The sequence below is a fragment of the Tamandua tetradactyla genome, chromosome 23 (assembly GCF_023851605.1).
Source record: "Tamandua tetradactyla isolate mTamTet1 chromosome 23, mTamTet1.pri, whole genome shotgun sequence".
Classification (NCBI taxonomy): domain Eukaryota; kingdom Metazoa; phylum Chordata; class Mammalia; order Pilosa; family Myrmecophagidae; genus Tamandua; species Tamandua tetradactyla.
The window spans coordinates 27,478,542-28,032,186 of record NC_135349.1 but is presented as its reverse complement, the minus strand read 5'-3'; the positions used below and the strand labels follow the sequence as shown (position 1 = coordinate 28,032,186).

The window sequence follows — 553,645 nt, the reverse complement described above, 5'->3', positions numbered from 1 at the left end:
ATACAAAACTCTTTCATCCATCTCAGCTTTTCCCCACATTTGATCTGGGATGAAGATCAATTTTCTCTGCTGTTTTTCTCAGCACTACTTATGTGATACAGTAATTTTTATATATGTTTCTCATTCATTCTCCATAGCAGTTACTTCAGACTATTTCTAATCTCTTTAATTCTCCTTCTTCATCACTTTTGGCTGATGTGATACACCTCATTCAGGGTCTTGATCCTCTTACTGGAGTCCTTTATACAGAAGCTGAGGGATGAAATTCAGAGAAACACCCAGAGAAGTTTTGAGAAAAAGCCACAGATGGAGAAGCAAGAAGCTGAAGCAATAAAACATGGGAGAGAAGGAACAATAGACATTAAATGCCTTGCTATCTGACAGAGGTACTCAAGCTCAGGGTAACTGGTCTTTAGATAAAGTATCATCCAGCTAATGCTTTAACTGGAACATTTTCATGGCCTTAGAACTATAAATTTGTAAACTAATAAATCCCTATTGTAAAAGACAACATTTCTGGTATACTGCATTTCTTCAGCTTTAGCAAACTGACACACCGCATATCCAATAAAAGATTAAAGTATCCAGAATATATAGAGAAATCTTTCAACTTAACAACAAATGGGCAAATAAACCAATTAAAAAATGGTCGAAAGTCCTGAACAAACATCTCTCCAAAGAAGACCAGAAAGCACATGAAAAAATGTTCAACATCATTAGCCACAAGGGAAATGCAAATCAAAACAACAATGAGTTACCATTTCACACCCATTAGAATGGCTGCTATTAAAAAAATAGAAAATAATGTGTTGGAGAAGATGCAGAGAAATAGGAACACTCATTCATTGCTGATGGCAATGTAAAATTGTGCAAACTGTGGAAGACAGTCTAGTGGTTCCTTAGAAACTTGAGTATAGAACTCCCATATGATCTGACAGTCCCACTGCTAGGTACCTATAAGAATTGAAAACAGGTATCAAACCTATATTTTCACACTTATGTTCATAACAGCATTATTCACAATTGCCAAAAGATGGGAGTAACCAAAATATCCATCAACTGACAAATGGATAATTAAAATGTGGTATATATGTACAGTGGAAAATTATTCAGCCATAAAAAGGAATGAAGTCCTGACATATGCGACTACATAGATGAACCTCAAAGACATGTTGAGTAAAATAATCTAGACACAAAAGGACAAATATTACATGATCTCACTGATTTGAAACAATTAGAAAAAGCAAACAGAATCAGAATCTAGAAAATATGTTCCTAGGGGATGGGGTAAGGACAAGGAATGGGATATTAGAGTTTAAAATACAAAGAGTCCTTATTTGGAATGATGGAAATGTGTTTTAGTAATGCTTGATGGTGATGGTAGCACCACAGGGTGGACACAATTGACAGCCTGAAATATATAGCTGAATATGATTATATGGGGACATGTTACATTGTATATGGAGTAATAAAATAAAATAAAATAAATCCATGAAATTACACTACACAGTTAACCTGGAATTCTGCAAAACTAGAATGTTTTTAGTTTGCAAGCTGAGTGAAATACATGTGTCACTGACTTCCATGAGCTTCCTTTGTGCCTAAAACCCCATTATGAAAGAACATTCACTTGAACACTGCAAAACCAGAAAGCTCCTTTGTTTTGACAAGTTTCACTAAATTCTATCAGCTTTTTGGGGGGCACAAACACCATTTTCACAGAATATTCACCTGGAATTCTGCAAAATGTTCATCTTATCTTTGTTTTGAAAACTGAAGAATGTACGTGTGTCACTGACATTTTTTATCTTCTTTTGGGCCCAAAACACCATTTTCAGAGAACAAGCACCTGGACCATGTCAAAACTAGAATGTTTCTTAGTTTTTGAAAACTTGAGTTTAATCCATGTTTTATTGACATCTGTGAAATCTTCTCTTGGGCCAAATACACCATTTTTACCGAACATTCACCTGGAACGCTGTGAAACTTGAAGTTTTAGTTTTGAAAATTGAGTCAAATACATGTTGCACTGAACACTATGAGCTTCCTTTGGGCCTAAAACCCTATTATGAAATAACGTTCACCTGGACCTCTGTGAAACTGGAATGTTTTTGTTTTGAAAACTGAGAGAAGTACGTTTCACTGACTACTATGCACTTCCTTTGGACCTAAAACACCATTTTCACAGAGCACTCACCTGGAACTACAAAATTTGAATTTTTCTTAGTTTTGAAAACTGAGTAAAATACGGGTTTTACTGACTTCTATGAACTTCTTTTAAGCAAAAAGAAATAAATCCATGGAACTGACTACACGGTGAACCCTCTGTCAAGCCATGGACTTTAATTAATAGTTCAATTATAAAAATGTGTAATCCTTAATTGTAGCAAATGTTGCACACCAATTGAAGTTGGTGGGGTAGTGTATGGGAACCCTGTATATTATGAAGATTGTTCTGTAAATCCACAGCTTCTGTAATAAAGAAAAAAAGTCAAATAAATGAATTACTGATACATGATACAACATGGATGAACCTTGAAAGCCTTATGTTAAATGAGAGAAGCCAATCACAAATGACGACATACTATATTATTCCATTTATATTAAATGTGGCAAAGAGGCAGATCTCTTCAGACAGAAAGTAGATTAGTGGTTGCATTATCTTGAGGATGTAAGGAAGGGAGTGAGAGCTAATGGTTATGGGCTTTTTAGGGGGTTGATGAAAATGTTCAAAATTTGAGTTGTGGAGATGGTTGTACAACTTTGTGAATATAATAAAATCATTGACTTTTACACTTTTAATAAGTGAAAGTATGGTACATAATTATAGTTCAATAAAGTTGTTATCAGAAGAAGCATATGAAAAACAAGAACAACAAAATAGTACATCTCTACCACTAGCTGTGGACAAATGAAGGATTGGGGGGAAGTATTCTGTGCAGAGAGAACAATCTGAATGCTCTAGCTCATCTGTTTCACACTATATGGTAAAATGAAAAGAACATGGGTTTGGGAGCCAGGCACATCATGGTTTGGATACCAACCCCATCATTTACCACTTTAGCTATCTCCCTTTTTTAAAAAAAAAATAAAGCTTCTGTTTCTGAATTTGCTATGTACCAGACACTGTAATAATAGATTTACTTGCAATGATGTAATTTCACTCTTTTGAGAGCGATGCCTCTGAGCTGATGTTATTCTCCTTTCATAGGAAATTGAGGTTCAAAAAACTTTTTTTTTTTTTTTTGGTGCACCGTTCCTGGAAGTACTGCAATACCAGGTCGATGCGTGGAGTGGACGGAGAAAGCTCCTATTCCATCTCCCTGCTCCAAAAATCCATTTAATATATTGTCCTCGGACAGAGGACGTATCAGATATTAAACTGATAAGAACAGATACTACACTTGATCTTAGCCAAAAGGCCGAGAAGCGATCAAAAAACTTTTAACCGTCATACTAAACTAAAAGAATATCCTGGGATAAGCATGTTACCTCTTTGATTTTCATGTTTCCCATTTACAAAATGACAGCAATATCTTTACATGATGGTCCTGAGGACTAATTGAGAACCCATGTGTGCTCACCACTGTATTTACAAGTACTTGGAAAGGTTTTTAAATTAAAAATAGGAATTTTGCATACGTTTTATTTCTATATTAGATCATGAGGATTTTTAAAGTGGTAAAGATGTGCATGTCTTACAAAATTTTAGTTCCATGCTACACAAAACCGTGTTTGGTACTTGAAGCAAGTTGAATCATAGCCCCACAAAAGATATGTCCATTTTCTAATACTCAGAACCCATGAGTGTTACCAAATTTGGACAAAGGGTCTTTGCAGATGTAATTAAGTTAAGGAGCTTTAGATGATATAATCAATCCTGGATGACCCAAGTGTTACCCAAATCTAATGACAAGGTGAAGGCACAGAGGCAGAGGAAAAGGCCATGTGAAGACAGAGGGATAGATTGGTATTATACAGCCACAAATTAAGGAATACCTGGATCAGCCAGAAGTTAGAAGAGACAAAGAAGGATTTTTCCCTAGAGCCCTTGGAGGAAGCACAGTCCTGCTGACACTGTGATATATTACTTTTGGCTTCCAGAACTGTGAAAGAATAAATTTATATTGTTTCCAGCAACGAAGATTTGGTAATTTGTTACAGCAGCCACAAGAACTAATATAGTGCTTTCTAGATCATGTATAAGTAAATATTGATTATTTGAGGATCTAAATCACAAAGGCCACCAGGAAACACAAGGGAAGGTTGTAATAAATAATTTTTTAGCATCTACTCTGCACAAGGCACTGTCATAGGTACTCCTCAACAATTAACTTGTTTGCAAAATGAAGTAAATTAGGTTGGTTAATAGTATGGACTTTGATGTTAGGGCCGGTTCAAGTACTGCTTCTCTTGCTCATGTTATTTGTGATACCAGGCAATAAGTATAATCTGTATCTCAGTTTCTCTATATCTGTTATAGAATCTGCTTTATTTCTCCAAAGAATACAGGAGTTCTTTCATTGACAAGGTTGGGTGGATGGTAAGGAAAATTTCAGTTTCCATAGTCTATATTTAGCTCAGCTTCTTGCAGTCTGTCCTATGCATTTGTGAGGTTCAGCCAGAGTCTTAGGGAGGGTTTATACGACAGAATTTGGGGTTCTGCTTCTCCATCTATCTCTTTCTTTTCTTTTTTTTTACATGGGCAGGCACCGGGAATCGAACCCAGGTCCTTGGGCATGGCAGGCAAGCATTCTTGCCTGCTGAGCCACCGTGGCCCGCCCTCCATCTATCTCTTTTCTGAGCTTCTCCCCTCACTCTCCGGAAGTCATGGCTTCCCAAGGTTCTGCACCCTTGCTCCTGAGATGAGAAAGTAAGTGGGTGTTCTATAGTGGTTCTAGCTTCCCCTCATTATGACTGCAGTCCTCCATCAGGGCAAAGCATCCCAAATGGGAAACTCATTTCATGATGATTACTTTTTCCAAAGCACCACTCCTCTTTGAAATCTCTTGTTATTGTTCATTCTACAGGGCTCTCAGGTGGTTGAGTTTTGTGTATTTTGTACAGAGTTTATAGCTGTTATGTGAAGGGGGATTAGAGTGTTGGAAGCATACTCTTCTATCCTAGAAGTAGAACTTTACATTTAGCTATTGGTGGAAACTTTATGAGACAGCTAAATGTCTGGTTCAGTGTAGTTTTCAACAACAGTCACTATTGATTATCCTCATCAAAACACTGTGTAAAGTAAATATTATCATTCCCATTGTGAGATAAAGAAAGAGGTTCAGAGAAGTTAAGCAACTGAGCCAGTATCTCACATCTAGTCATTTGAGCCTCACCAAGTGGAGAGACTTTCAACTTGAAGATTCAGGTAGATATTTCCATTCCTGTTCTCTGTTAAATTTTGAATGACCATGAATGAACCTGAATGCATAAGCTCTTATGACTGCCATCTCTACATTAGAATTCATAATTGTGCTTGTGAATCTCTGCCACTTCTCTTCACTAGGGAAAATGAACTGGAAGGAGCTGTTGAGGAATGTCAGCCTTATGATCAGAGTGAGAGCGAATAAAGTGCACCAAACAATTAATGTCTAAGTGGGGATGAATGAAGGACCTCTAATTAGGCTACCAAGAGAACAACCACTTTCTCCCCCTATTATCTATGTGGTTTGAGCAGTAATTTTCTCTTTGAGTCTCAGGTTCTTCACCTGAAAATTGAGGACAATAATCCTAATCACAAAGCTGGGAGAGCATTCAGTGAGAAAGCTGTCTTTCATAATGTTTGGGACTAGATTTAAGTTGGCAAAGTTGGAATTGGGATAGGGGTCTCCAAATGTGGTCCAAAGCAAGAGGATACATAATTAAGTGGCACAGAGGAGACTAACAGTTTCTCTTCGTATTTTCTCAGGTTACACTTTGGTAGCTGGGAAAGAGGCTGCCACTTGCTTGGAAAGCCAGTCCCCAGACAGCAGGCCATTGTGTACTTTATCCTTCTCACTGTCACACACCACTGCTTTCTCCCTAGCACAGCCTTTGGCTTTGGTAAATGATTAGGCAACTGACAAGGCCACACACATTTCCTGGGGAAGTGGCTTATTCTTAAGTACTTGATTCTCTATTTTTATTTTTAATTTTCTTATCCTTGTCCCAGGGAAGGAAGGACCTCATATACACTGTGTACTAAAATTCCTGCAATGGAACAAGCCATAGAAAGCAGAATTTTTAATTCCCCAGTCTTTCCAGGAATGGGTTTGAATAAACATAACAATCTGTCTGCAATCCTTTGGATTTACATTTGAAAATCTAAGGTTTGTCACATAGGTTTTTTTTTTTTTTTTTTTTTTTTTTAAGGAAAGACAGAGAGAAGGAAGGAAGGATAGAAGGAAGGAAGGAAGGAAGAAAGGGAAACATTTTTAAACATTTTCTTGTTTTATTGTATTCTGTTTCTCCGTTTTTGTTACATGGGCTGGGGCCGGGAATCGAACCGAGGTCCTCCGGCATAGCAGGCAAGCACTTTGCCCGCTGAGCCACCGCGGCCCGCCCTGTCACATAGGTTTTATTAGCCCCATTTAACACATAAGGAAACTAAAGGTCTGAGATGTGACCTGTGCAAGGTCCTATAGCTTCTCAGTGCAGAGCTGGTATTTGATAATCATTGAGGTCCATGGGAAGGTGAGCTGCAGCTAGATGAACATCACTTCTTTGGTTCTGCCTCTGGCTTTTACAAACTAAAATTTTTTAGATGCAATCTAGGTGAGTGACTTGATTTTAGGTTATCGCAAATATTTTAACAAGGTGTTGCTGATATAGAAATTTAGAGAGTGAAGACAACCTCATGCAATCATTTATTTATATTTTAAATGTGCCTGTGGGACTAAGTGAGATATACTTCTCATTGTTATTTGGCTGAATTGGTGGTATGTGACCATGAATGGCAGATGTCTGTGTGCTTGAGCACTACACCTTTAATTCTTTTGGTTTCCAAAGCAGATCTATTGGAGAGAGATAAATTTGAGGAAACCTCATTTCTTTGTGTAAGAAAGAATAACATATTTTCAAGTGTGATAAGTGCTGCCATGTACATCTCCCTATCCCTGAAGCTGGTCTCCACCTTCTGCCATTCAGAAAACCTTAGACATTACCTCCATTACCTCTTTATCTGTGGTAGTCCAGAGGGCCAGTGACAGTGAAGACTCCCTTTGCAAGACACATCTTCTCTGGATCTTTTATGTTCAGTCTGTCGAAAGTGGACTTTCCTTCAGGGCTGCAGTATCTGCTCTAGCTCTGAATTGATACAGGAAGAATGGGGTGTCTAATGGGTTCCTCTGTAGGGAACAGTGTATACAAGGGCTATTCCAATAAGAAACCAAATGCCACTTCACTCATTATTATCTGGAACTGTGCCAGGCATCCAGCATAAATCTTTCTATCAAGCGGGGCTAGAGTATATGGCCGCTATTTTTGCCTAAGAACACTCTCTCTCTTAAAAAGCACAAAACTCATGTCTTGGCTTACCATTTTCTAACCAATGAGATGAAGAGATGAAGCGGTCCAAATGCACTTAAGTGAGAAGAAGGGAAAGAATGAAGTATGCTAAAGTTGACCAGAAACATATAGAGTGAGCTTTCCTCTTTAGCCTTACAGAAGCATACAGACGAAGAGAATAGGTTAACCATATATATAATCTTAATCATGGAACCTTACCCGTTTGAAAATATGATCCAGTTAATACCTTTGACTTTGTCTGCACATGATTAGCATTTCTCCTTTCTGAGAAAGAATGACGTTAAGGAGAGAAAAAAAGAGTGTCTGCCTTTGCTTTCTATTTGAACAAAGATTTAAGATTCACAATTATCACCCTTTTCCAAGTTCATCACTGACATAAGAGAATATAAAAATAGGAGAAAAATCTGCATTAGCAATAGAACTATGGAAGAGCACTATCTACGGGGAAGACATTCAAGGAATTTCTTCTAGATGGAATAACAAAGAGATCAAAGTGAATGTGATATTAAAAGCTAATCCAGCTCTATTTCCTAAAATTACAGTAAAAAATCAACAGAAGGGACCTTGTTGGAATCAATCATCCATTCACTAATTTGGAAGGGCAGTGGCTGGAAGCTAGAGGACAACTGGAAAATACTGGACTCTGAATCCCTTTGCATTGTTGGTGAACAATGCGGGACTGGAAGGATACATAGAGATTTAAGAAACAGGCCAGCTGTTACCATATATTATATGTATGGAATGAAGACAGACCAAGTAGAAGATGTCAAATTCTGGGTGATTGCTAAGTTGGGAAGTTTAGAGAATATTAGTATATTCTCTAAATATACTAATGGATGATTAGACAACACAGCTCTTAGAATCCCTTCTTAACTTGAGAATATTTATTGTATGAATTGAACCCAAGTTAACTCATTCTATGTTCTTTTGCTTTCTAGAATTTGACCAGCTTCCTCAAGGGAATGGCATGGAACATACACCAGAAACACTGAGAAATTAATGTCAAGTATAAGTCAACAAATTATATGTATTTTTGAACATTCACTATATCCTAAGTAATGGGGATCCAGAGAAAAAGAATACATCATTGGGTTTTAGAGTGACTCATAATTAGGTGGAGAAGAAAGAACATAATCTGGAATGTAGTATGGTTAAATAATATATACCATTGCTTTAAGTGCTTGGGAACCAAGATGAAGGGTAATTAATCTGCCTTAGGAAAACCTACAGAGAAGTGATGGTTTTTGAACTGAGCATAAGGTTATCAACTCCTGAGATTAATTTATCAGATATTTTGAGAGAAAAGCAAATAATCTAGTGTGAACATAGATTCATGGAGGTAATCATTAGTCATTCAAGTGGAAAGGTTGGATGAAGTCAAGTTTTTTGCCATACTACAGAATTGTACTTTATTCTGCAGGAATTGGGGAGTCATTAAATCAATTTCTTAGACATGTCACTCTGACATCAGAATCAAAATGGATTGAAGACTTCTGGGCAAGATGGTAAGTGAATATATGCAAAGAGCTCCCTTCTCCAACTCCAAGCACATAGAAGTAAAAAATAAAATATTTAGAAAATATCTTACACATAGATGCACCACAAATAAGCAAAAATAAATGACAAAAAGCCCTTTCTCCCTAATTCCCCTCCAAAATGTTTCCATTACCCAGTATTAATAGACAGAAACTTGCAAGAACTCGACATCATCCACTGTTTTGGAAGGGCAATACTGAAAGGTTGGAGGACAGCTGAAAAATACTGGATTGTGAATGTCTTCAGAGGAAGCCCATAGTGCTAAGTGGAGGCCATGCCATCATTGAAGAGACAGGAATACAGTTTCCTATAGGGAATGAGACTGAATGTGCATCCATGTGGTGGGAGGGAGGGAGCCTGTGAATGAAGCCAGGGTCTGGAATTTTGTATCCTGACCCCTGCAAAGCATATATAACAGGGTGGGTAAGTGCATGAACTTTGGAGCCTGTTTTCGTGGAATTACTAATTATGCAACTTTAAACAAGTTATTTATCCTCTTGTACCTCAGCTTCCTTATCCTTAAAAGGGAGAACTGATAACATCACCTTTGTAGTTCTGTTATGGAGATTAAATGAGTAAGCATATGTAAAGTGTCTAGAATAGTGCTTCTAATGTGATAAGTGCTTAGTAAGTGTTGGCTTTTATTATGAATAAACTGATAAACTCTTCCAAATTGTCCACGGTTGTGTCACCAATTTGCTTTTGGTGGAGGGAGGAGATGGAGAAACTCATGGAAAAAGGAAACGGAGTCTATATTATATGCTGTCAGTGGTAAAACCACTCCAGTTACTAGGGATCACCATATGAGACTTGGAAGCGCTCAAAAGCCGTTCAAACAAATAGAAATACTAAATATGACAATTCTCTAGTCGATACAAATCTAAGGAATATTAATTCCTTAGATTCTTCAATATTTCATGCTTCAAGTTTCTCATAGCAAAAATATATGATTCTAAATCTTTGTGAATCTACATGATTCATTAAGAATCTGTATGATTCTTGATCTTTTTTGTGCCATGGACCCCTTTGGGAGTTTGCTGAAACCAGTAAACTCCTCAAAATAACATTTATTTATTTATTTACTCATTTTTAACAGCTTTATTGAGATAAAACTGATAGACAATAAGCTGTATCAAAACATTTTTAAATGCATGAAATAAAATTTAGAAAGGAAGCCAATTATCTTGAAATACAGTTATCAAAATATAACAAGGAATTCAAATTTGTAATATGGTAATATAATATATGTGCTTTTAATCCATACATTAAATAACAAGATCCAACTGTGGGTCTAACAACTACTCTAACTTCAAAGTAGAGATAAGTATAAATAATATTTTTATTTATTTTCAACAATAGTAAAATAATATGATACTATTTGTGATTTCTATTAGTGATAAAGTCATTGATACCACTGATACTACTGTGATTTGTTGCTTATATTCACATTTGAAGGATGTGCTAGATTTCAGTTAGAAGCTTTTGAAAATAAAAATGTCAAATTTTATTTTATTTTTTTGGCATGGGCAGGCTCTAGGAATCAAACCCGGGCCTCCAGCATGGCAGGCGAGAATTCTGCCACTGAGCCACCACTGCCCGCCCAAAATATCAAGATTTTTTATCTATATTCATGGACACCCTGAGTTTCATAAACAGACTGTTGGCAGTTTGTGGTAACCCTGTTCTAAGAGAAATTCAGAGAGAAGGACATTAACATGTCAGGAGTCTTGCCACAAGTCAGAGTCATATTAGACTTCAAATTTTCCTCTTGAACTTAAGAATCAAGCTCCTACATATGGCCTCTAGAAAATCATCTCCATTTTGAGCCAACAGGTCCTGTGCACCTGGTTGGAGGATAGGGGGATTGTTCAATGCTTATATGAGTGCATGGCACAAAGAAACTGTTCAATAAATATATATCAACAAATGAATGAGTGAATGAGTGAATGGAGCGAATTAACCTGAGAAAGAAGCAAAGTTTTATTTTCTGCTGCCCATACATTCCTTGTCTGCCCTTCTTATTCATTTTCATGCCCAACTCATGTATGTGTGCATTCCTTGCACTGATATTTATCAAGTAGCTACTACATGGAAGCAACAATACTAGAATTGTGAATGACACCATGATGACTGGAAGGATATGTTGGGAGCCAAAAAAAAGCCTCACCTATATTCAGCATGTGACCATTTTGTATCAATTGCCTATTTTTTCATTGAGTTCCTATAAAATCTGGGAAATTATAAAAGCAAATTTCAAAATTGGCAATAATGAAATAGCAGCCAGGTTGCAGAATCTGAAAAAGAAACCTGTCACACACAGGGTTTGCTCAAACCACGCATTTGCAGAGCTGAATTCATAAGAAGTAGGTCAGTTTGCAGAGTTAGCTGCCATAAGATTCTGCAAACAGCTGCCTTAGCTGGAACCTGTGCTTGCTAGGGGAAAATCACAGATGGGACCTCTTAAAAATATTCCACAGAGTGATGCTTGCTACTGAATTATTTAGAGGCTGTTTTATGAGATGTTTCTACATTGATATAGAGAAATAGGTCACTTCTTTCACAAAGTTTGATAACATCTGATTGGATGTGCAAACTTTCTTATTGATGTTCTGATTAGAATTTTGATAAAGCCTTCTTTGTCACTGGTTGAAGAAGATTCTAACAAATATACACTTGTGGTTCTGGGTTGGTTGAAGGGAGACCGCTCCTTCTTCACAATGATCTGCTAGCCTTCAAAAGAATATCCATGCTGAATAGAAAATCATGCCTTGCTTTGGTTTGTTAAAGCTGATGAAATGCTATATACCAGGAATGGGTTGGCTTTTAACAATGGGGATTTATTAAGTTATAATTTACAGTTCTCAGGCCATGAACTTGTCCAACTCAAGGCCTCAACAGGACAATAATTAGACTCTGAAACCAAGATGCAGACATCTGACATATCTCTGTCACGTGTGAAGGCACACTGCTGGCCTCTGTTGACTCTTCTCTCCTGGGTTTGATTGCTTTCAGTTTCTGGCTTCAATGGCTTCCTCTCAGCTTCTTTGTGGTCCTCTCTTAACTTCTCTGGGGTTTTTCCTGTGAGTTTCTCTCAGTTTTATCGCTTAGCTGTGTGTGCTTGGTCCTCTTATAAAGGCCTCCAGACAGAGGATTAAGACCCACCCTGAATGAAGTGGGTCACATCTCAATTGAAATAACCTAATCAAAATGTCTCACCCCAATAGGTCTATACCTACAAGAATGGATTCAAAGAACATGGACTTTTCTGGGGTATATAACAGCTTCAAACCACCACATGCTTATTGCCCACTTTCCTGGTGCAGAAATCCATGATATAAAACAGGGGTCAGCAAACTACAGCCTGTGGGCTGCCATCTGTCTCTATAACTAAAGCTTTATTGGAACACAGGCACACTTGTTCATTTATGTGTTGTCTATGTCAGCTTTCATGCTACAATAGCAGTGCAGTGGGTGCAACAGAAACTAAGTCTATGAAGCCTAAAATATTTACCGTCTTTTTATAGAAAAAAGCCTGTTGTTTTAGTTTCCGTGGGTGCTCAAGCAAATATCATGCAATGGGTTGGTTTAAACTGGGAATTTATTAACTCACAGATTTTGAAGCCAAGAGAAAAGTCCAAATTGAGGCATCATCAAAGCAATGCTTTCTTTTCAAAGACTGGCATGCTGGGATCCTTGGTCCTTGTCTCCTCTGCACATGGCAATGCCTGTGGCTTTGCCTCCCGGCTTTTTTGTTCTTTTTCAGATTCTATTGAATTTCAACTTCTTGCTTCCTGTGGCTTTCTCTTTTTCTGTCTGAGCTTCATTCTGCTAATAAAGTATTAGGTTTAAGACCCATCTTGGGCCACACCTTCACTGAACTAACCTTAACAAAAGGTTCACACCTAGAGGAATGGATTAACTTTAAGAACTACTAGGAGGCTAAGAGTTTAGATGTGTCCTCTTGGTCATGGGATGCTGGGGTTTCTGGAACATGCTTACAAATGGTGGAAATCAACACTGTGGTCAGATCTATTTCAAAAGTGCCTCTCATTTTTCATTCTTAAGCCTTATAAAGATGCTACAGGATATCAAAGTCTGCTCTATCTAAAAAAGAAGTATTTTTATCTTGTTGCAAGCCATAGGTGAAGTAAGAAAGATCCATAAATAACTATAATACAAAGATGAAAGTTGCAAAAGGGATACAGAGAGAGGGATACTTTGGGAACTTAATGCAGGGAAAACTACTTCAGATTTAGGGAAACAAAAAAAAACTATAGAGACAAAAAAGGTGTTTAATCCAGTCTTTGAGCGCAGATAGAATCTGAACAAGAACTTTATCAAAGGAATTAGAAGTACATATGATCTATGAACCTTGAAAAAAATCATCCCAAATCTTGGGTCTTCTTCCTCCATCTATGCATCCAACCAACATTTATTTATTTTGTACTAAGTCAGAGGTATGGCATTAGGTCTGGAGGAAGAATGCAGGGATGAATAAAGTAGGGTTCTTAGTAAAATGCTTTTGGAGATGCAAAAACAATGGTCTCTCTCCTCCTCCCACTCCTCTCAACTTTCAATATCTTGCTAAAATGACCGAAGGAGTATACAAAGAGGAAAAAAACAAATACTGCATCTTCATGGGAAAGTAGAAAAGATGGCATACTTATGCTATAAATTTCAAGATATTTTTCCTAGAATTAGAGAAACTAGAATCAGAGTAAATGAAGACAGTAGGGGTGACAACAAGAGAAGTGGAAAATTAGAATAACAGCAGAACTATATTACTTCTTAAACTTTGGAACATGATGACTAGACAGGAGATACGTCATGGAACATCTGTCATTTCACTACATGAAAATTACATTTATCCATAAAGAAACCTGCCTCCATAGTCAAAGAAGGTAACATCTAACAGGAAGCTGAAAAGTAGCAAGTCTTCCCCGTGAAATGGTAGAATTTTTCCCTGACACAGGGGGCAGCATCACTATGAGAGCCATGTCAGAGAATATAAAATAAAGGTAAATGGTGCTCAGCTTGGTAGCTTCACTAAACACAAAGAAAAACAAGGCAGAGACCTCCATAGCCCCTGGTTTCCTACTGATCCAATCCATATGATCTGCTAGACTCTTTAATTGATAATTTTAAAAATCATGTGCCATCCTCAAGAGTACCATAGAAACATTCTGGTGGACAATGGAGGACTTAATGTGAACTTTCACACAAACTTTCACAAATATTAGGCAGGGATAGCAACATCTTCAAGCAAAGCTAAGAAATAAGGGGACAAAACTTGATTCCCATGAAAAGTTTCATAAAAGAGAAAAGAAAACCTAGGATGCAAAGGAAGATAATTTAGAAAAAAATGGAAATATATTTTAGACAATTGTTTTCTGTTCTCTATGAAGGGAAGGTGGGAATATAGGGTGATATTACAATGGTCTATGATGAAAGGCTGTGTGTCCGCAGCCGTCTCGTTCGGCTTCTGATCCCCAGCCGGCGAAGGGAACAGGAGGGGAGAAAGAGACAGACGCAGGCAAACCAACTTAAGTGACAAACACGGGTTCGAGGCACGCAACGGTTGTGAGCACAGACCTTTACTGGAGTTAAGCTTGCATTCTCTGTTACAGGTTCCACGCGGGACAAGATACCCCGCGGGGGAACAACCTCTATGCGGCCGTCAGGTACGGCTCCCTGTGGGTCGTCTCCACCCACCCTGTCCGGGTAACCTCTTATATACTGTGCCCAAACCCAATAGGTTAGTGCCACGTATACAGAGGTGATTGGAAGATAGGGTTGGTGGGCGCGTGCGTCATACGTGGAAACAGGATGCGGGCGCCATCTTGACTCACTCGATGGGCGGGGGGAACTCTAGAGCAGGCCGCAGCATGTCCACTAGGCCAGACCCGGGAGGCGGCTCTCCACATCTGTGGCCTGAGATAAAGGGAAAAATATAAGGAAACCAATAATGGCAGTGCAGGATTTAAAATTGGATTAGAAAACTAAATCAGGGGGTGCAAAAGTAGTTGAGTGGTAGAATTCTCACTCACCATGAGGGACACCTGGTTTCAATTCCCGGCCCATGCACTTCCCCCCAAAAATGAACAAGTAAAACAAACAAACAAACAAACCCAACAAATAATACTGAAATAATGGGATACTCACATGGAAAAAGAATGAAATGTGACCCCCACCATACAGCATACCAAAAAAAAAAAACAAACAAAACTAAATCAGTGGTGTATGATTCATAAATTCAGTGTTTGAGATTGAATCCTGTCCCCTGAAAAACACATGTTCTAATCTTAATCTGGTTCTTGTGGGTGTGAACCCACTAGTAAACAGGGCCTTTGAACATCTTATCAGTGAAGTTTTGGGCTCCTTTCTGAATAGGATCATTGGGGAAATATTTAGATTAGGCCAAACTGAATGAGGTTGAGCCTTAATCCATGTAACTGGAGTCCTTACAAGGCAGAGGAAATTTGAACACAGTCAGAGAAAGCTGTAAGAGATCGAGGCAGAAATGCAAAACAGGGAACCCCAAGGTTCATGGCAAGCCAGCACCAGAAAGCTTCAGGCACCAGGATAAAGCAAGACCTGTGGAGAACTTGATTTTGGACTTCTAGCCACCAAAAGCTGTAAAATGATAAATTCCTGTTCCTTAAACCAACCCCTTCTGTGATATTTGTCATAGTAGATGGTGTCGTAGTATCTTAAATGCCACTAAAGAAGTAGAATACAGAGTATGAGAAAAAGCAATGAAAACAATGAGAGAATGTTGCAGTTCTATCTAGAGGACAGAGAATGGAAATTCATGATATAAACAACTCATCTTCAGGAGAAAGATAGGAATAACTGTAGTCAAAGACAAAACCAAAAAGCATGCAGGAACTGAAGGAAGAACCTACTGATGTACATACAGGACTCAGCTAATCGTGGGGAAGTTTGACAGAAAGAAGCCAACTTAAGAAAGAAATCTATGAACATAAAGGCTACATGAAAATGGTTGCTGTGAAGGCAGCTCATTAGGGTAGTATTTTTTAGGTGTGTCTCATGTTCCTTTTTCCTTTCTTTTTGAAAAAGAAATCTGTCCAAGCTCAGGGTTCGTAACAAATCAGGTCAAAACTTTTGTTTTGTTTTGTTTTGTTTTTGGTGTCTAAACCTCATCCATCCATCTCCATTCATCCATCAAACCAACAAATATTGAGTGCCTACTTCTTGTTTTAGGTACTGCAGATATATCAGTAAACAAGAGGTCAAATTCCTACTCTAATGGAGTTTATAATCTAGTGGTGGAGACAAAGAATTAACAAATAAATAGATTGTACATTATATGTGATAAATGAATGCTATGGAAGAAAAACAAAACAGTAAAGGAATAGAGCAAGAAGTGTGTGTGGGTGGTGGGCAAAGGACTCTTCTCTAATGTGTCATGTGCACAGAGACCCAAATGAATTGAGGGAACACTGGAGACAGATATCTTGGGAAAGAAGGAACCAAAAGTACCAATGACCTGAATCAGAAAGCTGCTTGTTTGGAGTGTTCAAAGAAGAACAAGGAGACCTGTTTGGCTGAGGCAGAGTGAGGGGAGAATGATAAACACATAGGTAGGCAGAGCTTGCTTAGAGCCTTGAGACAATGACAAGGACTATGAATTTTATGTATGAGTATGATGGAAACCAACTATAGGGTTTTGAGCAGAGGTGCGACATCTAACTTCTATTTTAAGGAGACTGTGGCTGCCCTATGAAAAATAGACCATGGAAAGCATGCAGGGAGCATATTAACGAGCCATTGCAAAGGTAAAGTGGCAAGATAATGGTGGGTTGGAGCTGATGACATCTTCCTAAACATCTAACTAAAGGGCAGGGTCCACAGTTCCTGTCAAATCCTCAGTTCCATCTAGTGCATTTCCATGAACCTCTATCCTCTGAGGTAGCATCTTCCTACTATTCTCACTGTCAGGATATATATCTATTTCTTTTAAAAGTTTTTGTGTTAGAAAAATTGTATGTTTACAGAAAAATCATGCATGAAATACAGGGTTCCCATATACCACCCTATTCACATCTTGCATTAGTGTGGGACATTTATTGTGATTGGTGAAAGAATCATTTTATAACTGTACTATTAATATATCCATGTTTACATAGGGCTCACTGTGTTGTACAGTTTTACGGATTTTTTTAGATTTGTATTCCAGCAATATATTTACAACCAAAATTTTACCTTTAACCACATTATTTGAATGTGCTGTAAATTACATTCACAATATTGCACTGCCGTTACCACCAGCCACTACATTACTAAAACCTTTCCATCATCCCAAATCAAAACTCTGTTCATTTTAGGCATTAACTCCCCTTTGTATACCCCAACTCCAGCTCCTGGCAATATATATTCTAGTTTCTGATTGTTTGAACTTGCTTATTCTGATTACTGAATATCAATGAGATTATACAATATTTGTCCTTTTGTGTCTGGCTTATTTCACTCAGTAAGTTCATTCATGTTTCTGTGTATCTCTAAACTGAAATTCTGCATAGGAAACAGAAATTTCTGTCAAGCATTGCTACCAGGTTCTTACTGTCTTTACTCTGGTTCTTTTCTCATGGGGCAAATTTGATCCACTTGAATTATCTTCTCAGATTTGCCCTCTGTGTCTAAATGTAGAAATGTGTTGGTTAGTCTTTGAAGGATGCTTGACCAGTACTCTGATTGCTACAGGCTCCTATGTCTCTGAGCCAGGAGAATTTCTGGAATTATGTAAACCTGTTTTACTGTTTTCAGGTATTGCTTTCATGAATCAACATAAATAGAATCTTGAGCAGTTATTTTTTTATAAATCCATATCCATATGCCCTATAATTGAATTCTATTCTGCCCAGATTTAAAGGCATTAGAAATTTTATGGGTTTTATTTTTTCGCTGTAAATTTTAGTCTTCAGTGTCTTCATAATTATTAGAGAGGATATAGGAGAGCGTATACCTGAAGCTATTAGCCATTTGCCACATTAAAACAGCATGAAGACGGTGCTTAACGGTACAAAGTAAAATGTTAGATGCTATCTTGTCAGGGGCAAGACAAGAATGTCAGCAATTAGCATTATTACAGGCATTTCCACAACAGAATGAGTTTTCAAACCCAAGAATTACATATACAAGACTAATTAATTAGAGAACGCAATTTGTACCATGTGGCTCTATAGGATTGTAAACAAGATCTCAATATTCCACAAAATCACAGAGAGTAAAAGAAAAAAAAAACTGTTGTGTAGACCAGAGACACATACTCTCTTTGTTTTATAGATTGGCTGTGCTTTATATGTTGTATAATTTTGTCTATCTTTGGTTATACTTCAAGAAAAATGGCCTGGGAAGAAGTGAGTATGTGGAACTGAAGAACAAATGAGGAAGTGTTTAGGTCTGTTTTTGTCCATTTTTGACTTGGTGTTGTTAGATTATTGCAAAAATGATAAATAGAAATCACTGCAAAGAAAAATGTCATTTAAATCTATAACTCTCTAGCTCCATGATTACCTTAACTGACAAAACTTATTTTTTAAAAACCTTTTTATTGTAAAATACAACATAAATACAAAGCAAAGAAAGAGAAAACAATAATTTTCAGGGTACATTCAACAAGTAGTTACAGAACAGATCCCAAAGTTTGTCATGGGCTATCATTCTACCATCTCAGATTTTTCCTTCTAGCTGCTCCAAAACACTGAAAGTGAGAAGAAATATTAATATAGTGATTCAACAACTATATTCACTTTGTCAAATCCCATTTTCTCTGTTATATTGTCTCCTTCTCCTTTAATCCTTCCAATCTATAGGGACATTTATGCAATGCCCTTCTGGTTTTTCATTTTGAGAAGGGTTGCCCATACTAAAAGATAGGGGGAACTAATTAATTAGTGATCCTGGAGAGGCTGTTCCCTCTGAGATTCAGGATCTCTCTGACCTAGGAACCCCCCGGAAATTATGTGTTCCAGGAAGATAAACCTAGTGCATGAAATTATTATAGAGTCTCAGTTGGAGCCCTAGGTGTTAAGTCAACAGGAGTGATGTTGATTGGGATTTAGGAAACCATGGCAATTAGCACTGACTAACTTTTAACCTCCAGAAAATCCTTTTGACTCCATTTGATCTCTCTAGGCACTGATACCTTATTTTATTACACTTCTTTTCCCCCTTGTGGTCAGGAAGACATTGTCCCATTTACCACAGCCAGACTCATCCCTGGGAGTCATGCCTCACCTTGTCAGGGAGTTTTGCACCCCTGAATGAGTTGTACAATATGGGGGGGGGAGGGCAATAATTTTCTCTGCAGAGTTGGGTTTAGAAAGAGAGAGAGGCCACATCTGAGCAACAAAGAGGCTTCCTGGAAGCTTCTCCAAGTCCTCGTTATGTGGTGTCTTAGCTTCTCCCCTACAAAAATAGGTTTCATAAAGGCAAGCCTCAAAATCTAGGGCTTGGCCTGTTTTCTTTGGAGTCTCCAATGGTTAAGACAGTATCCAGGGTTTCCCAGATGGGAGAATTTAATAGTTTATATATATATATATATATAAATTTACTAGTTTATATATATATATATATTCCCCCCCCCCCCCATTTGGACCCTCAAGAGATTCTACCAATGCTTTTTAATTATCAGCCCACCATAGTCTGAGGTGTATCTTGGAATTATATCGAGCTATACAGAATTAAATGGCCTCGTTCCCATTCTGTACTCGAGGAGTTTGGGTTGTTTAAATGAGCTATTGAGAAAGGTTGATTTAGATTATGTGTTACAGAAAATTTAGGTTCTAGACATAATGCACCTCTCTACCTTTGCTTTCATGCAGTAGCTGAAGGTCTAGAGTACATACACTATCATCGTTCACTCAGCATTCTAATTGACCTTATACCCAGCCAGATTGGGTCTCATTGAGGCCTGATGTCTTTTTTCAGTTACTTTAACTGTTATTAGATATGGCTCTGCTAATTTTCAGGTGGGTTTTAGGTGTCACAGAGTTACTCAAAGTTCCAGCAAAATACCAGCTGATACACATATAGCTCAGCATCTCAGAATCTAAAAACACATTTACAAGTTCAGACTGAGTGTGGCTGCTATAAGGGCTTACAACCTAGGTTCCCATTTTCTTATAAGTATTATCTGAGAGAGACCTTAGCATATTTGCTCTTTTGTTTCTGGCTTATTTTTCATAACACAGTGTCCCAAGATTTATTCAGTTCACTGTGTACCTCTCAACTTCCTTCTTTTTTGTAGCTGCACCTTACTCCATCATATAATGTATCACCACTTGATATTGGGCTTCTCAGTCATTGTATCTTTTGGCTCCCTCCATGTATTGGGCATCATGGATAACGTCTAGAACAAACAAACCATGTCTTAAAGTATCTTCGTTTGGTTGTACAATCAGCAGTACTCTCAATTTTAGACAATTTTCATTGGTCCATAATAACAAAGAACCAGTAAACACAATGTTCTCAATTATCAAATCAAAACTACCCATTATCACTTATCCTTCTCCATCCCCATCCCAATTGGTTGCCCCTGGTCGTGCTGTGGTACTGTTGATTTCTTCCTGTTAACTATTGGCCGTAGCATGCATTTTCAGTTTTCCCACTATATATTATTTCCCCCTATATATTAGTTTGGCTATTATTGAACCATTGAAGTAGTTCATGTGAGAACTTATTTTAAATTGTAGATGTAATCAGTGGAATACATGGCACTATACATCCCCTTTCAATTACTATTCACCTTCAATATGGCAATGTTACTTATAAACCCGCTAATTATTTACCATCACTTCTATCCACTCATTTGCATTTAAATTTGACCTCTTTGGGTAACCTTTCCTCCATCTCTAGCTTTTTCTAGATCTGCTATATTCTACAGTGTAACCTCTGAGATTACCTTTACCAGAGTCATTATAATGAAATCATACAGTATCTGCCCTTTTCTATCTGACTTATTTCACTCAACTTTATGTCTTCAAGGTTCATCCACATTGTCATAAGCTTTGGGACATCATTTTGTGTTACTGCTGCATAATATTCCATTATATGATATGCCACATTTTATTTAGCCACTCATCTGTTGATGGGCACTTGGGTTGCTTCCATCTTCTGGTAATCACGAATAGTGCCACAATGAACATCGGTGGACTCATGTCACTGCCCCCAGCTCTTCTGGGTATATACTAAGTAGTGGTTTTGCTGGGTCATAGGGCAACTCAATATTTAGTTTTCTGAGGAATCATCAAACTGTCTTCCACAGTGGCTGCACCATTATACATTCCCACCAACAGTGAATAAGTGTCCCAATTTCTCCACACCCTCTCCAATATTTGTAGTTTTCTGTTTAATAGCAGCCACTGTTATAGGTGTGAGGCGATAGTTCATTGTTGTCTTAATTTGTATTTCCCTTATAGCTAATGAAAATGTGCTTTTTAGTCATCTGTATTTGATCTTCATGAAAGTGTCTACCAGGAGGTGCAATGGTAGTTCGGTAGTAGAATTCTTGCCTGCCATGCAGAAGACCCAGGTTTAATTCCTAGCCTGAGCACTTCCCCAAAAACAAAACAAACAAAAACCAAACAAGCAAGCAATCAAACAAACAAAATGAATTCAACAAAGGGTGCTGCAATAACAGGATATTCAGATGGAAAAAGAATGAAATTTGACCCCTGCCATACCGCATACAAAAAAAAGTGTCTATTCACATCCTCTGCCTATTTTATAATTGGATTGTTTGTTCTTTTGTTGTTGAGCTGTGTAATTTATTTATGGAGACAGGATATCAATCTTATATCCAATATGTGGTTTCCAAATATTTTCTCCCATTGAGTTGGTTGCCTCATTACCTTTTTGACAAAGACCTTTGACACACAGAAACTCTTGATTTTAAGGAGCTCCCATTGTCTATTTTTTCTTTCACTGCTTGTGTTTTAGATGTAAAATTTAAGAAGTTACCTCTTATTACTAGGTCTTGAAGATGTTTCCCTGTATTTTCTTCTTGAAGTTTTATGGTACTGGCTCTTAAATTTAGGTCTTTAATCCATTTTTAATTAATTTTTGTGCGATATATAAGGTAGGGGTCCTCTTTCATTCTTATCATTATTGCTATCCAATGCTGCCATGTCCCTTTAATTGAAAAGATTGTTCTCCCCCAGTTCAGTGGATTAGGGACCTTATTGAGGATCAGTTGTCCATAGATTTTCTGGTTTATCTCTGTACTCATGAATCTGTTCCACTAGGAGATATTCTATCTTTGTGCCAGTAGCATGCTGTTTTGATCTCTGTGGCTTTATAGTAAACTTTTAAAGTCAGGAAGTGATAGTCCTCCCACTTGTTCTTCTTTTTTAGGATATCCTAAGCTATTCAGGGTCTCTTTCCCTTCCAAATAATTTTGAAAACCAGCTTCTCCAAGTCTTCAAAGTAGGTGGCTGGGATTTTGATTGGTATTGCATTGAATCTGTAGGTGAGTTTGGGAAGAATTGACATCTTAACAACATTCAGCATTCCTATCCATAAGTATGGAATGTCTTTTCCATTTAGGTAGATTTTTAAAATTTCTTTTAGCATATTTTGTAATTTTCTGTGTATAATTCCTTGACATCACTGGTTAGGCTTATTTCTACATACCAGATTCTTTTGGTCGCTGTTTTGAATGGATTTTTCCCTCAACTATCTCCTAAGATAGGTTATTGCTTGTGTGTAGAAATATCACTGATTTTTGCACAATAATCTTGTATCCTGCCACTTTGATGAATTTATTAGCTCAAGTACATTTGTCATAGATTTTGCAGGGTTTTCTAAGCATTTTTACCAGTTTGTCTATTTCTGCTTTAATCTTTGTTATTTTTCTTCTTTTATTTACTTTGGGGTTAGTTTGCTGTTCTATCTCTAAATTCCTCAGGTGAGCAGTTAAGTCCTCAAGTTTTGCTCATTCTTGTTTTTTATATGGGCACTTGGTACAATAAATTTCTCTCTCAGCACTGCCTTTGCTGCACCCCATACGTTTTAATATGTTGTATTCTCATTATCTCAACATCTCCAGATATTTACCAATTTCTCTGGCAATTTCTTCCTTTACCTACTGATTATTTAAGAGTACTTTGTTTAATCTCCATATATTGTGAAAGCCCTGGTTCCTTGGCGATTATTAATTTTTCCAGCTTTATTCAGTTGTGGTCAGAGAAGTTCTTTGGATCGTTTCAATATTATTCAATGTATAAAGGCTCACTTTGTGCCCCAGCACATGATCTATCCTGGAGAAACATTCCATGTGTGCTAGAGTAGAATGCAAATCCTCTTGCTTTGGGGTTTAATGATCAATATATATGTATTAGGTCTAATTCATTTATCCTATTACGTAGGTTCTCTATTTCCTTGTTAATCTTCTGTCTGGTTGTCCTATCTATAGTGAAGAGTGGTGTACTGAATTCTCCCACTATTACTATTGAATCTTCTGTAGCTCCCTTCAGTTTTGCCAAAGTTTGTAAATATACTTTTTGTACATTTGTACAAAAAATGTACTTTTTTTGCCAAAGTTTGCAAATGTACTTTTTGTACATGAGTATAAAGCTCATGTACTTTGGAGCTTCTTGATCGGGAGGGTAAACATTTATGGTTGTTATTTCCTCTTGGTGAATTGTCCCTTATATTGATATCTAGTATCCTTCTTTGTCTCTTATGATGTCTTTACATTTAAAGTCTACTATATTTGATATTAGTATGGCTACTCTGGTTTTCCTTTCTTTACAGCTTTCATAGAAGATCTTTTTCCATCCTTTCCCTTTCAATCTAATTGTGTCCTTGAGTCCAAGATGTGTCTCTTATAAACGGCATATAGATAGATTATGTTTTTAATCCATTCTGCCAATTTTAATTGGTGAGTTTAGTCTGTTAGCCTTCAATGTAATTACTGTAAAAGCAATTCTTGAATCTATCATCTTTTCCTCTAGTTTTTATTTTTCAGACCCATATAGTCTTTTCCTTCTCCCTCTTTGTATCCTTTAAATTACTGTTACTAATATTCTTCAATTCTGTGCCCTCCTCCAGACCTCTCTGCCTTGTCTTTTTTTCTTCCGATAGGACTCCCTTTAGTGTTTCTCGTAGAGCAGGTCTATTGTTGATCAATTCTTTCCATCTTTGTTTGTCTTTGAACATTTTAATCTCTCCCTCAATTTTGAAGAATATCTTGGCTGGATAAAGTTTTGGCTGAAAGCTTTTCTCGTTCAGGATCTTAAATGTATTATATCACTGCCTTCTTCTTCCATGATGCCTGTTGAGTTGTCTGAAGTCAGTCTTATTAGGTTCCCCTTGTATGTGGTAGATCACTTTTCTTGTTATGCTTTCAGGACTTTTTGCTTCTTTTCAACATTTTGACAGTTTGATTCACATTTGTCTCGGAGTAGGTCTATTTAGATTTATTCTATTTGGAGTTTGTTGGGCCTTTTTAATTTGTGTATTCATGTCTTTAATAAGGGTTGGAAAATTTTCTCTGATTGTTTCTTCAACTAACTTCCCAGCCCTTTCTTCTTCTCTTCTCTTTCTGGGACATAAATTATTCTAATATTTGTGTGCCTCTATTATATATTTTCCCCTAAGTTCCAGTTCCATTTTTCCATCTTTTTTGCCATTTGTTCTTTTATACATTCTAGTTCAATTGTTCTGTCTTCTAGATTACTTATTCTTCCTTCTTCTTCAAATCTGGTATTGTACGTCTCTAGTATATTTCTAATTTGGTATACTGTATTTTTCATTTCTGTGAGATCTGCCATTTTTCTATTTAATTTTTGAATTCTTCTTTATGCTTTTCTAGTGTCCTTCTGATATCCTATATTTCTTTATAAATATCCTTGAGTAGTTATTTGATATTTTGTAACCCCTCCAGTGTTTCAATTTGGTTGTTTGGCTGAGCCATTTCTACTTGCATCTATGTGTGCTTTGTGATTTTTTTTGTTGTGTTTGAGGTATTTGACTATCTTTTTTTTCCTTTGCCATATTTCATCTATTTATTTTATTCCTTCTCTCTAATGCTATAGTATTTTTATTAATTAAAAAAATTTAAACGTAACAACAAATACAAACATTCTTACCATATGATCGTTCCATTCTGCATATATAATCAGTAATTCACAATTTCATCACATGGTTGTATATTCATCATCATGATCATTTCTTAGAACATTTACATCAATTCATAAAAAGAAATAAAAAGAAAACCGAAAAAAATCCATACATACTATACCCCTTACCCTCCCTTTCATTTGATCACTAGCATTTCAATCTACTAAATTTATTTTAACATTTATTCCCCCATTATTAATTTTTAATCTGTATGTTTTACTCATCTGTTGAAAAGGTAGATAAAAGGAGTATCAGACACAAGGTTTTCACAATCACACAGTCACATTGTGAAATCTATATCGTTATAGAATCATCTCCAAGAAACATGGCTACTGGAACACAGCTCTACATTTTCAAGCAGTTCCCTCCAGCCTCTCCATTACACCTTAACTAAAATGGTGATATCTATTTAACGCATAGGAATAACCTCCTGGATAACCTCTCAACTCTGTTAGGAATCTCTCAGCCATTGACACTTTATTTTGTTTCATTTCTTTCTTCCCACTTTTGGTCGGGAAGGTTTTCTCAATCCCTTGATGCTGAGTCCCAGCTCGTTCTAGGATTTCTGTCCCATGTTGCCAGGAAGGTCCACACCCCTGGGAGTCGTGTCCCACATAGAGAGGGGGAGGGCAGTGAGTTTGCTTGTTGTGTTGGCTGAGAGAGAGAGGTCACATCTGAGCAACAAAAGAGGTTCTCTTGGGGGTGACTCTTAGGCCTAATTTTAAGTAGGCTTAGCCTATCCTTTGCTGGGTTAAGTTTCATTTAAACAACCCCCAAGATTGGGGGCTCAGCCTGTTGCTTTGGTTGTCCCCACTGCTTGTGAGAATATCAAGAATTCTCCACTTGGGGAAGTTGAATTTGCCCCCTTTTCCACCATTCCCCCAAGGGGACTTTGCAAATATTTTTTTATTCACTGTTCAAATCCTTCTTGGATTTATTGAGGCATCACTCTGGACAAACTTACAAAATCTTACACCCTACTCAAGGTTTCATGTACTTATGATGTTCAATGAAGCTGTCCACATAAGTTATATTAGGAAATGTACTAGTCAAAATATAAATTTTGTACCAAATAAACATTTTTTTGCTTTATTCTCACACATAAGTTAAAATTTTAAAATATTAATTACCATCTATTTTCAACACCCTGCGTTATTGACATTCCTTTGTTCTTCCTCATGCAAACATTTTTAAATTTGCACATTTAGTCACTATCATTATACATTCTAGGCATTCCTAGATTATACCATCTCAGTCTTTATTGTATATCTTTCCTTCTGATTTCCTTTGTGCCCTCAGGCCTCCTCCCTCTATCATTTTCACATTCAGCTTCATTCAGTGTTCTAACATTATTGTATTACAGTTAGGTAGTATTGTGCTATCTTTTTCTGAATTTTTATAATCAGTCCCACTGCACAATCTGTATCCCTTCAGTTCCAATTACCCAATATCCATGCTTGTTCTATCTCCTGTTTGTCTTTGTTCTTAACTGAAATTCTCCAAATTCATTCATCAATGTTAGTTCGTATCAGTGAGAACATACAGTATTTGTCCTTTTGTTTCTGTCTAATCTCACTCAGCATAATGTCCTTAAGGTCCATTCATGTTGTTACATACTTCATAACTTTATTCTGTCTTACAGCTGCATAATATTCCATCGTATGTATATAACCACAGCTTGTTTAGCCACTCATCTGTTGATGGACACGTGGGCTGTTTCCATCTCTTGGCAATTGTAAATAATGCTGCTATAAATATTGGTGTGCGAATGTCCATTTGTGTCCTTGTCCTCATGTCCTCTGAGTAGATACCTAACAATGGTATTGCCAGGTCATAAGGCAATTTTATGCTTAGCTTCCTGAGGAACCACCAAACTGCCTTTCACAGTGGTTGTACCATTTGACATTCCCACCAACAGTGGATAAGTGTGTCTCTTTCTCCACATCCTCTCCTGCACTTGTCGTCTTCTGTTTTATTGATAATGGCCATTCAGGTGGGTGTGAGATGATATCTCATTGTGGTTTTGATTTGTATTTCCCTAATAACCAGGGAAGTTGAACATCTTTTCATGTGCCTTTTGGCCATTTGTATTTTCTCTCCTGAGAAGTGTCTGTTCAAGTCTTTTGCCCATTTTGTAATTGGGTTATCTGTCTCTTTGCTGTTGAGTTGAATGATCTCTTTATATATTTTGGATACTGGACCTTTATCTGATATATCATTTCCAAATATTGTCTCCCATTGTGTAGGCTGTCTTTTTTACTTCCTCGACAAAGTTCTTTGATGTACAAAAGTGTTTAATTTTGAGGAATTCCCCATTTATTTATTTGTTCCTTCAATGCTCATGCTATGGGTGTAAGGTCTAGGAAACTGCCTCCTCTTATATGATTTATAAGATAGCTCCCTAGATTTTCTTCTAACAGTTTTATGGTCTTAGAGCTAATTTTTAGGTCTTTGATTCATTTTGAGTTAATTTTTGTATAGGGTGTGAAATATGGATCCTCTTTCATTCTTTTGCATGTAGATATCCAGTTCGCTAGGCAGCTTTTATTGAAGAGACTGCTGTATCCCAGGTGAGTTGGCTTGACTGACTTATCAAAGATCAATTGTCCATAGATGAGAGGGTCTATATCTGAACACTCTATTCGATTCCATTGGTCAGTATGTCTATCTTTATGCCAGTACCATGCTGTTTTGTTTTTTGTTTTTTTGTGTGTGTGTGTTTTTTTTGCATGGGCAGGCACCAGAAATTGAACCTGGGTCTCTAGCATGGCAGGTGAGAACTCTGCCACTGAGCCACCATGACCCACCCACAATGCTGTTTTGACCCCTGTAGCTTCATAATATACCTTAAAGTCAGGTAGGGTGAGACCTCCGACTTTATTTTTCTTTCTCAGGATGCTTTTAGCTGTTCAGGGCACCCTACCTCTTCTGGTTTGCTAGCTGCCTGAATGCAACATACCACAGATGGATTGGCTTTCAATAAAAGGTGATTTATATAGTTAAGAACTATACGAGTTCTTCAGAAAAAGGCAGCTAACTTTATCTGAGGTTCTTTCTTATGTGGGAAGGCACAGGCTGATCTCTGCTGGCCTTCTCTCCAGGCCTCTGGGTTCCAACAGCTTTCCCCGGGGTGATTCCTTTCTGCATCTCCAAAGGCCTGCAAGTGCTGAGATGTGGTATGCTGAACTGCTTGGGCTGTGCTGCATTGAGCACTCTCATTTAGGCACCAGCCAATTAAATCTAACATCATTCATTGAGCAGGCATGCCTCCCAGCCAACTGCAGATGTAATCAGCAAAGATGAGGTTCACGTGTCATTGGCTCATGTTCATAGTAATAGAACTAGACACCTTCACCTAGCCAAGGTGACACCTGAATCTGACTACCACTTGTCCACCCCCTGTCAACTTAGCAACTATATGCATTACCTTAAACAATATTAAATTGCAAAAAAATTCTCTTCTAACTGTGGACCTATGAATCTCAAAACAAGTTATCTGGTGCCAATATGCAAAGGAGGACATTCACAGGATATAGGTTTTCATTTCCATAGAGAGAAATTGGAAGGAACACAAGAGTCACCAAATAGTTCTGAAAACCTGCAGGGCAAACACCATTGGGTTTCAAAGTCTGAAAGTCATTCATCCTTCAGCTTTAGAAAGTGGCAGTTCCATCCTTTCCAAGGGCTTATGCAGTGGCCTGCCTCTTTCCGAATCAACCTCAGGGGACATTGAAGAGACGACCTTTTACTCAGTTCCACTCCCTCCAGGAATTGGGGCCACACCTGGGTTGTCTGCCATTTCTGGGGCACATGTTCAACCCCTCCACTGTGGTGGCAGCAAGGCTCTCCCCAGTCCCCAAGGAGTGTGCTGTACTTTCTCCAAGGCCTGAGGCTGCACGACTCTTCCACTGCAACAAGGTGGGAGACTGATGTTCTTTCTTACATGGGAAGGCACAGGGCGATCTCTGCTGGCCTTCTCTCCAGGCCTCTGGGTGCCAACAACTTTCCCTGGGGTGATTCCTTTCTGCATCTCCAAAGGCCTGAGCTGAGCTGCGAGTGCTGAGATGAGCTATGCTGAGCTGCTTGGGCTGTGCTATGTTGAGCACTCTCATTTAAGCACCAGCCAATTATATCAAGCATCATTTATTGCAGCAGACATGCCTCCTAGCTGACTGCAGATGCAATCAGCAGCAGATAAGCTTCTTGTGCCATAGGATCATGTCCACAGCAATAGAACTAGGCACCTTCACCTAACCAAGTTGACACCTAATCTAACTACCACACTGCCCTTCCAGATGAATTTGGTTATTGGTTTTTCTATTTCTGGAAAGTAAATTTTTGGGATTTTAATTGGTATTGAATTGAGTCTGGAAATCAATTTAGATAGAATTGGCATTTTAACTATATTTAGTTTTCCAACCGATGAACACGGTATGCCCTTCCATTTATTTAGGTCTTCTGTGATTTCTTTTAACAATTTCTTGTAGTTTTCTTTGTATAGGTCTTTTGTCTCTTTTGTTAAATTTATTCCTAAATATTTTATTCTTTTAGTTGCAATTGTAAATGGATTTTTTTTCTTGATTTCCCCTCAGATTGTTCATTACTAGTGAATAGAAACACTACAGTTTTTTGAGTGTTGATCTTGTAACCTGCCACTTTGCTGTAGTCATTTATTAGCTCTAGTGGTTTTGCAGTGGATTTTTGGGGGTTTTTGACATATAATATCATATCATCTGCAAACTAATTGCTCTGACTAAAACTTCCAACACAATGTTGAATAACAATGGTGTTAGTGGATATCCTTGTCTTGTTCCTGATCTTAGGGGGAAAGTTTTCAGTTTTTTCCTATTGAGGATGATGTTAGCTATGGGTTTTTCATATATTCCCTTTATCATGTTGAGAAAGTTCCCTTCTTATTCCTATCCTTTGAAGTGTTTTCAACAGGGAAGGATATTGAATTTTGTCAAATGCCTTTTCTGCATCAATCAAGATGATCATGTGGATTTTCTGCTTTGATTTGTTGATATGGTGTATTACATTAATTGATTTTCTTATGTTGAACCATCCTTGCATACCTGGGATGAATCCTACTTAGTCATGATGTATAATTCTTTTAATATGCTGCTGAATTTGAATTGCAAGAATTTTGTTGAGGATTTTTGCATCTATATTCATTGGAGAGATTGGTCTGTGGTTTTCTTTTTTTGTAATATCTTTGTCTGGCTTTAGTATGAGGGTGATGCTGGCTTCGTAGAATGAGTTAGGTAACTTTCCCTTCTCTTCAATATTTTTGAAGATTTTGAGCAGGATTGCTACTAATTCTTTCTGGAATGTTTGGTAAAATTCACATGTGAAGCCATCTGGTCCTGGACTTTTCTTTTTAGGGAGCTTCTTAATGACTGATTCAATTTCTTTACTTGTGATTGGTTTGTTGAGATCATCTATTTCTTCTTGAGTCAAAGTTGGTTGATCATGCCTTTCTAGGAAGGTGTCCATTTCATCTACATTGTCAAGTTTATTAGCATAAAGTTATTCATAGTATCCTGTCATTACTTCCTTTATTTCTGTAGTGTCACTGCTTATGTCTCCTCTTCCATTTCTGATCTTATTTATTTGCATCCTCTCTTCTTTTTGTCAACCTCACTAAGGGCCCATCAATCTTATTGATTTTCTCATAGAACCAACTTCTGGTTTTGTTGATTTTCTTGATTGTTTTCATGTTCTCAATTTCATTCATTTCTGCTCTAATCTTCATTATTTCTTTCCTTTTGCTTGCTTTCAGGTTAATTTGCTGTTCTTTCTCTAGTTCTTCCAAGTGGACAGTTAATTCTTCAATTTTTGCTCTTTCTTCTTTTCTGATGTAGGCATTTAGGGCAGAAAATTTCCTCTTAGCACTGTCTTTGCTGCATCCCATAAATTTTGATATGTCATGTTTTCATTTAAATTACCTTGAGATATTTACTGATTTCTCTGGTAATTTCTTCCTTGACCCACTGGTTGTTATTGCCCTCCATATATTTGTGAACTTTCTGGCACTCTGCCTATTATTGATTTCCAACTTCATTCCTTTATGATATAGAAAGTGTTTTGTATGATTTCAAACTTTTAAATTTATTAAGACTTGCTTTGTGACCCAGCATATGGTCTGTCCTTGAGAATGATCCATAAGTATTTGAGAAAAAGGTATATCCTGCTGTTGTGGGGTGTAATGTTCTATAAATTTCTGTTAAGTCTAGCTCATTTATTGTATCATTCAGCTTCTCTGTTTCTTTATTGATTCTCTGTCTAGATGTTCTGTCTATTGATGAGAGTGAGGAATTGAAGTCTGCAACTATTATCATAGATGTATCTATTTCTGTTTTCAGTGTTTGCCTCATGTATTTTGGAGCATTCTGGCTCGGTGCATAAATATTTATGATTATTATGTCTTCTTGTTAAATTGTTCCTTTTATTAATACATAGTGTCCTCCTTTGTCTCTTTTAACTGTTTTACATTTGAAGTCTAATTTGTTGGATATTAGTATAGCCACTCCTGCTCTTTTCTGATTGTTATTTGCATGAAATATCCTTTCCCAACCTTTCACTTTCATCCTATGTTTATCCTTGGGTCTAAGATGCGTTTTCTGAAGACAGCATATAGATGGGTCCTGTTTTTTAATCCATTCTGCCAGTCTTTGTCTTTTGATTGGGGAGTTTAATCCATTAATATTTAGTATTATCACTATATGGTCAGTACTTTCTTCTACCATTTTGCCTTTTGGATTTTATATGTTGTATCTAACTTTTCTTCTTTTTACCTTTACTGATGGTCTTCATTTCTACCCTTTTCTCCACGCCTCTCTCTCCTGTCTTTTCATATCTGTCTCTAGTGCTCCCTTTAGTATTTCTTGCAGAGCTGGTTTCTTGGTCATAAATTCTCACCAAGATTTTTTGTCTGAAGATGTTTTAATTTCCCCCTCATTTTTGAAGGACAATTTTGCTGGATATAGAATTCTTGGTTGGCAGTTTTTCTTTTTTAGTAATTTAAATATATCTCACCTCCATGGTTTCTGCTGAGAAATCTATGCATAGTCTTATTGGGCTTCCCTTGTATGTGATGGATTGCTTTTCTCTTGCTGCATTCAAGATTCTCTCTCTCTCTTTGACATCTGACATTCTGTTTAATAAGTGTCTTGGAGCATGTCTATTTGGATCAATTCTGTTTGGGGTACACTGCACTTCTTGAACCTTTAATTTTAAGTCTTTCATAAGAGTTAGGAAATTTTCAGTGATAATTTCCTCCATTAGTTTTTCTCCTCCTTTTCCCTTCTCTTCTCCTTCTGGGACACCCATAACATGTACATTCATGCGCTTCATGTTGTCATTCAAATCCCTGAGTCCCTGCTCATATTTTTCCATTTTTTCCCCTATATTTTCTTTTGCTCGTCAGATTCCAGGTATTCCATCTCCAATTTACTAATCCTGTCTTCTACCTCTTGAAATCTGACATTGTAGGTTTCCATTGTCTTTTACATGTCTTCTACTGTGCCTTTCATTCCCATAAGTTCTGCAATTTGTCTTTCAGACTTTTGATTTCTTTTTTTTGTTCATTCCTTGCTTTCTTTATATCCTCCCTCAGTTCATTGATTTGATTTTTGATGAGGTTTTCCACGTCTGTTCAAACATTCTGAATTAATTGTTTCAACTCCTGTATCTCATTTGAATTGCTGGTTTGTTCCTTTGACTGGGCCATATCTTCAATTTTCCTAGTGTGATTCATTATTTTTTGCTGGTGTCTAAGCATTTAATTACCTTAATTTGTTTGTTCTGGAGATTTTTTTTTCACTTTTTTTACCTAGGATTTTCTTTCTGGATAGCTTTGTTGTTTATCTGTTCTTCGATATTCAGTTCGGCTTATTCTGGACCTCTAGCTTAGGTGTTGTTTAACAGATCAGAATTTTTCAGTTCTTGTTTTCTTGTTTCTTGCCCTGCCTGTCTGGTGCCTTTTTGCCCCTCTTAGGAGGATCTACTTAGGTATTATAGACCCAACACAGATCTTCCCAGAAAAACTGGCCTCCTGTCAGTAGGAAAGAGTCATCTGCATCAGTTTTCCTTGAGGGTGAGACCCAGCAGGCTGAAAGACTTTCCTATGAAGCCTCTGGACTCTGTTTTTCCTATCCTGACCAGTATGTGGTGGTTTTCTGCCTGCGAGTCCCACCAGCATGAGGTGATGTGGTACCTTTGACTTCAGCAGACTCTTCCCACTGGGGGCGTGTGGTTGAGATAGAGGAGCGATTGTAAGCTGGCTTTAATCACTTCACTTTTTCAGACCCTGGAGTCTGACTTCCTTGAGGGAGGGATTCCACCTGAGCTGAGCCCCACCTCTCTCTTGGGGAAGGCACAGGCTCCAGACAAAACTCAAACAAGCTCAATTCTGCCTATGTCTGGGGCTGTTAGAGCCTGAGAAACCTTGAAGCTGTATCCAAAGAGCAGTCAAGCTATAGAAACACAGGATAAAAAAGAAAGAGAAAAATCCTTTTCAAAGCATATCTCCTATTCCTCGGGTTTACCAATCAAGAGCTAAAGTTGGTAATTTGCTTTGTGTACCTTCAGGTCCTATGTGCCCACCCCGCCCCCCACCTTTCCTTCAGGGCCCAGATCCTTTCAAGTATTATGTGCTATCTGATCCAAAAAAAAAAACCTCTGTTTCTTTTTTTCCTTTTTCTTTTTCTTTTTCTGTCATCCCTGTCTCCTCTATGCTAGTGCAAAAACTAGCAATCTCCACTTTTATTCGAGGTTCAGCTAAGCTGGGGGCCTATTTTTAGTAGTCAGAATTTGTGAATTAATTCCATAGTTGAAGCTTGGTTGTGCTCAGCCCCTGCTACTGATAATGTCCCTTTCCTTTCCCCTCTGGGAAGCAGCTTGTGGGACAGGGGCACCAGCCACCATGACTGGGGAACTCATGGTTCTGTGGGACTCGCAGCTGGTCCAGCTGGTCCAGACTGGTGTACGCTGTGTGTCTGGTCACTGATGTGGCCCCAGCAGTTGTTCTATGCTGTTCCTTGCTATTTACTAGCTGTTCTGGAGGACGAACTAAATCCCACACCTCAGTAAGCAGCCATCTTGGCCCCCTCCTCTCATATTTGATTATCTTAACAAGGTTATTTAGCAAGTTGGTTTCCTTCACTCCTATAAAGCTTTGTATTTACTTGGTTTTGCTTTGAAGGTTTCCTTTTACTTTGTTTGTCAGTTTTCCCCCATCAAACCAAGGCCCAGATCTCGTATAGGGCATACGATTCATCTTATGGGTCTAGTTAAAGCTGGGCTGACCACCATGTGGGAGACCCAGGCTTGATTCCTACTCATGAACCTCAAAAATAAGCAAATAATAATAATATAAAATAAGAATATGGCAAAAATATGAAACAACAATAACAACAAAACACACTTCAACAAAATACATTGGGAGTATACACCAACTGGTGCCCACAAAAGGCAGAGAACATTTAAGCAAAAAAATAATGATAATTAAAATAAATGAAATAGAATAATAATATAGGTATAATATGAAATAAAAATAACCAACAAAACATAGATATATAAAAGTAAAAAATTAAAAATAATAGTACTAATAAAATATATATAGAGAAAATATATTTGCAAAAAAAAAAGGAAAAAGAAAAGAACATTAAGAAAAGCATAAAAATCTAGGCAGATAAGGACTTAGCCTGCTTGCCTTTTCCCTTTCTTACAGCAGGTGAAGCTCCTGAGGCTTCCTCCGACCTCTTGCCCCTCCTGGTCTGCAGTGCCTGCTGGAAGATGGTGTGCTGGGCAGCAGGGTGTTACTGGCCATGGGAATGGGGAGCTGACCAATACCCAGGGCATCAGCTGACCCCCAGTGCCTGGTACCTGCTACTCCCTGAACCTGATCTGGCAATTGCTCCCAATGCCCAGAGGCCCAACCCCCAGTGGTCATTGGGTCTGCCTCTAGGGTTCCCATGGGTACTGTGGACTGTGGACTGCTTGAGGAGTCTTCTCCAGCCGGCATCTGGGGCGGGCTGGAGTGGAAGGACAGTCCATTCCCTCTGATCACACCTCCCATCACACCACAGTCCACTTCTGGTTGGACTATCTAACTAACTCACCCTTCTCTCCCCATCCCAATCCCCCTACCTCTCTCCTCCCCAAAGCTTCTTAGAGACCCTCTTTGTTTACTCACACCCCAGACCACAGTCCTGGTCATTTTCTCCCTGTCTCCTATCTTGTTCCATGGAGCAGTCATGAACTCAACCCACTCCACTCCACCATCTTCCAAGGAAGACTCAACAGAACTTAATTTTTCAATGAATTTTTAAAATTTAATGAGGTATTTAAGACACACTATTCAGCTATAGGAAAATACACTGAACATTGTTCTAGAGCTTCTTGCCAACATAATAAAACAAGGAAAGAGAACTTAACAGTATAGATATTGAAAAAAAGAGACAAAATTTTCATTATTTTTAGGTAATAGGAAAGTCTACATGGAAAACCCCTGAAAGTCAATTTAAAAAATTAGGATTAATCTGAAAATTCAATAGTGTGGCCAAACACAAGAGCAATACCAAATACTAAAAAACTTTCATATATGCCGGAAGTAAGTGAGAAAATTAAAATGGATTAAAAAGTTGTCACTCATACAGTGGTCTAAAAATAAAATGTCTAGGAATAAACTTAATAATTAAAATAGAATCCTTATGAAGAAAAATATAAATGTGATTGGAGCACATGAAGGAAGAGTTAAAACATAAACAGACTCAAAGAATGAAGAGACATTTCAAGCTCAAGTATTCATGGATCAAAAGATTTCATAAGATTTCATAATCCATCTAATTTCTCTAAATTAAATGGTAAATTTAGGGCTATTCTAATACAAATATCAAAAGAACCTTTAGGGGTTAGAAGGGTGACAAAATAATTTTATAGTTCATTTGGAAGAAGAAATAGGATTATGGCTAAGAATAGTTTGATAAAGACAATGCAATACACTATATATATATTAAAACATATTATGAAGGCTTACAATATTGAAACTGTGGGGTATAAACAAAAGGAAATAGTTCTTTGAAGCAGAATAGATTAAATAAATTTTTATTACACTAGTCTGTTAGAATTTTAAATAAGTATAAACATCATACATAATTCAACAAATTACTCTGTGGCTAATGGTTAACTATGTGGAAAAAACCCCCACAAAGTTAAATTCCCATTTAATAACAGGCACCAAAGAATTCCAGATAGATTAAGGAATCTAATGGTTGAATTTAAAACACAATGCCATGAGAAGAACATGTTGGTAAATATATAATTTAAAGGAAGAATTTCAGAGTATAGCACCATACTAATATAGCTCCATGACAGCTATTAGCTATTTGGAATATATCCCCTAATGGAGATTACATATATTTGAAGTGGTTTGTTACTTGGTTAGGGCAGGTTTCAGAAAATTACTTTCAAGAGGCTTCCAAATGGAAAAACATGCCAGGTATGAGAAATTTGACCCAGTATATGTTTGCAGTTAAGGATTGCTTGAGGATGAAACATAGCGGGTACTATCAAATTTGCCCTTTCTAACTATGTGGACTAGGGTTTGGGTAGAAAGACCTGTACACAGAAGCTGGAAGAGCTGTTTCATAAAAACTCACAAAATAATGTTGTACTAGCAATATCGCTTTATTACCATTTAGAAGAAAATGAAACAAAAGTGGATACCTGTGTGTGCCGGGGGGATTGATAGAGGTATTTTCAGTTGGGATAGGTTAGAGTTTGCTGCAATAATAAATGACCCCAAATCTCAGTGACTTATAACAACAGATGTTCATTTCTCACTCAGATTATATGTCATATCATTGCTCAGCAGCTGTTTTGGAACAATTATATCTTCATCCAGGACTCAGGCTAGAAGAGCAGCCTCTATTGCGGTTGTTATGGATCTCAAGGTAAAGGTAAAAGAGACGTGGCAAACTACACACTGTCTGTTAAAGCTTTCACCTGGAAGTAACACCTCTGTGCAGATTTCATTGGTCAAAGTACATCACACAACATGACCTCACCCAATGAAGCAGGGAATATAACCTTCCCACAGGGAGGGGTCTCACTGGGAAGGTATGATACAGGACCATTTGATGGATCAATAATACATTCTAACAGACTCAATTTATTTTGCTACTCTGGAACCTACAAGGCTCTAGACACCCCCAAGTGATTTGGAAAATTGTCCTATGGTCTGAGACCCAGCAGGGCACAGAGCTTTCCTAGAAGCCATCTGCTTGCTTTTCCCTTTTTGAGGCAAATGCTCAGTGAGTGGAGCAGATGTTGGTTGCCAAGGTGATGCCAGCCCCCACTGAGATGGACAGCTCCTCTGGTTTGTTTACTCTTCCAGGCAGGGTGATAAATCCTCCTTCTTATCAAGTTCCATGTTTCTCATTCTCAGATGCACCAATCCTGCTAATGAATGATTCACTGAAGTTAGCAGTTAAGATGCAGCATGCTGCACCCTACTTTGCCTTTGTTATGCCAAGTCATGCCCTTACTATCTCTCAAACACAAAATTGAGTACCTGAGTATGGCGTGGATAGATGATGGAGTGTACAACAACCTCGGGTAATTTGTCAGGCCAGTATATTCTGTCAAGTCTGTTACTGCATATATTTGGTCTTACTTTCCGAGAGAGAATGGTGCTTGGTGGCAGCCTTCTGAGTTTGATCACTGCACAGTCCTGCAGTCCTGTGAGTTCTCAAGCAGTGAGTCCAGGAGTTCAGGTGATCAAAGCTGTATCACTGGGTCTAGTAGAAGTTTCGATTGTTGGGGAAATCCCTGGAACTAAATCTAAGGGATTTAGTTCTTCTTGATGTTCACCAATGCCATGGCTTGAGAGGAATAAAGTTGAACACAGAATGTAGATTTTCTGTTTCACTCATGGCCATTTCTTAAAACAATAAACATAGACAAAACAATTCAAGGAGTCTCAAACTGATGCTCATACCAAAGCACTCTTCACTGAACATATACTTTCCAAATAGCTAGATATAAAAAACAATGGAGCAGGCTTGGGGACAAGGTATCCAAGGATTTTAGTCACAGGGGCAGAGAAACGCACTTGGCTATGAAGCTGGTACTCTTATGAACAACAGAGTGATCCAATGGTTTGACTGTTTAAAGGGCTTGAGGGTGTTGTTTGGGAATGTGTTAATACCACAGAAGACGAGAGTCCACAGGAAGAGTACAGGCAGAAGTTAAAGCTCAAAGTCAGCTGGGTGGAAGGGTTGTGGTTTCATGCAATTGATGCTTTTATAGCCTATAATCTGAAAGTTGAATCATGGCCCATGTCACCTGAGATGGAGGCTAATTCAGAGCACCCATCCCAATACTCACCTTGGCAGCACTAAGAATAACCAGGAGGAAGACTGGGACCTCCTGGGCCGGGTTACCCGGTCTGCACAACACATAAGACCTGCCTATGGGAGACGATTGATTAGGGTTAGACTAGGTTTTGCTGACATAATACCCACTGAAGTTAACTAACCCATAAAGGAGGGAACCTGCATTTAAGCAATGAAAGAACCAGCATTGAGGTACAAAAAAAAAAAGAATTTCAGTAAAGGTGTATTTGGCTGTAGATAGCTTACTTCCCACTTAGGCTATCTTCATCAGAGAGAGTTTTTAAAACAGAGACTCACTTTAGCTACTTAAGTAAACTGAACATTTATTTTAAATGTAATGGGTAGAAATCTTAATCTAAAAACTTGAACATACCGGAAATACCCTGTCTTGTTGCTAAGATGTTCATCATGCCTGCCCATGCAGCCCTTTGGACTGAGGGGCTCTCCACTACCTTGTTTTTATGCCTGTAGTGAGAATGCCTCTGGCTGTACCTGCCTAGTCACATAAAGGAGCCATTTCATTTTGGGGTCTTGCTGCTTCCTGCTGGTGCTACCAGGGAGGTTCCCACATTTTGAGTTCCAAGAGCACTCTCTCTTGTTCCTCCACTCAGACCAGGGTAATATCTTAAATTAATTATTTATTCTTCTTTGCTAATACCTGGGAATACCTGAGATATTGTTTTTTTCAAAAAGACTCTAGAACTGGAAAGGAAGTTGGCTGGTAACTTTGGTTTTCCAAAGTCAGAGATGCTTCCCTCCCCTGAGCCAATGAACATAGAACCTTTTTCTATGCATAAAGGGAAGATAAAGAGGAATATGGATAAAATATACATATACAATCCTAAAATAATAGACCAGGCACATAAGGAAACAGGATATTTAAGAGACTCCAAAGAACAAATGTACAACTGTGTCTTACAGAAGAGCAGATAATAACAAAGAGCCAAGGCAACCACCCTTTGTTTTTGTCTGGTAGGGGCCACATGGCTTCTAATCTCTGACTTCATTTTGAACCTATCAGCTCCACACAATGACTGAGCAACCTTTTTTTAAATTCAGTCTCAGTTTCTTCATATGAAAATGAGACTGAGATTAAACACCTCACAGGCTGCTATAGGAAACGAATTTATTAAACCAAAAGATGTCTTTGAAAGCACACAAAATTTAGAACCAGAGGAACCTGGTTGGAGCCCTGCCTGCCACTTATTAGCTTTGGGATCTTAAATAATTTAGCAAGTCTCTCAGCCTCATATGCAGAATAGTGAGGGAATCGTGAAAATGTCAGCAATGACATTGTATACCATAGGGGTTAAAGAACAGACTTTTGCATCAGAATGACCTGAGTTTAAGCCTGCCTCTACCATTCCAATTTAAAATGAGTGCAACGACAGTTTCTATCTCATAGAATTCAGGGGAGAATAAATGAAGTCATTACGTGTATGTGTACTTAGTATAGTATCTAGCATATGCTAAGCACTTGAGGAATATCTATTATCGTCACAAGACCTTTGTGAAGATTATATGACTAACATAGTCACTAAGGCATTAAATAGTACTTGTCATTCCTCAATATTTTAAATTAGTTAACTCACTTTGAAGTTGAAGAGGATGGTGAATCTTATCCAATTCATTTTTTTGTGTGTGTGATTGAAAGGTTCATTTCAATCCTGCTTTACTCTATTTTTTCTCCTTGACTTCCCTACCTTTATCCAGTGTTCTCAACACAGGCCTAAACATAAGAATTACCCTGGAGCTTCTAAAATTCCAAATACCCAGGTATCACTTCAGACCAATTAAATCGGAATCTTTGAAGATGAAGTTTCGGGCATTGGTATTTTGGGCTAATTAGGTGATCTAACGTGCAGCCAAGTTTGAGAAAAATTGGTTTTACCTACTATCTAGTTATGTCTTGTCTTAAATCGGGTTTTCCTTGTCTGAATTGAATTAGTTCTACCTGAAATCCCACCTTTCCAGGAAGCTTTCTTAGATCACTGCTCTTGGATGTGTAGGTCATCATCATCTTTTGTTTTAATTGCTCTAACAGGTTTCTAATTGGTCTTTCTGCTTCCAGGCAATCTGAGAATCACCTGACTCCATGTACGAGTTAAAGATATCAGAATTTCTCTCACTTGCTTAGAACCCTCTGATTATTCCTTCCTATCTTAAGGATAAAATCCAAAACTTGTTTAGGATGATCAAAACGTTTCGATAATGGGTAGTAGCAATGGTGACACAGCATTTAATTAATACCACTGAATTGTACACTTTCAAATTGGGAAATTTTGAGTTGTATATAAGTTACAACAGTAAAAAGTTTAAACAAAAACCCAAACTTCATCTTTGTCATACAAATAACTGCAAATCTGGCCTTCCTTCTTCTCTTTTCTCCTTTCCTTCTCTCCTTTCTTCCCTCCCATCCTACTTTCCATCTCTCTTCCACTCTTTTTTTCCAGTTGCAGAATATCTAAACACATACTTGTAATAATATCCATAGGAACATGAGTATATTTAATGAAGATATATATAAAATACTAAGTGAAAACTGATCTTCACACACCCCTACCTCCTCTCCCACATTCCCATCCCAGAGGTAGTTTGGTATGTGTATCTTTGCAATTTTCCCCATATATTATATAACTATATAACTGTTCATATCTAAAACTATACCTACATCTTACATCTATCTACCCACCTATCTATTAATCTATTGATTTATTAATCTATATCATCTATTGAAAGGATGTTTGTGTACCACCTATTTATTAATCTATTGATTTATCAATCTGTATCATCTATCAAAAGGATGTTTGTATATTCTTTTAAAAATACAATTAGGCTTTGCATTTGTGTGAGGATTTTTGTTTCCTTTACTTTTAGCAAAAAATAGCATCATATTGTATGTATTGTTCTGCAACTTATTTTTTCACTTAATATGTGTTGCAGATATTTCCAGGGAAACACATATAAATCTACTTCGTTTGTTTAACATTTGCAGTCATTCTGTTGCATGGGTATTCCAACATTTATTTAACCATTATGCTTTTGCTGGATTTTTTTTTGTCATTTCCAATTATTTGTACAACTTTATGCCTACGTATTTCTCTAGGAAAACTACCTGGATGATTCAGTAGAGTTTTAGGTGTATTTTTAAAACATCATAATAATAAATTTAAGAAAATTTAAGATACAGTTCAATTGCCTGCTAGGATATATTTTCCAGTTTAATTTTCTACCAACAGTATATGAAAATGTTTGATTCCCTACAGTCTGGTTAACATAAACTTCATATTGCCTAAATTTTATCATTTTATTGGGGAAAAAAACACATATGTTCTGATTAATAGTAAGGTTAAACATCAGTTCATTTGTGTCTTTTATTTCTGTGCACTCTCAGTTTATACTGTTTGTCCAATTTTCTTTTAGGTGTTAGTGTTCTTTCTATTGATTTTTAAGAAATGCTGATGTATTTTTATATCAGTCCCTTGTTTTTTATATATGTTGTAAATACTTTCCTCAAGACTTATTTTTTAACCTTGCTTAGTATTTATTTTTCCAGATAGAGAATAGAATTTTGTGGTCAAATTTATCAATGCTTTTCCAATGGCTTCCGAGTTTTTTTTGTCTTGCTTAAGAAGAGACTATACCAACATTAATTTTTAAAAACCCTATATTTTGTTTGTACATTTAGCTTTCTAATTCCTCAAGAATTTACTATTTGAGTATCATGAAAGGTAGGCTTCTAATTTTTATTTTCCAAAATGGCTAAATTCTTCTCCATTTTGAAATGCCACTTTTATAAAATACTATTCTACTCATTGATCAGTTGAATCCTTTTACATCAGAACCACATTGTTACAGATTGTGTCTTCTCAGGAGACATTCCTGGAAGGCAATGAAAGGGAATGACTCATATAAAACCCAGAGAGGACTTACATCTAATACAGATCTCCCCTTAGAAGCTCTGACTGCGCCCATTTCCTGCTTCCTAAGGTAAGGGGCAGCTTGTTCTCACCGCTTGAAATTCTTTAGGCAATTTCATAGCACATTAGCCCTGAATTCTAAGATAACTGATAACAGGAGGATCTGGTCAGTTCTGGTTCAGCTACACTTAAGTGTGCAAGGGTACAAGCTGGTGGCCTATTCTTATTGTCCCTACATGATAGCCCAATATCAGTAATTTCAGAGTATCTAGGTGTATTAAATTTTATTGAGTGTGTGCTGTCACAGCCTGGTTAGTTTTAGAATGTTTCAAGCTATTCTAGTTACTATTCAATTCTTGGTCAAGAGCTGAAAAAAATTAAATATGGATTCCAGTTTTATTCAGAATAAGACTGCTGTCCATTTATCAGCCGCTCCTTAAAGTATAGCTTTTTGTTTCTGAGGATCTAGCTCTAAATTGTGAGCTCCTCTAAGGCAGGGACAATATTTTATGTATCTTGGAATCACTCCTTCCTCCTTTCCAGAACTTAGCACAGAATCTAGTACAGAGTAAGTATCCCGTTACAGTTACATTTGTCTAAATGTACTGAATAATTAGTATTGTCGCATGTACAACCTAACATCAACCTAATTACATAAAGACTTTAGTCCCATCATTCATCGTTCCACAATTTCCACTTGCTCTTTGCTTCCTCGTGATGCCACTGTGCAATTTCTTTATCTCAACATTTGTTCAGTTGTCTGTGTGACCCCCATGTCTGTCTCCATTAGCATCTTTTTCATTAAATCAGATATCTGCACCAGCACAAGAGGCTCTTTGCAGCTTGATCAGTGAGCAATGGATCAGACAGCTGAATGGTTGATTTAATTGGCATGAAATAACTAAGCCATCTGTTCTGTAGAGTTGATCTCTTAAGTGTTACTCTCCTATCTGTTCTGAAATTTCTTAGCCACTTGGTGAGGCCATATATGTCAGATGGCGGGTCACAAAAATTGGCTCGTTTAAGATAGCAAGAATTTAAGGGAAGTTGAAGAATTTTCTGGTACTCTCTTTTATCTTGTGTTGCTTGCCTTTATTCAAAGCACTTATTGTACCTGTTATATTACATATTCACTCGTCTGTCTGTCTCTCTCAAGAGAAGGTAAGCACCAAGAGAGCAGGGGTTTTGTTCTTTACGCTCCCTGTTGGATGCCAAGATCTGGAATAAATGACCTACTTTGATATGGGCACCAATGTGGTCTGTCCAGCTTCTCTTTGGGTTTAATTTTTAAATTTTAACCTGTTGTTACAAAGATCCATTGGGAATGCCAAATGAAAGGAAAGAGACTATAGAGGCCAACACAGGAAGGGGTCTAAATTCAAAATTATCAAGTTCAATGCCTGTAGCAAAGTTCATTTTAATACAGGATGACCTTGTTGTTCAAGGGTTCAACCTAGAGAAACAGGGAGGGTTGATGCAGCAGAGGCAGGTTGGGGCAGCTTGGTAAGGTAGACCCTAGAAATATTATTTAATTTTTCTGTGCTTAGGCATCCTCATTTGTAAAATGGTAATTACTAACTCCAATTTATGATGATTAAAGGACATTATGTACATGAAATAATAGCCAATGTTTATAGCACTTATTAAATGCCAGATAATATTCTAACTGTTTTATATACTCTTGTGAAACACCATAAGTTTGGAACTACTATTGTCCTTAGCTTGTCTAAAATTGAGGCAGAAAGGCTAGTAAGTAGTGAAGGTTGAAGTCAAGCCAAGGCCAATTCAAGAGTACATGAAGGCACTTAATACAGAGCCTGGTATAAAATGAGTGTTTCAAGAACTCTCCTCCCATTTTCCTAGATACTTATTAGGAAGACAAGGAGGTTGGAAAACCAAAGACCTAGGCCATGTGTTTGGGTTAAGGCAGAAAGCCTCTTTCTATCTTGGCAGAACTTGGGTAAAATGAACTAATGAACTCTCAGAAGTCAAATGTTAAGTGATCTGGGGCAGACTTCAGTCCTGTGGGAAGTCAGAGTGGGAATCAGAAAAGAGTTGGGTGAACTGGGTGCCAAGAACAGGAAGTGTGCAGGGAGATAGTAATTTGGGGTTCAATAGCCTTCTAGGCCACTTAGCTTGGAAATAAGGCCAGCTGCAACCTCCTGGCTAGGAGCATAAATCAGTGAGCAAATGCCACCTGGCCAAGATGGTTTTGGTCCATGGCATCACAAGCTATGTAGGCCAATGTCATTGGGGGTCAGCAAGGTTGGAGTATGCACCACTCCACTACTCTCCTCACACTTTGAGGTCATCCCCCTGCTTTGCATTCTGCTTTTAGTTGAGCCTTTCAACTCTGTTCAGTCAGCACAATGGCCAAAACCTTCCCATTGGTACAATGGAGTCCAACATGCATGATCTTGAGGAAAAAGTGTTTCTTGTGCAAACAAGTGCTTCAGCTACAGCAGAGGGGATTAGCCTGCAGGGGAATGGGAAACTGAAAAATATGTTAGCCTTGTTTAATAAACATTATATAGTACCCTTATTATGTGTCAGCCACTGTTTTAAACACATGGCATATATGAAATAATATAATTATCAACTGAAAGTTAGGTTCTTTTATCCCCCATTTTATAGGTGAAGACACTGAGACACAGGTAGGATAGTCTGGTCAGTGCAAGTACAACACAATAGGTGAGGTCAATGTGGGAACTAGTTTGGTGCTATTAGAGTTTCTTTTCCTGATGTCTATGAAAGCATTCCAGGCTCAGCTTCAAAAAGCTGTTTAATCCTTATTCTTTGTTCTCTCTTCCTTCTCTTCGTCCTTCTTCTACTCCTACTCTTTTTAATTTCTTCCCTTCAGACTCTTTTTTTTAGTTTTCTGGTCACTTCCATAGCTCTAAAGTTTTATTCATATATTTAAGGACTTGTTGAACAGCTGTTGTATGACCAGGCACTGTTCCAGGCACTAATGACGCTGTCCTCTTGGATTTTCACATTTTTGTGAGGGTGGGAAGACAATTTACAAATAAGCACTAATTCACCCCAACTCATCCCAAAGGATAGAAAGTACTATGGAGGAGATAAAGCAGGGTGACATGAGAAGGTGACAAGACAACCGGGGAAGGAGGAGGCTATATTTGGGCTGAGATTTTAGTAATGGGTGGGGATAGGCCAATCAAAGATGCAGCAAAGGAGACTCCAGATAAATGGGACAGCAATTGCAAAAGCCCTGAGGCATGAATGAGTTTTCCTCTAGGCAGAGAGAACAAGGAGTGATTTTGGGGTTGGGGTTTGGCATGAGATGGGGTTGGAAAGAGGCAGGTTATGAAGGAGAGGACATTAGAGGCATGAAGTTAAGGTTGTCAAGGCCTCCTTGAAGGAACAGTGCTAAGAAAGCCCCCTGCATTTCGGCTAGGTGGTTGTAAGACCAATAGGTAAGCTGACTCTCAGATGTTGTCACTGTTGCCAATACTTGGTTGATAATTCATCTGGGAAACTTACAAGTGATGAACATCACCAACACTGTAGGTTTTTAAATTTCCAGATGCTTCCCACCATTAGGTTATCACCATCCTTTGCCATTCTCAAATCCATCCAGTTCACTTACTGAGAATCAGACTCCTGTGGGAACCCAAACTGCAGTATGTGTTGAAGGAGGTCCTGGATCCAATTCAACTATTCTAGTAGACACATATATAGAGAGAGCATAGTAAGGAGATTCTGAACCCAAAGTACCCTTTTGTATACAAATATGTAGAGAGAATCCTCTAAGGAGATGCTGTATCCACTTTAACTTTTGTAATGTACAAATATATAGAAAGGACACACTGATAATACCAAATATGCCTCTGCTCCAATCCATTCTCCACACAATAGCCTGGGTGATCTTAGAAAAACACAAAGTAGGCTATGCCTCTGTTGAGTTAAAAGCTCCGGTGAACAGGAAGTCATTTTGCTAGCTGTGCAAACTGACTTTTACAATGGAGATTTATTTGTTTACAAATTTATGTTTCTAAGGCCATGAAAATGTCCTAATTGAGACATCAACAGGGCGATGGCATCTGGGGTCCCTCTATCACATGGGAAGGCACAGGGTCGGCATCTGATGACCCTTCTCTCCAGGGTTTCATTGCTTAAAGGTTTTGGCTTTTTCAACTTCCTTGAGTCCTTGCTTGCTTTTCCTGGGGTTTTTCTCTCTGTGCTCCTCTGGGGGCTTTCTCTAAGCTCTCTCCAAACTTCTCTGGGTGTTTCTCTCAGAACTCTCTGGGTTTTTTCTGTCCTTTATCCTCTTACAAAGGACCCCAGTAAAGGGATCAAGACTTATCTTGAGTGGGGCGGGTCATATCTCAATTGAAATAACCTAAACAAAAGGTCCCACCCACAATAGCTGTGCACCCTTGAGAATGGATTATAAGAGCATGGAATTTTCTGGGGTACATAACAGCTTCAAACCAGCACAAGGCATTATTGGGAAATGTCAGCATCTAGCACCTGGAAATCTTTAGAACTACCCATCACAGGAAAATTTGAGTTCAGGTGAAACATTTCTTACTGGGGGTGGAAGGGTATCATTATTGTCTCACAATCTGAAGACAGGATCTTTGTTCACTAATCATCCAATTATGCTTGCCTAAAGCCTTTAAATGGCATCCCATTACTCTTGAATAAAACTCTAAATTCCATCACATACTAAGCTTGGCAAGAGCTGGTTCCTTTTTTTTCCCCTATGCTCCAACCATACTAGCCTCCTTTCCAGTTCTTGAAAGCATCATTTTTCCTTTCTGTCTCTAAACTATTACACATTCTTTTTTAAATCTTTTCTAGAAGCACATCCACAGTTTTGGCTTGAATATCTCTTTTTCTCCATTCAGATATCAACTAAAATGTGACATCTCCAGGAAAACTTTCCCACACCCCCAAAACTTAAGTAACATTTTGTTAGTGCCATAAAAATTTTCTATACAGGATGTAAATATCCTTATTTGTATTTTTTGTTTGTCCATTTATTATTGACCTGCCCCACTAGCATGGAAGCTCCATGAAGGCAGTAACGGTATAGTCTGTTTATTAATGTACCCATAGAGTTAAACACAGTACAGGGAATATAAAAAGTACTCAACAAATAATTGCAAAATGTATGAATGAACTTTTAGAACATGCTTGCTCAAGTTAGAACTATTCATCAATGAAAATGAGAAACCTCAGTACAACTCCACTGATTGCCTGGCCCGTTGTAGGGGCTCAATAAACACTTGCTGACCAGCTGACAGATACAGAAGGAGGTGATGAAGGACACAGTGTCCAAGCAGGCTTATTATCCTTGGCATTTCCTTTCCAGCCTCAGGCATCCCTTAAATCTCTGCATCTACCTGCATCTTATAGTGCTCTGTGATGCTTTCCAAATTTTGCCTCCAGAACACACTTGCTTTGTTTTGTTTTGCTTCTACTGATAATTATTGGCTTCAGTTCTCAGTTTTGCCTTGTCTGCTTTGTGGGCATAATGATTCTATTGTTCTGTTCTTTTTGCTTTGCACTCTGCATTGGAAAAAAGCTCATCCTCCTCTGGGATTCTGATATCAGTTCTTTTCTCTGTATCCTGAAGCCTTGGACTAGTCTCACTCTCCCATGCTCAATGGGTCTTTAGAGACCGCAATCTAGACCAGAGTTTTTGGATATAATCAGGAAGGGACATCAAATAATCATTCTCCACTGTGATTACTATTGATTGCTATTTAGGACACTTAACTGGATATCAATTAGGTTATAAAGCCAGAAAATAGAGCATCCTGCATTATAACTACAGAACCTCTATGCCTGACCAGATGGGCATTTGTGGATCAGTTACTTTGGCCATTGGTCACTCCAGACATTGGCGGTTATCATCCTCCACATGGACGAATGTGGTGGCTTCATTCCCTGCAGGGTCTTAGTTGTAGAAAGAATTGTGAAGCACCTGGGAAAGTTTGGATGTTGGCTTCTTGGGACCTGAGTTAGTCAGTGCTCCAACTCCATATAGCCTATTAAGTATATGGATTTCTATATAGGCACATTGGACTTTAAGAATATGCAATTTCTATTCCTAGGCTTAGTTGAAATCACCTTTTTTCCCCCTTCTACTCAAAATACATACTCCTGTTTTTTCAATTTGGACAAAATATACAGAAGAATCCAATGTGAACTTCCAGGAAAATGGTCCTCAACCTTGGCTGCATGTTAGTATTATCTGGGAAGTTAAAAAAATTCCTGGTGCCCAATGCCACCCTAGAAAAATTGAAAGAGTTTCCTGGGCATCAGTATTTTAAAGCCCTAAAATGTGTACTAAAGCAGAAAACAACTGATTTATGGTGCAGCTTCTCAAACTTCCATGTACATAGGAATCACCAACACTGCACGTTAAAATGCAGGTTCCCAGACTTCCAGGAAGATTGTGGATTACAGTAGGTTGAGTTCACCTTTGCTATAAGAAAAAAGCTAGAGAAGTGAAAGAAAATCGACTGGAGAGTAACTCCAGGATGCGAATGACCTGAAAGGGTCTTCTACACTACATAGCAAGGTCCTGGATGAAAAAGCTGAGGAAGTGAGATGCAGAGAACCAGAGCAGTCCAGCTAGTGCAAAGAGCCTAATGCGCCCCTTTCCAGACAGAGGCCTGGAGCCCTCAGGGGTGCATGACAGGGAGGCAGGGACTAGGAAGGTAAGCCAAGCCATGGTCCTTGAATGTGCCACAACCACACATGCTGGCTCCCCACACCCTAATAACCACTAAAGAACCAAAAGTTTCACAAATATATGGAGATTAAATAATGCTCTCTTAAACAACCAGTGGGTCAAACAAGAAATTGCTAGAGAGGTTGGCAAATATCTGGAAATGAATGAAAATGAGAATGACATATCAGAACTTATGGGATGTGGCAAAGACAGTGCTGAAAAGGAAAGTTATTGCCCTAATGGCCTATGTTAAAAAAGAAGAAAGAGCAAAAATCAAGGACTTAACTTCTCACCTGGAGGAACTAGAAAAGAATAGCAAACTAACCACAAAGCAAATAAAAGAAGTAATAAAGCAGTAATTAAAGCAGAATTACATGAATTGGAGAATAATAGAAAGAATCAATAAATCCAAAGGTTGGTTCTTCGAGAAAGTCAATAAAATTGATGGACTCCTAGCTTGGCTGGCAAAGATAAAGAGGATGCAAATAAAGAAAATTAGAAATGAGAAGGGGGGTTACTACAGATCCCAAAGAAATAAAAAGCATCAAAGAGGGTACTAAGATCAACTATACACCAAAAAAATTAGACAACTTAGATGAAATGAACAAATTCCTAGAAACACATGAAAAAGCTACACTGACTCAAGAAGAAATAGAAGATCTCAAAAAACCAATCGCAAGTAAAGAGATTCAATCAGTCATGAAAAATCTTCCACAAAGAAATCACAGGTGAACTTTATCAAACATTCCAAAGAGAACTAGCAATTCTGCCCAAACTCTTCCAAAAAAGTTAGGAAAAAAGAACACTACCTAACTCATTTTATGAAGCTAATATCACTCTAATACCAAAACTGGGAAAAGATGCTATAAGAAAGGAAAACTACAGGCCAATCTCCCTAATGAATATAGATGCAAAAATCCTCAATAAAATACCAGCAAATCAAATCCAATGTCACATTAAAAGAAATATAGATGGGTGGGCCACGGTGGCTCAGCAGGCAAGGACGCTTGCCTGCCATGTAAAAAAAAAAAAAAAAAAAGAGAGATATAGATCATGACCCAGTGGGGTTTATTCCAGGAATGCAAGAGTGCTTCAAAATAAGAAAATCAATCAATATAATACAGCACCTTAAAATCGAAAGGGAAAAATCAATGATCATCTCGATTGACTCTGAAAAAGCATCTGATAAAATTCAACATCTTTTTCTGATAAAAACATTTGAAAAGGTAGGAATCAAAAGAAAGTTCTTCAATATGATAAAAGGCACATATAAAAAACCCATAGCCAGCATCATACTTGATGGTGAGAGACTGAAAGCCTTCCCGCTAAGATCAGGAATGAGGCAAGGATGCCTTCTGTCACCACCATTATTCAACATTGTACTAGAAGTTCTAGCTAAAGTAATCAGACAGGAAAGGAAGATGTGAAAGTTTCATTATTTGCAGATGACATAATACTATACTTGGAAAATCCTGAGAAATCTATGACAAAGCTTCTAGAGCTATAAACACATTCAGCAAAGTGGTGGGAAATATGATTAATGTGCAGAAATCAGTAATGTTTCTATACACAAGCCATGATGTAACTGTAATTACATGATGTAATTAAGGAAAAAGTTCCATTCAAAAATATCAACTAAAATAATCAAGTATCTAGGAATAAATTTAACTAGGGATATAAAGGATCTGTACACAGAAAACTGCATAATGTTGCTAGAAGAAATCAAAGAAGATCTAAATAGGCAGAAAGACATTCCATGCTCATGGATAGGAAAGTTAAATGTAGTTAAGAAGTTAATTCTACTCAAACTGATCTACAGATTCAATGCAAAATACCAATAAAAATTCCAACAACATACTCTGAAGACTTGGAAAAGCTAGATCAAATTCACTTGGAAGGGAAAGATACCTTGGATAGTTAAAAAAATATCCTAAGAAACAAGCATGAAGTGGGAGGATTAACACTTCCTGATTTTAAAACTTATTATAAAGCCACAATTGTTAAAATAGCATGGTACTGGCACAAAAAGATAGAAGTATTGACCAACAGTATCAAATCAAGACTGCAGACATAGACCACCAAATCTAAGGTCAACTGATTTTCAACAAGGTCCCCAAGTCCACTGAACTGGGACAAAATAGTCTTTAATGAATGGGAGAACTGGATATCAATAGCCAAAAGAATGAAAGAGGACCCTTCCTTTACATCTTATACAAAAATTAACCCAAAGTGGATCAGAGATCTCACTACAAGAACCAGTACCATAAAATTCCTAGAAGAAAATAAAGGTAAATATCTTCAAGATCTAATAATAGGAGGTAGCGTCCTGAACTTCACACCCAAGGCAAAAGCAACAAAAGAAAAAATAGCTAAATGGGAACTCCTCAAAATCAAAGGCTTTTGTACCTCAAAAGACTTTGTCAAAAAGTGAAGAGAGAGTCAACTTAATGGGAGAAGATATTTGGAAATCACACATTGGATAAAGGTGGGATATCCTGTATATACATAAAGAAATCATACAACTCAACAACAAAGGAACAAACAAACCAATTATAAAATGTCTAAAGATATGAATAGACATTCTTCTGAATAACAAATACAAATGGCTACAGAGCACATGTAGAGATGTTCACTTTCATTAGCTTTTAGGGAAATGCAGATCAAGACTTCAATGAGATGGCACCTCACACTTATAAGAATGACTGCAATTAAACAAACAGGAAACTACAAATGTTGGAGAGGATGTGGAGAAATTGGGACACTTAGGCTCTGCTGCTGGGAATGTATAATGGTGCAGCTGCTATAGAAGACAATGTGGAAGTTTCTTAGAAAACTAAATTTTGAGTTGCCTTATGCCTGGGTAATACCATTACTCAGTATATAACCAGAAGAGCTGAAAGCAGTGACTCAAACAGGCATTTGCACACTGATGTTCATAACAGCATTATTCACAATTGCCGAAAGATGGAAACAATACAAGTGTCCATGAGCATACGAGTGGCAATAAGACGAAATGACCTCCTGAAACATATGACAACATGGATGAACCTTGAGGAATAATGCTGGATGAAATAAGCTGACACAAAAGGATAGATACTGTATGATTTTGCTTTTATGCCCTTGGTAAAGGTAAACCCAGAGACTTATAATACAGAATATAGGTGACCTAGCAATACACAGAAGATAGAGATGAGTGAATGGTTAGCTAATGAGGTTGAACTTAAATGTAAGGGAATGGATAGAAATGAAGGCAGTTCATTAATGGGTTTATAAGTAATATTGCCATGTTAAAGGTGAACATGATTGAAAGATGTTGTATAGAGCCCTGTACCCCACTGATCAACATTACGAATATAAATAAGTTCTTACATGAACTACTTCAAAGGTACGAATTTTGTACAAAGAGTTGATAATATTGGGGTGTAGGAGGAAAACTATTATTGCATGCTATGGGCTAGGTTTGACAGAAAGACATCAATAGTACCATAGCAATACCAGGGGTAAAAAATTGGGGGGTTAGGACAAGAGCTAAAGGGAGGCTTGCATTTTCTATTTGATTTCTCTTGGGAGCAATAAAAATTGTCTAAAATTGAGAGTGTTGATGATTATACCACTAAGTGAGGATAACATGAGCTGTTGACTTTGGACATTACACACGATGCCCAATGGATAGAGGTGACTGAAGGATATACTGGGAAATAATGGTGAACTGTGGTGTATATAAATGTGCCAGTTTGAAAGTACTATGTGTCCGGCGCCGTCTCGCTCAGCTTCTGGTCCCCGGCCGGCAGAGGGAACAGGAGGGAGAGAGAGACAGACGCAGACAAACCGACTCAAGTGACAGACACGGGTTCGAGACACGCTGCAGTTGTGAGCACAGACCTTTACTGGAGCTAAGCTTGCAAGCTCTGTTACAAATTCCGCGCGGGACAGAATACCCCGCGGGGGAACAACCTCTATGCGGCCGTCAGGTACGGCTCCCTATGGGTCGTCTCCACCCACCCTGTCCGGGTAACCTCTTATATACTGTGCCCAAACCCAATAGGTTAGTGCCATGTATACAGAGGTGATTGGAAGATAGGGTTGGTGGGCGCGTACGTCATACGCGGAAACAGGATGCGGGCGCCATCTTGACTCACTCGATGGGCGGGGGGAACTCTAGAGCAGGCCGCAGCGTGTCCACTAGGCCAGACCCGGGAGGCGGCTCTCCACATCTCCCCCTTTTTTTATTTATTTTGACCCAGTGTCTCCATTGATGAGTGTGCTCCCGTGGGCCTGAGTGGCCCACTACATGTTTTGGTGCTTTGGGGAGTCTGGACTAGGCTTGCTAGGCACCAACCAGAATGCCACCTCATATAGAGACCGGAGAGCCCGTGAGCTGGAAACCACGTGACTCTCCCTGCAGTGCTTCGCCTCGCAACTGGGTTAGGAGGGGGGCAGGAGAGCGGCAACCAGGGTCGAAAGTGTCACTAGGCATCTCTGTGCAATGGCTGGAGCCTAGTCTGGCCAGGACCGTTACTCTGCCGTAGAGATTATCCTGAGACTAAAATTATGACTCCTGGCGCCGCCTTTTATACCCGGGACACAGCCATGGGCCTTGCAGCGGGTCTTGCTTTCGAGCGTCCCGCCCTGAGTGGCCGGGATGGGTCATACGGTGAAATGGGGGACTGGGCAGCAGGGCGGTCGTTGTCAGGAGCACCAGGGGCGAGTGACATAGCCAACATGGTAGTAACACGCAATTGCTGCTGTGTCTGGAACAAGCGTTCTAACAAGCATTTAACAGTGACTAATCCCACTAATAGTCCCACCGCTACGAGAATCCAAGTAGTCAAATTGGGCCAAGAGAACTAAGAGGTGACTCGGTTCCACAGACTTTGTACAGTCTCGCCCAGTTTGGAAAGGTCGAAGGCAACGGGGGTTAACTTGATCTTCCCAAGCACTTTAAGGTCTGATTCCACCTGTTGGGAGAGTGGGGGGTATTAAAACTGGTCCCCTCTCTGAACGGTCGGAGGGTGACTTGCACTTTTGTTGTCATCTTGTCGGTCGCCGCCATCATCAGCAGAGTTGGAGGCCGGGTCGGATGGTTCAGGTTGAAGGTTTGCTGATTTGTTGGGCAGCAGTTCTTCGGCGCCCCCGGGCGGTGTCACGGTTCTCACCAGTCTCTCCGGAACCCACACTGGCTGGCGTCCTGGTTCCTGGGGAAAAACACAAACAGAGCCTCTGGCCCAGCTGAGCACTGGGTCAGGGCCTTGCCACTGTCCTGACAGGACATCCTTCCATCGGACTAGACCTCTATGTGGAGGACTCGGAGTGGTGTGTTGAAGGGCAGGTGTCATTCCCTGTGAATTTTCATTTAAAAAATTGTACGTAAACAAGGCTATAGACAGTTGAGCCTTTGGGGACAGGCCGTGACCTATTCCCCCTTTCTGTTTTTTGAGCAAGTCTTTAAGAGACCTGTGTGCTCTTTCAATGATTCCTTGTCCTTGAGGGTTGTAGGGGATACCATGTTTTAATTGCACTTCCATATTTTCACAAAATCTTTGGAAGGTTCTACTGGTGTAAGCAGGTCCATTATCTGTCTTTAATATTTTTGGCTTACCCCACGCTGCCCAAGCGGCAAGGCAGTGTGCAATGACTTGGTGGACTTTTTCTCCTGTCTCAGCAGAGGCAAATAATATCTGAGACCATGTGTCTACTGACACATGCAGGTATTTAATTTTACCATAGACTCCATGCAATTATTAATGGCTCTTAAATCATGTAACAATCTCCATCTGCCTGATTTTTTCTTTATGACAAAAATAGGGGTGTTCCAAGGTGATGTAGAGGGAATGATGTGGCCCTTTTTTAGCTGATCTGACACTAGAGTGTGTAATGCTGAGAGTTTTTCCTGTGATAAGGGCCACTGAGGCACCCAGACTGGAGTCTTAGTTTTCCACCTTAGTTTTATAGGTGTGGGTGGGAATCTCTCCTCAGTGGCCCCTAGGAAAAACCCAGGCCTCGTCTGTCAGAATTGGAGACAGCTTGTATAGGCCTTGCGCGCCCCTGCAATGAGGCTCCTAAGCCTTTGCCAGGGACATATCCCATTCCTTTTAACAAGCGCTTAGAAGTTGGAGAGCAGCCACTGGTCAAGGTAACGTCCATCTGGGTTAGAATGTCTCTTCCCCACAGGGAAACGGGCAGGGCTAATACATAAGGCTGAAAACTACCTTGATGTCCTTCCTCATCTGCCCAGTGGAGGGCAGTGGCACTCAGCATGGGTGCTGAGACCTGGCCTATTCCTCTAATGGTGTCCTCCGCCTTGCACGTCGGCCAGGTGGAGGGCCAGTCTTGTTGTCTTATAATTGATCGATCGGCCCCGGTATCTAGCAGGCCCAGGAAGGATCTGCCTTGTACCTTAATAGTCAGCATGGGTCGAGACTCCAGAGACATATGGAGGCCCTCAAAAACTTCTCCAGAAGACCCAAATCCCTTATCTCTTCTCTGTCTGGGTCTACTCGGAAAGAATGTATGTAAGCTGGGTAAGAGCAAGAGCTGTGCCAGCTTATCACCTTTTGCAATGACCAGAGTACCTTGCTGAGATTGTACCATAATTTGGGCGTAACCTGTGAAATCTGAATCTACAACGCCTGGTATGACTGTTAGTCCTTTCAGGGCTGTGGATGCCCTCCCTATTATGAGCCCAACAGTCTTCGTTGGTAAGGGCCCTTTAAAGGAGGTCCCTATCAACTGGACACCCATGGAGGGGGTCAGTACGAGTCTGGAGGTGGCACAGAGGTCCAGTCCTGCTGATCCAGGGGATGCGCGAATTTGGACGGGTGTTGTGTCGCCGGATGGCATGCAGGGGGGTCCACCGAAAGGGTGGACCCCCTCTGCCCGTTTTTTGGGTCCTGTTCAGGACGGCCAGAAAGGCGCACACCCTGCGCATTGAAGGCTGACCTACAGTCTTCTGCGCGATGGGGTCCCTTGTGGCAACGGCCACATAGCCTGGTTGCCGCATATGGTCTACCAAACTGTTGAGTGGCAGGTGGTTGGCCTTTATTGGGACAGTTTCTCTTAATGTGTCCCAGCTGGCCACAATGATAACATTCTCTTGGCTTTGTTCCTAGGTCTTTGGATTTCTTTGCAGCTACTTGTAAGGAGCTGGCTAGCATGGCAGCTAGACCTGCATTAGTTAACGGGCTACCAGCATCTCTGCAGAGCCGAACCCATTCCGTCGGGTCTCGCAAAGGAGGGCCACTGTAATTACCTGATTCGGCCACCAGAGGGAGCCCGTGGTGAGGGTTTTTGGCGAGATCACCAAAACCATTCACCGGAAGCCGCCGCGCCCCTGCAGCAGGCGCTGGCGGGGCGGAAGGCTGCGTGGGTGAGACAGGGGGCCTCCCCCAATCGATCAGCGGAGGCGCGTCTGCACCCTCGGTCTCGTCACCATCTGACTCTGAGTCAGAGTCGTCTGAACTAGCGCCAGACTCTGGCGGCTTACAAGTGGGCGGCTCACTTTCACAGGAGCCGTCCGCTAAAAGGGTCTTTAAGGGAGCTAACAAAGGTAAACTTCCGAACTGCCCCATGTTTGCAGTCGGCACTGTACTTTAATCACTCGGAGAGCTCTTCCGAGTCCCCGGGGCTACCTGAAAGCCCGCGGGCCTTAACTCTCACGTAATAAGAAGTACTCACCTTCTCGCGGTGATCAGGCGCGGGAAGTCCGCTGCGAGCTCAGGATGCACGTCCTTCTCAGTTCAAGAAGAGACAGTACGGCTCTCCTTGCAGAAGAGGTGTCGAGAGAGGAGGGTCCCCGTACGGGCCACCACTTGTCTGCGACTTCTCACTCAGCTCAGGGCCTCCAGCCAGGAGGGGAGACAAAAGGGAGAGAGAGACAGACGCAAACAGACTGACCTTAGTGATAGTCACGAGACCGGAGCACGTAGCGGTTGTGAGTACAGATCTTTACTGGGGTTAAGCAAGCTTTCTCTAATACTGGCTCCACGCGGGGGAAGACACCCCACGGGGGAACAACCTCTATGCGGCCGTCAGGTACGGCTCCTTGTGGGTTATTCTCCCCACCCTGTCCGGGTAACCTCTTATATACTGTGCCCAAACCCAATAGGTTAGTGCCACGTATACAGAGGTGATTGGAAGATAGGGTTGGTGGGCGCGTACGTCATACGCGGAAACAGGATGCGGGCGCCATCTTGACTCACTCGATGGGCGGGGGGAACTCTAGAGCAGGCCGCAGCGTGTCCACTAGGCCAGACCCGGGAGGCGGCTCTCCACAACTATGTACATCAGAAAAGCCATGTTTTAAATCCTGATTCTGTCTTGTGGAGGCAGCCGTTGGAATCTTTTGATTAGATGATCTCTGTGGAGATGTGTCATATCAGATTGTGGGTGTTAACTTCTGATTAGATGGAGATGTAATTCCACCCATTCCAGTTGAGTTTTGATTAGTTTACTGGAACCCTTTAAAAGATGAAACATTTTGGAGATACCTCAGAAATGACAGAAGCCTTAGCGCTACAGAGAGAGAGCTGACAGAAACTGCAAAGCAGAGCTGATGGGCAGAGAACAGAGGCACAGATGTCTGGAGATGCTTGGAGTCCAGCAGATGTCTCCATGAGATGGTGAGCAAGCCAGAACCTGGAGAGAGCCAAGGGAAACCAAGAGATGAAAGCCAGCCCTGGGAGAAGCAAGGTAAGGAACCCCCAGAGGAACAGAGCCTGAAAGCAACAGAGCCCAGGAGGAAGAGACCAGCAGATGCCAGCCACATGACTCCTCATCTGACAGAGGTGTTCCTGACCACTGGACTTTCTTGAGTCAAGATAACTAACCTCTTATTTGTGCCTTAATTTGGACACTTTCACTTCCTTAGAAATGTAAACTTGCAACCTACTAAATTTTAAATTTGTATTTTTAAAAGCCATTCTAGTTTTGGTATATTACATTCTGGCAGTTTACAAACTAACACAAATTATGATCAAATGTTAGTTATGCTGCTACCAAAAGGAATGAAGTCATGAGGCCTGTGAATGAACCTGTGGGACATTATGTATTGCAAAATAAGCCAGAAACAAAAGAGCAAATATTTTAAGGTGTCATTTAGAAAATACCTAGAATATGCAAATTCATAGAGACAGATAATAGATTACAGGTTACCAGGACTGGGGGGTGGGAATAGGGTAAAGAGAAGGGAATAATATGCTTAATGGGTGCAAAGTTTCTGTTTCAGGTGATAAAAAATGTTGGAAATAGATATTGGTGATGTTACCACAATATTGTGAATATAATTAAAACCTTTGAATTGTATACTTGAAAGGTATTAAAAGGAAAAATTTTTGGGTTTGATTTCCGGTGCGTGCCCATCCAAAAAAAAAAAAAATCAAAAGGGGAAATTTTGAGTTGTATTGCAAAACAAAGTTAAAAAAATATAAAAGCTGATTTTCTGTACAGAAATTTCATACAGGTTCTTTCTCTTGATTGAAAATAAAATATCTTTGGAAACAGCAGTGACAGCAGAAATTAGGGGATAAATAAAATTTTTTTTCAAAAGGTGATGGTGAATATGTATTGGGATGGATTACTGAAGGGTGCCTTAGGAATTCTTTTTCTGACAGTTTTTAAAGAGTTATAGCAAGAATGACTCATCCATCTGGGACAAACTAGGTTCAGTAATGACAAAAACAGTGTTGGACTATGTAATTATTGAGAATTACTAGTGATGGACTATGTAATTATTGAGAATTGCTACTAAGTTGAGGAATTAGTCAATAACAATGATAATGATAATAGTGTGCATCTCTTGAGTACTAGGTACTATTATAGGTTATTATAGAGTTTAGCAAAAATTTTGCTATAAAGGGCATTATAGTAAATATTTTAGGCTTTGTGGGTCATATAATTTCTGCTGCAACAATGCAAGTCTACCCTTAACAATATGTAAACAAATGGCTATGGCTGTGTTCCAATGAACTTCATCTGTAAAACAGGTAGTGGGCTGGATTTGGCATTTAGACTATAGTTTGCCAAATTTCTGCACTATTGCACTCAACCCTAATGACATTGGCAAGTAGATGTATTTATTATTCCCTATTTATAGGTAAGGAAACTAAATCTGGGAAAAATTAAGCAACTTGAATGAGATCCCAGAGCAAGTAACCGGCAGATCCAAGATTCCAGCTCCAGATTTTCTCCACTGTCCTGTCTGTGAACCCTTCTATGCCTAGACAAATTTCCTCATTCTGGCTCCCTGTGTTCCAGATTCAATTTCTTAATTATTTAACAATTATTAAGAACCTCAATGTACCCATCATGGTGCTGTGTCTTTTTATAAAAATCATCTCATTTAAAGGTCAGGACAGCTGCATGAGGCAGGTACTGTATCTTCGTTTGGACACTGATATTCATGGAGGATAAGGTCTTATTTTCAAGGCTCACCCTCGGTGAGAAGCTGAGCTGGGTGTCAGACTCCAGACTCTCTAACTCTAAGTTCAGTAATCGTCCCTCCATATGATGTTGCCTCCAGATTTTAAAAAGTCTTAAACAATTTTTAAGTTAGCAAAGCAATACATGTTTACTGAAGAGAAATTGGAAAGACGCATAAAGGTAAAGACAACCACAAAGACTCATTCACGATCTCACCATCCAAAAGTAACCTCTACTTCCAATCTGATGCTTCCCCCCCATCTTGATGCATGCTTATTTCTCCCATTCAATTATACAGTAGATGAAGCATTTTTTTCAGTAACATGTTTTTGTGTTTATTTTATTTTATTTTTTTATTAATTAAAACAAAATTAACTAACACAACATTTAGATATCATTCCATTCTACATATGCAATCAGTAATTCTTAATATCATCACATAGATGTATGATCATCATTTCTTAGTACATTTGCATCGATTTAAAAAAAGAAATAACAAGACAAAAGGAAAAGAAATAAAATGATAATATAGAGAAAAAATAAAAATACAAAATACAAAAAAATATATAAACAAACAAACAAACAAAAACTATAGCTCAGATGCAGCTTCATTCAGTGTTTTAACATAATTACATTATAATTAGGTAGCATTGTGCTGTCCATTTTTGAGTTTTTGTATCCAGTCCTGTTGCACAGTCTGTATCCCTTCAGCTCCAATCACCCATTATCTTACCCTGTTTCTAACTCCTGCTGGTCTCTATTACCAATGACATATCCCAAGTTTATTCTCTAATGTTGGTTCACATCAGTGGGACCATACAGTATTTGTCCTTTAGTTTTTGGCTAGACTCACTCAGCATAATGTTCTCTAGGTCCATCCATGTTATTATACGCTTCATAAGTTTATCCTGCCTTAAAGCTGCATAATATTCCATCGTATGTATATACCACAGTTTGTTTAGCCACTCGTCTGTTGATGGATATTTTGGCTGTTTCCATCTCTTTGCAATTGTAAATAACGCTGCTATAAACATTGGTGAGTAAATGTCCGTTTGTGTCTTTGCCCTTAAGTCCTTTGAGTAGATACCTAGCAATGGTATTGCTGGGTCATATGGCAATTCTATATTCAGCTTTTTGAGAAACCGCCAAACTGCCTTCCACAGTGGTTGCACCATTTGACATTCCCACCAACAGTGGATAAGTGTGCCTCTTTCTCCGCATCCTCTCCAGCACTTGTCATTTTCTCTTTTGTTGATAATGGCCATTCTGGTGGGTGTGAGATGATATCTCATTGTAGTTTTGATTTGCATTTCTCTAATGGCCAGGGACATTGAGCATCTCTTCATGTGCCTTTTGGCCATTTGTATTTCCTCTTCTGAGAGGTGTCTGTTCAAGTCTTTTTCCCATTTTGTAATTGGGTTGGCTGTCTTTTTGTTGTTGAGTTGAACAATCTCTTTATAAATTCTGGATACTAGACCTTTATCTGATATGTCGTTTCCAAATATTGTCTCCCATTGTGTAGGCTGTCTTTCTACTTTCTTGATGAAGTTCTTTGAGCACAAAAGTGTTTAATTTTGAGGAGCTCCCATTTATTTATTTCTTTCTTCAGTGCTCTTGCTTTAGGTTTAAGGTCCATAAAACCACCTCCAATTGTAAGTTTCATAAGATATCTCCCTACATTTTCCTCTAACTGTTTTATGGTCTTAGACCTAATGTTTAGATCTTTGATCCATTCTGAGTTAACTTTTGTATAGGGTGTGAGGTACGGGTCCTCTTTCATTCTTTTGCATATGGATATCCAGTTCTCTAGGCACCATTTATCGAAGAGACTGTTCTGTCCCAGGTGAGTTGGCTTGACTGCCTTATCAAAGATCAAATGTCCATAGATGAGAGGGTCTATATCTGAGCACTCTATTCGATTCCATTGGTCGATATATCTATCTTTATGCCAATACCATGCTGTTTTGACCACTGTGGCTTCATAATATGCCTTAAAGTCTGGCAGCGTGAGACCTCCAGCTTCATTTTTTTTCCTCAAGATACTTTTAGCAATTTGGGGCACCCTGCCCTTCCAGACAAATTTGCTTATTGGTTTTTCTATTTCTGAAAAATAAGTTTGGGATTTTGATTGATATTGCATTGAATCTGTAAATCAATTTAGGTAGGATTGACATCTTAACTATATTTAGTCTTCCAATCCATGAACATGGTATGCCCTTCCATCTACTTAGGTCTTCTGTGATTTCTTTTAACAGTTTTTTGTAGTTTTCTTTGTATAGGTCTTTTGTCTCTTAAGTTAAATTTATTCCTAAGTATTTTATTCTTTAGTTGCAATTGTAAATGGAATTCGTTTCTTGATTTCCCCCTCAGCTTGTTCATTGCTAGTGTATAGAAACGCTACAGATTTTTGAATGTTGATCTTGTAACCTGCTACGTTGCTGTACTCATTTATTAGCTCTGGTAGTTTTGTTGTGGATTTTTCCAGGTTTTCGACTTATAGTATCATATCATCTGCAAACAGTGATAGTTTTACTTCTTCCTTTCCAATTTTGATGCCTTGTATTTCTTTTTCTTGTCTAATTGCTCTGGCTAGAACCTCCAACACGATGTTGAATAATAGTGGTGATAGTGGACATCCTTGTCTTGTTCCTTATCTTAGGGGGAAAGTTTTCAATTTTTCCCCATTGAGGATGATATTAGCTGTGGGTTTTTCATATATTCCCTCTATCATTTTAAGGAAGTTCCCTTGTATTCCTATCCTTTGAAGTGTTTTCAACATGAAAGGATGTTGAATCTTGTCAAATGCCTTCTCTGCATCAATTGAGATGATCATGTGATTTTTCTGCTTTGATTTGTTGATATGGTGTATTACATTAATGGATTTTTTTATGTTGAGCCATCCTTGCATACCTGGGATGAATCCTACTTGGTCATGATGTGTAATTATTTCAATGTGTTGCTGGATTCGATTTGCTAGAATTTTGTTGAGGATTTTTGCATCTATATTCATTAGAGAGATTGGTCTGTAGTTTTCTTTTTTTGTAATATCTTTGCCTAGTTTTGGTATGAGGGTGATGTTGACTTCATAGAATGAATTAGGTAGCTTTCCCTCCACTTGAATTTTTTTGAAGAATTTGAGCAGAGTTGGTACTAATTCTTTCTGGAATGTTTGATAGAATTCATATCTGAAGCCATCTGGTCCTGGACTTTTCTTTTTGGGAAGCTTCTGAATGACTGATTCAATTTCTTTACTTGTGATTGGTTTGTTGAGGTCATCTATTTCTTCTTGAGTCAAAGTTGGTTGTTCATGACTTTCTAGGAACTTGTCAATTTCATCTACATTGTTGTATTTATTAGCATAAAGTTGTTCATAGTATCCTGTTATTACCTCTTTTATTTCTGTGAGGTCAGTGGTTATGTCTCCTCTTCCATTTCTGATCTTATTTATTTGCGTCCTCTGTCTTCTTCTTTTTGTCAATCTTGCTAAGGGCCCATTAATCTTATTGATTTTCTCATAGAACCAACTTCTGGTCTTATTGATTTTCTCTATTGTTTTCATATTCTGAATTTCATTTATTTCTGCTCTAATCTTTGTTATTTCTTTCCTTTTGCTTGCTTTGGGGTTAGTTTGCTGTTCTTTCTCCAGTTCTTCCAAGTGGACAGTTAATTCCTGAATTTTTGCCTTTTCTTCTTTTCTGATATAGGCATTTAGGGCAATAAATTTCCCTCTTAGCACTGCCTTTGCTGTGTCCCATAGGTTTTGATATGTTGTGTTTTCATTTTCATTCGCCTCGAGATATTTACTAATTTCTCTTGTAATTTCTTCCTTGACCCACCATTGTTTAAGAGTGTGTTGTTGAGCCTCCACATATTTGTGAATTTTCTCGCACTCTGCCTATTTTTGATTTCCAACTTCATTCCTTTATGATCCGAGAAAGTGTTGTGTATGATTTCAATCTTTTTAAATTTGTTGAGGCTTGCTTTGTGACCCAGCATATGGTCTATCTTTGAGAATGATCCATGAGCACTTGAGAAAAAGGTGTATCCTGCTGTTGTGGGGTGTAATGTCCTATAAATGTCTGTTAAGTCTAGCTCATTTATTGTAATATTCAAATTCTCTGTTTCTTTATTGATCCTCTGTCTAGATGTTCTGTCCATTGATGAGAGTGGCGAATTGAAGTCTCCAACTATTATGGTAGATGTGTCTATTTCCCTTTTCAGTGATTGCAGTGTTTTCCTCATGTATTTTGGGGCATTCTGATTCGGTGCATAAATATTTATGATTGTTATGTCTTCTTTTTTTTTATTTATTTTTTTATTAATCAAAAAAAAGAAAAGAAATTAACACAACATTTAGAAATCATTCCTTTCTACACATGCACTCAGTAATTCTTAGTATCATCACATAGATGTATGATCATCATTTCTTAGTAGATTTGTATCGATTTAGGAAAAGAACTAGCAAAACAGCAGAAAAAGATGTAGAATGTTAATATAGAGAAGAGAATTAAAATAATAATACTAATATATATATATATATAAAAGGAAAAAGAAAAAAAACAAAAACAAAAAATACAAACAAACAAACAAACAAACAAAAAACTATATTTCAGGTGCAACTTCATTCAGTGTTCCAACATAGTTACATTACACTTAGGTATTATTGTGCTGTCCATTTTTGAGTTTTTGCATCTAGTCCTGTTGCACAGTCTGCATCCCTTCAGCTCCAATTACCCATTATCTTACCCTGTTTCTAACTTCTGCTGGTCTCTGTTACCAATGATGTATTCCAAGCTGATTCTCGAATGTCGGTTCACATCAGTGGGACCATACAGTATTTGTCCTTTAGTTTTTGGCTAGACTCACTCAGCATAATGTTCTCTAGGTCCATCCATGTTATTACATGCTTCATAAGTTTAGTCTGTCTTAAAGCTGCATAATATTCCATCGTAGGTATACGCCACAGTTTATTTAGCCACTCTTTTGTTGATGGACATTTTGGCTGTTTCCATCTCTTTGCAATTGTAGATGCTGCTGCTATAAACACTGGTGTGCAAATGTCTGTCTGTGTCTTTGCCCTTAAGTCCTTTGAGTAGATACCTAGCAGTGGTATTGCTGGGTCGTAATCCATTCTGCCATTCTATGTCTTTTGATTGGGAAATTCAGTCCATTAACTTTTAGTGTTATTACTGTTTGGATAATATTTTCCTCTACCATTTTGGCTTTTGTATTATATATATCATACCTGATTTTCCTTCTTTCTACACTTTACTCCATACCTCTCTCTTCTGTCTTTTCGTATCTGACTCTAGTGCTCCCTTTAGTATTTCTTGCAGAGCTGGTCTCTTGGTCACAAATTCTCTCAGTGACTTTTTGTCTATAAATGTTTTAATTTCTCCTTCATTTTTGAAGGACAATTTTGCTGGATATAGAAGTCTTTGTTGGCAGTTTTTCTCTTTTAGTAATTTAAATATATCATCCCACTATCTTCTAGCTTCCATGGTTTCTGCTGAGAAATCTACACATAGTCTTATTGGGTTTCCCTTGTATGTGACAGATTGCTTTTCTCTTGCTGCTTTCAAGATCCTCTCTTTCTCTTTGACCTCTGACATTCTAACTCGTAAGTGTCTTGGAGAACACCTATTTGGGTCTAATCTCTTTGGGGTGCGCTGCACTTCTTGGATCTGTAAATTTAGGTCTTTCATAAGAGTTGGGAAATTTTCAGTGATAATTTCTTCCATTAGTTTTTCTCCTCCTTTTCCCTTCTCTTCTCCTTCTGGGACACCCACAACACGTATATTTGTGCGCTTCATATTGTCATTCAGTTCCCTGATCTCCTGCTCAAGTTTTTTCATTCTTTTCCCTATAGTTTCTGTTTCTTTTTGGAATTCAGATGTTCCATCCTCCAGTTCACTAATTGTAGGTTCTGTCTCTTTAGATCTACCATTGTAGGTATCCATTGTTTTTTCCATTTTTTCTTCTTTGTCCTTCACTCCCATAAGTTCTGTGATTTGTTTTTTCAGATTTTCTATTTCTTCTTTTTGTTCAGCCCATGTCTTCTTCATGTCCTCCCTCAATTTATTGATTTGGTTTTTCAAGAGTTTTTCCATTTCTGATTGTATATTCAACATTAGATGTCTCAGCTCCTGTATCTCATTTGAACTATTGGTTTGTTCCTTTGACTGGGCCATATCTTCAATTTTCCGAGCGTCATCCATTATTTTCTGCTGGTGTCTGGGCATTTGATCAGATTTCCCTGGGTGTGGGACCCGGCTGGTTGAAAGGTTTTTCTGTGAAATCTCTAGGCTCTGTTTTTCTTTTCCTGCCCAGTAGGTGGCGCTCGTGGTGCTCGTCTGTCTGCGGGGCCCACCAGTAAAAGATACTGTGGCTCCTTTAACTTGCCAATCCGAATCTCGCAGTCAGCCTGGGAAACCGCGTGTGGAGTGGGGGTCGCCGGCCACCACGGCTTGGGGGAGTGCCGGTCCAAATTGCCCAGCTGGCCCGAGTCGCCAAGCATGGTGGGAGGGCCCCGTTATCCAATGTTCCCAGTCAGACCGGGGAGCCACGTGTGTGGAGGGGACCCCAGTTACCAGCTGCCCCGGCTGGGAAAATGCGTGCCCCTCGGGTATCTCACCGCAGCGGATTCTCCCTGCCCCTTCAGCCATTCCAGAATGGGGTATGCTGTCTTTTTGGTTTCTGTCATGGCTCCGGGAGCTGTTTCGTATTGTTTCTGTTTCTTTAGTTGCTTTTCTGGAGGAAGAACTAAGACCTGCACGTCTTACTAAGCCGCCATCTTCTCCCTGTTATGTCTTCTTGTTTAATTGTTCCTTTTATTAGTAGATAGTATCCTTCTTTGTCTCTTTTAACTGTTTTACATTTGAAGTCTAATTTGTTGGATATTAGTGTAGCTACTCCTGCTCTTTTCTGGTTGTTATTTGCATGAAATATCTTTTCCCAACCTTTCACTTTCAACTTATGTTTATCTTTGGGTCTAAGATGTGTTTCCTGTAGACAGCATATAGAAGGATCCTGTTTTTTAATCCATTCTGCCAGTCTATGTCTTTTAATTGGGGAATTCAGTCAATTAACATTTAGTGTTATTACTGTTTGGGTAATACTTTCCTCTACCATTTTGCTTTTTGTATTATATATTTCATATCTGATTTTCCTTCTTTCTACACTCTTCTCCATACCTCTCTCTTCTGTCTTTTCATATCTAACTCTAGTGCTCCCTTTAGTATTTCTTGCAGAGCTGGTCTCTTGGTCACAAATTCTCTCAGTGACTTTTTCCTGAAAATGTTTTAATTTCTCCCTCATTTTTGAAGGACAATTTTGCTGGATATAGAAGTCTTGGTTGGCAGCTTTTCTCTTTTAGTAATTTAAATATATCACCCCACTGTCTTCTAGCTTCCATGGTTTCTGCTGAGAAATCTACACATAGTCTTATACAATTTCCCTTGTATGTGATGGATTGTTTTTCTCTTGCTGCTTTCAAGATCCTCTCTTTCTCTTTGACCTCTGACATTTTAACTAGTAAGTGTCTTGGAGAACGCCTATTTGGGTCTATTCTCTTTCGGGTGTGCTGCAGTTCTTGGATCTGTAATTTTAGGTCTTTCATAAGAGTTGGGAAATTTTCAGTGATAATTTCTTCCATTAGTTTTTCTCCTCCTTTTCCGTTCTCTTCTCTATCTGGGATACCCACAACACGTATATTTGTGCGCTTTATATTATCATTCAATTCCCTGAGCCCCTGCTCATATTTTTCCATCCTTTTCCCTATAGTTTCTGTTTCTTTTTGGAATTCAAATGTTCCATCCTCCAGTTCACTAATTCTAACCTCTGTCTCTTTAAATCTACCATTGTAGGTTTCCATTGCTTTTTTCATCTCTTCTACTGTGTCTTTCAATCTCATAAGTTCTGTGATTTGTTTTTTCAGACTTTCCATTTCTTCTTTTTGTTCATCCCATGTCTTCTTCATGTCCTCCCTCAATTTATTGATTTGGTTTTTGAAGAGGTTTTCCATTTCTGTTCGTATATTCAGAATTAGTTGTCTCAGCTCCTGTATCTCATTTAAGCTATTGGTTTGTTCCTTTGACTGGGCCATATCTTCAGTTTTCCTGGTGTGATTTGTTATTTTTTGCTGGCGTCTGGGCATTTAATCAGATTTCCCTGAGTGTGGGACCCAACAGGTTGAAAGACTTTCCTGTGAAGTCTCTGGGCTCTTTTTTTCTTATCCTGCCCAGTATGTGGTGCTTGTCTGTCTGCGGGTCCCACCAGCAAAAGATGTTGTGGCTCCTTTAACTTTGGAAGACTGTCGCTGCTGGGTGTGTGGTGGAGACAGAGGAAAGGTTGTAGGTTGGTTTTAATGGCTTCAAATTGTGAAGTCTTGGGATCTCAATTCCTTGAGAGAGGGATTCCACCTGAGTTGCATTTTACCCCTCTCCCGGGGAAGGTTCAGGTGGTAGAGAGCCCTGAAAGCAGCCTGTTTCTGCGTTTGGGGCAGTTGCAACCTGTGTAATCCCAGCGCTGAGCCCAGAGGCAACGAAGCCTCCCTAGAAACAGTCGCAGAAGGCTCTGTTTCACCCCCTTTCCTCTTTTTCAGTTAGCCCAATTGGCGACTTCTGCCTTGATCAGTTTCGCCTGAGCTGAAGGCCTATTTTTAGTAGTCAGAAGTTGTTCATTAATGCCACTATTGGTGTTAGGTTGGGCTCAGTCTCTACTACTGTTGGAGACTCTTTCCTTTCCCTCCGGGAAGTCGCCTGTGGGGGGTCGCCAGCTGCCGGGGCTTGGGGAACCGCTGTTCTGAGACTCCCAGCCGGCCTGGGAAGCCGCGTGTGTCGAAGGGGCTGCGGTCGCTGGCCACCGCAGCTTGGGGAACCGCTGTTCCGAGGCTCCCATCCGGCCCGGGAAGCTGCGCATGGGGGAGGGGCGCCGGCCACTACGGCTTGGGGAACCGCCGATCCAAAGCTCCCAGCCCGCCCGGGAAGGAGGGAGGGAGGGGCTCTGGCCGCCAGCCGCCGCGGCCCGGGGAAGCGCACGCCTCTGGAGGACCTCACTGCAGCGGAGTCTCTTAGCCGGCCCAGCCGTTCCAGAATGGGGTACGCTGTGTGTCTGGTCTCTGTCATGGCTCCGAGAGCTGTTCTGTACTGTTTCTAGTTCTTTAGTAGTTGTTCTGGAGGAGGAACTAAGACCCGCGTGCCTTACTAAGCCGTCATCTTCTCCAGAAGTCCTAGATGAAGCATTTTATTTATAGTTTACCATCACATTAAATTAGGAATATTTCTGTATATTATAAAATTTTAATAAGAGCACCTTTTTAGCAATTGCATATGGTACCATCATAGGATGTAACATAATTTATTTCACAAAATGGAGGCTTTTTATTTTTTCAATCATAAATGCTTCCATTCTTGTAAATAAATTTTTGGCTGAATCCCTGATCATTACCATAAGTGTAAATTCCTAGAAGGAAAATTATTACTCCCAGGACTTATAAACTTTTTCAAAAATAAACTTTAAAAATATATTACTCCCATGTTTTCATTTGCCTTTAAAAGGAAATAAAACCTGTTTTTATTTACTCATCACCTTATTCATTGCAAACATACTCATATCATCAGCATTCAACCAATTCAGCAGCAAGAGTAACAGCGACAGGTGTTCTGTGCCCTTACTCACAACTCCTGGAATTCATCCGGTGACTGGAAATCGCAGGCAGAGTGCAGCAGCAGCTCCTTCCATATCTCAGCTACAAGCTGCAGTCATACCTGGCTGTGCTTTCAAACCTGTAGGTCTTGGGAATAAGTCAGCCCAGACAAGAAGCAGCCAAGAAGAGGTTTTGAGGCTGACCATAAACCCTGAGCAAAGAGCTGCCTTTGTTCTAACAGCCACGAGGCACAGAAGACCTCACCATTTCAGACAAGCTCAACGAGTGAAAAACAATGTAATGAAAACTTTATTTAGATGACTATGAAATTGGAGACCGGCAGGAACTTCATTTTCCTACTTCACAGTAAATTTAGAGAAAAGAAAATTGCTTTGAGAGCTGACATTTTTTTCCCTCTCCATCTTTCAGCATGTTTCATTGTGAGGAAAAAGAATCTTTCATGTCATTCAAGTTCCTTCTTTGGGGACAATAATGTGTCTTTCAATGTATTTACATGAGCTAGGGCAGTATTTCTCAATCTCAGCACTATTTGGGCCAGGTAATTCTTTGTTTGGGGGGGCTAGAGAATAAATGAATGAATGATTCAATAGTTGGATTTCAATAATTAAAGAAATGTGATATGAGGAATTCATCTTTTTCTTTCCTGTTGGTCCAGGGGATTGAATTAATTACAAGGGCAAAAATATTGGGATCAATGTAAAAATCTTCATCATGAAATGCATGCAGATGGAGAGGTCCTTAATTAATGAGTAACTGTCCACTTGAGGCATTCAAGGACAGACTGTATTGATCTTAGGCAGTTGTATCAGAGACTCATATACACAAGATGGATTATTCAAAGTTTGAGTATCTCCTATCCCTGAAATTCTATAAATCTGTGGGTTTTTCTGCCATCTTTCTCGTTTACCATTTCATATTCCTGTACTATTTCCACTTAAGGGATTGACATTTTAATGTACAAGGTAAATTTTTCAGAGTGCTCAAAATCATCACATGTATTACAGAAACTCACTTCAGGAAGGCTCTGGGGCGAAAGCGTGCTTGAAAGCTGAGTTAGGGACTTCAGGGAAGATGGCAGAGCCGAGTGGGTTGAGTTCACTCCAGCTCTGAGGAACAAGACAGGGGACCGAGAGAAAATGATGGGACTGCGGTCCCGGGTGTGAGCAAACAGAGTCTCTAGGGTGTTTTGGGGAGGGGAGAGGTGGGGGATTGGGACTGGGAGAGACCCGGGCAGGCTATCATCGGGGGGGAGGGAAACGACTGTCCCTCTGCTCCGACCTGCTGCCTGGGGAATCTCTCCAGGTGGGTCTGTAGTCACAGCGCACATGGGGACCCTGGAGGTAGACCTGAATGTCGACCACGGGTGCTGAGAATAGACGGCCTTGCACGTGCGGAGTCTGGAGGACTGCCTGGCGCTGTGGGTCAGCTGATCGCCCGGGCAGAGGTCAACTCCCCAGTTCCACAGCCTGGACGAGCTGACCAGCCTCTGTGGGCCCTGCACACGGTTTTCCAGCTGTTGTAGTCCGGGAGGGGCAGGCCTGAGGGAGGAGATGCCTCATGCGTGCCATCTGCTGGTCAGAAGTGGTAAATGCAGTCTGGCTCCTGCAGTCAGGAAGTGGGGAGGAGGTGCCTCGGGGTCGCCACCTGCTGGTAAGAATGGGTAAGGGCAGGCAGGATAATTCCCTATCTGCCTAGGTTTTAATTTTTTTCCTAATATTCTATTTTTCATTTTCCCTTCTTTTTTAAAAACATGCATTTTCTGTATATATTTATTAATAGAATTACTGTTCTTTAAATTAATTTTTATTTTATTTTAATATATTTCATAATTTTATTGATTTTATATTTTTATTTCTTTAATATATATTTCATTATTCTGTTTAATATAATTTATCATTACTATTGTTATTAATACTATTATTATTGGGCAGGCCACGGTGGCTCAGTAGGCAGAGTTCTCACCTGTCATGCCGGAGACCTGGGTTTGATTCCCAGTGCCTGCCCATGTAAAAAATAATAATAATAATACTATTATTATTTGCTTACATTTTATCTCCATTTCATGGGCCCTTGTCTGACTTCATTCCAAGTTTATCTTGGGGTGTCTGCTTCTAATTTTGGTGCCTACTACAATTGAGGTGTTTTGTTGTTGTTGTGTTTTCATATTTTTATTATATTTTTATTTATTCTTAATATTATTTTTAATTTTGGGTGGTGCATGGGCTTGGAATTGAGCCCATGTCTCCCACATGGTGGGCGGCTGTTCTACCTTGAGTTCCCCATGCACCCCAGCCTAGCTTTTAATAGACCCTCAAGTTTAATTGTACACCACATAGGATCCAGGCCTTGGTTTGGCAGAAAATACATTACAAACCAAGTGGAAAAGGAAATCTTCAAGTGCAAAACCAAGTAAATACAAAACTTTATAGGAGTGAAAGAAACCAACTTGCAAAATAACCTTAGTAAGATAATCAAAGGCCCAAGACACAACAGAATTTCACAAAGCATGTGAAGATCCAAACAGAAATGACCCAGCCCAATGACCAAATCAAAATTCCAGGACACAGAATACACAAGGATATTTATAAAGAAATAAAAGATAGCAGGAAGACATTAAAAGACCATAAAAAAGAATTGGAAAGATTAATTAGAAAAATGGCAGATCTCAAAGAAATGAAAGATACAGTATACCAAATTAGAAATATACTAGAGACATACAATACCACATTTGAAGAAGCAGAAAGAAGATTAAATGAGCTAGAAGAAAGAACAATTAAACTAGAGCACACAAAAGAATAGATGGCAAGGAAGACAAAAGAAATAGAAACTGGATATTAGGGAAATGATGGACAAGAGGAGCACAAATATAAGAATCATTGGTGTCTAAGAAGGAGGAAAGAAGAGTAAAGGACTGGGAAATTTAACTGAAGAATAATCAGGGAAACTTCCCAATCCTTATAAAAGATATAAATATGCAAATCAAAGAGGTCCAACTAACTCCAAACAGAATAAAACTGAATAGGCCTACTTTAAGACACACACTAATCAAACTGTCAAAGTTGAAAAGAAACAGAAAGTGGGAAAGCAGCAAGAGAAAAGCAATCTACTACATACAAGGGAATATTCATAAGACTATCTTCAGATACTGAGCAGGCACCATGGAAGCAAGAAGGCAGTGGTATGATATATTTAAGATCCTGAATGAGAAAGACTTTAAGCAAAGAATTGTTTATACATCTAAGTTATACTTTAAAATTGAGGGAGAGACTAAAATCTTCAAAGACAAACAAAGATTGAGAGAACTAGTCAACAAGAGACCTACCCTACAAGAAATACTAAAGGGAGTCCTATCAGCTAAAAATAAAGACAGGAGAGGGAGGTCTGGAGGAGGGCACAGAACTGAAAAATACCAGTAACAGTAATTTAAAGGCTAAAATGAGAGAGAAGGAAAAGAATAGATGGATCTGACTAATAATAACTAAAGGATAAGATGGTAGATTCAAAGCCTGCTTTTACAGTAATTACTTTAAACAATAATGGACTAAACTCACCAATTAAAAGATACAGACTGGCAGTATGGATTAAAAAATATAATCCATCTATACATTGTTTACAAGTGACATATTTTAGACTCTAGGACACAACTGGATTGAAAGTGAAAGAATCGAAAAAGGTCTTCTATGTAAGCTGTAATCAAAAGAAAGCAGGATATGAGTATCAGATAAAATAGACTTTAAATGTAAAGACATCAGAAGAGACAAGGCCACCACATACCAATAAAAGGGGCAATTTGCTAAGAGGAAATAACAATCATAAATGTTTATGCTCACAATCAAGAGCTCTCATGTACATGAGGCAAACATTGGCAAAATTGAAGGGAGCTATAGACTTTTTCAGAGCAGTAGTAGGAGACTTCAATGCACCACTCTCTGCAGCTATAGATAGAACAGCCAGATAGAGGATCAACAAGTAAACAGAGAGCCTAAACAAGAGGACAAATGAATCAGGCCTAATAGACATATATAGGTCATTACACCCCAAAATACTGGGATATACATTCTTCTCTAGCACACATGGAATGTTCTCCATGATAGATCACATGCTGGGACACAACCTGAGTCTTTATAAGCTTAATAAGATTGAAATTATCCAAAGCACTTTCTCTGACCACAGATGAAATGATGCTGGAAATTAATAATCACTAAAAACCAGGGCTTTCACAAATATATGGAGGGCAAACAACACATTCTTAAAAAATCATTTGGCCAAGGAGGAAATTCCTCAAGAAATTGGTAAATATCTGGAGATGAGTGGTAATGAGAATAGAATATATCAAAACTTATAGACTGTGGCAAAGGCAGTGCTGAGAGGAAAATTTATTGCATTAAATGCCTATATTAAAAAACAAAAATGAATAAAACAGAAAGAACAGCAAACTAACCCCAAAGCAAATAAAAGAAGAGAAATAACAAAGATTAAAGCAGAAATAAAAACACACTAGAGAAAAATAAGACTATAGAATGAATCAACAAAATCAAAAATTGATTTTTGAGAAAATCAATAAAATTAATGAACCCCTGCTTAGACTAATAAAGCAAAAAAGGGGGGGGATGCAAATAAACAAAATCAGAAATGAGAGGGGACTCATTACCACAGATCATGAAGAAATTTAAAAAATCATAAGAGAATTTTATGAAAAACTATATGCCAATATAGAACTAGACAGCTTAGATGAAATAGACAAATTCCTAAAGCACAAGAACTGCTGATACTCACTTGAGAAGGAATAGAAGACCTCAAAAAACCAATCACAAGTAAAGAGATTTAATCAGTCATCAAAAATCTTCCCAGGAAGAAAAGCCAAGGACCAGATGGGTTCACAAGGGAATTTTATCAAACATTCCAAAAAGAACTAATATCAATCCTGCTCAAACTCTTCAAAAATTTGAAGAAAAAGGAATGCCACCTAACTCATTTTATGAAGCTAAACTCACTCTAATACCAAAACCAGGTAAAGATGCTACAAAAAAGGGAAAATACAGGCCAATCTTTCTAATGATCATAGATGCAAAAATTCTGAACAAAATAGTAGCAAATCAAATCCAAGGACACATTAAAATAGAAATCCATGATCAAGTGGGGTTTATACCAGAAATGCAAGGATGGTTCAATACAAGAAATCAATCAACATAACAGCATATTAACAAATTGAGAGGGAAAAATCACCTCTTGATTGATGCTGAAAAAGTATTTGACAAAATCCAGCATGCTTTCCTAATAAAAAATACCTCAAAACCTAGGAATTGAAGGAAATTTTCTCAATATTGTAAAAGGTGAATATGAAAAATCCATCGCCAGCATTATTCTTAACTGAGACTGAAAGCATTCCCCCAAAGATTGGGAATGAGACAAGGATGCCCATTGTCATCACTATTATCAGCATTGTAGTAAAAGCTATAGATGGAGCAATTAGGAGAAAGAAATAAAAGGTATCCAAATAGGAATGGAAGAATTACACTTTCATTATTTGCAGATGACATGATTCTATACTTAGAAAACCCTAAGAATCTATGATAAAGCCAATTGAGCTAATAAACAAATTCAGCAAAGTGACAGGATACACGATTCATGAACAAAAATCAGTATTGTTTCTATACACAAGCAATGACCGATCTCAGAGATCATTAAGGAAAACATTCTATTCACTATAGCAACCAAAAAATCACGTATGTAGGAATAAGTCTAACCAGGGATGTAAAGGCTTGTACACAGAAAATTACACAAAACTGCTAAAAGAAATAATAACGAAATAGATGGGAGCAGATTCCATGCTTATAGATAGGAAGGTTGAATGTCATTGAGATGTAAATTATACCCAAACTGATCTACAGAGTCAATGCAATACCAATCAAAATTCCAACAGCCTACTTTGAAGGCTTGGAAAAGCTGGTTATTAAAATTATTTGGAAGAGAAAGAAGCCCCAAATAGCTAAGGATATTCTATTAAAGAAATGCAAAATGAGAAGACCATCACTTCCTGGCTTTAAAGCTTACTGTACAGCCATGGTGATCAAAACAGCACGGCACTGGCACTTAAACTTTATACTTAAAGCACAAGCGGTGAAAGAAAAAATAGACAAATGGGAACTTAAGATCAAGAGCTTCTGCACCTCAAAGGACTTTGTTAAAAAGGTGAAGAGGCAGCCAACTCGATGGGAGAAAATATTTGGAAACCACATATTGGATAAAGGCTGATATTGTGTGTACATGAAGAAATTTATAGCACAACAACAAAAGAACAAACAACCCAATTATAAAATGGGTAGAGGATATGAATAGACATTTTTCTGAAGAGCAAATACAGATGCCTTAAAAACATATGATGAGATGCTTGTTTTCATTAGCTATAAGGGAAATGCACATTAAAGCAGCAATGAGATATCACCTCACCCTGTAAGAATGGCTGCTATTAAACAAACAGAAAACTACAAACGTTGGAGAGGATTGGAACACTTACTCACTGTTGGTGGAAATGTATAATGGTGCAATGCTGTGGAAGACAGTTTGGTGATTTTCCTCAGAAAACTAAATACTGAGTTGCCCTATGACCTGGCAGTACCGCTACTTGGTATATACATATCAGAAGTGCTGGGGGCAGTGACACAAACAGACATTTTCACATTGATATTTAGTTGGTAGTATTCACAATTGTCAAAAGATGGAAACAATCCAAGTGCCCATCAACAGACAGGTGGATAAACAAAATGTTGTATATACATATGATGGAATATTATGCAGCACTAAGACAAAATGATACCCTGAAGCTTATGATGTGGATGAAACTTGAGGACATAATGCTGAGTGAAATTAGTTAGCTACAAAAGAAAAGATACTGTATAATTTTTCTATTACAACTCTGGTAAAAGTAATCTCAGAAGTTACATTGTAAATTATAGCAGACCTAGAGGTACACAAAAGCTAGAGGTGGAGGAAAGGCTGCCTAAGAGGTTGAATCTAAATGTAAGGGAATGGAGAGATATGATGGTCAACTAATTAGTGGGTTTATAAGTAACATTGACCTATTGAAGGTGAATATGATTGAAGGGAGATTTATAGTGCCATGTATTCCACTGATTAAATCTACAGTTATAAATAAGTTCTCACATGAACTATTTCAATGGTTCGATAGTGGACAAAGAGTCAATAGTAGAGGGATATAGGGGGAAAATGCATGCTATGGCCAATGGTTAATAGGAAGACATAAACAGTACCACAGTACTACAAAGGGGCAACTAATTGGGGGAGAAGGGATAAGTGATAATGGGTAGTTTTGATTTGATAGTTGATGACATTGTGTTTACTGGTTCTTTATTTTTATGGACCAATGAAAATTGTCTAAAATTGAGAGTACTGCTGATTGTACAACCAAGCAAAGATCCTATAAGACATGGTTTGTTTCTTTTGGACATTATCCATGATGCCCGATAGATGCAGAGAGCCAAAGGATATAATGACTGAGAAGCACAAATGGCGAATGGTGATAAACTTATAGGGTGGAATATGGTGCAGTTACAAAAGGGAAGGATGCTGAGAGGCACATAATGAACTGAATAAACCTTGGGGCAGTTGTTGTGCAAAATACGCCAGAAAGAAAAGAAAAAAATATGCTAAGGTCTCTCTCAGAAAATACTTATAGGAAAATGGGAGCCTAGATTGTAAGCCTTTATAGCAGCCACATTTACTCTGAACTTGTAAATGTGTTTTTAGATTCTGAGACTGAGCTATATGTGTATCAGCTGGTATTTCCCTGGAACTTTGAGTAACTCGAGAGAGACCCGAGAGCCAGAAATGGAGTGTTGCCAACCCTGAAAGTTAGCATAGCTACATATAATAACAGTTAACATAACCAAAAGAAGAGATCAACACTCAAATAGAGTTTAAAACAAAGCCAGTTTGGGATCTAAGCTAAATTAGAATGCAGGGTACAAGATGATAATTATGTACTCCAGACCTTCAGCTACTGTGTGAGACCAAATACAGAGAGGTGTATTATGTCTAGAACCTAAAGTTTCTGTAACACATAATCTAAATCAACCTTTCTTGACAGCCCATTTAAAGAACCCAAACTCCTGTAGTCCAGAACTGGAATGAGGCCTTATAATTCTGTATAGCTTAATATAGTATCAGGATATATCTTAGACCATCATGGGCTAATAATTAAAAAGTATTGGAAGAGTCCCTCGAGGGCCTGAAAGGGGGAAATATATATATATACATTATAGAAACAATAAAACTTTCCTATCTGGGAAACCCTAGATACCCTCTCAACCACTGGGGACTCTCAAGAAAATAGGCCAAGCCATGGATTTTAAGGCTTGCCTTTATGAAACATAATTCTGTAGGGGAGAAACTAAGATCACACATAACAAGGCCTCAGAGTTGCTTCCTGGAAGCCTCTTTGTGACTCAGATGTGGCTTCTCTCTGTCTCTAAGCCCAACTCTATAAGGAAAATCACTGCCCTCCCCCCTACATAATATAAGCCATTTAGGGGAGATACTCTCTCTGATAATGTGGGACATGACTCCTGTGGATAAATCTGACCCTGGCATTACGGGATCAACAATGCTTTATGACAAAAAGGGGGAAAGAAGTATAATAAAAAAAAGGTATCAGTGGTTTACTGAGATCCAATTGAGTCAAGAGACTGTTCTGGAGGCTACTCTTAGGCAAGCTTCAGTTAGTTAGTGCTAATTGCCATGGTTTCCTAAATATCAATCAACATCACTCCTGTTGACTATTGAGAATACCTAGGACTCCAAATGAGACGCTATAAAGGTTTCATGCATGCATTAGGCTTACCTTTCTGGAACATATGATTCTTGGAGGATTCCTAAGTCAAAGAAAACTTGAAACCCAGAGGGACCAGCCTTTCCAAAATTATCAATCAATTACACCCCCCTATTCTTTAGTGTAGATACCCCTTCTCAACATGAAAAAGTAAGAATGGGCAGTGACCAAAGATACTGGGAGAGGGATTAAAGGAGAAGGAGGCGGTTTAACAGACACACATGAGTATGGCTGCTGAATCACTATATTAATACTCCTTCTAGCTTTCAGTATTTTGGAGCAGCTAGAATGAAAAATCTGAGTTGGTGGAATGATAGCCTATGAAAAACTCTGGAATCTGTTCTGTAACTACTTGTCGAAGTGCACTTTGAAAAATTATTATTTTTTTCTTAACTTTGCTTTGTATTTATGGTATATTTTACAATAAAAATACGTTTTAAAAAAAGTTGAGATAGACATTTCCTGCAAAAACTAATACTATTTCCACTAGTCCAGAGTTGGAAGATTCTCCTGGTCTCTCTGATACATTTGATTTGGAGCAGGGAATAGAGTCAATTCAATAGGCGGCATGGAGCTGTGGGAATCAGGGTAGGGTATAATGCACTACTAGGCAGTTTCCAGGTTGAAAGTGCTGCATATTTTTGATGAGATTCCTATCCTTATCTGACCTGAAATCTACTTTTTTTGAACCCTGAATCACCTGAGGAGATGGATCCTTCTCTTCTTCCCACTAAAAGCCATGGGTGAACAGAAGTCCTTGAGTACAAGCCTGATTCAGCAGAGGACATGGGTTAGCAGAAGACGTAAGTAGTCAGCAAAGGCCAAGGATTAGCAGGAATCATGAATCAGCAGAAGGCATGAGTCAGGAGAAGCCATGAATCATCAATAATTAGGAATAACCATAGGTCAGCAGGAGCTAATGAGCAGCAGGAGCTGAACATTCTTATTAGTCATGGATTAGAAGTAGCCATGAGCCAGGTGGAGCCACGGGTCAACAAGACCATGGTTTGGGAGGAGCCACAAAGCAGAAGGAACCATGGATCAGCATTTGCAATGGATCACCAGTAGTCATGGGTCAGGAAGAACCTCGGATCCATAGAAACCATGAGTCAGCAAGACTCATAAGTCAGCAGAGACCAAGGGTCAACAGGAGACATGCTCAGTAGAAGCTTTTCATTATTAGGAGTCATGGGTTGGCTGGGACCATGGGTCAACAGGAGCTACTGGTCAGCTAGAACTATTGCCAACAGGTACCATGAGTTAGCCAGAGAGCCAGCAGCAAGTGATGGGGTCAGAGGGTAAAAGACACACAGAAAGATGGAGGCACCAAATTTTAGGATGACTGATGGCATAAGGCAGGGGAAGCCAGAATTAAACAAAATCTACAAAGTTGTAAGAAAAAACTTAGTAACAATAAAAACAATAAAGTATAGAGAATAAGGAAATTACCAGCATAATAAGGCAGGGAACACTATGTTTCTTAAAGGGTGCTAAGATAGCCCAGTGTCTACAGGTACATCAAATCCCAAGCTATCTAGTTCCTGAACAAGATTCTAGTCCATTTGAGAGCTGGCAGTTTGGCAATTGAGGCTAATTTCCCAAGTATCTTTATCATTATTTTCCTATAGGTTACTAATTATTCCTATAGGTTGGAATCCTACAAGGGAAATTTTTGAGACATATGATACAAACTTAATTTTTTGATTTTTGTACATATTGCTAAACTACTTGCCAAAAATTTTGTATATATTTTCTCTCACCCACCCTCTAATTAAAATATTTATACAAATGTATTTTCAAAGGTGCAGAGTTTCAATGGAGACTGAAAGATATTAATATTACATTCTAACAAGAATGATTTCCACTGCAAAATATTCAATAGATGCCTGATGTGTAGAGTGAGAGGGCAAAAGAGACTGATATTTGCCATCCTGACTGTATGTCTTCTATATAAATTAGAAATATTTTGAATTACAAGAGAAGAAATTAAATTCAAACTGGCTTAAGGAAATACAATAGTTTATGAGGTCACATAACTTGGAAGTTGACAGAGTAGTATTGTAGCTTTCAGGTATGGCTGGATCCAGCAGTTTGATATCAATCAGGGCATACATATGTACTTTTTACCCCCCACCTCACCTCTGGTGGCTGAAAGTTCTTATCGGCGAAGTCCAGCCCAAATTATATGCCCGTTCTTGGAGCCAGACACATAGGGAAATACCCCTCCCCATTCCAAGCTACATGACTTGAGAAAGTTATGGGTTTAAAATGGAGGTAGGAAAGGTAAGTCAAAACAGACGTCCACTGCTATGGATATGGGGGCTTCAGGACACCCTTCACTGGGTAGATGCTGCTTCTACAAATGTTCAGACTGTTTGGGCATTCCCATTTGTTATTTCCTTTTCATACATCTCCTAGAATCTCGTCTGTAATTTTCAATGTTGCAAAGTTCCAGGCTGGAGAAAGAGAAAGTGGACAGCTCTGTTGTACCAAGGACAGAGAGGAAACAGAGAGAATGCTGTGCACTTGCAACAGCCATAAGAACAAAGCATAAAAACTTTTTTTGTACTTCATTTTTTAGTAAGAACATAATATTCTGTTACTTTTGGGGTGTGTGAAGGATAACAACATGTCTGCTACGGTACTACATCCAGAAGATTTCTGTTGAGAGCAGCCTAGGTCCACTTAGGCAGAGCCATCACGCCTCCCTCCCTCTTCCCTGTGGCATACTGGAGGTAGGGGGGACAATTTTTCTTTAATTCAGGCTTTCTAGTATCTCGCTAAGCAAAAACAATGGTCTCTATGTACTTTGGAAAATTCAAGTCATCCCTCCTCCTGATTTGTTCTTCTGATGCTTAAAAACATTTCCAGAATATCACATGCTCCTGAAAATATACTTTCTGGTACATGAAACCTGCTAACAGTTCCCCTGAGAAGTGTTTGAACGTTGTAATGAGTGCCCAGGCTCCTGGTGTCAAAGCTATGATGGAAAGGACTCTCTCCCCAAGGCGGCATTCCCTCCAAGAACTTTCACTACGCATCCCTGAGGAGCAGTTGGCGTTAACTCCAGGCTGCTATGAGTAGGAAAACCACTTTCCATAAAAATTCAATGCTCTTTTTCCTCATGGTCCCTAACTCTGTACTGAAAAATTGGGTCTCCCACAGGCTGCTCAAAATCTACTTCCCTCCTCTTCCAGAGAACCCATCTCCAACGGGACACAACATCTACACTCATGTATCATTTGGTGGGAGACACAGAGGTATAATTCAACCATGTTGATGCCATTTGAAAAGCAAATTATAAGAATAATCAAAATGTCAGAGAAACTTAGGGGAGGGAGGAAGAAAATTTTCCCAAGAAATTTAGAAAACTTAGAAAAAGAGGAAGCATTTGAATTCAGTCTTGATGACCGAATAGGAGTTTGCCAAGTAGAGATTAGGGTGATAATGATAATGACAGTTAAAATTAGTTGAGCACTTACTGTGTACCAATCACTGTTCTAGATGTCTCACATGTACTTATATGCATTACATATTTTACTCTGACAATGTTGCATGTAATTCATTTAATCCTTACAACAACTATATGAAAATATTAGGTACTAATATTTTCCTCAGTTTAAAGATAGAAATGGTGAGGTTCAGAGAGGTTAAGTGGCTTGTCTAAGGTCACACCGTCAGTATGTGGTAGAAGTGGGATTCCAAACCAGGCGTTTTACTCCAGAGCCTGCGTTCTTATCCTTTTTGTCATACAAATTGAAAGGACAATAGGATCAATATAATCAAAGGCAAGGAGGCATTGTGGTGGCTTTAACATGTGTCCGCAAATTCTTTGATACTCCCTCCTTCTATAGGTGGAGTCAAATTTCCTTATTCTTCAGTATAGCTGGACATAGCGATGCACTTCTAATGAATAGAATAAAGTGAAAGTAATGGTTTGTGGCTTTAAATACTAGGTCCTAAAAAGCACTGTGGATTCCTCCTCACTCATTCCCTTTTATGACTTAGGTTGGGGAAGCCAAATGACAGTGTGAAAACATTCAAGAAGCCTGTTTCAGTTTTCTAAAGCTGAATACAATATACCAGAAATGGGTTGGCTTTTACAATGGGAATTTATTAGTTTACAAATTTATGGTACTAAGGTCATGAAAACATCCCAATTAAGGCATCAACAAGACGATTCCTTCTCTGAAGAAAAGCCGCTGGCATCCAGGGTTCCTCTATCAGACAGAAAGGCACATGACTGGTGTCTGCTGGTCCTTCACTCCCTTTGCTTTTGGCTCCTGGTTCTAGTGGCCTCCTCTCTTTGCATTTCAGGGCTCTTCTCTCTAAGCTCTCTCCAACCTTCTCCGAGTGTTTCTCCTTGGGCTCTCTGTTTTTCTGTCTTTTAACTTCATAAAAGACTCCAGTAAAGGATTAAGACCACCTTGAATTGAGGGGTTCAGATCTCAATTGAAACAACTCAGTCATAAGGTCCCACCCATAATAGGTCTATACCCACAAGAATGGCATTTTCTGGGGGTACATAACTTCAAACTAGCACAAGGCCCTATGGAGAAGTCTGCATGGAGAGGATCCAAAACTAACACTAGCGAAGAATTGAGGCCCCCTACCAACAACCACATGAGTTTGGGAGCAGACTCTTGGGTCCTAGTCAAGCCTTCAGATGTCTGCAGCCTTAGATAATAACATGACTACAACCTGTAAGAGACTCTGAGTCACGTTCATTCAGCCAAAGCTGCTCAGAATCCCTGACCCATAGATATTATGAAAAAAAAAAAAAAAACAACTGAAGTGCTGTATTAATCAGCTCAGTTTTAGAGTAATTTGTTACCCAGCAACAGATAACCAATACTGGATAAAATGTCCTGTTGCTTCAATATACATAGGCAGTCATTCTTTTGGGGCTGAAGTTCAGAATTTATAGAGGAAAAGCAATGGGGAATGAAGATTTTAGGATACATTATAAAACACAGCCATTTCTGTAAGCTCAAGGCTCACAGGATTTACTTATCAAAATCAACTGTCTCCCTCTCCAATCCTTGACCACTCCCCATACCCATCCAGAAAAGGACTTTCTTTCAATTACTCCTTGCTCGTGCCATTTATTCTTTTTATGACATTATTCCTGATTATGCAACCGTTTGCGTTTCTTCCCAACTAGATGGCAAGCTCCTGGAATACTGAGCTCACATTTTACTCATGCAAACAATTCTTCAGTCACTACATGAGCTCTGCACATGTTCTGTGGATGAAATGCTACCACTTTGAAATCACATGGCTGATGGATTCTAGCCAACGTGCTATTTCCCTGTCTTTGACCTGGAGAATAATATCTGTGAACAGGATGGTATGAGACCCGAGAGACAAATTAGTTTAAAGTAACAGTAGATATGCTGGACACTTTGAATGTAGAGGTGTGAAATGATTAACACCTTTGTGGACTCAAGAATGATGTATACTAGTGCTTTAATGGTGAGCTAGTAGAGACAGGGCTATTAGTCAGGGATATTCTTGCCAGTAAGATAGGTTGGCCACCAAGGGTGATGCACATCAGTACAAACTATAGTTTCTATAGAGTTAATTAATTATTTATTTAATTAATCCCCCCTTCTGCCTTGTTATGCACTATTTCCTCAGTACCTAAACATACAATGTGTTTGATATTTATTTGTGAATGGAAGAATACTGATACAGAATATAATTAATATTCACAACACCCAAGTTCTCTAGGCTGTTCCTATAGACTGGGTCTATAAGAGGGTATTTATGGATTAGAGAAGGACTCTATTCAGACACAGGAAGCCAGAGGTTGGATACACATCCTAATATGAGCAGGCAGGCAAAAGTTATCAGAGCCCCAGGAAACTAGACAAGTATTCAGGGAAATAAAATACAAATAAGAAGAGAACCCTAATCACATCAGCTTGTGTAAGAACCTTTAATTTTTTAAAGCTATCCACTATTTTCTCCTTCTTTTAGTAACAGTCCTGAGATCCACTGGAGAACCACCCTCTTGCTTATTCTTGGTCCATATGCTATGAATAGAATGCATCTGGTTCCTGGGAAAGAAGTGAAGCCCAGATCTGCCAATGGAAGCACTGTTTTTCTGGCAATTATAGTTGGTCCAGGAATGTGCATGTGACTCAACCAGAGCCAAGGAGAATCAGTGGGACTTTTGCTATTACTGCTGGAAGAGAGACTTGGACAATATTCTGCTGCACTTGAGCCTGGAGTTCTAGTTGGATGCAGAAATGCTGGCAAACTTCTTGCCACCAAGAGGTGGAACTTTATAGTAGGTTGAGTTATGTATTCTAGAAAACAAAACAAAGCAAAGAAACATGTTCCTAATCTTAATCCATTCCCATGGATGGGAACCCATTATAAATTGGACCGTTTTAAAGAAGTTTTTATGAAGGTATGTCATAGCTGAATGAGATTAGGATTTAATCCTACTCCTGGAGGCTTTAGGAAGAGAAATCCATATGGAGGATTCAGATGCCAGAATTCAATGAAACCTGGAAGAGAAAGGAGAAGACATTGACAAGTGTTGGAAATGCCAAGGATCACAGGGATCGCCAGGAACTAGAATGCTATCAACACCAGGAGTCAAGCCTTCTAATCTCTGAAACCATAGGCCAAGTAATTCCTGTTGTTAAGTCAACCGTTATGTGGTATTTGTCTTAGAAGTTTGGACAACAAAGACAGATGCTGTTTCAGTTTGCTAAAGTTACCAGAATGCAATATACCAGAAATGGATTGGCTTTTACTATGGGGGGGTATTAATCTACAAATTTACAGTTCTAAGGCCATGAAAACGTCCCAATTGAAGCATCAATAGGCTGATACCTACTCTGAAGGAAGGCTGATGGCATCTGGGGTACCTCTGACAAATGGGAAGGCTTATGGCCAGCATCTGCTGCTTCTTTGCTCCAGCGATTAGTTGCTTTCATCTCCTTGTTTCAATGGTTTTCTTGCCAAGCATCTGTGGGTCCTCTATTAGAACCTCTGGTACATTTCTTTCTCTGAGCTCTCCCTAAACATCTTTCTTTTATTCTCATAAAGGACTCCAGTAAAGGATTAGGACATACCTTGAATTGGGTGAGTCACATTTCAGTTGAACCAACCTAATCAAAAAGTCTCACCCATAATAGATCTACTCCTGCAAAAATGGGTTAAAAGAACATAGACTTTTCTGGGGTACATAAAAGCTTCAAATCAGCACAGATACCAACAGAATGAAGGCCAGAGAAGGGACATAATATGAACTAGTGACCTGATGACACAATTTCAGACCTTTGGTCAAGCCATATCCCAATATAGCTTTGGGTTTTTTAATCGCATATAGTTCCCTTTTAGTTTTAGGCCAGCTTGAGTTTAGTTTTATTGTCACTTTCAACTTTAAAAGCCCTGAGCCAAGAAAGGGACTACCTTTAGAAGGCATACTGGTAGTCAAGAGCCTACTGGGGATTCACAAAATATCCGGCTCAAGGTGGCAAGACCAAGTCAATTTCCATTTGTTAGTGGAGATGAGAATTCTAATATCATGTTTCTCATGGGCATTGGACGAGGCTTTCAAATTGAGGAACTTCAGCACTTGTAGCCAAGCATGGTTAGAGAGGGTGGGGTCTGAATCTGCCATGATTGGTGGATGCCCTTGCTTCTATTAAAGATGCTATTACCTGAATTGCCTGGAGAGAGGTGTCCATGAGAACTGTGAGCTGAGATCTGAGGTCAAATCAGCTCAGAGTTCCTGTGAATGCATCAACAGGCATGTTAAAGTAGTCATGAGGAGTTATGGTATGGTTTCAGGCACAAGGTCTCAGCAACAGAACCCACCAGGGAAGGGAGATAGCTGTGATCATGCAGGGTGGGAACCAAGAACAGAATAGAATACTCTTCAGTGTCCTATTAAATGGCCTTTATCATGTTGAGATGCTCCCTTTTATTCATACTTATATCAGTTTTCTTATCAAGAAGGGAATTTGTTTGTGCTGGAATTTGTTGAATGTTGTTTCTGCATCTATTGAGATAATCACGAGGGTTTTTTTCCTTCATTCTAATTATATAGTGTATGATTTGATCGAGTTTCATATATTGAGCCACCTTTTCATTCCTGGGATAAATCCTACTAGGTCATGGCAAATAATTTTTTAATATGCTTTTGGATTTAGTTTGCAAGTATTTTGCTAAGAATTTCTTCATCTATATTCAAAAGGGAAATTGGTTTGTAATTTTCTTTTCTTGTAGTCTCTTTGCAGGCTTTGATATCAGAGTAATTCTGACCTCACAGAATGAAGTAGGCAGTGTTCCCTTTTCTTGAATTCTTTGGAAGATTTTGAGAAGGATTGGTATTAATTCTTCTTTAAATGTTTGGTAGAACTTACCACTGAAGCTATCTGAGCTTGAATTTTTCTTTAGTGGAAATTTTTTTGATTATTGATTCAATCTCTATAGTCATTATAGGTTTGTTGAGCTATTCTATTTTTGCTTAGTCAATTTTAGTAATTGGTATATTTCTAGTAACTTTTTTCTTTCTAGATTATATAGTTCGTTGGCACACAAATATTCATATTATTAAATTAAAATGTCTTCTTTTAAATATTAAAATTTCTTCTTTAACCCATTGGTTATTTAAGAGTTTGCTGTTGAATTTCTACATATTTGTAATTTTTAAAGTTTTCTTTTTGTTACTGATTTCTAGCTTCTATTCTGGTCAGAGAAGTTACTTTTCATGATTTAAATATTTTAAAATTTATTGAGACTTCTTTGAAAGGGGGCTGTGGGCTTATTCTGAGTGTGTTGGGGAAGCTGCACAGCAGATTCAGCTTTGTGTCAGTATTCAACCAGAGTCAGCCACTGCCGTCATGAAGCGTTATTGCTAAGGTGATATTCATAGGAACCACAGGCAGACATGAAGAAGCAAGTCCCTTCTCTCTACTCCAACTTCACAGGGACCCTCTAATGCTCTCTCTTGAGAGAGTCTAATAGGAAACTGTGCATAATGTCATTTTCAGAGTACCAACCTCAGTTCCAGGTAGGTTTGAAGCTGAGAGATGATCGCTTAATAATTGGCACAATCGTTTAACTTTCTATCTATTCATCTACCCCCACCTGTCTTCACTCACTCGTCTGTTTGGCTTGCGATGAATGATCCAGTATTGCAGTTGCCCTCTGGCTGATATCCTAAACTCACTTGCTTCAAACAAGCAGATTGGCACCGCTGGTTTACCAAGCCCAGTGCTGCCCATACATCTTACTACTGTTGTTTAGGCAGCTAAGAGTCTGCACGTCTGTGAAGTCTTGCTGTAATCTACAAAAATTGTTTTGAATCTTCTCCATTCTTCTTACATTTCTGCTCATTTTTTTCCTCTTGCTAATTTCCCCTTCATAAGTGGAAACTCCCTTTTAACTCCCTGCACCCCACATCACTTCTCTCCTGTGTCAATGAAAAATGTGGTTTTCCTCTTATGAAAGCCTAGTCCCTGCACTTGTGCTCTGGATCCTATCCCTCTTTTATATCTAGTGATTTAAAAATTCTCCTATCCCTGCTCCATTCTGTATGTTGCTCTCTCCCTCTTTACCAAGTCCTTGTCTTTGATTTTTCCTAAATTTTCATTTCATTTACTAATTTCTGGAAAAATTAAATTCAGCAAAATGGTCCAGCCACTTTAGAAAATGTATTGTATTAATGATGTATTATGTTAACCATGTGTATTTACCATACGACATAGAATCCTACTCCTGGATAGTTACCCAAGACAAAGGAATACTTATGCTCACACAAAAACCTACATTTGAATGCTTATGCAGCTCTCTTCATAATCGCCCCAAATTGGAACAATACAAATGTCCTTTGACTGGTAAATAGATAAAGACGCAGAATCCACATGGTAGATTACCAGTCAGCAACAAAAAGGAGTGAACTATTGATATAACAACAACAGCAATGATGAATCTGAAAAGCATTATTCCAAGTGAAATAAGACAGACTCAGAGGTGACACTGTATGATCCCATTTCTATTGCATTTTGTAAAAGTAAAGTTATAGGGACGAAAAAAGAGGATCAGTGATTTCCATCTCATAAACACAAAAAGCCCTTTTGGAGCCCACCCTCCCGTTCAAATGATTGCTCTCACTTTCACAGGAAATTTTATCAAAATTGTCTCCACACCATCTCCACTACCTCTCCTTCCATTCACTTCTCAACTAATTTCTCCCTTGCTTTCATGATGTTAATCCACGGCTACCTGTAAATGTGACCGTCTATAGAAATAGGGTCATTGCAGATATATTCAAGTTAATACGAGGTCAGACTGGACTAGGGTAGGCCCTAAATCCAATGGTTGGTGTCCTTACAACTTGGAGACACAGGGCACACACAGAAAGGCAAAGACCCTATGAAAGCAGAGGCAGAGATAGGAGCAATGGGTCTACAAACCAAGGAATGTCACCAGTAGAAACTAGGAAGTGGCATGGAAAGAGTCTTCCCTAGAATCTTCAGACGGAGCAGGGCCCTGCCAGCACCATAATTTCAGACTTCTAGCTTCCAGGACCATGAGACAATATATTTCTGTGGTTTCAAACCACCCAGTTTGTGGCGATTGGTTAAGGCAGCCACAGGAAACTAATACAGGTGGCGCTATCCCAAGTTTTCACAACAATCCAGTACCATCCCTGCTTTACTTCTTTTTGATATTTGCTCATAAAGACCTCTCCGCCACTTATCTCCGACCACTGAAGAACAAAACAACAATGAATCACAACTGCACAAAAGCTAAAGTGGCCCTCTATTGAATTTTTGCCCCTCAAAATATATTTCCCAGAATGATGGACTTATTTTATTGAATCTTGAAAGAGCTGCCTTTTCCTCTCTGGAATGAGCTCAGATTCTGGATTTATTGCATGCTCTGTGCATCCTCTTGATTGATTGGTGCTGAACACACGAATGGCAACATTACTAATTATCCTCAGGATGTAATGCAGTTGAAGAGTCATTAAAGACTCTCTAAATGTGGAAAGCATCCACTGCCAAACAAAGGGACTCTCTTCTCGCCTCAGCCACGAGGAGAATGCACAGTCAGATCCCTGGGGTCTTCTTTGACTCGACTTGGGCTTCATTTATGTTCTAGCAGCTCCACTAAAGCAGAGCATATCTTTAATTTTGCCCGGTGACAGAGATGATGTAGAATTCTGCTGAAGTGTCAGTACTTAATTTTTATCTTTTTTTGTAGCCCTGTAGGTACAGGGCTGCTATCGGGTGAATACGTAGCGTTGACTTAATTTTAAGGCAAGGTTCCAAATATTTCAAAGACCAAACTATTACCCCCATCATCCTTTCTGTGATGCCTGAAATTCCACTGTTGCATATACAGTACCTTATGCAATTAAGGAGTCGTGACAACAAAAACTCAGAGAGAAGGATGCGTGCATTGAACCTGATGTACTAACTGAGATCATCTACCCAAACTACTCAATACAGTGTCTGGTGCACAAAAGTACTCAATAAATAGTAACTGATTTTTTCAATTACTAATAATTGCCAGAACATTTATTAAGCAAATCATTGTTGAGCATCTACTTGTGTCAGAATACTGTTCTAGATGTGAGGGATAGAGAGATGAATTGCCATAATTCTTGCTCTCAGAAAGGTCACTGTGATCAGGGAAATACAACACTTAAAAAATAATTAAAATTCAACATTCGGTGTGCTTTCTATAATAGAGGTATTAAGTGTTACGGGAGAGTGAGAGAGGGAGCAACTAGCTGTGTTTGTGAAAAGTAGAGGACACTACAAGAGAAATGGGTCAAGAAGAACATTTAGAGCTTTGCTAGGGAAAAAATGAAGGGAAAATCATCCTGGGCAGATGACACAGCATGGAAATAGCACGGTGATATAAAAAAATAAAAACAGAATAATGGGGAAATAAAAATTTCTTCATAGAGGAGTGTGGAAGTAAATGGGATTGGTAAAATATCGTAAGGGATTGAATGACATGCCAAGGTGAATGGACTGGATCCTATAAGAAATGAGGAACTAAGTGCAGATTTTTAAGCAGGAACAAAGTAAGATTTACTGTTTAGAAAGATTCATTGATGGTGAAGGACAGAGGTCAAACAATGGCCTGTGGGCCAAAACCAGCCCCCTTGTTTGTTTTGTCAGTTTCTAGGCTAAACCTTCAGTCATACAGAACAGGGGAGAGTAAACATTTTCTGAAAAGGGCCTAGTAAATATTTTAGACTTCGCTGGCCAATATTCAAGCACACAACTCTCTGCTGTAGCTCAAAAGCTGCCCTATACAAACAAACGGGCATGGCTCAGTTCCAATAAAATTTCATTTACAAAAGCAGACAGCGGACCAGAACCGGTCTGTGGGCCATTGCTTACAAACCCTTCTAGATCATAGACTTCTTTACCAGGGAAGGGGGAAATAGGCATGATTTTCTGTTTATCTGGGAGCACTTTGGCAGGTCCACAGAACAGTATGGGAGGAGAAGGGGTCTCTTCTGCAACCAACCAGAAACTTTATGGAAACAGACAGTGGGCTACATTTGGCCCATGAACGTCATTTTAACAACTTTTCCATTTGTTAGGACTACTATAACAAAATACCATAACCTGCTTGGCTTATACAACAGGAGTTTATCGGCTAGACGTCTAACATAAAGGTATTGACAGGCCCTGTTTCCCTCAAAGTGTTCTGATGGTGGCTTGTAAAAAATCAGTCTGCGGTAGTGCAATGGTGGCTCAGTGGCAGAATTCTCGCCTGCCATGCTGGAGTGCCAGGTTCATTTCCTGGAGTCTGCCCATGTCAAAAAAAAAAAAAATCAATCTGCCTCCATCACATGGCAAGCTGTCTGTTCCTGTTGCTTGTACTTGTGTCCAAATTTTCTTTGCTTATAAGGACTCCTGTCATACCAGATTAAGGCCCACTTTGCTGCGTTTGACCTCATCTTAATAGGATCTCTGAAGATCCCACTTACAAATGAGTTCTCATGCACAGGACCTGGGGGTAGGACTTGAATGTGCCTTTGTGGAGGGCAGGATTCAATCTACCCCAGACTCTTAAACAGAATAGTCCCAGAAAGCCCATTTACTTAACACTTGTATCCAAACCAGCTCCCAGCAAGAATGATCAAATTGCCAATTCCTCTTGACCCAGAGTATGGTTTCCACCTCTAGCCCCTCAACCCTCAGAGATGCCTGAGGTCATATACTACTTGGTTCCTGCTGAGACACACAGAAGTGCTCAGTAATTAAGGCTTTGCACATTAGCTACCAGAGCCTAGGCAGACTAACAAAAACCGAGCACTACTGACTTTATGGCTTTTAAATTTTAAAATGGAAGAAGAAAGGAGATTTAATTTGTACCAACTTTTTATTCACGCTGTAGGCATTTGGAATCAGAGTTTTAATTCTATTTATGAAGCCCTTCTATATATAGAATCACATTCTACTTTTGTCTTTCAGACTAACAGACCAGATCATTAATTTTACTTTTATTATGTTTTAATTTTAGACAAATAATACATTTTGAAAAAAAGGAAGCCCAGGAGATAACATAATTTGGATAAGAAACAGTCACATCTGGATAAGAAACAGTCTCATTTGGTATTGTTAAAGGAAAGAAAACTTTGCTACACATTTCTCCTACTTGGTACTGTCCTTTTCCCAAGATAGATAATTCAGGTAAAAAGGGGGATAAAATCAGATTCTGGTGTATGTTTGTAAACTTCTCATCCTAGTGAATGGATGGGTGACTATTTGCCAACCCGATAAGAGGAGTGAGTTCTCCAGTGGAGATTTGGGGATATTTTTCTGGGTATTCTTGGACAAGCAACATTGATTATTTATAACACTACTTATATGAGCCAAGTTGAATGCTAGGCACTGGTACATCAGAATGGAAAACAACAGGGGCCTCACTCCCAAAGACGTGGTACTGATGTCAGCATCATCAAAAACTGGTAGTTTTAATGAAGTGCTTCCTGGACACCAAACACTATGCTAAGCTGCTAACCTAGTTTCTTAGGTAATCCTAATGACAACCCCATTTAGTAGATCTTATCTTCATTCATTTGACAGCTAAAGACATTGAGACTCAGAGAGAGTATATAACTTTCTCAAGGACAGACAGCTATTAAGTGGCAGAGTTGGGTTTTGAATGCCATTTGCCTAATGCCTGAGTTTCTGTACTACCCTGTACCAAAGAGGAACACTGAACAGAGAATTCAACCGTCTTCTGTCATGCTACAACATGGTATAACTGGAAACTTTAGGGACACAGGGGTTGTGAGGGGGGGCAGGTGAATTTTTCCCGGAGTATTATAGAATAAAGTATTTAGGGCAGGTGACTTACGGGTGGACCACAATAAAATTCAAATCCCCCCTTTAGAATGTAAAATCCATGAGAGGAGAGATTTGTGTTTGTTTTGTTCACTAAATATACGTTTCTAGAAGTACACCTCATATACAGTAGATGTTCAAAACGATTTTGGTAGCCCATCCCAGCCCTAGAATTCTGCTTTCATGTCAAATAAAAATATCCTCCCATTTTGTATGCAGGGGTATTAGAAAGCAAGCCGTCACCTGTCTAGATACCTGATGTATGTCTCACTGGGATTGCGCTTTTGAACCTGGATTAAGCCTCCATGTTCAATAAACTTTCATCTTAAGTCGGCTGTGTTCATCTTCATTCTAGTCCTCTGCTCTCCTGACATGGGCAGTTAAAGAAGAGAATTTATTGCACGAAGCAAATATTCCCCACGTCTCAATGGCAGGCAGAACAAACTCTGTGATTTGAGTTGGAAATATTTTCTAAAAAATTCATGGGAGTGTCTTTCAGTTTGAATTAACATAATTATAAAATTTACAGGCATCCAGTGTGCTTTTTATAAGGCTTCCATAACAGATGTGTCAAATGTCTAGTATTGAAAGGACTTCATAATTCAGTTACAATTTCCTCTGGGTTAAATATTGGAGAGTTGGGGGGCGTGGAGCAAGAGCAGTACATTTCTCGACAAGCCATCTGAACGCAGGCTGAATGCAGTCTGTAATAAAAGCTTCCTGTTTCCTTGTTTTCTTATTTTGTTGAGTCATACCCCTTATTCAGATGAGGAACACCCCACTTCTTCAGAGGTTGAGATTGACTTTCAAGTTTTTTTTTTTTTTTTTTTTTTTGGCATATTAGGTTTCTATCAAGCCTGGTTTGTATTTGAACCACAAAGATGGAGGGAATGGAGGGTAGCAATAATAATTCATGTGCAACCGATGGTGATCATATCTGGGGCTCTGAGTTGAAAGCTTATGCCAAAGAAACAATTTTGTGTCACTTGTTTGTCTACTCATTCCTTTGTTATGCATATCCTCCCAGTTTCCCAATCCTAAAACTTAGGAGATAATTCTTGTCTATTCATCCTCCCTTACTCTGCTTCCATGGCTATCATTCATTCATCAAGTGCTATGATTTTACCCCTAAATAGTTCTTGAATCCATCCATTTCTCTCTATCCTCACTAGCCCTGCCCTAATTCTGATTGCCGTATTGTTCTTCTGCTAAGGTCCAAAATCTCGAATGGGGCTGTGAATGAGATGATCAACTCATTCTAGTTTTAAAACTGAAATTCTTAAATCCCAGAATCCAAGCCCCCTACCCCTCCAACCCCCACCTCAGTCCTAATTCTGGGCAAACTAGAACTGTAAATGTGCTTACCTGTAAGTCTTCCTTCTATTTTTCCATGACCCTTTCCTGGTTATTTGAAATTGAGAGCATCCTTTCTTTCCTCAGGACCTTCACAAAGGCTGGTTTTCTACTGGACTGTTTACCCAATCAGAAAACTTAGCTAACCCACTCTTGATAACCAAATATTAGCTTAAATGTCACATCATATAAAAAAAACTTTCACGACCTTGCAACCAGCCCCATTTTAATTTTGGCCTTCCTTATAACCTCTCATTGTATTCTATACTTTTCCTTCACGCCACTCTTACTTTGTAGTTATATTTTATCTGTGGCATTATATGTGGTAGGATTTCCTTGGTAGAAACTCAGAGTCTTGAAAACTGAGGTCATATTTCTTTTTGCAGCTGTTTTGTCCCAACCCCTAGACCAGGACCTGGCAAGTATTAAACACTCTATAAATATATCTTCAATAAATGTATTCTCTGCATATCTTCCTTTTCCCCTTGATTACATTTGCAAGATCTTTATTTATCCCTATTTCCTCTCTTCCTCTTCCCCTCTCCTTTCATTCCTTCCCTCCTTCTTTCTGCCTTCCCTCTTTCTTTCCTTTGTTTCCCTTCCCTCTGTCCTTCCTTCTTTTCTGCCATCACTATTTTTTATAGAAAAGGAAATACTTAGAATTATTTGTCAATTCCACTGGTTTTTGTAATTTCTAAGCCAATAATTTATGCTTTTATCAAGGTTATTTCTTTCACTTCATTTTCCTTAGGTATATTCTTTATTTTGTGAGCTCCAAGCCCATTTGCCTCCACTTTCTTCCTCCCACCTGATTTAGCTACACAGAATCCGCACTTTTCCTGAAGAGACTGAGCTGTTTGAACTTTATGACTCTTTTTGCACATGTTGTTTTCTCTGTGCGATATGCCCTTCATTCAGTAATTTAGCCAATATTTAATGGATACCTTCCCACCTTGCCTACTGAAGTACTAATTCTTTATGACCTGGCTCAGCTATACCTTGTCTGCAGTGCTTTCCTGCTTCCACCCACAGAGAATTAATCCTTTTCTTTGTGCCATAGCCATACTTTGAGTATATTCCTTTATAGCTCTAATGCTGCTTTTGATTCTGTATTTATACTTTACCTTACCTGCTGACTCTGAACTCCACAATGACAGTGTTTCTGAACGCTGTGTCTATTTTTCAGGGGGCTTGGATTCTGGGGGAAAGGTGCATAGATAGTTAGCATAGCTAGTCTTATCCCCCACAAAATAAAGAAATCCTCTAAAAAATGAATACAATAAGTCAATAGGAAAATGGGTAAAAAGATGAATAGACAGGGAAAAAGTGCTGGCTCCTGGACAGTGTCCACAGAGAGGTATGAGAATGGAGCATCTGGGCATGACAGACAATGGGTTTTAGGGGCAAAGAGACATGAAGAGTAAGAAAGAGAAGTGACTACAACCCATGAAGAGGATTTCAAAATTCAAAATAGGTTTAGGGTAGGCAATCATCAAAGTTGCATCCTCTTGCTGACACAGACCATTCTTTCATTCCTTTCAAAGGAAATGAAATAAAAATTATGAGATACTAAAGATTAAACTGGTCATAGCATTTGGCAATTCCACCACTACTCAACATATCCAAATGCCAAATACTATTCAAGTATTATAACCTGCACTGTTCCCATATTCTAGCTGTGGTAGGATTCTCCAATAGTCAGCACAGTCTTGTGCCCCAGAATCGGTATGATTCATTTGGTGATGGAGCAGATTTTGGAGGGATTGTCCTATGTTACAGCTAAACCTTTATTCAAGGGCCACAAGGAGAGAGGGTTCTGTACTCTTCTGTTGGTGATAAACGAACATACTGTTCTTTTCGATATACATTTGATAGGAATATAAAAGGCAAGCAAGCATAATTTCTAAACACACAGGGCTTCAAACTGTAAATTTGCAGACACATTTTCTTCTTCCTTGTTGCATATCTAGATTCTTTCTGGGAGGAAACACGCAGATCTTTGTATCACTTTCTTTGAAACAAGAGAAAAGAGTCAAAACAGTTAATCTCACATGCTTGACATGATAAGGAAAAATCAACACAAACTGGTGTAGGAAAAGATGCTGGTATCAGAGCTGAAGTAGAGGATTTTCTCAGTGGGTCCCAATAATGATCCTCTTGGAAGAGGAAAGGCTCAGAATCATACAATAATCTAATGTGTTTGTAATAGGGTTGGTCCAAGTGTAGCCTGCTGCCCTTCCCTGTGACCCACCAATAAACCCTGTGCTCAGAACTAGCTGTATTAGCCTCCTAGGATGGGATGATATATGTGGACTGTCTCCCTTTTTTGGAGTGCCTGGAGATAAAACATATCCCCTAGTGGCCTGCAGATGCTGGGAAGCCCATTGACCCTGAGCATATGTATACATTCCCTGAAGACTTCTAGGCTAAGTGTGCACATTTTGTGGCACCCAGCCCACCTTTGCTGCTATATCTGTTCCAGCAGAGAGGAAGTGTTGTCCCTTCCCTGTAGCACACAAGAGAGGGATGCGTGTTGATTCATCTCCTCGCATCGGCTATGGAGTGATACCCACTGGACATGGGGGACGAGTGCCTATTGATGAAGCTGACCTTTGTATCTTCTCTGTGTGAGTAAACATTGTTCTGCCCAGTCTGTTGGCTACTCTGATACCTGTACGAAGTCTCTTTCCTAACCTCCATGCAGTAGGCTTCTAACCTGGATGTGGAAATGGGTGTCTTTTCACCAATGAGTAGCTAAAGTGGTGTGAAAGTAAGGGTCATATCAGATGAGGAGGTTAAGGAATCACCACCAAAAGGTATCAGATGCTGATGGACCTGAGGATGATGACAGGGGAAGAGATGGGAAGGATATAGCTATTGGGGCCACAGGCCAAGGTTTAAAACTCCAGTGACTAGGATAATGGTGGTACCACAAACAGAAAAGATTCAGAAGGAAAAGCAGATGTGAATAAAGGATTGAGTAGAATTGGGTAGCCTGAGCCTGGAATTGGGAGAAGTTGAGGAAATCAGAGGAGGATGACCACTTTGACAACCTTCAAGTTGAAATTTAAAAGAAATTCCAGCCCCTTCTTCTTTAAGTCAAAGAATAGTGCTATCTCTTTAATTGTGCCTATGGAAAATCAATTTCTGAGTCAGCCATCACGATTGCAGACATGAATGGATTATATGGATCTCAAGGTAACTGTGAGATCTTTACTCCTGGGTACCCTCTAATCCATATTTACCAATGTTTTCTTACACACTTGTACTTTCATTAGCAACATTAACAGATGGGATTAAATTTTAAAGAATTTAAATCCCTTCATGTGAATTACTGCATGTATGACAAGCATAGCTCACTCATCATGGTGTCTCAACTTTTAAGACATGTGAGTTGAGTTCATGCCTGAAGAAAATTTCACAACTGTTACAACATCTCACAGTCACTTTCAAATAATCTAAATTGTAAGTATTAAAAGTATAAGTGACAAGGGTTTATTGTTTTAGAATATTTGCATATGAATTAATTTCTAAACCATCCTGTGAATCTCATGCTTTTAGGTAATGTCTCTATAGGCTTTCGACACATACTTTCATTATGTTTTTTTACTCTGTGGTATTACTGTGACTCACAGGCATCATATTTCGGAGAAGAAATAGAATCATGGCTTTGAACTTTGAACCTTTTAGTAAATAAACAAACAAAAAAACCAAAACACCTTTAAACAAATTTGTTTCACTTTAGGGAAATAACCATCCTGGGATTGGTTTGTTGATTCTTGAAGATTAACACAGAGCAATATTTATATTGAATTTTAGATTAAATTATTATATTAAAGCCTCTAAAATATTGCTCTTTTTATCAGGTCAGATAAAAGCTTTGCTTCAGAAATGCCAGCACAACCTCCTAGGTGTACTGCCTGTGTACAGTGCCTCTTTTTCCTCTCCAAATTTCGATTCCTAGAATAGAAGCTCTCAGGGGCCCCAGACACAGCCAGCTCCAGGTGGCACTATTCACATCTGAGTCCGACCATGTGAATCTCCATCTCAGCTGGAGATTCAGGGATTAGAGCAAGAAGTTGTTGTCATTTATGTGAAATGAAATATGAAAACCTCTTAAAGAAAGCTTCCTTAGTGTTTTAGGTCAGGTATCCTAGAAGCGGGTCCGAGATGAGGAGTCTTTTGAAAATGGTTTATTGGAGGAGTGCTCCCTTGAGAAGGGGCGTGAGAAAAGCAGGATAAGAGAGGAGGGGAAATTAAGCAAGGGTGTGGTCTCAGTTGGGAACTAACTTCAGCCTGATGCCCCAGAAAGTTGTGGTCCACCTTAAGGCTAGGCAGCTGACCTTTTGTACTCCAGTCAATCACTGGCCATGAACTGCCCCTGTAGTGGGGAATAACCTCCCAGGCAAGGCAAATCAACTTTCTCAGCCAACACCCTCAGAACCTGAGGGATGAGTGTATGCCCAATGATGGGGATTTGGGCAGGGCACCAAATGCATCTACTATACTTGGGAAGGGAAGAGAAGATTAGAAAAGCATGGAAGACCTCTTTGATCAAGTGGCTATTAAACTGAGCCCGGAAGGAAGAGTACAAGTCAGGTTAAGAGACTTGAGGAAGAAACAGAGAGAATGGTTTCTCGGGCAAAGGAAACAGCTCATGCAATGGCCCTGGGATATGGTAGAGAATGGTGGCCTCCTTTTCTGTTTATTCATGACGCCCCGGGTTCCTGATTCTGGATTTGAGGGAAGAAGTGCTGTGGCATTCCTATAAGGCAATATCAGAACAGGCAGCATCTTATATATTAGGGATTCTGCAAAGAGCCTGACAGATTTGTGGAAGACGATAGTGTGAGTATGGACTGGGCTCTGAAAATTGCTATTATCATCTTTCAAGTGTTCTAACCTCTTTACAATGTATCTGCTTTAGAGTGATAAATGAATGGTCTTATAACTGGAAACTTTCCAAATGTAGAACAAGACCAAATCTATGGTTAGAAAAATGAAAAGTCTCAGTAGGTTAACATGGCCCATCCCTCACAGGTGTGACATGCTGTGTGCCATCTCCTACTTGTTTACAGCACCCAAAATTCCCAAGATAGATGTAGTTGATATGAAAGAGAGGGAGACAGAGACAGACACAGAGACAGAGACAGAGACACCAGGGATTTATGAGATATAAAAAGCAACATAAGCAGCAGCCCTCATCTCTCCTGTGAAATTTAAGGTACTGGGAAGAATTAACCCATTCTTTTCAGTGTCCCTGCATGAGATTTTTTGACAAGCTATACTCAATTCAGATGGAACAGAGCAAGGCAGATGGCTTTAAGAGCAACTAATAGGGGAAAAGGGTCTCAATTTTATTTGATCAATAAATATTTATTGGATAGTAAATAAATATTGTATTGAGACCTCACTTCTTACCAGCCACTATAAAAACAAGCTGTAAAAGAAGGGGAGAAATAAAGAAAAATATAACAAAAAGAGAATAGGCTAAGATGAGATTGGAGCTAAAAATTTAAAAATAAAATAAGAGAATGCCAATTCAAGATGATGGATTGAGGACAGCCTTATACCAAAGTTCTTGAAATGTTAGAGAAACTATATTCTTAAAATAATGAATCCATAATAATCCTAGAAAACTAGAAAGGCAGGCAGCTGCAGAAGAACATGTTGAAGAAATCCTAGAAGACAGAAGCAGATGGGATCTGATTGATGAAGAAAACAGATCATGGAAAGCTATATAGCCCCAAATGTTGGAGGGAACAGAGATCCTTCCCAAAAAAGTTCTGTAGAAACTCCAAGCCACTAGTCTACAAATACAAAGTACAGGGATGGAATGTGGTATAAACATCAAGGTAATGAATAACTTAATTACAGTCTGAATCCTTCCACATGGTCTGTTTCTCTGACATCGTATCCTTTCCTCAACTCTCCTCTTTGCTCATTACATTCCATCCTCACTGATCTTCTTTATTTCCCTTTAAGATGGGAAGTATATTCCCCCCTCAACATCTTGGCAATTGCTGTTTGCTCTGTTAGGAATAATCTATCTCTAGGCCTTCAGATAGTTGGCTTTTCTATGTCATTCAGATCTTAGCATAGATTTCACTACTCAAAGAAGTCTCTGAGCAACATCTAAATTAGATGCCGATCCTAACCAGCTACTCTATCACATTACCTTGCTTCCTTTCCTTCATAGCATGTATCTACCTTGTTTATCATTATGTCTATAGCACCTGGAACATTAACACAATCTACTGCTTGAATAAGTTAGCTTTTGCTGTATAACAAACTACCCCCAAATTTAGTGTCCTAAAATAACCATCTTTATTTAGCTTATGATTTTGGTTAGCTAGGCAGTTCTTCTCTGGTTGAGATCAGCAAATTTCTGCTGGGCTATTTCATGGAATCATGGCCAGCTTGTGTTGGATAATCTAGGACTGTCTTTATGACATGTCTAATGTCCAGCAGGCAGTAGTTCAGGGCAACAGAGACAAATGGTCCACATACCTCTCATTATCCAGGCTGGGATTCTTCATAGGGTAGCAGGATTTCTAGAGCAGCAGGAAAGAGCAAGCTCCAACGTGCAAGTGATTTTCAAATCTCTGTTTCAAGTCACTCTTTAATAGTTCCATTTATCAAAGCAAGTCATATGGTCAAGCAGAGATTCAAGGAGGTGGGCAAATTGGCCCTGTGTCTTGCTAGAAGGGACTCCAAAGTCATGCTGCAAAGGGCAGCATGGGCAGTGATGGGCAGAACTTATGATTATTTTTGCATTCTACACAATAAATGCATGTTGAATATATTTGACTGAAAGAACTGTATCTCCTTTTTCTGCCAAATATATATAGCAGGTAGCAGAGGCTTTCTGTTCCCATGTAAAAACCCAAGTTGTGTACTGTAAAGAAAATGATGTATCTAAATGGAGAATCTGTCTCATTTAGCAATAAGACCATGAATGAGAAGTAGAGCAGAGTTTGAGGAAACTCTGGAACCTGCAACAGATGCCCAGGGTAAAAAAAGAAAGGCGAGACAGCTTTTAGCTCAAGAAGGAAGAAATTAACGTAATGTTTAAATTCTTCCCCTTTTGCCTTGGTCTCCATAGCCTGCCTGCTCCTTATCCATAATTCTTAAACGAAGTTTTCCTGGCATCACACCCTATCTACTAACACAGAGCCAGTCCTGGCAGAAATTTCTTGGTGAAATAGAATCTCTACTTAGTTAATAGCCTAAATCTTTATTCATAAACATGAACTAACAAACAAGGATCAATGAAAATGTCAGAAAAAATGCATAAATGAGAAGTATTAAGATTAACAAATAAAATAATTTGTTTTTAAGAGATAAAGATAATTCAAGAAAGAGTAATTTTGAAATTTAATGAATAACTCTAGCAAGGTTAAAGAGATAACACATATATAAGTAAGAACAAACAACTGCTATAAAAATAAAGATCTAGAAAAAAAAGGTATTCCTGGCAATTAAAAATATGATCGGCAGGAGAGAAAAATCAATGGACAGGCTGAATAAGAGAATAGTTATGGTTAATGACCAAGTTAGGGATCTGGTGATAAAGTCAATGGAATCTTGTGGACTAGAGAGAAAGGCAAAATAATGGAAAGTATGAAAGAAATTTAAGTGTCACTGGAATGTTCTCATTTATTCTATCAGGGTCTAGAGGCAGAAAATAGAAGCAGTAAAAGGGAGGGAAAATTTAGTAATATAATAGAAAATAATTTCCCTGAGTAAAAGGCATAAGTATTAAGATTGAAAAGAGATTCAAAAGAAAAACAGGATGCATGTTTTAAAAAGTCAAATGCAGCGAAATTCCAGAACTGCAAGGAGAAAGAAAGACAAATTAAAAGTGTTCAGATGGGAGAACACTTGCCTGCAATAATAGTGGAGTCAGACAGATATTAGATTTCTCATCAGCATCCCTGGATAGCAGAAGATGGTGAAATAGAGCCCTCAAATTTATAAAAGTAAATAATTTTGAAACTATGGTTCAATACTTAGACTCTAAGAGCACAATTGAAAGACGTTTTCAGAAATTTTAGACTCAGAAAGTTTACCATTCATATAAAAACCTTATTAAAACTTTCTCAAGGAGGGGGTGAACAGGAAGTTCAGTGTTAGAATTCTCACTTCTCACCTGCCATGATTCTCATCCCAAAAAACAGAGAACATTCAACAAATGATGATGCAGTACATGGAAAAAGAATGAAATGTGACCCCTACCACACAGCATACATAAAAAAAAAAAAAAAAAAAAAAACTCAAGGAGATACTCCAGCAAAAGAAAAATGAATACAGGAAACTGGAAGCTGAGTGTCATCCAGAATATTCACATAATCACAATCCTAAAAGTGCTATTTTTCATTAGTTTTCAATTTTTGGTATTAACATACAGGCAAAGCACAAAGCCTGCAATTATATTTAGAGAAAAGAATGTAAGTTTCTAACATCATCAATATAACAGTACAAAACCTGATAAAAATGTTGAGCTAGAGAGGAAGATTGTGATAAAGCAAAAGAGGAAATTCTTCATGTATCATAACAGGAGATCAATGGAGACATGTCTAAAAATGGTAAATAGAAAAAATGGAAATTTAATCATATCAGCTAAAGTTCATTATCATCAAGAAAACTGAACAACAAAATTATTCAATTAGTTGCCTTATGGGATGTCAGTGTGAGATAGGTTGAGGATGGGTAGTAATATTTTTACTTTTCATTTTAGACTTTTCTTTATGAGTGGAATTATTTTCTGCTTTTATTTTTTATTTTTAGAACTATATATAAGTATACTCTGATAAAAAATAATTAAATAGAAGAGGAAAAACAAATTGATAAAGCTAAAGGATAATTTATTTATTCCCATTAGGTATTTAGTAATACCTAGTGAGAAAAATAACAAAATTTTAAAATAATATAAGATTAAAAACAAATAAAAAATTGAAAACAAAATTAATAAGTGGTGTGAAAAAAATGAGATTTTTGAAATGTGGAGTGTTTTAAAAAAGATACAAATGAGTAACATTTAAAGTAAGGGAAAAAAAGATAAAAGTTGCCACCATTTTAAAAGAAATATAAACTTTAAATTTAAGCCCATAAGGTGAAAGTTAAATATGTAAAAATCAAATAGATTTTATGTCTGGGAAGATGGCAGCGTGGAGTGGGTTGAGTTCACTCAGCTCTGTGGAATAAGATAGGGGATGGGGAGAAAATGACAGGAATGTGGTTCAGGGTGTGAGTAGACAAAGAGGATCTCTAGGGTGTTTTGGACTGGGAGAGGCAGGGGAATTGGGAGGAGGGGGGAGTGGATCGACCGTGTTCCCACTGGGGCAGGCTGCAGCATGAACGGAGGTGAGGGAAATGACCGTTCCTCTGCTCTGACCTGCCCCAGCTGGTGAAACCTCCATGAACAGGTCCATAGTCAGTAGTGCCCATGGGGGCCCCAGAGGTAGACACAATTGTTGACCATGGGTTGAGGGGAGGGGGTGGGGGGATGGCAGACAGGGCCTCAGGGAACTGGGAGGGATCACCTGCTGGTGCTATACCCTGCAGGTGTGGGTCCAGGTCAGCTGATTCCCAACATTGGTCGGCTCCCGGGTCCCATGGCCAGGAGCAATTAACAGGAGAAAGAAATAAAAGGCATCTAAGAAGGAATGGAAAAAGTAACACTTTCATTGTTTGCAGATGACATGATCCTGTACTTAGAAAACTGAGAAATCTGAGGCAAAACTACTTGAGCTAATAAATTCAGCAAAGTGGCTGGATACAAGATTAATATATAAAAATCAGTAATATTTCTATACACAAGCAATGACCTATTTGAGGTGATAATTAAGGAAAAAATTTCATTCCAAATAGTGACCAAAAGAATTAGATATCTAGGATTAAGCCTAACTGGGCATGCCAAGGATTTGTACAGAAAATTACAACTAAAAAAAAAATGCCAAAAAAAATTTTAAAAGACCTGAATAAATGGAAAGACATTGCATGCTCATGAATAGGAAGGTTGGATGTCATTAAGACATCCGTTCTACCCGAACTGATCTATAGTGTCAATGCAATACCAACCAAAATTCCAACAATCTACTTGAAGACTTTGAGAAGTTGTTTATTAAATTTATTTGGAATGGAAATAGACCCTGAATAGCTAAAGATATATTAAAAAAGAAGAGTGAAGTGGGAGGACATTTATGTCCTGACTTTAAAGCCACTGTGGTCAAAATAGCATGGTACTGGCACAAAGATAGAAGTATTGACCAATGGAACAGAATCAAGAGTGCACATGTAGACCAACAAATTTATGGACAATTGATATTCAGTAAGGTCCTCAAATCCACTGGACTGGGAGAGGATAGTCTTTTCAATAAATGGGCAGGGAAGAATCAATAGCCAAAAAGAAAGAAAGAGGACCCCTACCTTATACCCTATGCAAAAATTAATTCAAGATGGATTAAAGACCTAAATTTAGGAGTCAGTACCATAAAACTTCTAGAAGAAAATGCAGGGATACATTATCAAGATCTAGTAATAGGAGGTAGCTTTTTAGACTTGATACCTAAAGCACAAGCAGCAAAAGAAAAAATAGACAAATGGGAACTCCGTAAGATCAAGAGCTTCTGTGCCTCAAAGGACTTTGTCAAAAAGGTGAAAAGGCAGCCAACTCAATGGGAGAAAATATTTGCAAAGCACACATAGGATAAAGGCTTGGTATCCTGGGTACATAAAGAAATTATACAGCTCAACAACAAATGAACAAACCATCCAGTTATAAAGTGACAGAGGATATGAATAGATAGTTTTCTGAAGAGCAAATACAGATGGCTAAAAAGCACATTCAGAAATGCTTATTTTCATTCACTATAAGGGAAATGCAAATTAAGATGACAATGAGATAGCACCTTAGACCTATAAGAACAGCTGCATTAAACAAACAGAAAACTACAAATATTGGAGAGGATGTGAAGAAATTGAACAGTGTTTACTATTGGTGGGAATGTATAATGATGCAGCTACTGTGGAAGACAGTTTGGTGATTCCTCAGAAAACTAAATATTGAATTGCCCTAAGACTTGGCAAGACCAATACTTGGTACATACCAAGAAGAGTTGGAAACAGTAACACAAACAGACATTTGTATGCTGATATTCATAGCAGTACTATCACGATTGCCAAAAGATGGAAACAATCCAAGTGCCCATCAACAGACGACTGGATAAACAAAATGTGGTATAGAGATAGAATGGAATATTATGCAGCACTAAGACAAAATGAAGTTCTGAGGCTTATGAGAACGTGGATGAACCTTGAGGATATAATGTTGAGTGAAATAAGTCAGACACAAAAGTATACTGTATGATTTTGCTATTATGCCTCTGGTAAAGGTAATCTCAGAGATTATACTGCTGAATATAACAGACCCAGAGGCACACAGAAGCTAGAGTCAGAGGAAAGGCTACCCAAACAGATTGAGCTTAAATGCAAAAGAATGGCTAGAAGTGATGGTAAATAATCAGTGGATTTATAAGTAACATTGCCATATTGAAGGTGAATGTGATTGAAAGGGGGATTTATAGTGCCATTTATTCCACTGATTAAATTTACTGTTATAAATAAGTTCTCACATGAACTGTTTCAATGGTTTGATAGTGGACAAAGAGTAATAGAATGCATGCTGTGGCCAAGAGTTAATAGGAAGACATCAACAATACCATAGCACTATGAAGGGCAACTAACTGCAGGGGAGGGACAAGGGATAATGGGTAGTTTTGAGTTGATAGTTATGACACTCTGTTTGCTGGTTCCCTGAGATTATGGACCAGTGAAAATTGCTTAAAATGAAGAGTTCTGCTGATTGTACAACCAAGCAAAGTTACTTTAAGACATGGTTTGTTTATTTTAGACATTATCCATGATGCCCAATAGATGGAGGGAGCCAAAGATATAATGACTGAGAAGCACAATGGCAGACGGTGATACATTTATATGGTAGAATAAGGTGCAGCTACAGAAAGCAACGACATTGAGGTGTACACAACAAATTGAATAAACTTTAGGAACAATAAGTTGTGCAAAATAAGCCAGAAACAAAAGAACAAACATGCTAAGGTCTCTCTCAGAAAATAGTTATAATAAATTGGTAGCCAAGATTGTGGGCCCTTATAGCAGACATATTTGGTTTGAAGCCATAGATGTATTTCTGGATTCTGAGATGCTGAGCTATATGTGTATCAGCTGGGTTCCCTGGAATTTTGAATAACTCTATAACACCTGAGAGGCAGAAATGGAGTGTTGCAGCCCCTAAAGTTAATATAGCTGTATATAATAATCAAAAAAGAGAGCAAGCCTCAATTAGAGTTTAAAACAAATCCAATCTGGCCAGGTCTAAGCTAAATGATAATGCAGGTAAAAGATGATAGTGTATGTACTCTAGACCTTCAGCTACTGTATGTAATCAAAGGCAGAGAGGTTTATTATGTCTAGAACATAAATTTTTTGTAACACATAATCTAAAGCAACCTCTCTGGATATCTAGATCACTTAAACAACCCAAACTCCTGGAGTCCAGAACAGGAATGAGACCTTGTAATTCTGTATAGCTCGTTATAATACCAAGATACATCTTAACCTATGGTAACTTGATAATTAAAAAGTATTGGTAGACAGGACATTATATAAGATTCTATAAAGGCTCCATGCACTAGGGTAACTCTCCAAAACTTAGAACCTCCAGATGGGTGCCTGGACCAAATAAGTTCTGAAATGCAGAGGGGCCAGCCTTTCCAACATATCAACTAGTTCTATCCCCCTATCCCATATTATCGACAGCCCCTTCTAACATGAAAAAGTTAGACTAGGAAGAGCCCAAATACCCCTAAAGAGTGGGAGAAAGATCAAAGGTGGTGGTGGAGTTTTAACAGAAGTTAGGGTTTAACAAATGAGTATGAGTGCTGAATCATTATATTGATATTTATTTTAGCCTCCGAAACCATAGAGCAGCTAGAAATAAAAACCTAAAACTGTGGAATTGTAACCCATACCAAAGTCTGAAATCAGTTTAACAACTAATTGCTGTGATGCACTTTGAAATTTATTGCTTTTATGTATATGTTATTTAAAGAGAAGGAGGAGTATAACAGAGAAGATAGAATTAAACAAATGAGTGTGACTGCTGAATCATTATGTTGATATTTCTGTTGGTCTCCAGTGTCTTGGAGCAGCTAGAAGGAAAAACAAAAAATCACGGAACTGCAAATCATGGAACTGTTCTATAACTACTTGTTATAAAATGTACTTGGAGGGCGGTGCTATGGTGGCTCAGTGGCAGAATTCTCACATGCCATTTTGGAGACCCAGGTTTGAATCTCAGTGCCTGCCCATGCAATAGAAAAAAAAGAAAAAAATATATACTTGGAAATTTCTTGCTTTTTTGTATATGGTATATTTCACAATAAAATAAAAGTATTGGCAGAATCCCTTGAGGATCCAAATGTAAATATGCATATATATATATATTAAACAATTAAACTCTTCCATCTGGGAAACCCTGGGTACCCTCTAAAAAATTGGGGATTCCCAAGAAAATAGGCCAAGCCATGGATTTTTCAGGCTTGCCCCTGTAATGCTTATTTCTATAGGGGAGAAGTTAAGACTACGTATATGGAGGCCTATAAGTTGCTTCCGGGAAGCCCTTGTTGCTCAGATGTGGCCTCTCTCTCACTCTTTCTAAGTTTAACTGTGCTTAGAAAGGAAAATCATTGCCCTACCCACAAGTGGCACAAGCCATTCAGGGATGAAAATCTCCCTAACAATGTGGGGCATGACTCCTGGAGATGAGCCTGGCCCTGGCACCACGGGATCCACAAGGCCTATCTGACCAAAAGGTGGAAAAGAAGCGTAATAAAATAAGGCATCAGTGGCCTAGAGATATCAAATGGAATTAAGAGGCAATGCTGGAGGTTACTCTTGTGTAAGCTTCAGTTAGATAGTGCTAATTGCCATTTTTTGCTTTACCCCAATCAATATCACTCGTTGACTCTTAAGAACACCTAGGGCTCAGGTGAAAGTCTCCCTCATGGCTTGGGAGATGACTCCCAGGCATGAGCCTGGCCCTGGCACCTGGCCCTGGGTACCATGGGATCAACAATGCCTTCCTGACCAAAAGGGGGAAAAGAAGTATAACAAATAAGGTATCAGTGGCTCAAAGAGTTCAGAGTCGAGTAACTACTCTGGAGGTCACTCTTATGCAAGTTTCAGTTAGATACTGCTACCTATCATAGCTTGCCAAACCCCAAATCAAACCATTCCTCACAATCTTAAAGAATACCTAGGGCATTCTATAAGATTCTACAAAGGTTCCATGTACTAGAGTAACTTTCCAGAAACCTACAACCTCCAGATGGGTCCCTGGACCAGATAAATCCTGAAATGCAAAGAGGCCAGCCTCTCCAGCACATCAACTAGTTCCATCCCTCTATCCCATATTAGCAACAGCCCCTTCCAACATGAGAAAGTTAGAATGGGCATAGCCCAAATACCTCAAGAGTGGGATATTTACATCCCCCTATCATTTAGTATGGGTACCCCTTCTCAACATGAAAAAGTTAGAAGAGGCATTGCCTAAAGGTCCCTATAGATTAGGAGAAGGATTAAAGGAGAAAGAGGAAGTATTACAGAGAAAATGGAATTTAGCAAATGGATATGGCTGCTAAATCACTATGCTAATATTCCTCCTAGCTTCCAGTGTTTTGGAGTAGCTAGGAAGGAAAACCTGAGATGACGGAATGGTAGCCCCTGACAAACTCTGGATCTGTTCTGTTACTACTTGTTGAAGTATGCTTTGAAATTATTGCTTTTTTCTTTCTTTGCTTTGTATGTATGCTATATATTATAACAAAAAAAATTGAACTGACTTAAGCTAATATAATTTAAGTCCTGTAATGATAAGGTGAAAAGTATGAATGACAGTCATCAAAATTTTTAGAATTTTTTTTTCAGAAGAAAATGCAAAGGTTAGCTGTTAGTGAAGGAAAAAATCTAAAAGTTGATGCTCAAAATATTATTTTTAATAAATATTTCTGATGATTATAATTTTTCATTTTGTTACTTTTAGAAAGACAAAAAGCCTTTATTGCAATGTCTGTTTGGATACTGTGCACTGCTTGGTTTGGAAGGACTGTGAGATACATGCAAAGAGGGAGGGGACCTTGATTGCCAAGGTAATGAGGTTGGAATAACAGGCAGTAAGAGGAAGATTTCTGAGTCAGTGAGGGGGTTAATCGAGTTATGCCTGAAGAACGTTGATCTGCTAGCATTGTATAGGAGGAACAGAAATGAGGCACAATGGAGGCCAGGGGAGCAGTTGGAGATTTGAGCAAACGTGAGTGTAAGCACTGGAAATGCGGAAAAACAGGCTTAGTTTTCAGACTTATTTGGCATAGCTGAATGTAGCCTGAGTTTTCCCTAGGTAGGTATCTCCTAGTATGCACTAAAGGTTTCTCAAGAACTTGTTCCTAAAACCAGTGTGGGATCAAGCTTAGGAAAAAATCAGCAGCTGGCTAAGTGAACTCTACAAAGCTCCCGTCCAGAAAAGTTACCTACTCCTCACCTGCTGTAGTACCTGATATTTATTCACAATGGTCCAAGTTCTTTCAAGAGTCTTTTATAAACACATGGCAAAGAGAAATGGGATAATGGGAAGTTTCCTTACAACAAGCTGTGGGGCAAATCTGGGTGGGCAAAATGGGAAACGGGGCACATGGTCCATTTAAAGGGACAGCAGCTTCTCAGCTCTGGACGAGGAGCCCAAAGTTGTTGGATCTCCTGATTTTTCAACAGAAATCTCAAATACAGATGATTTTTTGGGGGAAAGGCCCCGATTTTTGGGGGGAAAGACCCCAATTTTTCAAAATTGTGACCAGTTCAAATTACTTAATATTACTGTGCTGGCCATGTTCAGCTCTCAGCATGTCACCTCTGGGTTAGATTTTAACCCCATCTTATCAAAAGCCTTGAGAATTCGGGAGCATACCTTTAGTAAAACGATGCAGAGCAGGTTCATTTTGTTGCTGAGAGGGTGCACAGAGAAGCTAGGGCACTAGGCATGGACAGCAGAGAGACTCTGGGCCACAAGCTGGGCATCCTGGTTCTCCCAGGCTGGAAGGAAGATGGGCCACAGCAGCAGCAGGGGCAATATTTGCTGCCACATGGGCCTCCTGGCTGACCTCCCAGGAGCCGGGCTTAGAGCAGAAGGGAGGGCTGGGCAAAGCTTGTTTTCTCTCAGCTTCTCAGCTCTGCTTGGCCCCTTCCCATTAACATTACAGTAATGCAGTTGTGTGGTGTTTGAAAAAGCATCCCTAGTTACACGGAATGATTTACAGGACACCAGACTCTGCATTTCAGAGGTCTCCAGTGTACCATAAAAAATATATTACAAAGGAATAATCTTTATCTGAACTAAAACTGCAGTGAAGGAAACCCATGTCCAGCTGAGAGCAGCAGTGAGCTTTTGTTAACTCTGGGAAAAGTCCGTGTTCTTCATCTTATTTGATTAACATTTTTTTCTCTTTTGCACTAGGTATCTAGTTAATATTTAGACATTACATACATTTTCTTTCAGCTGTTTTTCCTATTATGTGATCAAACAAAATCGGAGGTACCAACCACATCAGCCCTTGAGGCAGAAGCAAACTGATCAGGCGTCCAGCTGTGACCAGCAGGTAAAGGAAGCCCACTGGAGCCAGCCCTGGGGACACTGGCAGAGCCATGCCAAGGTCAGCCCCTGCTCCCTGGAAGCAGAATTAGCTGAACTGCCTGGGCTGCTGCTGCTGCTTCTCCCTCTCTGTTTCCCCCACCCTCCTAAGCAAAAGGCAACAGGAAGCACAGTCTAGTTTTGAATCTTCCAAAACCTTCCGATGTTTACCATTTCTCCCAGGAGAGGGAGGTGAGGAGTAGAAATCTCTTTGCAAAGAAATTGCACTTTTTAATTCAAGGAGGTGATATATAGATACCTGCAACCCAGCTCGTCTCTGCTTATTAGGTGTTTATAGTTAAGGTGGCCTCAGTCTGAGTCCAGAGAAACCTGAGCTCAGATGGTAATGCCTAAGGGCTGCAAGTGCGTGCACCTGTGGCTAAGGGCGGAGGCGAAAACAGCCTCATTTATTGGAGCAGAAGCCACCAGGTGGCTGGACAGAGGCAAAAGCTCTGGGCGGGGACACCTGGGGGTTTCTGTCAAAGCCCTACCCATCAGAAGCTTCAAGATAAGATGGGGAGAATGGAAAGATGGAAGTTGGGATGTGCGGAAGGAATCATTCCCGGGCCCAAAGCAATACTATACTTAGGGTGAGAGAAGGGCGGGTTGGGAATGGGCCAATACTCTGAAATCCCAGAGGAAAAGGGGAGGCATGAGCTGGCCACCCGCTGACCCGGACCTCCCCAGTGAACCGCACCGGTGACTGGCCTTGGGTCTTCGTCCCTAAAAGTATTGGTAGAGGGATGAAACGAACGCGGCTTCCCAGGATCCCAGGAGAGGAGCAGCACGCGGGGCTGGGTGGGGAACCGCTCAAGTGTGCGGTTGGGGCACACTCTCGCCTCTCCGGGGTGCCCCAGCCCTAGCGCACGCCTCCGCTTCCGCGCCCCACTTCTCAGGCGCGCGCTATGGGCACCCCCCCTTCCCTCGGCGGCGCCGGGAGCGCGCCAGGCCCCCTCCTCCTCCCTTCCGCGCCTCTCCTCTCTCCCGGCAGAAAGTTAGCAGTGGGGAAGGAACTCGGGGCTGCAACAGCGTGCGGTGGCGGCGGCAGAGGCTGAGGCAAGAGCCGCGGCGGAGCGGAGGAAGCTGGGGTGCTGCAGACAGAGCAGGTGCAGCTGGCGGGTCCGCGCGCCCCCCTCGGTCCCCTTGCCAGAGGCTGAGGGGCGTGGGGGGCCACCTGGACTCCTCGGGGAGAGTGGGGAGGAAGGCCATGCGGCCGGGCTCTCCCCCGGCGCAGCGGGACAGCGGCCAGGGCCGGGGGCGCAGCGGCGTCGCTTCATGCAGCCGGGGCGGCTGGGCAGCGGCGGCGGCGGCGGCGGCGGGGGTGGCGGCTGAAACCATGTCCGGGCAGCGCCGGGGGCTGCCGCCGCCGCCGCCGCGAGCCGGGAGCCGCGATGGCCCCGTGGCTCGCACCTCCTCCGCCTCCGCCTCCGCCTCCACCTCTTGCCGCGCTGCCACCGCCCGGTGTCTCTGCTAAGGGCCCGCCGGCGCGCAAGCTGCTTTTTATGTGCACCTTGTCTCTGTCCGTCACCTACCTGTGCTACAGCCTTCTGGGCGGCTCAGGCTCCCTGCAGTTTCCCTTGGCACTGCAGGAGCCGCCGGGCGCCGCCGCCGAGCCCCCGCCGAGCCCGCTGCCACCCTCTCTGCTGCCTCCCCCAGTGCGCCTCGGCGCCCCCTCGCAGCCGCCTGCGCCGCCGCCGGACAACACGAGCCGGGGGGAGCCGCCCGAACCCCCTGAGCTACCCTCTGCCCCCGGGGCAGACGGCTGGGGGCTGGCGAGCGGCGGTGGAGGCGCCCGGGACGCCTGGCTCCGGACCCCGCTGGCCCCTAGCGAGATGATCACCGCGCAGAGCGCGCTGCTGGAGAGGGAAGCGCAGGAGTCCAGCACCACCGACGAGGAGCTCGCAGGCCGAAGGGCGGCCAACGGGAGCAGCGAGAGGGGCGGCGCCGCCAGCACCCCTGACTATGGGGAGAAGAAGCTGCCACAGGCGCTCATCATCGGGGTCAAGAAAGGGGGGACCCGTGCTCTGCTGGAGGCGATCCGAGTACATCCGGACGTGCGGGCAGTGGGTGTAGAGCCGCACTTCTTCGACAGGAACTACGAAAAGGGGCTGGAGTGGTACAGGTAGGACTGGGTGCAGAGGGATTGGGTAGAGGCATGGGGGAGACCCTGAAGGGGAAACTGCACACTTTCCGTACCCTTAGGAATCCAGGCACGGTCCCGAGAGCCCTTAGCCCCACGAGGGCTCTGCGAATCCTGGCGGGGCTGTTTAGGAGGAGCGGCTGAGAGGGCTGCACACTGGTTAAGATTCACTTTATACCAGGGCGAGGGGAAGAGTTGTCACCCTGCCCTACCTCGGGCTCCAAGTCCATGGAGATGACTTCCGGGTCTGCCCACCTCCGAGGCTGGGAATCCCCAGCGCTGGTGCCCGCGGTGTGTTTCCTAACCCAGGCACTTGCCTGGCTCTGAGCTTCCTTCTATGTTGGCGACGCTTAGGAATGAACCAGGGTAGCTCCTTTGACTAAGGAGCTTTGATATCCCTTGGAATCTGTCAAAATCGACCCCAAACGCATTTGCGTGGCTGGAATCCAACTATAGTATTTTTCAGGTTAGAGCCAAATGAATAGGGAACAGTTAAAAACATGATGCTGATGAGTTTTTGCTTTCTAGTAAAGACTGAGCATGTTTCTCACCTCCAGAACTTTCTGTCCCTGTTGGCTGAATGAATCCTGGGTTGATTTTGCATCAAAGGCCATCAATTTCTGCATGACAGTTGGTGCCCGAGGAGCTTTTCTCATGCCCTGCACTCGTGCCATTTCCAACCTCCGCCTCCTCTGCAACAGATTGGAGCTTGTGTCTTATGAGATGTTCTCTTTCCTTTTCCGACGTCTATAGTGGTGAAAGTGAGGGAGAAGACAGGGCTAGAAAGTTAAGTGCAGGTAAAATAAATTAATAATCCTCCTTTCTTGCCAACGACAACATTTAAAACAACTCTCTGATTCGGATTCCCAAAATGCAAACCTTTTCTTTTCACCCGTTTTGTATCTCTCTAGAAAACAGATCTGGATGGCTGGTTTCATCTCTGTTGCATTTCAGTAATTAATTGCAATTGTCAAACAGAAACACAGACTTTGTCAGGGAAAATGATGTTATCATCTTAACAGAGTCAATAGGTAAATAAGGATCTTTTCCTGACAGGAGACTATCCTGTTCAAGAGATGTGCTTTCTAAGTTTAAATTACAGCCAGGAAAAGTTTTAGAATAACTTAGCTTCAGAAATATATAATAAATGTGCATGTTGTGATTGATTTCTTCCACTTTTAAAAATATGCTTTATGCTTTAAAAGCTTGAGAGGAGTACACTTCAGCATAAACATTCCAGCACATTAAACTGAAATAGCAAATGTGTCTGTTAATGTCTTGTCTGTTTCAACAGCGAGAACTAATTGCAATATTTTAGGAGGCTTCAACAGCCCCTTCTTATCAAAACATAAAACAGCAAATGCCTACTTTTACTGGAAAATCAGTATTTAGACCATCACAAGCCATGGTTTCCAGTTTGCGGTCATAATTAAAAAGGTGTTAGGATGATTAATGTAGGAACAGCAAAATAAGGAAGGGGTATGATGTCCAGGGAGATTTCAGTTGTTTAATCGTTGGTGATAGGAGTGTCCTGGCTTCTTCTGTGGTGTAGCTTTGGCCCTATGAGCGTGATGGTGGCTTTTCCGATTCTAATTTTAAAGCTGTGTAGTTTGTCTGAAGTGTCAAATGCCCTTTGGGGTAGAGAGAGGCATAATGATCAATTCTTTTCAAAGCATTTGTGTTGCTTTGCAGCTGGTGATCAAAGAGAAGGGGGTGTTTTATCCAGACGACTAAGTTCTTGAAGAGTATGTGGTGGAATGCATATCGACAAGGCCCATCATAGTGTCTGGAAATTTTATTATGAGAGGAGAGAACATGCCAGATTTTCCTGTGTACTTTATACTGATGCTGGGAAGAGAAAGTGTGTAAATTGTCTTGCTGTCATGGCATGGCTCCTGAAGCTGTTATTCCAGTGCTGTGGTACTCCCAGCTCCCAGCAATTACTTGTGGTATTTGGAACTCACTGTCAGTATTTGGTAACCACCATACGAGCCACCGTATGAAGTGTTAATCTGAAGAGGGATGAATGGAACTAGCTTCATTTGCTGCTTGCCTAGGAGGCCATGTGGTACCTCTCTATCCTCAATACACCTCTCCAGTGTCTTCCCTACGGTAGAGCCTTAAAAATGTTTAGTGGTGCTCATTGGAAGTGCTAGAGAAGAATTTCTCTTAGGACAAAAAGCTTCCTGCCAAAATTTGACTATCTAACATCCAGGAAATCACTAGCCACTCAAACCTGGCTGTTGTGAAGACTCCTAAAAGGTCCTCAGACGGAGGAGTTGAGTGTGCCAGGTCTGATATTGTACAGCTCAGCCTTAACACGGACATCAGGGCTTTGAGGGCAGTTGTGAGATTTTCATTAGCTCCATCTCTTCTGGCTCTCCTCTCTCTCTCCCATGTTCTTCAACGACATCCTCACTATTTTAAAGAGAAGGAAGCAGATGCATTGATTCAAACCAGCAATAGAAACCCTTCCTTTTGGTTCCCTGGTCCAAATGTGAACCTTCTTAGATGATAAAATCTGTACTCAAATGTTGTTCTCCCTTCCTGGGCACCTGATATCCTATACTGAAATCTTAGTTTACTATGTACTTAATTTGAGATCCAGAGGTTAATTAAGATGTGAATTTTTCCATGTCTATTTGTTCGTTGTTGTTATGTTTTTCCAATAGCCTACTAATTCTGAAAGTGTTTTCTTTGTGTTTTTAGCAAGAGGGAGAACAAGAAGGAATCCTGGCTGTTCTCAGCAGAGCTGGTTTGCTTTTTCTTCATATTCAGCTAAACAGCCCTCGCATTTTTATTTCCTTGATGTCACTCCAATGATCTCTAAATCCGGGTTTTGCTTTGCTCCTCTGCTGTTGGTTTAATGTGATTTAAAAACACATTTGAGATTAGAGCATGTGCATCAGATTACCAGGGCAAGATAGATAATGGATTAGAATGCATGTGTGTGGAAGCTATGCAGGAAGACCCTCACTTACGGGATTGACACAGACCAGTGATTAATAAGTGAGAGTAGATTAACCTTCCCTTACCCAACCCCTGAATAAAGGGGGCAAAGCCACAACATACCTTTCAGTATGAATGAATATGGGCTGTCCAGGTCAAGACTTTAAAGTCTCTAATGGATGGGGCAGCCTGGCAGACCAATGGACTGCCACGGCAGAATGCATCAAAGTGACAGAGACTATTTAGCTGTTTCTTCCCTCACAGTTTACACACTGTATAGTAACCGTGACCACTGTGGAAACAACTCAGCTTCAGGGTGATAGGAACTGACCCTCCATGCTTCAGGTTGTCTTCGCTGTTAACAGCTAATACACACATCCCACTGGCTGGTGGAAAATAACTCAGGAAAAGAGTTTCAATAGTCATGCTTGTGCTGACATTTGTCAGCAGCGTTACTCGTACCCAGTTTCTGGAGAGAGAATAAGTGGGGAGGAAAGGCATTGGCATCCATTGAACACCTGCCACTGTGGTGCTTGGTGCTTTAGCAACATATTGTCACACCTGAGTGCCCTGATAATCCTGTGAGCTGGACTGCAACATTCTCATTGTACAGGTGGTTTAGAGCTTAGACAATTTCTTAAGGTCCTTTGGCTAGTCAGTGGCTGAACTGTGATTTGAACCCAAAGTCAGTCTTTATTTCTTCTACCATACCACATTGCTACTTACTTAGCACTAGAAAGGTCTTACCAGTCATCCATTGTTACATTCAACTAATACTTGATAAATACTTACCATGCGCCTACTGTGTTTAGGTGCTGCCGATAAAAAGGCAGACAAGACAGTTGAAGTACCAGTTCTCCTGGAATGCACATTTTGGGACAGGAGAAGGAGAGACAGAAAATAAACAAGCAAATATGTAGTAAAATTTCTGTCTTGATAAAGGCTGTAAAGAAAAATAAAGTAATTGATATCCCAGAGATCCCCTGTCCAATTTGGTAGCCACTATCCACATCTGAAATGCCTGAATTGAAATATGCTGTACATATAAAATACCAGATTTTGAAGACTTTAGTGTGAATCAAAGAGAGGTGAATTGCTCATTAATAAGTTTTGATTGATTACATGCTGAAATTATGCTATTCATATTAGGGTAAATAAAATACTTTATTAAAATTTTACCTGTTTCTTTTTACTTTTTTATTATAGCTACTAGAAAATTTTAGATTCCGTCTGTGGCTCATATTATAGTTTTATTGGACAGTTCTTGTGTAGGGCAGTACTTTACAAACTAGAAGTGTACACCAATCACCTGGAGATGTCGTTAACATGCAGGTACTGATTCAGTAGGTCTGGGATGGAGCATGAGATTCTGCATTTCTAGCATGCTCCCAGATGATGACAATGCTGCTGATTGGTTTCCAGACCTCATTTTCAATAGTGTGAGCTAGGGAATAATTGGTATATGTGTGCATCATTTTAAATAAGATGACTAGAAAAAACAACTCTGTGGTGGTGACCTAAGGAAATGAAAAAGTAAAATCCCCACATGTGGTTTCCAACTAGAGGCAGTAGCAAGTGGAAAGGTCCTGTGGTGGAAACAAGCTTCATGGCTTCACAAAGTGTTTGTTCTTTGATTATTCCAAAAGAATGGTCTTTGAAGGTAGACAAAACTGGGTTCAAAACCTGGCTTTGTTCCCTCTTAGTTGATTGATTTTGGTTAAATAATTTAACAACATTCAACTTTTTTCTTTATTTGAGAGTAATTCCCTCCTTGCAGGATTGTTGGGAGAAATAAATGATATAATATAAAAGCAATGCTTTTTCTGGACAAAATGAATATCTTTGAGCGGAAATCCAACTCAACTGATTGCTGTGTTTTTCTATTTCTCAAATCATTTTGGTCTCTTCTACACTTTACCATCCACCTCAGTTGACAAAATATTAACTAAAGAGTCCTTATTGGGGATGACGTTGGGAAAAGTCTAATAATGATTGGCTTTGCAGTCTACATCTGCCTAACCTTTTAAACTAAGGGTTACAGACTTATATGCTTTCAGGGCACAAGTGGATTGTAGAGATGAGTGAAGCAGACTGTGGGGAGAAAGTGGAACACAGGAGCTCTGCCTAAAGGCACCACTGCTCTGTTCCACCTACGCTTTTCCATGTGGAAATGTGACATCAGAGTTAACCAGATTTTCCACTTTGTAAGAGAAACTGGAAATCCAGGTTTTGATCTGCGATCTTCCAAGTTTTATTGTTGGCAAAAGTTGAAGATTTTTAAAAACGTTGTGTGGGCCAATGCTGTGGAACAAACAAACACATCTGTGGGCTGTATACTGCCAGCTGGCTACCAGTTTGTGACCTCTGGTTTAAAGTCATTTCAGAGAGTAATTGGCATACCCATACCCTTTGCAGTTGCAGAATTGTGGCTTACACGTGTTATTTTAGCTTACATTTATCCCCTTTATGGATTTTGCAACAGCGTGGGGGAAATACCTCCCAGATATATTGCAACAACCACAAAAAGAGCTTGATATAAATATAAACATTGAGGCAGAAGAAGAAAATTCACAAATAAATTTCCCCTTGTTCTCAGTTAAATTTTTCTTGAAGGTGAGAATGTTTTCAGTTGTTCGCTCATTATTCAGGAGTATTTATTGATATAGATAACTTGTACTTATAAAATAGATTCTGGTCAGGTGTAGTGAGTAAGACCTAAGAGTTAGAAAGATTGTGTTCTAGGCTTTGCTTTGCCATATTCTACTTTTTTTGAACATGTTACATAAGTTATCTTAATTTGTTCTTAGATGATACGGCTATATTGTCTCCATAGGATCCATTCACCCACTCAAATATTTTGGTTTCTAGTACATTCTTCTGTATTAAAGCTTTCAGATGGAGGATGATGGCAAAGAGCAACATGCTTTAGAGCATATTTTCATTTCTCTATGTCAAAATTCACTGCAGCCTCACAGTGTGACCTTGGACAAGTCATTTAATATCACTAAGCCTCAATTTTTTCATCTGCATAATGGGCTTGATATTATGTACTTCCAAAAGATGAAATTAAAGGACATTTAATGTGTCTCACAGAATCAGTTTCATTTCCTCTCTTTTTCTCTCCCATTCTTCCTCTCTGTCTTGCTTTCCCCCCTTCATTTTCCTTCACTTCCTTCCTTTTATCCTGCTCATCAGTACTGAAGGCCCTAAAGAGAAAGCTGTAATAAGTTTTTCATTTGAAGATAATGTCTGAATGAGTGATTTCAAACCCTGATGCAGTTCTTAAGTAGTTCTCCAAAGATTAACCAAAACCAGATTCCAGATTTTGGTTTATTGTAACCTTGAGCTTCAGAAGAGTGAATTCATGAGGTGACTGTGGCCAGAATTCTCAATAAATGGAATGGGGTAATGGAGTCTGCAGGCTCTTTGGGCTGACACTGTTATTTTCTTGAACTGCCAGCAGGACTTTACTACTTGCCCTTTATAGGTCCAGAAGGAGGTAGGATCCCAAATACATTGCTGCCTTCAATTTTTTCCAGAACTTAAAGCATTTGAGAATTCAGGACTGTTCAAGATTTGGCTGCTTTCATTGGTGTTCTCCAGCCATCATAACGTGATTTTGGTTTTGTGTGAGTCCTATCAGGTATTTTTACCTTGAAATCAAGCCAGCAGAATGGTAGCCCATGACAAACTCTGGGATCTCTCCTGGGACTACTTGTTGAAGAGTGCTTTGAAAATTATTGCTTTTTTTCTTTCTTTGTTTTGTATATATGTTATATTATACAATAAAAAGTTTAAAAAAAATTTGAGCCAGTAGAGAGGCTAAGGTTGTGTGTTAGAAAGTTTTAAAGGTTTCAGTTTTTCATAATGGATTGTATCTCTGGCACTCATTGAACCACCACCCTGTTAAAGTAATCTCTTAATTCCATTGGTTTCTGTGGGTTAACAAGCACCTCTGAGACTATCTTGGGAATTTCAGTTTGAAATTATGAGGGAGACTTTCAGCCCATTTTGCCTTTAATTAAAAGTGGGCAATTGATTTTTTTAGACACTAACTAGTTAGGATTGCCTTCTTTAAAAATGGTTTTAAACCTTTATTCAAGAATGTACAAGTCATATTTATAGGGAAATAAAACAATATATGAATCAGGCAATATTTTTTTGGTTGCAAATGGGAGAAATGGAACTTAAACTATTATAAGCAAAAAATATATATATATATTTATTAGCTCTATGTAAATGGGAAGTTTAAGGTCTTGCTGGCTTCAGACAAAACTGATTCTAGGGCCTTAAATGATGACCTAGGCCTTTGTCTTTCTCCCTTCACCATGTTTGTCTCTACCTTGCTTCTTTCGCAAATTGGTGGTCTCATGACATTTTAGGCAAGATGGTAGCAGAAACCCTAGCCAAAATGTCTTATGTTTATCAGACCTTTAGGAAATAATTTTTCTTAAGAGCTTCTGTAAGAAATGTCTGGAGCTGCCTTTGGTCTAGCTTGCATCAAGCGCCATTTCTTAAGCAATAGTTGTGAAACATTGTAATCAGATTTGGGCAATATAGATACCACTTTGTCTTGCAGTAATGGTGGCAGTGGGGAGGCAGGATTAGTCCCACCAAAACTGTAGGAAGTAGCTTCCTCGTGGAGAAAAGGCGTTCAGTAGGTCTGTTTCTAGAATGGTGGCTAATTAAATCAGATGTCCATTGAACAAATAAAATTACACTCTGGGACAGGCACATGATCTCTCTACATCATATTTTAACCCTAGAGCAGGTGCAAAGCATAAGTTTGGGGAGGTTCAGTGCACTTATTATTTAGTTATTCATTTATTTCTTCATTAAACATGTATTGAGTGTCAAGTCTGTGATATGTTCTGCAGTCAAATATAAATCAATCATGGCCATCGAGCTGAAAGAGCTTATAGAGTGAAGAAATGGACATGTAAATGATTACATTGCAAGGTAATATCAGCCATAACAAAGTAGGATTTATTCCAGAAATGGAAGGCTGGTTCAATCTTAGGAAATGTGATATTAATATTTACTGTTAATATGAGAAGATGGGAAGCATCACATGATTTATTTTATGGATGTTACAAGACATCTGATAAAATTGAATTCCTATTGCTGATTTTTAGAACAACCTGATAATGAAATAGGATCATATGCAAATCAGAACTATCCTTAAAGGTCTAGCACTAGAAATATCCCCATTAAATCCAGAAAAAGAATACGGTGCCCATTATCATCACTGTTCTTTAACACTGTTCAGGAATAACTAGATAATGCAATTGGGTGAGAAAAAGAAGCAAAAAGGGGGAGTAGTAGGGTTAACACCATTTTAGTAGTTTGATCTCTTTTTGGAAAACTTAAGATAATCCCCCCATGAATTTATTAGGGACAATAATAGAATTCACTAAAGTGGGTGGTAAGGAAATCACTATGCAAAATCTATAGGTTTCCTATGTGACTACACCAACCGTTTTGAAAGGAAACATTTTATTTACAGAGCTAGCACAGAGGCAAAACAACTAATACATTTGTAGAACTTATAAGGAAACTGTAGGAAGAAGTCTTTAAACGCTTTTCTAAGGGACATCAAAGAAAATAGGAATAAATAGAAAGACAGACCTGTTCTCTAGATAACATTTCTTTCTCTTCTGTTTTCTTTTTCCTTACCTTCCTTTTCTGTCTTTTCTTCTTTCTTCTTTTTTTTAATTTTGGAATTCATTGCTGCCTAAATTGAGGCCATTTGTGTTTGTGAGTGGTCTGAAAATATCATTTATATGAACATGGTCAAAATAGTATACTTAGTTTATAGGATTTCCTTAGTTTCTGTGTTTTACTTGACTGAGGAAAAGATGGTGAGATAACTGTTACTGTTCATATTCATTTCTTTAACGTGTGTTTTAATTCTTTAGGGGTGCTGGCTGCCTTGAATGGTTTTAAAATGGGAAGTGTTGAGTTATATATATGTTACTACAATAAAAAGATATTTTGATTTAAAGACACTCCTCCATTTCTCAGCATGTTATCCTATTTTCTTCAGAACATAAATTGCTCTCCAAAGTCATCTTAATATTTATCTCCTCATTGCAGGAGTAGGAATCTTCTTTGTCTTGTTTTTTGCCCATGCCTAGAACAGTGTCTGGCATATAGTAGGCACTTAGTTAATGGCAGTTTATTAACAGAATCAGTTTGTAAGGCATTGTGCTAAGTTTTCTTGCAAAACTCCAGACTTCTGAAAAGAAATAACCCTCATGTTTCTTAGGAATTCTGGCTAAGAATTTTTGGGGATTGAATTATGTCTCTTTCAAAAGACACATCCAAGTCTTAATACATGTTCCTGTGGGTGTGAACCTATTTGCAAATAGGACCTTTGAAGTTGTTATTATTAGTTAAGGTGTGGACTCATTTGACAGTAGAATCCTTGAAGATCCTATTTAGAGGAGGCCAAATTGAATCAGAGTTGGCCTTGTTCCGTGTGACTGGAGTCTTTATAAGCAAAGGAAATTTGCACGAAGTCGGGCAGTAGAAGCCGGAAGCCAAAAGTCAGCAGAAATCAGATAAGTAGACCCAAGAAGGGGTGTGGGGGTCACCACATGATGGAAGACAGCTGGAACGTTATAGATTTCAGGAGAAAGCATGCCCTGCCTTCGATGTTGTACCTCCTGCCTCAGAAATCACTGAGACAAATTCCTGTTGCTTAAGCCAACCCATGGTGCGATATTTGCAGCCCTGGTGAACTAAGACATCATTGTTCTAAGCAATTTCACATGCTGTTTTTGCAAGAAAGAGAAAACTGACTTGAACAAGCTGTGTGAACTAGACAGGCACCCAAAAGGTTTCTACAAAACACATGTTATCTTGTATATTCCCACAGCAGCCTTGGGAAGTTGATGCTTTCTCATCCCATTCTCATTAAGATAAAGAATGAGAGTTATAAAGGACAAGGAACAGTCTCAAAGCCTCACAACAAGCTGTTATAAGCCAGTGTCTCCACCGCAACACACAGCTTTTTGTTCCTGGTCTTCTTCTGTACCTGCAGAAGTTTTAGAAGAAGAGCCTAGGTGATTCCTGATAGACCACTATACTCCAAGATTAGTTTGGGCTATATTTCTCTAAATGCATTATCAAAATTACATATTTGCCATTTAATAGTCAAGCAATTACACAGACTCTGTAATTGATACACTGAAGTATGTAGACACACCTTTCCTTAGGTTTTCAGTTTAAGGCCTCTGAAGAGGGTTAGACCTTTGGGGGCTCCTGGAGCTGAGGAAATAGTTGAGTTAAACTGCCCAGGCTGCTGTGTCAGAGGGCAGTTTGACTATTTGGAGCTATGTGATATTTTAAGAAGAAAGCTGCACCTGGAATGAAAAGTTAAGTGTTAGAGTCTGTGTTGTGGGAATACCTTCCTTATGTACATGGCTAAGATGGCTAAGTAGACAAGATATTTAGCCTTTGAGTCTTTGTTTTCTCATCTCTAAAATGGAAATAACATCTTTCATCAACTCCACAGAGATTTTTCAAGGATAGAATAATGGTGATGTCTTGGAAACTACTTTGTCTACTTATGTGAGTTGTTATTAATCCATGCACGTTTTCTTGAACTCCCCCGGTAATTGGTTTTCTGGAATGTTGCACTCCAGGGAGTACCTGAAATACAGGACAAACATTCTTATCATAAAGTTAGATTAAGAGGTTTAATTTACAGAAACTATTAGATAGCATGGGCATCACACATTCTGAGGGCACACTGTTTAAGGATTCTGAAAATACCTGGACAACCTCAGTCTGCAGAACTCTTTCACTTGAATCATGACCGTTGATGCTTCCTCCTTTTGTACTGAAATAACATACAAAAGCTCTAGGACACGCTTGCTTCTTAGGACTGCCCTGCAGTTGATGAGCTTTGGAGGTGATCAGAAGATTCTTAAATTTGTTCTCAATTGACTTACCATCTCTTTTTTTCCTGTGCATCCATTCTTGCACATTGACTTCCCACCTTTTAGTTGCCTGTCTAGCCAGCTTACTAAAATTGTGGTAGGCAGAATAATGCCCCCCCAAATGTCTATATCTTAATCCACGGAATCTGTGATTATGGTAGTTTATGTGGCAAAGGGAAATTAATGTTGCAGATGGAAGGTTGCTAAATATTGACCTTGAGATGGGAGATGATCTAGGATTATCTGGGTGGGCCCAATGTGATCACAAGGGTCCTTATAAATAGAAGTGAGAGGTAGAAGAGAGAGAACCAAAGGGATGGCAGCTTGAGAAGAACTCAACCTGCTATTGCTGGTTTTGAGGATACAGGAAGAGGGCCACAAACCCTAAAGAATGGAGTGGCATCGAGAAGCTGGAAAAGGAAATGAATTCTTCCCAATAGTCTCCAAAAGGAATGCAGGGCTGCTGAAACTTTGATATTAGCCCGTTGAGACCTGTTTCATAATTCTGACCTCTAGCGCTGTAAATTAATGTATCCATGTTGTTTCAAGCCCTTGAGTTTGTTGCAATTTGTTATAGGAATAATAGAAAACTAGAATTCCTCCCACTGATAACTCTTGTGGGCACCATCTTGTTTCTTTTCTTCACTTTGTCTTTCTTACCTTTCTGGAAAATATCAACTCCTGGGCTCTTGAGGCGTCTTACCCCAAGCAGCGACATACATGGAGAGGAGCACCCTGTAAATACCCACTATTTGCAGATGGTGACTGTAGTGTAAAAGCTGAACTACTATAACAAAGAGACCTCAACCTATAGTGACTTAAATTAGATGAAAGTTTATTTCTCTCTTATATAATGAAAGCTGGCATTCTAAGTCTTGGGCAATCAGTGCTGCATGGCCAACAACCAGTCAGAGCACAAGCTAAAAAGAATGAGTTCACGTGTACTGGTGTATAGGTTTGAATATAGCCCTGAATGTACCCCTCCAGCTACTCAAACTGTGGGGCAGCTGTGTACCGGGAGATGATTCAGGGAGCCAAGTGCTTTCTATCTTTACCCCAGTATCCCCCAGGGAGCTTGTAGAAATGAAGAATATCAGATCCCATCTCAAACTTTCTGAATCACAATTAACATTTTAAGAAGACATTTGAGTAATTCATAGTCACAAGGTTTGAGAAACATTTCCCTAAAGCAGAGTTTTTCAACTTCAGCTCTATTGACACTTTGGGTCAGGAAAGTCTTTGTTGTGGAGGGCTGGTCTGTCTTGTAGCATGTCACCAGCTCTGGCTTCTACTCGCTAGATGCCAGTAGCTTCCTGACCCCAGTTGTGTCAAACAAAAATGTCTACAGACTTGCCAAATGCCTGTTGGGTGCAAAATTGCAGTTGTGAATACTTGTACCACATCTACATTCCAGCTTTGAGGAAGGGAAAGAGGACAGAAGTCCAGAAAGCAATTTCCTCTTAAGCAAGTGTGGTAAGACTTACATATATAACTTTGGCTCATGTCTGTGGGTGTGAATTTAGTTGCATGGGCACCTCCAGCTGTAAAGGAGTCTGGGAAACGTATCACATGGCTCTATGTCCAAAGAATGAGGGAAGAGCAAGTCTGGGGGACAGTCAGCTGTCTGCTACCAGTAATCATGGTATGTTTCTTTATTCTCTTTTATCAATTAGTGAATCTGGTAGGAAGGAAGAAGTAAATGGCTAGGCATATTTTTTTTTTTTATTTTTAAAGTAGAGTTCTGTAAACAAAGCAAAAGCAATGAGGCCTTGATAGGCATATTTTTTACAACACAGAATAGGAGATAACAGGATATTTTAGAAGAACACAGAACATTTACCTGATTCTTTAATAGTGTATTTTGATGCCAAGAATTTAGTGTCTCATAAACTTCAGTCACGGGCCATTCTCTTACAGATTTTGCCATAGAGATGTACCAAACTTTATTGCTTTTTATCCACGAAAAATAGCAATTTTATTAAGTAATTGTAAAGACTATTTATTACCATAAATGTGTTTGATGAAGTGGAGATATTAATATATATTAAATAAATGCATAGCCATTTGGTCCCCCTTCTTCCCTTGTCTGGGAAGATGGAGAAGTTTCCTCTTGCTCCTGCTAATGCTTTTGCCCATCTGTAGTCTACACTTCACAGAGAAATCAGAGTAAGTGATCCTTTTGGAACACAAAACAAGCACATCACTCCCCTACTTTTAATTTTCCAATGGTTTCCTGTCAACCTAGGAAAAATTTCTAAGCCCTGACCATGGCCCATAAGGTGCTAAGGGATCTGACCATTGCCTACTTCTCCAACTACCTTCCTTAGACCTCTTCTCTTTGTTCCTCTGTTTGAGTTGCACTGACCACTTTGCTGTAACCAAAAAGCCAAACACGGTGCTGTCCCGGGACCTTTGCACATGCTGCTTACTCCACCTGTAAAGGCCTTTCCTCAGACAAAGAATGGCATACATCCTCCCTTCTTTCAGACCTCCACTCAACCATCTCCTCCCTAGCTTGGCCTTTTCGTGGACCACCTGGACTCATGCCACTGTTTGGAAAATAATGGTGAATTCAGTGTTGCCATTAATATTTAACCATATTTTATAATGATCCCACCTTTGCTCAAAATTGTGTATGTTAAATTTCCTGGGTCTTAATTCCCCCATTCCAGAAAGAAGATCTAGTTTTGATCTGGTGCCATAAAATGTTCTTAATATTGCTGGGGTCAATTTAAAAGATGTTTATGCAACCCTCAGCTATCCCTGTTATTTAAGTACACTGCCACCAGGTGCTGTTGTGTGACATAAGCTGAGTCCAGAGAGTCAAACATGTCCTGAAATGTAGGATGTGAATGGCTTCTTACTCTTTCTAATGTGGATTAACGCTGTAATTTTGTCCCTATATCAGAAAATAAGAGGCTTTGTGTAAAAGGGTTCCTTTTCAGTAAACATTGAATAGACACCAAAACAGATGTTTAGAGCCACCTTTAAATCATCCCCCAATATAATTAGGTATCTTTTTTTCTCTACCCATTTTTTAGCTAATTTCTTCATTTGTGTTCAGAATCAGAAAGAATATGACCAGGTGGCATTTTCTTTTTTTCTTATCACTCTTGTCATCTGAATATGGACAGTGGACAAACCATGTTACCAGGTTATATGTTAACATTTAATAATAGAAAATATTATTATAACACATATGTCAGCTATTAAATGGGTTCACTACCCATTTAAAATCTGAAAATTGCGTGGCGATTTGAGCCTAAAATCTCAGGACCTTACCCAGAACCAGTAAGAACTACTATTCCCTAATTTAGAAAGAAGTGGTGAGTTTATTCTATACTTGACTGGTTCACATTTGCCTATGTATCGCTGTGCTGAAAGGCCCTTCTTTTAGTTTAACTTCAACTCTTGGCCTTGTTACTCCGAGATTTTCTTAGAATTGGGTGTCTTTTCCAGTCTTTCTCCTTCTCATCCACCAGGAGGGAGACATTGCCGGAAATCAAAACACATTAGAACTCCTTTAAAGAAAGTCTGTTCTTGTGGTGCATAAACTTAATTTCAGTGGCAGAACTCAATCAGCTAGGATTCTTCTAGTTATAACAGACAGAAATCTCCGTCAAACCTGAACCAATTAATGTCACATGTACCTGAGAAGTCCCGGGTTGGGGTGGAGGGTGGATTTTTTTTCAGGTGTAACTTAATTAGGGCTTAAGAACTGTTAACAGATCTCTATTTCTGGATTCTTCAGCCTCTTAGGTGATTGGCTGTGTTCTCCAAATACAGCCCCTTTGGTTGTGAGTGAGTGTCAGCCTGATTCTTTCCTCTCTAGTGCCGTTGAGAAAGCACGCGCTCGTGAGTCTCTGCTGAAGTCTCACGGAAGGTTGTTGGTTCTGAAGGGAGGGGGGTTGTGAGGCTGGAGGCTCTGCCTGTCTGGGGCAAAGGTGGGAGTCCAGTCCCCTGGTTGCAGAGAGAATGAGATGTATGTGTATTTTCCCTGAGCAAAACCAGGATATGGTTATCAAGGAAGTGAAACGGATGCTGGTGCCAAAACAACAGATGTCTATTCCGAGACTCCTCTGTTCGGTTGCAATCTTTCGTCAAAGCACAACCAATAAAACAGACACACTAAGAGTTCCGCTGGCTTATGTGGAGAGAGAGGGCTTGATTCCTGCTCTGTGCCTTTCTACCTAGGTGGGCACAAACAGAGAAGCTAAAAATCTTCCTCTCTAGCTCACTACTTGAAGAATCTGCATCTTTTTTAAAAGAAAGGAAAGAGGAAGGAAGGGATGAAGAGAAAAGGAGAGGTAAAGCAAGAACGGAAATGTGTCTGATATCAGCACCTAAGCTATATTAAATCCTAGAAAAATGGTGTCTAAAGGACCTGTCCCTCATAAATCACTAATTATTTATTTGTAATATTTTCTATTTCTGTCACTTCCTTAGCAACCCCTGGCAGCTGCGGAAAATTTAATGGGGTTGTATATATTAAATAGAATTCTTGAAATAGTAAGTGAAGGTGTCTTCAGATCAAGTCTTCCTGCCTGGATTCCCTTCCCAGATGGGGTGGGTGAGAGAGAGGTGTGGGGAGGGAGAGAAAAAAGAAGGAGAAGGAGAAGGAAGGAAAGGAGGGAGGGAGGGAGGAATAGGTGGGGAAATGATTTGGCATTTGTTCAGTCGTAATATAACAACCAGATAATCCAGAGTTTCTAAAACAGTACTGATTCATTTAAGGTGAGGCCTGCAATATTCTGTCACATGTCATTTATATTTTTATGCTTTTGTAAGATTTTTTATGACAGTAAATTCCATATTTTTTGGAAAAATTCGTTGTCAAATCTAGTGTACTGGTGTTTTGTTTAAAAATATGTACCTCATGTAATGTCTGGGGATTCTCATTAACACACAATGATGTTTTCTTCCTCTGTGTATGGGTGTGGGTGTGGGTGTGAGTGTGTTAAAATTGTATCACAAGGGATCTTTCTGGAGGCTCCTTGGCAGGGATTCCTTAGGAAACTCGTTGACCTTGGGACTCTAAAGTCCCAGGGTCACTTATTAGATCCAGGCCAATTTCCTATGTGAACCTTGAGCTTGTTAAAAAGCACTAGGCACAAAGTCAGATGTGAATTTCCTCAGGTCTTCAGAACAGGAGAGCATTTTTCCCAGTGGCAGCCGTTCGGGAAATGAAATTAGTGCCCTACAAAGGCAGCTTATAAGGATTCAGGATGTTCCACAGGGTATGAGAACAGAGTTTCAGCAAGGTCTCACGGCACAGGGGTTGGGAGTTTTGTTATCAACCTGTCAGGGGAGAGGAGTTCTAATGCTTTACAAGATAAGAGGTTTACGGTATCATCTGTACATTCGGTCCTCCCAGAGGAGGTCTGTTGACCTTTAACTTCTATCCAGGTCACAGAGGCGGCTACATGCAGCAACTTACTCTCAGTATGGAGGGGGATCCTGGGCCCTTGGTATGCCCCGTCCTCTCTCTTACTTAACCCTTACAGAAACCCCTATTGGATTAGAGTCCTATATTCATATGTGAAAACTGAGGCTGAAGAATTATGACCAAAGATAGCACAGGTTATTAGCAGTGAGACCTGGATTAAAGCATCTGCATGTAGGGTACATTCTTATAGCCACAATGCCATATTGCTCCCCTGAGAGAGAAGAGGTTGAGGATGTTGTTTTATCCATGACCCCTACTTAGAAGTAGGGGCGTTTGCAGAATTCAGCTGTCCCTTGAACCTGTCTGCTGACAAAGCTGTGATTCTCTGAGAAACACTTCCACAGCCAAATTAAACGTGTCTACATCTTAGAAAATGGCTCCTCCTCCCACATTTCAAGGCAGTTTGGGAAATAAACATCCATCTTATAATTTTCTGAAAGATTGTTGATAATGTCTACCTACTGTAGTTTGGTTTAAAGGTCTCAGCACTTTGGATAAATTCAGAGAGAGGTATTGATTTTGGAAGCCCTGTTGTGAGCTGTCAGTTTTAGACACCTAGTGACTCAGCTGCCCCTTTCTAATGCCAGGGATCTGAGGTCTGAGAATTGCCCTGAGCTGTTTATTCTTTAAAAAGAAAGGAAGGAAAATAAGCCTTTATCTTGGGTTATTTCAAGATAGTGTGAGCTTTGGAAATTCACTCTTCTTCCTTCCCTTGCTTGGAATGTTCCTGACCCTGCTGCTATGATTGTGGATGTTTTTGCACGGAGGGGCTGGTGGCAGAGACGGCCAGTGACATCATGGCCATGTCCTTGTTTAATTGGTGGAGAATTTTAAATCCCCTAAGATTGACATCTGTCTTTGGAAAAGTGTCTTCATGGGTGAGTCCTTTGGCAATAATTTAGTTTAACACCATCTCCCTGGTTGCAGAACTCTGTGATACAAATGTTCCCTGGTCTCTACAGAATGAAGTCCAGGGTACCTGGTGTTGAACAGAAAACCTTCCCAAACCTGGCTAATTAGTATGGCCTGCTTTATTATTGCTTGCCATTCTCCAGTATGAGCCACATCTGTAGAATTTGTTCCTGTCCCCAAAATGAATCATTCTGCCCCACATCTGTGACTTTGTACCTATGATTCCTGAGGCTTCCCCATCTCTTCACCTGCAAGAAAAATTATGGTGTCATTGATTAAGTGCTTATTTTGCCTGCCAAGAACTTTTGTTTGTGTTATCTCCTCCAAACAACAAAAGTCATGACACCCCATGAGAGAGAGATTGTTCTTATCCTCATTTTACACATAAGGCAACTATGGTGTTAAAGTTAAATGACTTGCTCAAGGTCATCTGCTCTTAATGCAAATCCCAGAATCCATGCTGTCAACCCCTGTACTTCAGTTGAAATCATGTCCTAGTCTTCATAAATTCTCAGCACTCAGTAGATCACCTGGGACACAGCAAGTGCTGAGCGGTTTCAACTTAAACTTATATTATTCAGGTAAAGCATATTCAGTTAGGACAGTAAGAAAATGCTGAAAGAATAAAATATCTAAACTACTTATAATCCCATCCCTCAAAGGTAACAATTACGGGCGGGCCACGGTGGCTCAGCAGGCAAGAATGCTCGCCTTCCATGCCAGAGGACCTGGGTTCGATTCCCAGTGCCTGCCCATGTGGAAAAAAAAAAAAAGTTAACAATTACTAATAATTCAGTGTCCATCGTTCCACAAATTGTTCAATGTATATAAATTACTTTCTTTCAAAAGTGTATAAATTAATAATTTGTTCTTCCCCACCTAAAAGCATATCATAACATTTTCCTATGTAAAAATATACTTCTATAATATAATTTTAACATTTTTATGGTTATAAAAATAATACAGACAATAGAGTATCCATTTGGGAAAAAAATCCAAGCTGTTAGAGACTGACCATTCACAATTACAGAACTAAATTACCAGATAACAAATGAAACAAAAGCAACACCACAATATAATACAAAACAACAAAAATGGTAAGAATACTAGAAAGAGTTATAGAGACATTTTTATAATATTGCAGATGTAAAATCCTTTCAAATGAAGATAAAAAACCTCAGGCCCCAGAAAGGGAGAGGGTGACAGATTTGCACATGGAAAATGTAAAAATCACGTGTGGTAAAAGGACCCCTAACAGCAGAAACCAGTGAGCGGTGTGCAACCTGCTGCCCGTGTTCTTTCTGAACTGCGAGGACTTGGGGACCCCCCCCCCCAGTCCCTAAGTAGTCACATTCCTCCTTTAGATGTATTTATATTTCCAGTCAAGTTACCATCCAGTCCTGAGGCTTAGAGACTACTGAGTCTCCTTCTGTGGAATTTGCATATTCCTGCCCCTACCTGATCTTAACTGTAATTAAACAGTTACAGTTTAATTCTCAGAATCCAATCTTAAAAACAAAGCCAAAAGCAGAAAAAAAAATGCTTTATGATAAAAGTAGCACAAACTCATTGTTTTAAGAAAAACTAACAAGTAAATGAAAATGAAAAGAAAAAGTTTTCCATCACTCCACTGCTCCCGTTTCCTGCACTGCCAGCCCCATTCCCCAGAAAGGAAGCTCTGTTTCTTTCATGCTGAGTGATTAATGTCTAAGGGTAAAATATGAATATAGCGTGATGTCATTGATGAGGTATTATTGATTTTATTAACGCCGCCACTCAGACTAATTAATGCTTACTTGATGCCAGTGATTTATTCATTATGCTAATTGCTGTATTTAATCCCTACAGGACCCTAGTGGGTAGGTCTTCTGATTATCCCATTTTTCAGATGAGGAAACTCCAGGTTAGGTACCTAAAGTCACCTATTTGGGAAGTGGATGAATTCGCACCTCAGCCGGACCCATTGACTTCAGAGCCTGCATTTGCTTTGTCTCGTTTTCAGTGTATCCTGAACACTTTTCCGTGATACTGCATAGAGATCTATTTTGCATTGTTTTGTAATTTCTACATTGTGTTTCATTGTGGGAATATATCATGCTATACTAGATCAGCCCCTCTTGATGGGCGTTGTTATGGTTTCCAGTGTTTTGCTTTCACAAACAAAGCTGTTGAAGGCATGCTTATGTTCTTGAATGTACCTGATCATTCAGAAAATGTAGGACGTCTCACATTTTAAATTTTATACATTTTGGTAAATTATCAGAAGGCCATCCTTATCTGAGTTCTTGGTAGATACCTCAGTGTAGTCCCCAGGTAATGATATAGATTTAGTAAAACTCAGACCCTTTTGTGCGACAGGTACCTACTGGCCCTTGATAAAAGGTTTTAATAATAAAGATGGTGATCCTGCATACAATTACCATGAGATGCAAGAAAATGTACAGCATGAGTGTGGTTATTGCTCTTGGATGCTCTTATTTAGAGTTTAGTTTCTATAATCAAAATAATGTGTAATGCTCCTTTTCCTTCTGCATGAAAGTAGGAAAAATAAACACTTCTCTTTTTGAATTGCTGCAGAATCATTTTCCTATAAGATTTGAGATTTCACAGTGAGGCCAAAGATTCCTTTTTTAACTTTTCCCAAGTGAATTCAAGCAGAGTGACAGGATTGCTTTAGTTCTAAAGCAACATTAGATTTCTGAGGTGGTGGTTAGTGGCAGATGGGGAAGTCTTTGGTGTGTTAAGTACAGGCAATGCTGGAGTCCTGCTGTCTGTGACATGTCCTATAGGGGGATTCTGTAGGCAGAAAAGGATGGCTCTGGCTTTCTGAGAAGTCCAGTCCCCTTGTATTTGTCAGCGTCCAGAGATTAAATCCCAAGAGATTGCTACATGAGAGACCATAGGAAGACCCTTGGAAGGCTCCTCTCCCACCATAATAGAGGAAGGGCTGGTTCTCCTGGCACTGTAAGAGCTCAAGAAGAATTTGAGCAAGATGAGAGCTGAACAACCTCACTAGGGACCTATGGAGCATGGGCTCATGTGATTAAGGAGGTCACGTTAAGAAGCACATATTGGGTGTGCTTGTTGCTGTTTTCTCTAAAATTCAACAAATACGTTTATGTACCTGTTACTGTGACAAGGTGAGTTATTGTAGATGGTGCTTCTGCAGGCTCCTTTGCCCATATAATTTTTTTATGGAGACACTCCTTGACATAAAATGCCCAATTTCCATGTAAGAGCTATCCCTTCTCTGTCTTGCTGCGCTAGAAACTGCTATTTGCTTTTCAGTTTTCAGTTGGGCACATGACAATCTGAGATTAAAAAGTATATTTTCCAGTCTTCCTTCTGGTTGATATGGTTAATGAGTCTAAGTTCCAGCCAGTGGGATTTGAGAGCAGATGCTGTGTGCAACATCTGGGAAACACCCTTAAAAAGACATTATATTCTTTGCCATTGACTAAGATGTGAATGTGATGGCTAGAGCTTGATGGTCATTCAGAACTACGTGGAGGAAGCCAAAGCCACATGTTGAGAATGGTGAAGCAACAAGATAAGGAGTCACAAGAGGAATCCTCTAGAGAAGAGAGAAATAGATTTCTATATTGCTTAAATAATACTATTTTGGGTATTCAGTTGCGCTCAGCGAAACTTAACTCTAGTGGATCCATCTGCCTTCTACATTTCAGGCATAGTGTTTAGTGTTTTGGGTAGGGGGATCATCTTATGATACCCTTATAAGAAATTTTGTTTTATCTTTACATTGTAGCTGAAGCAACTGAGACTAAAAGAAGGGAAATAACAAATGTTTTATCTTATATTTGGCTGACTCCAAACTCTAACCTGTTTGATTTCAATAACCTGTATTTTTAATTACTACACTTTCCCAAAATTATTCATACCCTTTTTAATCCATATTGAGTACTTCCCAGTATGGCAAGCTCTAGCCTTGGTACTGGGGCTACAAAAGTAAGCAAAAGCAGCTAAGTCACACTTTCAGTGCACTTGTCCTTTAGTTAGGGACACAGATATTAATCAGTCAAGGGAAATAAAGTTAAAATTACCAATATGATGAGAACTATGAAGGTGCAGTACCCAGTACTGCAGAAATATAACAAAGGATACAATTTGGGCATACAGGAGAGATGATCTAAGCTAATGGAGGCTCTGGGGAGAATTCCCTAAATAAGTGGCATTAGAGATGAAATTTTTAAGAGAGTAAGAGGTGAAGCTGTGTGTGTGTGGGGACAGTCCAAGCAGAAGGAGTAGCTTGGGCAGAGACCATGTGGCTGGAAGTCTTTACGAATGATGTGAAAGGGGCTAAAGATCCCAGAATGCTAGAGCTCAGTGGGGTAAGAAAGCACCCTTATCAAACCATGCAGGGATTTGTAGGCTATGTGAAAGATTTGGAGCTTTATCCTAAGGAAAAAGCCCCAGATCCTAGGGAAGTGGAGGGCTGTATAATGGTTTTAGCAGAAGGGTGACATGGTCAGGTTTATACTTTTAAAATGATCAGCCTAGCTGCTATGTAGGGAATGGGTTGTATGGATAAGAGTCTATAAGATCAGAGACTCCTACTATTCCAGAAAAAAAGTTTATGATGGCTTAAACTGGGGAAGGTAGCAGTGAAGATGGAAAGAAGTGTATGACTTTGAGCAACGTTTAGGAGACACATATGAAGGATATGGTGCTGGATTGGCTTTAGGGGATGAGAAGAATGACGCCAACAGAAACTCCTAGGTTTCTGGCTTATGTAACTGCATGAGAAGATAAACCCTATTCACCAGGATAGGGAATTTCAGAAGAATAACAGGCTTGGGGCAGGGAGAGGATATCTGCTTAGTTCACCTGTCTCCTCTTCCTTTGAAAAACTGCTAATACAATCATATAATTTTTTGGTTGGATTTCTTTTCAAAATAATTCTGTTTCCCAAGCCATTGCACACTTTCCTTCTTGTGCAGGCATTGGCATGGTGACTAAGATTTGACCCATGAGAGTCCTTCCCATGGAATTTCGTTGGGCGAAAGGGCCTTGCATTTGGAGTCTTAGAGAAGGAAGGATGAAGAACTTCAGCTGCTTCTGATCATATATCCTCCCTGTGGGAAAAGCTGATTTGCATGGGAAAGAAAAGAGTTAAATAGAGATAAGCTGAGATGAGAGATGGAGAGAAGGGAAGAACTTATTTTGTTGTTTAAATTCCTGAAACTAGGCATAACCAAGACCAGCTCTGTCCATGAACTTTCTAGTTATTTCAGCCAATACATTTCCTTTACTGTCTTAAGCCAACTTGAGGTAGCTTGATCCTTCAACTGGTCCTGATTTGTCCATGTGACATAATGAGTTTAATTTCAGAAATGTTAAGTCTCAAACGGTTTTGAGATATTTGTGTGTATATTTGTCAAATAGGCAGTTGGATATATGTATCTGAGATAAGAAAAAGGACAAGGCTAGGAAATATAAATTTGAGAGTCATCAACAGAAAGTCAATAATTGAAATTATGGTCAATGATAATTTTACACAGGGAGTGAGTATATGGTGGGAAAAGAAGAGAGCTTAGGATTGGGTCTTGAGATTAGGTGTGAAATACAGAAAAGGTGAGCTTGTAAAAGAAGCAGAGATATAAAAGGAAAAAATGCAGTTTTATGGGAATCAAGAGTTCTAAAAAGGAGGGATTAATCAGCCATGTCAAATGTCACTAAAACATCTTCTGTATTGAAGTCTAAAAAATATTCACTTGATTTAGGTATCTTTTTAGCATTATGTGTCTTAGCATTCTGAGAGCTGAGAGGTGCTGGGTACAACATTAAAGAAAGCACTAAAGGCTCAGAAAAATAGAGATGGGTCAGCATTTATTCTGAATTCTCGAGAGCTTGGGGAGAAGTAAAAGGAATGAGTCCATGACATTAATTTCTCATTTAACACATATTTAAAACATTCCTGTTCTTTGCCTGGTATGGTGCTAGATGCCAGGGAGATAGTAAATACCAAGGCACAGTTATACATGTGGAGCTCACAGTCTAGGAAGGAAGACAGACAAAAAGTGACAGTCACAATGTAGGTTAATAAGTGCTAAATGTGTCAGTTTGGATGCTTTTGACTGTAAGCAAGAGAAAACCTCATGAATAGTAGCTCAGGATATTTGCAGTTCACTTAGCAAAAAACCCAAATAGGTGGTCCTGAGAGGTATTTAGCAGTTTGCCAGGAAATTATGAATCTAGGCCATTTACATCCTTTTATTCTGTCATTGTCAGCCTGTTGGATTTTGAACTGTGGCTTGTTGAATCATAATCTCAAGATGGTGTCTACAACTCCAGACATTATATCCTCCCACTAGAGTACAAAGAAGGATGGGAAGAGAGAGAGGCAAAAGGGCTTTATCTTAAGGCAGTTTTTGCTTCTTATTGGGAAAAAAATTTCTTTTCAGAATATGCTAATGTAGTTCCTTTATATCCCACTGGCCACAAAGGGTTGACATTTATGTCTTAACTTATCCTTTTATTTTACAGAAATAGATTCAATACCTACGATGTGCCAACATTGTTCGATTTACAGAATATACACAGTGAATAATAAAACAGACAAACTTCCTTCTTAGTTAAATACAATATTATAAGAAAATACTTAGCTGGTACCTGGCACACACTAATGGCTCTATGAATATTAACCCTGATTTCATGGAACTTCCATCCTATTGGATGAAGAGAGACAATAAACAGATAAACAAGTAAATACATACTATATAAAGTGATAATAAATGCTATTAAGGAAAATAAAGTGGGGGGAAAGAGAAAAAGAGGAAGAATACTGTAATATTTAAAGTGATTAAAGAAGGCTTATTGAGTAGAGTGCAGGTGGAGGGAAATTAAGGAATGAGACATGAAGGTGTGATTTGGATGTTTGAGTTAGAAGCAGGCTATTGTGACTGGGACAGAATGAGAAAAGGGGAAAATGTTAAGATATGATGTTAGTGAGATAATTAGGAGTCAGACATGTAGAACCTCTAAGTGAGATGAGAACTACTGGTGGGTTTGACCAAAGGAGAGACATTATGTGATCTGCACATGTGCTGTGTGAAGAAACAATTATAAGGGACAAGAGAGGAAGCAGGGAAACTAATTAGGAGGTCATAAAATAGTTCACGTGAGAAGTGATGCTTGTTTGCATTGGGCTGGTGGGCATGCATGGTAAGAATTGCTTGGGTTCTGGATATATTTTGAAGATAGGATGTATGGTATGAGATAAAATGTGAAATCATGGATGAGTCCTTGATTTATAGCTGGATAGCTAGAAGAATGGAGTTTGTATTTACTGAGGAGAGGAGCAATTTGAGGGGGAAGATCAGGAGTTTGTTTTGGATATAAGATGCCTATTAGACCCTCAAGTGGGCAGTCTGGCTTTAGAATCTGTCTAAACTTAGACCCCTAAGTCATTTGCAAAAGAAAACAGACTGCCTTAGAGCAATAATGAGTCATCTTCTAGGGCTGGCCACATTGCTGCCCAAACAAAGGTTGAGTTCTGTTAGGAAAAAGAAAGGAAAAATAAATAAAAAGAGAATAGGGAACCAAGATGGAAGCATAAGATGTTCCTAGGTGCCGTTGCTGTTCACAGAATCTGAACAACCAGCAAAAGCTGGTAGAACAATCCTCCTTACAACTCTGGAATATTATTAACTGGACAAGTACTATATCATGAAAATGCAACTTTAAAAATGGTAGGGAAAAAAATGGTAGGAGGAGGTTTTGGCACCCATACTGCCCCCCCCCCCCCCAACTCTTCCCCAGTGCAGTGTGGAGCCAATCTGTGTTGCTATTGTGAGTCCCTGGCCCTACTCCCCAGGGAGCAAAGTAACCCTTATATGCAACTAGTTGCATGTATGTTGGTGGCAATCTATCTATTCTATGGCAGCCTGAAAGACTGAATGAGAAAACTCCACTCTGGCTCACTCTCCTAGAACTTACCCTGCAGGCAGAAGCAAGTTGCAGACAGATAAAGCATGTAAGAAACAATTAAGTCAAAGTGGCCTGGAGCAAAAAGTTAATCTGTTTTAAGAAATGTATTAGAGCACAGTAGGTAGAGGGGAGCTGTTTCATAAGGGAGTAGAGGGAGCATTCATATTCCTGTAAAAGGGGGAATTTGCAAGACTATGAGTGAGCACAAGTCTAGGGAAAGACACAGGCTGAGAAAAGACAGAAAGGACCCTACACTTCACTTTCAGCTTAGGCTGATCTTGATTGGAGGAATTTCCTCTGAAGGAGAACACTGGACAACACAGAGTCAATTTACAGAGACTATGAAAGGTGGTGTTGTGCTTTGTGCCTTTTGTTAGTTAGTTTGTTCTTGTTAGCTCCTGGCACACAAGGATATCCCAGTCATATTACCAGTTAGACACAGACTTAAAGAATGGATATCTCAGCAACTAAATCCCAGAGTTAACACTTTAAAATATTAAAATGTACCTTGTGCAACAAAAGATTACTAAACAAACAAAGAAACAGGGAATTATAATCCACCCAAAGAAACAAGATAAAAATTCAGAAACCTTTTAATGAAGGCAATTTGAACATACCAGACAAAAACTTAAAAAAAAAAACAAAAGATCTTCAGTATGCTAAAGGAGATAAAAAGAAATATTGGGGAAAAAAACTAAAGGATCTCAGGAAAATGATGAATGAAAAATGTGAGAATTTCAATATTAGAAATTTTTAAAAAGGTACCAAACAGAAATGCTTGAGTTGAAGACCACAGTAACAGAAATGGAAAACGCCTAATAGCAGAAATAGCAGGTTAGAACTAGCAGAAGAAAGAATGAGTGAACTCAAAGACAATACAATTGAAATGATTCAGGCTAAGGGGCATAAAGAAAAAAAATGAATAAAAGTGAACAGAGCTTAAGAGATCCATAAGACACCATGAAATGATGAAATGTACCAAAATATGAATTATGGGCATTCCAGAAGGAGAAGAAAACAAGAAAGAGACAGAAGGAATATTCAGAGAAAAAATGGCAGAAAACTAGAAAACTTCCCAGATTTAATGAAACACATAAGTATACAAATTCAAGAAGCTCAATGAACCTGAAACAGGAAAACAACTTGAAGAGCACTGTGCTCAGACACATAGATGTCAAACTGTTGAATGCCAAGGACAAGGAGAGATTTCTGAAAGCTGCAAGAGAAAAAGCAATGTATTATATACAGAGGAGCCTAATAAGATTGAATACTGATTTCTCCTGAGAAATCATGGGGACAGGAAGGTAGTGAGATAAAATATTTAAAGTACTGGAAGAAAACAATTGCCTGCAAAGAATTTTATATCTGGTGAGACTGTCTTTCAAAAACAAGGGTGAGATTAAGACATTCTCAAATAAACAAAGCTGAGGTAATTTGTAACTACTATACCTGCCATACAAGCAAGGCTAAAGGAAGTTCTTTAAAGTAAAAGGAAAGGACACTAGACAGTGGATCAAAGCAGCATAAAGAAATAAAGATCTCCAGTAAGGGTAATTATATGGCTAATTGTATGGGTTTTATAATTGCCAGTATTGATGCATTGTATTTTTTGGTATGTAACCACTTAAATTCAAAGACACTAGTAAATTGAAAGTGAAAGAATGTAAAAAATTATATACCCTGCAAATAGTAACCAAAAGAGAGCTGGTGTAGCTATATGACTATCAAATGAAAAAGATGTTAATCTAAAAATTATTATATGGAACTAAGAAGAACACTATCTCCTGAAAAGGGATCAATTCAAAAGAAGACATAGCAATTAGAAATATATGCACCTAATGGAAGTACTCAAAATGAAGCAAATATCGACAAATTTGAAGGAAGGAATAGATTGTTTTACACTAATAGTAGGAGACTTCAATATACCCATGTTCAGTAATGAACAAAACATCTAGATGAAAGACCAGTAAGAATAGAAGACTTGAGTGACATTATTAACCAACTAGACCTAACAGACATATATAGAGAAATTCATCCAATAAAAAGAGAATACACATTCTTTTCGAGTGCTCATTGAGCATTCTTTAGGATAGACCATAGTTACCATATATTAGATCACAAAGCAAGTCTCTGTAAGTGTAAGAATATAGAAATAATTCAATTTATCTTTACCAACCCAATGAAATGAAGCTGGAAATCAATAATAGAGAAAGAAATGGAAATTCACAAAAAGTGTGGAAATTAAACCACATATTCTTAAATGGGAAGCATTTGCAGTATCTTGTATTAGGCAATGGGTTCTTAGGCTTTACACCAAAAGTAAAAACAACAAAAGAAAAAGTAGATAAATGGGACCTCATCAAAACTAAAAACTTTTGCATATCAAAGAACTTTATCATGAAAATAGGATATCAACCTACAGAATGGGTGATAATATTCAGAATCCACAGATATGATAAGGGTTTAATATCCAGAATGTTTAAAGAAATCCTACAACTCAAAAACGAAAAGACAAACAATGCAATTGAAAGAATGGCAAAAGACATGTATAGATGTTTCTCCAAAGAAGATAGACAAATGGCCAATAAACACATGAAAAAAAATGCTCAACATCATTAGCCATTAGGGAAAAGCAAATCAAAACCATAATGAGATACCATTTCATACCCACTAGAATAGCTACTACTTAAAAAAAAATAGAATATAACAAGTATTGGAGAGGCTATGGAGAAATAGGAACACCCACTCATTGTTGGTGGAAATGTAAAATGGTGCAACCTCTCTGGAAAAGAGTTTGTTGGTACCTCCAGAAGTTAAGTATGAAATTATCATACAAACCTGAATCTCACTTCAAGGTATATATCCTCAGGGATTTGAAATCAGGGACTCAATCAGATATTGCATACCAAGATTCATAGTGACATTATTCACAATTGCCAAAAGAAACTAGATTTCCAGTTACCTGGGGCTGGGATGGGTATAGTTGATGACGAATTAACGCTAAAATGGTACAGAGTTTCTTTTTGGGGTGATGAAGTTTCAGAAATGGATTTTGGCGATGGTAGCACAACATTGTGAATGTAATTAACTCCACTGAATTATATATTTGAATGGTATTAAAATGGAAATGTTAGCTTGTTAGAATAAAATTTCTAACAACAATAGAATAAAACAACATAGGTCGGTATAACCCAAACAGTAAATTTTAGTAGAAACTATGGGCTATATTTAATAATATAATTAGAAGAGTTTTAATTGTAACAAAGGAACTACACTAATGTAAAATGTTTTAATAAGAGGGAAAACTGCATGTGTGAGCATTGGTAAATGGTAGCTTTGTATTTTCTGCATGATTTTTCAGTAAATTATAACTTCTCCAATTAAAAAAAAAAACTAGGAAAAAAAAAAAAAAGAGAGAGAATGGCTTTTGTGTAGGCAAATGGCAATGCCTTTCAGTGTCCCAAGGAAGTAACATCTAAATTTTGAAAAGAAATACCTGCAGTGTCACCTAGGCAGGCTAAGAGCCGGTAGTGAGGGGAGAGTGTCAAGGTTTAGCAAACAGTGTGCAAAGGTTTGGAAAAAGCAGACGTGGCACAAAAACGTCCTAAGGTGCAGTGACAACGATTCATCTGCTTAAACATGTCTGCAGTGTGGGTTATTACTGATGTGGGTTTGAAGCCTGTAACTCCAGCCTAATCTTGGTGACCTCTGGGGTGCACTCACATACTCTAGACTGAGAGTTGCTTTGAAGAGGCAGATTTTATGGGCTACCCTTAGTCTTTTTTGCTTCTTTTTTTTCTTATTGTTTTCCTGATGGATCCTGCCTATATAGGAATGAAATACCCTTCATTCACCCAAAGCAGTGGTTTTCAAAAATCCCATTTGAATAAGGTAGCCTTACGGCATACTGGACTCCGTGGCAGAGCACATTTGCATGCTTACATTTGGGCTGGCCCAGTTGACCACTGCATTGTAAACTAAAGCCCCTGTGTTTTGTGCTGACAGTCCTAGAGATGCTGTTGCCTGTTTTTTTCCCCTCATTTTCACAATGAATTTATTGAAATACTCCTGACATTCTGTGCCGTGTGTGTGGGGTGTGGGGTGGGGGGTGGGGGGATCCTGCGCAGTGCAAGAGAAAAATGGAAGAGAAGGAGAAGGGCATTATGAGGACAAGAGAGGGATACATTCACTTTACATTTTTTCCTAAATATGAGTCCTGGAACCTCTATTTCTTTCTCTTTTTCTAAAACAAAAACTCCTTGGTTTATTTGTTTTATGATTTAATTAGACATTTACCCTGAAAGTTTTCCTTCTCCTGACAAGAAACTTCAAGCTGGAAGAAAAGCTTGTGGGATGTGGGGAAGCTCTTATACATCCCATTTTTCATTTGTGCTTAGATTCCTTTAGTGCACACAATTTTTTTTTAAACTGAAACTTGTTGCAGAATATTAAGATTTTATTCCTTATTCTAGGTTCCATGTCAAAGCTGAATTTAGGTTGTTGAAATAAACTGACCAGACAGGTTAAATTAGACAGAGTGCTATAGAAAATTTTAATATTGGACAAGATAAATATCTCTTCTTTTGGTCTCACACAGAAGCTAAAGTCTTAAAATACAGACAATATCATCTCTTGAGCAAGAACTCTAACTCTGAGTCTCAGGCTTCACAATTACCTAAAGTGCTAAAGAACTACTAGGTTATACAAAGAGTAAAAGCATTTCAGATTCTAGAAACAACAGTTAAAGCTCGAGAGTAAATGTGACAGCTTTAAGAGCTGACAATCGAAGCCCAAATTTTCTTATAAGCATGTTTTAAATTATTTTTTTATTGATATATATTATATATTCAAATACCATGTAATCATCCAAAAGTGTACAATCGGTGGTTCACAATATCATCATATAGTTATGCATTTATCATCACTATCAACTTTTTTTTCTTTTTTGTGAAAAATAACATATATACAAAAAAGGCAATAAATTTCAAAGCACATTGCAACGATTTTTTTTTTTTGTAGAACAGATTGCAGAGTTTGGTATAGGTTATAATTCCACAATGTTAAGTTTTTACTTTTAGCTGCTTTCAGATACTGAAGACTAAAAGAAATATCAATATAATCATTCAGTAATCACTCATTTCTTTAACCCTATCTTCTCTATACAACTCCAGCATCCCTTCAATCTTTCTCCCACTCTTTAGGAGTGTTTGGGCTTTGCCCATTCTAATCTTTTTCATGTTGGAAGGGGCTGTTGGTAGTGTGGGATGGGGAATGCAACTAGTTGATGTGCTGGAGAGGCTGACCCCTCTGCATTTCAGGACTTATCTGGTCCAGGGACCCATTTGGTGGTTGTAGGTTTCTGGAAAGTTACTCTATGCATGGAAACTTTGTAAAGCACACAATTTTATTCAATTCTAAAAGAACACTCTGACCTGACCCTTTGCTGTCAGCTTTATGTTTTGGCCATGTGTGGCCCTTTTAGGAAACCCCAGTTTATTAGGTAACTATGTGGGGGAGTCTGTTGGGAGTGGGTTGACATAATCACTGCCCACTAGTCAACTAATGTCATCCTAAAATTAACCTGCTGCCGGTGCACATTACAGTGCAAATTGTTTTCATTAAAATCTGCAGGGCTCCATTAAATCTTAGGATATACAAGACCCAGAGCATAAGGGTTTCTCTGTCTTCATGTCTGCAGGGTTACTGGCCTACTAAAGGTACCAGGTAACTGATAAATGTTCTCACTTGCCACTGCCTTATTAAAACCATTTTATTTGCAAATGTCCAGTACACAGATAGCTCAAAGAATTCTTCCTGTTCATTTTTTTTGAAAAAATTTTAAACTTTTTTATTATATAGTTTATCAAATATGTAAAGCAAAAAAATTAAAAAAGCAATAGTTTTCAAAGCACTCTTCAACAAGTGGTTATAGGACAGATCCTAGAGTTTGTCATGGGCTATCATATGATCCTCTCCTATTTTTCCTTCTAGTTTCTCCAGAATAGAGGGGGCTTAAATATTTTTTTTATCATCACAATAAACTTTTTTTCCTTCTTCTTTTGTGAAAATTAACGTATATATATATATAAAACCTTCCTGTTCCTTTTTAAATTTTCATTTTATTTAGCTTTTCAGGCTACTGAGGAATGAAGCTAGCCTTATAGGAAATTGCCTTGGTGTTTCAGATGATACCCCACAAGGGCATATGGATATAGAGTAATTTGGGGAAGTTCACATTATTTTAACAAGCTACCTCAAGTGGCTTTTGGGAGAAAGCAGGAGGTACCAGCTGCTGAACGTTTTAAGACTGCTTTGGAAATGAGTGGAACTGGGGCAACCCAGTGGCCTTGGGTGAGTTATGAACTGCTCTGTGACTCAGTTTCCTTGCCTGTAGAATGGAGTTATTAATAGTACATACATCATAGGATAGTTATAAGGATGAAATGAGACAGTGCAGGCAAAGCTCTGGCAAATAAATATCAATAAAGCAAAATAGAAGATTAACATTTTAAAAAAACTGATGGAAGTTATCTATGAAAATAGACAAGTTGATCTAGGGATCTTTGGTAGTTTTTTTTTTTTAACTAGTTGAACTACTTAAACATGTATGTTTATTTTCTCAAGTCCTTATTGGGTGATTGTATAATGCTAAAACACCAAGCAACCATATTCATCCAATATTGGATCATTATTTTATGACTGTCTGCTGTTCTTATCACTGGGCTAGGTGCTGGGAACACACAAATAAATCACCACAAACTTTAAGAGAAGTATAAAATTGAATAACACAACCCTTACAAATCAAATTTGACCAGTTAAACCATCTTAGCTTAACCCAAAAATTTCAATTTTGCCTAACAGTTTTTTACTTCTTGTTCCCAAAATATAACCAGATAAACCCAAATGCTGTTTTTCTTCAGCTTAGAAGTGAATTTACATGCTGAGGGTTATTATACTCGTCTCTCAGTGTTCTTTGTATTTAGTTATTTAGGTCTTGTCTGAGTAGCAGTGGAAAGGGTGGTTTTCACCGTTTTAAGTCATAAATTTCATCTGGAAGCATTCTCTTCCAATCAGATCTTCACCCCAAATCCCCTGCTAAATTGATATCCTAGAGCTGCCTTTGTCTCTCCCAAAGGCATATAAACATCGTAAGGGTAGAGACACATCTTTGCTCATGTTAATTTCCAAAGGATCGGGATTAATACAGAGTTGCTGCCATTTTCATGTTCCACACTGAGCAATTTCAGTAGCCACCTGCCACACTGGGGTATTACTGGGGTGAAGCAGATGTTTAAATAAAGTCCCTAATGATTGTGTGTCCAAATTGAAACTCCTCCTGCCTAACATTTTTATTTTTTGATGAAAATGTGTTCTCCTAACTGTGAGGTCATCACCTGACCCTGAAGTAGTAGCATACGCTCATAAAATTCCTCATCCAACTTTAAAAGCGGTCAGGTCACTGGCCACTTCATTAACTCACTATGAATTAAAATAATGAGTTTATCGAGTTCTTGGGCATTTTAAAATTTAATATGCTCACAAGGAAATGTGGCTGAAAACTCTAGTCATCATGTGAAAGTTTTGTTGCTGCTGATTTTTAAAGATATGTCCTTTGTTTTCCCCCTAGGATATCAGTTATTTTTTTGGTTCTTTCTTTGTTCTTTGCTTCTTCCCTCCTGCTCTTTCTACTTCTTCCTTCCTCCCCCTGCTTTTTTTTTTTTAATAGAAGCAACAGTCACTGTATGATGTGACATATGTTGTTACAACATCATACAGAATACTCTTAATTCTGAACTACCACTATTTTATTTTTCATACATGCCTTTTATAGGAACATGCTGTTTTCCTCAATTCTCTGATATGTGGTATTTAGGAAAGAAGATTTTTCATAGGAGTACCGCAGGAGATGGGATGGTTGATTGGTCATCTCATTCTTTTATTCTGTCACCATTGACTTGCTATTAGGAGACATGTGAAGATTATAATGTACTTACCCACAATCACATTTAAAAATTGACTTTATTTTTATAGTATCAACATGAATGCTAATTATCAGAAATTTGGAAAATATGAAAGCACACAAAGAAAAATTGTATTCTCCTATTATGCTGCTATGCAGAGGATGTTCCTTTTTTATACACATATAAACACGTATTTTTCTATGGGGATTATCTCAAATTCGCGATTATATTATATAATTTCCATCTGTTTTTTCCTCTTAACCATAGAATGTTGACATATTCTCAAATTATTGAAATTATGTTACCTCAATGACTATCATAAACACACATGCATTAGAAAATAAGTTTCATGACCATACTTATTTTTACTATATGTAATATATTTTGTTATTTTCAATCTTCCATCTATTTAACAGGCTGGTCATGGCCCACTAAATTGACTTCTTGGCTCATTAATTATTTGTGACACACACTTGAAAACTTCTCCTTTACCATATGAATTTTATTGGCTGTATATTATAGGACAAGTCATAATGGATTTGATGTCCTACATTTGGACATTTAAGTTGCTTTCAGTGTTTTCTGAGTCCTAAAACATTACCACAAATGAATGACAACAGAAAACATGTATGTATAGATACATGTGTGTGTACATGTGTATATTCACATACAGATGTGTACGTGTATGTGTGTGTGTTTCTATGATAAATGTCTGGGCATGTAATTTCTGGGTCAGAGTTTGAGCAGTGAACATGATTTTAAGGTTTGTGATATGCATTGCTAAATTTCCTCTAGGAAGCTTATATAAATATTTATATTCTCAGCAAGCTGTGTCTGGGGGTGTGCATTCCTCCCTACCCTCACGAATGAAAACCACAGTTTTTAAGTTAACTTAGAATCTGAATTCACTGCGTCCATCATTCAGCTGTGAGGGGAGAAATGTTTTTGGCAGCAATTGGTCTGATCCGTAATTGAAGATTGTTATTGTGTCTCAATTATATTATGTTAATGTCCCATACAATATGCTCTGCAGGTGAGGTTTAGCATTTATATTTCTCATGTATGCCACTGAAAATAAATGTATATTTTAAATTTTTTGTGGGGTACATAGTCTGGGAATTGAACCTAGGTCTAAATAAATGTATATATTAAAATTGCAAATGCCTTATAGATCCCTTATAATTTTTATTCTCATTGGCTATGAATCTTTCTGATTGTCTCAGAAGTATATGAGTTCAGTGACCATATGTTGCGTATTCTCCAGTACAGATCTCATTTCAAATGCTTCTGGTCTCCATAGGTCCAGTATAATTCTTACTTGTTCCTGTTTTTGAGTTGGAAAGTACCATCTCTGAAAGTATAGGTCTGTACCCATATTTCAAACAGCCACTACTCTATAGTCAGTTTGCAAAAATCTCAGTTGCCTAGGAAAAATGACATATATAAGTTCCCTTTTATTTTTAATGGCAAAAGACTGGAAACCACCTAAGGGTACTTTGGAGTGGGATTGTTAAGATAAATGATAGAATATCCATATAAGGGACAAACACAGTTGTTAAAAAGAATGAAGCAGCACTGTATGTACAGATACGGAAAAATCTCCAAGATCTATTGCTGATGAAAAATGTAAGATGTAGAGTTGAGTGTAGTGTAAATCCTTTATTTATGAACTTCTTTAATAAAAAACCGTGTGCATGGTGACTTATTAAAAATGGATAATGGGAAAAATAAAGGTTAACAAATAGCTAAGATATTTTAGAAGAATGTCCATCAGGAAAAAAAAAAAGCCTCAATTATCTATTTATTAATACTGTGTTGTTCCTGATTGAGAATTTTGAGTTGCGTTCTCCTAGGGTAGAGGACATCCCTGGGAATCAAAGAGAAACTCAGAAAAAGTTAAAATCACCTCCTGAATGTCCCAGCCACTTCTCTCCACTTCACATTGTTTTCACCCAGGGAGAACCTGCATCATTCAATCATGCTTAATCCAGCTAAAGGGAGCATGTGAATGCTGAATTATACCAGCTGGCGCACCTCATCACAGGAATTACGATTAGCTTCTAGGGTTGCTGATGATTCACATGTTTCATGGGAGACTGAACCCAGGGGAAAAAACACACATGTGCACACATGTGCACATATGCTTTAAAATTATAAAGTCAGTATTTATGACATTAACATTACGGACCTGGTGGAAATCCTGGGGTAATCTGAGGTTTGACTCAGTATGGAGGCCCTGAAAGTTGCATTTTTCACTTGTTTTATATTCAGGTTTTAGAGTTATTCTGACCCAGGTTTAAAGCTCGTATCTGCCAAGTCCTAGCTATGTGACCTTGAGCTAATCACTTGGCTGTTTTGAGCTTTATTTTTCTGTCTTGCAAAATGGAAAGTATAATGCCTCTGCCTTAAGGCTATTGATTGGATTTAATGAGATAAAGTGTATGAAGTGCCTAGTCCGTTGCCAGCCCCTTGGAAGGTAAACAGAATAACTGGTAGCTGCTTCTTGTTATGATGTTTTGGGAAGAGAAGCTGCCTATTTGGAAGGGTTAGTGAGAATTGAAGAAGGCATCCAGGCTGTGAGCGGCGGGGGTTGGGGGAGGAGTGGGGGGTGGGCAGGGCAGATTAACAGCACATTTAGGAGTGAAGAAGAGTCAGATACCCAGCAGGGTAGTGTCTATAAAAACCAAAATTCTAGAAGCGTCTCTAGCATTTGTTTCCTTGTGTCTTCTGTTTCTCACTAATGAGAACTAGAAAACCCTTTAAAAAGTTTTAGCCATGTAGGTTTTCTTTGGGGCATCAAGAAGAGCCTGGGGGAAATGAAGTCCCACTCAAGCCAGTTTGGGAGCAGCAAATCAAGGAATCCAGAGGAAAGGTAGAAGTTCCTGGAACCTTCCTGAAAAAGGAATGAGATACAGTGCTTGGAAAATGACCCCAGATATCTAATGGTGTGAAAATCCTGTGGTTTTCTGCATTGACCACTACTTCCAAATATATACATATTGAGCCTGCTTAATCCCAGCCTTGATGTAAATGCCACTGCAGACCCACATCATTCTGATCTGGAAGGAGCATAAAACACGGAATAGATCCCGGTCTGTCCTAGTGCCTGGATTCCCATTTGCTTTTGATGAAGTGTAGTTGGGTTTAACAATACAACCTGGGCAGGCAGAAAAGGAATAGAGGGGAAGTCACTTTCCAGGATTTTAATCCCAAAGACAGATTTCTAAGCACAAATTAGCAATAGCTTGTATTGTAAGAGAGTTGAAGCCTCTGAATTTTCACTCATTTTCTTTCCCTTCTTGTTGTCATGGGGACTTCTTTTCCTTGAGTTATTACATCTTGCACTTCAGCAAAATTTTATTGCTTCGGGACCATCGAGTCTCATGTGGGACATTTCTTACTGCTCGTGGTGTAATACACAGAGGTAATTTCTTTCAAATGATTTTTGCTTGAAGTGGTTTTCAATGAATTGAGAAGGGTGGGAGTATGAATGGTGGACTGAGTTTCCAGGATCAGGCCCAAATATGGAGCGTACACCCTCCGCCTTCCCAGAGTATTAAATGCAGGTTCTGCAAATTGCTCTGGTGGCGCATAAATAGACAGCAATCCTTTTTATTCACCTGTTTAACCACAAAAAGGAAAAAAGTATTATTTACTGCTATAATGTGTTTAAATCTCTTCTAGATCACTTCTGAAGTTTTATTTTATTTCTGAAACCACATGTTTTTATCAAAAGGGAATAGTTATTACTTCTTAAAGGTGGAGGTTAGTTGTTGTACTAGGGAAATGGTTAGACAAAGCAATTTTGATGACAGCATGGTGGAGTGTTAAATTATGTCCTGGGTATTGCACAGGAAGCCTCTGATTTTAATCTATTTTTAGTATTGTTTAAGGCTCTCCTTTGTGGCCCTTTTCTTTCCTTTGTTACCTTAAGTCCCAAACAGTAGAAATTTGGTACTGGAACAATTCCTTGTTTCATTTTGTTTACTTTCTTGCCTCCATCCCTTTCTCCTTTCCTCCTTCCTTTTCCTCCCTCTTCCTTATCTGTCCTTCATTCCTTCCTTCCCTCTCTTTCCTACCTCATTCCCTCCCTCGTTACTTCTCTCCTTCCCTCTTTTCCTCTCTCCCTCCTTCTTCTACCTCTCTCTCCCTTATCCTTTCCTCCCTCCCTGTCTCTCTCCCTCCTTCTTTCTTTCTCTGCCTCCCACCTTTCCTTCCTTCTTTCTCCCCTGTCCTTCCCTCCTTATCTCCTTCCTCCTTCTCTCCCTCCCTCTTTCCTCCCCTCCCTCCTTTTTTTAAAAATATTTTTATTGAAAAATCTTCACAAACATACAGTCCATCCATAATATACAATCGGTGGCTCACAATATCATCACATAGTTGTATGTTCATCACTGTGATCATTTTTAGAACATTTGCCTCACTCCAGAAAAAGAAATAAAAAGAAAACAGAAAAAATTCATGCATTGCATCCCCCTTACCACTCCTTCACATTGACCACCAGTATTTCAATCTACCCAATTTTTTAAAACCCCTTATCCTGCTTATTTCTTTTTTATTCTTATTATTTTACTCATTTGTCCATACCCCAGATAAAAGGAGCATCAGACACAGATTTTCACAATCACGTGGTCACATCGTAAAAACTATAAAGTTATACAGTAGTTTTTAAGAAGCAAGGCTACTGGAACACAGCTCAACAGCGTGAGGTCCTTCTCTCCAGCCACTCCAACACACCATAAACTAAAAAAGGGATATCTATATAATGCGTAAGAATAACCGCCAGGATCTCAGTCTCCCTCCTTTCTTGCTCTCTCTCTTTTACTTGCTGCTTCCCTCCTTCCTTCCTTTTCTTCCCTTCCTCTATGCTACACCTTTTTTTTTCTTTTTTTTTTGAGCACAGGCTTTAGGCCAGGAACAGTGCAAGCTTCTGGAAAATAAAGATGCCTTTATTTTATATGCATATCTGAAGACATGCTTGAGACTAATAGAAGATTTGCTTTTCTCTCTTTGCTGTCCCACAGTGAGCAAACAATTTTTTTCAAATTCTACCATGGAAATATAAACCTTTTCATAATATTTGCAAAGGAGCAGTCTAATCATATTGCTGCATTTCTAGTTGGCTTTCTCCCGTCCAGGACTGATACAGAACCATTGCATAACCTGCGAGGCACCTAGAGATTGCTGGACATCTCTTAGAATCCAGAAAACAGTTGTTTCAATCACAGCAATGGGATGAGGCTCCTGTATTTCTGTTTCTATTTTTTTTTAAACAAATACTTTGAACAGTAATTCTTCCCCCCTTCCATTTCTCCCTCTCTCACTCCCCTCTCCTGCCTCCCAAGTCCTGAACACCAGAGAAACATAAAGGAAAATTGCCAAGATATACTTTTTAGAGGCAGTTTGTACATTAGCCACCTTTTTACTTTGTTTGAGTTTTTTTAACACGTCTGCTCAAATAAATTGATATTCTCATGGTGAGCCATGTTGATATGCCATTTCTTAGGATGACCCAAGTAACCCTGCCACCAAACAGTAGGAAATGAATGATTATTTTTATGCTAACAAGCACTCTAAAGCAACAGGCTTCTCCTTTTCTGGGTTTTCACAGTGATATCCACTGACCTTCAACTGGCTCTGGGTGTCGCCATGGAGGCTGGAGCCAGGGTGAGCCTCTTGAAACCTTTATCTCATCTCATTCCTGAAGAGGCCTCAAGAAATGCCTTCTGACAATAATCTTGGTGCACAGTCTTGTGTGATTTAACAACAGAAAAACAAAAGGCTCTGCTCTGCTTGAATGGGACCAATTAGATCTCTGGAAGGCAACCGTACACCTGCAGCAGTTGAAAGCACAGGTTTTGCAATCTTAACCAGATGCTTGACCCTGAATATGTTGTTGAACGCTTCAGGCTTTCAGTTTTCTCATCTGTTGCATGAGGGTAATAATAATCCTTACCTTATGGAGTTGTTGTGCTGGTTATGTAAGATTAGTGCATGGAAAGCTATCAGCACTGGGCTACCCTATAGTAACACCGACTATTATCATCATTGGTAATAATAAAAATAATACAAGTATCCTGCAGCTGACAACCTCTAGTACTACCCTATAGATACCTTCCCAATAAGGTGATCTTTGAGATCCATCCTATGCAGGAGATTTCCAGAACCTTCTGCCTAGGCTTCCTCTTCCTCCGGGATTTGGAGAGATGCAACAGCAGAAGAGGTATTTTAGAGATTATCAAGATGGATATAAAATAATAAAATGCACTTTCTTGTCTCTTTGGCTATTGTTCATCTGAGTAATGGTGACTCTCTCTGTTTGTTCCAGGCCTGGGCGTGGGTCACTGGATTTGTTAGATATTCTTCTCTTTAAGGCGTCTTGAACCAGTTACAGAAGTTCACAGGAATCACGTATCTGAGACCCCTGTTACCTGTACACGAGCCGACACTGGACCTCCCTGTTTTAGATTTGCTGCCTTGCTACTGGAGCATCAGGCAGGCACATGTGGCATTGTATCTTACAAAGTAGGGAGTGAGTCTCTAAAATGACTTGATTTTTCCTGGTTCAGAGAGGAGTTGCATGAGAAATTAAATCCAGTTTTGGTGCCAGGATAAGACAGCAACATGTAGAGGAAAGAGCAGTGGGCTGGAAGTTGGGAGACCTGAATTCTGATCCCATCCTGCCCATTGCAAAACCTGTGTGAGACCCAGGGACTGCTTGACATCTCTCAGAATCCAGAGAATAACTGTTCGAGTCACAACAACTCGATCAAGCACTTAGAGTTCTGTTTTAAATCTTCTTTATTTAAAACATATACTAGTTTTCTTAGAAAACAGACAAGCTGTTGCAGCAGACCTGTGTGGCCTGGACAAGGCAAGCATCTGAATTTAGGTGACTCCTGTTATGTGACACAGATGTATCTGAACAGAAGGTTTTAAGAGAGAACTAGAATCCAAAAAGAATTTGATGATGGGAAGTTCAGGGTTATTTTGGGAGAGGTAAGGGAACAGTAGGTACCTTGGCCCAATGGAATTTTCTTGTGCTTTTTGCATTGTTCCCTCCACTTGGAAAATGAGTGGGGGCTTTTTGACTTTTCCAATAAAAAAAGTCTCCTCTCTTTACAGAGGTGACCGGCGGGGGCAGGAAGGGGTGGGTCAAGGGAAATTAAATTTCTTGTAGTGCCCAGAACTACACAAAGAAAAATAATCCCACACCAGTGCTAATAGTACATGTTTTGAGAAAATCTGCACCTAGAAGGCTCTTTCCTTTAAATTTGCTGGGCTGTATCTCTTCTTGCTCATTTGTGATATGAACGATGTCCTCTAAAGGTGTACCTGTAGGGTGCAGCTCTATTCCCTTCAGTTCAAGTTGCTTTTTATCATACCACTTAGTTTATTCCATCCGTAGCACTTCTCATTGTCTGATATTACCTTGTTTGTTTATCTGCTTCATTATTTCTGTATGTCTCCTTCCATGGAGTGAGAGCAATGACCTTGCCTCTCTTTCTCTCTGCTATATCCTCAGCTGCCAGAACTTTTGCCTTACAATTAATAAATATATGTTGAATAAATAAATGAATGAATGAAGACTTAGAATTCTCTGCTAATAATCTTGAGCCTTCAACTAGACAGTGAGCAACTTGTACTTGCCTACTTTGCCTATCTCTTCTCCAGTGAATGACAGGCTTAAACAACAAACTCAAGAAACTTGCCAGTAGTTAACAGACTGTCAACACGCCTGTGTGCAATTCATGTTCCTGTTTTCTATAGAACAGTGACATTGTTCATCAGTGTCAAAGTGAATTGGATGGGTGAAGTCTTAAGCTGATTGTTTCCTGAGTGAGACTCCTGGACATCTGTTTATTGGGATGGCTACATTTGGAGAAGATTATGATGTTGGGTATTGAAAGAAGCCATTTCCACTTAAGGCGTCTTTGAAATTGCTAAGTTCAGATTCGCAGACCTTTTGATTACCAGGGGAAAAATGTTATTCAGGCATTGGCATTTCATGGTTGAAATTATTAAAGTAACAACATCTCTTGATGGTTTTCCCCCTTGAGAGGTATAGTCAAGATCCAGGAGAAGTCATTTGACCAGTAATCAGGGTTCCTTCTAAGCTAAGCACATGCTTTTGCATGTTCATTTAATATATGTATATATATTTCTTGCTCTGAGCAAGTCCAGTCTCTCAGATGGAATAAATCTCCAGATCTTAGATGCCCAGTGATCCATTTATAGATAGTGAATACCTGAGTCCATGTCAGCCAATTAATTTGAAGCAGAGCCATGAATAGCAACCAAGTGTTCTAATTGTGGCCCTCATCATATGAGGATTCTTGTTGATTTTTGTGGTTGCTGTTTTAAACCATGCCAAAGCAAAGGATAATTAAAATAATGATCACTCCTTTATCTATGCACACTTTCCTTCAATTCAATAACCCATGTGGACACTACTATACCATTTGCATAGATGAAGAGACTGAAGTTCAGAGAGGTAGAGTGATTTGTCTAATGTCACACAGTAGCAGAACTAGGTACTCACGTCACATCTTCCCTGCCCTAAATAGCCTGTGTTCTTAATTGCTCTAGTAGAATGAGTTTTTCTCCCTTATTTACTTTTTAATCCCTCTGTTTGCTATGTCAAAGATAAACTGAGGCTTTAAATTAAAATATATACATATATTTGGACACCAGATGATTTGTGAATTGGGCAGTGCCAAACTGAAAGTGATTAGTTTCTCCACCGAAGGAGTGAAAAGGGAAAGTTTAGAGAGGGCAGGTGTGGAAGCAAGGAAGGCAGAGTTCTGATAGGCTGATATTATTTTGCCATTTTTACCTCGAGGGGGTCTTACAAAGTGGGGAACAGATATACATTAATAGTATGAGATATCTGTTCTGGTAAGCTGTCTTTCCTGGACTAACCATGGTTTATGACCAGATGCTGCTTATCTGTAGTTCTGCAGGGTGTGTTCATTGTTCCATTTTTTTGGACATCCCCTACAGGTCAATTGTTTTTGTTTTCTGGAAAATCTTTTCTCAGAAAGGGGTCCATCCCAGCAATAGCCAATGCAGACAGCCATTTTATTTTACTTAACTGCTAGGATCCACGGAAAAAAATAGTGTGTGAGGAAGAATAACTGAAAGTAGTGCAGAGAGATTCTTAATACTAGTCCTGTCATAGATTTTTAGTTTTTGTTCAGAATCTGTCACTATTACATTTTTTACTACACCACACAAAGTTTGTGTGTGTGCGACACACACTCTACTCTTGCAAAAATTGTTTGAATTGAAATGATTTCTATTTTTGAATCGTTTGTTTTCCTTTCTTCACATGCAGGATTTTAGCAAATGTTACAAAATTCATTATACACAGATATTTTTCTGTCCCATTTTACATCTGAACATCAGAAATGAATCATAAATTTGTTTTTTTTTATTACTTTAAATGATATGCTCTTCAGTCTTTTTTGTTTTGTTTTTGTATAAAGGGAAGCATTTACCTTGCCAAGATTTGATTTTAAGTACAAGTGCAGCGTTTCCTTAAAGGATGCATTCGGGAAAAAAAAAATAAAGCAATAGGCCCAGATTGGTAGGTTTATATGTAGCCAAACAATGTACTTTGAAGGTACCTCTTTTTCATTGAACTTGATTGAACTTCAGATTCCATAAGTTTTAAAAATAGAAGGCAGCTATTATACTGTCTTTGTGTGAAATGATAGTAAAAATGTGCACTAATTAAAAAAAAAACCCTCTTGCCTATATTATTTTATTTAATTGATTTAAATTTATGTAATACGTTTTATTTCTACTATGAATGTGCCTGACCTTGTATTAGGTGCCAAGATATGGAACTAAGGAAGCACAGTCCTTGCTCGCAAGGGATTTGTGAAATAATGAAAGATATATAACAAAATGCACCATTTGATAGAAGGTTCTCTGAGTCTGGAAAGATATGGCCATCACTCTCAGTGGCAGGTGATGTAAACCATCTGCAAAGGAGAATTTATTTGCTTACATAACTGAAAAATCCAGAGGATATATGTAAACAGACAAATAGCTAGATCTGAATATTCAAATGATTCTTACCTTCTATCCCATATTTTGGCTCTGTTTTGCCTCATGTTGGCTTAATTTATGGAGAGTTTCTCTCCACAAGCAGCAGAGAATGTCCCTAGCAACTCCATGTATTCAGCTTACTCTCTAAGTACCTGGATAGTAAAGAGACAGTCCCTTTACTAATTCTAACAAAAGTTTCAGGGTTAAAATTGGACCCTCTTGGGTCATATGTCCACCCTGAACCAATCATGGTGATCAATAATATACTACATCTATTGGCCATATCTGAAACATGGGCTACCTTGTATTCAGGGAACTGAGGTCAACCACAACAGGAAAAGATGAAAGACAGAGAGGCATAGTTCCCAAAGGAACATAAAGAGATGGTGTTAGAAAATTAAGGGGGAATGGATGCTGGACGAGTAAAAACAAAACTTCTTGACCATTCAGTCTTTTGAAATTCTCATGTACTATCTTCTATAGCATGAGGCTGTTTCCATATCTAGCTGCAGTTGGCTTCTTTTTCCTCTGTTTTCATGAAGCGTGTGGTTTCAGCCTTACATCTGCTACCTTCACTCTCTGCCTTCTACCTTTTCACATGTGAATGCTTTGTGGCTTCAGCATTCACACTTCCAAAAGGTGCTTTCAAATTCTTTATCTCTAGCTTTGACTGCTCTATAAACGTGTGTCTCTGATTTCCAAGGCTTCTTTTGAACCACCTTCCAGTTCTGTTACATTCACATCAAGCGACATGCTCCAAGTCTAGCGTACCAACTGTTCCTCATAACCAAATCCCAGTGCGTTTCCCAACCCCTTCAAGTCATTGAGGGTATCAGAGAGGTGTAAAATACCCAACTGTGAACCTCAATGTTCTAATACATGTCTGACAAGATCAACTCTGGTAACTGGGTACTTGCTGATAGTAAGAAACAGTGTAGTATTCTGGTGATGAAAGACATGGCCTCCAACCAGAACACTTGTCTTTGAATCTTAGATTTGCATTTTCTAATTATGTGACCTTGGGCAAGTTATTTAACCTTTATTTCTCAGTTTGTTTATCCATAAATTTGGGATAATAATAGTATCTACTTGTGTAAATTAAATGAATTGTACATATAAAGTTGTGTAAATTAAATGAATTATACATATAAAACACCAAGAATAGTGGTAGCACATAAACACTTTAAAAGTGTTATGTATTTATTTTGGTAACAACGTGAGTTGTAAATAAGTCAGTCATCAGCTTATCAAGAGCTCATTCTGTAAGGCAGCTCATCCTTTTGTTGGATGGGTTTCTTTTGCTGACTCTCTGACATTCACACTGTGTTCATCCTGTCCCAGTGTTCCCTTCTCCGGGCTGACTAATCTAAATTCTTCAGTAGACATCTTGTAGGTCCTTCACCAATCTCTTGACTCCATTTTGGATCACTTCAGTTTTTGACAGCATTCCTCTTCAAATGAAATGTTCAGACATGAATTCCATATTCCAGCTGTTGCCTAAAAACAACACATTAGGAATCTCATCTTATCTGTCTTAATACTCTATTAATATAATCTGACGTTTGAATTAGCTTTTTTTAAGCCCATAGGAGACATCATTTTTTTTTTATTGGTCCTGATTTTAATCAGATGTCTTTTATAGCTTTTAAAAAAATGTCTTTTATATACCATTTTTAGTAGATATATAAATTTGCCTAACATTTGATTCTGCTACTCAATGCACTATGTAACCAAATTAGGTTAAGTGCAAAATTAATAAACTGAATGTTTCAATGAGGCTTAGGTTCAACTGCATATTAAAGAAACATCCCAAATGATAGTGGCTTAAATTAAGTTTGTTTTTCTTTTCAACATAAAAGAAGTCTAGAGTTAGATAGTATGGGACTGGTATAGTTTCTTCGTGGTCATCAGGGACACAGGCTCCAGGCTTCTTTGCACTGGTGTTGCTCCAGCTTTTTGTGTGTGTGGGGGGGGGGGGGGGCGGGGGTGCATGGTCCAGGAATCAAACCCAGGTCTCCAGCATGGAAGGCGAGCATTCTACCACTGAACCACGCATACACCCTCCTCCAGCTCTTAATATGTCATGTTAGGGTCCAAGATGGCTACAGGGACTCGAGTCATTATCCTCATATTCTAATTAGGGAGAGTAGGGATGTGATTCAGAGGGTACATCCCTTCCTTTAAAGAAGTTTTCCGGGAGTGTTGAAAAATGCTTCTCTTTGGCCAGGACTTAAAGCACATGGCCATACTTACCTGCAAGGAAGTTTGGGAAATATAGGCTTTTGGCTGGGAAGTGATATACCTAGATTAAAAAAGAGAGTTCTCATTCTAAGAGGCCATCACCACCCTAATACCAAAGCTAGATAAAGATACTACAAGAAAAGGAAATTACGAACCAATAACTCTTATGGATATAGATGTAAAAATCCTTGACAAAATACAAGCAAACAGAATCCAACAGTGCAATAAAAGAATTATATTCCATGATCAAGTGAATATATCCCAGGTATGCGGTGGTGGTTCAATATAAGAAAAATCAATTAAGGTAACAGACCACATTAACAGAATGAAGGAGAAAATACATGATCATCTCGACTGATGCAGAAAAGGTATTTGACAACATCCAGCATCCCTTCTTATAAAAAAATTCAGAAGAAAGGGATAGACAGAAACTTCCTCAACATGATGAAGAGCATGTATGAAAAACTCCCAGGAAACATCATAACCAATAGTGAAAGACTGAAAGCTTTCCCTCAAAGATCAGGATAAAAAAAAAAGACAAGATGTCCTTTTATTTGACATTGTACTGGAAATTCTAGCTAGGCAAGAAAAAGAAAGAAATGTATCCAAGTTAGAAAGGAAGAAGTAAAACTTTCATTATTTGCAAACAACATAATCCTATATACAGAAAGACCTGAAAAATGAATAACAAAGCTACTAGAGCTAATAAATGAATTCAACAACATGATGGGGTACAAGATCAACTCGCAAAAATCAGTAATGTTTCTATACACTAGTAATGAATAATCTGAGGAACTGAAGAAAAAATTTCGCTTATAATTTCAACTAAAAAAATATATATATTTTAGGAATAAATTTAACTAAGGATGTAAAGGACCTTTATACAGAAAACTACAAAACTTGAGAAAGAAATCTTAAGAAACAATGGAGTTGGGGAACTCACAATTCCCAATGTTAAAATTTATTACAAAGCTGCTGTAGTCAAAATGGCATGGTGATGACACAAGGATGCATATATAGACCGATAGAATAAATTGAAAATTTAGAAATCGACCCTCACATCTGTGGCTAATTTATTTTTGACAAGGGTACTGAGTCCACTCAGTTGGGAAAGAATATTCTCTTCAACAGATGGTACTGGGAGAACTGAATATCTATATGTAAAAGAAAGAAGGGCCACCCCTATCTCATACCTTATGCAAAAATTAACTCCAAATAGATCAAAGGCCTACATATAAGAATCAGGACTATAAAAGTCCTAGAATAAAGCGTAGGGAACCACCTTCAGGACCTTATGTTAGGCAGTGGTTTCTTGGACTTTATACCCAAAGCACAAACAACAAAAGAAAAAAAAAATAGATAAATGGGACTTCATCAAAATTAAAAACTTTGTGTATCAAAGGGCTTGAGTATGAGAAAGTGAACAGACAATCTGCTCAATGAGAGAAACCACATATCTGATAAGGGTTTAATATCCAGGATATATAATGAGATCCTATAACTCAAAAAAGACAAGCAATCCAATTAAAAAATGGGCAAAAGGGTGGTGCAACGGTGGTTCAGTGGCAGAATTCTCACCTGCCATGCCAGAAACCCAGGCTCGATTCCTGGAGCCTGCCCATGCAAAAAAAAAAAAAAAAAAAAAGAAAGAAAAAAAAATTGAGCAAAAGATTTGAACAGACTTTTGTACAAAGAAGATATGTGAATGACCAAAAAGTTTGTGAAAAGATGCTCAACATCATTAGTTTCAGGGAAATGCAAGTCAAAGCCACAGTGAGATGCCATTTCACAACCACCAGAATGACTACAATTAATAAAATGGCAAATCACAAGTGTTGGAGAGAATATGGAGAAATAGGAACACTCATTTATTGTTGGTAGGAAGGAAAAATGGTGCAGCCACTGTGGAAGACCGTTTGGCAGTTCCTAAGAAAGTTAAATATAAAATTACATGTCACCCTGTAACCCCACTTCTAGGTACATTCCCAAGCAAGGACTCAAACAGATATTTGCACATCAACATTTATAGCAGCATCATTCACAATTGCCAAAAGATGGGAATAAGTCAAGTGTCCATTAACTAATAAATGGGTCAGTAAAATATGGTAGATACATACAGTGGAATACTAGTCAGCAATATTAAGGAATGAAGTTCTGATACAAGAGACAACGTGGACAAACTAAGACATCATGTTAAGTGAATGAAGCCAGACCAAAGAAAACAAATATTTTATGGTCTCACTGATATTGAACAATTAGAGTAAGCAAATTCATAGAGTCAGAATCTAGAATATAGGTTGCCAGGGGCTGGGTTGGGTGTCTGGAATGTGATGCTTATATTGCACAGAGTTTCTTTTTGGGTTGATTGTAAAATTTTGGCAGTGGATGGTGGTGATGGTAGCACAACATTATGAATGTAATTAACAGCACTGCGTTATATGTTTGAATGTGGTTAAAAGGACAAAGTGTAGGTTGTGTGTATGTTGCTAGAATTAAAAAAAAAGTTAAAAATCTATGGGTCTGTACAACACAAACAGTGAACCCTAAGGTAGATCATGTACTATCATTAACAGTGCAATTATAAAAATTTGCTTTCATCAGTTTTAACAAATGTACCACACTAATGCAAGGCATTTATAATAGGGTGGCATATGAAAACCTTGTATTTTATGCATGTTTTTTCTGGAAACCCACAACTTCTCTAATAAAAAAAAGAGAGAGACTTCTACCACAAAAGATAAAGGCAAGAGTAAATGGTTTGTTGGCCAATTGGCAGTCTTGGCAAAATGTGTTAATAATAACATTTTGAACAAGATCAAGGATTGGGTCATGTATCAGAGCACTAGAGAGACCTTTCTGAATATGGCTTTGAGTTAATGGTCAATCCATGAGCACTTGTGAAATGGCAGTTCTCAGACTATCCATATTGGATTTTCTAGGGACGTTTTTTAAAGATGCAGAATTCTTAGTCATGTACTATATTTTATCAACATTATATATTTTATTACTCCCCTTTAAATCAACTTATTGAGGTATAATTTATGTTTAATAAAATTCAGAAATTTTAAGATTAAATTTGGTGAGTTTTTGGTGAAGGTGTAGTTGTGTAACTACCAAAAAGTCATTGTGTAAAACTTTTCCATCACCCCCAAAAGTTCCCTTGGCCCCTTTGTAGTCCTCTCCCCATCGTGGTCCCTGGAAATGTGCCCTTTGTTAGTCTAGTTCTACCTTGTCTAAAATTTCACATAAAATGAAGCATATAGTATGGAGTGTAACCATTAAAATCTGAGATCTACCAATCTACATGTTCTTTTCTTTCTTTCTTTTTTTTTTTTATTATAAAACTCAGCCCTGGCTTGTCCTAACTATTGTTTTGTTTGGCTTTACTTTCTTCATCTAGTCTCTATAGTATCATGATGGAATTTGCCAGATGTTGTTTGGTAAATATTGAAGCACAATGCCCACTGCATATTGCCTTTCCTCCTCTTTTTCTCCTGATTAAGTCATCCTTCAGATCTTAATATAGATGTCACTTCCTCTAGAAAGCCTTCCTCCGTCCTCCCTTTGTGTATTAGGTACCTGTTCCATATACTACCACTGTTCCGTGGACTTACCTATTGCTTCTAAATTTACTCTTAGTCTGCGCCACTAGATTTTGAGCAGACAGGGTAGCCCCTGTTCTTTGATTACCACTGAATCCCTGGTGCCTTTGACAATACCTAATTGATTGGAAATACATGAAAAATGCATTCAAGTGAATTAATTGAGAACAAAGTGTTACAAGTGTTGCAATGTAATATAAAAGTACTACGGTCAGCAGTGCCATTCATAGCAAGGGAGTCTGGCTGAGGATATGCAGGGAGTAATTAGCAGAGTTTGTCATTTGGACTTTGAAGGAATTTCTCAGCAAAGAATGGGATTAGAGTATCTGAGTGAAGTAATCAATATATGCAAAGGTATAGAGGTATGAGTGGATATGAGGTGTTTGGAGTGGAGAAGAGTTGTGGTTTGTCAGACCACAAGATCTGTAGTGAGCAAGGAGGGGTCAAGCTGAGAGTCAAACAACACAAATAACCAGAAAGGAATGAGGGAAACTTGATAACTGGAAAGGGGGTAATACGCTCTGAATTATTCCTTAGCACTGATAATCACTTCCTTTTCCATACCTTTCTGACTGTTAAGAAGCTATGGAAGAGATAGTCAAATAACTTAGTGGTGTTTCACAGAGGCCTTTCAGCAGGCAGAGAGAGGGTTCATTTTCAGTACTGTTAATTGTGGACAGCTCATATGGCAATGCTGAGCTTTCCCTACCTTCCTACAGGCCAAGATACTTGGTTTGTCTCCATGCAAGGCTGTGAGAGATGGAACTTGCAGCCTGTGATGCCAGAGGGTCAGTATTTCAGAACCAAAAAGTAACTGCTAGCCTTATTGGCACAGGTTATGTATCGCACATGCATTTCCTCATTAAATCCTCATAGTAGCTTTTCAGGTAGATGTTACTATTGCTTCTCTTCTACACGTGAGGAACTGAAGCACAGGCAGAAGATATGTTGGTAAATCTAACACCAGTGTCTATGCTTTTAACCCCTGCACTTGTCTTCCAGTAGGCATTGTCAGACTTCTCCAACTACCAGAAGATCCCCAAGCTTGGATATAATCTCATTGGAGAATTACGTTCCAAAAAATTCATAGGTGGAATCTTTTTACAGCCAGCTTAGCAATACTAGGATTGGTGGGAGAAAAAGGTCTTTTCCTATCTTGCCCCCTCCTGAGTTTGAAAGGGCACTTTCAGTTAATTGTGTCAGCTAGCAAGCAGGTATGTGCATCTGAAATGTTCTGGCAATAGTACCTGTGAAAGGGAAGTTAGGGAAATTCAGGGATTAAATGTCTCTTTCATACCAATAATAAGCTTTGGTGCGCCAGTGGAAAAATTCATCTACTTTCTAACTAATTTCATTTATAATTATACTTTTCTAATGGTTGTCTGAGACCTGGTCAGGGAAGGCCCATTTTAAAGTCTGTGGGAGAGATGTGGAGAGCTCTCCTCAGAGACGGTGATTCCTAGCTATGCCTGGACAGGCATGCTCACATATGGCATAGGCATTTCTTTCTTCATGGTTGCATGCTACTTCCCCCTCCCTTTAAAAATGAGCCCGTATTATGCCCCATTAGCTGAAATTGACATGATGTGTTATTTTTAATGCGATTTCTTTAAAGAACTTTGTCTCACTGTGCATTACTAGTTTTCCCCCTTGCTATGTGGAATGAAGACCCCCTGGGAAAGTCGTGGTAGCTTTTCAGAAGCTGCAGAGCCCCCATCTCTTGCCTTCCCACCCCCACACCTACAGCTCAGAGAGTATCACAAATTATACAAACATTAGGATTCTTCCGTGAGTGCAGAATCCCCTGGAAATCGGAGAATCAAAGAGCTCCATGATAAAAATGCATGAAGCAATATACTTATTGGTAAACTTACGTATCCAGCTGAGATGCTGCACATGATAATGCAATTTTCTATGCAAAAAGAGTTTATCACCATCCAAATATTATTCTACATCATTATGCACTCTGGAATAGTGATTGCTGTCCTAGGTTAACTGATTGAACTTTTGGAACCAAAGCTTCAAGATTATCTTCCTGGCTATTGGCTGACTTCTTATAAATTGCCATTAGATTGGTAGGAATGAATAAATGTACCCTCCATTAGGAAATATTAACATTTTTATACCAGTTTAGAATAAGAACCGGACTAAAGGGGACATTTCTAAGATTCAGTCCAGCATGAAATTGAAATATTTTTGGCATATAAGGTATGTGATATGAATGTTCTTCCCACTTTCTGATAGCCAGGGAATTAGGGTAACTGGAGAAACTACTCCAAAGTTTTCCTCTCAGTGCTGAAACAGGAGAGGAAAACCTCCTTTTCTGGTATTTCCCAAGTCTGGACCTGTTAATTATTGAATTCCTAAACAATAGCAACAAAACATTTCTTAGGCTTAAATAAGTGTTGTGCACCATCTTATATGCTTGCCTACATATAGGCAGCTTTCCAGAGGGGTTAAAAATCTGGAGCTGAAGCTCCTTGGTTTCAAATCCATATACTGCCTCTTGTTGTGTACCTTTAAGAAAGCTACTAATTTTTCTGTGCCTCAGTTTCCCATTTATAAAAATGGAAAATAACAACTCTCTACCTTGTGGGATTGTTAAGAGAATTAACAGGGTCCTGAAACATAATGCTGTAATTAAATATTGTTGTTGTTGTTATTATTATTTTATTTTGATGAGTCTTAAAAAGTCCTTTGGAATAGATATACTATTATTATTAACCCCATTTTACAAATGCTGAAACTGAGGTTAATTATATGGAAATGGACATTTCTTGAAGAAGCTGAGAAAATAAACACATACTGTTCTATTTTGTTATTGATTTCTATATAACAATCCTCCAAAACTTTGTGGTATAAAACAGCAACCACTTTATAATGTTCAGGAATTCTCTGGGGGAGGGGACAGGAACAGGGAAGAGTAAGGGTAATTTGCTTCTGCTCTGTGGTGTTGGGAGCCTCAGATGAGGGAGAAGTGAAATGGTTGGGTGCTGGAATTATTTGGAGGTTTCTTCACTCATGTGTCTTGGGCCTGGCTGGTAGGACGCAAAAGCTGGCTTCAGCTGGAACTTTGGTCAGAATGTGGTTTGGGTTTCCTCACAGGTGGTCAGACTTCTTACATTAGAGCTCAGAATCTAAAAGTGGGTGTTCTAGTGAAAAGGAAAGAAATGGTATTGCATTTTATGAGCTGCTCTTGGAAGTCACATAGCATCGACTCAGGCTCTGTGGATTAAAGCAATCACAAGCCCACCCAGATTCAAGGACAGGGGATGTAGACCCCATTTCTCAATGGGAGGAATGTCATAGAATTTGCAGCTGGGTTTTAAAACCACTGTACTTACTGTTCAGACTTAAAGTTACCTTGTGTCTGAGTATTGGCAGCTCTTACTTACGCCTTCCAATATTGTGTAGCTTTTGAAGAGCTGAGAGTATGAATTGCTTGAGGAACTTTCTCGATATTTGTGAGCCTAGAGCTTGGCAATCTTGCCAATTTAGGAGCTATTGTATTCACACTTATGCAGTTTCTCTTCTATGAATATTCAGGTTCCCACTCGGTTGCCATATGTGACTTCTTTATGTGTGTGCGTGTGTGTATACAGTGTCAGTTTCTCTTGTCTTTTTGTCATCCCATCATAGACTTCATCCTGGTTTTCCTCTTTTCCCTTCTACTTTTTTCTTTCCAGTGGATTCAATTAGTTCTCTTTTCTGCCTTAGCAATAAAACAGTTCCCTCTACAGCATTAGAATGAGTCTCTCTCATTATTTCATTTAGATTGTTATGTTTGAAAACTTGAGGGCAGGGCAGGCAGGAGGAAAGGAATGTTAATTTGTAGGGAGTCCCTGTTGTGTGGTAGGAGTGCTGCCGGAGAGAAGCCAAGAAGCTGCCACTTGATGTACTTGTGGATACATAAAGAATTGATGAAGGATGCTTAAAACCGAACAGCTCCAATCTCGCTGCTGATGCTGAGACCCACGACCTGGCAGGAGAGAGCAGCTGTGCAGGTCCTTCCCACAGCCAGCTTTGTAATGTCTGATTGCCACAACTCCTTTTTCCATTTTGAAAGCGTGTATACAAATGTAGGTGTGTGTGTGTGTGTGTGCATGCACGTATGTGTATATGCACATGGCTTCATTTGTTTTTTCTCCCTACTCTTCAGTAATAGAAAAGCTCTTCCATTGCAGCTATCACGGGGAAAGTGCGGTAGGTGACAGAGGTTGGGCTGAGGATCCCTGTAATTTGAGTTACAGAATATCAGAAAATGTAACACAAAGCAAGGAATTAATTTCTCTGAGTTCTTGAGTGACACTGATTATATAGGAATGACATATAAATAATTATAAAGTGCTCAGGATTTTTGTTAGTAGTCTGCGTTTCAGGAGTTTGAAATGTCACCAGGTAGCCAGATAGTGCTAACAGACCAGCGTTTTGTTCCTGCTTCACACAGTCCTAATTGGGTATCGTATTTGTTACTACATTGAAGAGCATCTTAGTTTAAAAAAAAAAAAAGAAAGAAAAGAAAAAAGGGCTAGTGGAGAGTAAGCAGAGCTAGATTTCAATCTAATTGACTTTCCTGTTTTCTACTGCTGTTTGGCTTATGCACAGTGGTAGTGTTTGTGAGAAATGAGGATTAGACGATTTGCCGGAAGGTAGGGTGTGAGAACAGGCTGGTACTGCTGTCGTTGACAGTGATCCCAGCTGAAGGTGGATGAAAATAAGTCCCTAACTCCTTATGCATTTGGTTGTTTAAGAAAAGCTTTCCCCACTGTGTTTCTGTGACTAGTAAATTTTAAATCTGCTCCACAGCTTCCATTTCTTTTTCTTTTATTTTTTCATCATGAGATTAAATCTAAGACCTTCTGAAAGCTTCTAAACCAGGCAGTGATTCAGGTCAACTTTGAAAATATAGGTGGGGATTAGAGTAGAAAGAGTTTTCCCAGTTTTCGGTGAATAGATATATAACAGGAAGAGGAGTTTCATGAAAAACTCTGGGGTCACAGTCACTAATTATGCCAACTAATTATTAAATCAAGATGTTGGGCTCTTTGCCGGCATTGCTCAGCTAGCTCTAGATGTATTTTGCAATTGCAAATGGACAGCCAAATGGGCCGATTGAAACCTGTTATTAATAACCTAGAGACATAAAATAGAGATATTTGGGGGGTGATTATCTTGGAATATAGGACCATTTTGCACATGAAAAATGAGTTCTTAGAGTTGTGCAAGAATGAGGAAAAAGTTTCCTAATTAATCACATTGATCATAATGAGAGGAAATCAAAGTAATAAAAGGATTTGTATGAATGGATTATAGGCAAATTTAAAAGCAGTGAAAAAAAGCAACAAAGGGCATTGCTAGCTTGGGAATTGTGCTCTTTAAAAGTCTTCAATCATTCTCACAATCAATTCTGCATTTCCTCAATAGCCACGTGAAACACAGCTCTCTCTTCATTGTCTTAGATTAACCACTAACTGCAAACCATACATTAAATGAAGTATCGAGTATTTGTCTTCCAACAATACACTTGAATGTTGTTTATTTCCCCAATAGGTCTGCTATGATGCATTTAGGTGCCATATTGCTAAATACATACTGTACTTTAATATCTGCACCAGCTAGTCTCCAACTGCCTTAGTTAGGAAACAGCTGTGCAGGGGCCCCACAATTACAGATAGAGTTTTTCTCATAAACTGTTTAATTGTTTGCTTCTGGAAACAATTAGACTGATGGTAATATAGAGTGAGTGTTGTATTGCAGCCGGTAATCCTCTTTATGAGTTTTCTTAGCAAAATACCATGTTGACATATGTTGGGCCCACAAAAAAGGTTCAGTTATGTGGTAGCCTGACCTCGAAGAAAATTGTGTGCAAGAGGACGATGGCTCCGTAGAAGGCTCCCTGGGAAAATAGTACTGCTGAGGGAGAGTCCATCAATAAACAACTTCCATCCTGGCGTAAGTTACTTCTGATGAGACTGGCACTGGGCCTGGATACCCTTCTCCCTCTGCTACAGTGGTAGCAAACTCTGAGTCCTTCTTTAAAGCTGACCAAGTAGCAGAGCACATGATGCATTACTGACAGCATTTGTCCAGCCCAGGAGGTTTTCACAGGGCTAATGGTTTGCAAAGCCCCAGAAAGTAAAATGCTTTGGGAAGAAGTTTGTGCTGTTTTCTTGGTTTCATGGTTTACGTCTTACCAGTTTTGTGGTCCATCAGCAGAATGGCTCCTTTGCGATGGGGAATTTAAGTTGAGTGGTTAGTATCTAGCAGACATTGCACTCTGAGCTTTTCATGCATGATGATCTCATTTAATCTTCACAAGCACTCTGAGTTTGTGTTATTATTATTATTTCCATTTGTCAAGGGAAGAAACTGAGGCTTAGCAAGGGAAAGTGGTTTGTCAAAGCTCAAATAGCAAGGACAAATGGCAAATGCAAGACTCAAACCTGGGTCTGTCTGGCTGCAAACTCTAGGTTCTTAACAATTATAGCATATAGATTCTTAAAACTCCTAATAAGGACAAGAGATTTCTCATTTCTAGTGTTGTACTTTTTTCTACAAAGGCCAATAAAAGCAGCAAGGAAGTGGGTTCCATTCATTCATTTAATTGATTATTTCTTCTGTTAGTAATTAGTCTATTCAGTAATCAATTGTCCCACATTTAATTGAGCATCTATGATGTGTTAGGTACAATATTTAGTATAGGTCTATAACAGTGCCTTCATAAAGCTTTCTAGTGTAGGTGGAGGGGAGACATAAACAGGTAAACAGAAACACAGACAAAGCAATTTCAGGCAGTGAGAATTACTAAGAAGCAAAGTAATGTAATAACTATTGAATTAGCTTTGGGCTTTATAGTTGGGATGACTAAAAAATGCTCCTCTGAGAAACTTTCATCCGAGTTGAAGCTGAATCATGAGAGGCAGCCAGTCTTGGGAAGAGCTGGGGAAAAATCAGCTTCAGAGGTCCTGGTAAAGGAATGAGCTTGGTGTGCCCCAGGAGGCTGAATAAAGCTAGAGTGTGTAGACTAACTCTTGGAGGCTGTATATAAGGCCCTGACAAAGAGCTTCCGTGCATACAATCCATTCATCTGTCCATCCATTCATCCATCCACCCAGACATCTATTCATCTAGCCATCCATCTGTCCACATGTCTGTCTGTCCATCCACCCATCCATCTATCATCCAGCAAACATTCATGCAGTTCTGCTGTACTCCAAGCTCCATTGCTAGCACTGGAACTAAGAGATGAATAAGGCATAGTTCTTTATTTAAGCAAGCTTACATATTATTAAGAGAGACAGAAATTAACATGAAGAATATAAAATATGGGTACTAAAGGAGGCCTGAGGGAGACAGGAGATTCAGGGAAGTCTTCACTGAGGAAGAGACATCTGACGTGCTTTGGAGAAAGAGCTTTTTCAGATTGAAAAGAAGGAAGAAGAAACAGCATGCCCGAAGGTCCTGATGTGGGGAAAACCATCGGCATGCATGGAGGGGATCTAAGGCTAAATGGAGTGAGTCATGGCAGTGTTGGAAGGTGAGAATAGAAAGCCTTGTACACCTTTGTGTTCCAGGGTGGAGGTTATAAAATGGAAGCTGCAGGCTACATTTGGCTTGCAGCTGCACTTTGTTCAAATAAAACTGATATTTTAAAAAATGTACCCATTTCCCAGTTTTTAATCAGAAACTGTCACACTCAAAAATCCAGATTTCTGGCATCTTTTGGAAAAATCAGAAAATTTAGGAACACTGTATCCATATTTCTTACAAGGCAGTGATGGGAAAGCTGTCAAAACAAGGCTGCCCTCTTTAATCAGGGTGTATGGTCCCCAGATTCCCAGCTAACCCACAACGTGGAAACTGAGTATCAGTTTTCTTCTATCATCACACTTGCACTGTTGTTTATCTTAGAATAAAGAGGAAAATGAAACACTTCTTTTACCAGAGTCTCTATCAAAAAGAGGAAAACAAAAGCTAGACTAAGAAACCTGTCTGTTTCAAGAAAAATGAGAGAGAAAACATGGAAGTGAAGAATAATCCTTCATCTTTAATATCCAAACAAAGTCTGTCAATGTGGGAAGGATACAACTTTAGGTGGCATTATAGAAACACACACACACACACACACATGCACACATATACCTGCTTCATCCCTCTGTTACATGCCTGATACCAAAAGATATTTTGAGTCTATGACCCTTACGGCAGTATCAAGGAATTTTGAATAATTATAAGTAGGGGAGTGATGTGGTTATTGGTCAGTGGTTTAGTAAAAATCACTGGGTACAGCGGAGAGTGCTGTTGATGATGATGATTAATGGGAGGTGAATGTGCTAGACAAATCTAGAGGCAGGAAGATCAAATGGAAAGGATGTTATAATTACCCAGTTGAGGAAAGATGGGAGTTTGAGTTAAGACAAGAGAGTGGCAGGAGGAGTTGAGAACAAGGGCACAATTGGAGATTTCAGAGAATGACATCATATAAAAGAATGACATCATGACAGCTATTCCTACCTCCTCCCCTGCTTTTGCCCCGACAGGAACCCAGGTCTTCAAATTCAGTATTGACCACAAAACTTCCTGTGGAGGCTGGTGCATCTGCCGCTTCTTGAAACCTATACTATATCCTTGTACTGAAACTGCTTTGTTGATAAAAATGATCCCTATCTGAAACAGATGTCACCGGTGCTGGTGCAGAAAGATGAGGAAAGATAAAGAATTACAATGGAGTTGAAAACACTGTAAAAAAAAGACCTAACAGCATAGTAAAGCAAAGAAGTGAAAATGCTTTGAAGCCACAAATTTTTCCTGCACTTGATGGTGAAAGCCTGTGAAACTTCATATTTCAATTGAAAGAACTGAAATAAAATTTGTTTCAGTAGTCCCCTTCCATTCTTGTCCTATAAGTATGTCTTATCTCTTTAATAAGACGAAGAAAAATGTGAGGGTAGGAACCATGCCATACAATTCCTCGCTTATTTTAATAACCCCCAACCTTGGTTGAGTCCTTTGTAGTTTATTAAAATGCACTCAGGACTGCCACATAGGGTTGAGTATGTAATGCCCTGCACAAATCTAGGAGGACGCTATTCACATAGATCCCAAAGTGAATAGTGCTCTCTAGATTTGTGCCTTGCTTAACCTGAAGAACTTTACTTCGTGGTCCAAGTAGATTAAATTAATGTTCAGGGTCACTTGGAGAAGTATATTGTTACTTCTGTTTTAAATGAAGTATCTGATCTGATTCTCAGTCAGTGAATTTAACCATAGAAAAAGGATATCAAGTTCTGAGCCAGAAATTAAGGCTTTGCTTCCAAGTTTTTGTGGTCTTTCTACTGAGTTTCGCTCTTCATTTTCAGTGACAGATTCAGATAATTTTTTAAAACCTGGATTCAAATCGCAATTATGACATTTAGGGGTAATGTGATCTTGGGTAAGTTATTTAACTACACCAAAACTTGTATTCTTTTTTTTTTAAATCAGGAAAAGTTACAGTACTTACCTTCACACTAGGCTCTGGAGCCAGACTGCCTAGGTTGAAACCCCTTGATCTACTACCTCCTGACTGAGTGACTTTGAGTGGATAAACTTAAACTTTCTGTGCCTTCATTTAAATGGGATTAATAGTGGCACATATCTTATGGAATAGTTGTGAGCATTGAGGTAGTCAATGTATGTTGAATGCTTGGGACCAAGCATTGTACATAGCAGGTGTTCAATAAATGGAAGTAGTGAGCATTTGGTATAGTGTATAGTGTATAATAATAGCTCAATAAAGATGATTTTTTAACTTGTTAAGTGTTGCTATCTGATATATCAGAAATTATGTTCTTCACAGAAAATGCTCTTTGCTGTGTAGAGGGGCCTGGAGGAGACTCCAGTGCCTGGCACATAGATGTTTGTAGTAGGTTGAATTATGTATCCCAATTTAGACAAGCTCTTAATCTTAATCCATGTCTCTGTGGATGTGAACCCATTGTCTAGATAGGAGCTTGTGAAAATGTTAACGTGTGGAAAACTAAGCCAGGTGGACCTTAATCTGGGTTACTGGAAGCTTTATGTAGAAAACCCAGTAGTCAAAGAAACAGAAAGGAGAGCATTGAAGTAGTCAATGTATGTTGAATGCTTGGGATCAAGCATTGTACATAGCAGGTGTTCAATAAATGGAAGTAGTGAGCATTTGGTATAGTGCTCCTATAAATTGACCTGAGGCAGAAATAAGCCAAGACACCTCAAAGATTGCCAGCAGCCAACATCAGAGAGGACAGATTCTGGGAGAGAAAGCAAGTCTCTTTTGGACTTCTTTTACCTTCTGGTTGTTTAAGCCTACCCATTGTGTGCTATTTGATATAGAAGCCTGGCAAACTAGGCAATGTTCAATAAATTAAGGAATTGCTGTATGCCACATAAACATTGCCAATTGGGTTTTGAAAAGGCTAGAAGAGGGAATGACAGCTCAAGTAATTGAAACAGGAGATTGCAAGATTTTGCATTGTTCGAGAGTCCTATAGACAATGCATAAAAATTAAAATGTGTCCTCCCATTGCATCCTGGTCATGTGTTCTGGAATACCTCTCTGTTTTACTTTTATTCTCTTCAGGTGTGTTAGTTGGAGTTGGGGGAGGAATGGAATGTTAGACCCCACCACCATTCTTCCAGGTGGAGGCTGCCTGTTTGGGTGCAGGTGTGTAGGCAGGTGGGGATGCTGGTGAACCAAAACTTCAGAGGTTAAGAACTATGCTTGTCTTCTTCATTTTTGAGACTTCAATCCTAAGTACAGTGCCTTGAACTTTGAAGAATCACAATGAAACCTTGTTTAATAGATATATGCTCCAGACTTGGAATCCTGAATGGAAGATAACTCTGTTCTACAGAGAGATGTTATCTGCTAAGGGGCTTACAGTTTCCATGTACTCCCTGAGCCCCCTGAATAACTTGTAGTCTTTCAAGCATGCCACACAGAGACTCTTCTGGCACCCATGATGGGATAAGTAGAAATGAATCCTCCTTGACTATCTTCTTAACCTCTCCAACCCAAAGGTGAGAGATGTATAAGAAGTTGTGAACAGAGAATGAACTTCCTGCTTCTTTCCTACTCATTTAAACAATGCCTTTTCTTTGATCATTATATCATTCCAATTCAATACCAGTATCAATCATATCATTGATCCTCTTTTTAATTATTTCTAATTGGTTACAGATTTTACTCATGGTGACTGCCTATCATATTGTATCTGTTATCAACACCTGTGCTCAAATTGCTGTTCCCCTTGTAGTTTTAACCCATTGTCAGAACTCTTTGAGGGAACCTAAAGCTGCTCCATCTTTTCTTATCATTAAATCAAACCTTCTGATTCCTTCTTTCCAAGTGAGTGAAACTGCCAGGATCCCTTGAGATGGTCTAAGTCATCCACAGGCCTGTCCTTTCTTACTTATCTGAACTTCAGAATGGGTAATACATTTGCTGATCCTCCATACACTACAAAGATATAAAGACCAGTCGTGCTGAGAGCACCTCGGCTGTATGCAAAGATTTGGCAGAAAAGCCACAAGAAGGCAGATGGACAACTGGATGATCTGGATGCTGACAGTTGCCTAATAGGCTCCAAATAGTTGCAATCAGAAGAAAAAAGAATGGCCTTCAATGTAAATAAAGGTGCCTAGAGGGTCAGCATGGCTAAGAGATAATCTGTTCAGGAATAGAAAATGAGGAGCTAAAGCCATTCAGGTGACTGGCAAATGATCAGAACACAATTAATTAAAGCAATAAACTAAAAATGACAGTACCTGGTATTAGGAAGGTTTTACTACATAGTGGGAACTATGGTAAGTGCTTTATATGGATTATCTAATTTAATCTTCCCATACCCTTTCATTATTCATTTTGCAACTTCTGTCACTCACAGTGCTAGTGCTGAGGATGCTAAGATAAGCAGAAGCAAACATGATCTTTGCCCTTGTGTGGTTTATAGGCTAATGATGCAAGCTGATATGAATGTGATATTGCACAAGCAAATGCCAGGAAGGAAAGACCCTAATGCTACCAGAGCTTATAACAGAGGATTTTGACTATCAGGGCAATTGGGGATGTGACTGATAAGCTAAGATCTGAAGGACAAGAGGGGCTCAGTAGTTGAAGAAGAGAGGGGAAGGCTTCCTCAGAAGAGGAAACAGTCATGGAGCAAGAAAGTATGGTGAGTACGAAACCCTATAAGAAAGGTAGTAGGTATTTCCTTTGTCTTGTAGGAAAAGTGAGGCTGATACAAATTAAGAAATCTTCCTAAGCTGACAGAGCAAATGACATAGGCAGGAATTGACCTCTATTTTACAGTGAAGGTCTTAGGATAGCCTACGGATGCAGCAGGAGGATGTGATTGTAGGTTTATGTTGAGCAGGAGACAAGGCAGAGCAATTACAGAACCTCTTCAATGTAGCATTCACAACTGGAGAGTATAGCAAACGACAAAGTCAAGTCAGCCAGCCAGAGTGTGGTTGTGGATTGCCCAGGTAATTGAATGCATGGGACAGATCTATAGTTGAGATACCAAAGTCAGAGAGAGCCGGGTCAGAGCCAGAGGTGAGCTGCGCTGAGGTTAGGTCCTGGGGCAACCAGACCCTGGTCAGGTAGCCCAGGGGGATTTGCTTCAGCTATATCTTGCTCTTAATTGCCATTCAGCCACATCACAGTGCATCATTACATAAATTCAGTCTATCTCAGAGGTGGTCCTGGACCTCTCCTATTCAGTAGAGCTTTCTGCAGTGATGAGCTTGGGCTCTACCTGCCTATACTGTTCAAAATGGTATTTGCTCTTCTGGAAGTTTCCATTGGAGAAGATGGTGTAGGAGGAGGAGGAGGTAGGGATAGTTCATTGAAGAATAAAGGAAGAAGGGGCATATTTTGTTGGCTTCTAGAGATGCTATGGCTCGTGCATCCAGATGCATTTGCCAAGGGATGTAACTCAAGAAAAACTCAGGGAGGAACCCAATTTCCAAAATTCCAATCCAGAAGGGCATGGACACAGTGAAGGACCTAAGTCAGCTCAGCCATCAATTGTGAAATGCACGTTTGACATGTTAGAAAGACACACCAAGATGCCTCAGAGGAGGGTGATGTGCGGAAGCCAATGGGCTGGTCTCACTTACCTGATTTTGGTCACTTTCCATGTCTCTACTCCTTTGGCTGCTGCACTGTATCTGTCTTAGAGTAGCAATACCCTTTGATAGCAGGCCACTTGATAAGGCTACTCTTACTTCAGGGAGGATAATTTGAAGCCCAGGAGTTATGGTAGAACATTTCAGGTTAGTGGATGAAACTTGCCTTTGGGTAAGTTGCAACAACTTTTGATTTCAAAAACCATTTTCCTTTCTGTTCAATTGCTTCTCCGGAATGGAAGACAGCCCAGAAAATAGGAAATGCTACCTGATGGCCATCTCCTAAGACTCGTAGCAGGGTTCAACCAGATTATGAGAATCACATTATGAGACTGGGGTTTATAAAAGTAAACACAGTTAAGGCCCTCAGGGGGTCCAAAAAAGATTTTTTTTGCCACCTCCAGTTGACACCTTGAATATCAAATTATTTGTTCATGTAAACAATATATACAGAGTTCAGGCACTGTGGTGGGTGCTGAGAAGATAAACATGGACAGGACAGACTTGGATCTGGACCTCTCAGTGCTTAAAAGTTAGTGTGGGACAAGATAAGGAAGGACACTATAAAGCACTAGCTGCTTTTTGTGAGGTGAGCTGGCAATAGCAATAGGAAGACACTATGAGTACTAGAATGGGGCAACTGACTAAACTTGAGTTGTTATGGAAAGTTCTCAGGAGGAGGTGATGTCTAAGGATGAGCTGAAGGATGAGAAGTTAGCCTGATGAAGAAGAATGGATAGGGGAAAGACATAGAGTACTGCTGACAGATGGAAGGAGTGTGTGCAGGGCTTAGAAGGATGTATTTAAGAGACAGGCAGAAGTTAATTGTGCCTGCATTTTAAGAGTAGTGGGAAAGGGGCAAGAACTGTGACTGGAGAGAAATGAAGAGTTTTCTCTCAGGTCATGAAGGGGTTCATAAGCTGTGGTATGTAAACAGATTTTTTATTTTATGTTGAGGCTAGTGGTGAGCCACTGAAGATTTTTAAGCAAGGGAGGGACTTGTTCAGATATGAATTTTTAGAAAAATAGCTCTAGCTGTGGGGTGGGAGAAAGGATTAGATAGGGGTCAGGAAATGACACAGAGAGAGCGTCTTTGGAAACCAGTTGTAGATAGTAGCCTGGTCTGAATTAGGAATGCACAAGGAGGGATGGAGAGAAGCAGATGAATTCAAGAACTGAGGAGGTTATGCTAAAGGACTTGGTGAAGGACAGTACAGCATCCAACCTGACTTCTGGCTTAGGCAACTGGGTAGAAGGTGGTCCTAGTCAGTAATTCAGGGAACACAGAAGGATGAGCAGGTGTGGAGGGGAAGATGATGAATTCTGTTTGGGATGTGTTGGGACATCGAAGTGAAGTGCCCACAGGCAATCAGAATCAGAGATCTGGAGCTCAGCAGTTGATCTGGACTAGAGGTGTTTGCAGAGACGTAAGAGGAAGGGAGGGTGAGAAGGGACATATTCAGTACTACTGTGGGGTAGGCACTTTCTACAATGCTTTTCATTTTTAATATTCTCAATACAGCCCCATTTTATGGATGAGGAAGCAGAGGCACCACAGGCTAAGGATCACCCACAGTTATAAAGTATCCAAGCTGAGATTTGAGCCCACGTCCTTTGTGTGTGAGTGTGGTGGGGGAGATGTTTTCTCCAATAGCAGTCCTGTCATCACTTTTCCCTGTGCCAGCCAGTGTTTGAAAACATCACAGTGCCTCAGCCAACTTGGCATATCTCAATGGATTTAATTCTCCAGGGCATCTAGCTTTGACTGACTGCCCCTAGAATAGGGATGGCAAATTGATATGGAGTTCCAGACTGAAATTAGTGTTATCTTGATGGATAGGAAAACAAAGAGAGAATAATGTAACCAGCAGTGGTGAATGCTAGATTTAGAAGTTTTTTTTTTTGCACCCTGCCATCTGACAGCTACTGTGGCTGTGAACATGGATCTTGGTAGAATTATTTTCCTACTGAAGAATAAGAGATTAAAAAATAATTGCACCTAATGCTGTAGGTGCATAAACTTGCTGCGGTATTGTTTGAGGTAAGAATAATCTTCTGGAAGGCTAACTTCTGATCCTGTCTGCGAGCTCCTTTACTGGGAAAGAGCTTAGACATAAATGAAAAAAAATAGCTTAAGGGGAAGAGATGGAGAAGAAGGGAAAAAAGAAATAGCTGAGATTGGTAGCATACCCGTGCTTTTGAGTATTCTTGGCTATTGGAGCTGTGCAAAGAGTGGTGTTTGTGTGAAACATTTTGTCAAATAGCAGAAAACAAGGCCACAGACACTGGGCTTCCTTATTTGATCCCTGGATGCAGATACCTGCAACACCCTCTTTTTTTTGTGAAAAGGAAACAAATCCTGGTGTGAAATTCTGTTCCACTGAAATTATTCCGAAGATGCTCCTGTTCAGTGGGCCAAGGCCTTATGAAAAAAATCCAAGCACACTGATGCGAAACCAATTCTGAGGGATTCCGATTGTCAAGACCTAATCATGAGTTGCTGCTCGCCATTGTCAGAGCAGAGCCAGGACTGAAATTTCCAATTCTCCAAAGGCTCCTGAAACAAGGGCCATCTCAGACTCTGCTTAGAGCTGGGATTAGAGCACATGACTCCAGATTCTAGGTTGGATCCAAGGACCAAAGGAGGTGCCATTGCTTTGACCAGAGAGATTCAGTGGGTGTTGATTCTGGCCTACTGTGTGTAGAACTCAAGAACTGCACGGCATCCTTAGGTGTGATCTTCCTCTAGGCCCTTTTAGGTCCTGCATGGGTGCTTCTTAGCTTCTCTGTATCCATCAGTGAGTTTTCTCATGGCTAGTTCAAAGGGAACAATCTGATTGGCTTAGCTAAGTACCATCACCTCCTAATGGGCAGAGGCATCAATAATGAGCCTCAGGGCAAGTTGTTGGCCAGCCGGCAGTGTATCTTCTTTGAATCAGGTGCTCCATTCCTGTCCAATCAGTGGCCAACTCTGATTACAATGTTACATTGCCAAGTGGACGTGGCTGGACAGAGTTGGATGTGACTGGACTGTGGCTAACTTGTACAGTGCACCCTGCCAACGTCTCTGGTCATGGAAGATTTGCCTCAAAGCTGAGAATTACCAGACTGGCTAATGATGTGTTAACCCATCACTGTGGTTAAAGAGCAGTATCAGGAAGGACATGTGTTGAGTAGTTAGTCGAGAATCCCAGAATGATGCAAAGTCCCTTCCCTCACATCATATAGTCTAATCTAGTCTGTCAGAGATATGGGAAAACTCTGGATTTGGGCCAGAAGGTCAGGATTCAAAAACAGGCATCTCCACTTAATAGCTGTGTGGTTTTAGATGACACATTAACCAGTCAGAGCTGTAGTCTCTTGTGAGCTGCTAGTATAGCAACAATGCTTAGCTGCCAGGGCTGTGAGGATGAAGTGAGATGAAGGCACTGATCCCAGGTCCTGGCACCCAGGAGGCTTGTAATGATGTTGGTCTTCTTAGGATGGAATCCGAACACCTGTTCAGGATAGAATGAATTGCAAAACGAGTATGACCACAAAAGAGCTTGTGAGTGGATATAACTATAAAGATTTTAGTTTACTGCAGATGAAAGAGCTGGGCACGCTGCAACCCAGTTTTTGGCTCAGTATCCAGAAGGAAGACATAGTGATGGTGTTAGATGATGATAATTCTGTTTGTCTCTCTGTCTTCCCAGCTCCTCCCCCTCCCTCAATATATCCTTCAATCTATCATTTTATTTAATCTCTCTATTTGTATATCAACTATATGTTGTTTTATCCGTCGTCTATGTACACACACGTATACTTTAATCAAGAAATAATATTTATTGAGCACCTACTATGTGCCAGTCATTATTCTGAACACTGGTGATATAGTGATGAAGAAACAAATACCTTGACTTCATAGAGCTTAAATTTGGGGATGGGGGCACAAAAGAAACAAATACCTTGACTTCATAGAGCTTAAATTTGGGGATGGGGGCGCAAAAGACAATGAGTAAAAATGAACTCATTGCAGATGGTGACAGTGTAATGGTCTGCCACATGTGTTGTCTCTTTTTATCCTCACAGCCTCTGCATTTTAAAGACAAAGATATTAAGGCTCTGAGAGGTGCCTCCATTTCGCCTGGAGCACACAGCCAGTTTCTCCCTGAGCCTTCCGACTCCACCCCCTGCATTCTTTTGACTTATAAAGTAACTTCCTGTGGTAAGGAAGAAATCTGAGCTGATAGAAAGCAAGAAGGCTCCCAAAATAAGAGTTTGTAAATTAACTTTAAGAAGTTCCATGAATTGCAGTGGGAAGTATAGCTCACTCCATTACTGTTATTTTCATTTCTGGTTTTAAATTTCCATAGCACATTTTTTTTCTGTGCTGTTCAGAGTCTTTAGCTTTTTGTATTGCAAGACAGATGTTTATACTTTGGGTAAGGAGTTGCCGTAGTCATCTATGTGGTCTTTTTTGTATACCGTATGGCAGGGTCACATTTCATTATTTTCCCATGTGACTATCCTGCTATTGCAGCACCATTTGTTGAATTTTTGTTTCTTTGTTTTGTGTTTTTTGCTTTGTTTGTTTGTTGGGGAAGTGCATGGACCGGGAATCGAACCTGGACCTCCCGCATGGCACACAAGAATTCTACCACTGAACTACACTTGCACCCTCTCATCTATGCAGTCTTATTCCAAAAAATCCTCCTCTCGCTCTGGGATTTCACACTAGCTCAGTGTTCTTCAGGATTCCTCTCCCCAGATCAGTCCAGGGCAGCACTGCATATGTTCAGAGGAGCAAATAGGTGTCATAAGCGAGTGAAGGATCCTGGAAAGAATTTTGGTGTAGCCGTGAGTGAATCTAGCTCCTCAAGTGGGTGGCCACTCCGCAGCTCCATCTGACTCCTGTGTGGAGTTGAGGGTGTTGAATATTGTCAGAGCTTCTCATTTTTAAAGAAAAATTTAAATCAATTTTTATATGAAATATCTTAGTTTTAAAGTTTTAGTTCAGATTCAAGAAGCAAAATAAAACTCACAGTATGGGCCAAATAAAATCCAGTTGCAAATCTTTTTGGGGTAGATTAAGACTTTTCAGTCTCTGGATTGAGGTCATTATTACTTATGGGACAATAATAACTGCAGTTTTCTAAGCAGCTGCTATGCACTTGAACTCTGCAATGCTTTGCACATACATACCAGTTGCTTCGTAAGTATTTCTCATTGGAAGCCAAAACTCAATGAAGTTAAGTCACATACCCTGAGTTACACAGTTAGTAAGTGACAATGCTCCCACTCAGATTCACACTGACTAGTTCTTTGCAACATCTTCTGGTACCCCAACAAATTGGTGCATTCAGATTGTGCAGTCAGCCTTGCATTATGCTTAGCAGTGGTCACACGGACAAATAAAGCCAAATCTGTTGTGGAGCTCATGGTAGAGATTAGAAATTAAAAACTCAAGGTCCAGACTTCATGTTTTATAGGATAAGGAGAAGCCCCCAGAGATGAAAGGACTTCCCCAGTGTCACCTATTGGAGTGGAACAGAATGCAGAATTAGGCCTTCTAGTTTTGAAGCTGGTGTTCTTTCTAATACCCTAAAAACTGGTGCTTTTCCTCTTTGTCTCTCCCCCCCATGCATGTCTAAGTTAGCATAGTAGAAATCATACATACACATGCAAACACATACAAATATATTTCATGGTTGCATACCCTTCCAGTATAATGTATTTTTCTTTAAAAATTACAGGGTATGTTTTGGGTGGATTGTATATTGTGTGAATATATTTCCATAAAACTGCTCTAAAATAATTGTCACAGGCCCTGCTTTTTTGTTTAGGTCCTTTGGGGAAATCAGATGTTTGGGGGAAAGGGAAGCAAGGAGGTCTTCTGTGCTAGATCTCTTTCTCTCCCTCTCTTTCACTACCTCTCCCCCTCCTCAGATCCCTCCCTCCTCCCTCTTCCACTCCCCTTCTCTGTCCTTCTCTCACCTCTACCTCCTTTTCTCCCTCTCTTCCTTTCTTTTATTCTATCCTTCCCTTCCTCCCTTCCTTCCTCTTTGGCTCAGCTCTCTCCTTCTCCCTCTCTCTCTTTCTCTCATTTCTTAAACATATGTAATAACCAGAAAGCCAGCTACTGGGTAATACAATTCAAGACAGAGGATCTCACCAGGTGTGATCTGGCCCAGAGGTGAGAAGCTGGAGTGTTACTCAGGATTGGAGATTAGACATTTTGTTGTCCAAATATGGAGTGAAGAAGGGGCAGCCAGTCCTATGAGGGAGCCCTCTGTGGTAACCCTGAATCCAGAACTACACAACCTGAATAGTTTCTCAGGTCCTTTTATTGTAAAAATTGTCTTGGAAGGGTCATCCAGGTTTTGCTGTTCTCAGTAGAGTGAAGAAATGAGTTTATATCAGAGATCAGATTTGATTATTTGGTCCAGAGAATTCTAAGATCATTTTGAATCAGTGGGTAATACTTAAAAATTGGGAGCCTTTCACTGAAAAATCTGTGTAACCAAGAAATTAGGATTTAAGGGATGATTTTGATAACTGATTCATTATACAGATATTCCTTTTTGTTTTTCTGATATATTGGAGTAAACAGGGGGAAACACTTGAAATCTCTAAATGGTAATCCAGCTGCCTTGATCTCTGATAATGATTGTATAGACTTTATCTTCTACCCCTGTAATTATAAAAACCTTGTGACTAAGCTTCATTTGTACCCATTTATTCAGTTCTTCAACTTTAGAGTCTTGTAATCACTAAAGACAGCCCCTCATGTTTATTAATGAAGGGTCTTGGGTCAGCCCAGAACTAACCCACCCCAAGTCCAAAGTTATCTTGAGAACCGAGACTGGATCTCACCAAAGTGAAACTGCTTGACATGTGCAGTGGCTTAGACTTTATAAGTCACCTTTACTTCATTATGATACTAAAAATCATGCCCATCATCATATTAAGGATGCCATTTTCTTACATACATTCTGGGACTAAGCAAGTAATCAATCTGCGCATGCGCAATAATTAAATCACCTCTAATTACATCATCTGAGGCCATTGTGCTCATTGTCCTAAACCCTGCCCATCTTTTTCCCTAATAAAATTATCAGCATTACTGCAGTTCATGGAGACAGATTTTGGGCCGACAGGCCATCTGCTCTCCTACCACACGCCTAGTAATAAACTCTTTCTCTCTTTGAAACCCCAGTGTCTCAGGAATTGATCATTGAGTGCATCAGACAAAAGAATCCACTGCCTTTGTCCCATAGCATCTGGATTTCCAACTTTTTAAATAGTATCAAAGGCTGGAACAACACTGGGGTCACATTCTCACCCAGTTACAGTCTGCTGGTATGGATCAGTGGCTGTTCCTTTCAGACAGTTAGAGGTCTTTGGTTTGCCACAGACCCCACCACTCCCTGGTGTAACCTTAGATTCAAATCTGTGTTGAATTAAACCATAAAAGGGAAACTCACACGTATTCCCTTGGAGTCAGTACAGATTGAACAGCAAGAATTGTGGTGCCAGCTCTCCCCAGGGGAAGGTCACTCCAGGAGCAAAGGCAGTCATGCTGGGACCCTTTTTACCTGTGTGTGGTAGAAGGTGCATACACATGTGTATGAGTGTGTATGTGTGTGTACATGTATCCACCCCATGCACACATGTATGTATATGTGTCATGGAGGTTTGATCTTTCTTAAGTCTCCATGCACCTTTAAAGCCTACTAAGCACTTATTTCTGCAGTTTTTTGGCCTTGGCTCTCAGGTTTAGTGAGGCAATCCCTTGCCAGTTGATGCAGGAAGGATCAGACAGGTGCATTTACTCTGATGGTGGAGCTCTTTGAGCGGCTGGCGATCTTGGCATTTTACTCATTGTTCGCCTCTTACAATCATTTTCCATTTGTGAAGCCCTGAAATCTGTAGCCGTCTCCTTATGATATGCGTGTTCAGCAGGTGGCACCACTCTAAGCTTTATCCCTTCACTCCGCATCGCCATTGCCCCTCCTGTGGAAAGGATTTGAAAAGGAAACCTTGATCTTTCAGAATGATTTCTAAATAAGCACATATCTAGCTGTTGATGCTTGAAATGCAGGCTAGATTATATTCATCCAGTAAGCAAACAGTACCCTAATTGATTCCATTCTTCGATAATGAAAGCAGACCCTCTGCAGGTAATTTCACACTGTCCTCGCTTTGTGTAGGTCCTGGGGACAAGCCGGATGTTTAGGAGGTTGTTGCCAACACAGAGGTCTGGGGGAGATGACAACCAAAGCAGGCACAGATAGGACTCTTTCTCTGTCCTCAGATCCTTCCTGTTAGACTTGAACCCTGTCTCTCTCCCTCTCCCTCCTAGTTCTGTGGCCGTAGTTTTGGTAGTCAATCCAAGGATTTTTGTTCTCATTTATAGTGCAAAATGCAGACTGAGAATTATTGTTGGTTTGCTAATCTAGTGGAATTTCCAGTAAAGATGATGAGACAGAATGTTTAAAATTGGAACAGCACTTAGAAACTTCTCGATTCACAGTTGCCTCCCACAGTAGATTGAATTATGTACCCAACAAAGGCTTGTTCTTAATCTGCATTCCTATGGGTGTGAACTCACTGTAAATAGGATCTTGTGAAGATGTGATTTTTAATTAAGATGTCACTCATCTCAATGAGGATGTGTCCTAATTACTATTACTGGAGGCCTTACAAAGAGAAGAAGCAGGAAGTCAGGAGTCAGAGAAGGCCACACAGGAAACCCTGGAAGTATAGAATACAGAGAGAAGATGTTGCCATGTGATGGGAGGCAGAAGTAGAAACCATGGAACCCCGAGGATAGCCAGCCCCAGAATGGGGAGAAAGCAAGACTTGCTGATAGTTTGCTTTTGGACTTCTAGTCTCAAAACCATGTACCACTATATTCCTGTTGTTTAACTGTCCCATTGGGTGATATTTGTCATAGCACCCTGGCAAACTAAGAAACCTCCCATCCAGCAGATAGATTTCTCTACTCTAGCAAGATGTCTAGAATCTAAGGTACTTTGTCCAATAGGTGAATAAAATTCACTTCTCCCCCATTGGGACTTCCTAGAGAGTAAGGATAACACATTCTTGTTTCACTCTAGTAATGATGATACTAAGGAGAATACTTCTAAATAGCCAACATTTACTGTCCGAAATGGAAGTTATGAGGTATTTATCTTGCTAGAATGTGCGGTTGATGTTTATCACTGTCTCCCCAGTCCCTGTCCAATACCTGCCAGTGCCCAGATAGTAGCAGTCATATTGTGCACATGCACATTGAGTAGGCACACAATACATTTTTATTGATGATTTTTCAGCATTGTACCCCCCCACACACACCTCTTTGTTTTCTTCTGGCTCCTAATGGCATTTAGTGGAAGATGGAAAAATGGTTCTTGCCCAGGGGTTGCTAAACTTTTTCTGTAAAGGTACAGATAGTAAATATTTTAAACTTTTTGGGCCATGTGATGTCTGTCACAACTGTTCAACTCTGCTGTTGTAGCATGGCATCAGCCATAGAGAACTCATAGACAAATGAGCATGACTATGTTCCAATAAAACTTAATTTATAAAACAAGGAAGTGGGCTGGATTTGGCCATTTGGCCCATGGGCTGTAGTTTGCTGACCCCTGTTCTTCTAGAGTATTTTTGTCATGGCAAGTACTGAAGATGATGCTTGGATATCTCTCATCACAGTCCAAGCTACTGAAGATGATACTTGGATTTCTCTCATCACAATCAAGAATAGTTTAGTTGCCTAAACGACAAGCTTAAACTGAGTACTGACGAAGGTATCATATGTTTGGTTGCACACAAAGCACTACTCCATATGCATTTCTGCCAACCCATTTCGGCATCATTTTAACTTAGTGCCATACTGGAAAGGACACATGCTTTGAAAACGAAATGCATTTGGTTTGAATTCTACATTTGAGCTTTGTGATTCTGAGAGAATTACTGAGACTCTCTGATTTTCAATTTTGTCATTTGTGATACTTAGATTGCCATACTTACCTTGCAGGGTTTTGATGGGATGGTCCACGTGAAACTACATAGTATGCTTCAGACTGAAGAAAATGTCAGCTACTTTACGTTCTTCCAGGTTTTTACTCAAAAATCATAACCTTTCCACCGAAACATGTAAATGTAAACTGTAAAAGCCAATGAAGTCCAGGGAGGCCCTGTGTCTTTAGAATTCTAGAGTCTTTGAAAAGTGAGAGACATTTAAGTCTAAGGAATTCATCATTTTTAACTGTCTCGCCATTCTCTCTGAAAGAGTGAGAAAAAATTGACATTTTGTTTTCACACCTGTAATGTTACAAGTCTAATGTAAGCCTGGGAAGCAAAGGAGGCTGTGACGTAAGGGGCCAGAGAAACAACGGTTGCAGGGTAAACTTCCAGCAGACCAGAGAGAACGATGCTATGTTCGGCTCTGCAAGGCAGGTGGAATTGAAGCCTACTAGATATCAAAGGCATTCATGAAAATGCTAAGGCCAGAGGAAGTGAGTATTGAGAGTCTTCATTAGGAAGAAGAGAAACTTGGACCAGATCACCATATACATCCATACACACCACATAACACAAATATATTTCTTCTATCACTGCATGCTTGTGATATGGGGCGACGAAATGTCACACAAAACTGCTGCTGTATCGCGCCTCATCGGCCCACAGTTCCCCAGTTCTGTTCCCAGGCAGGATCTTTGCAGCATTTTCCAAAACCTCTCTCTCAAGTCCAGACTGATTTCCATCCTTCTCAGCTCAGACATCTCTATGTTTTTAACCACAGCACTGGCGATCCTTTATATCTCATGATCTGGGAGTGAGGTCTACCATGACCTGTTCCCTCCACAGATAAATAAATGTTCCTTCCTGTCTAACCCCACAGTACTTTGTTCGTAACACCACAGGACATGTATCACATGGAATTTGTATTAGTCGTGAATTTATTTTCTTAATAGATTAAGAGCTCCTTAAAGGCAGGGGCCACATGTTATTAATCATTTGAGCTCTAGGACCTAGCATGGTGCCAGGTATTTAATAAAGGCTTGATAAATGTTGCTGAATTTTATAAATAGGAAATTATAAATTGGGGCATATTTGTAGGTTGACAAGCAGAAAAGGCCTTGAAATGCTGAAATGCTGGCTGTTTAGGAAAAAAAAAAGATTTTGTGCTGACTTTGTAGTTGAGTGGCCCATCTTTTTAAACCAGCCCTGCTAACCCTTGATGAATATCAGCATATCTTGGTCACCAAAGCAATATTACCCAAATGTCCTGTTGTGATTTCTTTATTGCAGGATGCACTGTAATTTCAAATGTCAGTCTTGCAGGGCTTTAATGTGAGAGTTGCAGGGAAGGGAGCAGCTCTTCAGGGAAGACCCCATGCTCTGAAAGTTTTGAGACTGAGAGCCAGTCCGTGACAATGCAGTTTGATAAGTAAACAGCTTGATTCATTTGTAGTATGATTGGAGGGCAGGGATGAATGGATCCAATGAGGCAATTTGTATAAAGCAATTAATATTTTATAAATATGAGCTATTATTTAAGAGTACGCATACACAGTGAGGACCCTCTGGGTGACTTCACAGTTTGGGATTTAGCAAACCTGTATTGCCTGCCTATTCTGCATCACGTACTCATTTAATTGGTTCAGATCCTCTATGAATAGATTCACACTATTGTTATTTCCATTTTATATATGGGAAAGCTGACGTTCAAAAGATCAAACAACTGTCTCAAAGACTTAGAGAACTGTAGCAACTAAGATTCAAACACAGGAATTCTGCTTTCAAGACATAGCCTCTTTCTTCTCTATGATAGTGAAGGTTTAGATTATGAACTCTGAAAGCCAGACTACCAGTTTCAGTCTCCGCTCTATGACTTAAGAGTTTTGTGAGCTTAGACCATCTCTCTGTGCCTCGGTTTCCTCATCTATAAAGTGAAGGTGATCACAGCTTCTACCTCCTTGTGAAGATTAAATGATATAATATGTATAAAGTGCTAAGAACAGTGTCTGACATGCAGCGAGCACTATGCAAACGTTCATTACTATCGCATCAGGCCTCCTCTTCTGCACACACTACCCATTTAATATAGTAGTTGTGTAGCTTTGAATCCGTTTTCTTGATGGAACAGTTGGCTGACAGCAAAGTCAGTTTGCATACTGCAATATACTCTTCTCCCTCTATCCCTTTATCAGGCAGCACTGAATTTCAAGGATCTTGGAGACCTTTGCTGCATAATGCCATAGTTCCTAGTGGCATTTATTATTTTTTCTACTACAACATTATGCATCCCAGGGATTTCTCTTTTAGCATCGACTAAATAGGGCATTATTTATGCAGGAGCCTTGGTGAATGAGCCTCTGTCTCGCTCACCATGTTTATGTATAGTTTGTGAACTGGCAGATTGATCTGTCAAGAGTTCCATTAGCAGAAGCACATTTCATTCTGTTATTCTATGAAGACCTTGGCTGTGCTGTCTGTTGGATATGCTGGAGGATGGTTTGTTACAGACCCCCAACTTGCAGGACTTCAGTACTGAGTATTCTAGAGAATGGATCTGGGCAATGATGGTTATTGGCATGTGCTGCAGGATGAGCAGCTGTTGCCTGCCTCTTGCCCTTCCAAAAAAGAAGGCAGTGCATGGCTGCAGAATGTTCTGTGGCTGAAGGGGCACTGATTCTGTCATTAAAAAAAAGACCAAGTCTTGTTATGTGGTTTTGTGTAAAAAGCCCTTCCTACTCCAATCTGAAAGATTCACCTGCTTATATGCAGAACTCTACTGGGATCTGTAAATGTGCAGAGTCCACTCCAAACTCCTTATTATGGCATTCACAGCCTTTATCATCTCTACAGCCCTATCTCTATGTATGTCCTAGGGGACATCTGTGGACATACACGCAAATACTTGTACATACATGTACCTCGTGCTCTCTCCTTACTGAATTTCTTAACTGGTCCTCATTTAGTTTATGCTCCTTCACAGTTTTTTGCTTTTGCATATGCTCCCTCTTGAGCTGGGAATCCTCTTCTTCCTTTCCTCCAAAGGGAAACTTCTACTCATCCTTCAAAACCCAGCTCAGATAACATTCCTTTTTGGAACCCTTCGGCAATAACCCTAAATGGAATTGCTTACCCTCTAGTCTGTCTTCTCCTACCATTCTCTTCTCAGATATGACAATGAATCTCTTACTTTCTGTTATGTCTCTCTACTACACCATATTCCTTCATTTATCTTTGAACTCCTGGCTCTGTCCTCACCCCATATATATTATAAGAATGAAAAATGAGTTAGAGTCCTAGCTTGAAGTCTGGTTTCTGCAGGGTCATTCCTACTTGGTGAGTCTCATCCTTGTATGCTGAGAAAGATAGCCCCCTCCTCTCAGCCCTGAGGTCTGGTCTTTGGTTGAATTCCAACCCTTGTAAGAATGGCAGTATCTCCTATTGACTTGTCTATCCTGCTCCTGGTTGGGTTTCTTTTACACAGTGGATGTAAGGACATGGGGCAAAAGTTAAAACATGCATCCTCAAATGGGAAGTTCTGTTGGCTGCAATCATTCCATAGAAGAAAAATGGTTAGGTATTATATTCAATGTAGTCTCAGACTCCAACACAGTCCCTTTTATGTGCAGCTGAAGTCCTTGCCCACATGATCTCATTGTCTTCAACTCTTCTTTGCTCCATTTTTCTTTCATAGTTACAATAATATCACAACTCTAATCTCTTCCTCTTTATCATTCTTAAGTCTCTAAATGTCTTGGTCATCAAGACATGTTTTTGCTGATAAAGTCATGTTTGTCTAGTGCTACTGATTCAACATACTCTATTTTTCCAACAAATATAACAATAAACAATTCCCAAATATGTGTGCCCTCATTACAAGGTACATTTGTCAATGTGTGTTACTTAGCCAATGATTTCTCCTTGTTTTTAATATCTTTCTTCCTTATCAATACCACCCCACATCCCTTACTGTCATGACTTCCTTTCCTAAAAAGCATCAGATGCCTCCAGTGCTCCCCTGGAATTCAAATCCCCACCTAGGTGAATGAATTCATGTTGCAGTCAACAGAAACGTAGGACTAACACTTCTTGCTTTATCTTTTTTGTTTGTTTACCTCATCTTCTCATTTTCTCTCCATCTGCCAATATCCTTCACACCTCTATAGCTTGCCAGGATTCAATAATGTACTAATTTATCCAGCAAATATTTATTGTGTGCTGTCTGTGTCAAGCACAGCTCTAGGCATTTTGGATACAGCAGAAACACAACAGAATATAAGCTCTAATGGAGCTGAAACATTTAATGTATAAGTAAATTAAATAATATGATGGAAAGTGCAAGTACTAAGGAAAAAAATAAGGAGAAAGGATACCTTGCAGATATTTGGGGGAAGAGCAGTATAGAAAGAAGACACAGCAAGTGCAAAGGCCCTGAGGTGGAAGAGTTTCTAATGAATTTGAGGAACTTCAGGGTAGTAGATCATGTAGGGAATAGAAGACCATTGTAAGATCTTGGAATTTTATTCTGAGTGATGTGGGAAGACTTTGGAGGGTTCTGAGTGAAGGATCATGACTCACTTTATGTTTTAGCAGCTTCTGGCTATTTTATTAAGAACTGACTTAGGGACCAAGGATAGAAGCAGAGAAACCAGTTAGGAGATTGCTACAATAATCCATGAGTGAGTATGGAGGCTTGGATAATGGTGTTCCAAAGTTAATGAAGACACCATATTCTCTCCCATCACCAATTCGCCATATGCTTTCTACTATAAAATCTAGGCCAGGTGACTTCTTTTTTTGTAACTCTGTCACCAGCTACAATGAGTGGTTGTATGGGTCTCCTTTTCTGTGCTCTCATCACACTTTGAGTAAACTCCTATAGGAGCAATTATCACTTATTATAGTAATCAGTGGTTTTCTTCTTGTACTTGTCTTACTTAATTTATAAATCTTTGAGGGCCTAATCATTGTGAGTTCCCTGGGACCAGCACAGTGCTTGGGACATAGCAGGCAAGATTGGAGGGCATGACACATTGCACACATTATGTTCACGGAAACATAAACATCTGTACTCAACATTTCTCAGCATTGTAGAAAAAAGTGAATAAAAATCTATTCTTGACTTTGCCACCTCTTATTCAGCTGTGTGAGCTAAACAAGTGTACATTCCTAGAATAAGAGCCCTTGAAGGAGATGTAATGGATTGTAGGAAGGGACAGATCTTGAACTGATGACATCGAGTTACCCTCTTGACCTACATTTCCACATTTAATCCTCACATGGCCTTGAGAAGGATATAGCATCTCCATTTTACAGATGAGATAACTAAGACTTTAGGTGGTTAAGGCACCACCAGTAAAAGGCAGAATAAGAAATACAACCTAGGTCTCTGGGATTTACCCCAAAAATACTATTCCATGGAACCATCAGGAAATAATCATTCCTGATGATTTTAATTTAGTAAAATTGTAGCAAAAATGCTGCACCCTTTAATCCTGATTCTAATTAAACTTTCTACGAATGGATGACCAAGTTTCCTATGCAATTTCACTTCTTTAGAAAAGAATTAGCTTTTCTCGGCTTTACAGATACTTGCTCATATAATTACATATATAAATACATCATAAATATATAATTTATATGTAATCATGTACAATATATATTTGATGCAGAATTACATGACACAGTCACTTTCTCCATCAAATCTAACACACCAGATTGCTAGGCTGAAGTTCTATGTTTATTCCTGGGGCTTTGAGAGGGGTTGGATCTGCCCAAACACCTGTGGGTCTGAGTATGAGAAAGGGGTGCATTGCCACAACCAAATCAGATTGTTACAGAAAGAAAATAAATGGATGCTGGGAAGGAACAGAACAAAATAAAACAAACCAGCAAGCAGAAGTCTATTGTGGTGGCTATTATTGTCCCCTTTTATAAAGTATTTAAGAGGTTTAGAGAGGTTAAGTGGCTTGGCCAAAGTCAAACAAGAGTTGATGGTTGAACAGGATCCAAACTTAAGTGTGTCTGATCTCAAAGTCAGCGGTCTTTCTCCTGTACCAAACATTTTATTCATTCATTCATTCATTCAACCATTTTTCATCAACCCACCAAACAACATAAACTAACATATACTTCTTGCCCACTATTGACAGGCATGAGCTGTGCTGGACCCTGAGAAATCTAAACCATCTGACTTTAAAAACATTCCTTACAAGAGAAAATATTTCCTGTGCTGCAGACCATTTTTCAGATATTCTGAATAAAATCCACTTTCCGTGAGCTTCTCAGAACAGGTATATTCAAATCCTGATTGGTATTCAGAGATGAATACAGATTCTTTTTCTGCAAAGCCAACTTTTTCAATTCGTTACATCAAGATAGGCATAGAGACAAGAAGGGTAAAAACAATAACACCAATAACAACTCCCGCTCCTGTTTACAAGAGGGAAGATTCTAATGGGTCAGAGGAAGACGTATGGCACCTGAGTGCCAGATGGCTTGGCATCTTGGCGAGCTGTGAATTTATGGCTCCAGCATCGCCAAAGGAGGAGTCGGTTTCCACTGATTTCATTCTGAGGTCCCTGGGTTGGTTATTGCTCCATTTCTTCTTAACTTGAGTGATGAGAGTGTCCTAGGAGGCAAGCGTGAACGAGCGTGAACAGTTGTTTCATGGATTTATTGTTTATTCTCGACTTGATTCACTTTCCTGGCTGCCCAGTGAATGAGCTCCTCTGTGAGAGCAATTCCTGGGCGTGCTCCTACAGATCGCCTGTTCAGGCTCTGTTCTTCTCTTTTCTGGCATGCCCTTCTTATTATTTTAGTTCAGTCCAATCTCTGCCCTTCCCTTATGCCCAAGTCATAAAATAGCAGTCCCATTTAATATCTGTGTAACCCTTTACCACTTATAAGGCACTTTCTGACGGGTGGTATCTCATCCCAGTTAAGAAATGAAGTCTTTGAAACTATGGTAGATTGAGTTATGTACTCCGGGAAAAAAAAAACATGTTCCTAATCCTAATCCCTGTAGAGAAAGAGGATCTCGCCATGTGACAGAAAAACTAGGGAACCCAAAGACAGCCAACCTTCTAGAATGCTACTGACCTAGGAGGAAACAAATTTTCCAGCCTCCAAAACCAGAAGACAATAAATTCCCGTTGTTTAAGCCAACCCATTGTGAGGTATTTGTCATAGCAGCCAGGAAGCTAAGACAAGAATCAAACTACCTGGGTTCAAATTCCAGAACAGATTCTCCAGAATGGGTGATGATAGGGGTCTCCTAGGAGACGTATTTGAACTAATCCATGTAAAACACAGGGTAAGCCCTAAGTAAATGAGAATTATTACTTTTTTAGTATTATTTAAGTCATCTCCAAGAAGGAGGGGTAGCAAAGAATTGATATAGTAGTTTGAAATCCCAACCATGTCATTCCCAGGATGGCCTTCGGCAAGTTATTTTCTGTCACCCTTAAAATGGAAATGATACCAGTGACCACCTCGCCAGGCTGTTGTGAAGATTAAATGGCATGTTGCATGAAAAGCATTGAGCACAGCACCTGGCACACAGCACTGCCCAGTGGACATAGGTGTTTTTAACTATTACTATGAACTGTGAAATGCTTAACTACTGTATTAAATGAGCATGATTTGTGATGTAATCCTAAAGTCATTTTTTCCCTCCATTGTCCCTTTAGATTTGCTCAATGGGTCTGGATCTTTGGGTGCCTCTGGAGGAAAACCCTGGAAGGCCCTAATGACTTTCTGCTACCTATTCAGTAATAGAAAGTCTTTACAGACCCTATGAGTTGCAAAACTCAGTTGTACATCAATAATTAAAATATCCAATCCAGTGTAATCACCAAAACTTTGAACTTGTGCTTTAATGTTGAGGCTTATCCAGATCTCCTCTCCTGGGGTTTGCCACAAACAGAGTAACTTGTGGTCGTGAAAGGGATGTGACCACAAACTCCTCTGTTTGTGTGACTTTTTTCTATTTCTTCCTTCATTTTACTAATCTTAGTTTTTGCTCTCCAGGGTTGTAGAGGGGCCAGGGAGGAGAAGATGAGAGGGTATGAAAGCCTTTACTTAACTGTTATAAGCGGATATCAGTCCTCTCTGGAATTGGCAGATGTTTAAAGCAGGCTCCTTCTCTCATGGTTGCTTTGGGGGTTTTCTTGGAGATTCTCACACATACCCACATAACCAGTTGCCGGAGATCTCTCACCCACCATTCTTTGGATGATGATAATTCCATCTCTCTTTCTGATTGTCACATAATGGGTTCTCTCTTTGTGCTTAAGAAAGCAGGATTTCACTTGCATCATCTTTCTATTGAGCTTCAATTTTCCTTCCTTTCCTCTTGGTCAGAACCCTCTCTCACACACCTGGCCCACACGAGGTCCATGGAAATATGAACTTCCCTACAAACTCGTTTAACATGCAACTGCCCTTCTGTGATGGAAGCCATCATTATCAACATTTTACAGAACTAGAAACTGTGACCCCGAGTGTATATATAACTCATCCAAGATCACAGAGCTAGCAAGTGATGAAGTTGGTAGCTTAATTCAGTTCGTCTGATCCCAGAGCCCAAAGTTTTAACTGCCACAGTACACTGCTCAAGTCAAAGTATAGCATTTTTGTTTTCCTTTACTTCCTTAGAAAAGGTGCTTAATGATTACAGACAATTTTCTGTCTTTCAGTGTTGTATAGGACAGAAAACTTTCCAGTCATCTTTACTTAGCGTTATCTCCCTTACTGCTTCTCCCTCCAAAACATACAATGATACAGAACGGCAAAAACCAACTGGGCCGCCAAATAGAAATGCTCACTGACTTTTGTTGAAGCCCATTTGTTAAGCTTGGAACTTGACTCTGTGGACTCAAGGTGTTCAATCCCCTTCCGAAGAGTTATCTGCCTTCCTTGCCTCCTGCCTTTTCTGTGTGTTTTACACCAATTCTAACTCACAGCTAGATTTTCGAGTCACTTCTAGAATTAACCATTTAGTTCTTGAATTCAATTTATAGGAAAAATGTAGTATCCTTGAACAGATTACACTGTACAGCATACACCCTCTGCATATGTTTCCTGATACCCCTACTGTCATTATTTCAAAGTAGACTTGATTAAGGCAGCACTAGATAAGTCAAAGTAGGATGCCCCTTGAAGTTGCTTGAATAGCCCATTTTTCTTTAATCCGATGCAAACAACTCAAAGACAAGCTTGTTTTTGTTAATTTTTCTGACATCTAAAAGTCAAGGAAATTTTATTAAATAAAAAAATCCAAATAAGTTAAAATGAAATTGATTTCTACATTTTTTAAGCATGGATATAGAAAAATCAAACTACTAATTTTATTGGCTTAATAGTTTAAAAATACATTTCATAGATTTAGTCCTCTTGTGGTAATAGCTTGTCTCTTTCAATGGTATTGAGTCTGTTGTCACATGCTTTTATTGTAATCAGCAGTTTCTTCCCTCATTTAACACAAAGAAAACCTAATCCATCCTTCATTTTGCTCCTTTCTTTGAAAAAAAAAAAAAAGAGGATTGGGAGCTATTTAGTCAATCTGCCTTGCTCCAATTTCTCATATCAGAAGAATCTCATTCTTCTTTTTTCCCTTTATATTTGGTAGATTGCAAATATAGTTTGAAGATGTCATTGTCGGTGAAAGTTTTCTTTTCAATTTTCCACTATGTTTCTTTCACCAATCTAATTAGCCCTTCAACTCACTGATGCTTTTATTTATAGATTGTGGTTCCTCCTCCACCCTTCTAATACTTTCCAGAATGCTCTCATTTTTTAAATCTACTGCTGATTTCTCATATCACTTAATTTTGTAGTTAGAACCATAGGGGTTTGGCTTCTCTGCCCTATGTTTGAACATCAGCTCCGTTCCCTGGATGTCAGTTGTCACTAAAAATCACATTTCTGCTTTCCACCAGAGCTTTGGTAATCAAGCCAATTCAAGCCAATTCTAGCTTCTTTCTGCCTGTGGTGTAATGACAATTTCTGCTTTCTAGACACTTTAGCCATTTTGAAACTACTCTTGGAGAGAAATATTTTGTATGAAAGGATAAGGCAAGGTGAAAGAAAAAATGATTAATTCAGAATTTGTGGTAATTCAGACAGACACTGAGGTTAACTACTTTCTTTAATACTCAAAAGAAAGATTTATGGACATTTTTGATATAGATTTTAGATTAGAGGTTTTGAACTACTTGGGTGACTAAATTTGTAAAACAGTTTTAAAGCACCATATGTATAATTGATATATTTCTTTTTCTGTCTTTAAGAAACATTTCTCATTTGTTCATTCATCCGTTCGATGACTTTTAATGAGTGTTTATGCTAATCATATATAGTTCTAAGCACTGTAGACTGTTGTGATAACTAGAAAGACATGATGGTTACAGCCTAGTAGGTTGGCTGGAGTGATGTACACATCTTATGTAACTATTTTTCATTACACAAATATTATATGAATTCATTCTCCTTTTTAGATAAACACAATACACAGTATATAAGGCCAGAGTCTCCTTACCTCTGCATTCCTGATCTCCATTCCAGCCTCCTTCCCAAAACCCTGTGTGGGATATATCCTTCTAGTCTTTATATGTAATAAATATGCAGCCACTAATACTGTCTCATGGGTGTTTTACATAGATTGTATCATATTGTATGTATCACTGAGTAATTTGTTTTTGAGCTTAGCAATATTTCTTGGAAATTGGCTTAGTTTACCTGAGCTGCTATGACAAATAGCATGATATGGGTTGGGTTACACAATGGGAAATTATTAGTTTTGGAAGCTAGAAGATTTGCTTCCTCCCTGGGTTGGTTTCAGGAATCCTTGGGTTTCCTTGGATTTCCTATCATGGGGTGACGTCTTTCTTTTCTTGGTTTCCTTTGACTTCCTGCTTCTGGTTCCTCCCTGTGGCTTTCTGTTTTTAAGGCTTCCAGCAATCTGGTTCAGGGACCACCCTGATTCAGTTTCCCACACCTTAACTAAAAATGACGTAGTTGAAAGGTCCTGTTCACAATGGGTTCACACCCACAGGGATATGGATTAAGGTTAAGAATAAATCTAAGTCAGGGTACATAATCGAATCTAGCACAGAAACCCATCCATAGTGTTATATATAATTTTCAGTGCTTACTATTTTGCAGGATTTAAGAGCTAGTTTTTTTTTCCTATTCTGCTTCATTTAAACTTAACATCAACCCTGGGAGTACAGGGGTGTTGGCATCATCCTCATTTTATGTATAAGAAAACTGAGAATCACAGAGGATATGTGTTTTGTCTGAGGACGCACAGCTGGTAAGCATAGTCAGGAGTCAAACTCAGGTGCCTGACCTTGAAGCATATGCAATAACCATATCACCGTACTGTCTCCGGCTGTTGTTTAATTCAGAAATTTCAGTATTTTAGAAAATCTTTGCCTCTTTAGTTAGTTCAAATAAATGACCCATCAATCATGTAGTCACACATAAATATAAAGTTTCAATTATGGTGTTTCAGAGAATATATAATTTAATTTATGAGTGGGTTTTGGTATGGTCTGAACTTCCTTCCTCTCTATTTCCCCAAGGAAATGATGAGGAGCTGAAATTGGAAGGATTAATAGGAGTTAACCAGGCAACAAGGAAAGGAAGAGAATTCTGGGCAGAGTGAACTGCATGTGTGCAAAAGTTTTGTGACCAAAGGCAGTACAGATTTCAAGAATCTTAAAAGTTCAGTGTGGCTGAAGAACAGAGAGGAAGAGGGGAAGTGGGTGAGATAAGCAGGGAGAGGTGGAGTCCAGGGTGAGTAAGGCCAGGACCTGTTTTACAATATTATGGATGCTTGTCTTTATTCTAAGCATATAGAATGCCATCAAATTATTTTGAGCAGCAGTAGTGATGTTGACAGTTCTAAAAGATCACTCAGACTTACTGAGAACAGATTGGGTATGAACCAGAGTAGAAGTTTGGAGGTTATTGCCATATTTGAATAAATGACGGTGACTTGTACAAGGCTAGTGGTGGAAATGTAGAGAAGTGAATTAGTTTGATTTCTGTTTAAGAAACAGAATCAAGATATCTTGAATTTGGAAGCATGGGGTAGGGGAATATGAATCAGTGATGCCTCCTGATGTCTGTCTCAAGCAGCCCAGTGGAAGATGGGGACATTGTAACATTCACTGAGTTGGGGAAGATTAGAAAATGACCAGGTTTGGGGTGAAGATCAGGAACTCGACAGTTACTGTACTGGGTAGAAGGTTGGAGTAGTAGCTGATCCCTGAAGGGTCTTCCAACTTTGTTAGCAGTTAATAGTTGTGTGGTTCAGAACATAATTTCTGGCATCAGACATGGGCTGATGTCATGCTATGAAATATGCAGCAACTTCCAGTCACTTCTCGGAACCTCCATATCCTCTTCTGTGAAAGAGATATTATTAGTACCTGCCTTATAGAATTGAGAGGAATAAATTTAAAATGTCCGTAGATTAGTTAGTCCAATTTTCTGCAGAAAGTGAATACTCACTCGTGTTGGCTAATTCGTTACGACTATTGTTATTATTCTAAGATGATTTGCTTATAAAAGATCCCTGGACAACAGAGTGGATAATTCTTTGTTTCAAGTAGACCTTCTTGTCTGAGTAATGGACTCCCTTGAACAATGTGATCTTGTTTTCTGTTAAAAACATTTGATTACATGTAAATCAGGAGGACAGTAGCCTTTAAATGCATGTTGCTACAACACATGTTGTAAAGGTTACTGGTGTCATTTTAAAAATGAACCTTTCCCTTTATTGAATAGTTCAGATCAAATTCTTGATTATATTGTTATAAAAATTGAAAAACACTCTTTCACTATCAGGAATGGTTTCTGCCTCTAGAGTGACTCTGCTGTGTGAGGAGCGTGGGTCTCGACAGCATGAATGGAAAAAAATTACTTATATGAGCAACAGCTTCTTATAGGAGCATCCCTGCCTCTGACATGTATAAAGAAGTAGCTTCCAAATTATTCTCTTTCCATACTTGCTAAATTAATAGTATTTCAAACGGCGCTGTTGAGGCTGAAACTTCAAGGCTGTTAAAAATATCACATAAAATGTGAGTGTGAGTATTGGAAAAGGGTAATTTTCCTTCTAGAGATTGCATAGGTAAAGCTATCTGGCTTATCAAAAAGTATAATGTAGTTTTGCTAAATAAATATATGCCAAAGCTTCTGTGCCTTATCTCTATTTGAAAGAAATATCTTTCATAAGAAGAAAAATACTGGGTATTTGGAGAAAGGATGTTGGCAACAGTATAAATATTGCCTGTGTCTTAGATGGAAAATAGAAGAATGCATATGCAAAATAAGACATTGGGGAGTGGTTGCATCCAAACTTTATTCAGATTGCAGATATGTTTGGTGTGCGTGGGGGTTTTAAAGAATTCCTGTGTGGCTACAATTGAGTAGAGCTGAATAGCAACTGCCCACCTTTGACTGGGCTTGTGCACACTCTCTCCTTTACCCCGTGGTGTCACCGCTGGACTACTTCCCCTCATCTACTTGATCCCTGTAGGAACTTGAGATTGTAACATCTTCCCTAAGTCTGTTATTTTAAAACATGAGTATGTTGCCCCTAGGAGTTCATAGTAGTGCACACTGTACATGAGTAACTTCAGAATTATGTAGTACCTCTCCTTAAGTGTTAATTTTATGGGACAATTTGGAGGAAACATTTTCATATTAAGACACACAATATTATGGAGCAGGTTAAACATTCACCCTCTATGCTTTATGATCAGATACGAGACTTCAAAGAAACATCCAGCTTACTGATGGAGTGGCTGCATTCCTGAATGTTTTGTTCATGTCTTTACCTATTAGGGGTGATTGGTCGGGAAGGTTTGGAACGCCTTGCCTGAGTCATAGAAGGTGAAAGATGAAAGGGGCCTTGGAAATTTTAAGTCAGGACTTTTGGTTGCAAGTGAAATATATCCAAATGTTTTAAGCAAAGGAAGGAATTGCTGGCTCACAAAACTGAAAAACCTAAGATTAGATGAGATTATATTGAGGTTCCCAAAAGATGTCATAATAACTCAGATATGTCTATGTATAATATACCTATGTAGTATGTATGTATGTATATATGTATGTATGTATCATCTATCTATCATCTATCTACCTATCACCTATAATGCAATATGTGGATATAGTCTATATATGGATCTATCATTATATCATTTATCTATTGTCTGCCTATCAATATAGTATCTATCATCTGCCTGCCTGTCTGGCTGGCTCTCTCTGTCTGTCTGTCTATCTGTTGACTTTCCTGCCTACCTATTTATCTACTTATCATTATTGTTGTCATCATCATCACAATCATCATATCATCTCTGCTTTTCTCTATTTTGGCTTCATTTGCAGGCAGGATCTCTCAGTGTTACAGCTATGCAAAGACAATGTTCAGTTAGTTGTCAATCTCAATGGCAAAGTTTGCTGTTCTTGCCAGATAATATCATTAAAAAAATCAATCCTAAATCAAGTTAAATTGGGCCTGTTTGGGTTACAGCTCATTTCTTAATCAATCAATGATGTGGTCAGGAGATGGAATACTCTGGCCAGAACTGGGTCAAGTTGGGGGTTAATTCTACTTGAACTTACTGGTCTGAGAGTGGGAAAAGGGCGTTGCCAGACAAAAGGTAAAGCTATAGATACAAAAGATCTTATTGACTTCCAATTTCTCTTTTCAGGTAGAATAACCGAAATCCAAAGAGATTTTGCTTCTCTCATGAAAGATGATACCCAGAAGAACTGAATGTTTTAAAAGTAATTTTTAATTGAAATTTAACCCATAAATTAACAGAAACATGTGCAGATCCTAAACGCATGATAGATTGACATAAAGTGAATGTACCCTTGTAACCACAACCCAGATTCTGAAATAGAACATTATCCAAAAGGACTCCCCGTTGTGTCCCTCCCATTCATTATGCTATGGTCACCGTGACTATCCCTGACTTCTATAACCACAGATTTGTTGTGACTGTAGGAACTTTACATATGTAGAATCATAGTGTAGATAGTTTTTGTGTCTGGTTTCATTAACTCTGCATTGGTGTGAGATCCATCCATATGTCATTGCTATGCAATGTTCCATTGTATACTCACAATTAGTTATCCATTCTATTATTGATGAACATTTAGAATGCTTATGGGTTTGGGTTACAATAACTCGTACTGTTATGACTATTCCTGAACATGTCTTTAGGGGCATAAATCCATATTCCTGCTGTATAGTAGACTCTTGGTCATAAAGTATAGCTATCTTCAAATTTAGTTATTACTACAGTTATCTGAACTTTGTTTCTAACCAACTATCTTCCCACCAGCAGTGTTTGAGAGTTCCATATGTTCCATCTCTTTACATGCCTTTGTATTTTCAATTGTTTTAATGTTTAGTTTTTTTCTGGTGTGTCTCATTGTGGTTGAAATTTGTATTTCCTTAATGCACTGAGATTGGGTACTTTTTCACATGACTATTTGAAAATTTGACTATAGTCTTTTGTGAGGTGTGCCTTCAGATCTTTTGTCGATTTTTTTTTATTGGTTTGCCTTCTTTTTCCATATTGATATAAAGGTGTTCTTTACGTATTCTGGGGGAAAGTCCTGTGGTGAATATACATTGAAAATATCTTCAACCAGTCTGTGACACATTTTTGTACTCTCTTCATTTTGTCTTTGTGAACAATCCTTAATTTTTATATAACTGAATTTGTCAATATCTCTTTATTGTTATTGCTTTTTTACATTCTTTTAGAAAGAAACTTTATTTCTCTAGAGATGTTCTCCTGTGTCGTTGTCTTCGTGCTTTCATATTATAGTTTTCAAACTTAGATATACAGTCCATATGTTACTGATGTGTTTTGTAAGGTATGAAGGAGAAGGTAAGATTTTTCACCCTTCCAATATGAGTATACAAATGACCCAGGACCATCTATTGAAAAGGCCACTTTTCTCCTATTACAATATAATGTCACTTTCACCATAAATCAGGTGGTCCTGTATTTGTGGGTCTCTTTCTAATTTCCATTTTGTTTTGCTGGTTTGTATGTCTATATTTCAGCAAATTTCATACCATTTTAGTTCCTTTAGCTTTATAGTGTCGATGTCTGGAAGTCTCAGACATGTAGGCATGTTTTTTTTCTTCAAGATTATCTTGTTTATTCATGGCCCTCTGTGTTTCTGCATTCATTTTAGAATCATCCTATCAATTTTCACAGAAATAATTTACTGAATTTTGATTGGGATTACACTGGATCTATAGCCTTACTTGGGAAAGAGTTGGCATTTTTTAAATTAATCTTTTAGCCCACGGACATGGTATATCCTTCTATTTATTGAGGTATCTCTTAATTTAGTTCAACATTTTGTAGTTTAAGCAGAAAACTTTATCTTCTTAATCTTTTTTGGTTTATGGCACTGTATCTCCAATATATTGTTAGATAGCAGTGGGGATAGCGTGCAACCTGTCTTATTCCTAATTTTGGAGGAGAAACTTTCACTATTTCAATGTCACTTTTGATGATTGCTCTCGGTTCTTATCAGATTAAGGAAATCCCATTTTATCAATATTCATTTTAAATATTATCATAAATGGATATTGCATTTTGTCAAATGATTTTTCAGAATATATTGTTATGACTATTTCCTCCTTTTCAGTTATTATAGTGAGTTACACAGATGAATATTGACATATTAAACTAATTTGCTACTTTCTATTTAGAATTTTCACATGCATGTTTATGAGATAGATTGGTCTGTAACTTTCCTTTCGTGTAGTAATATTGTCAGATTTTGGCTTTATAGTAACGTTGGCCTTGCCAACCAAGTTGGGAATTACACCCAGGAAGGTTTGTATAAGTCTGGTATTAATTATAATTTAAATATTTGGAAGAATTCAGCTTTCATTTACATGCTTTATTTCCTTTACACACATAGAATTACTTACATTGACCATTTTTTCATATATTAGTTTAGTAAGTCATGTATTCGTAAAGTTGTTCTTAAAATTCTTACGTTATCTTTTAAATATCTGTAAGATTTATAATGATGTTACTCCTTTCCTGATATTTTGACTTATGCCGTTTTTTTACTGACCAACCTTACTAGGCACCTTGTCTTTTCAAAGAATCAACTTTTACTTCTTTAGTTTTATCTGTTTTCTTAATAAATTCCGCCCTTACCTTTATTACTTCTGTCCTTTTTTATTGTTGTTATTGTTTATTTGGATATTTTTCTAATTTATTGAGCTAGATTAATAGATAATTGCTTCCCATTTCTCCTCTTTTTTAATAGGTGCATTTAAGGTGATATATTTCCCTCTAACTGCAACTTTAGCTACAGTTCACAAATTATATTGTTATTAATATTCAGATGAAAACCATTTTCTAATTTCCATAGTTGTTTATTCTTTCACCCATGGTTATTTTGAGCTGTATTGCCATTTCCAAGTATTTTGCATTTCTAGTTTTTCCTAGAATTTCTTTCGTGATGTGCAGCTTAATTCTAATGTATTCAAATAATATACTCTGAATTATTTCAGTCCTTGGTTGTTGGGATTTGTTTATGATCCCAACGTTTTACTAAAAGTTTTAGTAAACATTTGGGTACCCTTGAAAATCTTGGTTTATGTCATTATTAACTGGAGCATTTCATATATTCAATATGGATCTTTGTTAATCAATATTTTGTTAATGTTTTAAAATATATTTTGATTAATTGCTTTACCAGTTAACTTTTAGAGTTTGTTAAAGTCTTCTACTATTTTTGTGCATTTGTTTATTTCTTCTTTTAGGTATGTCACTGTCATGGTTAGGCACATGTGCCAACTTGGCCAAGTTGTGGTACCTGCTTATCTGATTGGGCAAGGCTGGCCTGTCTGTTGCAATGAGGACATTTCATAGAATTAGGTCATGATCACATCAGCTGCATCCACAGCTGATTCCATTTGTAATCAGCCAAAGGGGAGTGTCTTCTACAATTAGTGAAATCTAGTCATGGGAAGCCTTTTAAGGAGGACTCAGAGGAGAGAGGTCCGATGCCTGCTTTGGCTGGTGAGCCTCTCCTGTGGAGTTCATCCAGACCCTCCATCCGAGTCGTCGGTTTCACAGCCTACCCTTTGGATTTGGACTCTGCATTCCTGCGGTCACGTGAGACACTTTTATATATTTTATATTTGCAAGTGTTCCCTGTTGATTCTGTTTCTCTAGAGAACCTTAACTAATACAGTCACTTTTTGCTTTATATGTTTAATATGATATTATTAGTGGTAGATACATTTACCACTTTTATATCACCCAGGGTAATTTATCATTTTATTACTATTAAATGCTCTTCTTTATATTTAGTTATGTTTCCTGCCTTAAATTCTACCTTAATTTGTAAGTATATAGCTATATTCACTTTCTTTTGGTTAGTGTTTGAAAAGTATGGCTTTATCAACCCCTTTACTTTCAACCTTCATGTGCTCTTCTATTTTGGGCATGTCTCTTATAAGACTAACATATAGTTGGTTTTTGAATTGATGTATTGATACAATTTATATTTAATGTAATTTTTGAAATATTGGAATGTTTATATCATTTTAATTTTCTTTCTGTACTATATTCTTCTCTCTCCACCCTCCTTCATCCTTTTCTACCATTTCTCTTGTTTTTCCTTTCTTTTAGGTTAGCAAAACAGTGTCATTATTCTATTTTCCCCATCTATTAGCTTGTAGATGTTCTTTTAGGGTTATCCTAGGGATTAAAACATGAATCTTTGACTTAGTACAGACTTATATTAACTAGTTCCCAGATAATGCTAGGAACTTAGAACATTTTCACTTATCCCTTCCAGCCTTTTGTGTTCTTGTTGTCATGCATTTTAATTTTACTTATACTTTACACACTGAAAAAGATTATACTTTTTTGTTTGTACAGTTAATATTCCATTATATTCACTTTAATATTTAATATTTCTATTACTCATTTTCCTTTCTGCATGTCATTTTTTCTCTCTGGAATCATAATCATTTTGCTCCTTTCTAACCAATTTCCCTGTAGTATTTCCTCAGCACAGATCTGTAGGAGATGAATTCTCTCAAGTTTTCTCTGCTTGGAAAGGTTTTTGCTTCACCTTCACTAATGAAGAATGCTTTCTCTAAGTATAGAATTCTAGCATAGCGGTTATTTTCCTTCTCCCCTTTAGAGATGTCATTCCACTATGTTCTGGTTTCCATTATTTTATTGGAAAGTCAGCTGTCTAATTTTTACTCCGTTGGTGATACACTTCTTTTATTTTCCTGGACACTGAAAATGTTCTCCATCCTTTCTTTTTCATTAATTTAACTGTGAAGTAACTCAGTTTATTTATCTTTCTTGGAGTTTGTATCATTTCTTGAACCCATACCTTGATGTCTTTCACTAGTTTTAGAAAATTTTAAGCTATTAGGTATTCATTTATTATCTGGACCTATTTTCTCTATTCTTCCCTTCTGGAACTCAAATTCCCTGTATTTAAAACCTTTTTCAGGTCTATATATATCTCATTAATAGTCTTTTCTGCCCTTTTAATCTGTTTTAATTTTCGGGTTTTCAATCTGGGTATTTCTATCTGTACATCTTACAGCTCTTTTCTCTTTTCTGCTTGTAAAACTATCTGATGAGTTCTTAATTTCAATTATTGTAACTTTCAGTTATAGAATTTACATTTTATTCTTTCCTATTATATTCCAGTTATCTGGTACAATTCTTTAATGTAAACATATTTTCTTGAACATTTTAATCAAAGTTTAAAATCAGAATCTCATAACTCCAATAACTGAGCCACTTATGGGTCTCTTGATTATTTTTCTTGATTCACTTTTTTAATATGCCTAATAATCTCCAGTCAATTGTTGAACATATGTCAAATGGTAGAAAGTCCGAATGATGTGATTGCTCTTCAGTAATTATTCATCCTTACCTTTTTTGCTTCCAAAAGCACTTGCATTATATTTTGTTCAAGTTTTAAAACGGTTTGAAAAATGAATCAAGCTAAACATGTGAACATCATTTGTCCAGTTTTTGTTGGTTTTCAAAGAACCAGATCCTTGGGAATCTTGGTGAATAAGTTGATATATATATATATATATATATACACAGACAAGATGTGATTAGAGCAAAAGTGTAAACTTAACAGCCATATATTGTGTATATTCCATAATCATAATATTATTTCATTTAATAGTCACCCAAAACCTCTGAGTTACAGACACTCTTGATTGCATACCCAACTCAATTTTCCTTTGAGTTGGTTTGGTCATTCACTTCACCCTCATAATTTATATTCTGATAACTATAAGTCAGTTATGATTATTCCATATGTAGTGGCAGTAATCGGTTTAGTAATAGTCATGTGTTTTGATGCAGGTCAGTGAGACTTAAAAAGAATTCTTTGGGGTAAAAACTCTTGTAAAAGTTTCTTCAATGGAAAAAAAGACATGCTGGAATTGATGTGTCCCTCTTCTTTCTTTGGAAGTGGTCATTTCTTCAGGTGATGGCTGGAAATGTGGCAATCATCATATAAACATAAGAGGAGCTAACACTTTACCATGAGTCTTTTTTCTTTATATGCTTTGAATCACTCTCTGGTGCCCTTTCCTTGTAGTCTGAAGAACTCCTTTTAGTGTTGCTTTGCTTTCCATTCTTCTGGTGAAGAACTCCTTCAGCTTTTGTTTATCTGAGAATGACCTAATCTCTGTCATTTTTGAAAGAGAGTCTGACTGGATATAAAGTTCTTGTCTGGAAGTTGTTTTCTTTTAGTACTTTAAGTGTTTCAACCCACTGCTGTCTCCATGGTTTCTGATGAGAAATTGGCACTCAATCTAATTGGGACTCCTTTGTACAAAATACTTTGTTTTTTCCTTACAGCTTTCAGAACTCTCTCCTTATACTTTGCATTTGGTAGTGTTACCAATATATAATGCTTCATGCGTATCCTGTTAGGTGTTCTCTGAGCTTCTTGGGTGTACGTAATCACTTCTTTTGCTACATTTGGGAGGTTGTGTGTCATTATTTCTTTGACTATTCCTTCTGCCATTTTCTCTCTCTCTTCTCCCTCTGGGACTCCAGTAACGTGCATATTGATGTACTTGATGTCCCATAAGTGTCTTAAGCTATTTTCTCTTTTAATAATATTTTCTTCTTCCTGCTCCTCAGCCTGACATATTTTACATATTTTAAGCATCTTGTTTTCAAGTTCACTGAGTCTTTCTTCTGCCAGATCTAATCTGCTCTTGAGCCTTTGGGCATTTTTCATTTCAGTTAGTATGGCTTTCAATTCCAGTGCTTCTATTTTGTTTCTTTTTAAAATTTCTCTCTCTTTGCTTAGATTCTTGTATTGGGCAATCATTATTTTCCTGATATCTTTTAGTGCGCACTCTCTCTCTCTCTCTCTCTCTCTGTACATTCCTTCATCTTCTTGAGCGCTTTTTTTTGGGGTGCATGACCTGGAAATTAAAACCAGTCCCCTGCTTGGAAGGTGAGCATTCTACCACTGAACCACCCGTGCACCCTCCTTGAGCATTTTTAAGATCGTATTTTAAAAGGTTTTGCTCAGTATATCTATATTCTCATCTTTTTCATTGGTGTTTTCTTTATTTTTATCTTCTTCCTTTGGATGGGTGCTCATTTCCTGTTTCTTTGTCTTGTATTCTTTTATTGCATATTATATATTTTAATAATTAAAAGTGTTAACTCTGGGATTTACTTCCTAGGATATCTGTTTCTTGGTTTTGTAATGAGCTAGTAAAACGATAGAGATTGTCTTGAGCTTCAACCCTTTTATCAGGAAGGTTTGCTTAGGCGAATGCAGTATGAAAGGATTTCCCTGTCTTTCTGGGTCTGTGTCCTCTCCTGGACGTTTGCTTGTTCATTGTTTTAGAGTTCCCCCTTTTTACAGGTGTTTGGTTGTCTCCTCTGTTTCTCAGGAAACAGACCTCCTTCTCCTGGATAGCTGATGCCAGCAGGCTTTTGTCCCAAACTATCTGCCTCTATAGTTTTTTACACTTCTTTTGTTGTCTCATGCTTTTTCCTGGAGGGCAAATTCTGGGAGGTGGGTCACCCCAGAGAGAAGTTTCAGAAGTCAATCCTTTCCAGCCAAAACCAATCCAAAGACCTGGGTCCAAAGTGCCCTGGGAAAGGGATCAGGAAGGGCTCCAAAGGCTTCTCTGATGGGTCCCTGAAACTGAGATTATCTGGACTGCCCAGCAAATGAGCCTTTCTGCTAACTGTTCCCCATAGCCTTGAGGAAGCACTGCATCTTTACATCCCCACTGCCTCCATCCCTGTCTAGTCACTGCCACCCATGTTTGGTGTGGTTTGGAGGAATAGCTACCCCTAGAACTGGGACCCTGTGATCTGAATTTGGGAATCAAAAACCGTGATCATCGATTGACCATGTCTACCCCTGTTTTTGGGGAAGTGGATTTTTGTGTCCTTTCTGTCACCAGCAGCTCACTATGGACTGGGCCCCATGGCAGCTTGCTACACAAGTAGGGGATGGGTGCTGGAAGCCACTGCACCGAGAGAGCAGTGTATTGTTCTTTACCATAATTTAACAGTCTCTTTGTCCCACTCCTCCCTGGCTGCTGTACGGTGTTCTTCTGGCTTCTGCATTTTCAAAATACTTATTTCAGACAGTTCTTGCCTTTGAATAGTTGTTTTGGTGGGAGGAATGAGTCCTGGAACCCCCTAATCCACCATCTACCCCGCAAGTCCCCTGACTTTTCAGGCAGGCAGCCGGGGGACAGATCACCTTAATGCCATTGCATATAGAGCTGACTTGACAGCAGGCTGCATTATTTGTAAAGCTTAGTCTATTTTTTCTTTATCCCCAATAAAAGGATATCACCCCCTTACGTATCCTGAGAGCCTGTCACCTTTCTCAGACTTCTTCTCCTCGTCAAGTTTTAAAGTCAGATTTTTAGCTCTCCAACACTGAAATTATCAAAACTCTGCCTTCTTTTCAACCCCTTTTGCCTGGCTTTTCAGTCTTTTGAAAAACTGATGCTCAGTGTTGATCTCACTTCTCTCTTCCTTTGTCTCTAGTCTTTGCTCCTCCTTAGTGGCATGGAGGTCTTCTATAAGTTGCTCCATTTTAGAAGAAACTGTGTGTTCATGATTTGATATTATACTCAGGTTTCCTGCCTTCTAATCTAATAGTGCTTGTCAGTCACCATCTCATTATTGCCACTGAACTGATTGTGGCATTGCAAAAAATAAACGATTCTAAATTACACTTCTTTAGCATTTTAGGGTTTGTAGTTTTTATTTACACCTGCTACTATTTTTGTCTTCAGGTCAACCCTATAAAATGAGAATCATTATCATTTCAAGAGTGGTTGAATGAGTTATTTAAGATCACATTGTCAAAAAAAATGCCATTGTTTGGGCTCAACACAAACCATCCAGAAAGAAAATCTTTGTTCTTTATCAACATTACTTCTCTTGAAAGAAGATTCTACATATGGAAGAATTCCTGAATATTTTTATTATTTGTACACTTATGATCAGTTAGTTTAATATGGTGACCAGTTGCTTGGACTCTGAAATTAAAAAACCTGGCTTAAAGTCAAAATCTTCCACTTAACTATGATAGGGCCCTTTGCAGGTTACACTTAAAATCTTCTATTTTCTTATTATAAAAGTTTGAATAATAATAGTACCTTATTCATGGGTTAGATAGGAATGACAGAATGATTAATAAATTTGAGGTGCTTAGAACACTGCTGTCATCGATCAAGGCTATTTTTTGCTATTATATTTATTATTAGTAATAATAATAAATAATATTGTTGTTGTCACTGATGCCTCCTGACCATTCCCAATCTTCCCTCTCTTTTCATTTCCACCCAAGTCTTCCCACTAATAACTAAGTGATAGGTTTGTAGAGGTCCAAAAGTACTGCTCATAAACCATTTAGAAAACAGAAGCTTGCATTTTTTTGCTAGTGACAATTATGGTTTGTTTGTTTTGCCAATGGCTAGAATGATTAATAAGAGCCAGAATCTTGGATACTTTGAAGACAGTGTTACTTAAACTAAGTTTATGGAATTCTTGAGAAACCAAGAGCCCTTGAGGATATTGTCTAGAATTGAGATTTCCTTTTTTGTCACTTTTTGGCTGCTTTCTGAAGGGCTACTTCATTCTATACTAGTGAAACTATCCATTACTTTTTATGTCTTGTCACATAGGAGTGGCTGAGGCCATGTGGCATGCTGGAAAAAGGGGATTTTTGATATAAGTATATGGTGAGTTTGTGATGCGGAAAGGGGCAAGGGAACCAGCCTGGAGCTCCATTCCAGTGACTTAAATCATCAAAACCAAATGGGAGTAAAAAAATCCCTTAATTCCAATGGACAGATGGACTCAGATGAGCTTTTCCATCTATGAAAATGCAGAGTGGTCACAGAGTTTCCAGGAAGCAGTAATTCTTGGTATAAGGTAGGTCTCCAAATATGAAAAGAGGTACACAGTAGTATATCAGTCAGTTTATGCTAAGATACATTGCAGTAATAAATCACTCCAAATCTCTGCTTTCAGTCACAAAGGTTTATTTCTCATTCACATAGTATATCCATTTTAGGCTAGTTATTATTATGCTACATCTTCTTTACTCTGAGACCCAGGCTGAGTGCCTCTATTTAGTATGTTAATGATTTTATAGCAGAGAGAAAAGAGATCATAGCTGAATACTGAAACCATATAATAGGTCTCAAACCTTCTGCTTAGAAGTATTTACAGGAAACTTTCACTGTATTTCATTGGCCTAAGCAAGTCACATGGACAATCTTGATGTCAGTGGGATGGAGAAAAATAGTCTCTCCACAGGGAGAGGCAGAGAATGTTTTGAACAGTACTGTAATCTACCACAGAGACAAATAAGTTCATCCCCAAAGAAAGGGACTGGATGCCCTAGGATAGGCATGATTAGAGAAAATACCGAATTTGCAGATTATTGTAAGTATTGGCAGTTGAGAAACACCAACCTGTATGGGACTTCACAGTACCGTGATTCTCCAGATGCTTGTCTCTAGTTCTTCTGTCCTACATCCTGCACTGCCATTATGACATTCTCATTTGGAGACTTTTCTTGTCATGAATGCCCATCTGCCTACTCTAGCCATGTTCATGTCCTTCCAGCACTTTCCTGGGCATTGTGGTAGGATTATGGATAGGATATTACAAGTATTCCACATGTGATTTCTCTAATGATCGAGTAAGGACTTCCTCAAAGAAGCTAAGTTCAATGCTGCTGTAGATGTGTATGAGGCAGGTAGGACCTTGTTGTTTGAATATGCCAATTATTAGGAGTCTCTTCAATGAGAAAAACATGTACTTTGATTTCATGGAGCAGATTGGCACTACAGTCTAAAATTTCCCTCAGCTTTCTTTATATATTTTTTGTAAGTGTAACCTTAAAGTGGATTGATGGGTGTATGCATGCTTTCTGTGCCACCCATACACAAATTCTCACTGTTACCTGGAAGTACCATTTCTTTTCACAGGTTCTTTCTCTGTTGGTTGGATTCCACAGGGCTTCTCTTCCCAATGAGCTTTTATACATTCACTTTTGTTAATATAACTAAAAATATGTTCACAATTTGCATTTCTTACTTACATAGCATAAGCAATATGTAATCTTTAGAGACAAAATAAAATTACAAAGATAAACCAAGATAAAACAAAATTTAAGTTACTCTTAATTCCATGACCCAGAAATAATGCTTTTGCATCTAACCTTGTAGACTTTTTTCTGCAAAGCATCACCAGCGATTTAAATGATATTGTATTGTGCTTGCTGTTTGTAGCACAGTGATTACAAATGTGGGTTCTAGAGACAATTTGCCAGAAATCACAACCTGGCCTCACTACTCAGTAACTTGGAAATCTTGGGCAAGTCTCCCAATGTGTTTCCTCAATGCAAAATGGTAACTTCACTTTTCTCATATGGTTTTTAGAATTAAGTGAATTGTTTTTAACAAAGTTCTTGAAATTTTGCCTGACACATATAAAGTGCTTAATATTGAAAGCTATATTTTCCTTAATAGCGTATTATTTTTCTATAGTAATAAATCTACATTCATGCCATCATTTTTAATGAATTTATTACATTAATATTTTATAATGTAAATCTATATTCAGGATGCTTTCCATTTTTCATATCAATTGGTAAGAAAACACACCCTCAAGTAGGAAACACTTAGAATTCAGATTAGTGGGTAAATATATACCCAGTTTTACAACTTTCGCTATATATTTCCAGCATTCTTTTGCAATGTTTGTCAAGTCTTGGATAGTCTCCTACACCTTTGACTCCTCTTTGTTTTCTTAATTTTTTTAAATGCTGTTTATTTGATAAGTGGAAACTTTTAATATACATTATTTTAATTCTATTCAAATTCAGTGTTTAAAATTTGCTTTTACTAGACATTTTCAGCCTTTTTGTGGGGGGACCATTATCTACTTAACTCTTGTCCATTATTCTATTGGATATTCATATTTTCTTTCTTTCCTCTCTCTCTCCAGTCTTTGTCTTCCTCTTTCTGTCTCTGATTGAAAAATATCTACTTTTTTCCTCATTTAAAAGGTTTAAAATTTGAAATTTAAAATATTTTTCCTAATCTAAAAAAATCCATGTTACTTGGAAAATAATAAAGAATTATGTAAAGTAGAAAATGAAATTCCTCCTGAAACTATGCACTGAGACAACTATTATGAACAGTTTAGCTTCTATCTTTCAAGAGTGTCAATAGTTCTCAAACTTTAATGTGCTAATCTCTTGGAACGTTTTAAAGCACACATGGCTGGATCCCATACCTAGGTGAGGGCTGAAATTTACTTTTCTGACAAGTTCCCAAGTAATGCTGATGCTACTGGTTGAGGGACCACGTTTTGAGAACCTCCAGTATATGCACACACAAGATAAATATACTGCTCTGTAACTAGCTGTCTTTGCTTACTTTGTCATTGCTATTATTGCTTGTAGTTCTTACTCATCCTAGTATGCAACATAGTGCATATAATTGTGTTAAAGTTCCCTAATTTAGTTGATCTTATAGAACCATCAAGCGGTTTTCCATTATTACAATAGCAATGCATCAAAAATAATTGTTCATGTCTGTTGGTGTACAGACTTGTGCAGATTTTTCTGAAGGGCAATTTTGTAGAAGTGGAATTGCTGGTACATGGGCATATGCATATAAAAATTTGATTCATTTCATTGCTTTCCAGAAAGATTATTCTAAAATTTATTTCTGCTTATTGAGTGTAGGAATCTCTGTTTCCTCACACTCTTGTGAGCAACAGACCTTGCCAGTCACTGGGGAGAAGAATTATATTTTCTCTTGCTTTAACTTTTTTCTGTGATGCTACACATTTTAAGCATTTATTGACCATTAAGTTTTTCTCTTTTGGACATTGCCTTTCCCATTTTCCATTCTTTTTGTTTTATAAAGACCATTTATTTAATCATAGATTTTATAATATAAGTCACAAATACTTTCCTGATCTAGCATATCATTTTGATTGCTTTTTTTTAATGTAGAGTAAATTTTAAATCATGCTCTATGTTATGTATGTATCTAGTACTATATGCTAGAAGCTTTCCAAGGCACTGGGGATAAACAGTTAAAAATCCTGCCCTTTTCAGGGTGCCCTGAATTGCTAAAAACATCTTGAGGAAAAAAACGAAGCTGGAGGTCTCGCGCTGCCAGACTTTAAGGCATATTATGAAGCCACAGTGGTCAAAACAAAATGGTATTGGCATAAAGATAGATATACCGACCAATGGAATCGAATAGAGTGCTCAGATATAGACTCTCTCATCTATGGACATTTGATCTTTGATAAGGCAGTCAAGTCAACTCACCTGGGACAGAACAGTCTCTTCAATAAATGGTACCTAGAGAACTGGATATCCATATGCAAAAGAATGAAAGAAGACCCATATCTCACACCCTATACAAAAGTTAACTCAAAATGGATCAAAGATCTAAACATTAGGTCTAAGACCATAAAACAGTTAGAGGAAAATGTAGGGAGATATCTTATGAAACTTTACAATTGGAGGCGGTTTTATGGACCTTAAACCTAAAGCAAGAGCATGGAAGAAAGAAATAAATAAATGGGAGCTCCTCAAAATTAAACACTTTTGTGCATCAAAGAACTTCATCAAGAAAGTAGAAAGACAGCCTACACAATGGGAGACAATATTTGGAAATGACATATCAGATAAAGGTCTAGTATCCAGAATTTATAAAGAGATTGTTCAACTCAACAACAACAAAAAGACAGCCAACCCAATTACAAAATGGGAAAAAGACTTGAACAGACACCTATCAGAAGAGGAAATACAAATGGCCAAAAGGCACATGAAGAGATGCTCAATGTCCCTGGCCATTAGAGAAATGCAAATCAAAACCACAATGAGATATCACCTCACACCCACCAGAATGGCCATTATCAACAAAACAGAAAATGACAAGTGCTGGAGAGGATGCGGAGAAAGAGGCACACTTATCCACTGTTGGTGGGAATGTCAAATGGTGCAACCACTGTGGAAGGCAGTTTGGCGGTTCCTCAAAAAGCTGAATATAGAATTGCCATACGACCCAGCAATACCATTGCTGGGTATCTACTCAAAGGACTTAAGGGCAAAGACACAAACGGACATTTGCACACCAATGTTTATAGCAGTGTTATTTACAATTGCAAAGAGATGGAAACAGCCAAAATGTCCATCAACAGACGAGTGGCTAAACAAACTGTGGTATATACATACGATGGAATATTATGCAGCTTTAAGACAGGATAAACTTATGAAGCATGTAATAACATGGATGGACCTAGAGAACATTATGCTGAGTGAGTCTAGCCAAAAACTAAAGGACAAATACTGTATGGTCCCACTGATGTGAACCGACATTCGAGAATAAATTTGGAATATGTCATTGGTAACAGAGTCCAGCAGGAGTTAGAAACAGGGTAAGATAATGGGTAATTGGAGCTGAAGGGATAAAGACTGTGCAACAGGACTAGATAAAAAAAACTCAAAAATGGACAGCACAATAATACCTAATTGTATAGTAATCATGTTAAAACACTTAATGAAGCTGCATCTGAGCTATAGGTTTTTTTTGGTTTTTTTTTACTATTATTATTACTTTTATTTTTTTTCTCTATATTAACATTCTATATCTTTTTCTGTTGTGTTGCTAGTTCTTCTAAACCGATGCAAATGTACTAAGAAACGATGATCATGCATCTATGTGATGATGTTAAGAATTACTGATTGCATATGTAGAATGGTATGATTTCTAAATGTTGGGTTAATTTCTTTTTTTCCATTAATTAATAAAAAAAAATTATAAAAAAAAATCCTGCCCTTTTGAAGGTAACATTTTGCTATTAACAAAACAATAAACAAAATAATAAGGAATTGATAAAGTATTTTAGAAGTTGGCGACTGTTATGGAGAAAAATGAATCAGGGAAGGATGATAGTATACTATGATTTTCTTCCTTTTTAAATGTTAATTTCTAATTCATTTACAAACTATCTTTGTATAATTTATCCTAACTTATTTATTGAATATGCTGTTCTTTTCCTACATATCCGAAATATCAACTTGAGAATACACTAAACATTTGTATATTTGGATCATTTTCTGTTGGTTTTATTGTATTCCATAAGCTTACCTCTGTTATGGACCTAGAACACTTTTTTATTGTTCCTTTAAATTATATTTAATTTTCCATTACTTTGATTTTCCCCTCATCATTCTTCTTTATTATTTTTGGGCTATTCTGATCTGTTTATACTTGTAGATGAATTTTAGAATCATCTTGTCATCCATGTTGCCATCCAATGACTTTGGAATTTTATTAATAATATTAAATTTGTTGATTAATGTTTAAGGACTTAAAATTGATGCAGTATTGAGTTGTTGCACTTAAAGACATGGTTTGTATAGAAATATGTTCTGCTATATTTATATTACCATCAAAGTGTCGTAAATATTTTTTATTTGGGTTGGTTACATTGCTTGCCTAAAGTTATTTCAAGATGTTTCACATTTTTGTTGCTACTGGGAATCTGATAATCTTTGCATTATGTTTTATAACTGTATATTACTACCATATAGGGACGCTATTGCCTTTTAAATATATATACTTATACACACATTATATACTTCATTTATTCACTTATGTGTTCATTTATTCATTTATTTAGTGCCTGGATTCCCGGCTGAGCAATTTTAGTAAATTTTCAGGGAATTTTTTGGATTTCCAAGTTGTGTAATGTGATCCACAAATAATTTACACATCTTTTCCTTTCCAATACTTGTACAAATATTGTTTCATTATATATTTCATATTGCCTGCAATTTCCAGAATAATAGTAAATAAAAAGTGAAACAATTTCCTTTTCTTGTCCTTGACAATAGTGGAAATTTTTCCATTTTATCATGATTAGATATGATGAAGCAAACATTTCTTGAACACTTAATATTTTCTCAGCTGTGCATTATAGAATATTACGTTTACATGTTCTCAGTGCTTACTACTAGTCCTTTGGTGCTTTCACAATGTGCAATGAATTTTTTAAAATTATTCATACCTTATTTTACTGAATTTTATATAGACATGTTTTCATGAAGGGTAAATGTGAACTTCAATTCTTTAGTTCTGCTCTGCCTCCAAGTTGCTTTCATAGTATAGTTTTAACATGCCCAAATATAAAATTTTGGAGTTAGACCTTTTTCATCAAAACTGCCTCCTTTGTTTCATTGCTTTTGTCCTCTAATGCTGAGGGAAAGGAGATTGTAAACAGTTTAATTTCTCTTTTTTTGCACATGTCCAGGGTCCCTGCTCCTCAGGTAGAGCTAAAAATATCAAAGGTTTATCTAGTTTTTGCTTTATTTTCAAATGAGCCCTTCCATTTTGTATTTTTAGATTCTCTTTTTCTCTGTTATCTCTCTGACTTTTTCTTTCTTTCTCTCCCTCCTCTAAAGAGGCAAGGTACCATCTGAATGTGACTCCTAGTTCTGGCCCCTTGTGGGTTCAATAATGCTGAGCAAGTTACAGACTTCTCTGGAACTCAGTTTCATCATCTGTAGAATAAGTGTAAGATTCTACTACCATTTGAACTGAGGATTAAATATGAGAAAACGTGCACCATTTTAGCATTGTACAGAAAGTAGTTGTGTTCAGTATATATTAGTTGTGGCCATATTAATGTTAACATTTTTTATTCCATTGGTTCTGTGTTCTTCTTCATGGTCTGAAATTTGCATTTTCCATCACCATCACTATAAAAGAGACTTCTACTTAGTTTTATCTTTTTTCTTTTCTCTTTTGCATTCTGGAAGAGCTCTTAAATTTGTTTTGCTCAATAAGGTGGAGAAATTTCCTGTACCGTCAATTTAATCTTTTGTCATCATTCATGTTTTCTTTCTATAGATCATTATTTCTTCCCCTGAATTAATTCTTTAACTCTCTCAGCTTTCTTTTCTTCTCAGTAAATTGGCTTATTATTTCCTCTTATTCTTCAGAGTCTGTTTTCTGTGATTTCTTGGAGAGTGAAAAGCAGATGGTATCTAAAATTTCCTGAGCAATTTTTCTTGAAAATATGATCTTCCTCTGCTCTAGATGGTATGTTTACATCCTTTTTCAAAGTCACACGTTTGTTTTATAAGCCTCTTATGATGGTGGAGGTGATGTTTGTTCTCTTTTAAATTTAATAGTGGATGGTTAGCCATATTCTAGCTTATTTGCCCCCAAATTGCCCAGCAGCTTTTTTCTGTTCGCCCTTATGCTATGGGGGTACTTCTCTTCAATCTTTTTACCTTGTTTCATGATAGAGGGAGGCAAAGTGTTTGATGAGCTTAACACATGGACTAACACTTAGTTAGCACTTAATAATTGTTAGTTGCTGTTATCATTATTTATAATATCATCTCAAGCTGAAGAGAAGGATGATCTCGGTTGGCATCAACTTCAAGTCAACCACAGCCTAGGATGGGATGCCACAGGTTCTGACCGAGGCCTTTTGCTCCTTCTCTGTGTTTGTTAAGATTTCTGTGCCTGTGCTGCATGGCTTCTTGGTGATTGAATCAGGCCCTTTTTTTTTTTTTTTTATGCTACTGACTCCTGAATTGGGGCTGTGCCCTATTTCAGCCTCCTATCCTTATTTCTCTAAGAGGCTTCTTATGGGATTCTGTTTGATTTCCCTCAAATTACGTCTTGTTACCAGTACTTTCCAGAAAGGAAGCTGTCTGTGGTCATTTACTTCATATGTACTTATGTATTCAGTGTAATTAGTTTACATTCCTCAAATTATTGCCAAATAGCTAGCATTGTTTTCTAGTTTCAACATTAGAGCAAACTTCTCCCAATTTGAGCTTTTCTCTTGCCAGTTCATTGTGTTTGTGAATATGTGTGTATGTGTGTGTCCAGATGGAGACAGCACATTGGTCCAATCTGCATGCCTCTATTTTTCCCCAGGAGATCCCTACTCATTATTAAAATGGCAGCTCACTTGCCATTCTCTCAGTAAATGCTTTCCCATTTACTCCAGAGGAGTTAGGAATTATATCCTCTAAGTCCTCAAGTGAACCCTTTATGTTTCTACTATGATAGATTCACATTCAATTTTAATTATTTCCTCAAATGTTTGTCTTTTCCAGCAGACAATGAGCTTCCACAGGGTTGAAACCACACTTACTCATTTCTTAAAATTAATTCTTTTATTTTGAGATCATTGTAGATTCGTGTACAGTAGCAAGATATAGTACAGAAAAATCTCATGTATGTTTTATACACTTTCCTCCTGTGACAACACCTTGCAAAACTATAGGATGAAAGCACAACTAGTATATTGACATCAGTGATAAAATCCACTGATCTTATTGAGTGCCCCCAGTTTTTATTGTACTCATCTGTGTGTGTGCATTTATTTAGTTTTGTGCCATTTTATAGCATGCATAAAGTTCGTGAATTCACTGCCAGGATACAGAACAGTTTCACCACAACAGAGACCTTTCATGTCTCCCTCGATATCCACACCCACTGCCTCCCCTGGCCCTATCTCTAATCCCTGGCAGCTATGAATCTGTTCTCCATTTTTATAATTTTGTCACTTGAAAAGTGTTGTAGAAATAGAACCACTCCGTATGTAAACTTTTGAGACTGGCTTTTTTTTCACTCAGCATAATTCCCTGGAGATTCATCCAAGTTTTTGGGTGAATCAGTAATTCCTTTCTTTTGATTGCTGAGTAGTATTCCACAGCATGAATGTACCACGATTTGTCTAACCGTTCATCTGTTGAAGGATATCTGGGTTGGTTCCAGTTTTTGGCTGTTCCAAATAAAGCTGCTGTGTACTTTCAGGTACAAATTTTGTATGAACTTAAGTTTCTGGGATACATGCCTAGGAGTGCAATTGCAGAGTCATGTAGTAGTTGCACATTTCATTTTATAAGAAAGTGTCAACTTTTTTCCATAGTGACAGTACCACTTTATATTCCCACCGGCAATGTATGAATGCTCAAGTTTCTCTGCATCTCATTGGTGTTGTCACTATGTTTAATTTAAGCTATTCTTATAGGCATGTAGTGATACCTCTTTGTGGTTTTAATTTGCATTTCCCTAATAACTAATGATGTTGAATACCTTTTCATGTGCTTATTTGCCATCTGGATATCTACTTGGGTGACATGTCTAATACCATTTACTAATTGGATTGTTGTGTTTTTTTTTTCCCTCACCTTTGACTTTCGAGATGTGTTCTCTTTATAATCTAGATATTTGTCCTTTTTTGGATATGTGATGAGTAAGTATTTTCTCCTAGTCTGTAGCTTGTGTTTTAATCCATCTAACAAGATCTTTCACAGAAAAAACTTTCATTTTGATGAGATTGCAGTTTATCAAATTTTGCTTTTATTGGTTGTGCTTTTGATGTCAAGTGTAAGAATTCTTTGCCTAGCCTAGAACCTGAGGATTTTCTTTTTTTTTTTTCCCTAAAAGTTTTGCAGTTTTATGTTTTACATTTAAGTCTTGATCCATTTTGAGTTAATTTTACTATGATATTTGGGTGAGATTTAGGTCAGTGTTCACTTTTTTGCCTGTGGATATGTAATTGCTCCAACACCATTTATGGAAAAGGCTACCTTCATCTACTTACTTCCTTTGCACCATTATTAAAAAATAAGCTAGATGCCCAGCTCACGTGTGTGAGTCTATTTCTGTGTTCTCCGTTCTATTCCATTGACCTATATGTACATCCCGTCGTCAACACTGCACTGCTTTATCACAGTAGCTTTATTATAAGCCTTCATATCAGGTAAAGTGAGTCTACTCACTTTTTTTTTTCAAGATAGTTTTAACTATTCTAGGGCTGTGCCTTTTCATATAATTTGAGAATAAGCTTGTCCTTGTGGGGATTTTGATAGGAATTTTTTAAACCTATAAATTTGGGGAGAATTGGCATCTTTAATGTGTTGAGTCTGCCAATTCATGAATGTCTCTTGTGGGGATCAGTTATCAAAGATGTTATGTTTTTAAGACTTATTTCTATATTGCTCATTGTTAGTATATAGAAATGTGATTGATTTCTCTGTGTTGACCTCATGTCCTATGACCTTGCTGAAAACATTTATTAGTTCCAAAAGGTTTTTATGGTAGATTCCTTAGGATTTTCTCTTTTGACAATCATGTCATCTGCAAATAGAGGTAATTTTATATCATCCTGTCCAGGTTGTTTTTGCCTTTTATCTCTTCATCTTGCATTGTTACAATGACTACACCTTCCAGTAATATGTTGAATGAGTGATGAAAGTGGATATCCTTGCTTCGTTTCTGATGATACTGAGAAAGCAAGTACTTTTTCACTATTTATTTTGACAGTGACTGTAGTTTTTTGTTTGTTTGTTTGTTTTGTAATGAAGTTTTCAATTTAGTGTCATTTCCCCTATTCCTGACTTCCTGGGATTTTGCCACATGGTTATTCTGCATCAATTTCTTCTTTATTGCTAAAAGGTGATTTACATTGATTTATTTTCAAATTTCGAATCGGCCTTTTATGCTTGGAATACATCTTATTTTTTTATGATGTATTATTCCTTTTGTATATTTGTGACTTTCCTAATATTTTGTTGAGGATTTTTTCCTCATGAGAGATACTATTCTGTATTTGTCTCTTGTTAGTACTGTGTATATCTGGTTTTGGCATCAAGATAATACTGGCTTCATGAAATCAGTTGGGAAGTGGTCCTTTCTTTTTCTGGAAGTGATTTTGTACTATCACTGTGAATTCTCCTTTAAATATTTGGTAAAATTATCCAGTAAAACTATCTGGGTCTGAAGATTTTTTGGGGGTGGGGTGGGGTGGGCTGTGTGTGTGTATGGATTTTTTCAGTAATCAATTCAGTTTCTTTGATGGTTACAGGACTATGCAGATTTTCAATTTCATCTTAGTTGGGCTTTGGTAGTTTGTGGATTTTGGGAAATTGGTCCATTTCTTCTAAGTTTTCACTGCAGGATCTGTAGTGTGACATTATGTTTTCATTCCTAATATTGATGATTTTTGTCTTGTCTCTTTTTATTTCTATCACTTTTGCTAGAAGTTTATCAGGAAAACATTTTTGTTTCTTTGTGTTCTCCTATTTTCAATTTCATCGATTTCTGCTTTTATCATTATTGTTCCTTTCTTTCTGCTTACTTTGGACTTATTTTGCTCTTCTTTTTAGTTTCTTGAGGTAGGAGCTTCTATTATTAATTTGAGATCTTTCCTCAGCCATGTACTGAAAGAACTGTGTTGATGTCCCCAACTCTAGCTGTGGATTTGTCTATTTTTTCTTTCAATACCATCAATTTTTGTATCATTTCTTTTCAGACTCTATTCCTTGGTATTTAGGCTCCTTCTTTCACTCATTTTGGTATTTCTTATGATACAGACTCTTAGTAAATATTTCTTGAATGAAATAGCAAGTTAAAGCTAAATGAGTACATAGCGAAAGATAGGAAATGTTTCACTTTCTCAAGCTGTGTTTCTTCCCTGTGGTTTTATAAATTATGCATCACATAATTTTCAATTAAATCTTACTTGTTCCTTATTTGTGTGTTTTAGTATTGATTTAATAATTTTTAAGTTTGAGAAGGAGCAAAACAGTATTAAAAAGCATGGACTGAAAAAAAATTAAAAAAAAAAAAGCATGGACTTTCGAGTGAAACAGATTTGATTTTAAATATCAACTGTGTGACCAAACACAGATAATTTAGCCTCTCTAATTTTCAGCTTCTTAGTTCAGAAAATGAGAATGATGGCACTCTATCAGTTAGGAGGCTGTTTTTGGCAAGTGACAGAACTGCTGGGTTAAATAACAAAAATATTGGTTTATTTAATAAAAAGGTTTAGAATTAACTCATTTTATGGCTTGCTCCAGTGCAGAGGTTTGTTTTGTTATTAGGGATTCTAACTCCATTTCTTTGTGATTCTTTAATTTTGCTCTTCCCTCAATGCCAGTTTTACCTTCAAAGTGGCTTCTCTTTAAATAGCAAAAATGGCTTTTATTGTTCCAAACCTTATGTCTTTTCACCTTCCCACCACAGTTTACCTGGAGAGAGTCACCATCTCTCTGGGTAATTCCTACAGAAACTTCTTCCCCACAATAACTCCTAACATTTCCTTGCTCCTAATTGGCTTTCAGTGACTCACATGACTTTCTCTGAACCAATCACCTGTCTAGTGAAATGGAGTGAAAGATTCTATCAGTCCCACTCAAACCACTTGCCTGAGGATAGGACCTTTAGGGTCTAAGTGGAAAATGGATGCAGAGGAGGCAGAAAAACGATGTCTACTATAATGCCCATCTTCCAAGGTTGTTATGAGGTTTGGAGATAATATACAAAGGGAATCCTTTGCAGTGCCTGGCATTATTACATGTTAAATAACTCCTGATACTATAATGATGATGATGATTAAGAGAGTTCAGTAATATTATTAAATAATTTCAGAAAGTTCTTAGAAATTGTAGGGTTGCCTGCAGGGGAGATTAGTGCTTATAAAATTTTTATCAAACATGACATTAACTCCTGAGGGAAATCTAGTTGCAATGGACTCATAACTCATCTTTCTGCCCGTGGCCTAGCCTCCTCCAAACCATCCTCCATATTGCTACTAGGGTGAAATTCCTGACATGTAAGTTTGTTCATATTAATTTCCTGCTCAAAAGCCTCCAATGGCTCCTATTGTCTGCAGCAGTGCTTTTCTGTCATTGAGGTACATACAAATCACAGAAGGTATTGTTAGAATTTAATTTGGTGGGTCTGGGGTAGGGTTTAAGATTCTTCATATTTAACAGGTTTGGGGGCAATGCTGTAATTGCTGCTAGTAGGACTGCGCTGAGCAGACCAGGTCTACAGGAAAAGAACAAACACTCTATGTGGCAATGACCCTCAATACTCTGATTTCACCTATATCCCTTGCCTTATCTCCCAACATGTCCCCACCCACATGGCACTCTGCAGCCAGGCCTAAGTGCCACAGACATTTGCATGCCAGTGAACCTTTTACATGCCCTTCGCACTTTCTAGGAAGTGCTCCCCTCTGTGCTCTTCCTTTCCATGTTTTGCTATTGCCTAATAATCTTCCAGTCTTTTTGTTGGAAAATTTATGTGACATAACGTCCCATGTTCAATTATGAGTTCTTCCTCCAAATTTCCATACCATTGGGGGTTCTTTTGCTGCTCCCACCTAAAGAGATATTATTTTTCTTGTATAGCAAGGACTGCTTTTCATTTTGTTTTCATAGTAGCAATGATAACAACACAAAGAACTTATTAAGTGCTAGATACTTTGTGCCTCATCTCATTCAATCTCATTTAATCATCAGATCTACCCTATGAGGTAGATATTTCTTAATGTATTAATCAGGACTCCCACTTGTAAGGACAGTTTAGAGGCTCAGTTTTTTATATATCTATACATATATTTAAAGGAATGTATGGGTTTATGAAACTAAAAAGCCTCGGGTATGGGTGTGGATTTATATATAGTTCAACCCATAGACTAGAAAAACAATATTCATAGAACTCATTCATGTTCAAAAAAATGCAAGGAATTCCTCCAAAACTATAATATTAATCAACAAGTCTATTAAAAATTGTGCAAAAGGCTTGGACAGGCATTTCATAAAAGAAGATATACAAATAGTTAATAAGTACATGATAAGATGTCCAACATTATTGGTCATTAAGGAAATATAAATCAAAACCATAATGGAATACCATTATATATCTACTAAAACAGTAAACAAAACAAAACAAAAATGCCTGGCAAAACAAGGATGAGTTAGGATGTGAAGCAACTGGCAACTGACTGGAATCCTCTTACATTGTTGGTGAGATTGTCAAATGTTACAAGCACTTTGAAGAAGTGTTCCTTAGTTTCTTCTAAAGTCAACCTTTTTGTCTTGTTTAAAGTCAAATGTCTATTTTCTCAAATTCAGAAATTTGATTCCTGGCTACTTACCCAAAACAAACAGAATCAAGTGTTCATAAAAAGACTTGTCTGCCAGTGCTTATAGCACTTTATTCAAAATAGCTAACACATGGAAGAAACACAAATGTCTACTGAGTGAGTGGACAAATAAATTGCGGTACATAGTCATATAATGGAGTACTGCTTAACACCAACAACAAAACAGACAGAAGCTCACCCTCAAGCAACATGGATGAAGCTCAAAAGAGTTATGCTGAGCAAATGGACCCAGACAAAATGCTTATATATGATAACATTTATCTAGTAATAGAAGTCAGTAGAAGTTCATTCTGGAGGGCAGCAAATTGATCTGAAAAGGGACTTGAAGGAGGTTTCTGGGGTGATGGAAGCATCTACATCTTCTTTGCAGTAGAGGTTACATAGATGTACACAATTGTCAAAACTCATTATGGTTATACACTTAAGAAATGTGCACTTTACTGTATGAAAAGTAATTTCAATAAAAAGTAATTGTGGAAAATAAAACAAGACAGGCAGAAATAGAAGACAGAAAGAAATAGAAGATGCCTAGTGCTGTCATTTTGCTTATTTTATGGTAAGAAATAAATTTGGATTCAGGGAAGTCAAATAGCTTGCACAAGTTCACATAGCTAGTAACTGTAGAACAAGACCTCAGAAGCTATGTATTAACCATGTTATCATATCCTTCTAATATCTACCACAAGCTCTAGCATACAATACATATACATTAAATGGTTGTCAATTGAATGGAAGCATTTGCAATGAGTGCTGATATAGTTGTGCCTTAACCAAGTAATGGAACCAGAAACTCAGGAAGATGAAGGTGTATCCTCATGCTAGGGTTGGATCAGGGAAGAGATAGTTCTCCAAGATAGTTCTGCCACTGCTACTCCAGAAATAGGTCATTTGTTCTGGGAGTGAAATGTGCCTAAAATAATTAGACTGACAGGATTTGCTTGATGGAACCTGATGGGAGATGGGGCCACGGTGCCCACTGAGTTTTGTGTCTGGGTCCATATATGGACTGTGTAGAAAGCAAACCTGAACTTCATTGTGTGTTTCACTGCCATGGAATGAGAAATGAGAAACCAGGAAGGGTTTCCCCTTGAGGAAAGCTGTGCTCAGTGATTTTTCTGCACAAGGGGTTATGTCACTTCTCTGCTCAAATACACCCATGCAATTCCCTTTGTCCAAGCATGAGTTCTACCCAATTAAGATAGATTTTGTGAAGACCTCCATATACAATTTGGGAGACTCTCTTTAAGCAAAAGAGAAACACAATATCAGATTTTTCAAATTAAAAAAAAACACTTATGGCCATGTGAACATGCTTTCAGACCCCTCCTGAGGACTTGGAGGGGCTGCAAACAAGAGAGGGGCTAATTAAAGCTTCAGCTTCATTAGCTTCATGTTAAAGTTGCCTTGTGCCCAAGGATTTTCACATAATCTGCTTTCCTTCCTGCTTTGCTCAATTTATCTCCTCCCCTCGCTCCTATCCTGAACCATCTGCCCAGCAGTTCCAGACTCATGGAGCTTCTCACTGCTCCCTGAATTTACTAGGCTGGTGGTTCTCACCATTTGCTTGACCCAGTGTTCCCTTTTCATAAAAACAAATATTTTTGTAGACCCTCCTGAAATGAAATTCATACATAATATAACCAATCCATGTGCATAATTGAAAAACAAATCAATATAGTGGCCCAATTGTAATATAAAAAAGAGATAAAATGAAAGTAATTTATAATAAAATAATATGCAACCATAATATAAATGTTGTCCAAGTATGTCCCCATAGGGCAAAGTGCCTTCAGTGTTGGGAAGCATTACATCAGACGGTTTTGGATGCTGGTTTTCACATACAATACCCTCTCTCTGGACTGCCTTTTCCCTGCTGACCTGTCTTCTAAAATTCTTCAGAACCTACCTCCTTCCAGATGCTTCCATTCACAGCTAACTGCTTCAGCGGCAATCAATACCTCTGCCATCTGTGTCCCTGACATCCATCCAGACTCGCGGTTTGCCCTGGCTGCACCACACTGTTCCTACTGATGTCTGAGATGATTAATATTATTCATTGTTTATGTCCAAAGACAGAGGCAGTGGGAGAATTGTAGGACTTCTTGCAGAGATAAGGCAAAGCCATTCTCTAGAAACATCTCTATTTGTGATACCAGAAGACTAGAACAAAAAGGGCTAAGAGAAAGTGAGAGTTGAAATGTGGATTTCAGAGGCGAATGTGTCACTGCATTTCAGAGCTTCCATTTGAATCTCAGTTCCTTCTTTTACGAGAGGTTTGGCCTTGGTCAGGGTAGCTGATTTCCCTAAGCCTTAGTTTCCTCATCTGCAAAGTGGAGTTAATAATATTATCTACCTCATAGGGTTGTTGAGAAATGAGAAATGGTTGCAAAGTGCTTACACAGGGCTGGGCACCTAATACTTGCTTTATTTAAGATAATTGTGATTTCAGAAAATCAGTACTCCCAGATGCCCAGATAGACTAGAACAGGAGTTGGCAAGCTTTTTCTGTAAAGGGCCAAATAATAAATTTTAGGCTTTGCGCTAATATGGTCTCTGTCGCAAGTACTCGACTCTGTTGTTGAAGCGTGAACGCAGATGTAGGCAATATGTAAATGAATGGGCACGGCTATATTCCAATAAAGCTTCATTTACCAAAGCAGGCAGTGGGCCGGGTTTGGCCCATGGTCTGTAGTTTGCCCATCCTGCACTGAAAGATGTGGTGACAAGATGGTCTGTCTCCAGAAGAGAGGCAATATAACATAGCAGTTAAAAGCCTGGGAATACATATACATATATATACACACACACACATATATATATGAATCTCTTATTTTTCTTTTAATAAACATAGTATTATATTTTACAATCTGTTCTGAAACTTGTTTTCTTTTTACTTATCAACATATAGAGGACATATTTTAGGTAAATAAATGTATTTATAGAGTCTCATTTTTATTGCCTATACTTGTAATTCATTATATGTGAACCATTACTTATTTATCCATTCATTTATTGCTGGAGATATAGATACAGTTTTGCTTATTGTGGTTTATATTTATATACTTACATTTAATATGATTATATACTTATATTCATTTACTTAATACTTTTCCCCCCACTAGATTGTATGGTCCATGAAAGCAGGATTTAGTGTGATTTGCTTAGCCTAAAGCCTGGAACTGAGGTGTCATAAAACCAAAATCAAAATCCTCGTTTTGACACTCATTTCCGTTTTGGGGAAGTCAGTCAACTTCTCCCAGCCAGTTTCCTCACCAGTAAAACATTGATCCAGAGTGGTGAGAAGGCTACATGACCTAATGTGTGTAGTAAAAGACTCTGGAAGTTATAAAGTAAATTCTCTACAAATCTAAAACGTCATAATGTTGGGGGACATCATCCTCGGCTTCATATATCATTTATTCTCTTGCTGGCCAAGAAGAGAATGCGCCCATTTCTCATGAGAGATGTCAGTTTTATATCAAAAGACAATAATACATGCTGCTATGAAGATTTTAGATAAAGAATTGGGAAAGTTAGAAATTAAAAGTGAAAAATAAGAGAAGGTACCTGGGTATATGCATGTAACCATGTTGTCACATTGTAAAAGCTAATATTACAACTGGTTGTTCAACTAAATCTTAATTTCTTTCTGTTATCATTCCCATTTTGTTTTTTTCTATACATAGACATTCTCAGTAGTGGTGATACCTGAGCACAGGCCTGTACTGGCATCTAGGGGTGTTTGATTAGGTGATAGATTTAAAGAGAGGATAGAGTACAAACATACTGTGAGAAAGTAACTTCAAGATGCTGTGAAGTTCTGTATGGACTTTCCAGGCATGTAAACTGGGGTTCCATGCACTCCAGAATCTCCAGGGCCTGGTAAAGAAAGTAAGGAAACTGAGGCAGAAGAAAGGAAGTCAGGAATATCTGCCTAGGGTCACCCAAGTCTCAGGTCTGTGGCAACAGAAATAATTTCCAGTTTTTTTCATTGAACCACCCTCCTTTCCCCAGGAAAATTTGGCTTGAAAATCATGGTAGGTCTAATCCAGTTTGATGAGGGCCCCTGAGTCTGCAATCCTACAATGTTGAGAAGGGCTTACAGAAACATACACAGGCATGTGTAATAGGTTAGCACACAAAGATTGTGGTTTCATCTACCCAATGCAATCTGAGCCTTCTTTCTCATCCTTTAAGCCAAGTTTCCCCTAGGAGAAATCTCCAACCATAAAGGATCACAGTTCCATCAAACCACTGTGCGATTTATATGGATTCGTGTAAGATCTGCAGAGGGACGTATTTCCAGAGATGAAATGCACTAGAAATCACAGATGTCCCCTGGCAAGTCTCAGGGCCATTCCTTCCTATCTCCAGTGGGATGGTTGGACTTACTTTTCCCTGCAAAAAAACATCAGTTTGTGCTTACATATACATATACATATATATACACACACACACACACATTACTATTCTGTGGTCATCAATTCACAGAATCCAGCCATCTCTCACAGAGCTGAGGTCCCAGGTGCTCCGTGGGCTGTTCTGGAAGGAAGCGATTTGTCACTTATAAGACAGAAACTCTTACAACGGAGGAGTGTCTTTCATTCACACATGGGGTGATTGCTTGCAAGAAAACAAACTCACCAAGGGATTCCACATCTATTGCAGTGTCTGATACTGATCATGGAGTCCTGGACACTGAAGGTAGGAATTAGAGTATCTTCCTCCTAGACCAGAATGTTCAGATGCCTACAAATGTACCATTACCTCATTAAGTCAGCTTAATGTTCAGGGCTCTGTTTGACCAGTTGACAAACTTCCTGTCTCATCTGTTTTTGTTTATGATGTGTCTGAATTGGGAGTCTAAAGAAGTCAGATCTGAATTCAAACACCTTCTCAGCTACAAGTAACAAAACTTCCTTGACCCTCAGTTTCTTGTTTATGTGTCCTGGGGTTAACACTGGTATCATAGCATTGTTTTGGAATATTAAATGAAATGACTACAGAATACTTAGTACAATGGTTGGTACTTAATTATAATATTAACTCAGACATTAACAGCTAAATAACTACTATTATTATTACCATTACTAAAAGCAATGCATGTTCACTTGGAAAATGATGACTATAATGAAGAAATGTGTTTTATTTTCTACTAGTCTTTTTTTTTTAAACAAATAAAGATTATAGTGACCAGGGAATTTTACATGTCCCCTTATGGATACTTAGGTTTTCCTTTGTGTCATGGTGGTTTATAATTACATATTTGGGATATCATTTGCCTAATATTTTTCTCTTCCGCTAAACTCTGCTCTATGAAGGCAAAGATTAGTGAATGTGCTGTTATTTAGATGATGCTGCGATTAAAAATTCTTATATTTATTTTGTGCATGATAATTTACTCAGGATCAATTCAAATGAGTAGAATTGCTAAAAGAACAGCTTACTCATTTTAGGATTTTGATATATATCTTTTTTTTCTTTTTGCCCTTCAGAAAGCTTCTTTCAATATATAGACCTACCAGCAGAGCTGGAAAGAAGTTCTAATTTCTTTTTCCTCGATAAAGCTAGGATTGTAATTATTTTCGTACTCTGCAAAAATGATAGGTTAAAGTATTTTCTTATAATTAAATTTGCTCTTTTGGATTTCTTAGTCATATTATATCTATATTACACATCTGATTTAATGACATTTGTATTTGGTGGTGTGGGTGGCAGATCCACTAAAAAATCCATTTTTCTGATATATTTTCTTCTTATTGATTTATGAAAGTACTTTACCTGGTAATACTTGTAGCTCTGGATCCTGTCTCTTCCTTGGAGCTTCTGCATACTAGAGACATACTGACCTGGTGAAATCCAACTATATCTAGACTTTCTTTTTTTAGGATGACCTTCTCGCTTTTAAATGACCAAAAGGCTCCCAATGCAGTGTGTCCTCAAGACACACTGTGTGTGGCCTGTAAAGTTTCATGGAATGATCCTGTGTTTAGTTGAATCTGTTGCCATCTTGAAATTCTTACTCATTTTTGAACATTTGGACCCATTTTTTAATTTTGCACCACGCCCTGCTTGTCCTGCCCAATAGTGTTGTTACTGAAATTTAGAGCCAGATAATTCTTGGTTGTTGCTCCTGGACAAAGGCTGAGGATTCTTTTGCCTGTGCTCTATAACCAATTCCTAAGACCTGGGGTTTCAAAGAAAGAAAGAGTTTATTACTAGGTGCCTAATAAGGAGAGCAGATGACCTAGCGGCCCAGAATCTCTTTAGGGGTTTCAAGGTTCAAGATTCAAGGTTCACAGTCCTTATCATTATCATTTCAATAGGAGAACTTAATTGGAAGGGAGGCAGACCTTTCATTTCAATACTAAAGGTGTAAGCTGAAAGAAAGGGAAACAAGCTATCTTTCAATAACAGAATCTAGCCAATACGAGTTACAAATGTAAGGGCTGAAACTAGTTAATGGCTGATTTCATTCACTAGAAAATGACCAGATAAAGGGAGTAACAGCTCTTACAGTCACAAAGGCACATTCATTTTACAATCATTTCAGATATCAGGGCAGCTGAATTGTAGTTAGGGATTTCAGGTGTTTCACTGTCTTTTCCAGTATATCAGAAAGCAAAAACGAATATGACTTAGTAATCATAATCATCCCTTAAATCCTAATTACTTGGTTACTTTGTGAGGGCTGTTCTGAGCATTGCTGAATGTTTTGCAGCATCCCTGGGGTCTACCCACCAGTGATAAACCACCCCCTCTCCAGTTATAGCAACCCAAATCACTCCAAACATTGCCATATGTCCCCTGGGGTCAATATGGCCTGCAGTAGAGAACCACTGTTGTAGAGAGAACCCTTCCATCCCTCTCGTATGGCTTTATCTCCTGCACTTGTTCCTCTAAATGGGGATTGGGGGGTGGAACTGGGGGTGTTCCCCAAGGATTCTCACTTTCTACTCTTAACAACAGCATCCTGCTTTCCAAAGAAAGGTCTTGCCATTCAGGCCCTGGTTTCTTCATTAAATTAAGCCCTGTCCTTGCTTGGTTTAGGAAGAATTCCTAGAAATATATGCCAAATGGCTATATTTCCATCATTCCAGGGAGTGGATTTCCTTAATCTAAGGATTTCTTTCTGTTCAGGGGTTGCTCCACATCTTTGTTTTCTGCTTCCTGATTTCCCTCAGGGCTGAGATTTATGGCATTCAAAGATCTAAACTTTGTAGACAAAAACTCCTTGATTCTCTCTCAGTTTTTGTCACCCCTTTCCTAAGACAATGGCTGCTTATCTGACCAAGAGAAGGAAGGGCCACAGCTTAAAAGAAATGCAAGAATCAGGTATTGTCAAAGAAAAATTACACTGGACAGTGTGGAACAGGCAAGGATTCCTTTCTTTATAGCTGCCATGGCAGGAGAGTAGATCTCAACACCTCTGTTGAAATGACGGTCAGCAAGTTTTTTAAGGGCTGGGTGGGAGTGGGGTGGGTAAGTTGGTTTTTTAAGGGCTGGGTGGAGAATAGAAAGGGGAGGGAGATATTTGATCACTGAGGTTGCAGTTGGGACCCCTTGGTTTGGAATTGTTTTCCTTTTTTGGTTATTAGGCTACCTGAGTCTGTAAGCACCAGGAAGGAGGAAGAAGGTAAGGGACCACCTAGTTAGGAGCCCCTCAGGTGACTGGATTGTTTACGGGCCATAGTGAGAGGGAGGTCTAGGACCTGGAGATAGGGAGATGCCTGTCCAAAATTTAGTCAAGCTAAAGGTGAGTTAAGAATGTCTTGGTCAGTATGTCATTATACAACTCCTCCTAATCTTAATTTTCCTTTCATCATTTGGAGGAGGCATTTGGATGTCTTTTTGAAGGTCTCTATTCTTTAGGTGTTTATTTTTCTTTTAGCTTTTATTTGAATCATAAAATAATCAAATTTATGTATGGTCTAAAAAAACAGTAGAAAACTTGAGCTAAGAGATCTGCAGTCCATTTGGGGAGGAGGGCAGAGCAGACTGAGCAAGTATGGTACTTGCCAACTAGAGTGTAGGTGGCTTAGTGTTTTCTTGGCAGCATTGGGTGAAACAGGGCTGAGTATGGAGTGCAGTTCATCAAGTTTGAGGCTGGGAGGGCCCTGGCTAAGTCTGCTGGACCTACTTGTTCCTACAGGGCAGGCATAAAAGCATGGAGGCCTGCTGATGCTGTGATCTGGGTCAGACAAACTCACGCTTGGGAGAGCCATTATGTCCCAGACCTTTGGGTCGTTAGGGAGCCACTCAAGAGCATGTTGTGTGTGGAGAACAGCCACACAGCCACACGAGGCTGTCATGGATGCTGACTGTGTTCACCTTCTGCAGATTCTAGAAGTCCCAGTGGTGATGGTATAGTCTCCAGATGTGTGTCCAGGTGGCTCTTATGAACCTGATGCCCCATGAACCAGCATTCCTACTTGGACTGGGGAAAGCAATCAATATTTTCCTTCAAAATCAACCTTGAGGAGAGGTGGGCCGTTGATGTTGCAGTGACAGAGCATTATGACAGCTGCTCATGTGGTCCTTCCAGGCACTGAGCTTGATGCTGAAGGGCCTTCACATGAGCTCATCTCCCCAGTCCAGCAGTCAGACCTACAGTGGATGACAAGTTCCTCAAACTTCTCAGCCACTATAATATGGCTGGTGCCCTTGGTTCTCATGATGATGATGGCTACGTGTTCAGAGATTACTTCCATGGTTATGATATCTGGGCTGGAGGAATGGTGCTTCCCTCCTAGAAAGGTAGTTATAATGGGAGTTCTTGCTTATGCTCAAGCTCCAAAGAGAAGCCTCCTCTTCTTCTCCCTTCTTCTTGTGATTCTTCCACTTTGTCTGGAAAGGAATCTCTATTTTAATAGAGGAAGAATGTCCTTTATGCATAAGCCTCTGAATGTAAATCACTAGAAGTAGTACCAGCAACCTCACAATTTTGTGCTAAACAATTCATTCTAACTTTCATGTGACACTAAACTTGTTTATTCTCTGGATGGGTGGGGGTGGAGGGTAACTCACCAAGTATAGCCTGCATCAGTGTCAGAGTTTAGAGATAGTGATAACTTTTTAACTCCTTTAAAATACCTACTGAGAAAAGCACTATATATTTTTCTTCTGTCTCATTTGCAAAATCTATGATGTGCCCTTCTCCTATATATATTGATCAGAGGCATTCTGATTGAGATTTAATTAAGATCATATATGTCTGTGATGTTCTGGGCATTTGCTGGATATTTTCACAGAGCACTCATTTTAGGTAGTTATGATTGTGTCCATTTTACAATAAAGAAAACCTGAGATAAACTGGGAGAGACTTCATCTCTTTTTAAATACTGATGGGAGTGAGCTGGTTGAGAGGGAACAGAGGAGAGAAATCTCTGAGAACGGTGGTGCTGGTGGTGGGGATGGGAGCCTGAATGAGAGAGTAATGGAGAGAAGCACTTGCAGGTAAGATGGTAGGTGTAGGGATAGGAAGTTGGAGTTTGTTTCTAATGGCCTTTGAGTTTGAAGTGTAAGATCATCATTGAAAGGTATGGGATATAAAGTGGGTATATTTGGAGATTTTAAGAGATTAGAAAAGATTAGAAATAGTCATTAAGAAGAGTGGAGAAGCAAGTTGCCCAGAGAATTGTAGCAGGATTCTTAGGCAGTGTCAAGGATCTTATTGGGGTTGGTTACCAATTTCAGTAAATTTATATTGAAAGCATTCTGCTTAGTTATGCATTTTTTTTCCAGATTCAGAGGTGGGAGAGGTCTTGCTAACATGAAACAGCTCAAAGCTCCAACTCCTTTCACATGGTTGGTCTTTCCATTGGAGCCATCCTCTACCCTCAGACTGTGGGTGTGGTTTGACAACTTGTTGCATATGAACACTCAGAGGAGGATTCTGGGCCATCAATAACAACAACAAAAAATCACTCCTATCATGGGAAATTCCAGGGATATAGAAGTTGCCTCCCCTTGAAGCCTGGTCAAAGACAAGTGAAGTTTTTATGATACTACTGGATTCAATGACAAAACGTCTTGGTGAGGTCAAAGAATTGTGGAGGGAGTAGGAGTATGGACATGAGTTGTAGGGTTAAGAGGTTATGAGTTGAGAGTAGGGTGATTATATTGATGATTTTGGAGGTGATTTTTAATAACTTCCATGCCATACTATTTTCATGAGTGGGTTTATCTCTTTTTAAAACACAAACATCCTTGCCCTTTTCAAGCCTTCCAGAATGTGTGATCCTCAGGGCATTGATGATTCACAATATTACTGCTAAACTTACTGAAAAACTGTCTTCATTGAGGGGCCTTTATTTGCAAGTAACAGAAGATCATTCAAACTACATTAAGAAAAAAAATCAAAGGGAAATTTATTATAAGGGTTCAAAGTTTTAAAATGGAAACTAAGAATAAGAAATAGAGTTAGACCATTCAAGAAGCTAGAACCAGGTATTGGAAACTCAGCAGGAACAAGGGACCAAAATTAAGAATTAGAAAGCCACTAGTACCCAAAGTAGCCACTCTCTCAGCCTCTTTCTTAGAAGCTTTTGGTCCTTTCCTACTTGGTTTCTTTCTGAGTATCACCCACATTCTTCTCTTCCTACAGACTGTTTTTCTCCTTGTCCATGCAAGTGCAGGGTCAGCACTGTATTAGTTTCAGAGCTTGCATTTGCTCCATTCAAGGAATAAGCAGGAGCCACTGTTTAAGTTTTTAAAAACTGCCAGAATGCAGTATACCAGAAATGAAATGACTTTTTAAAGGAGAATTTATCAAGTTGCAAGTATACAGTTCTAAGGCCATGAAAATGCCCAAATTAAGGCAAGGGTATAAAAATGTTCAAACTAAGGCACCCAGGGAAAGATACCTTGGCTCAAGAAGGCTGATAGCACTCAGAGTTTCTCTCTCAGCTGGAAAGTCACATGACAATGTCTGCTAACTTTCTCTCCAGGCTTCTTCTGGAGGCATTTTCTTTATGCATCTCTAGAGGTCTTTGGCTGTGTGGGCTCTGTCAGTTCTAAAGCTTTCTTTCAAAATGGTTCCCTCTTAAGAGGCTCTAGTAAGCAACCTCACCCTGAATGGGTAGAGACACATCTCCATGGAAATCATCTAATCAAAAGTTACCACACACAATTGGATGGGTCACATCTTCAAGGAAACAATCAAAAGGATCCCACCTAGCAATATTGAATGAGGATTAGAGAACTTGGCTTTTCTGGGGTAGACACAGATTCAAACTGGCACAGCCACTAACATCTGTGTTCAATTCCAAACAGATAGGTATCTGTGAAAAATGCAGCTACCATCCAGGTAGAACAGGGGTGGCTTCAACATTTATACTTGTAGGCTGGAATAAATCATGGTCCTCAAAAGCCCAGTGAAAATTTTTCTGTGTGTGTTTTGTCAGCATAACATATAACAAACATAAAAATGTGTTTCTCACAAAGAGAAGGTTTTTTGTTTCTGTCTTGCTGGAACTCATTTAAAAAAAGGAATTGGTTGAAAGTAAATTTCCAAAAAGGACTTCTTAGAATAAAAATCATGAAGGTATTATGTTTAGCATAGTCTGATTTCTTTCTTATAGTAGATGATTTTAAAGTCTTAAAATTAAATGTGATCGCTTTCAAAAGGAAACAAGTTCCTACTATGTGTTAAATTGGGGTTTTTTGTACATTATCTCACTTAATATTCCACAATATTAAAATTATTACTCTCCTTTTAACAAATGTGGAAACATTTTGCAAGATACAGAGCTAGCAATCAGCAGAGCTGGTAGTTAAATCAAGTTTTGAGTTCAGAAGATAAGGACTCAGTAGCCTTGCCACTGGTTAGCTTTGTGAACTTGGATTTTCTCATCTTAAAGGTAGACCATATAATTGATGGTATAAGGTTGAAGTGAGAATTTAATGCATTTGAAAATGTCCTTTAGGGTCTTCAAGTGGGGCAAGGCATAAATAGCATCCCTCTTTTTTTTTCTTTGCCTGAGTTCTGAACAAAGGGCAAGGGTGGAGAGAGGAAAGGAAATATGGTACCTTTCTTACTGATAAGGGGTAAGTTGGGGAGCAGAGCTTAAGATGAGACAAATGGATCTGTTGGCTGAATCTCAATTTGATTGCACTACCCACCCAGGCTGAGATAACACTGAATTGCAACAAGCTTCCTTTCTTGGGGGTCTAAGACTTTCCTGCATAAAGGAGCAGAGAGAAAGTGCTTGAATCCTGTGGACAGCTTGATTCCTAGAAGAGAAAGAGCAGAACAGAGCAGAGCCTGCTCAGTTTCTTTTCCTTAAATAACAGCAAACTACCTTCATTTCCCCTGGGGCAGAGTGAACAGATAGGTGGAGATTAGGCAGGAGTGTTACATTAAGTGCACCTCATCCACAAGGAAGGAAGCATAATCCTGGTGGGGGTTGAGGGATGAAGTGTTACCTGTAATATTGCCTACAGTGTCAGTAGGCATTCAATAAATGTTAGCTAAAAATACAACCAAAACAGCTATAAGTCTAAGGATGGGTTTATATGGGTACAATTGTATCTCTTTCCAGTTCTCACTCCATTCTCTTCCATGATCTTGGCTTGTGCAAGTTTTGTCACCTTAGTGAAAATTCCTTGTTTGTAGTACAAAGTGTAAGTAGTATAAGCTCTGTCTTGCTCCTGTTTTCTGTTAACAGCTTCCCTCCTTCTCAGGTAGGGGACTCAATCACTCGTTCTCCTTCTTAATATCCAAGTTTTAGGTCTCTGGTCCTCTCTGATCTCTCTGAGTTCATACATGAACATCCACCTACTGACTTGACCTTTACACTCAGAGACCTCATAAACTTCTCAAAACGGGCATCTTGATTTTCCCAAACATGTTTCTCTCTCAGGAAATGAGTCACCCCATTCTCTGACCAGCTCATAAAAAAAAAAAAACCAACAATAATGAGTTAGTCTGGATTCCATCTTTCCCTCCTCCCTCCACTTTTATCCATCAATGAGTTCTACCTATTCTAGCTCTCAAATATGTCCCATATTGGTCCACATCAATACAGACTGTGGTCGATTAAATTGTGATCCTCAAGTTAGACATATTCTTCATGCTAATCCACATCCCTATGGGTGTGAACCCATTGTAAATGGGGCATTGTGAAGATGTTATTTTTAGTAAAAGTGTGGCCACCTGTAGCAGGTAGGTCTTAATCCCAATTATTGGAGACCTTATAAGAAAAGACCACTGGAAGAAGCCAGAAATCAATGGGAACCCAGAAGCAAAAGGAGAGGATATCACCATGTGACAGGAGAGCCAAGGAACCCCAGAGATCATGGGCAGCCAGCACCAGAATGTTAGACGCTTTGGGGAAAAGGCATCACCTTGCTGCACCTTGATTTTGGACTTCTCTAAGCCTCAATGTCATGAGCCAATAAATCCTTATTGTGTAACCCAACCCGTTGTGTGATATTTGCCATAGCAGCCTGGCAAAATAAGATACCGTCCACTGCCCCCAAATCCTAGTACAACCCACTGCCGTTTCTCATCCTGGGTACTGCAGTGGCTTTCCCTTTGGTCTCCCCATTTTCACTTTTCGATTTATTTTTCCTTCAGCAACATTTCAGAATGCCTCAGTGTCCTGTGTAAGTACTTGATAGCTTCCCACCGCATTTAGGATGAACTCTAAATTCCACCGAAGGTGGTGTTTGTAACTCCTCCAACTCTACGTTCTGCGTCTCTTCTCTGGTTCACTCTACTTAAGATAGTCCGACCTTTCTGATTCTCATTCCTACTTCAGGCCATTGCTTCGGCTGTGCCTTGAGCATGTTTACTCTTCACATGTTTGGCTCTGTCTCTTCATTTAACTTTTGCCACCTCATTAAGGGTACCTCCCCTTACAAGTATGCCCTATAAATTATCTGTGATATGCACCTCACTCATCACTACCTGAAATAATTGTGCTTATTTGCTTAGATATTTAAGATATATATGCACCTCTAGAATATTAATTCCATAGAGGCATGGGCCTTGTCTATCATGCTCATTGTTCTATCCCTGTTGATGGAATCATATCCAAGACATAATAGGTGCTCAGTAAGTATTTGTTGAACGTGTGGGTAAAGGTGTGAATACATGAATGGATATATGTTTAGCGTATATAGTAGACACCTTCACTGTACATCATAGTCACCCTCACTGTACATCTTCTCTTTCTCTTAGGTCTTGCTTATTGATCCCTTTAAGTAAAGCCTCCATCAGGAGCCTGCATCTTAGTAATTAGGGTTGGCTTTCAGACCTGGAAGTCCTCATCATTAATCCATAATAAAGCAAGTTTATTCTCAAATGTATCAGGCAGCAAAGACAAGACGTAATTCCATAGTCACAGAGAGCCCCTGTGCTGAATAAAAGACCAGGATCCCAGTGGCTGAAAGCATCCAAGAGAATGCTACCTAGAGAGGGTGACAGCTCATTTTGATGTAATTGAAAAACACACAATTTCTGGAACTTATATTTCCCTGTAATTTTGCTGACTTTGCCATTTTAGCAAAAAATAATTTATACTAGTGTGATTTGCCTTGCATAAAATTATAATAAATGTTTTTAAAAACAAGGTGCTGTATATTTATGAAATTGTTGTGTTTATATGAGGAAGAGGTTTATAATGTATTGGCATGTATTTTCCACAAATACTTATATGCAAAGCTATATACTATGCAGCCTTGACATTAACATATACTATTTGCATAGACCATAAACAGTGGGCAATTTCTTTGTCAAACAAAAAGTACTGATTACCTTAGAAAGGATATTAATATCTTTCCTTTATCCATATTTTTAAATTTTGCTGACTGTATTTTGATGATCATTCATCTTGTCTGATAGCACAATTTGCAGCCAAGATGCTCTCAATATTTTCCAAAACAAAAGAACAAGATGCAGGAAAGGCAACTGCTTCTGCATGTGAATGGTTTGCAGTATAATAATCCTGACTGGTTCTATAAAGCCTCTCTTCAGCTGAAGTTCACAGCTATTAGACCTGGGCATATGCCAAATGGACATCTGATTGACAGAGGGGTATCGGTAAATATATTTTCAAATTAAATTTCATGTTTATTTTCAGCTCTCCTTAACAGCTTTGCAGTTGGAGTTTTGGTCCACTGAACCTGGCTGTTTCTCTGGGGAAAAAATAGGTTGTTCAAATAATTCTTTATGTATTTCCTTTTAAAGGGCTTGGGATCGGGATCCTCAGGATACTACAATTAGATTCTATACTCTATTTAGATACTATAATTAGAATTATAGTACTTGTATCATGGATAATTGTGAGGTTTAAAGGAATTGATCCTTGTAAGGAGATTAGGACAGGGCCTGGTATACAGCAAGCACTCAACCACTTTAGCTGTTATCATTATTGTTTATGTGAATTGGAGATAATGATGTCTACAGCATAGAATTCTGTGAAAATTAAACATCATCAGGTGCCTGGCAATTGTAGAAATTCCATGTGGTTTCCTACCCCTCCCCATGATGTCACATCCTTGTATGCTCATGTCGTGTGAGTACCCAGGGGCAATGGTTGAGTTGGCCAATATGAGCTGCGTTTCTGTTATGCACAGAAGCTTATTGGAAGGAAAAGCAGAAGTCTATGTATATCCTGTTCATGGAGGGAATTTTAGTTCTTGCCTCTCAGATCGGTCTTCTTCATCCCCAGGGTAAGGTTGTTATAGGGTAACCTGGGAGCTGTGCACCACAAGCCATTCATAAAATACTTTGCACAGCGTGTGTGCTGCATGCTGGGTCTGATGAAATTGACAAGACGTGAAAAGCTTACTGCCTGGTGGAGAAGACTAATTGGTGGTTTTGAAAAAATATATATAAGTACATTTTACCTACATTTCCAGCAACTGCTTTAGAAAATGGTTTGGCAACTCTCATACAGTTGCAAATATTTACACTCCATGACCCAGCACTCCCCCTCTGAAATATAGCCCAGAGCCTTGATTCTCAAAGTGTGGTCCCTGGACCAGTAACATCAGTGTCACCTGGGAACTTATTAAAATGCAGATTCTTGGGAATCTTGGTAATTAAAATGCAGATTCTTGGGTCTCACCTCAGACTTATTAGAAGCTCTGGGATTGGGGTCCAAATGCCTGTGTTTTAACAGGCTCTCCAGGAGATCCTGATGCAAGTTCAAGCTTGAGCATTACTGCCATAGAGAAACGGTTGCATCGAGACACAAAGGAAACGGGCCAAAGGCCTGGAATGGTGGGAATTGGAAGTGATCTAAACCTTCACCAGGAGGGTGGTGAATACTTATGATATATTTCTACGATGCCATGCTGTTGAACTCTAAACACAGCTACACATCATCGTGGGTGCATCTCAGAAACATAATGTTAAGGGAACAAAACCATGTTGCATACGAATACATGCAGTGTGCTACCTTTTAAATGGAAATCTAATATATGCAAAATAATTTATGTATGTTATATATTGTTTATGGACATAAACAAATATAGAGATTTGGGGGAGAGGGAAAGGGAATGTGATAGGAGGAGCTACACAAGAGGATTTCATCTCTATGAGCGATGTTTTATTCCTTAAGCTGAGTAATGCATATGTTGGTCTGCATTATATTATTCTTTATACTTGTTTAAATGTCTAAAACATATCATCATCAATTAATTTTAAAAAGAAAGTCTTTCTTAAAATATGCCTTTTAGTCTCCAGGGCAGTTTTCCTCCCCCCATCTTTGTTTGAATACCAAAAGTCCCAACTGGATTTGAATACCAAAACATCCCATACCAGAGAAATCACTGGGCAAACATTGCCTTGCAGTATAAGCCAATTCAGTTCTCTGCATGAGCTGGAGGACAGCTTACTTTTTTCTAGTTTCATATTTGTAGATTCTTATATATTTCAAAGTATTGTCTCACACATTTCATCCTGAAAATAATGTGGTGAGTGAGTGTGGATATTATTATTCCTCAGTTGACAGATGATGAATAAAAAATAACATTGGCTAACATTTACTGAGTACTGTACCATATTTACATGCATTTTCTCACGTAGTCATCAATGACCGTATTAGACAGATGAAGAGACTAAGGCATGGAGAGGTTAAGGGACTTAAGAGTCAGCAGTCAAAATCACTCTGCATGGAGGCTAAAACATTGGTTTAATTACTGTTCTTTGCTACCTCTTTTTACTAGTGGCTGGTTCCATAACTTGCCTAAGGTTGATTGCAATTGGAAACAGAATCTATATGTTTTCTCTTATCCCAAAGGGTGATCCACAATGTTATTTTGGTTTTATTTTTAACTTCTATGTAAGTCATGCTTCTTGATTGCAAACAACAGAAATTGATGCTGGCTTATTAAAGCAGAGGAGAATTTAGTGGGAAAATATCAAGGGGATCAAAGAATGAAAATGAAGACTGGAGGACCAGGCTCAGAAATGGATAGAAATGAAGGGAATTCTGAAGGACTGAGCAGTAAACTTTGTAGTCATAGCCAACAAGGAGAAGCTAGTTTCTTTCTCTTCTGTGATAGGAGATAGTTGTCATGAATTACTCTCCTACCAAGCCTACAAAATGGAGGGGAATAATCTCTTTTATCTTCCTTTCCCACCTACTTTCCACCCCCATGATAGGATGCTATTGGAAAGGGGGAAATGGATGCTAGAGAACCAACAGTGTAACAAGCTAAATATCCATTGTGCCTTCTGTCTTCTTTGGCTCTCAGTCCAGATGTAGGGGTTCAAACGGATGCCTGAATCACCCAAGATGAAGGAGATGGCCAAGTAGTCAGTGTTACAGATATGCAGACAGAAAGTTCACATCCCCAAGCAGGCAGTTACATGAAACAAGGAAAGAAATAAATAAATACATCTTTGCTGGCTGACATCCCCCAATGGGTAATTAAAACGATGCCTCTGCTGGTTTTACTACATTCAAAAGTGTTTTAATTTGTATTTAGCCAGAGGCTTTCTAGCAGCAGGAACATTTTTGCAAATCTAACAAATAATTATAAATAAATAAAGTCTCCACTTCGGCTATTTGGGGGAATGTTTCCTTCAGGTAACACATTTATAAATCCACCTGTTTGACAATATGGAGCTAAAATAACAGTAGTACTTGAACTGGCTGTTCAAGTGACAGTTGAAATGGTGTGTTTGTCAGCACGGAAATGAAAAACAATATCATGCAGGGAGGTAATCTAGTCCCCAAGGCACTGTGGACTATAAATGCTAAACTACAATAGACCCAGAATATAACTTCGCATAATTCTTGAATAAAGGATATGAGGAACAGAAAACCCAAGGTAGCAAGAATTCAGATTAAAGTGAACCTTCCCAATTTATAGTAAAGGGAACGTCAAGACTTTTGACCTGGTCTCCAGTTGCCCCCAAAATGTTAACAGCTGTTCTTCATCAGTAAAACTGAATGTCGCTATAATGAGAAAGAGCATTTATTTAGTTATATGCCTACCCCACTCTTGGGGCTCCTGTTACCCCCGGACTGTCTTATGCCATTATGGGTTGAAGCTAATCACAGTTGATTTTGAAATTGAAATCTGCAGTTTATGGGTGATTTCACATGGAGCTTCAGTCATATCCAGATTCCCTTCTTGAGTAAAATAGCTGACCTTATTTTGGGGGCTAGGGCCAGCTAAGATGTTTCCACTGCAGAGTGTTGTTGGTCAGATAACTCACTGGATAACATACAGCTCTTTCATGTTCAAATGAGACCCATACGGACCCTGAATGTGTACATATGTCATATTCTGCTTTTCTCTCATTCTGAATGACCAAGGTCCTAGGAAGGCAAACCGGGTTTGTGTAAGTAAGCAGAAAGAAATATTCCTTGCTGAGTAAGGAATTTGTGAAAGAAATCACTCCTGACATCTTCTAGAAATTCCTAGAATCTTGCTCCTAAAAAGACTGGGGCGGTAGGAGGGAAAGCAGGGGAAGATGGAGCCTATTTCATGTGAAATCTGTCAAACTTTTAAACAACAAATGTCTATAGGGTAGGAGAGGGCTCAAACCTGTCTCTGTCCATTAGAAAGGATACATGAATATACTGGCCAAGTTAACTCATTCAATGCTGTGTGGAACGGTAGGTCTCCTTGTATTAAGTTGAAGAACTATGTACAAATCATATTTTAAAGGAAGTTCTGTTGTAAGTTTAATACTATCTTTTTGGAACTGTGTAAACCATGTTCATTGGAGAGAGGCAAGTAGTTAAAAGCTGAGTCTCCAAAGCCAGATTGCCTGGGTTTGAATCCCAGCTCTACAGCTCTTTAGCTGCCTAAGTGAGCTCTGGATTCCTCCATGCTAAGTGGAAATATTAATGGAGGCATAGGTTTAAATAGTGTAGTATAAATACTTAGTGGATATAAAACTATTACTATTGTGCACTACGCCGAGATTGCTAAAAAGCTGCTTTAGCTTTAGAGAAAGGTTTCAGGCTTCTTATCTTATACTGTCTTCTCAGAAGTACTTATCTGGCCTGATGCACTCCTTTTTCTCTTTCTGTCTCTTTTATTCAACATTTACTGTGTACCTGTCATTTGTCAGACATGTAGCTTATTCTCACAAGAGGAAAAGGAAATAATTTCAGCTCTCGGGGAACTCGGTCTAATCGCACAGAAGCAGAGTCTCTGATGGTGATTCATATTTCCAATTCATTCTTCCATTCTCCGTTTGCTGGTAAAATTTCCTCAGCATGCAGTTTGCTCCAGTGTCTCCAGGTCATTTCCCAGTGTCCTCTGTTGGCTACATAAGAGCTGTTGTGCCCTTTTGCTCATGGTCCTTCTTTAGAACACCGGTCTTCTGTGTGTTTGCACAGACTCTTCCACCCTTGAATTCCATATTTCGTATCTTTTCTGTTCCACTCAGAGAAGCTGGAATAGACCCAGCTCACTGAAATGGCCCGTGGTCATGAACCACTGGACCTCTTCATGAGAAGGCTCATGCTCGGCCAACAAAGGGAGTTAAGCCCTTTTTGGGTCACTCTTTTTGCCAATTCCAGTGATAAAATTGGGAAATGGGAGGTGCCACAAGAGAATTATCGTTTGTGATTTGCCTTCCAGCCACTAGGTGTCACTGTTCTACATAAATAAAATGGAACCAGTGCTGCCTTGGGACTGTGAAATTTGGCCTTTGATTAAGGGGACCTGACATGTTTAGGTATCACCCCATCCTGAAGTAGTCAGGTAACCATCACTGCCACCTAAAGACTAATTACTGTACAAGAACTGACAGTACACAAAATCCTTTTGAAGTGAAAGTATCTGACACATGTAAATCCAATATTCTATATATCCTCTTTGGTATTGATCCTTTTAAAACATCTTTAAAGAATAACTTCTTGGAACAAAGATAATGTATTTATGGAATGTAGGGAGTATATCGCTTTATTATTCATGTAGCTGTTTGGAAAGAAATATTTAGTTGCATCAAGATATCATTTAGAAAACAAAGGAAACTTAGAGGAGACCTTCCTCTTTGCAAGACAAAGAGATCCGTAAAGTTACACTCAGAGATAAAACGTGAGATTGATGCTACCATCTACCCACTTGATCCTCCCTTTCCCAATTTCTCAGAATCTTTCCAGATTTTTCTATCTTTAGGAAAATGAGTAGTGGTTTCTCAGTAATTATTAAGGATTATCAGGAAAGTAAAAACATTTCACACGCACACAAAGCATTCATTGCATCAGTTATCTCTGACATGGGAGACTCCTGCATGAGTTTTTGATATGATCATTTTTATAGCAAAGGGTTATTATGTTATATTCTCGTATTTCTAAAAATAAAGGTGTTTCTTCATGAACTGCAGTGATCAGTGAACTGTAACTCCTCATTTTTTTTGTCGGTGTTAAGTCGGCAGAGTAAGGGATTGCAGAGTTCAGCATAAGACAAGATTTTCTGCCCTCGTCATGCCTTTCTTAGAAGAACATTGAATTTGGATTGGTAGAATAATGATCCCAAAAGCCAGTCAGCACTTGGAACTTGATGTGACATTGGGCATATGGGCTCAGTAATAAGGCAGGTCTAGTCCTTTTGCTAGAAAAAGAGTAATAGTGGCTTAAAGGAGGGAAGTATAGGAAGGGAGGAAATTATATGTGGAATAATTTCATTATGAAATATGTCTTTTAAGACATTGTTTAAGTTGAGAGTGTCATGGTTGAGTTGTTCCAGTGGAACTCAGAGTGGTCTTTTTAGTTGATCTCTTCATACAGACAAAAAAATGCATCTTTGATTATTTGTACATCTCTTTTGGCCTGATACCGTATGGAGCTTGATGGGGTGCAATAGCTCAGATAAGGTTCCTGTCCAAAATCCCTTAGATTCCTCTAATGTCCTAAAAATGTTTCTAAGAAGCTTGTTATTGCAAATAGCTAACAGAGTTGTTTAATTATTGCAGTAGAAATTTGAGATGGGTTTTAGGATTCCTTTGTCCCATTTTAAGAAGCAATGTACAACAATCCAGAAGTTTCCTTACATAGTATGATCGATGAAGTCAGTATGGTGCCTTGACCATTCCACTGGAGAGCATTTTGGCAAGTTTTATTAAATAACTTTCCTAGTGTATTTTACTTCCAATAGCAAATATATATTGTTGGTCATTATATAACTTCTAGCCTAGCCTATGCTTCCAGGTAAATAGTTCTTAGATGCTATCACATTATAATGGTAAAGATAATGTAATGTCAGCTTCCCGGAATGTAAAAGTGATTTTTCCCATAAGAGTATTTTTAAATGGGTCATTAACTCATTTTATGAGTACTTTAACGCGTTGAGCTCTGTGAGGAAATAATGTTTCCACCTACTGGGGTAAAAATTGATTTGGAAAGGAAGTTCATCACCTTTGGAATATCCTCTTTTAAGATATTACACATCCTTACAGCCTGGGTCACATAAGCAATGCAGAGATTCTATTGGTGCAAGGAGCATCCATGTAAATATTACACATACGTGGGCCTGTGACGCTAAACCCAATCCATGGGTTGTTGATGGCCGATTAAGCTTTTTGTCTAAGACAGACAAGTCTTATAATTATCCAAAAGGAATCCAGTGTTAAATTCTTCTAATGTTTTATGCCTTCATGCTTAATTCAAAACCAGGGCCAATCTCATGTAGAGCCTTGTGTCATTAGATTAACTTGTAAGGAGTGGGTCTGCCTTGTCTTCTAGTCTGTGGCCTCCCAGTGAAGGTGGTGTAGTACAAATTAAGACCTACACCAGTGGGCAGTTCTGGGAATATTCATTCAGTATCTTTTTCTTCCATTCTTAGAGCCAAAAGTACAGTCTAATCTCAGAGCTGTAATGAAGGGGGTAGGATTATCCATCGTTAAAGTCCTAAAGACATTCTGATAGAGGCTTATAATCAGTACAAATTGTAACTGCCGTAGAAGGACTTGTTCTGCAGATGGCTTGATTCTTGAGAACTCACTACCATCTGGCACTTTGGGGCTGAGCCCAGCTCCACCACTACAGGAAACCATATTTGCAATGCATTGGCACAAACACGGAAGTCAATGGCTCCTTGACATTCTGGACTCTTCATCATATGGCAAGTCCAGCTGTAAAGCATGCCCTTTTCCAGTGGGCAGGAAAGTGGCTCGGTGAGGTTGCCTTTTGTTAAAGAAAAGGTCACCTCAAGGAATCTTGAAGCTTTGGCTTAAGTTTTGAAATTACCCATGGCACTATGAACCACTTCTTGCATTGAGTGAAATGCTTGCATTTATAGATATAGAATTCTAACAGTTTTACATGGAGAGATCTGAATTCATGTTTAAAAAATGCAGATAATTTATATTTGGAAACAATGTAAGTTTTCTTCAATCTACTCTTAAAATATCATACAGACTCCCATTATTGTATGTATCACCTGTGCTGTGATTTTTCTGTTTCCTGCCTGTCTCCACCCATGAACTGTGAAGTCTTTGAAAGCAGAAACTGTCTTTTCCATCTTTTTTATTCCCAGATTCCAGCATCTGACATGCTAGATATCAGTAAATTAATTGAATTAAGCCTGAAACCTTTCATTGAGTTTGCACTTAATCTCATTATTAGAAAGTCATTGAAATATGATTCCACCACCAAAATCCTAGAAATCAGGTTCAAGTAGGTGTTTTGAAGTCTAGGGACTTAGTACCCTTTAAATGGGTACTAAGGGTACCCTGTCAATATTTTCTGAGAGAATAAGTGTTTGTGTGAATCTACAGGCTCCACTACTACTCGTCATATAATCTTGAGCAAGTTACTTTGACTCTCTAAAGCCACAGTTTCTTCATCTATAAAGTGGGGATAATAGTAGCATCTGCCTCTGAGGTAGTGGATTTCATGAGCTAGAGCATACGAAGAGATGAACAGTATAAACAATAATGTGAGCTATTTACACAATCTTGACAAGAAGAGTGGACACATCTCTTTACTTTTGTAGCATAACTTTCACTAATTTCTCCCATAGAACCATTGTCTTCCTGGAAAATAATGATTATTCAGGTTATCTACTGCTACACATAAGCCACCCCCAAATGTGGAGGATTAATGCAATAATTTATTATTATTTCTTGAATTTATCCGCACAATTGGATTAATTTGGCTCAGCAGGACTGTTCTCATTTGTGGTCCCTAAAGCAGTTCTAGTACTAGATGGCAGGTATTTCTGGAGTCTTCTGAAGGCTTGCTTGGGCTCCCTGTGCTGCTGATGGTTGATCTGGCTGTGATGCTTAACTACAGTTGTTGACTGGAGCTGCTGCATGAGTCCTCTCCAGATTGGGATTTTCACAACAGCATGATTTCAGGGAAGTTGCCTTTACACAGGGCAGCCATATTCCAAAATGCTCAGTGGGAGTTGCAGGGCTTTTTATGACCTAACCTTTGAAGTTATGCAGTATCACTTCCACAGTATTCTATTAGCCAAAAGCAAATCCCTGCCAATATTTGAGAGGAGAGAACTATAGGCGTGGGTATTGGGAGATGTGGCCCCATGTTCAGAGACCAGCTTCCAAAAAAGTGAGCTCAGCTCCTTTGGCAGAATCTTTGGAAATAAGCATGATGAGGATCTGTCTAATGATTATCCACATTTCACAACTGTAATCAACTTTAAGTCACGATTGTTAATGTATCCTGTTACATGTATGGCAGCAGCCTGTGGCATCCTATGCAAGATTCTCTGATTATCATGCAAAGTTGGACTTCATTATCATTTGAAGGGTCAGGATGGATTCATTCAAGGTATCCACTGTGACACTGCTCGAACTTCATTGTAACGGATTTTGAATGGCATCTTCTTTCAAGGTGCCCCAGCCTCCTTAAGTTTGTGTCCTAGATTCTTGAAAGAGTAGACAGTGGTTTACTCCAGTGCAAGATTTACAGTGGTCTTCCTGAACTCATCTGTACATGAGTTAAAGTAATAACTCTCAAGCGCTGAACTGCAAGGCAGATTTTTTTTGCATCTATATTCTTAAATCTAAAAATCAATATCTGCTTATTTAAAAAATAAAACAAAGTAGATGTGTAAAATCAGCAAGTCATCTCTTATCCCCAATCTGGTCCACATTATTCTTCCTAGATATATCCATTTTTAATACCTTGGTGATATTATCTTCCAAGACTGTTTTTTATGCATTTGCGAAGATACATTTACAACATCATTGTCTATTAAACAAAATTGGTATCATTCATTCATTCAACTAAAATTTCATTTTTATTCATTCAAAAAATATTTACTCAGTACCAGTATTTCTTAAGTTTTATTGTGTTTTAAAATGACACATCTTGGCCACTCTTCTATATCAGTATGGTTGCCCTTATTTTTAAAATTGTTTTATGAGTATTACATTGTAGAAATGCACAGTTATTCACTTAGCCATTCCTTTAATGACGCTCGCATAAGCTGCTTTGACTCCTTTGATATTGCAAGCAATCTAACAGGAATTCTTCTTGAATATATATGAATGGACTCCTACACAGCATTTTTTCTGTAAGATCATATCTGAGAATTGGGAAACGCTGGTTCAAAGGGAAAGGCATTTAAATTTTTGACTAGAGGTGCCAAATTGCTGCACTGAAGAACTGCATGTAATAATGATAATGATTCCCTACACCTTCCTTCTTTCCTTCCTTCCTTCCTTCCTTCCTTCCTTCCTTCCTTCCTTCCTTCCTTCCTTCCTTCCTTCCTTCCTTCCTTCCTTCCTTCCTTCCTTCCTTCCTTCCCTCCCTCCCTCCCTCCCTCCCTCCTTCCTTCCCTCCCTCCTTCCTTCCTTTTTTCCTTCCCTCCCTCCTTACTTCCTGTCTGAAAAATGCTCTCTCACTTTTAATTTGCTCTTTCTTATAATTTTAATGCAGATTTGTTCCTCATTTCTGTGAAGTTAACTGTTCTCACCTTTGCCCATTTTTCTGTTAGGTTTGTTTTTCTTTAACTTAGTGATTTCCGTTGTGCTCTTTTTACATTATGATGGTATGTGGAAGTATCCCCACAAGGTACAGGAAACTTGGTTAACAGTGACAAACAAATAAGGGCTTATTTTTCTTACACAACAAGAAGCTTAGAGGTAGAAGGCTGTTGGCATTGGTTCCGTGGCTCAGTCATTTCAGCACTGGGCTCTCTGTAAGCCTCTTGGCTCCTTCCTCTTGGTCACAAAAAAGCAGTGCCAGTGTCACCTGCCCCTTTTATCAGAAGGTGTTCTAGTTTGCTAGCTGCTGGAATGCAATATACCAGCAAAGAAATGGCTTTTAAAAAGAGGAATTTAATAAGTTGCTAGTTTACAGTTCTAAAGCCGAGAAAATGTCCCAATTAGAATAAGTCAATAAAAATGTCCAATCAAAGGCATCCGGGAAAAGATACTTTGGTTCAAGAAGGTCAATGAAATTCAGGGTTTCTGTCTCAAGTGAGAAGGCTTATAGTGAACACAGTCACAGTTTCTCTCTCATCTGGAAGGGCACATGGTGAGCATGGTATCATCTGCTAGTTTTCTCTCCTGGCTTCCTGTTTCATGAAGCTCCCCAGGAGGCATTTTCCTTCCTCCTCTCCAAAGCGATGGCTGATGGACTCTCTGCTTCTCATGGCTATGCCGTTCTTCTCTGCTCTCTCTGAATCTCTCATTCTCCAAAATGTTTCCTCTTTTATGGGACTTCAGAAACTAATCAAGATCTACCCAAATGGGTGGAGACATGTCGTCATCTAATCTAGTTTAACAACCTCTCTTGATTAAATCACAACTCCAGGGAGATAACCTGATTGCGGTTTCAAGAATACAATATTGAATAGGGATTATTCTGTCTTTATGAAATGGGATTTAGATTAAAACATGGCTTTTCTAGGGGGCATACATCTTTTTAAGCCATCACAGAAGACTAAAGCTTCCCCAGAATCTGCAAGGAAGTTTATAGTATTTGGAGTAAAGGCATGAAGAGTCAAAAGAAGTTGGTAGGAGGGTGGGCCACGGTGGCTCAGCAGGTAAGAATGCTTGCCTGCCATGCCCAAGGACCCGGGCTTGATTCCCAGTGCCTGCCCATGTTAAAAAAAAAAAAAAAGAAGGTGGTAGGGAGTTTTGGGTTGACTAATCAACAGTGCCTGCTATTTTGGTATTAACACCTTCTTTGTCATTTATGTTCTGTTTTTTTCCCCAGTTTGCTATCTGTATGTTAAGTTTTATACGTCTTTCATCTTGCAGGCATTTACATTTGAAGGTAGTAAATTCTGTTACCACATTTGTTTATGACTTTGGTTTTCATATATATATATATTTGCAGTTGTGAATTTTATATTTCTTTATTTAATCAATCTGGAGTTTAATTTTCTTCATGTTCAAATTTGGGAAAATGATTTTCATTTATTAACCAATGAATAATGAGTTTTCTCAATATCGTGTATTAAATTTTCTGCATTGATTTGAAATGCTGCTTTTGTCATAATCAAATTTTCCGTATATGCTAGGTTGGTTTCAGTATTTTCTCTTCTGTTCTGCTCATCCATCTCTGTAGCAGAACCATATTCATGTAATTTCTGTAGTTTATTGTATATACTAATATCTGGGATGTACAAATACTTTTTTATGCAAAATATATTTTGCATATCCTTTCACTTGTGCTTCACTAGATCAATTTTACATGCAGTTTATTAAGTCTCATTAAAACATCTTATTGGAATTTTTAACAAGATTGTTTGAAATATAATAGATTAATGTATGACCTTCCAATAAAGGCACATGGGCATATCTTTTAATTTAAGACTAAAATCTTAAATACTAACATACTTCAGTGAACGCGTATAGTTTTTCTTTCACCTTATTTGTTTTTTATATATTTGTAACTAAGTATTTTATATTAACTGATATGGTTATAACTGGGATCTCTTCCCATTGTAAATTCTTTTTGGTGTTTAGGAGAGCTGTTGCTTTTGTTTGTAATTTGCTATCTTAATAAACTTTCTTATAATTAAAAAATTAAATTGCCTTTAGCAGTTTTTTTAAGATAAAAAATATGCCATGTGAATAATGTCAATGTGCACTTTCTTTATAGTTTTAACATCTCTCAATTTATTTTCTTTACTTCTAGAATATCTAGAACAATCATTGTCTAGAAATATCTAGAACAATGCTAAATAGCAACAGTGATAATCAATTTGTTATCCTAATCCTTTATTTTAATTGGAATGACTAGAAAGTTTCATCTTAAGTGTGAAGTTTGTCTTATGATTCTGCTAAATGTCATCAGATGACATCTTCTATTTCTAGTTTGCTGTGAAGATTTCCTGGGAATTTATATAGACTTTTATCTATTTTTTTAGCATCTATTGAGGTGATCACTAAAGTTTCCCTTTTTTTTTTTTATTAATTAACGGAAAAAAAGAAATTAACCCAACATTTAGAAATCATACCATTCTACATATGCAATCAGTAATTCATAACATCATCACATAGATGCATGATCATCGTTTCTTAGTACATTTGCATCGGTTTAGAAGAACTAGCAACACAACCGAAAAAGATATAGAATGTTAATATAGAGAAAAAAATAAAAGTAATAATAGTAAGAACAAAACAAAACAAAACAAAACAAAACAAAAACCTATAGCTCAGATGCAGCTTCATTCAGTGTTTTAACATGATTACTTTACAATTAGGTATTATTGTGCTGTCCATTTTTGAGTTTTTTTATCTAGTCCTGTTGCACAGTCTGTATCCCATCAGCTCCAATTACCCATTATCTTACTCTGTTTCTAACTCCTGCTGAACTCTGTTACCAATGACATATTCCAAGTTTATTCTCGAATGTCGATTCACATCATTGGGACCATACAGTATTTGTCTTTTAGTTTTTGGCTAGACTCACTCAGCATAATGTTCTCTAGGTCCATCCATGTTATTACATGCTTCATAAGTTTATCCTGTCTTAAAGCTGCATAATATTCCATCGTATGTATATACCACAGTTTGTTTAGCCACTCGTCTGCTGATGGACATTTTGGCTGTTTCCATCTCTTTGCAATTGTAAATAATGCTGCTATAAACATTGGTGTGCAAATGTCCGTTTGAGTTTTTGCCCTTAATTCCTTTGAGTAGATTCCCAGCAATGGTATTGCTGGGTCGTATGGCAATTCTATATTCAGCTTTTTGAGGAACCGCCAAACTGCCTTCCACAGTGGCTGCACCATTTGACATTCCCACCAACAGTGGATAAGTGTGCCTCTTTCACCGCATCCTCTCCAGCACTTGTCATTTTCTGTTTTGTTGATAATGGCCATTCTGGTGGGTGTGAGATGATATCTCATTGTGGTTTTGATTTGCATTTCTCTAATGGCCAGGGACATTGAGCATCTCTTCATGTGCCTTTTGGCCATTTGTATTTTCTCCTCTAAAGTTTCTCTTTTATTTCATGAAAGCAATTGCTTTCAGAAATCCTAATGATGTATCATAATAGCATTCCTGAGAAAACCCTGTTTTTTCCTGTTTGTGTTATTGAGTTAAGACACTGCTAGATTAAAATCACTGATCTATTAGTTATGATTTTGTCATCCATGTATGTATTAAATTGGTCTATTGCTTTGAGAGTCTTTATTTCCGGGGAAATAAAGTTTGGCTTTATAATCAGTTTTATGTTGGATTCTGAGAATAATTTGGAAATCCTTTCATCCTTTCCAAATGTTCTAAAAGCATGAAAATAAAGTATAGATTACCTGTCTTGAGAATGTTGGTAGAACTCATCTATAACATTATCTGGATCTTGTAATTTGGGAAGGTTAGATATTTTGCTAACTTTTCATTTCTTTCCTTTTTATTTCTACTTGTTTGTTTTTTTTTAAACTCTTCTTGCATTTGCTTTGTTAACTTAAATATCCTTAATAATAGCACATTTAATCTAAATTTTCAGATTTATTGGTATAAATTTATGTATAGTATAAAGCTCTCCCACATTTGTAGTTATGTCCCCTTTTTCATTCTTAAGAATTGTTATTTGTGTTCTCTTTATTCCTTGATTGTTCTTGCAAGAAGTTTGTCTGTTTTATTGGTCTTTGTGACAGAACTAGCTCTTGGTTTTATTGCTGCAGTCTCCTATTTTCCTTTTGTTTTCCACTTCATTTATTTCTACTTTTATCTTTATTCATTCCTGCCTTTTATTTTCTTCCTTTTGATTGTTATTTTTCTGTTAGTTTTTAAGTTTCCTGAGTTGAATGTATAGTTCATTTATCTTCAGTCTTTCTCATTGTCTAACACAAGCATTTGAAGTTATACATTTTCTTCAGAGTACTGCTACGTTCCATAATTTAGATATGTAGTGTTTTCATTGTTCTTTTCTAAATGGGTTGTAATTTCAGGTTTGAATTTCTCTTTAGCCCAAGAATTATTTAGAAAACTGTTTTAAATCTCTGAATGGGTAGTTTTGTGACTTTGTTATTTACTTTGGTTTTTGTGGCCATCTATTTGTTAATAATTTCTAAAGTTGCTACATTAATGCCTCTATAGGCCCTTTAAAATTTTGACTTTTTTGAATCTATTGAGATTTTGCTTGTGGCCTAATAAAAACAGACATTGTTGGTAGTATGTAATCTGGGTATAAAATCTACATAGGTGTGTATATGTATTTGTATGTGTAACCAATAAATACATACAAGCACATAAATTTACACACATGCAAGCATGCATGTGGAACATATTTGGGTTTGATGAGATTCGTCATTGTCGTTCAAATTCTTTTATATTTCCCTCTTGATCTGTGAATCTCTAAGAAAGAAATATGCCACTTTCTCTTTGAAATTCTGAATTTTTTGGTGTGTTTATTTTGAAGTTCTGTTGTTTGATGCGTAACTTTTCATGACTTTTTTTGCTTCTTAATGGATCATATCTTTTATCGATAAAATATCCTCCTTTGTCCATTATGACTTCTCTCACTTTTAATTTTTTTTCCTGATATTTACATTACTAATTCCCATTTTCTGTTTTTCACATTTCACTGGCATTTTGCCCTTTACCTTTACTTTCAATTATTTTGGATTACTTTTCTTTAAAAGTATGCCTTGTAATGAGCTTAGAGGTGCATTTTTTAGCATCCATTTTTTGCATCAGAAATTTGAAAGTCCTACATGGACTGAAAAAAAAACCCACATCTAGACTTTCACAAATTCTACTCAGCCTTCAGGATGAAGTTCATATATCATCTCCTATTGAAAACTTTCCAGAAATTCTCAGCCCCCAAAATAAGTGGATCTCTCTTCTCTATTTCTAAGTTACTTTATTACATCTCAGTTATAGTTCTTAACACATTGTATTGTCAGTAACTGCTCACGTAACTTTCTTCTGGATTCATGAAAAAAATTCATATTTCTCTGCTTCTTTAATTTCCCTGCTCCTAACACCAACCCCCTCCCCCCAGAAAACCATTATAATTGCTATTCTTGTTCTATAACCCCTACAGAGACACTGGATTCTCCTGAGTATTAAGAGTATTAATCTGGAAGTATTTCAAAGTGAAGACAGAGAAATATATTTCATACAGAAGCAGGAACTGCTACTCCCATTTGTAGCTGTGCTAGGAGGTAGATGTAGCTGGAATCTATTTTGCATTAAGAAGAGGGCAGGCTCTCTCTCTAAGCCACCTCAGCAGGTTAATTCACTGCCCTGCCCCCTACATGGGACATGACTCCCAGGGGTATAAATCTCCCTGGAAATATGAGACAGAACTCCTGGGATGAGCCAGGACCAGCATAAAGGGATTGAAAAAAAGCCTTCTTGACCAAATGGGGCAAGAGAGAAATGAGACAAAATAAAGTTTCCATGGCTGAGAGATTTCAGAGTCAAGAGGTTATCCTGGAGGTCATTTTTGTGGATTATATAGATACCCCTTTTAGTTTATGGTGTATGGTTAGAGGGAAGTACCTCAACTGTTAAGCCGTGTTGCAGTAGCCTTGATTCTTAAGAGAATTAAATAATGATATCACTTTTACAATGTGACTGAGTGATTGTGAAAACCTTGTGTCTGATGCTTCCTTTTATCCAGGATATGGACAGATGAGTAAAAAAATATGGATAATAAATAAATAAATAATAAGGGGGACAAAGTGTAAAATAAATTGGGTAGATAGAAATACTAGTGGTCAATGAGAAGGAGGGATAAGGGTTTTGGGATGTATGAGTTTTTTCTATTTTTATTTCTTTTTCTGGAGTGATGCAAATATTCTAAAAACTGATCATTGTGGTGAATACACAAGTATGTGATGACATTGTGAGCCGTTGATTTTATACCATGTATGGAATTTTTGTGTGTGAAGATTTGTCAAAAAAATATTTTAAAAAAAGGTGGTCGGGTAGGGAGGGTTGGTAGATGAGGATAAAAAAACAGATTTCCGTGTGGAAACATTCTTTTCTCATAAAGGGAGACACTCAGTGTATTGGCCCCTCAGAAAATCTTTGGGGAACAACCTAGATCTTTCAATTAATAATTTCCCACTTTACTCCAGGAGCTTAGCTGGTGATCCTAAAGAATGAAGCTCCACTTGAAGAAACTCCTCAAGGAAACATTTGCTGTGGGAACTGAAGTCTGACCAAGAATTGTTGCAGTAATAATTAGTGCAGCATATTTTTTTCTTTTCTTTTTTTTTCTGTGCCACACAGTACTAGCTCTCAGTTCCATTGTGGGTTTATGTTATGGGCTTGCTTTTCCATGTGGCTGCCTGGCAGGTTGTTTTATTTTGTTGTTGTTATTTTTTATTATTATTATTATTTACTCACTGTTCCTAATTCCATGTGGAGGAGAGCAAGTTGCTAAAGGCTGCCATCATGGTTTTCCATCATTCCCATCTCTATAAGCATTAACGTTTAAATGATATTACAGAGTGGGTTATTTGTGTAAAGAGTCTCCCATTTGCAGCCTGCCACAGAGAACCAGCTTCCACCATCCCCAGTGCATGCCTACTCCTGCCTCCATGTGACCTTCTCTTTCTTCCTAATTGATTCCCCTCAGTGTTCTCTTTTGGTGGTTACTCTGGAGACTGTTTTGCCCCTGTACATTCCAGTGACTAGAGATAGCTGAAGAACCCATTCCTCTGAAAGATAACCATGGTATAGCAGATGACCACAGACAGCCTCTGTCATCCAGATAGAGGGAAGTGGGGTCAGGTAGAACTGCGGGGTAGGAACAGCCATACCAGGAGCTAGTGCTTTTGAAATATCTGTAGTAGACACAGCAAAAACCAAGAAATTATCACACGATGACACTACCTCCAAAAGTTGTCATTTGGCTGTTCAATTTTGACAGTGATGCATGATCTTTTAATGAGAAATGCCTGTCAGCACTTTAGGCGAGTTGTTAATGGGTCTAACTTTGATATATTAATGCAGTGGATAGTTAAGGACCATGTGGCACGTGTCCTACTCCGTGCATTATAATTCTCTCATTCAATCATCAGTGACTGTAGCATCAAATGGGTTCTGTATTATCTGGTTTTATAAATGAAGAAGGTGACATTTAGGGAAGGTAAGGGGCTCATCCAAGGTCAGGTTATTAGGTGGTAGAGCTGGGATTTAAGTCAGATCTGTCCAACTCCAACGTCCTAATGCCAGATGACTGCAGGTGAGAAAAGCAGTGGGTCCTGAAAGACTCTCATTCTCCCTTAGTTTTACTAGTTTTCTCTGAATCCGCTTTTTCCACCTCCTTTTTGACTCCCTTTTCTTTGAAAGCCTTAAGTGTGGGTGTACCTGTAACCCTGGTCTTCATTTCTTTTTCTGCCAGCTCTGGAGGACTACTTCTCTGCTCACCTTTATTTATTGCTATACTGATATCCACAGCTTAGACTTTTCCCTAACCATAGTGCCAGATATTTGCTGGGAACCCCTGTTGGGATGACACACTGACCATCAGTTCAATATTTGCAAAGCTATCTTGATTAATGGAATCAAGTTAGAAACTTACAATTTATGCTAGATACCTCACACTCCATCACCATCCCAATATATACTCACACATTACAAAGGATAATAAATTCAGCCTCCACCTGATATTTACTGTACCCCCTCCAACCCATTGTCCAAAGCAAATCTAGAGTGAGTTTTTAATTTTTATTTACAGTTGAAGCAGGCGATGTCACTCTCTATTTAAAAGACTTAAATGCCCTCCCATCACTTTCAAGATAATAGGAAACAATTACAAGGAACACATTAATTCTCTGAACATGGATTCATTGAATCTTTGCAATTCTAGGAAGTAGTTATTATTATTATCTACATTACACAGATGAGGAAATGGAAACAGAGAAAGGTTAAATTACTTTCTCAGGATCATATTGCTAGTAAGTATTGGAGTAGAGAATCAAGCCCAGACAGTGTGAGTCCAGAGGTCACCTTTGGCAGCCAATCTCCTTAACGTGTCACATTCCACTTGACCTCACTTGTGTTTGGGTTTCTCCTCTTTGTCACTGCCAAGGTAATTGCCAGATTGGGTCCAGGAGAGAGGAGATATGGGACAGATCCCCCAGCCAGCCCATAATGGATCAAGTGAGCAAGAAATAAATACCTCTATTTGAGGTGTACCTTATTATGATGTCTGTGCTAATATGGTGGCACGTTGTTGGTGCTCAATCAATTTTGGTGACTGAACAGCTGCAGTTTTTCGGATCCTACAAGGTGAGAACCAAGAACAGACCTGCTTACCATCTGTATAAATTACACCTTGCTTTGAATAGAAATCTCTACTCATCATCAGGCACTGAATGAACAAGAAACACACACTACTTCTTATGTGTTGAGCATTTTACAAATGTTGACTAAAGGCTGTAATTCTTAGAGGAATGGAAGGGCCAGGTCATTGCAAATTGTCTACACTCTACAAATCCACCCCTGAGCTGTAGTAATTACATCAAAATAGCTCAGACCACACTGATTTTTATTCTAAAGTTATTCTAAACTTGTATGGTTTTGTAGGGTTGATTCATAATCGTCTATTTACGGGTATATGATAGGTAAACAATATCATGTTTCTGTTCGCTGTAGAGGGAAAAAATATCAAATTAAGAGCTATCCATAGAAAGCTGGGAATATGTCAGAATCATTTATTTCTGCTTGGGGCTGATTTTATGCGGCAGAAACAACACATGATATGATTTTAATCTAAATATTTGGATCAGCCTCTGCACAACAGCTTTGCCCCATGAGGACATTCTCAGTGTCCCATTTGTGGTTTTTAAAAAGTTTGTTTCTTAAATCATTACACAATAAAAATTATCATAAAGAGAAAAACAACTTTTTTGTTTCTTTTGGTGTACAGTTCTATGAATTTTAACATGTTTTTATTCATGTTGTCACCACCACAATCAAGGTATAGAAACAGTTCCAAAAACTCCCCCCAGGAATCTCTCCTCAGAAAACTTCCCTCATAAAACCCCTTGTGTTGTGTCTCCGTGACCCCTACCTCCACCCCAGCTCCTTGGCAGCTATCGATCTTTTCTCCATCACTGTAGTTCAGCCTTTTTGAGGATGTCATGTAAATGGAATCATACGGTATGTAACCTTTTGAGAATAGCTTTCTTTCACTCAGCATAATGTCTTTGAGATTCATCCAAGTTGTTTTGTGCATTGCGAGTTCATTCCTTTTTATTGTTGAGCGGTAAATATACAGCTTTCTGAACTGCTAAATATTGCACAAAATTTATATCAACTAAGGTTGTAAGTTGACAGAAAAATTTACCTCAAAAACATAAAGATGAATATATTGGAAAGACATGGGATAGCTCATAGAATTCAAGATAATATTGAATTAAAAAGCAGCAGAACGAATGGGAGTCTGGCCAGTTGTGAGGCCTGGGTACAGAAACTAGCTGCCAGGCTCTTGGGTCCTGTTGAAGTGACTCAGCTTTGTTGCTTTTACCTTCTGGAGCTTCAAATCCATTTATTTGATTACTGGTAAACTTGAATATCTTCAATTATGTATTGGCAATATATAATTCTTCTTTTCTGTATTTCCTATTCCTGTTTTCCCCCGTTTAAAAAAAAATGAGTCACTTTATTTTTCTTTTGAAAACCTGTTGTAAACACTCTTGAAATATTCTGGGTTTCGATTCCTGTCATGTAGGATGCAAACAATTTCTCCAAAACATCATGTCTTACCACTTTCTTTATAGAACCTTTGTCAGATGTTTTCAGTTAATTTCAAGGGCCGGTCAATCGATTTTTTCTTAATTGGTTCATTTTGTGTCTTGCTTAATACTTCCCCATCCTAAAATTATAAAAGTAGTATCCCGTATTGTCCTCTTTTGTTTTGAGTTTTTAATGTTCATGACTTCAGTACATCTACAGGTTAATATTGTGTGTGTAATAGGAAATACGGATCTTATGTTATTTTAAATTTTCCAAATGCACGGTCAGTTGTGGTAACCCCAGTTTGGGATGTCAGTTCTGATGGCCGTCTCTGGTTTTCAGACCCATCTTTATGGTATGAGAAATTTCCCTTACTGTCATGATTCTATTTCTCTGCTTTATTCTGTCATGCTGATCTCTTTATCTGTTCTTGGGTGAAAACACACTTATTAAACTATTTTAGTTTTGTAACATTTTTTATAACAGATAGAGCACATGTCCCTCATGCATTTTCTACAGAATATTTATGATTCTTCTTGCATGTTTACTTAAAAAATAGTTTGCCAATTTTGATAAAAATACTGTGGAGAATTTAATTTGCAGATTATTGAATTTATAGATATTCTTAGGGTGAGATTTTTAATATTCATATTTTGAGTTTTCCCAATAGGTAACATGGATAAATTGATTTATTCAGATTTTTTTTAGAAACTTGCTAATTTTTTCCCTGTGTATTTTATTTGTCTGAAGGGGAGTGCATCTTTTTATTCTTTTAATTTGTTATTGTTCATGTATAGAAATAACAAAAAATTGTATATTTATAAAATATCTGATCACTAAACTATCTTGTATTATTAGTTTACATGGTTTTTCAGTTGATTTTCTTCAGTTTTCCAATCATATCTTCAGCTAACAAAGACTCTTACTTTTTCTTTTCCAATACTTATCTCCTCCTCATGTCTTATCACATTGCCTCAAATTCTAGAATAATGTTATAATAGTAAACATCCCTTAGAAATTTTGTCTTTTTCTGACTTCATTGAGGATATTATTATGTTGGTATTTATCTTAGAGTCTTGCTTGATACCCTTTTTTTTTTAAATTCAGAAGTAGTTTTCAAAGAGTTTTCATAAAATATGAGGGCTGGAAATTATGAAACGCTTTTTCATTGTCCATTTGGATAGTCATATAATTTTGTTCTTAATCTGTAATGCAGTGAATTATATCAACAGAATCACTCAAATTGAATAACCTTTACATTGTTTGCCTGTTAAAAACAGGCCTTTTGATTGTTTTGTTGGAAGTCAGACCTGATGTATCAGGTAATAGAAACTGAAGAAAATAGGCCTGACTTGTAAACTTTTATGTTTCTCTGGCTAGGATCTAGGGCTTTATTTAGTGTTTGCTGCAGATGCCCAAGGCTTCAGATTCCTCTAATGTCCTTGTCATTGTCTCTTCTGTTTACCCTGGGCTTTCCTAAGTGCTCCTCCTCGGAGAGAGACCCGTGTCTTAGCTCTTTCAGTTTTTTTTTAAACTTTTTATTTTGAAACTTTCAGGCTTACAGAACAGTTACAAAAATCATACAAATTCTATACAAGGAGCGCCAACAGACCCAAGCCTCCCCAGACACCCAGATCCACCAATTTTAACACTTTGCCATATTCATCCTATTATTCTATCTATCTACCTATCTATCTATCTATATATGTTCGGAAAACTTGAGAATAGGTTGTATATATCATGCTCCATGTACATTTCCTGTGAACAAGGATGTTCACTTAGAGAGCCACCTTAGGTGCAGTTACCAAATTCAAGAAATTCAACATTGATATGAAGTTTACAGTCTATATTCCATTCTTTTCATATGTCACAACAATGTCCATTGAACGTTTTCTCTTCCCTTGCTAGATCCCATCCAGGATCATATATTGCATTTAATTTCCATTGTCTCTTTAATTGCTCTTTATTCTTCTTTTTACAGTTGTGGAAACATGTGCTCAACATAAACTTTCCCATCTCAGCCACTCTCAATCATGCCATTCAATGGGAGTAGTCACACCCACAATATTATGGTATTCTCATCACATTCCATCACTAAAATTTCCCCATCTCCCCAGACAGAAACCCTACATCCATTAAACATTAACTCCCATTCCCTCTGCTCACTGTCCTTGCAATTTGTACTCTAATTTCTGTCTCTATGAGTATGCATATTTTCTGATACTTTCTTTGTAGTTACCATGGAGCTAAATTTAACATCCTAAATCTATAACAATCTCATTTGCTTTGACACAACTTAAACTCAATAATATGTACAAGCTCTTTCAGTTTTATCTACTGGTGTTATACTGGAGCCTTGTTGGTGTAGTGGCAAAGTGTATGGGTGTGGGGTGGGGTGGGGAGAGCGCTGTAGACTTATGACTGAATCTCAGTCTTTTAGTGGCCTTGTGGCCCTGGGTTGTGACCTTCACTGGTGTTTCTTTGCTGTCTCATCCTCTCCCCACGCCCACTCCTCATCCTCTCCACTCTTAAATGAGAGAGGAAGGCTCAAGGGGGCCCAATCAAGGAAAGCCCTTCCCTGGGATGGAATAAAGCTGTGGTAAAGCCTTATCCCCTGGATGTTGACCTTTTATTATGGAGAATGCTTTGGATATATTCCGAAATGTTTACTGTTCCCTTCTGCTGACAGAATCTCCAGGGGATCTTTCTCAGGTCTTCAGTGTGAGCAGCTGGAAAGAGTTATAGGATTAAAATCCATCAAAGTGCCCCCCCACCACCACTACAAGACCGTATCCCCCAGGATTTTGTCATTGTCATGCTAATCCACACTCAGCCTCCAGAAATTCCTCAAAATTACCATTTAAGTCTTCTACCAGTCAGTCTATAGTTTCAGCAGCTTCTGGTCCAGGTAACTAGATCTAGACTGTGACTCCTTGGATTTAACTTGGGTCTCCAGATTTCAGGTGCCTTTTTGACCTCAGTCCTCTGACAAGTCTAAGACAATTCATTGAATCAGCTATTTCTTTGTGTAAGGATGAGAGTGGTGACTTTCAAGCCCTTTACATGGCAAAACTGAAACTAGATGTCTCCGAGCATTGTCTGATTGGGACCAGCTTGTCCATAATATATTATTTTTTCATACACTGCTGGATATGATTGACTCATATTTTCTTCTCTGTCCATAAGTGGGACCAGACTATAGTGTTTCTTTGGTGTGTGTATCATCATGTTGTATGACTTTGCCCTTAGGATTCTTGGAATAAGCCTAAAAGTTTTTCATTTTTTACTTTTTGTGCTTTTTGATGTGTCTTAAAGGTTTTGTAGGAGTATCTGTGAGAAGCCTGGGCCTGGTGTCTCTTTCATTTAATTAATTAATTAATTTATTTATTGCTTTTACTTTTTGTACTCATGAATATGCAAGAAGACATACCCAAATATATATACACACTCAGGCATACACATAAATAATTCTACATAAAAGGGATAATAGCATAAAAACATTTTGCATTGCAATCCTTCATTTGAATAGTCTTTCATTTTTTCTTTTTTTGCTTCATCCCTTCCTTCACTTTCCTTCCCAACCCGTTTCTCAACTTGTATGCTGTAACCAGTGTTTACAGCCAGGGTGTCGCTTTCTATTGTCTTCTCTATGCTCATAAAATTATACAAATGTACATACAATCACACATACATGAAAGGGATTATTTTATACTTGGGTATCTTGCTTTTCTCATTATCAATACGTCCTAGAAATTATTCCATATCATCTGATAAAGACCTATTTCATTTTTTTAATGGCTACACAATCTTCTATGGTAGGGCAATTGCTTTGTTTCCTGCATTTTTGCTTTTACAAATGAATCTCCTTAACAATCTTAACACATACCCCTATGTACTGGTGCTTTTGTTTCTATTTGATAGACTCCCAGGAGTGGAATTTCTGAGCTGAAAGGTACATGTGTTTTTAATTGTAATAGCTATATCCAAATTGCTTTTGCTGGCACCACTTTTTTGTGTAATTTTTTTTGACAGCATTTCCAATATCTTCAGTGGTTATTGGTCTACTTGAATTTTCTACCTCTTCTTGAGTCAATTTCAGTAAGTTATATTTTCCAAAGTCTGTTGTTTTGCGTGGATTTTCAAAATTGATAGCATCAATTTTTCATATTGCTCTCCAATAATTAAAAAGATTCACCCCCACATCCATACATTTTTTTAAGCATTGTGCATGTGTCTCTCTGTTTTTTTTTTTGTCTAGCTGCTTTGAATGTAACTCCTTTATTTATCAACCTGAGAATATTCAAGGACCTACAGTCTTTTTGTATTTGTTTATTATTGGTTTGGAACTCATCAACTTTTTTTTTTGCTCTGCAGCAGTCATGTTGGGAACATGTGGAGATTGCTCCAACATTGTTTCCTCCATAGACCGGGCATATTTTCCTGGGCTTTTATAAATTTATTCTTTAAAAAAAAGTTTCTGTCATTTCTTGGAATTCTGGAAGGGAAAAGCAGACAATTGTTTTAAGATCACATCTTAATCCAATCTTCTCTAATGCATGTTTCTAATAGACCAGCCATTTAAAGGAAAGTATGTTTGGCAAGACAGAAAGTACAGGTGCAACGCGCTTCTTGAAAACTCTCTAAAGAGAGGGATGGAAAACGAAAATTTCATGAGATCATATTATACCATGCTAGTTCACATATTTATCTTATTTAATTTTCACAGCTGTACAATATGGTGACATAACTATGTAATATCTATTTTATAGTTGAGAAAAACAAAGCCCAGCAAGGTAAGGGATTAACTGAGTAAGTGCAGAGCTAGGACTTAAAATCAGTTTAAAAATTAGTTTTTCTGTTGTCCTAGGGTGGAGTACTTTCTTCTAAACCAGCTAAGTTATTTTACTTATCTATGCGTGTTTCATCAACTTGCAAAATAACAAGAATGAACTACATGGTCCTCATTGTGAATATCTGCCATCATATCCATTCATAATTTTTCTGTAGTAACATATATACAACTAAAAATTTGCATTAACAACATCTGTTACTCCAACTTTCTCATCACCTCAAACAGAAACTGTACCAGTAAGCAATAACTCTCTCTTCTCCCTACCTGGCCCAGACCCCTGGTAACATCTTCTAGATGTTTTGTGGAAGTGATATTACACAATATTTGTCGTTTTGTGTCAGGCCTGTTTCACTCAACACGATCTCTCAGCTTGTTGTTCCTTTGTACAGTTGAATAACCTTTCATTCTATATATATATACCACATTTTGTTTATCCACTTATCTCTTGATAGGCACTTGAGAGCTCATAATTTTTTGAGCATCACATTTTAATAACATTCCATACAATAAATCTTGCCTTATCCAGGTAGAAAAACAAAACTAAACAAACCTACATTTCTCAGCCTCTCTTGCATTAGGTGCAGATGTGGTTTCTCTGTTGCTAATCAGACACATCTGTGGAAGACATCATTTGAACTGAATGGAAGACATCAATTTTTCTCCTATAGATCAGAGCAGAAACTACAAAGCTCTGGAGGCTGCAGTACAGTGGTAGCTTTTGAATGAAGATTTCCTCAGAGCAGCAGCTCCATTGGTGAGTCAGTTTTGTTGTGTTGTTTGGGAGCTCGGCTTGGATTCTGTTTCTTCTGTGTTCCTGAAGAATCTGTGAGCTGTGTACAATAGTGAATCTGGTCTGCTGACACAAAGTAGAGTAGATCCCATTTTCTGTGAATCAAAATTTCATAAAAGTAAGGTTATTTTTGCTTATGTTTTATGATATAAATTGTTGGTATTTGAAAACTTTGTTCTTAACCTTTTTTTTTTGTAAAAATAACATATATGGAGGAGTGCGCTGAATAATGCAGTGAACAATTACAAAGTGACAGGCATGTCCCCTTACTCAGATCAGAAAGATAACTTGGCTAGAACCCCATAAACTCCCCTTTGCCTCCTTAAGATCACACTTTGCTCCTTCTCCCTCAGTTAAAAGAAAAACCCACCATCTGAAGTTATAGCAATAAATTCCTTGCTTTCCTTTATAATCTTATCATGTATAATTGCTCATCAATGCAATTTAGTTTTGCCAGGTTTTGAAATTAATATGAATGAAATGTACTATGTCAATTATTTTATTTATTGCTTATTTCACTCAGCATTATGTTATCGACACACTAATGTTTGTGAGTAGCTGCAGTTTGTTTATTTTCAGTGTTGTATAGTGTTCTTCTATTTAACTATAGCATTTACTGATCAACATTTGTGCTGTTTAGAGTCTGTGACAATGACAAGTGATATTGTTATGAATATTCTTGTGTCATGCTCATGTGCATGAGTTTGCGTACTCATTTAGGAGTAGAAATGTGGGATCATAAGGTATCTTCAACTTCAACGAATAATTTCAAAATTCTTCATAAAGTGATTTTTCCAGTTTGCACTCCTACCAGCAGGGTATGAGAGTTCTTTTTGCTCTAGCCTCTTGCGTATTCTTCATTGTTAGAGTTTTCATCTTTGACAAAGATGGGTAGTGGTAGCTCCTTGCAGTTGCTATTTGTGTTACTCTAATTATTAGTGGAATTAGGTACCTTTTCATACATATTGACCTTTTGGATTTTTTCTTTTGTCTATAGGTGATCTAATATTTTACTCATTTTCCTATTTATATATTTTATTTGTATTGCTGTGTATATCTTGGATGTGAATTTGCTGTTGATTTTATGTGTTTGAAGTGTCCTTTGTGATTTGACTCTTCTTTCTCTTAATGATGTTTTATAGTAAGTAATACTTCTTAATTTTAATATAATCACATTATTATTTATTATTCTTTGCCTTTATAAAGAGAACATTTTGGATCTTGTTTAAGATATATTCCTCTGCTGGAAAGGCATGAAGATACTTTCTTATATTAGCTCTAAAACCTTATATTTTTGAATAATTGGATTTTTTAAAGTACTAACTCTTACTTAAAAAGATCAGTTCATTCATTGACATGAAACATCATTTTGATTTATAGAGAGGTGTCATATGGCATATTTTTGTATTAAGAAAGTATTAATCTGGATAGTTAAAAGCTTAAAATATTTGTCCTTTAAGGTCATCTGCACATAGACTTGGGTATATAATTCTCCTGTGATACTACCACATTTTACCCATGGTGTCCAATCTTTGGCTGGCTAATGACCTAATCCTTTGTACATATGTTTTATTGATGTAAACTCATTTGTACTTCTAAGAAATGCATGTATCTAACTGAAGAACTAGAGACACACCTCATGCTTAGAGGGCTTATTCTTCTATGTTAAAAAAAAATAGCATTAATTACTGAAAAAGCACTAAGGTTTAATCCTTCAAAGGAATCTCTCAAAATCTCTATTTTGTGGCTTCTATTGGTTTTATATTCATTTGCTTATGCATTAGAGGGACTCCTGGTCTCTTGGAAGGCTCATCCATGCACTCACTTAGGAGATGAGTGGGACAGAATCTTCTGAGACTAGAGTCACAGAAAGCATATCCAGCCTGGCTATCTTTTATTTGATGGCATTAAAACAACCTATGAAAACAAATAAAATCCTACTACCGGGTGAGGTGGAGGAAGAATTGTCAAACCCTTAACTTTTGTTCACCCTGAATCCTAAGGCCTGGTTTGCAGAGCAGTGACACTCTTTTCAGGAAATTCCCCAAAGACGTAAGGAAGATTCATTGAGGATACTGGGAAAAGAAGGGCTTAGAAGAGGAGAATAATAGGGAAAGTAGCAAGGCCGCTGAAAGGAGAAGCAAATGCAGCAATATCTCTTGTGTTGTTAATTTTGGAGAGCTGGAAGGGGAAAATTTAGATCAACCCTTAAATTTGAAACTCTCTTTAAGAGGAAAGTGCACCCCCCATCATGCATGCATGACTTCCGTAGCATGCTACCAAGACTGCTTTCCTTTAATCTAGCCAAACACATCCTACATGCTGTACAATTGCTCTACTTTCGATTTACACACCCTCCATCTTCATCTTCAATAAACGATGCATCTTCACCTTCCATATACAATGCTCACGCATGATTGATCAGTGCATACAGGGTGGTCTCAATCCCTGGAATTTATTAAGTGTCTCTAACTAGCCCTATGGACTGGCATATATTACATACTCAATAAATGTAGGTTGAATATGGTGAAATCTTTTACAATCCAGACCGTGAAATTACTAAATCAGTGGTCCTAATTAAGAACAGTGGAGGTGAAATGAGGAAAACTGAGTTCATCTCCACCACCTATGTACAAGCAAATTGTTGACCCTCACCAAGCCTGACATGTAGCAGGAGCCTGTATTTGTTCAGCTTCAGTTTACCCAGCTGTAAAATACACATAGGATAGATAGATGGATAGATAGATAGATAGATGGATAAATAGGTAGATAGATAGATAGATAGGCACGTCAGCCAAAAGTAAAGATATGTATGTGTCTTCCTCTCAATGTTCTTTTGAGACATTAGTAAAATAAAGCAAGTTAAAGATCCTAAGATGGTTCATATTAGATGTACACATGTCTACTAAGTCAGAATCAATACCCACCTTGTTTTCTTGCTTCGTCTCTTGCTTCTTCCACCTCTGCCTGTCTCCCACCTGAAGGAAGGTGGGTGCAGCTAAGATGGAAAAAGCCAGGACCGAATCATTTTCTTTGGAATTCCGTGAAGGCAGTGGGACAGACTTGGAACTTTGGCGGCTGTGATGACATGTATGCCAAAAAGCTGATTTTTAAAAATTGAAGATTCATTGTAAGATACTAAATCCGGATGGAACAGCAGGCATCACAACCTGCTTCTCTTCTCCTTCCCCCCTTCCCTCTGTAGGAGTCCAAGACCCTGAGAACAGATGTCCTTTCCTCCAGCCCACAGCAGATGCCCAGGAGCACCTTGACATAGAGCCACAGCCTGCTAGATTTCAGGGTCGTTTTTAAAAGAGAAAGAAATGCAACCACTGTTTAAGTTGGAGAGAAAAATGTTTCATAAACAGAGACCATTTGGCAAGCCCTTGCTTTGAAAAGGTTTACAATTCAAACAAACAGAAGAAAAACCTAGAGTTTCATTTGGAGGCTAAACTGCTTGTAAGTAATTTCCTTAGGGAGCAAATGTTGTAATTCAGATGATCAACTTTCAAAATGGGTTAAGAAGCAAGAAGAACAGAGATTGTCCTTGTAAACCATAGTCATTGCCCACCCTCTGCCCTGTTAAGAGTAAATCTGCCTGAAAGAGAAAACAAATTAAAAGATTTCTGTGTAGGCAGGTTCACTGGTGGGGAGGATGCTCTGAGAGTCTCTTTGTGTGTGTCACAGCCTCTAAGAGTCTCCGTGGCATCTAACTGTGTGTGTTTGTGTGTATACATGCTTGTGTGCATGTGTGTACACATGTGCGTATATGTGCACACATTTGTGTATACCTTTTTACCTTTTTTTTTACATGGGCAGGCACCGGGAATCAAACCCAGGTCCTCTGGCATGGCAGGTGAGAACTCTGCCTGCTGAGCCACCATGGCCCGCCCTGTATACCTTTTTAATCCTTATTTTGTTAACTCTTATTTAAAGCGAGAATGATAGCAGTGATTACTGATGGTTCCCTGGTGTACCAGAAAGTTGTAGAATGAAAAATGGCCTCAGAGGCAACCATCTGCTCCTGGGTGGCAAAAGAGGCTTGCAACTGAGTCACAGCCCAAGGAACCAGGCTGGTGATTTGCTCTCCATGGAGAAACAGCCCTGGCTGTAAGGGTTCACTGCTTCCCCTTGAGCAACAATGTCACTGTCTTAACAAGTGAAGGTGACATGTGGTGGCAATTCCCCACCCCCCTCCCCGGAGCCGCCCACACTTGGGGATGGTTATAGTGCCTTCAAGGGGTTTGGGAAGCAGAAGTATATTGAAGTTCCACTGACCTGGGCTCAAATACCAGTTTCCCACATGTAAACTATGGGCCTCTGTGCAAGTTTTTAATTTTTTCTCTCAAAGGTAAAAGAGGTGACGGCACACACCTTTTCTTAAGTTCTAGACTCTGTGCAAGATGTAATGTGTGTTATCTGAGATAATTCTCAGGACACCTCTGTTGCTATCTTAATATAAGCATGCTGTTATTTTAGTTTAAGATGAATTTTAAGAAAAGCTTAGAGAGGTTAAGAAACTTAGCTAAGCTATACAGGGCCAAGATCCAGATTTTTGTCTGTCTTACCGTAATGGTTGAGGTCTTCCTGGGGCATCCATCATCATCTTCAGGATATTCACAGTAGAAAATCACAGCCCATCTAACCTTGTTTTCCCAATCAGCTCAGGTTCTGGAAGATGAATTAAGTTAAGTTAGAACAGGGGGTTTTCAGGTTAAAGCCATGGGTTCAGTACCCATGGGTGTGAGTTATGCTCTTGTTGATATCAGTTTTCTTCTCCCTGGTGAGCCTCTTGGCCTTCCCACCCTCTGGCCTGGTCCCTCCTCGTTCTACCTCTGTCCTTCCCTTCTTCCCTCCATTTATGCATCCCTCACTCCATCCATCCCTCCACCCATCTATTCTTCCATCCATCTAGTACCTATGTGTTGATACCATTCTAGGTACTGTGGCTAGGTACTGAAGAAAACAGAAAAAAATCTGCTGACATGGAACCTACATTTTATGGGGGAATGATGGACAATAATCCCGATAAAATAAGTAAACTTTAAACTAAGTTATATAGTGATTAGTTATTTAAAAATTGAGAAGAACTCAAGGAGGGTTGGGAAGGAAAGTGTGAAATTTCAGATAGAGTGGCCAGTGAAGGTCTCACTAAGACAGTGGCATTTGATCAAAGACTTAAGTGAGGGAGCAAATAAAATTGTTGTCTTCAGGAAGGTTGTGCAGACAGAGGGAACAGCCAGTGCAAAGGCCCCAGGGCAGAAGCTTAAGAAGAGAAAGTATGCCAATGAAAACTTTGTGAAATGAGCAAGATATAGGGTAGGGGCAGATCAGGTAGGGCCATGTATATCATCGCCAGACTTTGGCCTTTTGCTTGAAAGAGAGGCTAATCCTTTGTAAGACATTAAGCAGAAATGCAACATAATCTGACTTAGTTTTAACAGGATTGCATAGTTTTTACAGGATCACATAATTTTAACAGAAGAGACTGAAGAGGGGCTAGAACAGAAACAGAGAAACCAGCTAGGAGGCTACTGCAATAGTCTAGGCAAGGAGGACCAGTACCTTGGCCCAGCATGATAGCAGGAGAGGTGGAGAGAGGTAAGCAGAGTCCAAATGTATTTTAAGGTAGAAGCAACAGAATTAGCTGATGGACTCAAAGTGGGTTGTGTGAGAGAGATGATGCCTCTTCCTCTTGCGATCTATCCTGTCCCATAGAGAAGAAAGACAGATCTAGACCTTGGGTTGTGTTGGGGGAATAGTGCATGAGGTAGCAATAAATAGAGGAAGAAGACAGGTAGAACACAGTATGTAAGAATGTGTTAGTTTGATAGCTCTGAGAAGCAGAAGAGATGCTAAGACAGGATGAGACACACAGGAGATTTGGGGGGAATGCCTATGAAGGAAAGAAAAGGGGGAGAGATGGAAGGCTTCAGATTGCAATGCAGGTTGACTCCTGCAAAGGACAGTGCAAAGGAATGAGACAAGGTAGGAAGAGTTGCAGATGGCAGCACAAGGCTAATAAAATTTTAGCCAGGTGGTTGGGGAGTCCTGAACCTAGAGCTATCCACCAATTGTGCTCTCCACTGCAGAAGACATATTTTGTGGCTGCCACAAAGTAGGTGCCCAGAATCTAAATTGGGGAAGACAAATCCACCTTGCATCTACATTGATCCACTGGGTTACAAAAAGTCAGGGCCACATATCAGCACTAGAGAAAGAAGGATAATGAAATAATAACTTATATGGTGCTTATTATAGTGAGCCAGTTATGTCTATGTATTTGTATTATCTTATTTAATCCTTATTACACCCTCTGAAGTGACAATTATTTTTATTCCCATTTTCAAATAAGAAAACTGAAGCACAGAGAGATGAAGTATTTGGCTGAAGGTCACACAAATAGTGAGTCCTGGATTCAAGTTCAGACAGTGCAACTCCAGAGTCTGTCCTCTTAACTACTATGTTAAGAAATGGTCACACAAATAGTGAGTCCTGGATTCAAGTTCAGGCAGTGCAACTCTAGAGTCTGTCCCCTTAACTACTATGTCAAGAAATAAGACAGTTGGTTTGTTTTTTACTGGGTGCTGATCAAGCATTGGATTAGCGGATTTTATTTTAGTTTTTAGCTACAGGCATAGGATCAGGGCAGATAATTGTCATGATGCCACTTCCTGCTCAGAACTCTCCAGTGACCATGTCTATAAAGCATGATTATTCATTCTGCTGTGTGTTGGGAATGGAGACATAATGTCAGGGTCCCTATCTTTGAGGGACTCTAAGTGTAATGGTGATGGTGGGTAGTGGTTGGGTATAGATGCAGCTGGACCTAACGCCATGCCAGCCCCACATATGATTATTTAGCCATGTATAGGCAGGGCCCGTATCTATCTTCCCTTCTATTCTATTTGCAATACCTAGACCAGGGCTTAACCCACATTGGTGCTTGATCAGTAATTACCAATAAATTATTTAAAAAGTGACTGAACAAATGAATACATGCATGCATGTGAGCTATCTCTCAAATTCCAGGGAGTGGTCAGCTTATGTGTTAGTACTGATGAGAAGTATTTTGGTTGAAAGTGCCCTCTTCCTCAATGACTGGAAAATAGAGAGCAGAGCTTCCTCTACACCTGCTGGTTCACGCAATCTACTGGCATGTTTTTGAGCTGCTCGTGGTTCTATCTTTTTAGTTGGCTTTCAGAGCATTATACAAAACTAACCCCAAACTTGTATTATTTCTCATGGTCCTATGGTTGGTTGGTTGGGTAGGCCTTCTGGTTTGGGTATGCTTCAGCTAATCTCTGCAGTCAGCTGGCAACTTGACAGAGGCTCCCTCTTTTAGGACGGCCCCACCTGAGTCTGGCAGCTGGCTCTGTGTCAACTGGGGCAATAAGCATGACTCAGCCGTGTCCCATCATCCAGTTGGCCTAACCTGGGTTGTTTCCCATGACAGAGGTCCCAGCATTCCCAAAATGAGAGAACAAACTGCAGAGTTCAAGTGGTTTTCAGTCTCTGCCTCCCTTACCTTTGCCCATGTCCCATTAACCACTTAGCCACAGTAAGTCAAATGGGCAAGGCAGGATTCAAGAGTAGCTAAATAAATTCTACTCCTTGATGGAAGGAACAACAAAGTCATATTGTAAAGGGGTTCATGAATTGTGGGGGAGACATCTGTGGCCACATTTGCAATATACCACACCTGATCTCAGAATCCACCCATTCAAAGAGTTCTGTTTGTCACCAGCATCTCCAACCGTTGGACCCTGTTTCTGTACTTCCTTGTGTCATCTCAGTTGGAGTTTCTAGCTGTGCCCCAGTTCTGCCCCTGATGCTCCTGTGTCATCTCTTTCTCAAATATATGGACATAAGTTCATAATGGACTGGACCTTCCCCATGTAATTGGTTTTGTGGAGTCCTGATTGTTCCCACATAGAACATTGTTTCATCTGTCTTCCAACTGCCTATCCATTCTTATATCCACCTTTATATCCATTTTGTGCAACTGGAGCCTCTTTAAGGTTGTGTGGATTCCTCTCTAAGAGCCATGGTTGATGGGGAGATAAATGAATACAATAGCAGCCAACCCAAGTAAAGCATCAGGGAAACACCAAGGAGGAGAAGCTAATTGTACCCTTGTCAGACAATCCCATGCTTCCACATTTCCTTCTTGTCAAATTTATTTTGCATATTTGTTTTTCCTTTTCCTGTCTGCTATGCCAAACTAAAATTTCTTTGAGTGCACAGACCATATTTGTCTTATTTACTGTCATATCTCTACCCCTAGCACAGTGTCTGCAATATCGAACACATTTCATAAACATTTGTTGAATTGAATTGAATTGAAAGCCACAAAAAAGAGATGACATTTGAACTAGGCTCCAAACAATAACAAAAAACATTTAATCCACAGCAACTGTGTGAATAGCTGAGGTTATTCTCATTTTATAAGTGAAGAAACAGGTTCAGGGAGGTTAAGTGATTTGCTCCAGATCACACAGATGGTAAAGGGATGGAGATAGGTGTCTTGCTCTGGAGTCTTTATGTATTCTATTGACAAATTACCATCAAATGCAAGGGGGAAACCCTGAGGAATACAGATCTATGGTCTCATACATCAGTGGCTCATCTGTGATATTCAGCAGGTCTTTCTCCCATTTGTGATTATCATCTTCCTATTTCTAGAAGCGAAAGGCTGTGCCATTCACCCATCCATCAAATCATCCATCCACCAGTTTATATATCATCAGTTCATTCATCCATCCGACCTTCCAGCCAGCCATTCTAAAATCTACCTATGCATACATTAGTCTTGCCTGGTACATTGATTCAACAAGTACTTACTGAGTTTCTACTCTTAGGTGCTGGGTACAAGCAAGTAGTGAACAAAACAAGTAGTAATAATAAGAAGCATTGACTCTGGAGCATTTGATTTGGGGTTCAACTCATGACTCCAGCATATACTAGCTATGTGACCTTGTACAGATAAGTAAAATGTCTTCTTCAACTTTCTTTTCTGTAAGATGGGTGTGATGGTTAAGTTCATGTGTCAACTTTGCTAGTTTATGGTGCCTGGTTGTTTGGTCAGCCAAGCAGTGGTCTAATTATTCCTATGAGGATATTTCATGATTTTTAAATCATCAGGAAATTGATTGCATCTATGAAAAATTACAGTCAACTAAGAGGATTGCCTTCCACAATGAGAGAGGTCTTATCCAGTCAGCTGAAGGCTTTAAAAGGAGAGCTGATGATTGCAGCTCTCAGAAAAAATATCCATCTCTCCCTCAGCCAGCCAGCTTCTCCTGAGGAATTCATCAAAAACCTTCATTGAAGTTCCTAGCTTGCTTCCTGCCTTAAGGAATTAAGACTTACCCATCCTCATAGTCACGTTAGACAAAATTCCTATAATAAATCATGTAATATTAACATAGACGGATAGGTGATATATAGATAATCTCCTGTCAGCTCAGATTCCCTGAAGAACCCTGACTAATACAAAGGAGTTAATGATAGCACTGACCAGATTAGTAACAGAGGAGTAACAGGCAAACAACCAAATAACTAAGACAAGTACAGACCAGAAAACTCTCCTATAGCTTCAGCTGTACCTGAAACTGTTCCCCTGTCTCCATCATTGATATCTTCATGGATATCTGCATGTGAACGTGGTGGCTTGGAAGCCTTGCATCTCTTACTTAGCCTGTTTGAGGAGGGAGAACACACTGTCCCCTCTGTCTGGTATTAATCATCCGTGGCACTGATGAGAAGGCCGAGCAATCTGTTGGAGCCAATGTGCCCACTCCAGAGTGGATGCCCATGCTGACTCTACATGTCCATAGATGCACCTGCTTGCCCACAGCTGTAAGCCCAATATGAACATTGGGGACTATGTGTGCCTTAAGACGTGACTCAGCCTTCAACTCTGTAAGATAGTGGTTTATCTAGAATCCAGAAGTAGACATTTCTGGCAGCCCTGAGTTTTACTGAATTTAAAGTGCTTGGTTATGGGGAGACTAGGCAATGGGATATCATTCATGCAAGTCTGAAGGGTTATTGCCAGGTGGACGATCAGCATATCCAGGGATCCTAGGCTTCCCAGCAGATTGATGGGTACAAATAAAATGCCTGACAGCATGTGCATTAGGACCTAAGACGTAACTCAGGCAAGGCTACTACTCCTGGGCTAATGTTCCATCTCTTCACAAAGTCAAGGAGTCGGAAGGGATATATAACCACCACAATGAAGCTCAAGCCCCTTAACGTGACCTAAATTCCCTCCCACTGAGACTGCCATCATTCTCTTCAGTCAATCCTCATTCACCAAATACATTGAATTCTTAACCATTCCCAGAATATCCGCTATTCTTTTTACCTCAGTAAAGTCTTGTATGCCATTTTTTGCAACCTGTACTGCTGTATCAGTTAGGATTCATTTGGTTGTAGGTGCCAAGAAATCCAGCTCACACTCATATAAGCAAAATAAAATACATTGTTGACTTGCATAATAAAGGGTCTCTGGGTAGGTCTGGCTTCAGTATGGCCTGATTCAGGACAACATAGTGCTAACAGGAGCCAGCCTTTGGCTGTGCCTCTTCTGAATGGCTCCATTCCCAGGATCTGCACAGTGTTCTTGGCAGCTTCCAGGCTGTCCCCTTAGGATTGCAAGATGGTTCCAGCAGCTGCAAGTCTCACTTTCTTACAGGATCAAATGCAGCTGAATCCAACCTTCTCTTTCCTACATCTCTGGCAATTGTCTATTTGTCTCTTGTGGGCTCTAACTGGACAGGGAAATTGGATATACTGACTGACCTAAAACCTCTGGGGCTGAGGACATCCCATTCATTCCACAGTCCTGAGGATGGAGAAGGGCTGGTCTGACAAGGTAAATTTTCATGTGTTTACTAAAAGGAAAAAGTTTAGAACCTTGGCTGGGGACAACAGATTTTTGCCCTAACTTTTCTGCCTGGAGAACTCCAGTTATCACTGGCACATTAGTTATCCTGCCCTAGTTCTTCTCTGTCATAGTTTGTTTGTTCCTTTTTCAGTCTGTTTCCCCCACCAGACTGGGAGACCACCAGGGGAACAATTATGTCTTACTCATGTTGGAAACTCCCAGCCATATTCAGTAGGCCTTATAAATGTTTATTCAGTGAAAGGCTAATATTCTAGATTGATCTTTCTTTGTATGGCCTGAGTCCTCACAATTGAATTCTGAAAACCCTGGTTGATCATTTCCAGGGTTGAGCCATGCCTTTCTCCTAACATAGCTCATCCTGTTCAGTGATGAGTCTTGATGTGGAGTTCTTATTTGTGCAGCCCTGCAGCTTTCCTGTGTTCTTTATTTCGCTCATTCTTTCGGAAAATTTTATTAGATATTCACCATGTGTTGTGTACATTGTGATGATGACCGAGATAGTGCTTCCACCTGCCAGAAATGTTCAGTCCAGTGGAAAAGGCAGACATAGATAAAAAGGCATTCCATTCATTTGCCTTATTTTGTGATGTGTCTCCCTGTAATGGGGACTTCTTTACATATAGTGTGTAGCATTGTAGTTAAACTGCCGAATCTGGAGTCAGACAGATCTAAACTCAAGTCCTGCATCCATCCCTCCAGTAGCTATGATCTTTGGCAAGTCATTTAACCCCCATCGGCCTCAGTTTCTCACCTTAAACTGGGCGTAACAATGAAGTTGTGGTTACTGAGTGCGTTAATGCATGCAAAGTGTTCAGCCTTTTACCTGTTCCATTATAAACTGCTATTTTTAGAGCTTCTTAAGAATTTGGAGATAATGATCAGGTTACTCCAAGCCTTTTCCTCTCTTTGTTAATCATTCCCAACTTCTTCAGCCACAGAAGATGTGATTTTAAGTTCCCATAATTTCCCTGATTAAATTTATTCAATGATGCTCAAGGATGATATATATCAGAACTATACCCAAAACTATAAAAGTGAAAGGCAGAGCAGAACAAAAACATCACCTCCCTTATTCTAAAACTCTACTTTAAGTAATGCAACCCAAAATTGTCTTACACAATTTTTAAAGCCACATGACACTGTTGAGTGGTACTAAACTTGTAGGTAACAAAATCCTACCAGGTGCATTCACACCTGCTTCCCTGTTACAGACTTGTCCAGGTGGCATTGAACCCCAAGGGCAGGACCTTCTGTTTATTTCTGTTAAATTTCTTGTTGTATCATTCAGGCTTCCACACCAGCTGTGGAAGGAATCCTTCTGGGATCCTGATTCCATTATGTAGCAGACTGCCTACAAAATAAAATCCCAACTTGGTATCATCTGCAGATGTTTATTAGCCTTTTATCAAGTCCTGGTTAAAAATAGTAAATATCAGGCCAAAAGCTGAGACCACCCTCCCTCCTGGCTAATGTGGTGAAGAGAAGAAAACTGCTCTGGCAGTATTTGGGAGGTTGCCCCTTGGCAGGTTCTGCAAAGGACTGTGAGAGTTCCTGTCTTCTGATTCAGGAAGAAACACCTCGAAATGCCTCTCTCTCCCAACGGATATTCTCAGAAAAATAAAACAAAACCCAGGCAGCCCAGGAAAAAATGAGGGTGACTCTGACCTAAGAATCTAAGCTGAATTTCCAAGGGCTACCTCTAGACACAACCACACTCATCAGATCTTTAGAGATCCATCTGCTTTTTAGAAATTCTGGAATGTCTTATAGTTTTAACTGATGTGTCTTTTGATGAGCAATGGACCAATAATTTAGGATGTTGTAGAAAATAGCCACCATTTTAATTGCTCATGCTTATTACTTTGAGGTAGGCAAAATTAAGTCTCACTTAATCTTTTCAAATGAATTTTGATGTGGACATTATTTGGCAGATGAAGAAGTCAAAGCTAAGAAAGTTGTCTAAGAGAAGGTGGCTAATAATTGGTAATGCAATTACTTAAATCCACACCTGAGATTCTACGTGTCTTAGTTTTCCAGGCTGATGTCACAAATACAACATAATGGGTTGATTTAAACAACAGGGATTTATTGACTTAAATAACAAGGATATAATGGCTCACATTTTTGAGGCTAGAAGGAGTCCAAAATCAAGATATCGGCAAGATTTGATTTCTCCCAGAGTTTGTATGTTCTGGTGCTGGCTGCCAGCACTGTTTGGTTTGTATATCTGCCTCTTGTTACACAATAGTGTCCTCTTTTTTCCACCTACAGTAATTTCCAGGTTCTCTTTGTAAAATCTCCTGTAATCCAGATTAAGATCCATTCTCATTCAATTGGGCTACACCTTAACTACAAATACCAGCCTCAGGAACTCCTATTTGCAATGGGTTCACATCCACAGGAACAGAGATTAAGATTAAGAATACATCTGTGTTGGAAAAATAAATTAAAAAAAAAAAAAGGCAGGCCACGATGGCTCAGCAGGCAGAGTTCTTCCCTGCCATACCAGAGACCCAGGTTCGATACCCAGTGCCTACCCATGGAAAAAAAAGAATACATCTGTATTGGGGTACCTCGTTCAGTCTGCTACACTGCATTAGCTCAGACTTCTTTGTTATTACCAAGCAACTTTCCTTTATATAACTCAGTAGATTTATGTGATCTTAGATTAATAGAATATGTCTGATTAATGGCTGGTTAATCCATGAAAACATTGGTTAAGGACCACGTCCATTTGCTCACCTTTCTTTGTTCCCTTAGAGCCTAGCACAGTGCTCAGCACATGGTAAACACTCAATAAATATTTCTTAAGTGAACTGACAGTTCCAGGTGCAAGCGTGCTTACAACAGCCTCTTCCCTATAGAATAAGGTGAACTTGACTTGGGTATTTTATTCTGACATGCAACCCTCCCCTTACATCAGTCCTCAGAACCCCAAATGGGAGTAAATACTTTCCTCCCAGAGCATTGAGAATTAATTAAGGTTTGTGACACCCTTTAAAATTCCTTACAATATATAGTTGCTTTCATCTGGCTAAGTACAAAGCAGCATTATGGGGCCATTAATGAGTCTTGTGCTAATGGGCATTTGTCACAACCTGCCCCCCACCTCCACCAGAGTATGTTAGACCTGTGTGTCCTCCAGTAATTGCTAAATAACTCATGGAGTGCTTGGGTTGCTAAATTAAGTAATGAAATGATAGAATGAAAATAGAAATAGACATATAGAATGAATAAAGACATCCCAACACAGAGGTTTTGCTTGCTTGTATGTCTTTTAAATAAAGATTATGACTCCAGTTAGGATTGCAAGAATGGATTTTTATGGACTTTAAAATAGTTCAATGGTTTTCTGGGAGGATATAGTGGCTGTGCTTGATGGGTGGTCTCTTTTAGCTCTGGCTCGAGTCCTATGGGATAAGGGAGGTTAAGCTTCTTATACTCTGATAAGAGTACAGATTGTTCACCCATCAGGCAGGTGAGTAAGAAGATTCAGCTTGTTTCTTGAGCAGGAGTGAAACAGTGGCTGGTAATGCTGTTTTTGACAATGGTTTGCAAACAGCTGGAGAGTCATGTTGGGTCGGCTCTAGAAGAAAAAAGAAAAACAGAAAGAGTTGAAGCGAGAGGGTAAGAAGAGGACCAACTCACATGATAAAGCCGAATTAGTCTAAGCCATTTGAATTAATAGGCAAGGAATGCAACCCCAACTTAAGCATTTGCACATTTTTTATGTTCATATAAATTAAAATATATTTTGAATAAAGGGTCTTAACTAAAATGTGACTGTAGGAAGAAAGGGGCCAGGGCCAGGGCAAACGGAAAAAGAAATCCCTAAGGATACAGAACATTCTCAAACTTACTTGAAATTTGCTCAATGTTATTAGACATGTAAAATTAAGATGAAATTGCCCTTAGACAAATTGTTATTATTTTGTTTAGCCCTTAACATGTCAGAGAATGAATTTTGAGGGGTAATCTTGGTCCAGGTGAATGTTTTTTTGGGATAAAATGGACAGAGAGCTGCTCCTTGGTGTTCAGCATCTAGACAGCAAGGCTTGAGGGGCCTGTGAGGGGCTTCTCAGAAAACTTTGTTATGGGTGAGGGAAGCTTTCTCATTGGCTTCCTAGGGGGTCATCTGGGTTGATATAGGACTGGTGGGAAAGGGGGTGGGGGCAGAAAGCAAAGAATGGTGCTTGCAAGGGAGAAGATGACAGCACAGCAGAGAAGTCAGGAGCACTTTGAGTGAGATGGATTTTAGTGAGATTTTGGAGAATAAGGTTAACTTCTCTGTTTCTCAGTTTTCTCATCCATGAAATGGAGCTAAAATAGCATCTATCTAAGAAGTTTTTTTTTAAGTTAAAATTACTTTTGATTGTATATATTAAAAGTTTAGCCCAGTACCTGGAACACTGTCACTTATCAATAGATGATAGAAATGATTACTATAATTAATAATTGATATTATTAAAATTGTACTATAATAACAATAGTAATCAGAGTAATAAAGTGGCAATAGGCTCAGAGCCCTGGTGAGGACTCAAGTTGCAACCCAAAAGGAAGACAGAAGCCCATTGTCCATGTGATAACAGTGGAATGAGGCTTCTGGGGTCAGACTCAGAAACAAATACCCTGTTTATGCAATGCAAGATGATGCTTAATATTTTGTTTTTAATAACTTTTATTGCTTATAATAGGAAACCTGGAAGAGTTTTAAAGAAAAATCTAAAATCACCCACAGTCTCACCATTCAAAGAGAGTTGCCGTTTATTTGGTGAACTGCTTTATATGCATTAATATTTGCACATCTTGTTGTCTACACTGCATGTACATTGATAATGTAATATAATTAGGAATTGTAACACCCTAAGCATTTTCCCACATTATTAAATAGTCTTCACATCAGAACATTTTAAGAACAATGTAATATCCCATGGATCTCCCGTAATTGAGTTAATCATTTCTCAGTTGTCGGGTATTTAAGTTATTTATGGATTTCATTATTATAATTAATTCCAGGATGAACATCTTTGTAGTTAAACCTCCATTTATGCATGATTATTTCCTTAGGCTACATTCCTAGAAGTGGAATTGTTGAGCTTCATAAATTCTGCCAAGATTTCCTAGAATGGGAGGGACTTGTTCCCAAGGAACAAGACCTCGAGCCTGCATTTGGATTGCAGTGGCGCATGCTCCTTGCAACATGAGAACTTTGCAGGGAAAACTGAGAACTCAGACTTAAGGAAACTTAGGGACCCAATCCAGTACAAGTCACAGTGATTATGCACTTTATTTTTGTGTTTTCATTTGCTGGTTTTGCTTTCTATCGTAATTTTCTGCCTTTATTAGAGAAGTTGTGAGTTTACAGAACAATCATGCATAAAATACAGGATTCCCATATACCACCCGACCAGCAACCCACCAACATCTTGCATTGGTGTGAAACATTTGTTACAATGTGATAGCCCATTTGTATAATTATACTATTTAATGAAGTCCATTAACATAGGGTTCACGGTTTTTGTAGTGTAGTTCCATGGACTGTTTTGTAAATTTTTATTCTTTTACCATACATACAACATTTCCCTTTTTAATCTTATGCAGGCATATATTTCAGTGCTGTTAATTACGTTCACGATGTTGTGCTACCATCATCACCATCCATTACTGAAACATTTTCATCTTTCCAAATAAGAACACTGTCCATTTTAAGCCTTAACTTCCCATTCCCTATCACCACCCTGTCCCCCGGTAATTTATAGTCCAGATTCTGACTCTATGAGTTGCTTATTTTAATTGTCAAATCAGTGAGATCATACATCATTTGTCCTTTTGTGTCTGGCTTATTTCACTCAATATAATTTCTTCAAGGTTCATCCATGTTGTCACATGTATCGGGACTTCATTCCTTTCTACAACTGAATAGTATTACGTTGTCTCTCTCTATATATACCACATTTTATTCATCCATTCATTTATTGATAAACACTTGGGTAAATTTCCATCTTTTGGCAACTGTGAATGATGTTGCTATGTGCAAATATCTGTTCCAGTCCCTGCTTTCACTTATTTTGGGTACTGAATTCTAGTAGTGGGATTGCTGGGTCATATGGTAATTTTATATTTACTTTCCTAAGAAACCACCAGATTATCTTTCAGAGTGCCTGCATCATTTTATATTGCCACCAGCAATGAATGAATGTTCGTTTTCTCTGCACCCTCTCCAACGTTTGTTATTTTCCGTTTTTTAAATAGCAGCCATTCTAGTGGTGTAAAATGGTACCTCATTTTGGTTTTGGTTTGCATTTCCCTAATGGCTGATGATATTGAGCATCTTTTCATGTATTTTCTGGCTCTTTGATTATCATCTTTGGAGGGATATCAGTTCTAGTCTTTTGCCCATTTTTTCATTGGTTTGTTTGTGGGTTTGTTGTTAAGTTGAAGGATTTCTTTATAAATTCTGTATATTAATCCTTTATCAGGTATGTGGTTTCCAAATATTTTCTCCCATTGTGTAAGTTGTCATTTTACTTTCATGATAACATCTCTGAGGAGCAAAAGTTTTTAATTTTCTGAGGCCCCATTTATCTGTTTTTTTTTTCTTTTGTTACTTGTGGTTTGGGTCTAAAGTCTAAGAAACCACTGCCTAACAAAAGGTCCTGAAGATGCTTCCCTATGTTCTCTTTCAGCATTTTTAAAGTTCTGTCTCTTATAGTAAGGTCTTTGATTAGTTTTGAGGTGATTTTTGCATATGTCATGAGGTAGGGGTCTTTTTTTTTTTTTGGAAATGGAGATCCACTCTTCCTGAAACCATTTAAAGAAACTATTCTTTCTCAATTAAGTGGTCTTTGCCACCTTTTCAAAAATCAGTTAGCTGTAAATGTGAGTACTGATTTCTGAACTCTCAGTTCTATTCCTTGGTCTCTATGTCTGTCCTTGTGCCAGTACAATGTTGTTTTTATTACTGTGGTAGCTTTGTAATATAATAAGTTTTAAGCCAGGAAATGGAGTTCTTTAACTTCATCCTTCTTTTTCAAAATGGCTTTAAATATTTGGGGCCCTTTACCCTTTCATATAAATTTAATTATTGTCTTTTCCATTCCCACAGAGAATGTTGTTGGAGTTTTTATTGGAATTTTACTTACTACATAAATTGCTTTGGGTAGTATTGATAACATAATGATATTGAGCTTCCAATCCATGAACACAGAATGCCCTTCCATTTGTTTGTCTACTTTGATTTCATTTAGTAAAGTTTTGTAGTTTTCTGTGTACAAGACCTTTACATCCTTGGTTAGATTTATTCCTAGATATTTAATTATTTTAGTTGCTATTATGAATAGAATTTTTTTCTTGATTTCTTCTTCTGATTGTTCATTGCTTATGCGTAGAAACACCACTGATTTTGGGGTGTTGATTTTATACCTGCCCTTTGCTGAATTCATTTGTTTGCTCTAGGAGCTCTGCTGTGGATTTTTCAGGATTTCCTGATCATATCATCTGCAAATATGGAATGTTTTATTTCTTCCTTTCCAATTTTGATGCCTTTTATTTCTTTCTTTTAATTCCTCTAGCTAGAATTTTCAGTACAATGTTGAATAGCAGTGGTGACAGTGGGAATCCTTGTCCTGTTTCTGATCTTAGAAGGAAGCTTTCAGTCTTTCCCTATTAATAGTGATGTTAGCTGTGGGATTTTTATAGATGTCTTTATTACGTTGAGGAAATTTCCTCCTGTTCCCAGTGGTCTAAGTGTTTTAAAAAGAAAAGGTGCTATATTTTCCCAAATGCCTTTTCTGCATGAATTGAGAGGATCATGTGTTTTCCCCCTTCATTCTATTAATGTGGTATATTATATAACTGATTTTCTTATGTTTAACCAACCTTGTATACTAGTGAGGAATCCCACTTGTTCGTGGTGTATAATTCTTTTAATATGCTGCTGGATTCTGTTTGCTAGCGTTTCACTGATGATTTTTGCATCTGTATTCATAAGAGATATTGACTTCTAGTTTTCTTTTCTTGTGTTTTCTTATCTGACTTTGGTATGAGGGTGATGTTGACCCCATAAAATGTGTTTGGGATTTTTCTTCCTCTTCAGTTTTTTTAAAGAGTTTGAGCAGAATTGAAGCTGTCTTTTTGGAACGTTTGGTAGAATTCCCCTATGAAGCTATGTGGTCCTCGGTTTTTTGATTACTGATTCAATCTCTTTACTATTAATTGTTTTGTTGAGATCTTCTATTTCTTCTTGGCTTAATGTAGGTAGTTTGTGTTTTCTAAGAATTTGTCTATTTTATCTCATTTATTGACATTCAGTTGTCCCGCTCAGCAATGCCTTCACTGCATCCCTTAAGTTTTGGTATGCTGTATTTTCATTTTCATCTGCCTTAAGATATTTCTAATTCTGCTTCTGATTTTCTCTTTAACCCATTGGTTATTTAACGGTATGTTGTTTTCTTTCCACGTATTTTTGAATCTTCCATTTCTCCCTCTGTTATTGATTTCTAGCTACATTCTGTTGTGGTCAGAGATACACAGTGCATGATTTCAATATTTTCTAATTTATTGATGCTCATTTTGTGACCCAACATATGGACTATCCTGGAGAATGATCCATCTGCCCTCAAGAAAAATGTGTTCTCTTTTCATTGGTTGCAGTGGTCTATATTTGTCTGTTAAGTCTAGTCGGTTTAGTGTATCATTAAAGTCCTGTACTTCCTTATTGATCTTCTGATTAGCTGTTGTATTGATTATTAGAGTGGTATGTTAAAATTTCCTATTAATGTAGAATTGTCAATTTCTTCCTTAAATCATATATTTAGGGCCTCTGCTGTTCAGTGCATATATATTTATAATTGTTACCTCTTACTATTGAGTTTCCCTTTTATCAAGTATATAATAACTATCTTTGTCCCTTGTAACTATTTTTGACCTAAAGTCTGTTTTATCTGATTTAGTATAGCCACCTGAGCTCTCCTTTGGTTACAATTTGCATATTATGTTTTTTTCCATTCTTTCACCTTCAACCTACTTGTATGCTTTGACTCTAAGGTAAGTCTCTTGCAGACAGCATATAATTGGTTCATGTTTTTAAATCTGTTCCGCCAATCTCTGCCTTTTGATTGGGGAATTTAACCCATTTATATTTAAGGTCACTACTGATAATACAGGACTTTCTTGTGCCATTTTGCTATTTAGCTTTTATAACCCTTACACCATTTTTGTCTCTCATTTCCATTAATGCCTATGTTTATATTTATTTGCTTTTTTTGTGTTTACCATATTATGTGCCTTCTCATTTCTGTCTGATGTATTTTTAACTATTTTCCTGTGGTTGTGATTGGGGGTAAAATTTAACATCCTAAATATATAACAATATAATTAGGATGATACCAATTAATTTTAATAGCATGTACATATACTTTTTCTATAACCCTCTGTCCTGCCACCTTTTTTGTACTTGCTACTACTTATATCTTTGCACAGTGTATGTTCCAAACCATAGGTTTATCATTACTTATTATGCATTTACATTTTAACATCTGGAGTAAATATCAAACAATATTATATAGTAATATTGGCATTTATATTTACCAGATGGTTACCTTTACTGCAGATTTTTATTTCTTTATGCTCTTTTGAACCATTGGCTAATGTTCTTTCCTTTCATTCTGAAGCACTCACTTTAGCATTGTTTTTTTGAGCCAATCTAGTGATAATGAACTCCCTCAGCTTTTATCTTTCTGAGAATGTGTTAATCTCTACCTCATTTTTGAAAGAAAGTCTCACCAGACATAAGATTCCTGGCTGGCAGTTGTTTTCCTTCAGCACTTTAAGTATTTCAACCCACTGCCTTCTTGCCTCCATGGCTTCTGATGAGAAATTGCCACTCGTACTAATTGGGACTCCCTTGTACAAAACACATTGCTTTTCTCTTGCAGCTTTCAGAACTCTCTCTGTGCCCTATGCAATTTATTTTTATTTTTTCTTTTAGCATTGTTTTTTATACTTTTTTTTCTTTTTTATGCCCTTTGTATTTGATAGTGCTATCAATATATGATGGGTTGTATTTTTCTTCATGTTTATCCTGCTTGGTATTCTCTGAACTTCTTGGATATGCCTGCATTTGGGAAGTTCTGTGTCATTATTTCTTTGACTATTCTTCTGCCCCTTTCTTTCCTCTCCTTCTGGATTACAGTAATACATATATTGGTGTACTTGATGGTGTCCCATAGTTATCTTAGGCTATTTTCAATTTTAATATTTCTTTTTTTCTTTCTGTTCTTTGGCTTAATTCATTTCAAGTGTCTTGTCTTCAAGTTCACTGACTTTTTATTCTGCCAGCTCCAATTTGCTCTTGAAATGCCCCTGTGCATTTCTCATTTCAGTTATTGTGTTCAGCTCCTGTAGTTCTGTTTGTTTTCCTTTTTAAAAGTGCTCTCTCTTTACTTGGACTCCCATATTGTTCATTCATTATTTCCCTGATATCCTTTAGTTCTTTCTCTGTTCTTTCCTTCATCTCCTTGAACATTTTTAAGATTATTTTTGCAAAGGCTTTGTTCTGTGTCCACATTCTTGTCATCTTCATTGATGTTTTCTGTATTTTTAATCTCTTCCTTTGAATGGGCAAACCACTTTTTCTTTGTTTGTCTTGTACTCTTTGTTGCACATTGTACATTTTAATATTTTAAAGATTATCTCTGGGGTTTATTTTCTGGAATGTCTGCTTCTTGGTTTTGTAACCGGCTAGTGTTCAGACAGATTTTCTTGAGCGTCACCCCTTCTATCTGGAAGATCTCTCCAAAGCAAAGGCGATGTTTGGAGATTTCCCTGTCTTTCTGGGCCTGTGTCTTATCCTGGGATTTTACTTTTAATTGCTTTAGAGTTCTCTTGTTGGCAGGAATTTGGTTGGCCTCTCTGTTTCTCAGGAGACAGATATCCCTCTCCTGGGTGTCTGAACCTGTCAGGCCTTTGTCCCTAGCTGTCGGCCTCTATAATTTTTTGCACTCCATTCATTGTCTCACTCTGCTTTTACTACATGGGAGAATTCTGGGAGGAGGGTTACTCCAGAGAGGACTTTCCTAAATCAATCTTTCCCAGGCAAAATAGGGGCAGGGACCCACTCAGGGAACACAGACCATTTCCAAAGTACCATAGGGAAGAGGTCAGCAAGGATGCTAAGAGCTGAGCTTTTTTGGACTCTGGAGCAAAGGCAGTCATTTAGCTTACTGTACCCACCAGCCCTGAGGAGGTGCTACTTCTTTAAAACTCTACCACTTCTTCCTCTGTTTGGGGAGGGTTGAAACAATGGCTGCTGCTGCCAACTTTGTCTGGGGCAGGTTGAAAAAATAGCTTCCCTCAGAGCTAGGACCCAGCAATCCAAATTTGCTCATCAAAAGCCATTATCAGTGATTGGCCATGCCTGTCCCCTGTCATGAAGAAGAGGATTTTTGTGTCCTTTTCTGTTAACAGCAACTAGCCAGGAGCTGGACTCCACGCAGTCTGCTGTGAGAATGGGGGATGGAAACCATCACACTGCCCTGAAACACCTATTTTGAAACTCTGGAGGCCAGATGAGCACTATATAGCATCCAGGGAAGAGTGGGAGGGCGAGGGAGATAAATTACGATGAAGAACTGTAAATTGCTGTCTCCATGCATGCAATGGTGGCTCAGTGGGCAGAATTCTCACCTGCCATGCAGGAGACCTTGGTTCAATTCCTGGTGCCTGCCCGTGTGAAAAAAAAAAAAAACAAAACAGGTGTTTCAGGCATTTCCCAGGTATTTAATCATTTTTGGTGGAAGGACTGAGTCCTGGAGCTCCCTACTCCTCCATCTTCCCTGGAAGTCCCCTATGCACTTTATTTTATATATAAAAAAATTCCCTTTGATTTATAGGCTGGACTCTAACAGTTATTTTTAGTTTCAGTCTTGACGGAAAGTCCTTCTTTCTGAGCCGAGGCAGAAGGATAACCTTTAGCTTCTTATCATTTTGTTTTTCGTATGTTCAAATTGTTTTGCTTTTAGAAACCCAAGAACTGAGCCACTTTGGAGAAACTGAGGCAATTTTCTTCTGTTTCCCTTTTTTGTAGCTCTATTTGTAAACAGAGTTATTGTAAATTCAGGCAGGCTAATTGCTAGTGGCCTGTGCTCCATCTTCTACAGAGCTCAGAGGGCAACCTGTGACTAATACACAGATCCCAAACTGAATATATCTTTGAGAAGTTTTCACATTTTCTTCTCCCTTCCTTCAAGTTATTTGCTAGAGTTCCTGGGAAAACCTTCTGGAGTGTGGCATCCTGAATGTGAAAGGAATGAGCATGGAAGATCCTGGGGAATAGTGCCCCTATTTTAGCGCTACTTTGAGGAAGTTTATCATCTTGAAATTCCATTCCGGTCTTAGGAGAGAAGGTGAACATGAGAGGGAGGTGTGAAACAAAAGGCTATGCCAACTTCTTGTCAAGCAATTTTCAGCTACTTTTTTTTTTTCTGGGCCATTAGTTTATTGATGGTGGGTTGTCTTTCCAGCAAATCTCTTTTGATTACAAGTGTATAATGAAGGCATATTTTAGTACTCCAGGGAGAACTCAAACTGGCTCCTTTCTGTCCCCTACAAAGGGAACTGCTGAGGCTTGACATCTAGCTTTTCAGAGGCATCATTCTACCTTGAAGGCTTATGAATCCTCTGAGTCATCCTAAAGGGGCATTGTCCATGCAGGGTAATTCAGATGATGCTAAACAAAATCTTGGTGCACAGACAGGTTTCTCTTTTGTTGACCAATCCCCAAGAGACATGCTGGCTGCTGTCCTTACCAGATGCACATAAGGAGAGTAATTAGCATGGTGGTGTTCAGTGTTCACGTGAATGGTGGGAGACAAACACTGACTTCTGTCTTTATCCACACAGTGCCTTCAGATCCAGGGCCTGCAGCATCTTTTCCTCATAATACCAGGCTGTTAGTTTTACTCTACTGAACTGATCCCCAGTAAGCTGCTGGACAATATGCAGACCTTGCCTATTTTACTTGTCTCCACTCGGGAATAAGAATAAGTTCCCCCTTCTATCCTTGTATCTGTGGTTTTATTCTTGACCTCTATTTATATAACCGAACCTGAACTTGTCTTCACCAGATACCCTCATCAGATTCAAACCTTCATATTTCTTCTCTGCTCTGTCTCCCCAGCCTGGGATTGTTTTTTTTTGTGTGTGTGTGGCAGACAAAAACCTCGTTCTTACAGATCAATGAGCATATTCTTCTATGTTAGTTGTTTAGCCCAGAATTTTGTTCTTTTGAAATTCAGAAGATATAGGCTTGTGAAACTCAAAAAGCCTTTTTGCTCTAGATTGTAGTCTCTGCCTTGAGTTTCAAAGGCCTGTTTTGGACCTCAAAGGCCAAGCAAGGACTTACTCTCTATTTGGATTACTGCTGGAAAAAAAAACCTACACTGAGGACAATAGGCATAGAATGGTCTAACTATTGAATAAGGTAGCAGGGAACACCTGGAATGAAACTATGCATGTGTGTGTGTGTGTGTGTGTGTGTGTGTGTGTGTGTGTGTCTTCTATTTCATAATAATCAATCACAAACTCATTCAAACATAAAAAGCAAAAAGGATCCAGAATTCAAATTCAGATAGGCTTTCTCACATGGCTTGTCATTTCTTAGCCCATATGAACCTGTGTCTTCTGGAATTTGTCCAAGGAAAACAGTTAAATTAGAGCAAGGAGTTACTGTTCTAGAGTATTTAATTAGGAAGTATGCTGAGCATTTTGCAAACATCATCTTATTTTCAGTCATCCTATGAAATAGGCATTAGTCTTCTAATTTTTTCCCCATTTTACAGATGGGAAAACTGAGGCTCAAAGAGATTAACTAATTTGCCTAGTGGGTAGTTAGTGATGGAATTTGGAATCAAACTGAATTCAGAGCCACATCTCTAAACTGTGTAAAAAGAAGTGGAGGAAAAATAGGGAAAGCTTAGGACTTGAGGAAGATCAATAAAAAGGACTTAAGTTGAAGGATTACTATCACATTCTTTTTGCACATGCTGTTCCTTTTACCAGGAATGTCCTTCCTTCAGGTCTCTAAGACCAGCTTCTTTCATTATTTAAAGTTCAGATGAAAGTAGTAAAGTAGCCATTACTGATCACCTGCCATCCACCCATGTGTGCACTGGAAAGTGCACACACACACACACACACACACACACACACTTAAGTATTTTGATTATTTTTGTTTATTGATAAATTTTGCTTATTTTCTAAGTAGCATTACCTCCTATGGAAATACAGTTTATTATGTGATTAAGCATTTACTGTCTATGTTCCTTTTCTAGAAAATCTAGAATGTTGACTTTTGAGGGCAGCGACTTTGTAGGTCTATCCTCTTCTCTGTCCCCAGTGTTTATCCCCAGGGCAATGTCTGGCTCACAAAATTGCTTGATAAGTATTTGAATGAATTTAGTTGAGTGAGAAGGAGCAAAAAATTAGGAAAGAAAAGTCATACCTTGCATATATCTAAGCCACATTTGAAAATAAAAATGACAAGCTTTTCCACTCATTGCTTTTCAACTTCGATGTCAAATGCTGGTTAGATAGGTCTGGTAGATTTGCTTTAGGGTGGCCTTCTTAAATGAGGACCAGAAAACACTTTTCATGTTTAGCTTCATTTGTTTATCAAACACAGAAAAGTCTTTGTCCTATATCACAGCTGGTATTCAACAAGATGGGAACATCTTTTGCTTGTACTTTTAGAGGAGACGAATGTAGCTAAAAAATGGTTTTTTTTGACTCTTAAATAATCTAGGAATGTGAACACTTAACATAGACACCTGAAGAGGTAGGGAAAAAAGTTCAAATTAGTACCTGGTTGCTAAAGCCCGTTATGAAGAACAGCTTGAGCTAATGTTTCTTTATCCACATCTTCAGAGCATTAGGGCACTGCCCACCAAGGACTTCGTGTAATGGCTGGGTATCAGGGAAGTACGAATATTAAATGCTAACTACTCCAACCCATTGTCTAGGTTTTTTTCCCCAAACTTGACTTACTTGAATGTCATCTTCACAGATCTTTTCATATCCTATCCAAGTACCACCTATGTTTAATATATATAATATAAATAATATGATATATGTATTACATAAAAGTATATATATGTGCATAAACATTTACTTAATATTTTTTGTTTATTTAGAATCTTTGCACTTAAATAAATTAATTATTAAAGGCAAACTTTACTTTGTTAATATAAATGCCAAAGAAACAGAAGTTGTCATTTACCATAAATAGAAGGGAATTGTAGAAATAAAACAATGAGAAGAAAACTATGACAACATTGTTTCTTTTGCCTTTAAAAAAGGAGAGCTTAGCAAATGTTAGAGTGGTGCTAAAGGCATAGGAATAACAAAAATGACTCTCTTTTTATGTAATCAGAAAGAATGAGGAAAATTTTTAAAGTAACTTTCTCACTCTGTATTTTAATAGTATCTACGTCTGTGTTTGTGTGCCATCTAAAATTACCTGACAAAACACGCAAAATAATACTTGTGCTTTGTTCTGAACTTTGGCAACCATGTCATTCTTGGGATCTGTAGTCCCGTCTCTAACATCTGGGTAAGTTATCATCAGACCCAGCTCCATCGTTTGTTCCGATGGAAGCTCAGAATCTTCTGAAACAATCTGCTCCAAGTTTTTTCTCTTGAGGTTGAGGAAGTCCTGGAACACATGAGTTTTGGTGGGTGAGAAGGAAACAAGTTCCTTTAAGAACCTCTGAGCAGACATGATATTTCCAACAGATGGAACAGCATTTTAAAAGGAAGAAGGAAAAAGACAGCATGGTCTATTTTAAGACAACTGCGTGTAGTTAATTCAGTATGACTGGAGTCACAGAAAATGCCAAAGAGGAGGCAGAAGGGGTGAGCCGTGAGATAGGAGAGGTGTGCTGCAGCCAGCCCTGTAGCCCCAGCAGCCGTGATCTGGAGGCAACCTCCACTTTGACGTCAAAATGGTGTTGCTGATGGTAGTCTGCATTTATATTCATAGTTATGTCATGTTTGGATGGGTGGCAGCAGCATTCTTATCTGGAAGAAATCTATTTTTGCTGCATGAATATATTGATAAGATTTTGGGGGTGGGTGGAAGGAATGTGAGAACTTCTAGGATTTTGTTTTGCTTTGTGGGATGTACAGGCTGAAGAGAGAGATGAATTTCTAAGGATCCTAAAGGAGATTTATAAAAGGCATAAGAAGAAAAGGAGCAATGAGGTGGCTTTTAGGGGAGGAACTTTCAGTAGGGCACTAACAGAGATGTCTGATGGGAAATTTGATGACGTTTCTGTTCTCTATTCAGAAGTAGACAATGACACAATGATTGAGCCTATGTAGTTTATTTAGGAGGTGCAGGGGCACCCCAGGAAGTAGAGAGGTGATACAGGAATGGAAGGCAGCTGATAAAAGGGTGTATTACTGAGCTAGCTAAAACAGTAGGTGCCCAAAGCTTAGTTCTGTGGGGAAACTATGGCAAGTAAGGTAAAAAAAAAAATGACTCAAAATAATCCTAGCCAAAGGGTCCAGGGAGGTGGAGTTTTTAACCCCCAGCTTCTTAGTCACTGGTGAAGGGCTGTTCCCACGGAGAGATTAATTCCCAGGCACTGCTGACCTGTCACAGGCATAGGCAAAGGTTTCTGCAGCCTGAAGGCAGCCTTCATACAGATTAGCACCTCTGACTGTTGGAAGTCAGAATGGTGTGCATGGAAATGGTAAGGGATCTGAGGAGTATAGGAAGATCATCACCAGCATCTGCTAAGTGTTATTTGGTATGTGCAGTCACTTTCTCATACATCACATGAAATCTTCAATAATATTTCCAATTTGTTGTTACTGCAACCAGTATTGTTGGATCTGACTGGAAGATGTGACTAATTGCTGAGTATGGAGTTAAAATAGGGCTCCACAGAGTGCTGACCCTCTCCAAGCAGACCTGCCTTATTTGGGTTATACATCTCCATTGGAATGGCCACATCCTTCTCAGTTGCAATGACAAAAACCCAACTCAAATAGGCTTAAAACAAATAAAAGGAAAACTTACTGGATCTTGGAACTGAAGAGCTCAGGAAATGGTCTTCAGGCACATCTTGATCTAGCAGCACAAATAATCAATCATATTTTGGATGATCTCTCTCCACCTCTTATCTCTGTTTTTCTTGGGGCTGATTTCATTCTTCCCTTAATGATGCTAGGATGGCTGCCAGGAACATCAGGCTTGCATCCTGTCTTCTCAACCACCCCAGTGGAGAGATGACTTCTTTTAACAATCATAGTAAATTTCAAGATTTAGTCTTATTGGCTCTGTTTGACCTTCCATGGGTCACATGCCCACCCCTGGAGCTCTCACTGAGGCCAGGGTGCTGCTTGCTATGTTCTGAAAGATTAGAATGACATGCCTACATATATTTTGAGCTGAGGTAGAATCAGTTAAATGGATGCTATTGGTAGAAAAAGATGGGATCTCTTCTGGAAATGCAAGCAACAAAATAACAACAAACAAAAAACAACCTAATAAGATACTCAGGGTGCCTTCCGCTCAGATCTATTTCAAGGGCTTGATGCAAAAGCACCATCTCAGGCTACCATGGTCCCAAATACCCAATTTTGAGAACCATCTCCATTCCTGAGCCAGAGCTCCTCCTTCCTTTCAAAGCTTCTGACACTAGCTGATGGATAAAGGTATCAGGGTTTCCAAGACACTGGATTTCCATTGACTGCTGTAACCTTGAGCTACAGGCTTTATTGGCAGTATTTAACACAAATCTGTTTTCCATCCTTCTCAGATCCCACTTCAATATGCGCCACAGGAGGAAAACTTGAATGCTAAATTGATTTATTTAATGGGGAGTGTACTGCAGCAGATAGCAGCTCTTCTGGAGATGCATTAGTAGGATTACAATAGAATCTTTTCTGGCTTGCTTTTATGGACTCTCCTCTTTGCCAGAAGGATGGGACTCTGCTCTTATCATTGGTCTAATTTTTTTTAGGCTGGAGAAAAGAAAGTTGGGGCACACTCTCTAGCCTCCTGGATCATTAACACCACTTTTCCAGAAAAGGTTGAAATTTAGAAATCAGCATCCTATGATTGCTGGAAACAGTTAATGTCAAACTGTTTCATAGCAATTTGGAGCAACAAGAGGCAGGAATCATATGAATGAACACTTACAGGGGAATTGGGGACTGGCATTCTTACCACTTAGTGGGCTTTTAGGGGCTGTTTATACCACAGTTTGAGATAATTTGGTGTTTTTTCTAGAAAAGCTGTGAGATTCTGTTTATTTCTGTTTGGTAAACATCTATTCTATTTCCTTGTAGTGGAATAATAATGATCACATTTTAGCTTGTATTATATTCCAAGCTCTCTGCATCATCTTGCTTAGTCTTCACACAATCCTATGAGATGGGAACTATTACTATCCCCGCTGTACTGAGGGGTGCAAGGAGGGTCAGGAAGGTTACATAAACTGCCCCAAGTCAGAGAAAGAATGTGGTGAGCAGTAGGGTACATATTTTTACCTTTGCCTGAATCCAGGGGCTGTTGCACTACTTTATATTACCTTCCATGAGAAGGTGTTATACATTCTTCCCAGGTGTTGTCTGTTACTTGCTCCTAGGGTAAGGACCCAGAAGACCTGACAGAGTGAAATTCTCGGGAGTATGAAAAGACAAAAATCTATGACGCTGAGAGAAATAAAAATTGAAGGGATATAACCAATATAAATCTTCTTGATTATATTATAGAGGAGGCCACAACTACTCCACCAAATCATGGGAAAGGTCTGTCTCTGTTTCTTTGACATGTTGATGATATGAAATGAATTTTCAAGAAAGAGGAAAGCTGGGCAAGGACTGTTGGCTTACTGGGACATTTTGACAGGTTCTGTTTAGAGAAAAATCCACTGGTTTTTCCATCGTTAAGATCCATAGATATCTTGTCTTCAACCTTCCAAAACCTGACATCTCTGGGGAAACTTAGCAGAATTGTATGGATTTCCAAAAGTGGCTTACTCTCCCTGAGTCTCAAGTTCTTTATCTGTATAATGGAGCCAACAATATGACTAATCATATGAAATAACTGACGAGAGTTATATGCAGTAATGTGCAGTAAGAAATCAGTAGATGTTGGCTGCTGCTATATATATATATATATTGCTTGGCCTCCATTTTCAGAGCTCTCAAATTAAGAAGTTAGATCAGTTCCATTCTGAACCATGTCTGGATCATCTGAAAATGGATGAGAATGACTGGGAGGGGCTCAGCCTAGAATGGGGTAAGAAACTGAGATCCATAAACAAGCTCTGAGGATTCAGAAGCAGCTTCAGAAATTGAAAACAACTGCAACCTAACTGAGGTGTCACGAGGATCTGGCAAAAGACAAGAAGTGTTAACTGAAGTTGGCTGTTGGCACTCAGGGAGTCCAGCAAGGAATGATGAGGTGACATATCAGACTGGCATAAAATGATGAGCCAGTCACTGGGTATTAGGGACTCAAACGGCAGGGCTCTATCAACTGGTTATATACAAGATTGCAGATGAGGGGTGGTATTCCAGTTACCACCATTGCATCATTGTGCCATAAACCACTGCAGAATAGTGGCATAAAAAATTTGGAAGGACTTGCCTCTGTTCCATGATGTCAGGGGCCTCAGCTGGGAAGACTCAGAGGGTTGGGGTCATTCAACGACTAGAAGCTAGGATCATTTGGAAGCATCATCACTACAAGTCTAGTGATAATAGTGGCTATCAGGTGGGACCTAAGCTGGTCTGTCAGGCAGAGCACCTACATGTGGCTTTTTCCTGTGGTCTCCCCACATGGTCACCTTTGAGCTTCCTTGTAGCATAGCTCCAGATATCATGACTGAGGGCCCCTTGAGAGCAAGGGTGAAAACGCATGGCATTTTTAATACCCCTAGCCTCAGAAGTCACATTGTATCACATACTTGAATTTCAGAGAAGGGGACATAGGCCCCACTCCTCAATCATGTCAAAGTCATTGTAAGAAGAATGTGTGGGATGGAAGATATTATTGTATCCATCTTTGAGAAATACAATCTGCCACAGGTGTTTACAGTCTTATTAAATTGTCATTGTGTGATTGTAGCACAGGCTCTGGAGCTGGACTGCCTGGGCTTATATCCTGACTCCATGGCTTACTAGGTAGTCAAATCATTTAAACTCTCTGTGCCTCGGCTTCCTCATCCATGTAATGGGAATAATAATTGTGCCTGCTTATTGGGTTGTTGTGAAGGTTCAATGAACTAATAACATCAGATAGTAAAAGCTAGCATTTGCTATTATTATTATCACTAGGAAGATTACCAAGACTCGGGCTTAGGGAACAAGCCATATATTCAGTGACCAAAACCCAAGAGGAAGGTTCCGGTTAACCTACTCAAAAGCATGACTTGTGTGAAGACATAGAATGTGAGACTAGGGACCGTTACTTCCTTCTCTTTTGGCTTATAATTGATCCCTGGGATGGGATTTGTGGTTTATGGGGAGACAGGGGATAGGTCAAAAGGCCTCTGCAGAAATGGGAAGGGCCCCAGGCAATGGAAGGATGCAGGGCCTGGTTTTGCCTCACCTAAAACGTTCCAATCCCTGCCAAGCCTCCTTTCACCATTCTCAAGGTAAGCCCCTCTGTGTCTCATTTTACCTCATCTTACTTGTAGGTGAAAGTCACTGAAGTACTCCAGATTAAATCAACAATGAGTGACAGAGGGATGGAGGCCTAATTCTTTGTGACAAAGGCTTGTTTAAATCTGTTTAGGAAGCATATGAGTTGCAGTGGAGGAGAGAGGTCTCAGGGTTGGAACATCACTGGATATATGAACCCCTTGGTATAAGTCAGAGTTCTTTGGTGAGAGGTGACAGGTGACAGGAACCCAGTGCAAACCAGCTTAAACTACCAAAAGGAATCTGTTTGCCCATTTAAGTGAAAAGTGCAAGGACAAGACAGGTTTGACTGAACCTATGTGCCCAAATCATGTGCTTGGGGATACTTTCTTTATCTTTCAGAACCACTTTCCTTTTTTTTTTTCTTTTTTTTCTTTTTTGCTCCATTCTGATAAAACAAAAACTTTTCACACAATTTAGGATCTCACAGCTTTATTGAGTGATTCATGGATTAGATAACTTCCCATTCAGAAAAGCAGAAGAGAGAGCCACAGAGGGAGTGGAATAGGGAACCTCATATAGAGTGAATGCAGAAGCAAGTGGGGAAACTGCCTGATTGGCTGGCATTGATCCCATTTTCCATAGTGGGGAGGGGGGGTCTTACGAAATGAGGAGCAGATATACACTGATTAGTATGATATGCCTGTACATTCTGATAAGCTCTCTCTACTGGACCTAAGCTAGTTTTGTTGTTTATTAGCTACCCTGTAGATAACATTGTTCTATTTTCTCAGAAAACCCCTGTAGGTAAATTGCTTTTGATCTCTGGAAAAGTCCTCTGAAAGGGGTCGACTCCCAATAATGCCCAATGCCAGCTGCCATCTTATTTTACTTAACAGCCTATACCCTCCTATCATCATTTTCCTGATGATCTCATTGGTGACTCTGGTGGTCATCACTGCCTTCTTCCTTGTTGAGTAGTCTTGATCAGTCATTTTGTTCCATTTTTCCTTTTTATTTTTTCTCATTTGCCTCCTTTGTTGATTGCTATGAGGTTTTCTGGGTGACTGTTGAACCTCATTTAAGACCCTTGGAGTTAATTACTCAGCTGAGTGGATTAAGGGCATAGCTCTCTCTCTGGGTCAAGGCAGCTCTTACTTCTATTCTTATTTTTTGTCTAGATCCATGTTTTAGTGTGCTAACTACCAGAAAGCAATATACCAGAAATGGAACGGCTTTTGAAAAGGGGAATTTAGTAAGTTACAGGTTTACATTCTAAGGCTGTGGAGATGCCAAATTAAAGCAAGTCTATAAAAATGTCTGATCTAAGGCATCCAGGGAAAGATACCTTGGTTCAAGAAGGCCAATGAAGTTCAGGGTTTCTCTTATAACTGGAAAGACACATAGCAAATATGGCGATGTCTGCTGGCTTCCTCTCCAGGCTTCTTGCTTCATGAAGCTCCCCTGGGGGCTTTGTAAGTTTCCAACCTGCATTATTGAATTGGAATTAAGAGAAATGGTTACTCCCACAAGATTGATTAGCATTAAAACATGGCTTTTCTAGGGTACATAAATCCTTTCAAACTAGCACAATTCACTAGAAACAGTCCTATTTCTATTTCATATTCCTATTTGAATAGCTACCGTAAGTCAAACCATCTGTCTTGAGGGTGACAAGGAGTTTGAACAGAGCCATGAAACAGTTTGTGCAATAAGAAATGAAAACATATAGACTGATAGTCATATTAAAAGCACAAATCCAAAGCCTAGTCATTTGTCTCCATGTTTCATTAATCCAAGAACCTAGGTCAGGAAATAAATTTGTCCATCAAAATGTTTGATGGACAAATCTTCTGAGCTTAGTCCTTCAAAACATTCAAGTTATTTATCACTATGCCAGACTGGTAAACATAATTGCAACACTGTTCATGGGCAGTCAAGGTATCTAGAGCCCATCTGTTTTGCAAGAACACTCATACTAAGCTTTCAACTTCAGTTTTGAGGGCCTGAAGAACATTTAGGGTGGTATAAAAGCTCTGTTTCATAACCTTAGATATATTTATAGCTGCTTGCTCCAGATCATATGTTCCTAGGGAAGGTGTGGTGTGTGTGAACCCTGTATTATAGTAAGTTAAGGGATTGGGGGATTTTAGCCCTTTTTGTCAGTTTGAGGTCTGGTGTACAAAGGATACTAAGTTAATTTTCTGACTGGCATTTAGGGTAGACTATTCATAGACCAATTTATAGTTAGGAAACAAAACCTATGCAGTTATCCGCATTTTATAAAGGGGACACAAAATATCTCAGGCAATGAACAGGAGCAGAATCTGATAACCCACAGGAGTACTGTAGTTTTCATTAAAACATAAAATTTCTGTATAGTCACCCTTGTTTTGATCAAAGATAGCCTTAAAAAATTACTCTTAACCCAAAAATGAAGCTGGTTTCATTAGATTTGGCCTGATTTTGCAGCAAGAATGGCAATTTACCCTATAAGTACTTGCTGGTAGTTTTCATAAGGAAAAGCCTGTTGGGGTTTTAAAAGCTCCTGTACATAGAGATTTGGGTGAATTACTCTTTCTTAAAGTCCTTAAATATCATACGGTTCCTTTGTTTGCTGAAAGTAACTTTCTTTACTAACCTTTAGGCTGTGAGCCCTGGAGCCAGATATCAGGCTGGTTTTTCCAAGAGGGTTTTATAAGCATTGACTCCATAAGAAACACTTAGTTCCTTAAAAGTGTCTGGTCAAATCTGATTGAATGAACATTGTTCTCAAACATGACATTCCAGCCAAAGCCTTGGTTATATCATCTGTCTCTCCAATTATGTCCTGTTAACAAGGAGGACAGATTCTGAATATGAATCATTATTTTGCCATAAAAATAAGAATATTCAATAAGAGTTTTCAAATTCTTGAGGACCCAGAGGGAAAAAGATGTTTTATGAATTATTGATAGCTTAAGGAAAAAGAGATTCCTTGTATCTAGAAAATAGAAGATTAAAACACCTATAATCCAAACAAAACCATAATCATTCTTTGTCAGTTCATTTGGTCCTAGGTAATTAGTTGTTGTTCTGCTCAATTTTGTGTTAGCCATCTCATGAATCCATCAGTTTCTTCTCTAAAATTCTGAAATCTTCACTCGTCCAGTGGTATGGTCTTAAATTTATTAAAGCAATATCATTAAAAGCCTGTGTCCCAGAGACCCTGGCATAGTCCCTTCTTCCAAAGGTCTCTGAGACAGTCCTTTTTGTTGACTACAAAGCCCTCTGGCATGTCAATAGCTGCAAATATTTTCAAGGAAGCATCACAATAAAAATTGTCTGTGGATGGCAAAAGACTTAAAATGGTCATGGATAATTATTTTACAGAATAACTTACTTTACAAAAGTAAAAGCTCTGATGAAAGTTCATTCAAAAATAATGCAACTGAGAAGGAAATTTGGTTGTTTCTGTGACATGTAGCATTTTAAAAGAATAACTGAAATTATGAGCAAAAACACTGTACTGTGCCTAATTTCAGGAGATCAGTACTAGGAAAATGAAGATATTGACAAATATTTAGGAACATTATACTTTTTCTGAAATATTTGTCTTAACAGGATTTTATTCATACAAATTTAACCAGTAGAAGTTTAGAAAATCCTGTTTAATTCAACAACACTTTCCATGCAACTGATAACATATCAAATGAACATAATTATTTCTAGTACCTCTCTTTTTACAAGGTGAAAGAATAAATCCCAAAGATAGTTTGAGATCAATAAATTGTCATTTAGGGTTTGATTTGGGGAAGGAAAAATGTCAAAATCTGTCTGATTTGCACATTTTGTTAAAGGAAAATGGGTCACTGGGAAACAATATTTTGTTCCTATTTGTTTTAGTTTGTTAAAGCTGATGGAACGCAATATACCAGAAATGGAATGGCTTTTAAAAATGGAATTGATTAGGTTGCAAGTTTACAGTTCTAAGACTTGCATTGAAAGTGCATTGAAAATTTGGACATTGAAAATGTCCAAAGTAGGGCACTGACAAGAGGTTATCTTCACTCAAGAAAGGCTGATGCTGTCCGGAACACCTCTGTCAGCTGGGAAGGCATATAGCTGGCATCTGCTGGGGTCTTTGGCTTCTGAACACCTCTGTCAGCTAGGAAGGCACATGGTGACATCTGCTAGCTTTCTCTCCTGGTTTCTTGCTGCATAAGGATTCTCTGAGGGTGTTTTCCTTCTGCATCTCTCATCTCTCAAGCTTTTTCCAAAATGGTTCCCTCTTAACGGGCTCCAGTAAACAACTCCACTTTGAATGGAGCCAAGAAACTTCTGGCCTGGAGAGTGGACCCACCTGTGTATTTGGAAAGTGTTAGTCTGCCCCAAAGGCAGGAACGGGAGTTTCAGTGCCCCAGGCCTTGGAGAAGGTGAAGCACATTCCTTTGGGATTGAGGAGAGCCTCGCTGCTGCCCCACTGCTCTGAGGGAGTTGAGCATGTGCCCTAGAGATGGCAGAGAGCCCAGATGTGGCCCTAATGCTTGGAAAGGGCAGAGCTGAGAAAAAGGTGGTCTCCCCAATGTCCCCCAAGGTTGCATTTGGTGACACATCTCCATGGAAACCACCTAATCAAAAATTCCCACCAACAGGTGGGTGGGCCACATCTCCATGGAAACAAAGAAACACTTCCCACCCAATGATACTGAATCAGGGTTAAAGAATATGTTTTTCTGTGGTTTACAAGTTTCAAACTGCCATATTCTACCCTCTGGACCCCCCAAAGACATGTTCTTTCCATATGCAAAATACATTCATTCCATTACAATATCAAAGGGCCTTAAACCATTTCAGTAACAATACAAAGTCAAAAACAGTCCAAAATCTCATCAAAGTCAGCTTCAGGCATGGTCTGTCCTATGGCAAAATTCTCCTGTAGCTCTGGACCTGTAAAACTCAGAACCTAAGTTATCTGTTGCCAATGTACAAGGAAGGGACAGTCATAGGATACACATCCTCATTTCTCTAGGGAGAAATTGGAAGGAACACAAGGGTCACTGGGCCCAAATAGTTCCAAAAACCTGTAGAGCAAACTCCATCTAAGAGTCATTTATCCTTGGGCTTTAGAAAGCATCAGTCTCACCCTCTCCAAGGGCATACATAGTGGCCCAACTCTCTCCAAATGCAAACTTGGGGGACATTGGGGAGACCACCTTTTTCTCAGCTCTGCCCTTTCCAAGCATCAGGATCACATCTGGGCTCTCTGCCATCTCTAGGGCACATGCTCAACTCCCTCAGAACAGTGGGGCAGCAGCAAGACTCTCCTCAATCCCAAAGGAATGTGTTTCACCTTCTCCAAGACCTGGGGCACTGAAACTCCTGTCCCTGCCTTTGGGGCAGACTAAACCTTTCCAAGTACACAGGTGGGTCCACTCTCCAGGCCAGAAGTTTCTTGGCTTCAGACCTTAACTTCCATGGTTCTGCCTTTGAAGTTAGTTTTCCTTCAATTTGTCCCTTTTTTTGTCCCTTTTAGTCCAAACTGGCAATGGTTCTGTTTATACAGTTCCTACAACACTCTTGTTGGTTTTCTATATAGTAGGCATGGCTTGTAACCATCTAACAATAGGGTTTTCCACAAATTGTTCCTGGATAACTCCATCTCCAATCCTTGCTTTTTCTGACATGGCTGAATGGTTCCATGTTTGATTAAATCTCCACATGAGGCACTGGGGTCTCCCTTTCTGGAAGCCCAGAATTTTCCAGACCATCAATTTCCAGTTTCTTTATAACCACAAGTTCAATTCTCAGCTTATCTCTCCAGTGGCATTTCAATATAAGCTGCAAGGAGAAATCAGACCTCATTTTACACATATAGTTTGGAAATCTCCTCTGCTAAATATCCAAGTTCATGGCTTTTAAAATCTGCCTTCTATCCAAAACCAGTAGTCAATTTTGCTAAATTTTCTGCCACTTTAAAACAAGGATCATCTTCCTTCCAGTTTGCAATAACACATATATCATTTATGTCTAAGGCCTTATCAGAAGTATCTTTAGAGTCCACATTTCTACCAGTAGTCTCTTCAAAGCATTCAAATCCTTCTCTATCAAGCTCCTCACAACTCCTCCAGAATCTTGCCCTTAATCCATTTGAAAAGTCATTCCAACACAGCACCCCACTTCTCTGGTACCAAAATTTGTTTTAATTTGTTGTAGCTGCCAGAATGCAATATACCAGAGATGGAATAGTTTAAAAGGAGAATTAATTAAGTTGCGAGTTTACGGTTCTCAGGCCATGAAAATGTCCAAATTAGGGCACCAATAAGAGGTTACCTTCACTCAGGAAAGGCTGATGCCATCGGAACACCTCTGTCAGCTGGGAAGGTTTGTGGCTGGCATCTGCTGGGGTCTTGAGCTTCTGGACACCTCTAACAGCTGGGAAGGCACATGTCAATGTCTGCTAACTTTCTCTCATGGCTTCTTGTTTCATAAGAATTCTCCAAGGGCGTTTTCCTTCTGTATCTGCAAAAGTCTCTGGCTGTGTTGGCTCTCAAGCTTTTTCCAAAATAGTTCCCTCTTAAAGGACTCCAGTAAGCAACCCCACTTTGAATGGGTGTAGGCACATCTCCATTGAAATCGCCTAATCAAAAATTCTCATCCACAGTTAAGTGGGTCACATCTCCATGGAAACAATAAGAAAGATCCCACTTGGCAATACTGAATCAGGGTTTAAGAACATGGTTTTTCTGGGGTACACAGCAGTTTCAAACCGACATACTATTTAACTGAAGTTACCATAAAAGATTTTATAAGTAAGAGTTAACATGATTGTAAAACCGAAACAAAATAAAAATCAGAACTTAATTCTGTTAAAAGTGAGAAGACCTGTTTTCTAAAACAATAAAGAATAATAAAGTTAATATAAATATCAGTAAGGATATTGTTCTGATAAGACATAGACTCTGTCCTCTGGGAAAATTACTCAGATGGTTAAGAAAAATCCTTCATAACCTTTCACTAATAGCAGACCAGTAATCCAAAAAAAAAAAAGTTTGTCATTTTAATGGGAGAAAATGAAATTCTAATCTGGCATGAAGATACTGTCCAATAAGAAAACTCCTAAAAATCTTAGAATCATCAAATCTTAGCTATCTTAATCAGAACAAGTAAAAGAACTTTTCCACCAATCTTCTACAATTTTCTATATCCATTCAGGTTTTGTCCTACATATTCTTGTTTTCCCATTTTGCAACAATGAAAAATTTTAGGTGAGGACAAAATTACTTCCCTTTCCTTAACAAAAACACACCCTGAAAACTTTATATACTTAAGTTAGCAAAAAGATCTTGAAACTTCAATCTGAAATCCTACAAAACGCATTATTCTTACTAATGCCTGACTAATAATTCAGTTTTATTCAGCACAAATTCACATTTTTCTTCATCTGAAAGATTAGCAGGTATAATGCTAGCTTCTTTTATCAGTAAAGCTGTTTAAATTTAGGAAGAACATACCCAAGTAGAGTAAAATTGTGCTTGCATTGCACTTAACATTGACATCTCAGAAGACATAAATGTTTTTAACTAACAACATTAAACTAGTCCTATTTATTTTTAACTGAATTATGTGAAACTGAATTTTTAAAAAACATTTGGTTTTAGTTCTATGAATACTTTTTTCATTGAAAATATTAGAAGTTTGTTTTCCTTAATTTCAAGGACTTTTGGAACATTAATTTATGTATAAGCACTTGTTTATCTTTAAGCAAATTTGAGTAGAGCTCTTTTAAAGAATTTTAGAAGTTAATTTGGTAATACCACCCAGAGATAGGAAAATATACATCAAACATATAGACATACACCAATAGAGAGCTTATAGCTTCAATTTAAATTTTTTCATCCATGAATCAAGTATTCAAACACATGAAGAAGAAAACATAAAATATAAAAGTCACTAGTTTATATAAGGTATTTTAGAGTCTTGCAGTTTTTTTAGTAGACTCTGTACCCATTAAATATGCACCCTTTTTGAGAACCCTTTTTTTTTTTTAGTGCACCTCTGAGATGAGTAAATTTGGGTAATTGGAACACTCCCCATAATGACCATTGCAACCCTACATTGTCTTTGGTGAGATTTTGTTATTTGGTTAGACAGGCACTGCTTCCAGCCCCATAGTTTTTGACAATGTAGTGTTCTGAGGTACAAGAGAGTGGAGAGTCAAATTTTTTAGAGTTTAAGTATCCCAGCTTAAACATTTCACTTTTACTTTGTGTGCAAGACAAAGAAACCAGCAGTAGCAAACTGCTATGGCCTGAACCAAAGGCTAGGGACTCATACTCAAAATATAAGCCTTCCCATCAATAAGACTGACCTGCTACCCTTTGGACTAAAAGCTAGTGAGACTGGAAAGCTCTGACACAGAGAGAGTGGAGCTCAGATGTGAGAGGCACTTACCCAAGACCTGGAGATGATAAGGAGGACAGAAAATTTGACGGGTTGATGGTACCTTCATCTGTCTTTCTCGTTGTCTCCAGAGATGTCAGCAGTTGTCTTTGGATACTGTTCTCTCTCTAAAAGTGATAAAAAAAAAAACTTTTCATGCAGTTTAGAATCTCACGTATTTTTTGAGCAATCGGGTTGCAGACCATTCAGAAAACAGAAGGGAGCTCCACCAGGGGAGTGGAAAGGAGAAGCTCATGTAGGCAAATGCAGAAGCGAGTGAGGAAATGGCCTGACTGGCTGACAGGAAGTTTCCATTTTCCATGTTGGGGTCCTACAAAGTGGGAAGCTTATATACTCCGATTATTTATGGAATGCTTGTCCTCTATAAGCTCTCTAAGCTCTCTCTACTGCACTTAAACTAGTTTTATCACCAGTTGTTTGTTATTATTGACCCTGTAGAATGTGTTCTGTTTTCTTGGAAGAACCCTATGGATCACTTGTTTTTGTTTTCTGGAAAAGCCCTTCTTGGGAAGGGATCTTCCCCACCAAAGCCTGATCCAGGCAGTCATTTTATTTTACTTAGTGGTTCTCAGAATAAGTCTGCCTATTCAACCATTCAGTCATCCAGTCAAATGTTTCTGAAGACCTGCTACATGCAAGGCATATTTTAGGTACTGGGGATACAGCAGCTAACAGGACAGCAAAGTCCCTGATCTCATGGAACTTACTTCCAAGGTGGGAGATAGAATGAATATGTAGAAAAATGAAAAATATCTATCACTTGAATTTTTAGATAGTTATATGGAGACAATAAAGAGGATATAGGGATATAGAGTGAGAGTAGAGAGAATAATCACAGAAAATTTCTGATCTGATGACATCTGAGAAGACAGATATGTGGGGGAAGGGAGGCTGCCATGTGCTAAAGCAGGGAAGAGCATTCCAGCAGAAGGAATAGCACATGAAAAGGTATAAACATGATGAGCATGATTAGTTAAATGGAGGCCAGAATGGCTGGAGCCTGGTGACCAAAGAGGAAAGTCATATGAGAACAAGTTAGCAAGGCATGTAAAGAATGGTACAGGGATTGTGGGCCATAATAAGGAGTTTTGATTTTAAGTGTAATGGGAAGTCACTGGTGATTTTTAAGTAGGGAACAACATGGCATTATTTGCCCATTTAAGAGGTCACTCTTACAACATTGTGGGAAATGTTGTGGCAAAGTTGAACACCTTTGGCTCTGGACTGGCCTTCTTCCAGATTAGCTCCTCCTCCAGGAAAAGGCCTGGGGAGAGATCTCATCGACCAGCCTTGAGTCACATGTGAAGTAATGAACTAATCACTATGGCCAGGGTACGTGGTATATACGAGGTCCAGCCAAGGTCACACACCCTCTCCTGGAGCTTGGGAAGGGTGCCAGACCCACACCAATCACGGAGAAAGGATAATTCCTCAAATGAAAATTGTGGGTACATTTATGAAATGAGGTAATGGGTGTTGACCAGGCAAAAATGATAGAAGTCCTCTACCCTCCTCAACGATATTCTTGAAGTTGAAGTGTGGGCAGCCCATCTCCGCTTGAGCACATTCACTGATGTCCAGGGAGCTGCTTCCTTCACCTTGCCTCTCCTCTCTACACTTTAGAGAGTAGCTGTTAGGAATTGCTTCAGGTTTAAAGCCAGGGTAACTTCTACCCATTTTATCCTTGTTTTACCTTCTGAGACCTGCCAGGTGGGTCCAAATATTATTCTATATTGCTGTTTTGAAAAGAGTAGCAAATTTCCCTCAAATTTTCCTACCCTAAAGAACCTCAGTTCATTCCTTTCTCTGTCATTCTAGACATTTTCCTTGGAGTGCGCTGGAGTCCACCCATTTTAAATGCTCTGTTCTGTGAAGGCAAGGCAATTCCTAGTTTAACTGGAACCATTTCTTAGTTTAAACCTGCTCTAAGTAGAAGTAACATGCTATGCAAATGAAGTTGTTCCCAGCTCTAGGCAAAGAAGTCACTTTCAATAAATCATTGATCTTGGATGAGGCAAGGGAAACAAAAAGCAGCTCAAAAAGCAGAATGGGAAGTTATGGGGAGGGAAGTAGTCCTGAGGCCTTTTGGGTTTTCTGTAACATTGTGACATTCTGCAGCTTGTAGGTCTCTGGTGAAAAGTTGATAAGAATATTCCTTCCCATGTCATTTCATATTTATCTCCAGCATAGAATTCATCATGTTTGTCAATCATGCATTCAATCAGCAAACATTTATTGATCATCTTTTACATACCCTGGGCAGTAGGGATGTAAAAATTAGCAAATAATTCTCCTGGACTCAGTCCAATGTGGGAGACGGATCAGAAAAGCAAAAATAGCAAGGAAGTGGGATCAGGGTTATAATAAGAGTGTATGCTAGTGGGGATCCTTCCAGGAGGTACATGCAATCAGGGAAGGAGAAATGGATGAGGCACGCTTTGTGTTTGTGTATGTATATGTGATGTGTGCATGTGTATGTGACTTCTGGGCAGTGAAAACAATGCGTAAAAGGCACAGAGGCTTAAGAGAATAAGGTGATATAAATTAATGCATGACTCGAGAAAGGATCCAGGGAATACAGCCAGAAATTAAGCTTGGTTGTTAGACAAGCATCAGACAATGTAGGTCTGGGCATGGCACGTGAGGGCAGTGGGGAATGACTGAAGGTTTCAATCACAGGCTGTAACATGATTAGAGTTGTCTTTATAAAGATCACTCTGGTAAATTTGTAAAGGGTAAGTGGAAGCTGGAGTGGTGAAAGGACTGGTGACAGGAACTTGTGAGGACACAGGGGATCAAGGAAGGAATGGTGAGAAACAGAACTGATTCAGTGGCTAAGGAGATGGAAGAAAGGAGAGAGACTGATGAGAGATAGGGCGGGGCTCACGTCAACAACTCTGATGAGTGATGGTGGGTTAGGCTGCACATCCCACATCCCTTCTGGGCCCCACCCCAGACAAATGGAATTGGAGTCTCTTCTGGGATTTAATGCAGTGTAACTTGACTCCAACACCTTGTTGCTTATCTAAACTACCAACGCTTAACTGAAAATACTAAAGGACATTGTGATTATGTAACAGAAAAGTGAAGTGATATGTCTTGAGTGGTTTCAAAATAGTCAAGTAAAAAATAATGCTAGAGGGTTCTAATAGTTTTTGAGCCCTCTTTGCGTCCAATCTTCAGGTTTCCTTAGATATTGGCCCGAAGGTAAAGAGTGGCCTTTCTAGCTGTAAGACCATTGCATTACCTAATTTTTCTACCTCCATCTTCTCTACAGATCAAATCAAATAGCCTATGAGAGAGGGGAAGGGGGATATGCCTGGTCTAGTGGAATTAGGTTTCTTCTCTTTTCCTCCTTTTCTTTCCCTTTCCTCCTGCTTTGGCGTGATATTTGATTATGCTCCTGGAGGCTGCCTCATTGAAGGGGCTTTATGGCTGATGATGTGCTCTTTGAACTAAGGGTTTGTATCTTTTTTTTATGTTCAGGTTCTTTTCCTTTTCTTCTTTTTTTTCTTGTTCATTTCTCATTTTAACAGATGAGGACTCTTGCTATGTTTGACAGCTGACAAGGCACCTCATTTAGGACAGAATGTGCACAGCGTTTGTCTGAGTAAGTCTGTGCAAGGAAGACCTGGCAGTATGATACAGTGAGCTGCCTGGAACTCAGAAGACTTCAAACCCCAACACAGGAAGAGGAGATATATCATGGTGACCTGCAGATTGTTCTTCCTAAATGTCTCTCAGTCTCTCTCACCATCCCTGCTGCCATGACTGGGTCCCTAGATTTTGCTTCCACCTAACGCCCTCTTAAGTCAGCTGAATCCAATCTCCCACCCTCAGACTCACTTTGCCACTGAAATGAAATTGATGCTAATATTACAAACAGCATTCTGAAACTTAATATTTATTTTATTTGTTAAGCATGATTCTAAGCTCTTGACATCAACTCACTTTTCACAGCAAGTCTTTGTCAAACAGATCTGATCATTTCCCTCCCTTACTGCAAAAATGAGTGGCTCCCTAGATACCCAAGCAAGATTTCCCCAACTTCCCTCATTTGCATATCACCTGCATTGTTTCTACAAGGTATGGATAGCACTGTGGGCGATCATCATGAATTCTGTCATATTGCCTACCAAATATGCCATTATTTACTCAAGATTTTTCTGTAAATTAACACACTTGAAAAAATTTACATACATTTCAATAAAGGAAATTATATCTCTCAAATGCACAGACAGTGTCATTTGTCATTGATAAGAGGTAACCATAAGCTTAAATATAATGAAAACAAAACAATGCAAAACAAAATGACATTATTAAGTTCTAGTTGGGTCTCTGCTTGAGGCTTGCTCTCTTTATGCTAAAAGGGAAGATTAATAACAGTTAGAGAGGTGTTAAAGATATAACAAGACCAAACCAAGATTTTCTCTTTGATACAAAAACAAGACTTAAATAATAATTTTCAAGGGAATGATTATCTTTCTCACATGATTCAAGTCTCTTAATGCTGTGTTCCTCTGCCTCCTAAAGTCATCTTGTATTCATTGAAAAACAGTAGTTTATTTTGGAAAATACTGTTTGATGGGATAAATTACAGTTGGATCCTGACCTGTTTGTCTACATCTCTTTCCAACCTCTAGCCCTGTTTTCTCACCTCCCACTAATCTCACCACTTCTCTTGTATATTAGTCTTTCCCATCTCTCTGCCTTGGCGTATGCTGTTCCTTGTGGTTGGAAGGCCCTGTCTTTCCTACTCCAATTGATACACTCCAATACGTTTCTTTTCCATGTTGCTCCAAAGTTACCTTCTCTATAACATTTTTTTTTTGCAATCTCCAAAGGAGACTAAGTCAATCCCTCCCCTGTTCCTAATTTAAATGTGGCTTTTCTGTTGTAGATTGAATCATGTCCCTCATAAAGACATGTTCAAGTCCTAATCTGCATTCCTGCGGATGTGAACCCATTTGGAGAGAGGATCTTTGATGACATCATTCTTAATTAAGGTGTGGATTCAGTTGTGAGTAGGATCTTTGATGATTCTATTTAAATGAGGCCATATTGAATCAGAGTGAGCCTTCATTCATATGTCTGAAGTTCTTATAAGCAAAGGAAATTGGACATGGAAGTAGAAGTCAGAAGGAACCAGAAGTCAGCAAATAGTGAGGGCAGATGCTGGGAAAGAGAAGTATCGCTGTGTGATGAAGGATTGCTGGAATGCTACGGACTCCTGGAGAAAGCAAGCCCCACCAATACCTTGATGGTAGACTTCTAGCCTCCCAAACTGAGACGGTAATTCCTGTGTTTAAGGCAACTCATCATGTAGTATTTGTCACAGCAGCCCTGACAACCTAAGAAAGGTTCTATGTCAGTTGTCACCATATGTTGAACATATCTGAGAAGACACTGTTGGTTGGATAGGCCAAAGGCCATTCCTAACCACCTTCTCTCTCTTTCTCTTTATTTTTTTAATATTTTTATTGACATGTCGTCACACACATACAGTTCATACATGACATATAATCAGCGGCTCACAATATCATCAAATGGTCGTATATTCATAACCATGATTATTTTTTGGAATAGTTGCATCACTCCAGAAAAAGAAAAAAGAAAAAACTCATGCATCCCTTACGCATTACCTCTCCCTCTCATTGACTACTAGTATTTCCATCTACTCAATTTATTTTACCCCTCATCCCCCTATTATTTATTTACTTATTTTTATCCATATTTTTGTACTCATCAGTCCATACAGTGGATAAAAGGAGCATCAGACACAAGGTTTTCACAATCACACAGTCACACTGTAAAAGTAATATACAATGCATAAGGATATATAATGCATATATAAAGTTATATGTAATGCATAAGAATAACCTCCAGGGCAACCTCTTGACTGTGTTTGAAATCTCTCAGCCACTGAAACTTTATTTTGTCTCATTTCTCTCTTCCCCCTTTTGGTCAAGAACCTTTTTCAGTCCCATGATGCCAGGTTCTAGCTCATCCCGAAAGTTCTGTCCCACGTTTCCAGGAAGATTTACACCCCTGGGAGTCATGTCCCACATAATAGGAAGGGCAATGAGTTCACCTACCGAATTGGCTTAGAGAGAGAGACTACATTGGAGCAACAAAAGAGGTTCTCTGGGGTGACTGTCATATAATTATGACGGGCATAATTATAAATAGGCTTAGCCTATCCTTTGAAGGAATAAGTTTCATAGGGGTTCATTGAGGGCTTGTCATATTGATTTGGTTGTCCCCTACCTGCTTGTGAGAATATCAGAAGTTCTCCAAATGGAGAAGAATATTTCTTCCTTTCTCCCTATTCCCCAAGGGGACTTTGCAAGTACTTCTTTATTCACTGCCCAAATTACTCTCCCAACCACCATCTTTCTTGATGTCTCCCTCTGAAGAAGCTGCAAGGCCTGTAGTGGAGTTTCCCCATCTCCTTTGTACCTGGGGGAAGTGGGGTGTAGTATGTGATCCAGATCTGCCCAGTGAGATGTCAGGGCAAATCTGTTGAATGACTTCTAGAGAGGTGTCTCTTCTTTTTATAAGAACAAGCATGAGGAAAGTTCCTTCTATGCCTTCCTCTTTCTTCCTGTCTTTAAGGCAGACATCGTATTTGCCACAGTGGAAGTTATACTGTGATCAAACAGCAACAAACATAAAAACAATGAATCGGCATAGAAAGAAAGGAGTTGTAGAAAGATCTCCATATCTTATTAGCAGACATAAAGTTGTCAGGCTGACCCTGGGACTCCCTACCTCCAAACTTCTTGTTAAGCAAATTGTAAATGTTCTCATGGTTTTGGCCACTATTAACCAGAATTTCTGTTATCTGCAGTTGAAAGTATTCCTAATAGAATTTCTTTACTGATTGGTATCCATCCCTTACTGGATTGTTAGTGATTTGAAGATAGGCATGTGTGTTTACTTTTTCAATCATCTTTGTAACCCTGTCGCCTCACAGAGGGCTTGGTACACTGTAGTCTTTATCAATATTCATATTAATATTAGCAGGAAAACAGCTAATATTTATTCAAATTCTGCATTTTTCTGGCTCTAGATCTTGGACCTTGACCCTAGGATATAATTCTGGTCATTGGTCAAAGTGGAATGAATGAATAAATGAATGAACAACTTATTACCAGGAAGATTTGCAGAAATTGGTTTCTATGCCAATTATACTCAATAAATTTATTATAATTTATATTAAGATAAAAATATAATATAATTCTATTTGCCCTATATTTTATTTTATGTTTTGCTTCCTTTATCTTAATCCATGAAAATTTGCATTCTTGAGTTTTCAAGGAGTCATTAAAAAGGGAGACAAAGTGGTATATTCAGGTCCTCTCGTGTCAGAGTTTGGTATGTTAATTAATGTAATACAGCACTGGTGTGTAGCTCTTACGTAGCTGTTATTACTCAATTTTTACCAAGGAGAGGTTGCATGTTAAGATGCAGTCCTGTGAGACTCTGGATCCCGTATTTGTTCTGCTCCTTCAGCCTCTTGGTGTTGAATAACACCTGCTTGAGAAGCTGTTGGATACACACCATTGACATTAGACCTGTGGTTCTGGGAAGTCAGGACAAGGGATCCCCTTAATATATCCTCAGAGGGATTGGTTGAATGTGTGCTTGTGTGGTGTTGAGGGAAGCATCTCATATTTCTCAAGGTTATATGCATTGATTCCTCCTTAGATAGTAGGTTCTTTCCCTCTTACCTTGCAGGTCCCTGGTGAAGTAGGTGGAACAAAATGTACACCTGACTATGAACACATTTCTCTGTTTCTGCTCCATGACCTTCATGTAATATCTGTGTTCCTGTGGGGTCCTGGTGCCATGTAAAAATGTCTGAGATCCACTCTCAATGACTTCAGAAACTTAACTAATCCCCTGAGAGCAGGCAGAGCAATGTCCCGAGTCCAACTCCAAGGAGTTATATGTCCAGCAACTATTCTTAAAATGCCTTCTCAAGGATTCCAGATAGAGAGGCGCATCATATGTTGAGTAAGATCTCCTCCTTACAACGCTAGAGACAGATTTGCTCCCTTCATCCCATCCAGGTGATATAAGTGAAGAGAGGTACCCAGGTCTCTGAGTACAAGAAAGAAATGACCTAGGTCCCACTTCCTAGTAGCATGGAAGGGAGACTACAAGACTGCAGAGAGAAAAATGTCCATGTACTGCTTCTAGCCGAATGACATCCCAGACAGCTTTTTAAAAAACTTGCTAAGTGCTAAGCATGATGCAGAAACATCAGAGAACTGTTAAGGCAGGAGACGCAATGCCCAAACAGCCAAACTGGCTGAAGAAATTATAGGAGTCCAAAGAATCCCACCCCCAGTCCTTGAGCAAACGTGGCATTGAGTGTCAGTGTGGGGAGGAGTCTCCAGGAAGAACTAGGAATTTCTCCCCACTCTACTCTGCATAATAGAGGTTTAGGGTCAGAACTAAAGTTGCTTTACAGAAAGATGACTATGTGTATATTTGCACCTCCATATTTCAGCACTATAATTCATACTTGAATCCTCACTGTAAATGTGTATTTGCATGGTCCTTTTTCAGGACATTCTTTTCATATACACATAGCCACAGACATCCCTTAATTATTAGAATATTTAAAACAAAAGGGAGGACTGAGCATAATTGTCTCTGCCCACGTGCTCACTTTATCTTTCTCCCTTATCTCCATTGCTCTATACTCTAATCTGTGCTCAGCCATCCTGTGCTTCCTTCAAAGTCTCAAGAATGCTAGACTGTCTCTCACCCACAGCCTGCATATACGATGTTACTCATGCCTAGAGTTACCTCTATCCCCCCATCCATTACACAACACACACACATTAATGTATACACTGTTTGCCTGAATAATTTTTTTTTTAGCTTGTTTATTATATTGTATAACATATATACAAAGCAAAGAAAGAAAAAAGTGATAGTTTTCAAAGCACTCTTCAATGAGTAGTTACAGGGCAGATCCCAGGGTTTGTCATGGGCTACTATGCCATCACCTCAGATTTTTCCTTCTAGCTGTTCCAGAACATTGGAGGCTAGGAGGAATAATTTTTTTCCATCATGATTGACTTTTTTTTTCTTTTTTTTGTGAAAAGTAATATATATACAAAAAAGCAATAAATTTCAAAGCAAAGCACAACAATTTTTTGTAGAACAGATTTCAGAGTTTGGTGTGATTTATAATTCCACAATTTTAGGTTTTTACTTCTACCTGCTCTAAGGTACTGGAGACTAAAAGAAATATCAATATAATCATTCAGAAGTCATACTTGATTGTTAAACCCTACCTTCTCTGTATAACGCCACTATCATCTTTTATCTTTCTCCCACTCTTTAGGAGTATTTAGGATATACCCATTCTGACTTTTTCATGTTGGAAGGGGCTGTCAATATTATGGAGTAGGGAGATGGAACTAGGTGATGTTCTGGAGAGGCTGGCCCCTCTAGGTCCATGGACCCACCTGGAGGTTGTAGGTTTCTGGAAAGTTACCCTGCTGCATGGAAACTTTATAGACTCTTTATAATGCCTTAGGTGTTCTTTAGGATTGGCGGGGGTGGTTTTGGTTGGGGTTTGGAAAGTCATGATAGACAGCAGTGTCTAACTGAAGCTTGCATAAAAGTGACCTCCAGAGCAGCCTCTTGACTCTATTTGAACTCTCTCAGCCATTCATACCTTATTTGTTACAATTCTTTCCCCCCTTTTGGTCAGGATTTTGCCTGAATAATTTATATATCTCCACCAGTGGCAGTTGAGAGGTAATTTTTTTTGGAAAGTTCCTTTGACCCCTCTCTTTCAAATGTATAATATTTCTAGCACTTGAAATAGTTCCTAAAGCATACTAAATTCAATAAATATGTGGTAGATGAAAAGAATGAATATTGGAATGAATCAATGAATGAATACATGAATAAACAAATGAAGAAATGAATGGATAGATGAGCGAGTGAATGGATGAATAATGAATGAATGAATGATTGGCATTTCTGGCCTTTCATATCTTAGTGACATCTGTAGGAAAAAAAAATATTCACTGTTCTTCAACTTCCCGTAGTCCAGCCTGCCAGTCCAGCATCTTCATGTCCTTCATCTCAGTGTCAAGGAGCTGAAATAACAGGAGAGGCATTTGCTTTTTCAAATCAAATCTTATTTTGGGCTGCCAGAGGTCAGAGCAGTAAACTAGAAGCATAAATAAGCCCTTTTGTTTTTATGTATTAACTCCCGGAAATCTGAATAGAGTGCTTCCATTGAATTGTGGGAGATTGCCTGACTTCACAGGTCTCCAACGGCAACAAAAGTCATTCATTCATTCATTCCTGTCCTCATTCATCTCTCTAGTCAGTCTTTCAATTTATCTTGGTAATTAAGAAGGAGAACCTTGGAGTTTTAATAAAATTGAGTTCTGATTGATGCTGCCACTTACTACATGTGCATCTTTGAAAGAGTTATGTAACTTTTCTGGGTCTCAACTTGCATATATATAAACTGGGCTTACCCTGTTTAATTCCCAGGGTTATTATGAGCACAAAAATGAGTTAATAAATGTAAAACACATTGCAGAGAGTCTGGTACAGAGTCAATGCACCATGAATGTAAGCTGTTATTAAAAAGTTCCCTCATTTATTTATTCTTCCTGTCATAAAACATTTATTGAACTCCTATTGAATAGCAGACTCTGAGCCAAGTAAAATATGTTTCCTATCTTTTAAGACCTCACAGTCAGTTAAAGTTGACAAATACACGGGTCAATAATTAGAAAACTCTAACAGATTTAATGGTGGAGTATAGAAAGTGGCAGGTCAGAGTGTGTGGATGGGGAGGGGATCTCCATCTCTGTGGGAACACAGGTGGCATGGCTGGAGATAGATAAAGAATTATCTATCGGGGGGAAGTTGACTTGAGATTATCAAAATTTTTAACCTAGGAAGTGATAGTTATGGACTTTCTCCCAAAACCTCCTTGTCAGCATAATGGAACGTGAAATAAAGCCAAGTGGGATTGCAGAAAAGTAGATCAGCCATGCAAGTGTGAAATGAGAAGAGCCTGCATTAAGGAAAAGGTGAGATGCAGAAGAGGGTATTCCGAACAGAAGTTCTTTAATACCTTATTCTACAAAGAGTGGTCTGCTGACCAGCAGCAGCATCACCTGGGAGCTTTTAGAAATACAGATTTGCAGGCCCAAATCCAGACTGCCTGGATTAGAATCTACATGTCAACAGGATCACCAGGTGACTAATAGCTACACTAAGGATTGAGAAGACCTGAAGATTAAACACTGTAGGATTTACTTACCCGTTGAATGTGGCGTGGAAGGGAGAATAACTAATTAGGAATTAGGAAGTCCACAAAATCATCCACATATTCTGACTTTTGCTTCTTGAGGAATGGAAGAAGATTATTTCCTCATTAACAATTTAGCACCTTAACACTAATTTAGAACTAGAGCTATAAAAAAGAGACCCATAGTTTCTTCTTGAGTCCATTGGAGTGACAGCCACAGAGGGTTTACGGATACATCTTTGCACATGAGGGTAGGTTTCATTTCTTTATCACCAGAGCCATAGCTAAGTGTTTATGACTGAGTTGTAAATCCCCAGAACATGGATTTCTTACTGGAAGTGCTGACTCAACCTTAATTTTAGCAGTACAAGTGGTGCCACAATAAAATGAATATATCAAAGTTGTGGTGACTATAAAGGTCTTTTAAAATCTAGTTGACACTGCAGTATGTTTCCATGAGATAAGGTGAGGATTTACATTCATAGATAGGATTGTGACGCCAAAGAAGCATAATTGGCAATTTGGGGTGTTAAGATTTGGGGATCTTTTGTCCTTGATCCTCACTAAGACTTCCTTCTCTTTCTATGGGAGTTAGTCTCAGTGTTTAGCTTTTTATCTGGCTTTGTACACAGGGACAAAGATGTGATTCTGAGAGCCTCTTGACAAGTTTCCTCTGCAAAGTGCTTTTCAAGCCAGTTCAATGCAATAGAACATTCTTTTGACTCCTACCCTGTGCCAGGCACTTAACTATTTAGCCAGAATACAAAATGAGCAAGAAATTCTGATTTCAGGGACCTCACAGTCTGGTCTGGGAGGTAGACTTTCTTTTACTTATACATTAAACAAATATATTTTAAATACTTATTATGGTCAGACACAGTTCTAGGGTGCTGGGGTTAGAGCAGTAAACCAGAAACTTTGCCCTCACAAAGTTTACATTCCAGTGAAGGAAGACAGACAATAAAACCAGTAAATAGATAAATATATAATCTAAGAAATATGATAAAATAAGTTCTGAAATAGAGCTATTTCCTGTGGGGTCACAGAGAAAGATACATTTATATCTGCCTAAGAAAATCAGGAAATGAGGACAAAACCTAGTTGTTTACTAAGCAAATGCATAGAGGTGTTAAAATATAAGACTGGCTAAAAGCTAATGTGAGGAAGCATGTTTGGGGACTGCTCCCACAGTGAAGCCAAGGAGAAACCTAATAAACTCTCAGCAATCTTAGATTTCAAGTAAGGGAGATATATGGTATGAGAAGACACATGTCTAAATAAAAGTTTACACTGGCAGTTGTATGGAAGATGGAAGGAGTGGGCATAGTGGCAGAGGGGATGGAGAGACGGGGGCTGATTTCAGGAGGTGCTTCAAGAGGTAAGCATGATGAGCAAATAGTGATAGGGACTAGAGGAGAGTTGGAATGAGGTCGAGGTGTCTGGGTATGGATGTGCTTCCTATGTTCTTAGGCTAGAAGTAATGTTGATCTTGAAACTCTAGCCATTTCCTTTGGAGCTCATAGTTCTCTCTTTCTGATTTTGTTTTGAAAGGTATCATCAAATGCCAGGGGTTAAAAAACAAACAAACTGAAGGTTCATCAATGACCCAATGCTTTAGTCGTTTGCCATTGCTGGGCAACACAAAGCACACAGAAAGAGTCAAAGGAGAAGTACGAGAAGGATCTAGCAATACCCTTATCCCAACTGTCAATATTTACACTCGTCAAAGAGCTTGACGAGGATTGTTCCATCCGCATGCAGTCCCCTTGAAACATGCACTCAGTGCACATGCTATGCATTGCAAAGCGCATATTTTTAATATTGATCTCTCAAAATCCAACAAGCCTCATTGATTTTCACAGGACCTGGAAGAAGGACTGTGATAAACCAAAAATGCTTACAGCTTCATCAGCCTAAAGGACATGACTTATTTTCCTCTTCCATGAGCTTTCCTTGGCTTCCTGAGAAGATAACTTATTTTTATGCCCCTCTATTGTTTTTTATTTTGTATCTGCCTGTATTCAAGTCCTATAAATAACCTTGGCGACACATGGAACAGATTCATTTAATTTTCCCTTAGTTATCCTAAGTCGGAACAGATGTGTGTTTGTGATAGAAAAGGGGAGGGGAAGAATGAATCATAGGTGTGGAGAGAGATATGAGGTACCTCCTGGCAATTGCAGTGGAACATCTGACTGATTTTAGGAGTTTGGCAAAACATTGTAAGCTTGGCCAGGCTGTATCTGCTGGATCTCATGGCTCTGCCATAGCCAAGTCCTGAGGAAGTCAAGACACCAAATAATAGGTGGGGGTCATTTGACCCTGAAGCTACCCAGTTGCTTAGATCATTAACTGACACTCTTATTTCTCACATTCTTGAGAAATATGGGGGTGAAGATGGATGGGAGAGCTGTATGGAGACTGATGGGAGGTCTTCTAACAAGCTTCCAGGCTGTCTGCAGACCATACTTTGAGAAACAAAGAAGTAGAGGAGCCTTATCAGTTTATAGCTTTGGGATTTATAAAGCATGGAGATTAGTTGATTGTTGAGGTCATGATTGAAAATTGATTCTGTGCCTTGCCCTTGCTGGTAGTTGGTATATTGCTGAAGGAGGCATATTCCATATCCTCATGAACAAGACATCTCACCATAAGGTGAAGGCAGATGCCCCTACCATTGCACCAAGAGGAGCTCTTCAGTGTCGCATCCCAGGAATAAAGCCATCTGGGGCATCAGGATCATGAGCAAGGGTGAGGACAAGCCCTCAGTGTCAAGTGTAGGATAGAAGGCTCTTACTTCTCTGTATGGCCAGGGGGCTTCTTACCCTGGCATGTTCTAGAATGACATTCATGCCAGGAGTGCTTTGTCATTGAAGGGTCAGGAATTGTAATGCAGAAGGGGCACAGGTATACTGATAGGTGTGACGAGGCGCAGGTGACCCTGGAAAGGCATCAGAATCCAATCACAGGGTCTTGGGTGATAGAACGGGGTGCCTTTATGAGAAGGTTAAGGAGAGAAAGCCCAGGACAGAAGTCCATTTGGTCATTATGGATAAGTTATAGAGATGCTGCTATGTGACGTCCAGACTGTCCTGAGGCATCAAGCATAACATTCAGAATAACCCCCACTCCACCAACACTGGGGTGAGGGTGATGGCATTGCCCTGCCCTGGTCAGGATTTCATCAGGGCAGGGAATACAGCAGAGCATCTCAAACCTTTATATATAGGCAAGCCACTTGGGGGTATTGTTAAAAGGTGGATTCTGGGTCCCTGGGTCTGGTGTGGCCCATTTCTAACAAGCCCACAAGCTGTTTGCAGATGATACTTAAGAAGTAAAGGAGTAGAAGAGCCTTAGAGTCGTTACAACTGGGAGAGGGCAGGAGGCACCATCTACAGTTGGAATTCGGTCTCCTGGGAAATAATCACCAGAGAATGCTTAACCCTGCCTGAGCATGCTTTTACCCACTGTACCTAATTTAACTCAACTAATAACACTGGCATGTAGGCTTCATCATGAGGCCATTTGAACAAATACTCAACCTGAGGCACAATGACTTGTCTTGTTTAATATCATCTCATAACTTTCTGGGTCAATGTGGGTTCAGATCCCAAGATTTCAGATAAAACAGAATGTGAAGACATTGATCAGATTTGGCCAATGCAGTAATAGGTTTGAACTCCAATTCTGCTACTTAGCTGCTATGGGAATCTGGACCATCACTTACCGACTCTGAACTTTGATTGTCTCATCCATAAAATGGGGATTTTATGTGAATTAAAGACAGCAACCATTTAAAGTATTTCTCACAGGGCTTGTACTCTAGAAACAATAGCTATTGTGCAGGGTGGCAAATGTTCTCTGTAGAGGATCAGATTGTAAATAGTTCACTCTTTGCAGGCCATATGGTCCCTGTTGCAGCTACTCAATGCTGCTGTCGTAGTGAGAAAGCAGTCACAGACAATATGTAAACGAATTGATGTGACTATGTTCCAGCAAAGTTCCCTTTACAAAAACAGGCAGTGGGCTTGACTTGACATGTGGGCCAGAGTTTGCTGATCTCTATTAAAAGAGTATTATTATGATCAGACTCTAAGTAGGAGCACACAGGGGAAGAACTGCTGAGACAGCTCAGGAAAGGGTGTGTATAACTCTCCATGCTTTAGATGGAGCTTTTCTTAACTCAGTACATATAGCAAATGATGCCCAGGCTCTGCCCTGTCTGAATGGCTTATCTCACCAAAATGGAGAATAAAACAAAGTAATTGTAGGTAACTTAATGCCTGGTAATATCAGACTCTCTGGAAATGGAGTTGTTAGGACCAATGAATAATGACATTGCTGCAGTTTATTGCATTGAGAAAGATGAAGACATTCCCTCAGAGGCCCCAGAAATTACTGAATGAATCTCTCTAAGGCAGAATAGACCAGCTAGCTGTTATCTGTCAAACAAGGCTGTTCCATCCTGGGTGATTCTCACACCTGATAACACCTTTAAGAATTACAAAAATAGGCCCCTTTGAGGATGTCCATACCACCCCCCATTTATTAAAGGGGGCATGCAGGAATGGGAATCTGTAGTGCAGATTTCAGGGGCCAGGGCATGGCACCCTAATCTCAGAGTTTAGGAGGTGGGGCATCTTCAGGGCAGAGTCCTACCGGCTGGCCAGGCTACCCTGATAGTTCAGTATTCCCTTGCCCCTCTCCTACTTTCCCAGCCACTGGCAGAATCCAGAAGGAGCAGGTCATTTATTTTGTTTTGTTTTCCTCAGGTGTAGTGTTCACTTCTGTAACCCAAAGTCTTGCGTTTATTAAGACTCAATACATATGTGGAATGAATGAGTGAGTGAGAGAAAGAGAAGGAGTGTATGATATGAAATGACTGTCTAGAAGCAGCAAGAAACAGGGTAAAGGTGGGGCTTAGAAAAAGCAAGATCTAGCCCTTTGGAAAGCCTAGAAAGGGTGTTAAGAACTTGGCTAAGAAAACTGTTTATTCAGAAGGTCTCAAGTCCAGCTAGGAAAGAAAGCACTCGTGGAGCGCAGGGGATAAAGCCCATCTGCCTTCTTACTCACGGGATCAGAAGTGGGCAGAAGAGAGGGTAGGGAGATCGTGCATGTCCCCATGGTAAACTCCCGCTGGGTCTGGCCTGTACTATCAGCCTCTTATCTTTCTCTTGTCCCCTGTCCACACGTCTTGAAATTTTGTGACCTTACCGCACACTCTCTCTTTCCGTTGGGTCTTAAGATGTTGTGTCCCCCTATCCTAAAATGCTTTTTTATTTTAACTTTCTGGTTTCAAGTACTTTCAAACTTACAGGAAAGTTACAGAAATAACATAAACCCATACAGAGAACTTGAATATATCCGCACATCTCCCCCAGATACATAGATACGCACCAACATTAATCTTTTGCCTGTTTGTCATATCATTTTATTTGTCCTTCTATCTGTCTATCTCTTTATCTATCTATCCATTTTCTGAACACTTGTGTGTAGATTGCATCCATCATGTTCCTTCAACAAAATATTGCCATGTAAATTTCCTAAGAACAAAGATATTTACTTATGTAACCATGTGAAGTGCATCACCCAGTTTAAGACATGTATCATTGATATACAAATTAATTCTATAATATCCCATTCTTGTCATTTGTCCCAATAATGCGTTTTTGGGCCTTTTCTCTACCCTTAATAGGGTCCATTTGGGTCCATTATATTTAATTGTCACTATCTCTTTAGTTGCTCTTTCTTTCTGTTTTTTAAATTATGGGAACATATATGCAACATATCTCAACCACTCCTAAGTATGCTACTTAGTAGAATTAATAAATCACATTCACAATGTTGTGATATGCTCACTGCCTTAAATTACTAAACTTTCCTGTTTCCCCAAACAGAAACCCTACACCCATTTTGCATAAACTCCCATCCCACTGACTCTCGTCAGGATCCATCCATGTTGTCACATCAGAATTCGTCTGTTTTTATGAATGAATACAATCCCATTGCCTGTATGCACCACATTTTGTTTATCCATTCATCTGTTGATGGATACGTGGAATGCTCCCATCTTTTGGTAAGTGTAAATAATGCCCCTATGAATTATATGCCCTGCTTTCAAATCTTTTGGGTATATGCTTAGAAGTTGGATTGCTAGGTCACGTGGTAATTCTATACTAAACTTCCTGAGAAACCACAAAACCGATTTCCATGGTGGTTGCACTATTTTACATTCCCACCAACAATAAATAAGTGTTCTTATTTCTCCACATCTTCTCCAACTCTATTTTCTTGTTGTTTTTTTAAATAGTAGCCATTCTAGTGGGTTTGAAATGGCATTTCATTTGTGCTTTTGATTTGTATTTTCCTAATAACTAATGATGTTGAGCATCATGTGCTTATTGACCATTTCTTTGGAGAAATATCTATTCAAGTCTTTTGTTCCTTTTAAAATTGGGCTGTTTGTCTTTTAATTGTTGAGTTGTAGGGTTTTAAAATATATTATAGATATTAAACCATTATCAAATATATGGTTTTCAAATATATCCTCCCATTATGTAGGTTGTCCTTTTGATGCACAACACATTTTCAATTTTGATGAAATCCAGTGTATTAATTTTTTTCTTTTGTTGTTTGTGCTTTTGATATGAAGCCTAAGAAACCATTGCCTAACACAAGGTCCTGAAGTTGTTTCCTATGTTTTCTTCTGGGAAACAATGGTTCTTCCATTTAGGTTTGGTTCTATTAGGGTGCTGTTCACCTTATAGAATGAGGTAAGAAGTGAGTCCTCCTTTTAATTTTTTTTTAGAAGACTATAAGGAAGATATATATTAATTTTCTTGGAAAGTTTGGTAAAACTCACTTGGGCTTTTCTTTGTTGGAATCTTTTGATTACTAATTCAGCCTCCTTACTCATTATTATCCTGCTGACATCTTCTATTTTTTCTTCGGTGTGATAGTGTGTATGTTTCTAGGAATTTTTCCATTTCATGTACGTTATCTGATTGGTTGGCATATAGTTGTTCATAATATCCTCTTATAATCCTTTTTATTTCTGTGGGGTCAGTAGTAAAGTTACCCCTTTTATTTCTGATTGTAGTTATTTGCATCCTTTCTTTTCTTTTCTCAATCTAGTTCAAGATTTGCTGCTCTTGTAGATCTTTTCACAGAACCAACTTTTGGTTTTTCCGATTCTCTCTATTTTTTTATACTTGATACCATTTATCTCCGCACTAATCTTTGTCATGTCATTTCTTCTGCTTGCTTTGGATTAGTGTGGTCTTCTTTTTCTGGATTCTTTTTAAAATATCGTTATTTAAGAAAATAAACAATACACTTAGAGACACCAAGAATAGATGTCTTAGGTTAACTACAGGCATATTTAAATAAAGCATTCATATAATCATTGTAAAACCTATGTTTGTGCAGTAAGTTTCATAAACCAATTTAAAATTATGGCATCTACAAATTCAGATAGCAAAGTTCTTAAATTTTAACTATTGAACACTATCTTAAATACCATTTGATCAGCTGTCAAAACTGTGAATGTTCTCAAAATCTCAAGTAGAAAGTTATTACAAATATCTACATGGCTATAGTAATTATTTTTTACTTCTTATTTTTTGAGCTATAAATTTAGAGCTATAAATTTCCCTCTCAGCACTGCCTTTGTTTGAAATGTTTCATTTTCACTTGCCTCAAGATATCTCCCAGTTTCCCTTGTGAGTACTTCTTTGACACATTGGTTAAGGATGTGTTAATTTCCACATATTTGTGAATTATTCAGTTCTACCTGTTATTAATTTCCAACTTCATTCAATTGTGGTCAGAAAAGATATATTGCCTATTTAAATATTTTTAATTATTTAATTAAAATATTTTTTAGTATTTAAATATTTTTTAATTATTGAGGCTTGTAGCCTGTGGTCTGTCCTAGAGAATGACCCATGGGCAATAGAGAATAATGAGTATTCTGATACTGCTGGCTGAAGTGACCTATATATGTCTCTTAGATCTGGTAGTTTGTGGTGTCATTCAAGTTTCCTGCTGCTTTTCAATTGTTTTTTTCTTGATTCAGCACTCCCCCTGCTAGTGCAATCCATTTTTTCTGAGCTTTGAGATGTTTACACCAGTTCTTGCTGGTTATTCAGAGCTTCTCTTACAGCATGGAGTTCTGAAGCTTCTTACTCCAGCATTTTGATAGGGCAGGGCTCTTGAAGAATTTTTTATCCCATTTTTTCTCGCTGCCTCTTAATTGCCCTTCATCCCTGTGTTATTTTGCCAGAGCTTCTATCCCCATAATCTGGTTTTGGTTCAAATGACAGGAATTTATTGGCTCACAGCTCTCAGACTAGAATAAGTCCAACATCAAGATAGCAGCGAGGCTTGCTTTCTCCCTGAAGACTGTGGTTTTCTGGTTCTAGCTGTTTGAAATACTTGGGGTTGCTTGGATTTTAACTTTGCCTTCTGTCATATGGCGGCAATGTCCTTTAACCTTCTATCTTCTGTGGCTTCCAAGTCCTCTCTAAAAGGCCTCCGGTAATCTGGAGTAAGACTCACCCCCATTTAGTGGGGCCATACCCTAACTAACAATAACTTCTTCAAGAGGTCCTATTTACAATTGGTTCACACTCACAGGGACACAGATTGAGAGTGACATGTTTACTTTGGGGTTCATAGTTCAAGCTAACCACAATCCCTTAGCAAAAATATCACTTCCTCAAGGAACAAGACTAAGTTAGCAGGAGCACTGTCACCATCCCGTATTTCATACCTGCTCCTATAGCATCCCAAGTGTACCCCCATCAGAATATCAATCCCCAAAAGTATAGTGACTAGGCTTGTTTTACTCATCACAGTATGTTCACTGCCAAGGACAGGGCTTGGCACACATCAAGCTTTTGTGGACTTTTACAGGATGGGTCCTGGGTCTTCTGAGTACCATATGACTTACCTGTTTGGAGAAGAACATTCGTGTTTCTATTTGGCAGAACTTGGAGAAGGATGGGTTGATATTCATTGTTATTTATTTGTTTAATCATAATATATTGGGTGTCTGCTAAGTGTCACTTGTATTTTGATGCCAGTGATATAAAGAGGATTGAAATATCATCATCCCCCTGATCAGGATCACAGAGTGGAGATAAAGATAGAGACACAGACAATTGTTTTATAAGTTTATTGTAAGTGAGTCAGAGGTCTATTTAGGGTTTCCTAGGAGTGTGGAGAATGCAGCAGAAAACATTGTTCACAGGATGCTTCTTGAGCATTAATGTGCCAACGGATCACCTGAGGATCTTGTTGAAAGGCAGATTCTGGTTCAGTAGGTCTGTGGTGGGGCTTGAAATTCTGCTTTTCCAGATGATGCTGACTCTGTTGGTCCAAATATACAACATTGAGTAGTAAAGATTTTCAGAAATGTTTCAGAGAAAACAAGCGATGAAGCCTTGAAGGGTGAATAGAGTTTTGCTAAGTACAGAAGAAAGGAAAGGGTTACCAGGCTGAAAGAAAATAGTGTGAAAAGGAACACAGGTGTGAAGATTCCAGGCTTGCTTGGGTTAATTATAGGAGGTCTTAGGGGCGTGGGAGTCAAGAATGGAAATGTAAGCAGAAGCCAGCTCATGGAGGTTCCTGCATGTGTTCTGGGGGATTCAGAAACTCATTAAAGAAATAACCTGATGGAGTATGTTTTAGAAAGATCATTTTATTGACAGGTTGCCAATAATTTTCTTTTCAAAAGATAAGAAAGAATTCAAAAGCAGAAACACTCTCTCTAAATCAAGGTTTCTCAACCTTGGCACTATTGACATTTTAGGGGGATACTTCTTTATATATGGGGGGCTGTCCTGTGCCTTGTAGGATGTTTAGTAGTTTCTACCCACCAGATAACAGTAGCATCATCCCCCACCCAATTGTGACAAACAAAGATGAATCCAAACATTGTCAAATGTCCCCGAGAGTGCAAAATTAAGACCCAGGTTGAGAACCACTGCTCTAAAGCATGAAATGCTTCATTCTTCTTTGTATATTCTGTAGCCCCAAAGATTTCTGGAATAGATTCACTTGAAGAGTACTATCTCCAAGCCAGATCAATCTGCTCACTGGTTCTCTGAAGCAGAGCTAGGAGACAAGCCTGACCTAGAGTAAGAAAGACAAGCATACCTGCATATAATTTCTCTTTTTTAAAAATAATAAAATTATTTGCCTTTTCTCCTCCATATCTTGGCTTTTTCCTCTTCTTAATGTACAAGTAGATATTGAGGGAAAATACCATCATGTAATGAAAATTCCAAGTACTTAATATCTATGGCCCTTTTGGATTTCTAAGACTATTTTTAATTTAAAATAATTCCAACAGTAGATTTCACTGGTGATATTGAACTTCTAATAATTTTCTGCCCATCATAATATCTGATCAGGCCAGCTCATTTTTTCACAGCCTGATCTAATGTCACCCAAACTTTCAACCTCTAAATCTTCTTGGTATTGGTGCATAAATCTAGAATGCCATAGTTATGGGGCAGGTAATATTACTTCGTAAAGCCTGAATGAACAAAAAAGTGTCTTGGAGTATATGAGGGAGGCAGGAAAGCATGGTGGTTAAATAGGTTGGACTTTAGCATAAAACAGGCTCAGGTTTAAATTCTGACTCTGTTACTACAGTGGTTAAGCCATTTAAACTCTCTAAGACTCGGTTCCACAATGTGGAAGAAAAAGAGGTGGTCATGGGTATTGAATGAAATATAGCATGAAAAGGGCTTAACTGGGGGCCTGAAAAAAAGAAAACACTCAAAAAAGGAAAATTATCACCATCAGTTTTTAGGATGAGCATCACCTTGTTTGAGAAAAGGTGGAGGAAAATGGAAGTTATTATTTTATTATGTGTCTGTCATATGCCAGGTGACCATTGAGTTACAGGATCACCTGACCAGAGGTACAGAGAAATTAAACAAAATCCCCTGGCATTATACAGCCCATATATACATTATACAGCCCATCAATACCAGAGGAAGAATTCAAATCTATATCTGACTCCAAAACTCATGCTCTTTCAACACATGCTGTGTGCTGAGGATGTGGCAATGCAGACTTGAGTAAAGGGATTGGCTGTTTGCTGCTCTGGACTTCAGCATGAACTCTGTGAAATGTATATTACTTAGTCTACTCTTTCTGCTTTTAAGTGCTTTGTCCTTTGAATACATTCTTAAATAAAAGTGCCACTGCCTTTCACTATTTGCCAATTTTATGACCTGGACAAGTTATTCAACTTACCTGAAACTTAGTTTCCACATCTCAAATAAGGGAAAACAATTCCTTCTAAGTGGGGGTGAAGTAAGTTGTAGTAAGTGGTGATGTCAACACTAGTTCTGGCACATAGCAGGGGCCCATTAAACATTCATTCCATTTGTACTCTTCCCTATCAGCCCAGGAAGTGAATCAGATAATAGAGATAGATTAAGCTATGTAGAGGTTAGCCAGTTGGTTTAAGAGCATTTGTTCACTAGAGAGTTGTGGAGGTTGATAATTGGAGCCTTTCAGACAAATGCAAGGATTCTTCTACTGAACACAGGGACAGAAAGAGTTTCATGCCTACCTCCCCCGTTACTGTAGCTTTAATCTTTGTTGTACATGAAGTACATGTCCAAAATGATTAGCTTTCTTTGGTTGAAGATGGACATTCTATAATCTGTAGGTGTTTCCTTTTGCATGCCAAGCCTTCAAGAAATAATTGTCATCTTTATCGACAAATGTCAGGTGCCTTTCAACAAGTTAAACAAACAGGTGGATAAAAAGAAACTTATGCAGACAAAAAGCTTTGCTCCAGGCCATAAATTTATTCATTCACCCCAAACATACTTACTTTAAACTCTCCAAACTTATGATCAGGTCGAAGCATCTTTCTATAATAGAATCAGGAGGAGCACTGACTGTAGACCAGGGAGCTGACGTTAACTTTTGTTTTTATCTTTCCACAGACATATAGTAATAACTATTCAATTCAACACCCATTTCTTGGACAGTAATGCCATACCAGGTCCTGGTGATATAAATATTGGTAAAACAGTCTTTCTTTCCTGAAGAATAAAAATGTAGTAAAATGGCATGTTGCCTCATGGTTGAAACTGGCCCACCAAGTAATACATGCACAGAGAAGGGCAAATGTCATTGTGACCATGTTACAGATGAGGAAATTGACCCTCAGTATATTAGAAAGCAGCTGCAGATGATAGTCATTTATTCATACATTTAACCAATATTTATTGGATATTTATTATATGCCAAAAAAATGCATACCCAGTGATGAATACCACAGATAATGAAATTATGGAATTTATAGCCCGTGTGAGGGGAAGAGGCACTAAACCATTAAGCACACATGTGCATAGAATTTGAAATTGTAGCAAGTGCTATTGAAGGAGCATATGATAAGAACAGTTTAAATGGGGGCTGGTGATGGGGATAATGGAAGTGATATTTGACTGAAATTTAAAGGATGAATAGGGGCAGCTTGGTAAATAATTAGGGGAAGTTTTCCAGGCAGAGGGAAAGTGCTGAGGCAGAAAGGAACCTGAATCATTTAGGGAACTAAATGATTTCCTAATCATTTAGTTTACAGTGTGGATGGATGATACAGTGCTCAAGGAGGGAAGGATAGAATAGGGGTTGCAATCCCAAATGCCTGAAAGGAGGGTAAGTGATAAATTTGTGTGAAGTGAGCCAGCTAGGAACTTGAAAACTGGAGCACAGGTGGGCCACCTATAGCATACTCTCAGCATGTGAGAACAGGAGTCCCATGTTAACAGACCTTTGCATTTTTCCCCAAGAATCTCCATGATTGTTAAAGGTTGACAACACAGATTAAGAAGTTATCACTACAGGAACACTAAAGAAGATGGGGTACATTTGAAGATGAGGGGAAGATACTAAGAATCCTTTGTGGATGTGTTGATTGTGAGATGACTGGACTGTTAGACAACCAAACAGGGTGATTGAGAAATCAGTTGTATATATCAGTCTGAGGTCAGGGCACACGTATGATTTGGGGAGTCAATGATAGTAGGATGATATTGCAAGCCATAGGTCTTGATATCATCTAGAGAGAGAAAGTGGAGTGAGAAGGTGGTCCGGGCCTGAGTCTTGGTAAATTCTCACATAGTAGGAAGAGCAGGAGGCCCCAGTTAGAAGACAGAGAAAGAGCAGCCAGATGATTTGGAAGGAAATGAGGAGAGCTGGTGCTACCAAAGTCAGCTGTACCTGGATGCTGCTGGGAGGTCTGATAAACTGGGGACTTAAGCATGCCCTTGGGATTTGGAACGTTTTGGAGGAATGATAAGGAAAGAACCTGGATTTGAAAAGGTTAAAGAATGGAAAGGAGGAACGGAATTAAATTTAGTATGTAAAGTAAAAGCTAGGATACACAGGGGACCAGAGAAAATTCCCAATTCCTCTTCCTTAACCTATCAGTGAAGTTGTGGGCTCTTAGCCTATAAAGCAGAAGGTGTGCAACTATTGTTTCTTGTATTATCTGGAGTTTGTGCCTTTTTTCCCTCTATTTTCTTTGATTTCTCACAGAGAAATCAAAGGTGTCAGTATTGGTGATTGGAGTATTTTCTCTCCATGGACCCACCTGAGTCTAAGCCCATGTCATATCTTGTCCGAATTATTGCAGAATGTAAGGTGCTCCCGATTTCTGCCCTTTCACCTTTACAAAGTGATCTCAATAGAGCAGACAGACTGATCCCTTATAGATAAATTATATTACGCTGTGTTTTTCTTCAAAACTAACTATGCTTCTCATTTGGTTCAGTAAAAGCCACACTACTTATGAAGCTCTATAAAGCCCTTCGTGAGCTTTAATTTCTCCTCTTTGACTTCATCTGCTAATACACTTGGTTTCACTACTTCATTCCTCAGATATACTGGTCTCATTGCTGTTCTTCAAAACTCCAGGCACTACCCACGAAACACTTTCCTTCACTTTCTTCAGGTCTTGCTCATGCAGTCATGCCTTTCTGGGTTGCCAATCAAAAAGATCTTGGCACTCTATCTAAGGACACACAACGCTCTCCAATAATACGGAATACTCTGCCTACTTTTCATATTCATTGCTTCTCGTCTCCACTTTGATGCACTCCATAAGAGCAAAGGGTTGTATCTCTCTTGTTCTCTACTGTATCCTTAATACCTAGAAAAATGTCTGATGCATAGCTGGTGCTCAAGAAACAATTTTAGAATGAGTGAATGTGTTACTTACAATATAGTCTCAAATTTGCACAAATTTCAGATTCATAATCCACATACATTTATTAAGCTCTTACTATGTGCCAGCCATTGTATTTAAAGTTTTATGTCCATTATTTTGAGAAGTTGCAATCCTATCTCCATTTCACAGATGGATAAACTAAGATTGGGATGATTTAAATGATTCTTTTTCCTGGCTGGCCAAGAATTGGGTCATAAAATTCAGGTTTTGAATTCAGTTCTCCTGGCCTACGTTGGCCTACATTTATGGTTCTGGGGAACTATTTCCTCATTAATGGCGAAGAGAGAATGGTAAGGATACATGGCAAAAGAAGGTTTTTACCGTCTTTTATGTAGATTGAAACATTTTTCAAAAACTTTGCAATCTGGTGTTTTCTCACCCCATCAGTAGGAGATTTTTGGTGCCTGTTCTAGCCCTTTGGGAATATAGCAACTCAACTAATTTTATTCATTACTTCCACTACCCAGGATACTACTGATTACTTTGCCTCTATTTCTGTTTTCTATAGGTTTTGTCTTATACATAGCTCCTGCAAACTCATGCCTTTGGTTGCCTCAGGACCGCTGCTGTTTCATGATGTCTAACTACTGCCTTCTCTAGCTGAGCCTTCTGACTTTTTTTCTCTGCCAACTGACTGTTGTTAAATATTGAAATTCCACAAGAAAGAGGGTTATTTATTCAGCAAATATTTACTTAGCGATTACTATGGCCTGACACCTACTATGCAGCAGGCACATTGGATACATGAGTGCCAAGAACCCCTTTCCCTACAGAGATAATGGCTGTTAAACAAAATCCTTGATTAGTCTTCAGGACAGCAGCATTAGCCATCACCTGGGAGGTTGTTAGAAATGCAAATTCACAGTCTTCACCATGACCTACTGAATTCCAATCTCTGTTTATGAGTCCTAGGAAACTGTTTTAACTACCTTTCCAGGTAATTCTTTTGCACATTAAAATTTAAGAACTATATACAATGGCTCTCCTTTGGCTGTGTGACCCATCCTGATCCAATCTGCTATGTCTGAAGGGCAGGGCAGTTGGTCAGTTTTCATTTGAAGGGTCTGTTGAAGAGGCAGGCATCTAAAACATAATATAAATTTCTCCAGTAAAACACATTTACTTGATGACCACAGCAACCACCTTTAAAAATTAGCTTGTCTAACTCCATTACACAAGGTTCACTAAGCTTGTTTTTGTTACTCTTGCTTTTTCTTTTCCATTTGTTAACCATAGTTGTACAAATCTGTAAGTTGAGAAAATTTCAAACAAGACATTCTTGGATGAGTCTCTTCAAATTTGGGGGGAAATTAGGTCACCAATATATTTTATTTACCTGCAACTTTTGGCTGTACATTTATTCTGAAAAACTAAAAAAATATGTATATGGAAAGTAGTTAAAGGGAATTTAGGATTCAGGAAATAAAAGTTGGTTCCAGACCATAGTTTCCTCCCACTGCCCTCACAGAAGGATCTATCTGATATGCAACTCTAGTTTTCAATCCTGTTCATGAATTGATTGACTGATTTGTTTATTCAAAAAGTAAATATTTATTAAACTGGGGCTTGAGGCGCTAGGGAAGGTGGGGCTCTCTAGGGACCTCTGGCATCTGCCGTGCTTAAGTAGATCCCATTATTTTTTCTCTGGAAATGTGGCTCTGGGTACTCTCTCTGAAACATCTCATGCCTAACGACGGCTTCAGCTTTGAAACAACAATGACATGAAATGCTTCCCTTTGAGAATTCTTCTCTGAGTTTTGGACATCAGCATCCAAATGCTTGCTCCTCTTCACTTGGATGTCTCAAATTCATCTCTCATTCAACATGCCAAAGATGAAACTCATGGCTTTCCCACATGACCTAGTTTTCTTCTGGTGTTTATAGTCTCAGTTAAATGACACTACTGTACATCCAGTTGTTCAATCTAAATTCTGAAAGTCATCATTGAACCTGATCACTTCTTTATTCCTTAAAACCAGTCTGTCGCAAAGTCCTGTCGAATTTACCCCTTACATAGCTCTCTAATCCATTATTCTCTCTATATCTGCTCATAGAACTCTAGTTAAAGATAGCAGTAGCCCTCTGGCTATTTCAGGTTCTTTCTGTTGTTCTTGACCACTCCATTCCCCACCAGGGAGTCCTTTCAAAATCCAGAACTGATGTTACACCTCTGATAAAAATTCATAAAATGCATCCCATTGTCCCGAGGATAATAATACTATTATTTACTGATAGTAACTAGTACTTGTTTTGTCCCAGGTACTGTTCTAAGTGTATTATCTATTGTATCCTATTTTCCCATATTAACCCATTTAAGCAAAACCAAAAGCCTTTCTATGGCCATAACACCCTGAAAATATTGGTCTCTCCTGGCTTGTCTCACACATTTTGGCATTTGTGCTTGTGATTTCCACACTAGAACCTTTCCCTGTATTATAAAATACAGGCTTTTCTCATGTTGGACTTGAAATGGACTTGCTTCTGCAAACAATTGTGTAGATTCTTTGTAGGCACCCAGACTGATGAACAGCTAATCTCATCCATCATGGGAAATAGACATCAAGATCTCTGACCTGGCAGGAGAGCAGGGATGTGGTGTTGTGCATTGTGCAAGTCACTCTCTGACTTAATTAGGACACTTTGATAACAAGTAATGGGATCCCATTTCCAACTTGTTTAGTCAAAATTTAGGAAATTATTAGAAGTATATAGGGCATCAATAAATCCCAGGGATACAAAGTGAGCCCAGCCTTGTAGAAGACTAGATGCAGTAATGAGACAGCACTCAGGATGGAAGGTGGTGGGTGAAGGTTACCTACCTCCCTCTCTCTAGATCAGACATCAATGCTTCAGAAAGCACACAACAACTACTTCTCCATGGGTGCAGGTCTAGTGACCAGCCTAGAATAACTAACATTTCTCTGCCCATTTCCACACTCTTTGGACAGATCATCTCATTGGTCCTGCTGGGGCCAGTTTTTTAATGATCTGAGGCCAGAAGGATGGCATCCCAGAGTATAACCCAGGGCACTGGGTCGAAGATAGAGCATTGGAGGGGAAATTGTGGTCTGAGAAGAAATCCTGAAAGGTCCCGCTGTTAGCCTCAGCTTTCTCATCTTTAAAGGCTTGTGAGTGCCTTGATTTCTTCCTTTTTTTTCCTTGCACAGAAAGCTTAAAGCTCACTGTCACAGATTACACCATGACTCTCTTGAAACACAAACTGAATGTAGCCACAACTTTAAAGATCTGGGGATTAAGCAGAGAAACCTCTTGCGTGGTTTCAGCAAAGAAACTACAAATCCCCTAAGTGTCAGTGAAGGGGACGCTTCACCTGGAAAACATCAGAGAAATCAAACACTTTGCTCTCATATCCTATGAGGGGATTTCTGGTTTGGAACAGTGGGCTCAGATGTGTTTCTTGCAAAGCTAAAGCACACCATTAGGGCAGAAGGTAGAATGTAAAACAGAAGAGGCCAGGTATTGCTGAGGATGGGGAAGCCCTACTCCCTGAGGTTTAATGCTTAGGTGGAAGGTCTCAGCCAGCTTTTATATGCACAATCTCTATCTCTCTTTTCACCTGCAGTGTTACTGCTCCCTGATCAGGTAAGTTTGCCCAGTCCCGTGCCTTTGCGATAGAATGAATCCTACCCATCCTGAAGGCTTACCCAAGTGGAACCTACACTGTGAGCCCTTTTAAAAATATATTTAACAGCTTTATTGAGTTATCACTTACTGATATGATTTATTGAAATTCAAATTTTAAGTATATGGCTCAATGGTCTTTACTAAATTTACGCAGTTCTGGAAACATCACCATATTCCAATTTAGAATGTATTATTCTCCCCAAAATGATCTTTAATGCCCTTTTGCAGTCAGCCTCCATTCTACTCCCAGCTCCAGGCAGCCACTTATCTACTTTCTATATCTATAAATCTGCCTCTCTGTCAACTTGTGACTCCCATTGGCAGAGTAATTCTGACCTCTAGGCTCCTTTGTACCTACTTGTAAAATGACATGGTAATTGTTGCCTTTGAGTACATAGTTTCAATACCAAGAGATGGGGGCTGAGGGGGGTGAGCAGTCTGTAACTGTTTTGCAAGCCTGGGGACTTAGCAGAGCCCCTGTATATGGAGGAGTTCTATGTATGACTGAACACAGCACAAGCAGCATTTGATTTCATCACTTGATCAGGGGTGCACTTTCTCTTTTATAATATAAACCATCATTTACTGAGTACTTACGATGTACCAGATGCTCTGCTAAGTGTTTCTATTAGTATTGAAATTTCACAATCCTTCTTTATACTTCACTTCAATGGAAGATGTAGTTACTATTATTACTGGCATTTACAGATGAGGAGACTGAGACTAAGAGAGGCGAAGAACTTGTGACAGGGCCAGACCTAAAACCTGGTTCTGTTTAACCTAGAAGTGCATTCTCTTAACAACAAAACTTCAATGGCTCCCAGCTGTTGTTCAAAAGAAGCATTCCTGGGCAGGCCACGGTGGCTCAGCAGGCAAGAATGCTCACCTGCCATGCCAGAGGACCTGGGTTCGATTCCTGGTGCCTGCCCATGTGAAAAAAAAGAAGCGTTCCTATTGGTTGCAATCTCACTTGGTGGTTTGTACCCCTTAGGTTTAAATTTGTGAGACACCCACCCCCACCCCCCTTTTAATTTGCATTCACTTTGGGTCCCTCTGAAAGGGCTGGGACCGTTAAAGTGTTTGACTAATTTACTGTGAAACAATTTGGTTTTCCTGATCAGCTAAATCAATTGCATGCTTTCCTTCCATATTGATTTCTGGCAGGCAGTGGCTCAGTGGAATATGAAGTAATAATAACAAACTCAGCATTTGTAAAACAGTTTGGGGCAGGGCACGGCATGGGGAGGGACTGCCTGAGAGCTTACTAGAAAAACCAAACTGGATTATTTTGAATTTTGAAGGATTTAAGTTCAATGTTTTGGGAATATCTGAAGCAAAGGAATTAGCAGTAAGAGCAAGGCAGGCACACATGTTGTTTGTGACATTTTGACCTCTCAGGAGGCCCATTGCTGTGCTTCTATAGCCTTGGGCACCTGCAGAAATGAAGCCCAAGCTCTTTTGGAAGGAATGTTTGCAGGGACTTGAAGTGTGAGCTATAACTCCCACTTTTCCGGCTGCACCTCTTCAAGGACTAGAGTAGACTTAACATGCATAATTCTCACAATGGCTTGAGTCACAAGAACAAACTTAAATGCCTCCCTGCTGGCAGGTAAGATGTATAAATGATGTGAACCCAGGATAAAATGATAGAGACTGGTGAGGACTTTGCTGAAATGGAGAAACCAGAGCCAATCTTCAGTGGACAGCCGTTACTCAGCTCCAGCTTACTGTTTCCCTAATGATTCAGTATTGCCAGATCGTCTGACTTTTCAAGAGAAGCTGGAAATCTAGATGTTTATCAGTAATCTTCCTATCCACTCATGCATCAATTCAGCAAATAATTATTGAGCACCTACTGTGTGCTCTTGTCATCCATGATAAAAAGGGCTTTGTAAAATACAGAGCGTGCTAACATAAGTGATTTTCCCTTCTTCTTATTGACTCACATCCCTGCTGTACTTTCTTCTCCCAGCAGTGAAACCCTTGCTCCTTTAGCTCCCCCACCTTAGAGAAAACAGTTAACAACTGCTCCTCCCCTTCCCTCAGGCCTGTGGCTTTTACACACTCAGGTAATACATTTTTGTTCCCTTGCAGGAACAAGGCCTAAAAATAGATAAAGTGCAGGGTACAAACGATAACCATTCGATGTATTGACCCAGTGCCGAGTTTATCACGGTGAAATTCAGATTCACTCTTTATTCCCGAAAGCAAAACCACCTTCAGTGGGCAGTTACAGAGGCATTACCAGGACCATTTGGCAATAAAATGTGACTGACTTCATTATGTAGGATGGAGATAAGAAATTGCTGATCTTAAATCACAGGGCAGCTGACCAGGATGCATTGGGCATGGGCATATGCAGATAGACTCTGTTTGGTGGCAAATGGTGCTGCAGAAAGGGCTCTGTTATTAAAATGCAGAATTATTTTAAGTCATTTTGTTTAGCTCAGTGCCAAAAGGTAATTTATGTATAACGTGTAGCAAACCATATGGCTCTGTCTAGGGGCTGCCAGCACCCCTGGCTGCTATCGCTGTCTTCAAGGCTTTCTAGCTCTGAGAGGTATCATGGAAGAGCGCCATCGCACTGCTTCCAACAGGTGGATTAGGGAAAACAATTCTATTGAAAGGGACTTGAACCCCAAAGGCTGTTTCCCTATAGCAAAGGTTTGTGAAAGGAAAGAAGCAAAACACTATTCAAAGTTTATCTATTCCTCAGTCCTCCACCCTGCATATTGCAAAGTGTGGGCTCTGTAAGCAGTTTTCCAGCTATTAATTCTTTGCTGATGTCCTATCTTCAGCATTTTTAACCTAGGGAGGAATGGGATCTGCCGTGTTTTAGCATCTTCTTCATGCCGAGTGTAGTTAAGAGCTTCATACTCTGCATCTCATGTCACCCTAACAACATCCCCATATGAGATATCAGAACCCCATTACCTGAATGTGGAATCTGATGCTTTGAGGGATATTAGAAGCTGATGACAATACTTGATGTTTTAAATGATCGCTGGGAGTCGGACTCTGAGCTCAGCACTTTAAATGCATGATCTCATTTAATCCCTCATGAAATGCTTAAGAGGTACTTAGGGTTATTATCCCATTTTATAGACAAGGCAATTGAGATTTAAGAAAGCGAAAGGAGTTAGTTGTTCAAGTAGAGCAGGTCCTAAGTGGTAGTACTGGCTTTTAGACTTAGTTCAGTCAGTTTTTAAACCCAGGCTGTTTCTACCTTCCTGGAGAGAGAGGGTGGGATTTGGGAGCTGAGTTTTCTCCCAAGTTTGGAACAGAAAGAACATCTCCCAAGTTTTCTCCCAAGTTGGCAACAGAGAGTTTCTTCTTCCCTTGGCTATTTAGTGTCGCAGCTGATCACAGACTTTCCATTTATTTAGGTGCCTGTTTCCAGAACTCCTCATCCCATATTTGCTAGAGAGGTTCAAGGCGTTTCACACCAAACAGTCGAATTCATCATGACTGCTTCCTCCAGCAAGGCTGGTCTCCCCCTTTTTGCTGCTGTCTCTCTCTCATTGCCTTCAGATACCCAGCTCTTGGGCAATCTCATTAAAGTGCCTTTAATTACTTATGTGGAGGCTGAGAGAGAGACTTCTCATGTGCCTCTCCACCATAGCCATTATTGATTGGCTGCCAAGAGTTTTCTGTTAGAGGATTAGAAAAGGTTAGTTTCCCTAATTCTCTAACACTCTTCCTGATGATAATTGGTTCCCAGGTGAAACATCATCCCAGACAGAGGCATCGTGTAGGGGTTTTCCACCTTCAGTTGCATTTGACATGAAGTATATCATAGTTGAAAAATCTGTACTTTTACTAGGTCTAGGGATAGAATATAAAATGTAGACATCCTAGTCTAAATGTCTAAAGCAGGTTTACCCTGCTTTATGAACTTCCTGGTAATTGCCACCAGGTCATTTGTTGTCAAATTCTGTCTGCTGTTTCTTTTTTTCGAGGGTAAACCACACCTAATTTTCCCAGTGCCCATGAATCTCTTCGCATTTGTTTTAGAAAAGGCCAGGTGATTCTTGATTCTTTCCAATCCTGAGGCTCCCGGATAATTCCCTAGAGGAGGTTGTTGTTTCTCAGGTAGAAATCTTTTGGCTTGTCTCAATGTGCCTGCTCCCTGTTCAGCTCTTCATGCCCTCTGAATACTGCCGAATACTCATGGGTTAAGAGAAAGTGACCAGAATGATATGTGAGGCCTTTACTCACTAGAAGTGGTCAAAAAAAAGAACTAAAGTTGTTTGCATAGAAAAAGAAGACTCACTCTCACCCGGGAGGAAAAAGGAGGCAAAACCTTCAAAAATAAACATGTGAAAGAAGTGCTAATTATTTCTAACATGGATCCAGAGGGCAGAATCAAATCTAATGAGTAAAGAAGGGGAACTAAGGAGACAATTTTAACTCCTTATGAGAAAGAACATTAATGATCAGCTCTGTTAAAAGAAAATACGGTCTGCTTTATGGGTTTCTGGACACTGGGGCTATCCAGACTGAAACTGTTTAACTTCCTGCTGGAGCCTCATTGAGGTCCATGCATTGTAATCTGGAACAGGTAATCTCCCAAAACCTTACAGTCAATTTAGCATATTAGAGAGATGTTAAAGAACAGGGTTTGTGAATTCTCTTGCCGACATGGGCCAGCCAGGTAAATGAATGAGGCTGGATGTCGACCGTGGCAAACTGGAAAGCACTTTCCCTCATTACTGAGTCTCAGATGATTGCTGCAATATGCTGACATGGACTCCATGTTGTCAATTACTTGGGCTTTCTTCAAGCCAGATATGAGACTTTATGTGAAATCTCCCACATAGAAAATGTCAACCTATTTAAGTTAAAAAAAATGTGGAAAAAGTAAAACACACCGGGAAACCAATATTTCTTGACTTTTGCTGGATAACTGAGGGATGCCCTTGTTGAGAAAATAGTGAAGTACTTAGTTGATGGTGATGCCATTTGGTGGTTTTACAGCTTGTTGAACACTGGAATATGGTGGATAATTCTTTTCGCACCTGGAGAGAGACCTCCTTTAATGATCCATGAGGCTCTGTGTTCCAGTCTATCCTACTAAATATTTCAACTGGTAATTTGATGAAGACATTGGGAGTCCTGCTAATCAAATGTTCATATATACAAAACTGGGTGTGATAGTTGCTAACAAGCATGATGAAATCAGAATTCTAAGCTATCTGATCAGGTTAGGTATCAAGAGACACTGTGAGTTAAAATATATTAGGAGTTAAAGCAAAGCCTTATGTTTAGATTTAAAATATGAATTGCATTCTTACCAGATGAGAAGTAAAATCAAGTTGGAAGATGTCCACATAAAAAGGAAAAAAATAAAATCTGGGTGGTTTTGTTTGACCACAACCTGAATAGATTCAGCTGATTGATAAAGATAATTAAAAAAAAAAATTAGGCCAAAATGTATAAATGGTCATCTGTTCATCAGCTCTTACTTAGCATTTTCTCTGTCCCATGAAACAAGCTATATGCAGGGAATACAGAGATGAATAAGCCTGCGTCCCTGCCTAGCAGCAGATTTAATTCCTTTCAGTGCCCTGGTATAAATGCTACATAAGGGGTTTCTACAGAATGCTATGTGAGTCCAGAATATACAGTAACTGATCTTGTAGTGCTGTAAAATTTCATATAGGAGGCAAAATAGGTTTCAAAGATAAATATAGAATTTTTCAGGTGGTTGCAGGAGTAGTGGTATCTGTTGTTTTTGCCACAGATTTGGTATTTGGCTTTGGGAGACCCTGGGCATCACTGACCCTTGTGTTTTGGGTGAAGTTGACTCAGCTCCTGGATCTCCAAGAGGAACACATGACTAGACCCAGATAGTCAAAGCATTCAAGGCAATTCTATCTTCCTGGCCACCATTTTTGTTTCATAAATGGACACAAGTTGGAACAATCAGGGACAAGGAGATTCTTTTTTGGGACTATTCTTTGGTTAATAGGAAAGTTGAAAGTATGTCCAACTGCTTGCTAACAAGAAAGGAAGTAAGTGTAGGAACAACAGCAACCAACTTTATTGAAGTAGGGGATTAAGAATGGAATCAATATGAAGGAAACAGAGACAAGAAATGAAGAGAGAGAAGAACTGTCTTACTACTATCATTTGAATCCTAAACCAAGTTGTGTGTCCAGTATTGCTCATGGACTATTTAATTACCCAAACCTGCAAATTGAGTTTTCCTTTTCTCGTTTTCTCTCATTTTCAAATAATGGAATCCTATATGATACTCTTTTTTAGTAGTGGACACAGGAGTGAAAGAACATTCTAGACACAGGGACAGCATAGGAAACAGGCCTAGGAAAGCACTACGCATTCATGAAAATCCAAGCAATTATGTGTGGCTTGGTATGCTGAGCATGCAGGTGGTCAGATGCAGTTAGAGAGATGGGTTGAGGCTAATTATGATGGACCTTGTAGACCCCGTGGTTGCAGTAGTGTCCAGCTGGCGAGATGCTAACACAGCTTTCAACTGGGCTGAGCTCTATTCTGTTTTGCAGTGATTATATGGACATTGTTCAGAATATGTGCAATGCTTCTGCATTCACCTACTCCTTCTGTCTCCCCAATGAAACAATGAAATCAATGGGTTTACCTGTTTTGCAAATACAGAAATGGGAACAGAGAGATTAGTTTAAGGTTATCGAGAGAAGATTCTCAGCTCTGCGGTATGGAGGATCCCTTTGGTGGGAACGAGCAGCCTTCTGACCACAAGGAGGCAGAAAGTGAAAAGGCAGGGAGGAGAGGCATCCTGTCAGCACGGACTGGTGGACTTTCTGGGGCATTGGTGCCAAAGATTTCCAGCTTCAGGAGCACTTCTGACTTCAGACTCCACAAACAAGTGTTAAAGCCCACGGGAACTGTTCCTTTGGACCCAGGTAACAGTATACTCTCCCCAGACCAAGTACGGTATTAGCAGCAGTCACCAATGAGGACAGCTAGACCCAGCAAGACAAAGAGCTCAAAGCAAAGAGAAACTAAGATAATCACTTTGGACACACAGGAGGCCCAGGAAAACTCTCAGAAACAGCTGGGAGACAGTTGGAGGGCCTCAGGCCATAATAATTTACGTATGAAAGAGAAGTGTAATCTCATTTTGTAGTCACAGGCGGATGAGATTGGGGATTTCTGAGTTACATATATTTCACTGTCTTTTTAGAAACAAAAAAAAAATGTGTGCTTCTTCTTCCAGGGATTTATGCATGTGTGAGTGAAAACACAGGCAGGAGCGAGCACACCTATCTCTGACTCAACAATACTCAATATATTGGAAAGATTGTTGTTGCGATAGAGACGTGGTACCTGCTTCTAAGAAAGAAACAGTAATAAATTTCTCCCACGGTTTTATCTACAGTATTAAAAAAAAAAAAAAGGCCATCTTTGAATTCCCAACATGTACAAACCTCCACCTTGCCTCAAGGATTGTGTGCCTGGTATTTCCTTGCCTTACAACTTTTCCTCCTCCCCTTTTCACTTCTGTCCACTTCTATTTGTCTGTTAGGTCTCAGCCTTAAATGTCCCACCATGTCAGAGAAGGTTTCCCTGATTGCCTGGATGAGGCAGGTTTCTCCGCTCTTTGTTTTACTGATGCACTCTGGTTTTCCTTGGAAGCATGTCTCACCTTTGCAATTAGTAAATAAACCAGGTAAACATTTGTTTATGCTCTTTCTCCCCTACTAATTTAAAAGCTCTGCCAGGGCAGTGGCTGTGTCTCTTTGTTCATGACTGAATCCTTAGAATCTATTGTGTTGTTCCACATCTTATAAGTGATCAATAGTGATTTTTTGGCTGAATGAATTGAGTTGGATGTTCTGACTCCAAATCCAGTAGGCTTGCCAGGACCTATTGTTTGGCTTGTGATGTCTCAATGCAAAGATAAGAAACACAAATACCTCATTGGGCCAGGCAGAGGTTCTGGTGGAAAGAGGCGCATACCCTTAACAAAGGGCTAAGGGCATAGATGCTACAGTGTGTTAACTGTTTCCTAGCAAGCTCAGTGGGTCCAGTGTTGCCAGGTCTTGCAATTTTGTTAGGAAAAGTTTGACATTTTTATTTTTATGGATAATTTTCCAATTTTTAATATTGGCAGCAATATATTTTAAAAGTAAACACTACACTGGTCAAAGCAGTTCCATTTGGAAACTGTACTTGACCCTGGGCCACTGGCTTGCCTTCTCTGGAGAGAAGCTCACAATGCATGACTTTTTACACTGCTCAGACTGTACTGGGAGGTGTGAATTCAGTCTTCAGTACCATTTAAAAAATGCTTATTGAAAACCAGAGGATCAAATAGGGCAGCCAGAATGACGAAAGGCTTGGAAATAATGCCATGAAAAGAGCTGTTGCTCAAAATGCACACAGTTAACGTCACTTATCAGCTTTGCTGCCCTGGCTCTCCCAGTGTGGTGCCTAATTTACCAGATAAGAATCTGAAATTCAAAATGCTGCAAGAGTTATAACCACAAACACATGAGGTGGTAGGTAGATAATGAGGCCGATTATTAACAAATACATTGGTTCTTATTCATCCACATGGATATGGTCCCTCTTCCAAGTAGACCCCTGAGGAAATCATGGGCTTATTCCAATTATATGGCAATTGTCCAGCTATTCTGGGAACTGCTCTTTGGAAATTGCCATCAGAGACTGGAGCATAACTTTTTTATGTCCTCAATTGTGAAAACTCTCCAGATTTGATTTTTTTAAAATAGCCAAGGGTTATTTGGAGCTAAGTCCAGTGAATTAGTTTGATGCTTAAGCTTGGCAGTACTGTTTTGGGGCAACTGTGATTTGCGATTAAGCCGTAACAAGAACAGGGTTCAGGATGAGACATGCTAGGATCAGGCACAGGGCCAGTGGGGAGGAAGGAAATAGGGCCTGGTGAAGTACTGCTTAGAAGGGATTGTATATAGGCTACGGGTATGCTCATTTGTTTCCAAAGTCCCCAAGGTGCCCTGTCCAAAAGGCAAAGCAGAATTGAATGTAGATCAGAAGGGATTCACAGAATGAACCAGAGTATTGGCGTCATGTCACATTGTGCCAAGGCCAGGAGAGCTCTCCTGTTGAGACGAGTCTGAGAATTTTCACCAGCTGTGTGGAGAGTAGAGGTGAGCCCCTAGGGATGACAACTGGCAAGAGCTATACATAAACCATTTCAACAGGAAGTTAGGGGGAAAATCCATATCTGATGGGAGAGTAGAGCTTGAAAAATATTGACCAGATGGATTAAAGTACCTATCAGAGCAAAAGCTTTGTAATTGGCATGAACACTAAACTCCTTACCCAAGTCCTTCAATACCCTTAAGTCATCTGCTTTCTGCCCACCTCACCTTCCTCATCTCCTGCCACTTTCCCTCTTGCTCTTTGAGCTTCAACCAAAGTAGCTTTTTTTCTGCTCCTTAAACACACCAAGCTCATTCCTACCCTGGAACTTCGTTCTTGCTTTTCCTTCTGCCTGGGACACTCTTCTTTTAGATTTTTGTTTTGCCTCATTCTTTCTCACCATGCAGGTCTCAGCTCAGATATTATCTTTTCAGAGAGGCCTTCCCTGACCATCTAGCCCAAAGCAGTTTCCTCCTACTATTAGTAACATTCAACGCAATATTGCTTTGTCTCTCATACCATACTCAAAACTGCATTGTTTGTTTGCTTCTTTAATAACATTTCCCAACATTAGAATGGGATTCTATGAAGGCAGTATCTTTGTCTATTTTTTCTCTCTTTTATCCTCCAAGCTATACTCATACATGGTCCTCCAGAGGTGCTCAATCAATATTTGTTGAAATGATCAACAAATGGAATGAAAGTTAGGTCCATAATACACCAACTCATTTGGTGTAAGGGTTGAAAGAATTCAGCAGTTGAATAGAATCCCCCTTATGATGCTGGTCCTAAGACTGTTTGTCAGCCAGACTTAGGTTCCGTGGGCTATACCAGTTTTTGGGACCCAGACCCTGTTTATAAACTAGTTTATTAGGCTCCAGATTGGGAGGCTGAGGAGGGGAGAGGAACAAGAGCCAATAGAATATCCATGGCATGATGAACAATACAAAGGCTGGATCCTGAAAAATTTGCTGAATTCCAGAATCCTTGAAAGAAGTGAAGTACCAACAGATAAACAAGTTCTGATTGTTTGTTGGGAAATTAGTCTCACTGTGTTATTGTGTCTGCCTCCTCTTCAACAGCTTTGGAGAGGAGTCTTCCACAAGTACAGAGGGGCTCTCCGCTATTCCATATTATTTCTCAAAGAAAATTGAAAAATGTAGATTTTCATCACCCAGGCCGATTTACTCTTTGAAACAGGCTTTCTCTCCATAGAATTCTTTCTTTGGAGCCTTTATATTAAAATTTGCTATAAAATATGTGATCAATGCCCCACTGTTTTTATAAACTGTATAAGTAGCTAAAGTGTTTTCTTTCTTTATTTTAGAAATTAAAATTAAAAAGTAAAGAAAACCAAGCATGTCAGGAAACAATCCATTCCTTAAAGCAACGTAATAACCATAACCATAACCATAACCATAACACTAATAACAAAATCTACAAAATGGACCCCCTGCCAATTCCTAACCATCAACCATATTTTAAGCATTGGGACCTTTTTAAGCAACAGGAGCCAACCAAAGCATGGAAATATTAGTGTACAAAGATACCCACTGAAAAATCAGATGACGTATACAAAGGATGGATTAAATACATTGTATTACATCAAATCCATGAAATACTGTACAGTTAATGATGGCTACGAAACAACTATTCTTGATATTAATGAAAAGGAAAGGTTACCAATTGTGTAGCTACATTGTGTACTCACCATCATGTAAAATAAATGAACAAGAAAAGCCTGAAAGGGAAGGCAGCAAAATGATAAAAGTGGATTCATTCTTTCGCTCATTCAGTCTTTCCTAGAGCAAATATTAAGGGACATTTTGGGGCTAGTGAAAATATGGGTGGCTTTACTTCTTTACTCTTCCCCCAATTTTTAAATTTATATCTAGTGCTTTTATTTAAAAAAACTATCAGAAGTTAATTCCTTATAAAAGCAAAATCCTTCTTGTAAAGTGCTCACAGTCAGGCCACATGGCTGAATAGAATACCAGACTCCAGTATGGGTTCCATTTTTAGCTCTGTTATCAAATTCTGATGTAAAACCAACCACGACATAATCATAGTAATAAGCAACATTTGTATACCATTTTCCAATTTTCCAAGGGCATTCATGATCAGCCTAATTTAACCCTCACAAGAAAATGGTAAGATGTAAAAATTATTAGAATGGGTAAGACCTATGGCTCTTTCTGCTCCGTGATTTGTTTATCTTTATCTGCTTGGCATTTTCCTATACCAGAACTTAAATGTACTTTGTACATTTAGATATGTAACTATGAATATCTGATAGTTTATAAAAACCTTTAAATAAGCCCAGTGTCAAACTTTCTGTTATCTGAGAGATATGGAAATTTCCCTACTCCTGTTGCTCCCTCCAACCGCTCTTGGCCCACTGCCAATGTAGGTGACCCATAATGAAACAGCCTACTTTCCTACATTTATCAGAAGTTCCTTGATACCCGGAGATAGACAGTGCCAAGAATACCTACAGGTTGACCAGCCACCAGTGAAGGCCCGCTGAGCTGCATCTCGGCATAGGGCAAGCTCTGTCTCATTTTGGACAACTCTTCCTTTTTCCTGGCTGCAATTTCGATTGTTCCTTGATTTTCACCTAGCTCATTTCCTTGGTTTCCTTTTTATTGGCTTGCACTGCTTTGAACAACTTGATTTTTTAAATTTAGTTTTGTTTTAATTTTATTTGTTATTTTAATTTCACAAGCAAAATATGACTATGTTATCCTCTTGAAAAAAATAAAACATAATAGGCAGTGCTAAAATATCCACTGACCCTCACACCCAATTCTAGTTTCTACCACATCCCCAGTGGTGACTACTGTTAACAATTTGTATATAACATAATGAACCATTTGTTACACATTTACACTCAAATATATGGTAGGATAAAATGCACAAAATGCAATATTATTACTTTGAGTATGTATATTTAAGAAAATTATAACATGCTAGATATGTCGTCTGACAAGTTGCTTATATTTCCCTCAACAATTTTTGGAAATGTTTGCATAACAATGCCTTTTTCATTGTTACATAGTATCTCATAGTTGATTACATCAGAGTCTGCTTAGTCACTCCTCTAATCATGAATACCTAGTTTTCTCCCGGATTTTATCTATGACAAATAATATAGCAGTGAATTTCTCACTATGTGCCTTCCTTTGCACGTGGGTGTTTCTCTAGGTTTATTCTGAGCAGCAGAGTTGCTGTGTCACAGTATGTATGTGTTTTAAACTTTAAAAGGTGATACCAACATGCCTTCCAAAGCAACTGGGCCTTCTACTATTCCTACCATGTCTTTATCAACTTTTGACATCATCAACTTCCTCTTCTACTTTCCTAAACTTCTTCTCCCTTTGGTACCATTGCAACTAGTTTTGGGATCATAATGAGTTAGATCACAGCTCCCAGGACTCTACTTGCCTTGTGCCTATTTTTCAGTCCCCAGTTTCTCCATGCTACCCTCATGTCCACCCTCAACTACCTTGATCTCACCTTTATTCAGACACCTGTTCTACTTTATGACTAAAATTATTGAAGGGCATTTTAAATGTATTACTAACTCACTTGCTTATGTCACAAACATTATATAAGTGATGAGGAATCATTTCTCCCTAGTGTGAACTCATTCAAAATGAAGTCATCATCCTGTTGCACCCACAGCTTCTTTCATGGCCAGATCCCAGATCCCAGATTCTCAAAGGAAATCCAGACAGTCTTTGCGTCCTTGAAAAAACTTAAACAATGCATTCTGCCACCTGCCACTATTTCGGCCACTTAAGAAACTCTCATTTCTTGGACATTGATTCTGAAGGTGATGGTATAGACAACCTGTCGAGAGTGTTTGCAACATCCAGATGTTTCATCCTCCTCCAATTCTGGTAGGCTTTTGGATTGTAAAATTACAGTGCAGATGTTGAGGGGTATGGGATGAACATCTGCCATGTAAACTGACCATACTGCACTGCTCCGAGTTCATATTTCCTGATTGGTAATAACAGATTGATAATTCTGCTTTGTGAGAGATCTGTCTTGGCAAAGTCTCTGAGAAAGCAGATGGGAGTTGAAAGGGCTAATGTGAAGAAGAAGGATTAGTTCTGTTCAGGTATGTTAGGCTACCAAAATAATCAATTGTCGTCTCTGCTATCGAAGCTATATTCTCTACAGTATTATTTTCTTCAACAAATTTTATTGAGCATCATAATGCATCAGGGACTGTCAGGGATACAACCGTTAAATAAAAAAGACACTATCTTTGCTCTCAGGAAGTGGTGGAGATCTACACTAATTAAATTTTGTAAATACATGTAAAATTATAATTGTGTTAAGTGAAAAGAAAAAGAAATGTATGGTGCTAAGAGAGCATATAATAGGGGCAATTAATTTACCAAAGAGGTCAGGGAAGATTTCTTGAAGGAGTGACAACTGGATGGTGAGTGAAATGACAAAGAGCTCATGGAAGAATATTTCTGGTAGTAAAAAAAGGCATGTGCAAAGATCCTGTGGCAAGAGAGAACCATGCAAACTCAAGTAACTGAAATAAGGCCAATATGGTTATAAGCACAGTTCATGGGGAAGCATGGTTCAAGACCAGGCTGTAAAGCTAAGCAGCCTAAAAGGGCCTTAGATTACATAAGGATTTGGAGTTTTATTCTAAGAGTAATGGGGAAACCATTGACAGATGTTAAGCAAGTATTATGTGGTGATGGGGACAGGGATAGGATTCAATCTGTGTTTTGAAAGGATGACTGACTGCAATGCAGAAAATAAAAATCATATCATTTTATTCCTTTGCATAGTCACCTTTGAAGATATTCCATTGCTATCAGTTTGAAATCCAAAATCTAATCTTACATTGTTTCTGGGACACTTCTCAAAATGGCCAATGCCAACTTTACATCCTCATCTAAGAAAATGCACCATTAAACATTTCATGCTGTAGATATTTAAATGACCCCCTGTGTTCATCAGCTATTGTTATGATAATCCTGTATAACAAATGATCACCAAATGCAGCTTCCTGGGCCATGTTTACCTCGTGATAAATCACAAGAACATGAAAGAATCAAATCAAATCTCAAAAGCACATTTGAATCCTCTGCTCGTGTCGCCTCTGTTAACATTCCATTGGCTAAAGCAAGTCCCACTCAAGTGTAGTCCTGCTTTGAGGGGGGAGGCATGAAGAGGGGAAGGAAGGAAGAACTGTGATCAACTGATACAATCAACCATATTTGCTCTAACTGAAGTTATAGCATATGCAGGTAGTCAAGTAGTTTTTAAGAATGTAGGCTTTTAGGCAAGGCTTTGTGACTTTGAATCCTACCTTTGCACTTCCTAGATGTGTGGATCTGGGAACATTCTTAACTTCCTTGTAAATCAGTTTCCCCATCTGTGTAAAAAAGAGATAAAAACAATAGGTAATGCATTGATTTATTCAAGGATTGACTTAAAGTACTTAGAACAATAACTAGAATATAAGAAGTGTTTAATTAATATTAGTTCTTATTAATACAGATTGACATTCTCTTATGTAAAACCAAATGTGTTTTGAAATTTAGAATGATTCCTATTTTACAACGATAATGTGCTATGCACACCATATAATACATAACATCCCCAATGGACTCATATGGCTTAAAACCCTAAAATTTGAAACACTCTCAATTTGAAAATAAAAATAATAAACACTTTTACATCAGATTAGCTCAATTTTTGTCACAAAATTAGTTGTGGAAAAATCTTTTGGTTTTCAAAGCATTTTAAATTTTGGATTCTAGATTTATGGATGAAAGATGGTGTCTTGTGTTGACTTTGAAATATGGTACACCAGTGAATACTCTTGTGCACACTGATCTCTCTTCTTGATATACCCTCTGTGCCCTCTTCCTGTACACATTTTAACTGTAGCATGAGCCCACACATCATCTCAACCTTTGAAGACTCAAGCTGGAAATAATTTTTCCTGCTGCAATGTTTCTCTTGCGGCATTGATTACTCTGTACGCCCTTGTTCTTGCATTGATTCTTGCGTTGATTCTTGCATTGTTCTTGCATTGATTCTTGAGTTTAGGGATTGTGTACAATTCCAGGTGCACCATAAATGTTCATGCTATAGGCTACCATCATCATCTAGTCCCTCTGTCATGTCTAATATCAATGACTATTACTTTTATTACTATTGCTGGTATTTATTGAGCTCTTACAATTTGCCAAACCTTCTGCTAATAACTTAAATTGATTGCCTGATTTGACCCTCATAGCAGCTGTGGTGGTTTGGAGCTGTAGGAACCCCAGAAAAATATGTTCTTAAACATAATCCATTCCTGTGGTTGTGAGCAAATTGAAAATAGTGTCTTTTGATGAGGCAACTTCATCAGAAGGTTAGGATTTGACCCAGTCCAATCAGTTTGGGCCTTAATCCTATTACTGGAGTCTTTTATAAATGGAATGAATACAGAAAGAAATCACAGAAAGCAAAGCTAAAATGAAAGAGAACAGGGGATGCTGCCTTATTTCTTACCATGTGTGGTAGTTAGGTTCAGGTGTCAACTTGGTCAGGTGAAGGTGCCTAGTTCTATTGCTGTGGACATGAGCCAATGGCATGTGAACCCCATCTGTTGCTGATTACATCTGCAGTCAGCTAGGAGGCATGCCTGCTGCAATGAATGATGTTTGATTTAATTGGCTGGATGTTTAAATGAGAGAGCGCAACGTAGCACAGCCCAAGCAGCTCAGCATACCTCATCCCAGCACTCGCAGCTCAGCCCAAGCCTTCAGAGATGCAGAAAGAAATCACCCCGGGGAAAGTTGTTGGAACCCAAACCCAGAGGCCTGGAGAGAAGGCCAGGAGAGATAGTCCTGTGCCTTCCTGTGTAAGACAGAACCTCAGTTGAAAGTTAGCTGCCTTTCCTCTGAAGAACTATACGTTTTTAACTAAATAAATTGCCTTTTATTAAAAACCAATCCTTCTCTGGTGTGTTGCATTCCGGCAGCTTTGGCAGACTAAAGCACCATGTGACAATGGAACCCAGCGTGAAGGGCAGCCAGGCCCAGATCAACACAGTGTTCAGGGAGAAAGTATCACCTCAATGATCCTTTGATTTGAACATTCTTTCAGTCTCAAAACCATATGCTAATAAATTCTGGTTATTTAACCTGACCCAGTTTTATAGTATTTGCTTCGGCAGCCTAGGTATCTAAAACAGGACCCAAGTTCAACAGTGTTGTTATTAGGCCTATTTTGCAGGTGAGAAAACAGAAAGAAAGATTTAATAACTTTCAGTTAATAAATGCTGGAGAGTGAATTTGATTGCATTAAATAGGCCACTGACCCAAATTCTTTACTCCCTGTGACTCCGAACCACTGGGATACATTGCTTTTCAGAGCAGGTGTCATTTAGTGAATTGTTTTTGAATGGATAGATGGATCTTATTTCCTTGTGGCCCTTTCTCCTGTGGCATTCATAGATGTAGCCACCAGAATCTCCTCGAACACCCCCAGTAGCAATGAGAACATTAGGAGAACAATACCTCCTAGTTCATATCCCACTGCAGGACAGTTCTGATTTAGAATTTTTCTTCACAATTTTACAAGTCACCTGTGTTTCACCAACTTGTGACATATACTCATTGAACTATATTCTGTTCTCTTAAAGAACTTTGACATCAATGAGGGCAGTGAGACAGAAGCAATCAAGGAGCAGAAGTTCACTAATGTCCGGTTAGATGATCCATCTCATGCTTTGATCTTGAGTTGCCCTCTCCAAGTGTGTTCATCTGCCTTTCTTTCCAAAAACTCACTTTCATGAACACATTCAGAAATATTATACCTCTAAAATGTTAAACCCTGTAAATGCCTTTTGTAAATGGACAGAAGCTTGGTCTTATTTCCCTTTGTGCTTTCTCTCTATAGGGCCTACCACAGATCTTCACGGTTAGGGGACATGCCAACAATATTGGTTGTATATTTAAAAGAATAACTGAGCAGATGGATGGTTGGATGGATGGTTAGGTGGATGAACACATGAATGAATGAGTGAATGAGTTATGGTTGTCAAACTTCTTACTGATGCCCTATAGATCCAACTATTCTTTGCTCAGAACATCTATTTTTTAAGCAGCTCTGTTGAGTCATCTCAAATATACCTCAGTTATTAGCTATTGAGCTCTTACACGCTGAAAGAAGGAAAACTCCAGATCTGACAACTTGGGAACACATTACTAAACACACAGAACAGGTTAGAGGAGCATGGACTTTGGAATCTGACAGACTTGTTTTGCATGTGACATTGATCAACTGAGCATCAGTTCTTCATCTGCAAAGTAAGTGCAATAAGCCCCACTTTGTGGAGTTGTCCAGGATTAATATGATAACATGTGATACACCTTTACTGAAGCCCAGCACAGGATAGGCACTCCATAATGCAAGCTTTGATCACTGTTTCCTTTATTATTGAAGTCACAGACTATAGAACAACTCCTCTACCTCCACCCCACTGGCACGCCTTGTCTTGAGCAGCAGGTGAACACCAAGCATATGCTGTTTTGTAGGAATCAGGGATGATATCCGGGGGTAACCTACTGGGTCCTCTAATTACTACCTTCTTCTGTAAATATTCATCCCCACCTGATGCGAGAGCACAGACCTCCTAGTTTCACTTAGTGCTAGGTTGCACTGGAAGCTGAGAGGGGATTTAGATCAGAGACTGAGGTCAACAGTAGGTGTTCCTAGATCATGCCTAAAGCAATAAATATGCAACTGGCCCTCTTGGAGTCACTGCCAATCTTGCCAGGGGGATGCAAACAGTGGTTTTGTGTCTGTCCATTCAAGACAGGAACACAGTGCACGGAAACCGGGTCAGGCAGTCCTGGGTATGAATTCTTGCTACAAACTGGATGATATTGGGCAAGTCATTTAACCATGACCTACCTGGGTCATGATGAGGATACAATGCTCATCAAACACTAATATTATAATGACAATAATTGTCATGGTACAATGTACCCAAATGGCAATTTAATGAAGCTTCAACTTTGTTAGTAAGGCATAAGGGATCCTCACTTTGTGGACCCCACTTTCCATTCTAGCCTGCAGGTCGTAGACATCAATACTTCCCTAAACCTTTTGCCTTTCCATTAAAAGAACAATGCTCTTCCCCATACTTTTCTAGATCCTAAAGCAGAGTTTGGCAAACTACAGTCCACAAGTCAAATGAACCTGTTTTTTATAGCCTATAAATTAAGAATGGTTTTTACTTTTATAAATGGTTGAAAAAAAGAAATGCAAAGTAGAATAATATTTTGTGATACCCGAAAATCATATGAAAAATTCAGTTTTCAGTGTCCATAATTATTTTACTGGAATACAATCATACCCTTTTGTTTATGAATTGTCTATGACTGCTTTTGTGCTACAATGACAAATATTTACTATTTGGTCTTTTATAGAAAAGGTTTTCTGAGCTCTGTTGTTTGGGATTAAATCATGGCCCCCACAAAAGGTATGACTGAGTTCTAACTCCTGGTCCTATGGGCATGAACCCATTTGTAAATAGGATCTTTGAATATATTATTGGTTAAGGTGAGTCAGGGGTGGATGTAAACATATTTGTATACAGGAACTTTGAAGATCTTATCAGTTAAGGTGTGGCCAAACTGAATGAGGGTGGACCTTAATTCAATATGCTGAAAGTCCTTCTATCAGCAAAGGAAACAGTTAGGAGAAGCTAGAGAAGGAGAGAGAGACATCACTATATGTTTAAGGCATATTTGCTTCTATAAGCCAAGGATACCTGGTAAACCTCTACAGAATTCCAGAATGCTACAGACTCTACAAGGAAGCACAGCCTGACAATACATTGATTTTGGATTTCTGGCTTATCAAACTGTGAGACAATAAATTCCTGTTATTTATGCCAGCCAGTTTGTACTATTTATCATAGAAGAACTGGCAAACTAAGACACATCCTAGGGCAAATTTTTGCGTGGGATATTCAGTCTACGGAAAGGTCCTTACCATGGTAAGCTCATAGTCCAGTGCCTTAAAAACCAGTGACCATCCACTTTCCCTCCAGGAAGGGAATGGACACGTCTTGGAGGTGGTACATTTTCTGATATTAGGCATTTGTAGGTGATAGCCACGTGACCACAGGTAGACAGTTCCATAAAGGAAACTCAAGCATTAAATTGCTCTCTTAAATCCTGGTGTCACTGTTTCTCAGCTTTCTAAGTTTCTGTTTCTTCATTTGTAAAATGGGAAATAATGATCATACTTATCTCAAGATCTATTGTGAAGTTTTAATTACATCAGCATGACAGGCACTCAGCACAGTGCTTGGCACATAGAGAAGAGTTAAATAAAATATGCATCATTATTATAAATATTTTGGTAAATATTATTCTCAGTCTGATTCTTAACAGCTGTGTAATGACTGTGTAATGACTACCAAGTTATTACAGCTCTCGAAGTCTTAGTTTCTTCATCGTTAAAATGGTTCGAATGATGATACCTACTTTATAGAGCTGTTGGGAAGTTTAAATGTCTTCATAGACAGCACACTGCTGTGTGCAGTAAGCTAAGTGTTCAACGGATGTTTCCTTTAATGTCCCCACATTTCCTTGAAGCACTAAGATCCTACGAGTTTACAATTGTCATTACAGCTTCCCAATAGGGCTTCACCTCTAGACCACCAATTTGTCACTAGCCATATGCCATCCTCCTTCCTTTTAAATGCACCTGTTGTGCCTCCCTATGTATCACCCAAGCCCTTTGAGGGCTGGGATACTGTGCAGTGCTTCTTATTTATCTAAAATTAAAGTGAAGTAAAAGCCAGCTTGAATGATTTTAATATACAAATTGCATCTTGGCATGGTTTGATGTAGCTAAGTCCTGGCTTTGCTCCCAGGTTTGGAGAGACTAAAATTATGTTTAGACTGTGTTGGGGAGCAGGTGGGTGCAGACACCAAGGTGTGAGGGCTGGAAAGGCTACCAGGGAGGATCTTTGTGAAGTGCTATTTATGGTGCATCAGGAACCCAAACAGCTGCTCATGGTCCCTCAGTCTGCTCTACTCTACAGCCTACTCTTTCCCATCTCCCAGACACTGAAAAACTGGCTTCTTAAAACCATTATCCCCCTTTTCTAAATAATAAAATGTCTGATTTCTATCAGGGCGCAAGACCACCCAGAATATAAACTACACTTCCCAGCCTCCTTGAGGTCATGTAAGTGCTGGCCAGGGGGATTTGAGCAGGGGTGCCCTATGAAACTTGTAAGAAATGTTCTTCAAAGGGAAGGACCCACAATTTTTCATCCCTTCCTGCTTCCTGATGCCTGGAATATGGATGTAACGGTTGGAGCATGAATGGGCATGTTAGACAATGTCTTAGTTTGGCTTCTTCAAGAAGCAGACCCTGAGTCAAAAACTTTAGAGAAACTTATTTATTTGTCAAGTGATCCCAAGAAATACTGGTACAGGAGTGGAAAAGTGAGACCAGAAGAGAAGAAGCCAGTAAAGAAGAATTACTGAGAAAGTTATGGTAGATCAGTTCTATCAGGGAATGCTATAAAATTGTATCCACATCGCATAGTTATCCTACTTGAGAGGTGAGGAATTGGAGTTAAGTAGACAACAATGCATGTCTGCCTTCTGCTAACACCATTTTTTTGGGGCATAACCTCTCTGGCATTTCCAGTCTGCCATCAGTCAGTAGACTGAACATTCTCCTGGGTCTAAGAAATCCTGTAGGTACAAAGTCTCAGATGATTGCATGTTTGGGAATGGACAGTGCTTGGAACATATGTAAGAGTTGGAAACAACTTCTGCTGAGGTTGACTAAGGCAAAGCAAAACTCAAGAAGGTGCCTCAATCCCTAATGACTGTGGGGCTACCACGCCAGGATTGGATTGCTTATTTCTGGACTTTTGTGCCAAAGTGAAAACAAAATCTACAAAATTTTAAAAAATCTAACTTGTTTAAGTCATTGTTAGATTTTCTGTCACAGCCAAGCTAAACGATGGATTAAATAATAATGATGATGATGATAAAGATAACTAGCACATACGGAACATTTGCTATTTGAATCTGTTTACTTATAATGTGCACCCTTCCCCATCCCCAAACACAATTGTAAGCTTTATGACAGAAAGGACCTTTTCTGGCTTGTTCACTGCGTGGTGCCTAGTAAAGTATCTAATACATGACAAGATTTTAGGAAATATTTGTTGAATGAATAACTAAATGAATGAAAGAAAAAAAAAGATCACCCAAGATGTGAATTCTATCTATTCTAACCTTAACTACTATGTTATGGTGGCCAGTTTAGAAATTATATCATATTATATGTGGTTGAAGGAACCCAGTATGATGTCAGAGAGACTGAGTCTTGGCAAAGATGGAAATTTGGGATGGGATGAAGCAATGAATGTGTGTGTAAATTTCATCAAAACTCAACAGGAGAAGCTGAGTCAGAGGGTTGTAGCAAAGAACAGTGGCAAGCTCTGTTCTTTGTAAAGTCTGACACTAACCCACGGAATGGAGTTCCAGTGCAGGGTACTCATTTGCACCTTAAGACTCCAGCTCAGGTCATTTCTGCAAAGCCTGAGACATCTCTCCCTTATCATTCAAAGCTTTCCTCTTGTTGTGTTGCTAAACGTGTGGCCAAAGAACCTCAGAGGCACATCTTGGCCTCCAGAACAGCAATATTTACCATAGAGTTGTGCAAACAGAGACGAATTGGGCAAATATTCAGGGATGCTGCACTGGGTGATGGCACTGGGCTAAGAGACTAGATGAGATAGACTCCAAAATGTCCTAAAGGGGCAATAAAGTTGATCTGTAGCTTTATGGACTTCAGAATGAGTTTCTGGTCTACAATTGACAAATCTCCTTTTTTACTTGGTGTAGGTTTTCATTCACGCATAGTTTATCTCCAGAAAACCCATACAAGTGTAGAATTTTAATCAATCAACTTTACTGTTAGCATTTACAATGCATTTCTCAGTAGGAATCTTTAAGATGGTTTTGTGAATAGATGACTATGCAAATTATATTTATGTGCTATGTGGGCATCCCCTTAGCCTCTATGCAATAAGAGTTGACCACAGCCATATGCCTGGGGCATTTATAATAGTATTTTTGAGCAGTCTAAGATAATGCCATCCACGTATTTATTCAACAAGCATTTATGGAGTGGTTATAATAGATAGGAGAAGGTGACACCAACATGACTAAGAAATGGTATTGTGGCTTGCACTGTTTATGGAGTAATGTTACGGTTCAAAAGTGAGTCCTCGCCTGATGTGCACAAAATTAATCAGTAGACACAGGGATTTTTGGAAGAAAAAAGTTTATTTAGCAAGGACTTGCAAAGGGAAGGATAAATAGGTTCTCAGATCTGTCTCCCAGAACTGTTAAATTGAGGGATATTTTTTGGATTAAATAAAGGGAGGTGGGGCTGGTGATGTTAGGACGGTTGGTATGTTGGGATTGGCTAGTAAAGATTCAAATTTAGGTTTGCAAATTGTCTATTATCATTGCTGTGTTGCATTTAAATTAGGAATTGCAAATTGATTATTATTACTGGCTAAAGGGTTTTGTAGTCTTGAGGAGTGGGCCCATGATGTTGCTGAAATGGTCAGACCTCTTGCTTTCTTTTAGGTCTGGTATTCCTCTTTCTTATTATCTCTGCTCATTTTGATTTCACTCGCCAGGTATTTTATGTCCCCGGGTCATTTTAAGTTCAGATCTCTGTTAAAGCTAATGAAGGCAGTGTGGCTGGAGCTGTTAGAATAAGAACTTATCTATGGGATGTGTAGGTGGGAATTTTGGAGAAGAGAGAAAGGGAAAGTTTTGTAACCTCATTAGGGAGGGAGCGCTGTTTCAGCAGTGGGGTGGGGCAGTGTTATGAAAAACAGGTCAGGGTCTGCTACAGTAGTAGATTCAATTATATTTCAATGTGATATATACTTTTATTAGGGGTTATAGAGAAGAAGGATTAAATAAAATCATCTGGAGAAGTTGAAGAAGGAGAATTCATTATACAAGTAGTGTTTTTATTATTTATATATTCCTAGTTAGTAGAGATGTGCTTTAATGGAAGAACACATTATCATTGGGAGCTTGGGCACCAAGGACATTGAAGTTTTACATATGGTGAAATCTGGAAGTAGAATTTTCTAAAATTGGTGCATTGACTGAGAAATGCCATCAAGTACCAGAGCTCTTTTTGTGTTTTCCCTCTGTCTTCTCCCCGAATGCTGGCTTATCATCTCATGGTCACATAATGGCTGCCTTAAGATTGAGCATTGCTCTCACACAGCAGATCTCCTCCCTGTCCCTTCTTATCATGGAGGAAAACGCTTCTTTGAAGCCAAAGCTTAAGTTGCATTGACCAAAATTAGGTCAATTACCTACTTCTTAGTTGAAAGGAATTGGATATTATGTTTCACTTAGTTTTATGAACTTCATCACCAGGGCCTGAGCATCCTGAAATTTTGCCGTTTCTTCCCAAACAAGGTTCTATAAACAGAGAGGAAGGAAGAGCATCTTTTGAGTAGGTTACCATTGCCATGGCCTTGAAATATGAATAAGATTATATTGAGTAGAGAAGATGTTAAGGCAAAGGGACTGAAATGCTCAAATGCATGGAGTTGTTTGAAAAATTGTAAAAAGTTTAATGTTGTTGAAACATAGGATTGGTTGCTGCTAGGGGTGATATTTTAAAATCGCAAAGGCCATACAATCATTCATTGATTCAACAAATAATTATTTAATTCTTTCCATGTACTTTAGCTCTATTCTAGGTACTAGGTATCCAGTGGTGAACTTGGACAAAGTCTCTGTCCTTACTGCTTTTCAGCCTTCCCTCTGTGAACTGGAGTCCCACGGGGGGAGATTAACAACAACAACAACAAAAGGGGGGGGTACAAAAAGCAGGTGTTTGACTTTTCTCCTAAAGATTCTTCTTCAGCTGATCTGGGGTATTTCTGTCTATAAGGATTTACTGAAAGTTCTCTAGGAGAATTTGAGTATGTTGCCAAGGTTGAGAACCACTAGCTGGAGGGTAGAAGGGGCTATCATAGACTGGGTGGTCAGAGACGGCCCCTGCAATTTGATCAGAGGTGTGAGTGAGGTGAGGGAGCAAGCCACATGAGGGATTTGGAAATAACACTTGGCTGATGGAGGGAACAGTTAATTCAAAGGCCCTGAAGTAGGGAAATGCTTGGCATATTTGCAGAATAGTTACAAAGTCCGGTGTGGCTGGAACAGAATAAACAGGTGGGAGAGTGATAGGCAATGAGGACCCAAAATGGACAGGGAGAAGAAGGGTGCATTATATATGGCTTCGGGGGCACTAGTAAAGCTGGTTTCCTGTGGATTTCTTCCAGAAGCAAGAAGCTGGTATGAGAGATTGGAGTCTTCTAGAAATGAAAATCTGTCCGGTATTGGATCTGCATAAAACTGGAGGCAAGGAGACTATTTCAGCATTTCATTTGAGAGTGATGAGCCAAGTATGGACAGTTACACAGAGCACATATGTAGGCTAGAGAATGAGGGCTCAGAATTACACTGTGGCTGGACTGGCCAGGGCGTCTTACAACAGGTCTTCCCAAAAGTTCTCTGATTTCTCCTTTGGAAGGAGAAATCTCTTCAGTCACATACTGTATTGCCACTTTGAGCCCCTTCCTCATGTATCTTCTCCAGTGAAGGCCAGGAAAGGAAAATAATTACACTCAATCTGTATGGAGCACTGGGCCTATTGCTGCAGGAATCTGTTTAATTAAATTTTATCTTCAGTTCTGTGGCCTGTGAAAAATCAGTGAACCCTCCAAAGCCCTAAACCCTACGTGGTCTAAATCACAAAGCAATCACATGAAGAAAAGAAGCTCACCATTTGTCTAAGTTCAGTGTATTCTGGGGGCCTGCTGTGAATTCTGAGATACAGGTAGATGTGGAGACAGCTGGATGGTGATTGGCTGATGAGGGGATCAAGTACTTGTTCTTCCTTAGACTCTTTGACCAGGAAGTCTCATGCAGCCCTGTTCAGAGCCAGGCAATATGATTACAGGTCTGTGCAGGCTTGTTCAAGGTCATAGTACACTTGTTTCTGCAAACATTCTTTGTATGCCTACTATGTCCCAGGCACTGCCCTAGATTATGGAAGCTTTTAGTATTCAGATTCTGAATAAGCCCCCAGGGAGGCAAATTAGGGAGTGTCAAATTAGAGAGATGAGATATAAGGTAATTAATAACTGATCTGATGTGGCCAATGCTGTGGAAATCTTCAGTTATCTGTTGCTCTAAAATAAAACATCTTAAAATTTAACAGCTTAAATAATAACTATCATTTATTTGTTCATGATTCTGCATAATGAGCCACGCTTGATGGGCAAGAGTTTTCTTTATTCCACATGGTAGCACTGGCTGGAGTGGCTCATTTGGGGCTGTAGTGTCTTCTAAGATGGTCTCACAAGGCTGGCAAGTTAATGCTGGCGGTAGGCTGGGAGCTCAACTGTCAGCAGGTGATTCTCCTCCGTGTAGCTTCTCCTCATTGGGCTTCCCATAGGATGGTCATCCGAAGGCAGTCAGATTTCTTACTTGGCACTGAACAGGTCCCAGAGCTTCCATTTTCTGCATGGCTGGAAGAAAAGAGAGCATAATCTATTCTTGTGAGCTAATCTGTTAGTATATGTACAATGGCCACACATACTATCTAAAGTGTCACAATAGGATGGTGGTGAGGGTATCCCAACATTGGAAGTGTGATCAACCCCACTGAATAGCATGCTTGGAAGAGGCTGAGATGGGAAAGTTCATGTTGTACACATCTCTACCACTTAGAAAGGGAGCGCAAGATTAAAGGGATAATAACAGCTCAAAGCAATACATGAGTTCAAACTAAATCTAACAATTAAGGAGCAATTGCCCAAAGGATATTGTGGTAGTTAAGTTCAGGTGTCTGCATGGCCAGGTGATGATGCCCAGTTGTTCTGTTTCTGTGGACTTAAATCAGGATGTGAAATGTATCTATGGCTGATTTGTGGTTGGCTAAGGGTGTGCCTTCCACAATGAGTGAAGTTTGATTTGATTAGCTGAAGGCTTGAAAGAGAGAGGTTAGAAGAGAGCTCAACAGCTCAGCATACCTCATCTCAGCACTCACAGCTCAGTCCAGATGTTTGGAGATGCAGAAAGGAATCATCCTGGGGAAAGCCAATGGAACCCAGAAGCCAGAAGAGGCCAGCAGACCTCACCATGTGCTTTCCCATGTAACAGAGAACCTCAGATGAAAGTTAGCTGCCTTTCCTCTGAAGAACTATAAATTTTTAAATAAATAGATCCATTTATTAAAAGCTGACCCATCTCTGGGGTGCTGCATTCTGGCAGCTTTGACAGACTAAAACAGACATTATTTGGAAAAATTGGAATATGGACTCTAAGCTTTATATCAGTATTAAATTTCTTAGACTTGATAACTGCACATTAGTGAATATCCTTATTCTTAGGAAATGCACATGAAAGTATTAAGTGTTTAAGGAGAATGATATATAAACCCTACCCTCAAATGTTTGGAAAATAAATAAATAGGCAGAAAGATAAATATGGCATATGTGGCAAAACATTAAAAGTTGGTGGATCTGAGTAGTAAGTTGAGGTTCTCTGGGTAGGGGTTCATATTATTTTTGCAATTGTCCTGTAAATTTGAAAGTATTTCAAGATGAAAAGCTAAAAAAAATGTTGCAATAGATATCTAGAATCTGTCGAATGCTAATTATTGCTATCATGTGGTGCCAGGGGAGTGTGGAATGGTGGAATGGAGAGAGGAGGAGAAGGAAGTCTTCTCCCCAAGGTAGGAAATGCTGAAAATCGCCTGTTGGAATTTTATGTCTTTAGTCTTCGTGACTTCAGTCTACTTTGCTTTCTTAGGTGATATTCCTTCTGTTTCCATTTATGCTGTTTCACATCCTTGTAAGAGGGTTTGTTCATTCATCCCTCTCCAGAACATTCATTTTGCCCCATACCTTTTGTTAGGTGATGGGCCTACAGAGATGAGCATGACTTGTTTCCTCCCCTCAAGGAATACTTAATTATCACAATTAATAAGAACTACACAGAGTATGTTACTATCCTAAGAGAAGGAAGATGTCTGGGCGCACTGCTTTTTTCACTCCAGCGTACTCTAGTTGAAACCAGGAGGTCCCAAGCACTTTTTGCAGAATTATCAGATCTAAACCTTTGTTATTAAAAAGGATTCAATTGATGCACATGTAAATTATATGACTTTGTTCACACTGCAAGTAACATCAGACACAAGTGTGGTTTTTCAAAATCAAAAAGTTCATGCCATTAACAGCTACATTGCAGTGCCTCTCGCCTCTCAGTTATGAATGTAGGTTTGCTCCATAAACTGTAAAGAAGAGTTATGCAAAGTATGATGATGTTGATATTTAGAAAGTAATACTCTTTGGGCTTTGAGACAATTTTCAAGGTTATGGTTCACTGATTTTCTTTTGAGCCCAGGGCAATGGCAGTATGTGATTATAAAAGAGTGGGATCACAGACATATTGTTCTGTTAACATATTCAGTAGCATTTTAAGTAGAAGTTCTGGCATGGACATCCAGGGAGGACACAAGGCAAAAGCCATGGATTTCTTTCCCAAATATCCAGGAAAAGGGAAGAATCCCCCCATCCCCCAGGCACTTACTTTAACTTTTGGAAATGCTGCAAAATGAAATTCATCATGAGAAATGTGAAGAGAGCCAGAGAAAATGGGAACAAAGTGAAAAAAGTGGAAGAACATGGATTCTGGAACCAGACAGACCTGGGTTAAAATCCTAGCTCTGCCATTCCCTGGTTTTGTGACTTTAAATGCATTGATTGTCTTCCTTTGCCTCAGCATCCTCATCTGTAAAGTGGACATGGTAACAACACCTACCTGTTTTAATCAGGGCAATTAATTAATGATTGATACTATAACAAAGAAATAAAAAATTTCAGTGCCTTACCACAATAAAAGTTTATTTCTTGCTCAGACTAATGAGGATCTCATGGTTTTCTTGGATGACTCTCCTCCAAGGAAGAATTGAGGGATTAAGCTCTACTAGTTTAGAATCTTTAGCCTCGAAGTACAGCTTTAAGACATGGGGAAGGCAAGATGGATGTTGAGCCACCTCAGCCTGGAGTGGCACACATTGTTCTGCTCCCTTTAGGAGGAGTCACGTGGCTGACTCCTCCTAAAGGAGGTGAGGAATTGTCCTTGGTGACCACTAAGAATCTCTGCCACGCTGCCTCATAGGGTTGTTGTGATGATTGAGTGAACACATGTACAATTACTTTAAACTGCCCTACATATAAGTACTCAATAAGTGCTATGACTGCAGCTATTGTTACTCCTCTTCTTCCTCCTACTATCTGTCCAAGATACGGGGTAGAGTGTAGCAATATCAAAACTGGGAGAATGCCAGGGATAAATTCTGGGGCAGTCTAGAAGCCAATGACGGACCTCTGGACAAATGCAAAATCACTTTGTTATTACAATGGTATCAGCCCTTTGTACCCCACATTGCAAGCAGAGAAATACAATGGCCTGAATCTTTAACTTCCAATTTTCAACTCATGAACCGATACCGTTCTCCATGCTTACCCTTATTGTCCTATTCTTTGCCCAACTCCAGTTCTTCAGGCTCCAGATTGCTGAACATCACATCACATAAAAATCAACTTACTGTCTCCTCCAGGTCTTAGCTTTTTCACTTCATCCTTATTTATTGTCTTGGATAGACTATCTGAAATACTACCTCCATGAACTGTCTTGGCACATGCGGCCCTGGGATATTGGAAATTTGACCACTATATTATGAAAAAAGAAATCTCAGCCAGTTATTTGTACAGCTAGATGTCAAACTTACTCTTCTGACTTCTAATGCTGAGTTGTTTTTACTACCTCTTGCTGGCTTCTAAATTTCCCATTCCTAGATAGACTAAGTATCTTTGATTATTTTGACACAATGCCATGTACTCCATAGGGATTTCATCAGTATTTCATTCTCAAAACATCAAAGAATTTAGTGTTGTAATGCTGGAGGCAAATGTCCTTCTGTTGTAGCTCTACAGCCTTGTCCTTTGCAGACCTGTAGGTATTTTAGCCAAGTTGGTGCAACTTTGCTGGGGAGAGAGGAGCAGTTGGTGAGGTGACACAGTGCTCTTTGTGGACAGGTGCTTTTGAAAATGGACCATTCAATATAACAAAATTTAAAAATGCTAAAAAAGATATATCCCAAATCTTTCCATCATAAAAATATGTGTGGCATTGGGTACTTGCCATATGAAGAACACTGTGTTAACTGCTTGCCCAGTTTCAACTTATTTAATTCTCATGACAACCATTAAATGTAGGTGTTATTCCCATTTTACAGAGGAGGAAACAGAAGCATATTTAAATATTTACCCAATGTCCCATATTGTACACAGCACATAAAAATAAATTAAGCAGTCTTTTCTTAGGATATTTACAGATTCATGGGAGACATTGTAATAGATAAAAGGGGGTGGTAAGTTCAGCTATGGAGACATGCACAGAGTATTCTGTGTAGAAGGAGTTAGAGAGTTAGGGTGGAAGGACTCTTGACCCTACGGTTCTGATAGGCTGGTTCCTTTTGGAGGAGGTGAGGGAAGAGGGACTGGGATATTGGCTTTGGCATCCAGGATCCTTGGTAGATTCATTCATGAAGCCATGAGCAGAGGGGGCTCTGCTGTCTATGAGACCAAAATTCCTTTTGTATAATGTCATCAATCAGAACAAGAGCGGCTGGGTGAATTCCTGATTCTTAGTGTTTCATTCCCAACAGATTATGATGCCCCATGGGCTAATGCATTTCCTTATATGGAAAAACTCTGACCCTTGCACCTATGAGCCCCATCACTGTCTTCCTTACAACTCCTCCTGCCAAATCCCTTCACTTTTATCATCTGCCTCTAAATATCTTGTTAACTGAGAAATTTCCTTCTCATCCTCCATGTCAAATTCACCTACGTGTACTGACTTGTAGCATTTTTTCTTTACCCAAAATCATTGCAAACGAATCATTTACTTATACACCTGATTGCAACATCATGGCTTCTTTTACACATAGAACTGTTTCCCAGGCACATCCCCATTTGTGTACTTTAACAGTCTCCCTATTTTTAAAATGACAGCTAACACTTGTTGAGTGTTCTCCATGTGCAAGGTACTATTTTAAATGTGTTGTATAGAGTAATTCATTCCATCTTCATGGCAATCCATTGAAGAGGGTACAATTATTATACCTATTTTATAGATGCAGAAATTGAGGGCCAGGGGGATTAAGGGCTATGTCCAAGGTCACATGGCTAGAAAATAATAGAACTGGAGGTTTGAACTCAGGCAGTTCTGGCTTCTGTGTCTGCATGCTTAACCACCATGCTATACCTGTCTCACACTATATGGTAATGTTGTAATTCTGCCCTATTAGAAGGTTAGGGCGTACCAGTGTATTTCACAGGAATAGGCTTAGGGAGCTGTCCTCTGACTCCTGGCAGGTCCAGTTGGATTGCTTGTACCATGTCAAGTATCACACCTACTCCTTCCTTGAAGGATTTTGCCTGTCTTTTTCCAATCACTCACATGACCTTGAAGTGCCCTGTGGCCTACCATTGGGTTCTTTGGGTCTTTCCAGATACTATGAGCCCCTACAGGTATAGGCCAGCATCTGGGACAGGTTGGCTTTTGACTGGGGAGTGAACAAGAAGATTAACATTTGAAAGCTACAGTGAAATTACATTGGGCAGAGGTGAGATTGCATCACTATCCTCCATTCTGCTCTGGGAAGGTAAGGAGTACCCTTTCTGGTGGCAGGGAGATAGTCTTGCAACATGTACTTGCCTAGTTCTACCTAAATTTGAGATGGTAGTGGTGAACAGTGGAGAGGTGGGCACACCCGGAGCAGGTTGCCTAGAGCGCCATTGCAGAAGTTCAGTAGGCGCTCCAGCTCTGACACGAAGTGGCTAGGCAGACACTGGAGACAGAACATGCCCTACATAACTATGATATATATATATATATGTATATTTATTCCAAATCCTCCGGAGCTATTCTCAAAGCATGGTAACTGGGTCTGCAGTAGCAGCAGCTCATGGGAAGTTGTTAGAAATAAATGCCATTTCTTGGGACCCACCCAAGGCCTACAGAATCAGAAAATTGCAGGGGCCCAGCAGTCGGAGTAACAAGAAACACTCCAGATGATTCTGATGTACACTCCAGTTTGAGAACCTCTGGTTCAGAACAAGGATCAAAATAAATTGATGATTCTTATTTTAAATTCAGGAATTGGAAAGGTTTCCGTTTCTATTACTTAAATAGTATCTATCTATAATATATAATATAAATATTATATAAATGAGGATAATTTTTCTTCAAGAAAAATGAGGAATTTCAAAAGGTGAAGTTAATAAAATTGCCCACAAATCCTACCATGGGGAGATAAGCATTGTTTTTAGCATTTTTGTGTTCTTCTCATTTGAGTGTTTCGTATGCAAATCATAATAAAGTTAACCCTAGTTGGCCTTAATTTCAGTGATTCAATCTGAGAATCATTATAACTCCCCTGGTAGGGTGTTGGGGTGCTTTGTGATTTAGAATATGCTGGCCGGCCCTGGGGGAGCTTATGGAACCACCTTATAGAACCCTGTATGGAGCAGTAACCCTCAGTAACTCCAAACTACCTGTGAATATCTTGCTCTCCTTATACCCATTAGTTGAGATAAGATTCATGTTAGTTCAAAAATCATCCCATTGATTCAAACATGTGAAGGATTGTCACAGAGAAGGACTCATTTCTTGGTGTGATTGTTGGAGAAGCGGGAAACTCTTTCAGTGGAGGGAAGGAAAAGGTATCGATGCTCGATGCTGGATGGGGCAGATTTTAACTGGGGTCTGATCCAGCCCTTGCAGTCAGATAAGCCAGGGATGGACACCTAATGACTTTGAGGTGTCCCTGAGAGTGTTCCAGCCTGGGCTCCATTTAACTGACACCTATTGTTTCCAGGGACAGGTTGCAAACCAGCAGCATGCAAGTTACACGTGGACTGCAGCTATGTTCTGTATTCCCAGCAGAGTACCAACCATTAAAACCCCCAAATTTCACCTACAAATTTGGATTTCTGGTGTGTCTTGAAAATCGGAATCTCTGGAAATACAGCAGCTGTTTTCCCACATAGCAACAAGAGTGGGAGAGGAACAACGTCTGTCCCTTTAGATGAGACATGAGTAGCCCTTTTAGCCTCATTTCCCCTTATCTCCCTGACAGTGTGGTTGAATGTCAGGTGCCAATTATTGTTTCATTTATGGTGGGGTTTTTTCCCCCTACTCTAAGCCCCCTTTCTGCATTAATATCTTATCATTAATATTAATGATTAATGTATGAAGTAATGATTAATGATAAGTAGCATAATGTAGTTATTTAAGAGTGTGGCTTGCCTAGGTTCACATCTTGTGTCTGTCCCTCACTGGCTGTGTGACCTTGGGATAGTTATTTAACTTCTCTGTGCCTTGAATTTCCTCAACTTTAAATTTAATAACAGGGTTGCTATGAGGAATAAATCAGTTAATACAGGAAAGGTACATAGAACAGTGTCTGGTATTAGTTACTATTGAATGAGGGTTATGATTATTACTACTAATGATTATTACTACTGCTATTCATTATTTCACTATATACCTGCCACCTCAACATTTGAGTCATTGACCACTGATCTATTAGCGCCCCTTTCCTGCTCCTGTATTACAGGCCCTCCCTATATTACAGACCTTTGAAGCACAAGGCCTGGAGCAATTTCCTGCCTGTAATAGGCATTGTATTCCTTGAGAGAGGGGAGTTCACTGGGATCCAGCTGAATTCATTTAAGAATGGTTCCATCCTGTTGGGAGGATGGAAACTCTGATGGGACCCTGGCAGTCAACCTGTATGGAACTAGTAGCTGGCAATGCAAGGTCTGCTGTGGGTGTGTATTTGCAAAGCAATCAGTGGACATTACATTATGTGGTGGAGAGCTGGACTCTGGAGCTGGATTGCCTTTACTTTATTCTAGCTCCTTGTCTTCCTAGATATGACCTGGGGCATATCCTTTAGCCTTTCGGAATGTCAGTTTTCTCGTCTGTCAAATCATGGCAATAATAACTTGTCGGTTCACACCACCATTGAATGAGATGATGTGCATCTAGGAGACTGGCAGGCTGCAGATACAGTGATACGTACCCTTTTCCCTCTTTCCTCAAGAAAATGAAAGGCCTCAATAGCCTGTTGCTTGAACTTGAACTTGTCATGTCCTGCTAAGGAGCTGATGGTCTTCACTGCAGCTCAGCTCGGGAAGCAGAGCTAATCATTTAGAGTGTGGGTACTACCATGATCACATGCTCTGAGTCCAGGTACTCATGTTGATTCTCCCCCACCAGTGCCTGGAACAATGTCTGGTTCCATCAATCATTGTGGACTGAAGGGATCAGTGAGCAAATGAGGGATCAGTGAGCAAATGAATGAGGAATACCCTTTCTGTCAACAGTGGACCAGGATGTAACTCCTTCCTTCTAAGTACAGTTATTCACATTATAACTTGAAAAGGTACCCTACACTCAGTCACACATACACAAACAAGCTACCAGTTATTGAGTGGTCTTTACAGAGCTGAATAGTTTTGTGGGCTTTTCCACATTTTACGGGTTAGAAAGCTGACTTACAGAGGTTAAGTAACGTCCTGTTAATTGACAGCGCACAAGGCACAAGCCCAGGCTACTTGACTTCACAGTCCATGTGCCTTAACTAGTGCCCAGTATCTAAATGCATAATAATGATCTTTCCCTCCTTACAAAGTGAGCTATCAGGAAAGGAAAAGGCTCTCTGTCTGTCTGAAAATCATAGATAGAAGACGGCCTTGTTCGTGAGGGGAGTGGCCATGTAAGACTTATCCAGCACTGGCCACAGTCTAAGTTCTCATATATACTTGGTACAAGAGAGAAAGGATTTGTGATTTATGTATTTTCCACATTTCTTCAGTTTGTATCACCCTCTGTTTTTGTGAACTGATCTTTAAATCTCTCTGAGCTGTATTTACCTGCATACTTTTTTATCAGTCATCAAGCCATCAGTTGTTAGTATCTGAAACTAGATCTTACAAGACATTATAGGGCCCTGTGTGGCCTTTAGTATCATTTGCCACTAATGCTATTTTTAGCTCCCATTCTTGGATAGCGTTTCCAGGCATGGAAGTGCTAAGCTTCCGAGCTACTTTCTCACACTGCATCCTAGGATGGCCTCTGTTATAACATGAAAATTATGCTGAAATTGAGGCATAGGAACTAAATGATGCATGTTCCTCCAGAGAGGCCCTTTCATTTGGATTTGAGGATGCCGGCTGAGACCCAGCAAAGGAAGAAAACAGGTCCTTAAAGCTCAGGGCAATAAGAAACTGTCCTCTTTGGAGGTGTGTGAGTGACTTTGAGAACCATGTCCCAAGAACGTGGCATGGAATGTGTTGTCCAAAGGCAAGAGTGTGGGTGAGCAGAGGCATTGTCCTCAAAACCCTGATGAAATTCTCCAGTGCCCGGGCATATATTGACTCTCAAAATTGTATTATGTGTGGGCTGTTTGTATCATATCATCAACTTCTGTCAAATTATCATTGGTTTTCCGTTCTTCCACCTCTAAGTCTCAACATATTCCTGTCTCTTTCCAATACCAAACCAAAGTCACCCCTTTGTGAAAATCCCCCCATCTCTTCAAAACAAAGGCAGCAAAGTTAGAATTCTGTGCATTAGCATCAGTGGTTTTATTGAAATTGCAAATAAACAAACGAACATACCTTATATCAGGGTGGTACTACGTGCTGCGATGAAACAGCACATGGATAGGGAGTGATGGAATTCTCTGTAAATAAGGTGATCAGGAGAATCGTGATGAAGAGATAGCATTTCAGAAGAACACAAAGTGAGGGAGTTTCTAACATATGGCTCTCTAGGGGAAAAGGGCACCGAAATGAGGAAATGGTAAATGCAAAGGCATTGAGTTAGAAGTATGGTCAGCTTGTTCAAGAATAAGCGAGGAGGCTGGTGTGGGTGGGCAAGTGATGACAGCTGCCAGGAACCCTTTCATATTTGGCCATATAAGCCAAAGGCTTTGAGTTTTACTCTGAGTGAGTTGAGAATCCATTGGAGAGTTTTGATGGAGAAGGCACATGCTTAGAGTTAACATTTTAAAGGGATCTCTTTCTGCTATGCGAGAAGGAGGTTGGAGGTGGGACACGATCAACAATTGTAAAACTATTGAAATAGTTTAGACAAGAAATTATTCTGGCTTGTTACCAGAGTGGTTATGGTGTATAAAAAGTCATCATCTGGATATTTTTGAAAAGTAGAGATGACTGGACTTGCTCATATACATGTTTATAAACCCTTATTGGTCCTTTGATTCTGGCTTATTATCAGAGTGGTTATGGTGTATAAAAAGTCATCATCTGGATATTTTTGAAAAGTAGAGATGACTGGACTTGCTCATATACATATTTATAAACCCTTATTGGTCCTTTGTGAATTGTCTATTGGTATGCTCGCCTGTGTTTCTCCAGAAGTACAAGTTCTGGTGCTTCATGTAAACACATACTTGCAGAAGGAGCAGTGGTCAAGAAAAACAATGTGGGGTTTTATGTAAGTATGCAGTGCCTGGAACCAGAGTCCTGGTCTCATGCCACAGCTCTCCTGCATACTGGCTTTGCAAACTTGGCCAGAGAGGGTATCCTCTGAAGTTCAGTTTCCATACCAGTAAAATGGTTCTAGGAGCAATACCTCCCTGTCTCCTAGAGCCCTAATTAATAAACTTTTCTATAAGGAATCAAATAGAAAATATTTTCAGCTCTACAAGCCACACGGTAACTATTCAACTATGTCTATTGTAACTATTCAACTATGTCTTCGTGGCATGAATGCAGCCAGAGACAGCACATTAAAAATGAGCCTAAGCTCCAGTAAAATTTTATTGACAAACACTTAAATTTGAATTTCATATCATTGTCACGTGTCAAAATATTCTTCTTGTTTTGGTTCTTTTTGACTCCTTAAAAATGTAAAGACCATTCATATCTTGCAGACCCTTCTCATAGGGTCTTGGGCAGATTGAATGAGAAAATATTTGTAAGGAATTTTGCACGTTGCTTAGCACAGACTAAATGCTTAGCATATATCATTATTATTCTTATTGTATTAATACATTTTTGTAATATATTATCAGAGTTGTCATTTTTCAAATGAGAGCTAATTCTCACCTTACAAACTTGCTGATGCATGACCAGCATGATCTAATTTGTGTGGACAGCCCTGGTACATCATGGCCATCTAATATTTTGTTTCTTTTTTTCCCCTTGTAAATGCAGATAATACAACTCTAGCCTTATTCTCCACTGCTCCTCACTTGCATTCTATATTCTGATTGCACTGAAATCCTTTTTAGTTCTCTGAATACAGCATGCCCTCTTTCACCTTTACATTCCCATTACATTCTATTTTTTAACTCTTTGACTATTGTCCAGCCAGTTTCTTCTCAACAGTGAGATAATGTATAATATGAACAGGTCCCTAGGACCTAGAAAGCTTTTACACACCCATCCTTGTATTATTGTATTGTCCAATGTAAAGATTTTTTTTCTTTCTTTCTAAATGTTTTTTCTCCCCCCAGAGAAAAGATTTAAATCTGAATAAAGGTAGGAATCAGGGGCAAAGAACCACATGCACATTTTCCGAAGCTGCCCTTGAAGTTGTTGGTGTCTTTGGAATTCAAATCCCCAATTCCATGGTACTTGGCCTAAAAAAAGGAAGCTGGAAGGACATTGTTTATTCTTTAATTAAAGTGATAGCAGCCTCAGCTGTGGCAGTTGGATTTCAATGCCTCCATCAGAAGGAAGTGGAGTGCCAAGCTCTTCTGGGTGGGGGCTTTGCTGTGTCTAGCAGTGTCACACACAGATTGCTGCCCCCAGCCAGAAGCCGTCGGCCAGAGATCTTTCTAGAAGCTCAGCAGGTTGTAATGGGAAAAGAAAGGCTTTTGGAGTGAGGCTGACACAGGTGTGCAATTGGCCTCACCATTAACTAGCTGTGTAACTTCCAGTGGGTACTTTAAAATGTGGGAGCCACCATTTCTTCATCAGCAAAATGGTTATAAAACTGTCTAGTATGCAAGAATGTGATGGAGCAGAGTAAGAATGCCTTTAATATGGGGGACACAGCAGGTATTCAAGGCTGGTAACTGCTATTACTAGTTCAGCCTGGTGGCTGGTGGCTAAAAGCTGGCTTCTATTTAAAGAGAGAGAAGTGGATTGCCATAGAATATGAAATAATCTTGAAAATTATACTTGTTTTCCCAGTTTCAGAAATTCCAATCCTTGGAAGAAAGAAATGCCAATCCATGCATTTTCTAGAACATGGGTCAGTAATCTTACCCTGTGTCTGTATCTGCTAGTGATATTTTAGGCTTTGTGCACTTTACATCTCATAGTCAACTCTGCCGTTGCAATGAGAAAGTAGTCACAGACAATGCTAAATGGGCATGACTATGTTCCAGTACAACTTTATTTATAAAAACAGCTGGCGACTGGATTTGGCCTGAGGCCATAGTTCACTGACCTGTGGTCTAGAGAACATAGAGTGTGGTATAGTGAGGAGAGTGAAGTGCTCACATCTCATGTCTGGTGTTGGTTAAGGTCAAGTTGATGATCTTGAGCAAGTCAAACTTCAATTTCCTCTTCTAAAAATGAGCATAATAATCCCTGTCCTCCTTATGAATGTTGTGCCAAAGTTCTTAATGACACAGTCACCACCAAGTCTCAGCATCCCCATTATGTCTAGCATTGCTGATTTCCTCAGGATCAGGAGCAGAAATTGCAGAGAAAATGCAGAGAAAACACAGCAAGGCTCAGGCAAGGAGGGGAAGAGGTCTCAATTGAGGAGTGCTAGGACCTGGAGACATAGTATGGCCCCATGGAAGTGACCAAGAGGGTATTACAATTCTGCCCAGGTGAGGCCTCTGACTTGCTCTCCTTTTGAAGCTCTGGGCCCTTGCTTCCATGTTATGTTTCGTGGAGCCATGTTCACTGCTGTATTCTCCAGCATGGTGACCAGCTCCTGCGGTTACCAGGAGCAGAAGTACAGAAGAATGTACAGAACCAGCCATCAAATTTCAGGCAAAGTCTTCTTGTTCTCTACCCTCCCGTAAAATTTTCCCACTTCTGTACATCTCTTTCTAGCTGAGTACCACCCATACTTCACACTTCAGCTGGGGTCACCTCCTCAGGCTGGATTATTACCCATGTATAGAATTCCATAACTTTTCAACATGCAACTGATGTAATTATGTGGTTTTTAGTATCCCCCATTGGCCTTTAAGCTCAGGAGGGAAGAGACACTGGGTATATTTATCTCCATTGTATCCCCATCCTAGACCACGGTAGCCTTTCAATAAATATTTGTTAAATGAATAAATAAATTATCAGCCCTCTATTTTCTAGTTTATTAAATTTTTAATAATTCCTTTCTTTTGCGTTTATTTAACCTACTTATATCTATATTAATATACATGGAAAGGACTCTACAATGTATTGTTAAGTAAAAAATAGGTTACACTCCTGGTGCCTGCCCATGCAAAAAAAACCACAACAGATTACAAAAGAATATGTGTAATATGATCTTATATATCTATATATAAATACTCACAAATATACATCTATCTGTGGGCATCTGGAATGATGTTCAACAAAATGTTAACATATTTATCTCTGGGTGGTAAAAATTCAGATAAGTAATCGTATATATATACATATATATATATACGCATAGTGCACACATACATGCACATATATAATCTCATTTTTTATTTTATTTTCAACATTGAACAGTTGGCCATCTCATCCAAATAGAAATGTTATTTTCACTATTGTGTAAAACTCCTATTAGGAGTTTTTAAAAGCCTAGCAAATAGTAGGTGCTCAAAAATATTGATTTCCATTCTACTCTTCAATCAGCCTTGGGAAGTATCTAAGAGAGCAGGGGTTGGTAAAAATAAAGGGCCAGATAGTGAATATTTTAGTAATTGTCCAACTCTGCTGTTGTAAATTAAAGGCAGCCAAAGACAGCACATAAATGAATGGGTGTGACTATACTCCAGTGAAACTTTATTTACCAAAGGTGGGCAGAATTTGGCCAAGGGGTAGGTTGACAACTCCTGCCATGGAGAGTTAGGATGACACTATGGTGGCAAATGCTCAGGAGTTATGACCAGGGAAACTGTTTCAAGACCAGGCCCTAGGTCAGAATGAGCCTGGTAAATGCCAACGCAGGTCCTCATGCAACTAAAGGCTTTGGGGTCTCAGGGCTTCTATCTGTGATCAGTGCAGTGTCTCTGTGTAGACAGTGCAAGATCTAATATGCCATTCCTCTGCAACATTTTCCAGGTCACACTGGGGTGTACCAGAGAAAAGCAGCAAGGAGGGAGCCCGGCCTCCATGGGAAGGCAGTATACATTGTTTTTAAGGAATTGGGCTATGGAGAAAGGCAGATTCAGGTTCTCTAATTAGGAATTGCATGATGTAGGAGCTTCAATTCCTTATCAACATAATGGGGATAATAATAACAATTCCTATATCTTGCGTAGTAAATGGAAAGGGCTCAGCATGTCTGTGGCGTGTACTCAGCATTCAGCAAACAGCCTCAGGCACTAGGACAACTTAATATCAGCTGCAGTCATGTTTAATGGAGATTTTAGGAGAATGTGTAATGGCATGTGTATATATATATATATATATATATGCACATATTTATACACATATGCACACAATTTCCCCAATATGCCCATTGGTCCTTAGTTATAGTCTTACATGTCCAAATCTCAGGAAAACTTCTCCATAAGAGTAAAGAGCATCCAGCTTGGCTCAGGAGCCACCTGAGCCTACCAGAGGATAATAGGGAGAGGAAGTGACGATTCCGTCTTCACTCGATTTTGTGCTCTTCACTCACCCAGCTGGGTTCTGAATTTCTTTATGTTCTAGTAGTTATTCTTTGACAAATGGCCATCCCATGCCTTCAGAAAGCTCCAGGAAGGAAGTTGGACCATGTTTGCTAAAAGGCCTTGAGACCTAGCACCATCTGGCCGCCTGTGTAGGGTCATCCCAACAGTCTGCTGCCTTGGTCTCTCTTGCCTTGTCACAAGCAGGTGCCTGGCTTGGGCCAAATGCCTCCCCAGCCACAGCTCTCTTATTAAAATAAAACTGAGCATAGCAATTCTCTGTTTAAGGACTTTAAATTCTTATTTAAAAACCTGTGTCTACAACCTAACATCCTAGTTCTTAACCTGACATAGCCATATACTTATTCAGCCAATATTTACTGAGCCCCAGCTGGGGGCACTGAGGACACAGGAATGGGTAAAACAGACAGACATTGCACCCATGGGACCTATATTACAGCAAAGAGAAGTCCACAATATCAAATAAATAAATATCTACTATCTTGGAGGGGGTGTTGAGTGCAAAGGAGAAAAAACATCAATAGGGAACAAGGGAGGGTGACAAGATCATGGGGGCTGCTGTTCAAATAACTCTACTTCCTGAGCCCAACTTTTTACCACTTTCCACCATGGCTTCTTATGCTCCAACCTAGCCAACTGCTGCACCCTTTCTCAACCATGTCCAGGATTCAGAGTAAGGTAGAATTGCTCCTATTGCTTTGTATGACTTTAGGCACTAGTTCAACTGTAAAATGAACATAAAAATTATGCTCACAAATGGGATGAAGTGTCTAAGACCCTTAGGGCAAGACATAGCTAGTGGTCTGTGCTCAGTAGAGGTATCCTCATCTTGTGCATCAGTTTGCCTGGAATCCTGTCTTCTCCACTTCTACCTTGTCAAGCAGCATCCCTTATCTTCCTCAGGTTGTCATTCCCTCCTATGAGCTCTCAAAGCATCCTTTTACTACTTTTTCCTGCCACAGCCACTTCCAGATTGTGATTCTTGGTGGATGCCTGAGTTCCTGGAATGTAGAAACTCTGTCTCAGCCATCTCTGGTTGCCTTTCCTTAGCAGAGTCTCATATACACATTATCCAGCCTTATCGATGTGTGATGGATGGATGAATGAATGAATGAAAATGTGAAGTGCATGCTCTGTAATGCTCATGACTCACTGGTCTATGAGTCAGGTTCCTGAAATCCCCAAGGTATAGACCCAAACAGATAGAACTCTCAGGGATGGAGTTTATGAAGGGCAGCATGGGAATGTCAGGGTTACGTGGCTTCTTTGATCTTCAGTCTGCAGTGATTCAGGATTCTGGTGGGACACACAGTATGCTTCTTAGAGAATCAAAACAACAGCTCAGCATCCTTCCAAAATCAGAATGCATACCAGGTGAACTCCCTAATTTACCTCCCAGCCCAATCAGTTGAGAAGATACTTAATCTCAGAGCTGATGTTTCAGTACTGGTTACACATCCTAATGTAGAGGTAGAGTATAGTGGTTAAGAGTGTGGGTTCTGGAATTAGGCTACTGAGGTCAAATTCCAGATGTACCAATTACCAGTCCTGTGATACTGGACAAATTACTTAAATGTTCTCTGCCTAAATTTCCTCATTTATAGAATGGTTTCAGATTTGCATGAAAGTGGAATGAAAATGCCTAATTAAGAGCCTGGCATTTAAGAGTTGCTTACTACAGATGAATTGAGACAACATAAAAGAAGAGTTCCAAAGAAGCTAGGAGGTGGTCACTACTTGTGGGAGATAAGGAATAAAAAGAGAATGAAATGTGTTACAAGATTTTTGGCTGGGGGTTTAGATGGTCACTTGGGTTATTAAGCGATACTTCAGTGAAGTGGTGGGTTGTACAGAATATTGCAGAGAAACAAAGAAGCTTCCTCGAAATCAGCAAATTGGTTAGGGCAGAGGGTGGAGCTTGGATTGGAAGCAGGCTTCTTACTACTAGTTCATTTTCTCCATTAGCTTCCATCATACAACATGACTCTGTGGTTTCTCTTCATACTTTCTGACTATTCTTTCTGTGTCCATGTAATACGGATGCTGCTGACTGAAGAATCACATCTTGAGACCACTGTCCTAGAGTAAGACAACCAAGAAACAGTGAGAAAAGAGAAAGCTTTGTTTTTACAATAGCAGGTGAGAAAGTCTAAAAACCATGAAGCAGTAAAGTCCTGGAAGTTATCAAAAATGCTCTGTGTTAATCAGGATGAGGAATGAGAAATGCAGTGTTTTCCACTGAAATTTAGTTAACTATTGCCAGTTTGTGAAAAGACAGTCTAATGTCTAGAGAAGTGCATTCAAGAGATTAGTGGACCATTCGTAGTTCAGAGAAAAGATGACCCATGGGTAAATCAGTCCAGGGTAAGTACATTCTTACACCTTATGTTTTGGGACTTCTCAAGAAAACTAGTGGTTAAGACAAATATGGGAGAAGTACTTCCTGTGGCTCAGGTTTTTTTTTTATTTTCTTGGCAGTTTAGACCTAAAGCATGCAAGGTTTTCTTATGCAAGAGTTGCAGAAAGATCCTAACCCTTTTCCCTTCTTGGGTCCAAAGTCTGGCTTTGCCTTATGTCAGCTATGTGATCTAGGGCAAGAGGCTTAGTCTCTCTGAGCTTTCTCATTTTTCGAATATTGATAATTACTTTGCCTCAGTCATTCAGTGACACTGAGTAAGTACTTTGTACAGGCATATGTATTGGAGTACTGGAGTGAAATGGCAAAACAAGTAAGACAGCTAAAGTGCAGAATACAGAGCCTGAGCAGAGAACTCAGAAATAGAATTCATCAAATAAAGGGCACAAGGGAGGGACAGAGTATGCACACAGAGGGAGTAGTAAGTACATGCACCTCGAGGAAGGAGGAAGCGAGGGACTTTTGAGGAACTTTTGAGGAACTTGAAGGTGAGAGCGGCTGGTGCACAGAGAATGAAAGAGAGCCCAGCTCAAGTCAGGGATTTTGATGTCCATCATAATCCCATAATGACTGGGAAACCAATAAAATGTTTCAGCCAACGATAGGGGAATAAGGGTGGGAGATCAGATTTGCATTTTCAACAAATAGTTGTTAGGCCTAAACATATATTATCAGCTCACAGTTTCTTGGGGTCAAGAATCCAAGCATGGCTTACCTGAGTCTTCTGTCTCAGAGTCTCTCAGCCATCAAGGGTTGCCCCCATCTGATCTCAAGTGGGGAAGGATGCACTTCCTACATCACTCATGTGGTTATTGTAGGTTGGGTTCTTCTTTGGCTGTTGGCCAGAGGTTGTCCTCAGTCCTTTGCCAGGAGAACCTCTCCACAGGGAAGCTCAAAATTTGGCTTTTCTCAGAGTCCACAAAAGAACGAGCCAAAGAGAGCATGTGAGCAAGACAAAAGCCAGTCTTATATCCTAATGACATTCCCTCACTAGCCATATTCTGCTTGTTTGAAGTGAGTCAGTGAGTATAGTCCAGACACAAGGGAAGGGTATTATACAGGACATGACCACCAGGAAGCAGAGATCCCTGGGGGCCATCCTAGAAGCTGCCCACCACAGTAACAGCATGAATTGCACAGACTCCCTTTTGGTGGAAATGAGGCTGGGACAATAGAAAGAACAGTGGTGGCAGTGCATGCTAGGGGAGCTATGATAGACAGCCTCTGCATTCTTACCCTCTTTCCTTTTAAACACAGTTCTCATCACTATTTGAGCTACGGGATCTGGTAATAAGCATCTGCCTCCATGTCCACAGCCAAGCCTCTGAAGCAGTGATTGGTGTCATCATCCTGAGTCAATATTTATTGCATGGCATGGTTCAGCGCTTGGCACTCGGGCCCTCAATACATGTTAATGAAGATGAGAAAAGTGAATTCACCACTTAGTGCTACCTAGTGTTTCATTTGTGAGAAATGGGCAGTGCTTGACAATATTGCAGTGGATGATAGAGGATCCCAGGAAGATATTCTCCTCTGGAGTTGCCACGTGGTCTGCTAAGTGTGCCAGCAATTGCAAAGTGTGGTTGTGAACCCCAGTATCTAAGGAGCAGGAAGTGGGGAAGCAGCTGGGTGATCTTGGGTCCTTTGTTCCTTCATCTATAGAGTGGGGACAATGATATAACCTTTTGGAATTCTTAATTTGGGTTTCCCAGAAGCAGACCCTGAGACAATAACTCAAGAGCAATTAATATATTTGGAAAATGATTCTAGAGGATGTCGATAGTGTAGTGGAGAAGGGAGAGAAAAAGGGGAAGGCATTGAGTAATGGGTAAGTTATTGAGTCCTCACTGTGGGTTATTAACCCCTCTGGGGAGTTCTGGGAGCCAATGGAGAACTGGCACCTCAGGGTTACCCCCAAGAATGGAGGAAGCTGGGGTATTTATACACCAATCCCAACAGCCACTGGTTCTAGCTTGTGTGTTCCAGGAACAGCGTCAGGCATTGACCTGTTCTGCTCCACAGGGCTCTCATTCAGGACCTTGCATAGACCTCTACTCATGCCTTCTCCTTTTCTCCTTTACGAGTCTGTGAGCTCTTGGGGCCATTTCTTTAATCTCATCCCCACAGTAAGGGGCATATACTCAGCATTCACCACGCGTATTTTGGATGAATGTATCATAATTATTAGAGATATGAATTAAATGGTTAGTATGATGTTCAGCATGCTCCATAGAGGTTTTATTTATTTATTTTTTTCATTTTCCTGCACTTTATTGGGCCAGTGAGGGAAAGAATGTACTATTTTTTATTTTACCTTTGAGGATTCATAGCACCTTGCTGACCTACAGAAAGCTTATACCCATTATACCTGGGAAGATGGGCATTTTCCTGATGCACATTTGTATGCTAATTTGACGTTTGCTACTGATTTTCTTAAGCGTAATTTCATTTAAGCTATGGAAAGTGTGGCTGGTGCTTTATCTGTTATACAGAGAAACTGGTCCAATAGGCTTCTACTGTGCTTCCAAGCAGAGTTGACATATCTGTCTGGATAAATTAATTTCCACTCCTTTCCTTGCCTGGAAAAATAGGTTCATTTGTCAGTGTGAGTACAGACAGAGGAAGGGGCAAGGAGATGGGGAAGGAGTGGGAGAACTTGTTTGCCTTTCTCAACAAATAAGTCCTTTGTTTTTCACACTCAAGTCCTAAATATTGGGTGAAAAGACTTCACAAAGGTCACTGAGTTAGTGAAGTGCAGAAACGGAAGTTACCCCATCTCTGTCCATAATTCATAGATGCTGTAGGCATGAAGACTCAGGGCTGCTCAACAGGTTATTCTAATTAATTTGATCGGGCACCAGGTACCTGGAGTCCCTAACAAGTTTCAGTGCTTGGGAAAGGAATCTGCTGCCTGCTGTCCGTAAGGAGTATATTATAAGAGCTTCAGGGTAATAGTATGCAAACTTCATACATAAGGGAAAATTACAAAAGGATTAGACATCAGAGGTAAAATGATAAAGAATGGGCATGCATTAAGCTTCTTTGAGCTTCAAGTGACAGAAATCCAACTCAAAATGGCTTCAGGAACAAAAAAAAATAGATGTATTAGATGATTTAACTGGGATGTTTAAGTTTATTTAGTTCAGGTATGGCTGGCTCAAGGAGTTCAATAATACCATCAGATATCTGTCTCCTTTTGTTTTACTTTTGATTCATAGGCAGACTCTCCTCAGTAAGGGAAAATATGGGCACAGACAGCTCCAGGATTTATATTCTATCAGCTTGTCTACCCCTGCAGAAAAATTCTGTCTGTTTCTAATATGAATGTAGCAAACAGCCTAAGGTAGTTGGCCCAGCCTGGGTGGTGTCTCATTTGTGGAGCCTGGGGTCAGAGTTTAAATTCACATAAACCACGTGGACTGATAGATGGATGATTCCTTCAAAAAAAAAAAATTGGGGGGCTGTTTCCAGAAAAGGAAAAGGATATAGGTAGGCCATAAAACAACAAATAAACAAACAGAAAAATATACTTAAGATCAACCCAGTTGCAAATCTTAGGTTGTATATATGTTAGCAGAGTAAATAGAATTAAAAAAAAAAAAACAGTACTATACAACACAAATAGTAAAGCCTAATGTAAACTATGGTCTATAGTTATAATTATAATAATAGTGTTTCATCACTTTTGACAAAGGTACCACACTTACGCCAAATATTAATAATAACTGTGTGTGGGGGGGATAGGTGGCATAGAGACCCTGTACTTGCTGCATGATTTTTCTGTAAATCCACAACTGCTCTAATAAAACAAAATTTAAAAAAGAGATGAACCCGGATGTCCCTTTTCAATCTCATTTGGCTTCATGGAGATAGCAGACCTTCCCTTGACCCTTGATAAACAAGGATATTATGTTGAAGGGAGAGACAGGAAAGGCATTTGGAGCAGGAAGACCTGCGAAAGTAAAGGATTAGAAGTAGAAAGAGGAAGTAGAGAGAGAGAAAGAAGTGTTTATAGGCACTAAGGAAAAGGTTCGTTCTTACATAAAGTTTAGGATTTGTGCTTCTTGATTGAGCACCTACTGTGTGCCCAAAAGCTAGCTGGGTCTTTTAAGACTATGTGTCATCGGAGTTCTGAGCACAGGCTCTGGAGTTAGATTGCTTGTGTTTGATTGTGATTTTCTAGCCGCATGACATTGGGCAAAACCTAAACTTTCTGGGCCCAGTCTCCTCTTCTGTAAAATGGGGATAAATGATATAACCTTGCTGTGAGAATGAGTGCCAATAATGACTGAAAAATGCTTAGCTTTGTGTCACATTCATAATAAATGTTAAATATTATTTTTAATCCCCTCAGTGACATGAAGTCAGGTTGATTTCTTCTTTCACAGATGAGGATAAAACTTGTGTAATATTGCTTCCTCTGTTCATGGTCTTCTTACAATCAGAAAGATTTTTGTGGTTGCAAAATGCAGTTAGATAGGTAGGATGGGTCGATCTGTGTGGAGTCTAACATTTTCTCATTCACACTCAAGTATCCAAAAGAGCTTTGGTCTCACCATCCTAAATCCATATGAACATGGAATTTCGAGTCAGAAAGACCTGAACTCAGGTCCCATTTTTACCCCTTTACTGCTTTTGTGACTCTTAAATTACTCTTACAATACACATTTTAGGATAAGTGATTTTTTTTAATATCATACAGTTAAAGGAAGTGTTGGCCAGATGTGAGCTTTGGATTTCTGATTCCAGAAGAGGGAACCCACATCTAGGATTTTTAACTCATCAGGGAACTCTAGAATTTCAAGGGCTAAAATAACAAGGTAGCATCCTTCCCCACCCCTCAGTACTCTCAAGAATTCAGGTAGCTATTGGAAAATCTAAGCACCCCCATTCCTTCCTACATCTCTTGGCCTTTTTGTAATTCATTGGACAAATATCTGAGCTCTCACCACATACAGGACATTCTGGTAGGTAGAGGGGATCCAGTAATAAAAAAAATGAGTCAGGAGGCCCTGACATTCCTGGGGTCAAATGTGGCTTTTTCTGCCAACTGCACCTGTCTTGGGCTCACTGTTGATTGCGGGGTGGGGTGGCAAAAACCTTCTCAGGCATTTGAATATGCTAATCCACTGATTTGGGTTGCAAGGCTCTCTGCACTTCTGAAAGCCGTTTTATGGACATATTATCATATCATTCTCTTAGTAACAAAGCAACGGCCGCTCAGTGATACAATAGCTACCGTTACTAAGTATTTACTATGTGTGCCTAGCTCTCTGCTCAAGCCATGAACTATATAGTCTCAGCATTTCCAGGGGTGCCCAAATACCACCTTCTCAGTAAGGCCTTCCTTCACCACCCTATTTAAAATTGCAATCCACAAACCCCATCATTACTCCCAATCATTCTTCTGGCTTACTTTTCTCCACAACCTAACATAGCATATATTGTATTTATTAATTTTTCTTTTGCCTATCTTCTGCCACTAGATGTAAGTTCCATGGGAGCAGACTGTCTCTGTTTTGATCACTGCTCTATTCCAGAATCAAGAATGGAAACTGGCACTATGGATGAGTGAATAAATGAGCTTAATATCCACAACATATTGATGAGATTGGTTTTATATTATCACTGCTTTGCAGATGATGAGATGGAATATCAGGGAGGTGCTTTTTTTTTTTAGTTAATTTGCCTCCAATGTCACAAAGTCCTAAGAGACCAGAGGCATGACCCAAATCCAATTTCTCTTGTCTCCAGTCCCCTGGCATCTCCAAGCAGCCAGAGCCAGGAGAAGCAAGTCAATTCACCGGCCTCCCTGGTTGAGTCAGCACTGCTGTTTATGCACAGAGTGTCCATAAAAAATGTTATTTTAGTCCTGACACTGAAGCTTATGAATAAAATTTAGTCCTCATTCAAAAGCCCATTAGCTGGAGCCATTTGGCGTCCCGTTACAGCGTTAATTTTTATGGAGAAGAATATACTGGCAAGGAGCGCATTTTCCACCTTCAAACAGAACAAGTGCCTCAAAGGCGAGTGACGGGTGGCGCTTGCCTCTGATAAGACATTCCAGCATGTTGCTGGAGCTTTACTTAAGGGACCAAGGATGTAATTTTCAGATGGCGGTTTGTTTTGCCACCGTGTTACATCTCAGGCTTGGCAATTACATTTCATTAAGAGGGAAACATAAGCCATAAATCATTGATCAGAAACAGGTTGTTAATTGGTCTAGGTAAAGTCTCTGCCGGCTGGCAGGGCATGGACTGCAAATTGATGGATGCCCGGGCTCAGAACTTGCCCAGGTAGCCCATTAAAGGAATATTGCCAATAATTTTCACTAATATTTATTGAGCTAGTTTCCTATGTACCTGTAAGCACTTTATCCTCAGAGCAACCCTAAAAAGATCGTTCCCATATCACAGATGATAAAGTTAAATTCCAAAACAGTGAAATGGTTTGCTGAAGTTCACACAACTTGCAAGCGGCAGAGATGGGATCTAAGCCCAAGTGTTTGGGTGCCAAAGCTTGGGCCACATACCTTGCTTTCTTGAAGAATTGCCACCAGGGTTCAGAGCCCCAGGCCAAAGGCCTGACATGGCCACTGCCTCCCTGTGGCAGCTTTTCTGCGGAGTCCTTGAGGGACTTTGAGGGGGTTGTGGGAAAAGTTTATAATCTGGAAGATTGAATTTTACCGTGTGTTTCCAAACAGCTGAAGTTGACCAGTCCAGCCAGGCTGCTGGCTAATTCATCTGACTTCGCCTTCACGCCTCTCCTCCGTGAGTGGAGTGGTGGCAGCTGGGCCCGCTCACATCCTATTAACCTTGTCTGTTGGAATGACACCTGGTTGTGCTGAAGCCTTGGTTCCTGTAATTAGGGATGTAAACAACTCCGGCTTCCTCCGGTCAGGGCTGGCTCTGTGCCTGCCTCCAGCTCCCCCTACTCCAGGCGGTGCCTCTTGAAGCAGATGCCTTCTCCCAAGCAGAGCCAGTGGGACTATGGACGCCTTTTAGTCCCCGGGGTTTAACAGTGACTTGTTGATGGCATTACATGAGCCAGGGGCTTCCCCATACATGACTTCATGTAGCCTCATGGCCATCCCATTTTATGGATACAAAGACTGACCTTTGGAGAGATTGAATATATGGTCTAAGATGATACCGCTACTGAATCTCTGAAACAGCTTTTAAATGTGGCTACCTCAGCTTGAAATCCAGTGAGGCTTCTAGTAGGATAATAATCCATACCCAACAGGATTGGTGTGAAGATTAAATGACATTATACCCATATTATGATAATGAGGTCACACATGTGTTATGATTATTAATAATAACTAACATTTGACATGTGCCAGGCAAACTTCAGTGGATGTAATTGTCACAATAACCCCATGTCTCAGGCACTGTTGTTATCTCGTTTTGCAGATAAAGAAACATCAGGGAAGAGAGATTAAGTGTTATCCCCAAGGAAATGAAAGTAGAGGCAGAGCTGGATTAAAATCCAAACTTGTCTGACTCAGGGGCCAGTGAGCTGTCTTGCCTCATATGGGAGAGATGCTTAATGAAAGGTTGGTCTGCCCCGGGCACATAGAAGGGACAGTTTCCATCCATTTCAGCAAAGGCATCCACTGGGATGCCAGGATCTTAAAATGTTTGGTGCTTGTCTGTCTCTACCTTTTGTGGTCCTTGAAGCTTTTGTTATTCTAAAAACCCTGCGGACAGCTTGCCCGTACACACCATCGGAGCCAGTCCTCATGCCTATTGGAGAATCCAGGGATCTGGAGCATTGTCAGCCTCGTCACGGCCTCAGCATGCTCTCCATGTCCTGCTCTCATCAATAACACTGATACCGACTAATTTAAACCCACTGAGCCAGTGAACTCGGGCTGCAGGTGCGTTTATGAGCAGGATACTAAGTAGATATTTTAACTAAGTGGAACATTCCTTGCTTCAATTAATGCAAAAGGTAGCAACTCAAATGAAATATTAGGGGCATTAAGTTTTATATTGGTACCATTTATTATATATATGATATTTAACACTTTAATCACTTTATTTCCATGTTGACAGCTACTGCAAGAAAAAGGGTTTCTTGTGGTGATTGTGACCCAGGAATTACTGCCAACTGAGACAGGTTATCATTAACCCCTGTGATGTCATGGTCTCAAGAAATAGCAAGGGTTTTTTTTAGCTTTATTAATAACAAATAAGGAGATGAAGTTCAGTGATTTGTGAAGAATGGTCCCATAAGAGTTACATTTCTTGTAATGTGTAAATGAAGTAGATGGGAACTATCACCTGAAATTTACTGAGCACCTATTTTGTGTTGAGCATGTTCTGAACAAGCCACATACTGAATGGAATCTCTTGCAATCCCATAAGGTTGGCTGTAATTATGTCTGTTACAGAGACGAGAAAATTGAAAGGTTGACTTATTTCTTCAGTCATAAATATTTTTAGTAAAGTGCCTACTATCTGTACTCTGCTATGTGCTGGGAATCCAATGGTAAATAATATGGCATAGCCTCTGCCCTTGCAGGGTTTTTATTCTAATGGGGTAACTTGATATTTAAGATGATGACAGTGTTGGGACAAGGGAGGAATGCAAGTGGTTTGGAAATCCAGAAAAGATGAACTTGATTTAGACCTTAGAGTGAGAAACCAAAGAGGTCTTCCTGGAAGAAGTCATGAGTTAAGGTGAAACCTAGATGATGACCAGTGCTTAGCTAGGTAAATGGGGGAGGAAGAAGAGGGATGGAAGAGTATTTCAGGTAGTGGGAACAGTGTGGTGCAGAGGCAAGAAAAAGGCATTAACTTCCCAAGGATTACCCTTCTTAATGTGACAAAGTTATATTTGGAGCCAGATTTATCTGACTCTTTCTGTTTAAACCCAAAACAAAAGAGCATCTGTGATCTTCCAAGGTGCATAATCGAGATACCCAGTGTTCAAAGGAAACAGCCAAGCAGTTTGAGGTATCGTGGGAGTTTCCATGGAGGGCCATCATGGTCAGATAGGATATCCAGGGCCCCAGGTGAGAGTCAGCTTCTTGGTGGATCTTTGAGGGTGGGGGTGAGATGCGTTCTAGGGGAGCATGGCTTTCCACAGTAGGGACATAAGGTTCAGAGCTAATTTTTCTCAGCTATGATGGAACCCTGCTGGCACTGTGGCTGCTTTAGAGGCAGTGCATGGGGTTGGGGTGGGGAGAGAATGTGTGCTATGGAAACCATAGTACTGGAGTTTCAGTTTAATCTCCTCTTTACCACTGTGTGTCCTCTTGCAAAGTAGCAAACCACTATGAATGAGCCTTGTTTCCTCCTTTGTAAAATGGCGATGTTAATGCCAAGCTTGCAGAAGTTATTGTTTGGATTAAATGAGATGCTGGATATGAAACACCTAGTGTCGGGCACACAGTTTACACTCGGGAAATGCCGCACAACTGCAACAGATCCAGGTTGCCTGGCTTTAGAGTCTCTACATTTCTCATAGCATATTTTAACTCTTTTTAGCTTTACCAATCTCTTAGTTTTAGTCTCTTACAACTTTATCCCATTTTTATTTTTAATTTCATATACTCTTGTTTGATATTTTTAATCAATAAAATTCTTTTTATTTTCCCATTTTTTCTATTTACGTTATCTAAATATCTTACAATTTCATATACTGTTAGTAAATGTAACATAATATATACAATTTACGTTACCATTTTTATCTTTCCAAAAGGGTCTTTTAGCTAACTTCTTTATTGGTTAATGCAATTAACCTGTCCCTTTTTGTTGACCAATGTTCATTTCTTTATATATGTTATTCATTTTTATTGCTGAGTCTAAATACCTGTCATTATATAACAATGATACTGGAAGTAAAAATGTATCCAATATTCAGTCAACATTTAATAATATTACAATGTGGCATTTTGCAATGAAAGAAATAAAATAAAAGCATTTGAACAACCAGGATCTTATTTTCACCTCAAAACTGCCCTCCAAAGAGAAAGAGCAGTTTGTTGCCCATTTTAAAGATGAAAGATTTAAGTCTCAGAGAGCTACGTACTTGTTCCTGAGGCCACACAATGCTGAATGCTGGAACCAGAATTTTGTTTCTGCATTCTTTCATCTGAATACCAGACACCTATTGAAAAAAGCAAAATCTTTGGTTGCTGGATTTCTTTTTTTTTTTTTTCCAAAATAATTTAAATCTCATTGCCATCCACTTTCTTGAAATATTCTTCCCTAATCCTGTTCATCAAAGACAGAATAGAGCTCACAGCAGGCAAAGGCATGTCAGGTGTCATAGCACATTCTTTTGTAAATTGTGCTATTACTCCAACTAATAAACGCTGCTTTTCTTGAAAGCATAGCATCATGGAAAAATCACGGCCTTTGTGGTCTGAAAGAAAGACACACCTTGGCTGTATTATTTCTTAGCTCTTTGACTCAATTAATCTGAGATTTAAGTAAAAAGGGAAATTTATTGGCCCATGTACATGAAAAGTCCAAAGGTAGTATTTGCTTTGGTTATGGCTGGATACAGGGGCACAAACTATATAATCATGACTCTGCATCTCGCCCCACCTCTGTAGGGTGGTCACTTGCAGCTCTAAGCTTAGAGTTTACCAGCTCAGCTACCCAAATAAAAAGAGCTTTTCCTCTCAACAATTCCAACAAAAACTTCAAAAGTGTCTCTAATAGGACCAACCAGGATGCCCCATGCCTATCCCTAAACAATCACTGGCCAAGGGATGAAGTATAATGATTGGCTATGCTTTAGCCATGTACTCAGCCCTAGATGCACAAAGACTGAGACTGGGAGAGGGATGGTTTCCCAACGTGAAATCAGAATGCAGAAGGGAGAAAAGAGGCAGACAAAACAACAGGATACCTATCATAGTGACCTTGAGCAAGCTTTTTAACCTTGCTGGACATTTGGTCTCTTCATTTGTAAAACAGGAATGAAACACTCTTACCCTATTTTCTGTCTCTCTCTCTCTTTGTCTCTGTGTGTGTGTGTGTGTGTGTGTGTGTGTGTGTCTGTGTCTGTGAGATAGCCAAAGTATTTTGCACATAGTAGATGAACAATATATTTAAGTTATCTTGCCCTTCTTCCTCTGAGGTTTCCACGTCCCTTTCTTCCAGACCCTACTATAGCATATCTCTCTTCACAAAGCTATACATTGGAACAATGACTGTGTGTCATCTTGCTAAGAGTCACAATGTCTCAGATGATTTGTTCTTTCTCCTGTAAAAAATGGTAGTGCTTGCAGATAAGATGGATCAAGAGATAATTGGTATAAATAACAATATAGGAAATTCTTTCCTTGGCTGAGAAATAGCAAAGGATTATGATCAGAGATGAGATAAGATTTGGAATCAAGATGACTTCTAATTGTTGGTAGTAAGCAATTCTCTGCAGATATTGCAGATATCAGGGTGAGAATAATGTAACCTTATAAATTCCTAGATTCTAATAAGAGTCTTTCATTTGTTATGTAATTGTCATACATCCCACCACCACCACAAGAGGGCTAGAGTAAGACTAAGATCAAAATAGAGCACAGGGGAGAATTTTATAACTACTGGGCTTTTGTATGGTTTAAACAACTAGATAAAAGCATGTTGTTTTGCATTATAATCTTGGACTTTATCATACATTTTTGCATTTAGGTCTTTAAACCACCTAGAATTAAATATATATTATGAGGCAATAATTTCCATTTAATTTTTTTCGATATAAGAAGCAATTGTGTCAGTACTATTAAATAAAGCTATGCTATTGTTAGTGGCATTTCTGTTATATACAATTGTTTTCTAAAAATTATATATATATATAATATCATTGTCCATTTCTCTGCACTGAGCTATTTATATATTTGTACCAATATCACAATTTTTTTCCATAAGAGAAGTTGTGGTTTTTATGGAACAATCATGTATAAAATACAGGATTTCCATACACTGCCATACTGTTAACACTTTACATTGGTGTGGTATTGTTGAAAGCACATTTGCATAATTGTACTATTAACTATAGTCCCTGGTTTATCTTAGGGTTGGGTTTTTTATCTTATGCCCAGATTACTCTAGGATGTATTGGGGCATCACATTAACCTGTACAAACCAACAAAGTCTCTCTCCCTTTTCAAGGTTCTATGTAATTATGGTGTTCTAATGAGCTGACAATACAAGTTAAGTTAGATAGTGTGCTACAGAAAATAAGGATTTTGCATCAAATAAATATCTCTTCCTTTAGTGTCACACAGAAGTTGAAGTATTAAAATATAGTTGATAGTTTACCCTGTATTCTGATTTACCTTAATCCTAGCCAGATCAGCTTCCTTCATATCTCTAGTGGAAGTCTGATCTATTTTCAGCGTCTTTAATAGTTGCTGTATGGAGTAACATTGGCTATCATAGTTGCAGAACTCTAGCTCTGCGTCTCAGGTGACACACAGATACCCAGAGTGACCAGGTTATACAGAAAGAGTGCAGCATCTCAGGATTTAGAAATAACAGCACAACTTGGCAATAGATTGTGACTATTGTAAGAATTTACAATCTAGGAACCTTTACAGTAAGCCTTCCCCTGATAACCTTATGCTCTCAGATTCAATTCTCAGTGCTTGTACATTATCGTTAGTCCACATTAGTTTGTTTCTGGCTTATTTCCCTTATCATACTGTTCTTAGGGTTCATTCACATAGTTGCATGCCTCACAAATTCATCCCTTCTTAAAGACATTCAATATTCCATTGTACATATACAGCACAATTCACCCTTTCATTCATCAGTGTACCCTTAGGCTACCTCCATCCATTGCAAATTGTGAATATTGCCACCTTAAACACCAGTGTGCAAATGTCCTTTAGAGTCCCTGCTTTTATGTCTTCCTCATAAAGGGCCTCAGGATCATATGGCAACTATATAATTAGCCTCCTGTGAAACCACCACACTGCCCTCCAGAGGGGCTGCACCATTCTACTTCCCTACCAACAGTGAATCAGTACATCTCTCTCTCCACATTTTCATCATCACTTGCATGATTCTGTTTATTTTTAAAAAGTTTTATTCACATACCAGTACAATCCATCTTAAGCAAACAATCAATGGTGCTTGGTATAAACACATAGTTATATATTCACTACCACAATCTATATGAGGACATTTTCATTTCTTCCTCAAAGAAAGAAGAAGAGGAAGAAATTAAGAATTAAAGAAAATAAAATAAAAAGGAGAAACAACAATAATTCCAAGAATCCATACCCTTCCTTATATCCTCTTATTGACATTGAGCTTTGGTATATTGCCTTTGTTTCATTTAATGAAAGTATATTACAATATAGACCTAGTTTGAATTGATTTTTTTTCTATGTACCATCCCATTTTCAACATCTTGCACAGTTGACTTCATTCGTTCTCCTCCTCATGTAAAAATATTCATATATTTGTACATTTAGTCACCATCATTGTCCACTCTAGATTTCCCTGTTATATAGTCCTAGTCTTTACCTTCTAATGTCATAATGACCCTAGCCTTCCTCTTTCAGCCATGCATATCCAAGCCTTCCTCTTTCAACTATACTCATACCCAGCTTTGTTCATTGTATCTACAATACTGTGTTACCATCAGATAGTACTGTGCTATCCATTTCGGGATCTTTACAATCAATCCTGTCGAACTTTCTGTACTCCTTCAGCATCAAATGCCCAATCTTTAACCTCTTTTAATCTCTTGCTAACCTGTGTTCTAAAGTTTAACTCTCAAAGTTACTCATTAATGTTAGTTTATATTGTGAGATTGTACGGTATTTGTCCTTTTGTTTCTGACTAATTTCACTCAACATAATTTCTTCAAGGTTCACCCATGTTGTTGCTATTTTTAACTTTTTACCTTTACTGATAGTCTTCATTTCTGAACTATTCTCCAGACCTCTTTCTCCTGTTTTTTCCTATTCATCTTAGGGTTCCCTTTAGTATTTCTTGTGGAGCAAGTCTCTTGTTCACAAACTCTCTCCATGTGTGTTTGTCTGAAAATATTTGAAATTCTCTGTTTTGAAGGACAGTTTTGCTGGATACAAAATTCTTGGTTGGCAGTTTTTCTCTTTCAGCATCTTAAACATATAATACCACTGCCTTCTCACTTCCATGGTTTCTGCTGAGAGATCTGCAAATAGTCTTGTCAAGTGTCCCTTCTTTGTGATAGATCTCTTTTCTCTTGCTGCTTACAGAATTTTATTTGTCTTTGACATTTGACAGTCTGATTAGTTAGTATCTAGAAGTCAGATCTATTTGGATCTGCACTTCTTAGATCTGTAATTTTATGTCTTCATAGGAGATGGGAAATTTTCAGTGATTATTTCTCCATTATTCTTTCTGCCCCTTTCCTCGTCTCTTTTCTTTCTGGGACAGCCATAACATATGTTTGCATGCTTCATGTTGTCATTCAATTCCCTGAGACTCTGGTCATATTTCTCTATTCTTTTCCCCTATTCTTTGTGTGTAGGATTTCAGGTGACCTATATTCTTGTTCACTAATCCTTTTTCTGCTTCTTCAAATCTGCTGTTGTAAGTCCCATTGTGTTTTTCATCTCTTCTACTGTACCCCATTCCCATATGTTCTGCCATTTGTTTTTACAAGCTTTCAAGTTCTTCTTTATGGTAGCCCAATTTCTTCTTTATATTCTTCATCTCTTTACCATATCTTCCCTCTACTTATTGATTTGATTTTTTAATTGATTTAGCATGCTTATTTGAACATCTTTAATTAGTTGTTTAAACTTCTGCATCTTGTTTAAAGTGTTAGTTTGCTCCTTTGACTGGACTATAACTTTGTTTGTCCTAGTATGACTTATGATTTTTTGTTGGCATTCAGGCATCAGATTTCCTGATTATTCTGGAGATCATTTTCACTCTTTTACCTAGGGTTTTCTGGTTGGTTGGTTTTGCTCTCTCTCTGTTCTTTGGCATTCAGTTCAACTTATTCAAGACCTCTAGCGTAACTTGTTTAACTGATCAGAATTTTTAGGCTCTTGTTTTTCTGGTTCTTGCCTTGCCTATATGGAACCTTTTTTGGAGGAGAGTCTCCCCAGCTATGATTAACCCCAATCCAATTTTCTCAGACAAGGTAGGTCCAGGTCTCAGCAGGAGGGTAGAATCATTATCAAGTTTACATGAGGGTGAAACCCAGCAGGTTGTCTGAATTTCCTGTGGAGCCTCTAGACTCTATGCTTTTCCTATCCTGCTCAGCAGGTAACACTTGTCAACCCACAACTCCCCATTAGCATAAAGTGGTGTGGTACATTTAATTTTCAGCAGTCCCTGTCCCTGTCAGGGGCATGGTTGAGACAGAGGCTAAGATGTAATGCAAGCTTAGTCTGTTTTTGATTCCCAGCCCCTGAGGTCTGAATTCTCTAAAGGAGACCAGCCACTTGAGCTGAGCCATGCCCCACCCTCTCTCTTGGGGAAGATACACCCTTTAGGGAATTATCTCCTTCACTTGACTTGTTACTTTGTCTCTCAAACCTATCTTAATGTGCCCTTCCCTTAGTCAGTGCTGACAATTGAAATGCCTGAGCTTTTCTAATGATCTGCTTAGAATATTAAAAGAGAGAAAGAGAACACAAATAGAATAAAATAAAATTCTTTTTCAGAGCCAGTCCCAAGCCCCTAAAGTTTGCCAGTCAAGAGCCAAAGTTGGTAGCTGGTCCTTTGTGCCCTTTTTTGAGGCACAGCCCTTTTCCAGTATTCTGAGCTCAGCCAACTCCAAAGACTTCTGTTTATTTTTCTTCATCAGCTGCTTCTCCTCTCTGCTGGGTGAGACCTCAGGGTTACTTTCCTGCTTTCTCTGGGTTTACATGTGGTCAGAGCTTGTATTCAGCATCCAGATTTGTTAAATAAAGCCACAGTTAGAACTTTGTTGAGCCAGCTTCCCTTGCTCCTAGTAGAGTTTGCTTCTTTTTGCCATGGGGAGAGAATCCAACAGCCTTCTGTGCCAGTGGGGAAGGAGTGCCAGCCTCTGAAGTTTGGAAGCTTCACTCACAGCTCTGTTGTGACCTCAACCCTTCCACCCATTCCAGACTGGTGTACAATGTATCATGGATATCCCCCAAACAGTTGTTCCAGACAGTTCCCAAATATTAACTAGCTGCTTTAGATGACTAAATTCCACACCTTCCTATGACACCATGTTACCCTGCCTCCAGGAGCCATTCTCTCCCTCATTTTTGATAGAAAGTTTAATAATCATTGGCAATTATTTTCTCTTATAATTTCAACCCACTGCCTTTTTCCCTTCATGGTATCTGATGAGAGTTTGGCACATAATCTAATTGGCACCCCTTTATGCATAATGTGTTGCTTTTCTGTTGCAGCTTTCAGAACTTTCCCCTTGTCCTTTGCATTTGAGTTTGACTAGCATGTTCTGGGGCTTATTTTTCTTCAGTGTAGGCTTCTTGGTCACTGAGTTTTTCTTGCGCCAGCTCCAATCAGCTGTTGAAATCCTCCTGGGAATTTTTCATTTCCGTTTTTGTGGTCTTCAGCTCCAGTAGTTCTGTTTGTTTCCATTTTAAAATTTCTATCTCTTTATTAAGAGTCTCATGTTGTTGGTTCATTGTTTTCCTGATATTCTTCAGTCCTTTCTCTGTTTTCCTTCATTTCCTTGAGCGTATTGAAGATAATTTTTTTTTAAGTCTTTGCCCAACATGTCCACAATCTGGTCTTCTTCGTGTTTTCTGGATGTTTTTCCTCTTTCTTTGAATGGGCCAGCGTTTCCTTTATTTGATTCTTTTGTAATCTTTTGTTGCAAACTGTACATTTTAATATGTTAACTCTGGGATTTATTTCCTGAAATGTCTGTTTTGTGAGTTTGTATTCAGCTAATGATATGACAGATTTTCTTGATTGTCAGGAGCAAATGAAACCAAGCAAACCTAGACAAAAAGCTCCTTTCGCAGTCTTTGCAAATTGGCTTTGTGTTGGCTTGTGCTCTCTTCATAATTGAACCCTCCTACCAAAAAGTCAGCTCAAGATGCATATAAACTACAGGGTAATCCCTGTGTTTTCTGGGCCCGTGTCTTGCCCTGGATTTGTGCTTGGTAGTGGCCTTAAGAGTTCCCCTGTTGACAGGAATTTGAATGCCCCCTCTACTACCCAGTAAATTAACCTCCCTCTCCCAGGGTGGTAACTTAAAGCAGGTTAAGGCTATGCCCCAGGCCTCCAGACTCAATTGTTCCTTTCTCTGCTTCATCTGTCCCAAGCTGCTTTTACCTAGAGGACAAACTCTAGGAGGACTCTAGAAGTTTCCCAAGTCAGTGTCTTCCAGCCAGAACAAGTCCAGGGACCCACAACAGGGAGTGCACATACCTCCAAATTACCCTGGGGAGGGACTGAGGGGGAGGCCAGAATGGGCTGGGAGAATTTCCCTCATGGATTCCCAAAGCTGTGTTTTCTTGGCACCAGCCCAGAAAATGCAGCCTTTCAGCTGTCCTGTGCAGCTCTGAGGAATCATGGCGTCTTCAATTCTCTTCCACTGCCTCTCTCCAGCGTGGGTTGGAACAATGGCTGCCCTCATAGCTGAGTCCCCAGAGATCTGGAGTTCGAGAGCAGTGATCAGTGCTCCAATCCTATACCCCTTGATCTTGAGGAACTGGGTTTCCATGTCCCACTCTGGCCTCAGCAAACCACACCAGTCCCTAACTGCTGCCCACTGTGAAATAGGGCACGTGCGATGGTTGCTGCTGCATGGACAGTGCTGTTCAGTGGTGTTTACCACAGTTTACCAGCCTCTTTCTCCCACCCTTTCCTGGGTGCTGCACAGTATTCTGCTGAACCTCAGAGATCTGAAATAGTTGATTTAGACAGTTTCTGCCTGTTTAATAGTTGTTCTGGTAGAGGAACTGATTCCTGGACCTTCCTACTTAGCTGCCTTCTAACAATCCTTTACTTTCAGGTTTTAAAGATTTCAAATTTAAAATCGACAGTTTCTTTAATTGTTTCTCATACAGCATGTTTTTAGGGCTGACTTAGCTGGAAATCTTGGTGTCAATTGAGAGAAACTGAAGTCAGCCTAGTGAAGAAGCACTTAGAGATTCGCGTATCTAAGAATGCCTACATGAATGGATACATGATTGCCAGTTGACTTTTATTGTGGCCTTCAACAAAGTTCCTCACTCAGTGGCATTTTGAAGCTGTCTCTGTCCATCTCTCGTCTCTTATATTTTCTTCCCAGCCTTCATGGTCATTATGCCCCCTAAACGATCCCAGATTTATGCGGAAAGGGAACTTTTTTTCCTACTGGTTGCAACTGGAAATCCTGATTCAATTTGGTAATCATGAACCTAAAAATGAATTGGTTACTTTTGGCAGGGGATTAAAAGACTGTGATTGAATGTGCCTGGGTCACATACTCATCTCTCTGTCTCATTTTGAGACCCAACATGGGCTAAGAGTTGGGGAAAAATGCTTCCTTAAGGAGAATTAAAATGTTATTCCCTAAGAATGAGAATCATCAAAACAGCAGCTGCCATCAGAGTAACTCGTCATTATCCTAGTTTTCATCCAAAAAGATGAAAGAATACACACTCTTTCTCGTTAAAAAAAAAATGTTCCTCTAGAAAGTGATCAAGGTGTGGCCTGACCAGAGCAGTGTGGAGGAAACTGTCATCTTCTTGTTTCTGCATATTATACCTCTGTTAATGTAACCTAGAGTCCCTCCACATTTTTGTTAATCACATCATATGTGTGAATCATATTGAGTTATCACACACGTAGCTACTTTTCTGCCTTTACCTACCAACATTTAGTACAATATTCAGTTATTTTTACAATCAGCCCCGTCACTCCAGATTAATAGAGGATTGCTTTCATTTCCTGGCCTTTCTTTCTTCCCAGACTTGTGCCATTTGATGACTGTTTCCTCTGCATATTCATATATACAGATCTTCCCACAAAAATCCCCACTGCTTGAATTAACTCCCCTCTCTTATCCATTTGAGAATCCCATAGCCAAACTTCAAGAATGTTAAAATACAACTGCTGAGATGCCTTGATAGGTTTTTAAGATTTCTTTCAGTGTAGTTATCACATTATGCTTCAACAGAATGTTCTTCAATAGGTAAAGTAATGCCATAATTTTCAGTTTCTTGAAGATTTAATAGAATTCACTTCTAAAGCTTTTGTGCATGTATTTTTTTTTAGAAGTCTCTGATCTTTTCTCTTGTTTTTTATTATGGTGTGTTTAGATTTTAAAAATACCTTGTGCTGTTATTTTTGGTATTTGTATTTTTGTGTAGAAGATCATCCATTGCATCCAGGTTTTTCTTTCCATTTAAATAGAATTGAACCACATTCTTAGAAACAGCCTGTTGTGAAGGTTTAATTTGTACAGTTAGGCGAATTGTTCGCTATGCAATTCTAAGGACACCATTCATGTTTGTAGTAATTTTTACATTGTACTAGTAATTTTTAAGTTATTTTGTAATTATAATATATTTTTCAGCAGGTGGCAGTAAATGTCTTGAGAAAGGGGTGTTTTCTTAGTTGCACAAAGGTGCTGTTTGGGTTAGCAGTGAGATTGCGTCATCTGAGATTATTTTTCCATTCTTATTTCAATATTGTGAGTTTGAATTTTGCTTTTCTTGTCTCAATTAGGTGAGCAAATAGTTTTTTCAATACATCATGTTTTAGATCATACTGATCACCTAAATTACTTTTCTCTATTCTTTAATCTAGTAATTTCTGCTTTTATTCTTATGAATTGCTTCCATCTTGTCTTGCTATTATTTTTCCAGATCCTTGAGTTAAGCATAGTTTACTTGTTGTCATTTATATAATTTAGAATCTGTAATCTTTAAAACAATGAATTTTCCTCTAAGAACTACTTTAGACATATTCTATAAGTTCTAAAAAATTCATTCATATTGTAGTTTAAGCTTTAAAATATAATTTTAGATAGTTACATTTGTGACTGCTTTTTCTACTAGACTAATCATTACAAGGTTGAGCAGTCTATACAACAATATATGAACAAAGAATATAATAAATGTGGATAAATAAGTGTGAATAAATAAATGTGGATCTATTCTGTAGATATATGTGTACAATATATAAGTTAAATGTCTGTTCTTTTGGTCATTTGTACAAATTGGTACTTTGTCAACATAGACCAGAGTTAAAAAAGATGAAAGTTAAATTCCTACAGTTTTTTTTTTTTTTTTAAAGGAAAGACAGAGAGAAGGAAGGAAGGATAGAAGGAAGGAAGGAAGGAAGAAAGGGAAACATTTTTAAACATTTTCTTGTTTTATTGTATTCTGTTTCTCCGTTTTTGTTACATGGGCTGGGGCCGGGAATCGAACCGAGGTCCTCCGGCATAGCAGGCAAGCACTTTGCCCGCTGAGCCACCGCGGCCCACCCCCTACAGTTTTTAAGACATGGATGTCCAATTTTAGTTTAAAAAGGGTTTACCAGCTCATGTAACTGAAGATTTCAGCTGGTATAGAAGACTTCAGCTTTGGCAGGAATCAAGTATGTAGATGATGTCATCAGTTATCTCTTCTCTCTTCTTACATCTCTTATTCTGTCTCTCACAGACATCTTAATTTATACCTATGCTTTCCTCTGTGTGTCTTTATTCTCAAGAAGGATCTCTCCACGTTGTGGCAAGATGCCCTCCCCCTCACAGATCCAAATTTATGTGCTCATAATTCACAAACCTCAAAGAAGAGATATGTCCTGAGAGGACCAGAGAAAGTCCAGAATGGACTGACTTGGGAATGTGCCCATTCATGATGGCATTTCTATGGCTAAGGAGATGAAAAACTCGGATTGGCCATCTGTTTCCCTGGTCCCTGGTGATATCTCCAGCAGAGAAGTGGGATATGTCCAATACAAATGAAGATTTAGCAGCATTAGTAAGGAACAGGGAGGGTTTTTCCCAAAGGAATGGATGTTGGACAGGCAAGGAGTTTCTACAATGGCCAGTCCCACGGAGGACAGCTAGGCAGGGTTCAATAGGTAAGAAGGCGCATGTGGTCTCTTGAAAGGGTCAAAATTTAAAGGCCCTTTAGCACCATATTTAAACTTCAGGCTTCAAAGATGTGATACCCTGAAAAAGACGCTATATTGTATATAACTTTTCCATTTGGGAATGACTAACTTGAACCTAATCATATGGAAGCATCAGACAAACCGCAAATGAGGAACATTATATTACAAAGGAAAAAAGAAATTGTATTCATCAAAAATGTCAATATCATAAAAGATAAAGAAAGGTTGTGGAAATGTTCCAGATTAAAGGAGACTAAAGAGACATGGCAAATAAAAGCAATCTCTGATTCTTGGTTGGATTCTGTCCTGGAGAGAAAATAAAGCAAGAAAGGACACTATTTGCTCAATTGACAATATTGGAATTCAAATTGTAGATTAGGTAAACATATTGAACCAGCGTTAAATCTAGCAAAGAAGATAACTGTACTGTGGCTATATAAAAACATTTCTATTCCTAGAAACACACATTGTAGTATTTGGGGACAAAGGACCATGCTATATACAACATACTCTAAAATGGTTTCAAAAAGAAAGAAATTGTGTGTGTATACAAATATTTATTCAAAGCAAATGATAACACAAAAGAGATAAAATGCTAACAATAGGTGAATCTGGGTAAAGAAAATATAGGCATTCTTTGTACAGTTTTTATCTTGCAATTTTTCTGTAAGTTTGAAATTATTTCTAAATAGATTGTTAAAAAGAAAATATTTGGGCTCATCTTTCTTCAGGCAAAAACAAAGCAATCAAAGTTTTTCAACAAGCTTGTGATTATATAAAGGGTATGTTCTTAAATCTGTTTTGAAAGACCCTGTATCTAACATAACCTCATTCCAGAATGAGATTGATTTTATCCTGTTAGGAGAGATATTGCACTATTGTCTTCATTTTCTTACTGATTGAGGGCATTGTAAAGGGAATTTTGAGACAAGGCTTCCTCTTTGCTTATACTTACAGGGCCATTTCCCCTGAGACTCCAAAACGTCTTTTGAAGAAAGCTAATGCTGGTTTCACTGTGGAAGACAGATTGGGAGGGAGACAACCTATGCTTGGAAAGGATAATTAGGGGGGCTTTTGCAATAGTTCAGCCAAGAAATAATGAGGGAAAGAAAGGATGTATTTGAGAGAGATTTCAAGGGAAAGTTCTCTGGACTTGCTATCTAATTGAACATGGGGAACAACTTTCTCTGGGAATTTCGGGAGAGGAAGTTGATGTGTTAGTTTGCAGGCTGCTGGAATGTGATATACCAGAACTGGAACTGTTTTTTAAAAGGGGAATTTAATAAGTTACATGTTTACCATTCTAAGCCTATAAAGATGTCCAAACTAAGGCATCCATGGAGATACCTTCATTCAAGGAAAGCCCATGGTCAAGGACACCTCAGTCAGCTGGGAAGTCATGTGGCTGACATCTGCTGGTCCCTTGCTCCTGGACTCCATTGCTTTCAGCCTCTGTTCCTGGAAAGGTTCATCACTTTGCATCTCTAAGACTGGCTTTCATCTCATGGCTTGTCTTGGTTCTCTCCAAGTTCTGGCTTGCTTAACATCTTACGGCAATGTTTGCTGAGCTCCATGCAACAACAAACATCTGTGTCTCTGTTCTCCAAGTGTCAACATCTGTGCCTGCTCTGCTCTGAAGTTCTTGTCATCTCTCTCTCTGTTGGCTTTGAGGCTTCGCTCATTTCTGTCAGCTCTGATATTTCTCTCCAAAATCCTTTTAAAGGATTCCAGTAAATTAATCCTGGAATGGGTGGAGTCATATCTCCATCTAATCAAAGGTCACCTCCACAATGGGGTGCATCACATCTCTGTGGAGATAATCTAATCAGAATTTCCAACCCATAGTATTGAATCAGGATTAAAAGAAATGGCTGCCCTCACAATTTTAGGTCAGGATTAAAACATGGCTTATCTGGGGTACTTAATAGATTCAAACCAGCACAGTTGAACAAGCCAAGCATTCTACTTTGGAAACTTGAGTGCATGATAATGCAGTTAAATGAAATGAAACATTGGTAGAGAAGACAGTGGATGGGGTTTTGAAGCAGCAGGAAAGAGAAGAGATTGTTCTGGTGGTGTTGGTTCTATGGAATTTCCAATCACAAATATTTAGTAGGAAATTGGAATGATAGGTATGGCATTCAGAAGAAGAGTTAAAGCTCCCTAGGAAGTTTGGGATTGTTAGGTTATATCTGGTCATTAAAGCCTTGGGAATGTTGGGATTACTCAGGAAAAGCAGGGAGATTAAAAAAAAAAAAAAAAGGAGCACCAATTTAGGATGCAGGAAACACTTTTTTTCATGGATTACCCAAGAGCTATCTGTAACTATAAATTATTTGCCACAATTGAAATCTATGTTATGAAACCAAGTGGGAGAAAGTTGGACAAAGTCATAGTTTGCTTATGATAGTGGGAGTAAACCAGAAACAGTGTAAAGATTCAGAAATTTGATTAATTGACAAATCCAGATGAAAGGGGGATGGGTGTGCCTAAATGCCAGGGGAAATACAGAAATAAAGAAATATTAGACACTTGGACTTTAGAAAGAATACAAGATTTGGGTTATTCAATAATTGGTGTTTATCATCTTCTCCAGAAATTTCCAGGGAGAAGACTTAGGTTTCCTGGATGCATTCCTAGACTTGAAAATGATTTATAGAAGACAGGTTTTTAAAGCAGTGGTTTCTGCCTTTCTGACAAATAGTGTTTACATGCTTGACAGATTTCCATCAATAAGGATTGCTGGGTGGGCAAGACAAGTCTCCCTCAGATGGGAAGGACGAATATCCAACTCGAACTGGTTTAAATTACAAAAGGAATTTATTGGCTCACAGATCTAACAACCGTGGATTATATAATATAATGTTTCATCTTGTAGGCCCTGCAGGCAGACTTCCTGGGTTAGAATCCTTGCTTTAATTAACTTACCCAAATAGTTTCCTCATGATAAAGCAGAAATAATTATATTACCTATATAATAGGGCCGCAGTGAGGGTTGATTGAGTTAATATAAGTAAATTTCTTAGAATGATGTCTGGCATACCGTAATTGCTCATTAAGTATTAGCTAACTTTATCTTGGGAGAACTGGTTTCAGGCATGGCTGGATCCTGGTGCTCAGGTAGTGTCTATGGAATCTGCCTCACTCCTTTTTCTTTGATACATGATTGCTGGTTGACTTTTATTGTTAGACAAGCTCTTCCTGGAGAAAGGTGACCACCAGAAACTATAGGTTCTCATGCCGCCATTTTAGCAATGTCAACAGAAGATTGTGTTTTTTGCCTAGTATTTCCAGCAAAAGTTCCAAGGCTGACTTTCATTGGAATAACTGAACTAGAAATTATGGATTGTATCCCCCTTCTGAAGTCGTGGACTTGTGCTTATTTCAGTCTCCTTCACAATGAAGTTGCTTACAACATGAAGTTTGAAGTTTGATAACGTGGAGTGGAACTGGGGAGAGGAGTTACCTGGCAGTGCAGGGTGGGGAAAGTCGACTTTCAACCAACACCTTGAATTTAGCTCCATGCAATGCGCCCATCCCTTTCATCGTGTATGGTGCCCCCAAGCCCTAGATCCTCCGTGTTTCATGTGCCATGTTTCATGGAACAAATTTGCTAGCTTCTCCTTCTGAGCCACCCTTCAGGGGATGGAAAAAGGGGCTAGCTTTTCCATCTGCCAAATTGGTTTCCTCTTTCACTGGCCTCTCCAGTTCTCTTTGCCCTTGTGTATTTGTACCTTTTCAAATGTATTTACTGTCATTTCTGTGGTCTCTCTGAGAGAAGGAAATGCATTCACATGTTCACTCTACTTTGTAAGTCCCTACGGAATGTTTTCCTAAGGCAACAGCTCTTGCCATCTTGATAAATAATATTCTCAGATATAAGATAACAGGAAATACGATGGATTGTGTGCACTTCTCAGAGCATTAACTGCACCTCTTTGGCTACCATTGATCTGTAGCACATGAGAGCTGTACTTTAATTGCAGCTGTCAAAGAAACAGGTTATTACGTCCTTTTTAATAAAGAGTCCAAGGTAAGGACAGAATTTGGCCAAGACATCTACCTGGGCTGAGACTATGTGTTCATCAAAGGATAATTCTATTGTAGCGTGAAAAACCACTTCCAGGAACGTTCTGTGAAGTTATAACAGACTGAGACTAAGGATCCGTAGTTTCGGGAAGCAGGTTTTATTTTCTGTGGCCATAGGGCTCAGCCAAGTAGCCTCTGAAAGTCTGAGCCCCAAACAAAAGGCAACTTTAGCTTTTATGGACTGTATGACATGTTAAAGACAAAGTAAACAAGTGGCTGATTTAAGTTGAAAATGGCCCAAAGCTGAACCATTGAGGGCCCCCCCACCCCAGGAATGTCTTATCTTGTCTACATGCATCTTCACCAGTTCCTGAAGGCTAGGGGAGGGGGTTTCTATCCCAGGAATGTGTCTTATCTTGCTTGCCTGCAGTTTTACCCCTTCCTGAAGGTCGGGAGAGGGGGTTTGGGGATTTTTCACAGAAAGCACAGCTGAACCAGAAAGAAGGGGATGCCTGCCTGCTACACTATCAGTCAGAAATAAAGGTAGAAAAGCCCTAAATGAAGGCTGTGGAAAAATGCACCATGAGAAGCAGACACTTAAATTCTGTGGGCATTTCTAGAAGCATGCATTTTATGAGACACATAATGGTCAGTGTTTCAATGTTACACATATACCATAATATTCCTCTACTTGCGGAGCCAGCAGGGTGGGAGATCTTTAAAGAAATAATTTTGGTAAAATGCAGTGGCTGCCGTAATGGTAGGATGTGCAATATGCGACACAGCCGATAGTGCCTTATGCAGAATAAAGAAAAAAATATTTGAAATCATTTAGTGATTATGTTTCTTCAGACTCCTTAGTCAGTTGTTTACAACCAAACTAGAAGGATATCTCTGTCTTTTGTTTGTTTTTTGTTTTGTTTTGTTTTTCCTCCATAAGCGTTGATGGCTAATGCTCAAAGGGAGCCCATTTTTATTATAATGCCTGTGGTTTTTGTATTTGTTGTTGTTGTTTAATATCCCAGTTCATCTTCCCATTTAATACCCTTTCTCCCAAGCATAAAATTTCTTTTCTATGCCGAAATAACATCTTCAAGAAAAAGGATTCCCACATAAGGGCTAAAAGCAAAGATTATGTTAAGATAAATGCAAAGCTCTACTTTCTGCAGTAGAAGCTAGTGCTCAGGACAGTTTGGGAAAAATCAATGAAAAAGTTGTAAAAAGTGAAATTTCTTAATAATACAGCCTATCCTGAAAACTAAGGTGACTTTGTTTTTACGCAATAATATAATGAGGTTCATTTTGAGTGATACTGGATTTAATGACTAAATCAATACGTGTATTTGGCATTGGGCTTTATTTCCCCATTAAGTGACAGAAGATAAGCAGACTTAGAGTGTGTTAATTGGTTTGTGTTTAGCATTTACGCTAATCTGCAGTAGCAGAGGTGCCCTGGGCCACTTCAGGCCTCTTAATGGTGTTTATCTAAACCGGGCTTTGTTTGCATTATTGACTGGAGTTGAATTGCACCAGTTCCTTATACAGGTGAACATTAGGCTGGATTTGCAAGTTTAACTTAAGACCATCAGCATTAGTAAGAATTAGCTCAGGTCTGCAAAAGGGTAGGCAAACCAAATAAAAAGCAAGTAAATATCTTGCCGTTAACTGGCAAATAGCTATGAGGGGGTGATGAAGCCTGGGGGAGACTTAAGTGGGTAAAGAAACTATTCAACCAGAAATCAGGGCTGGAGGGGCCACAGGTTAAACTAGCATTTTTCACTCATTTGGGGCTGGATGGTTCTTTGTTGGGGGAGAAAGGGGTTGTCCCTTATGACTTCTCTGTGCCTCAGTTTCCTTATCAGTTGGTTTGTGTAGCCTCTGAGGACCTCTGCAAAATGGAACACGAACATCTACATTTTAGGCAAGTTAGGGCATTTAATAGGACAATATCTGGAAGTACCCTGGCACTCAATATACATTGCTGCCCTGTCCCATTCTTTCTAATACCCCCAGGGTTCTGCTCAAAAGACATGCAGACTCAAAAGGCAAGGCCGTTTCCTCCTTTTCTAATTTGCGAGTTTCAGGCAATGAAGGCAGGATAGCCATCAGATTACAGTGTCCTCTGGGGTTGTTGGGAAACATCAGAGGTTGCTTCACCGCAGCACTGCTTTTCTTTTCTTCCCTCCAAGGACATGAACTTCTAGGACCTAAGACATTAGTGTGGCCACTGTTGCAAAAACAGCAGGGAAGATGTGAAATAGGATAAGCTGAGTTCACCCCTGCTCCAAGGAACAGTTAGAGAAGGGACAGGAAAACGGCCTGGAGAGCAATTCCAGGGAGCAAGTGACCAGGGCGGATCTTCTTCACCACAGAAAGAGAGCCTGGATGAAAGAGCTGAGGAAGTGAGACAGAGAAAACTGAAGACCATCTAGTTAGTGCAAAGAGCCTACTGTGCCTCTTTCCAAACAGAGGCCCAGAGCCCTTAGGAATGCACAGACAGGGAGGTGGGGACTAGGAAGTAAGCTAAACTGTGCTTCTTAAATATGCCACACCCAAGCATGCCATCCCCCAAACTGTGGCCTGCACTCCAGACACCACTGTGACTCATGATCCATCCCCCATGTCCCACACCCTCCGGCCCTCCAGGGATCCATGCATCCCCACCCCTTCCGCCTCCCTGCACATGTGTGAACCTCACTCCAACCCCAACCAGGACCTGTGCACTCATGCCTCTCCCCTCCTACTACCCACCCTTGCAGTCAGTCACTCACCTGTACATCCAAGCCACAACCCACCTGTTCCATGCACACATGCACCCCACCCTGGCCTCCCAGCACCCTGAGCTCTGGAAACATGCATACCCCGATTCCACCTGCCCCAGCATCCATGCACCTGCACCCTGCCCTGTGGGGTCGGCAGCCGAGGTTCCTCGCGCTCCGCCCGCCTGGGGAGGCCGGGGTTTGCTAAGTCCCAGTCTCGAGGGGTCTCCGCGCCAGCGGACGGGGGATGGCGGTGATCAGTCGCCTCCGGGGGGCTCGAGCTGGTTTCGGAGCGCGCGCAGTCGACGAGAGAAATGACGACCACGGGACCAGGAGGAGATAGCAAGTCTGCGCGCTAGGACGTTTATTTGTGGAAGTACAAGGGTTTATATAGCGGTAAGGAGAGGGTGGAAATAACTGGAAGAAGGGATGGTGTTTAATAGTGATTGGTAGGGTAGGATATGTGTTTGTTTCTGATTGGGGTGCGGGGTTTATACGTATGGTTATATTAGCATGATAATGAGTTAAGCAGGTATGTTAATGAGTTATGCCATATTATAATGTGTGGTTAGCTTTTGTCCTATCAGGTATGAGAAGCAGGATGGTATGATATGGGGTGATATATGCGGTTACTATGCTATCCTATGAAGAGGTAGCTAGTGTGTGGGGTGATATATTTGTCATAGGTTGCTGGGCAGATAGCTAAAAGCTGGGGCCGTTTCTAAAAGAGGAAGTTAACTGAGGCCTAGTTTGGTCGAGAAGAATCTGAAGCCTAAGGCCTAGGAGCATAAGTATGGCTATGTATACAACACTGCCCCTTGACCCAGATGCCCCACCCCACACTTGTGTGCCCCACCTTGCCTCAAGGGCTCCCCGTGCATCCATGCCACATACCCCCCACGTACATGCACACTCCCATGTCAGCCACCCACACCTGCACTTGCAAAGATGCACACCTGTGCCCCACATGCACCTGTGCACCTGTGTCCTGTTCCCATGCACATGTGCATCCATGGCCCTGCTGCTCCCGGTTCCCCCACCCTGCGCAAGCACACACCCACATCCCACCCCCCAATCCAGGTCCCATGCCCCTGCACCCTGCCCTTCATGCTCCAAGCCCCATGACCCCCACGTTTCACAAGTGCACCCACAACCTGCCCACACACCCGCACCTGCGCTCCTATGTAGCCCCCTCACAATCTACCTCCTGCCTCTGTGTCCTTCGCACCACACCTGCCCCTGTGCTCCAGAAACTGCTAGAACTAAACCCTACCACCATGGCCCACATGTCACCCCCCATCACAACCACAGGACCAGCACTCCATACTCCCGGACACCAGGTTAGCACCCCTGCCCCATACCATCCCTGAGCTTCAATACACTGCACCACTGTGCTCCACCCCATGCCCTGCATCCTGCCACATGTCTGTCACTTAAGACTACTGAAGGAAATCTACTTCCAAAGTAACCCTATCAAGATAATTACATGCCTCAAAGGCAACAGATAATCACAAAGCATATGAAGATGCAGGCAGATATAGCAAAGCCTAATGACAAATTAAGACACCAGAGGACACATAGACTTTGAAACAACTAATCAAAGATGTTTATACAACTCTACTAAATAAAATCAATGGGTTGGCTAAGGACATAAACAGATCAAGAAGACACTAGAAGACCATAAAGAAGAATTTGAAAGAATAAATAGAAAAATAACAGTTATCACAGAGATGAAAGATACCGTAGACCAAGTCAAAAATATACTAGAGACAGACAACAGCACTTTTGAAGAGGCAAAAGAAAGAATAAGTGAACTAGAGGACAGGACATTTGATTTTGAATGCACAAAAGAACAAATGGCAAAAAAGGTGGAAAAATTTGAATAGGATCTCAGGGAAATGATGGACAATATGAATTGCACAAATACAAGAATCATCAGTGTCCCAGAAGGAGAAGAGAAGGGTAAAGGGCTAGGAAGATTAGTTGAGGAGATAATGGAGGAAAATCTCCCAGCTTTTATAAAAGATGTAGATATGCAAACCAAAGAAGCCCAATGAATCCTAAATAGAATAAATCCAAGTAGGCCTACTTCAAGATGCATACTAATTGGTCTGTCAAATGTTTAAGGGAAGCAGAAAATCCTGAAAACAACATGAGAAAAATGATTACTATATACAAGGGGAACCACATAAGTCTGAGTTTGGACGACTCAGTAGGGACCATAGAGGTGAGAAGGCAGTGGTATGATATATTTAAGATACTAAAGACTTCAGGCAAGAATTCTGTAACCAGCCAAACTGTCCTTCAAAAGCAAAGGAGAGATTAAAATTTTCATAGATAGACAAATGCTCAGAGAATTTGTCAAATAGAAACAAGCCCTACAGAAATACTAAAGAAAGTTCTGTTAGGTGAGGAAAAAAGTCAGGAAAGGTAGGTGTAGAGGAGGGCACAGAATTGTAGAGTACCAGTAAGGGTAACTTAAAAGATAAAAAAAGAAAGAAAGAAAAAAATATATATATATATTCTTTTGATATATATATGATCAAAAAAAAAAAATCCAAAGGATAAGATGGTAGATTCAAGAAATGCATTTACAACAGTAACTTTGAATGTTAACAAACTAAACTCAGAAATTAAAAGATACAGATTGGCAGAATGGATTAAGAACTATGATCCAGCTATGTGCTGCTTGCAAAAGACTTATCTTGGAACCAAGGATATAAACAAATTGAAAGTAAAAAGATGGAAGAAGATGTTCCATGCAAGCTGAAACCAAAAGAAAGCCGGAGTAGCTATAGTAATATCAGAAAGAAAAAAAAAAAAACTTCTAATGAAAATACATCATAAAAGACAAAGAAAGACACTAGATATTAATAAAGGAACAATTTACCAAGAAGAAATAACAATCATAAAATGTTTATGCTCCCAATCAAGGAGCTCCAAAGAACATGAAGCAAACATTGACAAAATTAAAGGGAATAGTAGATATTTCAACAATATTAGTAGGTGACTTCAATATACCACTCTCCTCTATAGATAGAATAACCAGACAGAGGATCAACAAGGAAATAGAGCACTTAAACAGTCTGAATATGAATTAGACCTGACAGACATATATAGATAATTATACTCCAAAACACCAGGGTATATGTTCTTCTCATACTCATGGAATATTTCCAGGACAGATCATATGCTGGGGCACAAAACAGGTCTTTATCAATTTTTAAAGGCCGAAATTATTCAAAGCCCTTTCTCTGATCAGGATGAAATGAAGCTGGAAATCAATAACCACCAAAGAACCAAGTTTCACAAATATGTGGAGATTATGTAATGCACTCTTAAGCCACCAGTGGGTCAAAGAAAAAATTGCTAGAGAAAATATTAACTATCTGGAGATGAATGAAAATGAGAGTACAATATATCAGAACTTATGAGATGTGGCAAAGGCAATGCTGAGAGGGAAATTCATTGCACTAAATGCCTATATTAAGAAAGAAGAAAGAGCAAAAATCGAGGATTTAGCTGCAACAAACCCCAAAGCAAACAGAAGAAGGCAATAACAAGAATTAAAGCAGAATTAAATAAATTGGAGAACAAAAGAACATAGAATTAATAAAGCCAAAAGTGTTTCTTTGAGAAAATCAATAAAATTGATGGATCCCTAGCTAGTCTGACAAAGAAAGAACAAGAGGGAATGCAAATAAACAAAATCATAAATGAGAGGGGGGTCATTGCCAAGGTCTCTGAAGAAATAAAAAATTCATAAGAAGGTACTATGAACAACTTATAAACCAACAAACTAGACAACTTAAATGAAATGGACAAATTCCTAGAAACACACGAACAAGCTACACTGACTCGAGAATTAGCAGATCTCAACAATCCAATCACAAGAAAAGAGATTCAATCAGTCATCAAAAATCTTCCTGCAAAGAAAAGCCCAGGGCAAGATGCCTTCACTGGGGAATTTTATCAAAGATTGCAAAAAGAACTAACACCAATTCTGCTCAAACTTGTGAGGAGAAAAAGGAACATTACCTAACTCATTTTATGAAGCTAATTTCACTCTAATACCAAAACCAGACAAAGACATTATAAGAAAGGAAAACTATGGGCCAATTCCTAAGGAATATACATGTGAAAATTCTCAGCAAAATACTAGCAAATCGAATCCAATGATACATTAAAAGAATAGACTATGACCAAGTGGGGTTTAAACCAGGAATGCAAGGGTGATTCAATGCAAGAAAATCTGTTAATGTAATACAGCACATTAACAAATTGAAAGGGAAAACTCACATGATCATCTCCATTGATGCTGAAAAGGCATTTGACAAAATCCAAAATCTTTTTCTGATAAAAACACTTCAAAAGGTAGGAATCAAAGGTAACTTCCTCAATATGATAAAGGGCATATTTTTAAAAATCCCATAGCAGTACTGTACTCAATGTTGAGGGACTGAAATCCTTCCCTCTAAGTTCAGGAACAAGACAAGGATGTCCTCTGTCACCACTATTATTAAACATTGTACCAGAAGTTCTAGGTAGAGCAATCAGGCAGGAAAAAGAAAGAAAAGACATCCAGACAGTAGAGGAAGAAGTAAAATATTCATCATTTGCAGATGACATGATACTATACTTGGAAAATCCTGAGAAGTCTATAACAAAGCTTCTTGAGCTAATAATCAAATTCAGCAAACTGGTGAGATATAAGATTAAGTGCAAAAATCACTAATGTTTCTATAAACAAGCCATGACCTAACTGAAGAGTCAATTAAGGGAAAAATTCCATTGGAAATAGCAACTAAGAGAATCAAATATCTAGAAATAAACTTAACTAGGGATGTAAAGGACCTGTACACAGAAGACTACATAACATTGCTAAAAGAAATTTAAAAAAACATCTAAATAGACAGGAAGGAATTCCCTGTTCATGGATAGGAAGGTTAAAGGTAGTTAAGATGCCAATCTACAGATTCAACACAGTACCAATCAAAATTGCAAGAAACTACTTTGAAGACTTGGAAAAGCTAGTTACCAAATTCATTTGAAAGGGAAAGAGACCTCAAATAGCTAAAAATATCCTTTAAAAAGGAGGACAAAGTGAGAGAATTAACACTTCCTGATTCCAAAGCTTGTTATAAAGCCATAGTGGTCAAAACAGTATGGTACTGGCCAATGGAATCAAATTAAATGCATGGAAATAGACCACCAAGTCTATGGTCAACTGACCTTTGATAAGGCCCTGAAATCCAAATGAACTGGGACAAAATAGTCTTTTCAATAAATAAGCATGGGAGAACTGGATATCAATAGCCAAAAGAATGGAAGAGGACCTTTACCTTACACCCTATACAAAAATGAACTCAAAGTGGATCAAAGACCTAAATATAAGAACCAGTACCATAAAATTCCTAGGAGAAGATATAGGGAAACATCTCCAAGATCTAGTAATAAGAGGTGGCTTCCTAAACTTTACACCCAAAGCAAAAGCAATGAAAGAGAATATAGAGAAATTGAACACCTCAAAATCAAACACTTTTGTGCCTCAAAAAACATTGTCTAAAAGGTGATGAGGCAGATAACTCTATGGGAGAAAATATTTGGATATCACATATTAGATAAAGGTTTAATAGCCTATAAATAAAGAAATCATCCAATGCAACAATAAAAGAACAAACAACCCAGTTATAAAATGGGCTAAAGATATGAATAGGCGTTTTTCTGAAGATCCAGTACAGATGGCTAGAAAGCGTATGAAGAGATGCTCATTTTCATTAGCTATAAGGAAATGCAGATCAAAACTATAATGAGATACTACCTCGCACCTATAAGAATGGCTGCTATTAAACAAAAAGAAACCTACAAATGCTGGAGAGGTTGTGGAGAAATTGGGATAATTATGCACTTCTGGTGGGAATGTATAATGGTATAGCTGCTATGGAAGTCTGGTGATTCCTTAGAAAACTAAATACCGAGTTGCCCTAAGACCCAGCAATACCACTACATGGAATATACATGCAAGAGCTGAAAACAGTGACTCAAACACAAGCAAACAAGCAAACAGGAATTCAATACATGTAGCCACAGATTCAGATTCAGTTGTTATCCGTTAAATGTCTACTAGGTTCTAGTCACCATCAGGGTCTTAAGTCATTTTGTAGGCAAGTTCAAGTAACATTCTGTAAATGTTCTTTGAATGAATCAATGAATGAACAGAGGAATGATAATTTGGGCTCCCTAAAAACACAAGTAGCAGCACCCATGAATGGAATGCCAGCGGTTCTATCCTGGAATTGACCAGAGAAATTGGTTAAGTTCCAAACTAGTCTTGGTGTAGCTACAGTGATATTCATTCTGTTCCTTAAACCTATGTGGTCTTGTCATGGGGTCTTTGCAATGCTGTGACCACTGCCTCAAATGGTCCTTGCTACTCCCCCAAACCCTTTACCTTGTTAAGCTTTTAGTTCCTTCTGCTTTCTGCTCAGTCATACATTCCTGAGTAAACTTTCCTCTGCTCACATGATTACATCAGTTTATTTCTTGCCATTGTGCTCTGTTCCTTAAATCATTTGCCATTATTGTAAATTTAAATGATATCTTTCTTTGATAAATATTTGTTTTCCTAAATAGACCATGATGTCGTGGAGGTCAAGGACCATATTTGATTTTGCTTATCATTATATCATTTTCTCCTAGCATAGCTCTCGCACCTGCTAGGTATTCAGTAAATAGTTAAATGAGTGAGTACATGAATGCATGTAGGTTTTTGCATCAGTCAGGGTAGACTAGGTTTTGCTGCTGTAATGATCTCCAAATACCAGCAGCTTAATGCAGCAAAGGGGAATTTCTTCTTCATGCCACACGTCCATAGTGTTCGGCTGGAGCCTCTGCCCCATATCATCCTTACTTAGGTATATAGGCTGATGGAGCATCTGCCATCTAGAATGCTGTGTGGACGGTGTAGGCAAGAGAAGGAAAATGGCAAATGGTTCACCAGCTTTAGAGACTTTCTTCTAGTAGTAACATACTTCATTTCCACTCACATTCCATTGGCTAAAGCACGTCACACATTCTCACCTAGCCTCAGTGAGACTGAGAAGTACAATTCTGCTGTGTTTTTCAGGAGAACTAAAAATGTGACTGAAAACTAGCTCAGCTGTCTCAAGATATACATGAACTCTAACCACTGCCCTTGGAAAATCAGCTCTGAGAAGTCATTCTTTCATTTTAGCCTAATTTATCCTTGTAACATGTTCTTAGGGAGTCAAGATTAACATTATTTCATTCATTCACTCATATAATTAACATTTATAGAAGTTGCATTGTGGGTCAGGTCTTGTGCTAATCAGTAAGGATACAAATATAAGTTGAATATGGTCCCTGCCTTCAAGAGGTCTATAAATTAGGGTGGATGGTACTTTTCAATCTTTTTCTAGTAAGTGGCTTTATAGTTTGAAAAGTATAATTTTTAAGTACATTTTTGTTTGCTAGGGTAGGATATTTAAACTGAGGCTCAAGGAAACCTGGGAATATATGGTAATATTCTGTGCATCTATAATTTTTAAATTTGAGAAACACTAGTGGGATATGTACATGGAATCTAATAAATACAATAAAACCTGCTATCTTCACAAAGAAGTGTTGTGTATAATGCTAAGGAAAGACACAAGAGGAAATAACTAGTTCTGTCTGTGGGAATTCAAAGAGGCCTTCACAAAGGAGCGATGGTTTGAATTGACTATTGAGGAATGAGGCAAAACTGCTGAGATGACTTATTGGAAAGAGTGTACATTTTGGAGCTGATGGCCTGACTTCTAAGCTGGGATTTGCCACTTGGTAGCTATGTTATAATGAATGTCTCTTAATCTCTCTAAGCCTCAGTTTCCTCTTCTATAAAACAATATATCTTCTCCCCTAGAGTTGCTGTGGGATTACACAAGCAAATGCATGAGAATGCTCAGCATAATGACCTGCCCCTACCACATTTTCAGCTATTACTACTAGTCTTGGAAGGAAGAATGGATTCAATGAGTAGCAATATGTGCAGTGGCATAAAGGTTAAACAAATCTTGGAATGGTTAGGAAATTAAAAGCAGTTCTGTATTGGTTTCCTGTGGCTAGTGTAACAAATTGCCACATAACTTGATGATTTAAAACAACAGGAATTTATTCTCTCATAGTTCTGGGTGTCCTGAAATCTGAAATCAAGCTGTCATCAGTGCTGTACTCCCTCCAGAGGCTCTGGGAGAGAATCCTTCCTCACCTCTTCTCTTTTGAGGTGGTTCCCTAGCATTCATTAGCATTCCTTGGCTCATGGCCATATCAACCCAATCTGCCTTCTTTTCTGTATGTCTCTATGTCTTGTCCTCTTCTGTCTGTCTCTAACTCCCTTAGCCTCTCTCACATGAGGTTACATGTGATTGCAATTAGAGCCCACCCGAAAATCCAGGATAGGTTCCTTCTTTCGAGATCCTTAACTTAAACACAATATTCACTCTTTGTCCTCATAAAGTAAGATCCACAGGTTCAGGGAAAATAGGTTGTGGAAATATTTGGGGGGCCAGCATTCAACTCACTGCAAGTTCTGTGTGATTAGAGATAGAGATCACAAAACTCAAGTTCCTCTAAGAGTCAGCGGGTAAGATAAATAAATGAAACCAGGTAATAAGGAGTAGTGGAAACTAGGGCAAACTGGAGATCCCAAGTCTTATAGGTATTATAATTTAACTGTTTAAAATACATGTGCAGGTTCAATCACACATGACTCACCAGGTGCAAACCACTGGTGAGCCACAGGTGTGTGTGTGTGTGTGTCATTGTGTGACTATGCACACGTACATGAAAGGAAATAGAATTGGAATAAAGCCACTGTAGGAATTACAGTAGAAGGGAAGCCAAACACATGCTTTACTAATCTATTAAAAATATTTGAAGGATCAGGAGGTTGATATCTCTGTTATAGAAATGAGGGTATGAATTCTACAAATTCTAGACTTCCATTCCCTGTATTACTCAGGCCAAGATGAATGAAAACCAGGCCAGAGCCAAATAGCCCTTGCAGATTCTGGAAGAGATTGAGAGGGCTTTAAAGTTGGAGAACAGAATGGATTCTCTACTTGAATAATCAATTAATGCCTCTTTAATGATTGTGAAGAAGATATGTACAAATTCAAAATCAATTTCAAGAATTAATCAACCAAAGCAACAGGGCCTTGCTACTCATAGATAAACCAGCAGGATGTGGTTTGCCAGAAATCCTCTTTTATCATACAATTTGAAGACTGAGATCTCCTATCCTCTCACAGTATATAGCAAAATGATGCTGCACCTTTCTGTCACATGTGTATATGCTTGAGGATTAGGGAAAGAAGAAATTTTTGCAACAATATCAAAAAAGAATGTAAGTTTTATTCATCATCCAATCAACCAAATCCTCTAACAGAGAGGAAAGATCAAGGGAGAAAAATCACGATTTGGGCAACAGAGGATATCCAGTTAGCAAAATTTGTTCTAAGCACAATTGAAGTTTCCTTTTCCTGGTATTTGTATTGTAATTCTGCTACTGTAGTTTTTTTGTTTCTCAGAAGCCACTAGTATTTTTTCCATTGTTTATGAAAATGTCCAGATACACTAGCAATAATTTTTATACATCCTAACCTCTGCTGACATGTCCCCGTTGGAGAGACAAGCTGAAAACACATAAGACAGTTAAATGGCGTTTCAAGGCTTGAAATCCGTGCATTATAATTTTGCACTTGTCTCTATCCCCGTGCTCTCATATATATAGAAACTAGGTCCCATTCTTTATATTCCCAGTGCCTGTTCAAGGGCCAGTTGGCAGGTGTTTGATAAATGCTTGTTGAATAAATAAATTTATTAAATAAGAAATTGTCAGTAAAGTGTTTTGAGAGTTCAGATAAAGGAGGACAGTCATGAATTGAGCCTCAGTTCTTAGAAATGCAGTGTGGTACAGTAGTTAGGGACAAGATGCTTCAGAGCTGGGTGGCTGATTACTATGCCTGATTTTACCTCTAATATGAACTCTGGGCATTTGAGCACTTGACTTAAAACTCAGTGGCTCAGTCTCTTCATCTATAAAAATGAGAAAACAACATGATCTACTTCAGGAGGTTGTTGTGAGGATCAAATAAGTTAATTAATATAGAACTGTAGGATAAGCACACAATTGAGTTCAACCATTATTATTCCTGGATGTTTTTCAGTCCCATTCAAAACACACTTATGCAAATTCAGTTAATAGTTGCTTAAATTTGCATTTAAAACTCATGGATTTCATGGGCTTCATTTATTTGAATCTTCCATGCGCATGTTTTTCTAGACTTTAAAGATGCCAAACTTGTTCCCACCTCAGGGCATTTGCACAAATTGTCCTTCCTCGGAGAAGCATCTCTCACTTTCCTATCCAAAACAAACCTGTATATACAACAGAACCTCTTGACAACCATCCATGGACAGGTAGCCTGAGCAAGAAACAAGACATTTGCAATAAGCTACTGATATTTCAGCATTAATTTATCACCTAGGCTTTGTTTTATCATAGGAATCAGTACCAGGAGTAGAGTGATGTCATAACGATAACTTAAAATAGATGGCATTAGATTAGCAGTTAAGGGTGGGGATAAGGGATCTGCTATTAGAGGCTGGTAACCTGGCAATCCATATTATGTGGTGACAACCATTTAATAAAACTCTCCTGAATGATAGCTTGGTAAGCAGACTATGTGACTAATTCATGGCCCTAAGGAAAGAGTTTGGAAAACAAGACATTAGTAGTTTATGTTGGCTGACCTTGTCTGCATGTGACATGCATTACATGAAAGCAATGAGAAGGGGGAAAAATGGGCTAGGTTGGAGTCAGAAATGAAAGCAAATATAGAGAAAATTATTTGCATAATAATAAACCAGGGGATATACAGATCTGGCAAGACTTGAAAAGTTTTTATGGCAATGCTCTAACCAGGCAACACTTTCTATCTGGAAGTTGTTGCTAAATAAAAATTCCCCTTTATCAGGAAGACACTTCTCCAATTTTATTCATTAATACCCTCATAGAGTTTGTCTGGAATCAGTATTATGAAATCTTCAAGTTGGAAAGAGTCTTCAGTGACTAAGGTTAGGAAATGGGTCTTAGGGTGTTTAGACATGAAGATCTGAAGGAAGCAGGAGCCTGGAAAAAAAGTGATTGTAAGGAAAGGCAGATCCCAAGGATGGTACCAGTGGGAGATTTGGGACAGTCAGGTTTATGATGAGAAGACTGAAAAGGGCAGAGAGGAGGCTCTGACATGAATTTTCAGGAGTCAGTTAACAGCAACAGGATTCTAGAATCTGTTTCCTAGGGTAAGATTGTAGGTGAGTTAGATATCTAGGTCAAAAAGGTAAACCAGCAGGGCCCTTTGCACACATCTCCATTACAAAGCTTATCCCATTGCATTCCATTTTTATGTTCACTTGTTATTTGACCTAATCTGGATGCTACTTGAGAGCAAGGACTAATGTCTTTTTTTTATCTCTGTCGCACAGGACCTAACACAGCACAATTGAACTGTATTAAGATTTCACAGATGAATCACTAATGAATGAAGTGGGTGAAATAAAGTATGAATTGAGCAAGGCACAGATCCAGGGACCAGGATTTCTATTTTGGTCAACCAGACAGGGATTTTGGGAAGATAGAACTAATGGTAAGTTAGTTAGAACTAACAGTAAGAAACCAGGAGACTGGCTATGGGAATTCAAGGAACTGATTGTTCCTCGATGACTTTTGTTTATTCAGTCATTCAACAAACCCTTTCTGAGCACCTTCTATGTTCCAGGCATGTTGCTTTCTCCTCTGGGGATATCCCAGTGTGCAAAAGAGCCACAGTGGTTGTTTTCAATGTGCTCACAGCTGCTAATACTTTATTTTATGCAGAAGGAACCTACATCCCAGAAAGGCCACATATTTATCTGGGGTAATATAGCCAGATATTGACAAAGTCAAAAAAGCACACAAAATACTGACCTTTTACCCTCCTTTTAAGTATTAAATACTACACCAAAGACCACAAACCAATGACCCAAGAGCCCTCACAGACAATGAGTTTGGCTCACAGAGTATTTTGAAAGTTGTGGAAATGCAAACACCAACTTTACTACCCTGTCTTGAAAATCAGATACTGTGCCATGCTTCCTCATGGCAAAAACACGCTAGAGCTAAGGTGGAAACAGTCATTTCCTTTCACTACAATTCATACCACTCCCCAAACCTTGCAACTTGCACTTCTGTTACCTGCCTGGCTCCTGTAGAGTCATGTGATTTTACAACCCCTGCCCTATACCGTTACCTTTAATTTTCTCTTCTTTATGCTAATGATTCTTCCCACTCTAATAAAATGGTAGAAAATACCACTTCCCATCCTGCAAGTGGATGCTGCCAGCCGCTCAGATTTTCTGTCCCACCTTCTGCCCTATTCAACTGTCTCCTCAATCCCTATTTCCAACCAAAAGCACACAGTTGTCCAGCAGCTCCTGCAGTGTTCACATAATCCTCTACCTCCAGACGCCAAGAAGCAGCATTAGCTTAAGGAAAAGGGCACCATCATTTAGTATTTTTACATCCTAATCATTCTGGTCTCTCAGTTCATTTATTATGTATGCAAAAATGGTAATATGCTGGTATTTTAATGCTCTTAAGCATACAATATTCTTATTAATCCAAGTGTCTTTTTTTCATCTGTAATTGAATGGTTTACTTTATTATTGTTTTATGGTAACGACTCTGCATTTCCATTTTTCTATAGGGTGCCTAATTTTAACAGGAGGGCAATCAGAATCAGGAGGGCTGGTTGCACTAATTGCTTTCATTATAAGAGCAGCTAGCATTCTTGAAACAGTGATATATATTCTCTGGGACTAGAGCAAAAACACGCGGGGAGGGTCGAAGGGACCCTCCTGCTCCCAGGGAACCAGAATGCCACTTCTTATCGAAACAGATCCTGGCTTTGCAAACTGTCACCTCTCCCTCAGTGGAGACAGTTTGAATATTAACATGGATCGAGGGCTATTTATATCAGTTTGTACATTTAATCAGTTTTTTTGCAGTTTTCAGCGAGATGTGAACTCTATCCCTGTCTAAGGCATTTGGTTCAAATCAGCTGAGACAGAGAATAATCAAGATTTATGATTCTCATTCTGACTTCCATCACACAGTCACTACAATTGCTACTCACCAGCTGCCTTCCCCACCCCACCCCAGCCTGACTGACACCACTTCACTTTCTCTCCAGCAATGATTTAATGTCCATCTTGAAAACTGTCAAAACACTTCTGGTGCACCAGATAACAGCTGTGTGGTTACTATGCTCCCTTCTCTACCTTATCCCTGCCCAGCATCCCAACAATCTTATCTTCCAAAGGCTATAAGTACCTAAGACCTAAGATGTGGGGAACTTCTGAGAAAGGGCGTCAAGCCCAGAAAACATAGTGGAAGTCACCTTTGATAGTTGGTGACAGAACAAAGAGTTGACTTGATTCAAATAGGGAAACTGTTATCTCGTTTGTGCTTAGCTGGGTGAAGAATAAACATGCAGACAGGAGAAGATCTAGAGACAAAAACCTTGCTTCTATTTAAAGAATTTTTTACTTTATGGTGCACCAGGAATTACAGATACACGAGAAGTCTTTGGCATCCTCTGATGGGTCTCCTCTACACAAGTAAGACAATGTCCTAAGACAGAGGGAAACTCACTCTAACTATCCCAACAGCCACGTCAAGGGTGGTCGGAAAGGTAAGGCTGTAGAAACCCCAGGTCCGAGGCTTTGCATGTCTAAGGAACTTGGTCATGGATCAGAAATCACCCAGAGTGTGTGTTAAACAGACTGTTGGGCCCAACCCCAGATTTCTCTTGCAGTAGGTCTGGGTGAGGCTGTCATCAAGCTCCCAGGATACAGAGGCTGCTGCTGTGGGGATCAACTTTGAGAAACCCTGAGGTTAATAGCTTTGGTTCTCAAAGTGTGTTCCAAGCGCCAGCCACTTCAGCATCACCTGGGAGGTTGTCAGAAATGAAGACTCTCAAGCCCCATCCCAGACCTTCTGAACCAGGATCTGCATTTCAGTAGATCTTCAGGTGATTTATGTGCATATTAAAGCATGAGGAGCTCTTGCTAAGAACGCAACTTGGGAGCCACACTGCACAGGTTCAAACCCAAAGTCTACACTTACTAGTTGTGTAACCTTTGACCAATTACTTAACCTCAGTTTTCACATCTGTAAAGTGGGGGTGGTGACGATGGTCTTTACCTTATAAAGGTATAAACGTGGTAGTATATGTAAAGAATTTGCAACAGTGCCTGGCAGATTGTCAGCACTCATTAAATGTGATTATTAATATTTATCTGAATGCTTGGACCTTTAAAATACCATCCTTTTAATACATTACAACTTTTTAATGTGTGTCTCAGGTAAGGACTTTATAAGGTATATGACTCCTGAGAACATTTTAAACTCACACATTTGTGAATTTAACTTCAGCAGAGTTGGACAACTGACAGCCCAGGGAACAAATTTGTCTGGAAAATTTCTTTATTCTATATGGTGATTTAAAAAAAAATGGAATTAGCCACCAACTTTTAAATACGGGAAGATGTTACATACATATCTGGATTTTCAGCTTCATTAGGAAAGTTTGAAGATCCAGCCACACCTGTCCTATATTACTACCAAGCAGTACAAGCTGAAGCTGAGTAGCAGCCTCCATCATTAGATGGGTAGTGTCTTGGCTTGCCATGTCTGCTGTAACAAAGACCACAGACTGGTTGGCTTAAACAATAGGAATTTATTGCCTACCACAAAATCTAGATATCAGCAGGGCCATGTTTCCTCAGAGTGGTGGCTTGCTAGCAATTCACTTTTTTCTGACATGGGACCATCTGTCTCTTTTTGTGTCCTACTACTCCTCTGCTTATAAGGACTCTGGTAACATTGGATTAAAGCCCACCCTGATGCCGTTTGGCCTCATCTTAATAGGATCTTCAAAGATCCTATTGAGTTTCCATCTACAGGACTTAGGGTTAGGATTTTAACATGGTGGGGGTGGGGAGCAATGGCATGACTAAATCTATAAGAGGTGGATGAGCATTCTTTCCACTTCACCTCTGCCCTACTGCTCCCTATTGTCTTATTCTCAGCCCGTTTGACTCATGCCCATTACCTGTCCAGCCCTTACTGACATTTGACTTAGCAATTCCTGCACCATATTGTTACTCCCCAAATGACATAAAGTGGCCTTCATGAGAGTTAAGGTGTCTGTGATAGAGAACAAAGGAACTCTGAGGCTTTATCTGGAGATGGTCCTCAGTGCACCAGACTCACTTATTAACCATGTAGCGCTCCCTCCCTAAAAAGATAACCTCTAATCACATCCATCTAACTTCTCTTCTCAGGAAAATAATAAATACTCCTTCAGGGGTGAATTTTGTTTGCAACCAAGAAAGCAATATTAGTGATATCTACTGTCTTACTCTTTGTTTGCTATTACTAGAGTACTAACACTGAAATTTGGGGAAGGGGACATAATCCTACACCTCTAATTCAGAGGTTGCAAACATTTTCTGTAAAGGAAGATACAAAATATTTTAGGCTCTGCAGGCCAAGAGGATACTGCTCTACCAGTGTAGCACAGAAGCTGTCATAGACTATGCATACACAAGTGAGCATGGCTGAATATGGGGGCTGCCCAGCACAGGTGTCAGGGCAGATCTGGCCCAAGAGCAAGAGTTTGCTGATTCAGTACCAAGTCAATAAGAAGGTCCATTTTAACATAGATTCTATGAAAACAGAATTGTAGTAACTTCAGTACAAAGCTATTTGGAATATGTTGCTTTACCTTACTTCAGTTTATTTCTGAAGCATTTTCCCATATTTTTAAAATACCTTAATGATTTTCATTGTTAATGGATGCAGATTATGTCATTTGTGCCGCTTACTTCCCCTTAGAGATTATTTATATTCATGGTTCAGAGGTACACACACGTGTGCACATATATACATTTTTTTTTGCCCCAAACATTGCCATTGACACAGCTACTCTGAGGGTATTTAAATGGACAGAAGGACAGAATGAAAACCTATGTGACTGCCTTGAAAACCAAATATGCGTAAAAAGGAGCTCTCCTAGCCAGTTCTTATTCCTGACATTTTAGTTGATATAGCACAGTGATGTAGAATGAATGTGAGAAACTCATGCAGCTGGGCATGCATGAGTTTCTCACCTGGCCTTGTCATATCTCAGTGTCTTCATCTGAAAATGTTTTCCCTGCAAAGGTATTCTCAGTATCACAAATAATGAATATAAAACACATAGCCCAGTGCTTGGTATACAGAAGGTGTCCGTGTTCTGGTAATTATAATAGGCCATTAGTTGGTGTTATATCATGGCCCCAGTTTACTAATCCATTGGAGTCTTGTCTAGGCAGAGTACCCTAGAACTATTTTATCTGTGTGTTTGTTTTTAATAAGTCTTGCTTCACATAGTGCTTCATGGTTTACAAAGCACTTTCAGTACTTCTTTAAAATCTTCACCTAGTGCCCAGTTTTAGCAAAGTTGATTAACGTAATCCAGTACAGCCATGAGACAAGTGCAGCATCCCCAAAGCCAGATTATCTAAGTGATCTGCTTATGGGCACATGCCAGTCTAGGAGCTTGTTCATGGGGCTGTGCCTTTCGTCTGTGGGTCTCTCTCTCCCATTCTATTTGTAGTGAAGCTACTGATGGATAAGGTGAAGTAGTGAAGCTACTGATGGATAAGGTGACGATGGTCTTTACCTTATAAAGGTATAAAATAAAATATTTTATTTTATTTTTTTACTTAAGTCCATCATTTGTGGGTAATTCCATCCAAACCATGTGGGTAAATGTTTCCTCTTTTGTAGATTTGCAGGAAAAAAAAAGTATACTCATAAGGCAACTCTGACTTAAGAGATGATATATTCATTTTTAACAATTTTTGTTAAGATACCACTCTAGTTCCTCCTTAAGTTGAGAGCAAAGACCAAGTTTCTGATTTTAAAGACTGATGTACTAGGGCTTACTCATAAAGAATGCTTTTGGGCTGCAATTAACAGAAAACTATGATTCCATTTTCTTAGACAACAAGAACAGTTTATAATTTCATATAAGAAGTTCAGAATGTTAAATGGCTCCAAGTTTGGATAAGTCAGCAGCTAAATGTCATTTCCTCATAGTCACAAAGTGGCTGCAGCAGTATGAGGTGTCACATCACATCCAGAATCAACTCTGCCCAGAAGAACAAGATCATGAAAAATGAGAGCAGAACAAGAAATGAACAAGTTCTTCCTATTTCACCTTTTTCATTAATGAGGTAACCTTTCGCCAGCACATTTCTGTTTATGCCTGATCACCAGAATTAGGTTAAATATCCACCCTTGCACCAATCACTGGCAAAAGAAATGGGATCATCATCATTGTTTTGGCTCATGAGTGGCATCCTCTAAATCAGATATGAGAAATGGGCACTGCTGTTCAAACCATTAAGAAAGGAGGGGATGGCTTGGCGAGGAGCACCTGAACCTTCTGTTACAGGGGAAAAAGAGAGAGCTGGACATTTTAAATGCTAGACTTTTTCATGTACGTGCATCTGTGGGCTAAGCATTTGGAGAGTGTCATGTGATGCAGGACAAACTTCTGAGCCTATGAATCCTTGTTCATAGGTCAATGTGTACCTCCTCCTCCAAAGTTCCCCTTCTTATAACTATCTACTGCCTGAGGCCCAACTGAAGACCTTTGGAATATGAAGAAGATCCCTTTTACTTTCAGAAGTGAAGCCTAAAGGGGCAGGCATTCAGATCACTCAGAACTGGGCAATAATCTGGATTGTAACTATGCTGACAGGAAACTACAGAGATACATTCTTAAGAAATTTCTGTGGCTTCCATTGGCCAGTGGCTGAAACATGTCTAAAGTCTAAAGATGCTCCCTCTTCCAAGAAGTCTTCCTTGATTCATCCAGCCTGCATTCCTGTCTCCAGGTTCTTGTATCATTCCATGAATACTGCCAACTTTCTAGTGTAATTATTTAGGTCCCTATTTACCTCTGCCTTGCTGGCTAGCCAGTGAGCTCCTCTGGATTTATGCCTCTATCTCATTCTATTTCTCCAGATGACAGTTCAGGTTTGGCCCAAAGCAAGTGTCCAGTAATATTTCTGTATGTTGTATAAAGTGAATAAATACATGAATGTGCCAACAGAGAAATTAGATGGAAACAACTGCCAATTATTAACTACTAATTGTTAATATTTATTACGCATATTACTAATATGTCAGTCACTTAATATTCATGAAACACTATAAAGTAGGCATTCCTTTATTATCCTGATTTAAGAGATGAAGAAACTGAGGCTTGGTAAAGACTTGATACTTGAAATTGACATATCTAGTAACATAAGCAACTAGCCTTTAAACTCAGTAATAGTTGATTCCCTGGTCTTTAGCACTTTGCAGAACTAATGATGTAGCTGAATTGAATTCTGTCACACAGGAAAGAAAACAATCTGGATAACGAAGAAGCTTCTTAACTTTTGGTAGACCAAATAGGATAAGTGAGTAAGCAAATGTGAGGTGGGAATTATTTTTTAAAACCCATAAACAAATCATGATAATTAGAGTAAAATCTCTACTCTCTTGGACGTGCATGTGTTGGCTATTGAATGAGTGGGTTTGGTTACCAAGGAGAGAGGCTTTCCCATCTGCTTGTTGAGTGCAATGTGAGGGCTGAGCCTGTGTCCCAGTCTGAGGATGAGGTTGACTTGGCAGCAGCAACATTTTGTTAAGAAGCCCAAGCTGCCCAGTTGTCTCCATTTGGACATCTTCTCTAGGCTTTAGGGAATATATTCATGGTGCTCCATAGTTGTTGATTTATGTGTTGATTCCTCCTCTGTGGGCTCACTGTTCCAGGCCACATTTTATAATCCAGTTAAGAAGCCATCTAAACTCTGCATTATACCTGGAAGCCTTGAGCTACAGGAAGAAGGCAGAGTGGCAGAGCAGGTAAGAGCACGCATTTTGACACTAGAGAATCTTGGGTCTGATTCCTGGCCCCTCCATGAGTGTTAATTGTTGCTTGTTTTGTTATTCTTGTCCTGGCACAGTTACTTACTGATCGTGAGAACAAAGCCTTTAGCTAAGGTTCCAGTTTCTCAACTAGAACTTTGGGCACGTTGATGCTCAGCTCCCAGATGGGATGAGACATTGTAGTTCAGGGAGACCTGGGAGCAGGACTGGCTTCATGGTGTGTGAGTCCTGTGCTTAGAAGGGAAAGCACAAAACTCTACTTGGTTCCGTGATATGCTTTTGCTGTCTAGTAATTTTTTTACAAGGGGCTCCACATTTTAGTGGTTTCCGCAAAGTATGTAGCTGCTGCTGCCTGGAAGAGCAGCTGAGCCTGGTGCAGCCCAGAAAGAGAAGGATGCTGGCCTGAAGAAACTCTCCAGAGAAGGGCTGCTTCTTGACTGGTTGACCATGATGTCCAGTGTCCAAAGGGGTGGGTGATTGTCTAGCTTGATGTTTTGAAAGCCAGGGCATATTTTTTCTTATCCTCACTCCTTTACACACAGTTTCCTCTTTAATGAGAACACCTCCCCCCACTCCCCAGCATCTGTCAAGATCAAATTCCCAGCCATTAACACCCTTTGCTCTTTATGAGAGCAAGACCTGTCAATCTTGTGAACAGGCAATATGGAAGCATGACCCTAGGGACTGATGAGAATCCAGGCTTCCTTCAATGTGTGATTGATTTATCCAATCAAGTGGATATACTGGTAAGGTACTAGATTTCAGAACCAGTCACTTGATTTCAAACCCCAGCCCTGCCATTTTGGGAGAGTTGCTTAAACTCCCTCAGGCCCTTGGTCTCCACACCTGTGAAATGGAAATAATACTAAATGCACCCGCACTCATAGGTTAGTTATGAGGATCGAATAAATCAATGCAAATAAAGCAGCTGGAGCAGTGCCTAGCATGGAGTAGGGAGATGATGTATAAGCTATAATTATCATGCCCTCCCCTGTAACATGATTAACTTAGAGTCATCAGAACCAGTTTGCAGCTGCCCCATGTCATTTGCTAGGTCTATAAATCTAGGCACAGCTGTGTCATGTCTTGAATTCTAGGAATTTCAGAAAGAACTGCACTCAGCTGAAAGTGCTAAAATACAATAGAACAAACAGGGCTTTGGTCTTAAAATCAGTGTTTGAATTTCATCTTTTCTACTTATCAGTCATATGAAATTCCAGGAGATGAAAAATCTCCCAAACTTATTTTTGACTTTAATAATGGGGATAATAATATCCGTTTAAACAGATTCCCATTCTACTAAAGAATGTCAATTCATAAAGGAAGTTAGTTTCCATAAATTTGTTGTTTTCTTTATTCACTGCTGTATCCCTTGAACCATGAACATAGGAAATGTAAAATAAGTATTTGCAAAGGAAAGCGTTCTTGACAGAATTAAATAATATGACTTCTATGAAGTACCTCGCTTGGGGATGAGCTGCATAGTGATGTCAACATAGCAGATGCCGGGGAAAGTGGCTGCGGATACTGTTAAGGGGGGTGGGTGGCAACCCTGCGGATCCATCGATCAGGACCGTCTGTGCCTGCTGCTCACCCGCGCATGTTGCTGGGATTGAGAAGGGGGATCTGAAGGAACGATGAAGAGCAGAGAAGCTGAAACGGAAACCCAGCTGCACGGGCCAACCAGTAGAACTGGAGGAAGGAGCTGGCTTCAGATCATTTGGCAGCTACCACTACGCAGCAGCAAGGACGATTCCAGATCTCACTCCCTCTACCAGGGAGGAGGCTCTAGACTCACTCATTTCTATCAGGATCGTGGTAGGGCTTAGCTTGCCCAAGGAGGATGTTTACATTCTAGCCAGAGAGTGAAAAATACTCTACAAAGGCAAGCTCTGATTATTGTTGCATTTATTTTGACTAGGCAAGTGTTAGACCCTAATCAAGCAGAGAGGAGCAAATTGGTCCCAAATTAAAAGACCAAAAAGGAGGAATGATCGTTTAGAAGACATGCCAATAAAGAGCCTCTGGTGTCATTCACCAGCAGCACAGCACAGCCAAGAGTGAGGTTTAGATTCTAGCTCAAAGCATCCTCATGATAAATTAGAAGCACGAAGCCCTGGTTCAAACACTCTCTTTACAGTCATTGGAGAGTGCATATGCAGTGAGACCCACTCATCCATACCTTAAAGAGAGGCTTTGAGATTGAGGGGAAAAAACACAGGCTGTGGACTTGTGCAGTGAGAATTACACCAACAGAGTGAAAGGGGCAGTAAGGCAACACATTGCTTATTAAATATACTCCCAGTCCATGCCCACACTGCCTAGAATCCCAGATTCCATTTGAGATTTCAGGTCCTGGGTGATCCCAGGAAAGTGTCTGGGAGCTGCAATAAATGATTCAGAGCTTCTCACCAGAGTTGCCTCTTCTCCAGGTTCTTTTGGGAGTCCCAGCTGTCTGACTCTGGCTTCCACAGATTCCTGGAAGGAATCTTTTTTTCTCAGAATTCAGGGTACTGCCTGGGGACAATCCTATGAACATTGTGATATTGGGGCAAGATGAGGATGGGTTCTAAACACAGGTGCCCGGCCACCGAACTTCACTTAAGGAAAATGTACACAGCTGATGCCAAATGGCATCTTCAGTGCCCCTGACCAAATCCCAATCACTCCGTTCCCTAAATTCATCCAACATCTATAGAGTTATCCAACATTTTTTATAGCCCACTTTGGGTAAGACTTGTGGTGGCCTAAGAACACAAGAGGTTTTCAATCCTGGATCCCACTTTCGTGAATCCTGCTCTCAATGTTTATACTGCATCTTGAAGGATATGTAAAAATTCACTACTGGTGGTGAACATACTCTCTCACAGCTTCGTCCAAATAGGATTTCTTTTTCCTTCATGTTGCTTCTTTAGAAATGGCACATGTTTAAACTACTTCTACGTACTAGAAGCCACAAGAATAAGCCTGCTCTCTCTTCTCTAAGCTCTGCCTCCTGGTAATTGAAGGGAGCGATAATATCTTCAAGTCCGCTCACTCCCCGTTCGACGTGGCTTCCAGGACATGCTCTGTTCCGGACTGTCTTTCAGAAGACATAAGATCTCGAGTTTTAAGACCAACCATTTCTGCCCTAATGAATTGAAGATGCTCCATGGAGTGGGGGTTCTCCCCAGCACACAGTCCAGGGTTTCTGTCTGGCATCTATTGGGAGAACCCACAAAAAAAGAAAACAGAATTAACCTCATCATCTTTTCAGCTCTCCTTGACCATTAATAAAAGGAATTGGTGTAATTGTGCTGTTACATATTTAACAAACTCAAAATACCATCCCCAGAAGTTAGCAGTGGTAAAAATAGGGTTTAAGGGGGAACAACTCGTGAGTGGGAATATTATGAAATGGTGGAAACCCAATGGCATAATATAAGATGGAAAAAGAGTTTTCAGTGTGAACATAGAATTACTGGCTTGGTCTCTGGCCCTCTCTTCTCTTACTGATATTATGCACATCCTTCGCTTAAATTACCACCTTTATATGAACTGGCAAATTAATATCTATAGCCTCGACACATCCCCAGTGTGCTCTATTTGTATATCCAACTGCTAACAGTTTCTCTTAGATGTTTCTAAATATCCAAAACTAAAGCCATGATCTTTCACTCAGCCCTCCCCAATCCTGGTTTTTGTAAAACAGTTATCTCTGTTGGGGCAATCACCATTATCCATTCACTTGCATAAAGCACAGACTTAGAACCCTTAGTGCTGCCTCTTTCTCCCTTAATTTCTCATATCTAATTTATCACCAGCCTGTTGATTTTAATTCCTAAGTGCCACTTAAGTCAATCCACTCCTCTTCTACTTTCTGTCAATATCTTAGTCCAAAGTGCCATTTTCTTTCAGTAAAACTTCCTGGTGTCTCCCAATTGGTTTTCTTGCATGTAATATCTTCACACTACAGCCAGAGTGATTTCTCATGAGTGCCAGCTGATCACATCATCCTACCAGGGATACTATGCTCATAGATAGATACTTAAAACTCCTCAGTGGTAACTCTTTGCTCATATGATGATGATAAATCCCTATAGCTAGAGGTAAAATCACCACCCCATCACCTTCCCCAGTCAAACTGTGAATAGAGGAAGTATACTTTCTCAAGGCCAAACAAGGAGCTCTTATCAGAGCAAGGGAAAGTGGAGGCTGGGCAGGTAAACACAACAGAGGTCCAACATAAAGACATTTTCTCAAAGCGGAGAGTCTCTCAAAAGAGAACCTTGTTAGGAATTAATAGGAGTTCTCTGCCCTATTTAATAGGCAGGTGGAGATGTGATTTCAACTAGCAACTAAGAGGCTAGGTAGAAGTTAGGGGAAAGGTATGGCTAAGTGGAATTGGGGAATATATGTCAAGTTAATGGCAGCTCTTTTGAGCCTAGATTATACTAGGTGGTGATGCCAAGGTACCTAACATGCTCCCTGCTGCTGCAGGATCTAATTCACATAACTAAGGAGGACTGGGGAGAAAGGGAGCTGACAGGAGTTTGGCATGACTTGGTCTTATTGAACCTCTGTTGGCTTCACCATGCTCTGAAACCATCTGTTCTATAATGTCTTCTTGGATCAAACTGGGATTCGATGTTGCACTGCCTAATCCGTATTTTTGGGATGTGGTCTTGAATTTTTAGTTTTGCCTGAAAATGAGCTGATTTGTCCATCTCCCATATCCTGGTGACTTTCTCATCCATCATCCCTGGATTTTTCTTTCTTTCTTTGAATTAAACTTGTACTTAATAATGGAAACCTCTGTTTAAGTGACTGTTTGAAGTCTGTGGAGAAAAGGAGGTCAGACACACGTTCTTCCATGTCTCTGGAGAAATGAAAAAAAATTCAAACACAGCAGTCACATCCTGTTTAAAAGCCTCCAATTTTCAACAGGTTAATGTCAGATGCTCTAATGTGACATATACAATTCTTTATAATATGGTCTGTAACGCATAAGATTTTCTTTTGGTTGTGGGCCAGAGAAACTATCCCTGAACAAAGCAAGTCTTAAAAAGAATACATTGGGGAAAACTCACTGAATGGAAGGAAAAGCTGAATAAAGAGATCTGAAAAGAGACTGGAACCAGAGGAGCTCCAAGAATCCAGGGAATGGAAATTAAGAGACAATCTCTTGTGTCTAGCATAAACAAACTGCAAGCACTTTTCCTGAGCCATTCCATTCATGATTCTAATTTCTAGGCAACTCTCTTCTCCACATTATGAGGTGTCTTGGTAAGAATGCCAGGCAAGGTTGGGCCACAGTGGCTCAGCAGGCAGAGTTCTTCCCTGCCATACCAGAGACCCAATTCGATTCCTGGTGCCTGCCCATGCAAAAACAAAAAAGGGATGCCAGGCAAGGTACCCCATTTCCCTTGGCTAACGTGATTGAGAAGGGTGGTGCCTTTCTTGGCGCAGACACGATGCACCCCTACCCTGTGTCAGGACATTTTAGCACTTAAAGTGCTGAATCTCTTTCCACAGGGCAACACCACAGGCCCCAAGGGCACGTACCCACCAGACCGCGTACCCACTAGAACCTGCGCACGCCATTGTAGAATGTGTTTTCAGTAGCAGAGACCCTGAACATCTCTGTGCAAGTGGCTTTTTCCCTGGATCTACCTTCCATGAAGGGTCTGGAGGCTGTTGTAGACCATCTTAAACGTGCTGATTGTGATGTGCTCTTCCACATGCAAAAGAGCCATTCACAGTGAGGGACAGAGCCTGGGGGGGAAGGGAAGTGCTGGACAGGCTGAGGGCTGTGCGCAGGGAGCCATAAGCCAGAAATTAGCTCTCCCCATGCTCCTGCATTTTTGTAAATAAATCTGAGCAGTTAGAAGATTCTAAATTTGATTTCGGCTTTTTAGGTCATTACGAAAGTAGCAGGATAGTGCATTATTAATTAACAGTTTGTTGGATTGATTTATAACTTTCCAGTGCTTAGGCATGTGGTATACGATTCTTCATTTGTGCTCTTACCCCAGGCCCTGTAAATGTTGTCAATGGGCATGTCAAAGAGAATTAAGATGCTGCTACCGACAGAAATGTCCACATGGTGCTCAGATTCTGTCTTCTGAGACCTGTATCTAATGCACAGTGTCTCCGAGGCACTATGCTTGTCTAGGAAATGCAATAGTATCCCATCTGGTCTCCCTACTTCCACTCTTCCTCCTCAAGCCTTTTTTTAAAAAAGAAACATTTTTTATTGTGAAATATACAAAAAAGCAATATGTTTCAAAGTACATTTTAAATAGTTATAGAACAGATTTCAAGGTTGGTATGGGTTACAGTTCCACAATTTCAGATTTTTTCCTTCTAACTGCTCTAAGACACTAGAGACTAAAAAGAAATATCAATACAATGATTCAGCAGTCATACTCATTTGTTAAATCCTAACTTCTCTATTATAACTTCTCCTTCTCCTTTGATCCTTCGCCCAATCTTTAGGGCTATTGGGATATGCCCATTCTAACCTTTCTCGTGTTGGAAAGGGGTGTTGACAGATGGGATGGGGGATGGAATTGGGCTCTATCTGAGATCCTACAAAAGTTGCACTCACTAAGTTTACTTTTCAGAAACCTAAAACCTTCAGATGGTTCCTAGATCAGGTAAGTCCTGAAACCTAGAGGTGCCAGTCTCTCCCTCAAGCCTTTATTAGCACAGCAGCCAGAGTGATCTTTTAAAAAATATGACAGATAAATTACTTCTCAGCTCAGAAACCTCCAGTGGCTCCTCATCTGTTTCCACAGAGAAGCCAGAGTCCTTTTCATATTTTACAGCTCTCTGATCCCCTCTCCAGCCATTTTCCTCTTGCTTGCTCCGCTGTAGCCACACTGTCCTTCTGGTTGTTCCTCAAACACATCAAGCATAGTGCAACCACAGGGCCTTTGCACCTGCTATTACCTGTGTTTGAAATGTTCTTCCCCTGATTATCTGCACAGCTAGCTCTCTCAGCACCTTCAGGACTCTGCCAGTGACAATTCGCAGCAAGGTCCTCTCTGATAACCCTAACTAAAGTAGGGGGACTGCATTCCCACCCCAGCACTTCCCATCACCCTTCTCCGCATCACTTTCCTCAATTGCACCCATCATCACACTGTATATTTTACTTGTATATCAACTATCTAGATGGACTAGAATGGAAGTACCATGAGTCAGGGACCTTTGCCTGTCTGTTTCCTGTTGTATTCCCTGTACCTAGAATAGTCCTGGTCTTATTATTGGCACTCCAATGTTTGCTGAGTGAATGAATGAATGAATGAATGAATGAAAATGTACATGCCCCTGACCCTGACCCCCTGTTCATGGTTCTTTCTTTATCTCAAATGGCATCATCTCCTACAATGCCTCATCTTCAAGGCCTAGCTAGGTATTGCCTTATCTCAGCAGTATCTCTTCATTTCCTTCCCATTCCAGTAGAATTCTTCAGTTTCCTTTTGGCCCTGCCATAATACTGTAAACATCCATCCACCATAATTCTCATCATATGAAATGATTATATGGCTTTATTCTTTTAAAAATGTACATAAGGTGTGTCTGAATACATTTACATGGTTCAATATTCCAGCTATATAGGTATAAAATAAAAGATCTCCTGTATCCTACCCTAAATCTGCCTTTCCTTCCCAGAGGTAATCTTGTCTAGGAATTTGCATACATATATGGGCATAATAATGTAAAGTTTTGAGTGTGTGTGTTCTTTATTATACATATGTTCTTACAACAAAATGCTTTGCACAACTGTCCATTTTATGTGCGTAGATATTTCTCATTTTAAAAAACTTCAGCATTAAACTACAGAAAACTGGAGACATGACTTCCCCATCTTATGTGTATTTAAATGGTTTCCGTTGTGACCTCAGTATGAGAGAACATTCTTGTATAGGTCACTTAGTACATATAACATTTCTATAGACAAGATACCTAAATGGGGAATAGAGGATTTAAAAGTGTATACATTTTAACCTGCCCATACCTCTAAAAAGCCTGTAAAAATTACACTTCCAAGAAAGCTGAATATTTTCAATATTTGTAATATTTTCATATTTCCTGGGAGGAAATATGTTTTATTTTTATTTCTAAAATTATTAATGAAGGTGAATATGTTTTTCTATGTTTATTAGAAATTAGTTTCTTTTCTTCTTTAGCTTGCTGTCCATATTCTTTGCCCATTTTTCTTTGCTATTTCTGGCAATACCTTTTTATGTGTCTGTTTGTCCTTCAAGACTTTGAGCTCCTTCAGGGTGGTCATCACATCTTATTTATCTCAGTTTCCCTTTCCAGAGTGTGCAGCTGGTACTTAATAAATGCATATGCAACTGCACTGTTGAAGTGTTAGGTGTTGCCCTCTATCATAGTTGGTACTGCTGTCCTCCTCCTCCTCCTTCTCCTCACCATCTCTACTAGCACCATTTATTTAGCACTCACTGTATACTAAACCATGTATTGGGAGATCTGCATATATTACAATCTTTGCATTACCACACCCAACGATGTGACTATGGTATCTCTATTTTACAGACAAGGCAACTGAGAGTCATACAAGCTACATAGTATGCCGAAAGTCACATAGCTGTAGGGAGGTAGGATCATGAAGCAAGTTCTTTTCAGCCCTGTTCCAAAGCAGTCCTTTACAGCAGTGGTTCTCAACCCTGGATGCAACCTTAGCATCATCTGCACAGTTTTTTTAAACTACACCTTCCTCCCAGCCCTATCCCAGTCCTTTCCCAGGCTAGTTGAATCAGAATCTCTGGGAATGAGGCTGAAGTAGCTATTTTTTTTTCTGTTTTTAATTTTAAAGTTACCCACATGATTCTAATACACAGCGATGGTTGAAAACTCTTGGCCTACATCAGGGTCAGCAAACCTTTTCTGTGAAGGGACAGAGAAAGAACATTTTAGACTTGGCAGATAGTGCAGCCTATGTGGTATCTACTTGAATTTACCATTGTAGGGTGGAAGCATATGTAGACTTCAATAAGTGTGACTATGTTCCAGTAAAACTGATTTACAAAAAACAAATGACAGCCGAATTTGACCAATGGGAAACATCTATCTATATATATGATTTACTGACACTTGGTCTATGTTCTAGTTTGCTAGCTGCTGGAATGCAATATACCAGAAACAGAATGGCTTTTAAAAACAGGAATTTAATAAGTTGCTAGTTTACAGTTCTAAGGCCATGAAAATGTCCCTATTAAAACAAGTCTATAGAAATGTCCAATCTAAGGCATCAAGGGGAAGATACCTTGGTTCAGGGAGGCTGATGAAGTTCAGGGTTTCTCTCTCAAGTGGAAGGGCACATGGCGAGCACAGTCAGAGTTTCTCTCTCATCTGGAAAGTCACATGGTGAACACGGTCAGGGTTCCTCTCTCAGCTGGAAGGGTACATGGCAAACACAGCATCATCTGCTAGCTTCTTCTCCTGGCTTCCTGTTTCGTGAAGCTCCCCGGGAGGCATTTTCCTTCTTTATCTCCAAAGGTCGCTGGCTCATGGACTCTCTGCTTCATGGTGTTGCAGCATTCTCTGCTCTCTCTGAATCTCCCATTCTCCGAAATGTTTCCTCTTTTATAGGACTCCAGTAAACCAATCAAGACCCACCCAAATGGGTGGAGACATGTCGTTACCTAATCCAATTTAACAACCACTCTTGACTAAATCACATCATCCAGGGAGATGATCTAATTACAGTTTCAAAATACAGTATTGAATAGGGATTATTCTACCTTTATGAAATGGGATTTTGATTAAAACATGGCTTTTCTAGGGGGCATACATCCTTTCAAACCAGCATAGTCTATATCATAATATTTCAAAAAGCCTGTAATTTAGGATCATCCCAAACCATGATATCTGATCATATTTATTACTGCAGTAATTTTCAGGGTTCAGTGACAAAAATTCTTGGCCAACTCAAGAGATTTTGATTCATTAGATCTGGACCTGGACCTGGGAGTCTGCATTTTAATAAGCAAAGCAGGTGATTTTTTGGATCACACTGGAAGAATCAGTGGCTTACTCAAGCACAGTGTTTCTGGCAAGTGGCAAAAGCTTGGCCGGAGAAGCAGAACTGGCTCTTATTCCAAAAGTCTTTAAGATCACAGATAGACTTTTCGTGTGTCCCTGGCTGCCTTAGGTTTCGACACACTGCCTCTCGGGTTCTGGAACCTTTGAAGCCCATCATTGAATGTTCTCAGACTGAGTATTGGTAGAAAAGGAAGCTATCCTCCCTTTATAACTCTGAAATTAGTAAAAGCCAAGGTCCTCATATATTTCAAAACACTGAGGAAGAAAGTGACTGTTTAACCACCTACATAATAAAACTGATGCTGGCATTTATCAGTCTGTGTGTGTGTGTGTGTGTGTGTGTGTATTTGTGTGTTAACAGTTCAGTAGTTATAAAATGGAGCCTGCACTCTCACATCATCAGCTTCAAAGCTATACGGTGGGAGAATGCAATCATTTCTATTTCCTGACCTCTTTAACATCCATTATTTCTCTGTTGTCCGCATCTAATCGTCTCAATCCTTTCAGTTGTTGATGCCTAGGCGATTATCAGGCTACTGCTTTAGGCTTATATCCAAATGCATCTGAACAGTTGAATTTACTTACTGCTTCCCTCCTAAAAGCTTTTTAGCATGATCTAGCTGGGGTGGTTTCACTGGGAGAACCATTTTTTGTAGCTTGCTTTCTTGAGGGGGAGGGGAGGGTGGTGGAAATAAATTTCCCCCAAAATGAAAGTGAACTCTGTTCAATGTAGATCTGCACTATTACTTTTTCTTCTCTCTCTTTTTTTTAGCATTCCATTTTCACAATTTTCCTCAGGAATGACTCTTCTCTGGGGAACTAGGAATGTTCTAAATTGTACAATTGAGTCAAATCAATATTTAGAGTGATTTGGACTTTAAGCCTTTTGCTAGATTTTGGCAGTATCATTTTATACCGTAAAACCCCTTCTTCCTAGGTAACCTATAATATTAATATTGAATATTCTTCACAGCTTTCTGACTCCCCCAATTTCACTTAGCTATCAGCAAAGCAAATATTGCCCAAGAGTTAAAAATATGCTATTCTTCTAAAGCACTTTCCCTTTTATGTTAAAATGGTATTGCCGTGTGCTCCTAATCTCTATGTACACATCTATCTGTGCATGTAGTGGCTCTCAGCACTAATTAGACACAGAAACCACATCGTGCAAGCATAATGCACACACAGATTTGTAGAGCAGCTGTGTCAAATGCATAATACAATAAAACACCTTTGTACTAGCTAGGACAAATTCTAGAGTACACAAAGGTGGTTTCACATAAAAATTGTGTATCAGAATCTGAACTATTTCATGCAGGAATATTGCACAGAAGGTAATCTCTGGAATGCCAGATACTGGGCATCAAATTGTCAAATCATCACTGATATGGGTTTAAATCCAGTAGGTACTGTGTGATCATGGGCAAGTTGCTTTACCTCTCTAAGACTCTGTTACTTTGTTACATTATGGGGAAAATAGAACATTTACATCATAGGGCTACTGTGAGGATTAGGTTGAGTTTCCAAGAACCAGAGAGCTTTCTATCTGATGAATGTGACCACTGCTTGGTTGTAAAATTGAGATGCCGTTACATTACACCTCCTATGGAATACACAGATCCCAACTCCCCACCCCCATATAGCAATATAATTCTCATTTATGAACTGTCTTCATTAATAGCATCACCATTACTCAGCTATCCTACCCAAGATTTAGGAGCTGCCTTGGAATTGTTGCTCTCTCACCTTACCGCTTCCCATCTCTCTGCACTCCCCTCTATAGTCAGTTGGTCGCTAAATTCTGCCATTCAGCTTCCCCAATATTTCTCAAAGTCTGCCTACTTATCATCATCTCCTTTCTACTGCCTCAGTCAAGGCCCTTGTTAACTTTTGTCTGCATTACTTATCACCAATTTCACTTGTCTTCGGCTTGGCTCCTCTAGGATACGTTATTAGCCCTATTTTACAGATTAGGAATTTGAGGCATGGAGAGGGTTAATAAATGACTGTAAGTCATACTGCTAGTCAGTGGCGTTACTGGCCCCAGGATCTCTGCTCTTCACCACCGTGAAACACTGAGTGAGGTACATTATTTGGGTAAGGAAACCCAGCAGTATCTCTTGTGCCTCATATTTGCACCTTAAGCGAGTCCTAGCTCCCCTTCCCGGGCATCCCATCAGAGATGCTCTGATTGTTACATTCACTCTGCAGAAATTCCTAGGAGCAACCAAGCGGCCATTCTACAGGACAAAGGCAGAAGGAGAAGGAATAACCAAAGGGCTCCGGTGGAAAACTGTTGCATTCTGGGCATGCTGTCTAGAGGCAGCCATAGGCCAGGTATGAAAGCAAAGAAGCTGAACAGGGATGGAGAAAATAGGGACTCAAATCAATATCAACATGCCCAGGGGCTAGCCCAGTGAGTGGGACCTGGCATGGGAGTTTCCAGGTTGGGATGATGCTCAGATTTTGGTGGGTAGTAGAGGCTGCTTGTTGAGAGCAGGATCCCAAGTGGACAAGATGCTGTTGTACCATAGGGACAACTTATCCATGTCCCGGTAAGGGCCACCACTCCCTGGAAGTGGGGGCTCAGGTTTTCCTGTGCTCAGTGGTCACCAGCACTAGAGTGGCAGGAAAAGTAAACTGAGTCACTTAAGGTCCAGGACAGGACTGAATACTGACTAGTCTGTGGTTCTCAGTGTTTTCCTGTGAGGCTGACAGTGATCTCCTCAACCATGATTTTGCAAAACATTGAAAGCCCATGCAAAACGTGTAATTTGTATGTCAACCTGCTTAAAAGGCTGTGGTTGTAGTACTGAGAGCACATCTGTGAGAGCCTGACATATTCTGATCCTGGCATTTGCTTGCTTACCGTCCGCCTTGGCATTTCTCAACCGTGTCTGAGAGATGTCAGTAGCTGTTACATGAGATGCGAAAGAAAGGGGGGGGGGATGACATTGTGATCCAAAATATAAGACAAAATGACCTCTACCCTTTCTGAATTTGAAAACACAGCATAATGTATCACTCTCTTCAAAATTCATAACACATCTTAACATTAACCTTCTTTTTTTTTGTATGCTGTCTGGTGGGGTCACATTTCATTCTTTTTGCCTGTGAGTATCCTGTCATTGCAGGACCACCATTTGTTGAATTTTTGTTTGTTCATTTGTTTTTGTTGGTGGTGATTTCTTTGTTTGTTTGGGAAGTGCATGGGCCAGGTATCAAGTCTCTGCATGGCAGGCAAGAATTCTACCTCTGAACTACCCTTGCACCCCCAGCATTAACCTTTTGTAGTTAAGAATTATTTTTATGTATGTTTAACCTATTCTTGCCCAAACTTATTTGGCTAGAGGACTATTTTTACCTGATAATATATTGCAGACATTGTCCTTCGGAATTCAAGTGGGAAGCAGGGAAACATCAATCTCATTTAACACAAGACCAAGGAGATAAATTAGCAGTCTCGCTAGTGTAGACTGTCTTCACTGGTTTATTTGATCTTATTCCCAGAAATCTCCCACATGAGACTGAGCTCTGTCAATGCAGGCATCGTGTTTAAGTTGCTCACCATTGACTCTTCCTACGCTTATGTCTATTTCTTGTTTTCTGGCTTCTTCTTTAGGAATAACTTTTTTTCATAAATTTTCCATTTCTTTCAACATTTAATCTTTTTTTTTCATTTCTCTACAGTTTTATAAGATCCCTATTTCTCTCTCACATTAATGATTATATTTTTGTGCATTGGAGATTACCTGTTCTTCAAATGCAAATTTTAATTGTCATATTTTATCGCCGATCTCCATATAATGTAACTTATCTCAAACAACTCTTTTCATTTCACTTAGTTATTTTATCACTTCAGCTTTAGTTTTTACTTCATCAAATCCATAGAGACCATAAAAGATATGTATTCAAAAATGTACTTTTGTTTCCTATAGTACATCTTCTTCATAGACACAATCTGCCTGTACTTCAGGGACGCTATAAAAGGTTTGCCTGCACTCATCAGATGGTCAAAGGAAAGTCTTTATCTGAGCCTGCTGTTTGCCCATGTTAGACTGTGGATTTATCTTTATTTCCCATATCATGCGGTGGGATATTTGCACCTTAGGCAAGTCCTAGCTCCTTTCCCCAGGCAAACCATCAGAGATGCTCTGATTGTTACATTCACTCTGCAGAAATTCCAAGGAATTGCTCTTAAAATCCTTATATCAGTGATATTCACCATTCTAAACCAAATTTCTGGTATTATAGGAATATTTTAGCCAGTATGGTTCTTTAAAACATAGGAGAAAGTCCGTATCTCTACTTTACACAGAGAAATGTGAATGTATATGTGTGGATTGTGTGTTTATATATGTATGTGCGTATGCATGTGTATGTGTGAGTATATGTATATATGTTTGTATACGCATGTGCATGTATATATATATATATATATATAACTATATGTGCTATAGTGTATTTAACAAACATTACACAAAGTTTTCTGGGATGCCAGGGGCTATTCAAAAGCCCTTTGCATGCATTTAATCTGCGCAATAACCCTGTGAGGTTGGTATCCTCAGTATTTCCATTTAACAGATGAGGAAACTGAGTCACTGTAATTTGCCATACATTATACAGCTAGTAAGTGACAAAGCCAGGATTCAAACCTAAGTAAACTGGCCCTGGAGTCTATGCTTTTAACTGCTATGATAAACTTCCTGACAGTTGCTTTCTTGACCCTCAAAAATTATTTGGAAAGCTGCAACTACCTTGATTTTCCTGAAGTTGTCCTTTTCTATTTAAGAGAAGCCATATCAAAAATATGTTCCACAACTGGGCATTGTATTTCTGAATGAACATAGAAAGTGATGCACTAATTAGGGGAATGCAGGGATAAAATAGTCCTGAAAACCTCTAAAAAGAGTTCCCACACAGTCGGGGGCGGGGGGGGGGGGGTAGTTTCCCTGACTCTATTTGGTAAGGGCACTGTCTTTAAGCCTCTGTGGCAGAAAGGTTATAAAGGAAGTGCCTGGCCTTGAGTTTTTGCATCATGGACCTATCCCCTCTTTGATTAGTGGAAATTCCTCAGGGGTCTGGAGGACTTTGATCATTATTTCTTGTTCCCAGGCCTGCAGCAACTCTGCATTATTGGTATATGTATTTTCATGAATATTTTAGTGGTAAGTTGCTGGAAAGTGAATCTAGCCATTGCCAGACAGTATCTTGCCCTCGAAGTACCTATTATCTAGTATAATCCTTAAAACAGCCACTCGGCGTGCTGTTATTAACTCTGCTTTACATGTGAGAAAACAAATGCTTGGGGCACTCCAGAAGTTGTTGAGGATCATGCTGCTACTAAGTGACAGGCATGGTTCTTCACTTCACTTTCCAAGTTATCATTCCCTTCCGTCAATCTTCAGACCACTCATTTTATTTCATTTTACTTAGTTCGATCTTACTGAAGGTGCATTTGCTGAGCACCTGTTATATGAGCCAGAACCAGGCTTTGTCCTTGAGGAGCTCATGATATGAAGAGAAAGGTAGAAAGCAGTTGGGTCCAGGAAGGAGGGGTTGGGAGGGGTGGGCCGTGGGCAGCGTGAACAGCGTGCTGCTGGGGTTTGGCAAAAGTGGAGATCACATTTATGAAGAGGTTTAGGAAATATCTCATGAAGAAGGCATTCAAAGAGGTACTTGATGAGGAGCATGCTTCTGACTCAATCAGATGCAAGAGAATCACCTGGGAAGACACAAGCTGGTGGTAGGATGTGGGCTGTTTGGAAAGTGCCGCACAAAGTATTTTGCTGGAAGTAACAATATGTTCAGGTGGCACCATGGCAAAGGCCAGGATAACGGCTGGGCCATACACACGACACTTGGATTGCCATTTGGAGGAATTTGAACTTAACCTTTCCTCTAGGCCACTGGTTCCCTGGACTGAACACACAGCACTGATGGTATGTGGGAGAGTCTTTGTGATACTGGGATACACCATTAAATAACATTAAATCCCACCACTAGAAAGTTAGTAATTTTCCATTTTCTTTCAATTCTTCTGATAAAAACAAGAAAGAACTCTCAATTGGTGCTAAGATATTGTTGACACCTCTCTGACATTTGATAATGATGCTCACTGAGCAAAAAGGAAGACTAGATGCCTTGCAAGATAATGGGATCTAGCGAGTATTTGAAACTACTCCTTTGTTTTCCTCTTGTTTCATTTTTAAGGTGGCCTTTTATTTATAACACATGATTCAGATCTTCCATATGCAATAATGATAGAAAACTATCCTTCTTTACCTAAAGCCTAGATTTTCTTTTTTTAAGTGAGTTAATTTAAAGAACATACTGTGAAAAATAGAACAAGTATTTTTTGAGCCATGGCAAAATCTGTGAAAAAAAAAGAGTATTTCCTGAAGGCAGTGAAATATTACTGTGAGCTAGGAAAAGACAAGGGACAGAGGGAAGTAGTGGAATGGTGGCAGGTGATTTTTGGGAAAATCATCTAGAAAATGGTGTAGTTGTGAATAAACGTTGTGTATGTTTGTGCTTCTCTCTGTGTGTGTTCTTATGCTGTTACCAGACAAAGGCTGTGGATTCTTTTGCACAATGAGCTCAATAACCAATTCTGAGATACCAGGGTTTCAAAGAGAGAAAGAGCTTATTACTACATGTGTGGTAGGAGAGCAGATGGCCTAACGGCCCAAAATCTGTCCCCCAGAACTGCAGTAATTCAGGTAGTTTTATTAGAGAAAAGGTGGGCAGGATTTAGGATAATGAGCACCGGGGCCCAAGATGATGTAATTAGAGGTGATCTGATTATGGAGCATGTGCAGATTGATTACACGCTTAGTCACAGAATGCGTGAAAGAAAATGGCAGAATTTTAGGTGACTTGTAGATTAAAGTCTCATCTACTTTAAGTGGGCATGTCAGATGGACCCACTTAGGTTAAATCTGGTCTCAGTCATCAAGATAATTTTGGACTTGGGGTGGGTAGTTCTGGGTAGACCCAAGACCTTTCATTAACAAACATAAGGGGCTGTCTTTAGTGATTATAAGACTCTAAAGTTGAAAACCTCGATAAGTAGGTACACTTGAAGGTTAGTCACAAGGTTTTTACAATCAGAAGATAAAGGCTATACAACCATTATCAGAGATCAGGGCAGCTGGACCATGATCCAGAAATTTCAGGAATTTACTTGTCTACTCAATATGCCAGAAAGCAAAAAGGAATATTTATATAACTATTCGGTAATCAAAATCATCCCTTAAATTTGATTTTCTTGGTTACAGTACCCTTGGAATCATCCCGTCACCTGAGATGAATAAGGGAGATTCACTATGCCTTTGTTATCACATAAGCAGAATCAAATATATCCACATCCTCTGAAACACATAACAGTATGAATTCTGCTTGTTTCTCCAGAGGCAAATAGCTATAAACAGTTATTGAGCATCATGTCCTGTGTGTACAACAGGGATTAAGATAGATGGAGTCCATGCCAAGATTCAAGCGTGTCCCCCAGTAGCACCACTTACTAATGAGGTCTCCTTGGACATGAGACTTGAGCACTTTGAATCTCAGCTTCCTCGTGCTTCAAGTGGGCAGAAGCACGTCTGTCTTAGTTTGCCAGGCGTCTGTGACAACTACTGCACAATGGGATGGTTAAACAACAAGCATTGATTAGCACATGGCTTTGCAGGTAGAAGAAATCCAAAGTCAAAATATCGGCAAGACTAGCTTTCTCTTGGAATCTGGTGCTGGAGGTTGACAGTCCTTGGGGTTCCTAGGCTTTTATTTATGCTTTCCATGATATGGTGATGTTCTCTTCTTTCTCACGTCTTTGCCTTCTTGGTTCTCTTTATAAGGCCTCCAGTAATCCAGAATAAGGCCCACCCTGGCTCAGTTCATCATACTTTAACTAAAAATAACACCTTCAAGAGATCTTATTTACAATGGGTTGACACCTATAGTACTGCAGCTAAAAGTTTAGAACATGTTCATTGGGTACGTAATTCAACCCACCACAATATCCCACAAATATTGCCATGAAGATAAGTGAGTTGAGGTATATGAATGTACCCTGGAGACTGTGTGAAGGAGTGTGGTCAGAGATGGTTTCTGCCTGAGCATTACATTCAGTGCTTTAAAAGTGTCAATCAGAAAATCCTTGCCTTTATGGTCCTTAGGAGCATGCAAAATACAGAGTTTCAACTAAGAAGACCTAATTGCATAACTTGGGCATTGTAGCTACAAATGTCAAAGAAAAAAAAAAGTGATGTCTCTGGAGCTGGGTTGAGGGGAAGGAAACACAAAGACTGAAGTCAGGGACTGTGGCCTTTTGGGGGCAGTGAGTTTTTAAGACACATTGTGTGTTCATCTAGAGGGTTATTGTGAAGGAATACAGTGCAGCCCCTGAATTTTAATAATGACTCCAACATATGTACAGATTCAGGAGAGTAATTGAAAGGAAACCATCTAAGTCAGACCTGGTTCATGGGGAACAATTGCAATCTCTCTTTCAGTAGAGGTGGGTGTAGGGGGAGAGAAAATTTCAGGTTAACAAGTTAATGATACCTGCCTACTGTGCCTTTAATTATCTTGCAAACTGCAGGCAGAGACTGACAACTGTGGGAGCCATATGCAGACTTCCTGGGCCCTTTCCACCAAGATAACACAACTGCCTTCCCACAAACTTTGCTGACAAGGATGAGCATTATTTTAGAAAACCCATTCTCCCAGGGCAAGTGAAATGAAGAATGATATTCTCCTCTTAGGGTGTCTATTTTAATCTTCACAACAAACCTTATGAGGTCAATATTATTGTATTTAATAACTAAGGAAGAAACTGAGGTTTAGAAATATTACATGATATGCCCAGGATCATACAGATTGGAAATGGAACATATTAGAGTAGAACGCATATCTGACCACAGAACTACTTTATTTCTAGGATTCCATGCTGCTGTAATGTGCCCAGCCCAATCTTCCCACCAGCTCCCCCTTTTCTTCCTTCCTTCTTCCTCTCCTCTTTCTTTTCTTCTTTCTCTAGTCTTTCTTCCTCTTTCTTCTGTTTCTCTTTCTCTCTGTTTTTCTATTTCCTCTCACCCTTTCCTCCCACTCTCCCTCTTTTCCTTCCACTATCCTTCTTTGTTTCTTCTCTTTCTTTCTTTCAACAAGTATTAACTGCGTAGCTACCTGTGCTAAGTCCAGCACAAAGGATACAGAATTGAAGATGTGCCAAGTCTGCTTGTAATTGGGGGAGACAGATGAGAAATTAGCAAGAATAATATCAAGTAAATAAACATATAAAATAAGTTCAGGGAAGGGTAAGGTGATGGAGAGTGCTGATGAGCAAGCTGTTTTACAGTGGAGGGCCACAGAAGGCCTGACTGCAAAGGTGACATTTGATCAGAGATCTGGATGGGCTAAAGGAACAAGCTAAGTGAAGTCTACCCTGTGAGAGCTGCAGGTGGAAGAAGCAAAGGCACTGACGTGAGAATGGCTTGACATGTTGGAGGAAAAACAAGAAGGTCCAAGTGCTTAGACCAGAGTGAGAAATGGGGAGATGGAGAGGAAAAGAGTTTAGAGAGGAAAGGGCTGAGGGGCACATCATTTATAGCTGTGTAGTCTAAGGCAGAGGGGACGTGGTGGGGTGGGGGGGCAGGATCTGCCAGCTGTCAGAACAGGACAACATGGAGACCTGCCCAACTGCTCATCCTTCTCCCCTTCACCATGAACTGGCCCATCCAGCCTCTGCATCCCAGGTATTGCAGATGTTTCTGAAAAGTCAGAAGACTGCATATTAAAAAAAAAGAACATCAAATCCAGATTTCTGGCTTCTTTTGAAAATCTTCAGAAGACTGACAGTGCTGACGTTATATTCCTTCATGGAAACAGTGAGCTGGAGTGAGTAGCAACAGGCCATTTTAGATGAGATGTGCTTTGCCACAGTCCCCACCACTTCCTAATGTTTCTCAGAACTTTTAGTGGCTTCTATGGACTTTTTTGTTCTTTGTGCTGTTTTGCCTCTGCATGGGGGCCTTTATTTCTGCAGACTATTTCTTGTTTGAGGCATGAACCTTCTGATTTACTAAAAATATGCTTTATCTAGCTTCTTGAACTTTTTTTATCTAGGCTTTCACATAAATTTTTAGCTACCTTCAGATGATTCCATGAAGTTTGGTGGAGAAAGCAAAGTAGACCACAAGACAGGAGGCCTGGGCTCAAGTCCACTATTTACTGTGTACCTTGGGCAAGCCCTGTACTGTCTCTGGGCCTCAGTTTCTCCAACTTTTAGAGAAGCAGATGCTCTCTGGAACCCTTCGAGCGCTGCCATCTACATGTCTTTCCAGGCAACATAAGCTATTCGCCTTCAAAATCCACATTCCCAAGTAAATGGATGACTACATTTTGCCTTTCTTCATAGTCTGTAAGACCAGAAAGAGGTCTGAGGTTTTTCTTTTCCAAAGATTAAATAAGTTACTTTAAAGGCTTATTAGAGCACTTAGAACAGTTGATGAATTTAGTACTTTGCACTTTTATTATCCATCATGAACCTCCAATATCACAAGAATACCATATAGAGAAAAATAAATATTTTTAGTTCAAGAAGATTGAAACAATAGGGTCTTAGGAAAGGAGCAGATTCTACAATGATATAGGTAGTATTCTGAAAGGGAACATGATCATTCTTTTCTCAGGAAAGCCAAAATCAGGACTTTAGGAAGTGTGGTTCTCATTAACCTGAGACAAGGAGATTTTGATTCTAGGTTCTACCATGGATGTACCTATGTGTCATCCTGGTCCAGGAATTGCCACTCTGGCCCAGGAATTGCCACTCTGGCCCAGCATATATGCCTGGAACCACAAAATGGAATCTAACATGTACATGCAATTTCTTTTTTACCAATATAGTGTTTTTAATTGTATTTATTTCCTTACTAGCATATTTACTTATTCATTTATTTATTATCATTGGTTATGGTTGCTTAGGCAAGCATAACATTCAGTATAGGTTAGGTTATGTTGCAGTAAAAACCAGCACAAAATTTCCATGATTCAAAATAATGATTATTTCTCACTCCCACACATGTCTACCTTATGTCAGCAGGATGCACTGCTTGGCATAGGCATTCAGGAATCTAGGTTGATGAGAGCTTCCTTATAACACAGATTTCCACTACCATGAAGGCAAGGTAAGGAAAGCTTGGCAAGCAATACACAAGCTCTTATTGTGATGTAAATCACTTGTTACCACATTTCACTGGTCAAAGCAAGTCAGGTGGCCACGCATGAGTTTAGGTCAGTAGAGACATGTAATCCTAACAGATGTCCAGAGCAAAGGAAGCAAAATTTTTGGTGAGCTCTAACTTTGAACACAGCGAAGTGTTTGCTCTCCCATTTGGCAGAAAATCCTGACTCCCCCATTATCTCATAGCAGACCCCATAAGTCATGTTCATTTTCAACCTCTGAGTTAGATGTTTGAGTACCTGGCACAGATTAAATCTCATTGTTCTATTTTTAACTAGGAGATTGAATTCAGAGCTACTCAACCTTTCCGGATCACCTTCTTTAAGTTTGATAACTGGGTCTTTTTTTGTTCATCTAAAATTGCTCTTTAACGTGAATCATTAATGAGAAGGGCAGAGCCTCGAGAAGGGAAGCAGCAGCTCATGTTGTTGAGGAAGGCACAGAATTTGAAACTACGCTGTCCAACCAAAAGTTTTGTCTCTGACATTTAGTATAGGTGTGGATTTGGCCAAGGGAATTAGCCTTTCTGAGGCTAAAGGAGATGATAATTATAAAGCGCTGTTCTTTGCCTAGCTCATAATAGGCCCTCAAGCAATAATGATGATAATTATAAACTGGGGTAGAAGCTCAGGTATATTGTTTGGGTCATCATGGGAGTCAAGGAACATAGCAATTTGGTGGACAAAAGGGGCCGTCAGAGAAGCCCTCAGATACGCTTGCTATTGGAGTGATGACAGCAAGCCAATCTCTAGATGTTATCCACTGTCTTAGTTTGCCTGAGTTGCTATGATAAATATCATACAATGGGATGGCTTAAGCAACAAGTATTTATTGGTTCAAAGTTAGTTATGAGCCTAGAAGAAATCCAAAATCAAAATATCGCAAGACTTACTTTCTCCCAGAGGCTGTAGTGTTCTGAGCTGGCTTGCCAGCAATCCTTGGTGTTCCTTGGCTTGTGTCTTTACCTCCTGTCGCGTAGCAATACCCTCTCCTTTATGTCTGTTCTCATGGCTCACGGCTAACTTTTGGCTCCTGGCTCCTCTCATGTTCCTCTCACTCTGACTTCCAGTTTCTTCTCTTTATAAGGCTTCCAGTGATGTGGATTAAGACCTACCTTATTCAGTTGGCTGTACCTTACCTAAAAATAGCATCTTCAAAAGGTTCTATTTACAGTGGGTTCACACCCACAGGAATACGAATTGACATTGAGAATATGTGTCTGTTGGGGCACATTTTGCAACCTACCACACCCAACAATGGAGCCGAGACTGCCAATACATGCTGATACTTATGGTTTTTAAGAAAATATTCCTGCATCATAAATCCTTAAATTGTTTACCACTTTAAAATCATGAATTCTTTAAAGCTATTCACCTTTCCTTCACTAAATGTCTTCCACTTCACAGAACCATCACATGAGGAAGCCTACTGAAAATCTGTTTCTTTCTTCTACTTCTTATATGTTCTTAGGATGAATAATATACTAATCTATTATAATTCACAATGGCTGTATATCATTGACCAGAACAAAGTGGCATGCTAACCATCCAATCGAGTTGATCTATGTGGGTAGTGAAGCTTTACAGTTTGGGCCAAGTGTTTTAAATGGTCCTACTTGTCTGCCTCCATGGTTCAGGCTCACTGGACATTTGATATAGATACCTTCAGAGTACACACAACACTGTACCTGACAGATTGGATTTTGTATCTTAATGTATCCTTGCCTCTAGCAGAGAAAGAAATTTGTGTGTGTGGGGGGGATGCATCAAGATCCCTTATTTTTCAGAAGGATGGTAACTGTAGTCCACTCAAATCAACTCTTCCATATCAATTGACTAAATTTGCATACCAGTGCCAGGGTGTATCAGTTTGCTAAAGCTGCCAGAATGCAATATACCAGAAATGAATGGCTATAAAAATGTCCAAACTAAGGCATCCAGAGAAAGATAACTCGACTCAAGAAAGGCCGATGTCTGCTGCAACATGGGAAGGCACGTGGCTGGCATCTGCTGGTCCTTGTTCACAGTATCATTGCTTTGTGCTTCTGATTCCAGTGGTTTCCTCTTTAAATATCTGTGAGTCTCACTTAGCTGTTCTGTGGCCAAACTCTGGATCCTGGCTTGCCTAGCATCTCATAGGAAGGTGCATGGCCACATCTGCTGGACTCTGAATCTCCAAGTGTCTGCATCTGTGTCGGCTCTGAAGTAACTATATTTTCTCCAAAATGTCTTCCCTTTTAAAGGACCCCAGTAAGCTAATTAAGACCAGACTTGAATGGGCAGAGTCACATCTCTATCTAATCCAAAGACCACACCCATGATTGGATGTGTCACATCTCCATGAAAATAACCTAATTGAAAGGTTTCCACCCTGCAGTGCTGAATCGTGATTAAAGGAAATGGCTTTTCTGGGGTACACAAAATTTTCAAACCAGCACAAAGGGCTAAACTCTCACCTCCTATAAATCTTTGTCAATTTCTATCAAGGGGCCAGGAAAGCTGATAGCTGACTATCAGAGCCAGTGGCTGGAGGGCCAGTGTGGGGCTTTTATTTATCTCTTTTATTGAGAGATCTTCAAACATATACAGTCCATACATGGTGTACAATCAGTGGCTCATAATTTCATCACATAGTCATGTTTTCATAGCCATGATCATTTTTAGAACATTTTTATCACTCCAGAAAAAGAAATACAAAAGAAAATACTCATACATCCTAAACCCCTTACCCCTCCCTCTCATTGACCACCAGAATTTCAATATACCCAATATTTTACCCTTGACCGGGTAAAATAATGAATAATGGGGGGGCATTATTCATTTATTTATTAAACTTATTTTTTTTACTCATCTGTCCATACCCTGGATAAAAGGAACATTGGACACTAGATTTTCATAATCACACAGCCACATTGTAAAATCTTTCATTATATAATTGTCCTCAAGAATCAAGGTTACTGGAACATAGCTCAATAGTTTCAGGTATTTCCCTCCAGCCACTCCAATATACCATTACTGGAAAGGTATATCTATATGGTGCATAAGAAAAACACCCAGGATAACCTCTCAACTCTGTTTGAAATCTCTCAACCACTGAAACTTTATTTTGTCTTGTTTCTGTCTTCCCCCTTTTGGTCAAGAAGGCTTTCTCAGTCTCATGATACCAAGTGCCAGCTCATCTCAAGATTTCAATCTCACATTGCCAAGGACATTTTTTTTTTATTAATTAAAAAAAGAATTAACAAAACAATTAGAAATCATTCCAATCTACATGTACAATCAGTAATTCTTAATAACATCACATAGTTGCATATTCATCATTTCTTAGTACATTTGCATCGATTTAGAGAAAGAAATAAAAAGACAACAGAATAAGAATTAAAACAATAATAGAAAGAAAAACAAACAAACAAACAAAAACAAAAAACCTATACCTCACATGCAGCTTCATTCAATGTTTTAACATAATTGCATTACAATTGGGTAGTATTGTGCTGTCCATTTCTGAGTTTTTATATCCAGTCCCGTTGTACAGTCTGTATCCCTTCAGCTCCAATTACCCGTTCTCTTTTTTTTTTTTTAATTAATGGAAAAAAAGAAATTAACCCAACATTTAGAGATCATACCATTCTACATATGCAATCAGTAATTCTTAACATCATCACATAGATGCATGATCATCATTTCTTAGTACATTTGCATTGGTTTAGAAGAACTAGCAACATAACCGAAAAAGATATAGAATGTTAATATAGAGACAAAAATAAAAGTAATAATAGTAAAGTCAAAACAAAACAAAACAAAACAAAACAAAAACCTATAGCTCAGATGCAGCTTCATTCAGTGTTTTAACCTGATCACTTTACAATTAGGTATTATTGTGCTGTCCATTTTTGAGTTTTTGTATCTAGTCCTGTTACACCGTCTGTATCCCTTCAACTCCAATTGGCCATTATCTTACCCTGTTTCTACCTCCTGCTGGACTCTGATATCAAGGACATATTCCAAATTTATTCTCGAATGTCTGTTCACATCAGTGGGACCGTACAGTATTTGTCCTTTAGTTTTTGGCTAGACTCACTCAGCATAATGTTCTCTAGGTCCATCCATGTTATTACATGCTTCATAAGTTTATCCTGTCTTAAAGCTGCATAGTATTCCATCGTATGTATATACCACAGTTTGTTTAGCCACTCTTCTGTTGATGGAGATTTCGGCTGTTTCCATCTCTTTGCAATTGTATATAATGCTGCTATAAACATTGGTGTGCAAATGTCCATTTGAGTTTTTGCCCTTAATTCCTTTGAGTAGATTCCCAGCAATGGTATTGCTGGGTCGTATGGCAATTCTATATTCAGCTTTTTGAGGAACCGCCAAACTGCCTTCCACAGTGGTTGCACCATTTGACATTCCCACCAACAGTGGATAAGTGTGCCTCTTTCTCCGCATCCTCTCCAGCACTTGTCATTTTCTGTTTTGTTGATAATGGCCATTCTGGTGGGTGTGAGATGATATCTCATTGTGGTTTTGATTTGCATTTCTCTAATGGCCAGGGACATTGAGCATCTCTTCATGTGCCTTTTGGCCATTTGTATTTCCTCTTCTGATAGGTGTCTGTTCAAGTCTTTTTCCCATTTTGTAATTGGGTTGGCTTTCTTTTTGTTGTTGAGATGAACAATCTCTTTATAAATTCTGGATACTAGACCTTTATCTGATATATCATTTCCAAATATTGTCTCCCATTGTGTAGGCTGTCTTTCTACTTTCTTGATGAAGTTCTTTGATGCACAAAAGTGTTTAATTTTGAGGAGCTCCCATTTATTTATTTCCTTCTTCAGTGTTCTTGCTTTAGGTTTAAGGTCCATAAAACCGCCTCCAGTTGTAAGATCCATAAGATATCTCCCAACATTTTCCTCTAACTGTTTTATGGTCTTAGACCTAATGTTTAGATCTTTGATCCATTTTGAGTTAACTTTTGTATAGGGTGTGAGAGATGGGTCTTCTTTCATTCTTTTGCATATGGATATCCAGTTCTCTAGGCACCATTTATTGAAGAGACTGCTCTGTCCCAGGTGAGTTGGCTTGACTGCCTTATCAAAGATCAAATGTCCATAGATGAGAGGGTCTATATCTGAGCACTCTATTCGATTCCATTGGTCGATATATCTATCTTTATGCCAATACCATGCTGTTTTGACCACTGTGGCTTCATAATATGCCTTAAAGTCAGGCAGCGCGAGACCTCCAGCTTCGTTTTTTTTCCTCAAGATGTTTTTAGCAATTCGGGGTACCCTGCCCTTCCAGATAAATTTGCTTATTGGTTTTTCTATTTCTGAAAAATAAGTTGTTGGGATTTTGATTGGTATTGCATTGAATCTGTAAATCAATTTAGGTAGGATTGACATCTTAACTATATTTAGTCTTCCAATCCATGAACACGGTATGCCCTTCCATCTATTTAGGTCTTCTGTGATTTCTTTTAGCAGTTTTTTGTAGTTTTCTTTATATAGGTTTTTTGTCTCTTTAGTTAAATTTATTCCTAGGTATTTTATTCTTTTAGTTGCAATTGTAAATGGGAATCGTTTCTTGATTTCCCCCTCAGCTTGTTCATTACTAGTGTAGAGAAATGCTACAGATTTTTGAATGTTGATCTTGTAACCTGCTACTTTGCTGTACTCCTTTATTAGCTCTAGTAGTTTTATTGTGGATTTTTCCGGGTTTTCGACGTATAGTATCATATCGTCTGCAAACAGTGATAGTTTTACTTCTTCCTTTCCAATTTTGATGCCTTGTATTTCTTTTTCTTGTCTAATTGCTCTGGCTAGAACCTCCAACACAATGTTGAATAATAGTGGTGATAGTGGACATCCTTGTCTTGTTCCTGATCTTAGGGGGAAAGTTTTCAATTTTTCCCCATTGAGGATGATATTAGCTGTGGGTTTTTCATATATTCCCTCTATCATTTTAAGGAAGTTCCCTTGTATTCCTATCTTTTGAAGTGTTTTCAACAGGAAAGGATGTTGAATCTTGTCAAATGCCTTCTCTGCATCAATTGAGATGATCATGTGATTTTTCTGCTTTGATTTGTTGATATGGTGTATTACATTAATTGATTTTCTTATGTTGAACCATCCTTGCATACCTGGGATGAATCCTACTTGGTCATGATGTATAATTCTTTTAATGTGTTGTTGGATACGATTTCCTAGAATTTTATTGAGGATTTTTGCATCTATATTCATTAGAGAGATTTGTCTGTAGTTTTCTTTTTTTGTAATATCTTTGCCTGGTTTTGGTATGAGGGTGATGTTGGCTTCATAGAATGAATTAGGCAGTTTTCCCTCCACTTCGATTTTTTTGAAGAGTTTGAGGAGACTTGGTACTAATTCTTTCTGGAACATTTGGTAGAATTCACATGTGAAGCCATCTGGTCCTGGACTTTTCTTTTTAGGAAGCTTTTGAATGACTAATTCAATTTCTTTACTTGTGATTGGTTTGTTGAGGTCATCTATTTCTTCTTGAGTCAAAGTTGGTTGTTCATGTCTTTCCAGGAACCCGTCCATTTCATCTAAATTGTTGTATTTATTAGCATAAAGTTGTTCATAGTATCCTGTTATTACCTCCTTTATTTCTGTGAGGTCAGTAGTTATGTCTCCTCTTCTATTTCTGATCTTATTTATTTGCATCCTCTCTCTTCTTCTTTTTGTCAATCTTGATAAGGGCCCATCAATCTTATTGATTTTCTCATAGAACCAACTTCTGGTCTTATTGATTTTCTCTATTGTTTTCATATTTTCAATTTCATTTATTTCTGCTCTGATCTTTGTTATTTCTTTCCTTTTGCTTGCTTTGGGATTAGTTTGCTGTTCTTTCTCCAGTTCTTCCAAGTGAACAGTTAATTCCTGCATTTTTGCCTTTTCTTCTTTTCTGATATAGGCATTTAGGGCAATAAATTTCGCTCTTAGCACTGCCTTTGCTGCATCCCATAAGTTTTGATATGTTGTGTTTTCATTTTCATTTGCCTTGAGGTATTTACTAATTTCTCTTACAATTTCTTCTTTGACCCACTTGTTGTTTAAGAGTGTGTTGTTGAGCCTCCAGGTATTTGTGAATTTTCTGGCATTCCGCCTATTATTGATGTCCAACTTCATTCCTTTATGATCTGAGAAAGTGTTGTGTATGATTTCAATCTTTTTAAATTTGTTAAGACTTGCTTTGTGACCCAGCATATGGTCTATCTTTGAGAATGATCCATGAGCACTTGAGAAAAAGTTGTATCCTGCTGTTGTGGGATGTAATGTCCTATAAATGTCTGTTAAGTCTAGCTCCTTTATAGTAATATTCAGATTCTCTATTTCTTTATTGATCCTCTGTCTAGATGTTCTGTCCATTGATGAGAGTGGGAAATTGAAGTCTCCAACTATTATGGTATTTGTGTCTATTTCCCTTTTCAGTGTTTGCAGTGTATTCCTCACGTATTTTGGGGCATTCTGGTTCGGTGTGTAAATATTTATGATTGTTATGTCTTCTTGTTTAATTGTTCCTTTTATTAGTATATAGTGTCCTTCTTTGTCTCTTTTGACTGTTTTACATTTGAAGTCTAACTTGTTGGATATTAGTATAGCCACTCCTGCTATTTTCTGGTTGTTATTTGCATGAAATATCTTTTCCCAACCTTTCACTTTCAACCTATGTTTATCTTTGGGTCTAAGATGTGTTTCCTGTAGACAGCATATAGAAGGATCCTGTTTTTTAATCCATTCTGCCAATCTATGTCTTTTGATTGGGGAATTCAGTCCATTAATATTTAGTGTTATTACTGTTTGGATAATATTTTCCTCTAACATTTTGCCTTTTGTATTATATATATCATATCTGACTTTCCTTCTTTCTACACTCTTCTCCATACCTCTCTCTTCTGTCTTTTCGGTTCTGACTCTAGTGCTCCCTTTAGTATTTCTTGCAGAGCTGGTCTCTTGGTCACAAATTCTCTCAGTGACTTTTTGTCTGAGAATGTTTTAATTTCTCCCTCATTTTTTATGGACAATTTTGCTGGATATAGGAGTCTTGGTTGGCAGTTTTTCTCTTTTAGTAATTTAAATATATCATCCCACTGTCTTCTAGCCTCCATGGTTTCTGCTGAGAAATCTACACATAGTCTTATTGGGTTTCCCTTGTATGTGATGGATTGTTTTTCTCTTGCTGCTTTCAAGATCCTCTCTTTCTCTTTGACCTCTGACATTCTAACTAGTAAGTGTCTTGGAGAACGCCTATTTGGGTCTAATCTGTTTGGGGTGCGCTGCACTTCTTGGATCTGTAATTTTAGGTCTTTCCTAAGAGTTGGGAAATTTTCAGTGAAAATTTCTTCCATTAGTTTTTCTCCTCCTTTTCCCTTCTCTTCTCCTTCTGGGACACCCACAACACGTATATTTGTTCATATTGTCCTTGAGTTCCCTGATACCCTGTTCAAATTTTTCCATTCTTTTCCCGATAGTTTCTGTTTCTTTTTGGAATTCAGATGTTCCATCCTCCAAATCACTAATTCTATCTTCTGTCTCTTTGAATCTATCATTGTAGGTATCCATTGTTTTTTCTATCTTTTCTACTTTGTCCTTCACTTCCATAAGTTCTGTGATTTGTTTTTTCACTTTTTCTATTTCTTCTTTATGTTCAGCCCATGTCTTCTTCATGTCCTCCCTCAATTTATTGATTTCGTTTTTGAAGAGGTTTTCAATTTCTGTTCGTATATTCAGCATTAGTTGTCTCAGCTCCTGTATGTCATTTGAACTATTGGTTTGTTCCTTTGACTGGGCCATATTTTCAATTATTTGAGCGTGATCCGTTATCTTCTGTTGGCATCTGCGCATTTAGACAGATTTCCCTGGGTATTGGATCCAAAAGTTTGGAAGATTTTTCTGTGAAATCTCTGGGTTCTGTTTTTCTTATCCTGCCCAGTAGGTGGCGCTCGTGGCACACGTTTGTCTGCGGGTCCCACCAGTAAAAGGTGCTGTGGGACCTTAAACTTTGGAAAACTCTCGCCGTCCAGGAGGTTCGCTAGCCGAAGCGGCTTGAGCCGGCCTGGGGTCCGAACGCAGGGAGGGTTGCTGGCCGCCGCAGCCCGGGAAAGAGCCCATCTGAATTTCCTAGTCGGCCCGGGGCGACAAGCGTGGAGGGAGGGCGCCAGCGGCAGCGGCCCGCCCAGGAGAGTGCACGTTCCCGGGGAGTCACGGGTTTGGAAGGGGCCTCCCCCACCCGTCACCGTTCTCCGCGGCCTGGGGATTTCCGATCCAATTCTCTCAGTTGGTCCGGGGGGCCGCGCGTGGTGTGGGCGCCAGCCGCCACGGTTTCAGGGGACCGCCTCTCCAATTCTCCCAGCCGGCCCGGGAAGGCAGAAGGAAGTGACTCTGGCCGCTTGCCGCCCCGCCCGGTGAGGCCTGCGCGCCTCGGCGATCTCACCCGAGCTGCTTCTCTCAGCCAGCCAGCCGTTCCAGGATGGGGTATGCTGTCTTTTTTATCTCTGTTCTGCCAAGGACATTTTCATCCCTGGGAGTCATGCCCAACATAATGGGGAGGGCAGTGAGTTCACCTACCAAGTTGGCTTAGAGAGGCCACATCTGAGCAACAAAAGAGGTTCTCATGAGGTGATAGTTAGGCATAATTATAGGCTTAGCTACTTCTTTGCAGGAATAAGTTTCATTGGGGTAAACCCCAAGATCGAGGGCTCAGCCTATTGACTTGGTTGTCCCCACTGCTTGTGAGACTATCAGGAATTCCCAAAATGGGAAGTTGAATATTTCCTCCTTTCTTCCTAGTCCTGCAAGGGGTTTTGCAAATATTTTATTTATTATTCAGCCCCCCCTCCTCTTAATCACTAGATGAAGGAGCTTCTGCTGCCTTGCCCTGCCTGACACACAGGCATTAATTTAATTTTCATGGTAACACACATCAACCTATACTTGGCATTCTGTCAGGTAAACATTCCTAAGATATTATATATTTTATTATGTATAATATTATAAAATATCGATAGTTATAATTAACACTAGGTATACTAGCTGTTCACATCATATTTAATCTTTACAATTACTTTTTGAAGTTGTAAGGAGTTTCCTTATCTCCATTTCATAGATAAGGAAAACCAAGTCTCAGGGAGATCAATAATTTACCTAGTGTCATACAGGTAGTGCGATCTGAACTTGCATCTGTCTGTGTGAAGAGGAGAGTGCAGAGGCCTGGAACCACGGAGGTCTCCATGTCATTGTAGAGTGTATCAGAGGAGTTAAAGAGGGTACCTCACTAGCGGTCCAGGGTAGAAGCTCATAATCCTGCCCAGAAAGTATGAGAGAGAATTTTAAGAGAGTTTGGTGGCAATCTATCCCTAAAAAATGTCCTTTTTTCCCTAAAAAAAGGACACTTAAGCAGGTCGTAGTTGATGAGTAGGAATTTAACCATGCAAAGTGGGAGGGAATGCAAGTTGTTGCAAGGAAAAATAGTCCTATTAGAGCTTTGAATTATAAATACTCTCTAAGCTATGTAATTATGGCCGGGTGATTTCTAGCAAGTCACAAAACCTTTCTGAAGCTTAATTTCCCCATGTCTCAGAGAAAGGGGATGAGCGAGGGACCTGTTATTTGCACATTACCTGGCCATTGGCTCAGAGGAACCCCTGGAGATTTTCCATTTGTCAAAAAAAAAGAAAAAGAAATCAGGTCTCAAATGATGGTAATATTTTTAGATTGCATTGCTTCACAGACCTTTTGGTCTGCTTAAATGTGAGTTTTGGGTAAGGCAATGGCATGACTAAACTAAAGGGCCAGCATGAGAGGACTCCTTAGCCCTGGAAACTGGGAAGTGGCATGGCTCACAGGCATAGCAGGAGGTGGACGGCTCTGTGGCAGCTTTGACTAAAAGGTCTTAATGGATTGTGTTCTCTCCTGCTTCGTGATTATAGGAATCTTTCCTGTCCATCATGTGTTGGCCTCACAGCAGTGCTAACGATCACTGAATTTCTGCTTCTCTGTCTCACTTCTTAATGCAGAGTTGAGTCTACTTTAAGGTGGGGTGATCTGGGTAGGATGGAGAGGACATAGACTAGAATCCTTTTCTGTTGTATTGTTTGTCTCTGCTTTATTCCACATTAAAGCATATAATTCTGGAATCTTGGCTCTGGAAGGGCCTGCAGAGAACATCTCACCCCACCCCTTACTGTTATGGATGGGGAAACTGAGGCCTATAGAGGGAAGGGGAATGGGTGAGGTCATAGAGTCAGAACTGCAGAACTGAACCCTGATGTCCTCATAATCAGTTAAAGTGAGCAAGTGTCAAGGGAACACCATTTGACTGGCCCCCATTCATTGACCTAGTCAAAGCTAGGGTAGAGGGATTCTGGTCTTGAAAATGTGAACTGAGGTGGGATGCTCTGTGGGCGAGAACTTTCGTAGGAGGTAGAAAGAGTGTGATCGAAAGGATAAGCACATTCTTAGGAAATGTAAATGGAAGTATTCAGTGTTCGAGGAGCATGATGTACACAACCTTTGGAAAATAGGTTTAGAAAATAGATAATAAATAGATTGATATAGATAGAAGACAGCTGGATGGGATGGGATGGACGGATGGATGGATGGATAGAGTGATTAGAAAATGTGGCAGAATGGTAAAACCTAGTGAATCTGAGTAGCTAGGGGTGGGGGGATTTTGGAATTTTCTGGATGGGTTTTATAATATTTTTACAACTGTCCTATAAGTTTCAAAGTATTTCAAAATAAAAAGCAGAAAAAATAAGATGAGTACAAGTCAGAATTAAGCCAGGTAGACATGTCAGAGACTAAGAAGCAATCCTAAGCCTCAGGTTCAAGGAATGTGGCATGTCCAGAAACTGAGAACATTTGTGGAGGACAGTGGAGGCAAGTGTGAGCCTGGTCAAACTGACCAATTCAGGGTTTGGGTGAAGATTTTGGACAAAGCAAGGGAACATTGCATATATTGGGGTTGTTTCATTTCTCTATTTATCTATCTGTCTGTCTGTCTGTCTATCTATCTATCATCTATATTTATCTCTATCTCTATCTCCATCTCTATTTCTCTTTCATATTGACGATAAGATGTCAGATGTAATTTGCCTATAGAAAAGTACCAGGCTAGATGAGGCAGAAGTTCTTCCATAAAACCACTGCCTTTATTCCTAACAATGAACTGAAATTGGAAGGAGAAGTTTCTTTAGGCAGGATACTAAAACTTGGATCAGAAGAGCTGAACTAACTAACCCATTCATTCATTAGTTCATTGACTCAACAACATTACCAGGTTCCCAGCTCCATTCTTCACTGACTATATGGTGAGACAGAACATAAACACTCTTAGCCTTATCTGGAGATAGTGAGAATGATGACACTTTACTAACTTTTAGTAGGATTAAATAAGTTACTATGAGAAGATGAAAGCATTCTGAAGTCTATAAAGCTTTCTCTCCTAATTTTATTATTATTGTTATTGTTATTTTATTTATGCTTGGTTGATTGTTGTCCAAGTCCTGAGTCTATGCATTAGGGGTTTTTCTTATGTCCAATTCAGAGAAATCCACTGCTCTTCCCTAACCCCCAAATTAAAACTAGGTGACTACTTGAGCTTCCTGGAGGCTAGAGGAACCAGTAGCTTGGGGAAATAGTATAAACTCAAATTGAACTTGACCTGTGTTTTCATTTTATCGAAGTCTTAGGGCTGTTGGTGGCTGATAACCTGGGGTGAACACCAGAGACACATTAGTTGGAACCTTTTCCAGTTATATTAGACTCCAGCTCTGCAATAACTGTTGTCTTCCTCTCTCCCTCTGGGGTTTCCTGCTGACCTTTGAGTTGCTGAAGAACACACTCGCCTAACCACCTTCCTCCCTGCTCTCAAATAGCTCAAAGTTTTGAACTGCGTCTTCTGACATAGCACATTACCCTGCTCTCTGCTTTTGTTTTTTCATAGCAGACATTGCTAATCAATCATAACACTGGTATGTCCACTTGGTGGGGACTGGGACTCTTTCTTTCTCAACATAATTTCGTAGTCAGCCACTCCAGGTGGAAGATAGCCAAGGTATGTCATATTTGCCATCTGAAATCTGGTGTCTCAACACACATTGACTGAGCATCTAGTATGTTGTTCGGGGTTGAACTGTTTCCCAAAAAGATATTTTGGCATTCTAATCCCCAATACCTGTGAATTTGGCCTTATTTGGAAATAGGGTCTTTGCAGATTTAGTCAAGTTAAGAAGAGGTCATACTGAACCAAGGTGGGCCCTAATCTAATCTGACTTGTGTCCTTGTGAGAGAGTCAGAGGGAAGAGCATCCCATAGCAAAGGCAGCAGAGATTGAAGCACTTCAGCTGCAAGTGAAGGAATGTCAAGGACTACAGGCAAACCACTAGAAGCTAGAAAGGGGCAGAGAAGCATTCTCCCAAACAGGTTTCAGAGGCAGCATGGCCTTGCTGACACCTTGATTTCAGACTTCTAGCTGCCAGAATTGTGAGGCAATAAAAGTCTGTTGTTTTAAGCCACCTGTTTGGGGTACTTTATTATGGCAACCATGAGAAACTATGTCATATGCATTCAACGTTCTACCAGATACTGCGTTGAAGAATAAGGCAGCAGCTTCCAGATCTCTTTGGTCTAGAAATGGCCCCAAGAGCAGAGTAGTTTCAAATACTACCCTACAATTGACCAGGTTGGATTGTGTAATTGACCCGTCATTAATTATTGATTAGCTGGGGATTCCAGTCCAGGTGTCTCTCCCTTCCCTTTGACTTCACACTAACTGGAAGGATACACATTATCTACATATTGGAGTTTCCTGCTATGCAATGAGTCCTCCTTCTTTTATAAAGATGTTCAGTAGACAAGAGCAGTTTTTAATCCTTGAGGAACACTGCTTATTAGATATCCTGATCCTCTAAAGTGTTTATTTACTTCTCCTGTGTTCCTGGTTTCAGAGCAAATTCTCTATTCATGGTAAAACACACACACACACACACACACACACACACACACAATCCCATGGTGATGCAGTGTTTTGAAGAGCTTTAAAATTTTTTATGTTTATTTTTACAAACACTCCCCCTTGAACCACTTTTGATATGGGAAATTTCAAAAGTTTCCTTTTCTTTTTCTTTTTAGTCTGATTAAATTATTTCCAGCAAACCTCTTTAACCAGATGCCTATTTTCCATCTCAAGAAAGGCTAATAAATTAGTCAAGTATGACTGTGGAAGCCATGTTGTCTTTTCTGTAACAGGAAATTGTTAATCACACAGCAGGTACTTAAGTTTAACGGTGTGGTACTGGTTTAAAGTGCAGTGTTAGGTCATGGTAGAGAACATTCAGTCTTATCTATTTCCAAGTCTCCACATTTCTCCTTTTTCTTAAAGATCTCCTTGACCTCCACTCACGATCTTGATTACACACCAGCATCTGGGAACAATTCTGACCAGAGTAAGAGTAGATTTAAGAAATTCTGGTCAGATACTTTGGAACTTGGCAACTTTTTAACTTTACTGCTTATCTAGAATTTGGATAGGCTTCATTCTTTGGAACTTGGCAACTCTTTAACTTCACTGCTTATCTAGAATTTGGGTAGGCTTCATTCATTATAAGTGACAAAAAACCTGACCAAACTGGTGTAAGCAAGCTAAGAGTTTATGGGCTCAGGAACATGAAAGCGTGTAAGAGTCATTCTCCTTTCAAGTGCTGCTTGACCCAGGGGCTCAAATGATTTTATTGGGACCCTGCTTTTCAGTTTCTCATTCTTCTTTTATCTCAGGGCTGAGATATCTGCGCTGCCTTCATTCTCTGATCAATTATGTTCTCATGGTGGCAAGATGAAATCAGCAGCTTTAGCTGCAAATTCTCTTAGGTTCAATTTCTAAGGGGAAGAGCTCTTTTTAGTTTTTCTCCCAATAGTCCCTACAAAAGTCCTGAGATTCACCTTGATTGGATGACTCAGATCACATGCTTATCCTTGAGCAAATCATTGTGTGGCCAGGTGGATGAAATTTTTTGATTGACTAGGCTGGTCACATGGAATTCTACCTGAGGTGTATAGGCTAAAATGGGAGAAAGAGGTTAATGAACTTTGAATGGCTGAAATAAACTGAGGCCACTATAAAACCATTAAATTTATGTCTCAAAGTCAGGTTCCCCAATTCCAAATCCAACCAAAAAGGTTACTCACATCCAACTCAGTGCAGTTGGAGACAGGAACATTGGTTTTACAGATGCACCTGTTTCTAATACTAATTTGCTAATTAGTGCTTCTGGGACTCGGTCTCCTCACTCATAAAATAGGCATAGCAATAGCTTTCACTCAGTGCTTGGCACAGTGACTAATGCACCGAAAACTTTAATAAAAGAAAGCCTGACCTCCAGATTGTTCCTATGCCAGATAATCCTTGAAACCCAAAGGTACCAGTCTCATTGAGAACTTCAACCAGTTTCACTTCTCTATCCCATAAGATTGATGTGCCTTTCCAGCAAGAGAAAGCTAAAATGATCATTGCTAAGATCCCCAAAGATTGAGAGAATGATCAGATGAGAGGGAAGAGGTATAACTGAGAAATTAGGATTTAGCAAATTATTATGACTACTGAATCATTACATGGATTTTTTTTTTTTAGTTTTAGTATATTTGAATAGCCAAAAGGAAATACCTGAATTTTTTAACTGTAATCCAGTAGCCTTGATCTTTGATAATGATTTTATAGCCATATAGCTTTAATCATGTGACCATGTGATTATAAATACCTTGTTACTGACACTCCCTTTGTCCAGTGCATGGGTAGATGAGTAATTCAGACATGCATGAAAAGCAAGGAAGCCTGAATTGTTATTCCCATCTATATTTCTTCAATGATAATCTCCTTAGTGCTTGTCAGTCAAATGAAGACCCACTTTCTGCTTTGTTCTTGCCCATCTCTTTTTGCCCCAGGAATGAGAAAGTTATACCTGAACTTTGGCCAAGTTGCTGGAGCGCTGCTAGCTGACTTCATTGATGCATATGTCCTACAAGTGTGCAACTAGGAATATACTCTCACTTTATGGCTGTTCATACCATTCCCAGTGGCAAAGCCAATTTGAAGTAGAATAAGTAGTGAATCCTACCTTGAACAACTCCCAGGCTAGGATGAAGAAGTCCGGATATAGGAAAATTAGAGACCAATTACCAAAACTTGGTGCTAGCTTCTTCATTGTGATTAAAAAGAGCAAAACAAGACGAGACAGTTGCCTATGTCTTATATATAGTAATAAATAAATTTCAGCCCATTTTTATGTTATTTTATTACACAAAACAGCTGGATGGACTTTCACCATGGTTGGAGAATACAGTTGAGATGATCTTCCTAAACTATGTTATGTGACAGCTGAAACTGAGTTACAGTGTGAGGCCCATGTGACAGCCCATGGGTATGACATGCCATATCAGTAGGATCTCATCAGGAAGACAGAGTGCTTCCTAAATGAACTCTAATTGCAAGTCACAAGGAAGCACCACTCAATAGGAGGCATACTTTGCAATTGAGCTGTTTATGACATGGACATCTGCTTGTGAGGTAATGGCAGAGATGGTTGAGCAGTGTAAGGGAAGCAAGCTTATGATTAGATAAAATAAATCATGTGTGACCATAATATAAGACTTACTTTGTCTCTTCCCTGAACTCCATAAAGAATGTGGCAAGGGAGGTGTGGGTAAAGGCATTTGTGGAGCTTGGGGGTATGTGCCCCAGAAAAATATGTCCTTCATCTTAATCCATTCCTGTGAGTATGAACTCATTGAAATAGGACCTTCTGAAGATGTTATGTTTAGTTAAGGTCTATACAGAAGCAGAATGGGTCTTAATCCTGTTATTGGAGGCCTCATAGAGAAGGCCACAGGGAAAAAGCCACAGAGAAAGAAACTGGAAGTCAGTGAAACTGGAAGAGAAAGGAGAAGACACTGCCAGCTATACTGCCATGTGACGGAAAAGCCAAGGGCCAAGGATCCTTAGCAGCCAGCTCCAGAATGCCAAGTCTTCAGGGAGAGAGATAGCTTTACTGGTGCCTGGATTTTAGACTTCTCCTGGTCTCAAAACTGTAAGCCAAAAAATTCCCATTGTCTAAGCTGACCCATTGTATGGGATTTGTTTTAGCCGCTAGGAAACGGTTTTAGTTTGCTAGCTGCTGGAATGCAATATATCAGAAACTGAACAGTTTTTAAAAAAGGGAATTTAGTAAGTTGCTAGTTTACAGTTCTAAGGCCAAGAAGATGTCCCAATTACAACAAGTTTATAGAAATGTCCAATCAAAGGCATCCAGGGAAAGATACCTTGGTTCAAGAAGGCCAACGAAGTTCAGGGTTTCTCTCTCAAGTGAGAAGGCCCATGGCAAACACAGTCACAGTTTCTCTCTCAGCTGGAAGGGCACATGGCAAGCAAGGTGTCATCTGCTAGCTTTCTCTCCTGGCTTCCTGTTTCATGAAGCTCCCCAGGAGGTGTTTTCCTTCTTCATCTCCAAAGGTCACTGGCTGGTAGACTCTGCTTCTCATGGCTATGTCATTCTCTGCTCTCTCAGAGATCTCTCTCATTCTCCAAAATGTTTCCTCTTTTATAGGACTTCAGAAACTAATCAAGACCCACCCAAATGGGTGGAGACATGCCTACACCTAATTTATCTTAATAACCATTCTTGATTAAATCACATCTCCAGGGAGATGATCTAATTACAGTTTCAAACACAATGCTGAATAGGGATTAGAAGAAATGGCTGCCTTTACAAAATGGATTAGGATTAAAACATGGCTCTTCTAGGGTACGTACATCATTTCAAACCAGCACAAAAACTAAAACAGTATTCTCTCTGCTAGAAACATTGAATGACATAGTAATTCCCCTGAGAGCAAGAAAAGTATTACTGCATCATTTTGCATTATCTGTGTTATTAGAAGAAATGGAACTTTCTACATCAGAAATGAACAAAGTTGGAAAGGTTTTCTTTCTTCCCCATTCTCTCCCTCTTTTCTTCTGTTCTTTACTTCTTCCCTTCCCTCTTCCTTCCTTAACTCATTTACTGAGCATCTGCCAGAAACCTGGTTGACTACCCACAGATATCTGCTCCTCAGATATTTGGAAATATAGCTGATAGGAAATTCACCACCAGCAGCTGCAATGTCAAGACACATGAAAGGTTAATTACAGAAAGACAGCATGCACCTGCAGAAGTGCAGTTGGAGTAAAATGCTGAATTCTTCTTGCCTAATTGGCAGTGAAAAATTCCAGAAATTTCTTTTTTCTCACTTTGGAATGAGGGTCTTATGCTAGAGTCTTTCTATGACTAAAGGAAGACACAGTGAAGGAAGTTTCTTAGACATCAAGTCTATAGATGGAGTGAATTCATGTGGGATTGTTTAGGCATCAGCACATTTTATGTAATAAATAATCAGCTTCGGGGTCTGTGCCAAGGACCAGGGTTGCAGACACAAATAAAGACATGTGGGAGGCTCCAAGGAGTTTGATCAGGTTGCAGGGTCCTTGTAAGCACATGATTCTGAGAGGTAGAGGGAATTAAGCAGCATTTTACAGGTGGCGGTGGTTCTCCAAGGGTGGCTTGCCTCTCCTAATCTATATTGACAATACTTCCAAGCCTCCATCAGACAAACATTCAATACAAATAAGAACTGTGTGCTTCCATGCAAATAGTTTCCAAAGTCCCAGCCCCATTCCAACCAAATAGTTGGTCACTTCCGGGAGAGAATTTCTGAATCAGCATTGACTGCCCCACCCCATCCCCTACAATTTAACACAATCATTCTAAGGACTGAAGCTTTAGATATCTTCATTGCTGCCCCTCTCGACATGTTCGTGTCCCAAGGAAGCTAAATGAACATAGTGCGGAGGGAGAGTTATCTGGGTTCAACTTCCGTCTGTTGCTAATTGGCTTTGTGACCCTAAATATATATTTTTTTCACCTCAGTGATTCTCAGGTTGCTCTATAATAAAATGTGGATATTAGCCCATTTCGATAATTTCCTCCCAGGGTGAAGGGGACAGTTTAATACAATGAAATGCCAGCACTGCTGTCACCAACATGTAGTCAGGAAAGTTCTGTTCTCCTTGCTTCTAGGAAGAGAAAGACTATACTTCACTTTCAAATATTCAAATGTACACCTTGAATGTACATGTGTTGTATATCTACTTTCTTAAACCCCCAATTTGTCTGCCACATATTAAACTTTCCTCCTTCTCCTCATTATAATTCACTTTTATTGAGCACAGATTGGGGATGGGTAACATAGGTTGACTCAAACCTCTGAAGAAGGCATGGCAATATTCACTGACTCTGAAATGCCATCAGTTGTAGGACATAACTGTTTTATGTGTGATTGTAACATGGCATTAGTTACATGGTGCACTCCCAATTCAGAACTCTCAAAAGTGAAAAGTACATATTAGGATAAAAAGTAAAGTAAAATTTTACCTCATTTTACAAATGAGGTTTCTGGGAGGTCATGAGTCTTACTCAAGTTCATGTAACTTAGAGTTTGAAAGAAATCTGAACCCAGACAATCTGACTCCAAGACCGCACTTTTAATCACTTCACTAAACTGCTTCTCTCCATCAACTGATGAATGAACATTTTAGGCAATCTCCTCTCCAGCCTCAATTATATGTCCTCTGGGCCTCAAGTGTTCACTTGACTCTGTTCAATTTTGAAGGAAGGGAAGAAAATTAAAGAACAAGTACAAAGTACTGAAAATACACTGTCAAAGATTGTGTCTAATATATGAGCTGTAATTTGGCATTTTGTGACACTGTTTGGCTCTTTGGAAGCCAAAGCCCCTTTAATAAGTAGGTGTATTGTTTGACCTTAAGTATATTCAAGTTTTGTGTGTGATTTTCCAAGGTAAATCATACACAAAAGTTGGCATTTTGGTATATTATTTTCAAAAATGACCTCAATTCACCTCGTTTCCCTACATCCTCACCCTTTGAAATTGGACATTGCAGCCTCTCCCATCGAAAAATGGAATTTATTTCCCCACTTCTTGAATGCCAAGAGAATGGGGTGGAAGTGATAATCTGCCAGTTCTGAGTCTAGGCCTCAAGAGATTATCTTAGATTTGCCTCTTTCTTTTGGAACCCTGCTCCACCATGAGAGCAAATCCCTATTAGCCTGCTGAAGGATGGGATACTAGATGGAAAAAGCCATGCCGTTCTAGTTAAAGCTTTCCTAAAACCAGCCAGTTCCCAGCTGATCTGCTAGCTGCCTGCAGACTCCTGATAACCTGAGTCCAGACCAAATCAGCAGAACTCTCCAGCTAGCCCCTAGACTCAGGGAAATAGAATTAAGTTTAAAGAATCACTTAATTTTCAGACAGTTTGATATGCAGCAATAGCTAAATGATACAGCTTCTGTCTTGGGGCTTTAGCCACCAAGCAAAGTAATGGGATAACTCTTGGCTAATGTGAAAATTTCCTAGGTGAACAATCATCCTAGAAAGATTCTTTACATTTACTTTTGCAATGAAAAACTTTCCTACTGAAACAGCTCCATTTTCTGTATATCCAGTTGCTATAGCAACCTGATGCTTTTTGTTCTCTGCTCTGGTCTTCCTGATCATATCACTTTGCAGTAAGTCAACATGATGTTGGAACCTTGGTTGTTATGGTAACCTGGGACCATTTTTTTTAAAAATGTATTCCATTGACATTGTTTTTGAGGAGACCTGCGATTTAGTCTTGTACTCGTCTGGAGAAACTTGTGGTACAGAGCAAAAAGCATTTCAGGAAATGCTCCTCTGGGGAGAAATTCTTCATTAAAGCCTCCTTCCAAAAGCCTCAAACATTCTGTGCTTTTATGGATTTTTCTTATTTAAATGCCTTTCAGAATTTTAGTGAATCACAAAGTATGTTTAAAAAAGTCCTAAAACAGTCTGAATTGCTAATAGAAAACATGTGTAGCTGAATTGTCATTAATTATGCATGAAGCCCCATAGGCATCCCTACACAGACGCTCCACAAACACTGGAGATGAAATTCTTTGTGATCTGAGCAGGGGACACCTGAAACAGAGCCCACTTTGAAAACATCAGTTGGAGTAGGTGCGGAGAGAGGTGGAAAGTGGGGCAGGCTCGGAAGGCCATGGGGAAGGGGTGTTGAGAGAAAGAAGCCAGGGGCTTGGGGCCAAAAGTGATGCTTTGAGAGTGGAAAGACGAAAGAGAGCAAAGGATTGAGGAATCTAAGTCCAGAGCAGACCCCAGAGTGAAAAGAAAGTATTTCTATGATTAGAGACATCTCAACTCTCAAGAAGCCCAGAGGCTTTTTTGAGGCTTTTGCGATATTAAAAAAGTCATGCACAGGCTTGTAAAATGGTTGCATACGTCAAATGTTTACATTTGATGCTTTTACTATTAAAAGTATGCTACAATATAATCACACTCCTCACAAGATAATTAGAGGAATTTTTAAAATGTATATCCATTACTAGTACACCAGTGCCTAGACAAGACTCAGGTTTAAAGCAATAGGATGCACCAGGGTTGGGATTAGAGTGAAGTAAGTAAGATGTCCAGAGCACAAAATTCAAGGAGAATGATTCAGTGGTAGAATGCTCACCTTTCATATGGGAGACCCAGATTCAATCCCTGGACCATGTACCCCCCCCCCCCCAAAAAAAATGCAAGGAGGTGCTCATTCTCAGAATCCAGCCTCCTTCAATTATGTGCCCTGCGTACTTCACTTGCTCCACCCTACTTACTGCCTTGGAATTCACCCTTTTCTTTTTTTAGTCCTTTCAGTCATGTTGACTCCTCACTATTACTAACACAATCTCATTTAGAACTTTCATCAAAAGTCTAGAACTGAGACCAATTGGAAATGTGTAACTTTGGTCAAATGGCTTTCCTACATTTCCCTCCAATGTGCCCCACCTTTGGTATTTTGGGGTATTGATGTAAGTGCAAGTTTGACTTTGGCTTCTGCCAGTTATTAGCAGTTTCATTTTGGGGTGGATATTTTATTTCTCCCAGTTTTTTATTTCTTAGCTTTCCCTACCTCTGGAGTTGTCATAGGACTGTAAACAAGACAAAACAAAAAAAAAAACTATTTATATTGTAAATTCTCAAGTACTGCATGGATATTATTATGAAAATTACAGAAATTGGTAGAGAAAGAAGCCTTCGTTTGTCCCATCGATACCCTGCATTAGTTTTCCAGTTTTAATTATTTTCATTGAGTAATTTAGTAATCCTTTCTTAATCTTCCAATTTCCAGCCTAAAAAAATTCTTCATTTTCAGGAAGCAGCATTTCCATGCTGCTCGCTCCACTCCCACGTCATTCCTCACAACCCTCTCAAGGCAGGAAACTTTCAGCTTCCCCGTGCTTCCTGAAATGCCTTTTTTTTTTCCCTTTCAAAATGAAATTTCTGCTTAAAATCTTGCATCAGGCACAGTGTTTTGACTAAACCATTCCCAAACAATTTCCTTTCTACTTGTATGGATGCAAAAGCTTGATATACTCCCAGCCTTCTTTGCAGCTAAGTGGGGGCAATATGATGTAAGCAGATACCCATTGCTAAGGGTAGTTCTGAGAATGTTAATGCAACCTCCTCTCTTCCTTCTTCTGATTTTGAATGCTGATGTGATCCTTGGAGCCAGGATAGCCATTTTGCAGTGATAGGCAATAAAGACAAAAGTCAACGTGCTAAGAATGGTGCAGGAACAAAAACAAAACAGAAAGAAACTGTGTCCCTAAAATACATTAGTTAGCAACTGAACACATCCTGAATATACAAATTTTTTAATCTTTGACATAAAAAAAAGCCAAAATTCTTATTCTTAGCACTCAAAGAACTTCATAATCTGGCCATTCTTCCTTTCAAATTTTATCCCCTTGCCTGCGGCCCCTCACCTATCATGTTCTGTATAAGTCTTATGCTACTGTCCTGACTCTGAGCCTTTGAGCAGGCTGTTCACTTTTGGAGAATGCCTATCCTGTTTTATTTGCCAGATTTACTCCTATGTTAAGACTCAAATCAAGTGTCATTCAGTCTAGAAAACTTTTTCAAACTATCCCTTTCCTCATTCTGTCTCTCACAATGTGGATTAGTGTCACTCCTGGCTGATTGCATAGCACCTGTTAATGTCTGCCACAGAATCTAGAACACTCTATTAATCATTACTATGCTTGTGTCTGTATTATTAGATAGTGATACCCTGAGGTCAGGGCAGTGTTTTATTTCTACCACTCAGCACAGCTCCTGATCAATAATAGAAGCTCAACAAAGGTTTGTTGAAAGCAAGAATGAATACTGGATATTTTTCATTGGAATTTATTTCTACCCATGAATCTGATTAGAGACCCGCACACAGCACCCCAGGTAGTGGTCACATGCAGACTTTTTGTAAGTGTTCTGTAAGCCTTTGGGGACACAGCATAAACTGGACTGAAGTGCTCGGTAAACAATCTTCAAGGAGCCTTAGATCCTTTTCTTGACTGTTTGGGATATAAATATGGTTGAAACTATTTTTCCTTAAGTATGTTGCCTAATGTATTCCCAAAGTACATTCCATGCTATCTTACATGCCCCAATTATTTTTTCATGTCAGCTTGGCTTTTCACTAATAAAAAAGATCTGTACAACTTTGGATGCTTCCATTTTTTAAAAATAAGTTTCAGGCTCTTAAACTGAATAATCACAATGCTTCTTCCCAGGAGGTATGTGATGCTTAAATATTATCGTCTAGAAATTTAATTGTTTATCCCTAGCCTTTGTTTCCTGAGTGTCATCTATTTTTCCACCAAGGACAAATGATAACAACAAAAACCCTTCCTTCAACCTTCACCTCTAGTTGATCCTGGGTTGATTTTTCTTTTCTTTTGGCTATACTTTAAATTATATGCCTTCTTAGATATATTGCTTGTGGCTCTGTGGATTTGGTGGGGAGGGATGCAGGCATCTCAGTTATTCAGTAAGAACATAATATTTAGTTATTCAGTAAGAACATAATATTTAGGTTTACATGGTCAAAACAGTGACTCTGAGTGATCCAAACCATCTACCTGTTTGAGCTGGGCTTGCTATGCCTGGAAGTTTACTTTCAGATCATCTAAAGATGTTGGTATCAGCTGAAGTATTGACCTGGCAGGGAGTATCTGAGGCTCTTCAGTATTGTGAGAATTTCTGCAGTAAAGGCAGTGGGGTGGAAGAAACTCCAGTATTTGAGAATTGGAAGGAATTAAGTATTGGGAGTTGGGGAAATACAGTAATTCAAGCAGGGGCTTTGCATTTAGAACAACTTATATTTTTGGTTCTGCCCCCCGACTAGTTGAGTGATCTTGGGTTCAAACTTCTGCTCTCCAAACAAAGTTTCTTCATCTTTATTTGGGGAATAAGATGTTCTACATAAGATTGCATTGAGGGTTAAACGAGGTGACCAAGAATGTGCCTCAATCAATAGCAGCTATTGTTATTGGTGTACGAGGATGGAAAGAGACAGGGTTAGCCATTGCTTTCAGCTTTTGTAGGTTCATAGCATGGAAACTCTGAATTCCTTAGAAAATATTCAGAATGGTTAAGAATTCCTGCACGTTCCATTCTGGTTATGCTGGCCATTTTGTTGTTCTCTAAACCCAGATCCCTCTCCCCCTCCAGTACGGTTTGCCTCAGCGTGTGTATTATTGTTCTCTCTTTTGGGAATGCTCATTCCATGGTGTTGCAGACAGCTGTTGCTGCATAATAGATCACTCTAAAACGTGAACATAGTTCATTACAGCAACACCTATTTATTATTGCTTGCATTTCTGTGGGGTGGGGCTTGAGCAGTTCTTCTGCTTCTCTCACCTGGGATCATACATGCAGCCACAGTCCTCTGATGGCTCCATAGTGGCTGGAGGGACCATCATGCCTCCCTCCCTTACCTGAGGCTAGTCTAGGCTTCTTCACATCGCAGTGGACTCAGGGTTCCAAGAGGGTGAAGGTGGGAGCTTCAAGGTCTCTTAAGGCCTAATCTCAAGACTTGCACAACATCATTCCCCCATGTTCTATTGGTGTAAGCCAGTCACAAGGTCAGGCCAGGTTCAAGGGGATGGGAAACTAAATGCCACCTCTCAAAGGGAGGAGCCACAGCATTGGGCTGTGAAGAGGGGTGTTCACAGGAAAGCTGACTCATCAGGGCCACGATTATAACAATCCACAACATCTGGATATCTGCATAGCTCTCTCCTCCCATTGCATTCAGATCCTGGAGAAGGCCTTCCCTCCTCTATTATAAAATAGATTGCCTGCTGCCCTGCCTCAGCTGCTCCTATCACTCTTACTTCTTACTCTGCTGTAGTTATCTCCAGAGCACTTATTCCAGAGCACCATCTGACATGTTATACCTTTGTGTGTGTCTGTCTGTTGGTCCCCTATTGAATTGCCAGCTCCAGGAGAACAGGGACTTTCTTGATTTTGTTTACTGCTGCATGCCCAGAACCCAGAACAGTGCCTGGCACTTACCACGGGCAGAATGAATGTTGGTTGCACGCATGAGTTCATTCAAGTGACCTTTGTGTGTATGTGATTCAAGGCATGTATTGGACTGAGCACTTCCAATGACCCTCAAAACTGAACAGTGTTTGCATCATTTGTGGGGCAGGGGAGGGCACTGGAATAATAAATGACCAAATCATTTCCCTTGCAAAAGTTGTTTGTTGTGCTTTAATTTTCTTTTTTAAATCCGACCCATGCACATGGCCCAAATCCTAGAAATACGTCTTTATTAGTTGGAAGCAGTAGGTTTTCTGTGTCTTATTAGAAAGGATTGGCTGCTCTGGTTTAATAATATACAAAAGGATTGGACTTTGGAGGAATTTAAATTATTTTCAGCATTAAACACGATATCTCTGAGATGATGTATTTAGTCACGAATATAGATTCCTCAACCAGAAAGATTAGCAGACATTAAATCTATGTAAATTCAACTATTAATTTATGTTTGAACAAATTCAACAAGAGATTTGACTTGGGGGCTTACAGACAAATAGATTTAGTTGGGAAAAATGCATATCGCCGTCTTTAACCACGATACTGTATTCCTTTTGAAAATTTCACAGCTGAGTGAACCTCTCACAGGTCACAGTTGAGAGCCCAAGCAATTATGTGAATGTGTTAATAATAAAACAGGGAAATGACTGCGTTTGTCTTGTATAAGGATAAAAGCAGCTCTTGGTACAATTTGGAAAAATGATAGTGAAGCAGGCTCCTTGTCTATGGTACCTGGCAGGATGCAGAGATGGACTTATTCCCAGGAACTCCCCAGATCTGACATTTTCTCAGGCCTCTTTGTTGGATTACCAGGACTGTAGGAGCCACTAGTATTTCATGCCTTGGGTGGAGCCAAGCAGATACAGTTCACAAAGGCTGCCCTAAGCAGGCACCTCCACATGATAATTGACGGGTGTGACTGAAGGAATAAACAGAATAATCTGAATTTACAGAAGCCACAGGGGGCTTTTGGCAGCATGCAAATTCATAAACTTATCAAATGTAGCTTTTGAAAATGAAGAGCTCTTTTGAAGCTGGCTGTCAGGGAAGACTAGTCATGGCGGTATTCCTGGATACAAATGTTGGCAGTACTAGAACCCCAGTAACTTCCATACGTCTAGTAATAATAACGGTAATGATAATAACAGCAAACTTTTTTTGAGCTCTTACTATTTATCAGGCAAATTATAGGCATAATGTCACAATAAATATCACAATGATATTACTATGAAGTGAATACTAGTATTATCTCCATTAAATAGATAGGAGAGGTTAATTGCCCAGTTACCAGTGGCAGAGCTGGGATTTGAACCCACACCTGAGATAGGGAAAGTGATTTCCTGGGGTCCATGAATCTGGCTCTGTAGCCCATCTTTGTTCTGGAATTTATTTCAGTCATAAAGGTTTAGCCGAAAAGCTGGATTATTGGAGGCAGCCAATGATAAAGGTAGTGATACAATTTACTTCTTTCTGTATACGGTGTGTCAGAAATGTTTTGGGAAGTTGACATTCATTATCTTGTTTAATCTTCACAATACCCATATTAAAAAATAGGTCTGATTGATCTCGCCATTTTAAAGATGAGAACACTGAGGCAGAGAGAATTCAAAAACCTATAGAGTAACTGGCAGAAGGGAAATTTGAACTTCTCTTCTGGATAGCTAAAGCTACTCTGCCTCTCCAGAAATACTCCCCATCCTAGGCTCACCCATAACTTGGAGCAATCCAAGGCTGGATTCAAGAAGGGAGGGCTTCCTCCTTTAGCAGTTGTGAATAATGCCGCTGTGGACATCATTGGAAAATATGTTTCTGTTCCTCTTTTCAGGTCTTTTGGGCATATAACTAGATGCAATCCATCAATAAATGAATGAATAAACAAAATGTGGTATATATATATATATATATACAATGGAATAGTATTTGACCATATAAAAGAACAAGATTCTTATACATGCGACAACATGAATGAACCTGGAAGACACCAGGTTGAGTTAAATAAGCCAGACACAAAAGGACGATAAGGGTGTGATTGTACATAAAGGAAATAAATATGCAAACACACAGTCAGAAACTAGAATACAGGTTACCAGGGTCTGGGTGGGGGTGGGGAATAGGGAGTTAATGTTGATTGGTTCAGAGTTTCTGTTTGGGGTGATGGAAAAGTTTTGGTAATGGATGGCCGTGAGGGTGGCCTGACATTGTGAATGTAATTAACGCCACTGAACTGTACATTTGAAAGCAGATAAAATAAGAAATTTTGGATTGTAGATATGTTACCAGAATGAAAAATTTTAATTTATATATTAAACAAACAAACAAATAAAATATGCCTTTTGCTCTCATAGCCCCTTGTTTTCAGTCACATGTTTCTGTGGCCTTAAGCTCTGTAGCTACTCCATGGAGTCAGCCCTGACTGGCCTTGGGCACCCATGGCAGTGCTGTTTCCCAGGTGTTTTCTGTTACTGGCAGATTGGGCCTCGACCTTAAAGACTCACTCCTTCCACTTCCACCCAGGAGAGGAACCACCAGGGAAGGAATAAATGAGGCAGTAAATGAAGCTCACTCATCATTGGCCCATCATTAAAGAGAAAAAGTTCAGAGTAGCAGATAGCCCCTTCTGTTTGTCCATCTTCCTTTCCTTCCATCCTCCCCTCCTTCCTTCTTTCCAACCCTCCTTTCTTCCTTCCTGTCTTCTTTTTTTCCTTCTTACCTTCCTACCCTCACTAACCAACATTTTTCTAGACGTGTTTCTATCTCCGTTTTTGCTAGGAGGTGGGGTACACAGAAAGAAATATAATTAGGCCCTACCCTCAAGTATTGATTGATTTTTTTTAACACATGTCTACTTGTAGAATAAATGAGTGAATGAATGAATGAAAACTTAATAGAAACCCATGGACAGAGTAGATAGCTAAAGCTTTAGGTGCCTAATTTGAGTTGGTTTCCCCTGAAACCAAACTCTGAGACAATGATGTGATTGTAAGTGGTTTTTTTAAGTATTGATCCCTGGAAATAATAGTGGAAGTGAGTGGAATTGAGAAGAGATGAGAAGAGAAAAGAGAAGAGAAGCAAATAGCAAATGTACTATCAAGCAGGTTACTGATGTAGGCAGTGGAAGTTTCCCTGTTCCATGGGGAGCTCTGGGAGACACTAAGTTACTTCCAATCTAAGGCACTTCCAATCTGCTGCATTCAGAGAAAGACCTTGAGCAAAGAGTCACAGGTGCTGGGAGTTGGAAGCTGCAATGTGGCATTCATGGGAACAGTGAGTTAAAAGGATATAAGTGAAGCATCATGAGCATCTCCTACAGCCTCACTAATGAAATTGTGGTCCATGGACCAGCAGCTGTCAGCATCACCTAAGACCTTATTGGAAATACACAACCTTAGTCTCCACCCCAGGCCCTCTAAATAAAAACCTGATTTTAAACATCCATAGGTAATACACATGCACATCAAAGTTTGAGAATCACTGGGCTACAGGATTTTTTCCAGATACAATCATTCACTCCATAGATATTTGCTTGAGAATTCAAAGATTCCAGGTACTCTGCTAGGTGCTGAGGAGTCAGTGAAAGATGAATCCAGGCTAGGCCCTGGAGGAGTTGACCCCTGGGGTGTGGTGGTTTGGGGCTGTTATGTACCCCACGAAAGGCCATGTTCTTTTAATCCATCCCTGTGGGGGTAGGGTGGGACATTTTGTAGTTGGGACCTTGTGGTTCAATTGAGATGAGACCCAGCCCATTCAGGGTGGGTGGTTAATCCCTATATTGGGGTCTTTTATGAGGTTAAGAGAGAGAAAATACCCTGAGACATTGGGAGAGAACCACTGAAACCAGAACCCAGAAGAGAAGGACCAGCAGACATTGCCTCTTCCCATGTGACAGAGGCACCCCAGACGCTAGCAACCTTTCCTCAGAGAAGGTATTTTCCTTTCTATGCCTTAATTTGTACATTTTCATGGCCTTAGAACTGTGAATTTATAACCTAATGAATCCCCATTGAAAAAGCCAACTCATTTCTGATATATTATATTCTGGCAGCTTTAGCAAACCCAAACAGGGGGCATTTTCAATACTGTGCAATACTAGTTCCTTTAATAAAGAAAGTAAACCATGTCCCAGGAAGTTCACTTTGGTGCATTAAGTTCTGATCAGGCTCACAAGAGAGAAGGTGTCTAAACTGAGTCTTAAAGACTCAGGAGGACTTATCTAGGTGAAGAAATCAGAAGAATGTCTGAAGTAGAGTAAATACCTTGTATCAAGGCCTAAAGGTTGGGAAGTGAACTCCAGGGCATTGAAGAACTGCCAGTGTAAGCAGATTCCATTGAATGCAGTGGATGTAGTCTTTGAAATGGGAGGGGAGGGAGACAGATTGAATTGGTATTCCATGGGGTCTTTATAGCATAGCTTTTATGGAGATGTGTTCTGGGCATCCTATTCTGTCAATTACTTTTACATTCCTTTTAAATTCTCTAAACCATGACAGACTACAGCTGTTCATCATATGGTCACACTTTCCAGGCCGCAGTGACGACTCTGTGGGCTTCATAATGTCCCTGCTCTACCACAAATTCTTAATTGCTTATTGATCTTTACCTTGTGTTTCCTCCACCATGCACTTAAAGTTGGCTTAACTTTTCCCTTCGTTTCCTGAGAAGCTCTTGCCACCTCTTTAGGATCACCAAATGGCTAAGGGAACAGATGATAGGATAAGATAGACTGAGCTTTGAATCCAGACTTCACTCTTAACTAGTGATATGAATTTGTGAATCTTACCTAACCTTTCCATGTACTGTAGTTTCCTCATTTGTAAATGGAATTAATGGTAGATATTTCTAGCACTCACCATGATTATTAGCACACTCCCCTTCTGTCACAAGCCCCCTTGAAATTAGGCATGACTTGTTTTAGCTCATGAATAATGACACTTGCCACTTCTGAATGGAAGATTTTAAGAGCTGGTGCACCATTCTCCATCCATTCTTCCCCTGCTGTAGCAAACCTGGAGCTTCATGTTAAAATGGTAAATTCGTTACATGGTCAAAGCATCTACCACTCTGGGGCCCTATGTGATGCCTTCCTGGAGCAAATCCCCCACCATCCCCTCAGTTGTTACCGTTTGCATTGCCCACATTATGAGAACGATAAATAAATCTTTCTTCTTTTAAGATTTGGGGGTTCTTTATTGCGGCAGCAGAACCTAACTCATTCTGGCAGACACAAGCATCTACCATCAGGATTTATTATAAGGACTGAATACAGTAAGTATTTACACAGTGCCTCACACAAAGTAAATGATCAGTAGATAGAAGCCACTATTAATGAAGCCACTATTCAAGAGGAAGATGAAATATCATAGATTCAGTGATACCCTCCTTTGTCTGCTGCTCTTCCCTTATCTTGTTGTAGGGCGCACCAAAAGAGAGACCACACAATTCAAAAACTCTGCAAGCCAATTTGGAGTCTTTATTAGCCAGCCAGTGACTGCCTCAGAAACCCCAAGAAGGAAGATTCAGAGAGCAGCCCTGAGAGGTTCTCAAGGGAGGCTTATAAAGGCAAAAACCACAGGCTTATCCACAGAAGCAGGAAAGGGGCATTATCTTTTGAGAGCCACATCTTGGTTTGCAGCTGTAAGCAAGCAAGCTTATCTACAGAAGCAGAAAAATGCCATTAGCTCTTGCAAAATAGATCCCATTCTTTAGTTTCTTAACAATGATTATTGTTCAGTTTTAACTCTTGGGGACTTTCCACCCTGGATCTTGTGACTCCGGATACCTTCTCCTTGCTTGGGCCTGATTTATGGCTCCTGACCTTCCCCAATCTGACATAATTAGCTGCTCCTTCTGCCACATAGCGACACATTCTGCACACCTCTGTGAAGCAAAGAGTTCTAAGAGTTCTGGATGATCCCAGATCTAAACAGATAGGAATTTATGTTCTTAAATACTAGTGCTGGGAAAGTTAAACATAAACAAGAGTTATATAAATGCAGTAATTTCATAAGTGACAAGTTCCCCCAATAAGACAAGAAAAAAAGAATAATCTCACAGTTGGTGAGAAGAAATTATAGGGCTAATTTACTTGGACTGTGAAGGGGGAGATGGCCTCTCGGAGGGAGGTGACAGTTGTTATAGGCCTGAAAACCAAACCTCAGTAAGCCTTATTGGATGCGGGGGAAGAGAATTGCAGGCAGAGTGGCAAGTGCAAATGTCCTGAGGTAGGAATGAGCATACATCCCGATGAACAGAAGGAGGACCAATAGCTCCTGATAAGACAGTTTCCCTGGCAAAGTTGGATTTTACTCTGATGGCGTAATTCTCCACTCTCTTTGCTTTATTCCTTTGTTTCTGACCAGATCCTCATGAGATAGACTCTAAAATGCCTTTTCCTTCCCAAGTATTTCTTTCTTTCACATGTCCGTGAGCAGTTATTATAACTCCATTGGGGCCCCGTTTATCCAAGCTAAACTGAGTTAGTTTGTTTAATCCCCCACTGGTGTTTTAGAGCCTCCAGTCATGGGTTTTCTATAGAGACTTTGGGAGATAATCTCTTTCTCAAGGCCACCAGGGAACTTCAGAATTAGCCTGCCCCCTGGCACTCATACTCCCTAAACCTCCTTCCGCTTGCTTTTCTTTTTGAAACCAAATCTCAAAGCTCATACCCTAGCCAATCTCCCTTTTCTTTTTCCTGCACAATTATAGGGGTTGATGTATTAAATACTTCCTGGTCTGTACAATCATCATGCTTCCATCATTGCCTTTGTCCCCTAAAATCCTGCCATCTAAAGGGTTGAAGTTGTTACAATTTCTTTTGTTCTCTATAAACCCCTTGAGTTCCTGGTTGCCAATTGCTTTGTAATATTCCCTGCAGGCCCTGCCTCTGATGGTTCCTCTAACCCATTCAGTGACTCATTTAATGGTCCTCCTAGATAGGACTCTCTGATGGAAAGTTGTGTCTCTGCTCACCTCTCTCTCATCCAGAGTTCTGGCAACTTTCTGGAGAGAGCTCAGTGTAGTGATTTGGGGCTGAGATTTGAATCCAGAAACATGAGACTCAAATCCTGACTCTGCTCTAGAAACTCTGATTTGGGGCAAATTATTTCACCCCTTTCTGGAAACCTCAGGGATCTCATCTCTCACATGGAGAACCATATCACAGAATTGGTGTGGAGACTAAGATAACTCAAGTGAAAGCGAATTCATTCATTTATTAATTCAACAAATGTGTATTGAATATCTGTTCTGTGCCAGGCCCTGTATTGGGATCCAGGAGTTTCATAGATTATCATTGTACAATACAGGCACCGTCACTGCCTTTATGGGGCTTACACTCTTGGAAGAAAGAATAATAATATCCTGCCATTTCTTGATGTTATTTGAACCATTCATTGGGCTATTACATAAATCATCTCAATCAATCCTTAAACAATTTTATGAAAAATCTGTCTATTAGCCCTAATTTATGTATCAGAAAATGAAGGTTGAAAGAGGTTATGGAATTTGCATGCAGACAATAGATATAAGGGGCGGAGTTAGGTTTTGAGTCTAGGTCACTCTGTCTCTAAAGTCAGTGTCCCTACCCAGTAAATGATGCTACTTAATTAGAATTGAAAGTATGATAGAACTCCTAGTCACTGTAATTCATGGCTTTGTACAGATTAGGAAAATAGAAGATAGTTTATTCCAGCTGAAACCTTGGGAAACATCTACTTTGAGTATCCAACACTAGCTTTTGTTTCATTTGGTCTTGCTTTTCTGGGGTGGTAGAGAATCTTCTTGAGTGATTCTTATAATTATTTTGAGTCTTTATCTCCTGTCCCAGATACTTCTTTTTTCTTTTCCCCAGCAATTCATGTATACTATATATTAAAGCATTCTTATTGACATCTCAGATTAGATATCATTTGTTAGCCATTAAGACATTAAAATTTCACAGTGTATCACAGCGGGCTCCAGAGCTATGTAAAAATCCTTGGACTCACCCTCTGAAAAGAGTGGCTTCTAGATCTATTTAAGGACAAATTCTTTAATAGTGATTTATAAAATGGGAAAAGGAGAATTCTGCTTGGAGAAATCCTGAAAAGTCTCATAAAGAGGGTCATAGATGGCTTGGGTCTCAAAGAATAAGTAGGAGTGTCCTAGTCATAGTAATAGCTATCTAGTTAAGGACACTGAATTTGTAGCTAAGGTTTTCTTGATGTTCTTCCTAACCCTAGAAGGTAGGTACTTATTTTAGCAGAGAGAACTGAATCTTATAGGGATTTGTGGATGAACGGAGTTAGAAATAGGGGCCCAAAACTTTTCCCTATGGCCTCTGTCTTGTTCATATCTGTTCTCTCCTATTCTTCCCCCCAATGACACATAATTCTTTAAGCAATTACTGAAAAACTGGACTGTCCGTGTTCAGTTATTTGCAGAACTAAACTCCTGCTTTGACTGATGTAAACTAAATGAAACTTAGTAGCAGTTAATGTAGTTGAAAGAAGCATCTGATTTAAAGTCAGGCCAGCCAGGGTTCTAACCTCAGCTTTACCAGTTATGAACAGACATATCAACTTGTCTCTGACAAGTTTACTCATCTGTAAAATGGGGTTTATAGAAACCAGTATTTGTTAGTATTAAATGGAATTTATCTGGGACATGCCTGGGATACTATACCCAGTAATATTCCCAAGGTTAATTCCCTCACTTCCCTCAGAGTATCTGCTCTCCGTTGCTCTATTTATAGTACCCTCACTCTCTACCCCCTAACTTTTTTCTTTATAGTCCTTGCAATAATCTGATAGTATATCGTATATTTATTTATCAGTTTATTATCTGATTAACCCATCAGAATGTCAGCCCCATAAGGTAAGAGATTGTGTCTGTTTTCTGAACACCTAGAACAATGCCTGACAGTAGGTGTACAAGAAATGTTTGATGAGTGAATGAATTGCAGAAAGCCATTTGTCCCTTAATAAATATCAACTTATTCTTTCACTTCTATATCTTCCCCAATTAATCTCCAATAGCATCATTTTTAGTTGTACTGCTAAGTCTTTTCTCTATATTTTCTGACAATCTGACCCTGTTTTCATTGGCTCTTGAGCCTCCACATTTATTAACCCAGATAGAAATTACAACAACCCACTGCCTGGGCTGTTGACTAATTTCCTTCTTCTACACTTCCCTGCTGTGATTGTTAAGTGAAAAATTTCTTCCTTCCAGACCTTCTCAATTGTGCAGTGATTTTTTTTCGTAAGCCTTTTATGAGGAACATGCTGATTAATTGTTCTTGAAACACTTTTGGGGTTCCAGTTTCCACATCTGTTTGTTAATGTGACACCTGGAAGTGTGTTGGTAATTAAGAGTTTGCTGGCATTTCTCTCGAAAGCCCCTGATGGAGTTCAGGTTTATGCAATTTGACCATTAAAGGAAGCTGCAGGCATGTTGGCTGGCCACTGCAGAATAGGCACCTCTGAGTGGCTCAGATGTATTTACCCACAATGAATAGGATTTCAGTCACCTTGACTCAGTTAGAGCCAGTCCCAAGCTGCTCTGGAAGGTAAATAATAAACTACCTGCCCACCGGGGGCCTTTTTCTTTCCATTAAGGGACAAGCTGGCACTGGGACTGGGATTCAACCCATCCAAGGCTTCCTAACAGGAACACCTGTCACTCTCTTGAGCAAACCCAAAACCCCAAACCTACCTTCATGCCTCTGGCTCGTTCACTCTTCCACATCAAAAACATCAGCAGTCCTTTGATTTGCATCCTTAACTACCTCTCAAATCTTTCCACTTCTTACTATCTCCACCATCCCAGGGCAAGCTAACAACATCTCTCACTTGGATTAGAGCTTTGACCTCTGCCACCTCACTTTAATCCATTTCACTCTGGCCCTGTCCCCCACCTAATCCATGATTCCCACAGCAGCTGAAGTAATGATTTTAAAATAAAATAAGTTTTATTATATTCCACATCCTCTGTTGCTTAAAACCCTGCAATATCTTTCCATCTCTCTCTAAATAGAGTAAAATCCTTTATTAAGCATGGTCTCCTCCCTGGACTTAAAAGGCTCGGTTCCTGCCTTTACATTTGCTGTCTTAGCTCCAGCCACACTGACCTTCTCAAGCCCTTCACTCCTGTCCTATCTCATTCAGCTACACAATCTTTACATGTGTTTTTTCCTTCCCTGGGACACATGTTCCTTTTCCTCTAGTTAACACTTTCATCCTTCAGGTCTCTGCCCACCTGGACTGGCTAGGTCAAATCCCTAAATTGTAGGATTTTATGGTTCACTGCACTTCATTATTGTAACACTAGTGAAATTATAATTTTATATTTATTTACTTATTAGATGAATGTTTGTCTCTCTCTCTAGACCTTAAGTTCCATGAGGGCAGAGATGATATCCTTTTTTTTTTTCTCACATATTGTCTATAATGCCCAGTGTGAAAGAAGAGCCCCAATATTACAGAGGATGGAAGAGTAAACCTAATACATTTCCATAGGTGCTGAGACTAACCAATGAGAGTTAATAGATTAGAGCTGGACAGTGTATTACTCACAGCACAGCAAACAGCTGTAGCGTCAGCATAGTTGTATCAGTTCCCCGTACTCTACCTGTGGGCAGTGTGATGGGGCCAGAGAGATGCAGTCTGTGTGTGCTACCGCAAAGGAATTCAGCGGCCAAGGGCCCAGCACTTTTAGAAAGAAGCATTCAATACAGCTGACCCCCTTCCCTGAGGAATGAGCAGGTATGTAGTACTTACGCTTTAGTTACCTTGACCTACCTAGTTCCCTATTTGAATAGCTGTCTTAGTTTGCCAGGGCTGCTGTGGCAAATATCTCACAAATACCTCAGGTGCTGAATTTCCAGAGCTTTGTCGGAGGCTGATGTTTCACTTGGGGATTTGAGCCTTTCCCCATCACCTATACAGAAGCAGTGAAGTTTTCCAGCTCCAAGCCCACATCTTGAGCTATTTGCCCTTCCTCTACATCTCTAACTGCACAAGGTTGTGGTAAGAGGACCATGATGCTTGTGGCCAAATCCCAGGCTATAGTATTTGTGATCATTTAGTACAACCCCTGTTGCTCTTTTAAATAGACTGTTCTGCATAGCCTTCAGTGAGTCTCTCTAACTCTGGAATCTCCAGTTTCTTCACCTTAAAAAAGCAGATAATACTGTTTTACTTTTAAGGGTCTGTAAGGAATTAAGCAAGATAATGCATAGAAAGTGCATAGTATGGCACCTGTCATGAGTAGGTGCTCAGTAAATGGTATTTTTCATTCAGAATAGTTTTCTGAATGGATAAGTGTTAGGGCTCAAGCTATCCCACCTGTGTGCAATTTCAAAATCTACTGTTTACCAGCTATGTGACCTTAGATTAATTCCTTGCTATATCACAACTTCTGCACCAGTAAAATGGATAGATTAGACTAGACTAGGAGGAGCAGGAGGTAAGCAGTAATAATACTTAGCTCACTGGGTTGGTGTAAAGCTAACGAGTTCATCCATGGAAAGCAGTTATCAATTCCTGTCAAGTGGTAAATGCAAAAATAAAAGCTGATAGTGGTAGCTATTGTAGGTGTTGATTGGCTGTGTGGTAGTTTGGTGTGGTGGCAGCTGGTTGGGTATAGTGGTTATTTTTTTAGTTGTATTGGTGGTTGGTTGTGATATTTGGTTGGCTGTGATGGTGACCAGTTAACTGTGGTAGTGGTTGGTTGGTTGTTGTGGTTATTTGTGGTATGCTCTGCTTGGTTGTGGTGATTGGTTGATTGAGGTAGTAACTACTTGCTTCCAGTGATGGCTGTTTTGTGTGGTGCTGTTTAGTTGGTAGTCAGGGTTGATTAGCTGCAATGGTTGCATGTGTTGGTTGAGAGGATGTATTGGTGATTGTTTACCATGTTTGTTGTTTGCTTCTAGTGGTGATGGTTTGGTTGTAATGGTTGGTTGATGGTGGTAGTGGCTAATTGGGTGTCTCCAGAGGTTGGTTGGTTGCATTAGTGGCTGGTTGGTTGTAATGACTGATTGAATGTAATGACTGAACAGGGGAGGAACTTGCAGTGTACAGTTGTGAGAAGCTACTCATTCCAAACCAATACCTGTAATTTGTAGCTTTCAGTGTATGTATAAATCTGTTTGCCCTTGGCATTTAACATGTATGTTATGTCTCCTCCGGTTAGCAAACATGGGCCTTATTTTTATCTCAGTTTCAGCTGCTTTGGAGAAAGATTGCTTTTGTATTTGGGGTCCCTAATAGGCTTCCTAACATTATTTTTTCCATGGACCATATAGAATATATTTTGTCAGACCTTCCAAAGTGTACCCTACAAACTCCACAAGATCCATCTAGCAGATTGTTGCCATAAAAGTATATTGCCTGTATTTCTACCTCTAGTAACGGGCTTTATGTGCTAAATTTTAATGTCCTTGAGCCTGGGCATGTGCACAAGTCTTTTTAAAAGAAACATGGTTTACTTGCACAAAATTGATCAGTTTTGAGAGATTGTTAATGCCCTTTAAAGTGGTTATTGTGGGTGTGAAACAAATGGCAAGAGTTTGAATTGGTCCCTCTTATTATAGTACAGAAATAAAGTCTACTTAATTTATCAAGTCCTATTCATGCCCTGATTTTATATACTTGTATCTATCAATTAACATTGTGATACTTGGGGGAAAAAAAGTGGGGGAAACAATCTATCTAGTTATGTTTTCTGATGTGGTACTGTTGGAAAACTGCAGAAATGTAACTGTCTTGAATTGAAGTCTGCCCAGAGGACATGTCTCCTCTTACTTGTGCCTACCTCTACAGAGTTGCTTCAGGTTTCCTGCAGAGGAACAGTTCATGTGTGTGTGTGTGTGTGTGTGTGTGTGTGTGTGTGTGTGTGTGTGCGTTCATGCATGCACATGCACGTGTGTAGGCACATCCTATAAGCAGGGGGTTATCCAGTGAATCCAGCCTCATTGCTGTGGTGTACTATCAAGCCTCATGGAGGAAGAGGCTTTGATGTGGGAGGCAGAGAGACTGAGGTGGGTTTGTGAAAAAAGACAAAAGTGTCACTGCAGAGAATTTCTGAAAAGCAGACAGAAAGACAATGACACTTGAAGGAAAGACAAAAGGGGCTTAACATGTGCTGAAGGCTTCTTTCATGACAGGTTTTGGTCTTCTGGATTTACATATTTGATCTTATTTAATCGCAGGGGCAATGTGTGTTGGGATCCGGCAGAGTTGTGTTTAGACCTTGGGTCTGCCATTTGCAAGCAGTGTCAATTAAGGTCAGTTGTTTTGTCTCCCCTTAGCTTTAATTTCCACATCCACAAAATTTGAAAAATGATATTCTGAGATAGTATAGCACACATGGGCTTTTGGCCCTTGAATTGTGAGTTTTAGTCCTGACTCCCCTACTTTTTTGAACTTTGCAACTTCTGGCAAGTTCCTTATCCTCATTGGATTTTTTCTTTAAAAGGGAAATAGTGCTACCTACATTGTTGAGTGCAGTGAACTATATGAGAAAATGCCCAAAACAGCCTGTTACTGGGTTCATAGTAAGCAACCTATTTTTTCTCTTATCACTACTCTTACTAATTCTTACATAATAGTTTTTTTAATAGGGCTCACCCAAAATTGTGTAAAGTTTGGGCACATAGTAGGCACTTAATAAATATCAGGTACTTCTTTTCTGCACCCTTGTTTTCACAGCTATCCTGTAATTTTTACAGAAACTGAAACTCAGATTGGTAGAACATGTGCCCAATATCACACAGCTGGAAAATAGAAGAACTGGGATTGGAATTCATATTCATCATCTGCAGAGTCAATATTCTCTGTGAGAGGAAGGAGTTGAATAAGTTGCATGGAATCTACCAGCATTTAAATGTTTAAGGTTCTTTTAACCATCCTCTGGAAATCCTTAATCAGTGAGCTGTGTCCATGTTGGCCAGGATTCCCAAAGATATATGGTTTGACAGACATTGTAGATGATTGTATATAAAGCACACAGGGCCCATCCTTAGAAAATTACCCATTCTTTTTATCCTACAGAGGAATATGGAGAAGGTGCACCAAATTTCCCCCAGGAATAGGATCCGCTTCATGAATTGATGAAAGCCGAAGAGTTAAGCCCATCAAAGCAACTAGATTCATAAAGGTGACCTGCAAATTTCCACTGCTGCACAGCAGCTCTCCCCATGGAGACCCTGGGGGGCCATGTGGAAGATTTGTACCACCATCCAAAGGGCATGCAGTCATAAATAGTCTTAAGAGATTTTAATTTGGAGATGCTGAGCCTCCAAAGCAACAACAAAGAAAATCAGTAAAATTGAGTTATAGGGAAGAGTGGCATGATGCCAGAGACAGAGAGGGAAAATTCTCTACCACTCTGGTACTCCCTTGCCCTGGCTCTGAAAGCCCATGGAAAGCCTTGTTAGGAGACTAAAGTGGGATGATAAGATTCCTGCCTGACCCCTTGGAAATAGAATGGAGTCCCAGCTTACTAAGCTAAATTCTGAAGTCAACACATGAGCTTAAATCAGCATATAGAGTCAACATTACCTTTGAGAATTTCTTAAATTCCCTATAAAGTACAGTCTTTGTGGTTTTATTTATACAATCCTGTAAAGTTTTATTAGGCACACTGAAGTTTGAGAACCGCTAAACTAGGCTAAAGAAAGATGCAATAGCAATGTCTATATATGGATGACTGGACATTTAAACCATTCTGCCTTCACAATAATTCACAAATCTTGCATGATTACCCTGTTCTATGATAATATTAAGCCTCTATAACGTTAGTGTATGTCATAGATGAGTAGTTGGGTAGATTAATCTACAAATATGTTGAAATCTTCTAGCACAAGGCCTGGGACATAATAGATACTCAGTGAATATTTATTGGATACAAGTTGCTTGATCGGATCTGCATATACACTGGATTTTGAAAGTAATGTAGAGATTGACCACCTACTCCCTCTTTCATGTCCTTGGACATTGGTTTCATGACCACCTAGAAATACCATGATGCCCAGCTCTCCTTTCTCCCCTGCTGCTGAGATCACCTGTGCAAGGGGGCACATTGGAGAAGGGTGCTACCAAGTCACAGTCACAGATACAGAGAGAAGATACTACATCCTGGAGAGATGCCAAAATGAAGTCAGCAATGGTACATTCAAACCAGTTTGCCATTCCCAAAGGCTAGGAATCCCAGACAATCCCCTGTCAATAAGAAGAACATTCAGGGAAGAAGATGAAAAGAAATTGACATATATCAAGTGCCCATTTATCATGTGACAAGAACTTTACCTGTAGAGAATTTAAACCCAAGACTCCAAATAAAGGTGGGATCCAGGAATCAAACATTTCAAGACTGTACTTTTTTAAAACATGTTTATTGAGTAACTTCTGTGTGCCACATACTGTTCTAGGTGTGGCATCTCAGCCTTGAACAAAGGAGATGAAACCTCTGTTCTCATGGGATTTCAATTCCCCTGGCTGATCACTTTCTTGACTAAGGATTGGTAGACATGTAGGCTAGGGAGGATTTTGGATGAAATCTGCAAATACTGAGATAAGGTCCTTGGAAATTTATATGCTCCTAGCACCAGTGTGTGGCAGGCAACCTGGACCCTCTCAAAGAGCCCAGAAAGGGATGGGTACAGGAAATGATAATCTGGAATCTCTAGAACCTTCCTAGAGATTATTGTTCCAGAATCTCTCTGTGGCCTGACCCTCCTCCTGTTTGTGGCTGCATTTCCCTAGGCAGAAAGAACACACGACAGACACTTGCCCACAACAAGCTTCTCCAAAGGAAAGTACCCTGCTCTGTTTGGTTTATAGCAAGAGGTGATGTGAATTTGATCAGCCAGGAGTCGTGAGAATGTTCATTAAGAAACTTGCTCCAGGTGAGCAGTGTGGCCCTACAGCTCAATGCCCAGTCACTGTCCCCAAAGTATTGTGTCTGGTGATTCATCAGACCTGGCAAGGTAGAGGTGCTGGGCCCTGGTTATAAATCCTATGGGCTAGAACATTGTATCATGTAATGCTAGGTCTCAAGGATATGACATGGGATATGTGACACAGTAGATGCCCAGTAAAGTGCGTTGAATGAACAAATGAATGGGTGAATGATCAGGACAGATACATGGAAGTTTGGATGTGTGGATAATGGATGTATGATTGATGGATGAGTGGATATACAGAGGAAAGATGGGTAGAAGAAGGAAGGGAGAGGGTAGATACAACCAGCTATTGAGAATTAGCAAGTGGGTCAGCCTATCCAAGGCAACCTGCAGATATATATTTCAGGCTAATGGGTGATAGAGGCGTCCAAAAGCAACGGACACGGGGTACTGAGTAGGAGGTGCAGTGGGAGGAATATGCCAAAATGAGCATCAAGAAAACCCTGACTGTGACTGCAGAATATCCAGACTCTCAGCCATCCTATTATGCAGTTAATTACCCCTATTTTACAGATGAGGAAACAGGCTCAAAGTGGTTAAATCATTCATCCCAGGTCAAACATCTGGTAAATGGCAAAGCTAGGATTTGAACCTGGCAGTCCAACTCCATCTTTGCATCCAAACCCTTAAATTAAGGACAGATCTAGAATGAACATTGTTCTGACAGTAAATGAAAGAAGAAAAATAAAAGATATGAAAAGGAAAACCTACACACACTGAAGAGTTGTCATCTTCAGACTCCTTAAGAAGTGTATTCACATTCATTTGTTCATCCATTCAGCAAGTATTTATTGAGGGCCAACAATGTGCCAGATACTGGGAACAGAGCAGTAAGCAGGGCAGACAAAAATCTGTGCGCATATGGTTACATTCTAATGGGAGAGGCAGACGGTGGATAAATAAACTCATCTATAATAGTCAATGATGATAAGTGTTAGGAAGATAAGTAATGTGAAGGATGTAGGGGTTCAGCCATTTCAGTGGAGAGAAGAGAAGGCCCTCTGTGGCTGCATGGAAGGGTCTTAATTCCCACAATAGTGGCATTCTTGTTCCTGGAGTTATGTAAGAAAAGGTGTAAATGCTAAATGTTAACTTTGTGGCCTCGACTTCCTTAAAGGTCACAAAGTGTTGGCATATTTGGAACAAATCTGCATGCCCTTTTCTTCAAATGCTATGTGGCACCCTCTCAGACCCTCCAAATAAATGCTCATGAGCAGATGCCTTCTCAGTTCCTTTTATGAAGCTTCTAAGAATGACTTGCTTAGTTGCCCTAGATTTTTAGAACTGTAAGACTAATTATAGTGTGTTTGAGTCAGTCATTTGCACCCTCCCTTACACCTGCTCAGAATACATAGCACAACGGTAAAATAATGAGAAAACTTTTCCATTTTGATTTATGAAAATGAGTCCCATTGCATTATTTTCATGCCTCATAAATCTCCCTCAACCTAACGGAAGTCATTAATATAGGCCTAAAGAAATTTACTTGAACCACCACCTGACATTCATAGTGAGCATTGTTCTTCCCATAACTCCTTCATTAGTGTTTTCATTATTATCATATTATCTCATGCAATCCCCTTAATAGTCTTATGAGGTAGACAAGGAAGCTATTATTATTCCCATTTTACAGGTGGGGCAACGGCAACTCACTGACTCAGCCAAGACTCAAAGGCAGGAAATGAGAAAGTTGGGCCCAGTAGACTTCCCCAGCTCTGCAAATGGCACCACCATCTGCCCAGATACTAAAGCATGGAGCCTAGGAGTCATCCTTGCCATCACCATGTCCCTCACTGCTCATCTCCAGCCTGTCAGCAAACCCTGTTTACATCAGTATGTACCACCACTCCAATCTAAGCTGCCATTATTTCTCACTTAAACAGTCCTCTGGCACCCGATCTTGCCCCCCGCACTCTGTCTCCAATCCATTCCCTCCATTTGGGTGAACTCGTAAAAACTGACACACTTTAAGTCTTCCCTTTATTCTCCATTAAAATCAAACCTGTATGCCCTACCTGTCCCCTGCCCTTCTCTCCAGCCTCGCATTACTGCCCTCCTCTTGCTGATTATACTGTAGCCAGTTAGCTACTTTTTATATCCTTCTCTTAAGGCCTGAACCAATACCATTCCTTATGCCTGGAACACTGTTGCCCCTGGCTGGTCTTGTGATTAACTTTCCCTTTACTCAGATTGCAGCTCAAATGTGACCTCTGCAACCAGGTTTCCTGATCGCCCTAGTCTCCATTTTATCACTGGGATAAAACTCATAACTTATCAGTCCTCTCTTTTGTAACATGTTTGCTTGTTCATGGTTTGTTCCACCAGTGGATCTTTTCTACCGGCCTCATGCCTAGGACCCAGGATGTCCTCAGTTAACACTTGTGGAAGAAATGAATGAATGTAAACCAACAGGTGAAATGAAACATGAAGTTGGTTATAAGTATTCATAATCAGTATACCTGTCTCTGTCTCTCCTCTTTTCCATAAGATTCCTGCTGAATTTTCCTGATACTTTTTTGCATTTACATGCATAGTACCTCTCACACTGAAGGTCCTCAGTCAGTGATTATTGAATGAGTGAATGGGAGGATGAGAATTAATGGATGGATGGATGAATATATGTTTCTTAATTTTGCTCTCACAGATTTTTTTTGTTTTCTTTCATTTATAATCTTTTTTTGAGATAACCTCCTTCCCTTTTGCAATATCCTCTTAACTCCTCTGACAGTCTGTTTCAGGGTTGTGTTGTCATTATAAGCAAGATGCTCTTATGTGACTCCAACAGATAAGGCCCTGCCACAATAATGAGCTGCTTTGCAATGAGTTCCCTTCTTCTAAGCATATAAGAAAAAAAAAAATTGAGTGCTACAAAAACATATCCTATGTACAGGCACTCTTAATTTACAGATATAGACAATAGTTCAGCATCAGGGGATGGAGTTCAACATGGCGGGGCAGGGGGGAGGTGGAGAGATGACAAACCTTGATTCCAAACTGATATTTGGAACTTGAAAGTCTAAAATCATGCAAAAATTCAGTCTTCCTAGGGTGCTGCAGTCCAGTCACCTCACAACAAAGACTTTTCTTATCAAGAAGACCTCCAAGGCAGTTGACACCCGCTGTACCCAGGATTCAAATTTCTGATATTTCCTCCCCTCTGGGGCATTGTCATTAATCCTCCAAGCTCCCAAAAGGTGATGTTTCGAATTCTCCAAGTTGCTGCAGTGAAAACTTTTGGATTTCTTATCAGTACCACCAACCATTTCTCTCTTTCTTTCTCCCCGCATGTTGCCATTTTCTTCTCATCCCTTCTCTCACATGGTAACACATCAAGCAAAGTCAAACACCATTCCTTGAAACAGCTGTCTCCCATTATCCCATTCAAGTTCTGGTGCATACAAAACAAATACATTCCATCTGCATCCCACAATCACCATACATTATGTCTACCTGCCACTTCTCTTGTATAATGTTAGATGATTTACTCCCTTGGGGCTGTAGTTCCTTTACCCATGTTCTTTTCTGAACATAAGGGTGAAAGAGAATAAACATCTATTTAGCCCTTACTAGGTGTTATATTCTATCTATATTTTTTGGGGGCAGTTACAGTCTAACTATAGTCTTGGGGCTCTAGGTTACTGGGCAAGGAGAGGGGAGATTTGTGTGTTGTATCACACACAATCATTAAATTAAAGAGCAGCTCTGACATCTTTAACATCTAGCTTCCAAGATTGTTCTAAGTCTAAGTAAGCATCCATCATGCAGAAGGGGAAAGAATGTGGGTGATTATGGGGCCTGGGAGTGAACACCTGAATTTGTTTGGCTCTTGTTCACTGACTGGAACTCACTACGTGACTACATCCAACTGCAAGAGAGGCTAGGGAATATAATCTAGGTATGTGCCCAGAGAAGGAAGAAATGGGTTTTGGAAAGTAGCTAAGCCCAATTCAGCCACCAGAATTCATGGTTTTATATAGTCACCTTAATTAATCTTCCCAAAAATGGGAGTGAAAAAGATATTATTATTGGGTGCACAGGTAGTTCAGTGGTAGAATGCCCACCTTCCGTGTGGGAGACCCTGGTTTGATTCCCGGACCATGCACCCCCCCCGCCCCCAAAAAAGATATTATCATCACCATTATCAATGAAGAAACTGACCCCAAGACAAAGTAAATTGGAGGAGAACACATCACCACTAGAGCTAGTATGTAGTGGGGTCTAGATTCAGACCTAGGTTTATGTAATGCCAACTAGATTTTCTTCTTAAGGAATCATGCCTCTTTATGGAAGGAAAAGATCTGGCTCTGATGCTCACAAAATAGCCAAGGCAAGCACTGATGGATATCAAACTTGTATTGCTTAAAGTCACCATTGACCTTGTGGGATAGAGAAGAGTTGCTCTGGCCATCGTGGTTAGAAAGTACTTACCTCCTCCCCTCCTCCCTATTACCAGAAATCTTCTTTATAAGAACACTGATTTTATTCCTTCAAAGATTTCTACCTAGTTACTTTATTTTACCCCAATAAATGGAAATTTTAGTGTATGGTTAATGAAAACCTCTCCAGCTTAATTAATCTAACAGCAATGATAACTTCACTTAAAGATCATATCCTCTGAAATTCAATAACTTGAATTATTGAATGGATGAGTATTTTACATCCATTTGTGTTTTATATTTTTTATATCCCTAGAAATCAAATTGTAAAGGAAGGGTTTTTATCAGTGTCACTATAATCTACTTAATGTGTTCAAAAGGAGATAAAATATAAGTCAACGCCCACACATCCATACAGAGCAAGCCCATCTTTCAATGTGCAAATTTGATAAATATACACCCAAACATTTTAGAAATACAAAGTTAAATTGGAATGCTCTGAAACACATTGTTTAGACCTGGAAATGCCATAAAGATTTTTTTTCTTTTAAAAAAGAACAGCGCATTAGACTAAATTTAGAACTCCCCAAAGGGCAGTTTCTTTACATCTCAATTTTCCAAACTCTTCAATGAAATGATGTGAGTTGCTCATTAAGAGAAGTGCGTTTAGATAAACTAGATTCAGATAAAGTCCTATGTAGGCCTCAGTCTTATTGTATGTGAAGTTGTCTGATCATCTCGTACTAATAACCAATCAGGGACCAGAACCTTTCCCACCAACCTATCTCAGTATCTGTTGTGTTTCCTGTCTTGATGGTCTTGAGGTTAGCCTGGGTACTCTGCCTGTGGTTTTGTGGTTGGCATATTCATAAAGGAGTCACTGCTGACATTTTAGACTCATTGTTCTGTCTCTAGTGAGTGAAAAGAAAATGACCATCGTGTGCTGGTTCTGTTTGTCCTTTGATCACCAGATCCCTCTTTCGGAAGTGTTTTCAGACTAGGAGCTCAATGAGAACCCCAGGACTTGGTCCTCAGACATTTTTGCCAACTATCTTTATTAGTTCAGAATGTTTTCTGGCTTTAAATACCTTATTTGGGTTCTTTCTAATTTATATCTCTCAGTCTAGAGCTATGCCTTGAATTCTAGATTTGTAAAGCCAACTGCCTCCTCAACACTCCTATTTGGATGTCTAATAAACACCTCAAAGTTAGTATATCCAAAAACAAACTCTTCATTCCTTAACTCTCCAAACCCTCCTCCTCTGAGCATCTTCCTCTTAGAAAATGGCAGTTGTGTTCACACTTTTATTTAGGACAAGTTCTCTCACATATCAAATCCGATCTATTGGCAGATTTTACTGGGGCTATGACCACGTCTCACTGTTTCTCCATCATGTTTACCTTCATGCAAGCTGCCATCCCCTGTCACTTTGATTATTTCAATAGCCTCCTTATTGGTCTCCCCAATTAGGAGTGAAGACCACCTGCACCTCTTACCTCTGAGAGCCTGTTCTCCATACGACAGTCAGGATGACCTGTTCAATGTGTGTGTCTGACCCTTCCCCTGCTCACAATCATCCAACCATTCCCATCTCAGTCAGAATAAAATCCAAAGTTCTTAACAATGGGTAACAAAATTCTACATTTTCTGGTTTCCACCACTCTTCAGCTCTATTCCACTTGGATGTGCTAGGTACACTTTCACTTCAGAACTTTGTGCCTGGTATTTCCCATATGACCATATGCTTTGTTTTCACAACTTCTTTTGTATATCGATTCAGATGTTATATCTGACCTTCCTCATCACTCTCAGGCTTTACCTTGCATTAATTTTCTTCTTAACACATATCACCAACCTAACATGTTATACTGTTAAAAATTTGTTTGCTTTGTTTTCAGTGTCTACAACTATAATTGAAGTTTTGTGGGAGTAGAGCACTGTCTGTTTTCTCTCTTTCTGATTCCCCTAAGGCCTATAACAGCCTGGCACATATTAGGTGCTCATTAATATTGACTGAATATTGGAAGAATGAGGAATAGATAGAGAGAGCTGCAGTCCTGGTTTGCCTGAGACTGGGGATTTCCTAGGATGTGAACTTTCACTGATATGACTGGGATGATCCAGCAAATAAAGACAGGTTGGTTACTCTAGATGGAGAGAACTGATTGGAGAGTTTGTCGTATGAATTAGGGGCATCTGAGGCTTTTTGGTCCATTACTTTAGAACACTGGTTTTCAATAAGCAGCAAGAATTGTTTCTGGATACCTGTCGCAAAAGGGGAAGCTTAAAAGTTAATTCACCGGAAGGTTTGTATACGAGGTGACTCATAAAATTCAAAGAATTAAGAATAGTCTTGGAAGAGGTAACTGAAATGGTAACTTGAAATGAGGAAACTGGGGACCATCAACAGTTTTGTTAGGGCAGCACTGTAGAATGAATCAGATTCAACTGTCTCCTTTCTCCATCATTTTATCTTTCTTTCCTTATCTACCCCCTCTTTAAATTCTCTTATTCCTCTTCCTTTCTTCTACAAGACTTTGCTTAAAATTCAAAGTCCTGGTTGAAAACATCTGATTGTCCTAGTGTAGGTCCCTAGTGAGTGACAGACCCTCCAGACAATTTCCTATGTGCAATCTGGGTTGCTTTTAACTAGAAATCAAGGGAAAAAGGCAGCCAAGTCAACTACACTGGGGCATTTTGATCAGCTGTGAAATGCCCTTACCAGAGATTTAATAATAATGATGATTGTGATGATGATGATGATGATGGTTGTGATTACAGCAGTATCATCATAGCTGGGTTTTTAAGGATGACTTTGCCAAAACAAAGGAGAAGACTTGCCAGGCAGATGGCACAACAGGTGCAATAACATGAAGGTATGAAAGACAAGAGGACATAAAATAAAGAGATTAGGTAAAATGGTCCCTGAGATCCCTTCCTACTTCTGCCACTTAAAAAATTGTATGGCTTTATATAAAACTCTTTACCAAGCCACTGTTTTAGATTCTAGTTAGAAAAGAGGTTTATCTTTTCAGGTTCTGTAAATTAGATAGAATGAAAAATGGTTTCTATTAGACTCCCGAGACACACCCCTCCTCTTCATTCTCCTCACTCACACTGCTCAGTGTCACCACCATCCTGCTCTGGCACCAACCTCCAAGAGCTGGCAAGAAGGGGGGACGAGGTGCCTAGAGAGGAGAACAGGGTGGAGGGGTGATGGTGGTGAAGAGGAAGTCAGAATCATAGATCATGGAGCTAGAAGGAGAATATGGAATAGCAGCATGTTCAGGTTGATAAAGGAAAAACTTTTCATGCGGTTTAGGGTCTCACAGCTTTATTGAGTGATTCATGAATCATGCAGCATCCTGTTCAGAAAGTGGAAGGGAGTGCCACTGAAAGAGTGGAAAGGGGAAACTCAAAGAGGGCAAAGGCAGAAGCAAGTGAAAAATGTTCAGAGTGGCTGTGCTAAGCTTCCATTTTACCTGTGGGGATCTCACAAAGTTGGGAGCAGATATACATTGATTGATATGGTATGCTTATCCATTCTGATAAGCAATCTCTACTGGACCTACACTAGGTTTTATTACTAGGCGTTGCTTATTATCGACCTTCGAGGTTGTGTTCCATTTTCTCTGAAATCTTCCACAGATCAATTGTTTTTGTCTTCTGTAAAAGCCCTTCTTGGAAAGGAGCCCCTCCTGGCAATGCCTAATAGATAGGTTGCCATTTTATTTTTCTTCATAAGCCCCATGCCTTGGGGCAGCTTTGGGAATATTTGACAATAAAGAACAAGATGAGTTCAATGATGTGTTCAGAAACTCACAGGAAAAAAGTGAAGGGGAGAAAGGTAGAGCCAGATAATGGTATCCAGAGAATGGTGTGCTGGCAGGAAAGATCTCATAGGGACTATTTTTAAGCCCTCTCCCCTGAGCATTTACTGGGTCACCTTCTTCTTTAATCTGTCTTTGTCTGATGAGTGCAGAATGACTTCTCATGCCCTGTGGAGAAGAACTTCAGCAAAGCAAAAACAACTACTACTGTTTCATACCGACACGTTGAACCAGCCGTTCTTTTGCCTCTTTTGCTTTACAGCCTTTGCTCATCTGGAACGCCCTTCCATGTCAGTGACCCTTCCCCAACCCTCTTCTCCTCACAGGGCTTTGAATTCAAAGTTGTCAGCATCAGCTCTCATCACATTGTGGCATGCAAAGTGTGGGTGTTTGGAGCCAGATAATCCTGAATTCAAATCTCAGCCTGGTAGCCTATTATTTGGATGTCCTTGGGTGGGTCATTCTCTGAGCCTAACATTTCTTAGTAAATGGAAAACCTGGAGCCTACTTTCCAGAATTAGGAATCAAAGGATTTATTGTCCATTTACATCATTTAACAAAAATCAACATTATAAAGCCCACCTAATAGATGCTTAAGAGTTATTAGCCCTCTTCCTCTTAGGTGTTTGCATATCAAAAGTTAGCAAGGTATAGTGGTTAAGGGAGCAAACTTATTTGAATCCTATTATTATTGTGTCCTGAACTGCCACATGCCTCAATTTCTTTACCAGTAAAATAGGAATAAAAGTAATTTTCATCCCAGAGGACTGTTGTATGGATTAAATGAGTTTATCCTTGTAAAGTCATTGTAACAGTGTCTGACATATAGTAAGAACTCAATAAATATTAATAGCTGGCATTTATTGGTGTAAACCTTTGATGTTATTAGGGCTCTCCCAAATAGGCAGTGAACGCCTTGATGACAGGGACTGTGTAGATTTTATCTTCATGTCTTAAGATTTAGCATAGTATATGATATACAATCAGAATATTGTTTTTATGAATCAGAAGTTACTCCGAAATGAATGAATTTTCTGGGCAATGAGCTAAACCTTCTGGTGTCAAATGGGCCCTGGTCTCAGAGTAGTAGGAGGAACCCAGCTCCCCTCTCTCTAATATCAGAGCCAAAGAATAACTTAGATTACAAAGAAATAAACCTGTTGAGGACTAAATTAAGTGTTGATGAAACCAGGAAGATGACATCACAAATAACTCCTAGAAGAAAAAGAAACTCATGCTCATTCAGTGCACTCTCTAGCAAAATGAACTGTGATTTACTTCAGCAAATTACCAACTGTAAAATATTTACAGCTAATTCCCTCTGCTTTCCAAGGTGGCAGTGGCAAAGGGAGGCAGTTGTTTAGGTTGTAAACACAGGATGCAATTTCCATTTCAGTGGTCCCATTTTCTCCAGCAACCTCGGGCGACAGCATCATTTATTTTTTCCATACACACCATCTTTCTGCATGTGCATGAGTCTCGATTACAGGCAGTTGAGGTTTGTGTGGTAGGCATTATGCATTTATGAGCCAGAGAAAACATTTACTAGTGCTAGTCATTCATCTACGGGTGGAGAAAGAGAAGGGCAGGAGAAACCAGGCATTGCATTGGGTCTCTGACAGTGTCAAAGACCTGGGAAGGAGAATTGACACAAAGCTTGAGAAGAAAAACCCTGTGCATTTGGAGATGCTCCCAAGCTCATCTCCTGACATGTCCATGTCCCCATAACTCCAACCCAGGAGACTGACACAGAGGTGCCCCCAGAACTCAGTCCTTGGACCATACCATCTGTATATGCTGGCAACTCTCAAATGTTTCTCCACCCCAGATCTCTTCTAGACTCATATACTCACTGCCTAAAGCAGAGCTCCTGGTCTCCCCACTCCACACACAAGTCTTCTGCCTTCAAGATCTCCTGCAACTCACTAAATAACCACTCTACCCTTCTGGTTGCTCAAGACCTTGGCTATCACCCTGACACCTCTCTTCCTCTTGCACTCCACATATAACCTGTCAGCAAACTCTATGGGCTCTTTCTTCCAGTTATGTCCAGAATCTGCCCTCTTTTCTACCCCCACCATCATCTCTTACCTGGAAGTAATCTACAATTCTTTCTCATAGGTTTCCCAGCTTCGTATCACTGTGCAGGCAATTCTCAATACATCTCAATAGATCAGTTAAAGTATTCCTGGTGAAGTCACACTGAGTCCTCTGCTCAGAAATCTCCAAAGATGTCCCCTCTTACTCAGAATAAAGTTTCATCACCTGGACTGCCACTAACTCTCTAACCTCATCTCCTGCCACTTTTCCCTTTTCTTATTCTTCCCAGCCACACAGTTCTCCTTTCTTGTCTGCAAACCTGTTACCTGCATTAATATCCTTCCTCAGGGCCTTTCCGCTAATTGTTTCCTCCGCTTAGAATAGGCTTTCTGCAGAGAGCTTCCTCCTTCATTTCCTTCAGTCTGCTCAAATGCTCTCTTCAGAGCCTTTCCCTGGTCACTATGTGTAACACTGTACCTGTACCACTCTACCCTGCTCCATTTTTCTTCCTAATAATCCTCACCACCTGACAAATTTCATACTTGCTTATTGATTCTGTTTCCTGTCACTAGACTTGAAGCTGCCTGAGGACAGAGAGATGAGTGCCTGGCACTTAGCTTGTGTTCAATAATTGGCAAATTGTTGAATGAATGAATGTATCTCTGTGACTCCCAGGATCATAACCATAGTTAACCAGACAATTGGCCCTCGGGTAGGCAATATATATAACACAGGGGATGAGGAATTTGGTGCCAGGTCTTCAGAAGGTATAATTCAGTTTTGACTTTTCATTCATTCATTGTACCTGTAAAAAGCAGCTACTCTAGGACAGCTGTTAAGACAGTTACTGGGCTTAAAATGGTGACTAAGACAGATTTGGCACCTAAACTCCAGAAAGCTCCCATTTGTATGATTTTAGAGATGTTATTGGCCCTAAGTGACCATTTCTAGCTTCAGGTGTAAAAACAAAATAAAAGCAATAAATAAGGAGGAGTTGATAATAAAAAATGCATGAATACCACCAAAGAACTCAAAAGCAAGCCTAAACCAAGTTGCTGCAAATAATTTTGAAAGGTGGGGTTCCCTTGAAATTGAATACTAATATCACCCCTAAGGTTTGATCTTTAACCTTTTTTTTTTAATTGCAAGAAAAAAGAAAAACTAAATTAGATTCTTATCTCAAACTAAAAATTAAATGAATTCTTGATAGATTAAGGGCTCAAATATAGAAGTGGCAAACATTTCCCAAAAAAGGGTTAAAAATTTTCAAGAATATTTACATATTCTCAGGGTGGGGAAGAATTTCTTGAATAATGAACAAAGTGCTAACCACAAAAAGAGATTAATAAATTATACTACTTTAAAACTAAAACTTCTGATCATCACAAACTGGGAGAAGATACTTGCAATCTACATAACAAAGAAAAATAGTACACAGAATAGATAAAAACTCTTATAAATCAAAAATGAAAAAGGCCAACAATCCAAGAGAAAAAAGGGAAAAATATGTAAATAGGTATTTTACCCAAGAAGAAATACAAGTCACTAATAAATAAGAAAAGATCTGTCAAACTCAGGGAAATTCACATGAAGGCGACAGCACAAATTAAACACAAGGAGACAGATGAATGTGAACTCTTATGCAGCAAATATAAATTGCTATACCACTTTGGAAAACATTGTGGCATCTTCTTATAAAGGTGAGCATCACAGAGCACATGACTCAGGATTCCCATTATTTGGAAAAATGTCCTGGAGAGACTCTTGCCCTTGGCAGGAGACATGTCAGGATTGTGCATAGCAGCATTTTCATAAAGTAAACATCTGTAAACAACCCCGGTATCCATTATCAGAAAAAGGGATAAATAAAATTATGCCATACTCATGCACTGGAATATTAAACAGCAGTGAAAATGGATTGACTAAAATTAAATGCAACAACATGAATGAATTTTAAAAAGATATTACTCCATTTTAAAAAGTTGAATAAGACTAAATAGAATTTTATACCATGTTTTAAGATTTCTAAACCAACAAGACTGAATGATATATTATCTAGGAATGCCATATATGATATATTCACACACAAAAAAATAATAAATACAAAACTGAGAAGAGTACTCTTTTAGTCTTCAGCCCTGTTCTCCAATGTTATTTTGTTCTCTGCTTTCTTGTTCTTTGTGGCTGGTTAGAGTCATATTACTAATTTTGGTCAATCAATTAACAGGAATTATGAAAATCATGTCCAAGGAAAGCATGTAATTACAAATGTGAGATTCTCTAGCTGCTCACATACTCCTTTTACCCTTCTTTTTCTTCCCTTTCCTTTCCTTCCATTCCCTTATCTTCTCCCCCTCCCCATCCATTCATCCCCCTGGTACAACATCTGGCAATGGTTGAGGTAGTGGGGAGCGTCACACAGATAAATGCAACAGTGTTGGTAATTTTAAAGTTTGAGTTTGGGTCATAGCTATATGAGTAAGTTTTTTTTTTCATTTTACGTGTGTATGGGTGTATACTTTTTGTATTGAATCCCCACATAGAAAATTAAAAATGGCAAAGTCCTGTATTGACTAATGTTCTAAAGGTATTATCCCTCCAACTGAGTTATAGGGGAGATCTGTGCCAAGCAGTGGGTACAACTGAGATGGGCCAGTCACCATCCTAGGGATATTGTGCAGAGGGAAAGGCTTCTAATTAGACATTCAATGATCAGGTGTTGGTCTAATCACTGGTCAAGAAGGGAAGGACATCTCAGGTACCTGGAGCTTCACATGAAATATCTGAGCTATGATAAAGTCTTGTGTATCTACAAAATGGCAAGAAGTTCCAACAGATTCAAATGCAGAGTATGTGAGACAAGAGGCAGGACTGTTGGCCTGAACACAAGGCTTCCCACCAAAAAAATTAATAGAACCTGGTTTCTATTTATTCATGCCTGTAGTCCCTTCCTCTGAAACTTGCCACTCTCCTATTTCTGCTTAGATACACCAGACCATGTTAATTTCCACGTATAATTATTTTGCATCGATATTTCTCAAATTCAAAAGCCTCACACAAAACTCTGCCTCTCTTTGGTACTGCCAGGAGCACAAGAATTTCCAGTGAAGATGTGTCATAGCATCTGGAGAAAGCAGGAGGTTAATCTGATCTAACTGTGTAAACCTTTCCTGGGAGTCTATTTTGGCCTTTTTCCCAATGAGCTAACAGTTTAGTAGAGAAGAAAAGAAATGCACACATGCCATATGGTATGACGGGCGCATGATGGAAATAGAGTGTTAGCCACAGGCAGAGGGACAGAGCAGGGAGGAGTGCCATCAACCTGGGAAAACAGGACACTTGAGCTGAGTCCTGAATAATGACTAATCAGAAATAAACAGGTTCCATGCTACTAAGAGTTGGTGAAAGTACTCCCATCCATTGTTAGTGAGAATGTAATGTGGCATAAATATCATGAAAGGTGATTCACCAGTTTCTATTAAAACTTCTGATCTGTAAACCCCGTGACCCAGGAATTCAACTTCTCTATAGCTGTATTAGGGAAATACTCAAGCAAGTACATAAAGAGGCATGCACAAGGATGTTCACCTCAACTTTGTTATAAAGGAAAATTAGTTTAAAGTAAGGTGCCCTATAGAGGGAAATCTAAATGGGAAACCCTGAGAAGGTGGGAAACACTATCTAATAGAAGTGGATAGGCATTTATTTACTATTATGTGAGATAATCCAGCCATGTGGACCCAGGACGGGCAACTTTTTATTCACCTGAGTAGCGTTTCTACCCTAAGACAGGGCACAGATATATGAGGCTTAGTGGGAACATATATATAGGGGAGAGGGAGGACAGAATGCTCCTTAAGGCAGCATATCAAAAGTGTTGTTGAGCTCTGGAATAAGATAAAAAATTCTGTAGACCAAGCAGGGTGAGTCCAGGCAAAAGATAAAGCCCAAGGTCACCTGGGAACAGCAGCGTGCTAACCTGCGATCTTTCAGCAAGAGCAGAATCTTGTATTGCCAGGGCTAGTGTGAGAAGTGCACTTCGGAGGAGAGTTGGGAAAAGAGTAGCGAGGACATAGTTATCAGATAGCATCCTCCAAAAGTGGAGCTTTCTTAGCATGTTGAGTGATATGGTGATTATAGGATTATTGTAATAGGTGTTGGAGGAAGAAATATGTAGGCAATATGGTCAGAAATGCAAAAGCCGCCATGAATTTTTATGTATCCCTCCCCCACCAGCTGGAAATACAAATCCCTCCCCTTGGACCTGGATCTTCCTGAGGCTTCCTGAGACTTCCTGAGACTTCCTCTTCTAGGTACTAGAACCTAGACCCTGAAAAGAATCTGGAAAAACATGTAGAATCCTGCTTCTGGCGTCTGGGTTTATGAAAGAGCAATGAATGTGTATGAGCATGAAGATGTGAGTGCGCATACCCAGAGCAGTTCATTCATGTATTGAGTCGGTTCATTTGCTAAACACCTATTCTGTATCATGCTTTATCACTAGCAGTGAACAAGACAAAATTCTGCCTTATGGAGCTTAATACCAGATGAAGAGTAAACTAAAAGTCAATTGGATAATTCCAGATACCGACCAGTTTAAATTTAAATTTAAATAGCCACATGTAACTAGTGGCTACCCATGTTGAACAGCACAGGTCCAGACATTTAATCTAAGACCTGAGTGATGAGAAGCTAGTGATGCAAAGTTCTGGGGTGGGGTGGGGGTGGGTGGTTGGGGAGACCATTATAAGTTGAAGAAAAAGTATAATAAAAAAAAATAAAGCAGAACAATGGAATAGAGCATGACTTGGGACGGTGCCTTTTGGTATAGTGATCAGGGAAGGCTTCTTTAAGAAATAACTCATAAGTGGCATATAATTGTGAAAAATTATAATTGATGGTCCAAACCAACATCCTCAAAAATAGAACTTTCTGCCATAATGGAAAGGGTTTATCTGCACCTTCAACATGGAGTCACTAGATCTTATAGCTATGGAGCACTGGAAATGTGACTGGTGTGAATGTAGAATTGACTCTTTAATTTTTAAATAAATTTAAATTTAAATAGCCACATATAACTAGTGGCTACCCATGTTGAACAGCACAGGTCCAGACATTTAATCTAAGACCTGAGTGATGAGAAGCTAGCGATGCAAAGTTCTGGGGTGGGGTGGGGGTGGGTGGTGGGGGAGACCATTATAAGTTGAGGAAAAAGCAAAAACGAGATTCATGTAAAAGAAAGAATTTGAGTTGTTGGGGAACTTGGGATTTTTTTTTTTTTTTTTGATGAAATGGGATTTGACATTGTAGAACATCATATAGGGCACTGGGCCTTGTTGAATATGAGAAAGATGTTAGATTTTTTTAATATAATGGAATCATTGAAAGGATTTAGGCAGAAACATGATGTGTAAGTAATAGCTAACTGTTTATTGTGGTGACTTTATGTGTATTGACTCAATCAATCATCATAACAGTATACCAATGTTGTGGTACTATTATCAATATAAAGCACCGAGAGGTCAAATAATAGGCACCACATAGCCTACAACTGACAGAGTTAGCCTCAAAATTCAGGCAATTGGCTCCAGATTTCATGCTTTTTACCACTATATTACACTGCCTCCCTCTCAGCTAATGTAACCTTGAAAAAATCATACTTTCGCAGTGTGAATAATGGCATAGATTATTGGAGAACAAAACTGAAAGTGACCTATTAAAACAGTAGAGACTAGAGATGACAGTGCTGTGTACTAAGGTAGTAAGATGATGGAACAATGGAAAAAGGAATATATTCAGAATGCGTTTTAGAAAAAGAGTCAACAGACATGACTTAGTGATTAATTGGATGTGCTAGAGTGAGGTATGAAGACTGGGTGTGGGTAAAAGCTCAGTTGGGGTAATGGGCAGTGTGGTATGTTGGGAAATCTATTCAGTATAATTTTGTGCCTAAATTTGAGCACATTTCTCTCCCTCCCTCCCTCCTTCCCTATTTTCCTTCTTCTCTCCTTCCTTCCCTTCCTTCCCCCATTCTTTCCTACCACTCTCCCTCCTTTTCTTCTTTACTTTATTTCTTCCATTATTCCAAAAATGTTAATTGAGACCTACTTGGTGCCAGGGAAGTTACAGCATAATGCAAAAAAGCTAAATCACCTTCTGTTCTAGTTTGCTAGCTGCTGGAATGCAACACACCAGAGATGATTGGCTTTCAATAAAAGGGGATTTATTTCATTAGTTCTTCAGAGGAAAGGCAGCTAACTTTCAACTGAGGTTCTTTCTTACGTGGGAAATCACAGGGTGATCTCTACGGGCCTTCTCTCCAAGCCTCTGGGTTCCAAAAACTTTCCCCAGGGTGATTTCTTTCTGCATCTCCAAAGGCCTGGGCTGAGCTGCGAGTGCTGAGATGAGGTATGATGAGCTGCTTGGGCTGTGCTATGCTGAGCTCTCTCATTTAAGCACCAGCCAATTAAATCAAACATCATTCATTACAGCAGGCAGGCCTCCTAGCTGACTGCAGATCTAATAAGCAACAGATGAGACTCACATACCATTGGCTCATGGCCACAGCAACAGAACTAGGCATGTTCACCTGGCCAAGCTGACACATGAACCTAACTATCACATGTCCACCCCTCATCAACTTGGCAACTATATGCATCACTTTAAATGATATTAAAGTGGCATAAATTCTGTTCTGGCTGTGGACCTATGAATCTCAAAAACAAGTTATCTGGTGCCAATATGCAAAGGAGGGACGGTCACAGGATCCATAGGGTGAAATTGGAAGAAAAATTGCCCCTGCAGGGCAAACACCATTGGATTTCAAAGTTTGAAAGTCATTTATCCTTCAGCTTTAGAAAGTGGCAGTCCCACCCTTTCCAAGGGTCTATGCAGTGACCTGACTCTTTCCAAATCAGGGGAAATTGAGGAGACCACCTGTTTTGAAAGATAGACATACAATACATAAGAAAATGAACATGAAATTAATTTGCAAACAAAATAATTTCAGATAACAATAAGCCCTATGAGGTAAACAAAATAGGCAGGTATGGGGGGTGATCTTCAGATGGAGTGCACAGAGTGGCAGTGTACCTAAGGGGGTGACATTTGAGGGAAGACCTGAGGTATAAGAAGAAGCCAGCCATGGGAAGAGCAGAGGGAAGAGTGTCTGTTTGTGTGTGTGCATGCACAGCTGAATGAAACCTACTGCCAGAGAAAGAGTTAAGAGGAATAGAGAGAACTGGAAAGAGAAAGAGAGACAGTAATAGAGACAGAGACAGAGAAGAGACAGACTCTGTAGGGGATTGACATATAAGAATCCTCATAGGGTAGTGTGTGTGCATGTTTGTGTATATATATCTCTATAGGTGTGTGCTGATCTTCTTCCCATCTGTCATTTCTCCATCTGTTATGTGATCAGATTGATTGGTTTGAAAATTTGTTTAGTATTTCATGAGCCCCCAGCTGTGAAAGTCAGGTCTAAATACAGGCACAGTAGGAGACGCTAATTAATTTATGATTGTATTTTACATCATTGAAGCTGGAGTTCTTGATTTGGGGATGCAAGGTTCTGAAGGAAATAGTTCAAGGACAACATGGATGGCTCTTGCTTTGTGACAAAGGTTGCTCTGCCACGGCAAGATGTAGGGGAAAGGGCCTGCTGGACTGCAATGACACAGCACCGAGCACAAGTACCCTTCAACATGGTATCTCAGTTGCACCAAACACTGAAGCTAGTGCATGTCAGTGTGCCAAAACATACTTATTCTTTGCAGCATCTTTCACCCCTGTGCATTCATGTGGATGGATGCTGCCATCTTGGCCAACTTGTTTTTACAAGTTTTTATAGCCAGGCATGAGCTGACCCAAAGAATCCTTTCAATAATAAAACATCAATTGCTTTGACAGAACATTATTTGTCCAACTGACCAGTTTCCTTGAGAAACACATACACATCATTTACAAAAAGCTAAGTTCATTTTAAGGATGCACAAGAGATAAAAAGAAAATGAACCCACCACCAGCAGAGGCCCTAAAGGGACATTCTCTGTGAATGAAGAATGAAAAATAAAAGGGCTTCATATATAAAAGCAACAATAATTAACACTTATATTAAGCAATTAATACCTTTAAGGCAATTTACTAAGTGCATGGTAAGTTCTCTCAAACCTCATAAAACATACTTTGAGACTGATCTCACTTGTTATCCACAGTTTTCATATGATGAGGAACCTGAAGTTTGAGATAGCCAGATTGAGATAAGTAGGTTTCGCTTATCTCATGGCAGAATCAAGAGCCCAGAGACAGATACAAGTACAGCAGTAGCTAAAGGGACATTCACCAAAGTGGGTCGAATGCAGTACCAGGAGGCACGGCTGCAGCTGGTCAAAAAGTGAAGCTAGGCAATCAGATGGTGATGGGGTTTCCATCAAGAAGATATGGGAGTATCTTGAAAGATAGATGGAACAAAGTAAAGGGTAATTCAAGAAAAGGCAAGACTTGAATGACAACCTGCAGATTGGCAGTCACCTTCAGAAAGTACAGCGTCTTCACCATTCTAAGGCTAAGAATTGTGATGGTTCACACAGTCAGGGACATCAGGGGCTTAAACAAGTGTGAGGATTACAGAGGCAGACTCAGCAAAACCAAGGAAGGCTTGAATCAGCAGCATGATGCCAGTGAGAAGGAAGGAGGGAGGGCTGACAGTGTCCCTGAGGCAGGGATGAGCTGACACACAGCTGGGAGTGACGTGTGAGATGGGGAGAACTGGTGTGCAGGCTTCCCAAGAGAAGCCCCTCTCCTGTCATTGCCTGTTAAATCATGAGCTTGAGGTGCCTTGTGCAGACATTCTGACACCTCTGTAATCATAATTTAATTGTTGCACCTGCCCTTTGAAACACTGAGCCCGAGGAAAGAAAATACAATAAAACAGCTAATAGAAGTTGATGCATAAGGTTCTGCAGTGGGGCAGTCATTCAATGTATATGAATAAAGTATCGGAGAGTATTGCTCCAGATGGAATCCCCAGTTGGAGTTGGGTGAAATGTGTTCCAAAATCTCATTAATTCAAAATCAGGAAGAGTTTTGTCTTAGAACCTGTTCAGTGAGATTGTCCAATCACAAAAGAGAAAGGGGAGGAGGGAGAATGGCTTGTATGAAGGCACTGATGGAAGCTGTGGTTTGGATTTTAGATCCACACTTCCCAATCTTTGGACTTGAGAATTATTGAAAGGAACCTCCACATCTCTATGGATATCAAACTTAGACTATAAACTACATCAGTAAAAATCTTAAACATCCATACACACATATGCACACAGACATATAGCAACCTTTCAAAAATGTAGATGCAATGGTGATGATTCAGTCACATATTCATTTTAAAGAATTATTGAATTCGTAGTTGCTTTCTGTCCATATGTGCTTTCTAAATCTAACCATATGAAAAAGTTAACATCTATCATATGGTGGTTTGTTGATGTTAAAAATGGGTGATCACACTGAAAAGGTCAGGAGCGATGGGAGAAATAAAAGCAATGACTACTTTTGTGTAGTACTTTTATAGTGTACTTTTTATACCTGTAGAGTGGTCAAGCTATGGTCAGCAATAAAAATGCATACATGCTTGGGCACCCCAAGATGGCAAGGAAAGATGTTTAGTAATTCCTTGGAATAAAAGATTTCTGTGAATCAGATTCACCATTTACATATGGGTTTTTCACCTTCCTGCACTCAGCAGATACATTTGTTTAGCCTACTGTGCTACATTTCACTAGTGGTGATAAAAGGGAACATTTGCCAATCCCTGGTCTGTGCCAAGTTGCTTGATATCCTTTCTTGTGAATGAGTAGAAGTAATTACTCCTTTTGGCAGATGATGGAACTGAGGATTGAAGACATGAAATGAGTTGCTTGGGCAGGTGTGGTTCATAGATGGGACTCCAAAGTCCAACACTTAGCCTTTCGTCAACATGAGGTTGAACTCTTATGGAGGTGATTGTAGACCTTGAAACCAAGTTGCCTCTTCATCAGTTATTCCCAATTCTTGGACCTCTGTGAGTCCTGAAAGATAAGAATAGACCCTTTATATCTGTCCATTTCAGAAAATGCAGACCTCATGAGAATAAAAACTTGTTCTTACTTTTATCTCCTAATACTAGCACAGTGCAAAGCACACCATAGTTGCCAATTTAATGATAAGTGGTTTTCTTTTTTTGTGGCTAAAATTTGTCCCAGTATTATGATCTTGGTATTTTCCTGATAATCAATTGTACATATTTCTGATATATAAAATATCAAACATAAATATATATTTACTTGGATAAGTTAAATTGGTTCCAAAACTTAGGTCCCATGAAAGAAAATGTATGTAGTATAAAGATCAATAGAGAAATCTGGTAAGAGCATGGAGATGAAAACATTCAACTCTGTTTGATATATTGGCATTTCCAACACCAGGGTCACATTGAACATACTTATGACACCTAAGCCCTCATCTGTTCTCCAGAGAAGGTGCTTCATGCTCTGAATCCATCAGGCCAGTTTCTCTTTAGGGTCTTATCCAATGGAATTTTTGTGGGAGCTTTAATATGATGTATGACAAGTTCTGGCTATTCAGGAAATGAAAGCACCGTTAGAGTTAATGAAAAATTATGAAGTCGCCATTGTCTTCATTTGGAAGAGCAGAGATACTTTTAAAAGTGATGATCTAACCTACTGTGGAGCTGGATATGGCCTGAAAAGATTTTTTTCAGTTTTGTTTTTTTATTGTGTGTATGTCCACAAAGAAAGAGGAAGTTGCCTTAGGAAATAGACTGTGTTCTTAATGTCTGATCCTTTGAGATAAGTTCCAGCCAAAAGTGCTACTTTTAACACTAGGAAGTCCTCAGAAGTGATTAATGAACACAGTTTTTCCAAGTAGTTCTCCCTTTAGAATGGAGTATATTCCTATATTCTCCCCCTCATATACCTAGGTCTCTTCATGAGAGGCAAGACTCAGTTTTCGCTAGTGCCTCACTCCCTTCTTGGGAGCTTTTCCCACCAGTCATGGAGGTATAACATGTATTCCCTTTCTTTTTGCTGATACTTACTGAAATTCTGGGCACTCACCTTATTCATCTTGATGATACCTTGATAAATTCATGTAGATATTATTTTTGCTTCAGTAGAATAATCAGGGGAAAAATGAAAAGAATTCAGTTCTTTCTTCACATTATACCCAAGAGGTCAACACCTCATTTCCAAAGTCTACCACCAGACCTCCAGTCTCTTCTGCTCCCCATTGTCTTCCTGTCTTCCACCTCCCTGCAGAACTCCTTCACTTATTACTCAGCGGGGGCCTGAATTCGGTCGAAGTCTCAAACGTCACTAGCCTCCTCAATTTTCTTGTCTCTGGTCATTCTGCCACACTGGCCTGGCACAACCTTTAAATGTACACTTGGCCCCAAGGCATTGAGTAGATTATTGTCAGTTCAAGTTATGGTTTTCAACTTCATTTAGATCCTCAATATCTGCTGATAGCTCTGTTGTATAAAATAGTTACGAATTACTCCTTGGCCCTTGGATTTACAAGAAAAAATTTTAATTTTTCTGATTCCAGTTATACCTGTCAGAAAACCTTACCACTAGTTTGAACAGAAGTCCTTTATTGGTCATTATTCAGAGCCACGTCTGACAGCTCATGGGGAGCAGGGAGCCCAGGGATGTAGTGGATGGCTTTGGTCTTTACCTTGTCACGTGGGGTGAGACCTTGCTGGTAGCCTCACTCTCTTTCTGCCGAACTTGACCACAAGGTCCTTGAAAACTAGGCACTTCATGTCATGGACACAAATATCCATACAATTAGATTTCCCATATCCAGCAATTGTGTTCAGCAATCTTAGATTTTGTCCATTCTAGGAATTGGAGCTCAGCCTCCAGACCGCTGATTACTTGTCTCAGAGGTATAACAATACCACAACAAAGAGCAAATGCCGATATAGTGTTTATTATGTGTCAGGCCATAAAAACAGCATTCATACTAACTCATTTCATTTTCAAAACAAACTTCTGAGATGTGTTCTATTAATGCCATTATCATTATGAACATCTCCATTTTATGGAAGGTGAAATCAAGACACAGAGAGGTTAAATAACTTGCCCCAAATCTAATAGTTAATAAGCAACAGAACCCAGATTCAAATCCAGGCAGTTTGGATAGATCAGCTGTTCGTAAGTAGGGGTGATTTTTGATTCCCAAAGGACATTTGGCAATGTCTGGGGACTTTTTTTATTGTCACAACTGGTTGGATATTTACTAGCATTTAGTGGGTGGAGGCTGGGATTCTGCTCACAACCTACAAAGCACAGGACAATTCCTACAATGAATTATCCATCCCAAAATGTCAGTACTGCCAAGGTTGAGAAACTCTGGCTTAGTTAGATCTTTGAAACATAAAGGCTTCTCAATGGGTTTATTTTAGGCTTTTGAACATGCCAGTCAACTTATTCTTTCAGTCCATAAATCAGGAAAGCTGTTCATCTCCCCTGGAGAATAAAAATTAGCCGGACCTTAGGAATAAAGGACTGGCTAACCTTCTTGCAGGTAGAGATGTGTGGTGGTGGTGGTGGGGTGAAGGATGGATTCCTTGCCTTCTCTTCTAGATCAATCTCCGAAGGCAGAGGCAAAAACAAACACAGGGTAATTTCTCAAAAGGTCACAATAATCCATAAATTGTTAATTAATCATCTGGCCAAGTTTGTCCTTTTTGAGTTGAGTCCTCTACCCCATTCCCTGGACCCTCAGGTTTAGCAAATGACCCTTCATTGGGAATATTAAAGCCATCAGGCAGGAAATTTCCAACTGTCAAATCTCGAGACCTTATCAATGTTCATGTCTGCGGTTACCAGGGCATCTCTCTCAGAGGAAGAATGCCTCCTGACCCTCAGTTCTCCACCTGAGCTCACTGTCCTGTCATCTCCTCCATGATCTTCACTTAGGATTTTCTTTCTTTGATCATACTGAATACTAATGAGGAGTACAGGCTCAGCTAGGTTCCAAATCCCAACTCTGCCAGACACAGTCTGATCTACCCAAACTGCCTGGGTTTGTGTCTGGGCTCTTCTGCTTATTAACTACTGGATCACGTATCAACTGTGTGATCTTAAACAACTTTACTTAACTTTTCTGAGCTTCAGTTTATTGATAACATGGGGAATAATGACTACCCACCTTCTTAGCCTACCTCACTCAGGCTAATACTCCTACTACCTCAGTGAAATGTCTCTGATTAAGATTATCCTAAACCTGTCTTTTTCTGGGGGGGGTGGGGGGGGTGGGGAGGAGATGCTGCATGATCCAGAAATTGAACCTGAATCTCCTGCATGAAAGGCAAGCATTCTACCACTGAACCACCTGTGCACTCCATCCTAAACCTTTTAATCCTAAACTTATGTGTGTTTGTCTGGCACAAACTTTGAAACAAAAGAAACACTGAGACCTGAGTTTAGTGTTTTCAATTCACAATTTGGTCAAGTACTCTTTTAAAAAACTGGAAGGCTTTCCTCATTCTTTTCCAGTTGGAAATTCTTGGCACATCTTCCAAGTTCAGCTTCTCCTCCTTCCTTCTCTTTTCCTAACTATTGTCTTTATTACTCCTACTTCTCCCTTCTGATTGCATTCATCCTTCACTTCTCATTCTCTTCTTCCTTTTCCTATCTTCTGTCCCACACCTTTCTATTTGCTTCTTCTTCCCTCTTTTAGACATCTAGGAATGGAGCTGAGACTCAGAACATAGCACTCTGTTTGTAAAGAGATCTCTGTCCACAACAGAGATGTATGTCCCATCTGAACTACAGACTATGTTACAGCATGGGATATTAAAGCTGCAAAATCCATTTAGTCAACAAACCCACTCCTGGACAGGCTTTGTGCTAGTGGAACAAGATTCAGGCTTTTCCTTCCCTTACTGTCCACTGAAGGGAAAGGACAAAGTCTGCTTTGTTATCATCATATACTTGGCATTGGTATAATAAGTACCAATAATATTTGATGGAATTAATGGATCAATATTAACATAGCTCTTCATTGCACAAAAATCTGAAGTCCAGAGAGAAAGTCCCTTTCCTAGAGTAATCCAGAAAGTTAATTGTTAAGTCAGAATGACTCAGGACTCTTCATTTCTCAGCTTCAATTTGGCCAAGAGCCGTATGGCCTCCTTGCAGGCTGCTTTTCTTGGGTACCAATATATGTTAACCATTCTAAATGGTTTTACTTTTCATCTTCATGGAACCAAAGATTTGTGAATTTGGGTTTGAAAAGCACAATGAAATTTCCAAAATAACTGGACAGGGCAAGGTCTAACTATGTGACCTTGGACAGGGTTCATTGTGTCTCTGATCCTCACTTTCCACTTGATAAAGTGCTCAGTGGGTCATATGGTACTTGGGAAGTTTAATCAGGATAACACATGCAATTGCCTTGCTCAGTGCTTGGCAGGTAGCAGGTGCTCAATTGAGTTTCTTTTCTCAATACAGAGAAAACAGCCCCATCTCCTGCCCTTTATCTAACCATGATTCTCTTGGGTCACACTTCATCAGGAGGGCTCAGAAAATACTGCTAATTTATGCACCATTTGTTCTGCTGGATAATACATTTGGGAAAATATAAGGTGCCCATGCACCTCTAATTCGGGTGAGCCAAAGCCAAGATCTTCCACTGACCCTTCCAGATAGAATGGGCTCTTCATAGCTAACACGGGTGATTGCTTTCTCCCTGGGCATCCATGATGGCATCCATTCACTTCAATTGAAGAGGCCCCAGAGAGAAATATCACAAATTGAACGATGTAGCTTGATCTGGCAAGAGTTCCTAGGGACTCTGGCCTGTGTTTCTAAACTCCCAATGGTAAGTCTCTGACAGTTCGCTTTTTCAGTTCACACAATGAGTTTCATTTTAAGATCCGATGTTGCCACCAATGAGCAGACTGACCTTGTTCAAGTCATGTGACATTGCTGAGCCTCTTTGTCAGCCTGGTTAATCGTTGCCAGATGGTAATTAAGAGCTTGGGCTATGATGCAAGACAGACATATCCCATATTTATCTTTTGTGGCTTTAGGCAAAAAATCAATCTCACTTGGCCTCAGTTTCCTGATCTCTAAAGTGGGGATAGAAATAATATCTTGTTAAGGGAGTTGTTTTGAAAATTTCTAATATGGTGGGAGCCTACTCTATGCAAGGCACTCTCCTAGTTACAAACACATTTCATCCTCACGGTATTCCTATGAGGAAGCTATGATGATGATGATATCTGTTTTCCAGAAAATGAAACTGTGACATGAATTACTTGGGTTAAGTGAGTTGCCCAGGGCCACATAAGTAATAAGTGCATCCAAACTCAGTAAGATTTGCTCCAGAGTCCAAACTCTTAACCACTAGGCTGTAGAGGCTAATGTCGGGAAGCACTTAAGAGAAGTTGGTCTGGCTTCAGAATTTGACCCTCAACTATGAAGCATAGCATATAATGAACACTCATAAACTCCAGCACTCCCTATATGCTATGTGATCATTATTATTATCCTTGCTTCCTATGAGGCCCCTAGATGCTAACCTGCATTCAGATAGTGTTGTGCTTAGCAAAACACCACTGCCAGTGGGGGTGGGGGCAGAATGGTCTAGTGCCTCACAAACATTTGGGGCTATGACAGCAGCTGTGTGATCTTGCGGAGTGATTTTAGCTTCGGGACTGTGTGTTGACGCTGATGTCACAGCTGCTCTGAGCACCCAAGATACTGTTAACGAGCTGTTCCAAGCCCAGATGCAGTGTTTTCTTGCCATCTGGTCCACATAGAAGTACATAGTCTTTCAGCTGGTGATGACATGGAACTCAGACTTCTAGATGTCCAACCCCACGCCTGGAAACCTGACTTAGAGGAGTCATGGCCTCCCAATTACCCCAATTCTCCAGCCTTCCGGGGGTGGGGGACATTTATTTATCTGTCATTCATTTATTCATCCAATAACCACATAAAATTATTGGGTGTCTACCATGTGGCAGATACAGTGTACACTGAGGATACAAAGATGAATAAAATATTACCCCTGGCTTCAAGGAACTTAATCTAACCTTGAAGGGCATGGAAACAAATCATATTATGACAGTATGCCAAATTCTATAACAGATCATTATCAAGTACTCTGGGAATGAAAAAGGAGTTAGTGAAAATCTTTGCAATATGCATTTAATAAAAGATTTTGTATGTACACCTAACCTCTAAACATCTTTCCTATTCAAAAATATTCTCAAAATAGGCAAAAGGTAGATCCCATCTTCCACTCAAAGATAAAGAGGAGAAAGATATTCCTTCTCCTCACTCTCTGGCAGATGGAGTGTGTGCCCATGACACAAATTTCCACCTGCAATCTGGGTCTCCCTTGAATTTCAGACTCCCAAATTAAGATCTTGACAACACCTCCAATTGGGTATGTAATGGCTATCAAGTTAACAAGCCCAAGATAAGACTTAGTATCTTTTCTCCACCAAATTGACTCCTTTCCCAGCATTTTGCTTACCAATAAACTCATCCAGGAGCTCAGGTCAGCAATCTTGGAGTCATCCTTGAACCTCTTTTTCTCTTGTGCCTGCATCCCACCCAGTGCTAAAGACTGTTGGCCCCACATTCAAAATACATCCAGTATCCAAGCCCTTCTTACTATGTGGCTCTCTCCCCCTGAAACCATCTAACTCTATCCACCCCTATCTCTAACCTGTTCTCCCGAAATGAACTCTAGCGGGTTGCCTCTCTTCTACTCTTTCCACGCCCTGACTATTATCAGTGAAACAGCCAGAATAAATCTTTTAAAATGTAAATGATGTCATGCTCTCCTTATCACTCTTCTTCATTGGCTTCTCATTATATTTAGAATAAAATCCAGTGTCTTTTCCATGGCGCATGACTCTCCATAGTCTGTTCCTTCCTTACCTCCCTAGACTTATTTTCCACATTCTTAACTTTGCTTACTCCCCTCTGACAGCACTAGTCTTCTTTCTGTTCCTCAAGCACTCTAAGATGCGGGAACAAGAACATTTTGACAGGTTATGAACATTTTGACATGTTAGATCCAGTTAAGAAAAACTTCTAGACTACATGACGTAAGAGAAGGGAATTGGGGGTGAAAAATCCTGAGAAGGGGAATGAAGACAGATCTAAAGCCCAAGTAGAGGGACTGGTTTTAGACAGTAGGAAAGATAACTCCTCTAGATTTTCAGGAAGAAGGAAACTAAGATGGGTGTGGAATAGTTTCTGGATCGGGGGTCCAGGTAAGAACGCTGATGAGAGGAAAGGCCTGAGAAAAGGCTAATTAGGGAAAAAAAAAAAAAAACAATCACAGCAAAAACCTGGCTTTAGGACAGGCCTGTTTAGAATTCCACCCCAGAAGGGAGGAAGGGGGTTAATGGCTTGTCGTTCATACATTCATCCATCCGATATTTACTGAGTACCATCTATTTGTCTGGAACTGGCTTTATAGTACTGACACTGGTGTTGAGTCACTTTTGCTTGGCCACTGGACTTAGAAACAGAGGACACATCCACTCAGTGAGACCTGGAAAACTTTGGTTTCTGAGCCTGCTTTCTTTCTTGCAAAACTGAAATAATAATGATACCTGCACTGTTGATTAAAATAATTAATTATGTGAACTGGTGAAGAGCTCTACATGTATCAATTGTGATAACTAGGCTGGAAGCTCTGTTGAGAAAGGGACCCGTGTCTGCTTTGTTCCTTATATTACCAGTAAGTATTCATTATACATTATGGAATGACTGACTGACTGACTGAATGAATGAATATAACTGCTTTGAAATCAGTTTTGGGGAGAGGAACTACTGCTTCATAGATTTTGAGCTGCTACTGGGCATCTTATTGGCAGCAAGAGTTAGATCTTGGCTCAAAAAGATGATTTCACTATTTTGTGCCCCAAATACAGAAGTGCTCCTGAATTAAATCATTTAGCAGTTATCTGTCACACAATCAAGCCATTTAGACTCCTCTCCTGTCCTCTACTTTCTCCAGTACCTTCTTCAGTGCCTTCTCTAATGCCCCCTCCGCTCATTCCCTTTTGTACCCTGCTCTGAGCTCGGCACACACTGTTCCACACCCACCAGCTTATACATAGGGGCCATTTCAAGATCCACAAAGATCCACAAGCTGTCACCACTATCAGAAGTGAGCAGGATGAATTTTAATTGGCCTCAATGTGAAGGAAATCATTGAGGCCTAAAAGTAAATGCCAAAGAATGGATGAGAAGAAAATCATCTATTCCCATGCTAAAGAAAAATAAAACAAAATTAACAAGCAAATACCTCCAAAAGACTAAACTGAAAAGGGTCATATAACCACCTTATCTTAAGGTGGTTATTTTTTTTTAATCAACATTTGTTTAATATATGTATTTGTTTAATTCATAACGATATTGTATGAATTCCACAAAAACTGAAATGAAGGTAGTACATATCAATATGCTCCCCAAACTCAAGCTGAACTAATGGTAGCTCCTTTGCTGGTTACTAGCCTCTAGATCGGGAAATATGGTTGATAAGATTCACTTGAATCCGAATATACTTTGATCTAGATCAGTCCCTTAGTTCCTCTGTAGCTCAGCTTTACTATTTGGTCAGATGCAAATATTTTTCCTGGTCCTTCCCTAAGAATTGCTGTGAGAATTCTTTTGTGAAGCTGGCTTAAGTTAAAAAAAAAAAAAAGATGGCATTGGGTGGGCTACGGCTGAGCAGGCAGAGTTCTTGCCTGTCAAGCTCGAGACCCGGCATTGCATTTCTGGTGCCTGCCCATGCAAAAAAACAAATGGCACTAATTGGGTTCTTTCCTAAGTGATTTACATGCATTATCACATTTAATCTTCATTAGACCTTATAAGAAAGGGACTTTTATTAGCCCTGTTTTTTGGATGAGAAAAATGAGTCTCAAAGTGGGTTAAGTAACTTTATCAAGATGACATAATGTGGTCAACACTCCTAAAACAGGCACATCTGGCTTCCAATGACTGTGTCCCTTAGCCCTGCCCCTCCAAAGGAGGCAGATCTGTTAAGAGCCAAACAGGTACACAAATGTGAAGACACTTAAAATACTTTGTAGAATATGTGAATCCAAGATAAGCATGATTATTTATGACCAGGGCTATTGCCCTGATCTGAAAACTCTGTGCTGCCCAGCCATTATGTTCTAACATCTAGCTCTGTGTTCATTTCTCCATCAGGCAAACTCCTCTTGCCTAATAAAAGTGCTTGCCGAGAAAGCTCAAAACCCAGTAGCAATTAATTATTGACAGAGCATGTGAATTAGAGATAAAGAAAAGTCATTCTTTCTCCACACATGCGATAGTAAATAAATTTAATTATGGTAGGGGAAGCTAAGGGATCTTCGTCTATATTAAGTTTTATTAGCTGAGACATTTAAAAGCATGTCATCATAACAAAGAGGTCTTGTGTAATCCTTAATGTACCACTTTGGTGCAACTTAATGAAGCACATGGTAGCAGATGGCCTGCTGCACCAACAGGTATTGAACAGGTTTATCGTCAATTAACTTTGGTCTACATATGCCTATAGCAAATTGACTGTATAATAGGATCCTGAGCCTCTTTTTGTCACTGATAGGCTTGCCACATTGGGATTGGGGGACAAATGGTTATAAATGCTGCAATATCTTGATGCTCCCAAATGAGACAATGCCACTCTGCAGATGAACACAGACAGGTAGCTGTGAAGAAGCAATATTGTCAAAAGAATCAGGAGACATGGATGGGCCCTGGGCAGAATCTATTACTGGCTCACTGGGTAACTGTGGGAGAAAAGAAAATAGAAAACTCCTATATACTGAGCCAAACCTGTGTAAGATGTTCTTACTGTATATGTCATTTTATTCTCAACAGAATCTTGAGGTTAGTTTTACTCTTTTAGATGATTTAAGGCCTGGGGATGTGACTCAGCTTACTGAGGTCACAAAGCCTGTCTGATTCCCATGTCCATTCCCTATCCCGAGGCTTCAGAGTCCTCATTTGTACAATAATGCCTTTGGACTAGATCAGGGGTCAGCAAACTTCTTCTTAATGGGATAGATAGTAAGTGGTTTATGCTTTGCCAACAGTACCATACAGTCTCCATCGCAGCTTCTCTTTTCTGCTGTTGGTTGTAGTGCAAAAGCAACCAGAAGACAATGCATAAATCGATAAGTGTGGCTATGTTCTAATAAAACCGTATTTATAGACACTGAAATTTGAATTTTCATCACAAAATACAATTATTACTTTGATTCTTTTCAACCATTTAAAAATGTAAAAATTATTCTCAACTGCCGGGCATACAAAAATAGGAAGTAGACAGTAGTTTGCCAATCCCTGGGCTAACCATTTAGTTTTTAAGGTCTTGTTGAGCTCACATATTTTCTGAAAGCCATTACAACAACAATAATGTCCTTACTTTATTGAGCTCTTATGTTTGCCAGATTCTCTGGTAAATACTTTACAAGCATTATCTTCTTTAATCCTTAAACTACAGTGTGAAGTAAGGGCTATTATTATCGTGATTTCAGAGATTCTAAAACCAATACAAAGAGAAATTAAGTACTTGTCTGGGTTAAACAAAACTGATAAGAAGTAGAGCAGTGATTTAAACCTAGATGCATATGGTCCCCAAGAACTCATAGGATTATAGTCAGGACGTAGAGTTAAAAAACATCTACCAAGCGTTTATCAATTAATTTTATTTGGTGGCTTCCCACCAGGTTAGTTATTTCCTGGTACATTTTGTACCAGGAAAAAAGTTGAAATATTTTTGCATAGGAATAATCACTCTCTTTTCTTTTCTTCCCTCTTCCAGAAATGTGATGCCTAAGACTTTGGATGGGCAGATAACCATGGAGAAGACACCAAGTTACTTTGTGACAAATGAGGCTCCCAAGCGCATCCACTCCATGGCCAAGGACATCAAACTGATTGTAGTAGTGAGAAACCCCGTGACCAGGGCCATCTCTGATTATACACAGACACTGTCCAAGAAACCTGAGATCCCCACCTTCGAGGTGTTGGCTTTCAAAAACCGGACCCTTGGGCTGATTGATGCATCCTGGAGTGCCATTCGAATAGGAATCTATGCTTTGCACCTGGAAAACTGGCTCCAGTACTTTCCTCTCTCTCAGATCCTCTTTGTCAGTGGTGAGCGACTCATAGTGGACCCTGCTGGGGAAATGGCCAAAGTACAGGATTTTCTAGGCCTCAAGCGTGTTGTGACTGAGAAACATTTCTATTTCAACAAAACCAAGGGGTTCCCTTGCCTAAAGAAGCCTGAAGACAGTAGCGCCCCAAGGTGTTTAGGCAAGAGTAAAGGTCGGACTCATCCCCGCATCGACCCTGATGTGATCCACAGACTACGGAAATTCTATAAACCCTTCAACATGATGTTTTACCAAATGACTGGGGAAGACTTCCAGTGGGAAGCAGAAGAGAATGATAAATGAGGCTAGAGATATGGAGGGAAGGCTAGTGAATAACTAAAGAGGCTCCTTACCTGAGTCTTGTAACCCCCTTCACAGCTGAGGCTTGTTGGAGTGCTGAGTTCATCTTCTCTTTCTTGCCAGCAGGATTGTCTGCAACACTGTTGGCTTAAGCAAAGGGGTGGATCCCAGCCATCTCCATGGAGAAACCAGGCCTGGTTAGACAGCAGCATCCAGTTAACCAAATGGCCACCAGAACCCACTGCTAATCCTTGTCTTCTACTAGCTAATAGAGTCTGAGAACAGAGGATAAATAGCTTTCGAGATCAGAGAAAATGCCATGTGTGTTTATTTGAATGATGGCAGGAAAGGAAGGTCTGTTTTGTGGGGTCTGTTACTTTTAGTTTGGGGAGCCTGAATTCTATTCTTTAGCATAGGCAACTACTGTGTAAATCTCTACTTTGGCATCTCTCCAGAATGCTATTTGTGGCTCTGTGCTCCAGGACTCCTAGGAGCAAGGTTCTTCCGTGAAGGTGTCTCTAGCCTTCTCCTTAAAGGCCTCATCCACAACCCCTTGGCTTCCTTCCATCCCACAGTAGGAAGGCAGAGGCATACACATTCTTCACCAAAATAAACCTAACACCCGGAAAGGTTATCTTTCAAAGAACCCTCTAAGGAGGGTTGAGTCTCTCTCCTCTTGAGTATCCTGGACTGTGGGGAAGTTTAGCATATGCCCCTGAGATAGAATTAGGCCCACAGGGCTGCTCTCAGAGTGGTGGGTTTCAGTTGAGTTCAGAGCCCCAAGGTTGGCAAAGATCAGTGGCCATATCTGGGGGTGAAAGAAGAAAGCCAGTCCTCTTGGTGGGAGGTCCCTTTACCTCAAGACTCTCTCTCCCCTTGCACCATAGTTCTGAGGCATGCTATTGGATGGACTCTGACCCTTAAGACCCCAGAGGGACAAAGATTATGGTGGCATATCTTTTGTCCTGAATGACCCTTAGCAGCACAATGGAGAGGGGAGCAGTCACCATTATGCAGACCTTTCTATTTGCCCTACCACGACCCCCTCCTGGTCATTTCATGCTTCATTTGACCTGTTCAGAGATGGTACACATTGGAACAGTGGCAAGAGGGCTGATCCCATTTGTCAGATCTAGTTTATGAGTGGATGGAGAGAGCAAGGGCTTTCTGCAAATGCCCCATCAAGTACTGATGAATAAAGTGTCTGTTCTCATTAGTTTGATTCTATCAAATTGCAGCATTTGACATAAAGCACTTGTTCACAGATCTCTTAAACCTGGAATTGTTCTAGGAAAATTGGAAATATGTATAAGGGGGGAGTTAAAAATTTGTTCAGCTGTTATTAAACTGTCATTTCTCCCGCTAAATGAAAATTGTGTTGTTATAAAGCTTAATGCAGCCTGATTAATGAGTTTCTATGGTGTGTTTGTGTTGGTTACTTCCCTACCCCAATCCCACCACCACCCCACCACTGCCACGCTGGACTGCTGGGAGTACATCTTTTCTGAGATAACCAGAAGGACCCAAAGTATTCAGTCTGTAGGGCAGGATGGATCTTGAAATAGCACAGAGAATGTCACTCCCCAAAGAGATATGGCTTTCCCTATCTTAACTAATCCTGGTGAGGAATAGACTGATATGCCAGATTCAGAAATAGCCTTACAAATAAAAACATTTTTTTCAGATAAGAAAGTTGTTATTGAACTGAAGGCAACTACCAATGTAAAATAAAGCATAGATGATAATATATACATAATACACATGCACACATACACATACATATAAATATATATACATATATATACACACACACATGCTTTATACACATATTTGAAGGAACAAAATGCATGGTTGTCTGGAAGGGTATACTGTGGGGCTCAAGTCGTGGGTTTTAGCCTTAGCTTTTTACATCAGAACCAGTTATGGGGTTTTTCCAAAGTACGGATTTCTGGGCTCCATTTCAGATCTATTGATGAATCAGAATCTGTAGGGTGGCAGGCATCTATCCTTTCAAAAATATTCTTATGGAAGCTGGGTTTGAGGGTGGTCAGAAAAAATCTTTCCTGTGTCTGTCTTTGCTCTCTTCCTCTCTTCTATTCTCCTTATGTTTTTGTGGGAACTACTTCCAAGGGAAGAGACCATCAGAATTTATGGCTTTCCTGGAGGAACATGGTCACTTTTGGAGTTCAATGGCAAATCAGTAAAGGGTGACCTTATAACTTAGGTGATTAAAGAGTTTTAAAAAATGTTCTCCACTGGCAAAGAATGACCATTACTCTAGACAACATTCAGCTCTTCCAACCTGGGTGGACCCACATTGAATTAGCCCTTCAATCACACTTACTTCCTATTTTCTGTCTCTATCTACCTGTCTCCTCAAGCCCATCAAGACCTTAAGTGCTACTTCTGAAGAAGGCTAGTATGGATATGTCCAGTTTCTTATGAACGAGACATAAATCTGTTAAGCAAATCTGTTTTTTTGAATTTGGTTAGCCAATATTTAACAAACCACTCTCAGATAAGAAATAAAGGGGGGAGGCACCCCCCCTTCCACATACCCTTGCATATGCAGTGGACTGAAATTCTCTAGAGAAAGAGGACCAAGGCCCAGGCTTGGGGCTCTTGAGGATTTTTACTTTTCTGAGTCGGTGGTGATAGGTTGAAAATTCTTAGTTATGAAAAGAAATGCAAACTTGACATGTCTAAGTCCTGTTTTCTGTAGTGTCTACTCTAGCTTGATCCTTAGGACTGTGGTAGCAAACCACTAAGCCATGCCCTCCCTTCAGTAGGGAAACTTGCAAAATAATTATTTTCAATCTGGAAAAGCTAAGTCAACCTGCTAAAATAGTCAGGGTAATAGTATTTCCACCCTATTTAGAAGTGAGCATTGCAACCCATAGGAGACTGAATTTTGTATTTGATTTCAATTAGCATAGTATAAATTATATTTATTTTTCTATCTCCCTCTGTTCCCGCAAATGGATGACTCACAGCTCTGGTAAGGCTGTTGCATGTGGTTCAGAGATGAGGAAAGGAGACTCCATCTTTCCATATAGGGCAGCTGTCATTGCTCCCATATTAATTTCTTTTTAGCTCCATAGTCATCTCTGTGCCTGAAAGATAAGAAAAGACTTGACCTTGCAACTGAAACTTACTGGCTCAACACAACAATAATAATAACAGAAACATTTAGCAACCCCATTTCTGTGTCCCATTTGTCTTTACAGTAGTAAAGATGAAGCCATTCACATGGAATTGAAACTAGGAACTAGGAGTTCTGATCTGAGCCTCACTTCTAACCTCAATTCTTTGATTATTCCAGTCTCCTGCCTTTCCTGCCTCCTCCTGTCTGCTCACCCCCAAGCCTACTATTCCCCATAGAAAATGCCTATGTTAGTATCTTAGGCAAGTAACCAATCTGAATCTTAGCTTTCTCACATCTCTAAATTGACTGTACATAATGCCTACCCTGCCTACCACCCAAGGTTGTAGTGATGATCAAAGTGAACTAATAGATGGGAAGGCATTTGAAAGAAATGTAAGGCTTCCCTGACAGAAAGCGTGATTATGATGATGAGCATGGTGGTGGTGATGCTGATGCTGCAGAGCTGATGATGAAGATGATGACGGTGATCATGAAAATGATCATGATGAAGAATACAAGGAAGAGGTTCCTGACACCCATTCCAGGACAATATGCCTTTTATAGCGTTCCAAGTTATTCTTCGGTGAAACTTCTGTTTGACTCAGACCGAACAATCCTGAGAGTGGTAAGGAAAAGTGAAGCATCATTTTGCTCAGAGCAAATCCCAGAAGAAAAGCTCTCTAGAAATAGCACTGAGGTGGCTGAATTTCAGACATTCAAATGCAAAAGTTTCTCCCTATCCAGTATCAGAGCCCTTACCTACATTACACAAAGATAAGTTCTAGGAAGTAAGCCAAGCCACACTCCTTGAATGCATCACCCACGTGCCCACATGTGCCACCTACCTGCCCCCCCCCCCCCCGGCCCCTGGCAATCAAGGCCCACTTCCCAAACACACACATATGCACGTCCATGCTCTGCCTTCCCGCCCCACTCACGTACACACCTAGGCACCATGGATCCGATTCCTGCATCCCACCCCGACCATGCCCCGTACCCATGTGCTCCCATGGCCCATCTCCCACTAAGTACCATTCCCCTCCATGACCCATGCATCTGCATCCTCATCACCCAACCCCTGCACCCCAACCTCCATGTTCCACATGTGCACACAACCTTGCCCTGCTGCCACACTCACACACATCCATGCACCAAACCCCACCACCCACACATGCACACATGTGCCACACACCCCCGTGCCCCAACCCCTGTGCCCCAAAATCCAAACACCAATCTCTATAATGTCTGTGTTCCACATGCACGCCCATGCCCTGCCTGCGGACATGTCCCCACATACCGCCCTCTTCCATGCCCACCATGTTGTGCCCTGCCCCTGCTCTTCAAAGCCTACCTGAGCTGCAATCTGCTCCCACTGGCCCATGCATTGGCCCCCCACAACCCCACACCCCACACCCCAAGATCCTGGGCACCAGCGTAGTGTCTCCGCCCTGCACCCAACTGTGTTCCATGCCATGCCATTGCGCAGCTGCATCCCACCCCATGCCCTGTGCCCTCCCCATGGCTGTCCCAACAAGTACAAAACCTTAAACTACTAAGGGAAATCAACTTCCAAAGTAACCTTATCAAGATATTTAAATGCCTCAAAGGCAAAAGAAAATTACAAAGCATATGAAGATTTAGACCAATATATCCTAGCCTAACAGCCAAATTGTAACACTGGAGGAGACACAGACCTTGGAACAACTGATCAAAGATGTCCATACAACTCTACTAAATAAATTCAATGAGTTGTCTAATGACATAAAGGAGATCAAGAAGACACTAAAAGAGCATAAAAAAATAAATAAATAAATAAATAGAAAAATAGCAGATATCACAGAGGTGAGAAACACTGTAGACCAAATAAAAAATATACTAGAGACACAATAGCAGATTTGAAGAGGCAGAAGAGAGAATAAGTGAACTAGAGAACCAGACAATTGGTTTCAAATGCACAAAAGAACAAATGGCAAAAAAAATGGAAAATTTGAATTGTATCTCAGGGAAATGATGGACAACATGAAGGGTGTAAATATAAGAATCATTAGTGTCCCAGAAGGAGAAGCTAAGAGTAAAGGGCTAAGAAGTTTACTTGAAGAGTTAAAGGGGGAAAGCTTCCCAACCCTTATAAAAGACATCAATATGCAAATCAAAGAAGCGCAATGAACCCCAAATAGAATAAATCCAAATTGGCCTACTCCAAGACACATTCAAATTTAGTCTGTCAAATGTTTAAGAGAACCAGAAAATCCTGAAAATGGCAAGAGAAAAGTGATCTATTACATACAAGGGAAACCACATAAGACTGAGTTTGGACTACTAAAAAGGCACCATGGAGGTGAGAAAGCAGTAGTAGGATATATTTAAGATTCTTAAAGAGAAAGACTTCAGCCAAGAATTCTGTACCCAGCCAAATTGTCCTTCATAAGTGAGGGAGAGACTAAAATTTTCACAGACAGAAAAAGGCTGATAGAATATATTAACAAGAGACAGGTCTTACAAGAAATACTAAGGGAGTTCTGTCAGCTGAAAAAACAAGAGAAGGAGGTCTGGAGGAGGGCATAGAATTGAGTACCAGTAAGGGTAATGTTCTAGTTTGCTAGCTGTCAGGATGCGATATACCAGAAATGGAATGGCTTTTAAAAGGAGGAATTTATTAAATTGTAAGTTTACAGTTCTATGGCCCTGAAAATGTACCAATTAAAGCAAGTCTATAAAAATGTCCCAATTAAGGCATCAAAAAGAGGTTACTTTCACTCAAGAAAGGCTGATGAAGTTCAGGGTTTCTCTCAACTGGAAAGACACATGGCAAATGTGGCAACATCTGCTAGTTTGCTCTACAGGCTTCCTGTTTCATGAAATTCCCCCAAAGGCATTTTCCTTCTTCATCTCCAAAGGTCTCTGTCTGGGTGAACCCTGTGACTCTGGCTCTCTCATGGCTCTCGTCATTCTGAAGCTTTCTCCAAAATGCTTCCTCCTTTAAAAGATTCCAGTAAACTAATCAAGACCCACCTGGAATTGGTGGCATCATAGCTCCTTCTAATCAAAGGTTAATACCCACAATTGGGTGAATCACATCTCTGTGGAGATAATCTTATCAAGTTTCCAACCTTTAGTTCTCAATAGGGATTAAAAGAAATGGCTGTTTCACAAGATGGATCAGGATTAAAACATGGCTTTTCTAGGGTACATAATCCTTTCAAACCAACACAGGTAACTTAAAGGATAAAAAGAGAAAAAGGCAAAAGAACAGATAGATCTGACAAATAAAATCCAAACAATAAGATGGTGGATTCAAGAAATGCCTTTACAGTAATGACTTTGAATGTTAACAGGCTAATCTCATCAATAAAAAAGATACAGATTGGCAGAATGGATTAAAAGAAATATGATCTATCTATATGTTGCTTGCAAGTGACTCATCTTGGACCCAATGATACAAAGAGATTGAAAGTGAAAGGATGTAAAAAGATGTTCTATGCAAGACGTAATCAAAAGAAAGCAGAAGTAGCTACATTAATATCAGTCAAAATAGGCTTTAAACATAAATGTAGAAACATCATAAGAGACAAAAGACACTAAATATTAATTAATAACAGGAAAAATTCACCAAGAGGCAATAACAATCATAAATGTTTATGCTTCCAATCAAGGATCTCCAAAGTACATGAGGCAACACTGGCAAAACTGAAGAGAGCAATAGATGTTTCAACAATAATAGTGGCAGAGTTCAATAAGCCATTCTCCTCTATAGGTAGAACAATCAGAGAACTTAATCTGATAAATGAATTAGACTTAATAGACGTGTATAGACACACCAAAACTGCAGGATATACATTCTTCTCTAGTGCTCATGAAATGTTCTCAAGGATACATCACAAGCTGGGACACAAAACAGGTCTTTATAAATTTTAAAAGACTGAAATTTCTCAAAGCATTTTCTCTAATCACAGTGGATTGAAGCTGGAAATCAATAACCACCAAAGAACCAGAATTTCACAAGTATATGGAGATTAAATAACACACTCTTAAACAACCACTGGGTCAAATAAAAAATTGGTAGAGAAATCAGTAACTATCTGGAGATGAATGAAAATGAGAATACGATAGATATATTAGAACTTATGGGATGCAGCAAAGGCAGTGCTGAGAGGGAAATTTATTGCACTAAATGCCTATATGAAAAAAAGAAGAATGAGCAAAAATTGAGGACTTAACTGCTCAGTTAGAGAAACTAGAGAAAGAACAGTAAACTAACCCCAAAGCAAATAGAAGTAAAGAAATAACAAATATTAAAGCTGAATTAAATGAATTGGAGAACTAAAGAATAATAGAAAGAATCAGTAGAATTTTCAATTTTCTCAAAGTTGGTTCTTTGAGAAAATCAATAAAACTGATGGACCCTTACCTAGCGGGGCTGACAAGGAAAAAAAGAGAGAAGATGCAAATAAACAAAATCAGAAATGAGGAGGGGGGCGTTTGTTACCACAGACCCTGAAGAAATAAAAACAAAAATCATAAGTAGATACTATGAACAACTATATGCCAACAAACTAGACAACGTAGATGAAATGGACAAATTCTTAGACATACATGAACAAGCTATACTAACTCAAGAGGAACTAGAAGATCTCAACAAACCAATCACAAGTAAAGAGATTCAATCAGTCATCAAAAATCTTACAACAAAGAAAAGCCCAGGGCCAGATGGCTTCATAGGGGAGTTTTATCAAACATTCTAAAGGAACTAACACCAATCCTGGTCAAACTCTTCCAAATATTTGAGGGAAAAGGAACACAAGCTGACTCATTTTATGAAGCTAACATCACCCTATTACCAAAACTGGGTAAAGATGCTGTAAGAAAGGAAAACTACAGGCCAATCTCCCTAATGAAGTTAGATGCAAAAATTGTCACAAAATACTAGCAAATTGAATCCAACACACATGAAGAGAATTATACATCATGACCCCAAACTGGGATTTATACTAGGAATGCAAGAGTGGTTCAACACAAGAAAATCAATCAATGTAATACAGCACATTGATAAGTCAAAAGGGAAAAATCACATGATCATCTCAATTGATGCTGAAATGACAAAATCCAATATTCTTTTCTGATAAAAACACTTCAAAAGGTAGGAATAAAAGGAAACTTCCTCAATATGACAAAGTGCATATATGAAAAACCCATAGCAGCATCATACTCAATGGTGAGGGACTGAAAACACTCCCCCTAAGATCAAGAATGAGATAAGGATATCCTCTGTCACCGCTGTTATTAAACATTGTACTAGAAGAGCACTCAGGCAGGAAAAAGAAATAAAAAGCATCCACATAAGAAAGGAAGAAGTAAAACTTATTTACAGATGACATGATACTATACTTGAAAAATCCTGGAAAATCTATGACAAAGCTTCTTGTGCTAATAAATAAATTCAGCAAAGTGGCAGGACATAAGATTAATGGGCAAAAATCACTAATGTTTCTATTCACAAGCCATGATTTAATTGAGGAGTCAGTTAAGGAAAATTTTCCATTCACAATAGCGACTAAAAGAATCAAGTATCTATGAATAAACTTAACTAAGGATGTAAAGGACCTGTACAATGAAAACTATATAACATTGCTAAAATAAATCAAAGAAGATTTAAATAGGTGGAAAGATATTTCCTGCTTATGGATAGGAAGGTTATTTTCTTTTTTTACCTGGGCAGGCACTGGTAATCGAACCTGGGTCTCTGGCATGGCAGGCAAGTGGACAGGAAGATTAAATGTAGTTAAGCTATCAATTCTACCCAATTGAGCTACAGACTCAATGCAATACCAATCAATATACAGACAATTTACTTTGAAGACTTGAAAAAGCTAGTTATCAAATTCATCTGGAAGGGAAAGAGGCTCCAAATAGCTAAGAATGTATTAAAAATTAAGAATGAATTGGGAAGATTAACACTTCTTGACTTTAAGGATTATTATAAAGCCACAGTAGTTAAAACAATATGTTTCTGGCACAAAGATAGAAGTATTGACCAATGGAATTGAATAGAGAGTGTGAAAATAGACCACCGAATCTTTGGTCAACTGATCTTTGACAAGGCCCTCAAATCCACTAAACTGGAACAAAATAGTCTTTTCAATAAATGGACATGGGAGAATTGAATATCAATAGCCAAAAGGATGAAAGAAGGCCCTTACCTTATACCTTATAGAAAAATTAAATCAAATTGGATCGAAGACCTAAATATAAGAACCAGTATCATAAAACTCCTAGAAGAAAATATAGGGAAACATCTTTAAGAGCTAGTAATAGGAGGTAGCTTCCTAAACTTTAGGACCAAAGCATAAACAATGAAAGAAAAAGTAGGTAAATGGGAACTCCTCAAAATCAAATGCTTTTGGGCCTCAAAAGTCTTTCTCAAAAAAATGAAGAGGCAACCACCTTAACAGGAGAAAATATTTGGAAATCACATATTAGATAAAGGTTTGATATCTTCTATATACAATCATACAACTCAACAACAAATGAAAAAACAAGCCAATTATAAAATGGGCTAAAGATATAAATAGACATTTTTCCAAACAGCAATTACAGATGGCTAAAATGCACATGAAGAGATGCTCATTTTCACTAGGTATAAGGGAAATGCAGGTACCACCTCACACCTATAAGAATGGCTACTACTAAACAAACAGGAAACTACAAATGTTGGAGAGGATGTGGAGAAACTGGGACACTTAGGCACTGCTGGTGGGAATGTATAATGGGTACAACTGCTATGGAAGAGAGTTTGGTGGTTCCTTAGAAAACTAAATATTGAGTTGCCCTATGACTCAGCAATACCACTACCAGATATATACCCAGAAGAGCTGAAAGCAGTAACACAAATACACATTTGTACACTGATGTTGAAAATAGCATTATTCATAACTGCCAAAATATGGAAACAATCCAAGTACTCATCAACAGATGAGTGGATAAACTAAATATGACATATACATACAATGGAATATTATGCAGCAGGAAGGTGAAATGACATCCTGAAGTATATGACAACATGGATGAACCTTAAGAGCATAATGCTGAGTGAAATAAGCCAGACACATAAGAATAGATTGTTTATGGCTTTGTTTTTATGACTTTGGGAAAGATTAATTCAGAGATTTATAACACCGAATATATGGGGCCTAGAGATATACAGAAGCTAGAGATGGGTGAACGTTTAGCTAATGAGGTTGAACAAATGTAAGGAAATAGATAGAAATGTAAGGAAATAGATAGAAGTGAAAGTGGTCGGTCTACAAGTAATATTACTTTATTGAAGGTGAACATGATTGCGAGGGGTTGTATGGAGCCATGTATTGCACTGTTTAGCACTACAAATATAAATACATTTTTTGTATAAACCACTTCAAAAGTATGAATCTTGTATGAAAAGCAAATAATATTGGGTTTAGAGGGAAAACTACTATTGTATACTGTTCTAATTTGCTAGCTGCGGAATGCAATATACCAGAAACAGAATGGCTTTTAAAAAGGGGAATTTAATAAGTTGCTAGTTCACAGTTCTAAGGCTGAGAAAATGTCCCAATTACAAGTTTATAGAAATGTTCAATCTAAGGCATCCAGAGAAAAGATGCCTTGGTTCAAGAAAGCTGATGAAGTTCAGGGTTTATCTCCCAAGTGGAAGGGCACATGGCGAACACAGTCAGTTTCTCATCTGAAAAGGCACATGGTGAACACGGTCAAGGGTTCCTCTCTCATCTGGAAAGGCACATGGCGAATATGGCATCATCTGTTAGCTCCTTCTCCTGGCTTCCTGTTTCATGAAGCTCCCAGGAAAGCATGTTCCTTCTTCATCTCCAAAGGTCACTGGCTGGTGGACTCTGCTTCTCGTGGCTATGCCATTCTGCTCTGCTCTCTCTGAATCTCCTCCATTCTCCAAAATGTTTCCTCTTTTATAGGACTCCAGTAAACCAATCAAGACCCGCCCGAATGGGTGGAGACATGTCGTCACCTAACCCATCTTAACAACCACTCTTGATTGAGTCACATCTCCAGGGAGATGATCTAATTGCAGTTTCAAACATACAGTGCTGAATAGGGATTATTCTGCCTTGATGAAATGGGATTTAGATTAAAACATGGCTTTTCTAGGGGACCATACATCCTTTCAAACTGGCACACATGCTATGGCCTGTGTTTAACAGGAAGACATCAAAAGTTCCACAGCATTACCGTGGGTAAATAATTGGCAAGCCAGGGGGAGGACAAAAGTTAAGGGGAGGACAAGAGTTAAGGGGAAGTTTGGATTTTCTATTTGGTGAAGTTGTGTTTATCAGTTTTTTTTCTCTTGGGGCAATGAAAATTGTCTAAAATTGTGAGTCTTGATGATTATACCATCAGATGAGGATAATGTAGACATGAACTGTTAATTTGGAGCATTATACATGATGCACAATGGATGGAGGTGGCTGAAGGACACACTGACTTTGAAGTAGAATGGCAAACTGTGGTGTGTACATATGATGGAATATTGTGCTGCTACAGAAAGGAATGAAGTTGTGAGGCATGCAACGATGTGAACGAACCTGGGGGACATTATGCAATGTAAAAGAAATCAGAAACAAAAGAGAAAATAATAAACAGTCTCATTTAGAACATACTTATAAGAAAATTGGGGCCTAAATTGTAAGCTCTTGTAAGCAGCCATATTTAGTCTGGAGCTGTGATTGTTATTTCTGGATTTTGAGAAGCTATGATATATACGTATAACCTGATATTTCCCATGTGAATGATGGGTGCTTGTGTGACACTCAAGACCCCGAGTAGTTCTGCAGGTCTGAAAGTTGACACATACAACTGTTAAAGAAATTGACAAGGAGATCAGCCTTTGATTAGAGATAAGAATGAAGCCAACTGAGTAGGGACAAAGGTATTTCAGAATTCAGGGGTAAGGAAGACATTGTCTGCATTTTAGAACTACATTTACTCTGTGAGACCAAAGAAGAAGATTTATTTTGCCCAAAATATAAGTTTTACGTAGCACATAATTTAACTCAACTTGTCTGGACAGATCATTTAAACAACCCAAAAACAACCCAAATTCCAGAATAGGAATGAGGATTTGTAATTTGGTATTACTTAATGTAATGCCAGGGTACATCCCAGAGCATGTTGAGCTGATAATTAAAAAGTATTGGCCAAATCTTTTGAGAGATGGGAGTAAAATATGGAACTATTAAATTTTATCACTGGGGAAACCCCTTTTACTGTCTCAAACATTAGGGACTCCCAAGTCAATAGGTCAGGCCCTTGATTTTGAGGCTTCCTCTTGTGAAGCTTATTTATGTAGTGGAGAAACTAATCCTTACCTATAGTTATGTCTAAGAGTTACTTCCAAAAGATCTCCTTTGTTGCTCAGATGTGGCTTCTCTCTCTCAACCCAACTCTACAAGTAAAATCATTGCCCTCCCCACTACATGGGACATGACATCCAGGGGTGAAAGTCTCCCTGGCAATGTAGGATATGACTCCCAGGGATGACCCTGGCTTTGGCACCATGATATTGACGATACCTTCTTGATCAAAAAGAGGAAAATAATTGTGACAAAATAAGGTATCAGTGGCTGAGAGAGTTCAAATGGAGTTGAGAAGCTACTCTGGAGGCTTGTCTTATGCAAGCTTCAGCCAGTTATTGCTATTTATCATGGTTTGCCAAAATCCAACCAAAACTGTTCCTGCCAACCCTAAAGAATACCTAGGGCTTTATCTGAGATTCTACAAAGGTTCCATGCACTATGATTACTTTCCAGAAACCTACAACCTCCAGATGGGTTCCTAGGCCAGTAAGTCCTGAAACCCAGAGGAGCCACAACTGGTTCCATCACCCTATCCCATATTATCGACAGCCCTTTCCAACATGAAAAATGTTAGAATGTGCATAGCCCAAACACCCCTAAAGATCGGGAGAAGGATCAAAAGAGAAAGAGGACTTATAACAGAGAAGATAGGATTTAACAAATCAGTATGACTGCTGAATCATTATACTGACATTTTCTTTTTTAGTCTCCAGTGTCTTAAAGCAGCCAGAAGGAAAAACCTAAAATGGTGTAATTGTAACCCATACCAAACTCTGAAATTTGTTCTAGAACTAATTGTTGCAGTGTGCTTTGACAAACAAACAAACAAAAAGAAATGCCCCACAAATGTTACTGTGGCAAAGCTGGAAGTGTCTATAATGTTACACAGCATGTTATTGATATTGTTGCAAATAAACAAGTCAAGGGTAAGATTCTTGCCAAGAGAATTAATGAGTGCATTGAGTATATTAAGCACTCTAAGAGCTAAGATAGCTTTCCGAAGAGTATAAAGGAAAATGATCAGAATAAAAAGAAAGTGAAAGAGAAAGGCAACTGGGTTCAACTGAAGCACCAGCCTGCCCCACCCAGAGAAGCACATTTTATGAGAACCAATGGAAAGGAGCCAGAGCTTCTGGAGCCTATTTCCTATGCATTCATGGCACAAGACATGTAAAAAATAAAATACTTGTGGATTGTAAAAAATAATAATAATAATAAGCTAGGCCTGGGGGAGTATTCCTCCAGATCTTTGTGTAACAAATTAGAATGCAGAGAGATGAATTCATATGATTTTTAGCTTCTTAAAGGAGTGAGGATGTGACATTTTTAGATACAAGAGATTCACAAAACCACTTTTTAAAAATGTGAAATATCTGAGGTAACAAGTAATATTAGTACATTATCTGTCATCACAACAGGAATAAAGGCTAAGAAGAGGTCTGAAGTATATGTCCACTGCACAAGGTGAGCAAGACTCTCTGGTGCTCCTAGATCCCAAAATACAACCCTGCTCTAGAGTCAGCATGGTTCATTCAGTATTATATTCTAAAAATTGCATATAGAGTTACCAAGTGGCAGTTGAAAGGGATATGGGGGAGAGCATACCAGATTTTGCCTTGACAGAAGCTCCAGCCTAGTGAGGGAGATATACATGAAAGAAGCAATCAACTAAAAAGGATTTACACTGCTATGAGAGTGGATACAGAGGGTGCTTTGGAAGCATAAAGCATGGTGGGGGGAGTAATAACCAACCAGGGAAAGAGAAGACCACCAAAAATATGTAGCATTCAAGACCACACTCAGCAGCATTTCGCTCTATCTGAAATTATAAGGCTCTTCTTATGCTTCCGGGTGAGGCTAAAGCACAAAGTGATAGATATTAACCAAAGAGAAAAAGAATATTTAAGATTGGGTAATTAAAAAGACTATCAGGCAGAAGTTTAGGAAACAGAAGCGTGTATGAGGGACATTGCTATGAAGAATAATCTCTTCCCCAAAGGGAAGCTGCTGACTCTTTCCCTTCAAGTGACCAGAGCAAAACCATTAAAAAGGGAATTTACATCCTTCCAGAGACCCCACCACCTATCGCTTCCTTGGAATTGTCCAGAGCCAAGACTCTCTCCTTAACTGTCATCTATCAAGAAGGAAACCCCAAAGCAATGTAAATTCACCTTTTTTAAAAAATAGGTAAAATCAATAATAATTAAAATTAAAATAAACTTACATACTTCCAAAACTTAGTTTATATTAGAAGATAATGTAAAAGACTTGTCCTCTAACTCAGGGATGGCCAACAAGTCTTATCCCCATGCTTTATAGATAAGGAATCTGAGGGCATGGGAATTTAAGTGACTGTTCCAGTTTGCTAGCTGCTGGAATGCAATGTACCAGAAACAGAATGGCTTTTAAAAAGGAGAATTTAATAGGTCGCTAGTTTACAGTTCTAAGGCCAAGAAAATGTCCCAATTAAACAAGTCTATAGAAATGTCCAATCTAAGGCATCCAGAGAAAAATGTAGTTCAAGAAGGTCAATGAAGTTCAGGGTTTCTCCCTCAAGTGAGAAGGCACATGGCGAACATAGTCAGGGCTTCTCTCTCATCTGGAAGGGCGCATGGCGAACACAGCATCATTTATTAGCTTTCTCTCTTGGCTTTCTATTTCATGAAGCGCCCCAGGAGGCATTTTCCTTCTTCATCTCCAAAGGCCCCTGGCTGGTGGACTCTGCTTCTCATGGCTATGTTGTTCTGCTCTCTCCGAATCTCTCTTTCTCCAAAATGTTTCCTCTCTTATGGGATTCCAGTAAATTAATCAAGATCCACTCAAATGGGTGGAGACATGCCTCCACCTAATCCAATTTAACAACCCATCTTGATTAAATCACACCTCCAGGGAGATGATCTAATTACAGTTTCAAACATACAATACTGACTAGGGATTAGAAGAAACAGCTGCCTTTACAAAATGGGATTAGGATTAAAACATGGCTTTTCTAGGGTACTTACCTCCTTTCAAACCAGCACAATGACTTACTAAAAAAAAGTTCCATAGCAATATAATAACTGACATAAAACCAGAATATGTGTTGCTGAAGTAGGGATGGTAGGAGAGAGTGGGCCAGCACATTCTGCCCTCAATAATAACAGTAAACATGGTTTAAAAGGGTATTTTCATAATCGTTTTTCTAAGCCCAGGAAAGATGTGTGCAGTGGTCAGGCAAAGACCTGATCTCATTTAATCATTCTGGGCCACTTTTGAAAGGATGATTTTGAAATAGCCAGCTGGATGAGTGTTGGGTTTTAGTTTTGAAGAATAATACCAGTTAAGAAGTTATCCATGAGACCATAAGAACATTGGAACTAGGACAGCCTGTCATGTCTGGGGACCAGAAAGATCTTCATCACAGTTGATTTTTGGCTCTGAGTGGTTCCATGGCACCCTATTGTTATGAAGTTATGTGGCATAATTAGAACCAAATGTGAGAAATGGAGCTCATTTGAGTTGACACTTTTCACTCTGGCTAGTCTCAAGCATCACAAATCATTCACTGGCTCCTCATGCAAATGAAAATGAAAAATTACATTCAATCAGAACTTCTCTGACCCTGAAGAGGTAGAGCTTTCTTTCATTAGCCAGGTGGCCAGAGGAAAATGCTTCTTAGCAGATCTTTGTGATAGTTCTCTTCTTAACAGCTCATTTTGCTTTTCATTTTCTTTGCTATTCACTCTTCTCTTCCAGCACCCATATATTCCTCATGTCTACTGAGAGAAGCCTCCTCTTACAGGGATGTCAGACTATCCATCTCCATATGCATCAGGGACCTGGGTCCTGTGGCATTTCGCGAGGGGAAGCTGTTCTGAGAAAGAAGCAATGGAAAGTCAAGTCGAATCTTCTGGCTTGCTCTGAAGAGAAGGTCAGAAAATTGGTGCAGGAATCCATGGGCAGGTCAATAAAGAGTGAGAAATTTGGAGTGAAGAATTCTGAGAGTGTAAATCTTATGTCTTCTTTTTATAAATGCAAAATTAGACAACACTGGTCTTGTTTAAAGTATCATAAAGAGCTAGGCTTACAACCTGGATCTACTGACTCTTATTTCAGTACCCTTTCCATCACATCTTATGGCAGATATGAAAGAGGAAGAAATAAGTTTACTTAAAAATTGCTTTACTAACAGATTGGTCTCAGAAACGGGATACTAAGCGGGAGGATTTTGCAGGATACAAGGATTGGGTATGTGTTTGATTTTGAATGTTCCACAGGCTTGACATCTGAATCTTGTCCTTTGCCAATGGCATGTCCAAAAATGGAGATTCCACCTCATGAGATGCTAAACATGCTGGGCTGAAAGTTCCAGAGTTTTATAAAGAACTATAAAGAACCAAGACCATTCTTTGCCTGACCACTGCACACATCTTTCCACTGGCCTTAGCTCACTCTATTATATCCAATCTGTCAGTTAGGACTTGGAGAAGCAGATTTGGCTAAGTAGACAAATGGAGTCTAGAGGAGGCCATTACAAATCATCTCTATCCAGAATCAACTAAGACAAGAGATAGAAGTTCTAAGTAGTGGCAATTGTTAAAAAAAAAAACAAAACAATTATTTGTTTCTTCGTTTGTTTGGCAAACATTTACTGAGGAATTATGTACTTATGAATAAGACACCACATTACCTGTCCGTATGAAATTCTAATAAAGAGGAAGATGCCTATCCATCTGGAAAGGGGCAAGAGCAACCCTGCCAGTGAGGGAGAATGGATAGTATGGTTTCCCAGTGGACATTAAGTTCTGGAATTTGATTATTAAAAGGATTTTGGGTTGTAGAAGATATTGAATCTCTCCTTCCTTTACTTCTCATCTTCATATCCCTCCAAGAATAGTTGATACTTAACTTTTTGAAACTTTCTAATTAACTTTTTTCCTCCTCTTCTCTGCCTGGTAAAAACACAAAATGTCTTGGGGTGGGGAGAAATGAAATGAGATTAGATGGAATTACAAGATTAGGCTGGAACCAGTTTGGGAAATTATATCTCCTGAAAGGTAGAGAGCCCATCACTTCCTGTCCTTGCCTCTACAGGGGTCCACAAAGGCAAAGAGAGCTAAATACACAGCAGCTGAAGGTTGTTTGGTGTTAGATAGAAGGACATGGTCTTCTGCCCCTAAAATATTTCAAGGATCTTCAATCCCCTTGGTAGATCTACCTCTGCCACATCTTTCCTTGCAACTCACTTTGTGCCTCTGTAACAAAGGATAATTCCCCTCAAATGTGCATGCCTTTAGGGGATGAGATTTGTCACCAGTTTGTTACTAAGATCATATGAACAGCCCTGGGACCATTACAAAACTAAAATAAATGTTAAAAGGAAAAAAAATAGTGGTATGTTTTCTTTCTGATAACTCATGGAAAAAGAGATATTTAGCAACCACTTTAGTTTCCTTCTATCCCCAGAGGAAAAAAAACAGATAGCATTCAAGATGACTGCTTCAGATTCCACTGTGGCTTTGACGATCAAATGCCAGGCTTTGTGATGAAGCAGGAGGTAGTCTCTTCTCTGTCTAAAAATTTTTTCAGTTTTTATCCCAGTGGAACTGCCTTTATAAACGGTAGCAGAGGAGAGGACCCACTTCTGGGACTGCTATGGGATAGGGCTTTGGAAATAAGGACTTTCATTACCTTGGGCATTTGTGGGGGCCTTGCTGAGAGGAGAGAAAAAGCAGGAAATAAAACGAGAACTGTTTATGCCACAGGCAGCAAGCTGAGGACTGAGCCTAAATCATAGACTCACAGACCAGTCCCCAAGCCAGAACGAATCCCATCGTTTATTTATTCTGCTCTGATGTTCATGGCAGAGAATGCAGATTGGGGTCTCTGTAAATTTCTGGTTTCTAACCTCAGCTAGGCCCTCAGTTCTGCTATTCATTTCTTTTATTTGTCCCTGGGCAGCACTTTTTCTCAAGCCCCTTGAATTTGTTTCTAAGATTTTTCCTTTTTTTCAAGCTTTCTGTCCCAGCCCATCTACCTTGTTGTTTTAGCCAAGAGAGTTGCCTTCATGAAGAAAGTCGGGCTTGTTTTGTCTGCCTTTCTTTGGACTTGCATCCCCTTATCGATCAAATGAATATAGTGATAGTGTCAGTCTCCCGGGATAGTGTGAGAATTAAGTGAGATGATAGACAGAAGGGGCTTAAAAGAGGGGCTGGCCAAAAGAAAGAGCACAATAAAGGCTTGCTATTCCTGTAATTGCTATAAAATTGAAAAATTACTGGCTGTAGGATGAATCCTTAATTCATTTCTTAATCTATATTTCTTCGGATGGTCACTCAGTATTTATATTTATCAGTAGGCCAAAAAAAGATTGTCCCATCTTTAAGAAGAAAAAAAAACTTCCTCTAACACTTTTCAAAAATATGACACAGCATCCCTCCTTCACGGCTAAAGTTTTTGAAAGTAGATTCTACCCTCTCTCCAATCTCTCAATTAATTTCTCTTTACACCCCTGCATCCTGGTGTCTGCTCCCATCACTCAAATGAAATTATTGATAAGGTCATCAGCGATGCACCAACTACCAAACATAGAGGCATTTCAATCCTCATTTACCTTATCTCCCCTTAGCGTGTGACAATGTGTCTCCACCCTTGCTCCATAAGCACTCCTGCTGCTTCTTTCATAACATTACTCTCTCTGATACTTTCACACTTCTGTTCCCTTCCAATCTCTCCTTTATAGACCTCTATTTCTTTTTTCTTGTTTTAATTAATAATCTAGATTTCTATCCTAGGTCCATTTCTCATTTTATATGGTTGTTATAGACAGTCTCTTTAACTCCCATGGTTCCAATTATCATTCATAAGCTAAGTCCAAAATTTATATTGTTAATGGCTATAACTCCCATGTAGATACTGTTGATAACCAATTCCTTACTAAAAGAAACCTGGCTTTGTTCTGGTAAGAGATGGTGTTATGGAAAAGTAGGTCCATTTCCCAACCCCAAAGAATGCATGGTAAGTTTCCCGTAGGCATGTGATCCATTTATGACCAGTGGAGTCTGAGCAGCGAGCTGCTCCCAGGTTTTCGAGAAATGTAATCATCATATACTTAAAAAAAAAAAAAAAAAAGTCATTGATGTCAGGATAGGGATTCATTTTTCTTACTTTTGAGTGTTGCTGTGAGAGAATGACATAAATATGTCTAAATGATATTCTAAATAGAACTGTGGTAGCCACCTTATGACCATGAGGGCAAACATAGTGGACACTGAGGATATCAAAGCAGGATGAGATGAAGAGAGTCTGAGTCTTTGTGGCATTGATCTGAATCATTCAACCCTGCAAGCACCAACCTTCAAACTTCTTGTCAAATAAGAGAATAAACATCTTCATTGTTTGAGACACTTTTACTTCTGCATTATGTTTTTCTGTTTTGCATGGACAGGCACTGGAAATAGAACCCAGGTCTCTGGCATGGCAGGCAAGAACTCTGCCTGCTGAGCCATCATGGCCTGCTCTACATTATGTTTTAACATATGTAAAAATATTAAATGATAAGTCTCAAAGTATGTAGGAAAAGAAAGAGAAAACAGATCAGTAGAGTTCACAACTGGGAAATCATTATGACTTTTAGTGTTAGCAGGCATTCAAGATCAGGAAGGGTATCTCTTGAAACCTTTATTAATGGGGCGGATTTGGTGTCAGGCTACATGGGCCCCACCTGTTTTTCACACCACAATGTTTCTTCCCTTCCCCTCCCAATAATACTTCTTTGTCATCATAAAAAGCCACTTACTTCTCATAGTACATCTTCATATTCAGTATATTTTGAGCACCAATGGTAATGTAATTAGAGATTCTGCAGACAATTCTGGAATTCTGATGAGCTAACATAATCTCTTTGTATCTATGGATGGCTTTCTATCATAATGCAGGATCAACACATCTGATTCCCAAGTTATACAAATCCTGTTAAATACCAATCAGTCTATAAACAATCCTGTCAAGGTAAAGTATCAGAAGGCTCTATCTTGAGTTCATAATAAATATTCAGAATAGTAATAGTTCATATATCTTGGGGGCATTAATATAATTAATCACTTATTTGTCCATGCAATGTGTTTGTGTTAGTGAGGGTTTTCCAAAGAAATGGAACTAGCAGGATATTCATATATATTAAGAGATTTATTATAGGATTGACTCACAGGCTAGTGGGGACTAGCAAGTTAGAATTTTGAAGGCAGGGTGCAAGTTGGAAACTCCAATGAAAGTGAGGTTGAATTCTCCAGCAGAACTTGATTGGCTGATGTAGAGGCAGAAACTATTCTTTTGGACTTCAAAAATCCTCAGTTTGATTCTTATTCTTAACCTATTACTATGAGTGTGAATCCATTGTAAATAGGACCTTTCCAGAACATTATATTTAGTTGAGGTTTGACAACTGAATAGGATGGGTTTTAAGAGAAGGACATAAAAGGAAGCCATAGCTGGAAGTCAATGGAACCCCAGAAGAGAAAGGAGAAGATGTTGCTATGTCCATTGTCTTGTGATGAAAAAGCCAGGGACAAAGGATAACCAACAGTCAATCCCAGAACACTGCAGTCTTCATTGAGAAAGCATTCCCTTGCTGATGCCTTAACTTTGGACTTCTTCTTGTCCCAAAACTGTAGGCTAATAAATCCCTGTCATTTAAGCCAACCCATTGTATGGTATCTGTTTTAGCAGCTGGAAAACTAAAACAACTACCTCTATGCTGGTGGTTCCCAATCTCATATTTTTAACCTAGATCTCTCCATTGAACTTCAGATTCTTATATCAAATTACCCTTGACTTTTCCATTTGGGGGTATAATGGGTATCTCAGATCAAATTCCAGTTTATCTAATCCACCCAGACTTGTTCCTCCCAGTGCTTCTCCATCTAAGTAAATGCCTACTTGGTCATTCTTAATCAAAAACCTTGTTCCTCTCTTTCTCTTATACCCTGCATATAATTTAAAAGTAAATATGACCAGAATTCATCCACTTCTCATCACCTCCAGTTAGGGCTGTCAGATTTAGCAAATAATAGCATATGACATATTTATACTTAACATTTATTCACTGCTTATCTGAAATTCAGATTTAACTAAGTGTCCTGTATTTTATCTAGCAATCCTATTTTTGCTGCCATTACTCTCAACCAAACCACCATTATTTTCCGCTGTATTATTACAATGATCTTCAAACTGGACTTTCTGTTTTTTCCTTTATCTACTACCTACAAACTATTCTCAACAAAGCAGCCTGTTTTGAAACCCAAAGCACTTATCATTCCTCCATTCAAAAATCCAACAAATGCATCCCATATCACTAAGAGTAAAAGCCAACAAATTTATAATTATCAATAAGATCCCAAATAATCCAGTATCTCACTAACTTTCTGACCCCATTTCTGCCCACCATCTCTCTCCATGACTGTGCTCTAGGCTCACTATCATTGTTATTCTCGGACCATGCCAAGTCCACTCCAAATGCAAGGCCTTGGCCCTTGTCTAGATATCACATACTCTATTCCTTCAGGAATTTGCTGAAATGGCACTTTTTCATTGAGGACTGCCCTTACTATTCAATCTAATATTGCATTCCTGACCTGTATTAGTTTCCTATTGACACTGTAACAAATTACCACAAACTTACTGGTTTAAAACCACACAAACTTATCATCCTACAGTCCCAGAGGTCAGAAGTCTGAAATGGATCTCAATGGGCTATAAATCAAGGTGTTGGCAAGGCCACCTTCCTTCTGGAAGCTTTAGGAGAGAATTTGTTTCCTTGCCTTTTCCAGCTGATTAAGGCCACCATATTTTTTTTTAGCTTTTGACCCCCTTTCAACAATGGCATCACTATGACCACTGCTTCCCTTAATGTGTCTACTTCCCAGGCTTTGGCTTTCCTGGCCACTTTGGTAATGACCTTGTGATTACACTTGGTCCACCTGATTATCCAGCATAGTCTCCCTTTCTCAAGACCCTTAACTTAATCACATCTGCAATTGGTTTTTCCATGGAAGGTAAAATATAAACAGGTTCTGGGAATTAGGTTATGGGCATTTTGTGTGTGGGGGGCATTATTTATCCTAGTACATCACCCCTGTTTCCACATCTCCCTTTCCAGCTTTCATTTTTCCCACACTACTTATCACATTCTAACATATAAAGCTTGTATTAGTCAGGCTCTAGAGAAACAGAACCAACAGGAGATATCTGTAAATATAATATTTATAAATGTGTTTCAATCAGCCATGAGATTGTGTCTCTTGCAAAAAACATGGATTTTGCAAGAGTCCAAACTCTGCAGGGCAGGCTGTGAAGTCCACAGGAGAGAGAACTCCACAGGAGAGTCTCGCTGGCTGAGGAAAGTGAACATTTTCTCTTCCTTAAAAGTCTTCAATGGATTGAATCAAACTCAGATGATTGGATCATCATGTATGTGGAAGCATGCGCGTAGTCGATGTAATTAGCCACAGCTGCAATCAACTAACTGATGATTTAATAAACCAGACTTCTGTTTTATCAACCAGCCACAGATTTCCTTGCAGCAACTGTTAGGCTAGTGCTTGCCTGACCAGACGAATGGGCATTATTACCTGGCCAAGTTGATACTAGAATTTAACCATCACAAAGCTATATATAAAATTGCTAATTTATTCTTTTTCTGTCTCTCCCTACTCAAATGTAAGCTCTCAAAGGGCAGAGATTTTTGTCTTTCTTAAACAAAATAGTCTTGAGCATAGACTCTGGAATTAAACTGCTCCCAAATCTGCCATTTCCAAAGGTCTAATCTTGGATAAATAACTTAAGGTCTATGTGTCTCAGTTTCCACATTTATAAAATAAGAATAATTATAGCATTTACTTTATACATTAAATCAATTAATATACATAAAGCTTGGAACAGGACCAAGCATTATAAGTGGCTAGCAATAAATCAATTAATATACATAAAGCTTGGAATAGGACCAAGCATTATAAGTGGCTAGCAATAAATCAATTAATATACATAAAGCTTGGAACAAGACCAAGTGTTATAAGTAGCTAGCAATTGTTACTATTATTATTAATATTTTGTTGTTATTGTTACTCTGCATCTATAACATTCTCTGGCACATAGGTACCCAAATAATATGGGCTAAAAACATCTGTATCATTGAGATAAGATACTTGTATACATTAACTGATTTGAACTCACAAAAACTCTATGAATCTTAGTATCCCATTTTTTTGATACAGAAAATGAACCATAAAAAAGTTAACTATCTTTCCCAACATGCCAGAGCAGGAATCTGAACCCATAGCTGTGTGACCCACGTCTAAACTCCTAGCTCCAACTCTGTATTATGGTAGGTTATTGTCAGTGTTGAAAACTTTTCAATAGGGTAAAAATGTCACTGAAGAGGACTCTTGGGCCTTAGCTCAACCTCAGTACGACTAACATGTGAGGCTGGATCGCTGTTTGGTTGTGGGGCTGACTTGTGCATTGTAGAATGTTAAGCAGCATCCACAACCTCTACCTGTTAGATGTTGACAACAACCCCCTCCCCAGTTGTATCCAGCAAAAAGTATCTCCAGGTGTGCCAAATATCCCCTGAGGAGCAAAATTACCCCGGTTGCAAACCCCTGTACTAGAGCAAGAAAGAAGGAGACTAGTGGATCTAATCAGCACATTCTCCCAGTTCAGTGTGACTTGGTAAGCCTATGGAAGCCTCTCCCCGCCACAGAGTTCACCACAATTCTGTTGAAGCATTCCACTGTGAATTCCCCCACCTCTGTCTGCACACATATTTCATTTCAACTTTTCTTATGACTCATTTTCCTCCTCCCTATATGTATTTCCACATGGAGGACCTCTTGGGCCCTCCCACATAAGTTCGAGGCATCCCAATACCTTTGACTCCTACTATACCAAACCCACCTGTCTTAGTTTGCCAGACTGCTGTGACAAATACCACACAATGGATAGGCTTAGCAGCCAAGTGGATTGGTTCATGGTTTCAGAAGCTAGAAGTCCAAAGTCAAGGTGTCAGCATGCTTTCTCCCCCAAATCTACAGCATTTGATGCTGGCATGTCTCAATCCTTGGGGTTCCTTGGCTTGTATTTCTGTCTGATGTCCTCTCCTTTCATCTACTTTCATGGTTTCTGCTGACTTCAGGCTTCTTCCTGTGGTCTTCTCCAACTTCTGGCTTCTAGTTTCTTTTTTTATAAGGTCTCCTATTTACGATGGGTTCACACCCACAAAGATGTAGATAAGAACATGTGTTTGTCAGGGTACATAACTCAGTCTACTAACCTTCCTTATTTCTTCTTGATCTTAGTAAATGGTGATTGGCATTACCAATTTTACTGTCTCCTAAAACAAACAAAACAAAACAAAAAAAACCCTTGTGACAATCTTGTCTCTCCTTTTTCTCAGCCCTGTATAGATCTGTTCACTCTGCCTTGGAAATGTGTCTCATTGACATGCCCTCCTCTTCATCTCCCCTGTTTCTGTTTTAAGCTTTTCTTACATGGTTTTCTAAGGTCTCTCCATTAACAGTCTTCTTGCCACTAATTAAGTTCCTTTCTTTCATTTAAAATCCATCCTGCATCAGGGAACATGCTAATTGACAAGGGAAACTGATTATATCATCCCTTACTAATAAGCTACATGTGCTTCCTATATGAGTCAGTCTCTTCTTTAACTGGAAGTGACAACACAAATCAAACAAAATCAAGGATTAAATGAAGTCTGTTGGTTCATGTAACTGAGATTTTCAATAGGTGGTGACTTCAGTTATAGCTGGATCTAGGAGTTAAATAATAACAGTATGTTAGACCTCTTTCAATCACTTCCCCTTCAAACCTTTCATCTCCCAGTAATTTGACTCCACAGATATCTTTCTGGTTTCATTCTCAGAATCTCTTTACATACTATCATGGCTGCTTGCAGCCCAGCCTACAACACCCTTAGTGGCTCCACAGGAAAAGTATTTTTCGAGGGAGATCCAAGATGGCGTCTTAGTAAGGTACATGTGTCTTAGTTCCTCCGACTCCAAATCAACTAATAGGTGAACAGAAACAGTACAAAACAACTCCCGGGGCTACAGCAGGGAATGGACACACAGCGTAACCAAGTCTGGGCTGGCTAGTCTGACTGCGAAACTCAGCTGCGGTGAGTGAGATCCCCGAGCGGCGGGCGATTTCCCGAGCAGCCGCAGCTGCGGCGGTCCGAGCTAATCCCTCCCTCCTTCCGGGGCTGGCTGAGAGACTCGGAGAGACAAGCTTCCCAGCCAAGGCGGCCGGCGCCACACTTTTGCGGGCGGCTTCGAGTCCGCGACTACAAGTCTCGGATCAGAGGGCTATCCAAAGTCTGGGCTGGCAAGTCTGATTCCGAGTCTTGGCTGCGGCGAGACCCCCGAGCGGCCGCAGCTGCGGCGGTCCGAGCTAATCCCTCCCTCCTTCCGGGGCTGGCTGAGAGACTCGGAGAGACAAGCTTCCCAGCCAAGGCGGCCGGCGCCACACTTTTGCGGGCGGCTTCGAGTCCGCGACTACAAGTCTCGGATCAGAGGGCTATCCAAAGTCTGGGCTGGCAAGTCTGATTGCGAGATGTGGCTGCGGCGAGACCCCCGAGCGGCCGCAGCTGCGGCGGTCCGAGCTAATCCCTCCCTCCTTCCCGGGCCGGCTGAGAGTATTGGAGAAGTAAGTTCCCCAAGCCGAGGCAGGCGGCGCCCTTCTTTTGCGGGCGGCTTCGAGTCTCGGCTTTAAGTCCGCGGCTATGAGTCCCGGATCAGAGGGCTATCCAAAGTCTGGGCTGGCTAGACCGACTGCGAGACTCGGCTGCAGTGAGACCCCCGAGCGGCGTGCGATCTCCCGATCAGCGGCAGCTGCGGTGGTCCGAGTTACTCCCTCCCCCCTTTCCGGGCCGGCTGAGAGTATTGGAGAAGCAAGTTTCCCAAGCCGAGGCAGGTGGCACCCCTCTTTTGCGGGCGGCTTCGAGTCTCTGCTTCGAGTCCGCGGATACGAGTCTCAGATAGGAGGGCTATCCAAGCCGCGGAAGCCCCCCCACCACGGGAGGCTTCCTGGTCCGGTGGGGAATCCCCCAGGCCCGCTGTGGCCCGCAACCAGCCACAGGGTCCCCTCAAGCCGCGGCAGCTGACGCCCCCACCACGCGCGGCCCCTGAACCAACGGAGAGATTTGGATCCGAAAGCCCCAGGCCACGGAGATCGGTGACTGGGGGAGACCCATTCCAAACACTTGAGACAAACGTGTGCCACGTGCGCCACGTACCGGGCAAGATAAGAAAAACAGATCCCAGAAATTTCACAGAAAAATCTTACAACCTTGCTGGGTCCAACACCCAGAGAAATCTGAATAAATGCCCAGATGCCAGCAGCAGAAGATAACTGTCCACGCTCAAAAGATTGAGAATATGGCCCAGTCAAAGGAACAAACCAATAGCTCAAATGAGACACAAGAGCTGAGGCAACTAATCCTGAATATACGAACAGAAATGGAAAACCTCTTCAAAAATGAAATCGATAAATTGAGGGAGGACATGAAGAGGACATGGGCTGAACATAAAGAAGAAATAGAAAAACTGAAAAAACAAATCGCAGAACTTATGGAAGTGAAGGATAAAGTAGCAAACATAGAAAAAATAATGGATAGCTACAATGATAGATTTAAAGAGACAGAAGATAGAATTAGTGATTTGGAGGATGGAACATCTGAATTCCAAAAAGAAACAGAAACTATAGGGAAAAGAATGGAGAAATTTGAACAGGGTATCAGGGAACTCAAGGACAATATGAACCGCACAAATATACGTGTTGTGGGTGTCCCAGAAGGAGAAGAGAAGGGAAAAGGAGGAGAAAAACTAATGGAAGAAATTTTCACTGAAAATTTCCCAACTCTTATGAAAGACCTAAAATTACAGATCCAAGAAGTGCAGCGCACCCCAAAGAGATTAGACCCAAATAGGCGTTCTCCAAGACACTTACTAGTTAGAATGTCAGAGGTCAATGAGAAAGAGAGGATCTTGAAAGCAGCAAGAGAAAAACAATCCATCACATACAAGGGAAACCCAATAAGACTATGTGTAGATTTCTCAGCAGAAACCATGGAAGCTAGAAGACAGTGGGATGATATATTTAAAATACTAAAAGAGAAAAACTGCCAACCAGGACTCCTATATACAGCAAAATTATCCTTCAAAAATGAGGGAGAAATTAAAACATTTTCAGACAAAAAGTCACTGAAAGAATTCGTGACCAAGAGACCAGCTCTGCAAGAAATACTAAAGGGAGCATTAGAGTCAGATACAAAAAGACAGAAGAGAGAGATATGGAAAAGAGTGTAGAAAGAAGGAAAATCAGATATGATATATATAATACAAAAGGCAAAATGTTAGAGGAAAATAATATCCAAACAGTAATAACACTAAATGTCAATGGACTGAATTCCCCAATCAAAAGACATAGATTGGCAGAATGGATTAAAAAACAGGATCCTTCGATATGCTGTCTACAGGAAACACATCTTAGACCCAAAGATAAACATAGGTTGAAAGTGAAAGGTTGGGAAAAGATATTTCATGCAAATAACAACCAGAAAAGAGCAGGAGTGGCTATACTAATATCCAAAAAATTAGACTTCAAATGTAAAGTAGTTAAAAGAGACAAAGAAGGACACTATATACTAATAAAAGGAACAATTAAACAAGAAGACATAACAATCATAAATATTTACGCACCGAACCAGAATGCCCCAAAATACGTGAGGAATACACTGCAAACACTGAAAAGGGAAATAGACTCATATACTATAATAGTTGGAGACTTCAACTCACCACTCTCATCAAGGGACAGAACATCTAGACAGAAGATCAACAAAGAAATAGAGAATCTGAATATTACTATAAATGAACTAGACTTAATAGACATTTATAGGACATTACATCCCACAACAGCAGGATACACCTTTTTCTCAAGTGCTCATGGATCATTCTCAAAGATAGGCCATATGCTGGGTCACAAAGCAAGTCTTAACAAATTTAAAAAGATTGAAATCTTACACAACACTTTCTCGGACCATAAAGGAATGATGTTGGAAATCAATAATAGGCAGAGTGCCAGAAAATTCACAAATACGTGGAGGCTCAACAACACACTCCTAAACAATGAGTGGGTCAAAGAAGAAATTGCTAGAGAAATTAGCAAATACCTCGAGGCGAATGAAAATGAAAACACAACATATCAAAACTTATGGGACGCAGCAAAGGCAGTGCTAAGAGGGAAATTTATTGCTCTAAATGCCTATATCAGAAAAGAAGAAAAGGCAAAAATTCAGGAATTAACTATCCATTTGGAAGAACTGGAGAAAGAACAGCAAGCTAACCCCAAAGCAAGCAAAAGGAAAGAAATAACAAAGATTAGAGCACAAATAAATGAAATTGAAAACATGAAAACAATAGAGAAAATCAATAAGGCCAGAAGTTGGTTCTATGAGAAAATCAATAAGATTGATGGGCCCTTAGCAAGATTGACAAAAAGAAGAAGAGAGAGGATGCAATAAATGAGATCAGAAATGGAAGAGGAGACATAACTACTGACCTCACAGAAATAAAGGAGGTAATAACAGGATACTATGAACAACTTTATGCTAATAAATACAACAATTTAGAGGAAATGGACGGGTTCCTGGAAAGACATGAACAACCAACTTTGACTCAAGAAGAGATAGATGATCTCAACAAACCAATCACAAGTAAAGAAATCGAAGCAGTCATTCAAAAGCTTCCTAAAAAGAAAAGTCCAGGACCAGATGGCTTCACATGTGAATTCTATCAAACATTCCAGAAAGAATTAGTACCAACTCTCCTCAAACTCTTCAAAAAAATCGAAGTGGAGGGAAAACTACCTAACTCATTCTATGAAGCCAACATTACCCTCATACCAAAACCAGGCAAAGATATTACAAGAAAAGAAAACTACAGGCCGATCTCTCTAATGAATATTGATGCAAAAATCCTCAATAAAATTCTAGCAAATCGTATCCAACAACACATTAAAAGAATTATTCATCATGACCAAGTAGGATTCATCCCAGGTATGCAAGGATGGTTCAACATAAGAAAATCAATTAATGTAATACACCATATCAACAAATTAAAGCAGAAAAATCACATGATCATCTCAATTGATGCAGAGAAGGCATTTGACAAGATTCAACATCCTTTCCTGTTGAAAACACTTCAAAGGATAGGAATACAAGGGAACTTCCTTAAAATGATAGAGGGAATATATGAAAAACCCACAGCTAATATCATCCTTAATGGGGAAAAATTGAAAACTTTCCCCCTAAGATCAGGAACAAGACAAGGATGTCCACTATCACCACTATTATTCAACTTTGTGTTGGAGGTTCTAGTCAGAGCAATTAGACAAGAAAAAGAAATACAAGGCATCAAAATTGGAAAGGAAGAAGTAAAACTATCACTGTTTGCAGACGATATGATACTATACGTCGAAAACCCGGAAAAATCCACAACAAAACTACTAGAGCTAATAAATGAGTACAGCAAAGTAGCAGGTTACAAGATCAACATTCAAAAATCTGTAGCATTTCTATACACTAGCAATGAACAAGCAGAGGGGAAATCAAGAAACGAATCCCATTTACAATTGCAACTAAAAGAATAAAATACCTAGGAATAAATTTAACTAAAGAGACAAAAGACCTATACAAAGAAAACTACAAAAAACTGCTAAAAGAAATCACAGAAGACCTAAACAGATGGAAGGGCATACCGTGTTCATGGATTGGAAGACTAAATATAGTTAAGATGTCAATCCTACCTAAATTGATTTACAGATTCAATGCAATACCAATCAAAATCCCAACAACTTATTTTTCAGAAATAGAAAAACCAATAAGCAAATTTATCTGGAAGGGCAGGGTGCCCCGAATTGCTAAAAACATCTTGAGGAAAAAAAACGAAGCTGGAGGTCTTGCGCTGCCAGACTTTAAGGCATATTATGAAGCCACAGTGGTCAAAACAGCATGGTATTGGCATAAAGATAGATATATCGACCAATGGAATCGAATAGAGTGCTCAGATATAGACCCTCTCATCTATGGTCATTTGATCTTTGATAAGGGAGTCAAGCCAACTCACCTGGGACAGAACAGTCTCTTCAATAAATGGTGCCTAGAGAACTGGATATCCATATGCAAAAGAATGAAAGAAGACCCATCTCTCACACCCTATACAAAAGTTAACTCAAAATGGATCAAAGATCTAAACATTAGGTCTAAGACCATAGAACAGTTAGAGGAAAATGTAGGGAGATATCTTATGAATCTTACAATTGGAGGCGGTTTTATGGACCTTACACCTAAAGCAAGAGCACTGAAGAAGGAAATAAATAAATGGGAACTCCTCAAAATTAAACACTTTTGTGCATCAAAGAACTTCATCAACAAAGTAGAAACACAGCCTACACAATGGGAATCAATATTTGGAAACGACATATCAGATAAAGGTCTAGTATCCAGAATTTATAATGAGATTGTTCAACTCAACAACAAAAAGATAGCCAACCCAATTACAAAATGGGAAAAAGACTTGAATAGACACCTCTCAGAGGAGGAAATACAAATGGCCAAAAGACACATGAAGAGTTGCTCAATGTCCCTGGCCATTAGAGAAATGCAAATCAAAACCACAATGAGATATCATCTCACACCCACCAGAATGGCCATTATCAACAAAACAGAAAATGACAAGTGCTGGAGAGGATGTGGAGAAAGAGGCACACTTATCCACTGTTGGTGGGAATGTCAAATGGTGCAACCACTGTGAAAAGCAGTTTGGCGGTTCCTCAAAAAGCTGAATATACAATTGCCATACGATCCAGCAATACCATTGCTGGGAATCTACTCAAAGGAATTAAGGGCAAAAACTCAAACAGACATTTGCACACCAATGTTTATAGCAGCGTTATTTACAATTGCAAAGAGATGGAAACAGCCAAAATCTCCATCAACAGACGAGTGGCTAAACAAACTGTGGTATATACGTACGATGGAATATTATGCAGCGTTAAGACAGGATAAACTTATGAAGCATGTAATAACATGGATGGACCTAGAAAACATTATGCTGAGTGAGTCTAGCCAAAAGCTAAAAGACAAATACTGTATGGTCCCAATGATGTGAATCAACACTCGAGAATAAACTTGGAATATGTCATTGGTAACAGAGTTCAGCAGGAGTTAGAAACAGGGTAAGATAATGGGTAATCGGAGCTGATGGAATACAGACGGTGCAATAGGACTAGATACAAAAACTCAAAAATGGACAGCACAATAATACCTAATTGTAAAGTAATCATGTTAAAACACTGAATGAAGCTGCATCCGAGCTATAGGTTTTTGTTTTGTTTTGTTTTGTTTGTTTTGTTCTTATTATTATTACTTTTATTTTTTTTTCTCTATATTAACATTCTATATCTTTTTCTGTTATAATGCTAGTTCTTCTAAACCGATGCAAATGTACTAAGAAACGATGATCATGCATCTATGTGATGATGTTAAGAATTACTGATTGCATATGTAGAATGGTATGACGTCTAAAAAAAAAAAAATGGTCAGCACAATACTGCCTAATTGTAATGTAATTATCTTGGAACGCTGAATGAAGCTGCATCTGATCTATAGTTTTTTGTTTGTTTGTTTTGTTTTTTTTTCTCTTATATATTTTTTTGTACTTTTTATTTTTATTTGTGTTTTCTCTCTGTGTTATCACTTTATTTCTTTTTCTGTTGTAGTGCTATTTCTTTCTCTAAATCGATGCATATGTACTGAGAAATGATGACCATACACCTATGTGATGATATTAAGAATTACTGATTGCATATGTAGAATGGATTGATTTCTATTGTTCTGTTAGTTAATTTTTTTAATTAATAAAAAAAAAAGTATTTTTCTAAGAGTTTTATCAAAAATAGGCCCATGGCCACATGAGAAGTAATTACTGTGGGCAGGGGCCTGGAGCATTTGCATTGTCAGGTCTAAGTCACCTGAGAATTACCAGAGCCAGCCCCTACTCCAGTCGCTTGGAAAACATAATTACTGAATGAAGAAGAATTGTTCTGAAAAGGAGATGCTGGGAAGGTCATAAAAATGTCTTTCACGTTTCCCTATGACCTGCATGATAGCTTTCAAATTCCTTAGTTAAGCATAAAGGATTTTAGAGTCTGGCCCCTTTTCTCTTAAAATTGCTCCCTACTTAATGCCCCTGTCACACTGATTTGTCATCATTCTCTACACACATCTTACTGCATCATGTTCCTTCCTTATCCCAACCCTTTCATTTCCTGAAAACATTACTCATACTTAAAGACCTGACCATATGTTCCTTCCGTGATTCCCTGGCTGAATTGACTGTCTCGTCCTTGGTGCTTTCACATATTTTTAAGCACTCTGCAACGCCACGTAAGACCCTGTAATGTCACTTCTCTGTGCCATTGTTTCCCACACTAGACTGTTAGTTCCTTGAGGGCAGAAATGTCTTATTTGTCTGTTCCCCTGATGCCTAGCACTGGGCTTGATACCTTTAATACTGTGCAAGGGCAGGAATGGAGTGTTTACTAAATGAATGAATGTGTTGTTTAAAGAGGAGAGCACCAGGCAGAGTCTTCCCCCTGATAGCTTACCTAGAATCTTGTAAAAGCCCCTCCCTCCCTTACTTCTCTTAATCTCATTCTCCTAATTTTTTGCCCCTTTACTCACTGATCTCTTTTGAAGGATTAATATAGTGAAGAAATGAAAAAGTGGTTCACATTTCAGAAGAATGAGGGATTTTCCACTGTGTCTTTCATCAGACTGTGATGGGTGTCAGACTTCTTATCAGAAAACATCATTAAGGGCCCCAAGAGGTAAGGTTAGCAGTCCAGTTCAGCCTTTACCTCTTTCTAAAACTTTTTGGAGAGTATGCCACCTCAATGAAAGTATATTTTAGTTTTGTCAATTCCACCTTTATGTCTGGCATCATCAATTTGTAGACCTTTTCCTTTATATTAAAGTTTTTATAAGTTTCCTTTATATTTAATATAAACACTAGTTTATATTAAACTAGTGTTTCCTGAGAGCTTGCTAGGTGGCAGGGGCTGTGCCCTTCACCTGGAATGCTGTGCTCTCAGATATCCACATGGCTCATCAACCTTATTCATTCTCTGCTCAAATGTCCCTATCTCAGAAAGGTCTCCCACAATCACCCATGAAGAGAACATGCCCTCCAGCCAAGAACTCTATTTTTTTAAGTTATAGTATTTTTTTTTTTCTTAGCACTTCTCAGAGTCTGCTGTTATGATAGAGCATATACGTAGCTGAAATATTTTTTATCTTAATATGTGTGTTCACAATAAAGTTTTATGTATTCTTTCATGGTCTCTCCAGTAGAAAATAAGCTCCAGAAGGCAGGGATCATCTGACTCTGATTCATCATTTTGTCCTGAGTTCCTAAAACCATACTTCTCATATGATAAGCTCTTAATAAATATTTACTACGTTAATGAATGAACAAATAAATAAATATAAAGCATTTTCCATAGGTTATCTTAGTTTCTTTGACAATCCTATGATGTAGGTATCTTATTCTCATTTTACATATGAGGAAACTCAGACTGTAGAAAACATCCCTCTCAAGTGCATAGCAGGCCATTTTCCCAGTGTGATAGCCATTGTCTTTTTCCCCAGAGGAAAAAAGATCACTGAGGCCTCAGAGGAAAAAGATCACTGACACAGATGAAGTAGGGAAGTAACTTCTTAACTCTGCAGGTTGCAAATCATTCTCTCATCCACGATGTCACTTGACTCTGAAATAGTTTATAATCCCACTCAACAGATAAAGAAGCAAATGGCAGAGAGCTTTGGGTGGCCTGTTTCAGAGAAAGTTTTCCAATTCAGGCCAATCTTTTCCCTACTTCTCCCCTCCGGTATATAGTCACATAGGGAGTACACAGGAAAAGCACAAACATACACCCAGGGTTTCTAACAACCAGAGTGTACAAGACTTATTTATATAGAATGAAACTTCTTAAAAAAATGTTGCTCAGCTTTGCACGATGGAGAGAGCCCATTCCATTTGCAGCCTTCCTTCTCTTTCAAAACAGTCATTGCCTGATTATGTCACAGTTCAAACAAAGAGTCTATACATGGATAGCTCTTGTTGCTAAGGAAAACTTTGGGGCAAGTCCCTCAGAATCCATTATACTATCTAATCCATTGTATTCTTAATCTTACAAAGGTGCTTTGCGGCCATGAATAGAGCCTTCTTAACCAGAGGGAAATGCCTACACTTAATCAGATGCCATGGAGGAATAATCTGTCACTCAGGAAAATTACTTGTCTTCACCAGACTGTGAAAAAAATAATTTCCATAATATTAAAACTTGAAGTAAGATAGTAAAAGGGATATTGGGGACATGATTTTTATTTGATAGCCCCAAAATGTAGAGGGTACATATGATTAGTCTTCAGATAAAATTTAGCTTGCAGAAATATTTTATCTGGCCTTCATAGTCTGTTGTTTTTAAACCAAATGCAGAATGTGGATAACCATTTCACCCCAATCCTTACCATTCCTTAGTGCCTACTTTATGATATGTATCTGCCCCTAAAGGGTTCAAGATTTTCACAACACAAATAGGGAGTTTTCCTGAAAGTACAGGATGAGTTTTCTAGACTTGTAACTCATAAGTTTTTTGTGTGACATTCACACTTAATAAATATGAAGGCAAACAGTAATATCCACAATCTCAATCACATCTTCCAATCTTTTTTCCATAGCATATTCTCACTTGTTATTTTGTTTGCTGTTCCTGCAAGACATTGGTTCTCAAACTCTAGTAGCCATAGTAATTACCTGAAAACTTACAAAAACACAAATTTCTGGTCCCCACCTCTATAGAGTCTCTTTCAGTAGTTTTGAGATGGAGCCTGAGTTACTGCATTTTCAACAGGCTTCCAAGGATGCTATGCTCTCTGTCCATGGACCACTTTTAGTAGCAAGCAGAGGCAGGATTACCTCACC

The 553,645-nt window shown here is 39.2% G+C and overlaps 1 protein-coding gene, 2 long non-coding RNA genes and 1 other non-coding gene across 5 annotated transcripts; 3 read left to right on the top strand and 1 right to left on the bottom strand.

Moving 5' to 3' along the window:
- Positions 1-3,243: 3,243 nt before the first annotated feature.
- Positions 3,244-3,434, bottom strand: LOC143667859 (U2 spliceosomal RNA). The gene has a single exon (XR_013168169.1). It is a non-coding gene; the product is annotated as a U2 spliceosomal RNA (small nuclear RNA).
- A 1,285-nt stretch (positions 3,435-4,719) lies between these two features.
- On the top strand, positions 4,720-9,898 carry LOC143667345 (uncharacterized). Its single transcript, XR_013168001.1, has 3 exons — positions 4,720-6,324; positions 6,557-9,014; positions 9,183-9,898. It is a non-coding gene; the product is annotated as an uncharacterized LOC143667345 (long non-coding RNA).
- A 17,069-nt stretch (positions 9,899-26,967) lies between these two features.
- Positions 26,968-38,208, top strand: LOC143666574 (uncharacterized). Of its 2 annotated transcripts, XR_013167687.1 has the most exons (4): positions 26,968-27,184; positions 27,713-27,761; positions 37,043-37,148; positions 37,643-38,208. It is a non-coding gene; the product is annotated as an uncharacterized LOC143666574 (long non-coding RNA). The 2 variants fall into 2 exon arrangements; XR_013167686.1 differs by lacking the exon at positions 27,713-27,761 and having other exon boundaries at positions 26,973-27,184.
- A 73,794-nt stretch (positions 38,209-112,002) lies between these two features.
- HS3ST4 (heparan sulfate-glucosamine 3-sulfotransferase 4) lies at positions 112,003-519,435 on the top strand. Its single transcript, XM_077141487.1, has 2 exons — positions 112,003-112,733; positions 517,412-519,435. The coding sequence occupies exons 1-2, from the start codon at positions 112,003-112,005 to the stop codon at positions 518,046-518,048; spliced, it is 1,368 nt and encodes a 455-aa protein (XP_076997602.1). The 3' UTR covers positions 518,049-519,435.
- The last annotated feature ends 34,210 nt before the right edge of the window (positions 519,436-553,645 follow it).

Excerpts from the sequence above, each read along its gene's own strand:
- HS3ST4 (XM_077141487.1), top strand. The coding sequence starts at position 112,003 with ATGGCCCCGTGGCTCGCACCTCCTCCGCCTCCGCCTCCGCCTCCACCT. Across the intron at positions 112,734-517,411 it reads AAGGGGCTGGAGTGGTACAG|AAATGTGATGCCTAAGACTT; the intron begins GTAGGACTGGGT and ends TCCCTCTTCCAG.